The 490,818-nt window shown below is 42.1% G+C and overlaps 3 protein-coding genes and 1 long non-coding RNA gene across 5 annotated transcripts; 2 read left to right on the forward strand and 2 right to left on the reverse strand.

The window, feature by feature from the left end:
• Positions 1 to 22,458: 22,458 nt before the first annotated feature.
• ENKUR (enkurin, TRPC channel interacting protein) lies at positions 22,459 to 51,636 on the reverse strand. Of its 2 annotated transcripts, XM_048837863.1 has the most exons (6): positions 51,528 to 51,636; positions 51,125 to 51,208; positions 47,099 to 47,244; positions 34,812 to 35,041; positions 24,937 to 25,083; positions 22,459 to 22,838 (listed from the first exon to the last, which is right to left on the reverse strand). In XM_048837863.1, exons 2-6 carry the CDS (start codon positions 51,199 to 51,201, stop codon positions 22,665 to 22,667), a joined length of 774 nt encoding a protein of 257 aa, XP_048693820.1. In that variant the 5' UTR covers positions 51,202 to 51,208; positions 51,528 to 51,636; the 3' UTR covers positions 22,459 to 22,664. The 2 variants fall into 2 exon arrangements, with proteins under 2 accessions (XP_048693820.1, XP_048693821.1); XM_048837864.2 differs by lacking the exons at positions 51,125 to 51,208; positions 51,528 to 51,636 and adding an exon at positions 48,604 to 48,712.
• Positions 51,637 to 51,820: 184 nt separating this feature from the next.
• THNSL1 (threonine synthase like 1) lies at positions 51,821 to 60,654 on the forward strand. Its single transcript, XM_048837862.2, has 2 exons — positions 51,821 to 52,011; positions 56,947 to 60,654. The coding sequence occupies exon 2, from the start codon at positions 56,994 to 56,996 to the stop codon at positions 59,211 to 59,213; it is 2,220 nt and encodes a 739-aa protein (XP_048693819.1). The 5' UTR covers positions 51,821 to 52,011; positions 56,947 to 56,993; the 3' UTR covers positions 59,214 to 60,654.
• Positions 60,655 to 134,804: 74,150 nt separating this feature from the next.
• On the reverse strand, positions 134,805 to 136,751 carry LOC142070880 (uncharacterized). The gene is made up of 2 exons (XR_012666795.1): positions 136,405 to 136,751; positions 134,805 to 135,416 (listed from the first exon to the last, which is right to left on the reverse strand). It is a non-coding gene; the product is annotated as an uncharacterized LOC142070880 (long non-coding RNA).
• A 28,505-nt stretch (positions 136,752 to 165,256) lies between these two features.
• Positions 165,257 to 478,142, forward strand: GPR158 (G protein-coupled receptor 158). Its single transcript, XM_048837832.2, has 11 exons — positions 165,257 to 166,940; positions 189,779 to 189,884; positions 311,987 to 312,089; positions 328,081 to 328,298; positions 360,889 to 360,957; positions 414,297 to 414,406; positions 442,570 to 442,808; positions 464,566 to 464,704; positions 470,440 to 470,545; positions 471,926 to 472,072; positions 472,721 to 478,142. The coding sequence occupies exons 1-11, from the start codon at positions 166,069 to 166,071 to the stop codon at positions 474,188 to 474,190; spliced, it is 3,579 nt and encodes a 1,192-aa protein (XP_048693789.2). The 5' UTR covers positions 165,257 to 166,068; the 3' UTR covers positions 474,191 to 478,142.
• The last annotated feature ends 12,676 nt before the right edge of the window (positions 478,143 to 490,818 follow it).

The raw sequence follows: 490,818 nt of genomic DNA on the forward strand, positions 1-490,818 counted from the left end.
AATTGACAGCCCTTAGGTTTACATCTGGCCTCGGGGTATAGTTGGGCATCTACAAGCAAAAGCCTCTGGCAAGCACAAATTGACTACCTTTGAATTCATTTCTGGAGTCTGGGGGTATTATATTATTAGCGTTTGTGTTACTGTAGTGCCTAGGAGCCTATTCATTGACCAGGAGCCCATTGTGCTAGGTGTATACAAGCACCAGTCAGCAAGCTTTATTATAAATATATGTCACAAATGTACTTAAACTGCTCTATACCCTGATATTTCAGTTCCTTACAATAGGGCTTCATATGAAAAATTAGACCCATGCTGCTATACCCTCCAAATGTCATGTATATTTAATTTCCATTGGTACATTTTTATTGCCCACCCATAAGCCAATTGTGCATCTCCAAATAAATTAATCATGCCTCTAATTAGTGCTTCAATTCCCCCAATCAAATTATTGTTACTAAATATTATTTGTTTCCACTACTGCTCATGGTACATCAAACACTTCAAACATAGAAGTTATCTGCCCGGAAGAGCTTACAGCCTGAGAAAGAAAAGATAAAACAGAGTCACAGAATATGGGAGAGGGCGAGTGTGACACATAGGCCCTCTTCTTTGCAAACAACTCTAGTCTCAGGCCTGACAAACTCACTACATCAAATTCGTTGCTTACAGGGTATTTGTCCAAAAAGGATAACATGTAAGGTCTCAATTGAAAACCTGAAACTTATCAATACTCATAATCATTGTGAGATGTGTGTACAGGCAATATTTAAGAAATAATATAACTATATTGACAATTATGCCCATGGAGGAAAGAGTAGTCACCAGGGAATCATTTGTCTTGGTGATGACCTATTCAAATGGGAAGGAATTGTGTCCAGTCTCCCTAGCTAGCCAATTATGTAATGTATGGTTCAATTGCCTACTCTTCTATCAAGGAAAACCCATCAAAGACAACTGCAAACAGTTAAAACCATGTGGAGGTAAAAAGGAACATTATAACAGACAGTGGATCACCCTGTCTATTCATAAAGACAAAAGGCTGTTTCAGTATAACACAGACATAGGAGAGGCCCTCTGGAGCCATTCACTGAGGAGACATCTTGAATAGGGGTGTTTTTCATGAAAGATTGGATCCTGGTTCTTGTGAAGCCAGACAGCTCTCAGTCTTGTGAAGACTGAAATTTGGGGGGAAACCTAATTTATTAGATACAAATGGTAACTATTAATAAGTGTAAGCCCTAGTTCACATTTTACTATTTTGTTTTGAATTGTAAGCTTTTGTTTCCATCCTCTCTTGTTTCTAGTGGAATCTCTATTATTTTTTAAGTAAACCTTCTTTTGTTTAATTAAAAGAGCTGTGTGCTATACAGGAATGGTGGTTTAAGGTAAAACTGCTAAACTGGGGTACACTTCTCCTTTGGGGCAGAGGATCTGAATTTCTGTGAGTAGCAAGTATCAGGGGCTGGATATCACAGGGGAATACTTCAAAGTGACTTGGGGACTGGGGTGCACCTCTTGTTAACCTGCAAAGCAAAGACAGGGCTGGCATAGCCCAAAAGAAAATGCTTGTGTGCAGGGGTGAAAGTAGGCTAGTATGGCGTATCGGTAAGAAGTGGCCGCTGGTACCGGCTCATATGCAGCTGCCATGGCAGCGCTTTAACGTTGCTACCCCTTTTGCCCCCACCTTCCATTGGCGGCCTTGCCGGTAGAGAGGCTACTGGCAGGGCCGCCGACAGGGAGAGGGGAAGTGGGTAAAAGGGGCAGCTGCCCCGGGTCCCAGAAATTTAAAAGGGCCCAGGGCTCCCAGCCACTGCTGCCACTACCACAGCAGTGTCCGGAGCCCTGGGCTCTTTTAAATCGCCACCAGAGCCCCGGGTGGCGTGGACCAGGCAGTGCGGATGGTCTGGCTGGTGGAGGTTGACTCCGCCCCGCCCCACCCTTTCTGCCTGAGGACCCGCCGCTTCCAGGGGCCCAGAGCCAGGCCCCTATACTGGTAAGTCTTCTGTGTTACTTTCATCCCTGCTTGAATGTCTCAAAAACTAACACCCAGTTATCACAGGCAAAAGTCCCTCACACTGGAGTTAGGGGGTAACAAGGTGCCTCTCAGTCCTGGGTACTCGGAGAACCATCACAGGGACATCAAACAGGTCACGTGGCAAGGTGGATGTCATGGTGGAAGTGGTTCTAAAAAGGCTTCTAAATTTAACAACTGGCCAAATGTGGCGCCTTAGGCACCGACTCCATGGGTGCTTCGGGGCTGGAGCACCCACGGGGAAAATTTGGTGGGTGCAGAGCACCCACCAACAGCTCCCTGCCCCGTCCCCGTCCTCAGCTCACCTCCGCTCCACCTCTGAGTTACGCTCCGCCTCACTCTGCTTCTCCGCCCGCCCCGGCTTCCCGCAAATCAGCTGTTTGCGTGGGAAGCTGGGGAGGGCTGAGAAGCAAGCGGCGACTTCGTGCACAGGCCCAAGGAAGCGGAGCGGAGCTGAGCTGGGGTGGGGGGGGCACGAGGAAGGGTAACCCAGGGGGCGCACAGGGGAAGCACTCCCCGCCCCAGCTCACCTCCGCCTCCCTGGGCCTGAGCACGAAGCCGCCACTTGCTTCTCAGCCCTTCCAGGCTTCCCGCACAAACAGCTGATTCGCGGGAAGTGGGGAGGCCGGAAAAGCAGAGCGGAGAGGTGCATTCAGGGGTGGAGGCGGAGCGGAGGTGAGGTGAGCTGGGGCCGGGTGCGGGGCAGGGAACTGCTGGTGGGTGCTCTGCACCCACCAAATTCTCCCCGTGGGGGCTCCAGCCCCAAAACACCCACGGAGTAGGCACCTAAGGCGCCACTTTTGATGTGATCAGTGGGGGGAGCGGCCACTCCCCCTTCTCCCCCCCAGCTTTGCTACCCCATCCCTAGGAGCCAGAGGGACCTGCCAGATGCTTCCTGGGAGCCACCCCAGGTAAGCACTGCCAGGACTCCCCACCTCGCCCCCCGGCAGGTCTCTCTAGCTCTTAGGAGTGGGCACCCACTACGGTGGCCCACGAGACCCTCCTGCCCGGTTCCAGGGGCAGTGAGGGGAAGGGGTGGATGGGGCAGGGATCCGGGGGGGCGGGGGCGGGCTACAACCTCCTCATGGGGTGAGGAGGGAACCGATTGTTAAGATTTTGGCAGCTCATCACTGGAAGCAAGTAAATGATGTGTCAAACTTGGCATCATCGGCAGAGTGAACAGGATGGGGCAACTTAAAAGAGACAGATCAGGACAGAGTTGTGGAGAAAGCTTGGATTTGATGTAGTGGAGGAAGGGAAGTCAGTGGATGAAATGGAGTGACATGGTCAGAATGACAGATGAGCAGCATAATATTAACAGTAGCTTTTTGTTTAGACTCGGGGGCAACTTGGGTGTCAGGGAGGCCAGATAGCGAGTGGTTGCAGTCATTAATCAATTAATGCTGCCTTCCATCTTTGAAGAGCTGCTGTGCTGCTTCTGCCTCTACTCCATCCAGGTGTGTTGAAAATGACATTGGCCTCCCAGCTCCTTCTCTCCACCTAGGGTCTTCCTTCCTCACTCTTCCTCTCCTCCTCTTAAGGGGGCAGCAGTTCGGGAGCCATTCTGTTCCCTGCCTTCCCTCTTCTGATCCTGTGAAAACTGTAACAGCTACAACTGCTCTGCTTTCAGCCTTTCCCTTCTCCTGGAAAGGAGCATCCTCCTCTTGGGCCACTTTGATCACTGTCTGCCTCTAATTTTCCTGTTAAGAGAGAATGAACTTTGAGCTGCTCTGCCCTTTTCCACCCTGCCATCCGGAGGAAGAGACAGCCCCACTCCACTCAATCTTCTGAGTAAAATTTCTAATGGCCCAGAGCGATGAGTCAAGTGGGTTTTTCAAGCTATGACTTGCTCTATTACTTATTTTATAAATGTGTGGCTAGTAGAATTTTACAAGTCCTAGTAGGTTAGTTGAAAAAGAATTGGTATGTAAGTATGTGATAACAGATTGGTCCATAGCAAGGTATAGGCCTGACAACTGGTCCCCAATGGCAGACTAGAAAGGCATTTTTAATTTGGTTCACTACTTTTAAAAAGTAGCAAGTAATGAAAATAAACATAAGACATTCAACAGAGAACACTATCAAAACATGAGGGAGGGGCTGGCCTATGGGGCTGGTATCAATGAAGATTTTTCACGATGAAGGTCTCTGCTTAAAATCTGGTCCAATTGTATAGTGACTAAAAGTTACCATTTGGTGTTTTTTTGGTGGTTTGTGTGAAATAAATGTGTAGTCTTCATCCATTTAATGGATAAATATCTACATAAAAAAACATCACCACAAGTGGCACCGTAGTAGGCTGAAAGAGCAGTGATGTCAACAGTTGAAAGAGCGTGGAAGCAGAACTGGGGTTTTTTCATCCTTTGATGTGGTCCTTCCAGTTTAGGGAAGTTTGTACTGCTACTATTTATGCTGTGTTTGTTCTGGATTTACAAGGCTAGCTGTCAATTTATCACCTTTCACAAGACTAAAGTCACTTAAAAAACACAGACACACTATCATTATCAAGCAAGTGCCCATCTCTTAAATATATGTACTTTAATATATTTCTTAATAATTAGAGATGTATAAAAAGCCATCAGATCTCTGGATTCTCATTTTCCTGTCAGTGTCTCCTGCAAATAATCAGGAAGAAAGTTAATAAATCTTAATCTAAGAAAAAATCTGTTTAATTTAAATTTTTGAATCAAATCACTGATCCAAATCCATAGGCACTTATATGGTTTTCAGTTCTTATAGACCAGAAGCGTGTGAGAAGTCATCAGTCAGAGAGCCTCAGTCATCCTCCTTAAATCTAATATACTCATGTTTAATTGTGTCCATGTCATGGCTCCCATGCTTTCTCTGTCACAGAACTGGGCTTTTCAAATTCAAAGCATGCTGAATTACACCTGTGATTGCAATTAAATATTGTCATTGATATATATCTGCTGGTCTCTGGAACCATATGAATCTCTTCTTCAGCTTGTTTGGACCATGTGGCAATTCAAAGGAATTTTTTTATCCTTTTAATTTAGTCCTTCCTGCTTTACACTATCACTACAAGATCCACTTCTGGCATAGAGCAGCACAAGAGATCATCCTTTCTCTAGCTACAGTAAATCAAAGATAGAAGGTTAATACAGCTGGAGGAGACTAGTAGAGCCCTGCGCAGATACAGAATTTGTATCTACATCTGATCTGTGATTGGCAAAAAATGGTCCGCAGATGCAGATATTGGGGATTTGCAGGGCTCTCGAGATTACCATGAAAAAGAGAATAAAAAATAAATGCCTAGTACCACTACACTGAAAAATGTAAGCAAGAAGAGTTTGTTCTTTCCTTTAAGATCTGGTAACTGGCAATGTTCTGTCAGTCTTCCCCTCAGTGTTGTTTCCCAGGACAATTTTACAAACCGGGTTCATTTCAGAAATGTATTGAATTGTGTCAAGTACCGCCAATGCCAGAAAATAAGAGTAATGGAAATAGAAAACTAGTGAGTCATGGCTAATCATAATTGGAGTACAGTTTAAAGAGTAGCGCTATCTCCAGGGATAACCAGTCTAGGCTATCACATTTTTTTCCATTTCAGTTTATTTATGGCAATATATTTGACTTACGTTTTATATTATGTAATAAATACATTTTGTTTAGCCTGCGTACAAACTCAGTGGTACAAATTCACCCATGTGTGAGCCCACAGAAGCCAACAGAATAATAACAAGGGTGAATTTGGCCCTGTGTTTTTGATGCACTTTTTCTGTAAGGAACTGAAAGCTGCCAAAGATTTTCTATGTTATGGTTAGGCATATGTTGAAAGGAAAATTTATAATGACCTTTAATTAATTTGTCAGCTAAAGTACAATGATCTTATTGTCAGTCATCAATACCTTTTATAATAAAAGCCAAAGCATGATTGTTGATGGTTAGCTTTAACTCTGGAAAATCTTCAGGAGTTCCAGAGATTCTTTCCTAGTCTTCTTTCTCTGTTTACCTTCTGTTTACAAGCTAGAAAGAGGAGGAAAAGAATAAACACTGCCAGTAGATTCACAATCATGGGATATGATCAAAGGGAATAAAGAGAAGAGAGTACAACAGTGAACTCATACAAAAAGAAGATCTCGATACACAGCCAAAACCACAAGAAGTAGTTGGAAAAATATACATACTAGGAAACAAAATACAAAGCAGAGTCATAACCAAAGAATACAGCTAGTATTGTAAGAGGGGCCCTTATGAAAAGAATTCTTTCATGGATCCTCACAGAACAAACTGTTTTATTTGAGTTAAATGTCATTTCCCCCTCCTGCCCTATTAATGAAGGTCATAAAGCAATGCATACAGCATCCATCTATTCATAGCCATAACTCAAGGCAAAAAAGAAAGACAGAAGGTTGAGGAGGAGTTTCAGTAATAAAAGTATGAGGCAAAAATAGTTACACAATATATTAACTTCTGCATTTCCATTAAAACCTCTTATTTTAAGCAGGTTGTAACCTTTGAATCTATGCATTAAAGACAATAGTATGTATTACAAATATTTAAAAATCCATTTCAATATGTAACATGAATAAAGGTTATGTTTTATCTTTGTGGATTTTAAATAAGCATTAAAAATAAAGAAAGCAGGAAAATCCAGAGTACGTCAAGTGTGTGGCTTAAATTGGCAAAAGCCTTGAAATTCAGGGCCAAAGCTGAAACTCTGTTCTTAATTTACTGGGGGCATCAGCACAGAAAGTAATCTTACTGTTTATAAAACATCATGTAGTTCCTGGCCACAGAAAAGCAGGTAAATCCCATTATTGTTGTTGAACAAGACATTTATTTTGGCAGTTTCATACAAAATAATCACTGAATACAATAAAAAATAAGATATAGTTAATGTATAAAAATAAGATGTAAAATAATAAGTACTGTACTAGGTTCAGTATTTCAGGCTATATCAGCATAATCAACTCAGTAATTTTAGATATGGTTTCAGATTTTCTAGCTGCCATATACCACAGAATTCTGAACTATTATAGGGATAACATTTTATATTAATTATGCAGCAAATCCTGCACCCACAGAAGTGGTTGCTGAAGACCTTGAATACATCAAAACCAATGTCCCACTGTGGTAGAGGATTAGACACATGCTGCAGTGCTCCAAGAAGTTTTACTGCATCTAGCAGCACAGAGGGGTGTTGGGCAGAGCTGTCCAACTAGGCAGATGGTCTGGACAACCTCCTACCACTTACAGAAGGGAGGATGCAGCAGTTAGTGTGGCTACTGCAGGACGTCAGATATAGAGTGGCTCTGCAGCCTAGGATGAGGATTCCTGACACCTTGTTCAACCCCAGACTTCAGCAAAACTACTACATCTGAAATCTACGAGTGAGACTTGTAACACTTAGCAGCTATGTATAATCTTTACTCTCACCGATGAGCACTAACTCCAAGAGCAAGTCAACTGAAGTCAATGGAGCTACTTGTGTGTGTATCAGTGCTCACCAACCTGGTTAAAGGCTGCACAGTCCAGCCCTATATCATACAATGGCACAGCTACTGCAATAGAAGATTGAAATCTGACATTCAAGATGTCAACAAATTTTTGTATGACCTTTAAATCGGAATATTATAGACTGCTTGGCAAAACTTTCATCTTGGACTTATTTGGTCCAAGATAAGCATCTTTAATACAAAGCTAACTTATTTTTTTTATTAATTTCACTGTGCTAGGTTAGAATGACTGACAGCCTTACTTGGCAGGTCCCTGGCTCCTGAAGATATTGCTTTGCTATCCATGTTTTTATGTTATTAACATAATGTTCTTTTAGCTGAAATGTAAAGTTTGTGTTATAATAAAGAAAGTCTATTTTGTTTGCATTTATTTCCGATAACAATATTATGTGAACAATTTTTTTCTCCGCTTTTGAGAAAAATATTTAAATCTGAATGATGAAGCATTATTTCCATAAAAAGCTGTTCCTGCCAAATCCCATGACAAATTAATCATGTATGGCCATGAAAAACAGAATCAGGAAATTGTCAATAGGTTATGGATCAGACCTTATATATCGAATGTAACTGATAGAGATTTTTTACAGATTATTTTATTAATTTGATTTTTTTTTCAAAACAGACTCTGTAACTGCAAAATCTCCAAAGTATAAGAATCTGAAGTGTTTAAAGAAGCATGTGACTAGCAGCATAAGGGTTCATTTTATGCCAGACTGTAGTTCAGCTCTTCATGCTACAGCCTGGGTATGCTTGCCTTTCCGCGCAATGAGGTTATGCAGGTGTCTTGGAGGGCAGAATTGGGCCCAATATACTCCTTTAAAAGGTCCAATCGAATTATATTAAATTTTTGTGGCGGCCACCTCCTGAAATTCAACTGCTGCAGAGATTAGAATTGCCACAGACATCTCCTTCACAGATGCCCAGATTTTCAAGGGTCATGAGTGATTTTGAGTGCCCAGGTCTGAAACAGTTTAAAGGTGGTTGATCTTCAGCGGGCAGGTGATCAGCATTTTTCAAAAATTTGTTCCCTTTAATGCAGTGGTTCTCAAACTTTTGTACTTGTGACCCCTTTCACATAGAAAGTCTCTGACTGCAACCCCCCTAATAAATTAAAAACACTTTCTTATATATTTAACACCATTTTAAAGGCTGGAGGCAAAGCAGGGTTTGGGTGGAGGCTGACAGCTCATGACCCCACAGGTAATAATCTTGTGACCCCCTGAGGGGTCCCGACCCCCAGTTTGAAAACCCCTGCTTTAACATGTCTCCAGTTAAGCACCCCAGATCACGAGACACTTCTGAAAATCTTGGCTGTTTTCTCCTGACAGTATCAGTCAGTGAAGTAAGAATTTCTAAAGGGAGCATGGCCCAAAGTTAATAGGCTCTCCTGGTCTAACAATTTCACATAGGTCACTCTGAAAGAGATGATTTGTCTCAAAGACAATACTCTCCAGAAAAGTGATTAGCAGTAGGAGGGAGCACCCCAACACAACACCACAGTGATCGAGGCAATGGAGGCCACATACTGCACTTTGCTGATAAGAAGGCAGTGCGAGCAGAAGCCCCCCTCTCTCTTCCAGCTAATTGTTTTTTAAATCTGACCCACAAGTTTTCATCGCCTTCACCCAAGACCCTGTAATGAAGTGATTCAAATGATAGGCTAGAGCAGTGGTTTTTTCAACCTTTTTTTCATTTGCAGACCCCCAAAACATTAAAATGCAGGTGTGAACCCCTTTGGAAATCTTAGACATAGTCTGTGGACCCCCGGGGGTCCATGGACCACAGGTTGAAAACCATTGTTCTATGGTAATGACAACCTTTTGTGGACCCCTTAGACACAGTCTGCAGAACCCCCAGGGGTCCACGACCACATGTTGTAAACCACTGGGCTAGAGTGACTCAACAACATTAGTGAGTTGCACACCATCAGGTGGTGGGATGGACAGTCTTGGATGTTGGCAGTTATTGGAGTTGGGCAGCTCCACAACTTGCAGTCATGAACATGGTTTTTTGTTGTAGAATTTTTTAGTGGGCTGGTTTTTCCACCAGGTATGGTGATCTGCCACAGAGCCAGTAAACTAAAGCTTATCACAAGGTTTGCATAGCTTGGCTTGGCATCTGATTGTGTTGAATGTGGTCCCCAAGAGACTAGCCTTGCTGCAAAATAGGAAAATCTTGAACAGGGACTAAGTGAGTGACCTTATCCTGTCACACAAGTATAGTGTCCACTGGGAAAAGGTTTTACTATGAACATGAATGGCAAGAAACCCAGATAATGGAAGATGGGGACCCACTCCTACAACCTCTTACTCATGTGAGAAGTTATTGTTCATGTGAGTAATCCCACTGACGTCAAAGGAACTACTCACATGAGTAGGGGTTACTCAAATGAGGGAGGGTTGTATTAGTCAGTGGCATAAAACAGATAAAATAGAAAATATGGTAAAAATGATTATGACTTTCCAGAGTGTATTGTTATTAGTATAATGACTTACATTAATCCCTTGCAAAGATGCACATATCAAGCTACTGAGAAAATAACGCTGAATACATTTTAAGAGAAATAGCTCATGTGGCTGAATATGAATAAAGGACAAAAGCTGAGGCATTTTCAAGTGACAATTTTGCATATTTTATTTCCATTGCACAATTACATTTATGACAAAAAGAAAACATGCACCAATGTTTCAGTAACAAAAGTAACTTACTAAAGAAAATACCTCGTATGTGTGTGGTATGTACAGCATTTCCCATTAGCTATTGCCATTCAGAAGATATTAGTAGGTCTGAAACCAAAATTAGTAATATAATGCAGACAAGGAGTATTATTTAATAAATTGTATGTCCAAATGCTTGGAAACTGTATTTTTCAAGTCCATCCTATTTCTAGTCAGATGCTAGAAAATAGATATTCATTGGTAACATTACAAAATATAAAAGTTAGTCCTGTGCAATTTTATGACAAAACTATTTACACTTTTCATGCACTGTTCTCCCTAATTTATAAATAAGGCTAAGTTTTTGTCATGGATATTTTTAGTAAAAGCCACGGACAGGTCACAGGCAATAATGAAATTTCAAATTCACGGAAGCCTGTGACCGGTTCTTGACTTTTACTAAAAATACCCATGACAAAATGGGTAGCCTGGGCAGCTGTGGGGAGTGGGAGGGGCTGGCAGCTCGAGAGTCCCCCTCCACTGGCGGCTCAAAGCTGTGGGGGTCCCTCCTGCTTCCCGTGGCAGCCAGGAGCTCTGGGGATCTTCCCTGCTGCCCGCTGCAGTTGGGAGCTGCCAGGGTCCCTTTGCTGCCCGCAGTGGGGATCTCCCCCTGCCACCAGGTCCCCCCTGCTGCCCATGGTGGCCAGTAGCAGCGGGAATTCCCCCTCCTGCCTGCTCCCCCCTGCCACCTGTGGCAGATCTCCCCTGCTGCCCATGGTGGCTGGGAGTGGCAGCAGGGAGCTGCGGGACTCCCCCGCAGCTCCCTGCCTCCGCAAGTGGCAGGGGACCCTGCAGCTCCCAGCCAGTGCTGGCTAAAGTCATGGAGTTCTTTGGAAGTCACGGATTCTGTTACTTCCATGACCTCTGTGACTAAATTGCAGCCTTATTTATAAATAATAATACTCTACACTGCCTCTCCCTTTCATCTGAGAACCCCAAAGTGGTTTACAAAGGTTGTGCCGTATTATTGTTACTATACCCATTTTTCAAAGGAGTTGATAGCGACCCAGAGGCTATTTGACTTTCCAAGGTTCACAGTGAACTAGTGTTATAATCAATAGTAGGACCCAAGTTTCCTGATTCCAAGTTTCCTGCTCTAACCAGTAGATACCTCTGCCTTTCCTATGTTTTCTGTTACGTTTTTTATTACACACAAAAACTATGGTAAAAGAACATTATTGAGATTGCAAAGTCAGGTATTCAAAAGTTGGAAATGTCAGAATTAAAGTTGTCTGTGCATCTTGATACCCACATGGTTCATCATCAGAGTTGGAACTTTTAGATCTACTGCACAGACCTCTGCTACTGAGCTGAGTAACTGATAGCAATAGTAGGGTGTTATCCTGTATATGGACCGACTCTAGAGGGGGATGAGCCCCACACTTTGCCACGGTGTTTCATAGCTATTGCTGACAGCAGTGGAATGGTAAGACTCAGGAATCTTCCAACCTCCAGAAGGGAGTGTACTCTAGTGGGCAGAAACTCTCCTGCCTGCTTCCCCCGAAGCTTGACTCTTTCAACCTTGTCCCCTCCAACCTGTCCCTTTCACAGCCCTGTCCTAGTGCTTTTCTCCTTGACTACCTGGTTCTAATCTCCACTGCTCAGCCTTCTCATCTCAGTCCCACTCTCCCCCTCTGGGCTCACTGTCCAAGTCCCAATCTCCCCCTGACTCACAGTCTCTCCCTTTGCCCACACCCAGTCTCCTTACCCAGTTCCTCCCTCATATCCCACATTCCCAGTCTCCTTGCCAGCCTCAGTTTTCCCATTCTTGCTCTTCATCTGATCTATAGCTGCCTTCCTCCAAGTTTCCAACGCCTAGTCTCCCTCTCTACATAAGGACCCAGGGACCAGAGCCTGGGTTGCAGATCCTGGGGAAGCTGATTTTCCCACAGTGCCACCAGGAAGCCATGCAGAGGCATATCCAGGGAGCACTGAGTAGGCACTGCAGGAAGTACTGCCCAGGAGACCCAGAGTGACAGTACCTTGCCATCCTCTGATTGACTAAGTGCCCCTACTTAACCCTAGGGGTTGCCTGGGCAATCACACAGACCTCAGTCTGCTGCAATGCCAGACTTTGCCTCGTCTCCTGATCTCTGACTCCAGCCTGACTCTGACCTAGATTCCTGTCTCTTGATTCTAACCCGGTATTACCTCTGATTTCCGATCTCCGACTGTGGCCTCACTCTGACCCTGATTCCTGCCTCTTGATCACAACCTGCTACTGCTTCTGATCTCTAGTCTCTGACCCTGGCCTGACTCTGATCCTGACTCTTGTTTATGGGACCTGGCCTTGCAATTCCTCCAACTGCAGCCTGGTGACTCCCATCCCTGGTGAGCAGACCTCAGTCCAGCTGTGACGGCCAGGCAAGATCACCGGTTTCTAACACTCCAAGATCCACCTCTAATATCAGTCTCCCCTCAACCCTCCCTTGTTCCCTTATTGCTTTTTGTTCAGCTAGGCCCTGTTCTCCTCATCCCCTGCAGCTCCTCATACAATCTCAGTGTTCCCTGCCCAACTAACTGTCTCCAGTCTTCCCACCATTTCCCTCCCTGGCTCCCAGTCTCAACCTACACTCCCCACCTCCTATCTCAACCAGTCCCAGTCTTCCCTCCCCACAGCTCCCAGTCCTAGTCTCCTTTCCAAGCCTCCCCTCTCACCTTCTGGATCCCAGTCCCAGACTCTCCCACCAACTTTTAGTCACAGTTTCTCTCCATCCCCTTCAGTCCCAGACTCACCACACTCCTTCTCCTAATCTATTCCTTTCCCTCCCAGCATTCTGGCTTTTGTCCCCTCTGCATTTGAATCAGCTGACTTCCTCTTCCATGCTGCCTAGAGGTGTCATTCAGAGCACAGGAGAAAGATTCTCAGTCTCCATACCCAGCCTCACCTCAGCCCAGAGCAACTGAGAACAGCAGTTATAAGGAAAATCCTTCTGATCCTCGGGCTGGAGCATGCACCATCTGGTCAGCACTCGGAGCTGTGAGAAGCTCGAGTGTACTCAGAGAGGACAGAGTTCAGAGTTTTTAGCTGGTACGTTCTAGTAAGTCTCTGAGTATGTGTGAACTGCGATTTTTTTAAAGGTTTATAACTTGGTCATATTTGGACAGATTCTTCACAGAAACTGCAAAAGGCATATCACTGACACAAAGGCCACCTCCTTGCCAAATTTCATGTCCCTGCTCCAAAGCATGGGGATACTAGATCTGGTCAAAGAAAAGGTATCAAGAATTTTTTAACATGGGCAAACCAAAATATTTTTTCCTAGCCTCGTTTGCAGAAATGGCTGAAACATTCTGTCTCAAATTTTCCAAAAGACTTCAGCATGCTACTGGAACCCTAGGGATTTGGGGTACAGACTGACCCCAATAATTACCACAGATCTTGGGAACTTAAAACAAAAGTTAAACAGTTATCATGAAATTTTTACCCAAAACACTACGATTATTATCAAAATTCGACATTCGTAAGGCCTCATCTGGAGTACTGTGTCCAGTTTTGGGCCCCACACTACAAGAAGGATGTGGATAAATTGGAGCGAGTCCAGCGAAGGGCAACAAAAATGATTAGGGGTCTAGAACACATGACTTATGGGGAGAGGCTGAGGGAGCTGGGATTGTTTAGTCTGCAGAAGAGAAGAATGTGGGGGGATTTGATAGCTGCTTTCAACTACCTGAAAGGGGGTTCCAAAGAGGATGGCTCTAGACTGTTCTCAATGGTAGCAGATGACAGAACGAGGAGTAATGGCATCAAGTTGCAGTGGGGGAGGTTTAGATTGGATATTAGGAAAAACTTTTTCACTATGAGGGTGGTGAAACACTGGAATGCGTTACCTAGGGAGGTGGTAGAATCTCCTTCCTTAGAAGTTTTTAAGGTCAGGCTTGACAAAGCCCTGGCTGGGATGATTTAACTGGGAATTGGTCCTGCTTCGAGCAGGGGGTTGGACTAGATGACCTTCTGGGGTCCCTTCCAACCCTGATATTCTATGATTCTATGATTCTAAAATAAGTTGGGGGCAACCAATTTAAGAGCTTTACATTGCCTTCACTGCTACTATGCCACACTGTAGGGACTGGCCATGCTGTATGGTCCCAACCTGCCTGTCTGGGTATTCTTAACTGTACTGGGATGGGGGTGTAGGTAATCCATGGGTTCCATAGTATGAATCCAAACTGTTCCAAGGGGGCTGTATGTAGTCCATGGATGTGAGTGAATGCAGGGTGCTTTCAAGAAGGCTTAAATATGTCTCCAGCCTAAAGCAGCACCTTATTGATTTTCTCCACAGATTTTAACCCACTCCTGATTGGTTATGCTTGCGTACTTCTCATGGAGTAGAAATTCCAGGCAGATGGTTAGATTTTAGGGCAGAACATACTTATTAGGTCACCTCTGCAGCTCATGAGCTCCCTCTGTTTAGAGATGTGCTGGTCAGTCACCAAATGCCTAAAAAGTTCTTTAGCATAGATGGATGACCTCCAGTGGCTCGAAAGAGAAGGTCATGTTGCCAGTCTGGAATCTCCGGGACTGTAATATTGTAGTTGTTGCTCAGCCTAAAAGGATAGTAAAACCATAGGTAGTAAAGAATAATGAGTGGAACCCACCCCACAAAACTAGTTCCAGTGGAAAATGGTGGGTATTTATAAAGAATTTAAATTGGACTGGTAAAGTACATCTTACCATGATGTCTGAAGTCTTGCAGCTGAGGAGGGCTCACAGGACTGGCTGAGGTAAGAATTTTTGTGTGTGAAAAAAACAAGACAATGATAAAGAGTAGCATCTTTTGACCTTAAAGGGTGGCAGCCCCTGCCTGTGCAGCAGATGCAATGTAATTCTTGTCTCACACTCAGACAACAACGCATTTTCATTTGCCCCGGCAGGTCCTTCCACCTCTAGAGGGCACACACAGGCAACCACTAGCCTTGGGTTATGAACTGTGATGCGGGAGGCAAGGAGGAAGTGGATCCATGACAAAGTAAGTGAGATTTTGCAGAATACCAACCAGCAGCTGGAATACCAAAGAGAAAGATGCAAGAGAAGAAGAAAGAGAGAGAGGCCGGATAGCGTGAAGGGAGATTGAAAGCACAGTTCTGGAGCAGGGATTCAGGTTGAGGGAGGAAGTTAGAGCACAGCATAAAGAACTGTTTGAGAGAATGCTTGTGCTTATGGCAACAAGACACAGGATCCAGCTCCAGCTGCTCCTCCTGCTCCAGCTCCACATACTGAGTCCCCTCCATGTTACCATGTCCTCCAGCCCATGCACTCTTTGGACAGTACTGAGGTGGTCTATGTCAGAAGAAAGGAATGGTCGCTGGAATGGCCAAACGTTCCCCCCTGCAGTCCTCCACTCCAGGTCAGTCCAGCAGCAGCCCATGTGCAAAACGCACTAAAAGAGTCAAGGAGAACAGAGACAGTCAACACCCGAAATAGTTAATGGGTGGCACTGAACAGAGCTTGAGTGTTTTGCACCACTGTGTACTGCATTTCCTCATATCCACTGTTCACTGGGCTTTGTACTGTTTTTGTTTGTTGTATTGTAAATTTTGCTGGCAGCAGGTCTGCCTATCACATTTTTAACATGGTGACTTTCTATTGCATGATGATTTACAAATAAAGCATTCCATATGCACACAAGGTAGCATTATCATGATTTATTACATTTACTTCAGAGGAACTTGATCACAGTAATCTATAAGCTGTGCTTGGAGTACATGACCAGTTTAAATAACATGCATAAAACCCCATTAGTTTCAAAACATCAATCACAATTAAGTTGTGTTTAAGTACATGGCCAGTTTTTATAAACTGCATAAAAGTTTTCACCCATGCCATCACAGTAAATCAAACTGCATGATGAGGTACATGACCTGAATATATAAAATGCATAATACAAATTCATAAAAGCCACCTTCTGGATCTGGCCTACACCCACATGATGACTGCAGCACAATTACAAATACTATTTCATTCCCTATTCATTCATACTACTGTACACATACATTATGTCATTTCCCCTCACCCACTAGAATAGGGGTGGGCAAACTTTTTGACCCGAGGGCCATATCGGGGTGTAAAACTGTATGGAGGGCAGGGTAGGGAAGGCTGTGCCCCCCAAACAGCCTGGCCCCCACCCTCATTCACCCCCTCCCACTTCCCGCCCCCGACTGTCCCCCTCAGAACACCTGACCCATCCAACACGCCCTGCTCCTTGTCTCCTGACTGACCCTTCCTGGGACCCACTGCCCCAAATCGCCCCCCCCCCAGATCCTACCTCCTATCCAACACCCCCCCGCTCCCTGTCCCCTGACTGCCCCAACCCCTATCCACAGCCCCACCCCCTGACAGGCCCCCCGGGACTCCCACACTCTATCCAACCCCCACTGTTCACTGACCGCCCCAGAACCTCCGCCCCATCCAACTGCCCCCTGCTCCCTGTCCCCTGACTGCCCCCGGGACCTCCTATCCAACTTCCCCACTGCTGCTGCCCCCTTACCATGCTGCTCAGAGCCCCCTTACCATGCTGCTCAGAGCGGCAGGAGCTCGCAGCTCCGCTGCCTGCGCGGCCACATGGCTGCGTGGGAGGGGGAACAGTGGGGGAGGGGCCAGGAGCTAGCCTCCCAGACTAGGAGCTGGGCAGGACAGTCCCACGAGCCGCATGTGGCCCGTGGGCTGTAGTTTGCCCACCTGTGCACTAGAACATGCGCACCCATAATGTGGCTGCACAAAGCATTGCTGATTTCTGTTGTGCATGTGGATCCTGCCCCAGTAATGAGAGGTGCACTTTCTGGCTGTATGTACCAGTCTAGAAGTCAAGCGGTGTCTTGAGTTCATTTCTGGCGAAATGGCTCACCTTTTTCCTCATAGCCATATTGCCTACGGTGCTCTGCACAAATAATGCAGATAGCACTGATCACACTGACATCCAAACATTCTGTAACCTTCACCACTGGAATTTCAATCTGCCAAACTCCTGTTCCACCCCTCTCCTGCAACTATGGAGTGTCACTGTACCTTCTTTGGCCAGGTCCTCTAAAACCAGGGTGTGGTTTCCTAAGCCATGGTAAAAGGAGGTAAGCAGGGTCCCCTAGAATTACAGTGCGGACAGTGACTCTATTCCCACCAAATGACATTGTTATGAATGATGTTCCAACTTGTACATGAAGGTAATCTTCTGATTTTAGAAAATCTGGCAACATGCACTTGTCAGTACAGCTCATGTTAGTGTCCATGAACTTGCTCTGTGGTTAACCAGGGCCTGCACAATGGAGGAGTAGTACCCTTTTCATTTTATGTACTCATGTGTTCCATGCAGTGGGCAAACTATGGTCATATGAGTCCCTTCAATGGCCCTGGTACAGTTTGAAAATCTCTTTCTCTCAAAACCAGCAATTACTTCAGGGATGTGCTTATGCTCACCACCTTTGGGTATGTCACAGTCCTGATCAGCTCTCAAACCTCCACTACCACAACCCCAACAGTGGTCTTACCAACATCAAACTGGATAGCTACAGATATGTAACAGTCTGAGGTAGTCAGCTTCCAGATGGGTATAGATACCTGCTTCTAGACTGGCATGACTTCCCTCATGTGTGTGGCCTGATGCCAGAGGATCATCTCATGTTGCTCACAAAGCTCCAGGAGTATCTGCTTCTTCATGCAAAAATTCTGGAGCCACTGCTGCTCACCCCAGGTCTGCATGACAATGTGATCCCACCAGTCTGTGCTCATGGCCCTGCTCCAAAAATGGTGGTCTACATATGGGGAATCTGTGGTTATGGCAACCAGCAACCAACAAGACGCAACTGCCAGGTGTCAAGAGCTCACCTGGGTCTGGGCACAGTTGCCTAGCAACCCAATGAGGTTGTCTGTTCTCAATAAACCCTCACGTAGTGACTGTGCTCCCTGATTGGACAGAAGGGGCAACAGATCACCATTTAAGCCTTGTAGCAACAGTAGCAGGCTGTGGCTGCTCAGCGTGTTCAGTGCCCACAGCAGCTCCAGACCTGCTTCCTGTACTAGCCCTTGCTCCAAACCGTGCTTGCTCCCGTTCCAGCCCTAGTCCCGACCTTCCTCAGAACTCCTGACTACAACCACTGGCTTGTCACCTGGCCATGCTGCCATATTCTACTCTGACCACTAACCTAGACTCCTGTTCCAACCACTAGGATGCACCATCTACATTTGGTGTGTTATATTAGGGCTGTACCACTCTCCACAAGGTGCAGTCAATGGGAGAAAAAACTGCTGCCAAAATGTCCACCAGCATCTCATGGATATTCTGGCTGACTCCTGAAATAGGATTGAAAGCGCAAGCTGCACAAATTCTTCTATTGGTGCTGGACCCATGTTGCTGGCTCCAGTTGCTGGGAGCATGCAGACCCAGAAATGGCCCGTCTGGATGTGTTTGTGGGCTTCTGTTCAAGTGCTGTGGCATGGACAGACAAGTTTTCCCACAATACACTCTGAACAAAGGCCTGGAGAAGCTACAGCTGGTGAGGGCACTAGGCACTATCGGACATGTCTCCAGAAGCAGAAGATCTGCTTTGGGTCTGAGTAGTGCAGTATGGAGGTCCATAAATTGTAAACTCAGGTTTAAAATGCAGTGTGGATACTCAAGTGCAGTCTTGGAAACACTTGGAGCCCACAGGTACAAGTTCCCACAGACCCTGTTTTACAATGCAGTGTAGACATACCCACAGAGAGTATGTGCCTCTGCATGGGCTCCTGATTTAAAGATCTCCATCAGAGCCATACTACTGGGGACTCCCCTTGTTGCGATGATGCCATATCTGATTCCATACTTCCAGGATATAAATAGTTTCATTTTAGAAGGACAGCAACTTAGATATTTGTCATTGTTTCATGTTGTATTTAAAAACAGGCATACAGTTTTGCTATGCATAACTTTCAGGAGCAAATAGTCTCAATTTGCAGCAGCATCTCTCTTATCTATCAAAGAAACATTATAGATAAGTGCAGTGTGAATTTTTTCCTGTTTTTTTCATTTTAATATTGATAGTCACCACCTGAGAGGGCCACAGGACTTCAGTCTGACAAAATTATACTATGACAGGTTTCAGAGTAACAGCCGTGTTAGTCTGTATTCGCAAAAAGAAAAGGAGTACTTGTGGCACCTTAGAGACTAACCAATTTATTTTGAGCTGTAGCTCACGAAAGCTCATGCTCAAATAAATTGGTTAGTCTCTAAGGTGCCACAAGTACTCCTTTTCTTTTTGAAAATTATACTATGTGTATTTTGACCTTATTTTTAATTTTGTACAGGTTTCTGTTTTGTCAGCGGTTTATCAATACCTGAGCATGATGTAATGTTTTCTAAAAGGTAAATAAAATGTTTTAAAAGAGTGATACTGCTCTCACTCTGTGGACAGAAATCCCATTGAGCTTAATGATGTTTCACAAAGACAGATGATAGAATATGGTTCAAGCTCTTTACTGTGGTACCATACCAGGCTATAGCAAGTTGTAAAGCTGACCAACAGATGCAGCACTTGTACAAATGAGCTCTGCTCCACCTGCAGCCCACATTCAATTCCTGTGAAGTTTTAGCTCCACATCTAGAAGTGCATAATTAGTTTCTCAAGCCTGAATTTTATTCTAGCACAAGATTCAATTATCCTGTGCAATAAGTGGGGCACAGTTGGCAAAGCTAATAGGAAAAGCCAAATGTAGCATCAAACAAAAAGATACATCTTTTCCTTCTAACCAGAGTTGCCACCTGTAGGAAGTCTTCATGCTCTTAATTATCATTCTTGGAGTGTGTTTTTTTTAATTGTCCTGTCAGTTGCTCTTTTAAGGCTTCATTCAAAGATAACTGAAGCCAATAGAAAGATTCCTGTTGACTTCAGTGGGTTTAGAATTTCACATTTAAGGCTTTTCCTTGGCTGAATAACCTTACGTCATTCAGGAAAGCCCACCACCAATACAGAATTCAAGATCTTCTTCACAACTCTCAGTGGACTTCCTCTCTTAACATTCTTGGCAATAGTCGGAATATCACACTGGTACCCAAGATGGGTCAGGCTGCAGGCTCCTGCTGAAGAATATTAATTTCTCTGCAAATGAGAACCACAGGAGGTACTCTGATGTTGAAATGAGCTGTTAGAAATGTTTGAGGTCCTACATTTTTATTACTACATTAGTATTTATACATAGTTATTTATAAAAAAAAAGAAAGGAAAGAGCAAAATTCTGCTCATTGATCTGCACAGTAGCTCCCAATTCAGACTCTCTGCTCTCTAGCGAATTCCATACATGTCAAACAGATTATTGGAATCAAGATCTGCCATACAGATCAGAGAACAGATTGACCTATAAAAACAACTCAGCCCTCTCTCCTACTGTTGTTATTCTGTTCTGTTCACTTATAAAGGAACAATTCTAATGAGACAACAATTGAAGTTTATTTGCCTTTGTAGCTTTACTTACACTGAAAGTGCATATAAAGCTGATTCAAGTGTACTGCAGCTTCAATCATTGGCATTTCCTGCACATATTAATATAGAGCTACATTCTTTGGATTCTCTAAGTGTATTTTGTCAAACTTCCTGGAGAGAGTTAAAGGATAAGACTGTTTTCCTTGTATCTGTAATTTCAATGGTTTTCATTATAACATTTTATCTACACTCAGGAGTTCTCATAATACTCATAAAATATATATTTAAATGAATGGAAAGATTATATCCTCTCAGTATGGTTACAGAAGCTATGCACATTCCCCAAGAGGAGAATATTCCAAGTCTCAACAATCTGTATGCAAAAGTGCTATTGTGGATTATACAAATAAAATCATTATGGCTGCTCAAACAGACTAGTGGCCACCCAATGTATTGCCAAATGGGGGACCCAAATCCAAATCTGTGGCCCAGCTCAGTCCAATGCTCCAGGCAGTTGGGATGGAATGCAGTTCCTCCACAGCCCTCCCGAGATTGGAAACTACTTTTGTTTCACTCAGGAAACTAGAAGCATCCACAATAACCATAAAGTTTGTGTTTTTTTGAGAAAGGCCTGTGTACTTACTTCAGAAATAGTGTGTCACTTCATTGAGTCATTGCCATACCATATGCTCTCTGTTGAAATATACAGTATTAGTAATTATGTAAAAAGTGGATGTAAATTACACATTGAACAGCTGCTGGCATCTTCCAAGGTATATGATATCCTCCATTAATAAACAAACTTGCTTCAAAACAAGGTCACTGGATCCAATCCTACATTCCTTGCACACCCAGAACTCCCATAGCAGACTTCAAGGGCAGTTTTGCGTGTCCAATTAACACAGGACCAGGGTTTAAAATGAGTAGAATTATAATTTTCACCCACATTAAGGCTCCTTTTCACTGCCAGACTAGTGACTTTAGCATAAAATGAGAATCAGGACCTAAAGAGTACATTAGAAGCTTTCTACATGTCATGACTGGGGGGCGGATGGTCTGACCTATATGTTAAAGGTCGCAGCCATGTTTGGTCTTATGCTTTAGCTCAACACCATCTATCTAGGTGAAAGGTCCCAAACATATGCATGCTAACTTTGCCTTAGTTCAACATACAGGATGTAACCTGCAGGCCCCTTATGTTACAGTCAAAATATACTGTAATATAAACCTGTAAACTTATTATAATAAAACAAATAATCAAACCTATAAGAAAATAAGAAACGTATAAGAAAAGATATATAGGGAAGCAAGCAGGCTAGCCTTAGATGTATCTCATGTACGTGTTATGTACGTCAGTTCATTGCCAGGACACTTCTGTGGTTGAATTATGTACCTGTGGTCAGAACTTCCCTTTAAACTCTATCTTCAGCTCCCCAAATACTTGGCATTTTCCATTGGACCATTTATCGGTGCAAAGTTTATCTGTTCAAAGTTCACAGGCCTCAAGCCTTATGCTAACTTGCTGAAGCTAATGTCTTACAGGATGTAGGCCTGTAGGTTTCTCGCATTACTGCTGAATATAATGCAAAGCAGAATATAATGCAAAGCACTAAATATAATAAAGGCAAGCTAGCCCACTGGGCTACAGTAGCAGTGAATATAACAAAGGCAAACTAACCCACTGGGCTACAAGAAGGTCAACATGTTGTCTAGGTTAGGGTGTCTTTTATCTGTATCTTTTAACTGTGTCTTTTATCAGTCTTTTATATAACATTCACAGGAAAACTAGATAAAAGAGATTTACTTTAATAACAAATAAAACATATTTCTTCACTGAAAATTAAACTAATATAAAATTTTATTTGAAAAAATATGTGAATTATATAGATGAAAAATTCCTTAAATGTAAGAACTTGCTAAAATTCTATTATATTTGTATAATTAGCTATTTCTCTTTCTCTGAATAAGGTGGACTTGTTTCACTTCCTTCTTCTAGGCATCTACATTTTCTTCTCAGGGTAAAAAAAATTCTTTGCAAGGCAGTTCTTACTTATTTGCAATATAGATAATTTTGTGCTTCTCAATTATACTAATGTCATGCTCCAGTTGTTTCATCTGTGCTTCCAGCCTTTGTTTACGAATCTTCTTTGGTAAGGTGTCTATGTCTACCGAAAGGCCCTGGAACTCATGATGTACCTCTTCCCAATTCTTTTTCAGACCCTAAATCCATTATATGAAAAGAAAACTTATGAGAATAATTTATTTTGTTGAAATGCTATATTTATATAAAGTATTTAGCAATTTTAACAAACATTTTGCCCTATGATATGTGCTCACCCCCCAGTAACAATCAACAGAAGTTAAAATAATTGATTAACATCTGGATAATATTTAATGGGGCCAAATAAATGGGCACAATTCATTAATCTCTTAAAAGTCAATGTAATAATAGCAAGGATGAATTTGGCCTGGTGTCCTAAAATAAGTAGGGTGATCTAAGCAATGCTTACATTTTAATGGAACATTAATATATTACAGATTTAAAATGGTATTCTAAAGTGACTACATTTGGCATTACAAGACTTGCTTTATCTGTGTACTTGTAGCATGTATCTGTGCATGGCTGTGTTTTATTTGTGATGGGTATTTTCAAAATCTTTAATGATAATCTGGTAATGTAATCTGTAAATGATTTTTTTTTAAAAACAGACTATGGCAGCATGTGCATCTAAAGGCAGAATTTGGACCTGTTTAGTTGCTGGTTTGTAATGTTATTTTTCTCTACAATCAAAAGCAGTAAAATATGTGTATGAAGCTAGTAGTAATTCAGCAGACATGAGGCATTCTTTACTGTTTTGTATTTAAATATGAAAATGAATACAGGATTTCTGAAACCCTCCTAGAAGAGTCATTAATTTTTGTCATTTAGAGGCACCTTTTAATGTGTGCAATTCAGATCTGATCTGCACCACTGAAGACAATGGGAGTTTTCACACGGACTTCAGTGTATAGACCTATCGGTGTTTACTTCCTCCCTGGAGAAGCGGGGAGCCCAAAACACAGAGTCAAAATCTCCCTCCAGGGCTGCTCCAGAGGCAGCATAACAATGTGCTGATCCTTCTTATGGGCAAGATTGTAAACTGATGACCTAACCCTATATAAAAAATTATGAATTCTGAATCACTGAGACAAATATACTGAATCTATTCTCAAAGCTTTTTTTCCTCATAAAGAGTATACCCAAAGTAAGTGAAATTGAAAGAAATTTCAGATTTTTGTCTCTAATTATTTCCATTTATTTGTTGTGACATCATAAAGAATTTAAAAGAAGATATTGGATTATCCAAATAAAATAAGTATCTGAAAAATTAACTAGCAAAAAGTACTTCTTTCGTCACACTCTGATATCTGACAAATGTCAGAACAGAATGTTATCAAACAAAAAGAAAAAGCAAGAGAAATTCCAGCCCAGATGGTAGGGTTCCCCCCAAATAAATGTTACAAAGGGCCAATAAATAGGCACTTACAATGAACATGCTTCCTCTATAACTATTATTGTGAGGTTATAAATAAAAGACTCACCACTTTCACAATCCATGGTGAAAACTGAGAAATAGTAGTAGCCTTCTCTCTTTTGCTTTACACAATTTTGCCATTATTGGTGCGGGAGCCTTCTTGTTGACAGCTCCTGACATCTCTGACAGTCTTCTGTCTGTATCTCTCCACCTCACACCTTGTTTCAAGTCTCAGCTGAAAACGTCTCTTTTTCCCCTTGCCTATACCTCTTTATTTCTCTCTCCCTCTGATATTATTTGTTATCTAACCCTTTCCCCTGTATTATCTAACACTGGAAAACATTTTGGAATACATGTTGTATGAAATACACTATACATTAAACATGGGCTGTCATGAATTTGGAAAAAAAGAAGAAGTTGTATTTATCTAAGACTCAAGGGCACTAATCCTGCAGCTGGATCCCTGGTGTTGAATCCCTGTAGCTGCCTGGAGCTTCACTGACTTCACTGAAGCTGTGGGGGAAGGGATCCAGAACTGGAGCCCCAGATGGGAGATACCTGTAAAATTGAACTTTAGAACATCCTGAACCTGTGAAATTTGAGTCAGATCAGATTGTTTGCCCAGCCCTACCTATAATTATTCTTGAGCTCCATCTAGTGAAAAGCTAGCCAATCCAAATGCATTGTTTCTTGTGCACCATAGTACTTTGATACATTGTATACTTTTCTGTTACTTATATGGAAATACAAATCTAATTTGTCTTTTGTACTTACCACTATGAAACCTAAATCAAAATGCATACCTGTAGGAGACTTTCCCTTTCTTCATCAGAAAGCCGTTTCATGGCTTTTTGCCTCAGAGTCTCCTTGACATACGCATCATACTCTTCTTGGGCTCTCTTTACTTCCTCGCTTCGCTTAATTACATATTTGGGAGTAAGACCATAATCCTGAAATATCAAGGGAAAAGTTCCCTATAGAAACTTATAAGAAGAAATCAATGAACAATACGATATAAATATTATCAGTAATGGTATTTTAAATTTATCAAGGTAGATTTGAATATGGTTTATTACTATTGAACAATAAAAATCATGTCAGGGCCATCTTCTGAAAAGCATCAAGCCTGATTCTTCTGTAGTCCGTCCAAAGCCTGTGAAAATGATTCTCATCAATTTTATGTATAAGGCCTCAGAACCAGATGGAAGTAAAAATGGAAACCTCCATATCTAAGGATTGATAGAAGACTCACCTATTGAACAGTTTTAGACCAGTTAACCATAGTGCAACTAGTTTATATCAATACTTCATGACATCAAATGCCATACTTTGAAATGTGCATTCCTTTGCTTTTCATGTGTACAGATTTTTGTTATAACATTATATACCATACAAAAAAGTCAAAATGTTTAATATAATGTGTTGCAGAATGTCTCAGTTATGCCTGAGAGACATAGTTTTGCATTAGGAGTGATATACAAGCCCAGCAGTTTCTCTGGGCAGGATTGTGTTTCAAGAAGGTACACTTCCTTCCCAGATGTGCAGGGGGAACACGCCCACTACATCATCCTTTACATCTTTGGGGTGGCTTGTGACCCAATGGGTGCTGGGAGGGACAGTGACCGTGCTTGGCCATTGTATTGGTGGTGCAAAGGATAGGAACGTTTTTTGCTCCTTCCTCTGTATTTGTTCACTTGCCCACCTACTAGGCATGAGGTCCCTTTTAATTCCATAGGTAATATACAAAACAGACAAAAATTCCCTTGACTGGAATGTGGCTTTATATAGTAAAATTTACTTTCTAATGGATCTTTCAAATCTGCTATAAGTACTAGTGTAGTTTCACATGTAAAATTCTGCATAAATTGGTGGGTAAGCAAACATAATGAACGCAATTTCCTTTGCGATATTTTGTAAGGTTTTTCAAATTAATATCTTGTTCTGTATAGCAATTCTGCATTTCTTGCAAGTTTTATGATTTGAAGATGGATTGCTGCTCTTTTGGACATAAAACAGGTACTCATTTGTATGGAAATGTGTGTGACTGGGTAAAATAGACAGCATACAGCAGTTTACTCAGCCTTATCTAATTTTTGCAGATGAGAGTATAAGGATATTATTAATCCTAATCAGTGTTCACGTCACCTTTCATAAAGATCCAATGATTTAGATGTGAGCTGATATTTATGGATACTAGGCAAATGTATCAGGAGGAGACATATACCAGTAACATTGTGGATTGTAAACTGTAGTTTGTAGAGATTTTGCAACCAATTAATATTTCAATTTTAGCTTTTTTTGTTACACTGGAGGCTCAGGGTCCTCTGAAGGCTGAGAATCCCAGATATTTTTCTGCTTTATTTCCTCCCCCCCTTTGGCCCAAAGCTACATATCACGATGACCATCCAGTGAATGGAAAGTTTGGGCTCTATCAGAAGCCTACCAACACCACTCCTGAAATGGCACAGGGTCACTGCAGAGCAACATGAAGCGCTGTTTCCCCAGTGACTGAGCATACTGCCTTTGCAATGCTCCTCAGCTGGCCTAGGAGAGAAGTGAGAGTGAGTCAACTCTGAAGCTTGGTCTACACTACAGAGTTAGGTTGATGCAAGGCAGCTTATGTTGACCTAATCAGGTCGGTGTACACACTACAGTTTTGCTCCTGCTGATGTAACTGCCCTACTACACCAACATGATAACTCCACCTCCATGAGAGGCATAGGGCCCATGTAGGTATAGTTAGGGCAATGTAATGTCTGTGTAGACACTGTGTTACTTACATTGGCTGTTGGCTGTCATTCTTGTGAATTTCACAGCTCCATGCTGAAGCTGTGAAATTGATAAGAAAGTCAGGCTGTCATTGGAGGCAAGTGAGGGGCTCTAGCTAGAGCCTGGCTTCCCCCAGGCTTCCTGTTGGGCTGTGCCCACCTGGCTCTCTGCTGCCAGCTGGACAGCTGCCCAGAGGCTCCCAGCTCCCCATAGGGAGCCCTGGTGTTGCCTGGAGGCTCCCAGCTCTTCTCGACTGGGAGCTCAGCTGTTCCCTCGGGCTCTCAGCTCCCCACTGCAGCTGGGCTCCCAGAGGGGAGCTCTGGGCCTGGAGTCTGGGCAGCTCTTGATGGGAGCCGGAAGCCTCAGTGCAGCCACCAGGCTCCCCGTGGGGATCAGGAGTCTCGGGGCAGCTGCCATGCTCCCCACGGGGAGACACCAGGCAGCAACTGGGCTCCCCATTACTGCTGTGGTTGTTAAGTTGACCTAACATAGGTCGACTTACCTTTTTAGTGTAGACATGCCCTGATACTCCACAGGATAGCATGTTGTGCAAATTTCAAGCTTGTTTTTGGTGAAAACGTAATGAAAATTAATTTACATAGAAAAAAGTAATTAGAGAGCCAAACCCTGGGAAATGGAGCAAAGATGAGTAAAAGGTCTTTGCTACATCCTAAAATGTTACACAGCTGAAAATCGGACTTGTAAGCATGTCCAAGCGGCTAGGACATGGATGTTACTATAGGATATGGGGAAGTAGCCGGCCACTCTTCTCCCTCCATGACTGGGGTTTGATGCAGTGATATACCACAAAGATCTCCTCTATGACAGTGGTTCTCAATTGGGTGAACACAGAAGTCTTCCAGGGGGTACATCAACTCATCTAGATATTTGCCTAGTTTTACAATAGGCTACATAATAAGCACTAGCAAAGTCAGTACATACTAAAATTTCATACAATGATTTGTTTATACTGCTCTATATACTATACATTGAAATGTAATATTTATATTCCAATTGATTTATTTTATAATTATATGGTAAAGGTGAGAAAGTAAGCAATTTTTCAGTAATAGTGTGCTGACACTTGTATTTTTATGTCTGATTTTGTAAGCAAGTAGTTTTTAAGTGATATGAAACTTGGGATACGCAAAGACAAATCAGACTCCTGAAAGGGATATAGTAGTCTGGAAAGGTTGAGAGCCAATGCTCTATGACATCCATAGTTGTGCAGAGTCCTTGTAAAAAGTATCTCTCTGGGGCACCTCCCTAGCGAGGCTAGGGCTGCTCAGCAGGTCCAGTTCCCACCACGGGATTGGCCCAGTACAGGCTACAGAGTCTTAGTCCCTGGCAGCGGGCCCTGCCCTTGTGGGCTTGCTTACTTTGTTTACAGGTGGGGGAAAAGCAAAAGTTCAGATTCAACACAAAACAAGCTCCTCCTGGCGTCAATAAAAAGCAAAAGTGTCTGTGGCACCACCTTACTTCAGGGGTGCCTGGGCAGCAGCTTTGTCAGATGTTCTTATGGCTGAGTAGCCAAATCAATTTCTCTCTATAGGGCTTGCCCCTGGGGTTCACTGGGAGTGTTTCTGCGTGAGGGTTCCCTGTGCTATTTCAGAAACCACTCCAGTCGCTCCCTTCTCAGGGCTTCCCCCCTTGCATACTGCAGCTTCCTCATTTTACAGCCTTCCTCCCTAACATGCATGACTGGCAGGGCCAGAGGGGCGGGGCAACCTTAGCACACAGAGCAGCCCAAGCCCCTTTCCTGTCAGTGCAGGGTTTATACATGCCTTCACATACCCTCCCACTCAAAAATGACACCCGGGATTCATGTTGTGCATTGTGCATGCTGTCCTTGTCAGTTGTAGTGTCTGTACCTTGAGAAAAGAAATCCGTGTTTGTATGAGCCTTGCCTGCTCTGTGGGACATCTGTACAGTTGTAGAACTAGGTACCAATGCATGATCCTCGTGTTTGTGTCTTTCCTTATGTGCAGTCATCAGTCCATAATCAGCAAAAAGGAGGTCCCCAATAAGTAATAACGTAAAGTATCCATGGCCCACTTGATACCCACAGTTTCCTTTTTTATTACTGAGTATGCCTTTTCATAAATAATTTTTGAAATAATTTTTGACTCAGGTACAGTATGGGGTGTTCCTCTCCGCCGATGTCCTGTGAGTACTGCCCCAAGCCCCACATTAATTGTGTCCATCTAATTAGTTTGAAAACTGTGGGTTGAAGAGCATCTGTTTGCATCATAAGCTCTCTTGTAATGTTCTAAAGGCCTTACTGCAAGCATCAAACTACTGCATCTTCTGTGGTTTCCCATCCCTCATCAGGTCTGTGAGGGAGGCTGGGTGGTTGCAAAGTTTGGCATGAAGTGCCTGTAACATCCAGGCAAACCCAGAAATTGTCTAACTTGCTTCTTGGTCATGGGCCTCAGATAGTTGGCTAAAGCCTGTACCTTGTCCACGAGTGGGCATATATGTTCACCTCCACCATATTCCCAAGTAGGTGGCATCAGAGTTCCCAATCTTGCACTTAGCTGGGTTGACAGTTAGGCTGTTGCTGGCGACTGACTGCAATATTTCGGTAACACGGCCAAGGTGGCTGTCCAAATCTTGGCTATATATAATTATAGCAGTGGCTTATCTGAATAAGCAGTGGCTTATCGCCCACATAGGAGGAAGACCTGGCTCACTAGTCTTTGAAAGGTCGCCACAGCTCCATGTAGCCCATATGGCATTGTTCAAGAGTGGTACAGCCTGACTAGTGGGCAAATGCAGTTTTCTCTCTGGACTCCAGAGTCCATGGAATCTACCCCATACCTTTTTGTAAGATTAATTGTATATCTGTACCTTGCTGCCCCAAAATGTTCCAGTAGCATACCTACCCTAGGCATGGGGCAATAGGTGCCAACTCCATGGGTGCTCCAAAAAATAGCAGGTACTCAGCACCCACCGGCAGCCCCATGGATCAGCTTCTCCCCCTCCTTCCCAGCGCCTCCTGACTGCCACGATCAGCTGTTCAGCGGCATGCAGGAGGTGTTGGGGGGGGGGAGGAGCGGGGGCTGGGCATGCTCAGGGGAGGGGGTTGAACAGGGCAGTATGAGGTGGGGCAAAAGTGGGAAGAGGTGGGGGAGGGGTTGGGAGATGCAGCAGAGTGGGGGCAGGGCTGGGGCAGGTGTCGAGTACCCCCCCCCGGCAAATCACAAAGTTGGTGCCTCTGCATGGGGCATGTATCAAACTTGAAAACTGCACTGACTTTATGGAAATTAATGCAAAATCTCATCATACCACTGGGTTTTGGGATGACAACTATGGGGCTTCACTATTCACTGTGTGACTCCTCCACCATGCCCAAGTCCAGCATAGTTTGGAGTTCAGCCTTGATGGTGTCCCACATCCTCCTGAGTAAAGGTCAAACAGTCTCTCTTACCATCCATTCAGGTTCCAGCTGAATGTGATGGTATGTCCTGGAAGGACTGAAAATGCCTGGGGGAATGCTTGTATTAACAGGTCCAGATGAGTCTTTTGATATGCCCTTAGGGTCTCCCCCTTCTCGACAGAACTGATCCTTTCCATTGTCGGGATCTTGGTACCCAGCTCAGGGTCTGGGGTAAGGGGAGTGATTAAAAGGGCCTCCCTATCATGCCAGGCCTTCAGTAAATTGACATGATAGATTGAGTTTCTATCCTTTTCCCCGGATGCTGTATCACATAATCTAGGGGCCTACCTGATGCAGTACCTTGAAAGGCCCTTGCCATTGGGGTAATAACTTGGACTCAAACTTGACAACAGTAGGACTACTCAGTTGCCTGGCTTGAACATGTGTAGTCCCGCTCCTTGGTTGTAGGCTGCCTCCTCACATTGTTGGGCCTTCTGTAGGTTTTCGCAAGTGAAGGTCCTCAACCTTTTAATAAGCTCACGCAGCTGGAGGACATATTGCACCAAGTTTTCTGCCTCTGGTTCTCAGTTTTCCCACGACTCCTATAACAAATTGAGGATGCTTCTGCATTGCCACCATACAATATCTTGAAAGGGGAAAAGTCCATAGAGGGCAGGGTACTTCTGAGATGGCAAACAGTAGTGGGGGCAATAGTTCGTCCCATCATTTGGGGTTAGTGGTGACAAACTTCCTCAACATCTTTTTGAGGGTTTTGATGAAACGTTCCACCAAGTGGTCTATTTAGGGATGGAAGACTGATATTTTCAATTTCTCTATCTTCAAAAGCTTACACAGCTCTCGCATCAACTGGGATGTAAGGTTGGGCCCTTGATCTGTCAAGATTTCCCACAACAGGCCTACCCTGGCAAACACCTTCATCAGCTCACTGACTATTGTGCTCATGTTAATCGATCACAGGGGAATGGCTTCCAGGTAATGTGTTGCATACACCAATTACCACTAAAATATATTGATGGCCCACTGAACTATTTTTTAAGGGGCCAACTAGATCCAATCATATCCTATCAAAAGGGGTTTCCATTAGGAGCAGTGGAATGAGGGATGACCACCTGGACAGCTGGCAGTTCGGACAAGAAGCACAAGAGTCCGCACATCTTGAAATGCTCTGCGCCAGCAAAAGTATCCTGTGAAGCAGTCAAAGGTTTTCTCCCTCCCGAAATGTCCTGCACAGGGGACCTCATGGGCCAACCCTAGTACCTCCCATTGATAAATGTTAGGGACTAGCAGCTGGACCCTGTTTTGCTTTTTGTGATAGAGCCATTCCCCTCATAGCTTGAAGTGGGGCCACTGTCTCTCCTTCTGGGGTCTACTACGTCCACATTGACTGTAGCTAATTTGTTGCATATCCACGAAAGGGTGGGATCTACCTGCTCTTCCCTCACAAAACTGGTGTCTCGGGCAAGGATATTGGCCCAGGCACTGTATGTCTCATCCTTGGGTGAGGGGTAAGAATGGGGTAACGGGCAAGAATGGGGTAAGGGGCAAGACCCCCAGTCTGAAGGTCCTTCATCAGGGTCTTCAAGTTCAATTACCCTAACCCACTCTACTTTTGTAGGGGCATGTCCTAGATTCCAAGGCTGGGGTTTTGCCTGTTCTGGCAAGATCTCGCTGAAGTGTTCCTAGTCTCTGCCTAGCATGACTGGATAGGACAGTGGTCAGTAACCTTCAGCATGTGGCCCATCAGGGTAATCCACTGGCGGGCCACAAGACATTTTGTTTACGTTGACCGTCTGCAGGCATGGTCCCCCACAGCTCCCAGTGGTAGTAGTTTGCCTTTCCCGGCCAATGGGAGCTGCAGGAAGCGGTGCAGGCCAGGAACCACCCCCCTGCAAATCCATGGATATCTGCTTCATATCTGCATCCGCGGATGTGGACCATTTTTGTGGACAGTGGATTGGATGCAGATCCAACTGTGCGGGACTCTACTCACCGGCGGTGCCTGGCCCGTGGCGCCTGATTCGGGCAGCGTGCTCGGAGCTGGTGGCCAGCAGCCAGTGGCTGGGCGGCAGGCCGGAGTCAGGGCTCTCCAGCAGCCACTTGCTGCGCTGCTTCCTGTTCAGCAGCTCGGGCCCCTGGGGCAGCACCAATGTCCCCACCATGGCCTGGCCCGCCTAGGAAGCACTGGCTGCGCTCCCAGCCTGCCAGCTCCTGGGCAGCAGGGCCTGCCCCCAGCTGCAGGGATTGGAGCAGGCGGGGCTCTGGCACCCCACCCCTCTACCCTGCTGTGATGCAACACGCATTGGTGCTGTCGTGGCATGTGCCGTTATTCGCGAGCCCCCAGGATCAACATGCGATGTGACGCCCCTTCCCCCCAGCCCCTGCCCCCACACTGCCCCTTGTCATCGAGACCCCACCCTTGCGCCGCACCTTACCCCCGGTCCCTGCCCTCGCACCCCCTCTTCCCTGCAAGACCCCACCCCTCCACTCACTCATCTCTGCTCCCTGTCCCCACCCCGCTAGCACTTGTGACACGGGTTGCTGTTGCAGGTGCGGATACACATAAAAGACGGATAGCGGATCGCGGGTCGATTCTGGTGGATGTGGATCCACATTTTTGTATCTGCGCAGGGCTCTGAGCATAAGGGCTCCTCTTCCTGTTTCAGGAGCCACTCTACTTTCCCTTCTTGGGGCTTTCTCCCTTGCGGACTACAGCTTCCTCCTTTTAAAGCCCTTCTCCCTACTATTCATGATTGGCAGGGCTAGAGGGTCAGAGCAACCTTAGTACACAGACTCTCCTAGACCTCTTTCTGTTCAGTGAGGGGTTTATACACTGCATCACAGTCCCTCTGTGTAGTGTCTGATGCTTGTCTTTTCCTCCTGCACAGTCATCATGTAGGGCCTGATTTTTCACTGACTTGCACTTTGAGTAGCCAGCCATTTACTCCTCTGCAGTCTTGCCTTTCTGATTTGATAGCACTTTATACCCTCACTACACAGTTGTAAATGACTAGTCAAGGTGCAAAATTCTGGAGAATCAGGACTAGTATTTTTTTTAGCTGCTTTGGAGCCCAATGGAGGCTGCACAAGGATATGGCCTTGTAAATGGAGTTTCATAATAAAGGAGTTTCAATATGCACTACAATACACTGAAAAAGTTTAGGATTTTCATTTCTGCTTCACTAGAAATGGAGTTTTCATTGTATTATTTTTGAATTTGGCTCATACTGGAAGATATGTTGTCAGCTGTTAGGTGATAGTCCTTGTAAAAATATGGCTCTTGGTAGTATGTACAGCAATGCCCATTCTACTTCAAATAATTTAAAATCTCAACCCTGTCATTAATAATATTACATACAACTCCCTCCAAAAAAAACCTACGTTAAAAGAATGTTATGCAGCTTTCAGGGTCATGCACTCAACAGTTAGAAAATGCCAGAACTGATGTATCACAGTAGAGAACTATCTGCAATCTGTACCCTCTTTTTGTCCTGGGGTGGAGCCCCACAATTCTCCCACTCTTAGACCAGGATCCTGGGGTTACAGCTCCTTGTGTATCTCCCACAATTACTCAGCAGGCCTGAGTGAGTTCAGCCTCTGCAATTCTTCCCTTAGGGAGCTTGTGACTAGAGTTTGTTGGAAGTTTCCTAACAAAAAAGTTTAGCTTGAAAATGCCAATCTATGGATCCCAAAATGTTTCACAAAAACACGTGGAAACCTGCAGCACGGAGCCTGGAATTCCTGTGAGCCCCAGGTTCCAGCTCAGTCATTGCTACTCAGGCTTCAAGTAAGGATCCTGGCAGCTCTGAAAGCCTTGATAGCCCCAGCTCAATCCCTGACTGTCAGGGTTGAGGCACCAGGCACTGCAGCAAGGGAGCCTAAAAGCCCTGAGAGCCCCAACTTGAGCTGGGGTTTTCAGGGCTTCTGGACTCTCTGGTCCTGAACTGGACTCTTGGGCCAGCTGGCTCCAGTGGCTCTGGAAGTTGGGCAGCCTGGAGGGCCAGCTGGCCCAGGAGTTTGGAAGCTCTGGAGCCCACAGCTCTGGGACAGTCTGTATGGTGGGGCTGCCCTGGAGCCACAAACCCTGGAAGTCATGGGATCTTCTTATATGTTTCTTCTGAGTTTCACTGCTGCCCGGTCTAGTCTCTTTAAGGACTGCCATTCAGGGATTACAGTGGTGAAGATGACATGAATCATGTCAATTTCACTTAGCTCTTTAGAATGTTCATAGTTGGTTATTATTTTGGCATGCTGCCAAAGGTTTGTTGACAATACAAGAGAAGGAGAAGGAGACTACTCAAAATCTTATATCTGATCCAAACCTGAACAACATTTCATGGTAAAAAGAAAAGGCACTTCTCTCATCCTAGGGCTTTCTCCCTGATGAATTTCAAATGTCTACTGCAAACAATGGACTATTAGAAATTCTCAGAAAAAGTCAGATGCATCTTTTAAAATGAAAAGTGTTAGGCAACCCAAGTATAACTCCCCCTATAATTTAACAAAACATACCTTTTTATTAATGTATTTTGGGACAAGTCCTGAAGTTTCAAGGAGATATTTGTGTCCTTGTCTCGTGTCAACACAAATAGGTTGAGGCTTCTTAGCCACTCCCATGATAACATCTGCTGCATTTGTATTTATGAAATTCTTTTTACTTTGAATTCCCATAAGTGGGTGATCTGTCACATGTGGCACTGATGGTATTGTTAGTAACCTCTTTCTTCCTTCATCTCTTTTTCCTGTGGAATTAAGCATATGAACATCCTTGTAGCTAGTATAAAGCAGTAAGTAATTTTCCAGTGTCAGCATTCTCCAGTATCTCAAGTGGGAGAAACAACTAAAACTGAAAGAAAACACGTACAGAGTTATTCTTAAATGAAAATCAACTTTGTTAACAACATAAGAATGGCTTGGGGAACTACTGTAATGAAAAGCTACTTAAAGTTTGTTGGACCAAAAACCTACAGAAAATCTACATAGCTTCTGATCAGGTTTTACACCGTAAAATCCATTTAAAAGTACTATTGTGTAAGACTTGATCCATATTTTTTCTGCTAGCTGTAGGAGAATTATACTACTTAACTTATGTTTTACCGTCCTCAAAGAAATATTTTTAAAATATGTATAATATTTTATAAAATTAAACATGTGCATTACTTTACATGGAAGAGAAAAATTAAATGTTTATATTTACATATTTTAGCTCTCATTAATACGTTTTGTCTTTTTAAAAAATAAGTTACCCAAATGGTCTCATTTTGCTCTTCATTTAATCTACCTTCCTATCCGCTCTGTTCCTCTACCTGTTCCTAAACCCATGCAAATGCTTGCCTGATCCTCCTCTCTCCCTACGCATTCTGCTCATGCTTTTGGCTTCCTTCTCCCTTGAACATGCTGTCAAGTTGTCTCATTACCTCTCTCACAGAAAGACCGCTGGCAGTTCTAGTCCTACTGGGAGCTTCAGTCACTGAAGGTAGCTTCTGTTTCCTCTCCTCCTCCTGTGTGACAGCAGCCCACTAGTGAAAGCTGTAGTGATGGCTCATCCTCTTTGTTTTCAGCTGCTTTTACAACTGCAGAGGCAGCTGGAAGCAAGGAGAAGAGGCAGTACCAACTAACCAACCAGCTCTCTGTGAGCCACCAGTAAGTGTTCAGTGGGCCACTAGTGGGCCACAGACCAGAGTTTGAGAACTAATAGAAGTATGTTTCTGTACAATGGATTATGTGGTAAAAGGCTAACAGTAAAAGTAGCTTTTGTAAAACTTTTGGGAGGTATTGTCATTCAAGAGAGTAGCTGTTTTATTAGTAATACCTTCAATTCTTGACATATTACATTTAGGCACTACAGCACATATAGTACATACCTTCTTTGTAATTCTGCTTCTTTGAACTGGTCATTACACAGGATTCTCACTCTTGGGTCTCATACATTTAGACAGAGACTGACTGGGAACTCTCAAAACTAAGGAGTTTTTGAGGGTTGCACCCTTAGCATACCCATTCACCAATGCCAACAGGTATAACACTCTTCTCCAGCAGCACGAGTGGCAGAACACAGTAGAGCATTCAACTGTCATTCCTTTTTGGAGCAAAAAGGTGAAACATTCAACTAAGTACATCCATACAGGCAAAATCCCTCAGAACTGAAAACCCCAAACACTGTTAGGAGGTGGAAGAGTGAGTAAAAATCCTGGGAGACTATATCAGTAAAGAAGCATAATTACAATGTAAGTGATTTCTCCTTCTTTAAAGATACCATCATCCAGGATTCTCACTCTCATAGTGCACATAGCTTGAGGGATTGTGCTTTCTACTAAAAGTTCACACACTGCATCCGGCAGTGATGAAAATATCAATCCATGTTATATAAACAACTAGTAAGGTTTCTTTCCATTCTTTCCTTTTTTTAAATAAGGGAAAGGAAGGATCAGGAACCTCCAAAGACCATCAGCCAAAAAACCAAAGATCTTCCAGACTGAATCCAATAAAAAGAAAATTTGCCAACCTAAACAAGGGATAGCACAAAAGAAACAAATATCTAAACAGTGGGAGACTTTACACCTCTTTACTTCAGAGGTATAGGCCGAGGAAGCCAATGAAGGATTTACTGGTAGCAGAAGGATACAAGAAACATAAGCTACATAAACGCAAGCCAGGAGGGTCATGTAGCTACCTGCATTTGTCTACCTGCATCCCTGAGGTTCATAGCGAAAGATGTTTGCTCTACTTCTGATAGTGTAAGACAGGATGTGACCTTCTAAGTACCAGCTATCCAGATCATATTAATAAGAGATGGTAATAATTAGGGCCCTACCAAATTCATGGTCCATTTTGGTCAATTTCATGGTCATGGGATTTAAAAAAATATAAATTTCATGATTTCACATATTTAAATCCAAAATTTCATGGTGTTGTAACTATAAGGGTTTTGACCAAAAAGGGCGTTGGGCAGGGGTGGCAAGGTTATTGTAGGGAGGTCTTGGTATTGCCACCCTTACTCCTGTGCTGCTGCTGCCTTCGGAGCTGGGCAGCTGGAGAGCGGCAACTGCTAGCCAGGAGCCCAGCTCTGAACACCACTGACAAGAGCAGTGCAGAAGTAAGGATGGCATGGTACGGTATTGCTACCCTGATTTCTGCACTGCTGCCTTCAGAGTTGGGCCCTCAGCCAGCAGCTACCACTCCCCAGCTGCCCAGCTCTGGAGACAGCAGCACCGAAGTAAGGATAGCATGGTCTGGTATTGCCAATCTTACTTCCGTGTTGCCTTCAGAGCTGGGTGCCTAGCCAACAGCTGCCACTCTCCAGCCACCTAGCTTTGAAGGCAGTGCAGAAGTAAAGGTGGCAATACCATGACCCCCCTACAATAATCTTGCAAAGCCCCATAACTCCCCTTTGGATCAGCACCTCCTGTTTGAGAAATGCTGTTTTCACCCCTGAAATCTGTATAGTATAAAGGTAAAAGTACACAATACACCATATTTCATGGTCCATGAAGCATTTTTCACAGCCATTAATTTGGCAGGGCCCTAGTAATAGGCAATCCTTAGTCATGTTCTCTTTTAATATCAATACCCAAGAAACTGTTAGGAAAAAACAAGAGTTTGGATGGACTTCAACTGTCTCAAATCTGCTCTACACAGAACCCCAAGGATGTGTTGATGTCAAACTTTGGGAGAAGCATCTCACCAAGACCAGCACCCAGGCCTGGTGAAGCTTTGGCACTTATTAAACACTGAAAATTTAGACACATTCAAACTCTACTGGCTGTTTCACCTTTTATCTGTTGAGATATGTCACTAGACCTTGCTGTAGTCTTTCAGGGGGTCTCTGTTGCTCCCTGACCGGCTTTCTTTGGTTCGCCCCCACTCAGGACACTTTTTGGCTTCTGGCCTCTAATTCGGCCCAGTGGTCTGCTTCAGTCCCTATGGGCTGCATTTTTGAAGGCAGCATGGTAGAGGGGTGTGACCCCTTTATTGTTCCAGGCCTTTCTGACTCCTTTCCTTCTTTGAGCTCTCTCCTTTTACAGCAGGCCTTGTTTCTATTATTGGTTGCAGCTGAGTGCCTACCTCCACGATTGTCAGTTGTGGCAGCTGCATGGAGGTGTGCTGATGCTGCTTGCCTGTAGGCAGGAGAGGCTCCCTTCCCCCCCCACTTTTGCCTTTGTTCAGTATGGGGTTTGTAGACCCCATTACAAGGTACTTTCTATGTTCCCTACTGCTATAGCAGCCAAGTGATTCCTAATAATTAATTTATTCTCATAATATTCTCAGTGGTAGAAGAGGACAGGACAAGGACTAATGGTCTCAAGTTGCAGTGGGGGAAGTTTAGGTTGGATATTAGGAAAAACTTTTTCATTGGGAGGGTGGTGAAACACTGGAATGCGTTACCTAAGGAGGTGGTAGAATCTCCTTCCTTAGAAGTTTTTAAGGTCAGGCTTGACAAAGCCCTGGCTGGGATGATTTAATTGGGGATTGGTCCTACTTTGAGCAGGGGGTTGGACTAGATGACCTCCTGAGGTCCCTTCCGGATATTCTATGAGTCTATGAACATGCCTGTGCTGAGTATCTACAACAGGGGTGGGCAAACCTTTTGGCTTAAGGACCACATCTGGGTATGGAAATTGTAAGGTGGGCCATGAATGCTCACAAAATTGGGGGTTGGGGTGGGGGTGAGGACTCTGGCTGGGGGTGTGTGTTCTGGAGTGGGGCCAGAAATGAGGAGTTCAGGTTGTGGGAGGGGGCTCCGGGCTGGAGGAGGGGTGCGGGTGTGGGGGTGAGGGCTCTGGCTAGGGGTGTGGGCTCTGTGGTGCAGGAGGGTGGGACTGAGGGTTTCAGGTGGAGGGAGGGGGCTCAGGGCTGGGGAAGGGGTTGGGGCGCAGGACAGGGTCGGGGTGCAGGCTCCGAGCGGCACTTACCTCAAGCAGTTCTGGGAAGCAGCAGCATGTCCCCCCTCTGGCTCCTACATGGAGGCACAGCCAGGCGGCTCTGCATGCTGCCCCGTCTGCAGGCGCCACCCCTGAAGCTTCCATTGGCCCCATTTGCTGACCAATGGGAGCTGCAGGGGCAGCGCTTGGGGCAGGGGCAGTGTGCAGAGCCTCCTGGCTGCTCCTACGTGTAGGAACCAGAGGGGGACGTGCCACTGCTTTGAGGAGCCATGTGGAGCAAGCCCCCAATCCCACTCTCCAGGCAGCAGCTCGAGGGCTGGATTAAAATGTCAGAAGGGCAAGATGCGGCCCATGGGCCGTAGTTTGCCCACCCCGATCTGCAACTTGTACTGAAGTCAGTGGCAGCTGGAGGTCTTCCAACACCTCTGAAAATCAAGCCTTAAGTGACATGCCCAAAGTCACACTGAAAGTCTGTGGCAGAACCAGAAACTGAATCCAGATCTCCTGTGTCCCAGTCCAGGCCTTAACCAGAGGACTATCTTCCTCTCACTGCACAAATGAAAGCCATAGCCAATTTTCATAAATGAGGCTAAGTACCCTGGAACTATGAGTATCTTGAAAGTCCACAGGATAAGGAGTTATTATTGGGAGGTTTCTCAGAGTGTGAAACCCCATATTAACCACATACAGTGCTCTGGAAACAATGGTTTACCTTTCTTCTAGAATAAGATGGGGTGAAGTAGGTTTCCTATGAATGAAGGATTTAGTTTGTCTGAAGACCAGAATCAGACAAAAGAAGAAGGTGATCAAGGGGCTTGTGTGGCACCAAACCTTTCTTATAAATGCTTATGGAAGACTCCTACCAATAAACCCAAATTTGAGACACCTACTCAGAAAAAAAAATGTTTCCAGAACTCTACTCTATTAGGACACTGTTCCTGAGCTGGGATGTTGCCAACATCCCAGGCCCAACCCAGACCCCTGGTCTGAAATGACTAATTGACACAAATAGAAGGGTCCAAAATCATACTGGTCTAGAATAGTATGGGATTATGCCTGTCTCTGCAGAGCTAAGTTAGGACTATTTTTACCAGACATGCTGATGAACAGGCATGTATGAGCCTCTCTCTCCAAAGGACAGAGAAACAATGGGTTGTTCGTGTGCTCTTTTAACCTTGCCATTAGCAGAAAATCAATAGTTCACTGTTCTGATAAGTGATGAAAAAATTCACCTCGAGTGTTTCCACCAGAGAAAATTCCCTGCTCCAGCGATCACTCAGGAGGATCTATTATGGTTTGACTTAAGTCTGTCTACAATCATATTCTCCTTCCCCAGCCAAGAATTTAATATGGGACAGAGCCCATTCCTACATGTGTAGAAGGCCGACAGAGAAGGCATGAATCATTGCTTCCCTGTTTGTTTATACACATATGATGATCTGACTGTCCATTTAAATCAGGACCTTTTGGGACACCACGTCTCTGAAGACTCCTAGTGCATGCACCCTCATCTTCAGAACAATGACATGGAGTTGCTGTTCCTGAAGTCCTCTAGCTCTTCAGCCAGGAACTGAGTTTGGCACAAATAGTCAAAATCAGTGCAAGCCCAGAAGTATAGATGGAGGCAATTATGGACCCAACTGTCCACAAGAAAGTACTAAGTGACCATGCTCTATTAAGAAGGACAATATCTCATTGCACCTGCAGGCAAATGAAGGGCTTAACTGCCTGTGTCTGTAGAAAGCCCTATCTCCCACTGCTCACTTTTTCATTAAAAGTAGTGAACCAGGACTCCAAAGGAAGCCCTGATACACCAGACAATAACAGAAGTGACAGAGCTAATGGCTAAAGTGCTGTGATCCAATGCAGACAACTGAACCACTGCTGCCTTAGGATGGAACCAAAGTGCCATGCCTCAAAGGAGGTGCCTAAGCACCATAATCTTTAAAAGGCTATATCTACAATTTGAGCTCGGGGTGAACACCAGCTCTAGGAGACATACTTGCACTAGCTCTCATTGAGTTGCCGTGCTAAAACTAGAATGTTTTTGCTGCGGCAACGCAAGTGGCAGGAGGGGCTATCTTCCCTGAGTGCAAGCCAGTCAGAGATCTTAGGTATGTACTTGGGGCAGAAAGTCCTCCTGCTGCTCATGCTCCTGGGGCTTCACTCTATTTTTAGCACATTAGCTCAATGAAAGCTAGCACAAGTATATCTCCATGATCTGTGAATCATACCCTCAGCTTGCAGACACACCCTAAGGTATAAATGCACTGGTGCCTAACAAAGATGCTGAGAAATTCTGAGGCCATGACATATCAATCCCAGGGAATCCTTCACTGCAGCACTGAAATACTGTCATACCCAGGGTGTAGGCGATTGGACCTAGTGGTTGGAACAGGAGTCTAGCCTACTGATCGGAGCAAAATCAGAGGGCAGGAGATGAGCCATTCGTCAAAGCCAAGAGTCAGGAGTTCTGAGGAAGGTAGGGACCAGGGCTGGAGCAGGAGCAAGGGCTGGTAAAGGAAGCAGGTCTGGCGCAGATGCAGATGTGAAACATGCTAAACAGCCTCAGCGCTGTTATTGCTACAAAGGCTTAAATGGTGAGCTGTTGACCCTTCTGTCCAATCAGGGAACAGTCACTTGGTGAGGGTTTATTGGACCCAGTGAAGCTCATTGGCAACCACACCCTGAGCCAGATGAGTTCTTGACAAATACTGAGCCTCAGTGAGGGTTTTGTTGTGTTGTGGTTATTCAGGAGCACTGATACACAGACACCCCAAAGAGATACCAAAGCATTTGGACCCCTATGGAGCCCTGAAGCACCAAACTCAAATAGGGGGACAGTGACTGTTCTGAGGTTAAAAGAAAAGGAGAACTTGTGGCACCTTAGAGACTAACGAATTTATTTGAGCATAAGCTTTCGTGAGCTACAGCTCACTTCATCAGATGCATGCAGTGGAAAATACAGTGGGGAGATTTTATATACACAGAGAACATGAAACAATGGGTGTTACCATACACACTGTAATGAGAGAGATCAGGTAAGGTGAGCTATTACCAGCAGAAGAGGAAAAAAACCTTTTGTAGTGATAAACAAGGTGGGCCATTTTCAGCAGTTGACAAGAATGTGTGAGGAACAGTAGGGGGAGAAAATAAACATGGGGAAATAGTTTTACTTTGTGTAATGACACATCCACTCCGAGTCTTTATTAAAGCCGAATGGAATGGTGTCCAGTTTGCAAATTAATTCCACTTCAGCAGTCTGTTTCTGAAGTTTTTTTGTTGAAGAATTGCCACTTTTAGGTCTGTAATCGAGTGACCAGAGAGATTGAAGTGTTCTCCGATTGGTTTTTGAATGTTATAATTCTTGACGTCTGATTTGTGTCCATTTATTCTTTTATGTAGAGACTGTCCGGTTTGGCCAATGTACATGACAGAGGGGCATTGCTGGCACATGATGGCATGTATCACATTGGTAGATGTGCAGGTGAATGAGCATCTGATAGTGTGGCTGATGTGATTAGGCCCTATGATGGTGTCCCCTGAATAGATATGTGCACACAGTTGGCAATGGGCTTTGTTGCAAGGATAGGTTCCTGGGTTAGTGGTTCTGTTGTGTGATGTGTGGTTGCTGGAGAGTATTTGCTTCAGGTTGGGGGGTTGTCTGTAAGCAAGGACTGTCCCGTCTCCCAAGATCTGTGAGAGCGATGGGTCGTCCTTCAGGATAGGTTGTAGATCCTTGATGATGCGTTGGAGAGGTTTTTGTTGGGGGCTGAAGGTGATGGCTAGTGGCGTTCTGTTATTTTCTTGTTGGGCCTGTCCTGTAGTAGGTGACTTCTGGGTACTCTTCTGGCTCTGTCAATCTGTTTCTTCACTTCAGCAGGTGGGTATTGTAGTTGTAAGAACGCTTGATAGAGATCTTGTAGGTGTTTGTCTCTGTCTGAGGGGTTGGAGAAAATGCGGTTGTATCATAGAGCTTGGCTGTAGACAATGGATCGTGTGGTGTGGTCTGGATGAAAGCTGGAGGCATATAGGTAGGCATAGTGGTCAGCAGGTTTCCGGTATAGGGTGGTGTCATAAATATAAAGGGAAGGGTAAACCCCTTTGAAATCCCTCCTGGCCAGGGGAAAGCTCCTCTCACCTGTAAAGGGTTAAGAAGCTAAAGGTAACCTCGCTGGCACCTGACCAAAATGACCAATGAGGAGACAAGATACTTTCAAAAGCTGGGAGGAGGGAGAGAAACAAAGGGTCTGTGTGTCTGTCTTATGCTGGTTTTCTGCCGGGGATAGACCAGGAATGGAGTCTTAGAACTTTTAGTAAGTAATCTAGCTAGGCATGTGTTAGATTATGATTTCTTTAAATGGCTGAGAAAAGAATTGTGCTGAATAGAATAACTAATTCTGTCTGTGTATCTTTTTTGTAACTTAAGGTTTTGCCTAGAGGGGTTCTCTATGTTTTTGAATCTAATTACCCTGTAAGATATCTACGATCCTGATTTTACAGGGGGGATTTCTTTATTTCTATTTACTTCTATTTTTATTAAAAGTCTTCTTGTAAGAAAACTGAATGCTTTTTCATTGTTCTCAGATCCAAGGGTTTGGGTCTGTGGTCACCTATGCAAATTGGTGAGGCTTTTTATCCAACATTTCCCAGGAAAGGGGGGGGGTGCAAGTGTTGGGAGGATTGGTCATTGTTCTTAAGATCCAAGGGTCTGGGTCTGTAGTCACCTAGGCAAATTGGTGAGGCTTTTTACCAAACCTTGTCCAGGAAGTGGGCTGCAAGGTTTTGGGAAGTATTTTGGGGGGAAAGACGCGTCCAAACAGCTCTTCCCCAGTAACCAGTATTAGTTTGGTGGTGGTAGCGGCCAATCCAAGGACAACGGGTGGAATATTTTGTACCTTGGGGAAGTTTTGACCTAAGCTGGTAAAGATAAGCTTAGGAGGTTTTTCATGCAGGTCTCCACATCTGTACCCTAGAGTTCAGAGTGGGGGAGGAACCTTGACAGGTGGTGTTTATGTGACCATCACTTATCAGCACCGTAGTGTCCAGGAAGTGGATCTCTTGTGTGGACTGGTCCAGGCTGAGGTTGATGGTGGGATGGAAATTGTTGAAATCATGGTGGAATTCCTTAAGGGCTTCTTTTCTATGGGTCCAGATGATGAAGATGTCATCAATGTAGCGCAAGTAGAGTAGGGGCATTAGGGGACGAGAGCTGAGGAAGTGTTGTTCTAAGTCAGCCATAAAAATATTGGCATACTGTGGGGCCATGCGGGTACCCATACCAGTGCCGCTGATTGGAAGGTATACATTGTCCCCAAATGTGAAATAGTTATGGGTGAGGACAAAGTCACAAAGTTCAGCCACCAGGTTTGCCGTGACATTATCGGGGATACTGTTCCTGACGGCTTGTAGTCCATCTTTGTGTGGAATGTTGGTGTAGAGGGCTTCTACATCCATAGTCGCTAGGATGGTGTTTTCAGGAAGATCACTGATGGATTGTAGTTTCCTCAGGAAGTCAGTGGTGTCTCAAAGATAGCTAGGAGTGCTGGTAGCATAGGGTCTGAGGAGGGAGTCTACATAGCCGGACAATCCTGATGTCAGGGTGCCTGAGATGCCTGAGATGATGGGGCGTCCAGGATTTCCAGGTTTATGGATATTGGGTAGCAGACAGAATACCCCTGCTTGGAGTTCTAGGGGTGTGTCTGTTCGGATTTGTTCTTGTGCTTTTTCAGGGAGTTTCTTGAGCAGATGGTGTAGTTTCTTTTGGTAACCCTCAGTGGAATCAGAGGGTAATGGCTTGTAGTATGTAGTGTTGGAGAGCTGCCTAGCAGTCTCTTGTTCATATTCCAACCTATTCATAATGACAACAGCACCTCCTTTGTCAGCCTTTTTGATTATGATGTCAGAGTTGTTTCTGAGGCTTTGCATGGCATTGTGTTCTGTACGGCTGAGGTAATGGGGCAAGTGATGCTGCTTTTCCACAATTTCGGCCCGTGCACATCGGCGGAAGCACTCTATGTAGAAGTCCAGTCTGTTGTTTCGACCTTCAGGAGGAGTCCACCCAGAATCCTTCTTTTTGTAGTGCTGGTAGGAATGTCTCTGTTAGTATGATGTTCAGAGGTGTGTTGGAAATATTCCTTGAGTCGGAGACATTGAAAATAGGATTCTAGGTCTCCACAGAACTGTATCATGTTCGTGGGGGTGGAGGGGCAGAAGGAGAGACCCCGAGATAGGACAGTTCTTCTGCTGGGCTAAGAGTATAGCTGGATAGATAAACAATATTGCTGGGTGGGTTAAGGGAACCACTGTTGTGGCCCCTTGTGGCATGAGGTTATGATTCAACATGTTTTCATAGGGCATCGAAGTGTCAAGTCTCAGTAAGATAGGTGCACTGGAGCTATTCTGAAGTGCTTAAACAATAAGAGATCCCAGTCATGCTGAAGTGCTATTCCTTAAAAAAGGCATTAGGGCCTGCCCCGAAGTACAGGTATACCTACACCTGTTCTAAGGCCTATCCTGAGGCATCACTGTGCCAAAATGCCAAGGTCCTGAGTTCTGAGGCATGATATACTGAACTTGGTCAGGTGCTGTTGCAGTGAGCTCCAACATTCCAATATGCTGAACTCTGATGCACACCACACTCTACTAAAGCTGTGCCAAGTTTTATTCTGAGGCTTCACAGTTGGTTGCTGCATTGAAGTCATTTCCAGATGCCTTGAGGTCACCAGTGCCTATTCTGAGGCTTTGAGGGCCAAACTTCTGAGTCATCAAACTCCGAAGCTATATTTCCAGCCCCAAAGCTATTTTCAATGCCCAAGTTGCTCCTAGGCTCCAGGTAGGTCCAGATGCTGGGCTTCCATGTTGCTCACAGACACAATTGTTTACTGTACACTGAACCTTTAAACTTCTCAAGGCTTGACACATCCAGAGACCTCACAATGCCACATCAAATTCTGACAGTGACACACTTACAGAAGTCTGGCTGCACTGAGAATGATGTCTCTGCAGATTAACTGCCCTGGCACAACTGGTCAGGAGAGTGGAGACTAAAATTGCCATATCCCTTTAACAAGGATAGGGGTGCATGTACAAAGCCAGAGTGCTGGCAAAAAAAACAACAAAAAAACTAAAACCCTCTCAAAGTTGAATATCCCACTTACTGATGGCTTTGTGGGATGCAACCCTCCAAAACTTTTCTGCTTTGCGTATTCCAAGACAGTCTCACACTACAGGTTGAGATCCAAGAGCAAGTATCAAAGAGTGAAAATCCCGTGGTGATAGTATCCCTAAGAAAATCATACATACTTTCCCCAGATCTCTTCAAGTTTTAAAATCATTGGGTTGAGACAACTTCAATATGTAATTTCCTTGCTCTTGTGAATAATTGTTTTTAACTTTCTAATTTGTATTATTTGATTTTAAATATTCATATTAATGACCAAGTTATAAAAAGACTGATGTATAATCTAAATTAAATATTTACATAAAACACATCAACCTTAAAATCACACTTGTTAGAATTTTTTAACCTACTATTGTTACAACTAATATCTCAGATTACTGTAACCAAAAGAGATTAATTATTTTTCTATTTTCAGTTTGCTTTGTGCATTTGATAGTGCTCTTTATATAATCATTTGTACTGTTTTCCAGTCAGCCAGTTAGTCATTTTGTCTTATTGTTTGTAAATGACTTTTACATAGCAAAAGAAGGGAGAAAAACATTTTTAAAAGAACAATGATTATTAAACCGCAAATACTGGCGAGAACACAAGGGCACTCATAGTATATAGAACTATTTTAAACTTTATAAATATGACTAGATTTCAGGTTGATGGGTTCACTTTCAATACTGATACAAATCCTAAAAATACAAGAAACATATGCTACTTTTCACATATTTATGCCAAAAACATACTGTGTGGGAGCTTCGGTTCCTTTGAATGTTTCTGAAGAAAGTTTTTTGGAGATGGTACTTCAATTTTTGGTGGTCCCATAGTTTTCCATGGAGCTCTATTTTCTTCTATTTCATGTTTCACAGATGCTCTAAATGTCGATATATATCTTTAATGTTAAAAAAATAACCAGAAAGTAGTTAAAAGTCAGAAAGTACTATATGTATATATTGCACTCTTTGTCTATAGCTAATATTCAAATAAATTCTGTGGCTCCACAAAAATACTTTGGGTACTGAATACAAAAAGTAAGACATTATAGCAACATTTTTGTGAGATTAAGGCATAATTTTCATTGCACACATTGCTTGGTCTTCTTTTTAAATCATCTGCATCTTAAAATAACATTTTCTTGTGGGTCTTCAATCCAGCATGATTAGCACATCAACTTCATTATACTTTGTTCAAAGATCATTCAAAATATGCATACAGTGTTTCTGAATGAAGACTTACACTACATTCATAGACCTTTCCAGAGTTAGTATATACAGTATAGGGAGAGAGCAAGCCACAATATACAATACATACTTTACATAGCATTCCTCCAAAAAAGGCAGCTTCTGCCAATGGACAGAGCAAAGAACCACATTATTAGTTATTATTATTAATAATTATTATTATTGGTATTACTGTAGCACCTAGGAGCCCTAGGCATAGACCAGAACCCCACTGTGCTAGGCACTGTACACGTTTTTAGATGATATTGAAATCACTTATATTGAGGCCAAAAACTTACTATTTTTCAAAAATGGATAAGACATTTATATTGACTATGATAGCATCCATAGTTACATTAGATAAGCTAAAATTATATTATAAAGGTATACACAGCCTCATGCTTCAGAACATATGTTAACCACCTACTGATGGGGGTTGTGTAGAAACCTCTCCTATGGGTGTGTTATTTTGTAATTGCCCCCTGGCTGCAGGGTTTCTTTCACCATCATCTGAAGGATCTGGTACTGGCTAATGTCAGAGTCTAGACTAAAAGGACCATTGGTTGGAGCCAGTACAGCAAGTTCTATGTTTCAATATCATACACAGTAACTCCTCACTTAAAGTCATCCCGGTTAACGTTGTTTCGTTATTACGTTGCTGATCAATTAGGAAACATGCTCGTTTAAAGCTGCGCAAAGCTCCTTTATAATGTTGTTTGGCAGCTGCCTGCTTTGTCCACTGCTTGCAGGAAGAGCAGCCCGTTGCAGCTAGGTGGTGGGGGCTTGGAACCAGGGTGGACTGGCAGCCCCCCATCAGCTCCCCGCTCCCATAAGTTCCCTGTGCATAGCTGCCCAGGAGGCTATCAATTGCCCGCAGTTCAGCTGTCCCTCCCCCCACTGCCATGTGCTGCTCCTGCCCTCTGCCTTGCAGCTGCTCCCAGGAGCCTCCTGCTTGCTGTGCGGTGGAGCGGGGAAAGAGGGGAGCTAATGTCAGGGTGTCCCCCTCCCCCCTGCTCCTGCCCCCCGCTTACCCCTTCTCCATATAGAGCAGGGTGGGGACATCACAGGGCTCAGGAAGGAGAGAGCTTGCTGGCCGCAGCTGCTGTCTCAACTTGCTGATCTTTTAAAAGGGCAGTGTACAGATTTTAAGGGCAGTGTACAGATTTTAAAAGGGCAGTGTACAGAGAGTGGGGTCAGCGTACTTAAAGGGGCAATGCGCATCTCTCTCTCTCTTCCACACACAGGGTGTGTGTCTCTGTCTCTGTCTGCCATGCTGTCTCCCCTCTCTCCATTCATGCTGCCTTGTACAGTGTGAGGCTACATTAACAATGTGTTAACCCTTGAGGGCTCAGCCGAATGCTAGTTCATCATTTAGCAGTAAGGCATTCCCTGGGAAATATCCCACCCTCTTCCACCCTCTAACTTCACCACCTCAACCAAGCTTCACAATCATCATTGCTGTGTACAGTATTAAATTGTTTGTTTAAAACTTATACTGTTTGTGTATATATATATATATAGCTTTTTGTCTGGTGAAAAAAATTTCCCTGGAACCTAACCCCCCCATTTACATTAATTCTTATGGGAAAATTGTATTTGCTTAACATCGCTTTGCTTAAACTCGGATTTTTCAGGAACATAACTACATTATGTTATGTTACATAACTACATTAAGCAAGGAGTTACTGGACTTCTTATATGGCATAGGGCTGATCCTGAACGACTGAAATCAATGGCAATTTTGTCATTGGCTTCAGTGAGTGCAGATTTAGATCTAAGGCATGAAAGAATATATACTATATGTCCATAATTCTGGACATGATATTTATAATGCAATAAGGTTATTCTCCTTGAGAATGGCACCCTAACTTAGTTTGTCCAAAGGGATGCTTACTTGTGTGACAAAACCTAAAAGGAACGATAACAACAACAAAAAAAGACTAATGGATTTATTGGCACATCTATCTGTTCTCAAGATACGGATCTCTTATGGTATCAAATTGTAGTACCCACAAACTGTTTTTTGTTAATAATAATACATAATAATAACATTAAGATTAAAACTGGAATGTCTCAGACAAAGTCACAGAATGAACTGTGCAGTCCTCTCAAATGGCTAAACCCTAAGCTGTTACCCAACAATCTGTGATGCATTTTCAAGTACGGTAAAGGCAAAAAAAGACAATATATATAGTACAACTTAGTTAACCAAAAAGAACAGAAGGAATTACTTTGGTTAAACAAGTTCAGCTGAATGGGAGTCACGGTAGCAACATTAATGAAAATGTGCACAGAAGGAAAAGTGTTGCAAGTGTCAGACAGATCATTTATTTTTATTACAGTCTTTAGATGTGGGTGATCTAAAAGACAGGGAATCACCCAGGTTAACAGGGAGACTGGGATTCAAGAGATTTCAAATAAATAGTACTGTACTGTACTATTTTGTTTTGCCTGAAAAATACTTTGATTGTGTGACTTATGGGTGGAATCCTGTACAGCTGTCTTCTAGGTACAACCAGATCATGAATAAAAGTGAATGGATAGAACAGGTTGCAACTACCATGGCTCAGAGCTTGTAAAACCAGAGACAGTGGTGTTCGAATTAAGGTGAATTTCCACTTCCTTCCTGTAGAGGTCCCCTATGTTTTTGATCACGTAAATAAGAAATGCCTAGCATTTCTCTAAGTTGATGACAGGATTTTTCAGAATTGTTGGGTTTTTCATTTGAGAATCTGCTTTCCTTCTTCAATCATGCAAGCTAATCTACTGAGATCCAGACATTGAGGTTACGGTCTCTGACCTTTGGGTAGGAGATAGAGCTTCCTTCTCATACAATTTAAAAACTGGAGAACAAAAAAGAAATGCAGATCTTTTGACATGAAGGAGGAGAAGGGTCTTAGGATAGCTTCTCTCCTTGACTATTCTTATACCATGTCATTGGATTTCCCTCTCTTTCTACCCAAACGTGAATTAGACAAGTCCCTTTTAGTGTGCTAAATGTTTTGTGTAACTTACAAGACAAAGTGAAGGAAATGATTTTTCAGTTATGGAGGATGCAGACAATGGGCTATTGAGGGTAGTGATGCAACAGAATGTAAATTAAAAGCTCCTCAGGGCAGGAAACACCTTCCTCTCTATTTTGTATAATGCCAAGAGCATTGTTGGTATACATTAAATAATAAATAATGAAAAATGAAGGGGCCTGCAACATGCTCCATTTTTCATATATTAATGGTGTAGAACCCAGGAATGTGACAAATTAGCAATGTGGACCCCTTAGTTGGGCAAAGAATGGACATGTTTGTCCTGGTAACTCATTAACACTTCCATTTATTTTATAAAAGGAGTGCACAAAAGGTTGTATTAAATTTGGTTTGTTTTTATATAATAATGGTTAGTAACAAGCCATAGCAAGTGTGTTATCTGGATATATATTTACAGCTTCGCCATATCAGTTCCCCATGTGAGCTAATATTCCCCATGTGAGCTAATAAAAACTGGAGTGTATTTGACAAAATCACAGAACAAACTGATTTTTTCTTACCCACATACCTTGGTAGTTTGATAGGCTTCTCCTCCACCCGGGGTAGGAGATTATATATGCTCTCTTGGGCACACAGCGCTGTCATCCTTGACCTGATGGGGCACATGGGGATAATACATTTACACTGTATGAACTGTTGAGGAATCTCAGTTCCTCTTTATCTGCCTCCCTTTCTCCCTCTGTTTTTTTTTCATCCCCCACACTACTCCCTCCTTTTCCACCATTCTCATTCTTTCCAGCCCTTCTCTCTTCCTCTGCTCCCTCCTTTCTCTCCTACGACCCTCTCCCACACCATCTCTTCATTCCTCCTCCTCTCCAGCACACTATTCCCTCTCTCCCGCTCATTCCCCTCCTATCCACATCACCCCCGCTTCCCCCCAACCCGTCCCCGTGGCTCCCTCCTTCCCTCACCCTGCTCCGCTTGGTTTCGGCTCAGAGAAGATGCTGCTGCTGCTTCTAGGGATTTGCCGACTGTTGTCTCTTCAGTTGCTATGGGAAACTATTGCTTAGTAACGCCTTTGTGTGGAGGGGTGGGGCTATTTGTGACCTCACTTCCGTCTCTCTGAGCCCGCCAGCAAGTTAGGGACGGTACTCAACACTAAGAATGGGAAGATGGATGCTGCGCAAGCGCACTATGCTGAGCAGGGTGGGAGAGCCCCGGTGGCTGCGCAGGCGCACGAGCGCTGACGTAGGACGGATGCTGAGAAATGATTGCTCACGAGCTGTTGTTGCCCTGCGTTGGGAGGCGCATGCGCACCCCGGAGCTGGTTGGTGCGGTGCCGAGGGGGACCAAATTCCAACTTGGCACGGGAGGATGGGCCGTTGAATCTCACGTTGCTCTGCCTGCGGTGCGGTTAATGTCTGGGTTCTGAACCTCCCTCCCGGCCCCTCCCGGGTACGTTTGACTCTCAGTGACTCATTTTAGGACCTATACTGAGTTACGGGGGTTCTGCCCGTCTTCGAAGGGCGTTGCAGTGACGAGGTAGCCGTATCCCTCCGCCCCTTGAGGGGTCCCTATGGCCGCGCGGGGTCAGCCGTATCCCTCCGGCCCTTGAGGGGTCCCTATAGCCGCGCGCGGTCAGCCGTATCCCTCCGCCCCTTGAGGGGTCCCCATTGCAGTGAGGGGGCAGCTGTATCTCCACCATCCCCCTGAGGGGGAGGTCCCCATTGCAGTGAGGGGGCAGCTGTATCTCCACCATCCCCCTGAGGGGGAGGTCCCCATTGCTGCGGGGCAGCTGCCTTTTCTCCCCATCCGGCCTAAAATGAAAGTGCTCAATATCTCATTGTTTATTATAAATTCAATTTCATAGTAATAACAGAGAAAATGTTGGTAGGCCTGGTTGAAGAAGTTAGGTCTATATACTCTAATTTTCCTCTGAAACATAGTTTGTTTCTTGTAGTATATTGAAAAACAAAACTACCCCTAAGTGGAGCCTGGAATCTATGTTGTATCCATTTTCTGCTTTTTTCTCAGGGGAGATGATAAAACCGTTCTGAGTTACATTCCCTCTTTTTTTCTTTACAGCTCCCTTCCACATCTATTGACATTTTGTAATGGATCTTTCTTTAGAATATGAAAAGCTCCTCAGCGCAGGGACCTCATCCTTTTATGTGTCACTGTAAAACATCACATAAATCTGTAGTGGTATATATAATTACATACAACAAAATTAAGTTAAGAGAAAATTAAGGTTGCAACATCAAGTATTCAGAAGTTAGCAGGTGCCAGAATTAAGGTTGTCTGTGCATCCTTAATTCGGCCCTCTTGTGTGTATGCATTGTGATATCGTCTTTAATTTCATGATCATGTATTATTTTTTCCACGGGACTCCAGCCTCATTCAATGTACAGGATGAATGGTGCTCATTGAATAGGTAGCTATTCAATATTTGGTTGTATTCTGACCATTCAGTGTATGACCCCATGGCTTATATACTGCACACCCTTCATAGCCTGCTCTGAACATATTTCTTAATTTTTTCATGGGCTTTGTTATGGTGCTCTTCAGTTTAGTATCTGAGGTCCGAAACCTAAGGTATTTAGGTGCCTAACTCACATTGAAATCAGTGGGAGTTACGCACTTAAATACCTTTAAGGATCTGGGCCTGAGTCTTCTCAAACATTGATAAATTTATCTTCACAACTCCATGGTTAGGTAAGATGGTGGTATTATGCCCATTTTACAGATGAAGAACTGAAGCAAGCAGAGATTAAGGTCAAAAGTGTCTTCCACCAGTGAGTGCCCAATTTGAGACATCTAAGTCTTGATTTTTTTCAGAGTATTTAGCATTCTATAGCACTTTGTTTGCTCAGAGCAGAATTCCCATTGAATTCAGTTGCAGTTATGTGTTCAGCACTTCTGCAAATCAGGTACCAGTATCTCAAGTTACGCACTAAAAAAATGAGGAAAAACAATCAATAGATTCCAAGGCCAGAAGGGACCATTATGATTATTTAGTCTGACCTCCTGTATAACACAGGCCATAGAACTTCCTCAAAATAATTCCTCAAACATATCTTTTAGCAAAACATCTAATCTTGATTTAAAAATTTCCCATGATGGAAAATGCATGTGACCCTTGGTAAATTGTTCCACTAGCTAATTACCATCACTGATAAAAAGTTACACCTTGTTTCCTGTGAATTTGTCTAGCTTCCACTTCTAGCCATTGGATATCTTTTTTGATTGAGGAGATCATTCTCAAATATTTGTTCTCCATGTACATTCTTGTAGACTATAATCAAGTCATCCCTTAACCTTTTTTAAAATAATTAACTTCAAATCAGACATCCAGATGTGGTATTTAGGAATTCTACATTGGGTTGTTTATTCATTTGTTCTCATTGAGGACTAGTGGCTTGCATGTTTTTGAAAAATGGGGATGATTAATTTTTGAGTGATACACTACACCCTCGAGGACTTCCTCTGGGAGCCAGCTGAATTTTGCTGTATTCTTTGGGTGAGTACATAAAATTAGCTGACTCCATCAGGGCCAGTGAATGCCACCCAGGATTTGAACTCTAGGCTCTTATAAACTCTGCAAGATAGAGACAGCCACCAGGACAAAGGATCTCTTTGATTCTATAGAGCTAATACGTTTTACAGGCTCCTCATTCCTGTGGCTCTTTGTGTTATCTGTCTTCCATGCTCATTGTAACTGATGCACATTTTTATATCTAATCCACAACAATGAATCTCCAAACATTTACTACTGTCTACTATTCACTATATGTCACAAAGTCAAAGCAGCTGTCTGCAACATATTTAAAACTCTTCCATCTGCTCATCTCTGTATCGAATAGTGGGTTTAAATAAAATAAAATAAACCCCCTACACTTAATTTTATTTCTCTGTGGAAGTCTGTAGTGTTGTCATCTGCCTACAACAGATACCAACTCAGACCTCATCCTGTCTACAAATACTAGGCGTAGATCAGAGTATCTCATTCTGTAAAACAGCAGTGTATGCTATGCAACTTTGCCTGTTGTGTATGAAGGACAGTGGGCAGTTGTATGCATGCAGTGTATTGCTTTTTAATTGTTAATTATTTTAAAATGTGAAAAGTAGTTTTAATATTTATTATTGCCTCAAAATGGCTGATTCACAGTTTGTGATAGGTTATAAGACCAGAAATAAACTTGTTTGTGTAAATTTTATTTTTGAATTTCTAGAGTTTCAAATGTTAGAGTTTTTTAATTTTTTCAGGTACAGCATTTTAGTATGTTTGCTTCCTGATTTTGTAATTTGTTATTACCATCTTAACTGTCTTCATGAAGTCTTTGTTCAGGACTAGAATTTATTACTATATCTATTTCCCCATATTATTGGTTAGTAATAGTAAAGCATCGTATCATCATTAATTTTCAGACTACTAATTTTTGTGCCTTTGCATAATCTAGAATGCCAGAAGATTTCAGAAGTGTTTAAATATAATGTTATTAAGCAAGTAGGCAGAATATTGGACCCAGACCAAATCCTTAAAATCTAATTATTAGGAACAGCGGGGTCTAATTTTGCTTTTGAGTCAAGAAATCTGTGCAAAAACCTTCCAAAAAACCACAGCTGAACCCACTTATCCTGTGCCAGCACAGTGGGTTTTTTAGCAATTAAAAGTTAATTTTAAACTATTGCTATTTTTGTTTTATGTAGGTTTGAGGATTTTTTGTTTTCATGGCTTTTACTGTAACTGTGTACAGGTTATGGATAACTTTTAAAAATGTGATCCTGAGTTAAGTTAGTTAAATTTTTGGCCTGGAAAATAAACACTGGTCATTTTGTAGTTACTTTTTAAAATATTCTTGGCAGTTTTAATGTTGCTATCCCAAACATAATCAATGATATAGCAATTGTAAATACCCAGTATGGCCACTGTCTTGCATGGCAGGAATGACCTTAAAAAGTCATTAATAACCATCAATATGTAAATGATTATTTTTTAGATTCATTATAGATTAATTTCCCAAAGAAACTGTGACAACCCTGTTTATTTTAAATAATAATTTTTAGCTAATATCCATTAGCAAATAACAGTAACAGAGCAGCAGGTTTTTTTATGTATAAAATGGAAAGAGGCTCGGTAAGGCTTTTGTGCAGTTTTGTGGTTATCATTTCCTCTTGTGTGAAGATTTTGACTATCCCTAAACATCACACAGAATTTCTGCTCTGCAATTCATGTTGACACTCGCACTGATTTCCCAAAACAAGCAAAATAGGATGCTGCTATTGAGAACAGCTTGATTTATCAGTATTTATCTCTCACACCAAGGTTATTCTGAGAGTAAAGTCACTTCTGTGACATCCACTTCACTCTATTTTCTTTCTTTAATTCTGTTCAATCTCCATCAAATGTAAAAACAAATATGATTTCACCCTAGGAATACTTGAGATACTGTTTGATCAGTATCATGTCTACCTAGAAAGGAATTGGATGAGCTAGAGCCAGAATTCCTACAGCAGGTTCATGAGTTTACTATGAGTTTAAATGGGTTGTGTAGCATTCCCTACTTTGTTGTCTTAAAGAACAAAAAACAAAACCCCAAACATCTACATGTAGGGCAAATATTTTATAACACGTTTTTAGGTTGTGTAAAGATAAACATTTAGTCTGCCTTCATTGTCAATAAGGGGCTGTGTGTGTTTAAAAATAAATCTATGCTATTAAGGAAACAATTGTTGAATATTTATATACTAACAAGTAGGAATAATAAACATGTGTTAGTATATATTTCAGCATTATAGCATTAGGTTTTGAGGGCGGTTTTAACAGCCAACTATTCTTATTTATCCTGAGGATATCGGCCTCAAAAGTTAATATTGAGTGTGCATCCAACACCTACCATTTTGCAATTAATTGTGAGTAGTTCAGCGTACAACCCTTAGCTGAGCCTACTGACAGAGATAGGGCACACAGAAAGAGACTCATTCCTCTATGTTGTGTACTACAGATCGTCTTCCTTTTGGGACAGCGACAAAAAGACATCAGATCTGAGAAATTGAGTTTTGGGTGTCTGGTAACATCTTTAGAAATCCTGCAAAATTTCAACATTTAAAAAAAAATAAACTAAATTTTGTATGCAGGTGTAGTATGAGGGGAAATTATTTTCTAAAATCTTGCATTGCTGAAAGATTTGTCACTAAAAGTGAGATGGTACTCTGTAAAAGGTCAGGATGTATTTTTTCACTGATAAATATTTACCCCTGTGGCATTCTGAGAGACACTCTCATAATTAGCTTTGTATTCTAAGGGACTGATTTTTTTAATTTCACATCTCGAAGGTTTTTTAGGTATGTTTCTATGAATTACTAATTACTTTTTTTTCCTCTTTATAGTATTTAAGTTACTTGTCAAGTTAGCTTGAAAAAGCAGCGGAAAGAAGATGTTTCATGTTGTTCGGTATCAGCATCTAAAATTAACCCAGAACATTGGTTTTAGTGTACGTCTAAAGTTGATTTTTCCAAGAACTCTTGCATTTGTACAACTGTGGAAGTCATGGCTCTCAACTCTCTCTCTTGTTGGAGACCAGAATATTGTCCTGATGGGACCTCCTGGAGCTGGGAAGACAACAGTTGGGAGAATAGTAGGTCACAAACTCGGCTGTCGTGTCATAGATGTGGATGATGATGTCCTTGAAACAACCTGGAATATGAGTGTGTCAGAAAAATTGCAGGATGTTGGTAGTCGACAATTTATAGAAGAGGAAGGAAAAGCCCTGTTAAAGTTTTCAGCATCTGGAAGTGTAATTTCCCTTTCTGGGTCGAATCCAATGCATGCTGCCAGCATGCAGCATGTGAAGAAAAATGGGATTGTTGTGTATCTGGATGTACCCACAAGAGACATAATAGATAGGCTGGAATTAATGAAAGTGGATCGTATTGTGGGGCAGGATTCTGGAATTTCTATGAGAGACATACTTCAGTTTAGGAAGCAATTTTATAAAAAATGGTATGATATTCGTGTTCTTTGTGAAGGTGGACTTACAGCAGAGGTTGTAGCAGATAAAGTACTTGATGCAGTTAAGAGATATCAAGACTCAGAATCAGAAACTTTTATTTCAACCAGACATATAAGGTCTGAAATGTGTGAGCAAAAAGGCTCTGTTAAATATTTCACTGAAGCTGTTGTTGAGGGCCTAGCATCTGATGGTGGACTCTTTGTTCCTGAGAAGGGGCTTCCAACATTCACTGCTGGAGAATGGCAAAGCTTAGTAGAAGCAACTTACGTTGAAAGAGCTCAGGTTATATTGGAAAGATTTATACATCCTGCTGATATACCTGCTTTCAAGCTGGGAGAAATTGTTGAGATTGCTTATGGAGAAAACTTTACTTGTTCTAAAATTGCCCCTCTTAGGTATCTGACAGGCAACCAGTTTCTCCTTGAGTTGTTTCATGGACCAACAGCCTCATTTAAGGATTTGGCGTTACAGTTGATGCCTCATCTATTTGCATACTGTGTTCCCAAAAGATGCAATTATTTGGTCCTAGTAGCTACTTCTGGAGACACAGGGAGTGCTGTCCTAGATGGTTTTAGTCGTCTTAGTGATACTGACAAACAAAGGATTGCTGTGGTCACTTTCTTTCCTGAGGATGGAGTAAGCCAGATTCAGAAATCACAGATGATTGGCTGCCAAAGAGAAAATGGGTGGTCAGTGGGAGTCAAATCTGATTTTGATTTTTGCCAGACAGCTATAAAAAAAATATTTACCAATTCTGATTATTCTGGCTTTCTTACTGTAGAATATGGAACAGCTTTAAGTGCAGCAAATTCTATAAACTGGGCTCGACTACTTCCCCAAGTTATTTATCATGCCTCTGCCTACCTTGACCTTGTTCATCAAGATATTATTACTTTTGGAAGCCCAATAGATGTGTGTATTCCTACAGGAAACTTTGGCAACATATTAGCTGCATTATATGCAAAAAGGATGGGAATCCCTATCAGAAAATGTATTTGTGCATCCAATGGAAATAATGTTTTGACCGATTTCATAAGAACAGGTCTTTATGATTTAAGGGGAAGAAGATTAATGCAGACTTCATCACCAGCAATAGATATTTTGAAATCTTCCAACCTTGAACGACATTTGCACCTGATTGCTAGTGGTGATGGACAGCTGGTGACACAATTATTTAGTGAGCTGGAAAAGCAATGTCACTTTCAGTTGCAGAAAGATCTACTTGAGAAGCTTCAGCAAGACTTGGTGGCTGGGTGGTGCTCTGAGGAGGACTGTCTTGCTGCTATCCACTCTGTATACAGTACTACAGGGTATATTTTGGACACGCACACGGCTATTGCTAAAGTAGTTGCAGATCGATTACAGGATAGAACATGTCCAGTTATCATTTCATCTACAGCTCATTATTCCAAGTTTGCACCTGCTATCCTGCGGGCTTTGAGGATTGCAGAAATAAAACAGAATCCTTTAAGTCAGCTTCACTTGCTGAGTTCTTACAGTCCTTTGCCTCCAGTCCATAGGGGCCTGTTAAAGACATTGAAAGAGAACGAAAAGCAGAAACATCAGATCTGTGCTGCTGATGTGAATGTCATGATGGCACATATAGAAACTGTAATACAAAATAAGTTTATGAAAGTTTTCTAAGTAAATTTACTTGGTGTTTATTATATCAATTTAAATATTTTCTTCACTAAAAAGTCATATTTTAATAAATGCATAGTACACAAGGTCTTTGGCAAGTTTATATTCTGAGTATACTTTCTCATTTTCATGTTCCGCTAAAACATTTTAACATTGATTTTAAAATTTTTTGCATGCATGTGAGAATTCTAATTCGGGTGAACGGTTCTTGTTTGAAAGCCCAAGAGACCGAGGGGCTCTTTTACAGAAAAAGTGCAGTAGTGCACGCTTCCCCACAAAACCCTGGCAGTGTGCCTCAATCCTGACTTGAGAGCGAGCACTTCTAAGGTGAAAGAATCATCCTATCTGAAACTGCTAACAAGTGCTCCAGTTGTGTTGTTGTGTATGTGGTATGTGCTGTGAATACTTTCCACTGGAAATTTAGCTAAACATTAATCTAACATGGGGCATTCAAAAGCCTTCAGGTGTAGTAACAGCTTTCATCTTCTCTTCATCTGGGATATATTTAAACTGGAATCCTTGAAGTTAAATTACCTATATCTTATTATCCACACAATCCTACAATATTTTAATATGCTCTCTCTGTATATATTGTTTTTGTATTGACTATGTAATCACATATTCTTGTTCAGTGTCAAAACATTTTTTTTGTCTTGCCATAGGGGACAGTATTTTTCCTTAACCTCGAGCCTGTATGTTTTATTATCACCTTTTAAAGCATATTTTTTCCCTGAATGTGCTTGCAACTTCCATTAGCCTCTGCTGAGGCTTTTCTATTTGAGCTCACAAGTTTATTGCACCATCTTACCAAATAGTAGAAGATAGTAATATCAGAAGCCTTCTTGAATAAGTGTAAATTAAAATATTCAATTGTTGAATTCCCATCCTTTTTCTCAAATTTTATGTTTGTGTTCAGGGACACCCCCCTCCCCCCCAAGCTTCTGGGGATATTCAAAATTACTTTTATTTTTATGTCCTCTGTAATTTTCTCCCCTTGATTTTTGAGTGGTTTTTGTGTATCTGAGAAGCCACAGAAAACAATTAGCCGAAGATTGAGGCAAATGTTCTTTTAAAAAAAAAAAGCTTCTAAAATTGGATGCTACTGCACCTTATCCATCCTTGCTAAGGCAATCTATTTTAGGTCACATGGTCAAGTTATCCTTTCTGTATCAGCTAATGACTAGTGGTTTAATAGGTTTTTTGCATCAAAAATAATAGATCTGGATGTCAAAGTGCAAAACTATCTTAGATGAGATTACCATATATCTACTAATTGTAGATTGTATTTGGCAATCAAAGGGGTAAAGTTTAAGTACCCGCTACATGATATACTGTTACCAAGCACATTATAAGCTGATTGAAACAGGAATGGTTTGTATATGTTATATGATAAATATTACAAATAATAGCTTCTCATGTATATTAAAGGTGTATCCACTACAAAGTTATGTGTGCATATGTAATATGTAGTTTTCTTTTCCTTCCCTTTGCTATTCTCTAATAGCTTTTCAGGACATCTCTGGTTATTTTTTCTGCTGTTTTTAGCTCTATCGCACATACATTTTTTTAACACAGTAATGCTAGAATCACGCTTTGTATTCTTATCTTCAGAAACGAGGCCCAAAAATAAGTGATGAAATGCTAACTGCTGGCATTTAATGCAGTACATCATTGGGGCTTAGAAAAAGGTAGTGCGAGTTTATTACTGAAAAGCGTTGATGGTGCATCATGTTAGTGCACGACAACCCTTTCACTTCTGGAGCTCTGAGTTTGAATTCTTCCTTTTGGTCCCAAGTAACAATAAATGTGATTGTCTTACCATATGTGCTCATTACAAAACCTGTACTGCAATAAGCTAATAGGGATGTTTCAGGATAGGGTGGGGTGGTTGCAGCACTGAAACTCAGACCATTCCTGTTTGCCGTCTCTTTCATGAGTATTAAAACTTACACACTTACATTACGGTTTAAGGTATCTAAGAAGAGAAACTTGATATAATAAACAATATAGAGCAAAGGAAAACAGAACATAAACAAGATTAAGCTAAAAGTCAAAGGCCTGTGTAGGAGTGGTATAGTTGATTTATAAGGGAATAAGACAACAGCTGAACTATACTCAGAGAAAAATTTATGTGCAACATACAGAAGGATTTAGTGTGGTGTGGCTAACAGCAATATTTCAGAGCTCACAGAAGTACCTCAAATTTGGTTGATTATTGAGGGGGAAAAATTCAGTCTGGTTCCTAGATGACAGTTCCTGTGATATGAACACAATCATAGCTGGCGCTGGGAGAGGTTAAGAACTGAATGGATTTAGAAACTGAACATTTAATTATCTCATGCTTAGGCTATGTATACATTAAAAAGTTAGGCTGATCCAGCTACGTCACTCGGGTGTGAAGAATTCTTCTGTTGACTTAGTTACTGCCCCTCAAGCAGGTGTATTAATTACAGTGATGGGAGAACCCCTCCCATTGCTGGAGTGAGTGTCTACACTGAAGTGCTACAGCAGTGCAGCTGCAGCATTTCTAATGAATACATAGCCTCAGACTTGGAATTCTAAGGCTAAGATAGAGAGACATATAAAGGCAATGCCTGGGGAGCTTTCCTCTGCTACTGGCTGTGTTAAACCTGTCCTGGCAATAGATAACTATTAGACTTTGTCTACACTGGCACTTTGTCAGCAAAACTTCTGTTGTTCAGGGTTTTTTGTCCCGAACGACAAAAGTTTTACCGATGAAAAGCGCTGGTGTGAACAGTGCTTTGTCAGTAAGAGTGCTTTCCTGCTGACAAAGCCATTGCCACTCGGGGAGAGGGGAAGCTTTTTGTTGGCAGGACAAAATAGCAGTCTCCTGCTGACAAAGAGCAGCTACACTGCATGCCTTTTAGTGGCATGGCTGTAGCGGCATAGCTGTGTCGCTAAAAGCCTCGGTGTGTTGCCATAGCCTTAAATAATTAGTTTCTAAAGCTGTCCAATACCTTTTATAAGGATTAAATTCACTCATTTTTTAAAGAAAACCAACCCAATGTGTTAACACTTTCATTTCACACAAGGTATACCAAAACCTATTTAGTGTTATACTGTGTTGCGCTATGAGTGCTATGCAATAATGTTTTTACTTTTAGCAGGAAAATGATACACTTAGAGTATTTGCAGGAAAACATAACATCAACATTGTGATGTGGACAATATCAATACTATTTGGGCCTGGGCTGCACACAAGTTGCAGTGGTTTAAATAAAGGTGTGGTGTTGGAAGTTAATTTGATGTGAGCCGGGGTTACAGTGTCTGAGTGTCCACATGTAAAGTTACACTGGTTTCCCTAAACTGGTGTAGCATCAGATCTTTTGTTAAACTGTTACAACTTCTGAGTGTAGATGAGCCTCTGCTGACCCACTGCTATCTCATGGAGAACTTTAAAGGATAATTGTTGTAAGAGTTCTGCTTATATACTGTCTGTATTTATATTATTTCTTTTACCTATGACTATTTGCATTCAAATATGATCTGTGTTGCTTAGGAACTGACCAGTTGCTCATAACTCATCTTAAGTCATCATTCTGTTTCTGTTATCAACAACTACCTGCGATGCCAGACTTGAGTAAAAGAATGATCAGCAAAAGCAAATGAATTTCTAAGGGGCAGTCCTGATTTCATTTGAATGTCCCTAGTAATGAAAATGCAGAGGTTTTCATATATCATGATATGTATATATTATACAAATTGTGATATTTTAGCAGAATTGTTTCTAAATAGAACATTAATCAGTTTTCCAAAAAATGTCCACTCTGCATTATTCGGGAACATCAAGAACATAAGTAAGTGTTAGAATTATTCAACCACACTATATTCTGTACTCTCCCTGTACTGTCTACATAGCTATTCTTATTCACTATATATTTTCCCCAACAAATATTGGGAGATCAACTATTCTAAATTTTCCTGACACATCTGTTTTTTCCACTGTCAAACATGCCGTATACTTCAAAAGTGTACCTAAAGTTCAGCTTTTGCTAGCATAATCATAAGATGCAGTTTATAACTTAGTCCCAGCTATGTCTTACTGTCAAGCCTTCATCAATATGCTCTAAAACTAAATGAAATCTACTAAGTAAACTATGGTTTCAGAATAGCTCTCATAGTGATAAAAGGATTTGAAATATATGGCCCGCATAAGCAGTCTATCCAGACTTATTGAATAGTGGGTGTATACTAAATGATCTAGTAGTGAATATCCGTGTCTGAAGTAAAAGAAATCTCTCACCCTATTGTAGGAAGAATATAAAAAATTACTAGCAGTATGCAGAATGTACCTAAACATATTTATATTGCACAATAGATTTATATGGTGCTGTATACATATAAAAAGTTTCTTCTTTGAGGAGTTCACAATCTATGTGAAAATAATGAGCAAATCCATGCCCATTTAACCTCCCCACCCATCTATTTACTATCTGTGGGGGGGAACTTGTTGCTCTTAAACAATCTTATGGGAAATGAATGATGCAGGTGATATGAAATATTTTGTTTTAAGGTCAGCAGTCTGAAATTGGCCCAGGTCCGTAGTGACCAAAAGTTATTGTAATCTGACAGCTGTTGAATGGGCCTTGTGAAATGAGTTGCCAGTCTCCGTCTGGTTCCTGGTAGACAGATATACTCATCACAAAAGCCACCAACTTTAGCACATGTCTTAGGAGCCTCAGCCAAGAGCAAAGGATTAAATTTTGCTATGTTTTTCCATATTGGTCAAAAGTGTGCAAGGCACTTCAACGGAATTTTATTATTATTTGTATTATAGTAGCATCTGGGGGCCCTGGTCAGGATTGGAACCGCAGCATGCTGGATGTTGTGCTCTGAAAATCTGAGTCTAAAAACATCATACAGAGAAAGTAATAGAAATCATACAACAGGTTTTTCCTCTCCCAATCATTTTTGTTTGTTTTATTAACTTGTATTACTTTAATGCTACCCTCTTAGCCCTTTCCATTTTGCTGCCTTTGTGGCCACCAGATTCTGGGCCTGGTGTGGTCCCTTGCATCAATTATAGCAGCACAAAGGCTGCTCTAATTTATGCCCAGCTACCAATGGCCTTTAGGGTCCATTCTAGCTGCTGTGAATGGCTGGACCTTGGTGACTTATGACCACACACTCTCTCCTCTCCTCCCCCCTGTGTCCTCTATATTAGCAGCTGGGAGGAGTGTGATGTAGAGCCCAAACCTGACTCTGAGATCATTTCCCGGTGAGCTGGTGAAGCCAGCTTTCCGGCTGTTGTAGTTGGGCAGAGTGGCACAAGGCAGTAGGTGTGGGAACCAGAGTGGGGCTAAGATGATGATTACACGTATGTAACACAGGAAACAAGGCTTAAATAAGAGTTACATAGGGAAGTCATTAAACAAAGGATAATTAAATAGATGAATTAGCTGCTTACATATCAGCATGTTTAATAAAATGAAACTAAACAGCAAAATAATGAACATTTCCCGTGTTTTTAATGGGAATATATTTTTCTCATTTTAAGAGTATCCCACACTTCATAAAATCAATTACCTAGCATGGAAAATAGTGGTCCCAGTGTTCTAATTTCAAATTGTGCCACTGATACTTAGAATATCTTTAGATTTCTTCCATTTGAAGTAAAGTATTGCTATGAAAACAAGCATAGTCCCATCCCCCAAATCAATACAAAATCAACATGGCATACATTAAAAGGATTAAAAACTGGCTAAATGACAATCTCAAAATGTAATTGTAGATCAGGAGTTGAATGGCTGTGTTATTAGTGGGCTCTGTGCTATTTAACATTGTTGTCAAGGACCTGGAAGAAAACATAAAATCATGACTGAAAAGTTTGCAGCTGACACACAGATTGGAGGAGTGGTACATAATTAGGCTTGGAAGGATTAGATTTTTGTTGGTACACAATTTCACCATACACACACAAACTGCTGAAAACATATTTCCTTTAGTAATACAGTAATCAAAATGTACAGATAGGCAAAATAAGAAAATGCTGCTTGAGAGCTTATTAGTTTGTACATTATGACGTGATGATGACAATTTGTGCTTTAATGGTTATAAAGGTTTAACTTTTTGAAGCTCAACATCTACTGTCATTAAATAATTGTCTGACCTCCCTGCAATAATGTCCTGCAACTGTGAAAAATGAAAGTGATAAAAATCTTTAAAAAATTATTAAAAATAAGCATCAGTACCGTCCATTGAAGTGATTTTAAAAAATCAAATTATGAGAAGCTTATAAATACTGCAGAGGACATGTCACGGATACAGAATGATCTGGATCTGTTGGGAAGCTGGATGCAAGCAAACTATGCATTTCAGTATGGCAAAATATAGTCTTACATCTAGAAACAAAGACTATAAACCATACTTACAGGACTCTATCCTGGGAAGCAGTGACTCTGGACTTGAGGATCATAGTGGATGATTGGCTGAACATGAGCTCCCAGTGCAATAGGTGTGACTAAGGGTATGTCTACACTGCAATTAAAAACTTGTGGCTGGCCCACGCCAGCTGATTTGGGCTCGCCGGGCTCAGGTTAAGGGACTGTTTAATTGTGGTGTAGAGGTTTGAGCTTGGTCTGGAGCCTGGGCTTGAGTACTCTGTGAGGTGGAAGGGTCCCAGAGCTCAGGCTGCAGCCTGAGCCCGCAGGTCTACACGGCAATTAAACAGTCCCTTAGCGTGAGCCCAAGTCAGCTGGCATGGGCAAATGCAATCCTTGGATGTATAAACAGGGAATATTGAGTTGAAATAGGAAAGTTTTATTACCTCTGGACCACTGGAATACTGTGTCAAATTCTGGTATCACAATTCAAGAAAGATAGTGATAAGTTGGGGAGGGTTCAGAGAAGAGTCACAAGAATGATTAAATGGTTGGAAAATTTACCTTTTAGTGATGGCCTCAAGGAGCTCATTCTGTTTAGCTTAACAAAGAAAAGGTTATGGGGGGACTTGGTCGCAATCTATAAGTACCTCCATAGGGAACAGAAATTTGATTACTGAAGACTCTTAATTGGGCAGACAAAGATATAACAAGATCCAGTGGCTGGAACTGAAGCTAGACAAATTCAGACTCAAGGTGCACATTTTCAAGAGTAAGGATAATTAACCACTGGATCAAGGACTGTGGTGGATTCTCCATCACTGGAAACTTTAAAATCAAGATTGGATTATTTCTAGAAGACTTACAATAGTTCAAATATGATGAATAAATTCAGAGAAGTCATATGGTCTGTGTTGGATACAGAAGATCAGACTAGATGATCACAATGAGCCCTTCTGGCCTTATCTGTGAATTCCATTTGATGACTTATATATTTACAAACTTTGTAATCATATCAGAATGGATGCAGGCCATACATAAGACACTGTAAACCTATTTCCATCTTGCTGTTAGATATCAGTAAACTACAAACAGGTGTGCTTTTTAATAAGCTAATGGTTTTGTTTAGCTGTGTTCCTTCCATCATTTGAGAATTGTTAATAATCTACTAATGCAGTCTCTGACCTAACTTATTCCTAAACAGTATGGCTCATTAGTCTCTCATTTCATTATAAATATATATATTGTGATGGTTTATATCCTTTCATTTTGAAAAATAGTCCATAATAGAAGAACAAGAAATGTAGTGGGGCAATGGATATGAAAATGTTGTCTTCTGTGTTGAATACAGTTATTGATTATTTTTTCTAACCCTTTCTCCCCATGTGCTTTAAAGTTTGCTGGACTATTTAGATCACTTCTCTCCTTCCCCATTGCCCAGGAGCCTAGCTGCCCTTTCAGCTGCAGTATGTGGCCCAACAGCTACTTTCATAAGAACCTAACTTAAGAACAGCTATACTGGGGGTCAGACTAAAGGTCCAGCTAGCCCAGTATCTTGTCTTCCGACATTGGCCAATGCTAGGTGCCACAGTCGCCCACTCCCAGCTTCTGGCAAACAGAGGCTAGAGACACAATCCCTGTCCATCCTGGCTAATAGCCATTGATGGACTTATCTTCCATGAATGTGTCTAGTTCTTTTTTGAACCCTGTTATAGTCTTGGCCTTCACAACATCCTCTGGCAACAGTTCCGTAGGTTGACTATGTGTTGTGTGGAGAAATACTTCCTTTAGTTTGTTTTGAACTTGCTGCCTATTAATTTCATTTGGTGACCCCTAGTTCTTGTGTAATGAGAAGGAGTAAATAACACTTACCTATTTACTTTCTCCACACCAGTCATGATTTTATAGACCCCTATCATATCTCCCCCCTTAGTCGTCTCTTTTCCAACCTGAAAAGTCCCAATCTTATTAATCTCCCCTCATACGGAAGCTGTTCCATACCTCTAATCATTTCAACTCATTGTCTATGATAAAATCTACATGTGGAATATTGAAAAATTGTTTCATGTTTACAATAGAAAATGTATCAGAAGAGGCCCAGGCCTGTAGCCAGTCAAGTCCAAATAGGGAAGCTCTGGCAAGTGGAAGCAAAGCACAAGGTGGGGAAATCAAAAGGGTCTTCCCTAAAAATTTTTGAAAGGCCAGGAGCATATCCTACATGTTAGATTTTAAAATATTTTAACTCTAAAAGTTAATACCAAAACAAAGTAAGTACTCTCTGTGACATTACACTCCATATTCTTTATGAAAATATGCTTCTGATATGGATATGACATAACTGAGATGTACTTTATATAAGATGGCTCATGTAAGACATCATTGGAAAGGTTAAGATTTACTGAATGTGATTATCCAATTCATATGCATGTATCATTTCTGTATCTAAAGTTAGGAATATGGACTATGTAACAATTACAACTGGGTGTGTATTGGGAAGGCACCCACCAGACGACAGCCCATCAGATTTGATGGGCCATTAGGAAGAAACAACAAGAGTGTGATGATACTAATCTCTCTCCCTCCTGGGAGGCATCCTGGGACATAACTGTGACGCTACTAGGTCAGGTGGTCTTTTCACCTGATACTAAACATTATCTTGTAACTTTCCACTAACAGGAGAGGGGGAGGGATCAAGTTTGGGAAACAAAAGATTCCCACCTTATGTAAATCTTATTTAAGGGTGGGGAGGAAGGCAAATGGGACTCTCCTCCATTGCCTACCCAAGAAGAAGGACTGCTGAAAGAACCTGAAGGGACAAAGAAACTAACCTGAAGGGAAAGACAGGGTGAGTCCAGACCGAGACAGGGGAATTCTGAACTACAGAAACTCTGCATCCTGCCTAATTCAACATTTAGGGTGAAAAATTACATTTTGTAACTTGCTTCTTTAGTGAATCAAGCTTAATTTACGTGTTTTGTTTTATTTGCTTAGTAATCTACTTTGTTCTGTTTGCTATCTCTTTAACCACTTAAAATCTGCCTTTTATAGTTAATAAACTTATTTCTTGTTTATAATATAACCCAGGTTGTGCAATCCATAATTGGAGGGGGAGGGGGATAAGAGGCTGTGCATACCTTCCTCCACATTGAGGGAGGAGGTGGGTTTCATAATATACCTTTGGGTCTGCATTCCAAGGGAGAAGAACACCTGAGTGCTGGGGCAAGTCCCTTAAGCTGAGTCTTCTCAGAGCTGATCTGAGTGTTTGTGTTGTTCTGCAGTTGGGTGTGGCCCTGCCTGTGTGTGTGCTGGAGGAGGCGTAAGACCCTGGCTCAGAAAGACAGGTAAAAAGGGGGCCAATGCTGGCAGAACAGGTGGGCTCAGTGGTATCTCAGCACCTCAGGTGGCATCATTCTCCTGGCACTGAACTGAAATTCTGTATTAGGATAAGCTATACGTGGGACTCAGGTTTCCTTAAAATATCAATAAATGTCACTAAAACCCAGTAAAACCACAGTGCTTTCCAAACACTCTCATGCATCTCCCATTAGATGCATATGGAAACTATAAAAACATTAAAAATGCCAGAATCAACACTGTAAAACCAATGCCTCCAAACCCTAAACTAAAATGAAAACTGTATATTCCCTTTCCCCTGCATAAGAACTCTGGGATTCCTATTCCCCACCTCCCATTCGCAAGCAGATGAGACTATTCTACCCTCTGGCTCTGTGGCTCCACCACTATCCTCATCCCAAAGAATCAAGTTTCCTAGTATCTAGTGATAGTGAAAATCAAACCATGGATTATGTGTTGTTTGTAGGGCTGTCGATTAATTGCAGTTAATTCACACGATTAACTAAAAAAAATTAATTGCGATTAATCACAGTTTTAATCACACTGTTAAACAATAGAATACCATTTGAAATTTATTAATTTTTGGATGTTATTCTACGTTTTCAAATATACTGATTTCACTTACAACACAGAATACAAAATGTACAGTGGTCACTTTATATTATTATTTTTATTACAAATATTTGTAAAAATGATAAACAAAAATAGTATTTTTCAATTCACCTTATACAAGTACTGTAGTGCAATCTCTTTATTGTGAAAGTGCAACATACAAATTATATTTTTTGTTATGTAACTGCACTCAAAAACAAAACAATTTAAAACTTTAGAGCCTACAAGTCCACTCAGTCCTACTCCTTGTTCAGCTAAGACAAACAAGTTTGTTTACATTTACAGGCAATAATGCTGCCTGCTTCTTATTTACAATGTCACCTGAAAGTGAGAACAGGCATTCGCAGGGCACTTTTGTAGCTGGTATTGCAAGGTATTTATGTACCAGATATGGTAACCATTCATATGCTCCTTCATGCTTTGGCCACAATGCCAGAGGATATGCTTCCATGGTGATGGCACTTGTTAAAAAAATAGTGAGTTAACTAAATATGTGACTGAACTCGTTGGGGGAGAATTGTATGTCTCCTGCTCTATTTTACCCACATTCTGCCATATATTTCTTGTTATAGCTGTCTCTGATGATGACCCAGCACATGTTGTACATTTTAAGAACACTTTCACTGCAGATTTCACAAAATGCAAAGAAGGTACCAATGTGAGATTTCTAAAGATAGCTACTGCATTCAACCCAAGGTTTAAGAATTTGAAGTGCCATCCAAAATCTGAGAGGGACGAGGTGTGGAGAATGCTTTCAGAAGTCTTAAAAGAGCAACACTCCAATGTGGAAACTATAGAACCCCAACCACCAAAAAAGAAAATCAACCTTCTGCTGGTGGCATCTGATTCAAACGATGAAAATGAACATGCTTCAGTCTGTACTGCTTTGGATCGTTATCAAGCAGAACCCGTCATTAGCATGGATGCACGTCTTCTAGAATGGTGGTTGAAGTATGAAGGGACATATGAATCTTTAACACATCTGGCATGTAAATATCTTGCGATGCTGGCTACAACAGTGCCATGTGAACCCCTGTTCTCACTTTCAGGTGACATTGTAAACAAGAAGCGGGCAGCTTTATCTCCTGCAAATGTAAACAAACTTGTTTGTCTGAAAGACTGGCTGAACAAGAAGTAGGACTGAGTGGACTTGTATGCTCTAAAGTTTTACACTGTTTTATTTTTGAAGGCAGTTATTTGTTTGCACATAATTTTACATTTGTGAGTTCATCTTTCACGATGAAGAGATTGCACTACAGTACTTGTATTAGGTGAATTGAAAAATACTATTTCTTTTGTTTTTATAGTGCAAATATTTGTAATAAAAATAAATATAAAGGTAGCACTGTATACTTTGTACTGTGTTCTATAATTGAAATCAATATATTTGAAAATGTAGAAAACAGCCAAAATATTTAAATAAATGGTATTCTATTATTTAACAGTGCAAGACTCTACACTGATTAAACTGCTAGAAGAGGTCAGCACTGCAGAGCAGTCCCATACATACAGCTGAAAAATAAACAGTCCTTTAATATTTGGGACCTAATCCCCCAAGAGAAGGGCAATATTTTCACCATTCTTCCTGTGTCCTTTTCTTTTTGACATAAAAATTAGACATATAGGGTATTAGGAAACCATATTCACGGGCATTTTTCTTCCATAAATGACCTGTAAAGGCATAATAAACAGCTCTTAATGGTAAAATAAGATGACTTCTGTAGAAATGATGTTTTCCAAGTGAACATTTGCTTTTGATATGCTAGAATCCCAGCTTCTACCACAAAATAGCATCCCTAACAGAAGTTTATTAATGATGAGGCTTTACAGCACTTCTTGGGGGGTTCTGCATGAAGGGCTGAAACATTTGTAAATTTTTTGCAATGAGCTTTTTATTTTTAAAAATTTAATGAACAGAAAAACACTTAATTTGAAAATTTTATTCAGAAATCACAGTTGTTCCATAAAGAAAAGGAGTACTTGTGGAACCTTAGAGACTAACAAATTTATTTGAGCATAAGCTTTCATGAGCTACAGCTCACTTCGTTGGATGCATTCAGTGGAAAATACAGTGGGGAGATTTATATACATAGAGAACATGAAACAATGGGTGTTACCATACACACTGTAACAAGAGTGATCAGGTAAGGTGAGCTATTACCAGCAGGAGAGCGGGGATGGGGGAGGGAAACCTTAGTGATAATCAAGGTGGGCCATTTCCAGCAGTTGACAAGAACGTCTGAGGAACAGTGGGGAGTGCGGGGGGGAATAAACAAGGGAAAATAGTTTTACTTTATGTAATGACCCATCCACTCCCAGTCTTTATTCAAGCCTAAATTAATTGTATCCAATTTGCAAATGAATTCCAATTCAGCAGTCTCTCGTTGGAGTCTGTTTTTGAAGTTTTTTTGTTGAAGAATTGCAACTTTTAGATCTGTAATCAAGTGACCAAAGAGATCGAAGTGTTTTCTGACTGGTTTTTGAATGTTATAATTCTTGACGTCTGATTTGTGTCCATCTATTCTTTTACGTAGAGACTTGTTCCATGTTAATTGATATGTGGAATATGTGTCTGTTCCAGCTCAGGAAAACAACATATTAGATCAACAGTGCTGTATGCTGTTGGAGCAGGCTTTTTGTCAGCTGCAAGCTTTGAGTCATTTCTTTTTTAACCTAGGGGGAAAAAACAGTAAGTTCTCTCTCAGATCCTGAGTGCTGAAGTCAAAAGCACAAATCATACTGTCCCTTAGCTTTGGTGTGAGTAATATGTTGGTTTTTTTGGAGGAGGTTGCAGTGGGAAAGGGAGCAGAGACTTGTGATGGCCTATGAGATGAAGATTTGCAGGTAGTACACAATCTTCATTTGCATACTTTAAAGATGTCTGAAAAAGAATACAGCTTTCAGGGGAGTTTCTATTTTTCATAATTCATTTATATCTAGGGAGGAAATGAAACTTAAACGTTGACCTGTCTTTCCCCAGCCCTTATTTCTTTTGGCAGTTTTTTTGTAATTTTTTACATGTTAAAAACAAAAAACTCTTATTCATTTCCTAAAATAAAGACATTCAGGCAAAGTACATGTACAAGTCTGCAACATATTAAACTAGTGTGGGTGAAGAACTGAGACGAACAGCACTGTGACCGGGATCCTAGTGGGGAGCCAGCTGTGGTCACTCATTTAGGGTGAACTGCAAAGAATGGGACAGCCAAACCCCCAAAAGCTGGTGGATATTCCAATACTTAGATCTACCAAGCCAGCATAAAACAGCTTCTTTATTACCTCACTGGTTACTCAGAAGTCCAAACAACATAGTTCCCTTAAAGTGATCCGGCCTGCATCCAGGTACCCACATCAAATATGATGAAAATTTCTGTATATCTTATTCCATCATATAAAATAAAAGGTTCTGCGAATCCCAAAAGATTGGACACATTACCTCCCAGGTTAACTAATGTTTCAGATTTTACCCAAATACACGCTACCGCCAATTCTTATTAACTAAACTAAAATTAAAAATTATTTATAAAAAGAAAGAAAGGTGCGAGTTAAAATTGGTCAAAGGAATCAATTACATACAGTAACGGCAAAGTTCTTGGCTCAGGCTTGTAGCAGTGATGGAATAAACTGCTGGCTTAAGTCAAGTCTCTGGAGTACATCCACAGCTTGGATGGGTCATTCAGTCCATTGTTCAGAGCTTCAGTGTGTAGCAAAGTTCCTCCAGAAGTAAGAAGCAGGATCGAAAAAAATGGAGACGATGCAGCTGCCTTTTATAGTCTCTTGCCATGCGGCCTGTGCTTCCTGTTTCAAACACAAGATGCCCAGCACATGGCTTGGAAGCCTTAGAGTTCTCTCCTTAGGCATTTCCCTGCATGCCTTGCTGAGTCATAAGATATATCTGCCTTCTCTCAATGGGTCAGTTGTATAGCTGATGATCCTTAATGGGCCATCAAGCAGGCTAGGCAGTGCTGATGCCAAACTGTCTGGGGGTGTCACCCAGAAGCATAGCATATCTATAAAGCATAATAAAAAGGTGATAGAAACATATAAACAAGATTATCATATCTGGTAAATTATGACATCTTTGCAGATATCTTACATGGCATATTTGGCTGATTACTTCATGGGTGTTACCCCAGGAGCAAACATTTGAAATCCAGGTATAGAGCCAATACTTATAACTTTAAATACAAAAATGATACATGCATACAGATAACATAATCAAAACCAGCAACTCATGACCTTTTCTCAGACATCTTGCTTGACAACCTTTGTACAATATTTGCTGCAAATATATAATAGTGGTTGCAACCATGATCTATGGGGTTATATTTTAATCAGATAACATCACAAGTACTGAAGAACAATGTCAGATATCTTGATGGTTTGTTTTAACCTTCTGTTTTTTTGAGTGTTGACATTAAAGGCATGATCCTATACCGCTGAAGTCAATGGGAGGTTTGTGTCAGATTTATTGGGTGCAAGATGAGGTCAATTATATTAATCTTTTCCATTTCCTTTCTTGGTAGTGCCTAGATGCATTTCAGTTAGGAAAAAAAGTGTCTTAAACTTTATGCTGAAAATAGAAACTAAAGTAATGGCGCTGCCACCATTAGGCCTTTTTAAAGAAAGTTTTATATGCTGCTGAAAAGGATATGTTAGACTGACCATGTTTTCTTCTTTATAGGTCTTTGCTGAAGGAACTCTCCTGGCCCCAGAATACCCTTGCTTTGTACAGCCCACCTGTTGAAGCATCATCCCTCTTTTTTTGGTTCCTATCATTTAATTTGGCCGTGAGGACAGAGGAGTAGCTGCATCTGTAGCTGGCACTATGAAAGTTCTTGCCGAGCTACTCTGGCATTAAGCAGATGTTCTTTCTCCAAGTATCCTGAGATGCACCCATCTTCTCTCAAACCATAGATAAGGAAGTGAGTATTTATTTTTTCCTATATTTAAAAAAATTGTCATTCACTAAAACAGTCTCATAATTAACACATTTTTACAGGAAGATTAGATAGATTAAAGAACAGATTATTTATGATTTTGATGGGTTTGTATATTCTTTCTGTATATACTCAATATATGTAATAGAAATATTATATACCTCTTCTCTAACATGCCCCCCCCATAAACACAAACTATAGGGAGTTGGTTGAATAGTTTTTTATATATAAACCATTCCCTGCACATCCCAGTATAGAATAGCACAGCCAAATCAGTTCTTTCATTTGTAATCAAATGCAGGCAGCTTCCTTGTTACTCAAAGAACTGCATAAGGACCTGCTTCTTTGTGGTGTTGGCAATGTCCTGCTCTGTCACCTACAAGACTCTAGTTACCCTCTTGCTATTGAGAGATGCTTATTTATGGAAGGAAATGATGAATGGACATAGGGCTAAGAAGTCATTATAAAACTCTCATTGCCCTAGTTAGTATCTCAGAAGATGATGTAGGTGGCAGCTGAAAAAAAGCATTCTTATAACTACAATACCCACCTGCAGAAGTGAAGAAACAGATTGATAGAGCCAGAAGAGTTCCCAGAAGTCACTTACTACAGGACAGGCCTAACAAAGAAAATAACAGAACGCCACTAGCCGTCACCTTCAGCCCCCAACTAAAACCCCTCCAACGCATTAGCAAGGATCTACAACCTATCCTGAAGGATGATCCAACACTCTCACAAATCTTGGGAGACAGGCCAGTCCTTGCCTACAGACAGCCCCCCAACCTGAAGCAAATACTCACCAGCAACCACATACCACACAACAGAACCACTAACCCAGGAACCTATCCTTGCAACAAAGCCCGTTGCCAACTGTGCCCACATATCTATTCAGGGGACACCATCACAGGGCCTAATCACATCAGCCACACTATCAGAGGCTCGTTCACCTGCACATCCACGAATGTAATATATGCCATCATGTGCCAGCAATGCCCCTCTGCCATGTGCATTGGTCAAACTGGACAGTCTCTGCATAAAAGAATAAATGGACACAAATCAGATGTCAAGAATTATAACATTCATAAACCAGTCGGAGAACACTTCAATCTCTCTGGTCACGCGATTACAGACATGAAAGTTGCTATATTACAACAAAAAAACTTCAAATCCAGACTCCAGCGAGCAACTGTTGAATTGGAATTCATTTGCAAATTTGATACAATTAACTTAGGCTTGAATAGAGACTGGGAGTGGCTAAGTCATTATGCAAGGTAACCTATTTCCCCTTGTTTTTTCCAAACCCCCGCCCCCCCCCCCCCAGACGTTCTTGTTAAACCCTGGATTTGTGCTGGAAACGGCCCACCTTGATTATCATACACATTGTAAGGAGAGTGGTCACTTTAGATAAGCTATTACCAGCAGGAGAGTGGGGTGGGAGGAGGTATTTTTTCATGCTTTGTGTGTATATAAAAAGATCTTCTACACTTTCCACAGTATGCATCCAATGAAGTGAGCTGTAGCTCACGAAAGCTTATGCTCAAATAAATTGGTTAGTCTCTAAGGTGCCACAAGTATTCCTTTTCTTTTTGCGAATACAGACTGACACGGCTGTTACTCTGAAACCTGAAAAAAAGAAGACTCTCAGTTATATGTATGAAGAACCCACTACTGTTAACACTACTAAACACATATACAAAGTGCTGCTCCAGTACTGGGAATTGCATTGCGACTTTCTGCTTATTAAAGTTTCATAAACAAATCTGACGAGGTGGGTATTCACCCGTGAAAGCTTATGCTCCAATACATCTGTTAGTCTATAAGGTGCCGCAGGACTCTTTGCCGCTAATAAACAAATGTATTTGTTGAGCTTTTTGTTGATCAACATCATCTGTTGGATCACAATCCATTACTGATAAGAAGGCAACAAACATTCCCATGATAGAAGTAGTCACACAACTACCTAGGTGAACGGGTGCTATAATACTATAATGAATGCGTGTTTGGTAAATTCTGCACTTGTACAGATTCAGTTGTATAACAGAGTCCAAATAGGTGTCAACAAGTCTTTGTTTAGAAATGTGTTGACCCACTTCTGACAACAAAAATTACTACACGACCCCAGGAGAGGGGACTGAAACCTGAAGCCAAAGGCTGAGCCCCATTACCCCAGGTGTGTGTGTGGGGGTGGGGACCAAAGCAGAAGCCCAAAGGCTTCACCCCCAGGCAGGGAGCCTGTAACCTGAGCCTCACCACCCAGGGCCGAAGCCCCTGGGCTTGGGCTTTGGCCCTGGGTGGCGGTGCTCGGGCTTCGGCCCCGGGCAGTGGGGCTTGGGCTTTGCCCTGGCCCTGGGCCCCAGCAAGTCTAACCTCAGCCCTGGTGACCCCATTAAAATGGGATCACAACCCACTGTTTGAGAACTGCTGATAAAACAATGCCTTCAGGAAGTAGTTGTGTTTTTCTCCTCTCTCCTCATCAGATTAATTGCTGTAGCCTCCCATGAAGAAACGTAGCTCATTTTCCCTTAAGAAAGGTAGAATGGTAATATTGTGCCAGGAGAATGCCATTAAATCCAGGACAGAAACAGGCATTTTCTAACAGAAAAATGTAGTGCCAAGATTAAATTCTGTGTGGAGGTGAAGTTGGAAAAAGTTGAGACCAAATTCAGTAATCAGTTAAAGAAGAACTCTGTACACAATTCTCACCATGGCACTGATGCCAGAAAAGAGAGAGTTCTCTCATAATTCTCCAGGACAATGGAACAAGGATCCTATCTTTGTACTATCTCAGATCTCATGCATCGAAGATCTGCTATTGTCAAACTTAACAGCAACAAAGTTGTCAGACGAATAATAGAGGATCAGATTTACTCCGACTGGTGCATAGGATGCAGTTCCTCTATCCCCTTTGTACTCATAGCTTCAGCTGCATTCGAAGTTGGGATTTTCTCTGGAAGAAGGCAATGGTATTCCTTTTCAGTCTGTGGTGGTTGGCTCTGAATCTTTCATCAGAAAGAGGTTTGCAGATGGCTTGTATCATTTTCTCCCAGCTCTGGATGAGTTACTGCCAATGGAGCCTGGAACTGAAGTAATAATTGGTGGGTCAAGGGTCATCATGTATTATCCTGATTTCCCGGAGGTTCAAAGTTATGCCAGCCACAAAAGTTCAAACATAAATCAGCCTTGCAGATTTAACACAACCTCCACTGCCCTCTTCTGATTTTTTAACTCTACCTGTTCACCCACAAAGCACATGTGACAATTTAAATTTGTGAAGGCTAGCAACATTGTTAGTGAGTAAGGTGATTTTGGCCCCTGCTGCAGTAGTTCTTGCTAAAGGATCCAAGTGAGACTGGGTTCCCATTGTGCTAGGCATTGTACAAACACATAGCAAAACGCAGTTCCTACTCCAAGGAAATTATAAATTAGCAAACCGTGGTGAGTTTGTGCCATGGCAGCTGGACTTGTATTCCCCCAATCTCATGCAGGGGCTACCAAACATCCATTAGATGGGAACAATTTTTTATCCCTGCTAAATCAGGCTGGTTCATGAACTAAACTAAATTATTAGTTTTGAATTTTTCTACATTGGATAGGCAGCTATACAGTACCTAAATTGCTCATCCAGCATTCACTACATCCATGTTAAGACCTGGAATGATGCATTTTTCTTTTTCAAAGCACTTCAGAATTCTGCTACCATTATTCACATTGAGTAGTACCTGACTCTGGGTTTGTTCCACTGATTTTATGGATCTCTTTGTAGAGGAATTTATTACTCAGTATTACTCAATGTGACTAGGGTAGCAGAATCTGGCCCAAACTGATTAACTGCACAGATACACTGGGATTAGTCTTTTTTTTTTTTTTTGGTTGTTCCATTATCACAGAATATTACAGTACATCAACTCAACACTGACAGACCCTATATTTTACACTCCCTCACAATTAAAGACAATGTCATTCTTCACGTGTGTTTAAAAGGCCTTCCAAACTATGAAATACGCCATCCTTAAAATCCCAGCACCAAGACTTTCGAATCCATTAGCAGACACAGCACAATAGTTTGTCTCAGTCCCTTAAACGCACACGTGCTATTCTTCTGTCTTCCGTACTCAAACTGGTTCTGTTCTTATGAGTCCAGAGAGAAATGAAACTAATGAGATTCCTGCTCTCCCAGCTTTAGAGAGCATGAATCCTATCAATTTCAACCCCTTGCCCGCTTGCAAGAATGAAGGTGCCAGGAAGAGTGAAGGGATATGCTGAGACATGCATGCACACACATCTGTGATGCTGATTGTCTACAAATCCCAATTCCGGAGTGGGGCTGAAATCAACAATTACAGTCATTGTTTTGGATGGCTAAATAAGTTTTTATGTTTTGTCAGGGAACATTCTGAAACAGAAAATGACAATATGATGGAGGTAGAGTGTATATGCCTGGCACCCTGGCCAGTGCCTCTTAGAAGCGTTGATTCAGGTAGATTTAGTGCATAGGATTCTATGGGTTATTTTACTCCACTTTGCTAACCAATCATGCCAGATGAATTATTCCTGTGTTTTCTGCTCCAGACAAGTAGCTAGATCAATCAAGATGACGACTATTGTTATCTGGCAACCACCTGTTCCTCCAAAGCCACAGTCTTCCTGTGTTCTATCTCAGTCTAAGGGCTTGTTTACACTGGCACTTTATAGCGCTGCGACTTTCTCACTCAGGGGTGTGAAAAAACACCCCCTTGAGCGCTGCAAGTTTCAGAGCTGTAAAGTGCCAGTGTAGATAATTGCCCCAGCGCTGGGAGCTATGCCCCTCGTGGAGGTGGTTTTTTTAGAGCGCTGGGAGAGCGCTTTAACGTTGCCAGTGAAGACATGGCCCTAATACAGATAGACCCTTTGGCTAGTAGCAGTTTGGCAGGAAATTATGCTTTCTCCAGGGAGTGCAAACATAGGATAAAGTTACTCAAGTATCCCAGTAGGCTCCCATGTTGCAGTCATTGGTCCCTGGATGTCTCTTCTGGCTGTGCAGATTCTGCTAGATGTTAAGAGCAGCCATAATGGGAGTAGTGGTAGGATTTGCCCTCTCCAGAATATTACTAGGCAACCGAGCATGGGCATGTAGGAATGTTATCAGGAGGGCCAAATCGCACCTGGAGCTGCAGCTAGCCAGAGATGTCAAGAGTAACAAGAAGGGTTTCTTCAGGTATGTTGGCAACAAGAAGAAAGCCAAGGAATGTGTGGGCCCGTTACTGAATGAGGGAGGCAAACTAGTGACAGAGGATGTGGAAAAAGCTAATGTACTCAATGCTTTTTTTGCCTCTGTTTTCACTAACAAGGTCAGCTCCCAGACTGCTACGCTGGGCATCACAAAATGGGGAAGAGATGGCCAGCCCTCTGTGGAGATAGAGGTGGTTAGGGACTATTTAGAAAAGCTGGACGTGCACAAGTCCATGGGGCCGGACGAGTTGCATCCGAGAGTGCTGAAGGAATTGGCGGCTGTGATTGCAGAGCCATTGGCCATTATCTTTGAAAACTCGTGGCGAACCGGGGAAGTCCCGGATGACTGGAAAAAGGCTAATGTAGTGCCAATCTTTAAAAAAGGGAAGAAGGAGGATCCTGGGAACTACAGGCCAGTCAGCCTCACTTCAGTCCCTGGAAAAATCATGGAGCAGGTCCTCAAAGAATCAATCCTGAAGCACTTGCATGAGAGGAAAGTGATCAGGAACAGCCAGCATGGATTCACCAAGGGAAGGTCATGCCTGACTAATCTAATCGCCTTTTATGATGAGATTACTGGTTCTGTGGATGAAGGGAAAGCAGTGGATGTATTGTTTCTTGACTTTAGCAAAGCTTTTGACACGGTCTCCCACAGTATTCTTGTCAGCAAGTTAAGGAAGTATGGGCTGGATGAATGCACTATAAGGTGGGTAGAAAGCTGGCTAGATTGTCGGGCTCAACGGGTAGTGATCAATGGCTCCATGTCTAGTTGGCAGCCGGTATCAAGTGGAGTGCCCCAGGGGTCGGTCCTGGGGCCGGTTTTGTTCAATATCTTCATAAATGATCTGGAGGATGGTGTGGATTGCACTCTCAGCAAATTTGCGGATGATACTAAACTGGGAGGAGTGGTAGATACGCTGGAGGGCAGGGATAGGATACAGAGGGACCTAGACAAATTGGAGGATTGGGCCAAAAGAAATCTGATGAGGTTCAATAAGGATAAGTGCAGGGTCCTGCACTTAGGACGGAAGAACCCAATGCACAGCTACAGACTAGGGACCGACTGGCTAGGCAGCAGTTCTGCGGAAAAGGACCTAGGGGTGACAGTGGACGAGAAGCTGGATATGAGTCAGCAGTGTGCCCTTGTTGCCAAGAAGGCCAATGGCATTTTGGGATGTATAAGTAGGGGCATAGCGAGCAGATCGAGGGACGTGTTCATTCCCCTCTATTCGACATTGGTGAGGCCTCATCTGGAGTACTGTGTCCAGTTTTGGGCCCCACACTTCAAGAAGGATGTGGATAAATTGGAGAGAGTCCAGCGAAGGGCAACAAAAATGATTAGGGGACTGGAACACATGAGTTATGAGGAGAGGCTGAGGGAGCTGGGATTGTTTAGTCTGCAGAAGAGAAGAATGAGGGGGGATTTGATAGCTGCTTTCAACTACCTGAAAGGGGGTTCCAAAGAGGATGGCTCTAGACTGTTCTCAATGGTAGCAGATGACAGAACGAGGAGTAATGGTCTCAAGTTGCAGTGGGGGAGGTTTAGATTGGATATTAGGAAAAACTTTTTCACTAAGAGGGTGGTGAAACACTGGAATGCGTTACCTAGGGAGGTGGTAGAATCTCCTTCCTTAGAGGTTTTTAAGGTCAGGCTTGACAAAGCCCTGGCTGGGATGATTTAACTGGGAATTGGTCCTGCTTTGAGCAGGGGGTTGGACTAGATGACCTTCTGGGGTCCCTTCCAACCCTGATATTCTATGATTCTATGATTCTATGGTGCAGGTAGGGTTACAAAGCATGAGCCCAATGTTTCAGTAATACTGTCTTCTATGAGGCACTGAGGTAGAGGATCAGATGAAAATATATGTGGTAGGATTAAAACAGGTTTCAGAGGAACAGCCGTGTTAGTCTGTATTCGCAAAAAGAAAAGGAGTACTTGTGGCACCTTAGAGACTAACCAATTTATTTGAGCATGAGCTTTCGTGAGCTACAGCTCACTTCATCAGATGTTTACCGTCCACGGTAAACATCTGATGAAGTGAGCTGTAGCTCACGAAAGCTCATGCTCAAATAAATTGGTTAGTCTCTAAGGTGCCACAAGTACTCCTTTTCTTTTTAGGATTAAAACAGTAACCCTAGTAATCAGGCCTGCTGATGCGGGTGCGTGGGGGAAAGCAACGGGGGCAATTGCCCAGGGGCCTGGGCAATTTAAAAGGGCCCCGGGGCCCCCAGCAGTGGCAGTGCAGCAGGGCTAAGGCAGACTTCCTGCACGCCCTCGCTCCTGGAAGCAGCCAGCATGTCCCTGTGGCCCTGGGGGGCGGGGGGTCTCCATGTGCCCCAGCCCCGAGTGCAGACTTTGCAGCTCTTGTTGCTGTCAGCAGGCCTGCTAGTAATCAATGACAAAAGACCCTTTTATCAGTCCAGCACAAGTCAGATTTGGAACATTTCTCTCTGATCCATTTGTCTTAGGTTTTTATGCAGTGTCTATTACCAATCTCTGCTTAAATTGGAAAATTAGATAAGTTCATGCTGCTAGAGGCCTCAAAATTATCCAGCCTTTAAAAACAAAACAGAACAAAAATACCCACGATACAGTGTGTGACTAAGGGTTTGTCTACACTGCAATAAAAGACCTGTGACACAGTGTGGTAGGCCCTAGCCAGCTGACAAACTTGTCAGGCTCAGGCTGCAGGGCCACAAAATTGAAGTGTAGATGTCTGGGCTTGGGCTGGAGCTAGGATTGCCAATTTTGGTTGGACGTATTCCCGGAGGTTTCAATACATGACATAATATTTAATTAAAGATTAATCTTCAATTCCTGGAGACTCTAGGACAATCCTGGAAGGTTGGCAACCCTAACTGGAGCCCAGGCTTTGAAAGCTGAGGAGGTGGGTGGCTTGATCAAAGCTAGTTTGGTTATGCCTACATGTGCTACAGTTGGGCCTCCTGCTTGCTGTGTAGGCATGCCTACTGTGAACTCAGATGCTGCACTGACTGCAAGAAAGGAAGGTTAACTTTTTGGCCTTGAGCCTGTTCCCAATGAGTTCAAAGGCCAAATTTCCCTTGATTTCATTAGGAGCAGGAGCAGGGTCTCTCAGTCCCAAGAGTTTTGTGTCTGTATTAGTTGGATGATGTGCTTTGCTTTTGAACCCTTCATAAACCAAAACTATCAGTGGAAAAGCCTAAAGGCACATCTGCTGTTGCTAAGTTGACAATTTTTTGGGCCTGATGGTTATTATTAATATGAACCACAAAGGCAGAAATTGATTTTCTTTCCTTTAACTGCCTATGTCTGTTCCCTAATGAGTTTGCTGTCACCTTAGTTTCACTGTTGTATTCAGTTTTTTCCCCCCTTTTTGAGCAATTGGATTAGACGTGGTTAGAGTGGATGGAGTTTGTAAATACATCATTTTTACTGGGCAGAGAGATGAGGATGGTGGAGAAATCATCCATGCAGCAGTGGTGTTTGGAGTGTCATTGAGACCACCTTGGTAATTTTTGTGTTTGCAAAGCAGATGTCTATTAATGCACGGAAATTCTTCACTGTCATCCACTATCATAAAGTCATTTTAGCATAACTTTTTAATTCTCTACTCCTTTCCTGCAGAAGAATTTAAAATCAGCCTCTGTACAGTAAATTTAACACTGTATTACAAAAGTGTGTTATAATATCTAAAAAGCCAACTTTTAACATGTTTTCATCTCTCTGCACTTCTCGGTTCTGGCCAGGACCAAAAATCAAGTGCCAGTTTCAGGGGAGGGCTGGTGTTAGCCCTAGAAAGATTATACTGTGTTCCCAAGGACCTCTGAAGAGAGGGAGGAGAGGGAGGGCCTTGCGGAAACACCTCTGGGCACAGGAGGGTGCCTGGTGAATGGGACAGCTACATGTAGCAAAGTTCAAAAACAACAGCTTCACAATGTCCAGATTTATAGGAAAAGATGAAAAAGCAGAAATGAATGATTATCCTACCACCCCAAATCTACCATGAAAAGCAAAGCTTAGTCCAAACAGATCATCAGGAGTGGCAATGATTATATTATTGCATATTCAGGCCAGTGTGTGATTGAGCATCAAGAAATGACCAGAGTTATTAGACAAGTTCAACAAAGCAGTAGGAAACAATATCGAAAGTTCAAATCACAGCAAAAGTGTGAAAGGCTTGGAAGATCTGAGAGAGATCAAGAAATAGCAAGTAAAAGCAAATAAACAAATGGTAAGAGAAAATAAGTGTGCATCAAGTAACATCTTTGGACCAGAGTTTACTGCTTAGGAAGATGACTGTCAAGAGAAAAAAATAAGTTTTAACTTTGAGGGATTTGATGGGAAAATAAGAAAATAGCAGAAGTATCAAAGCCTGTTTTGATTTGCATCTTCATTAAGAAGTCCTGACCTTCCAAAATACGGAGCGCCCATAACTCCTGTTGACTTTAGTGGGAGTTGAAGTCCCTCACCACTTTTTAGTTGCTCTTCAGCACCTTAAGAGTTCAGGCCCAAAGGGCATGGCCTATGTCCTACATTAATAATTGAATTTGCAAGGTGACAAGACAAAGCATTAGAAAGATATGAGGAAAAGTTCTTAAATGGTCTCTATCAGTCACAATCTCTGTATAGGGATGAAGACAAGATATACTTTCAGAGGGATGCTTTTAATCTTCCCTTTTGTTTTGTAATATAGAAATTCTCACTAAGCCAAGAAGCTTATTCCAGAAGAAAAGGATTTCAGTTACATTTGTTACATGTACATAGAGATTTCCCAGTCTGCAGCATCTCCATATAGCAAAACCAACATTGGCCCAATCCTGCACAAGGAAGAAAAGAGAAAAACAAATATGAATGAGAGAGATTTGTGAATTCAACACTGATTTGAAACTGGAAAAGGGAGGGTGTGTGCGGATGAAAGACCGTAACACCCAGCTCACTCGGCTTCAAATAAAATCTTGTCATCTCAGAATCCACCTGTCTCTTGATCTTCATGCTGGCATAATACTAGAAGTGCACAATTATTATTAGATTCACAGCATACACACAAGTTTGATGCAGATATAAATATTCTTGCTGGAAGTTTGCAACGTAACACTGCTCTATTTCTTGGAATTCAAAACACCCAAAAGAAAGAAACAAAGCAGGCTACTTCCTAAGGCAGAGAGCCACAACTCACCACAACCTTGCTTAAAGCTGACTAGCTCCAGAACTGACTGCTCCAAGATGCTTCCCCCCTTCTTAAAGTGCTAGCTTGCAATTCTGTCACAGTCCTCAGTATACCACAATCATTATGTTACTTAGGGAATAAGAAATTGACCACAGTTGATGACGCTTTAGTAGTTTGTTTCAGCTGAATAACCAATTTTCTTTAATTTGTGATTTTAAAAATATTTTCAGAACACCCCTTCTTGGTAGGTAACAATAGCAATGATAATTTCTGTAGATTTACTAGCTAATTTTATGTTGGTTTTGTGAAATGGGTGAGTCAGTTTTACTTACGTAGTGTAAATTTAAACTCTACAACACTTAATAGAAACAGGTAAAGGGAAATGAAGTTGTCCTCCTACCCTCTGTCCCCTTGATGTTTATATTTCCATCCCACCCTGCCTTTCCTTTCCCCACTTTTTCCTTCTCTCTCTGCCCATCTTCCCTCTGCTCCTTCCTGTACCCTCTTTCTCCCATCTTGTCAAATCATTTTCAACTTATCTCCCTCCCCTTTCTGGGCAGGGAACAACCACCAAAACATGTAATTCTCTTGGTGTGCCTTAGATTCAGCATTGTGCTCCCCCAGCTGCCTCCTGACACTGACTGCTCTGCTGGGAGTGCCGCTCACACATGAAGTGCTGCCTGCCTCTCAACTGTGTACCTGCCCTGGCTGAGTATAGAAAGGACAACTGATCCCAGGCTAGTTAGCAGTTCTTGACTCCTCTTCAGGGTTTGAGGAACACAAGAGCAAGGCTCCCAATGCTGATGTTAGCAACAAGAGACGGGGTCTCCCAACTGAGGCAAAAGTGCCACTAATTTATTTTTAATTAAAAACAAAACACACATTTGTCAGAGAGCAGGGACCACCTAAGCCATGAAGACCCTCAAGCCACTCCCCAAACAGTTTCCCCTCTTGTCCATTTGGTGTTTCTGGAGCAGTTCCTTTCAGCAGTAACCCCGGTGACAGTCCATTGCGGGCACCCACCCAAATACTTCTACTTCCTAGAGGATGTTGCACTCCCCTTATTGCTGCTGCTCTCTTTTATAAGGGTCCACTAATACCATTCCACCTCTTTTCTCATGTGCAGGGGGTGGGCTGATCAGGCAGCCAGGTCAGCTGCAGGCCTCTAACCCCAGAGGAATGTTATCCCTTATTCCTTCACACCAGCCAGCCGCCATGTTGTGTGAACCTGCTGGATCCAGCAGGAGTAAGGAGGAGTAAGCCCTCTACTGCACTGGCATCCTGCTAGGCATCCATTGGCCTGAAACCGATTACTCCATGCTAGGAGTGGTTAGTAAATAGCCTTCCTAGACTTGCTGTTTGGAAGCACTGCAGGATACAACATGGCACACAAATACAGTAAAACTTTGGCTGTACTTGCATGGTGTGTGACTTGACTACAGCAAGTCTTAAGAGTGATAGTAAATGTAGCTTACCAGCACATTCCTAGAGTGCCCGCTTCTGATACCCAGGTACCAACAGCTTGCTATGTCTTAAGCCTCTTTTTTGAGGATTTTGTAAACTTTAAAGGTTACTGTATGTATTGTATAGTGCTCATTCTGAGAAAAGGGCTCTGCCATTTCTTCCTGTGCTTGCCAGTCCAGCTCTACTGGTTTCCTGTCCATTTATCCATGCCCTCACTTTCATACCCTAAAATCCCTGGCTGAATGATACCATTGGGGAGGGGACACACTGCCCTTGAGAGCAAAGTTTGAAGTGGGATTATTTAGTGTTCTGTGATGTTGAGTACTGATAGTTATAATACATCTTAGTAAAATCAGTTTATCTTAAAAAGAAAATGGCATCTGATTAATTAGTTTCAAGTTGGAATGCTATTGTATTTGCATTGTGCTGCATAGTGTGGTGCCACCTGCTGGACTTGATCTGTAACTGCAAATGCAGGAAGTATTGCAGTACTGATCAAATTAAATTCTTGAAAGATTGAAAACCCCTCGATCTATAACTTCCCAATCTAAGTGGTCAAGAAATTCTTACAAACTATTGTAAGAAAAAGAGAGAAATAAAGAAGTGATGGGAAACTAACAGAGCCAGGAGCAGAAAGCTGGAAAGCAACCATAGTGTTAGGGAAGAAAGGTCAGAGTTCATTAATGCATTGGAATTGTTTGAAGATATTTTTGCTATGGTATAGAAATGGAATGCAATGGATTTTTTTAAAAGCATTTGGCAAAGCTTCACATCACAGTATAACACCTACAGTAAAGAGTAATGAAATAAGTGGAAAGTTGGCTCATTAGACTGATAATTGGGTACAAAGCCGGAAAGAAAGGGTAGCCATAAAAATAAGCTTTTTCATCTGGAAAGAAGTTAGGCTGTCATGTTGGAAGGCTGTTTATTATGGACAGAGAACGACGTGACCTCAGTTTGACCTATAAACTTTTGTTCTTGGATGACTTTCCCCTACTGCTTATTATGCTGTACAAAACTGTGGATGTTAGATACAAAGTAATAGTGAGATCTGACGCTGGCAAGAGATAGAACCACATTACACGAACTAGATCTGGGCAAGATGTGGGGAAAATCCACTCAGTGAACAAACTCGCTTGCCTAGAGAATACTTAATTAAATCACTGGAGCAAACTGTAGAAATATGTCTGCATTTGGGAAAGAGAGAGAATGGCAGCCAGAAATAAAATGATTCAATAGTTATATTGTGAGCGGCATTCTTTAATGGCTTCCTTCCAACCCATTCTCTAAGCACATCAAGTGCTGTTTTGTGTGTCCTGAACCTGGAACAGTCACTGCCCAACACACAGGGTAGTGATTAATATACGGCATTAGTAAAAAGATAGGCAGAAGCATATTTTGAAGAGAAAGTTGTTGCAAAGGTAGAGAACAGTCTCACAGTACCGGTGTATTAATGATTCCCCACTATAACAGACTCAGAGCATAACCCACTATTCTCACTTTCCTTCCGATGAATTTGAATTCTTTATACATTTGTCCATTAATGGGGTTGTAGAACATATTTGTTGGAAAAGGGAGGGGTGTGCATGTAGTATTAGGCAAAGCAAGTTATCTGTACCACAGCTCACAGTGTTTTAGCAGTTCAATTCAAGGTGGAGAAAGCAAAATGGGCAACTAGTTTTGTTCAGAAGTATCACCAGTTTTTACAGGCTGGCTACTGGAAGCCTACTACCCTAACTGCTCTGCTTCGAGAAGTGCTCTGGAGTGTAGATATGCAGGCAGGAAATCAAAGCTAACTGTGGTGGGTTTTTGTAAGTACAATGAAAATAAGTAGCATTGCCCAGGTATCCACCAACTCAAAATCAAAAGGGTATCACAAATCAGAAGTTAATTTTTGGGGTGTTTCTTACCCTGTGATTGACATGTAACTGGGATGAGCCTTTCCAGTAATACTGATTGATTTAAATATTAATAAAGAAGAACTCATTGTTAGTTTTGTTTGTACTTTTTGTACATAATCCAACACATTTCCCCAAAATGGGAGAGTTAGTGGACAAAGGGGAAGAATGTTAGACACAAATACTTGGGCTACTGTGCCAGGGTGGACTAGATCCGGAGGCCCCCTGCTGGAGGCCTCGTGGTCCTGCATCACGCCGCACAGAAAAAAAGCAGTGAGAAGTCTTCCTGCAGTCTAGAGTGGCGACAGAGGAGCGGCGAAAAAGGGGCCAGAAGGGCCAGATAAAAGGCAAGCAGCAGAGCCAAGCCTTTAGTTGCTGTGTGGAGCTTGACAAGGGAGGACTGGATGCCTGGCTAGCTAGATAAGCAGCAGGCTATGGACAGTTCACTGCAGAGAGCTCACTGGGCAGCACTGAGCCCAGGGAAGGCTGCTGAAGACCAGGTGCCTGGCTGGCTGGATAGAGTAGCAGCAGGCCCATGAAAAGGTCAGTGCGGGCAGGCTGAGCCTAGGGGACTGAGCCCAGGACCTGCCCAGACCAAGCAGACATATGGGCAGAGCACACTCAGAGCAGCCACTACCACCATAGTAGCTAGGATACTATTAGTTTTTTCTCCTTTGAGACGCTATATTCTCAGTTTGGGTTTAGATATCCTGCTTTGCCCTGCAGGGCTCTCTGCTTCCTCTTGGAGGCGATGTACAAGGATGCTGTTGGCAGCATGATGCTGACTGATAAACTTCTGTGTCCAAGTTTGTTTCTGCTCAGACTTCCTGTGACAGAAAGGCACATGGATGCTGAACAAGATCCATAGAGTCAGAGTCAAATTTATACTACACACAAAGGGGTAGCTGTAACAGGATCAGCACCTGCCTCTCATGAGTACCCCCTTTTCTCTGGCCGATATACCTGCAATCACAGTTCTTTTCATGGGGGAGATGGGGGGCACCGACCTCTCATGGATGGCCCCCTTTCTCTCAGTTAGGTATGAGCCTGCTTCTCTTTTTTGGTCTCACATCAGGGTGGCACCTGACTCTTGCAAGCACACACACACACACACACCCTGGCCGGTCTTTAGCAGCTCAGCACTCCGGCAGAGCCACACCCACTGTCCCCCCTTCTGGGGTATACATTCCCGAGTTCTTATCACAGCCCTGGTATGGGACCATAGCTCTTAGGCTTCTTCCCTGAGGCACTGCCTTCTTCAACCACCCAGCTGGGGCCCATCTCAGTACTCTCAGCTGGTGTCCTTTTCAGCAACCTGCCCTGGGCTCAGCCTTCAACCAGACCAGTAGGGCTCATCTCAGTGTAAGGGGTAGGAATGATTCTCTGTCAATCTCTCAGGTATTCTGCAAACCTAAAAATGATGGAGACAACTTTGAGGTTATATATTTAGATATAAATGACACAGACTATTGTACATTTCCAATAAGACACTAGAACAGACGTCTCTGGAATTAAGTCAACCCATTCTTTTGAACACAAAGCAGCTTTTAATCTGTATTTACAAAATTGATAGAGATGCTGAACTTCCTTTGTAAATTATAAAGGTGACAAATTACCCACTGGAAATAATTTACATAAGGTATCCCTTTTGGGCCCCCCCCCGACAAATCTTTTCTCATTTTCCAAGTGCAATATACCATATGGATTCCTGAAGAGTGTGAATCAATTGCACATTTTAAATGAGACTGTATAAATGAAACTGCAGTATCTAAAACCACATTAGTCCTATCACAGGGACACAAATGCGAGCAATAAAATTAAGGCATATTTGGAGACTGCTTTGAAACCACTTTAACTAGTCTATACAGTATTCTCAGTTCTGCCACTCTGAGTTCTTAGTAAATTATTTAACCTCAGGTCCTTCTCCTGTAAAATTGGGATAATGTCCATGACCCACCTTTCAAAAACACTTTGAGATTTGTGGCCGAAAAGAGCAGCAGGTTCAAAACAAACAAAAGGAAGTATTTCTTTACACAAAGCATAGTCAACCTGTGAATGGAACACCTGAGGATTCCAAGCTGTAAGCTCGTGTGGCTTGCCCGTTAAGAATCTGCAGCCTGCTTGTATCATCACTTAGATCAGATAGGAATAGCAAATCCTCACCTATGTAGTATATTAAGCTTAGTTTGTGTTTGTTGTTTATTTGCTAGGTAATCTACTTTGATCTGTTTGCTATCCCTTATAATCATTTACAATCTATCTTTTGTAGTTAATAGACTTGTTTTCGCTTTGTCTAAAATCAGTGTGTGGGAGTCATAACTTGGGACAGAAAGCTGTTGTGTATTCCCCTCCACATTGAGGGAGGGGGTGAATTTCATGAGCTTATGCTGTACAGTTCCTTGTGCAGTACAAGACAGTATAATTTTGGGTTTACACTCCAGGAAGGGGTGTGTGCCTGAGTAGCTGGGAAGTTCCTTAGCTGGAGCCTTCCCATGCAGAGCTGATCAATGTCTGCATGTAACTGCAGCTGAGTGTGTCCCTACCTGTATCTGTGCTGGTGAAAGTTTAGGTTGGTCACAACAGTACAGTACAGTGTAAAGAGAGCCCAGGCTGGTGGGTCGGGGGTCTCAGTGATACCCCAGTTCTAGGTGGCACCCTCTTTGACACATCACAATCCCCTCTCTGAACCATTCTTATACTAACAACTTAATGTTCTAAAAGTCAACTACCCAAACCAGTGACTATATACATTTTAACATAAATAAAATGATTCCTTTAAAATTTATTTAATATCTTATTCATTCTCTCCTTCTCTAACACACATAGCATGCACAATGAAGCAGAAACACAGCAAGGGACACAATTCCTGGGGAGCCTTCTCAACTATTTGGCTAAAGCTCATAAAACTACATACTATTACACACAAAAACTATGGTAAAATAATGTTATGGTTTCAGCACTCAAGTGTTAGGAATTGCCAGATTTACAATTACCTGTGCAACCTTAATTTGTTCCCCTTGTGCATATGCTTTATGATAGTCTTTAATTACATAATCATGCACAATTCCCCCCCGCCCGCCCCGGACCTACAAAAATTTAGCTTGAGGCAGACATCCAACATGTAAAATTTCAGTCTAAATGGTTAAAATTTGGCAATGTTCTAAGCAACTGAAACAGGGTTTTATGATAAGTGAGAGGCAACCTTAGCTACAGGCATCACTGCCATCTCTGCTTACAATTTTATTTTTTCACATTTTTCTTTTTCACAGCTCTCTTTCTTTCATCTACCTTTCTTCTTATGTTTCCCTGCTTCACTCTGCTTCCTTTGGATGGAATCTTCTGCTTCTAGTTTCCTCTAGTATGTTTGAAATGTGTCATATTTCAAATTGCTAGGACACACTTCAGATTGGTCTGCTGGCACTGTATGCAGCACCCATTTAAAATGAAGTTACCGTACTTGTGCTAATGGCCTGAATAGTGAAATCAAAAATTGTTCACTTTAGCTTATTTTTCATTAGAGGAGGAATTCTGTGATTGGCAATCAGCACTTTCCCAGTAAAGTGCACAGTTCAGGTAGAAAACCACCTTTGGTCAGGGAACTTTAATGTTACTACTATTCTACTAGTATAGCAAGATTACTGCTCAGTGAAAACTCTGGTAATCATGGGACGTGATCAAAAGACACAAGAACGGCCATATTGAGTCAGACCAAAGGCCTGTCTAATCCAGTATCCTGTCTTCCAACAGTGGCCAATGCCAAGTGCCCCAGAGGCAATGAACAGGTAATCCTCAAGTGATCCATCCCCTGTCATCCATTCCGAGCTTCTGGCAAACAGAGGCTAGGGACACCACCTGTCCATCCTGGCTATTAGCCATTGGTGGACCTATCCTCCATGAACTTATCTAGTTCTCTTTTGAGCTCTGCTATAGTCTAGATCGCACGCCCTGGTTCTCATGGGTGACTTTAATTTTCCTGATATCTGCTGGGAGAGCAATACAGCGGTGCATAGACAATCCAGGAAGTTTTTGGAAAGCGTAGGGGACAATTTACTGGTGCAAGTGCTAGAGGAGCCAACTAGGGGGGGAACTTTTCTTGACCTGCTGCTCACAAACCGGGAAGAATTAGTAGGGGAAGCAAAAGTGGATGGGAATCTGGGAGGCAGTGACCATGAGTTGGTTGAGTTCAGGATCCTGACACAGGGAAGAAAGGTAAGCAGCAGGATACGGACCCTGGACTTCAGGAAAGCAGACTTCGACTCCCTCAGGGAACGGATGGGTAGGATCCCCTGGGGGACTAACATGAAGGGGAAAGGAGTCCAGGAGAGCTGGCTGTATTTCAAGGAATCCCTGTTGAGGTTACAGGGACAAACCATCCCGATGTGTCGAAAGAATAGTAAATATGGCAGGCGACCAGCCTGGCTTAACGGTGAAATCCTAGTGGATCTTAAACATAAAAAAGAAGCTTACAAGAAGTGGAAGGTTGGACATATGACCAGGGAAGAGTATAAAAATATTGCTCGGGCATGTAGGAATGAAATCAGGAGGGCCAAATGGCACCTGGAGCTGCAGCTAGCGAGAGATGTTAAGAGTAACAAGAAGGGTTTCTTCAGGTGTGTTGGCAACAAGAAGAAAGCCAAGGAAAGTGTGGGCCCCTTAATGAATGAGGGAGGCAACCTAGTGACAGAGGATGTGGAAAAAGCTAATGTACTCAATGCTTTTTTTGCCTCTGTCTTCACTAACAAGGTCAGCTCCCAGACTGCTGCGCTGGGCATCACAACATGGGGAATAGATGGCCAGCCCTCTGTGGAGAAAGAGGTGGTTAGGGACTATTTAGAAAAGCTGGACGTGCACAAGTCCATGGGGCCGGACGAGTTGCATCCGAGAGTGCTAAAGGAATTGGCGGCTGTGATTGCAGAGCCATTGGCCATTATCTTTGAAAACTCGTGGCGAACGGGGGAAGTCCCGGATGACTGGAAAAAGGCTAATGTAGTGCCAATCTTTAAAAAAGGGAAGAAGGAGGATCCTGGGAACTACAGGCCAGTCAGCCTCACCTCAGTCCCCGGAAAAATCATGGAGCAGGTCCTCAAAGAATCAATCCTGAAGCACTTACATGAGAGGAAAGTGATCAGGAGCAGTCAGCATGGATTCACCAAGGGAAGGTCATGCCTGACTAATCTAATCGCCTTCTATGATGAGATTACTGGTTCTGTGGATGAAGGGAAAGCAGTGGATGTATTGTTTCTTGACTTTAGCAAAGCTTTTGACACGGTCTCCCACAGTATTCTTGTCAGCAAGTTAAAGAAGTATGGGCTGGATGAATGCACTATAAGGTGGGTAGAAAGTTGGCTAGATTGTTGGGCTCAACGGGTAGTGATCAATGGCTCCATGTCTAGTTGGCAGCCGGTGTCAAGTGGAGTGCCCCAGGGGTCGGTCCTGGGGCCGGTTTTGTTCAATATCTTCATTAATGATCTGGAGGATGGTGTGGATTGCACTCTCAGCAAATTTGCGGATGATACTAAACTGGGAGGAGTGGTAGATACGCTGGAGAGCAGGGATAGGATACAGAGGGGCCTAGACAAATTGGAGGATTGGGCCAAAAGAAATCTGATGAGGTTCAATAAGGATAAGTGCAGGGTCCTGCACTTAGGACGGAAGAACCCAATGCACAGCTACAGACTAGGGACCGACTGGCTAGGCAGCAGTTCTGCGGAAAAGGACCTAGGGGTGACAGTGGACGAGAAGCTGGATATGAGTCAGCAGTGTGCCCTTGTTGCCAAGAAGGCCAATGGCATTTTGGGATGTATAAGTAGGGGCATAGCGAGCAGATTGAGGGACGTGATCGTCCCCCTCTATTCGAGATTAGTGAGGCCTCATCTGGAGTACTGTGTCCAGTTTTGGGCCCCACACTACAAGAAGGATGTGGATAAATTGGAGAGAGTCCAGCGAAGGGCAACAAAAATGATTAGGGGTCTGGAACACATGACTTATGAGGAGAGGCTGAGGGAACTGGGATTGTTTAGTCTGCAGAAGAGAAGAATGAGGGGGGATTTGATAGCTGCTTTCAACTACCTGAGAGGTGGTACCAGAGAGGATGGTTCTAAACTATTCTCAATTGTAGAAGAGGACAGGACAAGGAGTAATGGTCTCAAGTTGCAGTGGGGGAGGTTTAGGTTGGATATTAGGAAAAACTTTTTCTCTAGGAGGGTGGTGAAACACTGGAATGCGTTACCTAGGGAGGTGGTAGAATCTCCTTCCTTAGAAGTTTTTAAGGTCAGGCTTGACAAAGCCCTGGCTGGGATGATTTAATTGGGGATTGGTCCTGCTTTGAGCAGGGGGTTGGACTAGATGACCTCCTGAGGTCCCTTCCAACCCTGATATTCTATGATTCTATGATTCTATAGTCTTGACCTTCACAACATCCTCTGGCAAGGAGTTCCACAGGTTGACTATGCTTTGTGTGAAGAAATGCTTCCTTTTGTTTGTTCTGAACTTGCTGCCTATTAATTTCATTTGGTGACCCCTAGTTCTTGTGTTATGAGAAGGAGTAAATAACACTGCCTTATTTACTTTGTCCACACCAGTCATGATTTTATAGACCTCTATCATATCATAACCGCTCCCACCCCCCCTTCAAGACAATTGAAACTAATGGAGAGATTCCTGTTGACTTCATTGGGCTTTGGATCAGGCCCATGGAGAGCACATGTGTCTACAGGTTTCAATGGTGTAGATTTTTGCAGACCCAAAAGTGATACTTAATGAGGGCCAAATCCTATTACACTTACTCACCTGAGTATTCCCACTGAGTTCATGGTGAGCAGGATTTTGATTTTGAATCATAGGGAAAAGTGCTGGAAAAGACTTCATAGGACATCAAACAAGTTGTTGCCTAAAATATTTCCCTCAATTTCCTAGTAAGACTTTAATGAACTCAAGAGAGAGTCATTCTAAAGTTAGTATTCACTCTGAACATACCCATATTCATGCAAATACATGGGGGCAGATTCTTTCCTGAGATCTGCCTGATGGCGACTATTGCATTAGAAATATGCCCAAATTCTAAAGGTCTAATCTGAACTTTGATTTGAAATCGAATTTCCCTAAAGTAGTGGTGGTGGTGGTGGTGGAACAGATCCAATACTCTAGCACTCCAGTGATGAGAATAGTATGAGAACCTAAGTAGGACAGAATGGAATCATGTTCCAATTTGGACCTATTTTACATTCTTTTCTGTTGTGAAAACAGTAGCCAAACAGATTATCTCTGAATAAATGGCAATAGTGCCACAACATGTTGATGTAACTGGAATGCCCCGATCCAGTTGTCAGATCTCAGCTGTGTTAACTGGAGCTTGAGGGGAATAGTTATTTGCCCTGGACACTGGTACAAAGCAACATAATTGCTGAACTGAGAGGGCCTAAACAGCTGGTCAGTCCTTTCCTAAATGAGATAGTGGAATGGAGATTTAGCTTGTGTGAGACTGGGACATGTGGAAATAAGGACAATCTGCTAGGAATGAGAATGAATCATAGAATCATAGAATATCAGGGTTGGAAGGGACCTCAGGAGGTCATCTAGTCTAACCCCCTGCTCAAAGCAGGACCAATCCCCAATTAAATCATCCCAGCCACGGGCTTTGTCTATGAATGGTCTAACACCACCCTCAGTCTGCTTTTTCCTTTTCAAAACAGCTAATTAGTCATTGCATAGGGAATAGACTCATGGTAAAAAAACAAAGCACAATACGAGATGTAACCTAGCAATTATTCATGTCTGCCTCTGGGACAAGAGATACTCTCTTCAGTGAGGAACACAGGAGATGACTTTCCATTAAGTGGAAAGTCTTGTTTAATTTAAAATGTGTGAATAGATAATAGAAATCTACCTAGATAAGTTATGCAATATCCATTTTCAAAATGAAAAATTAAAGGAAGCCACTGATGTACGAAACACTGAAAGACTTTTGAAGCTACCTCGGAAAGATATTTCAACTTGTTCTTTATCTTTAAAGAGATCTACTGTATACTGCTGAAAATAACAACTTCTTATCTAAGTAGCTAAGAGCACACCACCGTTTACAAGTCTGTTGTGGGGGGTGGGAATACTTTGCATATCTGCTCTTTTTAATGTTTAGTGGCTTTAAAGTGATTTCTTCACAGCTTATGTTGGGCCAGCATCTGAAAGCACTTATAAATGTACTGTATTTTTCCAGTGCTTGGGTGAGTGCCTCAGAAGGTCATACTTCTTGCACCAGTTTAGACATGCTTGGAGAGAGGTTGTTTTTTGTTTTGGGGTTTTCTCTGAAGGCCCGTGAAAAACAAAGGGTTTTACATGCAGTGACAAAGAGTCAATACACAGTTTAGTAGGTATTTCATTGTCTGAAAATGTGCACCATATGGTGCATACACCAGCCATCAGACACATTTATTAGGTTTCCTGGAAGATCCAGCATTATAAAAAACTGGTTAAAACATAATGAAAACAATCAAACTACCCTGCAGTGAGAGATTCCGTCATTTTAAAAAAACCATGACAATAACAGAATGAGTAAAATGGACATTCAGTAGAATTTCTCACTAGTTGAAATCCTAGTTTTCGTGAAGGTTTATGTGGTTTATCATACACTAAACTCAGGGAATAACACAAGTAATCATCTTTCATCCTCACAATGGGATCAGTAGTCTGTGATTCTTGCCAAGTTGATCAATTTACCATTGTTTAATATACTCGCCTTCCATTCGATTCTAAAGCGTAGTGTATTTAGTCAAGCAACGAACACATTCCTACTGGAATCCTGTTGGGTTCAGTAGCTCCTTTCAGCCTGCCGTGACTTCAGGTGGAAACATGATCATTCTTTTATTAAGAGATCAGCTGTTTCTGTGGCACATCCTTTTTATTCTGTCTTTTCCAGACAGTAAGAGGTACCCAATAGCCATCTGCTGGACCCCTGCAGTTCTTCTGCTAAGGGTATAATGGTTCCTGGGGGAAGTGTCTGGGATGATAAACCTATTGCAAATATTTCAAAAAAGGCAGCTGAGCATTGTCATGACGCTTATTCCCTGGTGATCATTTTGCTCACTCTGCCCTCAATGTACTCTCCGATTCCTCAGCAATACTTCATAGGAGCAGAACCTGCCTTCTCACAAGATATTGCTTGTGTGACTTTTTACCTGATGTCTTCAAAAAGATCAGTATCCTCTTAAAGGAGTACTATCAATTTAATAATATAATGGCCTATCTGAAAATGTTGGTCTTGCTCTATTTTTGGTAACACCTATGATTGATGTCACTGACAGAAGTGAGCAAAAACTATATTTCTTTATTTTTTTCAGTTTGTTTACTTTTTGGCCCCCATCCAGCAAAGCACTAACACACATGCATAATTTTAAGCAGATCATGGTCAAGCAGAGAAACTTCAGTTATAGTCATCTTTGGGTCTCCCCAGAAGGCATAATGGCTTAGTCTTAGATTTTGTGTTCACTCTCTCAGTGAGGTGGCTCTCTTTAGAAATATTGGGAATGTGCCAGTTCCACTTTCATGCTTGCATGTTGTTGGACTAACCCATTCAAATACCCAAAGCTTCTTAGCAGTAACTAACCCCATAATGTGCAATTAGTGCTGTGAACTACATTGTTATTCAGCTGTCTGTGTCAATACTGGGCTCTCACTATCATTTGTCTAAGAAGTCCCCCTGCACTTCATATTGACCCTGCTTTGGAATACTTTGGAAGAATCTATTGGGAAGCCTTCCAAGTTTAAGCATCTTCTCTGCATTTATGGATTTAATGGCCTCACAGATTTTATCTGCTTCAATTTCCTCTTTCAGCTCATTTATCTTAGTTACATTCAGTTAATTGAGACTAATGTTTTGTTGAAAAACCTCTGTCCCCAAGCTGAGCTTTTGAAGTGTATAGATTCTAGTAAAAAATTGCAAATGAGCTATTAATATCACCACTATTAAGATGCTCTCACTTCACCCACCATTTCCACATTGGCCTGCTGGGGATTCCTTTTTCTGTACTGCTGCTCTAAGAACTTCCAGCCTTATTCCCCCACCTTACCACTTCTTGGTCTTTGGGCACTCTGAGACATTTTAATCTGCTTGTGACATCAACAACAGCTTAGCCTGTTTTCTGAGGCTGGGAGTGTAACCTGTCAGACTCCATCCCAGCAAAGAGGCAGATTGATCTTTAGCTCTGATTTCTTAATGCAATTTTATAACTAAATCTATTTCTTTGGGGCCAATATGACTAATTACTGAACCTTGGGAATGGGTTCCACCAAATAACATGTTATAAAGAAGGGAGAAAGAGACAGAATTAGGTACTGAATTTAGGTTAGTGTCTGAAAAGGCCTCAATTTGAGTCATGACAAAACCAATGAAATCTCAGTTTTGATCCTTTAAGCATTTGTACCATCATCCATCATTGTAGCATCTGAATACCTTGCATATAAAATAGACTGGAGTCTCTGGCTTTTCTCCCTCTTTGAGTAATGGGAAGCTCTACTTGGGATGGGGTTTCTTTTGTGTATGAACGGTTGATGGTCTAGTTCTTGTGGAAAAGGTTTGTCAGATAGAAGGTGTTTCCAGCAATTCCTAAAGGTGTTCAGATTCTGGATTTGCCTAATGTTTGGAACTTTGTTCTACAGTCAGACCCCCTTTGTCCTCAGCTCTTACACACTTGATTCTGGGCTTTGTAATATGCATTTTCCAAAGAGCGCAATAATCTTGATGGTTCAGAGACTACTAGAGAGACTGAATGGCAAGGAAACTGAATTTAGACGTTATGGAAGGAAGAAAATGGCCATAAAGTGATATTTGGTCATGAGCTTTCTGTACTTGTATAACCCACTAGGGTAGGGATGTTCTGATTTGTACAGTGCCTAGCACAAAGGGGTCCTTGTCCACGAGTGTGACTTCTAGGTGCTACAGTAATACAAACAAATATAATAATTATACTAGGAAATCTAGCACTTTCCTTGACTAAATTGGTTGGCCAAACTGTCACAGTACAGGATAAAATCCAAAAAAGAGCACTGAATTGAAAACTCAAAACACAAGTTTTCATCTTCTTAAAATAAAGTATCAAATGTGATAGATATAGGAAAGGATGAAGGAAGCATTCCCCTTGTTAAACAATTACCATTCAAACCATTGGTGGAAAGAGGAGAACAGTATCAGGAATTAGACAAATGTCTCAAAGTACAAGGTCTAGATCCAAGTGCTGAATGCCAAAGTAAATGGGACAACAAAGAGTTCAGTGAGTCAGAAGGCACTGACCTGGGTAGCAGTGAGATTTCAGATAACACTGAAAGTTGATGCAGCGGGGAGAGATTGTATCTTTCCCACAAAGTGGAGATAGTAACACAACATCTATGGATGTAAGTTTTATTTACACAGATTGCAGTGTGCTTCACACTGCAAGCTACTACTTACTGTAATGTATTCCCTGAAGCAATGGGATGTCAGCTTCACTCTGGGTCACCTGGGAAAAAATCTTATGCTCTGCTCCTAATGTCATTCATGATTAATACTGTTCACACTTCAGGATAAGATTAACCATATTCTTTTCTTGAAGCTCTAAGAGTGAACCTTATTCTATGGAGGGGCCACATGCTCCCTCTAGTGGATGGTACCCTGTCATAGCAGAGATAATACAAGGTTAAAAAAGGAGTTGTTTGCACAATGCAGACTTCAATCCTCTTCTGTCAAAGTTATGCATGTGTTAGCAGTTTGAAGGTGACAGTTTTTCACTCCTGTGTGCTTGTTTCCTCAGGTTAGGTGCATTAGCTGACACATCAAGAGGGAGTTCTAGTACCTTATCCTGGCATCTCATCAGAGCTATTCTCCTTATGATATTGCCAGTCCCACAACCTACTTATCACTTACAGCAGACATTGCCAAACTGAGCAAAATACGTCTCTCCTAGTTGAGTCCCCTCCAAGGTGAGTGGGATACAGAGATTCTAGCCTTCCCAAAAGCAAACACACAGAACAGGGAAGTGGGCTTCCAATTAGGGCTCTGATCTAATGAAGCAATTAAGGATTTACTCAACACTCATCACATGAGTAATCCCATAGAGTAAACATGTGAGTTGTCACATTGTAAAGTTAAGCATATGTTTAAGGCCCTTTGCATCAGGGCCGAGATGAAAATCGTTAATTAGATACATATAACCGTATATTAACCTGAGGCTGTAGTAGGGAGGCATGGCCTCCCTGGGAGATTGACAGTGAGGGAGGGCCAGATGCCTCCTGGTGGGCAGAACCAGGAAAGGCACACCCACCAGGCTGGAAGCAGAGTGGCGGGACATGAACAGGAAGTATAAAAGTCAGGCCTTGTAGCTCAGCTGGGGGGGAAGTCACTGAGTGAGGTAGATGCTGCCGCCTTGCTGCTTGAGCCTGAGCATGCTGAGGACTTCTGCTGCCCTGAGCACTCATCCAAACTGCCTGAGCTACCAGACATGCCTGGTGCTCAGGAGTGGCTGGGATTACTGCTTGCAATGTACCCAAAGGAGATGGAGGACAACCCAGAGATCCAGGTACACCCTGAGGGAAGGGTAGGAAGTGGCCCAGGGACAGCTGACTAAGGTCTGGCTGGGTTGCTGCCTGAGTCTGGTTCAGTGTGTTGCCGCTGGATCCCTGCTGACCCAGTGGCAGACCACTCTGCCACTGTTAGGGCCCTGGGCTGGGGTGCAGTGGAGTTAGATGGGCCTGTGTCTCCCTACCCCCTCACCCCTGAGGTGGCACCCACCCCACCTTCAGCCAGGAGGCCTGTGGGAGTGTATTGTCTACTGAGCTGGGACTCTGCACTGTGCTGGGTGCTTGTCTCTGCCTGAGCCTCCCTAGACTGTGTTGGGTGCTCGTCCCTGCCTGAGGCTTGGGCCCCTGGACCACTCACTGCTCAACCCCACCAGAGGGATTGAGCCTTGAGGCTCAAACTTCCCCCTTGTTTAAAACTGTTGTTCCAGGGATGTGACAGCCAAGAGGCATGGCCTCCCCTTGGAGATTGACAGCAAGGGAGGGCCACAGATGCCTACATGTTTACAGAGGCATTACCAAGTCAGATTTCTAGCCAAAAATGTCTCTTCCAGAGGCAAGTGAACAAGTATTGTGCCAGTACCCCACTCCCTAAATTATTATCTAGTTCAAATAACTCATTAACACTAGTTGTACAGATGTTCAAAAACATTCTATTGCATGTTTTCAAGTAACAGGAGTGCAAAAATATGCCTTTTTTGCATTCTGATAACTATAATATAAAACCTGTATAGGGTGGTAAAAGTTAAGCAATATATTAAAATAAATGTAAGAGGCCTTCATGAAGACATAGCTTTTCTCTATCCCCTTGGTTGCCTAGGCTTGGATTAGAGCCATGGAATTGCACACTGGAAGATAGTGTCTGAAGAAACCTATCAGAATGGTGTAGCCAAAATAAGAAATCCAAAGAAAATGATCATTCTGTCCTCAATCTCAGTTCTTCATTCTGAAGGCTTGAAAGTGTTTGGGTCATCATGGACTTGGTGAGTTTTTGGTTCAGGTGGTTGAATGAAACAGGTGTTGAATGAATTGTATGTGAGGCAATTCTAATCCAGCTAGGAAAGTTGTTCCCAAAGGGTTTGTTTTGTCTTCATACTTCCTAAGCAGTCATAATAGGGGTTGTGCAAACCTATGAAATGGCACATAAAAGAACAAAATCAATACTTTCAAAAGTGACCGGTGATTTTGGATGCTTCTGTTTTTCAGTTCCCCACTTGAGATGCCTTAAAGGGGCCTGATTTTAAGCAAGTATTGAGCATCCACCCTCCGAGAAGCTAACTAAAAGCTGCTAGCATTTCAGAGATTCTGAGCACCCATTGCTCTAGTATTAGGGTATGTCTAAACTGGCAGAGTTACAGCACTGGCAGTTAGTACCGCTCAGAGAACGCTGAAGGGAAACCGCTGTTGTGTGTTCACACTGTCAGCTGCCTGCACAATAGCGTGTTCACATTTGTGGCACTTGCAGCGGTATTTGGAGCAGTGCACTCTGGGAAGCTATCCCACAGAGCACCTCTTTCTCTTCTGCTGCCAAGAGTTGTGGGAAGGCGGAGGGGGTCGCAAGGCATCATGCATCCTGTCCCAATGCACCGTGATGCATTGCTTCGCATCCCAGCAATCCCAGTGCTTCCGTCCACATTTGGCACCATCTTTCAATGATTTATGAACTGTGTGCTCTTCCTCTTCGGAATCCATTCCTGCAGACCGACCTTTTGACCAGTATGCTGCTCGCTCTGACTAAGACGTCATGAGTGGCAGTGGAGATATTCCTTAAACTACAAAGGCAAGAGGAGTGTGACATTGATCTCACCACTCATTGTAACTACAACATGAGATTGCTTGTGCATTCATGGAGGTGCTGACCACAGTGGAGCACCACTTTTGGGCTCAGGAAACAAACACTGAGTGGTGGGATCACATCGTCCTGCACATCTGGGATGAGAGCAGTGGCTTCAGAACTTTTGGATGAGGAAAGCCACATTCATGGGACTGTGTGATGAGCTCGCCCCAGCCCTGCGGCGCAAGGACACGAGAATGAGAGCTGCCCTGCCGTTGGAAAAGTGCATGGTGATTGCACTGTGGAAGCTGGCTACCTCAGAGTGCTACCGATTGGTCACGAACCAGTTCGGAGTGGGAAAATCAACCGTTGGACTTGTGTTGATGGAAGTGTGCAGGGCCATTAATCGCATCCTGCTCTGAAAGACTGTGACTCTGGACAACATGCGTGACGTTGTGGATGGCTTTGCACAAATGGGCTTCCCTAACTGCGGAGGGGCGATAGATGGCACACATATTCCAATTCTGGCACCAGACCACCTCTCGTCAGGGTTTTTTTACAGTGCTCCAACTGTGCAGATTCTGCGCACTAAGTGGCTTGGCAGTGTGTACACCTCAGGAGTTACAGCGCAGAAAGCTGCTTTACTGCGCAGAAACTTGCCAGTGTAGACAAGGCCTTAGGTATCCAAGTTTGAAACAGCTGGCTGTAATCTCCATCCTGGTTTAAGTGTCTAGCACTACATACGCCCGGCTCATCTATGCCGTTTTCACATCTTAACCTTTACTGCTCCATGGGTATTTTTGATACCTGAAGGAAAATGGCCCCAATTTAAGAGTCTCAAGAATGATATAGCATTTCTTGAATACTTTGGCTTTTATTTAAACTCAGAACAGAGCCACTGCAGCTTTTGGCCTGAAAAAATACAATAAGCACTACAGCATTGAAATGTTTTGCTTCTCTTTTTATTACTTTGGGCTTTCAGCATTGTTTGAAGAGGAGCTATTTATGGGCTTTCCAGCAATACGCTGGATATTCAAACAATGTCCTTGAGTGAATTTAGGGAGCTTTACAGCACATGAACAAAATAAATGTTGACCCTTCAGTGCTACTCAGGATCTGCAGTACAAGTCACTCAATGTATAACTCAGAAGCACTCTTGTTTTTCTGATGGCTGCTGTGAGGTGGACATGTCTGTTCATCACAGTGGGATTGCTTTCCAGGGCACAGTGGCAGTGGTCATGCTGTGAGTATGGAGTCATTTTGCTTTCTTTACACCAGCGTGACAAGGATACCTGGCTCTAACATAAACTTCACATTGATGACATTATCTGAGGGATGAGGGTGGGGTTGAAATATCAATGTACGTTGACAACCTGGTATTTAATTTTGACAGTTCAAGAGTGAAAAGTCCCTGTCTTACACAGGAGAAACTGAACATTAGGAACCATTCACTATAGAGAGGGTGATCAAAACTGGAGTGTTACTGCTGGGTTTCTCTACACTGGGAAAATAAGTGGGATTTTAATATGTCAGCTAACACATTTTAACTCACACCACTTAGCACCTACTGTGGGCACAGACAATTATGATTGAAAACATATGAGCTGATCATGTTACTGTGAGTGAGGGTTAGGGGAAAAAAAGGTTTGTTTCAGCTATTCTACAGGCAGAAGCATAGATGTATACCTTATACTGACCTTTCTCTTGTTCCCACCTCCGTTCCTGTTGACTTATATACCCAACCTCTCAGGGAATCAGCTCTCTGCCAATGAGAATCTGAACAGGAATGGTGATGAGCACCTGCCGACCTTCCCATCTGTTTGGGGAAGAGTTTTAACTCCTTCTCTTTCAGAACCTGCGTAGAGTCCCTTTGTCCTACTAGCTATCAAGTTTTTAAACACCACTTAGTACTTGTAAAACACAATCTCTTAAATCTGACACTGCCCGTGTAATCAACACATTACCCTGATCAAAACCAGAAAAATGAGTATTTGATCACAATGCACCACCCTAAATTCTGACTCAGGCTGTTGATATTTATTTACTGTTATCTTGAGTTTTGTATCTAAATATTTTCTTAGATTTGGTGTTAAATGGGAAATAGTTTCTCTATAGCAGTGTCCCTCAAAGCCAGGTCTTAGGTATCTTGAAGCTGCACCCCAATGGCAGTGCAGTGCAGTTTTCCTCCCTTAAACTTCTCCTCTCTCATTGCTGACTGCTCATGCCCAACAAGGAGGAGCACTAGACAATGGCAGGACAATATTTCTCCCACTCCCAGGGCCATGCCATGAGATCATTGTGCCACTGAGGGGGGAAATGAGATTACATTCAGAACACTGCTTCCCGCATAGATCAGCCAGTGCAGGCTGCCAGGGCATTAGCAGAAAGTCCCCTTGCACCTGGACTAGAGAGTGAAGAACTGAGATCAGTCTTTGAACTCAGGTTTTTTTTTTGTTTTGTTTTGTTTTTTAAACACTACAGAGCCTATACTGGCATAGCTCCCTAGCATAGATGCAATTTGCACTGACAGATGGAGTTTTTCTGCCATTTTGGGCACACCACTTCCCTGAACAACATTGGCTGTGGTGACGAAGCACTCTTCTGTTGGCATAGCTCTGTCTACACTGGGGGTTTTGTTGGCATAGTTCTGTGGGTTAGCCACGTGGGTTTTTTCACATTTTTGACCAACATAGCAGTGAGAGGCACAGGGATTATTTGTTCTTGAGGAAACCAGTAAGAAAGGTGGGGCATGTGTCATTTCTTTGCTTGATAATTTTATACCCTTACTGAGTGAACAACTCTTCTGAAATTAAATGAACCTTAAAATTATTAAGTGTGAAGTCTCTGATTAAATGTCAGGCCTGCTTACATCTTGCAGTTTCTAAAAGTAGTCAGTGCTCAGATTACTCTGTTCAACGGGGAGGAATCTCATTAGCATAAAACCCCAGTGTATTTACTATTGAGAAAATTCATAACAACATTCCAGCTTCTTCTGCCTTAACTAAATGGAATTTATCCCCTGACAAAATCACTAGTAAAACCCAGTTGTCGTCTGTCAGAATTCAGGCAACAGTACTGTTAAGGGTTCCTTCCCCACTCTGAACTTTGGGGTACAGATGTGGGGACCCGCATGAAAGACCCCCCCCCAAGCTTATTTTTACCAGCTTAGGTTAAAACTTTCCCAAGACACACAATTTCCCGGATCTGGGATTCACTATGCTGCCACCACCAAGCGATTTAACAAAGACTCAGGGAAGAGACCACTTGGAGACATCTTTCCCCAAAATATCCCTCCAAGCCTTACACCCCCTTTCCTGGGGAGGCGTGAGAATAAACAAGATGAGCCCAGACCAGCCTTAGGTTTTTAGGGCACTAAAAACCTCAATTAGATTCTTAAAAAACAGAACTTTATTAGAAGAACAAAAAAGATAAAAGAAACACTCTGTAAGATTAGAATGGAAGATAATCTCACAGGCATAGGCAGTCAGATTCAAAACATAGAGAATCGCTCTAGGCAAAACCTTAAGTTACAAAAAGACACAAAAACAGGGATACACATTCCCTCCAGCACAGCGAATTTCACAAGCCAAAAACAAAAGAAAATCTAACACATTTTCTAGCTAGATTACTTACTAACTCTATAGGAGTTGAATTGCTTGCTTTCTTGATCTGTCCCCGGCAGAGGCATCACACAGACAAAGCCTTTTCCCGCCCCCGCCCCCTCCCCCCAGATTTGAAAGTATCTTGTCCCCTTATTGGTCATTTTGGTTAGGTGCCAGCCAGGTTACTTGAGCTTCTTAACCCTTTACAGGTAAGAGGATTGTATAATACTGTATCAGAGCTTCTTAACCCCTTCCCTTTATATTTATAACAAGTACAAATAAGGGCTCCCTACTTTTCTCCCAGGGTTACATCAGTTGCTCTTCCTTCCATCCACTGATCACAGACTGGACACACTCAATCTTCATAGCTGTCAAATGGTGTTCTGGCTGCTACCTTATTAAGGATTTGATCAAGTCAAGATGGGAGAGAATGCAGTCTTGAAACTTTGAATGCCCTTCCCCATCCCAAACCAGTTTGTTTAATTTTTTGGAAATTAAGTTGTCTGACATTGTGATTTGGAAGCTCCACCCACTTTCTCAGAAAGATAGTACTGTATCATCAGCTTTCCTGGCACCACTAATACATGGGTGAAAGCCTGATTGCATCTCCTAAAAACCTTATGTTCAAAATGTGACTCTAAGTGTGTTCTGTTCTGCAGAGTTGCACAACAGCAGAACAATTCTCCTTCTCTCTCCCAGTCCTGTGCCTCCATATACTTGCAAACAGGCCAAAGATGATTATTAACTTAAAAATCTGATTTATTGTTAGCTAACTTAGGGCTTGTCTACACAGGACTTTTTTGCCAGTTATATTGGTATAATATCACTAGTATAGTTATACTGTACAACACTGTATAGAAATGCCTATTCTGGAATAATAGTGGCTATTTTTGAGTTTAGCTTGAACTACTTCTGTAGTACAGTGGTCATCAAAGGGTTAACTGGGTGACTCAGAGCATTATGGGTTGGAATCATGCTCCACACTTCCCTTATTTCCTGTTTAATTTATTTCCCCCCTTCTGTCTGTATATAGCATCACTTCCCAGCCTTCAGTACCATAAGTAAAGTGTGATTCTTGACCACTGAGTAGTCCTTTACAAAAACTTCCAAAGCGTCATAAACTAAACTGAAAACTTTCCCATGTAGATTGGCTTTTAGCAATATGAATTGATTTAAATCAAAACAATTTAAATCACTAAGCAAAAAAGCTTGATTTAAATAACTGATTTAATCTGGTTTTGTATTTGTGTATTTTAGTTATTTTCTTAAAGGTTGATTCTCATTCGGTGTTAACCATTAAAATGTTGATTTGAAATTAAATATAGCCGTTACACTTAATTTGGTGCTGCTTTTTGGTAAACAGGAAAATACATTATCTCTATAAACATTTAAGCTATGTAGTTGCTTAATTTACACTGTTAGAAAATGGTGAATGTTGCATTTATTTTTACTAGGTTTTATTTATTTTTTTAACTTGTGACTTGTCAAATTACAATGAAGGACCTAGGGGTGACAGTGGACGACAAGCTGGATATGAGTCAACAGTGTGCCCTTGTTGCCAAGAAGGCCAATGGCATTTTGGGGTGTATAAGTAGGGGCATTGCCAGCAGGTCGAGGGACGTGATCGTTCCCCTGTATTCGACATTGGTGAGGCCTCATCTGGAGTACTGTGTCCAGTTTTGGGCCGCACACTACAAGAAGGATGTGGATAAATTGGAGAGAGTCCAGCGAAGGGCAACAAAAATGATTAGGGGTCTGGAACACATGACTTATGAGAAGAGGCTGAGAGAACTTCGATTGTTTAGTCTACGGAAGAGAAGAATGAGCTGCTTTTAACTACCTGAAAGGTGGATCCAAAGAGGATGGATCTAGACTATTCTCAGTGATAGCAGATGACAGGACAAGGAGTAATGGTCTCAAGTTGCAGTGGGGGAGATTTAGGTTGGATATTAGGAAAAACTTTTTCACTAAGAGGGTGGTGAAACCCTGGAATGCGTTACCTAGGGAGGTGGTGGAATCTCCTTCCTTAGAAGTTTTTAAGGTCAGGCTTGACAAAGCCCTGGCTGGGATGATTTAGTTGGGGATTGGTCCTGCTCTGGGCAGGGGGTTGGACCAGATGACCTCCAGAGGTCCCTTCCAACTCTGATGTTCTATGATTCTATGAAATTTAGGATGGAAATTGAAATTCAAGTCAGTGCACAGAAACACTTTAAAATAGTTGTTTGTTAGTTAAACAATTGCCTTTGTACTGGATACTTAAAGACTTTTTAAAGTTTATCAACATGTTTTGCATATAAAACTTTTTTATTAAACAAAGGAAGCATTGTCTGCAGGTAGTGGATTGATTGTTTCTAGGTTGCCATGTCCTTCAAGATTTTAGAACTAGTAACTCTCATGCCTCGTTTTCCTTCATGGATTGGAAGATGAAAACAAGCTTTCTTGCTTTTTTTTCAACTCCAATTAGTTTTTTTAACTTTGAATGAACTAATGATTGACCTGAACTAGTTGAACAAACTGAAATAAAAAACTCTGCACCTGCATAAGGGGATATTGCTGTCAAAAGCTGGTTTAGCACCATCAGACTCTGGTTCCAGGTGCTTAGCCAATGACTTCCACCAGTTCAGTGGTTTCACTTTCTATAAAACCTGGCAGTAAACAGATACTGCTTAATATTATTTTTAAAAATATTTTAATAGATTATAGTAAACTGAAGGCTTAATATATAGTGTCCTATTTTCAAATTAAATTTAAATAGGTTTTTTTTAAAAGCCAGTATTAAATTTAAATTAAAAAATTTAAAAAATAATCCACTTTTATCTACTCTGGTCCCTTAGTGCTGGCAATAGATGCAAGCCTGACAGCCCTAGCAACTGAATTGCTTTGTTTATCCATAGGATAGGTACAGCACATGCAATTGCAGTACAAGCTTTCCTTTCCTTTCTGCCAGCACACTTCAACCCTGATCTGGAGGGACCACTTCTGGAGTGAGTGGGAAGAGTTCTGTCTCCGTGCCCAGTCAGTCATTGGCTGACTCTGTGAAGAAAGATGCCAGTTTTGATGGTGATTTTTGTAATATGGATACTTTCTGCCTCCAAAGTAGAAGGAGCTCACCAACTCATTTCATATATATGTCATCTAGCCTGGATTTGAACTGGTGACCTAAGAGGCTCTGTAGTCCAATAACAACCTCCCAAGCCTCCAACAGTTCCCCAGAACAGACAATGTTTAAATCATGACTGTAGTCAGAAAAATGACATTGTGGGTTCCATATTTATTCTCTTATGATGGAATTCATATCCTATTTGCTCAGTTCACCAGCCAAAAGATGTCTTTTTAATTGCCAACCCTGCTAACTCAGGCTGGATTTGAAAATCAGATTGTATTCTGATAACAAATTTGGCAGTCAGAAGTTAGCACACAATTTGATGCACAAAGCAGAACGACAGGAGCAGCCCATTGGATTCCACTGTATTGGCTTTGCAGCACTGGCAAGTAAAACTTGTTTGGTAAGAAAGTAGGCAAATGTGGTTGTGAGAAACAAGATGGAGTATGTATTTTGAGTAAGAAGGTGTTATTTTTACATAGTCATTTTTCTTTCTTGCACTTTACAAATGTGAAATTGTTCTAACTCAGTACATGGGCTTTCACTGAGAAAGTTGAAGAGTTCACAGATACCCTGGAGTTGATCTGATACCAGTCTCACAACCGAGAGAGAGTCTGTCTATCAAGAATCTTGTCTTGAGCCCATAACAACTGTTATCTGTGGGCTTCACAAGTTTTTAAAAATATGAAAAGAACAATCACCTTCATTTGATGCTGTAAGATGCTCTTTGTGAGCTGAACGCGCTGTTCTTATGGAGAAAGAAAAGGAGTACTTGTGGCACCTTAGAGACTAACCAATTTATTTGAGCATAAGCTTTCGTGAGCTACAGCTCACTTCATCAGACGCATACTGTGGAAAGTGTAGAAGATCTTTTTATACACACAAAGCATGAAAAAATACCTCCCCCTGGAGTGGGGTGGATGGAGGTATTTTTTCATGCTTTGTGTGTATAAAAAGATCTTCTACACTTTCCGCAGTATGCGTCCGATGAAGTGAGCTGTAGCTCACGAAAGCTTATGCTCAAATACATTTGTTAGTCTCTAAGGTGCCACAAGTACTCCTTTTCTTTTTATGAATACAGACTAACACGGCTGTTACTCTGAAACCTGTTCTTATGGAGGTTGCCGTTAAGATGTTGACAGTCACCCTGTGGCAGTAGTTACTGTTGCTGTGGTATTACAAGTACTTCTTAGATACCCTTAATAAGTAAAGAGAATACGTGTGATACCATAATTAACAGGAATTACTTTCAAATGGTAAATGTCAACATCTGAATGATGCCCATTGTGCTCAGACCCAGACTCCCTGGCTAATCAATGGGAGTTGATCCTGAAGGCCTTCCTCAGGAACAAAGTCCTTTTTTTATGTTTCTAGTTGCTGATATTATCCTTGGAATCTTTTGTTTAGGATTTTACTTGTTCAGAAGTGAGTGTTTCTGGATCTCGAAGAGAGAAAGCTAAGGACATTTACTGATACACATGAAGCCAGTTCTCCCCCATGCTGCTTTCTTTTTAAGAGTCCACCCAGCAGCCTCACAGTTGCATATAATCTTCTTTTCCTCTCCATCTTTGTTTTGAAACTTTCTCTGCAAAAACAGCTTTCAGCTAAAGCTCTCAGCAGTGGGATAGAAAAAGGGAATGTATTTCTCCTAACAACCAAATTCATAACTCCTGACCCTTGCTGCTGGGATTTTTCCAGACACCTGACATTTTACTGTACATACCATGTATCTAGAGAAAATTCAGCAACAACTGATAAAAAGACACTGTCTCCAGTTGGTATCTTTGAATTTAAGAATTGTAGACTATGGACCAGGAGTGAACATATAACTTCTCCTTTTTGGGGAAGGGTGTCATACTATGCTTGTCTTGGCTGTCTTCAATGTGATACAGAGAAAGCTGGATTTACTTTTACATTCAGTTCTCCAAGAATCAGGTTTAGCTTTTGGTGAAATCTTACCAAATGGGTCATCTGTCAAAACAGACTCATTTTAAAGCTCAGCCACCTTGATAATCTCCCTTTGGAACAAATTATGCCTTGATGACCATCCTCAAAAAGGAAATTAAAATTTTAATTGGCTGCTGGATGGGTGTCCATTATCTAAATATGCTCAGTGCAGCAGCAGTATGAGTCAAACTTGCTCCTGCTACACTAAAAATGTGTTCTCATACATAACACTGACCGCAGCCAAAGGCAGTGCTTTGGGAATTAACTGTCTGGGTGTCAGGGACTGTGGGTCTTGAACATTGAGCCACAGGGCTCTTTGGGGCTAATAAGCAACCTGGCAACTATTATCAGAATCAGGGGTGCTGGAACAATTTGTATAGTGTGGGTGCTGAGAGCCATTGAACCGAACTGTAAACCCTGTATATAATGGAAACCACTTCAGGCCACAGGGTGCGGTAGTACACCCCACACCACTAGTTGCAGCACCTATGATCAGAAAAGGAGCAGAACTTTGACAGAGGACCCCACTCCTGAAATCCAATTAGCAGAATGCTGGGGGTCAGCTTCTGTATAAACGCGGCAAAGGACAGGAAGTTGTCTGTGTATCTAGGTTTTCCCTGCTTTGGACTGTTTCCCACAGATACCTGCTCCCAATCTCCCAGTAACCTGACCCTGCCTGTCTCCTGACACCCAGTTTGCCCTCTGACCTGTCTTGGATGCTGATCTCCTGGTATCAGATCTGGCCTGACTCCTGCTCTGACCGCTAAGTCAGACCGCCTGTGATAAATGAAGGGGGAGCTCCCTTTTATGGACACCCAGCCAGCCAGTTAGCTATAAAATCCCTGTTAGTAATTGTTCTCTACTTGCTTTACCTGTAAAGGATTAAAAAGTCTGGCTGCATGCATAGGGAAAAGGAAGTGAGTGGGCACCTGACCAAAAGAGCTAATGGGAGGGGTAGAACTTTTTAAAATTGGGGGAAAAAAACTTTCCCTTTGTCTGTCTGCTCTCTGGAGAGAGGAGACACATTTCAGCAATGCTATAGGAAGCTTTAAGCCAGGTATGGAAAATCATCAGATCATACCTAGAACTACTTATGTGACACCCCAGATATGTAAGTAAATCAGGGAATGTCTAGGAAGATTAGGGTTATTTCTTTTATTTCTTATTGGCTTGTGGACTCCTCTGTGCTAACCCCCAAATGCTTATATTTTGCTTGTAACCATTAAGGTGGACCTCAAGAAAACCATTCTTGATGCTTATTATATTTGCTCTCTTTAAATCTAGCAATGGTCTAAGTTCCAGATGTGTGTTTCTTTTTGTTTTCAATAAAATTTACCTTTTTTTAATAACAGGATTGGGTTTTTTGTCCCAAGAGGTTTGTGCATATGTTGTTTAATTAGCGGGTGGCAACAGCTGATTTCCTTTGTTTTCTTTCTCAGCTCTTCCCTGATGAGAGAGAAGCTATGACCTTGGGAGTTTAATCCTGGCCTGGAGTGGCCAGTATTAATTTTTAGAATCCTTGTGGGCTCCCACCTTCTGCACTACACCCATGTGCAGGTCATGACACTGGGATTAATTGATTCATCCTGAGTCACCAACTCTCCTAGTCTGTCACTAATCCCCAGGAAATTCTCTGTGCCTCAGTCATACTTGCTTAATGTTTTGGATTGGTAAATTCAAACAAATGGAACCTGCTGGATGAATTATTAGTCATCCTTATCTTGGAGATGAGACAGGCTACAACTTCTTTATCTCTATAATCTCATGTTCTCAAGAGATGGATTTTGGGGAAAACTGTACACCCTAGACTTCAAACCCACCTTCTTCCAACAAAAAACTTGCAGCATTTTTTGTTCCTACAATCTCTGCTCTAATCTAGAATCAAAGAAGGAACTATGGGTTTATTTTAAAAAACTCCCTGTATTGTGAAAATCAGTGACCAGAAATTGTTATCCACTTAGTGTCTGACACGCCTTTGGTAAATGGGCTAATCCATATTACTACTTAAGTTTGTAAAGTATCATGAGGAATCTTGCTATTTTTCAACACACTTCTTCTCTTTATTTGCCCAAATTGCAGAGCTGGGGAACTAAATTGCAAATACTTTGGCTGAATAAATTATTGGACAAATTTTGCAAAACTCTCATTAAAATATTTATTTGACCAAGATTTTTTCCCAATAGGCTTAGCTCTACTTCTGAGTGAGTTTTGAAGCAGCAACATGCATGCTGTTAGGCTGCACTGTAATGCTGGCGGTGTTCTCTTCTGGCTGAGAAAAACAGGATCCTGCCCACTTGTGGTCATGAAGATACCCGCCCCCTGAATATTTAGAAGGGTGTCCTGATCAAAGTCTAATCAGGAAATCAATCCCTGTATTATCAGTTGGGTAAGAGATTCCTCATTTCCTGTCCTAACCTGATAGAATGCTGTATTGTAATGTATTACAATCCATAGGTGACTGCACTTCAGTTCTGAGTGAAGGGAATTCTGTACAAAGCTTGTCAAATGCTTTGGGATTCTGCTAGACTGAAGGTGTTATAGAAGTGTAAGTAGGAATCTAATACAGGAGTAGTGTTTAAGGGTAGCACATGCCATGGAATGACAGAGGAGGTGTCCCAACCTGGGAGAGTGAGTCACGCATGGTCGCATGGAATCCTCACATGAATCCTGCTGTGTCTGAATGGAGAGGGAAGCTGGCTGAAAGCAGCCTTTCCCCAAACATCTCCTAGTGGACAGTATGGTGTTACGTGCCTCCCATACTGTAGAGTAAGGGGTAGGTCCTACTAATGGAAAGAAGATTTGCATTTGGCTCATGGCATACAGGTTTTTTCACTGGAATTTTCCTATCAATTAGCAAAATACTTACCTGACACAGACTGGCAGGAATCTGCCCGCCTGAGGTAACTGAATTTCTGCCAAACTCTCCATCTTGTGCCTGCTTTGCATAATGCGCTGTTTTGGAGTGCATATTTAATACAGCAACATTGTCTGGGAAATGACATTTGTGTCTTGCTTTGACAAGTATTTGACAGTAACTCACACCTTCTCTATTTCCCCATCAATGGTTTTATCCACAGCGATACTAAAATCAGGGGCTGTTTTGCGGTTATCACAAAGATTGTGACAAATGTGCCAAACCTTGGAAAGAGGCCACAGACTCATCAGGCACACAGTTTGTGTGGCTGTCAATTACTTGCGTCTTGAGAATTCCAGTGCTTTAAAATGAAGTCGCCAGTTGCAGAAGGAAGCTGCTTCTCTGCAAAGCAATAGAGATTTTCACAGGCTTAACAGCTGCTTTGTATTTTCACTATCCATAATGTTCACCCAGAACCTGAAGGCCAAATTTATGCTTATCTGCTTTTTTCAGTCCTTTAATACTGTTTTTTTCAGTGTAACATGAATGTGCAGAACATGTAATACAAGACAACGTATCTTACTAAAACAAAAATAACTTTAGAAACGAGAGATTTTTAAATTCAAAGCATTCCAGGCAACTGTGTCAAGTAGTTAAGTTAAGCTTGTGGTGTGTTCTCTTTCCCCCCATCCCCCACCAAGAAATACTCCCTAGTTATTCTGCTATCAACAAGACTGACCTCATTCTGGGTGCATAATGAAGATGTCATTTGCAATACTCAAATTTACATCAGGTTGCTAGGAGCTTCAGCCTCTGAATTTGTTCTCCGGGAAAAGTGAAACTGCCAAAATGGATTAACTACTTTTTTTGAAAAATTAAAAAGTAGCATCAATATTTAGTCCAAGTCCCATCACAACTCCGATCATTGAGTAACCACACTGGCTAGGCAGTTTTGATATAGGGCTTGTCATTCTCTTAAGAAAAAATGGTTAATTGATGTTAGAAAAATTGGCTGAAACTCCCCCTTTTTGGTTAAAGACAGATACAAAACAGTAGAGAGCAGTTCATAATGCTTATCCTATTCCTTTTTATCACCACTTGGAAAATGGAAAGAATATCCTAATGAAAAAATATATGTTCACTTTGCTCAGAATATAATTTGGTTAGTGAGTTGCTAAAATACATTTTATCATGTGTGTGTGTAATTTTTTTTGGAGGTTTCCTTTAATGATAGACCAGATGCTTGTCAGCATGGTGGCAGATAGCTAAGGTACCTGGATGGTACAATCATGTTTGTCAAATGACAGTAGAAAGGGGTAGGAATAGTCTTTCTGCCAACAAAACGTGCTCTGCCAAGCCTGTAGGTGGTTGACTGACAGCCTGTTGAAAATGAGAACAGTTACATCATAATTCTACTCTGTATTGCTGGTTATGCTAATGTATGCAAATGCTGCTATAATGAATCCAATTAGACTTTGCTAATGAAATGTTAAAGTACCTGAATCCAGTTTGGATAGTTGGTGAGCCATGGGAGCTGGGACTTGGCTATCAGTTTAAGGAAACTGTAAGTTACGCACTAGGATATCCATATGGCGCTTTTTGCAAAATGTCATGCTCTCCTGTTGTATCAGGTTGACTATATTGCCTCCTTCTGGTGAACCATACAAAATGACACCATCACTCATCTATAACATAGGAGCTCTCCCTTCTGGCTGCCATTATTTCCAATGGATGAAAAGCCTTAAGTTTTTCATGAATCATGTTGAATAGTGACCCGCTCATTTTGTTATGGGAAGGACCTGGACAGAGTAAACAGTGGTGTGAGCTATGCAGAAAATCGCTACAGCACAAATGTGATTGGACATTCTCAAGTCCAAGTCTCTCAGCAAATATTCATATGCCCAGATGTAGCATGAGAAAGAGGAGTAGAAAATGACTCTGAAGTTGTCAGCCTGGATAATGAAGCTGTCAACAGTGACAGAGCAGGAAAGGAAAAGATTATTTATGGGAGCAAGGATGAGAAATTCAGTTTTGAACACATTGGGCCAGACTCTTAGGTCTGTTACAGCTGTTTTGCACATTTCTGGAGGCCTTCTATTGTCCTCCATCTGAAAAACTAGTGATATATGTAAGTCCTTGAGCAATGCCTGCTTCTATTACCTTAAACATACTGCTGGTGGTTGGAGTTTCTAGTTTTGCCCAGCATCTGTTAGCCATGTCACAGCAAATTGAAAAGCCTGGTTTAGTTTAAACTGAGGAAGAACCAGAGAATTCAGGAGCAGGATTGCCCATTTTTTTTGTTTTGTTCAGGCAAATCATTAATTTTTATGTACTGTTGTTAGTTGGTTTCCATTGGGATGAGTCAGTATATGTTAAGATAACAACAGCGCTTGCCCCTGCAGGGGTTTTTAGGTGTGTTTCTTTAGTGTTAGGGTGGACAAAACTGTCTAGTAAAAGCTGCTAGCTCTGTAGCTGTGAATGATCCATTTCCCTTCTTAATGAAATAGAGGGTGTAAAGTTCTTAAAGAAGTCTTAGCGTAATGAGTAGGGATTCCTGACTATTCAGGAGGTGTGGGTTCCTGCCGATCAATGTTACTGTTGTCTCTGTTAATCCGCTAATCTTGTGGAGGGCTTAAAACAGCTCCAGTGTTGTCTGTTACCAGCCCTACTGAAATGGGTGAAAACAGAGCTGGTGGCATCCTTACAGTGAGCCCAGCACCACGTGTGGATTCTTTCTAATGCAGCATGTCAGCAGAAGCCCCAGGAGCAATAAAATATACCTACATAATAGGCTTTAGCATCTGTCATATAAACTATCCCAAAATGGCGCTTAGAGTCAAACGTCACAATGATAGAGCCAAATAATGCCAGACGTGGCGTGCTATTCAGCAGGATAAATTAATTGTGGGGAGGTCTGAAAAGAAATGGCAAATCAATGAGCAGAGGCAGAGGGAGGTTGCTCCAAGAAGCAATAACTGCAGAGGAGCAGGTTTTGTCTCCAAGAATCACAAGAATATGTGAATGGACATTGGAGGCCAATATTAGGTATGTGTGGGATTAGACCTGATTTATTAGTAGTAATAATATTTATTTTGTGGTAGCACTCAAAGACCTAGGGCCCCATTGTTATGGGTTCTGTGCAAACACAGAACTAAGACAATCCTGCCTGGAAGGCTGTACAGTCTAAAGACAAAGACAAAAAGGGTATCCTATAGACACAGCTTCAGTATTGCCTGAGCATTCAAAATTAGTCAGTCAGCCCCTCCTCCAAACTATGAGATGCTTCTAACTAACAAATTCTGGATTCTTCTTTCTTTGCCTTCTGGCTTCTGAGCCTCTAGAAACCTTCACATTTTTGAGCTTTTCTTTGCAACCATAATGGCTAAAACTTACTTTTTTAAAAACAAAGCTGAGAGTCTCTTTTAATCATGTCACTCCGGCAGCTGGGACTGTAATGCAAACAACAATTATTGTGGGACTTATGATAAAATTGTGAGTTGGCAACTCTAGGAGGCTGGAGCAAGTCCATAGAGGTTTGAAAGCAAGGGGCCTGATTCTCCACTCCTCTGTTTTGTTTAGTCATTTAGACTTGTGCAAAGTGGCTGCAAAATGCTATTGAAACAGAACTTTCCACTCACTCGTACCCATGTCAGAGTCTACACTCACTCTGTGTGGACATAAATGACTACAAGGCAGTGGAGGATCATGCCTTTTGTCCTCTATATCAGGCTCTGCAACAGACGTCTGCCTATCTGTCTTAGGGTTTTATACTGCCCACGCATCACTATAATATCTGAGGCACCTTAGAGACTAACACATTTATTTGAGCATAAGCTTTTGTGAGCTACAGCTCACTTCATCGGATGCTGTAGCTCACGAAAGCTTATGCTCAAATACATTTGTTAGTCTCTAAGGTGCCACAAGTATTCCTTTTCTTTTTGCGAATACAGACTAACACGACTGCTACTCTGAAACCTATAATATCTGAATGCCTTCCTCATGAAATCAATAGCAACAGCAAAGTCTTTAGTGGACTTTATAGAGTCTCTGGCATTTCTATTACAGGATCAGAGCTCTGCTTGGGGTAGGGAGTTTTTTGGGGTGGGGAGTTGGTATGGGTTTGGGAATAAAGGGGTGTTTACAGTGTGACTGTCATTTATAGTGGAAAGGCTTCCTCAAAGAGGAAGGCTTTGTAATATCACTCAGCAAGTCCATTTAGGGCCTAATGTTCAAATTCAACTTCTGCTTTTCGCAGAAACAATTGTGTGTCCAACATTTCACACCCGCAATTCTTTCAAGTTCTTCCTTTGCAGCTCAGAGTTAAATCAGATAAATTACTTTCTCTGTTTAATCTATTTAGGAATTTATGTAGCCTCATCCGCATGGCATCTGGGCACCTTGCAAGTGACTAAAAATAAAAAAGACAATCTCTTTCCTTTTTCCTTCCCAGCCTACTGGAGAAGTAGTTTGAGTAATTTTTGGTTTACAGCTCCTTTATTTCATAGTTTTTAGTGTGGATGAAAAAAATATGTGGAGGGAAAGTCAGTCAAGTGAGATTTGCATTTTGTTTTGATCTTGCTAAGAACAGTGGTCATTCCTGTTTCTTGCAAGAGGGAATTCCATGGTATAGATCCTTTTCCCATTAAAATTCTGTCTCCTGCCTTCATGAACCTCCTGCTATTGGTTGATTATTTCATGGTTCCAGTAGAGTGGAATTGTCATGCAAGAGCACTGCATTGGAAGGAGAATTTCTTAGGTAGCCAGGGGCAATCCTGTATCAAGAGAAAGACCTTGAAGATGACTCTATGTTCAATGGGGTGTGCCAGTGCAGAGTGGTTTACTAGGGTGGTGTGTTCATGAAGACCTCTGTTAGCAATCAGATGGGCTGCTGCATTTTGTACAAGTTGGAGCTTTTTCAGATTTTGAGAGACAGACCTAATTTTCTAGCCAATTACAGATGAAAGTTTTTCTGACATTGCTAACTGGGCATCCAAAAATACTGAGGAGTCAAAAATAACACCAGCGTTGTGGGCTGATTTGATAATCTGAGGGCTGCTGCCAGTGACAGTGGGAGAGATTATTGGGGCAGGCTAGTCCTTTGAAGAGCTTCTCTCTTTTTACCAGCACCACCTCAGTCTTGCCTGGATTCAGCTTTGTCTAGGTGCGGGGTTGATTTTGGTGCTATGTTTGCAGTGCTGGGAGGCAGCAGTGTTTACATTGGACTTAAATGAGATGCGGAACTGCTGGGTGTCCTCTGTCCCCTGCTGGAACTCCAGCAGTTTCCTCATCAGCTCTCTCAATGACTGAGCCACTGGATGCATCTGATGAAGTGAGCTGTAGCTCATGAAAGCTTATGCTCAAATAAATTTGTTCGTCTCTAAGGTGCCACAAGTACTCCTTTTCTTTGAGCCCTATGGGACTCTATAGGTGAGGACTTTGGAGGCTGAGCAACAGTTGCCCATAACACCCTGTCTGAAGTCTGAGAGGAAGGACCTGTGCCATTTCAGGCCGTTTCCATTCATCCCTGCAACCTCCTCAGAGAAAGTGACAAAACTGAAACTGTTGCTTGCTTTAGGAATTTGTCTGAACTAACTTGCAAATTCTGTTCCCGCAGAACAGCAATTTCATAGACTGAGGTACCAAGTTCAAACATGCCAATTCATTCAGACTAACCCTCTACGCACAACCGGGTTTAAATAATACATTTTGGCAATGATTCTAGAAGTAGTGGGAAAAGAAAATGTGTGCAAGAGACTCCTTACGTCTCCATACTCAAGTCACTGTTGTTGCAGGGAATTACATGTGAAATGAGTGACTGTTATCCACCAACTCTAGTTTATTTAAAAACTTTTCTTTTTATCAGTTATGCCCACAACTAAAGCCATACATAATTAAGTTTCTTCTGCCAGATCTTGGCCTTTGGAGTCTCTTTGCTGCAAAATTGGCTGGAGCTATGAAGCCTGGCTGGGATCTGCAGAGTCCTAAGTGGATCATAAGAGAATTGTCAGGAAACAGTTTATTTATAGATGCTCCTTTGCTCCCACCCCCACATTCTCCTGTACCCATGCAGGAGTTATTGCAGCCCTAGGGTGGCCGTTATCATAATGATTCAAGGGAAAGAAAGGGACAGGGATCCAGAGAGGGCTGCTCGTGGGCTCTCTTGTATCAATTTACTGCTCACTTAAGTGTCTCCTGACCAGGAGCAGGTAGAGTTCCTCAGCTCCATTTCTACCTGGGGCTTAGTGGTGATCAGGATCAGTCAGCCTGATGCACAATTGGTTATGTATCATTAAGGGGCCATGTGACTATTGGCCTGAATTCAGGCCTTATTACAGTGTTTCTCAAATTTTTGAAGGCTGAGCCTTGTTTCAGGAAAATGAAACCAATGGTATCCATCCTTCAACCCTGAAATGTGGTGGTGAAGGCCTAAAATTCTTAATTTGTACACCTCCTGCACCTCCCACCCCCACAAACACTTTGGGCAGGATGGTGAAGCACTTTGTAATATGGTCCTATGCCCCTTTTCTTACACTAACGAGTAGTGAAATACTTTAAATATCAGCATTGTTAACTATTGTCATTGGCATCTGGGTCAGTACCTGTTGTAATGAATGACTTTCAGACCTCATGTACTATTGGTTCAGACTGCAAACTCAAGCAGACTTCACTGCACCAGTTGCATTTGCTTTCCATTTTGAAGGTTTTTCTCTGCAACTATAACAGCTAGGGACTTAATTAAAAATCCATAAAGCAGAGGTTTTGGAGAATGACAGCATGGGCTCTTAAAGCCTCCTGGCTCCCCCTCCAAGCTGGTCGTTCATGCCTCCAGGGGGCAGTAGGGAGGTGCATCCCAAATTTTGGAAACACTGCCTTAATGCAAGTTAAACAGGGTTATTGCATCATGGCAAAGGAAGGCAGAGAGAGGCTAACCCCACATTTTTTAAAAGTATGGGTGGAGGGGAATATCCATTTTGGCTCTCCTCTTGGGGTTTGAGTGGGAGCTGGGTATTGAAGAGCCTTTGCTGTCCCTGAAGTGTAAGTGCCCAGTGGCTTGAACAAAACAACAGATTAGATTAGCAGAACTGACCGATACAGAGTTTTTTTTTTTTTTTTTTTTTTTGAACAAAAATAACTGATTAGGGGTTTTCAAAGCCCCGAGGTTACAAGATTGACATAGCAGCAGACCAGAACCTTTTTAAGATGAAAGGGCGTGTCCAGGTATGAATAATTTGAAACTCATTTTGATTAGCCTTGTTTGATGAGACAATGTTGTCACCCTTTGGACGTTTCTTAATAAATTAATCTGGGTGGTGGTGGTGGTGGAGGGGGGTGATGGCTGAGTCTACCAGGCAGTGCCCCTGTCACTGAGCTTCAGTGCTACACATGGGGCATTAGGATTTACCAGACATGCCCTTTACACTTCTTCTTTGTCCTGATTCTGACAGATGGTCTGACTAGTAGAGCTGATCAGAAATTTTTTTACACTGTTTTTTTTTCATCAGGTAATGCTGATTTGTCAAAACAAAGCCAACCCCTTCCCCCAGCAAAGCCTTTTTGTGGCAAGAGGTCAGTTTCAACACATTTCTAGCTTAGAAAATTTGGAAAAAGTTTTGAAATGGTCAAAATGGGACGTTTCAACATTTTAAAATTTTAAAACACTTTCTGTCCTACATTGTTGTATGTCTCTATCTATTGCAACGAGCTTTTAAACAGCTGCCACATTTTCACCTCCCATGTGCATGCGTCTCAGTGATATATGATGTAATTCCTCTGAGTATAAAGCCCTGTTATATCCTCAAGTGCTGTGAGCAAAGGGCATGAGTATCAAACATATTTTGACACTGGACACAGAAGGGCTGCCTCTGTGGCATTGCTTTCCCCTCTTCTTCTCCACTGGATGGCTTGTGGGGTCAGAGTCTGTGCCTAGAGAGGGGATGGGCAGCTGCTATGCACCTCCACCCCCATAGGAATTTTGCAGGCAAACAAATGCTAACCCTGTCACCATTAACTAACCCACTTTCCCTCCATACAGATCTTTCATGTGCTGCAGGGTCCAGCAGAGGAGCTCTTGTCTTCATGGCTCCTGCTGCACTAACAGTGACAGGAGACAGAAAGGGATTGGGGGCTAATGTGAAGAAACAGGATCAGTGTGCAGATGGCCCATGCTTTCATGGATCTCCAGATATCTGTGCAGATATTGAGGGATATCTCACTGGTTTGAAGGGGCTCTCTCCCTGGAGAGGGGCAACCCTCCCCTCCATCAGTGGAAGAATGTGTAGGAAATGTGAGAGGAATCTCAGAACTTTCATTCTGCTACACAGGAATAGCCTATGTAGGAAATAATATTCTAGCTGTAGCTTGTCAGCTGGTTAGGATTTCTGTAAAGTACTTTCAAAAAGAACAGGAGTACTTGTGGCACCTTAGAGACTAACAAATTTATTTGAGCATAAGCTTTCGTGGGCTACAGCAAACTTCATCAGATGCATGCAGTGAAAAATACAGTAGGCTGATTTTATATATATATTTGTATATACTGTATTTTCCACTGCATTCAGCCGATGAGGTGGGCTATAGCCCACAAAAGGACCTGGAGGGGCCCAGCTGTAGCCCAGGCCGGCATGAGTCCGACACAGAGGGGGAGCTGGAGCTGCCAGCAGCGGAATACCTGGACAAGCTGGAGGGACCGGAGAGACCCTCTGGAGAGACTGGGTAGGAAGTAGCCCAGAGGCAGAACTGCACCGTGTGGTGGGTGTATTTGGTCAGCGGGGGGCGGATGGCTCCCCGCTGACCAAGTGGGGGGACCTTCGTTTCCCGCCACTGTCAGGGCCCTGGGCTGGAACGCAGTGGAGTTGGGTGGGCCTGCGTTCCCCTACCCCGGCCAACCTGCCTTGGGTAGCAAAACTGTGCGCTGCCGACTCGTGCCGGCGCTCCCCCTGCCTGAGGGGCGCCCGAAAGGTGTGACTAAGGCCCGCCAGTGGGACCATAGCTCTCCATCGCCCCCAAAGGGCTTGGAGGACCGACTGAAACCGGTCACAGAGATCCTTATCATTAATATCAACAATGTAAATAACTAGTAAGGAGAAGTGTGCAGTTTTTGTCATATTCAACAATGACAATCCAAAATTGGTCCTAAAAGCTGTTATGTTTAATATCTGAGCATCCTTGAGACAGAATTTTAAAATTTGTTGACTGATTTTCTGTCTTCTCTTTTTGGAAAACCTGGAGAGAGGCTGCTAATGAAGACAAATGAAGGAGAAAGAACTTGACCCCAGAATATGAAATTTAGCTCATTAAGTTTGTTTCCAAGGGGCTTGCTGATAACTTTTTGATGTAGATAATGTAATTAATGACAGGAAATAATGCTACAGGATATGAGTTGTGTGAGATGCAGTGCAGTAAATCTACTCTTTATTATGTATCAGTTTACTTATATACATTTATATTGTTACGGCTTTGTACGATGCAGTGACAACCTTCACATGGAATTTCCTTGATTTAATTGTTTTAGTCCATCCTGAGGTATTTTGAGACCTTTTTTTGTTTTAGTATGTAATTTCCTGACGTTTTTAGGTAGTATAAGGATATAATTGCAGTGTCAGGAGTGTGTCAGCATGTGAAGCATTTTCTTACAATGGAATTAGCCATTCAAGTGAATTGCATTTCCTTCCTATACATTTGGAGGGGGTTTTGGCTCTGGCATTGCCACAAAATTAATTGTGGTGGATCTCCTACATTCTCTCAGTGGAAGCTGCCACTAACATTACTGCTTTCTTCACCAGAAGGCAATGAGCATATTCTGAAACTTTCTTAACAGATTTTTAGGAGGTGTAAAAATTGATAGAATGTTTGTGGGTTTTTTTTAGTTTTTGTGTTTTGTTAAGTGCTAGCTCCCACTGGAAATGTAAGTGCCCTATGGCCTGACCCAAAGCATCATAAAGTAAATGGGAATACATTGGGCTTTGTTTGGATCAAGCCTCTAGGCCCAGATTCACAAAAGTATTTAGATGCCTAACTCCCACTGAGATTAGTGAGAGTTAGGTGCCTAAATGCCTTTGTGAATTTGGACCCTAGTGTCTAATAAATTTGAAACAGGAGTTTGTATCTTCTAAATAAAAACAAGCAAATGCTATTGAGTGGTGTGAAATTATTCCTGGGATTAATTTTGGGCCTGATCCTGTAAACACATATGCATGTGAGTAAAGTCATGCTACTAAAGTGGTAGGATGGCTTGTCTGAGTTAAGTTACTCACATGTTCAAATATTTGCAGGATCAGGCCATTGCTGTGAGTGGTGTGCTGTTTTTTTTTTTTTTTTAAACTAAGCCATGCTAATCTAGAACAAGATAAATGAAGGAAAAGAAACTTGACTCCAGATGAAGAAATTTAGCTCATTGTGAGAAAAAGCTCCCTAATGGACATAGAATTAACTGTTGGTACTCAATGAAAACTCTTACTAATTACTTGTATATAATTTGAGTGTCTGATTATTATTAATTACATTGCAATAGACCCTAGAGGTCTCACTTGGGAATCATGAACCCTTTGTGCTAGGCAATGTACATGCACATTGCCCTCTACTTGTAAGAATCTATAGCCTGGCTAATTGTGTAGTCCGAAGCATTCTTTGGGAAGAAGAAACACAACATGAAGCTGATAATTCCATGACATGACAGAGTACAACCACAGATATTCTATATTTCATCTCCTTCTAAATTGCAACATTTTAAAAAAATGTAAAAAAGCTTTTATGCAAGAGGTAAAGCAGTACTTTGCACAAAGCATTGGGACAAAATTCTGTTATGCTAGTGTAAATCCAGAATAACTGCACTGACTTTAGTGGAGTTATTCCAGATATTAAGAAAGGGGGAAGAGCCAATCAATTAGGGACTCCAAAATTACAGTTGACTTTACATGGAAGGCCCTCAGATGCTAGGGGGATGGTTGGCTGTATAATACCCTAAAATATATAGGTACACATATGGACAAGGTGTGGCATGGCATTTCAGCTGCTCATGGGCATGTGGTGGATCGCAAGCCCCTTTTCACCATGCTAATTTGATTCTTCCATTCCGCTTAAAGTGCAAGCACCAGCTTTTCTGGTGGCTTCCTAGATATTGAATGGAGAAAGAGGGGCTATTGGCATCTACTGAGAAGTAAAACTGAGGTCTTGCCTTTTTGAGGTTATTAACAGGTTTCAGAGGAACAGCCGTGTTAGTCTGTATTCGCAAAAAGAAAAGGAGTACTTGTGGCACCTTAGAGACTAACCAATTTATTTGAGCATGAGCAAATAAATTGGTTAGTATCTAAGGTGCCACAAGTACTCCTTTTCTTTTTGAGGTTATTAAAGATCCTATGGGACTTTTAGCAAGAGTTTGTGGTGCTAGCCTTAGTGTTCCAGTCAGATTCTGTGTCTGCTTCCCCAGTAACTGGGTAAGGCATTTGTTGGCCCAAACAAGTTGCAGTGCAGAGTTAACTAGTTGCCACATCTCATGCCAGAGTTCGCTGCATTCAGCAATTTCTGTAAATACTTTCAAAAGTGCTTTGGGATGAAAATCTTTCTCTTAAAATTAAAATATATCCTTGAAGTAGTTAAGGTTTGTGCTGAAAAGAGATCTTTTAAGTAGCTCTTATTTCTTTAGCCTCATCCAAGGCGCTAATAACTCCCTTTACAGCTCATGAAATGAGTAATGAATATTAGGCTGAGCAGCCTGTTTTATGAACTCATCTTCTGAAGAGGAAATTTATCCTGCTGGGAAAGAACAATATGGCTGAGACAAGTAGTGCTCTGACCCTATTTCTATTACTCTGTAAGTGAGAAAGGGAGGTAGGAGAAGTTGTAATGTTCAGAATTTACTGAAAACATGTTGCATGTTTATTCGAAAAGAGTGAGGAATGGCCAGCCAGCTGGCAGCCTTCAGTACTTCTGAGTGTCCCTGTTTAACAGATGGTGCCTGCAGAACCTGAATGTGGGTTTCTTCCCTTTGTGTTAGGTGTTTTCAAATGTGGTTGAAAAGTACTGTGAGGACATCATTGTTGATTTTATGGAAATAATTAGTCTAGTAATAGCCTTTTTAGAGGGGTAAGAGCATTCCCCTGAGATGACTTCACTTCAAATAAGATTTATTTTGCTGTTTAAACAAGTTGACCATTGGATCACCTCCTTCTAATAATGGCTTACCTCATCCCTTCTTTCCCCCAGCCTCTCCGTCTCTCCTCATCTTCCTAGATCCTCCCTCCATCTCCCTCCCCCAGTTGCTCTACCACCAGGGTCTACAATCTGCCTTTATTCACTCTCTGCAATGCTACTTCACTCCCTCTGTGAGGGGGTGATTAGGCCCCACATGGATGAGGCAGGGACTGGAAAGTCTCTGGCAGCAGGGCTAGCCTACCCCTCTGGCCCTGTCAATCATGCCTGATATGGGGGAAACTGCAGTTAGTATGGGGGAAAGGAGATGGATTGCCCTAAGCAGCAGCCTGCAGGAGCGATTCCCAAACCTGTTTTGGGAACTCCTAGGCAGCAAACGTTCACTCCAACCCTGGGGAGAGTACAGGGGGTTCCCAGAGTAAGTCAGACAGGCTGAGCCTGTCTCAGAGATCCAGCAAGAGCAATTTCCCCAAACCCATTATGTTGGGGTTGGATTGTTGGTAGCACTATAGACTCATCACCTGCTCTCTTCTCCTCCCCCCCCCCTTTTTTTTTTGTTGCTAGGACTGCCGGGAAGGAGAATCATGAATGGGTGGGGTTTGTGAATTTCATTTTGATTCCCCAGCCAGAGAAACTTAAGTAGGCCCACAAAGGGCAAAGTCTGCCTTGCAAATGGTAGGGAAGTAGGGCCTGTGTCGTGACCACCAGATGTAGATAACTGGGTGTGGTCAGGTTCCCTCGCCCTCTGTGGGAGGAACTACCAAGAACTCTTTTTCTTTTTCTTTTTCTTTTTTTTACACCCTCTCCTCTAGTGCCTCCGTCACAATTCTGTTAACTGCACCTACATTCCCCAGTTCTCTTTTTTGCCTACACTGTGATATCTCCAGCAAATCAGACTGTCTAAAAGGCCAGTGCCTGATCTTTGATTTCTCTCCAGCTGCTATGTCCAGTATATTGCCCACAGTTACAAAGAGCTGTCTGGTAACTTCTAAGCAATCACATTTATTCTGAAGGTGAAAGCAGTCCAGGGAAAACATATTAACAATATAAGAAGCTACACATGTAATAGAAAGCTTACTAAAGGTCACTCCAATTGTAACCTCAGCCTCTGGTAGGTGACAGCCCTTCAAAACTCAGAAGTAGGTTTTCCCTGCGATTACAAATTCATGACTGCCTAGATTCAGAACCAGAACAACCATGAATAGTTTAGTCTTTCCTCTATGCAGCTTGCACCTTTGATAGCGGCCTCATTTAACAGGTGATCAGCAGCCAGTGGTTCCTCTGCAGGGCATAGCTTCAAAAGACTGGATATTTGCATAATGAAAGATGGGGAATTTGCATTTACTCTCCCCTAGATATTCCCCAGGAAACCAACTTAACACTTTTTTTTTTTTGTTCCAAAAATCCCTTCTTCTCTAGAATTTTTTTCAGTATAGTCCTTTGAAGCCACCAGGTGTCTCATCTGTCACATCTCCTCCCTTCAGAGGTTACATACAGTCCCAGCCCACAATAATACATAACTATTCATTTAATACAATGGGTCCCACAGATACTTAAACTTAATTTAATAAGGTCTCCCAAGGATATTGCAGGAAAATACCATATCTGTCACAGCCTCCTTTCTACATTCCCTTTTCTGCCTTCTCTCCTCTGTTAATTATTTTGCAGTACGAGTGTTCACAGGGGGCTTATACAGAAATATCTGTTCTGGAATAATTATTTTGGTAAGTTTCCAATTGTAGAGAAGCCCTACAATTTGCAATGAGCATTCCAGCACATTTCACACAACGTGGCGTTGGCATGAAAGGCTCTGTTTCTGATTATCGATCCCATTAGCTAATCAGTCTGCTAAACTTAAAGACTGTAGTTAAATTTGGCATTGCTGAGACTTCTGCTGGAGAGGGTCATAATATTGTTAATAATTGGCACCATTTCTGACACGAGCAGCATATGGACTGACAGTTTCCAGGCTGCTTTAGCAATAGGAATAACTCTATAATCAATAAAATGTAGTTCATTAACAAAAATTGTCCTCTTCTGATATTAGTCCAGTATTCAAGCTGGAGGAAAACTGGTTTCTTTGACAATTGGCTTCTATGCTGCCAGTGACACAAATGACGTTAATTTTGTAAGATATTGGACTAAGTAATAGAGCTCCCCCTAATGGTGTGTCTATAGTTATGGCAAGTTTCAGTATTTTGTGTGTACAGGACTGTTTTCTCAGTCTCTTGTTAATAAACTTAGGTCAGCAAGGAGTCTGAGTTGGTGTGGGTGTGTATGTGTATGTGTGCATGCCTCATGCTGCAGCTTCTCCTCAGGAAAGCATAACACTGCCACAAACTGATGATGGGGATGGGATTCCTGGATAATCAGTCTCTGTTAATGTAACCCACACAAGGAAAGTGTGGATCTTTGTCCCTTCCTGATGACTGGACTGCATAAGAAGTTTGTGTCTAATAGTTCTATCAACTAGAGTATTTAGTCATTTAATTCAAAAGGTAAAGGCTTATTACTGAAAGTGCAAGGTTCAAACTCAGCTGTCAGCACAAACAGGATTGGTTAAGTTGCTGTTTCCTTGGTCAGTGGAGAGTTTTGTAAACTTTATTCTAATCAGCCCTAAAGCTTTTTTTATGTCTAGGCATAATGGTTGGGTTTACTGGACACACAGAGCCCTATGATGGATCCTGTAAGGACTGGGAATCACATACCAAAAGGCTGGAATAGTTTTTTGATGCTAATAGTATAATAGGAAACAAAGGTATGATCCTAGTTGTGTCTTACGGGAAGTAAAACCTGTGGCCTGCTACACTCGCAGCAGTACTAGAACAGAAAGAATAGCTCTAACGTAACGATAGCTATTTTACAAAGGCCCTTGTCTTCAAAAACCTCTTGTCATTATGTAACCAGAAATGTTCCATTAGCAGACCCAGCAGCCTGTGGAGTCCATAAGCACATATGTGGCAGAACTAAAGTAAAGTCAATGCTGTGAATCTGGGGAAAATTTGGATGACATTTTGAGTTTTCATTTGGTATATGGTCTGAGTGATGAAATCTTACAGAAATGTTGACTAACAGAGTTTGGTCTTACATATTACCACATTGTGAATAATGCTGTGTTAGTGGAGAAAAGGCATAGAAGAAATGGCCCAGCATAAGAGTGATGTACAGCAAATTAATGCCACATTTGCCAAGTGACTGTATACATGTAGCCAGTATGAATACATGCAAAATAAGCAAATGCCAGAGAAGCTCAGATCTCGTTCGGATAAGACTGAAAAAGGTGGAGAGTCTCTTTAAAAATGTAAGTGGACCCAGGGTGAACAGTCTTAGCTGAAGAATAGGCGAGCTGAAGAAAGACCACATTGAGTCATGCTACTCATTTATACTGCATTTTAGTGTGAGACGTACACCAAAAAAGAAATAAAGTTGGTAGAAGTCCTGCAGACTGAAATGTCAATCATGACTAGTTGTAGAGCAGGACAGCCATCTGCTGTTGGGAAGGAATGGCTCCATGCTCAAGTGACAGTGTTTTTATGATCATTCCACAGCACAGAGTTCTCAGCCATGGAAATGACGTTACATAAATTCTGCAAAAGCATGCTAGTGTTAACCACACCACTAATGAGAAGCTAAAGGAAATCTGAGCCTCCTGAACACTGAAACGAGGAGGCCAGCCAAGCTTCAGAAAGACATCATATGCCTTCAGAACAAAAATTGAGCTAGGGTTGGAGCCATGAAAGTGTGAAGGGATTGTGAGTAAGGTAGAACAAAGTGAATATTGCCATGAAAAATGAAGATTTAAGGATCTGGAGGTAATTTCAGATGGATGATCTTGTTTTAAGAGTTGGCAAATCCCGCTTGTGAAATATAGAAGACATTTTTGCTGAGTAGGGAGGCAGAAGTTCACATAGGTGGTCTTAACTCATGCTTATTTACAGATGGAGCCATGAATCTCATGCACTACTCAGAGTAAATACTCCTAGGAGGCTGTTCCAGTTTACTAGACTGCCCTTTGGAGCAGCATCAACTCCTGCAAGATGCCAAAGAGCTGTGGAGTTGGAAGGAATCCCTGGAAGATGGTGTGTGTTAGATATTGTGTCACAGGATAATTCACACAGAACACTGAGAAAAACCTGAGCAGGGTGTTTTGAGGCAGGAACTAAATGAGGTGAGAGAAAACCAGGCCAAATGTGAATTCTTTCAAGAGAAAAGTTAATACTGTGGGCATATGATAGATGCAAAGGTCCTGAACAAGTCAAAGGTTAAAATGACTGCTATAAAGCCTTGTCTTACAAATATTGCATCAGGGACATTGGATATTGCTTTTCTTTATCGCTCTTATTTTTCATCCGAGTTCTTTCAACATGGTTTAGCATTTTTGGATTCTTAAAGGTCACAGTGAAGGTAGCTTTATATACCTTTGTTATTTGTGTGTATGACCCTATATATCCAGAAAACCCATATTAAAATACTTAAGCTCAAATACAGCACAGTCACATAATAACTAGATAACCTTGCATAACTAATGGTATTTTCGGGGTCTGTTACTGACACTTTTGGTGCCAATTAATAGCAAGCCAAAAAAGGGTGGAGGGAAACAAGTGAAAAAGGAAATAAAAAACTAAAGAATAAAACTTGGAAGATTGCAGGAATTGACAGTGTAACTAAACACACCTTCAAGCCAGAGAGAGGGTCTCACAGGTTCAACACACTATAAGAGAAGACAGAGGTATTTGTTTAAGAATCTAGCACTATCTAAGTTTCAGAGTAGCAGCTGTGTTAGACTGTATTCGCAAAAAGAAAAGGAGTACTTGTGGCACCTTAGAGACTAACAAATTGATTTGAGCATAAGCTTTCGTGAGCTACAGCTCACTGTACTCCTTTTCTTTTTACTATCTAAGTTGTATATACTGATAATGCTCATTTAGAAGTACCTTTTAGAGTATGAAAGTGCCATCTCCTGAGTGGCATGGATGACAGAACTGTGAGGTGAACCTGGGTTATATTATCAGAGGTATTACTAATGCTCCATATGTATGTGTTAGGAATACAAGGCTGAATGTTTCACACCATGTGTAAGCTACACCAATGAGCAGGTTATACATTCTCTCTGCTACAGGGGAACAGTGCACATATATTGGGAATGGACATACAGACAAATATAGTGTGTTATTACATAGATTCGAATTTCTCTCTGTATTAAAATTGGTTTAGTATGTTTGCTATTGTGCAGAAACCAATAGCAAGAAGAACACTTCATTCTATGTCAGCAGAATGAATGGCGCTATATAAAAATGTCCATGAAAATTCTTAACAAGGTAATGATAAGATAAAAAGAGATGGCAAAGAGAAAAAATGAGAGCTGGCAAAATGAAAGAAGAAAGAGTAGGAGCTTAAAACTGGGAAAGAATAGGGGGATAAAGACTGAACAATTTTTTTTCTTAAAACTTGTGGATGTAATTCTGAGAATTGGTTCTGTAACACTGACATTACATGGGAGAAAGTGGTTCTGAAAGTGCATTAACGGTGAGCTAGGTTCTAACAATGCTGCTTCATCTGTGGAGTCATATTTATTATTTTCCTTGACTGTTTGTTATCCTTGTACAAAATCACTAAAATTCAGGAAATACAAAGTTTTCCAGCTGAACCAGTGCGTGATCCATATCTTCTTTGCTCTGCTTCTAGAAGCACTTATATGCTCTTAGGATCTTGCAGCCCACTCTGTTCTGTGGCTTAGCTGTGACTTTTTTTTAAGCACATCTTGCCAGCAGAAACATTGTCAGATTTCTTTCTTCCTGTAGCCCCTGTTGTTCCATCCCCCTTTCCAAAGGGCTGGTTTAATCCTGCAACAACAGGGATACTGCCTTTAAATATTTTAGTGAGTAAAGAAAGTGAATGTAAGAACAGCAGGACAAGGTAATGGGGAAAGGAAGAGATTTCAAAAACTGACAAAGAGCTATCTGTAGTGAGAGAGAGAGAGACACTCAGCGACATAGATACCTCAGGGGCTGGAAGAGATTGATTAGCATGGAGTACAGGAAAGAATAAGAAACCTTTGGGATATGAATCTCTTTCAATACCATAGCTCACCAGGGTCTAGGGAGTTATGCACTAATCTTAAAAAAGTTTGCATTCTGATACTCTGATGTGGAGAGAGTTTCATATGGAACAGAATTCTCTAACGGGCCTGTCTATCAGCAGGATAAAAAGGAAAGGAGAAGCAGCACAAAGAAAGCAGGCAAGATTAAAAATGAGAGCGAAGGTTATAAAAGGCACCATAATGAAACTCAGCTGATGACTACACTGTGCAAATACATCGCACATGGAAAGTGTGAAGCAGTGGCAGGAAGGATGATAAGTCACCTGCAGAGATGAATAGTTCCAGGGAAGATTAAGGGTGGCATCTACATATAGAACAAGAGCTTGTAAAGCTGCAAAGGGAATGGCAGGGTGCTGGTGAATTCAAAGGGTTTGGGAAATGAATATAAAATTGTAGGTAAATTATTGTGAATAGATAAGATGACTGAGAGGAAAGAGGCAAGAGAAAAAGGACAATGAGATTTTAAATGTCTACTAAAAATATTTTATAGTCTGAAAATAATTATTTCCAGAGTTGTGCCAACGCAAAATGACACGGGTGACACAGAGAGAGAGAGAGAGAGACTGGGGAGAGCAAGGTAGGAAGGATCTCTGGAATTTACCGAAGGATTTAAAGGGAGAGTGAGTGCTTGTCTGACAAGGGAGGGAAGATTGCTTCAAGCCTAAGAAGCAGTATGACAAAGGCACAAAACTGAATGAAGGAGACAGATAGGGCAAAGAGGTGATATCTGAGAGATGGTTGGAGATGGGATATGGGATAGAGGGGAGAGGTCAGCGTAGGGAAGTAGATTTGGGAATTGTCTGCATACAGGTGGTGGTTGAAACCGTAGAATGGCTGAGTTCACTGAGGGCATGTCTACACTACAAAGTTAAGTCCATTTTATGTAAATCGACATCGCCTCCGATTTAAGCAAGTCCATCTTGCGTGTCCCCACTATGCTCGTTGTGTCGGGGGACTGCATCCTCGCTAACAGGGCTTGTGTTGACTGCACTGTGGATAGCTATCTTATAGTGCATGTAGCATAGTGAAATTTTGGGTTGGGCTTGCAATGCCTTATGGGATAAAACATTTGCGCGGCTGGTTATGGGAACGTGGCATTAGCCTCCCATGATAAACTTACCTTCCTCCCTGAAATCAACGGCAAAGAAACCAAGCCTTTTTCATGCCTTTTTTTCCTAAGCCTGGGTTACCCGCGCAGATGCCATAGTAAGCATGGACTCCACTTAGCTGTACCCTGTTGTTGTGAGCATTACAAACACCTTGCACCTTATCCTGCAGTATTTGCTCAGCTGAAGCAGGAGCTGCTGCATGGAACAATGTGATACCACGCAAGCAGCCCTGCTGGAAGTTATGGAGCTGAGCAATTGCAATTGCTGATGACAGTCATGCATCACCTTGACACAGTGGATTGCCGCTTCGGGGCCCAGGAAATAAGCAGTGACTGGAGGGACCACTTATGCAGCTATGGGATGATGAGCAGTGGCTGCAGAACTTTCCACTTTCATGGAACTGTGTGAAGAGCTTTCCCCAGCTCTGAAGCACAGCAATACAAAAATGAGAGCTCCTTTGACCATGAAGAAGAAAGTGGTGATAGCTCTGTGGAAACTCGCAATGTCAGACTGCTACCGATCAGTGGGGAATCAATTTGGAGTGGATAAATCTACAGTGGGGTCTATTGGGATTCAAGCTTGCAGAGCAATCAATAGACTTCTGCTAAGAAAGATAGTGACTCTGGGCAACATGCAGGACATAGTGGATGGCTTTGCTGCAATGGGGTTCCCTAACCGTGGTGGGGCAATAGGGATACGCCTTCCCTCTATCTGGCAACAGACCACCTTGCCAAAGAGTACGTAAACCAAAATGCGTACTTCTCAATGGTGTTGCAAGTGCTGGTGGATCACAGGGGCCATTTTATTGACATCAGTGTGGGGTGGTTGGGAAAAGTGCATGATGCATGCATCTTAGGAACTCTGGTCTGTTCAGAAAGCTGCAAGCAGGGACTTTATTTCCAGACTGCAAAATAACCATTAGTGATGTTGAAATGCCAATCATGATCCCAGGAGACCCAGCCTACCCCTTGCTCCCATGGCTTATGGAACTGTACACCGGCAGCCTGGACGGCAATAAGGACCGGTACAGCCATAGGCTGAGCAAGTGCAGAATGGTGGTGGAATGTGCCTTTTTGGATGTTTAAAAGGCCTCTGGCATTGTTTGCTTACTAGGTTAGACCTCAGTGAAAGCAATTTCTGCATTGTTATTGCGGCCTGCTGCGTGCTCCATAATATTTGTGAAACAAAGGGAGAAAAGTTTCCGCCAGGGTGGGGGGTTGAGGCCGATTGCCTGGCAGCCAGTTTTGAGCAGCCAGACACCAGGGCAATAAGAAGAGCACAGCGAGGGGCTCTGCATCTCTGTGAGGCTTTGAAAACCAGTTTCAGCAATGAGCCAGAGTAATGTGACACTTATCTGTGTTGTTCCTTACCAAGCTGTCCCCTTCATTATACTTTCTCCCCTGTAAACTCCACCCCCACCAACCACCGTGTGCTGAATGAATAAAGAGAGTCTCTTCTCCTCAATCCATTGAGTTTTACTATGCACACAAACACCCAGAGACAGCAAAGAAAAGTAAGATAACCTGGGGCAAAAGGGCTGATAACACTGTGGGGAGGGAGAAACAAGGACAGCTTGCTTACAGTTGCACTGTAATAACAATCAGAGGTGTGGGAATGGGCGCCTTCTAGTCCTTGTACCCTCCTCTGGAGTTGAGTGCAAGGGGTACCGAACTCCCGCACCCTCCCTCATAGGACGTTTGGGGGAGGAGGATATAGAACTGGGCGATGATGGCAGCATGCTCAACGTAGGCTGCAGAGGGACTCTAGCATCCAGCTGCCTTTCTTGAACCTCAACCAGACACCTAACCATGTCAGATTGCTCCTTCATAATCTGCAGCATCTCTTCCTGCGGGGCTCGCGCTTGTTCCCTGCATGCTCTCCTGTCCTCCCTATCCATGTCCAGGTTCTCAGACAGTGTAATCCTCCATGTGCGAGCTCCATCTTGTCACTCTTGGAGGTGTGCATTAACTCACTGAACATGTCCTCCTGAGTCTCCTTTTTCCGCCTTCTAATCTGGGAAAGTCTCTGTCCTGGTGTGGAGGATGCACTGATGGACAAGGTTTCAGCTGCAAAGAACACAAAGCACAAGGGTAGCACTAACAGTGCATACATTATTTCTGGTGCAAGGTTAATTTTTTTTTAATAACCCCCCCCCACACACACACACCCCTCAATGCACTTCCTTGCAAGCCACAATGTAATCACAACTGTTGGCTATTGCCAGAGTCGGTTTGCTGCTCCAGCCATGGTGAGTCAGGCCACAGGGCATGGGTGAGGGGTCTTGTGCTGCTGCTTTTGTGAAGACATCATCCTTGGGATCACTGGTTGAAACTTCAGAAAATCCCCCTAGCAACCTGAATGGTGCTTGAGGACAGGCACCAATGTAAAGCCACCCAACAAGTTTGATCTTTACAAAAGCAGCACCGGGTTGGGGGGAAGGGGAAGGGAGACAACAGGAAGCTGGCAACCCTCCTTTTTTTTAATGCTGGTTGCAATGCACGTGCAATGATCCCTTCCAACCACACCCACGGAATGCTTGGGAAAGCGTGGCTGTGTGACACAGATTTCACCAATTGGGTGGATTACTTGTTGAATTGTTTGTGGTTTAAGGGCTAGAATTTAAAAGTTTCCACATTTCCCCTGGGTGACCATAAGCAATATCACTCTCCTGAAGGTAACAGCGGTGGCAAGGGAGCAGATGCTGCAAGCGTCTGCATACAGACCTGGTCCTTATGCTGTGAGCTGCAATGATGCCAGCAGAGTTAATACTGGAGTGGTGCGGGAAAGTGTCCTACCATAGTGGACAAAATAAGTCAGCCCTTCCTAGAACCCTTCTCCAAAGGACTGCAGCGTACTTCCATGAAAGCTTCCTAGGGATCTCCATGGAGGATTCCCAGGCCATCCCCATGCACATAAACACGCTTTTTCGGAGAGCACCCTCTGCGTAGCTGGTGTGGCCACTGATACCCACTACATCTATTTTTTTTTGTTCCGATTAAACATTTCAAATAATAGCATGTGACCCCTATAGTTTGATTGGAAATGTGTACTCACCAGAGGTGCCTTCCCTGGAATCCTGCTCCATTGACAATTGAGCCTGTGAAGGGATGGGCTCCAGGGTTAAAAACAGTTTTTGGCTGTCGGGGAGAATGGATCCTTCACTTGCCTGCCTCGCATTTTCCTCCTCAACAATGTCTTCCTCGTTGTTGCTTGAGGTATCCCCAGGGCTCCTGGGAGGTATCCACTGAGCGTTTTGGGGTAGTGGTGGGGTCACAGCTGAGAACTGCATGCAGCTAGCTCCTCATAAAAGCAGCATGTCTGGGGGACAGAACCAGAGTGACTGCCTCCCTTGTCTTCTGGTATGCTTGCCGAAGCTCCTTTATTTTCACGTGGCAGTGCTGTGTGTCACAGCGTAGCTCTTCTCCCCCATGCCCCACACGATTTTGGCATATATATCAGCATTTCTTCTGCTGGATCGGAGCTCTGCCTGCACAGACTCTTCTCCCCACGCAGCAATAAGATCCAACACCTCCTGTGTACTCCATGCTGGAGCGAGTTCGCGGCTTTGAGTCTCCATGATCAGCTGTGCTGACAAGCTCTCCACACTGATCGAACAGGAAATGAAAATTCAAAAGTTCACAGGGCTTTAACAGGGGAGCGGCTGTTTCCTGGGTACCTGGCTGACATACAGCGCTCTCCAGAGCCGTCACAGCGGAGCACTGTGGGACGCCTCCTAGAGGCCAATTTATTCAAATTACAAAACACAGTGTCTACACTATCCCTAGGTCAACCCGAGGATGTTGAATTAAGTGCTACACCTCTCCTGGAGGTGGAGTACAGAAGTTGACTTTACAGGCCACTTAGGTAGGCGGAAGAGACTCATAATGTAGTCACATATATTATTAACCTAAGCTAAGGTGGCTTATGTCAACCTAACTGTGTAGTGTAGACCAGGCCTGAGAGAGTGTGGAGAAAAGAGAAGAGAAACAAGGGCCAATTCTGTAGTAGAAGAGGTAGGAAAGCAGAAGAGAAGGGGAGTGACTTGTTGGCCTGTCAATTTGTGCTCCTCAAATTCTATTGCAAGGACCCCGCACAAAGCCCTTGTCCCTGTGGCTCCAAGCAAAGCTAAGGCAATTGGCTATTAAGTTGCTGCCTGGAATTATGTACTGAAGTATTGTTTTTATAGGGTTGGAATCCTTATGTTCCAGCTCAGACAAAGGTAATACTTTTTGAAACAGGTGGATACAAAATGAGTCCAACTGGGATAGTTGTGAACTATATGCATAATGAACATTTCTGGAGTAGCAGAAAATGAAACTAGATTTGGTAGAATTCCAGTTTGCTAAACATGAAGCGTATCTGCTATTTGCAAGAGGTATTTATCAAGATACGACAATGTGGCAGGTGAACAGCTGTAGTAAAGTGGGCAGAAATTCAAGCTACCATGCATGTGTGTGTCTTAGGTGGTAGGTGCACATGCATAAGGAGTCCAGAGAGTGTGGGTCTTTAATGAAAATATTAAATAAGATCAGTCCCAAGACCGATCCTTTAGGAACTCCACTGGTAACCTCCCTCCAGCCTGATAGTTCCCCTCTCAGCAAACCCATTTCTCCTTTTATCTAGTTCCTTACACACCTTACAATTCTTGTACTAATCTCTACGTTCTCCAGTTTAACTAATAATTTCCCATAGGGCTTTACTGAAGTCCAGATAGGTTAGATCTACCACATTTCCCTTCTCTAGTGAATCAGTTATATTAGAGAAAGATACCAGGTTAGTCTGGCATGATCTACCTTTGGTAAATGTTTTATTTCATCCCATTTTCCTCCATATCTTTAATTAGTCCTTCCTTCAAAATTTCTAAAGCCTTGTATACTTCTGAGCTCAGGTTGGTGGGTCTGTAGTTGCCAGGATGGAGATGGGGAGATCCACACTTCGTCCACATAGAGCAAGGTGACTCTGGCTTTGTGCAGGTGAAGTGAATTTCCCCCAGGTTATATCAAAATGACAACACATAGACATATTTCATACATCCCAAACTATAAAAAGGAGGCTCCTGCTGCCGTAAAATACTCAAATCCTGAGACTTGAGCCAGCTGCAACCAGTGGACTCTTTTGAGGCTCACTGTTGTATGTATAAGCTGCAGTAGTTTGCAGACTCCGAAGACATGCCTCCTTTCTCTTCCCATTTTTGGTGTAAGTGCACCCTGAAGACAACTTACCTTCTTTCTGCAACCTTCATTTATTGCAGTTGTTCTAAACAGCCTTTACTAAGTTACATAAAGGTTTTGTTAGAATTAGGAAAGCTATTAAAGTTGATTGTAGCTTTAGGGAAAGAATGAGTTCACAGAGCATCACAGTTGAGTTTTGCAGGGAAGTGTTTCTTCACAAACTAATTGAGCATATTTAATTAAAACAATATTAAACCCTCTACCTACAATATTCCTGCTTAAATAAAATTACATAAAGTCAAATAGAATGACTGGAAGAGGAAATAATTATCATGTCTCTCGCATTTGATTCCCCTTATTGTCTCTCGTTTGCTCACTCTGAGCACTTATTCATTAGAATGTTCAGTAGAATTTTGTTCTGCGCTGTTTGTTACAGAGTATCTGAGACATTGAAGATCTTTATTAAAAAAAAAAAACAACCAAACTATTCCCTCCTGTATTCCCATTCTGTTAAACACCCACCTTCCAATATGAATGATCCCTTGTGGAAAAATGTATGTGGTTTGACAATGTGAAGGATCACTAGTGTCCCCAATTTTACTGTGAGGATTTATATTTAAACGAAAAGCTGTTTGTTGCTATGACTTTTGCTGACTATATAGCGTGTAGAAGGCATATTTTGTGGTAAAGTTAACCAGCATGAGTCATATCACAGAACCAACAAAATGTAAAAATGTTTTTGCAGCTATGTTGGCACACAACAGCTGAGGTTGAATTCTACCTTCCAGATACATTTGATTTGTGTCTTTTTTTAAATCAATGCATTGTAACACCAACAACACACAGATAGCTATGTAGAAGTAATTGAGAGAAATAGTGGGGTGTGTATATGTGTGGTAAAATACATTTGTTTTGCTTTAGAGAAGGGGAATGACTCATAAAAGGTAGGTGCTTGCCTGGAGGATATGGATCATAGAATATCAGGGTTGGAAGGGACCTCAGGAGGTCATCTAGTCCAACTCGCTGCTCAGAGCAAGGCCAATCCCCAACTAAATCATCCCAGCCAGGGCTTTGTCAAGCCTGACCTTAAAAACCTCTAAGGAAGGAGATTCCACCACCTTCCTAGATAACCCATTCCAGTGCTTCATCACCCTCCTAGTGAAAAAGTTTTTCCTAATATCCAACCTAAACCTCCTCCACTGCAACTTGAAACCATTACTCCTCATTCTGTCATCTGCTACCACTGAGAACAGTCTAGATCCATCCTCTTTGGAACCCCCTGTTAGGGGGCTTATTCCTTCACCCACTTACTTCCCTGGTCCTTCTCGCATGAACAGAGAGCAACAATACCCGAAGTCCAAAGGTGCAAACAATTTGATGTTTATTGGGGTGAACTTCCAGCAAGCATGATTCCAGTTTCCTTCCTTAGTGTCCCCCTTCCCAGCTCTGACACCACAGAGCCTTACACCTGTGTGCCTGTTCCCATTCCTGCCCTTAGCCAAACATGATTCCAATTTCCCCATCCCTTGTTCCCATTTCCCCCTTTAGGAAAACATTATTCCAATTTCCTTACCCCCATTCCCTGTTCCCATCTCACCCACCCACCCACTTCCTCATTGACTACAGATTATATAGTAAACCTTGAGTTCTGCTTAGCTGTCCCTTTCCAATCATTTTCCTGAAATTTAACTAACCAATCCTAGCATATTATAACATGATTAAGGTGGTGGGATATAATTGGTTACATAATTAGTTTACACCCAGCAAAATTAATTATACAGCAGACAGGAACAATCACAGAACCAGACAGAGATTATACAGACAAACAATAGCAAAGTGGGAACTATAATGACAAGACAATACAGAAGTGAGGATTTCACATCCCAGCGATTGATAGGTGAGTTCTAGCCAGACAGGATGCTATCAAACTAAGTTTCCTTTTACATTTTCTAGGCACTTCCCTTTTTCTGGAGGTGATAGGAATACAATCCTGTCCTGATAGTGCCTAACAGCCCAATAGCACCTTATTTCAATGTGACTAGTTTGGAATGCGAGGATGTGACTGTTCGCTTCCTAGCTTATGGCTGCCTCGCCAAAGGCCTTAGCCTAAGAACAGGGCCTCAGACTGTCACAGTAAGAGAAGGCCCTTACACCAGCAGACAGTGATTTTGATTCTTTCTTTTATACCTCTAGAACTAGCTAAGTGATAAGAATACACCTAAATTCTTAAAGTACAGGCCTTTGCAGACAGGCCTGAATATCTATATCCTAACACCCCCTTTCAGGTAGTTGAAAGCAGCTATCAAATCCTCCCTCATTCTTCTCTTCTGCAGACTAAACAATCCCAGTTCCCTCAGCCTCTCCTCATAAATCATGTGTTCCAGTCCCCTAATCATTTTTGTTGCCCTCCGCTGGACACTCTCCAATTTTTCCACCTCCTTCTTGTAGGGTGGGGCCCAAAACTGGACACAGTACTCCAGATGAGGCCTCACCAATGTCGAATAGAGGGGAACGATCACATCCCTCAATCTGCTGGCAATGCCCCTACTTATATAGCCCAAAATGCTGTTAGCTTTAGTGGCAACAAGGGCACACTGACTCATATCCAGCTTCTCGTCCACTGTAACCCCTAGGTCCTTTTCTGCAGAACTGCTGCCTAGCCATTCGGTCCCTAGTCTGTAGCGGTGCATGGGATTCTTCCGTCCTAAGTGCAGGATTCTGCATTTGTCCTTGTTGAACCTCATCAGATTTATTTTGGCCCAATCCTCTAATTTGTCTAGGTCCCTCTGTATCCTATCCCTACCCTCCAGTGTATCTACCACTCCTCCCAGTTTAGTGTCATCTGCAAACTTGATGAGGGTGCAGTCCACGCCATCCTCCAGATCATTAATGAAGATATTGAACAAAACCGGCCTCAGGACCAACCCTTGGGGCACTCCGCTTGATACTGGCTGCCAAGTAGACATGGAGCCATTGATCACTACCCGTTGAGCCCGACGATCTAGCCAACTTTCTCTCCACCTTATAGTCCATTCATCCGGCCCATACTTCTTTAACTTGCTGACAAGAATACTGTGGGAGACCGTGTCAAAATCTTTGCTAAAGTCAAGGAATAACACGTCCACTGCTTTCCCCTCATCCACAAAGCCAGTTATCTCGTCATAGAAGGCGATTAGATTAGTCAGGCATGGCTTGCCCTTTGTGAATCCATGCTGACTGTTCCTGATCGCTTTCCTCTCCTCTAAGTGCTTCAGAATTGATTCCTTGAGGACCTGCTCCATGATTTTTCCAGGGACTGAGGTGAGGCTGACTGGCCTGTAGTTCTCCGGATCTTCCTCTTTCCCTTTTTTAAAGATGGGCACTACATTAGCCTTTTTCCAGTCGTCCGGAACCTCCCCCGATCGTCATGAGTTTTCAAAGATAATGGCCAATGGCTCTGCAATCACGTCTGCCAACTCCTTTAGTACTCTCGGACGCAGCGCATCCGGCCCCATGGACTTGTGCTCGTCCAGCTTTTCTAAATAGTCCCGAACCACTTCTTTCTCCACAGAGGGCTGGTCACCTCCTCCCCATGCTGTGCTGCCCAGTGCGGTAGTCTGGGAGCTGACCTTGTTCGTGAAGACAGAGGCAAAAAAAGCATTGAGTACATTAGCTTTTTCCACATCCTCTGTCACTAGGTTGCCTCCCTCATTCAGTAAGGGGCCATACTTTCCTTGACTGACTTCTTGTTGCTAACATACCTGAAGAAACCCTTCTTGTTACTCTTCACATCCCTTGCTAGCTGCAACTCCAAGTGTGATTTGTCCTTCCTGATTTCACTCCTACATGCCTGAGCAATATTTTTTTTATACTCCTCCCTGGTCATTTGTCCAATCTTCCACTTCATGTAAGCTTAAAGTAAAACTGCTCTTAAATTGAACTAACGGTGTCTACACACATCTGCATCACTTTAAATCAGTATTCTGCTTTTCTTTTTAATTAAATAAAACAGGGCAGACCCTCAGCTGGCATAAATCATTGTACCTTCACTAAGCAAATGAAACTACATTGATTTACCCATGCTGAGGCTCTGGCCCACTGTGCATTAATACAGAAGGCTAAATTCATTCTTCGAGTAACTCCACTGAGTTCAAAATTCCTAGTAAAAATTCTTCCAAACTGCACATCATTATAACATTTGTCCTAATATGCCGCAGATGTCAGCTAATGGACATTTCAAAGGGAGGATATTAACAATTTACTCACAATTTCACAGTAAACTCTATTTTGAAGTACTCTTTTTATATTGTGCTATTAAACTGGGTTTAGCCTAACTCCACCTTTAGGTATACCATCCTGTAGTGGGGTGGCTACCTGCGCCAGCCCTGGGAGAGGGCTGGGGCTGTGGGGAGAAGCCCAGGCTGATTAAGGGAGCAACCACAGCTGTGGCCTGCTCAATCAGGCCCAGCTGTCCCCTATAAGAGGCTGTGAGCCAGCAGCCCAGTCAGTCTTCCTCTGTCTAGTGAGAGACTGTGACTCCCTCCCTGTCTGTAAGGTGCCAAGTAGGACACCTAGATTGGAGCAGGGTTGGGGAAGGGCCTGAGGAGCTAGGAGCTACAGCATGGAAAGCCTCAGGCTGCAGGCCTGACTACAGGCTGAATAGGTGTGGAGTTGCAAAGGGGCAGCCCATAGGTAGGTGGCGACAGCAGATCCAAAACCCCCTTGCCTATGATGAGTGGCGTATATACTGCAGTCAGCCCCTTGTATCAGGGGCAAAGTGGGGACTGGCAGTAGCCCAGACTAAGGTGGGGTTAGAGGGTGGGGGTTCCCTTGGGTGGGAAGACCCAAACCTGAGGGTGGGGGTACTGCTGGGGGGGGCAGCACCCCAGAGAAAGGGGCACTGGGTCCTGGGAGGGACATGGGGGCCAGCAGTAAGGTAGATCACTGGCCTGCAGAGGGTGCTCTGGTGGCTGGATGAGCTAATTCCTGACTACTATCAACAGGAGGTGCCGCAGGAGTGAGTCCAAACCTTTACACATCCCCTCATTCATAAATACTGTACATTTTAAAATAAATAGTAAGCTGTTGACTGTGCCCTTTAAAGTCTGAGGTGGACCCTGGTACCAGGCTGAGCAAATGCACAAAATAGAGCACTACGTTTGAGATGCTCTTTTGTAGTTTCCATTTTGGTTTTCTATCTGAGATTTTTCCTATCCACCAATGGGTATCTTTGTGCACGTCAAATTAATCAAAGCCAAAGGAAAGCTGATAAAGACTAATTCCAGCTCCTCAATGAGAGAAAAGAGAAGTATGGATGCTATCAACCAGGTAGGAAGGAGCATGGGCTGAGGAAATTTCACTTCCACATGTCGTCCAGACAACAGTTTAGGGGAGACAGAAAATCTGGTAGAAGGCAGCAGAGCAGAAACAAACAAGTCAGTATGCTAGCTAGATATTCTTGTTGCGTACACAACAGCACCTTTTATTTTTCTAGGAAAAAAACATTTGTAATGAATGTCAGTTCCTGGGAAGGTTCTCAGTTGACAACCCTTGAGACAGAAGCCCAATATAGGCACAGTACACAAAGAATGGGCAGCAGAAATGTAAGGCTACCCATGAGTTTGCTTAACCCTGATATGGTGGGATCTCCTAAAGGATAGAGAGGTCAGTTTAATCTCCAGAGCCTTCTGATTCCAAAGTGATGGACATACTAAAGAACCTAAACAGACTAGATTGTCCAGAACACATTCTGGACAATCTATTGATATCCTCAAAAAAATTCCAATTAGTTTCAACTGTAGTGATGTGGACAACTGCCCACTGGGACCTGTGCTGAATATTGAGACCATCATATTTCATAGAGGTTATTGAGCAGCCATGAGATGATACAGCTTTTGTTTTTTTTTGGACTGGCAATTAACTCAAAACAATTCCCTAAAGGTGAAAAACTCCATCTGCCCTGATCAGTCCCTGAAGCCAATCCAGTGCCACAATGAAACCTTTCTGGAACAAGATGTGAATTTGAGAGCAGATGAGAATATCTGTAAAATCAAAGGCACTTGGATCTGTGGTTTGACTAAGAAGGGATGGCACTGGGGAGAAAGAGCTCAGTCCCTAATGATTCTAAAAACTGTTAGCTCCTATGTATATTGGAAGTTAATGTTGGGGGAGGGGGTTATTTTGGTTTGTTTTGGGGGGGTTTTGAGGGGAGGGAGATTTGTTGATATTTTGGGTCATTAATACGATATGACAATTACATGGTCTTGACACATATAGGTACATACGTTAATACAGAATTAACAATATTAAGTAACATAAGGTATGTGGGGCATTCACAAAGGAAAGACTCAACCATATGATCAAAAGGAAAGTTATTTGAGAAGAACATTTCAATGTACTTTTTTCTAGAATGAAGATATTTTGCAGAAACAGAAGACCAGGATAATTCAGCAAACAGACAGCAGGGTTACTGAGCCTGAAAGGCAATAGTGGTGGGCCCAGGTAGCCCTGCCCATACAGGTCTGCTGACCATGCTCCAGCTGGAGGAATGGGTTACAAGGAGTGCTGAAGCCCACATTAGGAGCAGTGGTAGGTTACAGGAGAGAAGCCTCTTTCTCCAGGAAGCCAGATAGAAGGTGGAGCCTGAGAGGGGATCACATGTCAGGTCAGGCTACTGACAGTTCCTTGTCCAACCACCACCCCTTTCAAGGCAGGTCTTGCCCCGCTCATTTGAGACTTTGTTTGAAATGTAGGATCCATACCCAAAACTGAAGGGGCACTTAGGTAGGAAGTAACCCAAGGTGGCAGATTTAGGCTCTGTATGGTGAAGAGCCCGGTAATGTTACTTCCCAAAGGGCCCTGGGCTGGGACCTGGCGGAAAGGGACAGCCCTGGTCTCCCTACCATGCCCCACTTATGGGCAAAGGCTCAAATACATCCTGGGGCAGGGAGCAGGCACTGCTACTGCTCCCTGACAGCAAGACAAGGGGGTTGTCATCTGAGTATCCTACAATTACTGACTTTCCTTTCTCACTCCCCCTCCTCCCCCCCCAAAAATTAGACAATAGTCAGATTTTTGTACTGGACTTCCAATTCTTGTATTAAAATAGTTCAACTCTAAAATGCATCTAGATTACATATTAAAATGACATCTTCAAGGTAATTTTGGATATGTACAATTTGTTTATAACTGACCAGTACATGTCAGCATGTTTTCCTTTGGTTTATGCAGTCCAGTGGTCTACCCCAAAATAACACCAGACAAGAGTCAAACTATTGTCCCTGGTTCCCTCCCTGCTTGGGGTATGGGTGAGTAAACTGAACCAGCTCTGAAACTGGGGTGGATCACTTCCCCTTCTGTGCTTGCTCAGCGGCAGGGCAAGTTGCAGGGGTGGAATCAAAACTCAACTTCCTCCCTGCCCTGTCGACTCGAGTGCAGGAGGGGGAGCAGGGCTCTGTGAAGGCTGTTCTCCCCCAGCAAGATGTAGGATGCCCATGATTACGGGACGTAGGAAGCATCTCACATCCCCTATAATCCCCTGGGTAGAAATGTAGGGCAAGCCACAATCTCACCCTATACTGTAATTTACCATCTTCACTGACTTGCAACTTTTTTTTTTTTTTACACCATCAGTGAGTTTTCCATTTCTTTGCTTACTGATGTTCAGTAAATCTAAATAAACACACACTTGATACAAAATATGCAGACAGTGAAGAAGAAACCAACTCCAGTTCTTCAATGCACCCCCAGTACCAACATTCCAAAAGATGTCAAATTAAGGCCTGGGCACGCTGTGGCTGCCAAAGATCCTGTGTCTCTTTTTTGCAAGAGCAAAGTTGTAAGATCAGGTTTCTTAGTCAAATTCCACATTTGCAAATTAAGTTTTGTCTCCGTAACTTCTACCCATCGTTTTTAACTGGACCCAATACGTGATATCTTGGCCACATTGAATTAGTGGCAAAACTCCCATTAACTTTGACGGAGCGAGTATTTCATCCAGTACTAAAAATACATTGACAATGGAGTCATGCTGCCAGTCACTACCCTGGGTCTAGATTGTCCCCTGCAAACCTAGAAAAGGGGATTCTCAATGGAATAATCTCCTAACCCTGTCCTAATCTTCCCCCTTTGCCCTCAACCTCTTCACAGATCCTGGACTCTTAGAGAGGCACCTATGAGGTCTGGAACAGTAGGACAGTGCTCTGGACATGGCTGACAACCCTTTCATGCAGCAGGAGGAAGATCTGTTTACAGTGGGGACCCTGCATATATTGATCTGGACAAGATCATTGTCTTTTCTGTTTATTCGCTCTTGCTGTTGTACGAGAACTCCTTCTAGGTAAACCCCACTTGTGACTAAGGGTGCCTGCCCCTCAATCTCATTGTCAGGGCAAATTAATTTTAAATAATTTTCAATATGCCCAAGTGACTTGGCGCCTAAGTGCCATTGCTGTTCACTGAAACTTAGTCCTAACCATCTATGTCACTTTGGAAAATGGGACTTAGGCCTCTAAGTTATTTGGACAATTTAGAAAATGTTACTCATTGTCTCTTACAAAACTCAAACAGAATGTTAAAAGAAACATAAAGCAGTATCCCCTTTCCACAGGTGAGATAGGAGTCTTGAACATGTGGGTACATCTTATTATAGCATGGACTATAAGGTGGATAGACAGCTGGCTAGATCATCGGGTAGTGATCATCGGGCTCCATGTCTAGTTGGCAGCTAGTATCAAGCGGAGTCTCCCAGGGGCCGGTCCTGGGACCGGTTTTGTTCAATATCTTCATTAACTATCTGGAGGATGGCATAGACTGCACCCTCAGCAAGTTTAACCTTCCTTAGAGGTTTAAGGTCAGGCTTGACAAAGCCCTGGCTGGGATTATTTAGTTGGGGATTGGTCCTGCTTTGAGGAGGGGGTTGGACCAGATGACCTCCTGAGATCCCTTCCAACCCTGATATTTTATGATTCTATAATTGGGATTAAGCTAATCCAAAATAAGACACTCTTGACACTAAAATAAGAACGTCTACACACATGCCTGTTTAATTAAATTGGCTTAATTAAACTGATGTAAGTGTGTGTGCACAGAAAAGGCCTAAGGGTCCGATTCTGATACTCCTGCTCAAAGTGAGTGGTACCTTATTCCTCAAGCAGTACCACTGAGTAAGATACTACCCTAAGGTCTTTGGCATTTCCATCCAGAGTAGTATCTTTAGTAAACAGTGGGAGGAGATTTTGAGTGTCAGTAAGAGTGACAAGCCTTAACTGAAACATCCTAAAATAAAATGTTAAATGAGAACACCTGGATCACTGGTGTGTGACAGTGAGAATACTCACATGAAGAAGCACTACAGTTAGTAGTAAGTGTTTGCATAATCAATTTGAAATAGACAAACTGGAGGGATTTTTTTCCCCCCCAGAGACACTGAATTCTCCAGTAATCACTGTTATTGCCATTGTACTCAGCTCATTTTCCCCTTCACTTTTTTGAAGTGGGAGGTTGTTTCTTCAACATTATTTTGATTACTGTTAATAGATTAAGTATTCATAGAGTGGCTTTGAAAACAGCCAGGATATGTAGATCGATGATGTCCGGTTAACAAAATCCCTTTACAAAAAAGTCTGTATTATATATGAGTAACAAAATCTTTCTATGTAGATTATATCAACACCTTCTTAGATTATATCAATGTAGAAATGCCTTTGTGGAGAATAGCAATTGCTTATGGTAATTGCTTGAGGGATTGGTTGTTTTGTTTTCCTGCCAGATTTATAATTGTCCCTGGGGTCAAATTTGAATATTTCCTTCATCTAAGAATGTCACTAGATGAATTGACTATGTAGTTACAGGTATTGACTAGAGTTGGTAAAAGAAAAAAATGGTATATTTCTTGGGTGGGGGGGGGAAGCTGTTTCATTCCAATATTTTAATGAAATTTTTCATTTAAAAAAATAGTTTCTTTGGAAGGAAAAATCCTTGCTCTTTCTTTTTCTGGCTTTGGTTTTCCTCAGTCGTCTTAGTATAAACAAAGCCACTGAGAGTGAACTGCCCTGGTTCCATTGTTTCACTGTTCATTTCTATATGTTGAGGGTTGAAAGCATTGCTCTAACTCAGGGTTTCTCAACCTTTTTGTGCTGGCAACCTACTTTGGACTTAAAAATCTTGACCCTCCTACTAAGACTTGAAAAACTAGGGAGCTGAAGCTGCCAGAACCCTGCCCCCCGGGGCTGGGGCTGAAGCCACCTGAAGCTGGGCTGTAACAGCTGTAACACTACCCAGGGGCTGGGGCTGGGGCTGGGGCTAGGGCTAGGGTTTAGGCTTAAGCTTAGGGAGGCCAGAGCCCTGCTGCCTGGGGCTGAAGCATGTTGTGGGGCTCCCCATGGTGACCCCCCTAAACCCATTTTGTGAACTTCCTGAGGGTCACGACCACCAGGTTGAGAAACACTGCTCTGACTAGCATGTGGTAAGTAGCTTACACTCTGTTTCCCTGTAAAGGGTGTTGGGGCATTAACACCCCTGTGAAGAATGTTTCATGTGATTAAAGGCTCTATGGTAATGCATATGCACAAGGAGGAAGACTTATGGTTGTATTTGCAATTTTAACCTGGTATTTCCTGATTGTTGCTTAACTGTGTAACCATAACATTCTCTTAGCATAGTTTTTGTATGGAATATATAGATTATACAGAGATTCTCAACTGGTATATGAATGATCAGATGTTATTTTTTCCTAAACAATTAGGAGTCAAAAGTCATCCCATTTGTTATTAGACATTCAATTCCCACTAGATTTGGAATAATATCTCCTATTTGACCCAAGACCTCAATGTCTCAATATTCTTAATGCACCCTCACACCTATACTTTCCATTTCAATTTAAGGTTTTAATTTATTTCATTTTTAGGAACTTCCATCATCTACAGGGTTTTGTTGTTATGTGACCTCATGTCATCCAGGCTGGAAGCCCATCCAAAGGGGAATACTAACTTCCAGAAAGCTAGGTTGATAGAGATGATGTTTGCCATTTTATATATAGTATGCATTGCGTTTTCTTTTAAATTCAGTTTGGTTTCTAAGTGTATTTGGCACTTTAAGTATTATTGCTGGATTGTGAGCTGTTTATGGGAGCTGAATTTTCACTTTCCCCACCCTCCACAAGAGCATTTGGATCCTGAGGGGATTTCTTATGCCAGCGTATTTGAACTTTTCATTATGTGAACTTGTGAGCAAAGAACCCCAAACCTTCTTGATTTGTTAAGTTCTTCTGATTTGTTAATTTACTAGTTGCTTTGTTTTATAAGTTAAACTAGTAATATGAAATCACTCTGTTCTGTTACAAACCTGCTTGTTAGGAGATTGTTTAGCTGTTCCTTGGGTGAGTGACATATGCAACTATGTGAGTAGATAAGAAGAGATGCCAGCAGCAGATGGGCCTAATCACAAAAGAGGTAGTGAAGAAATGAAGACGCCACTATCTTGTCCTGATAGCTGAAGAGTGAAGATTAACGACCCTAAAGTGTGAAGGTATCCACCAGAAAACAAGAACAAAGTATAAGATAAGGAGATGGAGAATGGTCCTGCAAACAATCAGTTTATGATTAACGATCCAATTATGACACAGCAAGACCCATAGACTTACATGGCGATCAACTACTATAAAAGCTGGGTGAGAGCATGGAGGCTTTGGGTACATTCTGCAATAACAATGGAGCATCAGTATGTGTCCAACAGAGGCCTGGCTCCCTCCTTGTGTTCAGTTTAGCTGGCCACTAGATAGACTTGGGCAACAAAAAGGACTGGTTTCAGAGTAACAGCCGTGTTAGTCTGTATTCGCAAAAAGAAAAGGAGTACTTGTGGCACCTTAGAGACTAACCAATTTATTTGAGCATAAGCTTTCGTGAGCTACTGCTGAACCTTGTGTGTGTGTGTGTGTGTGTAAGCATATGCTGCTTTTGACATTTTAAATAAAGGTGGCACATTGCCTTGTCGCCTGAACAAGATTCCGTGAATTTTTATAAGCATAACAAACTGCAATTGCCAGGTGTGTGCTTGCAGCTCTCATCAGACTGAGTAACACCCTTTCCTAGCCCTCTATTCTGTGCCTGTGATATTTCTGCTTTTTGAATGACCTAGAACAGTGACTTTGCTTAATTTGTTACTCCTGAAAAAATTGAACACACTTTTTATAGACTCCCTTCCCCTGCAACTTTACACTTTATATATGTTATTGAGTATTATAGACAATTTCAACAAAACTATTCATACTGTATTGCTGTTTTTTATCTTAATGTTCTGATGACATACACACATAATCTGAGACTCAAAATGAGTGCTTAGGGCCCAAGCATACAAGTACTACTAGGTGCTTCCTACCATGACTAAGTCCACTGAATTCTAAGGAATTAACTAGGGTAATAAGCACTTTACCTTGTGGTAAATATTTGCGGGACGAGGCCCTTATACCGTATATTTGTGTGACGTTGGCACAACATTCATTTCCGGTGTAACTCCATACAGTCAATTTGGCCCACTGAAACTATTCCAGTATGTTAATTATGGAGGTGCTGTTCACAACTTCATAGGGGAGTTCCATTTTGCACTTAAGACAGGGATTTGACCTTTCTGTTTTGCAAGAAAAGTACAGCATATCATCCTCAAATTTAGTGCACTTACTCTTCAATTACAGAATGAATTTTCTGAGAATGTATAAGTACATCTGTTAATTAGTTTGGATTAAAATTAATTAAAAGCTGGGCCCTTTAAGAAACTTTGAATCTGTGTCAGTCTTTTCTTTGTCCTGTGTGATCTTAACAGTGGAATAACTCAGACTTCAAACTTTTCATATGTTTAAAATTAATTGAAATTTCTTGCATAGGCTATATTTTAAGTAGGTTGTGATTAGGAAGTGATTAATTACTTAGTATAGCTAATTGCTATGTTTATATAGGATACAGTCAGTCTGTGGTCAACAGCTCAGGGTAACTCTTAAGTGGGGCCATTGTGACATCAGAGGTAACTCAACCAATTATCACTCTTCCTCTATAACTGTTTGCCTGAAACAATTTTATTGGTTGTAATGACTCAGCAGTATGAGGGAGACTGGACACTGGTCTTAAGGGTTCTCATCAGTACTGGATTTACCATGGTGCCAATGGCTCCATAGGGCCAGGCCCAAGCTCAGAAGGGGGCCCATAACACTCACTTCCTCCCCCTCACAGTGCTGCAGAAGTAGAGCCTTGAGTGAGCAGCAGGGATCCAGCATGGGAGCTGAGAACCCAAGGGGCCCTGGAAGCTGTAGTTCCTTGGCCAGCTCCCTTCCTATAGAGCTGGCCCTGGAGCAGGGAAGGAACTACATTTCCCAGCATTCCCTTGGCAGCTATCAACAGGAAAGGGAGTGCGGGAGCTGAGACCCCATATGCTGCAGCTTGCTGTGAATGGAGAGCTGGCTGCAGAAGGGGGTGGCACTGTAAATGGGGAATAAGTATACCGAAGGAGTAGAAGGCTTTGGCTCAGATACCACCCTCAGAAGACTTCCCCAGACTGGATTAGGGATGCTGGTGTGACCTTGCCTGGCAAGCCCCAAAGAAGGAACTGGGTGGTCTAAATGGACAGTGCACCTCTCTATCTGAAGCCTAGCAAGGGAGGTATGTGGATCCCACCAGAAGTTAAAATGAAAAGTAAGGGAGGGAAGGCTCTACTAGAGGACCTGGGCAGCTTTAGATACAGAACCAGGCACGTAGGAGGATTTCCATGTCTGAGCCATGGAAGCAGAAATTGGCTTTTCCTTTCCAGGTTTATCTAATATTCAGAAAGGGAATCTAGCACCTGCCTTCCAGATTTGAATTTGAACTCTCAAAATTCAGGAGTACTCAAGCTCAATTTAGGCTGCTGTTACTTCATTTCTCCCAGATCAAATACGCTGATCCATTGTAACTTGCTGTAGAAAAAGTAGGATAAAATTGAGCAACAAATGCTGGCATCTCCCAAGCGCTAACTAGGGCTGGAATTGCTATTTTCAACAGCCATTACCATTTTTTTAGTTTCCTTTGTTTAAAAGGAAGACAGTAATATTGCACTGGCAAATTCCCCATAGAAACAAATCGTGGAACAAAAGAATAACAAGGGCACCTCAACTTTTCCTCATTTATGTAGGACAGTCTTATAATATGGATACAGATATCCCCAATCACACAAGCTGAAAATTGTTCCACTTTACTGCAGTTCTGTAACCACGTGGGAACCAGTCTGGTCTGTGTTCTGTGCACATCCAAAATTCCTACAGAATTCCGAAGTGCCTTGCTTTTGTGACCATACGTCCTGATATTTTCAGCCCTGGTAAGCAAAGCAGGTTTACATTTAGTAATTGGGTGGGAAGCCTCTCAGAAAAAGTTAGGTGCTGTAGGAGGTGTTGCTTATTCACTCGGTGATGTGAGACCTTCCTGTTACAATAGTAAACCAGTGCAGCATAGAATGCACTTTGCTCCTAGAGTCTAAAATGGCGTCCTTTGCTTCTATACACAGCCCATTAAAGATAATGAAAAGACCCCCATGCACTTCAACAGGCTTTGGACAGAACTGGTTATACACAGGGTAACTCCACTGTCTTCACAGGGTCCTGGTCCCACAGCAGAGGGGGGGCCATGTGAGCTTGTTGCAGAGCTGCTGCTCAGGGATGGGAACCTCCTGGCACCCCAGCCTCCCAAATCATTCAGGCTGCATTTTCTGCATGACTATGTGCTAGCTGAGGTGAGTGGGAATTGGTGGCCTCTGCTGCAGCCGATGGGCATCTCAGGAACTTAAAGCCATGGCCTAGAGGAGGGAAGCGCTTAACTGCAGATTCTGCAGCTGCATAGGGCCAGCGCTGAGGATTTAGAGTCCCTAGTGCCACCATTGAAAGGTTCAAGCATGCTCAGCCTTGGAATTGCCACCCCTCCCTTGACTAGAAGCTACAGCTATCTAAGGCTGGCCTCTGGCAATTGGCTCCATGGCTATAGCCAGAGAAGCTGCAGGTGGCTCTGTGACTACTGGGGGCCATTAAGCTAGAGCAGATAAAGAAACTGGAATTAACTTCAAGGAACAGAGGTCACCAGTAGGAAAGGAATGTCAAGAGAAGCAGAGAAAGAGGAAGCAGGTCAGGCTTGCAGTGGTAGAATAGCCCCAGCTGGCTGGGGAGCATGTCCAAAATAGAAAAGGAAACAAGCATGGGGAGAGGTGGCACTGATCAGGTAGTAGACTAGCATGTAGCTGGGAGCAGAGGGAGAAAGCTCTTGGGAATTCAAAGACACCAGCCTAAGTCCTCAGCTTGGGGAAATGGTGTTTGTAAGTGGCTTGCTCAAATGGCAGGATGGGTGTTGAGGGAGCTGAGACCTGGACCACATACTATGACTGGTGACATAGGGTGGTACTGGAGACATGGCTATAGAAGGTCTGAATGAGGAAGGTGATAAATCTGTGGGGAGTTTCCCTGATCACTATGAAAGTTCTACTCACTGTGGACACTGGTAAACCCACATGGGTGTACAGCTCAATGAGAAAAATTGGGGACTGAGGGAGCTGTGTATGGCAATGCATATAGTGTGATCAAAACTATAGTGCACACGCTGCAGAGGTGTGTGATCAAAATGAAAAATGTGTCTGAGATTCAGTACTGGGTATACTATGGCAACTGCCACACCAGACCCACACTTGGAGCCCACGACTACATCGGGGCCCCAAATATGTTTGGTGCTGGGGCCCACAAAAGGTTAATCCGGCCCTGGTTCTCCCGGCCAGATTACTTGGCCCAGCTGCCACAGCTTTCCATGGCTATATGTTGCACTGCTGCCATAACCCCACTGTGCACTGAGGCTGCACTGCTGGGGGAATTAAGGTAGGAGTTCAGGGGAAGACCTTAAAGCACTGAGATATATGAACTTAGGAACTTGGCTCTTCCTGTCCCCTCTCTCCTTGCACCAGTCTCACTAACACAACCATCTATTCTAAGTCAACACACCAATTACAAATTAAGGGCCAGAGCAATCAGTTCCATTTGGCTGCTTTTGGCTACCCTGATGATGATGATGAGGGTCAGTTTAACTATTTGGTATGCTCTGACAGTTTTGTTCTGCTTTGGTGCACTGGTGAATCTGCCTTTTATTTAACAGTGTGTCTCTGCTGATTTCTTTTATGAACTGTAGTGCGCTGCTATCAAAGCAATTGTTATCTGATAGGAGTTCATCTCCACCAGTACTTCTGGACCTGCACCTGCCTAAACCATGACTATTCTCATTCTGTCAGCTTTGGCCCAGACAGTACTGTGCAATTTTGTAAACAGGCTGCACCTGCCCATCCCAGAGGCCATGTCTACAATGCAGCCTACCCTTTAGGAAAGTCCATGCATGCCTATTTCCCACTTGCACTTTATAATAAGTGTGCCTATAAATATTTGTTCATGCACAAGTTTTTGAACATGTAGCCTTCTGTGCTGTTAAACACAACCGTTTTTGAGTTGCTTAATATATGTAATTTCAAAATAATCACAGAGGTGCACAAGTGGGGAAATTAACTACATGTAAATTATTCTTGACTGAGGTGATTAATGTGCATGCACATTGTCTACTTAAAGGAAAATTTAAAAAAATATAATTTTCTCTTCTGTATGCTAATAATACATTTGAATATTGAACAAAGATTACATGTATTACATTATGGAAAAATGGGCTACAAAGTTATTTACATTTAACTATATTAATGTGAATCTTCCTTTAGCTATACATGCAAATGACTCTAATCTGAAAGTGTGATTTAGGAGCAGGTATATATTTTTATCATTAGTTCAAAATTAGATCCTATAATACTTTGCATGAGAGCAATGGCATCCATTCCTTTATTATAGAGTGTGTGTGTGTGAGAGAGATGGGGGTCTACAGGAGCCACACTGAAGCGGGTAGTGGGGGAGTAGAGCAATACTGGGTTATGGGGGTGTCACACTGTCTGGAGTGGCTCACAGCTGTGAATGCCTACCTCAGGGCAGACTGTCAGAAAACAGGGCAGACACTCCAAAGTGATGGTGTGTTCTGTAATTAGATTTCACCAAGCCAGTGACAAATGTGAACTCCTGGATCACTATGCCAGTCTCACCATGGAGTTAGACAGTCCCTTTAGACTCTCCAGCCTATCTTGCCATCCAGACAAACTGGGCTTTGTGATAAAAGGTCACTTAAACCTAAAATCACACCACATCAGGTTGGTCCCAGTCCCAAGAGACCAGTCACATGCCCCAGACCAGTTGATACTCCAGATTGCATACCAAAGACAATACTGGCAGCCAATTCTATAGGGTTATTAGCTAAGAAAAGGAAATGAGAGTTATTCAGAGGTTAAAGCAGGTAAAATATATGTACAGGTGAATCATAGTTTGTAATTCTAAATGGCGGAAGTGATGTAATAAACTGCTAATTTCCCCAACCAAAGTCTTTCCAGGGCATCCAGATTGTCTCTGGTACTCTCCACTTTGTATCTGGTACACTTCCCTGTAAGAGTCCAAACAGTCCAGAGATGAAGAATTTTTCCTAGAATCCATTCTTATATCTTCTTTTGACGGAAGACATGCTGACAGTGTCTCTAACCATGTGGGTTTTTCCTCTGATGAGTGAGGAATTCACTTTGAGTCTCTGACCTTCAGTCATCAAACACAATGGCCATTTGCTGTGGAATTAGCACTTTTTCTGATAAAGTCCTTCATTAGCATTCCCAATTCTGCGTTGATGTCTGAGTTATTTAGTTACAGAAGACATTACAATATAAATGTTTGCTGCATCATAAGAGGATACATATAAGAGAAAACAATACACATAACATCCCATTAATTTTATGAAGTTTAAACACTCAATACACTTATACATTTAACAATTGTTTTGATCTATGCTAATACACAGGTGAATTGGCCTGAATACACTGTGACATGACCTGATCTGCCACCATCAGAGAAGGCCCAACCCCTCACGAGGTGCAATACATGTTCCTAGTGGAGGAGCAGTTTAAAAGGACACGGGTAGCCCAGGAGAAATGAGAATGAGTTATATGTGGCACCAGGAAGCAAAGTTGATGCTGAGAGCTGTGGGAGGAGTGTCAACAGGTTTGTGAGGGTTGCTTTAGAAATAGGGACCTGGACTTCCCCCACCCTGCTTTCTTGGAGAGTTGAAAGCCTTAAAAGAGAGTAATTGACTGAAGAGAACACTAAGAGACAGAGGAGAATCTGCTAAACCAGTGATCATACCTCAAACTGAATTGCTTCTGAGTTGGTAGGATGTGACCCAGCCGGAAACATAGTTTGGGGGCAGTTCAGTAACTCTGGTCATGTGTCACACCATCCCAAAGAGTTAAACATCTTGCAGATGAATGACTCAAATTCAGCCCTTAAAGACATATGGGGAGATAATGTTTGTGTTTTTGTGTATTTACATATATATGGGTAGTGGTCAACAATGTAATAAACAGTCCCTGTCTATGCTGTATTCTGATAATTCAGAGAACAAAAGAACATTCTAGCATTTAAATTAATTGTAAACATGGGATATCGCTGTATTCATCTCTGTATAGCAAAACACCTGTGAATGGTGGAGAAACAGGCAATTGCCTTATGTTAATTTGTATAGTTAAGTACCGGTGATGGACCTACTTCAAAGTCACCCTAATTACCTATTGTTCCCAGAGGGACTCCAACCTGTCAAAGAAGGTTTGATATTGTATAAAAGATCCTTGGGTCCTGATCCTGTTATCTCAGATCTGCTTAAGCTTCATCAGGGAAAGTTTGAATTGCAAGATTGAGGTCCCAATTCAGCTGGAAACACCCTGAATATGATACTGGACATTGGACTATAACCTATGGACCAAATTCTAAAAGAACTCTTTGCAACTACAAAGCTCACTATCTCTGCTATATATCTGCACCTCAAGAATTGAACTCATGTCTATGTGTATATTGATCTTTTAACCATACTCTCTTTTCCTTTTAATAAATTTTAGTTTAGTTAATAAGAATTGGCTCTAAGCAGGTATTTGGGTAAGATCTGGAATATTCATTAACCTGGGAGGTAATGTGTCTGATCCTTTGGGATTGGTAGAACCGTTTTTTTTATATGATGAAATAAGATTTTCAGAAATCTTCATCATATTTGATTTGGGTACCTGGATGGAGGCCTGAGGCTGGGTTAATTCAAGGGAACTGTGTTGTTGGCTTCTGGGCAACCAGTGAGGTAATAAAGAAGCTGTTTTTTGCTGTCTTGGTAAATCTAAGTATTGGAAATATCTACCAGCTTTGGGGATTATCTGCCCCATTCTTTGTAGTTCACCCTAATTGAGTGACCTCAGCTGGCCCCCTCTGGAACCCCAGTCACAGATGGACACTCTAATAAACCCCTAGGGCCCTGGATTTGGACCCAGTGGAAGGGGAGGGCCTGGGTCCCCCTACCTTAACCACCCTGTTCTTTTGTAGTGACAGCGCTGAGGAGAAATTGGAGCAAGTTAGGGTGGTTGAGGCTGCAGTGGGTGCCCCTCTGGGATGATTTGGCTGACAGAAACTGTAAGGCCATGAGCTGACCACTAAGGCATCTGGTCATCAGACCTTCCTGCTACAGTGTGTCTATGTGTATAAAAACATAAATGATTATATGGACCCTCCTTAGCTAGTCATTTTCAGCTACTCTCTTGTAATTCCAAAATAGATATTTAAATTAAACAAGAGTAGACTGCAATTTAATAGTGTGTGAGGGAGTGTGCTAGGCCCAGAGGCCCCCCCACTGGAGGCCTCAGGGTCCTGCCACACCCCCACCCAGAGAAGAGCAGAAGAGAAGTCCTGCAAGCAGCCTAGAATGGTTGTGGGGAAGCAGGCAATGAGAGAGGCTGCAGGGAGCAGCCAATCAGGACCCAGAAGAGCCATAGCCCTGGTCTATACTACGGGGTTAAGTCGAATTTAGCCACATTAGGTAGACTTAAAAATGAATGCGTCTACACAACTAACCCTGTTCCGCCAACCTAAAGGGCTCTTAAAATTGACTTCTGTACTCCTCCCCAGCAAGGGGAGTAGCGCTAAAATCGACCTTGCTGGGACAAATTTGGGGTAGTGCAGACACAATTCGCCGGTATTGGCCTCCGGGAGCTATCCCAGAATGCTCCTATGTGACCACTCTGGACTGCGCTTTGAACTCCGATGCACTAGCCAGGTACACAGGAAAAGCCCTGGGAACTTTTGGATTTAATTTCCTGTTTGGTCAGTGTGGTGAGCTCAGCAGCACAGGTGACCATGCAGTCCCCCCAGAATCGCAAACGAGCTCCAGCATGGACCAAAAGGGAGACACTGGATCTGATTGGGGAGAAGACTCTGTGCAGGCCGAACTCTAATCAAAAAGAAGAAATGCTAATATATATGCCAAAATCGCACAGGGTATGGTGGAGAGAGGCTACAACAGGGACACACAACAGTACCGCGTGAAAGTCAAGGAGCTCAGGCAAGCCTACCAAAAGACAAATGAGGCAAATGGTTGCTCCGGGTCAGAGCCCCATACATGCCGCTTCTGTGATCAGCTGCTTGGCATTCTGGGGGGGGGACCCTATCACTACCCCACCACTGTCCATGGACACCTGCAAGGGGGGAGTCTCACGCAACAAGGAGGAGGATTTTGTGGATGAAGAAGAGGAGGAGGAGGAGGAGGAGGAGAATGTGCAGCAGGCAAGGGGTGAATCCGTTGTCCCCAGCAGCCAGGACCTTTTAATCACCCTGGAGCCAATATCCTCCCAAGGCGGGATCCCCGACCCTGAAGCCAGAGACGGCAGCTCTGGTGAGTCCACATTTGTAACTACACTACAGGGTTTAAAAGCAATAGTGTTTAATGTTTAATTTGCCCTGAAGAATTGGGATGCATTCGTGGCCAGTACAGCTACTGGAAAAGTCTGTTAATGTGTCATGAAGCTCTCCTGGAGGTACTCTGAAAGCCTTTGCAGAAGGTTTCTGGGGAGGGCTGTCTTATTTCATCCTCCATGGTAGGACACTTTACCACGCCAATCCAGTAGCAAATAGTCTGGAATCATTGCAGCACAAAGCATGGCAGCGAATGGTCCTGGGTTTTGGTCACATTCAAGCAACATTTGGTCTTTATTTTTCTGAGTTAGCCTTAGGAGAGTGATAACATTCATGGTCACCTAGTTGAAATATGGGAGTTTTTGTAAGGGAACAGTAAAAGGACCCCGTTCATACTAGGTTGTTTGCACTTGGCTAAGAGGGATCATCCCAGAGAATAGCCATGTAGTGGGGGGGAGGGGTGAAGGGATCATCCCAGAGAATAGCCATGCGGTGGGGTGGGGGGAGGTGTGTGCTGCACATCCACCTGAAAACCGCAGCCCCCTCCTTTTAAATGTGAAACCCCAACCAGCATTGCTTGCTATGGGAAAGGATGGCGCTGCAGTTTGAAACCATTCCCACATGTTATGAAGGCGTAAGAAACCAACCCCGTGTACCAAAAGGCTTACCAAGGCTGCCTGGAAACCGAATTCTGTTGCCCAGCTGTTTATGATGTGTCACCATACCGGCATGCACTCAATATAAAAGGCAAAATGCGACCTTGTACCTAAAGCACATGTGCTGTCTGCTGTGAATTGCTCGATTCACTGTGAAAGAGTCTCCCTTTTGTTCTCAGAAATGTATCATCTTAAATTTTACTCTCCTTTTTTATCTCCCCCGAGGTGCAAATGTTTCTATGCTCCCCCTATCATCTCCGTCCCTGAGGTTATCACAGATTAGAAGGTGAAAAAAATGCACTCGCGATGACATGTTTTCCAAGCTCAGGCAGTCCTCCTGCACTGATAGGACAAAACTTAATGCATGGAGGCATTCAGTGGCAGAGGCCAGGAAAGCATTAAGTGAGCGTGAATAGCAGAGGCAGGAGGCAATGTTGAGGCTAATGGGGGAGCAAACGGACATGATGAAGCATCTGTTGGAGCTGCAGGAAAGCCAACAAGAGCACAGACCCCCACTGCATTCATTGTATAACCGCCTGCCCTCCTCCACCAACTTCCATATCCTCCTCACCGAGATGCCCAAGAACGCGGGGCGGGGGAGGAGGCTCCAGGCACCCAGCCACTCCACTCTAGAGGATGGCCCAAGCAACAGAAGGCTGTCATTCAAACAGCTTTGATTTGTAGTGTGGCTACAATAAGCAATGTGGCCTTGTCCTTCCCTCCTCCCGCACCCCACCTGGGCTACTTTGTCAGTTATCTCACTTTCTTTAAAATTAATAAAGAAAGAATGCATGGTTTCAAAACAATAGTTATTTTATTTCCTTTGCCAGCTCTGATCGAAGGGGGGATGGTGGTTGGCTTACAAGTAATTAAAATCAACAAAGGGGGCGGGTTTGCAGCAAGGAGAAATACATACAACTGTCACACCAAAGCCAGCCAGTCATGAAACTGGTTTTCAAAGCCTCTCTGATATGCAGTGCGCCTAGCTGTGCTCTTCTAATCACCCTGGTGTCTGGCTGCTCAGGCAATTTGCCTCAACCTCCCATCCCGCTGTAAATGTCTCCCCCTTACTCTCACAGATATTATGAAGCACACAGCAAGCAGCAATAACAATGGGAAGGTTGGTTGCACTCAGGTCTAACCTAGTCCGCAAACAGCACCAGCAAGTTTTTAAATGTCCAAAGGCACATTCTACCACCATTCTGCACTTGCTCAGCCTATAGTTGAACTGCTCCTTACTACTGTTCAGACTGCCTGTTTACAGCTCCATGAGCCATGGGAGCAAGGGGTAGGCTGGGCATTTCAACATCCCCAATGGTAATTTTTTGGTCTGTGAAGTAGGTCCCTTCTTGCAACTGCTCCAACAGCCCGGAGTTCCTAAAGATGCGAGCGTCATGCACCTTTCCCGGCCATTCCATGTTGATGTCAGTGAAACATCCCTTGTGATCCACCAGTGCTTGCAGCACCATTGAGAAGTACCCCTTGTGGTTTATGTACTGGTTGGCAAGGTGGTCCGGTGCCAAGATAGGGATATGTGTTCCGTCTATCACCCCACCACAGTTAGGGAACCCCATTGCAGCAAAGCCATCCAGTATGACCTGCACATTTCCCAGAGTCACTACTCTTGATAGCAGAACGTCAGTGATTGCATTGGCTATTTGGATCACAGCAGTCCCCACAGTAGACTTGCCCACTCCAAATTGATTCCTGACTGACCGGTAGCAGTCAGGCATTGCAAACTTCCACAGGGCTATAAGCACTCACTTCTCAACTGTCAGGGCAGCTCTCATCTTGGTATTCCTGTGCTTCAGGGCAGGGGAAAGCAACTCACAAAGTTCAAGGAAAGTGGCCTTACTCATGCGAAAGTTTCGCAGCCACTGTGAATCATCCCATACCTGCAACACAGTCTGTGCTTGTTTGCTGGGCCCAGAATCAGTGTTCCACTGTATCAACCAGCCCCACTGCCACCATGATGTCCCAATTGCCACAGCCCGTGCTTTCAGGAACATCTGTGTCCATGTCCTCATCACAATCGTCCTCATGCTGGCGTCTCTTAGCCCAGTTCTGCACATACTCCAGGATAATGCACGAGGTGTTTACAATGCTCACAACAGCAGCGGTGAGCTGAGTGGGCTCCATGCTTGCCGTGGTATTGTGACAGATTTTTGTTACCAATCTGCCTGGGCCACAGTTGATCAGGCTAGGACCACAGGATCTTTTTTGGGGAGGAGATGATGAGGCACACCAAGTATCTAAATTTTAAAGCTTTATTGATAAAATAATAAAATAACAGCAGAGAGTGCTGGGAACGCTCCCACATCACTCGGGAAAAAAGAAAGTGTTAATGCCGCAAGCCCTAACCCACTTTCATACGCACATACGCACTACCCAAGGCTGGCCAGGCCTGGGTATAAAGTCAGAAGAAGGGGGGTGGGAAGGGTGGATGGGAGTTTTTTGTCCTGGGCCCAGGCTGTCCGGGTTTGCTGCTGATCTCCGAATTGCTCCAGCTCTCAGTTGGGTTTTAAGTCCTGGGCTTCTTTGGGGGTGTTCCATTCCACGACCTCTGTTTCTGGTGCTCTTTATGTCAGTCCAAACTGGCTTGCTGTGGCCTTCTTGGTTTCCCAAAACATCCCAGCTCCGAAGACTTTGTTTTCCTTTCTATTGGCCTTCACTGTTTTGTCTCATTTGCTCTCCCTGTTCTTGTTGTTATCTTTGCAGCTTTGCTCCACTTAGTTTTTCTCTTCTTATGGCTGATCGGGGGGGTTGGACTTTCCCCCTTCTGTCTTGGCAGGTAGCAGCTGGCTTTGGGCTGAAGTCAGCTTCTTATCTTTGGACTGAGCATGCTAACTGCAGTGTTAAGTTAACCTGTTCTCTGCTCTCTTGTTTCTCTCCCCCCCTCCGGCCTCTCATACCTGCAAAAAAAAAAAAAAAAACCCTTCCACACTCCACTCATATACCTCTAACCCTCCGCAAAATGCTTTGCAATGCAAGCAACAGCGTTAGCAATATACAATGCAAATTTGCCGTCCCAGAAAACTCCTTAAGGGAGGGGGCCATCGGGGTGTAACAGTATGGCGTTTGCACTGGTAACCCAGGAAAAAGGGCGCAAAATGATTGTCTGCCGTTGCTTTCACGGAGGGAGGGGCGATTGACGGCATGTACCCAAAACCACCTGCGACAATGTTTTTGCCCCATCAGGCATTGGGAGCTTAACCCAGAATTCCAATGGGCAGCGGAGACTGCAGGAACTGTAGCTACTCACAGTGCACCGCTCCATAAGTCAATGCTAGTCATAGTATTGAGGACACACTCCGCCAACTTAATGCGCTTAGTGGGGACATACACAATTGACTATATAAAATTGATTTCTAAAAATTGACTTCTATAAAATCGACCTAATTTCGTAGTGTAGACATACACTATAATAAAAGGAGTTGCAGAGCTGAGCACCTGTTCCTTGCTGCCTGGAGCTGGAGGAGAGAGGGTTGTGTTCCTGGCTGGCTGAAAGAGCAGCAGGACCATGGACAGCTCTGTGTGGACGGGGATGGGGGAGCTAAGAAGTAGCCCCTGGCTGACTACTGGGACTGAGTAGGACTGAGCCTAGGGAGGGACACAAGAAGACAGGGTTTCCAGGCAGGAAGCACTGAGGGTATGGCCCCATACCAGGGCCAGGACAAGTTAAAGACTGTATATCCCAGAAGGGATTTGTTCTGTTTCACATACAGACAGTATATGTGACTCAACTGGAGGGCTGAGTCACTGAAAAACTGCCTGAGAAACCACTGATGGGTCACCATAAACTGAAAGGCTGCAGATACACCTGACTAGAAGGGGATGCTTGTGAGAGGTGGGTGCCATGCCCCATTACAGGGTGTCATGGACCACCTCCCTTCCAATGCATAATTTTGCAGATGCCTCCTTTCTTAAGCTTTGATCTAGTAATAAAACTTTAGGCATGTGCATAGTCCACTGAAGTCAATGCTTGAAGTTAAATACATACTTAAATGTCTTTGTTGGATTAGGGCCTCATTCCTGTTCACGTAACATCCCCCTGGCAATTACAAGGGTTGCTTATGTGGAAAAGTAATAAAGTTTTAAATGCATTTTAGTTGTCTTTTAATAAGGAGGAAAGCCATGTGATCTGTCAGCCCTCCATGGACCATAAGCAAGTGCTCTGCAAACCACTGGATTAAAGGGTTTATTCTGGGAGAGTGAACAGAGCTGGCATTATGGAGTTAACAGAAAACTGGAGAATAAAAGATTGCAAGAAGGAGAGGCAAGGAAGGACACAGGTTACAGAAATATGACTGTAGGGTTATTCAGTTTAGGCAAGGATACATCTACCTGGCTCAGTTGTATGTGTGATTTTTTTAAATGTTTGAGAATGCTGCACAAGTTTGGTTATAGGAGTAATCCGAATGAGGTGAAAGCGAGACAAATAGATTTTGGAAAACAGGCCATGCTTAAGGGGCAACCTAGAAATAGTCAGAGTCAGCAGCAGGGAAAAAGAGAAGAAAGGGGGGTATTGAGGTTGGTAGCTGAAGCAGTAACTGCTGGAATCAGAAGTAGAATTTGTTGTATAACTAAAGTAAATGTCTCAATCCAATCTATCCTGGACTAGAAGTAGTCCAGTACAAGCCTAGCAGGGATCCTGGATTCCAGTGCACCGGGAGAGCTGTATGAAAAGAATATACAGTGGCTCTGACATGAACCATTTTCCCAGCCAGAACCTACTTCTTTAATGAGGAATATAATTTGCTGGAAAATGACAAGAAGATGCTCTTCATAACAGCAGACAGCCAGGCCCCAAAGTGAGCCTGTAGCGTTAATTGTAGCTTCCCCACCCCAAGTCTGAGCGCGCTCCTCCCTGTGTTGAGCGAAGGGTATTTTAAGCGTCCTGATCCCCTGCTCCGCCACCCTCCTTTTCTTCTTCTCCCGTACCTACAACTGACCCGAGTTCCTCACCTATTCTCAGTGCAGACCGTTTGGCTAAGGCAGCAGCGGTATCGTTTTAAGCCCATCCAGCAGATGTCTCTATTCGGCTCATCTACACCTATCCCCACCCAGTTAAAATACATCATCCTTTATTCAACCTCCCCTGCGGGCAGAGAGCCGCCCTCCCGCCTGTTCCCCTTCCACACAGCCCGGGGCCCCTCCTGTGGGGGTGGGGGTGTGGGGGGGGGACAGGGGGCTGGAGACACCCTCGCCTCAACTTCCCCCCTTCTGCTAGGCCGGCCCCGCAGCTGCAGCCTGAGCCGCGGCCCCCCCCGCAGGGCGCTGTCCCCGCTCTCCGCGGGGCTGCAGGCGAACCGGGCTCCCGGTCCCGAGCCGCGCCGCCACCTCCTTGCCCAGCACTGGACAGCGCCTCTCCCCCGGACCGCCAGTGGCTCCCGGGTGACTGACAGGCGACCCGGCCATACGGGGAGCGGGGCAGCGGGCGTGCACCTACGAGGGCTGGTTGGGAAGGGGCCAGCGGTAATGAGGGGTTGGCGCCGGCAGAGCAGCCTGGTGAACAGCCTCCCGCAGCCGGGAGAGGGCGGAGCGTGGGTCTCTCGGCTGGGAAACCCGAGCGCTCAGTTAGCCCGGCACCCGCTCCCTAGGAACAAGCCGGTCCCACAGGACCCAGCCCCGCGCCTCCCCGGCAGCGTCCGCGCGCCCCTCGCCATGCCGGCAGGATGCGGAGCCCAGGCGCGTGGGTCCGGAGTGGGGGACGGGACCTGCCACCTGCTCGGCTGAGGGCGCGGCCGCCTCTGCGTGCAGCGGCTTGGAGCACCTCCGTGGCGGCGGCGGGGGGAGGAGGACGTAAGCAGGCTAACTATAGCCTCTCCCCAGAGCCAGAGAGGGGCTGCAACCTGCTCGGAAGCCCGGCAGCGTAATTCCCAGCGCTGGGCAGCGTGCAGAGGGCGCGCTCGCTGGGCATCGCCACAGGTGACTTGAATTTTTCCGCTGCAGCTGCCTTGCCAAGGCACGCCACTGCCACTGATCGTTGTTTTGCACCTTGGCTGGGGGCGGGTGGGGATAGCTGTGATAATCATAGTACAGGGACCTAGCCGTGCCTGCGCGCTCCGAGGACATGGCTCGGCGCCTGCTTCTCTCTCTCCTGCTCTTTGCCCAAGTGGGGGTCGGGGCTGGATCCGGCCAAGGGCGGACGGTGCACCACAAAGACAAAGCAATCACAGGGAAACAGCCTATTTACAACAACATGAAGAGCCCGGATCCTCCCCCGGCTCCCTGGAGCAGATCTACCGAGAGCACCATCTTGGCGCAGAGGCTCACCGAAGAGGTGCCTCAAAACGTGGCCTCCTTCCTCTACACGGGGGACTCCCGGGAACTGGGGCGCGCCAACTGCTCCCGGAGGTACGAACTGGCCAGCCTGGCTGGGAAGTCTCGCCTCACCACTCACCCTTCTTTGCACGGTGCCCTGGACACGCTCCTCCACGCTACCAACTTTTTGAGCATGATCCTCCAGAGCAATAAATCCCGGGAGCAGAACTTGCAGGAGGACATGGGCTGGTACCAAGCCTTGATCAGGAGTCTCCTGGAAGGGAACCCCAACATATCCAGAGCAGCTATTACTTTCAATGTAGAGCCCTTGTCCTCTGCTCCCCAGGTTTTCCTCCAGGCCAGCCGGCAGGAGACCCAGATCCTCCTGCAGGATTTGTCCTCCACAGCTCACCATTTAGCCAATGCCTCTATCGAAACCGAGTGGTTCCACAGCTTGAAGCGCAAGTGGAGGCCACATCTGCACAGGAAGGTCTTAACGCCGGGCCCTAAAACTTTGGAGAGCAGCTGGAAGAAGAAGGACAGCTACCCGGCAGATAAGAACCACATCAAATGGTCCTCGCCCTACCTGGAGTGTGAGAATGGGAATTACAAACCCGGATGGCTAGTGACTCTGTCAGCAGCTTTTTATGGGCTGCAGCCAAACCTTCTCCCCGAATTCAGGTAGGAGAACTCCTTTCTGTGTAGTTACTAGTACTCAGAGTGGTGTTCGGAAGGTTTGTTGTAGGGAGGGGGCACCCAGGAACTTGTCTCTCAACTAACGTTATCATCCAATTCTAGAACAACCCTGCCCCCCAATCAAACACAAAACAAAATCAAACTTCCTTTAGAGGCAGACCTTGGCTGAGCTCTTTATTGCCATGCTCTAGGGAGCTGTTGCCTGGTAAAAGCATCACTATTTGTGACAATGTATAAAACACTGTTTTCTCTAATCACCTGAGTCTGGGGGAGTTATTTTCATGGTCAGAAAGCAGGGTGCGTGTCTGTGTGTAGAAGAAAGCAGGAGAAGTTGCCTGTTGTAGTTAGTTATTTCTAACTGCAGGAGGAATGCAGAGTTGGTAGTTAAATGTTTGCTGATGTGTCATTAGTTACTATGGTGTATAATTAAAACCAGCACAATCCCAGACATAATTTTAACCCTCCAGAAAACATTTTTATTCTGCAAACTGCAATTTTATAGTCTTTCAAACCCATCCACTCTGGGGTGTGCTCAAAGGTGATAATGCACATACAGATGAATAAACCTGTGTCACCTCTGTTCACAATACAATGCATATAGTTAGATCCTTAGATGGCTACAGGTAAAACATTAATATTTTTCTAAAGATAAAAATATAATGCTCCCTTGTGCCTCTGCTGTTTCACGTCATAAAAGCTGATACATGGGATGTTTAAAGACTTATATACAAGTTATTCCCTGGTAGCCAATGAGCTGTGAACAGTTGAGAAAAATGTACAAAGGCCCACGTCCGAAGATGTTCTATATCCACTTTCAGCAGGAGATTTGCCTGAGTAAAGACTGGAGCCCCTGGATGGGATCATAGGAACTTTTGTTGCTAGGAAAAGCACTGGAGTTCCTTTGAGATCCCCACTGTGTCCTTATTTTTTTTTTCTGAAGTGGGTGGTAGTCTTTTTGTGGGTAAAATAGAGGTGCAAAGCTTCTTTTGTGTATTTGGTGCCCCTTTATTTTGGGAATCAGCTGGTGAGCGGAGGTAGCCAAGAACAAAGAGGTACATTATATGCTTTACCAGCGCTCAAGGTAGGGTGGCCAGACAGCAATGATAACAAACGCAATTCAGCCAAACATTTTTGCGAATTACGGTTTTCTAGGCTTAGTATGATATCCACTGGAGTCAAACCAAGGATGAATATGGCCAAATGTCTCTGAAAACTCCAGCCCAATAGAGAGTGACTCTTCTCCAGTGGAATGATGCTCTTGTACTCTGAACTCTTCTCACATGTTGCATTGATTGGATTAGCAAGTGTTGAGCCCAGCTGCAAGCTCCTTGTTGCTGAATTTCTCAGAAGGGCAAAAATCAACTTGGCTGCTCTTTTATAACTTCTTCAGAGCTTGGGCCAGCACAGCACAAGAGGAGCTCATGTGCCAGTAAAGTGCTGGTGTTTCACTGACATTCGTTGTTTGTACACTCCATGAACTTGTAGGTTTGGATGAATGGAGATGACTGTACATGCAGCGGTGCACAGCATGGAGCTCTCTCTTGTTGGGGCGGAGGGGGAATATATAATCCATAAAAGTTTATTCATCCCTAAACAAATGCTATCTGGCTGTTGGCTGACCCCTTCAGCACCATCCATCTAAGAACTAAGATCTTTACTTAGAGCTTAATACTGTGCCATAGAAGTCAATAGGAGGTTTGCCATTGATTTCAACAGGAGCAGAATCAGGCCCTGAGGCAGCAGAGCTTTAAAGTAACTCTGTTTCATGCCAGGATTCTATCCACATGATCCCTTAAAACTTCTCTTCATCTTACCAAAAAACGCATCTGCTGGACTGAGTACAGCCCCAGCCTTGCCACAGACACATCTCTATGATATAGGCCCACACTGTGATAGCACTCTCCACTCCAGGCAATATATCAGTTCAATTTTGGAGCAATACTTGCCACCCAAATCGACCAATAGAGGTCATTATGGTAGCAATACAAAACATTTCTTTTACCTCTGCAGCCTTCCCACCCTGCCTCCCCATAAATGTGCTATTTAGCATGTTGACATAACAATGATTAACTAGATTCAGAGTCCATTGCAACCATTTTATGCACCTCTGGGCAGCTGTTATACAACTATGTTTTTGGAGTTCTATATTCATCTTTCCCCCCCCCCCTCATTTGAAGATACTGAAATGGGCCATGTTGTTAGCATGTTTAAAACAGATTCTATTGTGTTGAAAGGTTAATATTAAAGGTGATTAAACTACTATGTATGTTTTTTATAGTTAAAACACAACTGAAATACAGATTGTTAAATGTTTCTGGTAAATATTGTATGTGATTGGGGTGGGGAGAAGTACATATGTTTGATTTACACTGTCAAACATTTTATTTCCTGTTTTCAATTTGTGGAGTGAGAGATGAAAGATGATCTTGTACTTTAAAATATACATACAAAGATATTCTACAAAATGCTGGAAAAATACAAGGGCTGTCAATTAATTGCAGTTAACTCACGTGATTAACTCAAAAAAATTAATCACAGTTTAAATTGCACTGTTAAACAATAGAATACTGATTGAAATTTATTAAACATTTTTGGATGTTTTTCTACTTTTTCATATATATTGATTTCAATTACAATACAGAATACAAAGTGTACAGTGCTCAGTTTATATTATTATTTTTATTACAAATATTTGCCCTGTAAAAATGATAAAAAATCAATTCACCTCATACTGTAGAGCAGTCTTTTTATCGTGAAAGTGCAATTTACAAATGTAGATTTTTTTGTTACATAACTGCACTCAAAAACAAAACAATGTAAAACTTCAGAGCCTACAAGTCCACTCACTCCTACTTCTTGTTCAGCTAATTGCTAAGACAAACAGTTTATTTACATTTACGGGAGATGATGTTGCCTGCTTCTAATTTACAAGGTCACCTGAAAGTGAGAACAGGTGTTCACATAATACTTTTGTAGCCAGCATTGCAAGGTATTTACATGTCAGTTATGCTAAACATTTGTATCCCCTTCATTCTTCGACCACCATTCCAGAGGACATGCTTCCATGGTGATGACGCTTGTTAAAAAATAGTGCATTAATTAAATTTCTGACTGAACTCTTTGGGGGAAAATTGTATGTCTTCTGCTGTTTTACCCACATTCTGCCATATATTTCATGTTATAGCTGTCTCGGTTGATGACCCAGCTTTTAAGAACACTTTCCCTGCAGATTTGACAAAACACAAAGAAGGTACCAATGTGAGATTTCTAACGATAGCTACAGCACTCAACCCAAGGTTTAAGAATTTGAAGTGCTTTCCAAAATCTGAGAGGGATGAGGTATGGAGCATGCTTTCTGAAGTCTTAAAAGAGCAACACTCCAATGCAGAAATTACAGAACCCAAACCACCAAAAAAGAAAATCTGCTGGTGGTGTCTGAGTTAGTTGATGAAAAAGAACATGTGTCAGTCTGCACTGCTTTGGATAGTTATCGAGGAGAACCCATCATCAACAAGGACGCGTGTCCTCTGGAATGGTGATTGAAGCATGATGGGATATATGAATCTTTAGTGCATCTGGCCTGTAAATATCTTGCAACGCCGGCTACAACAATGCCATGTGAATGCCTGTTCTCACTTTCAAGTGACATTGTAAACAAGAAACAGATGGCATTATCTCCTGCAAAAGTAAACCAATTTGTTTGTCTGAGCGATTGGCTGAACAAGAAGTAAGACTGAGTGGACTTGTCAGCTCTAAAGTTTTACATTGTTTTATTTTTGAATGCAGTTATTTTTTTGTACATAATTCTACATTTGTAAATTCAACTTTCATGATATAGAGATTGAACTACAGTACTTGTATTAGATGAACTGAGTATACTATTTCTTTTGTTTTTAACAGTGCAAATATTTTTAATAAAAATAAAGTGAGCACTGTACACTTTGTATTCTGTGTTGTAATTGAAATCAATATATTTGAAAATGTAGAAAACATCCAAAAATATTTAAATAAATGGTATTCTATTATTATTTAATAGCATGATTAATCACCATTAATTTGTTTAACTGCTTGACAGCCCTAAAAATACATTATTACAGTTTATGGAAAACAAAAGATTAGCCTTGTAGTTTTTTAAAAACATAAATTATTCTAATATTGCAAAACATTTTCTATAATTCTTAGGTGCAAAGTTAGGCAGTCCAAACCACAATACTTTTTTAAAAGAAGAAATGAATTAAAAATATGAAATCAGAAACTGAATGAAAAGTTCAACATAGTCATTACAACATTAGTATTAATCACCATAAGTTGCCTCTCAAAATAGGTTTTTATTTCCCCTTTCCATCTGTCACTGAGTGACACAACATATTTTAAATTTCAAATTCCTATTTAAAGCCCATATGCTAACAAAACACGTATATGCTGGTCTCTTTCTTTTGAAGAAGTTGCACTGATTCTGCCCAACAAAATGTGTCTGTGAACCATCTGTTAAGGATGCGTTAATGCTGCTGCCATTCTTTGTCTGGCATGAGAGCAGCAGCAATAATTTAGTGCATGCCCACTCTAAACATCATCTAACATTTTATATACTTTCTTTCTTGCTTATCTCTGGTATATGATATTGTATGCATGGTGTGACAAAGTGAGACATTAATTTTCTTGATGGAAGAGTATTCTTTAGGTTTACAGAAAAGGAGTTTGCCTTTGCTTGTATTTATATGAATGCATTGCAGTGCAGTGGTTCTCGAACTGTGGTAATGAGGTCACCAGGCCTGGTGTTAGGTTTGCTGGGGTCCAGGGCTGAAGCCAAATTTGGAGCTCCACCGCCCTGGGCACTGGGGCTCAGGTTACAGTCCCCGCCCACCCCCCTAGGGATGAAGCCCTCGAGCTTTGCTCACCCTCCCCAGGCGACGGGGCTTGGGCTTGGGTCCCCCTTTGTGGGGTCGTGTAGTAATTTTTGTTGTCCGAAGAGGGTCACAGTGCAATGAAGTTTGAGAAATGCTGTGAATAGTATATGTATACCTCATATTATTAAAAACACAGGGCTAAACTCTGCTCTTAGTTACACCCAGGTAGATCTGGAATAATAACACTAAAGTCAGCATAAATGTTTCAGACCTACATTGGTGCAAAAAGGAGTAGAATTTGTCTCTCCTGGTTGAACATGAGTATTACCTCAAATATAGGGTGGACAAATGACTACTATTTCTGTCCAATAGCTGTTGCTATTTTTTGCTAGACCTTTCTTTAATGGCATTTTGGAAATTTAACCAAAAGCTTGTTTAAAGAGTAACCCATTACTCTGGGCCATGAAGGCCTCTATCCTCTGCATTGCCAGAGGAAGTGAGCTACAAGGGTAGAGCCCTCTACTGAAAACATCTTGTCATCTGTCCTCGACCGTTCTGCCCCAGGAACTGGAAACCAGACTGCCTGAGGTGAGACCCCAGAAAAAGAATTTAGAAGAAAATATAGTCCTATATCTTGTCTTGCAAAGGCTAGCAAGGTAGGCCAATATTAAAATGAAGCCGAGAAACTCAAGAGAACTCAAAATACTCATGATAATATCCCAGCTCTTTTAAGATAATCACTGCGTAAATAGTTCTACCATAGCTTGGGCCTCTTATTTCCTTAGAGACCTGTTTATATTTGTAGCCTTTTCTGTCGGCTTTGAGATTTTTTTTAGAAGGGCCTGTTCATCACACAGTGGCAATGGCAGTGCTTTATTTTACCATTTGGGAAAACGTACATTTGGTCAAAAGGATAGGTTTTTTAAGGAGGCTAAATGCACCATACAGTGAAATTCTCCCGCCATCACCCCGCCTTCTCCTCCTCCTTTTAAAGCCTGAGTAATGAGGTTTTGGGGATGGAGTTCACTACCTAAAGTGTGGGCACAGAAAGGGCTAGAACTCAGTCCCTCTGCAGTTGCTACTCCTGCACAGAGTGGTGGAGCAATAGGATTTATCATGAATCTTGTAGTCCCCTCTCTGTGTAATTTCCAGACCTCCATTATATACTGACCTGGAATCACCTTCTATGGTGCAGAAACCTCATGTTTAACTGGTCTTTGCAACCCCACTGCAGAATTTAAATGGTGTGAAGAAACTTGCATCTGTGTTCCCCACCGTGGATGTATTTCACTCTATAGAAGTGCATATTTGGCCTCTGGAGAGGGAGCTGGATGTTAGTACATTGCTTCTACAACTGTAGGTGATTAGTGGGCCAACGGGGAGGTTGAACAGCTCTGGTGGAAGTTAACCGCACAGTTTGGTATTCAGTAGACTATCCATTAATGGTCTCTTTTTTCAGTTCTAAATAGTATCTTGAATACCACCCTCATTTTTGTTAATATCCTGTTGTAATGCACTAACATAGTGGGGAGTGATCATGACTATTACTCATCAGTATCTTACACTAGGCCTGAATATGGTAAGGCCACAGGTACTCTTTTTCCCGCTACTGTAACAAGTCCAGACTGCTTCCTCATTGAGTCGGGTACAGTACTTGCAAGTTTTCTTTCTTTCATTTTTTTGTTTTTGTTTGTTTTTTAAAGAACTATTGGGAGAGTACATCTGAAGGATGATTCTTTTGGCAATTCAATGCCCATTATCAGCAGCTGACCATTTATTCTGAATGATGCTACATGCTGGAGCATTTACAGAAAATAAATTGACTACCAAATTCAGCTGACCAAGTACTGTGTTTTTTATTTTCTGATGCTTCTATTTCTGGCTTTCAGACCCAGTTCGTCAAATTATGTAGGTGCCTAATGCCCATTGATTTTCTTTTTTTTGATGATCTGGGCCTCAGTACTTATCTCTAATTATTAGAAACATATCCCTGGGCACACTAGCTTTTTTTGCTGTATTGTCAAACCTGGTCATTCCTTCCATAAAGGCAGTGGAATTCACTGAGTCATCATTCCAATTTCAGCAGGAATTGGACAGAACCCATATTAAGCCATGTAGAATGGTGTTTAGTTTGGAGTGCACAACTGAAAGCAAATACATCCATGGAGGAAAATTCATATATATGAACAAACAGCAATTTCCCAGGGAATATTTTCCGTAGCTTCTTAGTTTGTTAAATATGTAATAGGAATCAAGTTTGTTATTAAAATTTTTCAAAGAAAGGTCAAAACAAATCCTGAATAAATGAAAGAAAATAATTTGGCCGTTAATATTTTCCCTTTATAGGTGACTCAAGTCCTTACCTTAATTCCTTTCTCACATTTTAAACTAGTTTTCTAATTTCCTAAACTCTACAATCCAGTCTGCAATATTTCAAATAGTGAAGGAGACATAGGATAAGGTTTATGGAGGATTGCATACTAACTGTACATGACTTCACATATTAGTTGTATAATCCTAAAAATATTGTAAAATGGTGAAAATGATATCTTCTTACTCTAAGATATTATGACCCATATTAAGTTGGGAGTGGAAGGGGGAGAATAGATTTGACTTTAAAGTTAATAAATGGATCATTTTAAGCATTTACTTCCTAAAATTTTCAAAACTTTTGGCTTTATGGTCATGAAAGGACAGCAACTGGTGGGATCAGAGAAGGCCCATTACTATGATATGGATGATTTATTATCTGTTTAGCGTAGCACCCATGATGTTCTCCAGATATCTACGAATGGATGGTCCCTGCCCTAAGGAGCTCACAAGACTAAGGATGGACAGTAGATAGAGGTTAGGGAAGAGGAACAATAAATAAATAAACTAAAAACCAACAAATCTGCTTGAGTCACTGCAGGAATCTTGGACTGTTGGAATTCAGTCCGAAACACAGAAACAGTGTGGTTTTATGTGAGGATTAAAATGTGGACAGGGTTGAAGTGCACCTTACCTTTGTGAGGGTTTGAACATTTGGAAGACTAGAAAGAACCTGCTCTTTGGGGCAAACTCCTATTATTTTTCCTCCCCTCCCCCATGATAGCACATCCTCTGGGATAAGTTGTCATAGCTCTATTGACTTCAATGCAGCATTGACAATTTACACCAACTGAGGATTTGCCCCTTGATCTTTACCACTTTTTATTCCTTCAATCCACAGTCTCAATTTGTGGACACAGAAGTTCCCATGTGCAAGGCTGTCCCTGATGACAGAATTCAGCCAAGTAGTAATTTTAAGCAAGAGAGACTATTTTAAGAAGCTCTTTTGATTTAATTACAGGGAAATCCCCAGATATGCAGCAATGCATGCCTTAGATCTGAAGCCTATGTTGTCAATGAGATTGAGGATTCTAATCTTCTTTCAGATAGAACTACTCCACACTTGTAATACTGTTCCAAAGGCCCATGGGGATTTCCTTTGCAGAGGAATCCTAATTCATGTCCCACATTGCTATCCCCTGTTCTCTGATCAGGTTTATATTTAGTGCAAGCTGGTACTCCTGTGAAAATGTATGTTGAAAAACAGCAATGGTGCTTCTGTTAAGGTCTTAGAAAAATCTGTCTCAGTATTAATGAAAACTGAATTGTAGAGGGGAACAGATCAAAATCCTATTCTTTGTCACACATATAGTAAGTCCCTATAGCCATCTGAAGCTCTAAGTGGCAATCATGTGCATACATATAGACCTACATTTTAAAAAATGGCTGAGGGATTTTCCAAAGTAACTTAAGCACTAAGTCTCATTGATAGTCAATGTAACTTAGGCACCTAAGTCACTTGGACACACTTATAAATTTTATACTAACATTTTTAGAAAGTGATTGGTAATTTTGGAAGACCAGCTAGAGACACCTTGAAGGGGCCTGATTTTCAAAAAGTACTAAGGACTCAAGATCCTTTTAAGGTGTCTCAAGTTGGGCAATCAAAAATTGACACCCAAAATCACTAGTCACTCTTGAAAATCTTGGCCAAACTAATTAATGTATGTGTATGTATCTGTCTAGGAGTGCAGGGATTTGCAGAGTAGTCAGGCTACACCATCTATGGGGAATTAATCAATTCTTCTGCAGCACATGGTAAGAGGGATGTACTGTAGGGAGTTGGGAGCCTGAGTCTGGTAGTAAGAGTCAGGAAGGGCCTCTAGGAAGAGTTCTGGAGCTGAGGAATGACATCTTTTCTACCACTTTACAGCCCGACCTTAAAGCTTGTCTTTAGCTGGGAGAAGCCCTTTAGCTGGGAGAAGCACTGTGATGTTTGGTCCTTTAAATTGTTTACATTGATTTCTCTTTTTCTAATATAGCACACAACAGAAGCGTTTATACTCCACTTAGTTATGCAGAATCCTTTCATGTCCAGAATGGTCAGCTTAGGAGGTCAGTCTAGCATCTTTCAAAAGAAATATATATTTCACAGTTGAAGCCTTTACAAAGCATGAATATAACCTAGAGAGCTTTTCCAAATTCCCTTTTTAAAGGTTGTGTCCTCTTTATATGCTCACATCTAGCTCTAACTTGCTGGAAGTCTTGCTAATTCTTTGTCTCTTTTCATATCTTCTTGACTGAGAGGCTTGTGTAGCTTATATGGGTAGACTATAAGCGGAGCTGATTACAAGGATCTTTTATTGATACGTTTGACATCTCTTCATTTTTATTTGTCCTCTGCTCATGTGTATTTAATTTTATATAGGTAAGCATTAGACAAAGTGCATTCCTGTTCAACTGAGACTTGACCTCTTTGACAAAAAGACTCCTAAAATCTAGGAGATAGACGGACCATGTTTGTCACTGTTTAAATGTTTGGCAAACCATTCTGCGCACCTCTGCTTATAAGCAGCACTGTGAAAAGGAAATATACTCTTTCTGTTTTATAGAGTGACACTGGTGTCAAAAATTCTCCTGCAGACGCAAAAGTTTGTAACTCATTGTTACAATAAAGTATAACTACTGAAAATATCAAGATAACCACTAAGTTGGGAAAACAAGTTTAAATCAATCACTGGCACTGATTTTGAAGGAGACAGAATGTCAACAAACAGCGGTGCTGGAAATTAAGGCAGGCATGAAAGCCTCTTAAATCAAACCTTCCGACCTGACAGAAAATCCTTGATGACATCATTCTTCAACAATTCTCCATTATACATAATTCTAACTAATAATTTCTTGTCTGTGGAAATCCAAAATGCTAAATATAACCCTCTAATCTTGAAGCAGTATTTTGTGTCAGCTTTGTAAAACAAGGATAGAAAACAGAATATTTATAGTAATAAGGAGATTAGCTTCCAATGCACAAAATACACTTGGTTGCCAGATGGTCTACAATTACCGTTCATATTATTATCATCTTATCACTGTGATTGTGACCTGGGTTCAGCTATGCTGTTCTGTCAGCCTGGGTGAATATCAGACTGATAGTATGTGCCGACAAGCCAAGTTTTACTAACACGCTGTTGACATTTGTGTCTTGATCACTTGGACCAAGATAGCAAAGCTAAAATTATTCCCAGCTAGTTCTGTAAATAGTAGTTGATCCCTATATGTACTAGTAGGATGTCTTCTTTCATATGTTCTCTTTTCAGCGTACTGAATCAAAAATAACTAAAAATGTGGGTAGCTAACCAGCTTGTGTTATTTACTGTATTAATACCAGTAAAATATTTCAGAAATATGTAATCATCCTACATAGCTGTATATGCTTTACATGTACATATGATGGTGTGGTATAAGTCTGGGATGGATGCAAAAGGGAGGTCATCACAAATGAATGCCAATAAACCTTTTACTGCACTGCGCTATGGTGACATATTCTGTAAATGCCACACACCTCACACACAATCTATTTTAAAATTATTTTACATCTCTCAAGTAGGTTAAAAAGCTCTGTTAGCACTGTTGCAACCCCTGTTATTGGCTTACCAGAACTGTGGAGTTAAAATAAGACAGAGATGGGAACTACATGCTGCAGAGGCCTAGTAAATAAAATAGTTAAGATGCACAATGTAACAGTGATGGTCTTGATACTTAGGACACTGTCTAATCCCCATGAGTAGCTCTAGATAAGGGAATTGGTCTCATAACTTTTAGCATAGCAGTTGGGGCACTCACCTGGGATGTGGCAGGCACAAGTTCAATTCTCATCTTTGCCTGATATGGAGAAGGGATTTGAATGTGAGTCTCCCGTCCCTCTTCCCAGCTAATTGCTGTAGCCCTGGGGGTATGGGATAGTCTGGCAAAGGTCTTTCTCAGTCTCTCCCGTTGAAGCTACTCCACTTTGTATAAATCTTTAAATAGTCATTGGAGCAGTCTGCCACATCCCAGGGGAGTGCCCCAACCAGCAGGCTATAGTCATTCCTATACAGTTTCTCTGGCCAAGTGACTATTCCTTGTAATCATGAATGACAATGAATAGTCATTTGGGGGCAGGGCAGGATGGGATGGAGAGAGAGAGAGAGATGGATGGGGGAGAGAGAAGCTACATTTACACTGTAACTTCTCTTCCTCCCCCAGAATCAAGTTTCACAGCCTAGGTCAATTGACTGGGGCCCATGCTACAGGGCTAAAAATAGCAGTGTAGATGTTCTTGCTCAGGCTAAAGCCTGGGCTCTGAAATCTGGTGAGCGGGGTGGGTCTCAGAGCCTTGGCTCCAGCTTGAGTGGCAATGTCCATACTGCCATTTTTAGTCCTGTAGCACAAGCCCCAAGAGCCCAAGTCAGTTGACCAGGACACTGTGACTCGCTGCTGTGGTTTTTTTCAATGTCTCTGTACCTAGGAGAGATACTCTCTAGCCTGACGGTTAGGGTACTTATCCAGGATATGGCAGACCCAAGCGCAGATTCCTGCTTCAGTTATTAATTCAATTCATTATACAAAGTGGAACAGCTTCAACAGAATGGACTAAGACAGGCATACGCTTGGTGGCTAGACACTTTCTTGTAATGTAGGAGACACAAATTCAAATCCCTCCTCCACATTAGGGAGAGCCTAGGAGGGAATAAAAAAACAGGTCTCCTACATCCTAGGTGAGTGCCCTAATGACTGGGCTAAAAGTTATAAGGGCACTTGCTCCTCCACTCCTTTTGTGAATCTTGTCCTCTGCTTTTGTTAAAATGAAAACCTTCAAGTTGGATGAAATAAAATATTTAATTCAACCTGACTTAAACTTTTGTTTCTGACTTTTTGATTCACTGAACATGTTGAAAACTTCCATTTGTCAGTTTGACCCAAAACTAAATTTTTTCACTGGGGGGAGAACTATTTTTGGAATTGCTAGCAAACTGAAAAATCCATTATTTGCCTAGCTCTACTCATGAGAAATCTCTCTCCCAATTTTATTGTTGGGCTGCACTGTCCGTAGAAGAGAGGAAGGTTTCTGACTGCTGCTAGGAAGAACCATTACCAGTTTTGTTTTCCTCCTCCCTGTTAGGAACTTCTCTTCCTCTACCTTGTCCTCCCAACACAACCCACCTCTCCTTCCTGCTGATTACCAACCCCAGCAATCCACTAGGGATGGGAAGAGGGGAAAAGAAACTGGTCACATTAGGTCTTCAAGCAGGAAGTGAGGAAGAATCTGAATGGTGACAGGAGAGTGGGTTAGAGCTGATAAATTTTTTGTCCACTTTTTTAAAATAAAAAATGAAGCTTTGCCAAAATCAAAATGTTGTGAAAAGTTTGATTTGATAATTTTCAATCAAAAAAGTTGAAAACAAATTTGTCTTGTTTGAAATTGAAATGTTTAGTTTTGAAAACCCAAAATAAAATGAAAAAATAACTTCAATTTGAAACAATCTTGTTTTGAATTTTTCTTCTGTTGAAGAAATCAAAACTTTCCATGGAAATGTTTGAACAAAATCATTTCACTTGAAACTTCTCACAGAATAAAGTTGAACTTTTCAACTATCTTGCATGTAGAAAAGGCTGAAAACAAATATACTTCTTTCTAAGTGGAAACCACTTAGAATGATTTACTACTCTAGTGCACTAAGGAGTAGAGTACCTTAGTTACAAATTCCTTGATCTAAAATAAGTCCAATCACATTCAAATGCTTGTTCTGCATTTACAGTCCCTAATTGCACTGAGTCCTGTGTACTGCTGTACTTACAAGTAACCACCTCTAGCTACACTCTTCTTTTCTGGCCTCTTTTCCATCCCCTTATAGCTCTTAATCATTGTAGTAATTGTGCAACAGCTTGCTCACCACACAGCACAGCCTACTGTTGCAGACAAAGGTTTTGCAGTTTTACCCCCACTCTTAGAGTGGTTAGGCTTAAATTCTTAAATCATCTTATTTTCTCTCTCATGCATCCTACCTTTTTTAGAAAAAAACTATGTGTTGGGCGGGGGTGACCAACCTGAGCCTGAGAAGGAGCCAGAGTTTACCAGTGTACATTGCCAAAGAGCCACAGTAACACGTCAGCAGCCTTCCCCATCTGCTCCCCAGCACCTCCCACCTGCCGGCAGCCCCCACCAATCAGTGCCTACTCCCCCCTCCCACTGCAATCTGCTGTTTCACATGTGCAGGAGGCTTTGGGGAGGGGGAATGGGTGGAGTGGGGGCAGAGCAGGGGGTTGAGCAGTGAGCACCCCCCAGCACATCGGAAAGTTAGCATCTAGCTACAGCCCCAGAATCAGTGCCTAGGTAAGGAGCTCCATATTAACCTTTGAAGAGCTGCATGTGGCTCCGGAGCCACAGGTTGGCTGCCCCTGGTGTTGGGGATAAGCCTCCTTTCTACCAATTAAAAACAAAATCTACACAAGGGATAAGCTCTTTTCCTCAACAGGAAATAAAGCCCTGCTTCCCTAAGGCGTCTGTAAAGTCTCCCAGGTGAGACTGCTGCAGCTCTAATAAGGATGACTCATCACAGATCTTTCAGCAGGTGAACCAGTTTCTTCACAGCAGGTAGAAGAAAATATTTAGCTAAATATTTTTGTGAGAAATTTCCAATGCTTGCAAAAGCCTCTGCTTTATTGTGGGCAAGTGAGTTTGGCTGCAATCCTGCAAGTTCCTTTACAGGACGGACTCCTCCTGTGTCTATGCAGTGCCCCATTGAAATGAATACTTTACAGGACCGGCTACCCCACAAACCCAATTTGTTGCCTTGTATGTGGTTTTTAAGGACCCAAAAGTGGTCCAGAAAAATGGTACAAATCTGCATGATGTACCTGAGTGGTGAAAGTTGTGTTGGGCAGAGTTAGGAGCTAACTGAATGCAGTGAACAATCACATGCACCTAGACAGTTTGTTATTGTTTGCATGTGGTCAGGGCAGTCTAATAAGATTAAGGAACTAAATTCTGCTCAGGAATCTTGATCCACCAACACCTACATCACATATAAAATACTAAACTAGTAAGCCAGATTTTTGTATTCCTGGGCAAACTCACCCCTTTGGTACCTGAAATATGGAAGATCTTTTGATTTGGATTGAGGTAGGCTGTGGAGGGCTGAACAATCCCCAAACCCTCATTTAAGCAAATACAACAAGCACTTCTGAATGAACGTAAGCAGCAGGATATGGATCCTAGACTTCAGGAAAGCAGACTTCGACTCCCTCAGGGAACGGATGGGTAAGATCCCCTGGGGGACTAATAGGAAGGGGAAAGGAGTCCAGGAGAGCTGGCTGTATTTCAAGGAATCCCTGTTGAGGTTACAGGGACAAACCATCCCAATGTGTCGAAAGAATAGTAAATATGGCAGGCGACCAGCTTGGCTTAACGGTGAAATCCTAGTGGATCTTAAACATAAAAAAGAAGCTTACAAGAAGTGGAAGGTTGGATATATGAACAGGGAAGAGTATAAAAATATTGCTCGGGCATGTAGGAATGAAATCAGGAGGGCCAAATCTCACCTGGAGCTGCAGCTAGTGAGAGATGTCAAGAGTAACAAGAAGGGTTTCTTCAGGTATGTTGGCAACAAGAAGAAAGCCAAGGAAAGTGTGGGCCCCTTACTGAATGAGGGAGGCAACCTAGTGACAGAGGACGTGGAAAAAGCTAATGTACTCAGTGCTTTCTTTGCCTCTGTCTTCACGAACAAGGTCAGCTCCCAGACTGCTGCGCTGGGCATCACAACATGGGGAATAGATGGCCAGCCCTCTGTGGAGAAAGAGGTGGTTAGGGACTGTTTAGAAAAGCTGGACGTGCACAAGTCCATGGGGCCGGACGAGTTGCACCCGAGAGTGCTAAAGGAATTGGCGGCTGTGATTGCAGAGCCATTGGCCATTGTCTTTGAAAACTCGTGGCGAACGGGGGAAGTCCCGGATGACTGGAAAAAGTCTAATGTAGTGCCAATCTTTAAAAAAGGGAAGAAGGAGGATCATGGGAACTACAGGCCAGTCAGCCTCACCTCAGTCCCTGGAAAAATCATGGAGCAGGTCCTCAAAGAATCAATCCTGAAGCACTTACATGAGAGGAAAGTGATCAGGAACAGCCAGCATGGATTCACCAAGGGAAGGTTGTGCCTGACTAATCTAATCGCCTTCTATGATGAGATTACTGGTTCTGTGGATGAAGGGAAAGCAGTGGATGTATTGTTTCTTGACTTTAGCAAAACTTTTGACACGGTCTCCCACAGTATTCTTGTCAGCAAGTTAAAGAAGTATGGGCTGGATGAATGCACTATAAGGTGGGTAGAAAGTTGGCTAGATTGTCGGGCTCAACGGGTAGTGATCAATGGCTCCATGTCTAGTTGGCAGCCGGTGTCAAGTGGAGTGCCCCAGGGGTCGGTCCTGGGGCCGGTTTTGTTCAATATCTTCATAAATGATCTGGAGGATGGTGTGGATTGCACTCTCAGCAAATTTGCGTATGATACTAAACTGGGAGGAGTGGTAGATACGCTGGAGGGCAGGGATAGGATACAGAGGGACCTAGACAAATTGGAGGATTGGGCCAAAAGAAATCTGATGAGGTTCAATAAGGATAAGTGCAGGGTCCTGCACTTAGGACGGAAGAACCCAATGCACAGCTACAGACTAGGGACCGACTGGCTAGGCAGCAGTTCTGCGGAAAAGGACCTAGGGGTGACAGTGGACGAGAAGCTGGATATGAGTCAGCAGTGTGCCCTTGTTGCCAAGAAGGCCAATGGCATCTTGGGATGTATAAGTAGGGGCATAGCGAGCAGATCGAGGGACGTGATCATCCCCCTCTATTCGACATTGGTGAGGCCTCATCTGGAGTACTGTGTCCAGTTTTGGGCCCCACACTACAAGAAGGATGTGGATAAATTGGAGAGAGTCCAGCGAAGGGCAAAAAAAATGTTTAGGGGTCTGGAACACATGACTTATGAGGAGAGGCTGAGGGAACTGGGATTGTTTAGTCTTCAGAAGAGAAGAATGAGAGGCGATTTGATAGCTGCTTTCAACTACCTGAGAGGTGGTTCCAGAGAGGATGGTTCTAGACTATTCTCAGTGGTAGAAGAGGACAGGACAAGGAGTAATGGTCTCAAGTTGCAGTGAGGGAGGTTTAGGTTGGATATTAGGAAAAACTTTTTCACTAAGAGGGTGGTGAAACACTGGAATGCGTTATCTAGGGAGGTGGTAGAATCTCCTTCCTTAGAAGTTTTTAAGGTCAGGCTTGACAAAGCCCTGGCTGGGATGATTTAATTGGGGATTGGTCCTGCTTTGAGCAGGGGGTTGGACTAGATGACCTCCTGAGGTCCCTTCCAACCCTGATATTCTATGATTCTATGATTCTATTTTACAGGATAGATGTAGATTTGCACAAAGGTATGAACTAAATGTACTTATCTAAATATGGACGATGAATTCATAATGATGAATGAATGTCTGCCTAATACTATATAATTTATGGCTGAACATAAGCACTTTAAGATGTTTTACATGAAGAGGGTAAAAATGAGTCTGAGAGGTGGTGACTTATTTTGAATCTTAGATAAAAATCTTCTTGATTGATGAATTAGACGCTAAGTCAGTGTAACTATTGACTTTGGTGGAGTTTCACTTGCTTACATCAGGTCTGAATTTGGCCATAAATGGCCCAAAGGATTAAATGAATCTGTTGCTCTGTTCCTGTTTTATGATGATCAGTCTTACTTGTATAGAATGTGCTCTTACCAAAAAAGGCAGCATGTTCTAGTGGGTTAAGTCAGGAGTTCCTGAGTTACATCCTGGCTATGCCTCCAGCTCCTTGCATGGACTTGAGGAAGTGATTTAGTGCATCTGTGACCTGTATCTCTGTCTGTAAAATAAATATAGTAATATTTCCCTACCACACAAGGCTCTTGTGAAAATGAAGTAGTTTGTACATCACTGAAAAGATTAAGGTATTATAGACACAGTTAATAAAGGTTTTAATTGTTTGTGAGTAATACTGTTGGCATAATAAACATGTCACTTTCTTTAAAAAACTGATGTTAAGCAATTGGATTCCTAACCTGAAATTAGCAGGTTAAAATTAGAGCATACATAGCTGATGTCATGCACTTCACCGGGGGCACAGATCCAAGAAGACCATGAGTACTGGCTGAAAGTGCTGGGCCGGCAATCTGTAGCTTGTAAGGATATCTCTGTATTTGGTAGTAGAAATTAAGACTTTGCAGTGGTATGCTTTTTCATAAAGTAATTGGCTGCAAAATGAGGCTGTGCTTTTTAGTATAGTTTGGCTTGTTTGAAACTTTAATGAGCTTGAGGATTCAACATTGAACGTTTAGAATAACTTGCAGATCACAACATTAACAATTACTATGACATTTTGGTGTGGCATTTTCGCACAATTATTATATAATATCCCTTACAGAAACACTGCACTAAAACCTTTATAATTAAACACACGATAAAGAGTCAAATGCTAGTAACAGGTATATGATCTCTGAAGATGAACATAAATCTCCTCAGTACTAATTCATTCCACTGACTATTCTAAGAGAAAGGAAGGAAGCTCTCTTCTTTTCTCTTTTTTTAAAGCTAGGCAGCTGCTCTTTCCACGTTTTTTGCTTTTCATACTGTTTTAAGGTGTTTGTAATGCAGTGTGATTAAGTGGAAATTGGATCAGTCTATTTTCAGTGGAAGGAATCTTCTAATACTGTGGGAGAAACTTTTGATGATGAAGGCTTTTAAGTTCCTGGCACATGAGTATGATTCTTCAGAGAGTGCTTGCTCATTTATTTGGTGTATGTACTAGAAGCATCCTTCTGAATTTCCTAGATACCAAGGACTTGATTCTCTGTTGTCCTTCACTTTGTGAAATCATTTACATCAGTGTAAAGAGGGTGTAAAATGCTGTTGAGTCAGAATGTTGGCATTGTACTCTTGCTTTATACTAATGTAAATGAATATACAAAACACAGGGCAACAGAGAATCGGGCTCCAAAGATGTTCCAGAATGTGTAGCGGTCACCAAAGTACTATGCATCAGGACTATGTTGTACTGGTGCTTTAGAACCAGAAGCAGATGGTTTGGGGGTGGGGTGGGGTGAAGTGGGGTGGGGGGAGGGCTCTGCTACACATCTGGTGGCTAGGAAGTTGATACCCAGGTATGCAGATGAGATGTTGGATTTAGAGACAGTATCTTTGTCTAGGCTTCTGTCAATCTAAGGAACTTACAAGGCCTATATCACTGTAGTTTCTGGGTACCTCACAATCTTTTAATGTATGTATCCTCACAGCACCCCTGTGAGGTAAAGGATATAAGTGAGGCACTGAGAGGTTAAGTGACTTGTCTGAGACCTAGTGAGTGGTCTGTGATACTCAAAGCCAGGACTCCTGGGTTCTTTACTAACACCTTAACCACTGGACAATGATCCCCTTCAGGGTCTTGAGGTCAGGTTCACGGGTCCATTGCACAGGTTTCTTGTGGGGATTGCATAGAGGAGTCCTTGCCTCATTGGTGGAGGTTTGTCTGTTCCCTGGTGGGATCCCATCCCTCTGAGGAGAATGGTAAAAAGAGACTCAAGGTCAGAGGACTTGGACAAAATCACACAAGTTGTGTTTTCCACATGTAGGAGAAATGAGAAATCCCCACTTGGGGATCCCATTATTTGTGAGCTGCCCTCTCTCCAAAAACCAAGGCAGGGGATGAACTAAGACAAAAAGTCAATTCAGAGGGAAAATGACTTTGAAATGTCAAACTTTTCGTCAAACATATTTCCTTTTTTGGCCAGCTCTAGTTATTGATATGTGTTGTCTGAGCTGGGGAAGAGCAGGCAGGTGAAGGTCTGTCAGCAGATGGGTCAAAGAAACATGGTGAGGGTAGTGTTGACGGGGCTGGGGACAGATGTGAAGATGTAAGCCAGATGTGATGGGAGGTAGCTTTGGCAAAGTCACTGCTCCGTCAATGAGTGAAATACAGAATAGAAATCACACGATTCAAAACGGGAAATTGAAATGGTAACTAAATGATGCAAGGTTTCAGAGTAGCAGCCGTGTTAGTCTGTATCCGCAAAAAGAAAAGGAGTACTTGTGGCACCTTAGAGACTAACAAATTTATCTGAGCATAAGCTTTCGTGAGCTACAGCTCACTTCATCGGATGCATTCAGTGGAAAATACAGTGGGGAGATTTATATACACAGAGAACATGAAACAATGGGTGTTACCATACACACAGTAACAAGAGTGATCAGGTAAGGTGAGCTATTACCAGCAGAAGAGCGGGGGCGGGGTGGGGTGGGGGGAGAGAAAAAACCTTTTGTAGTGATAATCAAGGTGGGCCATTTCCAGCCATTGACAAGAACTTCTGAGGAACAGGGGGTGTGGGGGGAGAAGGGGTGGAATAAACATCGGGAAATAGTTTTACTTTGTGTAATGACCCATCCACTCCCAGTCTTTATTCAAGCCTAAGTTAATTGTATCCAGTTTGCAAATTAATTCCAATTCAGCAGTCTCTTGTTGGAGTCTGTTTTTGAAGTTTTTTTTGTTGAAGACTTGCCACTTTCAGGTCTGTAATCGAGTGACCAAAGAGATTGAAGTGTTCTCCGACTGGTTTTTGAATGTTATAATTCTTGACGTCTGATTTGTGTCCATTTATTCTTTTACGTAGAGACTGTCCAGTTTGGCTAATGTACATGGCAGAGGGGCATTGCTGGCACATGATGGCATATATCACATTGGTAGATGTGCAGGTGAACGAGTCTCTGATAGTGTGGCTGATGTGATTAGGCCCTATGATGGTGTTCCCTGAATAGATAAGTGGACACAGTTGGCAACGGGCTTTGTTGCAAGGATAGGTTCCTGGGTTAGTGGTTCTGTTGTGTGGTGTGTGGTTGCTGGTGAGTATTTGCTTCAGGTTGGGGGGCTGTCTGTAAGCAAGGACTGGCCTGTCTCCCAAGATCTGTGAGAGTGATGGGTCGTCCTTCAGGATAGGTTGTAGATCCTTGATGATGCATTGGAGAGGTTTTAGTTGGGGGCTGAAGGTGATGGCTAGTGGCGTTCTGTTATTTTCTTTGTTGGGTCTGTCCTGTAGTAGGTGATTTCTGGATACTCTTCTGGCTCTGTCAATCTGTTTCTTAACTTCAGCAGGTGGGTATTGTAGTTGTAAGAACGCTTGATAGAGATCTTGTAGGTGTTTGTCTCTGTCTGAGGGGTTGGAACAAATGCGGTTGTATCGTAGAGCTTGGCTGTAGACAATGGATCATGTGGTGTGGTCTGGATGAAAGCTGGAGGCATGTAGGTAGGCACAGCGATCAGTAGGTTTCCGGTATAGGGTGGTGTTTATGTGACCATCACTTATTAGCACCATAGTGTCTCGGAAGTGGATCTCTTGTGTGGACTGGTCTAGGCTGAGGTTGATGGTGGGATAGAAATTGTTGAAATCATGGTGGAATTCCTCAAGAGCTTCTTTTCCATGGGTCCAGATGATGATGATGTCATCTATGTAGCGCAAGTAGAGTAGGGGCATTAGGGGACAAGAGCTGAGGAAGCATTGTTCTAAGTCATCCATAAAAATGTTGGCATACTGTGAGGCCATGCGGGTACCCATAGCAGTGCCGCTGATTTGAATGTATACATTGTCCCCAAATGTGAAATAGTTATGGGTGAGGACAAAGTCACAAAGTTCAGCCACCAGGTTTGCCGTGACATTATCAGGGATACTGTTCCTGATGGCTTGTAGTCCATCTTTGTGTGGAATGTTGGTGTAGAGGGCTTCTACATCCAGAGTGGCTCGGATGGTGTTTTCAGGAAGATCAATGATGGATTGTAGTTTCCTCAGGAAGTCAGTGGTGTCTCAAAGATAGCTAGGAGTGCTGGTAGTGTAGGGCGTGAGGAGGGAGTCTACATAGCCAGACAATCCTGCTGTCAGGGTGCCAATGCCTGAGATGATGGGGTGTCCAGGATTTCCAGGTTTATGGATCTTGGGTAGCAGATAGAATACCCCTGGTTGGGGTTCCAGGGGTGTGTCTGTGCAGATTTGTTCTTGTGCTTTTTCAGGGAGTTTCTTGAGCAAATGGTGTAGTTTCTTTTGGTAACCCTCAGTGGGATCAGAGGGTAATGGCTTGTAGAAAGTGGTGTTGGAGAGCTGCCTAGGAGCCTCTTGTTCGTATTCCGACCTATTCATGATGATGACAGCACCTCCTTTGTCAGCCTTTTTGCCATATATATGCCATATATTTATTGCTGGCACATGATGGCATTTATGTCATCATGTGCCAGCAATGCCCCTCTGCCATGTACATTAGCCAAACTGGACAGTCTCTACGTAAAAGAATAAATGGACACAAATCAGACGTCAAGAATTATAACATTCAAAAACCAGTCGGAGAACACTTCAGTCTCTTTGGTCACTCGATTACAGACCTAAAAGTGGCAAGTCTTCAACAAAAAAACTTCATAAACAGACTCCAAGGACAGACTGCTAAATTGGAATTAATTTCCCCTCCCCTCACTGTTCCTCAGAGGTTCTTGTCAACTGCTGGAAATGGCCCACCTTGATTATCACTACAAAAGGTTTTTTCTCTCACTCCCTCCCCCCACTCTCCTGCTGGTAATAGCTCACCTTAAGTGATCACTCTCACAGCGTGTATGGTACACTGTTACAGTGTGTATGGTAACACCCATTGTTTCATGTTCTCTGTGTATATAAATCTCCCCACTGTATTTTCCACTGAATGCATCCGATGAAGTGAGCTGTAGCTCACGAAAGCTCATGCTCAAATAAATTTGTTAGTCTCTAAGGTGCCACAAGTCCTCCTTTTCAAATGATTCAAGTAATTCAAATGAAAAATCAGGCCTAGGGCTAAGGTGCTGTGTGTATTGGATAATAAAAAGAGTTTGCAATGGAGTAAAGGAATGCTCTCCAAAGGATATGCTTTATTTTTTCTCTTAGGATTTATTGAGCTACTTGGAAATCAAAGGGAGCTTTCTCCATGGACTTCAACAGGAGCAGGATTTGGGTCTTATTACCTTGGTAAATAGCTCCCTCTAGAGTAGACAACAGGACATGTGTGTCATTTAGAAGAGGGCTAGTCTTTTAGAATGATGTGGCTGGCAGTTTGTGTAATGCTTATTGTATTACCTGGAAACTAAAACTATCCCCTCCAGAGAGCATCCCATCTGTGCTAGTCGCAGATATATTCTGCTCTGAAAATCAGAACTGAAGGCCAGAAGTGCGGGCCATTGCTAGGCACTAAAACCTGAATGACTGAGACTCATCAAATTACCTGAGTATGTAACTTATTCTTACCTACCATTTTACCTTTGCTGATTGCTTTAGATCTAAGATAATGATCTTCTGAGTTCTGGCCTCATGGTGATTCATGTCAGGGAGCAATAATATCAAAGAGGATCTCTCTGCAGCTATTACCTCAGCAACTGATCTTCTGTTTTCAGATCTCTTACAAAATTCTGTATTTAGATTAAACATTTTGTGCCAAATACAATAAAGATGTCATTGTGCTTTGGATCTGTACATGCAGACAATTCACAGATATAAAAGTTGAACCAGTTGCTCCAAAGTCTCTTTATTAATTGCGGCTTTCTTGTTTCAGAGGTGTTGTCAAAGTTGATATAAATCTGCAGAAGGTGGACATTGACCAATGTTCAAGTGAGGGATGGTTTTCAGGAACTCACAAATGCCATCTCAACAATTCTGAGGTAAGAGAATTAGTTTTTATTATTACAGTTGAGTTCAATTCTCTATCTTTCCATCATGTAACACTTTGCTTTGTGTTTACTGTATGTTGTGTTTTATATTTTTCTTTAAAGGCAATTTGTGCTGTAAAGATTTTTCTGTTCCTCAGGGTATTATGGTAGTATATGAATAGTAGGAATATCAGCACAAAATAAAACTGAATCTCACTGTGCAGCCATAACAGCGTTAGCGGCAAAGAAGATTACCAGTGAAATGATTTATGAAGTTTTGCTTGAGAGCCAAATAATAGACATTACTTTATACAATGTCTTAAAATAGCCTTGCAATTAAAGTCTATCACTTTTGGCTGGGCAAACCCATTGTGGATTATATAATAGAACTGGTTGAAACGCTGATGGTATTCATTCAAAAAGACTTGCTTTTGTATGTGCATTTGGATGAGTAATATGCAGTAAGAGGGAAAATTGGATTCTGTATTTTTTTCTCTTAAAATAGAAACGCTAACACTTTGACAGAGCTGGCTAAATATTTCAGTGTTCCACATCTTCCTGCACCACTTCTCTCCCCCCTCAGTCACTCTCCCTCAAGGGTCTGTGATTAGCTCAGTTTGTAGCTGCATCACAGATCATCCAAACTGGACAGTCACCTATATGCAATGAGACTTTGACACTGGAATACTGATTAGAATACTAATTAGATTCTTGGTATTTTTATTTATATGGGGGATATTTTCAAAGGCACAAATTAGAGTCGTGTCCAACTCCCCTTTACTTTAAATGGGAATTGGGCACCTAACTACCCTTTCTACCTCTGAAAAACTCCCAAATAGTTATCAGAACATACATAGACAATTGTTGCTTTCCTCTGCGTTAGGTGGTGGTGTCATCAGTAGAGCTGGTCAGAAATTTTTCAACAAAATGTGTTGTGTTGTAAAATGTCAATTAGTTGAAACCAAAGCTGTTTGTGGAAAAAGGTTGGTTTCAGCAGATTTCTCAGGTAAAAAACTCTTTTTTGGGGAAAAAAATAGTTCTGAAGTCGTAAAAATGTCCCATTTCTTTGAAAAGAAATTGTTCTTTTTATTTTTGGAAAAAACTTTGTTTTAAAATTTAAGCTAATTTATAGTTTAAAAAAAGTTTAAATTTGTTTAAAATGAAACGTTTACAATGACCTGAATTAAAAAAATTTCAGATTGTTTGTTTGTTTGTTAATTTGAAAAGTTTTCAAGATCTTCTGAATTTTTGTCCAGGTTCAGGACAGGAAAACCTTTGAAATTTTTCCTGAGATGGTAAAACAGTTTTCTGCTCAGCTCTCATCATCAGTGAATGCCACCCTTTAAAATGTAATAGTCATCCTGAGCTTAAGGCCAATAGTTGTATTTTTTGGGGGGGCAAGTATTGTCTTCTCCTCCTTTACGTCACAAACAGGGACATAAGTAGGGTGAGGGTGGGTATTGGGTTAAATTTCTTCCTGCAACCAAGGAGAAAAGGTAAAATCTTAGAGGGAGGCTCAATAATGTTAAATTAAAATGGAGAGAACGATGAAAGAAGGGGACAGTACTGGTCTTTAACTCACTTTAGACCTGATCCAAAGCCCACTGAAGTCTTTCCATTTACTTTAAGAGGCATCGGATCAGGCCCTATCCTTTACATTTTAGGAAGTGAGATCACAGAGTCAAACCAAGACAGACATATTTTCATAATCAAACTTTCCTCCCAAATCTGAGGTCTAACAAGGGTATGCTGGGCAGAGCACCCTGGCTGTGGAAAAAGGGGTTTTCCTTATGAATGTGACTTTTAGTAAAATTGCTGTAATTACACATGCCTCCCATTTTATTGCAGCACGTGAAGCAAGTGGAGTGTTACTTTGGTAAATTTAGTGGTGTGGTTAGATGTTAGCTGTGTGTTATCTCAACTGGGAAGTCTCTGATGCTTGGGATGCGCTTCCTCTGCTAGGGGAAGTATGTAACCCACACACCTCCTGGGTGTGGTATTCTGTCCCCTCTAGTGGCACTGAGACCACTTAAAGATTAATGACTCTGTTACAGTCTTAGTTAACGGCCATGTGGCTTTTAGCTTATGCAGTAGAGGCTCATGCACTAAGCTCCAGAGATCCCAGGTTCGATCTTGACAACCAGGGTCTGTTGGTGTTACAACTGCACAATGTGATTTTGGCTTTGGGGAGTCACCAAAAGTAACCTCATTGCGTGACTGAAAAATTCCAGTGATTGCCTCTGTACCTATGAAAAATAGTGTGTGATCATGTAATTGCAAAACTTTCATAATACAAATGCACAAAGGGACCGAAATAAGGTTGCATGAGCAGCCTTAATTCTTGCATTTCATAATTTCTGAGTGCTTGACTTTCCAACTTGAATTTGCTTTGAATGTAGGGTTGGGTTTTTTGGAGAGGGGAAACATAATGTATATAGGTTTCAGAGTAACAGCCGTGTTAGTCTGTATTCGCAAAAAGAACAGGAGTACTTGTGGCACCTTAGAGACTAACCAATTTATTTGAGCATGAGCTTTCGTGAGCTACAGCTCACTTCATCGGATGCATACCGTGGAAACTGCAGCAGACTTTATATACACACAGAGAATATGAAACAATACCTCCTCCCACCCCACTGTCCTGCTGGTAATAGCTTATCTAAAGTGATCATCAAGTTGGGCCATTTCCAGCACAAATCCAGGTTTTCTCACCCTCCACCCCCCCACACAAATTCACTCTCCTGCTGGTGATAGCCCATCCAAAGTGACAACTCTCTACACAATGTGCATGATAATCAAGATGGGCCATTTCCTGCACAAATCCAGGTTCTCTCACCCCCTCACCCCCCTCCCAAAAACCACACACACAAACTCACTATCCTGCTGGTAATAGCTCATCCAAAGTGACCACTCTCCCTACAATGTGCATGATAATCAAGGTGGGCCATTTCCAGCACAAATCCAGGTTTTCTCACCCCCCCACCCCCATACACACACAAACTCACTCTCCTGCTGGTAATAGCTCATCCAAACTGACCACTCTCCAAGTTTAAATCCAAATTAAACCAGAACATCTGGGGGGGGGGGGTAGGAAAAAACAAGGGGAAATAGGCTACCTTGCATAATGACTTAGCCACTCCCAGTCTCTATTTAAGCCTAAATTAATAGTATCCAATTTGCAAATGAATTCCAATTCAGCAGTTTCTCGCTGGAGTCTGGATTTGAAGTTTTTTTGTTTTAAGATAGCGACCTTCATGTCTGTGATTGCGTGACCAGAGAGATTGAGGTGTTCTCCGACTGGTTTATGAATGTTATAATTCTTGACATCTGATTTGTGTCCATTTATTCTTTTACGTAGAGACTATTCAGGGGACACCATCACAGGGCCTAATAACATCAGCCACACTATCAGAGGCTCATTCACCTGCACATCCACCAATGTGATATATGCCATCATGTGCCAGCAATGCCCCTCTGCCATTTACATTGGTCAAACTGGACATTGGCCAAACTCATCCCTCAAAGTTTTTGTAATACAGGAAAGTTCTTATGCAGCAGCATCATCATTCCGTATTCCAGCACAGAGTCCTTTCTTGGCTTCTCCTGATGTTCCCTAAGACAGATTCTTCCCTCACAGCAAAGTTTAACTTGTAAGTTTTCTTATAACTCCCTTCGTCTCATATATTTTTTAACATATTTTAAAACATACTGTTACTTAACACAGTCAATGAATAATAGGCCCTTAGGCACAATATTGTGTAAGCGGCAAATAGGAAGTTTCTCTATGGAAGATTCGGAGGGTCTTTGTGGGGAAGACAAAGAGGAAATAGTAAGAAGGAACTTAATAAGGGCAGTTGGTCAATTCTTCACCTCAGTATCATAGTCCTATGTTTTTAGGGGCACTCTTGTGTGCAATCAATTATCATGAATAAGATTATTTTATTTAGGGCTAGTAATATCCCATCAGCTATTTAAGTACATTTATCAAACTCATTGCTATAGTATCTGAATGCTCTTAGTCCTGGTACCCCTACAGAGACCATACAAGTCAGTGTGTGTGACCTGGTCTAGCCTTGTGCATGACAGACAGAATTGTTTAGTAAATTCCAGTTATTTGAAAGTGTTGAAATCCAGTCTGTATTGTGGGTCACTTTAAGCCTGATCCAAAGCCCATTGAAGTTAATGGGCGTCTCTCTCCATTGACTTCAATTAGATTTGGATCAGAGTCTAAGGGGATGATTTAGAGATCCCAGATCCTCTGAAGCATCTGGTACTGGCCACTGTCAGGCACTGCAATTGTTGGACCACTGGTTTTATCCAGTAGGCAACTCTTACGTTTCTATTCCATTTTCTGTGTGCTGTACCTCTAAATGTAGAAGAGACCCACGCCCTACTCTAGGCCTCTGCTGCATGGGCACCTACAATTTCACTTTACATGCACAATGTTAGTGAGAAACTATATTCTCTGATTCATGAAAACAAAATCTTTGTTCCCCTTGATCTCCGGTAAATCATTCACATTGGAAATACAGGTTTTGCTCTTTGTCCATTCAAAAATGAAACAGAAACTAATGGTTTAACTTACAGAAAAACTTTACATTTTATCTTTAAACTGTAACAGAGCACCACTTATTTCTCTAGAACAAGCAACCGTGGTGTTTAGATAAACAAATTTTCAAACAAATGAAGGACCTATAATGCAGGGGGACATCAGGGGACATAAGTCAACTCTGGTTAACATTTTTTGGATAACAGGGAGTTGATTAAGCAAGATTATACTGCAGTTAAGTAACTGGCAATGGTCCTTCCACAGCAAAATCTATTATTACTTCAAATCTCATAAACATCTGCCAGTGACACTTTCCTATCAATAACATAAACTGCCAGTCACTTCTCTACCTACCACTACAGTGTCGGACATTCTGTCTTGTTTTTTCATTCTGGGCTTTTTGCATAGACTCTTCCATCTAAGATGCCACTCTTCCTCAGCTGTTGGTACTTTCACAGCTGCTGCAGTGTCTCTCTCCCTTGAAGCATTTCTGCAGTGCCACACTGTCTCATAGCACTTCTCAGTTGACAGTTTAAAGTACTTTTCAAAATGGAAAACCTAGTTGAAAGGTCAGAGTTTCAAAACTGTTGAAAGTAATATTTAGCCACCCATCCTGAGCTTTTTATTTATTGCCAGCAAAATGTTGTATAAGTACTTCATGGAATAAGCTTCTAAGTTAAAATTGCATTGTGCATGGTGGATAACTATGCAGGCAAGTAACAATAATGGTTTAACAAAGTTTGGCTGTAGGAATGATGCAAACCTAACATTAATACTTTCAATGCAAGGATAAAAATGAGGTTGTGTAGTTATTGTTCCAGTTTCCTTTGGGACTGACCTATTAAAGCCAATTCTGTGGTCTCAGGTGTATGGGGTTTCTGTTCCTCCACTTTCCAGAAAAAGCAAAACAATAAAAATAAGGTCCCAATAAATGGAAGTATTTGGTGGTGTGAGAAATGACTGCTGTGTTCTACCCCAGCAGTGGCTGAATTTCAGTGTTTGCACATAGTGATGCCAGAATGAGAAGTGCATACAAACGCAACTTATGAAATCAATAGAAGCTAGGCACCTAGGCATTGATGAAAATCCCACTAGGTGTTCATTTGTATCTTCAGGTACCTAATACCACAGGGACTAGAGTGATCAGGGGCCACAAAAGTACCTAGATAGACGTTTCCGCGTAGGTACTTTTATAGCCCATAATCTCCATACTTTTATGGCCCAGCAATACAGTGATAAGTGCCATGCATGCCTAGGAGTAAGTGTTTGCAGGGCCCTCTGTTAGTTCATTCATTCATCATGTTAAAGAGCAAGGAGCAGATCTCAGCTGAGTAATGTTATATCTCCAACAGTGAAGCTATAACAACATACACCACCTCAGAATCTGATCCTAAAACTTAATGCTGGGCCAGCATGTCAGATTCGTAACTGGAAAATAAACACAGTGAGCAGCTTCTTTTGAGATTTAAATGTGTCTTTAGAATTCCGGTACCAATTTCTAGAAGGGGAGCTTATGTGTACATTTCTGTATTTATTTTTAAAGGCTGGCAATGTTCTCACTTTACATCACTGAACTTTACATGGCTTTCTAGATGGGGCTAATAATGAAGAAATTTGTATGCGCTTTACTTAACTATTGGGGGAACGCTATACTCCGATGTTTAACTTAAATTCTTTTTGAGGCAAAAATATTGGAAGAACATTCTTACTGTGAGGAAAATTTAACTGCCTTCTGCTTTTACTAATGTTTGAGTGAAATTTCTGTATTAGAAATTAAAATCAAAATGAATCTTCCATGCTCCTCATCCTGAAAAAGAGACAATTTTTAGTAAAATTAGACAGCATTTTCCAGTGTGGCTGATAGTAAATTAAATTAAATTATTATTAGCATAAACTAAGGACTGAAAAATATGCGCTGTTAATGCTCATATTGTTATGAATCATAAGAAAATGGTGACAAAAAAATGTACTCACCAGAAACTTAGAACCATAGGGTTAGAAGGGATCGCAAAGGTCATATAGTCTAACCCCCGCCAAGATGTAGGATTTGTTGTGACTAAACCATCCAAGACAGATGGCTAGCCAGCCTCCTTTTGAAAACCTCCAGTGAAGGAGCTTCCACAACCTCTCTAGGCAGTCTGTGCCATTGTCCTACTGTCCTTACAGTTAGGAAGTTTTTCCTGAGATTTAATCTAAATCTGCTATGCTGTTGTTTGAACCCATTACCTCTTGTCCTGCCCTCTGTGGCACGAGAGAACAACTTTTCTCCATCTTTTTTATGGCAGCATTTCAAGTATTTGAAGACCACGATCATGTCCTCCCCTTAATCTCCTCTTTTCCGAACAAAACATACCCAGTTCCTTCAGCCTTTCCTCAGCCTTAATTTGAGGTCTTGAGAGCACAGCAGCCATCTTTAAATGTCACCTGTCGTTGGGAATAGAAGAAATATAAAGGTGATACAGTTAATATTTTTCCTTTTGCTATTATTATGGGAAATCATTTTAGCATCTATTTGGCAAGTGTGGGCTTGTGAATTGCATTTTATCTGCAGGTGTAATGTCAAACACACATTTTATTTCTATAGAGTACCTTTCATAAAAAGTATTGTGTGCCACTTTGCAGAGTTGCAGACTTTCATACAGGCAAAAAACAGAGAGAGAGGAGAATGATGGAAACAGCAGAACTTTGAGGGATAGATTTAGTATGAGTGAGGTGCAGCCTTCCTTTGTGCCCATATTTCTGTGCCCACAAAGGGTTCAGAAATATACCATGAGAATGAACTCCTTGTGGAATGAATGGAACATACAATGGTGCAGCTAAATCAGAAAATTAGCAAAAGCTCAAACTTAGCTAAAATAAACATGAGTATGTGTACACAAGCAGGGGAAATCCCACCCCTTGCTTGTAGTGTAGATAGAGCCTTAGAGAGAAGACAAGTAAGAGTGGGTATGATAACTACACCATAGTAAATGCTTTAGATAAGGTAGATTGGGCACTTTTACTCACCTTCTCACAATAAAAGAACAGGGGAAAAAATTTAAAACCGATGAAAGGAAATATACTTTCTTCAAACAATACACACTTTGGGGGTATTTGTGCCTCCAAGTACCCAAATGTGCGCCTACTATCAGTTTTGTGCTTGCAATTCAAATGCAAGAGCAAATTGTATTTCCAAATGGAATGCTGCCTTTCTGAAATTTCCCCCCAAAGTTTGGTAAAAATGCAAGTGTAACCCACTGGTGAATGTGTTACAGGTCCCCCCTTCACCTGCACCCCCAAGGCCAATCCACAAAATATATGAGTTGTTACAGCCCCTAGCTAGAGAGCGCTGACTCTTTAGCTTAAGCTGTAGCAATTCTTGCTTTTATCTCTGGAATGCCCAGGTCAATCCCTATTGTATGATGGCTGCCTTCTGGACCAACACAAGTAAACACTTTAACAGTTATTCATGTGAGAGAGTGACCTGGCATGAAATGGTTTTACATGAGGAATGACGTATTCTCATATTTGATAGAAAGCTTTATCTTCCTAAATGAGTGGTTGGAATTTGAGGTGTAATTCCTTCCTCTCTCCCTAGTCCAGTAAACATCGGCATGGTTGTTCAAACATGCCCTGTACACACAGGATTAAAGCTGAGGGGGGATATTGATTTCAAACATAAGGCTATGATACCCATGGTTTCCTTGTTGTCTTTTCAACCTAGGAGGCTAGCTCGAAAGCATCAGCAGCTTCTGGAAGGGTTGTTTGGCATTTTGGAATGTAGGCAGCCTTGAAGTTTGAGCAATAAAATGTTTAATTTTTGGATGGGGACAATGGTTTGGGTAACTTGGAGGGAAAGAGGCAGATAGCAAAATGGACTATGATTGGGGAGTCTCATCATTCTGAGGTGACTCCTGGGGTCCGGGAAGGTGGTGATGAAATTTGGATTAGGACTTTCTCTGATGATTGATTGAATGGGGAGTTGCAGCTTGGATGGCACAGGTAGAAGTAGGTTGGAACCCATTCTGTGAGGTCAAGTGAGAATGGAGGTTAAAGCCTATTGAAACACCCGGGGTAGCTCTCACTCAGTGAGGAGGGGGAGCTGTGGGGAACTGTGGCTTACCTAAGCCCAGGGAAAGGAGGGGCAGCTCATCTTTTAACAGAGAGCAATGTTCTCCCACCTGCTCTCCTTCATTTTAACAGCTGAGAGGGAAGCGGTATTCCTGAGGAACACATGGACCAGAGAGACTTGGTTCTGTGGGGCTGAGAGAGGGAATGGGTAGCAGCTGCTGTTCACAGAGGCTCAGAAGTGAAGTGAGTGGAACATGCAATGGTGCAACTAAATCAGGAAAAACAATGCCTTTAAAGTTTCCCAAGAGGAACGCTTTCCAATATCATTGTCAAACATTGGAAAAACTGTTGACTGAAGTTCTCCTAGGCAAGTGGAGGTGAGACGAGGTCATCCAACATGATAAGATCCCAATGGGTTATGTCAAGTAAAATTTCCAAGTAATCACTTACAGATATTTTCCATCTAGCGCATTATGAAACAGGCACCCAGCATAAAAAGCACTGAAAGGAATGTGATATGTTGGTGATACAATCTGAGTGTAGACATAGATTGCAGAATGTGGTTAACATTCAGTCTGGCAGTGATACTCTTTGGAAGTGCAGGCAGAAAGCAATAGAGTTATGGACTTGAGATGTGGCAGCAGGAAAATATAAACAGGGGCATAGAGAATGGATGGAGATATAGTTTCTAGAAGGAAGAAAGATCTTTTGGTGGTAGAAAGGACTTGAGCACCAAATACTATACAAAATCTTGGCTAAGAAGGAGAGCTAAGATTGAAACAACAAAAATGAGTTAGGAGCAGCACAGAGTAGTTAATAGGTATAGAATATTGCAGCTAACACCTCGTAGAATCAACTGGGGAAAGAAATATTTGTCTCTGTCACATTCATAGTTGCAAGAAAAATTGCTACTCATACAATTCTGAGTATCTGGGAAGCATTCAGCAAACACAGAACATCTTAGACTGCTTTTTAAAATAATATAGCTTTACATCATCAGTGTTCGTGGGAAAAGTCTCTCTCTGATAGCAAATTGGATCGAGTCTGGCACACAATTATATAAAACATGGCAGAGGCTTGTCAGAACTTTCAGTGATAAATAGAGCCCTACCAAATTCATGGTCATGAAAAACACGTCATGGACCATGAAATCTGGTCTTTTGTGTACTTTTACACTATACTATACAGATTCCATAGGGGAGACCAGCGTTTCTCAAACTGGGAGTCCCAACCCAAAAGGGCTTGCAAGGTTATTGTAGGAGGGAGATAGTAGTGCCACCCTTACTTCTGTGCTGCCTTCAGAGCTGGCTGGAAAGTGGCAGCTGCTGGCCAGGCGCCCGGCTCTGAAGGCAGCGCTGCCAGCAGCAGCACAGCAGGAAGGGTAGCAATGGGTGGCCGAAGAGTGGTGGCTGCTTTCTGAGGGCCCAGCTCTGAAGGCAGCAGCACAGAAGTAAGGGTAGCAATACTATACCATGCCAGGCCATCCTTACTTCTGCATGGCTGCTGGCAGTGGCTCTGCCTTCGGAGCTGGGCTCCCAGCCAGCAGCTGCCGCTCTCTGGCCGCCCAGCTCTGAAGGCAACGCCGCCATCAGCAGCAGCGCAGAAGTAAGGGTGGCAGTACCACAACCCTCCTACAATAACCTTGCAACCCCCCCCCCACTACCTCATTTTGGGTCAGGACCCGTACAGCTACAACGCCATGATATTTCAGGTTTATATATCTGAAATAATGAAATTTATGATTTTTAAAATCCTATGACCATGAAATTGTCTAAAGTGGACCCTGAATTTGCTAGGGCCCCAGTGATAAACAAGGTGCCCGGCAAATCAATTTTTCAGTACAACGAAGAGTCAGGTTGCTTGGCTACAGTACTCTTTGCCTTTTTAAGAAAGCATTAACTGACTCAGTGTTACACAAGAGTTAAACTTGGCTTCTTACTGTTTCCCTCAGAAGGAGAGAGCCTTATCAACCAATGCCTGATTCCTAGTAGCTTTGCTAACTCAGTACTCTGCATTCATCCAGTTTAGATTCTATTTACTGTTGTTTTCCCTTCCTAAGGGTTTGAGAAGTGAAGGAGAGTGGGTGGGTGAAGCTGCAAGTAGAACAGAGAGAATCAAAATAAAATGAAAATGCATTTTGCTTCTGCAGTGATGTGCAATCCTAGCGTTTCATCAATTGTCATGTTAGAAGTGGCAGTCCTCCCCCCTCCCCCACTCCATCCTCCTTTCTCCACTGATGTTGCTATTTTCAGTGCTGTCACTGAAAAGTCTGAAAGCTGTATTGCCAAGGATGACATCACAACATTAGCTAGTGCCTATTAGCTGAGATCATGATGCCATCCTTGCAAGTCTGTAGGGGAATGGAGAGCAGGTGCCCTCAACTGACTTGTAGAAACTTTAAGTGAGTTGGCATGGAGTGGACCCAGACAGATCCAGGTCTGGTATTCCCAGGTGTAGATAAATTATTTCTATTGAGGGTCATGGGAGTGACTTGTTACTAAATTAGCAGAGCTTCGCTGGGCACTCCTTTTGGGCAACAGTAATAACTGACAATTAAGATCCTTTTAGTCTTCATTTTTGGCCCCTCTTCTTATTTGCTTATCACTATCTGTGAGATTTTTTTCCCTCTATACCATTCTACAGTGCAAATTTAGCAAAACATGCGTATTATCAGAAAAGGAGAGATTTTCAAGCTTAGAGACTCAAAGCGTTGGTAGTAGGGGAGCTTTCCAAATCTAGGATATTGGTTTGGATCCAGTCCTTGGAGGGGCTGACTAAAAGCAATTACAATCTGATAGCTCTTCAATGGCCTACGTGAAATGAGTTTGATGGTCTCAGTATATTTCCAAAGTGACAAGTATTCACATCCCCAAAGCCATCACTACAGGCGGCACTAACTGGTACTTTGGTGGGCCACTTTAGAAGTTGAGGACTGAATGGGCGTGGAGACAGACCTCTCCTCTTCCCTCTTAAGGTAACTGAGGCATGTTAGTGAAGATGGATGGGGAAATGTGCACTGCCGCTACCCATGCTGTACTGGCTCTGTATATAAACAGAGAACTTGATTCTTCAGGGCAGTCAATATGGCACTTTTTAATTAGCAGGCGCAAAATTTATAGGCACATAAAAATGATGGATGTGCAGTATATGTACTGTCTCTGAGATAGTTTTACTTTGTGCGTGATAACTACAGTTAGCCTGTATAATAAGGACTACACATTATCTTAGGTATTTATGTGGCTCCCATTACCTTAGTATCTGAGCACCTCCCACACAGTCTTTTGAGCAGTTATCCTGTGAGGTAAGGAAGTACTATTTTACAGATGGGGAACTGAGGCACAGAGAAACAGAGAATTACTTTGGTCACATAGGAAGTCTGTGGCAGAGTAGGGACTTAACCAGGATCTCCATAGTCCCTGGTACCAACTATATGTGAGTTCTGACTGTGCTATTACAAAATCACATATTTAATTGCTTGCTTACTCAGGCAATATATTGCAAACTGTTTTTGGCAGTGGCCAGAGAAATATTCTGCTCGTGTCAGGTGCAGTATTGGACAGTACATTTTTTTTTTACTGAAGAAATGTAGACTTGATAGAGTGTGTGTTATGCATTGGCAGGGTAATTTTTGACAAAACCACTGAGAAATATAAGAGTGAAAAAGCTTGTCCGTTATCTCATTTTAAGAAGCCTTGTGTTAAAATGGAGCAAGCATTTCTCAAGCCTTACTGCGCACAGTGAAAACTGCATAGGAGGAGGCAAGTCTAAATTAGACTTGAGGAGAAAGTGTATTGTGCTTCCCCCGCCCACTCCACCCATAGTGAGTTAAAATGAGATTGAAAGCTGTTAAATAGCCCAGGTGGGAAACCAGAGAGAGAGAGAGAGTGAGAGCCAGTGAGCACTATTGAATCTCATATGTTTATGCAGGGAGCTAAATTAATAACTTCCAGGGATTCAAGTTTATTTTGTTTCCTAAATGGGAGGATGTTTCTAGCATCAGGACTTGAGGTACCATTGGAAATTTTTGGTGGGATATAAGCATTTTCTCCCAGCACCTTCCTGTGTATGAAAAATAACTCCTATCTGTCTCCATGAGAGTTAATTTAGAACCCACAAATGTGTGTGATTAGTTTAAATCACTCTTTCCTATGTGAATTATCTTGCATTTATCAATACTGAATATCAGCTGCCATCATGTGGCCCATTCACTTAGCTGTGGTAAACCTCATTAAAATTATGAAGTCTTCACTAACCTAAACCATTTTGTGTCCTCTTTTTTTGCCTCTTCACTGTTGGTTAATTTATTAAATGCCAGTACTAATATGAGACCTTGTGGCACCTACCTGTTAACCTTTTACCTAGTTGAATAATGGCCATTTATTCTTACGCTATTTGTTTTATCTCTGAGCCTGTTTTTAATCCATGGCAGTTCTTTGCCCCCTCACCTCATAGGCACTTAGTTCCCTAGTTCGCTACTTATGAAGAGCTTTTTTTTTTTCATTCAGTGAATAAGGAGAGCATGAAAAGCCAGTTTTGCACAGAATTTTGTGCATGTGAAATTTTGAATAGAAATAGGGTAGCGGTCATCTTTACATTTTTCTTTTGTTGGAAGGATAGAAGTGAGGAAAAACATGCCTTATCATGGAGATACTGGAAATAAAAATCCCTCTCCAACAAATCAGTTGTTGACTTTAGTCTCCAAATTCAGCACAGTTGTTATACACCTGGCAATTGAATTTCTGTGGTATTTACCTGGCTAAAATATATGGTATCTCTTCCGTAGCAAACAATTAAAAATTGGTCAGTTTGGGCCCTGACAGAGTTTCACACTTTTTTCAGTCCCTATTGCTGAACTACCATGGTCTTCACAAATTGAAAACTCTGTGTGTGCACTCACACATGCCCTAATGACAACTGTCAGGCCATTTTCAGACTTCCAAAATTTAAACAGAACATAAGGTATTTCTCTTATTCCCTTTTGGAATTAAACACAAAAAAGCCAATGATACCTCCTTGGCTCCACTACCTGGCCTGCCACTCTGCTGACTTCTCCCCACCTAGACCTTTAGAGGAAGTTAGGATTAGGAGTTAGCTGTGCCTCCCCACTACCTGTGCCCCTTCCCATCTATATCCTTCCGGCCTCTTCTGAACCTGTTCAAGCGTAGCAGTGGAAGTCCCAATCTAAAGGATCCATTCAGGTTCATTGGACCTGGGGCCCCTCACTCATAAGCAACAAGAGGGAGAAGTTGTCTCCAGACCAGAATTACAAGCTTTGTATGTCAAACAACTTTGGCTTAAGGGCTCCCTAAGACCCTTACTATTAACAGGGGACAGGGAGAGGGAGTGTTACTCTTATACAAAGCATGTGGCATATGGCAAGCTTATTTCCTCTGCTACTACCTTTTGGGGATGTACCTGTTCCCTCCTTTTCACACAGGTCTGATAAACACATTCAAAATGGCTTCTGCTGATTCTTCTGAATACATGGGTACAGCATACCCAATCAAGGAATCGGACAATACAGTGTGACTTCATCCAGATGACACAATCCAGCCAGCACAATTACACAGAAAGTTGCACCAGTTTAACCTAATGTACAAATAAAAATCGAACGAATTAAATTGGTGCAAACCCCAGTGTTTTGGGTTAAGAGTGGCTTATTTTGGTTTAGCTGAATTTAAGTTAGGAATGATTTAAATTAAATTGAAATCTGACACTTCTGAAGCTAAATAAGTGTGTCCACTTAGGTTTTGCACCAGTTTAACTAAACAGGCACACATTTGTGTGTAGACAAGGCCTTAGAAACTTGAAAGTTCACCTCAAATAGCTACACTGAAAATTTTGACTAAATCCATTTGGTGAAGGGAAACATTAGACGTCGATATTGATGAAATTTTTGAATGGAATGTGGAGCTTTGTTAGAAATTTCTTATGCTAACAAAGGGGAAACCTTTGCACAGTTTTATTTTGAGATGAATATTTTCCTCAGCTCGGTTGCTGGCTAGTTCTTAGTATGTCACCACCATAAACTATGGTTGACCAGTTTATAGACATCTTGGGTATGATTTTTTTTCAACTGTCCATAATTAAGTTTTTCAGAAATTGACACTGCTACATCATTGGGTGGGACAATGTAAGACACAAATATGTGCAGTAGGTTTTACAAACTTAACTTCTCAGATTTGACTTTATTGCATCTTTTTTTTTAAGGGGGGACTTCTATATTAGACCTTCTCTCAACAGATAAAGAGGAACTGATCACAAAACAAAAAATTAATGGTAATTTAGGTACAAGTGATTGTAACTCGATCACATTTATAGTGTGCAAACAGAATAAAGTCCATACCAGTAATATATATGTAGTTGGTGCTTTAGTAGGGCCAGTTTCACAAAGCTGAAAACAATTATAAACCAAATCAGCTGGTAGGAAGAATTTATTCAGAAAAATGTGAAAGATAATTGGAAATTGTTAAAGAATACTTTGCTAGATGCCCCAAAAGCCACAGTCAAGGAAGAAGGCTGTATTGGTTAAAATTGACCTGGTTAAAGGGGGAAATGAAGGAAGATATAAAATATATATAACAAAAGGAAGAAAAGGGAAGATAATATTAATGAACATAAATGAGAAGCTAGGAATTGTAGAAAATTGATAAGCAAAGGGACACAAGGAGAAATTTGTGGCCAGCAGAGTTAAGGACAATAAGAAGGAGGTTTCATATTAGGAACCAAAGAATCCTCAGAATGGTATTAGTCCGTTACTAGATAGAAATGGTAGAATTATCAATAATATAGAAAAGGCAGAAGTGTTCAATAAATATTTTTGTTCTGGGGAAAAACAGATTATGTACTGATATAATTTGATGATGTACTGAGATAATTCGATAATACTCTTTCCATTCCACTAGTATCTCAGGCAGTTGTTAAACAGCAGTTACTAAAGTTAGACATTTTAAAATTATCAGGTCCAGGTAACTTGCATCCAAAAGTATTAAAAGAGCTGACTGGGGGGCTCATTGGACCATTAATGTTGATTTTCAATAACTCTTGGAATACTGAGGGAGTTCCAGTAGACAGTAGAAAGCTAATGTTGTTCTAGTATTTAAAAATGGTGGAAGGGGGTGACCCAGTAATTATAGGCTTGTCAGTTTGACACTGATCCCAGATAATATAAATGGGAGCCCCACAAGGGATTAGTTCTTGGCCCTATGCTATTTAACATTTTTTTAATGACTTGGAAGAAAACCTAAAGTCTTCACTGATAAAATTTGCAGATGATACAAAAATTGGGAGAGTGGTAGATAATAAAGGGTACAGGTACTGATATTAGAGTGATATGGATCAACTGGTAAACTGGGCGCAAGCAAACTATGCATTCTAATACTAAATACATTCTATAATACATTCTAAAAAAAAATGTAAATGTACACATCTAGAAACCAAGAATGTAGGCCATACTTTCAAAATGGAGGCCTCTATTTTGGGAATCAATGACTAAAAAAGTTTTAGGGATCATGACGGATAATCAGCATAAGATGAGCTCCCAGTGTGATGCTGCGGCCAAAAAGGCTAGTGCAATCCTGGGAGGCATAAACTGAGGAATCTCAAGTAGGAGTAAAGAAGTTATTTTACCTCTGTATTTGGCATTCTGGTGGTTGCTGCTGGAATACTGTGTCCAGTTCTGGTGTCTACAGTTCAAGAAGGATGTTGATAAACTGGAAATGGTTCAGAGAAGAACCAGGAGAATGATTTAATGATTAGAAAACCGTGCCTTATAGTGATAACCTCCAGGAGCTCAATCTATGTAGCTTTAGAAAGAGAAGGTTAAAGGATGACTTGATTAGTCTAGAAGTACCTATGTGGGGGACAAATATTTGATAATGGGTTTTCTTTAGTTTAGCAGAGAAAGGTATAACATGATCCAATGGCTAGGAGTTGAAGCTAGACAAATTCATATTGGAAATAAGACATACATTTTTAATGGTGGCACCTTAGAGACTAACCAATTTATTTGAGCATGAGCTTTCGTGAGCTACAGCTCACTTCATCGGATGCATCCGATGAAGTGAGCTGTAGCTCACGAAAGCTCATGCTCAAATAAATTGGTTAGTCTCTAAGGTGCCACAAGTACTCCTTTTCTTTTTGCGAATACAGACTAACACGGCTGTTACTCTGAAACCCATTTTTAATGGTGAGAGTAATTAACCTTTGGAACAGTTTATCAAGTATCATGGTGGATTCTTCGTCAATGGCATTTTTAAAATGAAGATTCAATGTTTTTCTAAAAGATATGCTCTAGGAATTATTTTGCAGAAGTTCTATGGCTTATGTTATACTAGAGGTCAGACTAGACTAAATGATCACATTGGTGCCTTCTGGTCTTGGAATCTATGAATTTCACATTATTCATTCCAAACAGCTCTAATTACAAATAAAAAGTGATTATGAACCACTATTTTTAACTGAGTCTGGAATTGTATTATCATAAATACCTCAAAACTAACACTAACCCCCACTATTTTCAGAATCGTATGTGCTTAGGTGCCTATTGCTTTACATGTGTGTTTCGTGCATTTTGTATAAACACAGAATAAGGGTAAGTTCTAGAGGTTGTTTATAAATTCAGCATAGCTGTGCCGTGCTTTGTCATTTTTAGGAGTGAATGGTAGAATGAATAAATGTTACATTCATGAACTTTGCAAGTTTTTATCCTATAGTACTGAAGCACGTTGCAATAATTGTGCAGTTAAACCCCAAGCAGCTTCTGAAATTCAGCTGCTGCCAGAATGGAGCAGTTGCAGCGCTTCTGCACTAGCAGCTCCATCCAGTCTCCCTATCTTTTCTGAATGATGTTTCTTTTTACCCTTTCAAAAATGGTTGTGGTAGAAAACCAAGTGATAAACTGCTACCCGTGGATGGATTACTGTTGTAGGAGGGCAAACTAATTTAGACAAAATAAGAACTCTGTAACTTTCATCCATCACTCATTCAGCCTTTAAAAATAAAAACTAGCGACACCTTTACATATCAGTATGCTTTCAAGTTCCAGTGGAAAGCAGAGATGCAAGTTGCAAAATGTCACCACAGTCTGTTCTTATGGTATCCTGTGCTATCTTGTGAGAGTCTTTTTCAGGTGTCCTACCCAGTCTTGCAGACCCAAGAGATAATTTTCATATAAGCATTCCAATATGTCAATTAATTAAACCCAAATACCACACGTATTTGAGATTTGCCCATTGCTAATTTGTAGAGCTGACTAAATATTGCACAGCCCCCTTCCCCACAGTATTTGAGAATGTTTATATGAATTCTGAGTGGCTGTTGAGCTTGACCATACAGTTTCTACTGTTTGGTTCTCACCCCTCAGATTACTATTTTACTAGTTTTTATGTTTAACATTTTTGGTATTTGGGTTTAGTTAGTTGACTATTTTTCTTTACCTCCTTAATCTGACACCCTGATAATTTGTCCAACACTTGATCAATGTCATTTTGACAGTTTAGTGGTAGAAAGTGATAAGAACATAAGAATGGCCATCCTGAGTCAGACCGATGGTCCGTCTAGCCCAGCAGTTTTCAAGCTGTGGGTTGGGACCCCAAATGGGACCCAGTTTTAATGGGCTGGCTTAGACTTGCTGGGGCCAGGGGTCAAAGCCAAAGCTCTGGGGCTGAAGCCTGAGGGCCTCAGCCTTGGGCAGCGGGACTCAGATTATAGGCCCCCTGCCTGGGGCTGAAGACTTCGGGCTTCAGCTCCCCCTCTCCCCAACCGGGGCAGTGGGGCTTTGGTTTTGACCCCCCTCCCCACCCAGGGTGGCAGGGCTTGGGCATGCTCAGGCTTCTGTCCCCCCTCCTAGGGTCATGTAGCAATTTTTTTTTTTTTGGTCAGAAATGGGTTATGGTGCAATGAAGTTTGAGAACCCCTGAATTTTTCTAGCCCAGTATCCTGTCTTCCAACAGTGGGCAGTACCAGATTCTTCAAAAGAGAATGAACCGAACAGGTCAATCATCAAGTGATTCATCCCAAGTTGTCCAGTCCCAGCATCCTAGGGACACCCAGAGCCTGGGATTGCATCCCTGGCCATCTTGGCTAATAGCCATTGATGGACCTATCCCTCCATGAACTTATCTAATTCTTTTTGAATCTGCTTATAGTTTTGGCCTTCAGAACATCCCCTGGCAATGAGTTCCACAGTTTGCTTGTGTGAAGAATTCCTTCCTTTTTTTAAAAAAAAAAATCTGCTGCCTATTAATTTCATTGGGTGACCCCTGGTTCTTGTGTTGTGTAAAGGAGTAAATAATCCTTCCTTATTCACTTTCTCCACACTATTCACAATGTTATAAACCTCTGTCATATCCTCCCTTACTCCTCTTTTTTTTTTTTCCAAACTGAATAGTCCCAGTCTTTTAAATCTCCCCTCACATGGAAGCTGTTCTATATCCATGCAATATTCAAGATGTGGGCGTACCATGGATTTATATAGTGGAATTATGATATTTTCTGTCTTATTATCTATCCCTTTCCTATGGTTCCTAACATTCTGTAAGCTTTTTTGACTGCCACTGCACATTGTGTGGATGTTTTCAGAGAACTATCCATGATGACTCTGAGGTCTTTCTTGAATGGTAACAACTAATTTAGACCCCATCATTTTGTGTATATAGTTGGGACTGTGTTTTCCAGTGTGTATTACTTTGCATTTATCAACATTTATGTGTTAAGCTTGGAAATTAAGCATACTCTGATTTTCATTTTTCATATTGTAGCTACAAATATATCTACTTGTTCAGTCTCTAGAACTTTTAAAATAGAATTAGAAGAGGCATTGCTAAGTGATCTCAAATTTCATTATCTTCTTGTTGATTTTTCTAGGTTTGAAGCAAGTTATAACGTATAAAACAAAGGTAACGTCATATAGAGTATGGCTTTATAACATTGTTAGACTAGGAAAAGGGAAGAGTACTGAATTAAGACTGTGAGTATCTAGATTAATCTCAAAATCTTACACTGAATGGAAAAATCAGAGTTCTGTTTTGCAACACCAATGCATGGCTTCACCATGGTTATACCATTGGTGAAAGAGACAAGCTTACACAGAGCTCTTCTTCGGGTATATTGTTAGTTTAGTTTAGTTAGAAGTAGAATTGGGTGAATTATTTTGGACTAACTGATTTGCTGAAAAATGCAGTTTCAGTTGACCTGAAACTATTTGTGAATTTGACCTGATAGTTTCAGCCAGGGAAAAGTTTTTCAGGGTCAGCAAATCATAAGGGTGTGGGGTTAGGGCACTTGCCTGGGATGTAGAAGACCCAGGTTTGAATTCCCACTCTGGAGCAGGGATTCCTGTTACCCAGATGAGCAGCCTAACCACTAGGCTGTTCTGGGGGTGGATTTAACTCAGTCTCTCCTGTTGAAGCTGTTTTACTTTGATTAAATACATAAATATTCCCTGGGCCGAAAACAGAGAGTGAGTGTGACTTTGCAGTCTGGTGATTAAGGCACTCACCTGGAAGGTATCAAAGATGTGACTTCAAATCCCTCCTCTAAGTTGGGCAGAGAGAAGATCTTCCAGAATTGTAAGAAGAGTCACAACACTCTCATCTGGAGGCCAAAGGTCATTCAGTAAAGTATCCAAGATCTATTTAGCTCTGTTGCTAAATTAATAAGTGTCTAAAGAGCAGGGCTTTTGCCCATATTGCTGTGGCAGCAAGAAGCCAAATGAAAACAGAAACATGATTGCAAACATTTACATGTAGTATGTCTTTCAACTTGTAATAGTTTAGGAGGAGTTCTCATCTGACCATTCAAAAATAATATTCAGACTCTTTTTGGGTTTGTTCTGATGGGTAGGGTATGTTTGAAAGTCTAACAGAAATGAATTAAAAAAGAGCACACCATAAATGTATATACTGGGTTCACTAGGTTATCTCACTGTAGTTTGAAAATAAAACCTACACTTTCATGTGGATGTGCCCCTTCCTGTGCATGATATGCATAATATAAAACATTTTGGTTGCATGCTGTTTTCTCTAGTGTGTCCAGACCCTATGTCTGGTATTGTTCTCCAATAGTGAACTGCTATATCAAGACATTTAAAGTAGAGTTGGTTGAAAATTTTCTGACAGAAAGAGCTGATTTGACAAAATCAAAAAACTTTGGGAATCTATCAATTTTTGTCAAATTCTGATGGGAAAATATCAGAACTTGTGGTTTCAATAAGGTCAGGATGTTTTGATTATTATATAAAATAATATTAATGATATTCCAATCTGACTGAAAATAGGTGCTTTGGATTACCTTGTTTTGTGAAAAATGCCAAGATTTCTACCTTCTTTGACAGGGTAACTAGTTATTGGATAGAGTGAATGTGATGGACATGATATACCTGGACTTCAGCAAGGCTTTTGTTACAGTCCCACATGATATTCTGATAAGTAAACTGGGAGAAATGCAGGCTTGGCAGAACTACCATTAAGTGGATACAGAATTGGTTAAACAACCACAAACAAAGAGTACCTATTAATGGAATGATGTCAAATTGGAAGGAGGTTTCAAGTGGGGTTCCACAGGGATCTGTTCTGGGTCCAGTGTTTAACAGCTTTATTAATGACCTGGGTATAGGAATAGTGAGCATAATGGTCAAATTTGCAGATGACACAAAGCTTGTGGGGAGGGGGTGTTTGCCAGCACTCTGCAGGAGAGAGCTAAAATTCAAAGGGATCTTGATAAATTGGAGAACTGGGCTATAGACAACAAAAGGAAACTCAACAAAGACAAATGCGCTACGCTTAGGGAAGAAATACCAAATGCAAAAAACAGAAAGGGGAAAAACTGGCTTGACAGCAGCACTGTTGAGAAGGATTTGGGAGTTTTGGTGGATCACAACCTCAATATGACTCAACATGCAATGCTTTTGCAAAAAAGCAAATGCAATTTTAGGCTGCATTAATGGAGGCATAGCATGAAAATCATGGGAGGTGATAGTACTGCTTTACTCTATGCTGATTAGGCCTCAGCTGGAGTACTGTGTCCAATTTTGGTCAACCCTGTATAAAAAGGATGTAGAGAAACTGGAAAGAATCCAGAGGTGAGCGACAAAGATGATCAAACCCAACCCATATGAGCAAAGGCTTAAGGAACTGGGTATGTTTAGTTTGGAAAAGAGGAGATGAAGGAAGGACACGATAGCAGTCTTCAAATACTTGAAACCCCATCATAAAAAAGACAAGGTAAAGTTGTTTTCTCTTGCCACAGAGGACAGGACAAGAGGGTTCAAACTACAGCATAGCAGATTTAGTTTAAATCTCAGGAAAAACTTCCTAATTGTGAGGACAGTAGGACAATGGAACACACTACCTAAGGAGGTTGTGGAAGCTCCTTCACTGGAGGTTTTCAAAAGGAGGCTGGATAGCCATCTGTCTTGGATGGTTTAGACACATCAAATCCTATATCTTGGCAGGGGGTTAGACTAGATGACCCTTGTGGACCCGTCTAACCCTATGGTTCTATGATTCTAAATTGTTCTATTAGCTGTTTACCTCTCACTGTAAAAAAAAAAATGTACACCGTATTTCCAGTCTGAATTTGTCTAGTTTAAATTTCCAGGTTTTTTATCATATGATACCTTTCTCTGCTAGATATAAGAACCAATTATCAAATATTTGTTCCCCATGTAGATACTTACAGACTGTGACCAAGTTATCCCTTAACCTTCTCTTTGTCAAGCTAAACAGATAGACTCAAGGAGCTCAATCATTATAAGGCGTGTTTTCTAATCCTTTAATTATTCTTGTGGTTCTTCTCTGAGCCCTTGCCAATGTATTAATATCTTTCTTGAGTTGTGATCAACAGAACTAGACATGTTATTCTGGCAGCAGTTGCATCAGTGTCAAATACAGAAGTAAAATAATCTCTCTACTACTCAAAATTCCCCTGTTTATGCATCCCAGGATCGTAGTAGCTCTTTTGACCACAGTGTCAGCAAATGCATCACGACCCTCAAATCTTTTTCAGAGTCAGTGCTTCCCAGGATTGAATCTCATGTCCCAAAATTATTCCCTGCAATCTTTGTTCCAAGATTATACATTTACATTTAGCTGTATTAAAACACCTATTGTTTGCTTGCACCCAGTTTACCAAGTCATCCAGATTGCTCTGTATTAGTAATCTGTCTTCTTCATTATTTACCATTCCTCCAATTTTTGTGTCATCGGCAAAATTTATCAGTGATGATTTTAGGTTTTCTTCTCAGTCGTTGACTAAAAAAATGTTAAATAGCTTTGGGCTAAGCACCAATCCCTTCAGGGCTCCACTAGAAACACACCTTGCTGAATGATGATTACTGATTTACAGTTATGTTTAGAGACCTATAAATTAGCCATCTTTTAATCCATCAAATGTGTGCCATTAATTTTTTTATCATTCCAGTTTATTAATCAAAATGATGTGCAGTATCAAGTCAAACGCCTTACATCAACACTATGACCTTTATGAAACAAACATTTAATCTCATAAAAAACCCAGTTAGTTTGATAGGATCTATTTTCCATAAATTCACGTTGATTGGCAATAATTATATTTCCCTCTTAATCGAATCCTATGTGGGCTGGTACATTTTCTTGCCTGGGATTGATGTCAGACTGACAGGCCTATGATTACCAAGGTCATCCTGGTTGCCCTTTTTAAACATTGGTACAAGAATAGCTTTTTTCCCTGTCTTCTGGAACTTCCCCAGTATTCCCTGACTTATTGAAATCAACATTAATGGTCCACTAAGTTTCTCAGTCAGCTCTTTTAAAACTCTTGGATTTAAAAACATCTAATGGGTTTGCCAGGTTTGTTTTTTAAAGACCACTTTCTTCAGCCCTAGAAGCTAACAGTAAATGGACTGGACATGCTGTGACTTTCATTGTGGGTCCAAGCTGATGCTGTGAGAATGATGTGACTCTCAAATATATATATATATTTTACAGCTCATCTTAGCCATTTATAGAACTGGATGTCACATTTTCTCCAAAACCTGTGCTCTTTGCTTTGCAAACAAGAGGGTGGCCACGAGGCCACTGGGTGGACTAGATAAAAGTTTCTGGCCTCATCACAGGTGCCAGCTTCCTCCAGGGCCTGGGGGTGCTCAAACCCTTCCCCCCCCCCCCCCCGCTCCACCCTAGGCCCTGCCCCCATCCCACCTTTTCCCCCGAGTCTCCACTCCCACCCCGCCTCTTCCTGCCCAGGTCTGTCCCCTCCCCCAAGCAAGCTCCATCCCCGCTCTTCCCGCTCCCTCCCAGCACCTCCTGCATGCTGCGGAACAGCTGGTTGTGGTAGGCGCTGGGAGGTAGGAGGAGGAGTTGATTGGTGAACCACAGGCAGGCAGGAGGCACTGTAGGGAGTAGGGGGAAGTTTGGCTGCCAGTGGGTGCAAAGTACCCACTATGTTTTTTCTGTGGATGCTCCAGCCCTGGAGCACCCATGGAATCGGCACTTATGGCCTCACCTAATTTTGTTTTTCAGGCATCTTTTTATTTCTCAGTCTGATTCATTCTCAAATAGGTTTTGGTTTAAAGACCTTTAATATATTTAGTTGTATTTGGTTACAAAATTCTGCTTTCAACGTCTCTCTAGGTCAATGGCATCTTACTAATAGCTTTCCAGTCCTACAGTTATTCATCACTATTTCACTCCTGGGTTGTGAAACCAGTTTCCTTTGATATATTTCTAATCCTCACTTAATCCTGTACAGCACAAGCCAGAGTCTGTGATCTTGGTCAAGATGAGTGTAGCTGCCAACCTGTTGTGTTGAACCTGAGAGCCTCTGTTGTGCATTGTGCTATAATTTTATTCAAGTTTACAATACCCTCTGTTAATCCTGCAGTTTAAATCTTTGAGGAAGAGAAGGAACAAATGAAATGTGCTCTTCTATTTCTCAACTATGGCCAATTAGCTTACTGTTCAGTAGATCAATCTTTCTTTATCAACTTTATGGATTCTATTGATCTCCTTGCCCAATTTGTCTTACAGTGCCAGCAGCTCATTCTTATATAAAGTATAGCCTTATGGATGCGGTCCAGACAGCTGAGTTCAAATCAGTTTATGGCAGGTATGCATTCTAACATTTGAATAATGCATCTTTGTAGTTTAAAATGACCCTTTCATTTCTATTCCCTTTCTCGGATTTACTGCAAGAAAATGTTTTCTAAAATGAGCCAGCCTTTCATCAGGTTTCCTTTAATCTTCTGTATGACTCCAGATAATACTTTGGTACTGCTTTATTACTTGCTAATGTCCACACAAATGTTTCATTGATAGTTCTTCTTAAATACAACGGTGACCCATCACTTACTGTTTTCTTACATTGGTAGCTTATTGGTATAAGGTTGATGTGTTCCTATTTGTTTGTACAGCACCGAGCACAATAGTATTCTGATATTGATTGGGCAGTCTGGGTACAACAGTAACCACAACCTCATTCCATGAGATAATGGCATATCTAGTGATAATCAGAGTCCTATGTATAATTCACCAATTTTTTAAAAAAATTGCTCTACAATTTGTGGTCCAAAATCTAAGTTTTATTTTTAAATGAAAATCTACAGCTCTTACATTTGCTTTTAAAGTTACCTTCCCAGCTCTGGGATGTATGCATATATGTAAAATACATGTATGCAGCACAAAATTTACACTTGCTTTGTATACTGCAAAGGAAACTCCACATCTAGCTGGCTGTCCAATATCACCCCTAAGCCTTTCTGCATTACTCCTTTTCAAGTTGCATTTTCCTGTAAAGTGACTGAATTTTATATTTCATTACCTGACATGTCTCTACACTGTGTCTTTTTAAGTTGTTTGGGGCTTTTAGGGTGTTTTTTTTTGTTTTGGTTTTTTTTGTGTCCATATTTCTGATCTCTCCCCTTGTTTTTTCTCAGTGGTATATGCAGCATCTCCCAATTTATTGCTGGGTTGAAGTGGGCGAGGAAGACTACTACCCCAGTAGGAGCTCGTGGAACTATTGTACTTCAGGCAGGCAGAAGATCTCCTGGAACATTGAGGGAATACATAGAGCCCTGCAAATCTGCTGGTAGCTGCTTTATATCTGTGGACCATTTCTGCGGGTAGCAGTGCGGATGTGGATACAAATTTTGTATCCGTGCAGGGCTCTGATGGTAAGAGCTGGGTGGGCAGCTATGAGGAACCATGGCAGGGACACTGAGCAGGGAGGCTGTGGGGCAGGGACACTGGGCTGGGGTGGGGGCAGGCCAGCCTGGAGCCTAGCTGGGGAGCCGTAGCGGACCCGCCACCTGCCCATGGTGTGGAGGGGAGGGGCGGGTGGGAGCTGAGAGCAGCCCCCGGCTGTGTCCCTGCCCCCCCAGACTCCCCGCCCAGCTGAGGATAGGTAGAGGGTCCACGACTCCACGCAGGCTCCTCCCACAGCTGCCCACGCTGTTCTTCCTGAGCAGGCTCCGGCAGGGGGGAGAACCTCAGCCCGGCCCCTAGTGTAGAGTTCTGCAAATCTGCATATATCTGCGGATGTCCGCATCTGTGGATGCCTGTGGATATCCACAGATAATTTTTGCAGATTGGATGTGGATACACATTTGTGTATCAGCACAGGGCTCTCGGAATACAGGCTGGATGGCTCCTGCGACACCCTTAGAAATAGCTCTCCTCTCTCTTCCCAGCACAAGCCCAGTTCTGCTGTCCAATGCTGAGAATGGGTGGGACTATGGCTTAGTGGTTGCACTGGTGGATAGCACATTATGGTGGCAGCATGGAGGCTCTGCTCCTTGCACCCTTCCTTCCCTGTATTCAAGAACCAGCTGCAGTCTGGCTGGAAAGCTGGAAGGTTCTATATCTTTGGTAGCTGTTTTCTCTCTCTCTCGGTTACATATTATAGTGTAGAAATACCTGGGAAAAATGTTGAGTAATAAAAGGCTCTTTAATCTAGGAGAGAAAGGACTAACAAGAACCACTTGCTGGTAGCGGAAGCCAGACACATTCGAATTAGAAATAAGGAAAAAAAAATTTTAAGCAGTGAAGGTGATTAACTGGCGCAGGAACAAACCATCCCGATGTGCAGAAAGAACAGCAAATATGGCAGGCAACCAGTTTGGCTTAACAGTGAAATCTTTGGTGAGCTTAAACTCAAAAAGGAAGCTTACAAGAAGTGGAAATTTGGACAGATGGCTAGGGAGGAGTATAAAAATATTGCTAGATCATGCAGGGGTGTAATCAGGAAGGCAAGGTACAATTGGAGTTGCAGCTAGCAAGGGATGTGAAGGGTAACAAGAAGGGTTTCTACAGGTATGTTAGCAACAAGAAAGGAGCTAGAAGGGAAAGTGTTGGACTCTTACTGAATGGGGAAGGCCAACCTAGTGACAGATGATGTGGAAAAAGCTGAAGTACACAATGCTTTTTTTGCCTTGGTCTTCACAGACAAGGTCATCTCCCAGACTGTTGCACTGGGCAACACAGTATGGGGAGGAGGTGAGCAGCCCTCAGTGGTGAAAGAACAGGTTAAGGACTATTTAGAAAAGCTGGACATGCACGAGTCCATGGGTGCAGATCTAATGCATCCAAGGGTGCTGAGGGAATTGGCTGATGTGATTGCAGAGCCATTGGCCATTATCTTTGAAAATTGGTGGTGTTTGGTGGGAGGTCCTGGACAATTGGAAAAAGGCAAATATAGTGTCTATATTTAAAAAGGAGAAGAAAGAGAACCCAGAGAACTACAGACGGGTCAGCCTCACTTCAGTCCCTGGCAAAATCATGGAGCAGGTCCTCAAGGAATCCATTTTGAAGCACTTGGAGGAGAGAAAGGTGATCAGGAATAGTCAACATGGATTCACGAAGGGCAACTCATGCCTGACCAACCTGATTGCCTTCTATGATGAGATAACTGGCTCTGTGGATATGGGAAAAGCGGTGGATGTAATATATCTTGACTTTAGCAAAGATTTTGATACAGTCTCCCACAGTATTCTTGCCAGCAAGTTAAAAAAGTATGGATTGGATGAATGGACTATAAGGTGGATAGAAAGCTGGATAGATTGTCAGGCTCAGTGGGTAGTGATCAATGGCTCCATGTCTGGTTGGCAGCTGGTATCAAGCGGAGTGCCCCGGTGTTGTTCCTGGGGCTGGTTTTGTTCAACATCTTCATTAATAATCTGGATGATGGGATGAATTGTACCCTCAGCAAGTTCGGAGATGACATTAATGTGGTGGGTAGATATGCTGGAGGGTAGGGATAGGGTCTAGAGTGACCAAGACAAATTGGAGGATTGGGTCAAAAGAAATCTGATGAGGTTCAACAAGGACAAGTGCAGAGTCCTGCACTTAGGAAGGAAGAATCCCATGCATCGCTACAGGCTGAGGACCAACTGGCTAAGCGGCAGTTCTGCAGAAAAGGACCTGGGGATTACAGTGGACGAGAAGCTGGCTATGAGTCAGCAGTGTGCCCTTGTTGCCAAGAAGGCCAATGGCATATTGGGCTGTATTAGGAGGAGCATTGCCAACAGATCGAGGGAAGTGATTATTCCCCTCTATTTGGCACTGATGAGGCCACACCTGGAGTATTGTGTCCAGTTTTGGTCCCCCCACTACAGAAGGGATGTGGACAAATTGGAGAGAGTTCAGCGGAGGGCAATGAAAATGATTAGGGGGCTGGGGCACATGACTTACAAGGTCAGGCTGAGGTACCTGGGGTTATTTAGTCTGCAAAGGAGAAGAGTGAGGGGGGATTTGATAGCAGCCTTCAACTACCCGAAGGGGGGTTCCAAAGAGAATGGAGCTAGGCTGTTCTCAGAGGTGGCAGATGACAGAACAAGAAGCAGTGGTCTCAAGTTGCAGTGGGGGAGGTCTAGGTTGGATATTAGGAAACACTAAAGGAGGGTGGTGAAGCACTGGAATGGGTTACCTAGGGAGGTGGTGGAATCTTCATTCTTAAAAGTTTTTAAGGCCCGGCTTGACAAAGCCCTGACTGGGATGATTTAGTTGGTATTGGTCCTGCTTTGAGCGGGGGGTTGGACTAGATGATCTCCTGAGGTCTCTTCCAACCTTAATATTCTATGATTCTATGTTGGAACAAACTACCAAGGCAAGTGGTGGTTTCTCCATTTCTTGATGTCTTCAGATGAAGACTGGGTGCCTTTCTGGAAGATATGTTTTAGTCAAATACAAGTTACTGAGCTTAATACAGGGGTAATTGGGTGAATTTATGGCCTGTGTTATACAGGAGGTCAGATTAAGTGGTCTAATGGTCTCTCTTGGTCTTAAAATATATGAATATGGGGAAGTGCTGAAACACGTATCACCTGTTCTCTTTGTTGGTGATGTGACAGTTTTGGTTGCTGAAATATCTTTCTGGGCAGACATTGGGCCTTCCCTGTTTCATGTCACTTGTAAATGTAGATTGGATAAAAGCAGCATTTTGATTGGTTGAGAGCATTCCAAACCAAGGTAATTATACAATAATTCAATGCAATTTTATTTAGTATAACCTCATTAGTGATGTTTCTCCTTCAAAACTCTGTTCCCTTGCTATCTCAAAATTAATGCCCTGTCTGAACAATGGACATTTAAAAAATATACCTCATTTCTTTTAAAACTATGCTAGGTTCTCCATGAGTTTCAACAAGATAAGAAGTATGCTTGGCTTTAAAAAGAACACTATACAGTCAGAGTAACGAGCAACACTCCATTAATTTCAAAAGGCTGCTGCAGTGTAACAATGCTTTAAAGTGTGGCTGTATGCTGAAAGGCAAGTATGTAAGAATGGCAGCACCTTGCTCTATCTATGTCTATTCAGAACCATGTCTGCTTACTTTAGTGACAAAATCTCCTCTTAATGCTGCAGAGCCCAATACAGCTTATAGTAGAAGGAGCTAATTCTTTTTCTTCTGTTGCATCTTCCTTAGACCTGTTAACTAAAAGGGAGATTTTCAAAGGCACAAAGTGTGGTTAGATACCCAACTCCTATTTAATTTGTCTGTGTAACTGAAATTTAGGGGGAGGGGATTTTCAAATTACAGAGCTGAATTCTGCCCTGGTTTGCATCACTGACCACACTGAAGATAATTAGATGTGTTGTACAACTTCATTGTAATCTATACAGTTGCACAAGTGTAATGGAGGACAGGATTGGAGGTGTAGAATCTCTTGCTGGTGACAGTGTGTAAGCAGGAAAAGCTTGACTCAGACTCAGTATTGAGTCTGCTGCAGTTTGGGGGCGAGGGAGTGGAGATTTACTGGTAAACTGAGCACATTTGATCCAGAATTATGGAGATGATGCATGTGGGACCTCACAATGCCATTTTTACAGGGTCACTTTTCAGAGAACAGCAGCACTTTAAAGAAATAGGGTTAGGTAGGGAGCTAAGGCCAAGTTCAAACTGAACTGAAAGTGCTATGGAATGGCAGAGAATCTGTAAAAGGGGAAAGTCCAGGGTCAGATGAACCAAAAATAGACCACTTATATTTGTTTGCCCTTCCTGTTTACCATTTCACCCAATGGGGAAGTGATTTGAGGCAGGACTTAATGCAGATCTCATGAGAGAGATTTGAAGCATGATGAACTCTCTTTATCAATGTGCCATAGGATATTTAAGTCCTAGATACCAAAGTATATCCTTTTAAAGAAACTACTTAAAAAGAGCATTTATATATAGTTCCCTTTATCTTGAAGAATCATGGAGCGTTTTCCTTTGACAGTCTGCCCTGAACCAATGCTTCAGATCCAAACAATCCTGGATTTTGTGGCAGCCTGGATCTGAACTTCACAGCTGGCACCCTATGTAGGGGTTATAGTGGGTGGCAAGCAGGCCATTTTCTTTAATTCTCTGTGTAGTGCCATGAGTATGCTAGAAGGCTTGGAGACAGCTGTCAAGATGAAGTCCTTGCTCCAGAAAGTGTGTGTCTAAACTAGGAAAATTTGGAATTGGTTCTGCAGTGGCACTGGTGTACAGGATGCAGACATACTTACCACCATATAATCTAACCTTACTAAGAAGCAAGCAAAATAGATAGCATGCCCGCAAGGAAAGGGCGTGAGTTGGAGTGAGGACAGTGATCGAGTAGAAAAGTTGAACATTCATTTTGGTAGTCCTACAAATCTGACTGAAGTTTTTTTTTCCAGTGGTAGATTACATGTTTTGCTATCCACTGATTTACCATGAATAGGGAGAAGTTATTTAGGGAAGTACATAGGGATATAAGTATCAGTAATGGGATAAAACTGAGAGGGAAAATTTAGGCAGAATATCAAGAAAAACTTCCTAACAGTGAAACTTAGGTTGTGTTAGGATTGGATGATATAATGTGTCTTTACCACATACTAGATTTGACAGCACTGTGGATTGTTGTAATGAACTGACCCAAAAGTCTGTAGCAACAGCTATGAAATCTGGATTGAGCTTATCCTTTATATTCAAGCATGTATGTACAGGTAAATAAAACATTGCTAGATGAATCAACAACATGAAATATTTGTACTGAAACTGTTCTAATGACCTAGTTTGACTTGTTTGACTTCTATGCCACCCCGTGCATCCAATGCTATGTTATTAAATTAAAGCAGCTGTTGTGTAAGTGCAGTAACACACTCTCTCTGTGTGTGTTTCACACTGGAGAAACACACTAGCTGATAAAACAAATGGTACTTTCAGATATGTGAAGTAGATGAAGAGAAGAGAGCAGCAGGGTTCCCAACTGAAACAAAAATAACTGTAACAGAAAATAAATAAGAACCCACACACCTGAGGGATTTAATTGCTTGTCAAGGCATGGTGAAGATATTAACTAAACAAATCAAGATGGTGCAACGTCCCTTTTATTAAATAAAGTAAACCTTGAAAAATATAGAATGATTAAATTAATTGCTTTTATTCCAGAGGAGCGAACCATTTCTCTCCAGCAGAGCACTGTGTTTAAGAACAACTTGGAAGAAGTTCTTTGTGATTTATTTTGTGGGTTTTAAACTAAGGTTCATCTTGTACATCATAACGACAAAAACACACCTCATTGGCAAAATTATAAAAAGCAGGGTTTTTAAGTCATTATTAATGATTATCACTCTTGTTTCTCAATGGCTCTAGCTCCTAAAGATAAAGTAAGACAACCACTAAGGAAATACACCACTTGCAATGAGAGATCTCAATACTCAATTTCATCATTCTTCCTTTGGGTAAAGAAGTAACAGTGAATTTCTGTCCTAAAAGGAAAGAAGGCATGAAAAAAGGAGCAAGAATCTGTTCAGATCCAAGAGATGAAAACAAGGCCTTTATCAGGGATTCAGTATGCTCCCGTAGCATCTCTTGACGGAACACAGCATTTTGGCAGCTGTGTAGCCTTTCATATTCCTGGTCGATAGCAATACCTCCAAAAACCTCTATGCTAATGATAAAATGTGCTCAAACTAATCACTGCATTTAAAAGGTTACGATTCCCAAACTCATTATCTGGTGTCAGTTTGCTGTAGAAGTTTATCTGAGGCATTCTTTCAACTGTAAATCTGAGTTTAAGATGTGTGCTTAACAAATAATAAGAACATAATGTAAGAACAGTCGTACTGGGTCGGACCAGTGGTCCATCTAGCCCAGTATCCTGTCTTCTAACAGTGGCCAGTGCCAGATGCTTCAGACGGAATGAACAGTACAGGGCAAGTATTGAGTGATCCATCCCCTGTCATCCAATCCCAGCTTCTTGCAGTCTGAAGTTTTAGGGACACCTGAAGCATGGGGAAGTGTCCCTGACCATTTTGGGTAATAGCCATTGATGGATGTATCCTCCATAAACTTATCTAATTCCTTTTTGAAGCCAGTTATACTTTTACAATAACAATTTACTACACAAGTCCAGAGTGTAGCACAAAAAAAGAAGTCCTGGAATTTGAGAGCTATCATATGGAATTACTATACTTCAGTTGTAAAGTATTTTGACTTGAAAGAACATTGAGTTATATCAATATGTACAAAGAAAAGATTGAGAACTATTTTTATTTCTCAGCAGTTTGCTGATCAATAACAGTTCATAGGATTTAACAAGTAATCTTTAAAAAAACCCCAAGAAATGAAAAAAGAATTTCAACAACAAAATGTCCATTATACAGTCACATAAAGAAAGCGATATTGAATTAAATAATCGTGGGTAGAGAAACTGATATAGTAATTTGAGAGAAAACTTTCCCTGCCAAAGAGGTCTATGTGGATTCAGAAATGTCTTTGGACGTTGCACAGAAATTTGTCAAGTACACATGCATGTCAAGGCAACAGCTATTGATAACAGATAATTCGTCCAAGCTCAGCTGAATCAGTCCACACAAATGCCAAAGAAATGGGGCAGGAGGTCTGCTGAAGTTGTTTCATTAGCTGATATCAAAGGCTAAAGGGGAAACAGAAGAAATGGTTACTCACTGTAACTGGTTCTTTGAGATGTGATATAGATGTGTATTCCGCTTAGGTGTGTTCACGCCCAGTTCGCTGGAGCCAGAGAAATTTGCCTAGCAATACCCATAAAGGGGTGACACTCGCACGTCATGGCTGTAGCCCATCCCCTGGCTCCATGAAGCAGTGCCACCCTGACCCTCCCTCCGTTCCTTCACACCGAATGCCTGGAAACAAGACTCCAATGTAGAGGGGATGAAGGGTGGGTTGTGGAATACATTTCTGCATTACATCTCAAAGAACCACAGTTAAAGTAAGTAAGTGTTTCTTCTTTTTTGAGTACATGCAAACATGTATTTCACTTAGTGACTCACAAGCAGCACCTTCCCCAGGAAGCAGAGCTCAAAGTTTACCTAAGCAAGCACTGCAGGACCACTATACCAAAACCTACATCCACCTGGAAGATGTGGTTATGAAATAATGGTTTGTGAATGAATATATCCATACCACGTAACAGCCCTGCAAATGTCCAGTATGGAAAAGTCACCGAGGAATGCGATGGATGTTGCTTACACCCCAGTAGAATGAACTTAGTCTCTAGATCTGCCCCTCAATAACCAGTCATCCAGATAGGGGAAGATGTGCATTTTCTTCTTCCTGAGATACACCATAACAAAAACCATGTACTTGGTAAAAACTCAGAGGGGCAGAAGAGAGGCTGAATGGAAGCACTCTGAAACCTGTACTGAGAGTGGTGCTCTTCCATGATGAATCTAAGGAACTTTCTGTGTCTCAGCAAAATCACCACAGGAAAATAGGCGTCTGGAAGGTCTAGAGTAGCAAACCAGTCATTAAGAACATAAGAACGGCCATACTGGGTCAGACCAAAGGTCCATCTAGCCCAGTATCCTGTCTGCTGACAGTAGCCAGTGCCAGGTGCCCCAGAGGAAATGAACAGAGCAAGCAATCACTAAGTGATCATGCCCTGCTGCCCATTCCCAGCTTCTGGCAAACGGAGGCTAGGGACACCACCCCTGCCCATCTTGGCTAATAGCCATTGGTGGACTCCTATCCTCCATGAATTCATCTAGTTCTTTTTTGAACCCTGTTATAATCTTAGTCTTTGCTACATCCTCTGGCAAGAATTCCACAGGTTGACTGTGTGTTTTGTGAAGAAATACTTCCTTTTGTTTGTTTTGAACCTGCTGCCTATTAATTTCATTTGATGAACCCTAGTTCTTGTGTTATGAGAAGGAGTAAATACACTTCCTTATTTACTTTCTCCACACCAATCATGATTTTATAGACCTCTATCATATCCCCCCTTAGTCATCTATTTTCCAAGTGAAAAGTCCTGGTCTTATTAATCTCTCCTCATATGGAAGCCATTCCATACCCCTAATAATTTTTGTTGCCCTTTTCTGAACCTTTTCCAATTCCAGTATATCTTTTTTGAGATGGGGCAACCACATATGCATGCAGTATTCACGATGTGGGCAGAATTGTCCAGAGAGGAAGACAAGGTTCTTAGCTGAGCCAAAGCTGGATCCTGATCCAGTGCTGATGGGATGACTCTGGAGGCTCTGAGACCGTAAACACCCCTGTATTTATACCCTACACACTATTTTAGTAATCTTTGTACAAAATATGTCTTGTGAACTAATCTGAAAACTAATTCACTGATCATTAATATTCTTGTGTCATGTATGTACACAGTGTGTATTAAGAGAAATGGATATATGCTGGAATGATGACTGAAGTGTGTTTTAAATGAGGCCTGTCAGGGAGAGTCGGTAAACAGGTCTGCCCTAAACAAAGACCTGTGAATTAGCTTCTCTGACTAGCCTGGTCTTCAGGCAGAGACAATGGAGGTCCATTTTTAGATATTAGGTAAACAATGCTATCAAGCTAACAAGTGGGAGAGGAAACAACATAGCATGTACACCCAGCAGGAGAAAGATGCTATTTCACAAAATACATTGCAAAGGTTTACTAGTCTATAAAGATGGGGGAGCCTGAAACTCAAGTGACAAGCAAATGAATTAGCTGATTTTATACAATATTATTATATTATAAAAGTGTATGGAAGGAGGTCATTTATGAAAGTCTAGTACACACTGGTGATATTGTGCGTTGTATGTATTAACATTATATAAGGAATTATGGATACCCATTGATATTATGCTTTACACTCTGTGACCAAACAAAGGGAGAAACAGGCTGTCCCCCAGACAGGAGGAAAGGCAGCTATCTACCTCTCTCCAAAGAAATTAAGCAAGGTGTGACCACGAAGAATGAATGCTCCATTTGCACAGAAGTCAGTAGGGGAATGGGAAGACCAAAGGAAAGGAAAAACAGCATGAAGTCATTCTGCCATTTCAGACAAGGTCATTGGACTTTGGAAGATGTAAGGATGGACAGAAGCCATCTTTGACACCCATCGCTAGACAGACACAAGAGGTAAGAGCTCTTGCAAGCTGAGAAAGATGAGTCCTTCAACCAAGAGCAGGCATTGATGTCTCTGGGAACTGAATGCAGGTGAGAAACCTGCTTAGGCAAAGATCTTTCACATAGGAAGACAAGGGAAGCCTGTATCTTGTACTTCTGTGGAAGGTCCTTATCTAGGGGAAAGTCAGCCATTGCTGGGAAGAAGAATGACTGGTGAGTGAAACCATCTTGAACAAAGCCTGTATATCATGCTAGATAAAGTTTTAGGTTTAGATTTTTTTCCCCACTTATTTGCTTGTAATCCTTTCTAACTTTATTTCTTTTGCTTGGGATCACTTACCCTATGTCCTAATGTTAATGATTTTGTTTTATTTTTACTGTAAGCCAATTAATTCTGTGTTTAAAGGGAACGGTGTATTTATCCCAGTTAGTTTAATAAGCTGTGATGTGTTTTGTCTCTTTAAAGGAACTTCTGAAGGCTTTAAAAGCCCTCCATTGGAATTTGCCCATTCGGTGGACAGAATACCAAATGGCAATGACAAATCAGCCCCCATGGTTTCTTTTAGAAGCTTCATAATTATTGTGAAAGGAGGAGATGTGAGTTTTAAAATGAACAAGAACATGGGTTGATTACAGCTAAATGTGGCCCAAGCCCATGAAAATAATGAGCCTCCCAAATAGCTTAGCTGTTTGATCCCCCTGCAAACTCTCCTTCCCAGCACCCCAAGATCAATGGACTTTTGTTTTTGTTTTCCTCCCACTCCTTAAGTCCTTGACCTTCTCTGTTAAGTTAGGCAGCTGTCCATCAGCAATTTGCTGCGCTGTGCAAGTGTCAAGACAGTTTCAAAATTTACCATATTTTTTGCCTGGTTGCAAGACTTGCGAAGTAATGACTCTATCTAACATTCTAAATCTAAACGTTCCACATCCCCTTCCGGTCTTTAGAAAGGCTGACTTACTGAGGGCTTCCTGTAAAGAATAGGAAAGCAATGATTTTGCTTTGTGCTACACTCTAGCAGTCAAAGTAGATCAAATAACTGTACTATGCAAACAAGTGTGGGATGCATTACTCATCTCTTATTCACAGTTCATGCATTCTGTGGGCTAGCTTTCTCCTTGGATTTAATGGAGGAGCAAAAAACTTGATCCTGCACTCAGATATGCTGGCATACTGTTAAAGTCAGCGTCTATCCTGGCTTGTAAAACAGAACACAGTGCTAAATCTTTATTAAAATTCAGTTTTTTTCTATCAGGCTAATGTGTATAACGGTAGGGGACAAAGACACACCCTGGGATGATTAAGGCCACTAAAATCTTCCCCCTAAAATGAAATATTTCTTCCAATAAGTGGAATGAAAAAGTGTTTGACCATTAAAGCCAAATCATTCTTATAACCCTTTGCATTTGCCTGCAATATATCAGGTATGCCAACTTACACAGAATGAATGGCCAAAGCCTGCTTTCAAAATTAGAAACTATAGCACTGTATTAGTCCTGTATCTATACCACACGTTTTGAGATTGCATCAATGTGAAATGTGTTTGATTTTGCATATTTACGTGACTGGATGGGAAGAAAGAGCCTCATTGTTTAGAGATTAATTATTTTAAGGGGAAAAAAGTCCCATTTGAATACTGTAGGGAATGCCTTGGCCTGCTTATTTTACCCGCTCTCTGTACTATCCCTCAAAATCTCCCTTTCCATTTCGTTCTTACCTTTTGGCTCCCTAAACTGCTTTTCCCTTCCTCCCCCCGTTCTTGCCATGGTTGGGAGGAACAGATAATATTTCTAATAGGGCTGTTGATTAATCAGTTAACTCACGTGATTAATTCAAAAAAATTAACCATGATTCAAAAAATTAATCGCAATTAATCAGTTTTAATTGCACTGTTAAACAATGGAATACCAATTGAAATTTATTAAATGTTTTGGATTTGTTTTCAAATATACAGTATTCTGTGTTGTAATTGAAATCAAAGTGTAAATTATTTTTTATTACAAATATTTGCACTGTAAAAATGATACACAAAAGAAATTGTATTTTTCAATTCACCTCATACAAGTACTGTAGTGCAATGTTTTTGTGGAAGTGTAACTTACAAATGTAGATTTTTTTTTTAGTTACATAACTACACTCAAAAACAAACCAATGTAAAACTTCAGAGCATACAAGTCCACTTAGTCCTACATCTTGTTCAGCTAATCACTAAGACAAACAAGTTTGTTTACATTTACAGGAGATAATGCTGCCATCTTCTTATTTACAATGTCACCAGAAAGTGAGAACAGGCCTTTGCATGGGACTTTTTTAGCTGGCATTGCAAGGTATTTACATGCCAGCTATGCTAAACATTCGTATGACGCTTCATGCTTCGGCCACCATGCCAGAGGACATACTTCCATGCTGATGACACCTGTTAAATAAATAATGCATTAATTAAATTTGTGACTGAACTACTTGGAGGGAGAATTGTTCCCTGTATGAGTATGTCCCATGCTCTGTTTTACTCACATTCTGTCATCTATAACTGCTATACCATGACTCACTCTCAACTGCTATAGACTCTCTCAACAGCTCTCAACATGTGCTGGGTCGTCAACCAAGACTGCTATAACATGAAATATATGGCAGAATGCGGGTAAAACTTGCGTCAGTTTTACATTGGTCTAACATTGGCAGAATGCGAGTTCATGTTATAGCAGTCTCGGATGACGACCCAGCACATGTTGAGAGCGAGTTCAGAGCTGTTGTATTCCTAGGATATTTATCCAACCTTCCAATAAATCTTTGCAAACCCTACAGTGGGAAGTATGGTTGATTCTTAATGGAAAACAGGATTATTTCATAGGGCCAGATTCTGCCACCAATACTCTGTCACTAATATTTTGCAAGTAGTACCCTTGAAATCAGTGGAACTGTTTGAGGAGTAAGTTACTTTTTAACATGAGTTGGAAAACAGGATTATTTCATAGGGCCAGATTCTGCCACCAATACTCTGTCACTAATATTTTGCAAGTAGTACCCTTGAAATCAGTGGAACTGTTTGAGGAGTAAGTTACTTTTTAACATGAGTAAAGGCAGCTTAATCTAGACCATAGGGATCTAAGTGAAATTTAATCATTTATGCAAGAGATTGAACATTATAACACTCTTCAGTTTAGCAAATAAAACACAGAGCAAGCTATTTTTATTTAAGAGATAATACATTTATAGAAAGAATGTCATATGCCCCAGTCTTGGTAAGACTGTAGGCCGTGAGAGAGGAAAACCATGAGAGGAAACAAAGGCGGTGAAAAAAGAATGTGTGCAGGGAGAGGGGGGTGGTGATGTATTGGAATAAAACCGTGGACTCCATTTGTCGTCCTGCAAATGATCCTCCTCTCCCGCAAAATCTTATCCCTTTTGACAACAGCATTTCTTACTATATATCTTCTTAGACAGTAAATGATTTGGAGTAGGGACCATCATTCTTGTGTTTGTGTAGTATCTAACACAATGGGGTGTCCTAGTTGTCAGGGCCCATAGTGGGGGCTGTCTGACCTCGTGATCAGAGTCAGAAATAGTGTAGGAATCATGGATAGAGGGTCAATCTGGAGTCAGTGGTCATTCCAGGGGTTAAACCAGAGCCAGAAGTCATGCCAAGGGTCAGCACCTGAAGGTCAGGATAAGGAAGCAGCAACCAGGGACAAGAAACAAAGTTGAGGTGGCAGGAACAAGATGCAGGCAAGAAGGCAGCAACTAGTTGCTCAGAGAAGGAGTGCCACAGGAATTAGGAAGCTTTATGCCAGGTGGTATCCAATTAGGAATCCGCTGCTAGTCATTTGACTTGAATCAGCAAGTGTAGTCTTTGGTGGTGGGGTGTTTAACTGCAGTTCTCTCATATGCCCTTGCAGTGTGGTGGTGTGGAGGGTAAGGCTCTCACTTGGCAACCCCGTGGGCACGGGTTTCAGAACTAGGGAGCCAGACACTGATCCATTCCTGGGACTCTTTGGTGTTACTGTCATACAAATATAAAAACAATAGTAAACCAGAATGCAGTGCTGGAATTTTCTTGTGAGATACAGTACTGTCAGCATTAAATGAAAGAAGAGATTTTGGGTTTGTCTGTTCAGTAATTTTGTCAATATGATTTTTAAATTGCATGTAAATTTTATCATCACATCCTCTTGTCATTAGAGACAAGATGAAAATGGAATTGCTCATTTATGAGCATAAATTCGATCTTGTTGGTATTACTGAAACCTGGTGGGGATGATTCACATATTTGGAATGTCAAAAATCAATAGTTATAACCTGTTTAGGAAGGACTGAGTGGGCAAATGGGGAGGAGGAGTGGCACTCCATGTCAAAAGTGGCATTACCTATTTCTGAGTCACAGATAACTGGAAGAAAATGATTCTGAATGCTTATGGCTCAATGTCCTAACAGATAAAGCACAAGATGGAGTACTAGTTGGTATGTGATACCAACCACCAACTCACTCTAGGGAACACAATGACCAGCTCCTTATCCACCTATCTATAATGTGTAGGGGAAAAAATAAAGCTGTGTGATCATGGGGCTCTTAAATTTGAGTGACATATGCTGGAGGGCTCATGCTGCCAGTACTAACACATCCTTGGTATTTTTAAATATTATAGATAACAATTTCCTAACTTAAAAAAACAATTGTTGCATACATCACAGGAGAATTCTATATTAGACGTTGTCTTGACAGATAAAGAGGAACCTCTCACAGAAATAAAACTTAATTGTAGTTCAGTTACAAGTGATCATGATTTGATCTCATTTATAATGTGCAAACAGCATGAAGTCCGGCATGATTATATATATACACACATTTGGTGCTTTAGTAGGACCAATTTCACAAAGCTGAAAACCATTATGAGCCAAATCAGCTGGGAGGAAGAATGTAATTAAAAAAAAGTGAATGATAACTGGGAATTGTTTGAGAACACTTTACTAGATGCCCTCAAAGCCACAATACCATGGTCGAGGAAGAAGGCTGTATTGGTAAAAAATCTGACCTGGTTTAAAACGGAAGTGAAGGTAGCTTAAAAAAATAACATATATAACAAATGGAAGAAAGAGGAAGTTGATAGCAATAAATATAAATCAGAAATTATACTGAAGAAAATTGACAGGGGAAGCGCAGGGACACAAGAAGAAATCTATTGCCAACAGAGTTAAGGACAATAAAAAGGAGGTGTTTTTTTAAAAGTATATTAGTAACAAAAAGAATCCTAACAATGGTATTGATCCATTACTAGATGGAAATGGTAGAATTATCAACAATAATGAATAAAAAGGCAGAAGTGTTCAATAAATACTTCTGTCCTGTTTTGGGAGAAAAAAGATGTAGTAATATCATAGGACAACATTCTTTCCGTTCCACTAGTATCCAGGAGGAGTTAAAACAACAGATACTAAAGTTAGGCATTTATAAATCAGCAAATCCAGATATCTTGCATCCAAGAGTTTTAGAAGATTTGGTTAAGGAGCATGGTGGGATTGTTAATGTTGATTTTTCAGTAAGTCTTGGAGCACTGGGAAGTTCCAGAAGACTGGAAGAAAGCTAATGTTGTGCTGATACTTAAAAAGGGTAAATGGGATAACCCAGACACTGTTAGTGTGACAGTGATGCCAGGCAAGATAATCAAGTGGCTTATACTGGACCCAATTAACAGGGTTAAAGGAGGGTAATATAATTGATGCCAGTCAACATAGTTGCCAGTTTTATGGAAAATAGATCTCATCAAACTAACTTGATACCTTTTCTGATGAGATTACAAGGGTAGGTCTACACTACAGGGTTAAGGCGACCTAAGTTACGCAACTCCAGCTATGTGAATAACATAGGTGGAGTCGATGTAACTTAGGTCAACTTACTGCGTTGTGTACACTGCACTAGGTCAACGGGAGAAACTCTCCTGTCCACTTACATTATGCTTCTTGTTCTTGTGGAGTACTGGAGTCGATGGGAGAGTGCTCTGCGGTCGATCGATCGCCGCAGCGTCAGTCCATGGTAAGTGTAGACATACCCCAAGTTTGGTTGACAAAAGTAATACTGGTGAGGTAATAGACTTCTGTAAGGCATTTGACTTGGTATTGCATGACATTTTGATTAAAAAAACAGAAAGATATAAAATTAACTTGGCACACAATAAATGGATTAAAAGCTGGCTAACTAGATCTCAAAATGTAATTGTAAGTGAAGAATCATTAAGTGGGTATTTCTCTAATGGGGGCCCTGTGCTATTTATCATTTTTATTAATGACCTGGAAGAAAACATAAAATCATCACCAATAAAGTTTGCAGATGACACGCAAGTTGGGGGATTGGTAAATAATGAAGACAGCAGGTTACTAATACAGAGGAATCTGGCTGGCTTGGTAAACTGGGCAGAAGTAGTTTTAATATAGCTAAATATAAATGTATATATCTACAAACTAAGAGTATAGACCATACTTTCGAGATGGGGGACTCTATCCTGGGAAACAGTGACTCTGAAAAAGATTTGGAAGTCGCAGTGAATAATTAGCTGAACATGAGCTCACTGTGCAACACTGGCAAAAAGAGCCACTGTGCCCTTTGGACGCATAAATGGGGTAATCTCGAGTAGCAGTAGAGAGATTATTTTACTTGGCACTGGTATGATCATTGCTGGAATGCTGTGTCCAGTTCTGCCTACAATTCACGAAGGATGTTGATAAACTGGAGACGGTTCAGAGAAGAGCCACATGACTAGTTGAAGGAGTAGAAAACATACTTTATAGTGACCTTAACAGTAAGGTTAAGGGATGACTTGATCACAGCCTGTAAGTACCTACAGTAAGTACCTGGGGAACAAATATTTGATTATGGGCACTTCAATCTAGCAGAGAAAGGTATAACATGATCCAGTGGCTGGAAGCTGAAACTAGACAAATTCAGAATGGTAATAAATTGTACATTTTTAACAGTGAGGGTAATTGACCATGGGAACAATTTACCAAGGGTTGTGGTGGATTCTCCATCATTGGCAATGTCTAAATCAAGATTCTAAAATGTATGCTCTAGGAATGATTTTGGGAAAGTTCTATGGCTGTGTTATACAGAAGGTCAGACGAGCTGATCATGGCGGTCCCTTTTAGCCTTGGAATCTATGAATCTATGTGTTTAACAAAATACAGGACCATTTCCTGGGCCAGACTCTGAGACACTCACTCTGGTTTAGTAGCACCTTAATTCACAAGCAGCCCCACGGGCCATAATGGGACTACTTGTGGATTATGGCACTGTTCAGTGTGAGTCACAATATCCAAATCTAGGACTCTGGATTTCCTTAGTATCCCTCAATCTATGGTTCTCATTAAAACATTCTGTATAGGAGTTCTATTAAACAGGTGAATTCTTCTAAAAACAACTCTATTTCCAAGCTGTTTTTCTTCCACCTCCCCTAATAAATTCATTTTATATACGGTTAATTTCTTTTGCTTCAGTCTTGAGAATCCTTTCTGCTAGGCATAGTGATTAGCTGAATCATGAGAGAATCTTTGGCTAAAACTGGAAGAAGAATGTTTAGTGTGTGATTAAAATAAATTAGAACCATCACTCTCCAAGTTCACATTGTGTTCTGATTAAGATCTGTAGGCTTGTGTAGTTGCTTTCCACTGAATAATGACACATTTTTCATTAACACTTCATAAGATTAAGAAAAAAAGTTTTTGCCACTAAAATTGTTTGTTCATTTTTTATGAATAGTGTTGCTGAATCATTCTTTATCTCTTAAGATAATTGATTTTAGCACTTTCGGTAGACCCATTTAGCCTCATTTATTCTGACTATCTTTGAGTTTAGTCATCTTTTAAATTCAAACACAGAAAACCAAGCACTCTCTCATTCTTTCTTAAACCAGGAGCAGAGGCTCTGAGGCTAAAGTTACTTTTGTTCTTGTTTTCAAGAATCTAAAATAAAAGTGAAGTCTCCATGATCATGGTACAGCATGTCCCATTGTAATAATCTGTAGCCATTCTTCTTAGTTGGCTACGGATTATTTTTTTTTAAGGCTAGAAGAAATCATTATGATTGTGTAGTTTGACCTCTTACAAAGCACAGGCTAAAAAATCTCACTCAACAACTTCTGCATCAAGTCCATAACTTCTGTTCGTGCTAGAGCATATCCTTTTAGAAACATATTCAGTCTTAATTTAATGCCTATAAAAGTGATCAAGAATCCATTATATCCCTAGGTAAGTTGTTCCAATGGTTAGTTACCCTCGCTGTTTAAAAATTATTTCTAGTTTGAAGTTTTCTACTTTCCACTTCCAATTGTTGGATCTTTTTCTACCTCTTTCTGCTGGAATAAAGAGCTGTCTATTGTAACAAATTATGGTTTTCAAATCCTAATCAAGTAACTTCTTAACTTCATCTTGGATAAACCTAATGGATTGAGTTCTTTTTAGTTTCCACCATGTTTTCCTGCCCTTAGATCATTCATGTAATTCTTTTCTGAACCTTTTCCAGTTTGTTAGTATCTGTTTTTAAAAAATATGGACACCAAAATTGGAAATGGTGTTCCACTAATATTACATGTACAGCATTAGTAAGACATAATAGCACCTCCCCATTCCTACCTGATACTCCCCTGCTAATATATCCAAGGGGCACTTTTGTCCTGTTGGCTAGAGCATCACACTGGGAGCTTATTGTCAATTGGTTATCTGCCATGACCCCTAAATTCTCTTCTGAGTAAGTGCTTTCCAGGATACACTCCCTCATCTTGTAAGTGTGACCTTACATTCTTTGTTCCTAGACATATGACCTTGCACTTGGCTGTGTTAAAATGTATGTTTTATTAATCTAGCTCAGTAGTTAGAAGATGTCTGTCATCAAATTTGCTCTTCTCCATTCTAGTCTGTTACGGACTGTTCCTGGAACCTGTCTTTGGCCAAGCTCTCTGCTCATGTCCATTTTTCCAGAGTATATATTCCCTATATTCTGTTTACATAAGTGGGATCTTTTCATATATGGTTCAAGGGGAGAATATGTCTGTATCCTCCTTCCTCTAATAAGTGCTACTTCAACTTGGTAAGGCTGACTATTTAAATTTTTTTCCACATGTTCTTGTAAAGCTTTTAATATTTTAATATTTCCCTTTCATTATATCAGTCTAACAACTTCTTTGTTTTGAAATAAGGTCTAGCACTTTAGTGACTGAGTTATTGACATAGGATTAGGTAGATTCTACATATCGTAAGTTATTACCTGACAAACTTTGTTTTCAGCTGGAATATCCAAAGACTGTAGTGCCCTTTGGCACTGGTGGGTCTGGATCTCTTGCTGCCAAGTGTTAATGCATTTTTCATTAGTACTTTGGAGATCTGCTCATATAAGTGTACAATTTTTGCAGATGTTCATGTGGCACAAGGGCAATATAGCTTATCTGATAAACAGCCTTTGCTCCCTAATTGTTCAATTATTTTCAGTAGCTTAGTTTGTCTTACCAATCAGTGGTCAGATGAAACCCCAGGGTCCCAATAATTGCAGCAATCATACAGAACAGTATTTTATGAAACAATCCTAGAAAACAAAATAAATGTTCAAATTGGGAAATAGAGCAAATATTTTGGAAACCTTTTCCTTTTAAGTAATGTTATCTAAGTTTATCTGGTGGGACCCTGGAATCTCTTCCAAATATTATTTATTAACTAATGATACACATTGTACAATTGATTTCCTGTCAAATGATGTTCAATGGCCAGCACAAGACTGTTAGAGACTTATTTTTTGGTGAACTACAGATCAGTAAAGTTTAACCTTCCCTTCCTCCCCCCCCCCCCCAACAACTAAGGATATGTAGCATATAGAGAAGGGTGAGTTTGTTTTTCCTCTCCTCCTAATGAGCTCTGTTCTGGGGCCTGTGGGGGGAAAAAACATTAGTTCTGTAAAATAGTCCTACAGTAAACTGATGTTTATGGTCATGTTGGGTGTGTTTTTACTATTACAATTTTAGAACAGAGAGAATATATGAGATGATGAAATCCTAGCATGAATAGTTCCATGTGAGCCATTCATGGATCCAGATCCTGTAGAGAGTGTTCAACAATAAGCATAACCCCAAGACGGCAAGCCTGGATCTTTGAGTCCGTTATGTAGAACATGTTGAACCCCTTATGTTGCCCTGGGCTGCTGTTAAAATTGTTGTCATCTGCCTCCCTGCCTGTCTCCCTTAGGAGCAGAAAATAAAAAGCTTTTTCACATCAGGCCTACCACCTGCAGATCCTGTAAGAAGCACAAACAGTCCTGGTCTTCCTAGTAGCTTCCAAGAAAAGGAGCTCCAGAATGCTGAGAGCTCTCCCCCTGAGCTTTCTCCACCAAGCTTAAATTGTTTGTACACAGCAACAGTTCACCACAAATGAGCTATCATTGTGTTACACCGAGACACCCCGGTCGTTGGTGGGCAGGATCAAACCTGGGGCCTCTGGAGCTTAGTGCATGCATGAGCCTCTACTGCATAGCTAAAAGCAGACTCATTAATCTCTCTCTAAGTGATTTTGGTGCCACTAGATGTGACAGAACACCACACCCAGAAAGTGTGTGGGTTACAGTTGCGCATGTAGAACATGCCTCAGATGTTGGCGGGAATGGGTACACTTTCTATGAAAATGGTTCAATTATATACTTGGAATTTGGTAATTATTATTTTTATCCTGTTTTTGTTGAAACACATTTTTAATTTGTATTCTTTCTCTCCACTATATCTGAAAAATGTTGTTGTTTTCTGGTGGATAATGCTTTCTAGTATGAATGGTTTTTGCTCTGCTAATTAATTTTGGTAGATGAGTTCCAAAGTCTCAGCAAAACAGAATGTGATCCATTTGGATTCTCACTAACATTGGAAGGGAGAAAGTAAGATATTTCTGCAAGATGCACGAAACCCACTGAATCCAGAAAAGCATTGTCTCTGTTATTGCAATTGAGATTTCTCCATAACAGCATTTTATTGCTTGCTTTTTTTGGGGGGGATGAACTATTGTGATTCATAATTGTGATTCTGCATAGGGGGAACAAAAAACCCTGAATAACAGATCAGAAATTAAAGAGTAATTGTAACAGAATTCCTGTTATTGCATTTTGCATTGGTGCAAAATACATCGGCTCCTTTCCCATCCCCTTAATCTTATCAATTTAGCCAATTTAGCCAATTTAGATGTGCTGTCTGGCTTTTTTGTAATCATGCATGTAGGCATTAAGTATACTATAATTTCTGACAATTGTGAGAGTAAAAGTGATTAAGATATAAGGAGTCACCCTTGAATTTAAAGACCTGGGTCTCATAACTCCTTGCCTTGGGGAAAGAGGAGAAAATCCTAGATCTCTGTCTGGGAACACAGCTTCTACCAATCCGTCCTTGTTGTAAGAACTTGGACAGAAGGTTGGGAATGCCTACTTAAGTGAGACTGCATTGCTATAGTGCCAATATCTATTTTCTGTTAAACTCATCAAATGCCCTGATCCTGCAATGCGTTCTATGTGGGTGGATCCCATGGATTTATCTCAGAGCCTAAATTTGCAGTAATTCCCTTAAGTAAAGGAAGCTATTCTGGATATACGCCAAGGTAACTGAGATCGGAATGTGGGTGAGAGTGTATAGGATTTTCTTGAGTGGGTTTGTGTGTGCATGTTGTGTGCACTACTTGCAGATAGCTCTGAATTCAAGGAGTTGCATAACCTCTTCACAACTTCATCAGGCAACAAGGTGCCTTTCCCAAGCTCTCTATTCAGATCAGTCCCGCAGGTTATGTGTTTGTAGTTGTTACTTTGGAGCCTATTGCTTATCCGTATGTGTGTAGTGAATTTCATTTTACATCTACACCAATAGCCTGCAAAGCCAAAACTTTTGGAATCATACTTGTTGCAGTGTGATGATTTCTCCACTACTTCCAATTTGTTCTTATTAGGAAGGATAAGTAGAATACAGATAGACCCATGTCTACGTTACATTTATTGATTATTCTTACACAAATACATGTTCTGGTAGGACTTGCTCATTTAACTTGCCTGCATTGTTCATAACTGGACTGCATGCATAAAACAGATACATGCAGTTTCAGTTTCACCAAGGTTTATATTCTCTGCACACCTGTATAAAACTCCTGTTAATGTTGACTGGATATAAATGCAATGAGTGGAATATACTGTCTATCCCTCCAAGAGTGAGTAATTCCATGAAAACCCATTTAATGCCTTATTCCTCTTGAACACAGTGCCCCCCACAAATGTGCTGCCTGGTTCAGAAATAATTCAGATGCCCCACAAGCTGAAAAGCCTATATTCAGTACACACTTGTGGTAATTGCTCTCCTGCCTCATGTGAGTTGGGTGAGGTAGTGCTTCCATAGCTTTCAATTAATCAGTGGGTACACTTAATTTAATTATCTTTCAATTAAAAGATAATTGTCACAACATTGAAATTCTTATTTAGCCTTTATGTACTTCCATGTATTATGGAATGCAGCTCTCTAGCACTAAGAATGAATTTCTAAGCTCTGAAAGAAAATTCTTTCCTGGGTATCTGGCTGGTGAATCTTGCCCATATGCTCAGGGTTTAGCTGATTGCCATATTTGGGGTCGGAAAGGAATTTTCCTCCAGGGCAGATTGGAAGAGGCCCTGGAGGTTTTTCGCCTTCCTCTGTAGCATGGGGCAGGGGTCACTTGCTGGAGGATTCTCTGCTCCTTGAAGTCTTTAAACCACGATTTGAGGACTTCAATAGCTCAGACATAGGTGAGAGGTTTATTACAGGAGTGGGTGGATGAGATTCTGTGGCCTGCGTTGTGCACAGGGTCGGATTAGATGATCATAATGGTCCCTTCTGACCTTAGTATCTATGAATCTATGAAAGAGCTCCATTTAGATCAGAATGCAGCAGCCTGCTGCTCCCCAAAAACAGTTACTGGGAACTTATCATCCTGTACTAGAGTTACCACCTTTGAAATGCAAAAAAACTGGCAGCCAGGCCGCCACAAAAGGCAAGCCTGCTGCAATCCCAACCCCCAACCACAAGGCATCTCCACAATCCTCTCTTCAACAACCGCTTGCAGAGAGCACACATAGAGATAAAATTGATAACATCATTCATTTATCAGCACATTTTGCCAGCCAGTATTTGTAGTCTGTTTCATTTAGCCAGTTGTCATTGAACGTGCAGTTTCTGATGTGAGTTCTTTTTTGGGGGGTGTAGTAGGATCACTCGCACCATCGCTCTTGTTGCCGGCACCCAGTGCCGAGAGGCTAAACAACAGCTGGAGTTGGTTCGCTACCCGCTGTGCTACACCCAATAATCACAACGGGGTGGAGAAGCAGAAAAGTTTATTTGCAGCTGCAAAAAGGTACAGGGAGAATAAAATCTCAAATCCTGCACACAGAGCAGGAAGTTACACAGGCTTTTATACATCCTTTTTCCCAGCATACTTATCCAATAGCAAGCTGCCCTAAGTATCCATATAGCCAGCCAATCCAATTCCCAGCTAGTTTCCTTGTTCTCTGTATCATTTCTTAAACCATACATAAAGCTGCTTTATTCAGCATTGTTCTTCCATATCTGCCCTGTTTGGCCTTGCTTAGTTTCAGGCAGTCTGATTCTGCAGCATATTGTTGCAGATCCTCAGCATAACTGCTGTGTGTGCCTCCAGGCGGGTGGCCAAGGACGCTTGGGCCTAGTACGCAGAGCTGCTGCGAGTGCCTCCCGGCGGGAGGGGGGGCCAAGGACACTTGGGCCTAGTGCGAGGGGGCTTCATCGACACTCGTGGTCTTCCATCCCCTCGAGTTACCTAGTGGCCATGCCCCAGTGTCCCCAACACTCTGATCTTCCATTATTTAACGTGCCTCACACGTCTCCTCACTCTCGCATGACTGAAACCCTCTCTCTCACACACGCATGGTGCGCTTGCATGTTGGTGGGCCCACAGCTGCTGTGTTTTCAACAGTTTTGATCTGTTATTGCTTAAACTGCGGAAGTGGGAACATTGCAGCATCTTTAACTGGACACACAAACTTTTAACATTAGATATCCCAGTGTATTGTGATAATAATGCAAGTCTTTAGATCCATGTTAAAAAAAACCCCTGGCACATAAAATTATTTTTCTGGCAAATCCACGAAAAAATAGGCCAGGCTGGTTAAATACTGACCAGGTTGTAACCCTATCCTATACTGCTGGATCTCCACTCAACACTTTGTTCCTGTCAAGGCTTCTATCCTGATTGTTCAAAGTCCTGTGTGGAATTGCTTCTAGCTATGTGAGACGGTTTCTTTTTTCATGATGACGACATCTTGGTGGGAGTTAGGGCTTTTTTAAAGGGACATTCACAGTGGGAAATCCCATGAAGGGCTCCTACCATGTGGCACTTTTGGGAACAGAATGGGGTGCTGCTTGGGGCCACGTGTCCTCAGAGTCTTAGCTCTATTGAGGGTGCAGAGGGTTAAGCGACTATGGTGACTTTCTACATTTTTTTTTTTTTTTTTGCTTAGCTATGTAAATCTTCTTCTGGCTTTTTGTGCCCACCTCTGTATCTGTACTGACCTTCTTGTCTTGTGGCTTCACCAGCCAATACTCTTCTGAGCTTTTTCCACAGCTATGCAGCTTGCACACAGTGGCCTTCTGGAAATCAGAGAACAATTCAGATCTACGTTAAACATAAACATCTGGGGTATTTAAAATCCCCTGGAAAAAAGCTGGTAAATCTACCAAATCTCCATTTTCAAAGAAACAAAACCAGCAAACAAAAAGCAGCAACATATCGAATTGCTGAGAACCAGTTGAAGAAAGCATGAATTAATTGATTTTTAATTTATTTAGTAAAGCAACCCCATTTTATCTCTACACATGGCTTCCTTTTGGTTGCGGGATGGTATGAGAGGTGTTTCTTGGTTTTCATTGTGGAGTAATGTACAAGATCTGTACAGTACACAAGGGATAGTAAGGGATTTCATGCTATTGCTTCCATAACCCACTGGCTGCGTGTAATGCATCCCAGTCCGTGTCTGATTCACAGAGGTGTGTGTTTGTTACAGATCCAGCTATGGAGGCTGCTGTTTTAGCTCAAGCTGTAGAAGTTCCTGCTTTTAGCTCTTGAGATCTCTTGTTTAATTGTCAATTTGGCCAAGATGGTGGCAGTCACACCTGCAAAATACAATACTTCCATAGCATTCATAAAAACAAATGACTAAAAGAACACATTTTCCTATTTCTCTGTGTAGTCATTCCTGAGTATGTTCTTTGCCACCACTAGCCAACAAACCATATTGTTTGGATTTTCTTGCCTGACTCTCTTTAAATCATAGCTCTCAGTTCTCCAGTTCATTGCTGTAGAATGCTTCTCTGTACTGTTCTAACAGTAAGAAACATAATGAAGCAGAATAATTATCTGCAGTTGAGATACTCGTAGCTTGGAAGCTAAGCAAGTTTCTATCCTCCCAGGTTTTAACGGTTCTACAGGGCTGCTGGTCAGAACTGTTTCTGGTAATCTCAAGAGAAGTGACCTTGTAGTAACTGTCAGGGTATTGTTGCTATCTTCCAAACAACAGCAAAAGTGAGGTATGATTGGATAAACTTTCTCAGACAGGGGGACATTGGGCCAGATTCTCAGCCCATGTCAATTGGCATAGCTCCATTGAAGTCAATCCACACCAGCTGAGGATTTGGCCTCTTATTTGGAGCATTTAGGCCCAGGTTAGTGTCTAGGTTAGGTTAAGCCTGGGGAGGATTGGAAGGAGGTATTGAGGTGTATCCTTACATTTTTTAAAAGGGCTTGGACAAAGAAGTTCTTGCAGGATATGGAGGTAGATATTACCATATCTGAGGTAGAAGCAAAACTCGAACAGCTTAATGGGACTAAATCGGGGGGCCCAGATAATCTTCATCCAAGAATATTAAAGGAATAGGCACATAAAATTGCAAGCCCATTAGCAAGAATTTTTAATGAATCTGTAAACGCAGGGGTTGTACTGTATGACTGGAGAATTGCTAACATAGTTCCTGTTTTTAAGAAAGGAAAAAAAGTGATCCAGGTAACTACAGGCCTGTTAGTTTGACATCTGTAGTATGCAAGGTCTTGGAAAAAATTCTGAAGGAGAAAGTAGTTAAGGACATTGAGGTCAATGGTAAATGGGACAAAATACAACATGGTTTTACAAAAGGTAGATCGTGCCAAACCAACCTGATCTCCTTCTTTGAGACAGTAACAAATTTTTTAGACAAAGGAAACGCAGTGGATCTAATTTACCTAGATTTCAGTAAATCATTTGATACGGTGCCACATGGGGAATTATTCGTTAAATTGGAAAAGATGGGGATCAATATGAAAATTGAAAGGTGGATAAGGAACTGGTTAAAAGGGAGACTACAGCGGGTCATACTGAAAGGTGAACTGTCAGACTGGAGGGAGGTTACCAGTGGAGTTCCTCAGGGATCGGTTTTGGGACCAATCTTATTTAATCTTTTTTTTACTAATCTCAGCACAAAAAGTGGGAGTGTGCTAATAAAGTTTTGCGGATGATACAAAGCTGGGAGGTATTGCCAATTTAGAGAAGGACCGGGATATCATACAGGAGGATCTGGATGACCTTGTAAACTGAAGTAATAGCAGTAGGATGAAATTTAATAGTGAGAAGTGTAAGGTCATGCGTTTAGGGATTAATAACAAGAATTTTAGTTATAAGCTGGGGACGCATCAATTAGAAGTAACAGAGGAGGAGAAGGACCTTGGAGTATTGGTTGACCACAGGATGACTATGAGCCGCCAATGTGATATGGCTGTGAAAAAAGCTAATGTGGTCTTGGGATGCCTCAGACGAGGTATTTCCAGTAGAGATAAGGAGGTGTTAATACCATTATACAAGGCACTGGTGAGACCTCATCTGGAATACTGTGTGCAGTTCTGGTCTCCCATGTTTAAGAAGGATGAATTCAAACTTGAACTGGTACAAAGAAGGGCTACTAGGATGATCCGAGGAATGGAAAACCTGTCTTATGAAAGGAGACTCAAAGAGCTTGGCTTGTTTAGCCTAACCAAAAGAAGGCTGAGGGGAGATATGATTGCTCTCTATAAATATATCAGAGGGATAAATACCGGAGAGGGAGAGGAATTATTTAAGCTCAGTACCAATGTGGACACAAGAACAAATGGCTTATCTTTAAATGTTTGTCCCTGATTTATTAAATGAGAGAGTTTAAAAATTGTGGGCCAGATCCTTACTTACTGTAAACTTATGTAGTTCTATCTAAGATAATGGAACTATGCCAATTTATACCAGCTGGGACTCTGAACCTGTATTTATTTATTTGATTTACTTCCTAAGCATCCCCCCATCCATTTCCCTAGAAAAGATAACTTTTTTTTAATGTCCAGAGTTATCTGCTATAGAAGTTTTTAAAAATCTGACAATAGAAAATTATACTTAAATAGTCTCAGTAAGTACTTCTCTAATGGCGGATCTTATTAGATCAGATTTCAATGTTAAGTTACAATAATGCTGAAGTCTAGACATCATAACTATATATTCTTCTGTGTAAAGGCCATCATCTCCTTAAATAAAATATCAGATTTGATGAGATGGTGAGGGAACTACTGTCAATTTCTGCAGCTAGAGAACTGGAGAAAGCAGTCTGCTGCACTAGTCTTGCATTAGAAGCCCAGCTAATATTTGAAGCAGGGAAGCTGTTCATTCTCTCATTTCGCAGAGGTGCCCCCCAAGCATTGGTGGGAAGGAGCAGATGCCATCTTGCGCTAAAGCTTTGCTACCCCATGTGAGATATTGTAATCAGTAGAGCTGCTGAGTGCTGTGGTAACCCAAACCTCTTAATGTACTCAGTAACATCAGGGGTACCGTGACTTGGCAGCAACCACGGACTCATCAACTGCTAGGTCCTACAGGTTCTAGCTCTGGTAGGTCCAATAAGCACTCGGACATATGGCTGAACTGAGGAGCTGTTTTACCGGAGCTGGCAAGAAAGAGAGATTGCAAACGCCCCAGATACAGTGGCTTAAGCAGTTGTGTTTCAAGATACAACATACTGGTTCCTGGCTTGCCCCCTGGCATCCAGTAGAGGGTTAGGGTGCTCCAGGCCTAGCTATGGGGTGCCATCTTCAGTCTGTTCCTCTATTAAAGCCAGCAGATAACTTGCAGGCTTCATGGCCAGGATCAGTCTGTGGCGTATCTAATGGGAGATCCATCTACATTGGTGCTCCACTGCTGTGGCAGCACTTGTTGCACAGCTCCTGGTAGAAGGCTGCTCTCACCACACAGGCCCGTCCTGCTTGTCTGTCATCGTCCTTTACAGGAACAGCGGCCCCCTTTCTTGGGTCCAGCCCTGGGTCAGAGCACAGTGGCCTCTTTCAGGATTAAGCTCTAGCCTCTAGGGCATTTTCTCTGCAATAGCCTTCTTTGGGCTTCCTGCCCCTTAAGAGCCTGAGCTGACGCTGGCTGTGAACCCGTAGGGTGACCAGGTGTCCAGTTTTGGACTGAAACACCTGGTCTAAAAGGGATCCTGGCGGCTCCGGTCAGGCCTTTCTCTACAAGTTCTTCAACTGGCTGCAATGTGTGCCACTCACAGCCTGCTCCACACACGTCTCCTTAGCTTCTCTGCAGCATGCTTTTCTACTGTGCTCCAAGACGCCACACGGCCAAGTCCATGCTGCTTCCAGCTCCAGCTTTCTCACTCTGCTCTTGAGTTGCCACATGGCCATTATTTTAGCAGCATGCGCGCACACACAAGTTAGATAAAAACATAAATACCCTTGCTGGAAGATTCCAATGTAACACTAGCTTATTTCCTAGAATTCAGAACAATTGCACACAAGAACCCTAAAACAGAGTGGGAGAAAACAGGCAGTGAGGCAGAACTCACATATACCTTGTGCTGGCTCTTTCCAAGCTGAATCTGATCACGTGCTTTGCTACAAACCCTCTAGCCTTTCAGGAGGACCAGGAACTTAAAGTGATAGCTTGCAAGTCCATCACAGTCCTCAATATACACTGTGGCCTCTCCTGCCTGACCTGCTCTTGCCACACCCACTGTCTTCCCAGAGGAGGTGGTCACTTCCTGGAGTTTCCACTCCCCCCGCTCCGCCGTGAGCCAAAGGATTTGAGTTCACCTGTTACCCGGGCTTTTTAGAACCCCCAATAGCGGCAACGTAACTATTTTATTTTAGGTGGTGTTAGGAATAAATTAATAGGAATACAGCAATTTTGTCTAAGATTTATGCCAGTAAGCGTGCTTTATTTAAAACGGCAGTTTATTAGATTTAAGCACACACAAACATAAGCGATAGGTTTAGAACATTTTATATATTTACTTAATATTTGGAATGGTATTGAGTGATTAACAGCAGCTTTGCAGTGGCCAGATGCTTACCCACTGGGGAGATAGGGTGTTAAGAAAAACATTTTTTAAGATGGCTTTAGAGGTTTGCTTTAATGTATATTTTATTAGCTCATATTTTATAATTATTTTTTATAAAATATATAGATTATAATCATTTTTTAAAAATTTTAATATTAGAGGTGTTTAGCGTTAAGTTTTTTTAATTATTAAGGTTTTTAGTTTGTTTGTTTTTTACTTTGAGTAGTAGAAATTCCAGCTAGATATGATTTTGCTTTTAAAAGATTGTTTTTAAATTTTTAATTATGTGGTTAATTAGTTTATTAATTTAGGGTGGCTGAATGCATATTATATGGTTGTAATTAACTGGATTACATTTTGCGGTATACATTCCTCTTAAATTCAGGGCATAAAATAGTATGCTGCTGAGCAGATTCATCACAGTATTTTGTAATGGGATGGGGAGGGCTAACCCAACCTCAATTGATTGCAGCGTTCCCACCGTATTGCATATCAATCCAGGACTAGTGTTTGGAAAAAAATTTCTAACCTTGTAATAATTAAACTTTTCTACCCAAGTGTTTTAGCCCTTCTATACTGTGAGATAATGACCTTTTAATATCATGTCATTCTGATTACCATTTGCCTTTTCCGCCCCTTCAATTCTGATACAATTTAAACATCCAATATATTGCAAACCGCTTGAGTAGAAGATTTATGCTTTATGTCCTTTTGAAACATGAGTTTCTAATCTATTCTCAAATAGTACAAAGGACTGGTTTCTATTTCTATCTGTTCCTAAATTATCAGCCACTAAAATCACACCCAGATTGAAATGGGGGAGAAAAGCTAAAAGGTTATAAGAATGAAATTATTTGATTTTAAGGTCTGATGTTATGCCTCTTGCCAAAGATAAAAAGAACTGCCTCATACCACTGGATAATTGAGAATCACAGTGTTGCGTTAGTCTAAGGTGTTTCTATCATTGATGGTGCATGTGATGTTAGACCTTAATATTTCCAGGTGCCTCAGACTAGCAGTAATACTTTTGGGAGCTGTGCAGATGTGAATATAATGAGTCTTGAACCAGTGTAATTTTTATTCTTTGAGTTTTGCAAAGACCTGAAAAATGCAGTCAGGATGAAAAAACATTTAAAAATTTTCTGCTCCAAATTCTAGGTTCACCCCAAGTGTTAGGTAATTTTAATTGGTTAATGTTGTTGAAAGAAAATTTCATAATCCAAGACAATTTATTAAAATCTGAGACCCATTTTGACAATTCTTGTTTAGGCTGATAGAATTTTCATTCAGAGGAACTAGGCCATCTCAGATTAGATATTCTTGCTCAGCTATGACACATAGGTTTTAAGGCTAGAAGTGACAGGTATGATTACCTAATCTGACCACCTGCATAACACAGCACATAGAATGTTGATCAGAAATTCCAGCTGTGGAGCGAGTTATTTTTACTATATAAGTGTGTGATGGGTTGGACCCCTTGGGAAGCCACCTGTTGTGCTGAGATACCACTGAGTCTACCTGTTCTGCCAGCATGGGCCCCCTTTAACCCGTCTTGCTGAGCTAGGATCTTAAAACCTCCTCTAACACACACACAAAGGCAGGGCCACACCCAGCTGCAGATCAGCTTTGGGAAGACTCAGTTTAATTGCTCCAACGCTCAAATGTCCGCCTCCCTGGGAGAGCAGACCCAAAGATATATTATGAAATTCGCCCCCTCCCTCAATGTGGAGAGAGGTGTGCACGCTTCTTACCCCCCCAGTTAGAAATTACAGAAACTGGGTTTAATAATAAAACAAATTTTAACAACTATGAAAGGCAGATTTTAAGTGGTAGAAGGGGAAACAAACAGAACAAAAGAGATTACTAAGCCAATTACATCAAACACACAAACTAAGCTAGTCTATTAATATGTCTTTTAATTTTCTAACAAATAGCATATTCATAAAAACTTGGCTTTCAGTATATCACCTTTCTTGCTCTAAGTTTCTCAGAGCACACACATAAGGTACTGATAGTGCAGGGGCTATATAGAAAAATGTCCTAGCCATTGTGTTCTGAGTTGCCCTTCTAGTTTAATTTAAATGCATACCTGCTGAGACAATCCTTTAGCGAGACAAGATGTATGACATAATACCTTTTATTGGACCAGCTTCTGTTTGTGAGGGAGGCCAGCTTTTTATTTTACACAGGGTTCTTCAGCTCTGTGTAAGCTCAAAAACTTGTTTGTCTCACCAACAGAAGTTGGTCCAATAAAAGATATTACCTCCCCCACCCTGTTTCTCTAATATCCTGGGACCAACAGAGCTCTGGCAATGCAGCATGCAATTAATGCTTTTGTTAGCCATGTGCTTACCAACGTATTTTAATCAACTAACACACAAGAAATTTGTTTTATTGAGAGAAGGCCTGTTGGACAGGAAACTAATACTGATTCCAGAATGCATTATAGGATCTTTAACTTCCACTTGGTCATCAATCAGAGATGGGCAAAAATGACATAGGTATATCCTCTTAGCTGAATTATAAATAATAATTAAAATATATAGTGCTATCTAGCTTCTGTCAGCTAAAATTCTGAAATAATGGTGTATGTCCAATAGTAGCAATGATTTATCGTATGATATAACTATGCTGGCTTATTTGATGTCCTGATATGAGTGTGTCCAGAGTCTCCTGTAAAGTGAAATCAGTGGGTTTTGTTTTTTTCTGGTTTCCTTGAGTAGCTGGGTTCACAGAGGAATTAATGAATGCCGCTGTACAAAAGTCCAGTTTTGCTATTGATGTAATTCAGGATCTTAGCAATCACTTCCAGAAATAGATTTCAAAGCTGGGGTAAAGTGCAGGGGATAACACACACCCTCTTTGTTCACTCAACAGTTAAGCATGATAGGCAGTCTCCACAATGGAAGACCAGCAAGAGCTGAAATAGCAGGGAATATGTATAGTGAGGTGGTTTGTAGACAAAGCCAAGTGGGAAAAGTCATGTGGCATGGGCATGTAGTGTCTTATTTTCAAGTGGCTGCTAGTTCCCAGCTCCAGGTGCAACTTAGAGTAGTTAAGCGGCCATTCTTAATGTGTACCATCTTGTACAGGCTCCATAAATATCATTACACTGGCTGAGACTAGCTAGACTGCAGCATGTTGCAGCCATGCCCCTTTGTATTTTCTCTGTTTTCAGTACCATAGTTGGAGAAACAGTGAGTAAAGGATAAAGAAATAGTGAGAGAGTTATCTGGCACATCTCTGTAGATCAGAGCTTGTGAGAGCTTTGTCAGAACAAACAAAGGAAATTTCAGCATTTCTCAACAGTACTTAGCTGGAAAAAGACAAAAGTGGCACTCACCTGAAGTGGAAGCTTGAAAAATTCAAATTAGAAATAGGATGCAACTTTTAAAGTGATGAAAATAACTAATGGGGTAGCTACCAAGGGCAGTGGTAAACTCACCATTACTTGGAGACTTTCTGAGATGAATGCTCTAGTTTGACTACAAGTTACTGGGCTTGATAGTATTTTCTTCCATAATAGAGAAGAATAATTGCCTCTTCAGGAATTACTGGGTGAAATTCTGACAGGTTTCAGAGGAACAGCCGTGTTAGTCTGTATTCGCAAAAAGAAAAGGAGTACAAGGTGCCACAAGTACTCCTTTTCTTGGGTGAAATTCTGTGGCTTGTGTTATGCAGGAGGTATACTAGATAGTAATTTTTGCACGGATAATGATTACATTTGTTTGCTATGATTTTTTTTTTTTACCAACACTTACATTTGTCTGTTATTATACCCCTTTCTCCCAAATGTTGACATAATGATTCCATTACAACCTGCATTAATATTGTCCCTATAATGTCAGGTTAATTGGCTGGTAGTTGCCTGGTTTTGTCTTACTACCTTTATTTCATAGACTTTTAGGCCACAAGAGAGAATTATGACTATTTCAGAAGCTAAAGGAAATACTGTAGATATGTAGCATATTTGCATTTATGTAAAACTTCTGATGTAATGACACATAATAAACATAAGCAAATTAGATAAAGAGGATCCAGATTTTTAAGGTTTGAGTAACAGCCGTGTTAGTCTGTATTTGCAAAAAGAAAAGAAGTACTTGTGGCACCTTAGAGACTAACCAATTTATTTGAGCATAAGCTTTCGATGAAGTGAGCTGTAGCTCATGAAAGCTTATGCTCAAATAAATTGGTTAGTCTCTAAGGTGCCACAAGTACTCCTTTTTTCCCCCAGATTTTTAAGTGTGACAAAGTGAGTATTAAATAGGAAACAGAGCTAAGATCTCCATCTGCCTAACAATATTAAACAGGGATACTATTGGATAGAACCAATACCATTGTTAGAACCAATATTTGTGACCCGGAGAGCACCCGAGTGCCAGAGGGCAAAGACCTTCCTGGTATATGTAGCAGTGAGGCTCAGCTGGCCTGATCAGCCCAGTGCACCTTGCATGGCGTTGTCATGGTTATTTATTTAAAAGGTGTTTTGTAATATATCATTGTGAACCTAGTAACTCACTGATCATTAGTATTCTTGCATGATGTATGTGTGGTTAGCATGCAAAAATATACAAATGTGCTGAAAATATGTGACTAACATGTTTAGCAGACAGTGCCTCAGCCCAGCCAGTCCTAGACAAAGGAATGTTGTTTTGCAGCCTTGACTGTGTCTCCAGTGTAAATTAAGCAAGGTGTGACCTCAGACAATGAAAAGCACATTTACATGCAAGATGAACAAAGCCATCAGGCAAGCAAGTGGGGGAAGATGACCACTTAACGATCTCAACTGGGGATGGAGACTTCATCCCCTGGAAGCCTTCCTGTCTCTTGAAACAGGGTCAATGAACTTTGGGAAGATAAAATGGCTTTTGGTTTCTCTTTCATCATTCTTTGCCTGAGGAGACTAAGAAACCAAGTGCTTTGGGTTCTGTGTTTGATCCTGGCCAAAGACTGGCCCGCCAAGCAGGAAGAATGCCTGTGGTGAGAAAACTACTTTGAACAAAAGACTAATTTGTTAAGTTAGATTTTAGCCTTAGAAATGTATTTTTACTTTTGTTTGTTTGTAGCCATTTCTATCCCTATCTCCCTTATTTGATATCACTTAAATCTATGTTCTATTGTTAATAAACTTGTTTTACTTTTACTATAGACCAATACAGTGCTGTGCATTGAAGCGGAGGGTGTATTAATCCCAGTTAAACTAACAAGCTGTTGTGTACTGTCTCTTTAAAGGAGCAGCCAATTTGATAAGGTTTTGTGAGCGTTACAGTGAGAGGGGCTAAGTGAAGCAGAAAAATGTTTTTGGGGAACACTCAAGGCTGGAAGCGTTGTTTAGTCTCCTTGCAAAGAGTAATAGGGTGGGGGAAGGCAGGGTGAGATCTTCTTGCCTATATTCTGGCTGTCAGTATCAGGGCTGTGAGCCACAGCATCGTAGCATTTAAGGCACCCAGAGTTGCATGGCAGGTTTGACTGAACCCCTTACTGGCCTGGGTGAACTCCACAGCATCACAATATTCTAAACTAATTAATCATAAATTAATCGAAATTCACAGAAGAGAACAACATCAAATGAAAAATTTGCCCGGAGAGATTAAAATAGTGTTGGTGATGAGGTGAGATTTATCATTAATCAATGTAAATTTATACACTAGGGAGAATGAACAAGGGGCTGTGACCTGATGCCTGGGCCACACTAAGGATGCTATGCTCTGGGCAAATTGCAAGGAATTCCAGGGAACAGGGCAGACAATCCCACACACTGGTGCTTTATTCTTTAGTGAGATTCACCAAGACAGTAATAAAACAGTTTCTGTAATGCCACACTGGTCACTAAGAAGCCCAACTACAGTACCTTTTAAGTGTCCCAGCCCTTGATTTCCATCTAGACTGCCAAGTCTAATATAGTGAGTGGTTACTGAAAACCAGATTCACCATATGTTAGGTCCACCAGTCCCAAAGGACCGAACAATGATCCCCAAGTCAATATGAGTCTCAGATCTTACCCAATAATCCCGCAGAGCCAATCCTTTAGTAACTAAAACTAATGGTTTTAATAATAAAAGGAAAAAGAAGGAAGAGAGTTGCAGTGATTAAAAGATCAATATGCATACAAATATGTGAAAAGTTCTTAGGTCAGTTTCATAGCAGAGATGGTGAGGCTGCTGATTTGTAAAAGTCTTTCTGGAATCAGTTTAAAAGGTTGTAGTCCAATTGACAGCCAAGGTGTAGAGTTTGTTCAAATTTTTCCGTGAAAATTCCAGGGTAAATCCAGAATAAACCTGGAGACCTCAGTCTTGTGGTTAGACCTTCTCTGTAAATTTTAAGCAGACCTGAGATAAAAAGGATGAGGCCAGAAGCTTCCTTTGTAGTTGAAGCAAGCTAGGCGTTGACCGGTAACCCCACCATGTGGGCTTTGATGAAAGCGGGCCGACAGTCTGTGATCTCTATTCAGTGAGTCCTTTCTCAGACAAAACCTTAAGCAATAGCCATTCAAACTATCAAGATAGTTCCATTCAGGATAAATGAGGATATAATTTAAATGATTCCATGTACAATAGTAGCTGAAACAATAGAAAACCAATGCCCAAGGATTAGACCACATGCATGTTTGGGCAGTGGCTGAATCATGCAGCCCAGGGGGTTTCCTGGGGACCTGATAAGAAACGCAGGGGTGGGCAATTGTTTAGATTGAAGTTGTGTGTTTGTGTGTGTGAAGGAGAAGCAGTAGGAAAGCCAAGGACACAGTTAGAACAAGCTCTGGGAGTGTAGTCTTGAGAAGAAGTCTCGAGAGAGGTTCTTTTTTACAAGAAGCTTTTAACTGTGAGCAATGAAAATGTCTAAAATACACTAAAATTTCAAAACTATAAGTCACAACTAAAAATTTTGAAACTTTTTTCATTTAAAATGTCAAAACAGGGTGTGTTGACAGCTTTGAAACTTTTTAAAATAATTTTTTGAATTGGGATAGTTCATCAAAATTGTGGGTTAGTTCCAATTGTGATGAATTGGCTTTTTTGTCTGTTAAATGATTCACTGAAAAAATTCATGACCACCTCTAATTTTAAGCTCTTGATGGCTGCCTTTTACTCATTTCTTCAGGTCAGCTGTTCCGTGGTGTGACTACAGTTCTGTTTCCAAAAAGTGAGAAGAATATAAAAAAAGTAGAGAAAATTAAAGTGGAACAAAAATATACGAGAATTGAAGTAGGGGTTGAATGAGCTACATTTATATTGGCCAGATGTAGTGAAGATTCAGGGAGATAAGATCAGTTGTATATTGTCAAAAGGGACTAGTGATTTTTGGGTGCCCAACTTGAGACTCCTTCAAATGACCAAATTTTTCGGAGAATGAGTGCTCGGCACGTTCTGAAGACTTGGCCCCTTTCAAGTATCTAAGTTTGGGCATCCAGAAATTGGGTCACCCAGAATTACTGGTCACTTCTGAATATAGCCAAAGTCTATAAATATTTTCAAGGCAATAATATAAATCGAGGAAGGGGTTATTTATACTTGCTAAAGTCAGTAGGATCGGGCCCAGAAGCAATGGTCTAAGCAAGGGAAAATATAGGCTAAATATTAGAAATGACTTAAGACTAAAAGCAGTTGGGCAGTGGGACAGACCAACATGGGAACAATCTATCTTAGGTGCTTGTATGGCCCCTATTACTGTGGTATGTGAGTGCCTCATAGTCTCTGTGTTTATCCTCATAGTAAACTGTGAGGTAGAGAAGTACTATTATAGTAACTCCTCAGTTAAAGTCGTCCCAGTTAACATTGTTTTGTTGTTAGGTTGCTGATGTATTAGAGAATATACTCGTTTAAAGTCGTGCAATTTTCTGTTATAAGGTTGTTTGGCTCACCCAGCTTCACTCACCTGGCGTTCCAAATAGGGGTCGGGGGTTTACCGTGTTCCGCCTGCCTGGCATTCCAGCCAGGGAGTGGGCAATCCCCCGACCCCGCTCCCCAGCAGGAGCACTGAGCGGGCAGAATGGAGCAAGCTCCTATGCCCCGACCCCACTCCCCAGCAGGAGCACCAGGTGGGCAGAGCCGGGCAAGCCCCCGCGCCCCAACCCCGCTACGCCCCTGCCTCAACCAAGCTTCACAATCATAATTGTTGAGTACAGTATTGAATTGTGTAAAATTATTTAAAACTTATACTGTATATGTATATAATGTCTTTTGTCTGGTGAAACAAATTTCCCAGGAACCTAACCCCGCCTATTTACATGAATTCTTATGGGGAAATTGGGTTTGCATAACATCGTTTCGCTTAAAGTAACATTTTTCAGGAGCATAATTACAATGTTAAGTGAGGGTGAGGAGTTACTGTATTTCAGTTTTATAGATGGGGAACTGATTGCTCAGGGTCACACCGGAAAATTTGTGGTAGAGAAGGGACTGAAACCCTGGGTCTCCCAAGTTCTAGGGTAGTGCCCTAACCACTGGATCATCTTTCCTTTCTTGGGTGAAATATTAATTCTACAAATACTCCAAAACCAGTTGGGTAAGCCAGGCAGCCCTGAAAATTCCAGGGGCCAAACAAGTACGGGGGGAGGGATAGCTCAGTGGTTTGAGCATTGGCCTGCTAAACCCAGGGTTGTGAGTTCAATCCTTGAGGGGGCCATTTAGGGATCTGGGGCAAAAATTGGGGATTGGTCCTGCTTTGAGCAGGGGGTTGGACTAGATGACCTCCTGAGGTCCCTTCCAATCCTGATATTCTATGATTAAGTAGTGGTTTCTGAAGCTTTTTCCTGTGTGTACATAGCATTTTCCCCTTCTTAACCTCCCCCACCCCCAGTCTCATGTAGATCTGCATAAGCCATAGAAAGAGAGATTTAGTACACATCTTAATGAATTTAGCTAGAGGGTGTCTAGTTTCTCTTATCTCGCCTGGTGGATCCCAAGTATATCATAACTATGGTAATATGCAGAATACGTATTTGCATAAATTCAGCCACCAGATTTTAAAATATGCCAGCTTAGATCTATTTACTAGTTATAGTGAACCAACCAGACCTCAGTTAGTTTGTAGTATTTACATTTCAACCAATTTGATCTGCTGTCTCTAATACAATGGAGTATGAATGGTGCTAGTTTCATGTCAGCCAGGCATATTGACACTCTATTGTTGTTGTTTTTTTTTAATGAAACTTGGGATGTTTTCTGACTTTGTTCCTTTCTGTGATCATTGGTATCATATGGATTAAATCACCACTGAATGTTCACTGCAGTCCTGCAATCAAGCAGTTAAACAAAAAAAGCCTCATTCAGTTTCACTCACTAGAACAAGAGCAAGGATAGAGGCTTTAAGTTTATCAGACAGAAGCTCTAATGAGGGAAATACAATGAGTCACAGTTTAATTTGTATTTCAATAGTGCAAAAAACTCCTCAAACAATCATGTCTTAACTTTTAAAAAATGATTTAATAAAATAACCCCAGTGGAGAAACCCTATCTAAAATGCATACTTGGCTCAACAAGACAATTTCAATCCTTTCTTCCAGACAGGTACCTTTTTGTCATGTTTCTGAGTCATGGCTGTGACTCACATGGCTTGCTATAATGAAGATGAGTCACTCCAGATTTTCTGACAATAAGAGTGCCCTACTATCTGTTGCTACTTTATCTGCAGTATATTGAGAGAATTCTGTGAACTACACAGATGTAGGTAGGCAGCAGAGATGTATAGTGAGAGGTGGGAAAAAAGTCTTTAGAGTGATAAGAAGTTTGATTTATCCTCTTGGGAGCTGCAGGGGGAAGAGAAGAAGGAGGGGATGATGATAAAACACAGATTGCTCTGTTAACAATAATGAATAATGATTCATCTGAGTGCTAGAGTCCATGAACAGCCAGGTCAGGATGTACTGGAAAGTTAAGAGTAAATTCTCTACATGTTGAACTGTGAGTAGTGGAAAATCCTATGCAGGTTGAAATGACTAAGGTCTGAAAGCAATTATTCTCTCTGATGGGTAACATCCAGAAGAGGAAGCTGTGTGCTGAAAGATAGTCTTATATTAGAAGTATGCACCTCACTGGCATGCTAGCACTTGCTGTAAACAATAGCTCAGGAAGGTGGCTGGTTCTTAAATACCACATAGACTGCAAGAATAAAACGTTTACTTTTTTGTGAACTGCATCCCTGTTTTCTACAAGAGACCCAAGGGTGAGTGATGGAATCTGTAATGCTTCAGTCCTCTAAAAGCAGTCAGGACAAAGCACTATAGAAGATACTATAGGCAACAAAAAGAAAAGGAGTACTTGCGGCACCTTAGAGTCTAACACATTTATTAGAGCATAAGCTTTCGTGGGCTACCGCCCACTTCATTGGATGCATAGAATGGAACATATAGTAAGAAGATATATATGCATACAGATAAGTTGGAAGTTGCCATACAAACTGTGAGAGGGTAATTAGTTAAGATGAGCTATTATCAGCAGGAGAAAAAAACTTTTGTAGTGATCATCAAGATGGCCCATTTCGACAGTTGACAAGAAGGTGTGAGGATACTTAATTTAGGGAAATAGATTCAATATGTGCAATGACCCAGACACTCCCAGTCTCTATTCAAACCCAAGTTAATGGTATCTAGTTTGCATATTAATTCAAGCTCAGCAGTTTCTTGTTGGAATCTGTTTTTGAAGTTTTTCTGTTGCAAAATTGCCACCCTTAGATCTTTTACTAAGTGGCCACAGAGGTTGAAGTGTTCTCCTACTGGTTTTTGAATGTTATGATTCCTGATGTCAGATTTGTGTCCATTTATTCTTTTGCATAGAGACTGTCCGGTTTGGCCAATGTACATGGCAGAGGGGCATTGCTGGCACATGATAGCATATATCACATTGGTAGATGTGCAGGTGAACAAGCCCCTGATGGTGTGGCTAATGTGATTAGGTCCTATGATGGTGTCACTTGAATAAATATGTGGACAGAGTTGGCATTGGGCTTTGTTGCAAGGATAGATTCCTGGGTTAGTGTTTTTGTTGTGTGGTGTGTGGTTACTGGAGAGTATTTGCTTCAGGTTGGGGGGCTGTCTGTAAGCGAGGACTGGTCTGTCTCCCAAGATCTGTGCACATATTTAGAATTTTCCCCTCTCTGCCCCACATCCAGCCCTGTTCCCCCATTCTACCCCCACAAGGTCCTCAAGAGGGAGTTGCCATTGCAGCAAGAATGTGCGTGGACCAGGCACTCCTGCCCCAGTGATTGCAACACAGGCTCCTCCTTCCCCCATATACCGCAGCTCCCTGCCAGGCTGGAGAAGAACAGTCCAACTTCCTCACTGCCCCACCTAAATCCTTACCCCTTCCTGCTGGCTCAAGACTTCCTGCTGGTCCCTGGCGCTGAGAGGAGCTCCTGTGGGTTCCAGCAGGTGGACTGGAACCAAGGTGCTGGCCATGCTTCCTCCCCTGCCCCTGCCTCCTTACCCCTGCCTTCTGACTTGTGATTTCCCATGTACCATAGAATCTCTATGGATAGTAATTCCATGCTCAAATAATAAGAATATAGCAGTAGGGATATATTACCAACTAACTGACCAGGATGGTGATAGTGATTGTGAAAAGCTCAGGGAGATTAGAGAGGCTATTAAAATAAAAAAAACTCAGTAATAATGGGGGATTTCAACTATCCCCATATTGACTGGATACATGTCATCTCAGCATGGGATGCAAAGATAAAATTTCTTGACACCTTAAATGAAAGCTTCTTGGAGCAGCTAGTCCTGGAACCCACCAGAGGAGAGGCAATTCTTGATTTAGTCTTAAGTGCAGCACAGGATCTGGTCCAAGAGGTGAATATAGCTGGACTGCTTGGTAAAAGTGACCATAATATAATTAAATTTAACATCCCTGTGGTGGGGAAAACACCACATTAGCCCAACACTGTAGCATTTAATTTCAGAAAGGGAAACTACACAAAAATGAGGAGGTTAGTTAAACAGAAATTAAAAGGTACAGCACCAAAACTAAAATCCCTGCAAGCTGCAAAGAAACTTTTTAAAGACACGATAATAGAGGCTCAATTTAAAGGAATACCCCAAATTAAAAAACATAGGAAGAGAACCAAAACAAAGAGCCACCATGGCTAAACAACCAAGTAAAAGAAGCCGTGAGAGGCAAAAAGGTGTCCTTTAAAAAGTGGAGGTTAAATCCCAGTGAGAAAAACAGAAAGGAGCATAAACTCTGGCAATGAAATGTAAAAATATAATTAGGAAGGCCAAAAAAGAATTTGAAGAACAGCTAGCCAAAGACTCAAAAAGTAATAGCAAAAAGTTTTTTAAGTATATCAGAAGCAGGAAAACTGCTAAACAACCAGTGGGGCCACTGGACGATTGAGATCCGAAAGGAGCACTCAATGATGATAAGGCCATTGCGGAGAAACTAAATGAATTCTTTGTATCGGTCTTCATGGTGGAGGACATGAGGGAGATTCCCAAACCTTCCCAAATTCTTCTCAAAACCTTCCCAAGAATTCCCAAATTCTTTTTAAGTGACAAATCTGAGGAACTGTTGTAGATTGAGATGTCATTAGAGGAGGTTTTGGAACAAATTGATAAACTAAACAGTAATAAGTCACCAGGACATGATGGTATTCACCCAAGAGTTCTGAAGGAACTCAAATGTGAAATTCAGGACTACTAACTGTAGTCTGTAACCTATAATTGAAACCAGCTTCTGTACCAAATGACTGGAGGACAGCTAATGTGATGATAATTTTTAAAAAGGGCTCCAGAGGTGACCCCGGCAATTACTGGCGGGTAAGCCTGACTTCAGTACTGGGGAAACTGGTTGAAACTATAGTGAAGAACAAAATTGTCAGACAAATAGATGCACGTAATATTTTGGGGAATAGTCAACATGGGTTTTGTAAAAGGAAATCATGCATCACCAATCTACTGTAATTCTTTGTGGTGGGTCAACAAGCATGTGGACAAGAGGGATCCAGCAGAAATAGTGTATTTAAATTTTCAGAAAGCCTTTGACAAGGTCCCTCACCAAAGGGTCTTAAGCAAAGTAAGCAGTCATGGGATAAGAGGGAAGGTTTTCTTATGGATTGATAACTGGTTAAAAGATAGGAAACAAAGGGTAGGAATAAATGGTCAGTTTTCAGAATGGAGAGAGAGAAATTGTGGTGTCCCCGAGGGGCCCAATCCTATTTAACATATTAATAAATGATCTGGAAAAAGGGGTAAACAGTGAGGTGGCAAAATTTGCAGATGATACTCAAGATAGTTAAGTCCCAGGCAGATTGCAAAGAGCTATAAAAAGATCTCTCAAAACTGGATGACTGGGCAACAAAATGGCAGATGAAATTCAGTGTTGATAAATGCAAAGTAATGGAAAACACTGGAAAACATAATCCCAACTATACATATAAAATGATGGGGTCTAAATTAGCTGTTACCACTCAAGAAAGAGATCTTGGAGTAATTGTGGATAGTTCTCTGAAAACATCCATTCAAAGTGCAGCGGCAGTCGAAAAAGCGAACAGAATGTTGGTAATCTAGGAAGGGATAGATAATAAGGCAGAAAATATCATATTGCCTCTATATAAATCCATGGTATGCCCACATCTTGAATACTGTGTGCAGATATGGTCATCCCATCTCCAAAAATATATATTGGAATTAGAAAAGATTCAGAAAGGGGCAACAAAAATTATTAGGGGTATGGAATAGCTGCTATATGAGGGGAGATTAATAATACTGGGACTTTTCAGCTTGGAAAAGAGACGACTAAGGGGAGATATGATAGAGGTCTATAAAATCATGACTGGTGTGGTGAAAGTAAATAAGAAAGTGTTATTTACCTCCTTCTCATAACACAAGAACTAGGGGCCACCAAATGAAATTAACAGGCAGCAGGTTTAAAACAAAGAAAATGAAGTATTTTTTTCACACAACGCACAGTCAACCTGTGGAACTCCTTGCCAGAGGATGTTTTGAAGGCCAAGACTATAACAGGGTTCAAAAAAGAACTAGCTAAATTTATGGAGGATAGATCCATCAATGGCTATTAGCCAGGATAGGGAGGGATAGTGTCCGTAGCCTCTCTTTCCAGAAGCTGGGAATGGGTGACAGGGAATGGATCACTTGATGATTACCTGTTCTGTTCATTCCCTCTGGGGCACCTGGCATTGGCCACTGTTGGAAGACAGGATGCTGGGCTAGATGGACCTTTGGTCTGACCCAGTATGGCCGTCCTTATGGCACCTGTCATAAATATAAAGGGAAGGGTAAACACCTTTAAATCCCTCCTGGCCAGAGGAAAACCCTTTCACCTGTAAAAGGTTAAGAAACTACGATAACCTCGGTGGCACCTGACCAAAATGATCAATGAGGAGACAAGATACTTTCAAAGCTGCGGGGGAGAAACAAAGGTTCTCTCTATCTGTGTGATGCTTTTGCCGGGACCAGAGCAGGAATGCAGGTCAGAACTCCTGTAAAGAGTTTGTAAGCAAAGAGTTTGTTAGATATGCGTTAGATTCTGTTTTGTTTAAATGGCTGATAAAATAAGTTGTGCTGAATGGAATGTATATTCCTGTTTTTGTAACTTAAGGTTTTGCCTAGAGGGATTCTCTATGTTTTGAATCTGATTACCCTGTAAGGTATTTACCATCCTGATTTTACGGAGGTGATTCTTTTACTTTTCTTTAATTAAAATTCTTCTTCTAAGAACCTGATTGCTTTTTCATTGTTCTTAAGATCCAAGGGTTTGGGTCTGTGTTCACCTATGCAAATTGGTGAGGATTTTTATCAAGCCTTCCCCAGGAAAGGGGGTGTAGTGCTCGGGGGGATATTTCTGGGGGGAGATGTTTCCAAGTGGGCACTTCCCCTGTTCTTTGTGTAACACTTTGGTGGTGGCAGCTTTTAACCTAAGCTGATAAGAATAAGCTTAGGGGGTCTTTCATGCAGGTCCCCACTTCTGTACCCTAGAGTTCAGAGTGGGGAAGGAACCTTGACAGCACCCCTCTGTCATTTTTGGGGCCCTTTCAAACAAGGGGTCTGGGGCAAATTGCCCCTTTTGTGCCCCCCCATTCCCAAGCCAGCTCTGCCTGTGTGAGGGCACATCGGAGCCTGATTTCTGTGGGTTTCATTGTACCCATGGAGCTTTGCTAGAGCTGCCACTGGATACAGTCTGTCAAACCACACTATGGAACTGCTGGTGCATGGCAGCATAGTCCACACAGCAACTTAGTGCATGGAAGTTGGTTCACTTCAGATTCACACCCCAGGTTGCCACACACTAAATTACTGTATAGAAGAGCCCATACTCTGGCACTAAGATCCTACAGTGATACGTGTATACAGGCAGTGATGAGCTGCCAAAATCTTAACAACAGGTTCCCTCCTCACCCCATGAGGGGATTGTGCCCCCCCAAGTGCCCCCAGAACCTGTCAGGAGGATCTCGTGGTCTACCATTGTGGGGCCCTGCCCCTAAGAGCCAGAGGGACCTGCTGGGGGGCGAGGTGGGGAGTCCTGGTGGTGTTTACCTGGGGCGGCTCCCTGGAAGCATCCAGCAGGTCCCTCTGGCTCCTAGGGCGGGGTAGCGAAGCTGGAGCACCCACAGGGAAAATTTGGTGGGTGCAGAGCACCCACCGGCAGTTCCCCGCCCCATGCCCAGCCCCAGCTCACTTCTGCTCTGCCTCCTCCCCTAAACGTGCCTCCCCACTCTGGTTCTCTGCACACCCCCCCCCACCGGCTTCCCACGAATCAGCTGTTCGCGGCGCGGGAAGCCTGGGAGGGCTGAGAAGCAAGCAGCGGCTTCGCGCTTAGGCCCAGGAAGGCAGAGGCTGGGGCGGGGAGCGGTTCCCCTGCGCGCCCCCTCCCCCAGGTTACCTGCTGCGGCGTGGGCGGCTCTCCTCGCATCCTCCTACCCCAGCTCCCCTCCACTACGCCTGAGTGCAAAGCCGGCGCTTGCTTCTCAGCCCTCCCAGGCTTCCCGCGCGAACAGCTGATTTGTGGAGAATCAGGGGGTGGGAAAGCAGAGTGGGGCGGAGCGTAACTCAGAGGCGGAGATGGAGCGGAGGTGAGCTGGGGCGGGGAGGGGAGCTGCACCCACCAAATTTTCCCCGTGGGTGCTTCAGCCCCGGAGCACCCACGGAGTCAGCACCTATGGTGCCACTTTTGGCCGGTTGTTAAATTTAGAAGCCCTTTTAGAACCAGTTGTCCCCAACCGGTTCTAAAAGGGCTTCTAAATTTAACAACCAGTTCCAACTAACCGGTGTGAACTGGCTCCAGCTCACCACTGTATACAGGATGCTTAGGTAGGCACTCACTCAGAGTGGCTGCAGATTGGGTTGGCTATTTCTGTTACTTGAACTAAAATTCCCAAATTCAAAAGAGATGTGTTTTCCCTGTATATACTATAATCTCTTTCTTTTTTTTCTTTTTCAGTCTGTCCTTTAAAAGGACAATAACATGAGAGTCAAAGATCAATGTTTGGGTGAGTTTTTTTAAGACAGTGGAGAAAAAAAGTAAAAATCTAATTTAGTTTTCACTGTTTATACTATTTGTGCCAACACTAATACACTAATCAGTTTGGTGGGGCAATGAAAACAGATTGTGCTTGTGTGAGAGAACCAGAAAAGGAAACGGATCATTGTTTTTTGGAAATTCACAATACTGCGGAGAGATGTTTAAATTATCCAATAAACTGTTTTCATATGAATTTTAAAATATTAATGGAAACATACATTTCTGTACATGCAGTGTTTTGTTAACATCACCTGAAATGCATGTGTGCGTGCACACACAGAGTTTGAGGCATATACAGGAACATTTGAGGCGTAAAGCCAGTTGGCAGTATCCCTTTAAATATGCTATTGCACAGCTTTCATGAGATGAACAGGCACAATAAGTGCCACAAAGAAGCTTAAGCCATGCATATTTTATGAGGGTTTCAGAGAACTGCCACACAAAAGCAGAAGTATGATATTGTCCTCAGTATTATCACGTAACCTATTATAACTGTCTACAGGATTTTTTAGATAAGAGAAAAGTTGAAACTCATGATCACTATAAAGCAAGGGTCATTGGTTCTGGGAAGGGAAAAGAAGACAGCAGCTCTTCACAATGTATGATGCCTTCCGTCTTATCTCTTGCCACCCAAGTTCAGGTATTTTGATCATCAGGCTCTTTATTCACCATTCCATGCTGCTGGGAATTTTTTTTAAGTAAGGATTGTTGGAGTGTAGTCAAGTCACATTATGTGCAACTCTTGTTTCGAAAGCTAAAATGTTTGCACAATTTTGCAAAATTTTAGTTCGTGCCCATCTTTCCATTAGTTCCCAGTACCGCTGTTATGAGACATAGCATACTATTCTCTGCTTCCACCTGTCCCCTGAGAAAACAGCTTTTTATGAAATGAAAATGAAGTGAAAATGAAGAGGGATATTCTCTAAGATGAAATGCATTTTTTTGTGTGTTTTATTTTAAACAACAAAAACATTCTACCCCTTTTAATGATTTGATTCATAGGGCATTTCTAGGTAAATGCATGTCAAACAAACTGCTGTGAATAGTTTTTAGGTGTAGTGTTGTTATATATAAGTAAAAGATACTTGTTATTCACTCGGCCATACACAGGTATTTGCTGTGATATTGTTACATATAAGTGTGTGAACACAGATATTTAGACCAGTAATTATTACATACTGACAGGTCAGCAAACTGTAGTGTAGAGATCATGTACACACAGAGAAATGGATATTTACCAGAAGCTAGGAGTGAACAACAGGGGATGGATCACTCGATGATTGCTGTTCTGTTCATTCCCTCTGAAGCACCTGGCACTGGCCACTGTCAGAAGAAAGGATACTGGGCTAGATAGACCATTGGTCTGGCTCAATATGGCCATTCTTACATCATGTTAGTGTAGCATGCAGGTGTTATTTATTCAGTGTATCAGTGAGAGATTCAGAGCTTGCTGCCAGCCATGAATAGGAAAAGAGGGGGAATGTGACATGGCATCCTCTCCTCTGAACCTAATTTGGGGTGTCCTCTGTCTGATGTGTTAGCGGGGAACAGTCTTTGTGTGACAAGAGTGGAGAATTGTGCATGATCCCTGTGGTGCATCATTGCACCCACACTCCCCTGTGCAACGATCTTGGGGTTCATTAAACAGCAAGCCAGTGAATGAGAAAGGAATAAACCTTTTAATAAAACAAACGAGAGAGCTGTTGTGGTGGACTGCTGTGCACAGCTACACTGTTCTCAACCCCAGATTCCAGGGCAAATCTCTAAATTCTGATATTCATAATACTGTCCCTTATGACGGAGTGTCTCTAAATCACAGTTCTCCACAAACATATCTCTATACCCTGTATAGGGGACATTCACAACCTGGCTCTCAACAGGTAGCATCTTTGGAGCACTTCTAACTTTAAAGCTTTCATGTCCTCTCTAAGGCAGCCTTGGAGGATTGTTTGCTCGCAGATATTAAGGGTGCTCTGTGTTTCTCTTCGGGGCTCTCTGGCTCTTCCTACACCACAATTAAACAGCCGTTCGAGCCCGAGCCAGGTGGCATGGGCCAGTTATGGGTTTTTAATTGCTGTGCAGACATACCTTGAATGGCCAGATGGCTGCTTCTTGGAGGCCTCTATTACTAACACATGCTTTCAGCTTCTTCTCCTGGATTCTGCAGCTCAGCAACTGTGCCAGCAGCTCTTGCAGGTTCTTCTTTGGCAGCTGCTCTGAATAGCAAGCATTCCCTGTGGTTTCACTGGGATACTATGGCTGCTGACCCTAGGTCAGCAGCCTTCCCCACAGAGGAATCTCAATTTCTGTGACACAAGTGTGTTAGTTCCTCCTCTCAATTTGCTGCTTCACTGCATTGACCTCTGGTTGCTTCAGTATATAGGTGCACTGCTTGGCTCCCCAGTTCTGGCTGACTCTTCGCTCCCTGCCTGACCAGATATCCACTAATCCCCTTTTTTGTAGGCTTTCCATAGCAGCCAGTGGGCTCTTTCCTACAGGTCCTTGGCCGCAGGCTCTTTTAATCTGCTACCAATTCCTCTGGCCACTTTCCCTTTGGCAGCTCCCCAACATGCTACTTTTAGGGTGAGATATTCCAAACTGCTCGAGTACATGGTTGATAATACCAGCCCAGAGTATCTGAAAGCATCTCCTCCCCACAAACTTGAACTTTTAGGCCATTCCCTGAATACCCAGGTACTATACATTGGGAGAGAAGAGGTGGGCCCTAACTGATACCTGACTGGGTCCCAAGTGACACACCTCCTCCTTAAGGGGTCCCAAGATGTCCTCACATCTGCTCCTCTGCTGGCACTGGTGACTGGCCTGGGCTGCAGTCTATTCTCCTGAAAGACCTATAACTACCTATCTCCCTCAGGTGGGAAGGGAGGTGTCACTTCTAGGGAGTCTTGTAAGGAAGACCTGGGGAGTTGGTAGTACTCTGTGCAGTGGTGGTGGTGGGAACTGCATTTTTTGTATGTGTGTGTTTTGAATGCATTGACATTTTAATTTTCAACCTGTAACTGTCACACACACATTGGAGTGAAAAGGGGGAGTTCAAACACCAGATGAACAAAAAATAAATAAATTTAATTTTGTGGCAATTGCATGTTTTTGGGGGTTGTAACTCAGGATTCTTGAAGGCTTCGGGCTGACTGCAGTACTTGAGGTGCCAGCCCTGGCACACGTTAGGCTTGGCAGTTCATAGCCCCAGCACTTCTGGGCTTGCTGCATCAGTTATGAATGTAAAAAAATGGCTTGACCTCTGGCACCTCTTTCATTACAAATTAAGCACCGTCTGACTGTACTGGAAAAGAGTGACAAGGGATTTGGAGGTACAGGAAGTATACACAGGTCTCTGAGGGGTTTATTGTAAAGGTGTCTTGGAGCAGTTTCTGTCCTGACTACTAGCTTTCAAACGTCTTGTGAGTCATAGCAAGACTATTGTTGACTTTAGAAATAAAGGAAAGCCACGTTCTAGGGTAAGCTGGGATGGGATTTGTGAAACAGAGCAATTCACTGACATGGATTTAGAAGGAAATAGTCATATAATATTTATTGCACATAGGCCTGTAAGATGACAGAGAAAACAAGAATAAACATGTAGCCCCTGCTAGCTTGGGGGCTTCAAAGATGAAGCTCCCACAGCGATCAGCACAGAGACAGAGATTGGGATGGAGACAGCCTACAGTGGCTGTGCTGGAGGGACACACCGAGCCTGGAGCAGGATCTTGGCTGGCATGTCGTGGACCAATGGTAGGCCCTGAATAGCCTCCACGGGGCTGGCCAGTCCCCTGTGAACTGAGTCTGAGAGACCTGTGACTAGGGAATTAGGCTGGTTGTTGCTCTCCACTGCAAGAGGAAGAGCAGCCATTTTGGTCAGAGGGCCTGAGGCTGGCCTGGAGTCTCTCCCCTACCTAGGGTTGCCAGTTTTGGTTGGATCGAGGTTTCATCACATGACATAATCTTTAATTAAAGCTTAATCTTTAATTCCTGAAGACTCCAGGACAATCCTGCCAGGGTGGCAACCCTCCCTCCACCCCTCCCTTGTTCCACTACAAAGAATCTGCCCCAAGAAGCTGTGGCACACATAGGGGGCTGAAAACCACCAGAGCCCATATGTCTCCCTTTACCTGGGTCAGGTGTCAGCCAGGGCTCAGTTCACCTGGATGTGAGAGCCGTCAGCTGCACAGACAGATACCAGCCCTTCAGCCTGAGCTCCAGTCTCAGTGCCCTAATTAGGCTGGGGGCAGACTCTGGGCAGGGTGAGGGGTTTTTTTCATTGGACTGATTTTTGCTCTGGGCTTTCAGTTGTTGTGGTGTGGGTTGGGGTCTTGTTTAATTATCATCCTTGGGGCCTTTACCTCTTCCTTTCCCCTACTCTTAGTTTACCTCTTTTCCTGCCCAGGAAACTGTTTTGTAGTACAGTAAATCAAAGACCACACGGTTAAGAAATAACCTAGAGGTCCTGGGGCTGTTAGCCCTTTGTGCACCTGGCTAGAAGGTGCGGGAACTGGTCGTTAGGAACCCAGGGTCCACTGGTCCTAAGGATGCATCAGGAAGGAACAAAGGACCCCACCACCCTTGGAGATCAGGGATGCATGCCCTAAAAGGGGGCTTCAAGTAAATTGATATTCTGGATTAAATATTTATTCATGAAAACATCTTACCTCATAAACCCTATGGCCTTTGTCTAATCAATCAGCTAAGCTGTTTTCTCTGTATGTGAAAAGAAAAGGAGTAATTGGTTAGTCTCTAAGGTGCCACAAGTACTCCTTTTCTTTTTGCGAATACAGACTAACACGGCTGTTCCTCTGAAACTTCTCTGTATGTGGTTGTTGTAACTGTCAGCTCACTCATTGCTCGTGTCAGTTTAGTCTCCCTAAGGTGTATTGAGATAGTGACCTGTGTGATGAGCAAATAAATCACTATGGGTGAAATTAATTACCTTCCTGTACTGTTGTGTGGAGGATCAATGTGTGGGGAGGATGTTCCTCAGCTTGGAGGCAGGGCATAGAAGAAACTGTTGTTATTCCTACCCTTACTCTTGGGTTGTTTCCAGTGGATCCATACTGTTAGGAACTGACTGGCCACACTCGGCCCCTCCCCTGGTACGAATCTCCTCCGTACTCGAGGCAGTGGCTTGCTACTGATCCCACTGTGTGGCCTCTATTTCCAGGACTACAGTGGTTACACAGTATTCTGACCATCCTGTGGAATTAAGTGGTTACTGAGAAGTGTTTTCAGTCTGTAGTTACTCTGTGCTCAATACTTGCCTATTTCCAGAAATCAGAAATACTTAAAAAACTGTTTTATTATTTATTGGTATGACTGAGGAATTTGCCTACTGAGGAAGCAAGGTTTGGCCTTAACCCCTTCATGTCTGAATTATTTTCTGCTAAATACAGAATGTGCTGTGTACATTATGTAGCTCTTAACAGTTTAAATAATACAATTGGTATGACACTCTTCGTGAGTGAGTGAACTGATTTTGTATGCACATCCTGTTTATGACCTACTAGCAGGAAGAGCCTGCTGTAAACTATTTGGGAAAAGTAGTTTTGTTTTTGCTGTGGCACACTGCGGAAATGCCATGAGATAAGAAGCTAGGTTATTATAGCACCAACACATGTTTAGCAGATATGTAGGGTTTAGTTCAGGGGTGGGCAAACTTTTTGGCCTGAGGGCCACATCGGGGTTGTGAAACTCTATGGAGGGCCGGGTAGGGAAGGCTGCCCCTTCCGAAACAGCCTGGCCCCCGCCCCCTATCCAACCCCTCCCACTTCCCACCCCCTGGCTATACCCCCTCAAAACCCTCCACCCATCCAACCCCCCCCCGGCTCTTTGTCCTCTGATGCCTCCTCCCCGGACCCCCAGCCCCTAACCTTCCCCCCTAGGACCCCATCCCCTATCCAACCCCCCCTGCTCCCTGTCCCCTGACAGGCCCCCTGGGACTCCCATGCCTATCCAACCCCCGTCCCCTGACCACCTCACCCCCAGAACCTCCATCCCATCCAACCACCCCCTCTCCCCTGACTGCCCCCTGGGAGTCCCCTTATCCAGCTGTTGCCGGCACCCAGTGCCGAGAGGCTGAACAACAGCTGGAGTTGGTTCGCTACCCGTTGTGCTACACCCGATAATCACAACGGGGTGGAGAAGCAGAAAAGTTTATTTGAAGCTTCAAAAAGGTACAGGGAGATTTGAATCTCAAATCCTGTACACAGAGCAGGAAGTTACACAGGCTTTTATACATCCTTTTTCCCAGCATACTTATCCAATAGCAAGCTGCCCTAAGTATCCATATAGCCAGCCAATCCAATTCCCAGCTAGTTCCCTTGTTCTCTGTATCATTTCTTAAACCATACATAAAGCTGCTTTATTTAGCATTGTTCTTCCATACCTGCCCTGTTTGGCCTTGCTTAGTTTCAGGAAGTCTGACTCTGCAGCATATTGTTGCAGATTCTCAGCATAACTGCTGTGTGTGCTTCCAGGCAGGGAGGCCAAGGACACTTGGGCCTAGTACACAGAGCTGCTGCGAGTGCCTCCAGGCGGGTGGGGTGGGGGGGGGCAAGGACACCTGGGCCTAGTGCGAGCGGGCTTCATCGACACTCGTGGTCTTCCATCCCCTCGAGTTACCTAGTGGCCATGCCCCAGTGTCCCCAACAACTCCCCACTTTGAGAACACTCAGCAACCTTGGCTCTGAGTTTTCTCACTTGGGCTACTTATTTCTTTACAATAGGACTTTGCATAAGCACTTTGAGATAGCCCTGAAGAGAATGACTTATTAACTTCTGCAAAAGGGCCCTAAGACATGATACTGCACAGCATAATACCAGTAATACAAGCAATACAGGAAAGAGAAGTTTCAATAGCAGGCTAAATAAACCACCAAGCCAAGACGACAAACCCCAGCCTGAAAACAAGGTTTGCAACCAATCGCTCTCGGGGGCAGTATAGGCAACCTGTGCTCTGGCTCGGGCATGGGCCTCAGCCTGTACCACCTTTTCATAGATCTCATAACTGCTATCATTTACATATACACAACATCGGGGCCCAACGAGGGCACAAACCCCTCCTTGGGATGCCAAGAGATAGTCCAAAGCCAGCCTGTTTTGGAGGAAAAACGTCCTGAGCTGCTGTACCTCTTTATTTAATGTTTTTACTGCCGACCCTAAATCACTAACCGAGTCCTCTAACTCTAAGGCCACTTTCTCAAGTACCATTTGCAGCCTTACAGTATAGCGGCCTATGCATGCCATGGCTGGCCCGGAAAACAGTGGCCCTATTCCCAGTACAGAGCACCCTACAAACTTCTCAGTTATGAGGGAATTCTTCATATTGCCCTCCAATGCTGTAGTCAGTCACCGCAGGGTCTTTTTTAGTGACTCAACAGAGGTGTCTCGGGCATTTTTAATTTTTCCTTTGGGCAGTGTGGCAGTTATTGACAGATGAGGAACTCCATGAGCTATATAACAGCTACCTGTCCAGTTGGCTGGCAGCACCTTGTAAGCCTTTCGGCCACATACAAAATAGTGACCCTGTAAGGCCCAGTAAGGACTGTTTCTTAAGGGGATTCCTGGGATATTTAAAGCTGCTTTGGCTGCTTTTCCAAACAGTTCATATGCCCCTAAGGGGGCATCCCATCCTCCTGATTGGGTACAAGTGGGGGCGTTTCTAATTGTGCCGTTCAAATTACACTCGCCATAGGGACCACTGCAAACCCACCATTGGCTTGCTACATTGGAGATATTAACTGGACGGCAAGTTATATTTCCAAACCCCTCTTTTGTGGTAAGATTATTTGTAAGAGTTTCCCTAAAAGGGGAGGAACCATTACACCCACACTGCTGGCCTCCCCTGTTGGTCTTTATCCAATACCCATCAGCCCACTGTGTAATAACACAGGAGCTTTTTCCCCACAGGACGCCCATCGTGATCAGATTGGTTTCGGGTAAAACATAACACTCCCTCAGTGAGTACTGCAACTGAATACTCCTGGTCCTGATAGGTGGCTTGCTGTAAAGAGGTCTTATTCTAGAACGGCGAGTCCGTTCTTTCCTGCTCTTTGGTGGCGGCTAATTCTGCTAGGGTCAAGGGCAGCATGTCAAGGGGCATTCCCGTTTTGGGGGACAGTGGAGCTGGAGCACATACCCAGCAATCAGTCTGGTTTGTTAAAGTAGCAACATGGTGCGCAAGCGAAACAAAGGAGTTATGCTCCTGATATGCACAGTTTGGAAATACCAATACAGAGAATAACAATGTTACCCAATTAATTATCACCAGAGTCTTCCCAACCCAGGGCCTCCAGTACCTGGGTGGGCCCATTTTAGCATTAAGGTGCCCGCTATTTGTGTCTTTTAAACAGTAGCTTTAGCCCGAGATCGTCACTAGATGAGGAGTCAGCAGGTTGGACTGTCCACTGTTCTGCTGACGAGGGGGTGGGTACTGTCTTCAGACGAGAGTGATGGATCCAGTTCTTGCATGAGAGGAAAGTGATCAGGAACAGCCAGCATGGATTCACCAAGGGAAGGTCATGCCTGACTAATCTAATCGCCTTTTATGATGAGATTACTGGTTCTGTGGATGAAGGGAAAGCAGTGGATGTATTGTTTCTTGACTTTAGCAAAGCTTTTGACACGGTCTCCCACAGTATTCTTGTCAGCAAGTTAAGGAAGTATGGGCTGGATGAATGCACTATAAGGTGGGTAGAAAGCTGGCTAGATTGTCGGGCTCAACGGGTAGTGATCAATGGCTCCATGTCTAGTTGGCAGCCGGTATCAAGTGGAGTGCCCCAAGGGTCGGTCCTGGGGCCGGTTTTGTTCAATATCTTCATAAATGATCTGGAGGATGGTGTGGATTGCACTCTCAGCAAATTTGCGGATGATACTAAACTGGGAGGAGTGGTAGATACACTGGAGGGCAGGGATAGGATACAGAAGGACCTAGACAAATTGGAGGATTGGGCCAAAAGAAATCTGATGAGGTTCAATAAGGATAAGTGCAGGGTCCTGCACTTAGGACGGAAGAACCCAATGCACAGCTACAGACTAGGGACCGAATGGCTAGGCAGCAGTTCTGTGGAAAAGGACCTAGGGGTGACAGTGGACGAGAAGCTGGATATGAGTCAGCAGTGTGCCCTTGTTGCCAAGAAGGCCAATGGCATTTTGGGATGTATAAGTAGGGGCATAGCGAGCAGATCGAGGGATGTGATCGTTCCCCTCTATTCGACATTGGTGAGGCCTCATCTGGAGTACTGTGTCCAGTTTTGGGCCCCACACTTCAAGAAGGATGTGGATAAATTGGAGAGAGTCCAGCGAAGGGCAACAAAAATGATTAGGGGACTGGAACACATGAGTTATGAGGAGAGGCTGAGGGAGCTGGGATTGTTTAGCCTGCAGAAGAGAAGAATGAGGGGGGATTTGATAGCTGCTTTCAACTACCTGAAAGGGGGTTCCAAGGAGGATGGCTCTAGACTTTTCTCAATGGTAGCAGATGACAGAACGAGGAGTAATGGTCTCAAGTTGCAGTGGGGGAGGTTTAGATTGGATATTAGGAAAAACTTTTTCACTAAGAGGGTGGTGAAACACTGGAATGCGTTACCTAGGGAGGTGGTAGAATCTCCTTCCTTAGAGGTTTTTAAGGTCAGGCTTGACAAAGCCCTGGCTGGGATGATTTAACTGGGAATTGGTCCTGCTTCGAGCAGGGAGTTGGACTAGATGACCTTCTGGGGTCCCTTCCAACCCTGATATTCTATGATTCTATGATTCTTGTGTCCCTCGATCTTTGTCGCTGTATGGAAGATCAGCAGGACAGTATAGGGTCCTTTCCACTTTTCCTGGAGAGGCTCATCTTTCTAGGTACGAACAAGCACAGAGTCACTGGGCTGTAAGTAGTGGATGGGAGTGTCCAAGGGGAGAGGCTGGGAATCCTTGGTATACCTGTGAAGAGACAAGAGAACAGCAGACAGGGAACACATATACTGTGACAAAAAACCATTACCCAACTCCCATTCCCCTGACAGAACCGGGGTGCCATTCATAGGCCATGCCCTTCCAAACATACTTTTAAAGGGACTGAGCCCTAATCTACCCTTTGGGAGAACGCGGATAAGGAGTAGGACGAGGGGCAAAGCATCAGGCCATCGCAGTGAGGCTTCTTGGCACACTTTTGAGAGATGCCGTTTAAGGGTCTGATTGATACGCTCCACTATACCACTGGCTTGCAGTCTCCAGGGCGTATGGAGTTTCCAGGGGATCTGTAAGGCATGTGAGATGCTTTGAATGATTTTTGACGTGAAGTGTGTCCCGTTGTCAGATTCCATCCACAGGGGGAGTCCAAAGCGAGGAATGATCTCCTTAACAAACTTGAGGGCCACTGTTCTGGCAGTGCAGTTACGGCATGGGAAGGCTTCTGGCCATCCGCTGAACCAATCCACTATAACAAGGAGATATTTGAACCCTTGGGTCTGGGGAAACTCAGTAAAGTCTATTTGCCACACTTGTCCGGGGCCCGGAGTGGGTTCTAGGGCAGCTGGTGGCACAGGATGTCCCGGTCGGGGGTTATTCTTTTGGCAGACTAAGCAGTCTGCTTGTACCTGGGCAGCCAGGGGTCGGAGTCCGGAAGTGATAAATTAGTTGGATAAGTGCTTCCCTGCCAGCATGAGTGGTTTGATGTAGTTTCTGCAGCACTGGCCGGATTAGGCCCTTTGGTAAGAGGACCTTCCCTTCTGGGGAATGGAGCCATCCCTCCTTTTCCCGGAGACTGAGTTTGTCAGTTAGCTGTCTCTCCTCCCCAGAGTACTGAGGGGTTGGAAGCTCCCCTACTGATGGGATAAGGGCATGCATATGGACGTTCTCAGTCTGAGGGGATGGCAGGGTGGCAGCATGCTTAGCCTCTCTATCTGCCCGGGCGTTACCTCTGGCCACATCTTGATCCTCCCTTTGATGGGCTTTACAGTGTACCATCGCCACTTCTGAGGGAAGTTGTACAGCTTCTAGGAGCTGGAGGATTTGGGGCCCGTACTTGACTGGGGAGCCTTGGGCTGTCAGCATTCCCCTTTGCTTCCGTAGGCCAGCATGAGCATGCAGCACACCAAAAGCATACTTTGAATCAGTAAAAATGTTGACCCGCTTTCCTTTTGACAGTTCAAGTGCACGGGTCAGGGCTATTAGTTCGGCAAGCTGGGCAGAGGTCCCAGCAGGCAAACCTTCAGCTTCCACAGTGTCATGGAGGGTCACAACAGCATAACCCGCCCTCCTTTGTCCATCTATTACAGTACTGCTACCATCAGTGTACCACTCATAATCTGCATTTGGGAGGGGTACATCCTTTAAATCCAGACGGCTGGAGTACTGGACATCTATGATCTCTAAACAGTCATGTTTCTGTTCCTCTGTTTCTGGCAAGAGAGTGTCTGGGTTAAGGGAGGGGCAAGGCTGTAAGGTGACTTCAGAGTTCTCTAACAGCTTAGCCTGGTACCGAGCAATCCGAGCCTGGGTGAGCCAAACCCCTCTCTTTGCATCCAATAAGGCTCGGACCATATGGGGAGTATAGATTTGCATAACCCCTCCCAATGTTAGCTTCTCGGCTTCCTCAAGCACTAGGGCAGTAACTGCGACCGCCCGTAAACATGCCGGCCAACCCTTTGCAGCCTGATCCAATTGCTTAGAAAAATAAGCCACGGGACGTCTCCATGCTCCTAACAGCTGTGTAAGCACTCCTAGGGCCACCCCCCTTCGTTCATGTACATACAACTGAAACGGGTTAGAGAGATCCGGCAGGCCCAGAGCCGGGGCTTCCATCAATTTTCTTTTCAGGATTTTAAATGCCCTGTCAGCCTCTGGGGTCCAATAGAAGGGGTCATGATCTGCTCCTTTTACACAGTCGTACAGGGGTTTAGCCCACAGTCCAAACTCTGGGATCCAGATTCTGCAAAAGCCTGCCATACCCAGAAATGCCCTGAGCCGCTTACGATTATTTGGAGTAGGAACTTGACAGATAGCTTCCTTTCTTTTTTTTTTTTTTTTTCGCTTGAACGCTGACGCTCCCCTTGCCTTAGCTGTAACCTGATTCCTTTATCTCAGACAACCGGGTTCTCAGGAGGATATTACAGTCATCTCAATCCGGCTTGTGACTACTGAAGCACCCCTCAAAGACTGAAATAAACCTGCTTGGGTTTGTTGAGAATTCTCCAGCCTGTGTTTTAAAAGCTACTAAGTCTATTGGATAGAATGGCACATGGGTGTAAACTTGCATAGTGGTAGCCTGACGTCCGTCTGCCCCTGGGCAAGCCACAACAGTCTCGGTAAGCAAAGGATAGAGTCCCACAGAGGGGGCACTCTCTGTAACCCGAGGCATCCTACCCTTATAAGGTGGGGGTGTGGGGGTTGAAGGGGACACCGGCTCTGCCATTACAGTGGGGGTGGGGGTCTGGGGACTAACATTAGCTGCTACCGAACCAGTCGGAGTCAAATTACAGTGCTGTAAAATATCTGGTCGAGTACATAAAGTCAGAAACAAATGCGCATACATATGTTCATTCCATTTCCTTGTTCTCTGACAGAACAGGACTAACTGAAGGATCGTGTTGTAATTAATTGACCCTCCTGGTGGCCACCACTCCTGGTCCTCTAGTTGATATTGAGGCCAGTCAACTGTACAGAATCGTTTTAATTGGCTCTTAGTCATCGGATCCGCACCAAATACCTTCCAGTTTGCTAAAATGCACTCTAGGGGCGTACACCGTGCCCTAACCCCTGAGCTCTGTCACTGTCCCATACCTCCAGGTTAACTCTGGGCGTCCCCAGGTTCCAACAGAGCATACAATCCGGATTTCAAAAGGTTCCTACCTTATCCAAGGGACCAGTTCTTCACTGTCGTCCACAACTGCAAGGGACCAGTTCTTCACCATCGTCCACCACAACTGCTTCTCCACTATATGAGTGCGTTGCACCGTTGTGTCCTCCGGAGTCGATCAAATCGCTTCTCCTCCGAGGCCCCCGATGAACTCACCGGTGCGCGCTGGGCATCGGTTCTCGCCGCAATCCTCGACTTCCAGGAGGGGTCCGGGCAAGGCTAAATTGCAGCCTCTGCCCACCCAGGGACACCAAAATCTGTCGCCGGTACCCAGTGCCGAGAGGCTGAACAACATTTGAGTTGGTTCGCTACCTGGTGTGCTACACCCAATAATCACAACGGGGTGGAGAAGCAGAAAAGTTTATTTGCAGCTGCAAAAAGGTACAGGGAGAATAAAATCTCAAATTCTGCACACAGAGCAGGAAGTTACACAGGCTTTTATACATCCTCTTTCCCAGCATACATATCCAATAGCAAGCTGCCCTAAGTATCCATATAGCCAGCCAATCCAATTCCCAGCTAGTGCCCTTGTTCTCTGTATCATTTCTTAAACCATACATAAAGCTGCTTTATTCAGCATTGTTCTTCCATACCTGCCCTGTTTGGCCTTGCTTAGTTTCAGGCAGTCTGACTCTGCAACATATTGTTGCAAATTCTCAGCATAACTGCTGTGTGTGCCTCCAGGCGGGGGGGCCAAGGACACTTGGGCCTAGTACGCAGAGCTGCTGCGAGTGCCTCCAGGCGGGGGGGGAGTAAGGACACCTGGGCCAAGTGCAAGGGGGCTTCATCGACACTCGTGGTCTTCCATCCCCTCGAGTTACCTAGTGGCTATGCCCCAGTGTCCCCAACACAACTCCTCGCCCCCTTACCATGCCGCTCAGAGCGGCAGGACTGGCAGCTGCTCCGCCTGGCCGCAGCCAGCCACGCTGCCCAGAGTGCTGGCGGCACGGCGAGCTGAGGCTGCGGGGGGACAGTAGGGGAGGGGCTGGAGGCTAGTTTCCACAGCCAGAAACTCAGGGGCTGGGCAGGATGGTTCCGCGGGCTGGATGTGGCCCGCGGGCCGTAGTTTGCCCACCTCTGGTTTAGTTAATTAATCTGAATAACTGAAAAGAATTATAACCAATGGGCAAGTGGAGATTAAGATTATTCTCATATGATGGAAAGATTTGAGATATTTAGCTCTTTTTTTTTTAAGTTACATTCCCCTCTTTAAATAACATTAATGTAGTGGATGTAAAACAGTGAGGGAATAGAGAGGGGGGATATGTAACAAACAATATACTCAACAGCCAAATCTGATACACTAAAATAATGCAATGTGCTAAAAATTATTTACTGATTAAACAATAGTAAAAATTTAAAGACAAGGACTATTTTCCCTCAAAATTCTGTTTTATTTGCATAGAATAAAATCTTCTCCTTGCTTGTTTAGTCTCTCAGGACATGATCCAAAGCCCATTTAAATAAATGGGAGTTTTCCATCGATTTTGATAGTCTTTGGATCAAGCCCTTAATTTACTGTATAATTTTGTAATTTTCATTTTTTTACTGTATGCATCCTAGTTAGAGCTAAGTAAATAATTCATAATTATCAAATACATTTTAATTTTTTCTTTTTCTCTTTGGAATTTTTTCACCAGCAGAGAAGGATTTTCTCAGAATTATTTACTACATATTTTTGGTGAATAATTCTTGGTTTGTAGATTGTTGGCTCTCTGCACAGGGATTCAATATATGAAATTCAAACTGTGTGTGTAAGTTTTCTTTGGACATATCATCACGTTATGCTTCTGTTCCATTATTTATGTAGCAAATTCTTAGAATCTGGATTCGTTGTTGAATACTCCTTTATAAATTCAGATTTCATTATTTCTAGCAATATTTCGGTTGCTAAACTATGCAGAATATTTGGAGAAGGCCAACATGAAAATGGTGCAAAAACAACCCAAATGAGCTTGGTTAAAATTTGAAGAACTATTCACAGAAACTTTTTTGCTGCACTCATGATAATGTTTCCGCATATGGAGAAGTATACACTGAGCAGACACTTCAAGGGATTCTTTCCATTTTTAAAAATATTTTTTAATATTTAAAACTAGTGCTGTAAGTTATGATGATAATTACAAGTGTGTAAAATGGCAGCTACCTATATTGCTAGCAAAGGCGGATTAAGGTTTCCTGGGCCGTGTGCCAGAGTAAGTGTGGGGCCCCTCCCCACCCCTTCCGCCTGTGGCCCAGTCCACAGCCCCATCCCTTACTGCCCCTCCCCCTGAGGGTGGGGCCCACCCCTGTTCCACTCAGGGTTCCCTCCATTCGGCCCCCCCACTGCAGCCCCGCAACCCCTTTTGCTTTTTTCTGCCTCTCTCCCCCACAGTGTGGCCCCAAGACTGGAGAAGCTCTGTCCCTGCACCACAGCCCTGGGGCACAGTGGGGAGTGAGAGCTCCTCCAGTCCCAGGGCCCCAGTGGGGGTCCGGGTGCTGGGGCTTCCCCCGCCACCCCCCGCTCTTCTGCAGAGGATCAGGGTTGAGGTTCAGGGGCTTCTCCCGCCCTGCCTGGTGCTTCTGCCAGAGAGAAGGGTTGGGCATGGGGGCTTCCCCAGCACCCCACAGTTTCTGTGGGGGGATGGGTGGGGGTATTGGGGCTTCCCTTCCCCAGGGGCATCTGCTGGGGATGCGGTTGGGGGCCACTGGGAGGTGCTTCCCCCACTGCGGGGCTTCTGCCAGGGATGGGGGCTGCTGTGGGGAGCTTCACCCCATCCCGCAGCTTCAGCTGGGGATGCGTTGGGGGCTGCTGCAGGGTGGGGGAGACTTCCTCCCTCCTGTGGTTTCGGCTGGGGCCGTGGGCTGCTGGGGGGCCCTTCCCCCACCTGGCACTACTGCTATGGAGCGGGGTCGGGGCACGAGGTCTTCCCCTGTCCCATCCGCCCAGGTAGTTGGGGCTTCGGGCTTTCCAGGGGCCCCCGGGTATGGGCCTAGTGGTAATCTACCACTGATTGCTAGATAAAAATTAGCATAATATCTTATTTATGAAATAAGTACAGCCATCCTAATGCTTCATCAGTGTCCAGATGAAAGAGGTTTTGAATGAGTATTTTGGAATGAAGTGGGAACAAGAATCTAAATCCTTTTAAATAAACCTTCCATAGATGTTGTAGCCGTGTTGGTCCCAGGATATGAGAGAGACAAGGTAGGTGAGGTCAGGTAATAACTTTTATTGGACCAACTTCCGTTGGCGGAAGGCACGAGTTTTCGAGCTCCACAGAGCTCCACCAACAGAAGTTGGTCCAGTAAATGAGCTCTGTGTAGCTCAAAAGCGTGTATCTTCCACCAAAGAAGTTGGTCCAATAAAAGATATTGCCTAATCTACCCTGTCTCTCTTTTTAAGAATGTCAGTTCCCAATTTAGCATTTTCTTAGTCTCCAGTCATTTAGAAATGCTAGAGTTCCCAGACAAGAAAGGTTCTTTAAGATAATTAAGATTATAAATATATATGTAAAACATTATTAGAATGTTTGTAGTTCTATATAGCCTAATACACTAAGGATTAAATCTCAAATTTAAAGAAAGGGCGGAGGATAGAGGGAAATGTATTTCCATGTCAGCACTGGCACACAAAGCAAATAGAAGTTTGTCGAATAATAATAATGATAAAATACTAGTGCCCGTTTAGTCACCCTGACCTTGGTGTATTTTTTTAAATGGAAAAATAACTTCAGTAAGCAGAACTGCACTTTAAATAAGTTTTTTTTATTTCCCCTTTTTATATTTTTCTATAATGAATTCTGGCAACTGTTTGAAACTCCCTTTGACAGAAAGACAAAGCTTCTATCAGCTATTCAAACTCTGGAGTCTTACTGAGGGAGAAAAAGAAATATCCCTTCCTCACACTCTAAACTCTTACTGCCAGCTGACTCTGTACTGTAGCTCTCTTAAAAATCTGTTCAAATCATTGAAGACACAGCTGGAATACTTGGAACCAGCTGAGGGAAAACTGCAAAGCTGTGTCTCTGACTATGGGGAAAAAATAGATTATCTGCTGTTTGTATTGAAATATGGTATAATATAAATAATCTCATGAATGAAATTTACCAGGAAGACAAGACTGGAAAATAAATTATCCCATAAGAAGATTTCTCTTTTCCATCCTATTATTAGCATCTGTAAAATCTCAATCAGTAGATTTGTTTAAGGATGTGAGCATCTTGGTTAACCCAGGTTATCTCCACCTGGTAGCTGATGCAAATCCCTCCTACTGTGAGGAAATTACAGATTATTTTACAGTTAAAATCATGCAGATTCAGAGTAAGATGCTTGTTCTCAAGGCTGCAGAAGGGATTCTTGAGGGTACAAATGCAAAGTTTTCTGGCTCACTGAAGTAAAAGAGGTGTTTGGGGAACTTCATCCTACAATCTGGTATGTGGATCCATGTCCTTCCTGGCTGGAGAAGGCCAGTAGCGAAACGTTGGTCCACTTCTGCAGAAGTTTGTTAATATCTTCTTTTGGGATGACAGGGTCCTAGTGTCTCTCAAGGAGGCAATTGTGAAAACTTTGCTCAAAAGCCCAATGCCTGATGTTGACAGTCTGGTGAATTATCAGCCTGCACAGCATCTTCCATTTCTGGTTAAGATCACAGAAGGGGTTGTAGTGGACAACCGAGTTACCTATTGCTTGAGATCTCCTTGATCCTTATTAGCCCGGGAACAAACCAACGTACAAGAGTACAAAGTACATGCTGGTGGCATTAGTGGATGATCTCCTCAGGATGGTTTAAAATCAGCTGTCCATGCTAATATATAGTTAACTCTTTGATACCATTGATCATGAGGCATTGATGATTGACAGTAGCAGGAGGGGATGGGACTGTTCTTTAATGGCTTTATTCTTTCATTGCTGAGCATTCCTGGAGCCTGGTGTGGGGCAGCTGCTTCTCCTCCCAAAGGTCACTGCCTTGTGGGGTTTTGTAGGACTCCATCTTGTCTCTTCCCCTGTTCAAGGTGTAGCTAGGTGGCTAGGAAGGTTAGTGAGGTGGTATGGCCTGCAGTGTTTTCTGAATGCGGATAACACTCAGATCATATTGCTATTGCACCTGACTTTGAAGCACTGTTGAAGGCATGGCCTGGAGCCTGGGATACGTATGAGAGCTAGCTAGCTGTCTAACAGTCAGTCTAGGTAAAGATGCAATGATGTTGATTAGTTAGAGGTAATGACTAGAAGATTATTATGAGGGTAATATTTTTTCAGAAAAAATACTCTTTTAGACTATCTCTAGTTTTGACACATAAAACCCTAAATAACTATAGACCTATCTATTTGAAAGTCCTTCTCTCTCCGTGCCCTACTGCTGCAGTTTCAGTTAGCAGATGCACGTAAGATGGAGTCCCTTTGATTTAATATAAAGGAGCCTGGGGGTAGTGTGTTCTCTGTGAGGCATCCTTAACTGTGGAACAAACTCCGGCCATGGGCCTAAAATAGTTAGGGATTGTTGACCTTCAGGGCACACTGCAAGACCTACCTGTTTTTCCTGAATGGTTGAACAAGTTGGATCCAGTTGGGAGTGATTATTTATGAGGAACTGAGTTTTGGTGGGGAAAATTCTGCCTTTTGGGTTGTGTTGGGGATGGAGTTCTGCTGGAATGGGGGTTTGCTACAGGATGGGTTTGTTGTATTGTTATTTAAATAATATCAAAGGCACCTAAAAGAGCAAATGGGGTAGGGTTGCCAGGCATCTGGTTTTCGACTGGAATGCCCAGTTGAAAAGGGACCCTGGCGGCTCTGGTCAGCACTGCAGACCGGTTTGTTAAAAGTCTGCTTGGTGATGCAGGGGGAGTCCCTGGGCTAAGGCAGGCTCCCTGCCTGCCCCAGCTCTGTGCGGCACCCGGAAGTGGCCACCAGGCTCCTGCAGCCCTTAGATAAGGGATGGACAAACTTTTTGGCTCAAGGGCCACATCTGGGTATGGAAATTGTATGGCGGGCCATGAATACTTACGAAATTGGGGGTTGGGGCATGGGAGGGGGTGCGGGCTCTGCGGTGGGGCTGGGGATGTGGGATTGGGGGTGCATGAGGGTACTCTGGGCTGGGACTGGGGGTTTCGGAGGGCGGGAGGGGGATCAGGGCTGGGGCAGGGGGTTGGGGCATAGGAGGGGGTCAGGGGTGCAGGCTTGGGGAAGCCTGCATGTCCCCACTCCAGCTCCTACACGGAGGCACTGCCAGGCAGCTCTGCACGCTGCCTTGTCTGCAGATACTGCCCTTGCAACTCCCATTGGCCATGGTTCCCGGGGGACATGTTGCAGCTTCCAGGAGCCGCAGAGAGCGGGGCAAGCCCCCGACCCTGCTCCCTGGTGAGAACTCGAGGGCCGGATTAAAACATCTAGAGGGCCGGATGTGACCCTCGGACGGTAGTTTGCCCACCCTTGCCCTAGACACATGGGCTGCCAGGGAGGCTCCATGTGCTGCCCCCGCCCCGAGGGCTGGCTCCGCAGTTCCCATTGGCTGGGAACTGCGACCAATGGGAGCAGTGGGGGTGGTGGTTGCAGGTCAGAGGGCAGTGCATGGAGCCTCCCTGGCTGCCCATATGTATAGAGGCCACAGGGACCTGACAGATGCTTCCTGGGAGCCGCAGTAAGCACCGCCGGGACCCTGCATGCCTTCCCGCACCCTAACCCTCTGCCCTAGCCTGGAGGCTTCTGAACCCATAAACCCCTCATTTCTGGCCCCACCCCAGAGCCTGCACCCCCACCCAGAGCCCTCACCTCCCTCCCACATCCCAACCCTCTGCCCCAGCCGGGTGAAAGTGAGTGAGGGAGGGGAAGAGCAAGCAACGGAGGGGGGGGGGAATGGAGCGAGCAGGGGAGGGGTGTTGTAGAAGGGGCGGGGCGGGGGTGGAGCCTTGGGGAAGGGACGGGGAAGGGGTATTCAGTTTTGTGCAATTAGAAAGTTGGCAACCCTAAAGTGGGGGCACCTTTTTATATGTTAAAATCTGTTGTCTTTCATCTTGTTACCCATCCACTGTAGATCACAAATTCCTCAGGGCAAGGACTTTGTGTACACACTTGCCTGTAAGGCACCGTACACACCTATGTGGCTGTATAAATGGTTTTGAGAAAAATATTGTATAATGAAAGTATATTCCAGGGACAAAAATATGCCAGCTCACAAACCTGCAGCATCACTGAATTGACTCCAAACCACCAAAAGTACTTACTGGAGCATATTTCTTTGACTTGGTTCAATTCCTCTGTGGCCTGTTAACTATTTGCTACTACAATAGCACACAAATGGAGAATAAAGTGTGATATAAAGCAACATTTCTGTTGTCAGCTGCACCCCAGCCATTGATGCTCCTCACTAGGGAGCCATTGAATTAAATGGTGCATAGCCAGCTGGCTGTATTTTTCTCTTCCCTTGTGGAATGATTTCACCTCATTACCTCCCAGTGAAATTGGAGCTCTCTACCTCAGCAGGCTGATTCTGATTTCAAAGGGGGAGCTGGGATTTATGATGACTGAATTCAGAAGGCAAGAGCAGTGAAGCACTAGGCCTATTTTAAATACAGTACAGCAGCTTTTATCACTGTTGTTAGTGTTGGGATTGATTGCTTGACTGTCCTAGTGAGCTTCCGTTTTAACTACTTCAGTGGAAAGTTGAAGAAGGGTACAAAAGAAGGAGATAATACTATAGAGGAAAATATGAAATGAAAGACCCTCCCCCATAACTCCTGAAAAGTAATTAGTAATTGTAAGGTGATGAGTAACTCCTGTACTGGGCTCCAGCCAATCCACAAGCCAGGAACTGGCCTGGCGACTCCCATGGCAGGTATATAAGAGGAGGAACAGCAGCTCAGTCTGCTCTGCGTCACTCCAGGGCTTAGCACTCTCTCCTGCCTGACAGTGGTAATAGACTCCCCAAGTCTTAGCCTGCTCTTGCTCCCACACTGTTCCTAGTCCTGTTCTAGCCTTGCTCTCATTCCAACCCCGTTCTAGATTCCTGATTCCAGCTCTGACTCCCTGGCTCCAACCACTAGGCCTGACCATCCCATCACAGTTTGACAGTAATTCTGCATGTAAAATAACGATAGTGTTTGTAGCGCTTAGATTTTTAATTGCTTTTAATTTTTGTGTGTATATTTAAATATATACATGCACAGACCATTAAAAATTGATGCAATAAAGGAAAGGGAAATAACAGTAATTTACAATTTACCACTATGCTCTGTGATAATTTTTTAGCTAATGGAAAATGAATATTTTTTAAAATCTACTAGTATTATACAACATTTAAAAAAGTTATGCGATAACTATGTCCTCAGATTCTTACCTACATTCCTATAACAGTTATATATAAAAACACGTGCCCTATGACTTCTATGTTGATTAAGATCAGCTAGTGGCAGCAATAATTACCATAATAATATAGAATTAGCTATAACCAGAAATAAGGGCAAATACATACTGCTTCCATGGCTGAAAGAATACCTGAATGCAGAACTTACCATGAGAGATTCCTTCTGATTCCAATTCTAATAGGGCAATTCTACACTGTGGGGAGAGAGGAAGAAATCTGCTTTCTGCATTCTTCCATAGCAGACTACATCATTTACTTAGCCTTTGGGCAAAACATAAGGTTTTCACAGCTGTTAATTTCCAGCTCCTAGTGCTATATGGGCTAAAATTCTGATATACCCAAATAAGAACACAGGGAGCGATTCTACATATAACAGGGGAAGCTGAGTGCAAAGAATGGGTATATAAGAGAGGCTCTCTGGAATCTGTTGTTGAATGAACCTCTGCAGCTTCACAGAGAGAACTATTTGCTTACCTAATTCCTTCCAGAGACCAGATGGGGAAACATATATCCCAGTGCACTAGGGAGTTCTAAATTTACTGGTATTCCACCAGCTTGCACACTTTGGTTTTTGTAAGCATCTTGAATATAACTCTAGTTTCCCAACAACAACCACTTTCAAGTTATAGAAAGTTGCTTCAAACTTGGTAATACAAACAACTTTGCAGGAACCATAATGGGTAGCACTAAGAATAAATACAAGTCTCCAAGGAACCTGTTCATTTTAATGAAAGCCAATAAATAGGGGCTCCTAAATCATGGATTCCTTGTTAAATAAGTCTAGACAAGGAACACAATTAGCTCACATAAATCTGCCAGGTTCTCTGACCTATTAATCCCTAGTGTTTCTTGTTTACGCTGTGCCACTGGAAAGCAAATGTGACCAGGGTTCTGCTTGTTTGTCCTTCCTTTCATTAACCAAAAGAAAGACTAGGTTTGGGGTCCCTCATCTCAGCAAGCAGCCTAACATAGGGACTTATAAATAGTACTGGTCAACTTTTTTTTACTGAAAAATGCAGATTTGGTGACACTGAAAAGTTTTACGAATTCATGTTGGTTTCACCAAATTGTTCATGGTGGAAAACAACAAAAACAACAAAATAAATTCCCAAAAACATTTTCTAAACAAAACATTTTGACATTTTTGGTATGAAACAACTTTTGTTTTAAAATTTCCTTAATTTTATTTAAAAATAAACAAAAACCTTTAAAATGGCCAAAATTGAAACAAAATATTTAGTTTTAGGTTAAATGAAATATTTTGGTTTGACAACATTGAAATGAAGTGGTTTTGGGTTGAATGAAAATTATGGAAAATTTAGTTTTTGGGGTCTACATTAACTTCCTCTAGGGAACTTTTAATGCATGCCAACAAGGTCCACGCTGGTGACACAGTGCATGACATGCTAGTGCTCACTAGAATTTACACCCCTCTGGTGGGGATAACACACCATGTAGACTAGTGGTGCCTAACCTTCTTACATAGGAGAGCCACGGAAACCTAAGCACAACCTTGTGTGGGCCAGACAGATTCTACGTATTTTAATAAGATTTAAAATATAAATCAATACAGGTAACTTTAAGTTCAACTTGTTTTGTATGTATTTAGATAGGTTGTTCCTATGTACAGTTCTGTCTATTTACACACTTGTAACTAAAGTGATGTGAACATGATGACAAACCCTAATGAATCAGCCATTAGTACATTGTGCTGAAGCAGGCCGCAGGCCTTACGAAATGCTTTGGTGGGCCGTAGGTTGGGCACCTCTGATGTAGACAAACCCAACATGTATGTATGCCTGTGTGTTATAGACCAGAAAACTTCTGTAAGGGAATGCTTCAGTTTCACTAATCTAATAGGTCACTGAAAGCATTGGGGGGAAAATGTTTTTTAAAATGATGAAATATACCTTGTGGTTTTTTTTAAGTTCAAACTGAATTCTACAGAGAGCCAGCTTGGTAGCAACAGTAAAAGTCTCTAGTCAGTAGAGCTGACAGGAAGGTTTTGAGACTAGTTGCAATGAGACTGGTTCATTGTTATGCTATGGAACATATTATCAGTGTCTAATCATTTAGTTCCTGCTGGGAGGTGTCAGAAGCCAGTTTCCTGCCATCCATAGCCATTGAGGTTCTGGACTCCACAGTGAGAGGAGCAGGCTGTAGAAGTTAGGCGTGGAATATAGACTAAGGATGGTCAGTCTGCAAATCAGCCTAAAGTGAACTGGCATACTAGAGAAAATCTTTGTCTGTCAGCTAGGAACAGCGATGCTTGAATCTGAAGGCACAACCTGGGATTCAGACTGCAGAGCTAGGGACAGAAACAAGAGGACGGGAGACCGTGGGAAACACCAGTCAGGCAGGGGTCAGAGGTAGTTGGAGGTGAGTGGTTCAGAGTAGTGGTGACTTCAACTCCCCAAGTACAGAGTGGCTGAACATCTCATTGGGGTTTTAACATGAACTATGTCTAGCAAAACCGTAATTCTGCTCTTGCTGAAACAACAAAACTGTGTTCATCCCTTCAAGGCACACTATGTAACCATTTTGGTTTGGTTTGTTTTAAAAGAGGAGCGAGCATGCTGTCTGCAGGTCTCCCTATTGTGGATGACTCCAAGATGCTTTCAAACCACAGACTACAAACTTGTGATCCTTACTAAATAGGGCAGAAAGCAAAATTGTGCTGTGCCTGGTATTTTTTGGCAGAAAAATCATGGTTCACTAATGGCATTTCCTTGGTCAGATGCTGTTCAACTACATTCTTGTAATTAATATTTTATCAGTCACTAATAGCACTTTATGCAGAATTCAGAAACGCTGGTGAGACCTACCCTGCAACTATGAGCTCAAATCTATTATTTTGTCAGAGAACAGTCTTTCTATTTCTATTTTAAAACAATGCATTGACAAATAATATTTTTGTATATCTTTCCAAGCAGTGTGGATAAAATATGCCACCACAGTGGTGAACATGACCACAACATAGTTTTACTGTATACAAATTTGCTGTGTATTATACAATATTTACAACAGAGAGATGACATTTTGGGGGCAGTCTTCTGTCAGGTAACCCAGCCTGTCTTCACGTTCAGGGAAACTGCTGTGCCTTATAGAGCTGAACTGCTGCTCTAATGTTTTGTTGCATTACCCAGTGCTTGACGTATGGGGGGAAAATAGGGAGCCCTTTATGAAAGAAAGGGCCAAACCTTGGGCCAGGAGTTCTTAGCTGCAGTGCAGATGGAGCAGCACGAGTTGCTCCCAGCTCCCCACAGAAAGAGCAGCGTCAACCTTCCCAGAGGGATCATCACCAGCTGCCACCCCCTCAGGGCATGATGCCACAGGGAGCAGCCTGCCTGGTTTGCACTGCAGCTGCCATCCAGGCCACAAATGCCCAAGATGCATCCCGCACCCTATGGGTCCTTGCTGCTGCTGCCTGCGTGGAGCCCTCACCCATGTGGTACGTGCTACAGGCATCCCTGGCCTAGTCGTGCAGGAGGCCACTCCCTGCTGGGGATTCACTGCCACTTGGAGTGAGACACTGACCATGCAGGCACGTTCCTGTGGAGAGTGGTGGCTCACAGAGCCCTAGCAACAGCTGGCATGAGGCTGCTGCAGCCAACCAGAGTGGCACGAACTGCAACGCAGTGTAGCCTGACTGTGTCTGCCTGCCCAGCACGTGGCCGCCCAGCCCGCTCTGTGGGGAACATTCCTCTCTATCTGACTCTGCCTTTCTGACTGAAGCACAGGCCACTCCCTGTTTCCCCAAGGGCTGTGGTGGATTCTCCATCTCTGGCAATTTTAGAATCAAGAGTAGATTTTTTGTTAAGGATATGCTCATTTCAAACAAGAATTGTGCTCGGCAGAAGGTCAGACTAGATCAGGGTTGGAAAAACTTTTTGGCCCAAGCGCCACATCTGGGTATGGAAATTGTATGGCGGGCCATGAATGCTCACAAAATTGGGGATTGGAGTGTGGGAGGGTGTGGGGGCTCCATCTGGGGGTGCGGGCTCTGCGTTGGGGCTGGGGATGAAGGGTTGGGGGTGCAGGAGGGTGCTCCAGGCTGGGACTGAGGGGTTCGGAGCATGGGAGAGGGATCAAGGCTGGGGCAGTGGGTTGGGGCATGGGAGGGGGTCAGGGGTGCAGGCTCCAGGTGGTTCTTACCTCAAGTAGCTCCCAGAAGCAGCAGCTTGTCCCCCCTCAGGCTGCTACGCAGAGGTGCGGCCAGGCAGCTCTGCACGCTGCCCCGTCCACACGTGCAAGCCTGCAGCTCCCATTGGCCATGGTTCCCGGCCAATGGGAGCTTCAAGGGCTGTGCTTGGGGCGGGGTCAGCGTGTGGAGCCCCCTAGCTGCTCCTGTGTGTAGGAGCCGGTGGGGGGACATGTCGCTGCTTCCAGGAGCTGTGCGGAGTGGGGCAAGCCCCTGACTCCGCTCCCTAGCGGGAGCTCGAAAACCAGATTCAAATGCCTGGAGGGCCGGATGCGGCCCTTGGGCCGTAGTTTGGCACCCCTGGACTAGATGATCACAGTGGTCCCTTCTGGCCTTAGAATCTGTGAATCTATTGATCTATGTTTGCCAATGAGAGTAATAAAAGATTGAGTCTTCCAGGTGAAATGAAAGTTGAGGTACACTACATGTCTGTTTTCATGGTTGAAAGAAAATACTTAGAATGCACTTCCTCAGTTGTCATTCAATCCAATGTTAATGACCTTGTGGGATTTCCTCTAAGGAAATGCTGTTGAAAAGCGTGTCAGTGACAAAATGATGATGTCTAAATGGTTTGTAAATGTGTCAACTTTGAGATCTTAAAATATTTGTTTAAATGGTTCCTCAAAAATCTGAGGAATTCTTGACATCTCCACAGTTAGCAATATAATAGCTTCATACTGCATATTATTTTGTGGCCATATTTTGATAGTCTGGCTCTTTTGAGTAATCCTTTACTCCATCAGCAGTCTCATCAAAATCAATGGGACTACTTGCAGAGTAACATACTACTCACACTGAGTACTACCTTACTCTGCAAGTAATTTATGCATGGCAGAATTTGGCATCTAATGATGGAATTCAATTTTATTTTCAAAACATATACCACATAGTGTACATTGTAGTATGTATACTGTGGTAAAGAAATTATGATAAAATAAACTTCAACTACCTCTCTAATTGAAATGTATACATTTTAATCTTATCACAGTTTATTTTAACATTAATTTTTGTTGGAGTTCTGCAAAGGTATTTTAAAGGACTAAGTAGGGAGACATTTTACGCAGCATGCTTTGATTGAAAATGGCATGGTTTTACAAAGAAAAGAATACTTGATATTCAGTTTTGAGAATATACTGTAACATCAGTTAATGAAAGGTATGGCTGATAAATGCTATTGTTGACTTGGGCTCTTAAAAATCATATAGTCAATTACACTTAATGTAAAAATTGATGGAAGACTTGCATAAAGAAATGATTGAAGAAAGGCAAGTAAAAAGATAGCTTTAACTGTCAGCTTTTCAAACTGAATAGAGGAACATACTGAAGAACACTGAAGGGACTGCTATTGAGATTCCATTTGTCATAGTGAGATCAATGAAGGAATAAAGACCTTGGAGGCACAGTTCTAAAACTGGCAGCTAATACCAGATGGGGAAGAAAAGAAATAAGGACAGTTTAAACTGAACATTGCATTTGGTGACAGAAGGAATTGAAACTTCTAATAAACTAATTTGGAAGGTACTATATTAGGTCAAAGAGCATAGACAAGAGAAAAGAGTCTGAGAGACTATGGAGGGTATGTTGATCAAAGAGAGATTTCGACGTTACTTAAGAAAATGAATCATCAGAGTCCCGATGCAGTGTTTAGAGGTTTCAGTGTAAACAGAATGGTGACTTCCATAGTTGAAGGGGAAAGGATATATTTACTGGACAATCTGAAGTTTTGCAAGCTGAATTGCTTTCTCTGAGACATATTTACTGCCATATAATAGCTGTTTTAGTTGTATTTATTTACTGTAAGTATGTGAATCATTTGTGATGTGGTAGATTGTTAGATTATGAACTTGATTTTGGGGTAATTTCAGGCCATTTTTGGATATATATTTTTAAATGTAGATATAAATCTGTACCTGAGCCTAATCATTTAAGTTTAGACTATCTACCGAAACTGTGTATGTTTTCACTGTAATGAGAGGAGTGTCTAGTGGAAAGATTCCCATTAATTTTAATAACATCATTTTACATTAATATAACACTTTTAATCTCTCAAAGATCTCAAAACATGCCTTACTGACTTCAAACTAAATAAAGGGATTATTTCATGTAGCAGTACCACAGAAACACAGCTACTTCTAGGGTAAAACATGGAAACTGTTGATCATTTCACATCAACACTCTACAATAGTTTAAAGTGAGAAAAAATTATTGCATCCAGTTGAAGATATAGGGGGAACTTAGGTTTGTAGGAAACCAGTAGTTACTTAAGTTGAAATTTGATAAGGAGCTGAGAATCATGTGGTTAAATCAGTGTGTGAAGTGCTATGTATTAATTTTGCAGCTGAGTGGAATTATTTAACAAGTTGAGCCTTTTCCGTTCTTTTCTGTGAGCACTTTAATTCTTCTTCAAGTGATGGTCCCGAAGTATATTTTACTCTGGATTCGCATGCAAGGTTTTTACTAGCCTGTGTTCCTTGTCTCATCACACTCCAAACAGAGGGTGTGAGGGGTGATGAGAACTGACCACCTCTCCAGTTCTTTTCTTTAGCTCATGGTCTGAGACGGAACCCTTCACTGTCTGCAGTGTTAGGTGGTGGCCCTCTTTGTCGAACTTTAGTCTAATCTGTAAGTAATTTTTAAAATCTGTTAGATGGTTTTTATAGCTAGATAATGTTGTAAAAGTTTTTAGTAGTTAAGACTTCGGGTTCCTCCCCTAGCTGGACATATTTCCCCTCCCCCCCATTATTGGATGCCTAGTATGCCCAGACAACAACATGTGTTCTGACTCAGGGCCTTTCCAGTCAGTGATGATAACAACAAATGCCTCTACTGCCTCAGGGAAGTTCATGCCTCTTCCAAGTGCAATGTCTGCCTGCCCCTTTCGAAACTGAACCTGTCAAGCCTGTAAGTGCAGACTCTGAAGATTCCTAATGGACCATGTGTTAAGGCCCCCATCTGATCCTGGCCCATTGGACAATGGAACCCAGGATCACCCCTCTGAACACTGTTCCCTCCAGCTCTGGAGTCAATTGGAATAGAGCTAAGGACTCCTTCAAACAAAGGAAGGAGGAGGGAAAGATCAAATAGTCTCACAAGAAATGTGAAAAAGCCCCCTCCAACTCCTTATCTGAAGAGGACACCCTCTCTGACACCCTCTAAGTTGGGTGAGATCCTGTACCCTAGCACCTGGGTATCAGGAGCTCACAAGGAGCACAGTACCAGTTTCCTGGAGCCAAATGCCAAAAGTGTTCCCACACTGGCCTTCATTGAAGGAGCTGTCCTTGGTACCAGTGAGGGAAGGAAGGTGGTGGATGCTGCCTGTACCTATGCAGCCAGAGAAGAAGCCATTAGTGCCAAAGATTAAAACAAGACCAACCCCACCAGCACCAATGAGGAATAAAAGCCCAGCTTTCTGCCTCATATCAGGGGCTAGATACACCATCCAGAAAACATTATCATCTACATGGACCCAGAATTTCCAATACTGTCAGGTCTGTCCTAATGAGGGAGGGCCTCACACCATTAGCCCAGACAGATGATGTAGGGTACCGTTGGCACCATTCCACTCGCTTAGGAGGATCTGTGCACTGTAGGACCAGTGGTGCCTTCCCCATGGCGACCAATCAAATTTCCCTACAGTTCCTCTCAATGGCCTTGCTGAAGTTCATGGGATCCATTCATATGTCTCCCTGAATCTATTAGATCCCATTGTAATAAGGCAACCCTTCCCCTGCAGGGAAGAACCTCTACCCCTCCAGGAACAGATGGAGGAGGACAAACTGGAACTGACTGAACCACCTGGACCAATAGGGTTCTCATGGCAAGGCTGGGGATGACAATCACCATCCGATGACAGGCAGTTCCAGGACCTCCTGAGAAAGATCACAGCTACACTTCCAGATCCCCCTGGAGGAAGTATAGGACATACCTCACAAGCTGGGTCTGGGAATCCACTCTTTCCAAGTCTGGTGCTCCCTCCTTTGGTTGCTCTCTCTCTCTCTGGGGTGCTCCCCTTGTGACATGGCCTTCTGGTCAGGTCACTATAGTCCTTCCCTTCTAGGGTATCAAAGTCCCACTGGACAAACTGTTTATCTGCAGTCTCAAGAAATCTTCGGATCCACTTCCAGTTCCATGCTATCTTCCCACAAGCCAGTAGTCCCTACCTCTCTTCTCTACCATCTAGCCCACCTCTGGGTTTACTGCTGGAGTGTCATTCATTTCCTGGGGCTACTTCACCCCTATTGGCTTCTTGCCAGAATCTGTAGGCCAGTGCAGATCCCAGGACACACTCGTCCTCTAGAACACCTCCTTGTACCTAGACAACTTTTCTCCTCTCTAGGGATTGACTGCAAAGCTCCTCGCTGCAGCCCTTCTTCTACCACCAGCTTCATCTATTTAAAAGGTTATCCCAACTCTTCCACTAGCTGGGCTTCATCAGCCATTAGGCCTTGTCAGCCCCTGGCTCTCCTCTAGATGCAGCCTGTATGGTTAATTGTCCTATTTTAGCTGTTTGGGCCTTGTGTGGGGGTAGGTACCACATCATAGACCCATAGAACTGATACCACCTCAGCTCAGGCCAGTATTAGGGTTCTTCCAAATAGGTCAAGACTTCAGCTTTAAATTAGGTAACACAGGTATTAAAGGGTTCATAGTTACTGAACTCCAAAACTTTAAATACAGTCTGAGTTGTCAGGTAGCCTCCTTACCTGTTACACTGATACAGAAATTACTTGATAGGGTGGGGATTGAAATTATTTTTCTTTCTCATTCCTGGTCCAGAATGTGTGGTTGGAGACATTTATTGGTGTACAGGTATATGAAAGTATATATACTGGTTCACCAGAACATTTCTCACTCTAGCAGAATATAGAAGACACCTGACCTGAAGAGTCTGTGAGCCTGGACAGAAACTCAACAGGAGTCTCAAGTTAAACAAAAAACAAACAAAACCCCTCTCCAGGTGTAAGGATAGATAACAAGTTACTACTATGTGAGTAACATTGCAAATTAGATTAAATGTGTGTATAGGCATGACTGTGTTTATGCCAGTGTTAAACTTTTGAGCTTTCCCAGGGTGAACTAGATGTTTGCAGAAGCCTAAGGAGATCCAGTCAGCTGAATGCTCATGTAGTTAATAAGTGCTTTTCAGTCTTTTCTGAGGAAACATTACTTCTGGGTTTTCGGTTCCTTATACAAGTTTTCCATAGAAAACAAAGCCATCTCTCCAAGGGTGAAATCCTGACCCCATTGAAGTCTATGAGAATTTTATCATTGACTTCAGTGAGGCCAGGATTTCACCTCAAATATCTGGCCATATTCCTTGTCAAGGTTCCTCCCCACTCTGAACTCTAGGGTACAGATGTGGGGACCTGCATGAAAAACCTCCTAAGCTTATCTTTACCAGCTTAGGTCAAAACTTCCCCAAGGTACAAAATATTCCACCCTTTGTCCTTGGATTGGCCGCTACCACCACCAAACAGATACTGGTTACTGGGGAAGAGCTGTTTGGAAACGTCTTTCCCCCCAAAATACTTCCCAAAACCTTGCACCCCACTTTCTGGACAAGGTTTGGTAAAAAGCCTCACCAATTTGCCTAGGTGACTACAGACCCAGACCCTTGGATCTTAAGAACAATGAACAATCCTCCCAACACTTGCACCCCCCCTTTCCTGGGAAATGTTGGATAAAAAGCCTCACCAATTTGCATAGGTGACCACAGACCCAAACCCTTGGATCTGAGAACAATGAAAAAGCATTCAGTTTTCTTACAAGAAGACTTTTAATAAAAATAGAAGTAAATAGAGATAAAGAAATCCCCCCTGTAAAATCAGGATGGTAGATACCTTACAGGGTAATTAGATTCAAAACATAGAGAACCCCTCTAGGCAAAACCTTAAGTTACAAAAAAGATACACAGACAGAAATAGTTATTCTATTCAGCACAATTCTTTTCTCAGCCATTTAAAGAAATCATAATCTAACACATACCTAGCTAGATTACTTACTAAAGTTCTAAGACTCCATTCCTGGTCTATCCCCGGCAGAGACAGAATATAGACAGACACACAGACCCTTTGTTTCTCTCCCTCCTCCCAGCTTTTGAAAGTATCTTGTCTCCTCATTGGTCATTTTGGTCAGGTGCCAGTGAGGTTACCTTTAGCTTCTTAACCCTTTACAGGTGAGAGGAGCTTTCCCCTGGCCAGGAGGGATTTCAAAGGGGTTTACCCTTCCCTTTATATTTATGACATTCCTTTCATGCAATGTAACAGTCTTAAAGCCTTAAACAAATCCATATAAACAAGGCAACCTGTCTCCAGAGTTTCCTGTCCTGGGTCCTACTTAGAAATTCTGTTTCTGTATACAAGTACTCTCAGTGGGGCCTGACCCCATACCAAAACCCCCGCCATCAAACCAGGCTAGTATTATTCACCTACAGTATAGTAACATTTCATTGTGCTCTGTCTTCAGAAGGATGTATGTTTAATTCAGGTAGTATCCAAAGATGGTCTTATGCCTAGCCAGTGCTCTGAGTGAGGTTTCTCTGTAGGAATCAGACACATGGACAGTTTTTGTCATTCACAATATGCCATTTGAGAGACTTCTCAGATGAGGTGATTCATAAGGCTTAGCTTTTCAGTGACATGTTGCCGCTCTGGTGGTATAGTATTCTGCAACATAGCACTGGCTTGAAGGAGAAGGGAGGGACCATAAGATAGACCATTTCAAAATATTTAAAATTAATTCAGTCTAATTGGGTAAGTCAGCATGTGTCAGACTCTTCCAGAGCTGTTAGCCCAGGGAGAGGTAAGCAGTATGGTACTTCATTATTTATAAATACAAAGCCAAGACTGAATTTATTAACTGGATACAAATAAAATTCTTTTAATCTTGGTGTTGCTTTTTTGTTGCTTGTACAAGTCATGTAAGTTCACTGTTAATACTTGTAAATTGGGACTAGAGCCTGATACTACTCTCGTTTGCACTACTTTAACTCCATTGATTTCAGTGGAGTTACTACTAATTTATACCAGTGGAAGTGATGAGACGATTTGGCCCTAAAACATTTCAAGGGATTCCAAAGTGAGAGTAAAAGAGTGAGATACTATAGGGATGAGTCCTTTTTTGTGTGTACACATTAAGAACTTACTCTTATCATGCCTTTCAGGCTATTTCTGTAACGGCTTCCAATAAAATGGACTTGCTCTGTCAGATGAGAAGCAAACTTGACATTTTCTTGAGTCAGTAGCATCCCCATCAAGCATCTTGCTGTTTACAAGCATGCATACTTTAACTGACAATGTGCCACTGCCAGATTCTGCTTCACCAATGCTGTGTATGCTCTGAGAGCTATGCACACTAAAGAGAACAAGAGGTACATTTCTACAATTAATAATAGAAAAGTTGCCTTTTTAAATTTAACAAGGTCAGGAAAGCTCCAGTCAGTCCATCATGCTTTGTGAACCAGCATCCGGCAGCTGCTGAATAATAGAGACAAAATGCTAGCTCTTTTTCTCTCCAGTGAATATTCTGTGGAGTTTGTTATTCATGATTCCCTTTTTTTCTGGAAGTTTATTTGATCAAATGTGTGGGTGATGTGTACCCTATGATTGCCTGGAGCCCACTTTGAGTTACCTGTTTGCCATAGTAATCTTGCAAGTGGTTGTGAAAGAAGTAATTGCATTGTGGATAAGGTTGTGGAATTTTCTGACATGCCTAGTGATATCTAGAATTCACTTCCAGATCTGCAGTTACAGTATTTTCAAGTAACATTATCAGTAGTTATATTGTCAGGAGTAAAAAGGAATAAAATGTTCCACTGTTTCTGGTTCTAGAGATAATTCGAGCTGATGCTTTAGCCTTCTGGTGCAAACTGAAAACCTCTTCATCTTTTTCATGTCTCTGTGGTGTTGCCATCTGCCATTTGAACTAGCATAGAGGGCTCAATAAATTCAGAACAGCAGGAAATTCTTTTTAGAATTAGTTAAACCGTCTGTCAGTGTGAGACATAGTCCCAGCTCGGAAACTGTGCACCACTGAATAGAAGAGGGTGGTGGTGGTGAAGTGCTGAACTGATCAGGGCTAAAGTGTCTCTTCATTTCAGTAGCTTTGTCTCCACATTCTCCCCAGGTTGGGGTTTGAACCTGCCCTTCAGTTTGTGGGTGTATCTCTGCAGGTCTTAGACATGCACAAGTCCATGGGTCCAGATCTAATGCATCTGAGGGGGCTGAGGGAATTGGCCTATGTGATTGCAGAGCCATTGACCATTATTGCTGAAAACTTGTGGTGATCAGGGGAGGTCCTGGACCACTGGAAAAAGGCAAATATAGTTCCCATCTTTTAAAAAAGGAAGGAGAACCTGGGGAACTACAGACCAGTCAACCTCACCTCAGTCCCTGGAAAAATCATGGAGCAGGTCCTTGAGGAAACCATTTTGAAGCACTTGGAGGAGAGCAAGGTGATCAGGAACCGTCAACATGGGTTCACCAAGGGCAAGTCATGCCTGACCAACCTGATTGCCTTCTATGATGAGATAGCTCGCTCTGTGGATATGGGGAAAGCAGTGGATGTGATATATCTTGACTTTAGCAAAGCTTTTGATCCGGTCTCCCACCATATTCTTGTCAGCAAGTTAAAAAAGTATGGATTGGATGAATGGACTATAAGGTGGATAGAAAGCTGGCTAGATTGTCGGGCTCAATGGGTAGTGATCAATGGCTGGATGTCTAGTTGGCAGCCAGTATCAAGCGGAGTGCCCCCGGGGTCGGTCCTGGGGTCGGTTTTGTTCAACAACCTCATTAATGATCTGGATGATGTGATGGATTGCACTCTCAGCAAGTTCTCAGATGACACTAATTTGAGGGGAGAGGTAGATATGCTGGAGGGTATGGATAGGGTCCAGAGTGACCTCAACAAATTGGAGGATTGGGCCAAAAGAAATCTGATGAGGTTCAACAAGGAAAAGTGCAGAGTCCTGCACTTAGGACGGAAGAATCCCATGCACTGCTACAGGCTGGGGACCGACTGGCTAAGCAGCAGTTCTGCAGAAAAGGACCTGGGGATTATAGTGGAGGAGAAGCTGGATATGAATCAGCAGTGTGCCCTTGTTGCCAAGAAGGCTAATGGCATATTGGGCTGCATTAGTAGGAGCGTTGCCAACTGATCAAGGGAAGTGATTATTCCCCTCTATTCGGCACTGGTGAGGCTATGTCTGGAGTACTGTGTCCAGTTTTGGGGCCCCCACTATAGAAAAGAAAAACCTCCATGGCTGCTCCTGTGTCTAGGGGCTGCAGGAACATGCCAGCCACTTCCGGGAGCCACACAGAGCAGGTAGGGAGTCTGCCTTACCCTTGCTGCACTGCCGACCAGACTTTTAGCGGTGCTGACTGGAGCCGCCAGGGTCCCTTTTTGACTTCACCTTCACCCTAACGCCGAGTGATGTCCTGTCCAGACCAGGCCAGAGAAAGGAGCAGTTGACATCACCACCTCTACCAGCTTCAGCTAAATCCTGAACACCATCTGGGAGAGAGACTTTGTCACCGACCCGACCCCCTCACCTGCAGTGTGTCCTTTTCCTTCCCTACCTTATTCATTTTTTCTGTGCTCTCCTGGTACCTTTGGACTCATAAGAGTCTATCTTAGCTGGCTAATATTATACTTTGCACCACTGCTATAAGCCTGTGACCAGGAAGGCAGCTAAATGCAATTCCCCTAAACAGCCTGATGCTGGTACAAGTTTGCCAGGTCCTGGAGTGGCTGATAAGCATGTGCTTTGCCTGTATTTTTCCAACAGCAATGGTGCAAGTGAAAGTCAACACTAGAGACAGAAGCTGCAGTTTCTATCTTTGCTGTTCTTTTCTTTCCCCTTTTGTGTGTGTTTGTATTGTTTTGTTTTCCAGGAAATGGGATCAGACTTTAATAACCACAGTAATGACAGCTCCAGCCCATGTCAACTAAATTCTCTTTTCCCCAAAAGGACAATTGTTACCACCTATACAATCATCTAAGACTAAGTTTTCTAAAAACTCTCTAGTTAAAGGGAAGGGGAACAAGGGATGTTGTTAAAATGAAAGCCTTATTCAATAATTTACAGTTCAAATGCTTTAACTGTTTTTCTTTCCTGTATTTTTAATAAAAGATTCAAGGGCTTTTTAATGGTGTGTTTATCATGGTACTAAGAAGGCTGAGGTCTCTGTATACCAAACCTTGTTTAAACCGTTTAATGTTGGACAGTTAGGGTCATGTTAACACCTTTGATTCTTTTGGCTCATTTTTTCCATCTAAATTAATACAATGTTGATGTTGACCCCTGACCTGGTCTTGGAGGGTCTGTAGTTTTGGGGAAATTATACGCTGTCTGCAAAGCATGCTTATAGAAATAATAATGAAATTTATTGAAGCTGTAACAGCAAACAGAAGAACCTAATTATACATATTAAAATTAGGCTTGGCTATAGGGTTAAGTGTTTAGAGTGAGGCCCAGTAGAAGTTGGTATAAGATGGCATGATTATTGTGTGCTTGTGACTGTTGGTTATGAAATGATATGTGCTTGGCCTAAAGTTATAAAATTTAGCAATATGTACTTAGTGATATTCCAGCAATGCATCATGTGATACATATTTAAACCACAAATGAATATATGGTAGCATCTTAGGGGCTTTTTGCAATACGGGCTAATCATATTGATGTATCAAAACTGTGGGGAATAGACTGATGGGAATGATCGGGTTAACTGTTGGAAATGTAATTATAGTAAACTGGAATGCCACACATGGACACCCAGAACCATAAAATTGGTCTCCTGGAATACCAGATATGAACAGGGGCTGAGACTTAATCAGATACGGTTCTGGATGTATGTGGGTGGAACAGAAAAAAGTGTATAAGAGGTTGTCAAAACCATCCCTCATTGGGATGACGACATGGGGAAACCAGGTAGGAAGCGCACCTTCCTCTTGGGGTGAACTACACTGACTCTTGCTTCCATCTTTGTTTCGAATGGTCTCCATTGTGCACAATGTAAGATTCTAAGTATGAACAATGCAGGAAATCATCTTACTGTACTTATGCATATTGATTTCCTATTATTTCAATTACATTTGTCTGTATTAATTAAAGCTCATCAGATTTCTGTGCATGTTCTTCCAATCTCACGTTCTTAATTAATTCTAAGTAGCCGCCTGAATAAAAAGTTTGTTATTTGTGACAGGTGTACTTTGCAATCTAGACTAGTTCCAGGCTACAACAACAAAACCCGCTCCCCACCCTAACATACGTTCTCCCCCTCCCCCCAGTGCCACCCCTACCTGGGTCTTTTGAGAGGATTCTCAGATCAGCCTTACCAGTGCTTAATTTGTGCCAGGGCTGATCTCCGGCCCCTCTAGGCTTGGCAGTTCATAGCCCCAACATCTCTGGGCTTGTTGCATCAGTTATTGAATGTAAAAAAATTGCTTGAGCCCCGGTACATAAGTGCTTCAGCCCTGGCACATCTTGCATAACAAAATAAGTAGTGCGCCTTACTGCAGTGCCTGCACTGGGGGAATCTTCCACAAGTGGGATCCAGGACTCTTAGGGCACCTTTATAGCACCCTGGTGCTTTTAGCCAGTGTTAAGGTGCCGGAGTGGGGATAAGGATCATATTCTTTGTGCTGAAAGGATTAAGCATACAAACCCATTCAGGTAAATCATCTTTTCTGTCCAGACAGAGTGGGTTTTGCTATGGTGTGGGATCGAGCAGAGTTTGTAGCTCATTAAATCTAAGATCTTAAATTAAACTTAAATCTTGAAGTTGAATTCTAAACTTGAAACACTGATCAATCTTGTTCTTGCTGTCAAGAGAGAGGAAAATTTAGTAACTGAAACTTTGAATGATGTACATGGAAGTGGGGTTTATCTGTGGGGAAAAAAGCATCTGGGTTTTATTCTTCAGGCTTGCTGATCTATCTTAGGTGCAAAGTGATACATTTTATAGCAACTCCTGTAGGGACTAGTATTTTGAATGGGATAAAATTAATAAGAGTGTTGACTTGTGGAGCACACATTGAGATTGCCACTGGATTAAAATGTCTTCTAATACAGAAACAGTATGCACTAAAATAAATAAATAAAGTTGTTGATGGAGATAAGCTTCTAACCTGGCTCTGTGCCTGATCCAAAGACCATTGAAGTCGATGGAAAGTAGACTTTAGTGGCTTTGGATCAGGCCCTGTTTTGGGATGAATACTACTACTTGTTTGCCCAAATACCAAAGTGGTGGCCATCCTCATTCAGTTAACATATGACATGGTACTAACATAAAAGGGCAGAATGCTGCAAAATTTCATTAAAATATTCAAATTCTGTTAAAGGTAAACTTCATTGCTAACTCAGTTATTCCTAGCCTCCGCATACCGGTTCTTTCTATTGTATTGCATACAAAACATCCATATAGAACTTCCTAAGAAGTGCCTTGATATTTAGAGGAAGTGATTGCACACTTTCACATAGATATGCCATTGGTTTCAGAGTACTCAGCACTTCTGAAAAACAGGCCATTTCTTTACTTGCCTAAATATGGTTTTGAGTGCCAAGAATTAACTACCGAACGTTGAAAAACTTGACCACAAGTTAAAAATGTGTGATATGATATTGATATGAATGATATGTATGTAATACAATAGGAAGGACAGGGACAGAGAGAGGCTAGGACTTACTAGTTAGGCAATGAATTTTTAACGTTTAACAAAATTGTAATATATTTGAGATTTTGCACCATTTTCTTCTCCTTTTAATTATTCATATCAATTAATAATTGGCTATGGAATAAACACTTTTTGGTATCCAAGGAACAACAAGAAGTATTATTCATCCCCAAATATTCAGGTTGGCAAATTATTCCCACCAGCAGCATTTTAAAGTTCATACTCTTTTGAAGAATGTCAAATCATGTGGCAATGCTAGTGTATGTGCATTATTCTTAATACCTTCACAGAGCACAAGGATCATTCATTTTTTAAAGTAGAATTCATTTTCATTGCCTAAAATACACAATGTTCTTGATGAGATGCTAGCTTTGACTTACCACACAAGTATTTTAAATCAAACATTGAAAAAAAATGTGAATGGATACTAGTAATATAAACAAAAGTAGCACTGTAATAATTATAGTTATTGACTAAAGTTCTTTAATTTTCCAAATGAAAGAATCCATGAATGTAACGGGACGTGATTTACCACCACAGAGCCTCCTGCTGGCCCTCCTGGGAATTAGCTCGGGAGTTGCGAGTACGCTCTTCTCAGGTGTCTCGCCCATTGTCTCGTCTGTCTCCACCTCCAGGACCCACGTTGCTCCCTGAACTGCGTCGTCTTCTTCTGGATACAGCCCTCTGGAGGTGTCCCAGTTGGTCCTTTCCCCCCTTCCGGGGGACCGACAGTCCTTAGTCCAACCACTTGCCTCACTGACAAACTGTAGTCTCAATTCTAGCCGCTCATCTCAGTGGCAAACTGCAGTCTATACACTGGCCACTCCCCTCAGTGGCAAGTGGGGGCGGGTGGGGGAACCTGTGCCCACGCGCTACTCCGGGTCCTGATTCAGGGACCCTATAGCTGGCAGCCACGTACTGCCCCTCCTCCAGCTCTGCCATTTCCTTCCCTGAGCCACTTCCCGGCAGCCCTAGCATCTTCCCCGCCCTTGTATCAAGGCCTCAGTCTGACAGCCATCAGCCTGGAGCTTTCTCTTACTCTGCTGACCCTGGCCAGGACTGCTCTGTCCATGGTGCTCCAGCCTTCTAAGCAGCCAGTCCTCCTCCCAAGTCCTTCAGGGAGTGATCGCCTCCACTCTGCTCAGCAGCCCCTTCTGATATGGGCCAGCCTGGCTCTGATTGGCTGTTCCAATAAAACTTCTTCTGATTGGCTGGCACTATAAGCCTTTTCCTCATTGGCTGCCTCCTGCGCAGCCTCCCCAAGGTGGCGTTAACACCGTACCTATCAGTGAGGGACAGCAGCCCCATCACAATCAACAATTATAATATTGCAAAGGCATTCGAGCTGTATACAGTGTTTGCTCTCAGAGGTAGAAATACTATGAAAATGTTTGATTACAAGTTATAAAAAACCTGTTCTGATAAACTAATATGAAAATCAGCAATCTTTGCATTGTCAGAAAGAGTTTGCAAAGTGATGATTGATCTACCAATAATCTGAATACAAATTAATAAATAATTTTGATTGTTAGGGCAGTCAAGTCTCCTGCTTCTGCTAGGGTGGCCTGCATTAGATTTTCCACACTAAAGCCTTTTGGCAATGCCTCACACGTTATAGACACTGTCTGTGATATCCTGGAAGGCTTTCTCCTCAAGTCTGTGAACCCACCTGCAGGTACCTGCTGTGCCATGCTGCCAAGGGACACGGGAGGCTGAGTGTGGTGCAAGAAGCAGCAGTGTGGAAGCAGTGGATCCTTTGGTAGATGCCCTGAATGGCCAGTGAATCTGTCCCTATGAAATTTCCTTCAAATTAATTATTCTGCATTATGTGGTCACAGATTATAATGGCTATAAAATTAACAGTCCCTTTGCCTGTTGTTAACAGGTTTTGCTGTGCAAAGTTTTTATGAGATGTGAAATTATTTTGCACAGTTAATCTGAAGCAAATACAGAAATCTTTCAATGTTATGTTCAGATTATGATTGGGAAATCATATCTATGTATTTAAAAGGCTCTGTCTTTTCAAGAGGCAGTCTGTGTTTGTAGTCTGCATAGATATCTTCAGCAGTATTAAAAAGTCTGTCACAAATGTGGCTTGGCAGAGCTCCTGCAAGTGACCTTGCACTAATAACAAGATTTAGAAGATGGACAGAATGCTTCCACCATTCAGTAAGGTCTCTGGACCACAGAATACCTGGCTCATACATATGCATTGAGAGCTCTGTATCCAGTGTAGATGATGCCCCAACAAAACCTGCAGTGAATGTGCATTGTTCTTCACTGGCAATTCTCACTCTTTTCCTTCTATCCCCATCAGCCGTTGTTGTCTTAATTACTGGCACAGACATTGGCCTTCTTTCCTGCCAATGCTTGTGTCGTTACTGCTTTTGGATCACAGTGGTGGTGGGGATTAGAACTGAATGGTGGTCATTTAAAGCATAAGTTCCTCATGCATGTAATTGTATTAACTTGTGCTGATTCCACATAGTTGCAGTGTGATTAGTTATAACACAATATTTTGTGTGATCTCTTCCAGTAGTGGGCATCTTCATGGAATAGCATTGAATTACCGTAGCTGTTTTGACATAGCCTTTTTGTTCCCAGATCTGTCAGCAGTATCCAGTGTGTTCCAAAAATGATCTTGCTTGCTTGCTTTGTCTTCTGAGTTTTATGTGTTTTGACTTACTGTTAAAACTAATAAAATACCAGCGATTATAACTTTAATAAAATCACTTGTATGCTTTTTGAAATAATAATTATTTGATCAAGTGAACAACCTGAGTGTTCTTTGCCATCAGCATTTAACCTGATAATATGCCTGATGATGAGATGAAAATATTGTATAAAAAGCAGTGTGCAATTTTTGGTGAAGGTTTGAGCTAAGAGTTGCTCATGTGAAATGAACATTTTTCAGGTTCATAGCTTTGCCTAACTAAAATACTGTCAGGCCGTTCAGCATGCTTTGTCTTACTTAGAATTTAAACAGTTGGTTATGATTACAGAGCTAAATTGCTGTTGGAAAACACTGTTTTAAATTGGTATTTTAAAATTCTGTGTAAAACTCCACTTAAGCTATAAATGCTAAGTAAAGTGTAGAACAGCAAAGCTCTCCATGCCTAACAATGACATGTTTCTTTCCCATAAGCCACAGGGTAACATTCTGCAGATTACGGGATGGCTAGTACACAGCTGGTGGCCCACAAGTGAGTCCCACAAAGGCTTGCATTGCTGAATCTCCATCCTAAAGGCTAAATTGTGGTTTTGCAACTAACTGAGTAGCTGTACTGCTGCAGAAAGAGAGCAGGGATGACATTGTACCTCGGAGTCACAATGGATATGTCTGCACAGCTGCTGGGAGCGAGTCTCGCAGCCCAGGTCTACAGAAGTGTGTTAGCAGAGCTTGTGCTAGTGTTCTAAATATAGCAAAATGGCTGTTCTGGCTTGGGCTGGATCTTGGGGTCTGAAGCACAAGGATGTGGGGGTGGGTGGGCATCAGAGCCCAAGGTACAGCCCAAGCCCGAATGTCAAAGCAATGTCCTCACAGCTATTTTCAGCACATTAGTCTGAGCCCTGCTAACTTGAGTCTGTTGGCACGGGCTGCGAGACTCCCAACCGGTGTGTAGACATACCCAATATGGTCCCAGGTCCTCCCCTTGCCTCAAGGAAAGTAAGCTACACCAACACTGTACTTGGCATAGACTCTTTGCCACCCCCCATTTGCATTTCCCAGCTGCACTGCCTGGGGCATTTGGGGTGGGGGAAACAAAGGCAAACCTTCTACCACTCTCCCACCTCTGCCCACACAGTTCCTGCCCACCAGTATGGGAGGGGAAGTTGCAGCCCTGCAGAGACTTCTCATTCCACCTTTGTACTGCTGCCCATAATATGCGTAGCCTCTGCAGGGGAGTAAAGGCACACAGAGTGAGTGGAAAATTTCATACTAAAGGAGAGGGTACCAGCAATCCACTCCACTTTGTTAGTTAGGTGTTGCCCCTTACTCATGGGAAAGTTGCCACAGCGGCCACCAATTGGACAAAGTTTGCGTGTCCCTGGCATATTAATCCAGTCATTCTGTGCTTGGAGACTCTTCAGGTTAACTGCTACTTTCTGGAGTTTGAATTTTGGAGTGGTTTGAGGAAGTTTTAAGGTCTGATCTATTTCTGGGGTATTGTTTTAAATGTCACTGATGGTGTCATTACATTAAGTCATATTAATCACTTCCACTGTGAATGGTAATGCTTTCATTTGGTTGGCAGCATTTCTCTTACTTGTTACAATAAACTAATTCATGATAAAACTGAGAGGCCTGGTGGTCAAAGTCAATGACAGTCATGTCAAGCATGGCAGATATGATCATTTAAAAACTTCTTCAGTTCAACTAATATACTATACAGTGGTTATATAAGATTATCAGTGCTGCTTATAAAGCAGTCTGTATTATGGCTCTGCAACTCTGTGCAGGGTAGCATCACTACAGACCCTTATGTTAATGAATACAAGACTGACATAATTCAACCATATAAGAAGCTGTCTGATCCAACAGAACTGTAATCTTTTGTGACTACCATTTTGTGTAGATGACATACAGGATAATGAGTTACGTCACTCTCAGGAAGAAAGGCTACAGAAATCCCAAACTGTAACTTTTCTGAAATTCATAAAAAATCTATGAATCAAAAACAAGATACACTGGAAATAGTGTGTGCCAACAGAATTTGCAGTGGCAGAGATTTGACAAGGAGGCTGCTGGTGGAAGACTTCTCACCATCCTGGAGCTAGCCAGATGAAGAATAAATAGTTCATTCTCTTGGAGTCCACAAAGAGCAGAAAGAAAGAGTCTGCTCCACAACGGAGTTTTTCCTCAGCAGGAACTAATATATTTGAGGAAAAATGTATTTGCTGTGAGTAACAAGATCAGTGTGCCATATCCTCAGCGGTGTGAATCAGTGTCATTCTGTTGACTCTCAGATGCATGCATTTAGCTTGTGGATGAATATAAGAATGGCTATGCTGGGTCAGACCAATGGTCAATCTAGCCTAGTATCCTGTCATCCAACTGTGGCCAATGCCAGGTGCTTCAAAGGGAATGAACAGAACAGGGCAATCATCAAGTGATCTGTTGTCCAGTCCCAGCAACTGGCAGTCAGAGGCTTGGGGACACCTAAATCACAGGGTTGCATCTATGACCCATCTTGGCTAATAACCATTAATGGATCTAACCTTCATGGACTTATGTAATTCTTTTTTGAATCCAGTTATACTTTTGGCCTTCACAGCATCCCCTGGCAAAGAGTCCTACAGGTTGACTGTGTGTGTTATGTGAAAATGTACTCCCTCTTGTTTGTTTTAAACCTGCTATCTATTAATTTCACCAGGTGACTCCTGGTTCTTGTGTTATGTGAAGAGGTAAATAACACGTTTTCTCCATACTATTCATGATACTACAGACTTCTGTCATATCCCTCCCTTGGCCTTAGTCATCTCTTTTCCAAGCTGAACAGTCCCAGTCTTTTTAATCTTTCCTCATAGGCAAGCTGTTCCTTACCCCTCATCATTTTTGTTGCCCTTCTCTGTACCTTTTCCATTTCTAATATATCCTTTTAGAGATGGGCAACAACAACAGCACACAGTATTCAAGGTGTGGGCATACCATGGCTTTATATGGTGGCATTATGATATTTACTGTCTTATTAGCTATCCCTTTCCTAATGGCTCTTAACATTCTGTTAGCTTTTTTTACTGCCACTGCACACTGAGCAGACTTTTTCAGAGAATTATCCACGATGACTCCAAGATCACTTTCTTGAGTGGTAACAGATAATATAGAGCCCATCATTTTATACATCTAGCTGGGATTATGTGTTCCAATGTGCATTACTTTGCATTTATTAACATGGAATTTCATCTGCCATTTTGTTGCCCAGTCACCCAGTTTTGAGAGATCCCTTTGTAACACTTTGCAGTTTGCTTTGGACTTAACTCTCTCAAGTAATTTAGTATTGTCTGCCAACTTTGTCACCTCTCTGTTTATCTCATTTTCCAGATCATTTATGACTATATTGAACAGAACTACTCCAAGTACAGACCTTTGGGGGACACCACTATTTACCGCTGTCCATTCTGAAAACAGACCATTTATTCCTACCCTTTGTTTCCTGTCTTTTAACCATTTACTGATCCTTGAGAAGGTCTTCCCTCTTATCCCCATGACCGGTTACTTTGCTTAAAAGTCTTTGGTGAGGGACATTTTCAAAGGTTTTCTGAAAGTCCAAATACACTATATCCACTGGCTCACACTTGTCTATGTGTTTGTTGACCCCCTTAAAGAATTCTAATAGATGCATTCATGTGGTTCCCATTGACTTCAGTGGAAACTCATTTCAGGCTAGAATTTGGCTGCTAGGGGATAAATAGAAGAAAGTATGATAGGTGAAATCCTGCCTCATTGAAATCAATGACGAAATGCCTGTATGCTTCAGTGATGCCAGGATATCACTCTATGACTTTTATTTTATTTCATTTATTTTTATGACTGAACATGCTTGAATAGATGAGAACACCAGAATTAGAAGGGAGTTCTCAGTCTCTGAGAACATAATACCTAGTCTCTGCTATCACAGTGCAGAGAAAAAAGACATTTATCTGCCTTTAAAAAGTAAATGATAAACATTTATCCTTGTGATATGTTCAAGAAATTCCTTAACTGCTGCACCTAAACTGAGCAAAGAAATGTGTGCTGTTGTGGACTACCTTTGTTAAACTCTTCTATTGTGTCTTATTCTCTCATTTCATTCTCTAAGGAAGGGGTTAACCTTATTATGCAGAGACAGCTTGACTTGTTTCATCAAGCCATACATGCGGAAATATAGAATTTGATAGCCTTTCCTGTATCTTCAAACATTTAAAATACCTGAGTCAGGCTGGTTGCATTTTTGAGTCATATTACTGTGGTGCTGAATTCATATTTTTAACCTCTTTATTTTAAAACAGTACAGGCCAAATTTACTTGATGACTTAATCAATTGTTTAAGTTACATGTGAGATGTAATACCACCTACCTTATATTATATCATGTTAGTTGCTTCCCCTCCCCCATACTCTCCTTTCACTTCCTTGATGTGTAAGTATCACCTGTTTTGTATACCCACTGAATGCCAGATTAGTACAGTTACACTGTTTTGTCACTTACACTTGATTTCTGACCCACTCATACCTGATGAGCAATTTCTGCATTATTTGTCACCAGTGAATTAACTTAGTCCTGTACATCTCAATTCTTCAGTTATTATGACCTTAGATTTTTCCAACTATGTTATTTATGACAAAATGCAGGAAATGCAGGAAAAAACTTCACATCTATTTGACTTCTTTTTACTGGTTTTGATATTGTGATTATATTCGCAAAAAGAAAAGGAGTACTTGTGGCACCTTAGAGACTAACCAATTTATTTGAGCATGAGCTTTCGTGAGCTACAGCTCAGTTCATCGGATGCATGTTTCCACGGCATGCATCCGATGAAGTGAGCTGTAGCTCACGAAAGCTCATGCTCAAATAAATTGGTTAGTCTCTAAGGTGCCACAAGTACTCCTTTTCTTTTTGCGAATACAGACTAACACGGCTGTTACTCTGAAACCTGTGATTATATTGATCCAGAGGTTATTCAACCATAAATCATTTAAAGATAAATACAATATTCACTGTGTTGGTAAATGTAACACTATCAGATCATTGCAAATATACAGTTGGATGCTTCATTCTTTGGAATTGAATGCATAATTTATAGGTTAATGGAATACATTTGTGAGTCATCATATTGCACAAATAATCTAAAGCTGAAAACATAAAGTTTGCAAACCATGTCTTGGATTTCTGAAATAAGCATATTTTGTTAACTATGCAGTTAGCAGTTAGTTAGTATCTCCTTATTAGCAAACCTAGGAAACCTTTTGACAAACCTAGTTTGATTTTTGAGAAAGTAATTTACGAGAACCAATGGCTGGAAGTTAAGCCAGACAAATTCAAATTAGAGATATGACACACATTATTAAGAGTGAGAGTGACTGACCATTGGAACAAATTACCAAGGGAGGTGGTGGAATCTCCATAGCTTGATGTCTTCAAATCAAGACTGAATGCCTTTCTAGAAGTTATGCTTTAGTCAAATACAAGTTATTAGGCTCAAAACAGAGGTAACTGGGTAAAATTCTACGGTCTGTGTTATAAAGGAGGTCAGACTAGATGATCTCATAGTCACTTCTGGCCTTTAAAAATCTGTGAATCTAAGAATTTATTTGACAAAGTTAGCCTCTTTCTCTGTTTTGCAAATTGTCCATGAACTGATTGTGTTTTGTTGAATTTTAGTATTAAGAAGTTGTTTGCTGAATAATCCGTGAATAATGCTGTCACTGTTTCATGAACAGTTGATTGTGCATCTCCAGTATTCAAAATCTGAGCTGTTTTGATTAGATACATTGATCACATAATATATTTCTGTTCCTGGATTGGTTGAATGTAATTCTTAATTGGGTTTCCAATGCAAACAGCAAAGAGTTCAAAATTTACTTTTTATGAATATCCTGGAATATTTGATTAAAATGTGTGGGTTTGGCAAACTTTTCCCATCAATTTACTAGACCATTTGTGGAATGTGAACCCAAGAGAGAGAGATCACAGTTACCAGAAAAAGAAGAATACAACCTAATGTTTTGCAGTATTCATCCAGCTTTGTTTTTTGAGTTTATCAGAAAACTTGAAACCAGGTGATTTCATATTTCAGCTTTTTATTTTATTTTTTGTGTGAACATGTTGAACACTTCTATTTTGCAATGCTAACTTTTGTATGGATTGATTGGATCCAGAGTAAGTTAGCAAAGGTATTTGGGATAGTTTTCTGAAATTTGTTGTATATGTGGAGAGAGAGTTAGTTAATAGTACAAATACTTGCATAAAATCTTATTTTTTTTTAAAGCTAGAACTGATTCATAAAAAGAAAAAAAAATGCAGGTCTTGTTTAAGAGTGAAATATACCCCTTGCAGAGAGCTTGTACAAGGCCTATGCGCCACTTAAGCTGTATGACCTGATTCTGCGGTCAGAATTGTGTGAGCAGCCCATTACACCAGGGTGGATCCTCATTGACCTCAATCAACTCACTGGGGTTACTTACACGAGTAATGTTATGCACTTTAAGTGTTTGCTGCATTGTGGACTTGAGGCCTGATTCAACTGCCATTTTGAAGTTAATGGAAGGACTCCCAGTGGGAGTTGGAAAGGTCCAGCAAAACACCACTCTTCAAAAGCTCTAGCCAAACTGCTTTTCAGTTTGCTCTTTCTCTGAGGCCCTGTTTCAGTTGCTGTTCCTGTAGGTACTAGTCTTACCCCAAACACGCCAAAGATCTCTTGTGTTTTGGGTGTCAGACATTAGTCATTTCCCCCAGCAAGGTGTCTAGCCAGAAACAGCATACAGCTAGAGTCCACTTGTCTGAGATTCTAACGTGCAAACAGTAGGACCATTCTTACGCAGCACATATTAAAAATTATCCGTTTATTCAAGTCAGTAGGTTTAACAAAGTGACTGTGAATGTTCCAGTTCCTTGCCTGCACACGTTTAGTGAGACTGGCCTGGGTGCAGCTGTTAGACCTTTTTGTTGTTGTTAATTTTTTATTATCATTACACCTAGGAGCCCCAGTCAAGGATCAGACATAAACACAAAGCCTCTTCTTTTTCCATGTCAAAGGCTTTTATTTTAATCCAGTTGTATTAGTTTAATTCATTCACCACCTTTTCCACTATAATGTTTCACTATAGCTGGTCAATATTTTTCAACTTTTGAAAAGTCAACATTTTAGAAAAGGGAAATATTTTCTTTAAAAAAAAATTTCTCCCATTTTTACTACCTCTGATATTGACTCCTGATGTTGGCCTAACCAAAATTGTTTAGTAGAAAATTCATACTGTAAATAATTGAGTTTCCATGAAATTGTTAGTCTCTGAGTATTCTAAAATGATCCAGCTCTCCTTCCAAATTAAAAAAAAATTGAAGCCCAAAATTCTGCCCTCTTATACTTGTGAAATATTAAAGGGAGTGCCTGGGTGTACAAGAGGTAGAATTTGGTCCAAGATTTTTAAATATTCCAGCTAAAGGGGAGACATAACTGTTGTGATATTTTTCAATTCTCCTCTTCTAGCAATTTAAACTGAAGTGTAACAATACAATGAATAGAAGACTATTTCATCTTTTTTCCCTGTCAGAATTATTTTTTGGGGTTTTCAGGAAAATTGTAACACAGAGCTATCTAAGGCTGTGTCACATTTTGATATAAAATGTTCATGCAATGAGGATACTCTGTGGCTGTGGAATTAGGAACACTGCAATATTCACAAAATCCAGTAGAATCTAGATTTTGTTCAACTTCAAAGGAAAAATATATTATCTATAACAACATGTAACCTATTATAATGAAGAAAAAGAGCTATCACAGAACTCTTGCCTGCAAAGTATTTCCTGGAACATGAACACTGAAAGATGCATGATATGTCACCATTTATAAACTCTCTTACCCCTTTAATTGCTATTTTGTCCATTGTTAAGGGGGCGAAGATAGTTTACCAGAGCTGCTCATATTGAAAATGTTGATTTTTTTGCACCTTCAGATCCACTTAATCTAAACTAAAAGAAAAGGAGTACTTGTGGCATCTTAGAGACTAACAAATTAATCTAGACTGATTGCTGTTAACATTCTTTTCCTTATCAAAAGAATTAGCAGCTGCTAATTAGCAAACTTGATTTTTGGTGCCTTTGGACTCTCATTCCCATACCACTTTGATCTTTATTTTTCTCTCTGCTGCATCAACAAGCAGTCTGAATAGCTGTAGGGTGAAGGTGAAATGCAAAGGAAACAATGGATTTGTGACCTTTTTTCCTCTTGTGTTTATTAAAGGGCTGGATGGTTTTTCACAATATATTTATATATCCATTTTCTGTTTATTATTTATTACCTGTATTATAGTAGCACTTAGAGGACTCAGCCGAGGCTGGGGCTCCATCATGCTAGGCTCTGCATACACACATGATAAGAAACGGTTTCTGTCTGCCAAGACAGGCAAAGGGTGGGAGAAAGGCAGTATCATCCCCATTTTACCTATGGGGAACCTGAAGCACAGAGCTATGAAGTGACTTACCCAGGAGTGATTTATGCAGGAATTCTGCGGCAGAGCCTGGAATTTAACCCAGGTATACTGAGTCCCAGTCAAATGCCTTAATCATAAGCCCATCCTCTCTTTGTTTGTGTTTTACATGAGAAATTCTGATATGTGTGTACTGTTTTTTTTTTCTGGAAGACTGTTTGGACAATGAGAGATTTAGCAGGATCATGAAAGCACTAGTACTAGAAAGTGGAACCTGAGGAGATGAAGAACAGGGATTTTTCATTAGACTGTTCAAAGCCTTGTCTACACTTCAACGTGTTGCTGCTTTAATATATGCTGGCATAGTTAGAGACAAAACTCCACTACGTGTAGGCACATTTATACCGGTAGAAAAGTGCTCGTAGTGGTATAAGTGCTTATTCTGAATTGGCAAAATGAAATAAACTATGCCTGAATAAATTCTGGTTTAACTGCATCTACAATGGGGCTCTTATGGGTATCGATTAAAAAAAAATCACACCTGCTACCAACATAGTTATGTTCATAAAGCTTTTTAAGTGTAGGCCAGGCCTAAGACCTCATTTCTTGTTTTGTTTTTAACACCTGTTTAACTCAATTGCCTGAGCAAGGGTTGGGAAGAAAGATCTAGTTGTTAAACACCCCTCCACCTCTTCAGTTAATGCTGGAGAAAGCTCCCATTGATGTGTAGGTTTTGCTTAAACCATTCATCCCAAAGGTAATATTGTGGAATTGACTGGTTTTTCAGTAGAGGTATATTTTATTTGTATAGGAAACAGGGTTTGTGAAAGGACACAACGTTATGTATGGTATGAAAAGGTTCTGATAGTGGATTTAATGCTGCTTCAATCATTTTGGCAAGGTGATCCTGATGTTCAGATTCAGTGAAAGGTAATCTTTGTATGATTAGAATTGGAACTCATTTCACTTGTTCTTATTTTCTAGGGCAGAGAATTGAGGGACCTCAGAGGAAGTGTAAGGACTTCCCCTTAAGTGACCCCTACTTAAATAGGTAGAATATTTTTGCTTTTGATGAAAGACTCCTTAGATATTTTTCATTAAACAGTTTTTCTTGTGTAATTCCACTCATTCTGTTACCCCATTATTTCAAATTGGTGTGGATCTTATGTTTAGAGTGATGAATTTTGTACTGGAGAATTTGGCTTCTGCATCTCTGATAGATCAACACAAAGACCCAGCTGTTTGTTTTGTTCTCTTTACTCAGAGAGGTTTAAGGCTTCATCTATTCTTACAAGTGACTGTTGGCTGTGGTACGGGAATTGAAAAAGGATATGTATGGAGCGACACTCCAAAAGTGATGAAAACCGTATGTGCCAGCTGGTCACTTCTGCCCATCAGTTGAATGAGCTTGAGCGTAACTGTCATCATTGCAGTTTGCAGGATCTGAATGGCAAGAAAAAATACAGAGGTGAAATATGACAGGGGGAAAATAACTGATAAACATAATGACAAACTGAAATCAGTACATAGTTCTTGCAAGAAGGGCTATCGTTATAGCTTATTTTGTTTGTTTTGTAGTTGAATATGCATGTGTGTCTATAGGAGTGTGATCATCTGCATTATGTTCTTTTCCTTCCTTTCTTCTTTCTCACAGTGCACGCCAATTAAAGGTCTTGGATTTGTTCTTGGAGCCTACAGATGCATTTGCAAGGCTGGATTCTATCATCCCAACATCTTTTCAGTGAACAGCTTTCAGAGTAAGTGCTTTTGCTTGAGTTTTTTAAAAAAAAGAGAAGGAAAAAAAGAGAAATAGCATTAATAATGCAGGACTTCTTTTTATCCTTGTCAGGGTTATACAGTAAATTCCCAATGGCCTGCAACTGTAGGATTATATAATCACTTAAGGAGTTTTAGCCCTTTGGTTTATCATTTGTGATACAATTGAAGATTCTGTAAAACATACCTACTTTAATCATGTTTGACTTGTAAATTAATTTTAAAAATATGAAAAGAAATCTTGCTACCAGGGAATGAAGATTTCTGGCATCAATATTTGTGCACAGACTGTGAAGAAATAAATAAATATTTGTTTTCCCTTGTATTAGTGCAGAGTTGATGCTTTAGTTGCTGCCTCTTTGCATTTTTTAATTGTCTTACTATTATCTGAGCTGTATAGGAAAATCCAAGCTATAATTTTGTGCAAAATGGTTATTAGAGATGGTTGGGGCTGAGAAACTGGTCATTTGTGTGATGTGCATAACATGACTTCTACAGGTTTACTGAAAACACATGAGGTGAATGCTTGGTACATTATCCAGTTTTGCCACAGGGGGAGAGACTTGATGATGAATATCAGGAAAGCTGCTAATCAATTTATATACTGTTTCCCAGAATGCACACTATTTAAATGGTAGTGAGCCCATCATCTCACCTGCATGATGCTAACTGAGGCCTGGTCTACACACAAATTTTGTACTGGTGTACTATTTAAGTTAAGAGAGTAGTTATACCAGTCCAACTCCTAGTTTGAACACATTTATATTGTATATAGGTGCCTTTTACTGGCATGGCATATTCCACTTCCTGTACAGAAATAGCTATATAGATATAAAACACCTTTATACCAAGTATAACTGCGTCCACACGAAGGGATTGTACTACTTTAGCTAAGCTGGTATAGTTAAACTAACAGGACCTTTTGTGTGTAGACAAAGCCTGAAACGGGTTAAGTTTTCCCCTTGTAGTGTCTTAGTCATAGATGCTTAATTGCTTTTATTTCTTTAAAGCTACCAGAAAAAAATAGCTTGATGCAAGGGAACCATGGCCTGAATGTGTCATGAGTAGTACCCTAGGGCCATGCCTACACTTAGAAGCTTACAGTGGCACAGCTCAATGAGCGACAGTAGCTAGGTCGGTGGGAGAAGTGTCTGCTGCTGACACAGTACTATGCGCACAAGCACTTATGCTGGAAAACCGTATGTCACTTGGGGGGGGTGTCTTTTTTCACATCCCTGAGCGACTTAAATTTTGCTGACATAAGTGCTAGTGTAGACATGGCCCTAGGAGTCTGAATAAATTTAACCATCTAATACATGCCATTTATACATCTCTCTCAGTGGTTCCTCACAAAGTTACTTAATGAGCCGACTTTGTTACTTATGTTATATCACTTCCTGTCCTCTGGTTATATTTCCCTCCTCCCCCCTTTTTTTACAATCTTTAGAGGAGAAACTCGTTCTCGTGTTTTAATTATATCTGAAACCCCTGGGACAAAACACCCACATTTGTAAGTGATGCACACGTGCACCATGGATGGGTTGATTGCATTATTGCATTTGAACTCTCAAGTGAACTGGATGGTAGACTGCAAGACTGCCAGGTTCAAAACATCCAGGTTCTTACTTCGTATTTCTGTTGGTGTACAGGTATGGTGGTATATGTTTACTTGAGTAAAAAGTTACAAGCACTGCAGAAGCAACAGAATAGGGGCCCTTTTTAATGGTAGGAAAGGCTGACATTCCCATGTCTGTTTGAAGCCATCCTGCACTTTGTAGGGGTATCCACTGGGTCAGCCTATCAGTGGGTAATTAAATAGGTCAATCCTGATATGGATCCACAAAGAGATCTCAGTCTTGCCTCATTACATTATATCATGTATGTAAGTATGTATGTGGTATAAATAGTTCAGTATGTTGTTCCAAAGTTTGCATGATTATTTTTGTTTCACTGTTTCATTCATTTTTGTTGAGTGCCAGAGTCAAGTGGTAATGAACTGATTTTCTCATTGGGATGGAGACGGGAGCAGACAAAGTACAACTTTGTGATACTTATTTCTCTCTGGGCTTTGCATTAATCTTTTAATGGATTGAGGGTGATGCTTGGTTATTTCTGCTGTGCAGAGTGAGTTGTTATGGAGATCAGGATTTAATTCCTTGAATGTGAATATGCAAAATTAATTCTGTTTTTATAAAAACAAATCCCCAAAACACACCAAAGGGAAGAATGATATATCTAAGAATATCAACAACACTGATCACTAGTACCTGGATATGCTGAAACTTAATGGCCTACCAATTCAGTTCTCCGGGATCACTCTGAACTACCCTGAAACGGCTCTGAATTAACATGATGGAGCTTGAGTTTTGGAATGTTCTCTTTGTAAGAACTACTTTTATTCAGCTAGACTCAGCTCTGTCTGCTAAATCATGTCAAAACTGAACACTGAGAGGCAGATAATGCCCGAAGTAGGGAAGATTATCAAGTGACAGAACAAAAGACATTGATTCAAAGGCAACTTAGCCCTGTAGTATAAAGGCAACAAAAATAAAACAAGGCTCAAGGAGTTACAACACCCATTTGGAGAATGTTAGAGGCGCTAGCTTTAAGATGAATTCCAGGTGTGAATACTGTGGAGTCTGAGTGCTGTTGTGACAGAAACTGTCTGACCTGAAAGTCAGCCAGCATAGATAGGCTTTTAAAGTCTGACGATAAGAGAGATATCTGGGAGAAGTGTAAAAGAAAATGTTCCTCGACCAAAAACATAAAAACTGAGAACCACCAGAGAAGATTCTGAAGGGCCAAGATAAAATTTATAAATAGCAACAGAATTGCATAGTCATTGAGTCTTGAGCTGCCTTAAGTCAAAACATTGACCTGAGTGGCGTGTATGTTAGACTGAAATATTTACAAATGATCTTACTGGAATTTTGCACCACATTAGAATGTGTTTAATGTTGTTGCTACCTGGTCACCCATGGTTACTGATGAATCCAGCAGGACCCTGAAGCTTTGCACTACTTTGACAAAGTGGTGACTGCTGCCTTTGATAGGAGTGGAGACCAGCATCTCAGCTAGTTCTTTGAAACATTTCTCTCTCCTAGTCAGCGTCACTTTGGTCTGACTGAGCCCACTGTTCTTCATCCAAGGGCTGATCTCTTGCAAGCATTGGGATGCTTATGTTTTCAGAAAATGAGATCTTTAGGTGGGTATCATTAACATAGTCCACATCCCGTCCAAGTGATCTCATGTAGACAGTGAAGAAGCAGGAAACAAGATAGATGCCTATCGGGACTCTAGGAGCGAGAGTTTCTGGGGAAAGGGGGAACAGCTGCCCATTACCTCTGAGTCCTACTGGAGAGGACTGATTTGAACCATGGTAGCACTAACCTGCCTACTCCAACCAGTCAGCCATACCTTGTGGTTGATGTGTTGAAAGCAGCAGAGGGGCTGAGTCGTACAAGCACTGAGCCACTGACCGTTGTGAGGAGGAAATCATCTAGTAGTGCTAACTAGGGCTGTCTCCATGCCAGGACCCCGGGTGAAGCCCATTTGTAAGAGATCAGAGATGTTGGCAGATGCCATGCATTGCTGGAGCTTGGTGTAGTCACTGTTTTCTCATTGATTTTGCATAGCAATTAGAGGTTGGGTCAGGCTGGTAGTTGGAAAGGTTTTCTACACCCAGTGTTGGATTTAGGAGGATGAGAGGGACCATTCTGCTTTTCCAGTGCAGTTGGCTCGCTCACTTTCTTAAGGGAGGTGTCGCTCATTTGTAAACAGCCTAATTTGAGAGACTGTGTTCGAGAGCCCTGTATGGATTTAAATGATCTCTGAGAGAGGTTAATTCCAGAGAAATTAAAGCAAACACATCTGACACACACATAACTCTGCTTCCATATAAAGTTTGATAAAGGGGAAACTGCCCCCATTTCCTCTTTCCAGCACTGAGAATTAATCAGCAAACACTAACAATAAATGGTCAAATTTTATTTAGTTGTATAATAGTCTTATAGTAGAGAAAACAAAAATTTTAAACATTTCCCCAAGGTTGTTGTGGGATAAAACTTTTATTTTCAGAATGTTCTTTTGATCTCCAAATCTTGCGGAACATAAATAAATAAATAATATATACGTATATATATAGTGGTCCCCCTTAAAAGCTTTCAAAATTTTGCTTTTGATAACTGATGCCACGATCTTAATTATAAATATAATTCTTTTTTCTGCCTAATTTCCCTTTTTTGTCTGTTGTAATCACTTTGAAACTTTGGTCAGGTTTTGAGCTGCACTGCAGCCCAGGAGGAGTGGGGGTGAAGGTGGCTTTAAGCCAGCTTTGTGCCCTCCCAAATCTAGGCTGCTGCTGTGAGGGCTGGTTTGGGCCCTGGAGTAACTTAGACAGGCCTGGAGAGCTGCCTATGTTAAAACAGCATGTCCCCAGCTACCTTGAATCTTTACAGGACTACCTGCAGAGGTGGAGAAAGTGACTAGGGGCAGAGGCTATTCTAGATTTGATACTGACAGACAGAATCTAGTTGAGAATTTGAAGGTGGAAGGCAGCCTGAGTGAACATGATCATGAAATGATAGATTTCTTGATTCTAAGGAATAGTAGGAGGGAAAACAGCAGAATAAAGGCAATGGACTTCAAGAAGGCAGATGTTAGCAAACTCAGAGAATTGGTAGGTTAAGATCCTGTGGGAAGCAAGTCTAAAGGAAAAGAGAGTTCAGGCGAGTTGGCAGTTTTTTAAAGAGACATTTTTAAGAGCACAAGAGCAAATTATCCCAATGCACAGGAAAGATAGGAAATATGGTAAGAGATTACTCTGGCTTAACCAAGGGCTCTTCAATGACCTGAAACTCAAAAAAGAGGCCACACAAAAAGAGGAAAGTAGGTCAATTTATGAAGAATGGATAGAAAAACCCCCAACACAAACATGTAGGAACAAAATTACAAAGGCCAAGGCAAAAAAAAAAATAGATTAAACTAGCGAGGGACATATAGGATAAGAAGAAAACATTTTACAAATACATCAGGAACAAGAGGAGAACCGACGATAGGATAGACCCATTATTCAATGAGGAGGGAAAGACAATAATAGAAAATGCAGCAACACCTGAAATGTTAAATGTCTGTTTTGTTTCAGTTTTCACCAAAAAAAGTTAGCAGTGATTGAACGACTAACATAGTGAACATCAATGTAAATGGGGTAGGATCTGAGGCCAAAATAGGAAAAGAACAAGTTAAGTTAACAAGTTAAGAATTACTTAGACAAGTTAGGTATCTTCAGGTCAACAGGGCCTGACAAAATACTTGCAAGACTACTTAAGGAACTGGTTGAAGAGATCTCTGAACCATGAGTGATTGTCTTTGAGAACTCCTGCAGGGTGGGAGAGATCCCAGAGAACTGGAAAAGGGCAAATATAGAACCTACCTAAAAGGGGGAATAGGTACAATCCAAGAGATTATAGACCAGTCATTTTAACTTTGGTACCCAGGAAAATAATGGAGCAAATAATCAAACAATCAATTTGTAAGCCCCTAGAAAAAAATAAAGTGATATGGATTTGTCAAGAACAAATCATGTCAAGTCAAACGAATATCCTCCTTTGACAGGGTAACAAACCCTGTGGATGGGGTGAGCAGTAGATTTGATACATCTTGACATTAGCAAGGTTTTTGATACTGTCTCACATGACCTTCTCATAAACAAACTAAAGAAATATAGCATAGACAAACCTGCTATAAGGTGGTGCACAACTGGTTGGAAAACCATACTCAGAGAGTGATTATCACTGGTTCATAGAATCTCAGGGTTAGAAGGGACCTCAGGAAGTCATCTAGTCCAACCCCCTGCTCAAAGCAGGGCCAATCCCCAATTTTTGCCTTAGATCCCTAAATGGCCCCCACAGGGATTGAACTCACAACCCTGGGTTTAGCAGGCCAATGCTCAGACCACTGAGCTATCCCTTCCCCAGGATTGGGAGGGCACAATCAGGCTGGAAGGGCGTATCAAGTGGGGTCACTGAGGAATCTGTCTTGGGTCCATTTTTGTTCAAGATCTTCATAAATCATTTGGACAATGGAGTACACTTACAAAGAGAGTACACTTACTTAGAGAGTACACTTACAAAGTTTGCAGATGATACCAAACTATGAGGAATTGCAAGCACTTTGGAGAACAGAATTAGTATTCAAAATGATCTTGACAAATTGGAGAAATAGTCTGAAATAAATAGGATGAAGTTCAACAAGGACGAATGCAAAGTATTACATTTAGAAAAGAATACCCAATGGCATAAATACAAAATGGGAAATGACTGCCTAGGAAGGAGTACTGCAGAAAAGGATATGGGCATTATAGGGGATCACAAACTAAATATGAGTCAACAGTGTAATTCTGTTGCAAAAAAAGTGATCATTCAGGGATGTATTATCAGGAGTGTTGTAAGCAAAGACATGAGAAGTAATTCTTCTGTTCTACTCAACACTGATAAGGCCTCAACTGGAGTATTGTGTCCAGTTTTGCATACCACACTTCAGGAAAGATGTGGACAAGTTGGAGAAAGTCCAGAGGAGAGCAACAAAAATGATTAAAGGTCTAGAAAACACGACCTATGAGAAAAGACTGAAAATATTGGTTTGTTTAGTCTGGAGAAGAGAAGATTGAGAAGGGGATGTAACAGTCTTCCAGTACATAAGAGGTTATCATAAAGAGGAGGATGATAAATTGTTCTCCTTAACCACTGAGGACAGGACAAGAAATAATGGACTTAAATTGCAGCAAAGGAGATTTAGGTTAGACATTAGGAAAAACTTTGTAACTATAAGGGCAGTTTAGCACTAGAACAAATTACCTAGGAAGATTGTGGAATCTTTGTCACTGGAGGATTTTAGAAACAGGTTCGACAAACCCTGTGTCAGGGATGGTCTAAATCAGTGTTAGGCAGCCTGTGGCCCATGCTGCTTCCCACAGCTCCCATTGGCCAGGAACGGTGAACCGTAGCCACTGGGAGCTGTGGGCAGCCGTGCCTGTGGATGGTCAATGTAAACAAACTGTCTTGCCCGCCAGTGGATTACCTTGATGGGCCGCAGGTTGCCCATCACTGGTCTAAACAATACTTAGTCCTGTCTTGTTGCAGGGGGCTGGACTAGATAACCTATTAAGGTCCCTTCCAGTCCTATGATTCTATGCTGGGGGTCTGTCTACTGCACCCTAGGGTTGCCAATTTTGGTTGGATGTATTCCTGGAGACTCTAGGAGAATCCTGGAGGGTTGGCAACCGTACTCCACCCCCTATATTCACCTCATGCTGACATGTCCCTTATGTTAGTGCTTCTGGCAGGGGACTTGTAGGGCAGAGTAAGATACATTGAGGGAATTCTCCCCGGCTGGTTCCAGAGCTCTAATGCCTCTCCTATGTTACTGCAGCAGCAGAAAAGGACTACAGCAGATGGGAGAATCCCAGAATCTTACTCTTATATCTAAATTTAAGTCCTAATTCTGCAATAGATTTCACACAGGCAGACCCTGCTCACACCTGTGAAGAGTCTCGTCAACTTCAGTGAGAGTCAGTGTGAGCATAAAATTCAGTGTATGTGTATGTCTTTCCCAGGTTTAGGGCTGTAGATGGCAAACTCACATGTGCACCTCCCACTCGCATGTGCACATACAGCGATAAGCATGGGGAAACATGCATTTGTGTGACAAAGAATGAAATATAATCAAATTCCCCCAAAATATCTAGTAACATGCAACAAAATTTGATGTAAATGTGTGCATTTTATTGCTTCCCTGGGTACTCTTAGTATTCAATATTCATCTGCTGCAGGGACAAATAATGCTGTTTGTTCTAGATGATGGTACTTAGACAAGGTCCTTGATCTCTAGTGGGGCAGTGAGTGACCATCTTCAATAAATAAACTATACAGGAAGGCTAAAATGAGAAAATTAAAGTAGGACTCACTTAAATTAGAAGTACATTGACCATCAATAGTCCTTGGTTTCAGGCGTTAATCTTGACAGGCCAAAAATAAAAACAGAGTAGAAAGATGATTCTAGAATAAGTGCTGATATACAGCCATTTCGTGTAGTCTGTCATCTGAGTTCTGAGTTATTTCAGGACTGACTTTTCATTTCTGCATTTGCCTTAGTTAGCCTTCTACTGTATTCTCATTGTTGTTTAATGTTAGTATTTATAATACACTGAAATGAGGGCAGCGTGCTCAGTGCTGTAAACATCACCAATGAGGCAAAGAAAACTTCAGAAACCTTACAAAACATTTCCTTAATCTGTTTTATTGTTTTATATGCTGTGGGGATTTTAAAAGTCTATTTCTTTGTGTCCTCTGAATTGGCTTCATTGCTGGGATCTTCAGTTCTCCCAAGTGGTTTGATGCCAGTCATAACTCATATATGTGCTGATTACCAGTCAGGTTTCATGAAATTTACTGAGGTTTTTCTGGATTCCGAGCAGGCACCAAGTTTAACTATTTTAGGATTCGCACTTTCCAGATGTGTTGGCCAAATACCGATTGGATAATTACATTTCACATAACAACAAGAATAGGAAATGTTTTACATGCTGAGATACAAAGAAGAAGAAAAATCATTAATTCTAGCTGAAGACCTGCTGTAGAGCAATTGGTGAATATTTCTGTGATGATCCTGGTAATACCTAGATTTCAGGACTAAACCTAGATTGTCAGTGAGCTAATAATGATTCACAATAGAGTAATTGACAGAGAAATACTTTGCAAATCACTGCCGAGGCTATTTATTTTCCCTTATGTGTTTATCTAGATAATGAAGAGTCCTCCAGACATTGGTTGAAAAACTTCTGAGTGCCTAGGACCTTGCTCTAAGGTCTCCAAAATGTGTGCTGTATCTTTCTTTTTTCAGTACGTTAGGATGGAGCGTACTCTTTTCTGAGGTTTTAAAATATTTTTGAAAATTATTAAAGGTAGCTCTGGTAGTGATGCCTGTTGTTAAGATTGCCCAAGACTTCCCATTGTAAGACTGTGTTTTCAGGTTTATAACTTTGCCAAACTTTAATTACTTGGCCTGAAATTTCCTATGGTGGGAGTCTGCCTCAGGTTGAATTGAGGAAAAACTGCGATGAGATCATGTAACTGAAGACGGCATATGCACAAAGGGGCTGAATTAAGATTGTACACACAGTGGCATTTCCTAACTTTTATGTGCTTGATGTTGCAACATTACTGTTCTTTTAATGTCTCTGTGTGTGTGTGTGTGTGTGTGTGTGTGAGTGCGCTAAGTACTTTAGACATATGACAGGTCCTTATTCTAAAGAGCTTACAGCTGATGGGCCAGCTTGTGCCTTAGGGAGACACATTATTCCCACACCACTTTCTATTTGTGAATACATGGATGTATGCATCTGTTCATTCTCTCTCTCTCTCTCTCTCTCTCTCTCTCTCTCTGTATTTATTAATATATGTATCTAAATATATATTCCTATGTATGTATAGGTACCTGTGTGTGTTTTGGTTTGTGTAGATATCTATTTGTATGTGAAAATACTCATTATTAATAATATTTTGGTAGTAAATCAATAAAAATAAATACACTTTTGTTCCTCCTTCACTCTACTTTGTCTTTTTTTTTTTTTTTTTATTGTGTACAGTAACCGGGAGCCTTTTCCTCATACTTTCAGTTTTCATTAGGATTTTTCTTCCCCTGAAGATTAATTTTTTAAAATTCCTTTATTTTTATTTCCCCCTTTCTAAGACCAACCTTATTCATCTCTTCAAGACTTCTATACTGATGCTGCCATTTTAAGCTTCTTATTTATCCTTTTAATATTCACACATTCTCTCAATATATCTTTCATATTCATTTCTATGCCTTCTCCCTTTCCTTTCAGCTAAACTTTTCTTTTCCCTTCACTCAATTTATTCTTCCTTTCCACTGTCCCTTTAGTCTTTTCCTTCTCTGTGGCCCTTCCTTATTCTCTCTTTATTTCTAACTCTTTCAGCACTTTCTATCTTCTTGGTCCTGTGCACGTTGATGTGAAAGGCAAAACTCCAGTTGACTTAAATAGAGCAGGATCTGGCTCCCAGTCATTGCCTACTCACTGAACTGTTTTCTTTTCTTAGCAGTCCCCAGCCAGTGCCACTTTTGGGCAGAAAAGTCTCCTGCTGAAGCCATGTTTGGGCCCAGAATGTTGCCGTAACAGCACAAGAGCACAGGGAGTCCCATTCCTGCCAGTGCTGCAGTGAAGTGTTCCTGTTTCATGCATCACTTGAGCTGCCCTCAGTTTGAGTGGATGTTGCATCCCTCAAGTGGGTGAACAATTGGTCAGAGGATAGAAGGTGGAACTCTTCATTTTTGCACATATGCAGAGGGAAATGTTGCCGTCTTGCAGTGCTTCAGGTCATGTAACCTCGGGGATAGGTTGGGTTTAAACTCCCCACCCAACAAATCTCTTGTTCAATGGCAGCCATGACAATAAATAGGAACGTCTGTTAGAGAGACTGTGTGTATGCATATAAAAGTGGCAATGTTTTGTGATTGTTGATAATGGGAAACTTTTTGTCAAATTTTTGAAAAATTTCAGCCAGGCCCAATATATATCATCTGCAGATTAACTGTAAGGAAGAATCTTTCTTAAGTCAAAAGATACTCATCACATAATTACTCAAAGCCAGCAGTGCCTTAGATGCATATTAATGACCTTTCTTTAAAGACAACTGGAACCATTTCACCAGATATGGCTAAACCAAGGTTTGCTGTTGCACTATAAAGCCATATCCTTGGGATATTTGCTGCAACATGCAACTGTTTATCAGCTGTTATCTCTATAACATGTGACATGCATAGACATGAAAAAAAGCTTCCAAGAAAAACTTACAAAAATAAATGCTTGAGAACATGGATTAAAATATATTTTTGACAATTTGTCAAAGTTAAAAATTTAAGAAAAAATTATAATACTTTGTTTTTACATCATGCAAAACTTTTAATCCATAGCCAATATCTGTTGTAAATAAAAATGTAAATTTCTTAATTCTGGTAAATGTGTAAATGCTGTTTTTTCAGCATTTACGATACTAAAATATTTTATTGTTATTTATATAGTGACCACAATACAGAATACATTAAAGAAGGGCTTGCTTGTAAACCAGAACTGTGAGGATTAAAGAGATGATCAAGTGACTGAGAAGAAGGGAGAGACTTCTAGCTAGATGGGTAGAACAAGTGAAAGGTGACCCCCATGTATGGAAAATAAGAAGGAAACAGATGAGAGCTTGGAGAATAGGTGGACATGAGGTCAGAGGCAGGGTGAGCTAGCTCATAGCAAACTCTGAAAACCAATAGTGTACTATTAATTTGGATGTGAGGATGGATGGGATGTAGGAAAAATGATAGAGGAGAGGAGTGATGTGGATCTGCTGGTTCTTCATTGGTCTATCAGAAGCTCAGTAAATAGAGATTTAGTCTTTTGCCTCACTCTGACCCTAATGCTGTCAGAGCTCCCAGAATGCTGATAGGCAGAATTACATATATGGGACATGTGGAAAAGAAGAGAAATTCTGGGGTTCAGAAAGTCTGCCAGATTAATGGACTTTGGAACAAAATTAAAGTCGATGCTGAATTTGGTGGCAATGACTTCTCATTCCTCTTGGGTAGCTAATAATTGTGAGATCACTTTTTTGGGATTCTGCAGCTGACCCAAGTTTGGTTGTTTCTAGCTTCCCTTCTCTCACCCCATGGGAACTTCTGCCTCCCATCTCTTTCTTCTCTCTGGGTCAGAGAGAGACTACAGCTCCTCTTGATATCCTGGTTGGAGCTAATAAAATCCACTTGTCTGCATGAGTCACTAGTACTCTGCATTTCTTCAGGGCTTTAGTACCTGCATTAGGATGAGGCTCCACAGAGAAGTCCCATGTTCCTATATGGGTTCCTGGACACTGCCAACCCATTACATTCTTACTATGAAAAGTGAGAGATTACCTAGGGTAGCCCTTACACTAAACGTAGGGAATATTGCAAATCAGGGCTATCAATTAATCACAGTTAACTCACGTGATTAACTAAAAAAATTAATTGTGCTTAAAAAATTAATCACAGTTTAAATTGCACTGTTAAACAATAGAATACCAATTGAAATTTATTAAATATTTTTGATGTTTTTCTACATTTTCAAATATATTGATTTCAATTACAACACAGAATACAAAGTATACAATGCTCACTTTCTTATTATTTTTATTACAGATATTTGCACTGTAAAAGTGATAAACAAAAGAAATAGTATTTTTCAGTTCAGCTCATACAAGTACTGTAGTGCAAACTCTTTATCGTGAAAATGCAATTTACAAATGTAGATTTTTTTTTTGCAATTACATAACTGCACTCAAAACCAAAACAATCTCAGTCCTACTTCTTGTTCAGCCAATTGCTTAGACAAACAAGTTTGTTTACATTTACAGGAGATAATTACATTGTCACCTGAAAGTGAGAACAGACATTCACATGGCAATTTTGTAACAGCAAGTTATTTACTGGCCAGATACGCTAAACATTTTTATGCCCCTTCATGATTTGACCACCGTTTCAGAAGATATGCTTCCATGCTGATGATGCTGGTTAAAAAATAATACATTAATTAAATTTGTGACTGAACACCTTGAGGGAGAATTGCATGTCTCATTCTCTGTTTTACCTGCATTCTGCCATATATTTCATGAAGTGCCTTTCAAATCTGAGATGGATGAGGTGTGGAGCATGCTTTCAGAAGTCTTAAAAGAACAACACTCTGATGTGGAAACTACAAAACCTGAACCACCAAAAAGGAAAATCAACCTTTTGCTGGTGGCATCTTACTCAGATGATGAAAATGAACATGTGTCTGTCTGCACTGCTTTAGATCATTGGTGAGCAGAACCCATCATCAGCATGGACGCAATGGTAGGTAAAGCAGGTTGGGACATATGCATCTTTAGTGCATCTGGCACGTAAATACCTTGAGAAGCCAGCTACAACAGTGCTATGCAAATGCCGGTTCTCACTTTCAGGTGACATTGTAAACAAGAAGCCGGCAGCATTATCTCCTGAAAATGTAAACAAACTTGTTTGAGTGACTGACTGAACAAGAAGTAGGACTGAGTGGACTTGTAAGCTCTAAAGCTTTATATTGTATTATTTTTGAGTGCAATTTTTTTTACATAATTCTACATTTGTAAGTTCAACTTCCATGATAAAGATATTGCACTACAATACTTGTATTAGGTGAATTGAAAAATACTATTTCTTTTGTTTTTTACAGTGCAAATATTTATAATCAAATAAGATAAAGTGAGCACTGTACACTTTGTATTCTGTGTTTTAATTGAAATCAATTTATTTGAAAATGTAGAAAACATCCAAAACTATTTAAATGGTATTCCATTGTTTAACAGCACGGTTAATTTTTTAAATCACGCTATTAATTGCAATTAAATTTTTTAATCACTTGATAGCCCTATTGCAAACACCAGAATATTATGGAAATGTTATCGAGTTGCAGAGGTAAAACTCTGATTAAGACAATAGGATGAGACCCATAACATATGCATTCTGTGCTCACCTCCTACAGACTTAGCCTGTCTGTGCATACGCTCTCACACACCTGAAAACAAGAGGAGAGAATTATCCTTACAACAGTTAAGATAAAATAAATCTATATGGCTAGTAAAGAATTTCGTTCCAAAGGTTCCAAGAGTTCTTTACTAGCCACACACACACACACACACACACACACACACACACACACACACACACACACACACACTCACCCCACTGGGATGAAGAGCAGGAACCAACAGATGCAAGTCGTACTGCATACATTGCTGCAGGAGGGTAATTTTGATGGAACATACTGGAGCAATTCCCAGCACTTGTGAAAAGTGATGAAAGGTGTCACATTTATTTTGACACTAAATTGCTTGGAGCTTGCATCAAATTTTCCAAAAGTTATTTATGGAAGCCCTAAATCCTACCTAGAGTTTGTATATAGCACTTCCAGCAAGTTCGGTTTACTATTTTTATTTCTTTACATCTCTCTTTTTTCTTTCTACTTTGCTCCATTTAATTCTGAATTATCTGCAATGCCAGCGCCTGCCTGTGTCTGTACCTATCACACAGAGGTTTGCTGATAGATCCCTTAAATTCTTCCTCCTAACTCATGCACTTCCCAACTTGCCACTATGCCACTAACAAATTTTGCAGAAGTTCACTTGGTTTCTTCAACTGTTATATACTAAGGGTGCATCTCACTGCAGGATTCTTTCAGTGGTGTATAGTATACATACCCACATAGCCCCCTAGCATGGATATAAACAGCAGTGTAAACAGTGAGGCATGGATTAAGCCAGCACAGTAAAGATACACCTGAAGGGTATGAGTATGTGACTGAAGTATATATACTTCGCCTTCTCTACTGGCCAAGCTGTGCCCCCTGTTTACACTGCTGTTTTTAGCACAGTGGTGTCCCACTGTCTCCTGCTGCTGGAGCCCTTCCCACCACAGCAAAAGGCTCTGGCAGTGGGGGAAGGCTTCGACAGCTCCCTGTGTCTGGAACCCTTCCCTGCCACAGCGAAAGCTCTGTCAGTGTCAAAAGGCTTTGGGAGGGGGAGGCAGGAGGGAAAAGGCTGAGCCTTTCCCCGCTGCCTCCCCTCTGCCAGAGCCTTTCACGGACACATGTCCATGGTGTGGACACAGTGTGTTTTTCACTGTGGCGTGCAGCCATAGTTATGCTACATGCCCCTGAAAGCGATGTGTATTGTAGACGTAAGGTTTGAAATTTGTGCAAATTGTTTCTGTGAACATTTTATTTTTTTCCCTGTAGGAGTGTCAAAATAAAAAAAATTAAAAATACTGTTCGTGGCCCCATGTCAACAGATAGTATATAGATCAGGAGCTCTCATCCTGGGGATTGCAAACAGGTGTCTTTGGGTCATGACCTACATACCCTGGCTATATTGCTAAATTTTCAGGTGGAGGGGGCGAGTATCCCAGCAAGAATCCAGCTGAATAGAAGGACATTTGAGAGGGTTTCATGGTGTGGAAAGGGAGATCACAGTATGGAAAAAAACTGAGACTCACTGATTTAGATAGACCAGGGGTTCTCAAACTGGGATTCGGGACCCCTGAGGGGGTCGCAAAGTTATTACATGGTGGGTCGCGAGCTGTCAGCCTCCATCCCAAACCCTGCTTTGCGTCCAGCATTTATAATAGTGTTAAATATATAAAAAAGTGTTTTTAATTTATAAGGGCGGGATGCACTCAGAGGCTTACTATGTGAAAGGGGTCACCAGTACAAAAGTTTGAGAACCACTGAGAGAGACAAAATGTTAACATACTTACAAGACTTCCTGCTCATATATATGGTTTGTGTTTGTAAATGAAAACTAGGTACAGTACCCAAGAACAAGTTCCACTTTGGGTAAGGAACTGAGTAATCATCCAATACTGTGCTGAACAATTGTTAATTAAATAGGGTTTTATCTAATTTGAAGGTAATTAACTCCATAGATAACATCTTTATGGAATTAAGGAACAATAAAAAGTCAGTTCAGAGTCTGTACTCTGAGTGTTAAGTAGCTAGCAGGGTCTGGTCTTCATGTCTCAGTAAATATAAAATTTCTTTTCCCCATGCTCCAGGCCTCTGATGTAATAAATTCTGTCATTCACCAATTGCCTTCACAGAACTAACTTTACAATCTAAGCCCATTTTAAGTATAATGGGAAAACATTTGGCATGTGAGGTTGCTCTCCTCTGATTTCTAAACTGGACTGCATTTCCTAGGTGAAGCGACCTGAACAATCCCTGCTAGCTGTACTGTAAATTAGTGAGAGAGGAAAATGGGGAGTGGGAGAAAGGTCAACAGAGAAGTGTTTTGCTCCTGTATGTGTGAACTGCCTGTGCAACGGAATTAAAGGTGGTTTACTTCCCCCATTTGATACTTTCAGGAAAAGATACAGATAATCACTTCTCCAGAGGCGAGATGTCTGAGGAAGTCTACACCTGCCTACCCTGCAGGGAAGGATGTTCTTACTGCACAGATGATACTCCCTGCTATGCACAGGAGGACAAGTATTTACGGCTTGCTATCATCTCATTTCAAACGCTCTGTATGCTGTTGGACTTCATAAGCATGCTGGTAGTCTACCATTTTCGCAAGGCAAAGGTAATCATAGGCATGTTTTCTTTTAACCTTCATGCCTGTTATATGTTGCAGACACATTTGTTTTAAATTAAATGATCTCAATTTGAATGATTAACTTCTTAACCAAGCAACTCTAATATATTTTACATAGGCCAAGATTTTCAGGCATGCCCAAATCCATTTTTAGGTGCCTGAATAAGTGGCCTGATCTTCAGAAGTGCTGTGTACCCAGCTAATTTCAGTGAGAGCGGTCAGATGCTCAGCAGTTTTGAAAATCAGGCTATTTATTTAGGCACCTAACTTGAGGCACCTATGTTTGAAAATCTCAGACTGAATGAATTTGAATCCTGTTAGGAAGGACAGATGTTTTAAATCTGCTGACAGCCCACATGGTTGAGGATTTCTTGAATCAGAAATGTGTCCAAAATGCTGATAGTTAATGAAAGTTTTAATTGGGTGCCTTTGGGTAAAGTTTTGGTTTAAAAAAAAACAAAAAAAAGGGCACATGTCCCAGCAACTTGTAGGCTGTCTCTGGCATTGCTACAGTTTCATCTTATATGCTGCTCTGATAAACTTGCCACGTTCACCTTATTGCAAACATTTCCGCATATAATATTCTTGTTGTTCGCAGCACTCTCTTGAGAACTTCCAGTTTACTTAAAAACAAATAGAAGCTTGCACATATTTACTAGCTAGTTTGGGAAGATCTGCATGTGCATACAGCATACCACACTATTGAAATTAATAACTTCAGCCACTGTCCAGAAACAGGTTTCCATGTTGGCTTTCCTGCACAGCGATTGTCCAGTCTACTGAATCTCACAGTTACAGTGGCAGAAAAGTGTGTGTCACGTTCTTCAAGATGACTACCTCAGTATCCTGGCAGGAAATCTCAGAATAAGCTGTAAAACTCTTTCTCTCTCTCTCTCTCTCTTTTTTTTCTTCTTCTGTCTCTGACAGAGTCTTGGCTGAAATTTTACATTTTTACGGAAATATTACTGAAATTGTATAGATTGATTCAGACAACAGACTTGATTGAATTTATAAAGTTTCTCTTAATGAAAAAAGTTTGTTGGAGGCATCTGTTTAGTTGCCTAATATAAATTTAGCAGAATAACTTCATTCCAATTCTATGAGGTTTTACCCTTTATGGTAATTTTATAGTCTTCTAATGGTTGTGTTAAATAGATAATATCATTAAGAGAAAATATCAAGAGAAGCATTCTTTGTTAATTTAAATTAGATTCCAAGCCTGAAGTGGAGTGAACAAAATAGTTTGCTTCCCATTCAGTTAACATTAGTGTGCTTTGACATTTTTTTTTCTCCTTTCATTGAAACCTACATTAGGTTTTATAATCCTAATAAAGAGGAGGATGACACTTAGTATTGTGGCAATTTTTAACTCTTTCACATAATACTGACCAGGTATATATGTGTGTATATACTATTGTAAAACAAATAATAAATGCGTCTACTTTATTACATATATTATAGACTTTTTTGCGGGGAGTGGGAATTTCCCACTCTCACTATCATTGGTAGTAGTGAAGCTGCATCCATGGTAGTGTAGTAAATGATTGGCATTTTCTCAAAAAGTCAAGTGTATACACAACCCCAGACAGGACCTGAATTTTTAATATTAAAAACTCAACCAGCATATCCTGTCCTTTCCACTTCTAAAATTCCTGTCCAGCTTTCTTTATACATCCTAAGGAGGCAGAAAAGGGAACAAGCCCAGTTTTTCCAGATTTGTAGGCTACCTTTAAGGCCTGAATAAATGAGTGTTTCAGAAGTCAGACATGGGACAAAATAGACATTTTCCCCAGACAGAGAGTTGTCTTTGCAACATTCCTTTTTCATTAAATTAGATGAAGACAGATTCAGTTTTACTGGCTTAAGAAATGTTGATTTTGCTCAAAATAAATTTCTTACAAGGGAAAAAAATCTAAATAAAGCAGCAATGAATTGGTGAACAATCTTTTCCTTTTTGAGCAGTGTTTTCAACTAGTAGAAATTGAAAAATTATATCCCACTCCTTCTCCTGTCACTTAGCTGAATTTTCTCTTGGATTCCTTTTGTGTCCTTTATCTTGTTGGTACAGCATGATTTTTGGGGGGTGGGGGAGAATCTTGTGTAATTAACGTGAAGTGAGGCGCTCTATGACCGGGCAAACATACTGAGAACAATGATAATTTGCATAAGAAAGCTGTCTGTTACATTGGGTAATGACAGAAAATTGGAATGAAAGAATGGAGCTGGTAACTGGCCATACATTTTCTCTCAAGAGGAAAAGTCATTAAAATGAAATAAAAGCTATTGGAACATTTAAAATATCTAGACTCTGAGTATAAAATGAAAAGGAGTACTTGTGGCACCTTAGAGACTAACCAATATATTTGAGCGTAAGCTTTCATGAGCTACAGCTCACTTCATCAGATGTATGCTCAAATAAATTGGTTAGTCTCTAAGGTGCCACAAGTACTCCTTTTCTTTTTGCGAATACAGACTAACACGGCTGTTCCTCTGAAACCTGAGTATAAAATGTATTTAAAAGCAAACAAACTGTATTATATTAGAAGATGTGTGCCTTGTTATGGTTGAGATGTAAAACTGCTCCAATCCATTGAGATGGATCAGTGTGGGAAGGAGAGCAGTTGTGATTCACAAAGGTGTGAATATGAAGGCAGATATTTTAGAAAAAGTAATTTGTTCATGTAAACTTTTAAGGGACTATGTACTGTCACCATTAGAAAATATAGATTTGAAGACCTTTAAAGTTGCACAGTTAGATACTCGGAAGTCAAGAAATGCCAGCTAAGGCCCCAATCCTGCAAAGACTTATGCATGTATTTAATGTTATGCACTATGGCCCTGATTTACCAAAGTATCCATATTTAGCATGTCTTTAGGTGCTTTGTTGAAGTTCTATTTACTGTATTGGGAATTGGGGCTTATGAGTAGTACGACAGAAACCAGCTTAGCTTATTCTCCTGTTATATTTTGTTTTCATTCTTCTTTATACTGCCAAGTTCTGACTGGAAGTGGAAGTGCCTGGCTATCGTCACAAAGGCTGTTTGTGTAGTATTTGCATCCCCATTCAGAGAGATGGCATACGGTATATAAGTTAGGAACGAAGATCACCAGGAGGCATTTAATTCCAATGAACTAAGGTGAACTTTTATAGCAACCATCACATTAAAAGTGTATTTAAACAATTGTCACTTAACAATAAAATGAAGATTTAAACATTTTCAAAATTAATCATTGTAAAATAGCAATCACATAACCCTGCAGCCAGGTGGTGTTAACAGTGGTAAAGGCGTGGTGCATTTTTGTCTGAGTCCTTTTTAAATGAACTAAAATGGCTTGAGCCCCCACCTAAAAGCCTTATCGACTCCCAGGTTTAGGAACTGATAGTTTAAATCCTCTTTAAATCCACTGTTGCAGGTGTTTCTTCCCCACTGACAAGCATTCAGGAATCCTTGGGAATATGAAACCACAAATACCTTTTACTGGGGGAGGAGGAGGAAAGAAGATAAACTTCTATTTACATGAAAAATGAAATGAGCAAGACACAAACAACTTATGAGTGATGTGGCTGACTCCACATTCTCAGTAATTAATTGCCAGCTCGTCGGGGGCCCAGAACTCTTACTCACAACACAATCCTAACCTATGCCAAACCTTGCTTACTCATTAATCCAGGTAGACTCTGTGGTGGTCAAGTAAGCACCAGGAAGTGGTTCTCCTGAGCTTGTCCACTGCCATCCAGTGAAGTCTGCACCACCAGGTCCAGCTCCAGTCTGTGGCTGGCAGTTTGATTCTGCAAAGTCATCTTCTCCAGGCCTGCTAGTGCTAGATCCTGGTCCAGTGAAATCAGTCCACTAGCTCTGCTACTGCCAAGTATGCTTGCATAAAGTCAGCTTGGCTGTGGCCTGGGCCTGCCTGTGAAGTCAGCACGATCTGCTCAGCTGCCACCAGATCATGTTCTGTGTTACAGAATTAATTCTAGTATTACCAGGTCCAGTCCCATATAGTCAGCCCCACTGCTGACAGGTCTGGTACAACAAGTCAGCTCCATTCAGTTATCATAATCCCTGGACAGGAAACCCAAACAAAACAAGATCCCAAGACAGATTCTCAGCTGGTGTTAACTGTCATAGCTCTGTCAGTGGAGCTATGACAATTTATGCCAGCTGAGAATCTGTCCCCTTAGAGTTTTCATTTTTGGTTGAATTTGGGCTCATTACAAAATCAGAGTCAACTACCTATCCGCTCAGGATGACCCATGTTCCCCAGGCTATACCTCTAATAATTTCTTCCTGTTACAAATACATTTATATGCACCATTTAATATTATTTCCAACATGAGATGTAAATGACCCTCAAACAATACAACAGAGAACATGCACAGAACTACACTGAGATGGAATCAAAATATACAAGTTAAGCTTGCCAGAGCTACCAATTCCCCTTTCTCCCATATTAGCAACACAGAGCTTCTTGTCCCATATAACAGCTCTGGGGTTCACAGTAGCAATGATTGCATTGCAAGAATTATTAGTTTTCCCAAAGTAAGATAATCCAAGGCCATTTGTGTTCCACGGCTTTAAAGGGATAGGACTGCTAGGATATTGATTAATATCCAAATATAATGAATTTCCTAACTCGCTGACTCCTTAATTGCTAGTGTAATCTAGAGAACAGGGCAGGGCCTGGGTCTCCTTATCTACTGCTGCCACACACACACACACACATTAGGGATGGGGACAATAACAGGAATACTGGAATTTGCCTTTAACTTACTTTACTTCTGCCTGTCAAAGACAGAAGGGACAGAAGGGGAGGAACCTGCAAAGGGGCAACGTCAGAAAGGGGGTTAGAGGAGGCCCAGAGATGAAAGTCAAATTCCTGGGACCATTGACCGAAGCTCCTCTAACAGGGCTGGTAGAACTTTGGGTAGGGGCCAGACTCCTTTCAGCCCAGGGAGGGGAAAGACTCGAGTAAGCCAGCTGGAGGACTGGAGTTACAGACGAAGACTGATGGATATAGGTTCCATCCTGGAATCAACTAAGGGAAACAGAGGCAGGGTCTGTGGTGGACTGCTGGGGTTGCTACAGGACTGAGGTCCAGCCTTACATGCACACTCTGCTGCTGCATGTGTGTGTGTACACCAAAGTCTAACATTTCAGTTGAGGTGGAAACTTGGAAGAGGGGAAGAGCTTTTGCATAGATGGAACAGCTGCTTTTGCATGCTGCACTGGTGGTATACACTCGACAATTCCTAAATTATATATTGATTATGTGCAGGGTTAGTTTACTTTGCATAAATTTTCTTCAGCACTGAATTATGAGCATGAACTGAGATTCAAAGTGTACGTTAAAAGAGTTGCATTGTAGTGTGGGTGGATATCTTTAAAAACACTGAGCTTGTTGTCTACAGAACAGGGTAGACAGGGATGGTGTCCCTAGGCTCTGTTTGCCAGAGGCTGGGAATGGGCAACAGGGGATGGATCACTTGACGATTACGTGTTCTGTTCATTCTCTCTGGAGCACTTTGCATTGACCACTGTTGGAAGACAGGATACTGGGCTAGATGGACCTATGGCCGTTCTTATGTTCTTATTCATTTTAGTCAATTGCCCATTTCCTTTGTTTATAAACGGAGCTCACAACAGTGTCCTTTTCCCAATTTCTGTATAGTCACAATATGCCTTTAGGTAGGCTCTTCATTTTAAGCTCTCATATAAATAATTGCAGGATGCCCTATTAAAAAAGATGTATGTGGACTTAAAATGCCTATATTTGCTGATAGAAGTTAGAGCTGCAGTAATGGTTACTGAAGTTCCAAAAGAAAATCCTTTCACAGCCATGAGTGCAACAACGTGAATATCCTACATTTACTGGATATAGTGTCATTCACTCTTCAAAGCACAGTGTTTACACGAGATAAATGAATGATCTAGGGGAATCTAGTGTTCAGAATTTAATCAGGAAAACAAACCCAGCTCTAGTATGGACAATGTAGTTGCCCTGACGAACTAGGACAGTGGTTCTCAGCCAGGGGTAAACATATACCTGGGGGTATGCAAAGGTCTTGCAGGGGGTACTCAACTCATCTAGATCAGTTTTTCTCAACCTGGGGGTTGAGACTCCCAAGTGGGGGCTCAATGGTAGGTTTAGGGGGGTTGCAAGTGCAGGGCTGATGTTAGGGTTGGAAAGCAGAGCAATTGACTGGTGCCCCATGCCACAGGGGGCCCTGCTAAGCTAAGTTACATGCGTCAGCCCTGGGCAGCGAGGCTTGGGCTTCAGCCCTGCCACCCAGGACTTGGGCATCAGACAAGGCTCACAAGTGAAAAACAGGCTTAAGTATCATACTGAAATGCAAGTACAATATTTATATTCCAATTGATTTATAATTCTAAGGTAAAAATGAGAAAGTAAGCAATTTTTCAGTAATAGTGTGTGGTGACACTTTTGTATTTTTATTTCTGATTTCTGTAAGCAAGTAGTTTGTAAGTGAGGTCAAACTTGGGGTATGCAAGACAAATCAGATTCCTGAAAGGGATACAGTCTGGAAAGGTTGAGAACCATTGGTCTAGGATATGAAAGAAATAAGGGTCTAGATCAAAAATATGTAAATTGGCTCAAGTTCAGTTATGTGAGAGATGAGAGGTGAGAAGATCAGAGTATTTGGAGGCACTACTAAGATATGTGACCTTACTTTCTATAGAGGGCATCTGTCCTCTGTTTGACAAGGCGGTCCAAAATCTTTGGGTCCTGATGTACTCTTAACTTTTTCATGGGTGCCTAAATACCAATAATAGCAAGAAATTTTTTTTAAACCTTTTGGCTGCCCAGAAGGCTGCATACTTCTCCTCTTAGATGTTGATCTAGCTGCTTAGTTTTCATTACCTCAGAGCTGGATTACTGCAACATGCTATATCTTGTCCCCACGCTGTCTTGACATCTAGAAACTACAGATGGTTCAATATACAGCAGCTTGCCTTCTAAGTGGTATGAACCAATGAGAGCACATAATGCAAAACTCCCCACTCTGCATTGACTGCCAAACCAATCCCAGGTCCTGGTCTTTGTGTTCAAAGCTCTTCTCCATGGCAACAAGGTTTGGTAAGTGTGCTACTGTTTATCAGTCCCAAATTCAGACTTAAAGGGGCTGGTAATGGGGCATTTTCAGTGGAGGATCCTTGGCTGTGAAATTCATTAATAGCAGAGATTAAGCTGTGCCCCAGCCTTGTAAGTTTCAGTTCATGTGTATATTATAGCCTTATTTAGATATTTTAATAAATGGCTTGAAGTAAACATAGTAAGGAATTTTCTCCTGCTATTCAAGGTGAATTTCTAAACAGTGGAACAATTTTCCAGAAACAATTTCAGAAGCATCATCTCTTCAGAAATATAAAACTAGACTGGGTTAACTACTAGAATTTATAGTGGCTTGTTCTTTTCAATCTTAGTTCCTATCTGTCTTATATCTGAGCCGTTGTAGTCCATCTGGTACAGTTCTATTCCCTACAACACCGTAATAAGTCTTTCCCTTTGATTCTTTGATGTAAAGCTGAGAGTGGATTCAGGATAACTTCACTTAACTGAATTTCCATTTGGATTTGTGAATGAACACCTATGGATTTTCTGGAAGGTGACTTTTGTAGTATCAGCAAAATAGCAGCAATGTGATATATTTATTATGCTCTCGTTGCTAGTATCTGTGCACCTTTCCTATTAATCATTAGCAATAGCAAAGTCCTTAGTGGATATCATGGAGTCTCTGGCACTTCTCCCATTACAGGGTCAGAACTCTGTTGAGGTAGGGCTTGCGGTTTTGGGGAAGAGTGGATGGGAATAAAAGGGCTGTTTGAATTTTGAGTATCGCTTATGGTGAAAATGCTCTCTCAAATTAATGTTTGCAACATTTCCTGAAGATGGGCAGACTCTGCATTCATCTGGTCTCCTCTGGGTGATTGTTCCATAGCTGGATCCCCTCAGCAGACAACGTTTTTTTGTCCCTAGTTCTTACACACTTCATTGTGGGCTTTATTGTCGGTATTGCCTCAGACATACGCAGTAGTCATGAGGGTTCATAGATCATAATATGGTCTTTGATGTAGGTGGGGCTTGTTGTACGATGTGAACAAAAATGTGTTAGTGTCTGCATATCCATATAGCGTCTGCACAATGAGAGAGGAGAAGACACATTTTTTTAAAAGAAAACATGTTTGTGAATCTTTCTTCCATTTCCCAGCCTGTCTGATTTGTAAAGTGCTTTAGTTTAGAATACTTGGGGATTGAAGGTGCCATATAAATATAATGCATTGGGTTCAGTGCATGCTGTCTCTTTCTGCTGAGGTTCACGGATAAATTTGGAAGCTTTCTATAGCATAAGTGAAAGACGGAAAAAGGCCCGTGGAATGTCTGGAGAAAACTCTTCTGGTAGAATGCAGCGAAATGGCTGAATTGCTTCACCTCAGCTCATGCCTCTTTTTGTATTACTTTCCATGTATAGGGATGAACTTCTGCACACATTGAAGTGTTTTCCTGAATCAGGGCCTTAGAACGTGGCTAGCCTAACTCATGCTTGCAGACTGAACTGTGACTCACTATGCTGGGCAAATTAGTTTGCTGGTAATCAATTATACATGCATATATGTTATATATTTAATGTTTTGTTGTTTTTTTCCTCTGTTATATGTTCTGATTTGTCTCATATTTGGTAGCTTGTTCTGCCTGCCTGAGAAGATGACATGCCTTAAACATCAGGGGGCAGATGGCTTCTTGGAACGGACTTGATTATGTGTTCCATAAATTCTCTTGAAGTATAGGGTTGGTTAACTTACAAACTTTTAACCGTGATACTTATGAGCTGTCATCTTGAATCTTCTGCAGCTGCAACTGATGACTTTTTTCTTTTTCTATTAAAAAGAGAGGAGACATTCTGGTGACTTTAGCCACAGGGAGAGCATTTTCACTATGCAAGTTCTTCACCTAGAGATACAGTGTTTCAGGTTTCAGTATTGCAGGTGTGGTGTATCTGGTATAGAACAGGATTTCTGCTTCAAAATGTAAGCCAACTTATCTTCAGAATAGACCATGACAAGTTTCATTACTTGTATAACAAAAAGGATCAAGCTGCAAGTGAATTTAAAAAGAAAATGTCTGGGGATTTCTTGGTCTTCTGACATCTTGTGCACTTTCTCTCTTAACGAGATTGATTTATTACTGACGGCTGCTTGCCCTTTGTTTTCTCCTCATTTTTTAAAAGTAGAAAGTAAATGCAAGTATATTCTGTTTGGGTACAGTAATAGGTTAGCTAGTTGTAGAGGAAAACTAGATTGTTGTCTAAATATTTATTTTTAAAGCAGAAATGAAAGATATAAAGGGATATATTTATTGAGTTCAGAAATACTGCAAAAGCTTCCAAATACGAGTGATCCTGATACATTTGCCTGTATAACTTAGATATCTGCACATAATTGTGTATAACCAACTCTAAAAATCTGGCTTTTGATTTAATTTGAAATTACTATATTTTCGTATATCATTCTGTTTGAAAAATACTTTCAAATAGGACAGTAAACACTTAAAGTAGTGAATGATTTTGTAAAAGACTGAATTGAGTAGTAGTCAATAATAAGTTTCATTTGTACAGTTCTTTTCATCCTAAAAGATCCCAAATGGAGCATTTTACAAGCTATAAAAAATAGAATGCCAACATTACAACTCTACTGTATACATGTAATTTAGTCTGTATGTGAATGAGTTTGTTGTGTGCAGTTGTAAGCCAACCAAAAACAAACAAACAGAAAACCCCTAGTAAGTCCTTTGAATGTATTAACAGGAAGTTCACTTTCTCTGGGTAACTGTCTTAGTTTGTCTCCAAATTAATTACAAAGGAAATAATTGAAAAAATAATACATATAAACAATGAATTTACTTCTTGCACTGCTTCCATGAGAGATCATCTCAACAGCTTAATTAATTGTAGTCAACTTTGGAAAAGTCTAGCAGTAAATGGAAACACACTCATTGACTTCAGTATAGAGCTGATTGGAGTATTTTTGACAGTCTTTTTTCTGTTGAAACAGAAATGTTAAGAGAGGGGTACTCTTTTTCTATAGTCCAGTGTGGTTAGGGTACCAATTTGGGATGTGGGGTAAGTCCCTGCCCTGCCTAACTTGGAGTAGGGACTTGACCCTGGGGTTCCTATATCCCAGGCTGGTACCCTAACCACTGGGCTATAGAATTTATGGTCTCCCTGCTTCACAAAAAAATTTCAAACGGTGTCATTTTCCTTCCACATTAGAATGAAAACAAGTGTTGAAACCTCAAAACTGTTTTGTGAAAAGAAAAGGTTTTTCAGCCAACCCTACTTCAATGGGCTTTGATTCAGGTCCTATAGGACTCTCTCTGGCTGCGAGGGGATGCCAGTATTTATATACACTGATTCCATTAGACCTTGTCAAATGCTAGGAATATAAATATAAGTGACACAAAGGGCTGCTGGTTTCTAGGCTGTCCTTCTCTCCTGGAGTCACAGGCGAGGCTGGCTGGGAACTAGCAAGTCTCAGCCTTTGCTTTAAATACAAAAGGCTAAGAGAAGATTCAGCCCAGTCTGCTCATTGAATTCCAGCTTGAAGGTCATACAGCAAGGGTCAGTGAAATACTCTCTACTTGTTTAAACTCTATCCTGGCTACATTGACTTTTTTCTATTTTTTGTGGGAAATTTTCAAAAGAAATGAAGTTTTTAAATAGTAGCGCTTCCTTGCACATTTTGTACTTTTTCAATTAAAAAAAAATACATTTAACCGTAGGGAAAAAGGGGCTGAGGGGGAACAAAGGGGGGAAAATACCACACACACTGAAAATCCAAATACCAAAAATTGAAAACCAAAACAAAACATGCAGTGCAAAACAAAAATTGTTTAATTTCAAAATTTCCTATTGAAAATTTTTACTTGCAGCTAAATCTCATTTTGGCAGGATTTTTTTTTAAAGTCAACGAGCTCTCTCTACTTAAGACCAATTACTTTCCCTAGGTGATAGAGACTTCCTTCCTTTCTGTCATGTGACCATAGTAAGGAATCACACAAAGGGTCAATTTCTCCTAACATTGACAAAAACCTTTATTCACTAATCTCTTCTCTGCTTATTGCTGCTAGGCTACTGATAGCCTCCCACTGGAAAAAGAAAAATAGTCCATCTTTAGAGGAATGGTTCAAAAATATATGGGAGGTGGTTGTTATAGATACTTAGATATTTAGTCACCGTTTATTCAGTACTCAAAACTATGTTTGCCGGCCAAAAAATAAACAAACCTAAACATCACAACTGTCCAATTTTTTCAATATTAACATTTGATAGACATTCCTGGTTTGTTAAATGTGTGTAATCAGAGAATTCACTCAAATTAATAAAATCACGAGAAATGACATGTCATGGGTGGGGTAAAATGCTCAGTCTGTAACATGGTAAATAGAGAGATCCAAAGATTATATTATTCTATAATGTTTTTCTAAGCAAAAGCTCATTGTTTTAAAGATTATTGTGTTGTCTCTGATATTTACATGGCTAGGACCTGTGAACCTGTTAAACCTTTCTAAATAAAGACATAGTTTTAAAAAAATGATAATCCAGGCTGGGAGCGGGAGAATGGATGGGGAAGTGGAATTTATTCAAATAAGAGTTTTATTCCTAAAACTCCTTCTCTCTCTCTCTCTCTCTCTGCTTCACTGCAGAGCTTCTGTATGCCTGGAACTGCTACTTGTATACCTTCCACTCTGGCTTTCTGCTACTTTTAATGAATCGGAACACCTTAGGGTTGCCAACTTTCTAGTTGTATAAAACCCTGCCCTACCCCTTATGAGGCCCCACCGCCCATTCACTCCAACCCCCCCTCCATCTCATCCACCCTCACTCACTGTCACTGGGCTGGGGCTCCAGCTGGGGGTGTGGGCTATGGGGTGGGGGCCAGAAATGAGGGCTTCAGGGTGTGGGAGGGGGCTCATGACTGGGGCAGGGGGTTGCGGTGTGGGAGTGGGTGAGGGCTCTGGTTGTGGGGGTGCACGCTCTGGGGCATGGCTGGGGATGAGGGGTTTGGGGTGCGGGAGGGGGTCTGGGCTGGGGTCAAGGGGTATGGAGTGTGGGAGGAGGCTCAGGGCTGGGGCAGGGGTGCAGGAGGGAGTGCGGGCTCCAGAAGGGAGTTTGGGTGCGGGAGGGGGCTCAGGGCTGGGCGTGTGAGAGGGGGTATGGGGTGTGCACTCTGGGAGGGAGTTAGGGTGCTGGAGGGGGTTCCAACCTGGGGTGTGGGAGAGGGGTTGGGTTGCGGGCTCCAGCTGAGGGGTGCTTACCGCAGATAGCCCCCAGTCAGCAGCACAGTGGGGCTAAGGCAGGCTCTCTGCCTGCCCTGGCTCTGTGTGGCTTTCGGAAGCAGCAAGCATGTCCGGCCCCTAGGCGGAGGCACAGCCCAGCGGCTCTGCATGGTGCATGATGCCCTCGGCCCCAGTGCTCCTATTAGCCTTGGTTCCTGGCCAATGGGAGCTATAGAGCCGGTGCTCAAGGAGGGGGCAGCACGCGGAGCTTCCCTGGCTGCCCCTGTGCCTAGGGACCGCAGGGACATGCTGGCTGCTTTTGGGAGCTGCGTGGAGCCCTGGCACACAAAGAGCTTGCCTTAGCCCTGCTGCACTGCCGACTGGACTTTTAACGGCTTGGTCAGCGGTGCTGACCGGAGTCTCCAGGGTCCCTTTTCAAGCGGGCATTCTGGTTGAAAGCCAGGTGCCTGGCAACCCTAGAACACATATCCTTGCACCCACAACACAAGTGGAAACCTGCCAAACCTGGAGCAGGGCAATACTAATCCAAGAATAAATCCCCTTGTAACACCAAAGGGCACGTAGACCCCATTATATATACAATCTTTAATAAATGCCTGTTTTTTCAGACAGTTTGTTGTTTATGAGGGTAGTGGTTATCTTCCCAGTGCCTTCCAACTGAGTAATTTATGTTGCACTTGTGCCCAGTGAGATCTGCTGTATCTTTGTTTTATACCCAGGGTGAACTGCCTGGTCTCTGTATTTTTCTTATCTGTTTAGTCTCCCAGAGGATTGATTTAAATGAGTCACCTCCATGATTCTGTCCTATGCATCCAACGCTGCTCTGTTGATATGCACTGAATTACATAGGGTTACTTTTCAGTTTATGAAGTAGTAATGTGTTATGTTCTTATTTTGGATTGGTGAGCAAATCTTCCTTGTTTTTTTCTCTAATAGATTGCGTCAGGCGCATCCATCTTATTAGCAGGTTACCTTTGCCAATGTAAATTGTCTTGCAGTCAGTGCGCCGGTTCTTTCATTCCTTCTTAGGAATGGCAGACTTTCAAATGGCAGAGCTGCTCAGTGAAAGTGAGAAAAATCAAAGTATGTTACTCTTTCTTTCCCCCTCACTAGCTTTCCATGGTGCCACGTTGCATATGGCTCATAGTGACATGTGGCCCTAGAGAAAACTACAGCTTTGATGGAGTATTGCCAAAAGCCTGTCAGATCTAGTTGTTGAATCCAGTGATACAGAATGTGACAGCTCAGATAGAGAATTATTCTAATTTTCTTCTTGCATTTTTTTCTTTTTTCCTCCTCATTGCAAATACTTTGAAGCACAAAATTTTGCTTTGTTTGTGGATGTTTGGAAATTCAGTGCTAATTAATGTAGCTGTATTTTGTTAACTGCACAGGACCATAGAGAATTGAAATGCAATATCTTTCACACTTGTTTATCCATCATTTTAGCTTTTTGTTTCATTTTATCTGATGCAGTTTAGCCATATAAAAATATTTGCATTTCCCTTGTGGAAATAATTAAGTTTATTTATGGCTCTCCAGCAGTACCTGGGAGGCATGTGGGATTTTCCTTCTCTAATATGATTTACTGCAGTGTTTTGAAAGCAAAGAGCTGATATGGTCACTGCCTTCAGAGATGTGGGGACAATGAATGGTTATTTATCCTAAGGCCTACTAACATTTCTAAATGCTATGAACAAATATTAAGCAATACCAAAATATGGAACGGTTAAACACAATTTGCAAACGAATATTTTTTTGCTGCACTGAAATTTAAAATTAGTAGTACAGAAAAGTGCTTAATTAACAAAGGCCACAGTTAGGGGTAGAGGAGGCATAAGATCAGACTGAAGACTATTGGGGAAGATGCTTGCAAAACACTTGCCTGCACTCTGTAGTAGTAGTTCAGTTTGCACTGTTCATTTCTAGCTTTCTCAGGCACTAAGTGGACTCTCAGATGTTTTAAGGAGAAAATTTACAATAAAAAGAAAGTAAATTTCTAAACCCAAAGGTGGTTATTAAAGAGATCACTACTGAAACATCGAAGTAGCTTGGTTTGATGCATGCTGCACTCACGTGTAGTGGAAAATGGTGACTGCAGAGAGAGAGGGAGAGAGATGTGGTTCCCTGGTCCCTGTCTGTCTTGCTCCGGCAGAATCAAGAGCAGCAGGGATTGTGCTCTAACTTCTGACACTGCTGTAAGTTGCTTCATGGAATTTATGCTTGTGATAAATGAAGCGGGGGGAGAGGGAGGTAGCTCCCTTTTATGGACACCCAACCAGCCAGCTAGCTATAAAATTCGTCATAGTAGCTGTTCTCTACTTGCTTTACCTGTAAACGGTTAACAAGCCCACAAGTAAAAGAAAAGGAGTGGGCACCTGACCAAAAGAGCCAATGGGAGGGCTAGAACTTTTTAAAATTTGGAAAAAAAAACTTCCCTTTGTCTGTGGTTGTTCCCCAGAGAGCAGAGGTACAGAGCAGCAATGCTGTAAGCAGCTTTAAGCCAGGTATGATCATAAATCTTTAGATCATACCTAGAACTACTTATCTGGAACTCCCAAATGTGTAAGTAGATCAGGAATGTTTAGAAAGATGCGATTAGGGTTATTTCTGTTGATTTCTTGTGGCTAATGGACTCCTCTGTGCTAACCCGAGATGCTTTTGTTTGCTTGTAACCTTTAAGCTGAAATCCCAAGAAAGCTATTTTGGTGCTTAATTTTTGGAATTACTCTTTTAAAATCTAGCAGAAGCCTATGTTCCAGATGTATTTTCTTTCTTGTTTTAATAAAATTTACCTTTTTAAAGAACAGGATTGAATTTTTGGCATCCCAAGAGGTTTGTGCATGTTGTTTGATTAGCTGGTAGCAACAGCTAATTTCCTTTGTTTTCTTTCTCTGCTCTTCCCTGGGTGGGAGGGTGTGTGTGTGGGGGGGGTGAAAGGGCTTAAGGGTACCCCACAGGGAGGAATTCCCAAGTGCTCCTTCCTGGATCTCAGGGGTTTTTTTTTGTATTTTGGTGGTGGCTGCATTTACCAAGCCAAGGTCAGAAAAAAGCCAGGAGTGGCAAGTATTAATTTTTAAAATCCTTGCGGGCCGCCATCTTCCGCATTCAAAGTGCCAGAGTGGGGATTCAGCCTTGACAATGCCAATGGGGTGGGCAGAGTAGGAGGAGCTTGACTCTACTATGCCCCCTTTCGCCTCTGCACCGACTCCTACATCCTCCATCCTCTCTCTCACAATGGGGATAGGAATAGGGCAGCCTGTGTAGGAAGCAGCCATGCCAGAACTTTTAGTGGACTGGAAAATCCGATTTTCTGGAGACCTAACCTTTATTTAGAACAGGAGTAGTGCATGTATGGAGAGCAGAAGCTCAGATTCAAATTCTCTGAAGAAGAGCATGCCTGTGTGTGGATCAGAGTTACACAGTGAAACATACTTATCAGTGTAGTGCCATCACTGATGCCTTAAGATGTATTAGACACCTTAATGAATCAACAAGTTGATGATTCAGGTGTTGGGGCTGAACATGGAGTCACCGGGAAGTTTTCTGCAAACTATATCCTAGAGGGACAGCTCAGTGACCATCAGTTGTGACTTTGACTCTTGCTTTCTTGGCTAAGGAAAGAGAATTGAGAGCATGTGGAATCCATGCTAATGGAGATCAGCAACACTTCCTTGAGGAGTAAAATCAACCTTCCACCCTACAGCATGCCATAATTTGCCCATCATTTGAAACAACTGGCCTGTCCGTCGACCATCCATTATCTAGCCTCTCATTCTGGAGTGGGCTAACTGAGAATTTTCCATCTCCACCAAGATACTGCCAATGTTCTGAACACCCTCCCAGTCAACCTGGGACATGGAACAGAGAAATCATTTGAAGCTTGCCATGGACAAGGGCCTGGACCTCCCCACAGCAGCTAGTACAGTCAGCTGTGTAATAGTGACGTCCTGCCTCAAAGATATGATGGATGGGGAAGAATTGGTCAGGGAAGTAGAAGTGGCTGGCAACCTTGGCTGCAGTGACCATGAGATGGTCGAGTTCAGGATCCTGACACAAGGAAGAAAGGAGAGCAGCAAAATACGGACCCTGGATTTCAGAAAAGCAGGCTTTGACGGCATTAGGGAACAGATGGGCAGGATCCCTTGTGAGGCTAATATGAGCAGGAAAGGAGTCCAAGAGAGCTGGGCAGCACAGTTTGGGGAGGAGGTGAGCAGCCCTCAGTGGTGAAAGAACAGGTTAAGGACTATTTAGAAAAGCTGGACATGCATAAGTCCATGGGGCTAGATGCAATGCATCTGAGGGTGCTGAAGGAGTTGGCTGATGTGATAGCGCAGCCATTGGCCAATATCTTTGAAAACTCGTGGCGATTTGGGGGAGGTTCTGTATGATTGGAAAAAGGCAAATATAGTGCCCGTCTTTTAAAAAGGGAAGAAGGAGGATCCGGGGAACTACAGACCGGTCAGCCTCACCTCAGTCCCTGGAAAAATCATGGAGCGGGTCCTCAAGGAATCCATTTTGAAGCACTTGGAGGAGAGGAAGGTGATCAGGAATTTGTTCCCAGAGGATGTTGTGAAGGCCAAAATTATAAGTGGTTTCAAAAAAGAATTTGATAAATTCATGGAGGATAGGTCTATCAATGGCTATTAGCCAATACGGTCAGGGATGCAACCCCATGCTCTGGGTGTCCCTAAGCCTCTGACTGCCAGAAGCTGAGAGTGGATAATGGAATGGATCACTCAATAATTGCCCTGTTCTGTTCATTCCCTCTGAAGCACCAGGCAGTGGTCACTTTTGGAAGACAAGATACTGGGCTAGATGGACTATTTGTCTGACCCAGTATGGCCATTCTTATGTTCTTCTGTTCTAATTTCTGACACACCAGTTTTGGTTCACTGATTTCTGGTCCTGTATTTCTCTTGTTTATCAGACATGATTTTGACACAGTCCTTGAATTATGTCACCAGACTTTTTTATTTGTAGTAATTTAATCATTCTGTCTCCCTTTTGCACCTTTTCCCATCAAGGTGTATTGTTATAGGTTACTGTGACACTTCATGAATTTTCACGCACTTCCATACTTGAGCTCACAATTAGGGTAAATTTAGGATCAAAATATAGGGTCAAATGTAAGGTTTCAGTTTTTGTCTACAAACCCTCACTGGGCTCAAGTTATTTGAGTGGACAAGGCCAAGTTTCACTGAAAGCAACCTTTGCTCAGTTGAAATGTGGTACAGCTATATCCTGCATAAGCTGTGAGTTTTCTATAGAGCCACATAGCATGGGTATGTTTAGACTTCCAGGTGGAGGTGTCATTCTCAGCTTGAGGAGATGTACTCGCTCTAGAGCTGATCAAGCCAGCTTGCTAAAAATAGAATGCAGCTGTGGCAGTGTGAGCCGAGGGAGGGGCCAGGTGCCCCAAACATGTGCCCATCCAAGACCCTAGGCATATACTTGGCTGGCTAGCCCCTCCCACCACTCACGCTGCCATGGCTATACTCTATTCTTAGTGCATTAACTTAACCAGAGTTAGCTCAGGTATGTCTCCTTGAGCTGGGAATCAACCCTCCCCAGCTTGACATGTAGACATGTCCTATGAGCCATATAGTCTCCTCGACTGTAAGGTCAGAAGGCATCATCATGATCATCTAGCCTGACCTCCTGCACATTGCAGGCCACAGAACCTCACCCTCGTGAAATAGACCCCTAACCTCTGGCTGACTTACTGAAGTCCTCAAATCATGGTTTAAAGACTTCAAGTTACAGAGAATTAATCATTTACCCTGGTTTAAACCTGCAAGTGACCCACGCTGCAGACGAAGGCGAAAACCCCCCAGGATCTTTGCCAATCTGATATCAACCAGTTTCTCATCCCAGGTGTCAGTTCATGGTTCAGTCTTATATTGATTAATTTTATGAGTAAGAGTTCAAACACTAGTACTGGGGGCACTCTCTACTCATATTGGAGACCAAGTTACTCGATGGGACAACAACAAACATTTGATAAATGGTTTTCTGGGGATGGGTGGTATTTTGTGACAAAAGGCTAATTGTGAGGAGGTGAGAAAATGGTTGTGCCCCTGTTCTAAAGAATTTGTACATGGAGACACCTGAAATTGCTTCATAGGAGGGGTGAAGTAATGAACTGGATTTATTATGCATTTTCTTACTAGTTTGTGTTGTTTCTCTGCATATTAATGTATATGTCAGTATTTTAAAATATCTTTAATAAAATAATTTAAAAGAACGTGCTCATGGAAATCACAGTTTACTTTTCAACTGGTTTCAGTTTGCAGCTAGGTTTGAGAATAGAGCGACGGGTCTATTTGTGTACTGATTTTGGGGACTATTCATTCTTGAGTAGAAACAAACAGAAGAGGAGAGATTCTAATAGAGTCTGCTGTAACTTCCACTAGGGTACACACATTTATAGATTGGTAAAAGTAGATCTCAGCAATCAGAGGGGAAAGGTGGTAAAGTGATCAAGGTGGTGATAGGCACGTGACATCTCAGTTTATCTACATATATACTTTAAAGGGAACTTGTGACAGATATAGCAATTTTCTGCAATATCTTTGTGGGAATCATACCATATTAAGTTTATGTATCACTGTAGGCCAGGGATTGCAAGTAATTCCATAGGAGAGCAGGACCACAGCCCACTAAGAACAATCAGGGGTGATTAGGCAAATTCACTTAGGTTGTAACACCTTCCAAGAGGTACTACTGCCTAGACATATTTCCATATACTAGTTCAAACTAGCTTCTCTAGAAACCAGCAGACAAAGAAAGGACTTGTGGATAAATACCCTGAAGTTTAAACTAACTCAGTATCTTCTTTCTGATCCAGCAAACAGACAGGATCTTCTGTCTAAGGAAAGCCCCAATCCTTCATGGGAAGGGTTGGGAGAATTTGACCTATTCATGGGTGTGCTTGTTCTGAGCAAAGAGATGCTATGAACTTGTAACCACAGAAAATCCCCTGTGGGGTTTGAAGGACTAGTCATTTACCGGACCCTTTGTTGGAGTTGGGGTGATCTCTGGTAAGCTTATTAGCATGCGTATAGGTTATTTTCTTGCTTTTAATGGTTTTTTTGGTAATGCTTTCACCTGAAGAATAAATGTGCTTACTTAGAAAGAGCTGTGTGGTAACATAACGGGCAATTATACTAGTTCCTAGCCTCAGAGGAGAAGGCAAAGCAGGCCTGGTTAAACAGAGAATTCACAATGTAGTCAAGGAACTGAGCAGCCTGAAAATACCCTAGTCAGGAGGGAAAGAGATGCGGGTCCCCAACTAAGAGAGGTGACTGCTGGGGAGCCAGAAGCTTAAGAATGAGTGCCCTTGCTGGGCCATGGAGGGGGAGTACAGGTGCAATTAGTTCCGTCACTATTCAGGGCATCTCCAAATACCCCTCTAATCAAGATTACTTTTAGTTTCTTTTTTAAATTAACTATTTCCCTAGCCTCAGTCTGTTTCCCAGCCCCCAATAACTAAACCCATCTGCTGATTAACCTTTCTGAAAAAGTTAACTACATAAGTGTTATTTCGCTCTCACTTTTTATTTGTTGCACTGCATCTAGTTCTGTTGTACAACTTGTGTCTGGTCCACTTGGTGGCTTCCTGTGCAGGAACTGACAGTAATTAGATTGCATTTACTCTCTTGGTTGACAAGTGGCAATGGCTTTGATGGAATTCTCCCAAGTGAACAATGTTCCACACTACATAGTTTGACTGAGGTGGCAGTCCCTTCTCAAAAATCTTCCAGGGCAGAGTGTAGGAGGGGCATTCAGAGGTTCATATCGCTTAAGACCATAAGGGACCATTAGGTCATCTAGACTGACCTCCTGTGTAACACAGGCCATAGAATTTAATCCAGTTACTCCTGGATTGAGCCCAGTATTGCTGGATTGGAGCTGTAAACCAGGAGTCCTCTGGTCACTCCCATTCACTCTTCATCTTAGTGAACATTTTACTCAGAATTATTACGTTTTAAACAAGAAGTAAATTCATTTCAAACAATCCAAAAAAACCCTAATGAGAGAGGGGAAAATGTAAATGTTAACCAGAAGTCAAATCTGTTGTGGTGGCAGCAGCATATAACTGGGGAGGGAGAAAAAGAAAACAAGACAGGACACTTTCACTGGCACAAACAAGGGAACAGAGAAATAAAACTCTGAAAGCAAGTGAGCACACAGACAAAGCAGCAAATGAACAAACAGTACACAAGACCAACAATATCTCACTGGAGAAATAAATAAGCAAAAGTCTAAACAAATGCTAACAGCACAAGCAGATGTAACAAAACAAGCAGCTGATCGGGGAGGGTGGGGGGAGCTCAACTAACATTGCATGCAAGTGGAAGAAAATTCCACTGGGCTTTATCCTAAAATACCTGATTACTGTGCTAGATAGAGATGACTTGATTAATTTTACAAGCAATGGAGCTGTCAGGGATTGTTTCTGGTGGGGTTTGGATTTTTTTTCTTTTAAAAGGTGAGACCAGACAAGCATGATTGTACTCAGGGTGGTTACCCTGTCTCGCTGTTTGTGCTGCTGCAGCTGTACTTCTGTTTTTAGTATGCTAGCTCGATTGAAGCTAGGGTGAGTATCACGTTCTGGGGTTACATTACCAGACTGGTAAGGGGTTACATCACCACTTGCCCTGTAACCCCAAGTGCCTTAAATGCTCTGATGTGGTTCACAGCCTGGACATTGGCAGCCAGCAAATAAGCACGCACTGAGTGTCTGTGTGCTAAGTAGCTCTGATTCAGCAGCTCTGATTCCAGCAGCCTGCTTGTTACACCCCAGCCACAGTCTGGTATCCACCAACCTTGGTTACATCTGGGAAGATGACCCCATCAGTCTCCAGTCCCAAATTTTCCCCAAACCATGCGCTCTTCAATGTCCTACCCTTTCCTGGACCATTCAGAGGAATGATAAGGTTAGTTTGTTACGCCTCTAAAAAGACAAAATGAACAGCTTCTTATTTTAACTGGAGATAACACTCAATTCAATTCAAACACAGCACAGGGTTGGTTTAAATTTAAAGTAAAACGAGTTTAGTAACAAATGGAGATAGGATTTTGAGTTCAGGCATAAAGGATGGAGTTAGAAATGTCTACAAGCAAATAAAAGTGAAAAACAATTTCTAGAGACTAAGACTTAACAAAACTATAGTGTTGGTTCAAGGTAAGATTCTTACCACACTTCCTTCTAGCACAGGAGTGGGCAAACTTTTTGGCCCGAGGGCCACATCTGGGAATGGAAATTGTATAGCGGGCCATGAATGCTCACAACATTGGAGTTGGGGTGTGGGAAGGGGTGCAGGCTCTGGGGTGGGGCTGAGGATGAGGGATTTGGGGTGCAGGAGGATGCTGCAAACTGGGATTGAGGGGTTCAGAGGGCGGGAAGGGGATCAGGGCTGGGGCACGGGGTTAGGGCATGGGGAGAAGCTCAGGGATGCAGGCTGTGGGCAGCATTTACCTCAAGCGGCTCCTGGAAGCAGCAGCATGGCACTGCTCCAGATCCTATGCATAGGGGTAGCCAGGGGGTTCCGCTCTACATGCTGCCCCCTTCCCAGCCAATGGGAGCTGCAGGGGCGGCGCTTGAGGAGGGGTCAGCGTGCAGAGTGCAGTGCCCTGGCTGCCTCTGTGTGTAAGAGCCGGAGCGGGGCCATGCCGCAGCTTCCAGGAGCCACGTGGAGCAGCCCCCGACCCTGCTCTCAGATTGGAGCGGGGCAAGCCCCAGATCCCGATCCCCAGCGGGAGCTCGAGGGCCGGATTAAAAAGGCTGGCGGGCCGGATCCGGCCCCCGGGCTGTAGTTTGCCCAACCTTGTTCTAGCAAGATGGCTCACTACTCCCTGGGTCAGGATCTCTAACAAAATTCTCAGCTCCTTTGTTTTCTTTGGTGAAAGATAGCTTGGAGTTCTTTGCCCCTCTCTTTAATAGCCCAGTAAACCTTTGAAATGCATTCTTCAGAAGGTTCCTCCCACCACCCCCAAAGTAAATTCAAGCTATGAGGAAGGTGACATGGGGTCTCTGGGTGAAGGAAGTTCCCTGCTGGTTTCTTCCCATGCTGGTTTTTGCTAAAATGCACATTGATCTGTTCCTGCATCTTCTACCCCTGCCATGATGCTATGCTGAGTGGTTGTTTCCTCCTCTTGTTGGCTTGACGGCCCTGTTTACCTTTTATGTAAATACATTAAGGGACAATGGGAGCGTATCTTGAAAGCACCTTCAAGGTGGCAGAACCACATTCCTTTGTCTAGGGTGGGGTAACTTCAGCTCTGCCTGTCAGACACATGTTAAGAACATAATTTCCAATAAGTTTGTAATTTTGCATTTGTCCTCCATACATACACCACACAATATTAATGATCAGTGTGTTGTTAGCTTTCTACTGATATCTGACATGACACCTTTTAGATACAGGTTATGACAATAGTGAGCTGGGGTACACTGGAGCTTTTCAGGCTAGCTGAAACTCACTACTAGATACCAGTGAGCCCTGTGCCCATTTGCATTGGGATGCTGTTAGGGTTACCAGGGATATATCTACTTCTGCTGGAAATTACATCTTCCAGCTGCAGTGTAAATCTACCCATGGCACGCTGGTAACACTCCTTGCAAGTTGTGGCCAGTGTGTAGATAACTCTCCTGTCTTTATTGGATACACCAAATATTGATAGCGTGGTACAGCCCCATTAATAGTGTTCACACTGGCTCAACTAAAGAGGGTGCCATCCAGAGAAAGAGAAGTAGTTTTTTAGATAATGAGGGGAAAGACTGAAAAGTTCTTCACAGAAGAGTTGTTCACAGGGACGCTGTTAGAGGATTGGTTGTGTGAGCTCTTCTATAGCTGGAGGCCTCACAAGATAGGACTTTGAGTCCCTTTATCATCTCATAGTGCTGCTCTAAGTGATGCCCATCTCAGAGTGTTGCTCAGCTACCTTGTCATACACTAATGTATTGCATAAGTGGAAGGATGGTTCAGTGCTTAGAGTGCTTTCCTGTGCTGTGTGGGACCTGGGTTCAAATGCTGTACCCAAAAGAACTAACACAATCCGGGCATGCGTAAACAGGAATCTCTAGTAGGAACAGAAAGATTATTTTACCTCTGTATTGGTGTGGCTGCTGCTGAAATACTGTATTCCAGTTCTGGTGCGCACAATTCAAGAAGGATATTGATGTATTAGAGGGGGCTCAGAGAAGAGCTACGAGGATGATTAAAGAATGAGAAAACATGCCTTTTAGACTCAAACAGCTTAATCTATTTAGATAACAAAGAGAAGGTGGTGACTTGATTACAGTCTGTAAGTGCTTACATGGAGAACAAATATTTAATAATGGGCTTATCAGTCTAACAGAGACAGATATAACAAGATCCAATGGCTGGAAGTTAAAGCTAAACAAATTCAGACTGGAAATAAGGCATACATTTTTAACAGTGAGAGTAATTAACCACTGGAGCAATTTATCAATGCTCGTGGTGGATTCATCATCACTGACACTTTTTAAATCAGGATTGGATGTTTTTCTAAAAGATCTGCTCTAGGAATTATTCTGCGGGAGTTCTATGGCCTGTGTTATTCAGGAGGTCAGACTAGGTGATCACAGTGGTCTCTTCTGGCCTTAGAATCTATGAATCCCTCCTCTACCACAGACCTCCAATGTGATCTTGGGAAAGTCACTTAGCCTCTCTGTGCCTCAGGTCCCCATCTGTAAAAAGGGATAAAAGCACTGCCCTACCTCACAGGGGTGTTGTGACAGTAAATACATTAAAGATTGTGAAGTGCTCAGACACTACAGTAAGGGGGATGGTATGAATACCTTAGGTAGATGGCTGATACATTTTATTGGTATATATTGCCTTAGATCCAGGCACCTAGCGTATTAACTCACACCTAATGGTATGTGAGGTAGTCAGTTCTATTGTACAAGCCACTCAGTGTCCATTTACTTTGTGTTGTAAGACTGCATTGCTCTACTTAATGGGGAAAGTCTGACTTTCCTTTGTCTGCTGTACTGACAAAGAGCATATGTCTTAATCAAACCCAGGGTATGCTTCCTTTACTGAGACTTTCTAGAAACATGAACCAACTTGTAAAAGTTGTTTATATTTTATAAAAACTTACCAAAACTTTGATGTATGTGATCAGTTCACGTAAAACCTTTTAAATGACCAGATCTGTGATTACAAGTAATTTTAATTAAAATAAAATGGAAACATTCCATGTAATGACTTCGTAATTGGCCTGTTCGAGTCTAGTTCCTGCTTATTTGCTCTTTAGATTATGGTAGAAGTGTGTCTGTGGAAAGCAATCTTGTAGAAGTTGGCTTTATGTATTGATTTTATAGTGTAATTTGAATTCACAGAAATCAGAGTACACGTATAATTTTAGTTCTGCAGCCATAAAAGACACTGCCAGCCCTTTTAGGCCTTTTAAGGACAGTTAAACAGGATGAATGACTTGCAAATTTAGAATCAACGTTGTTAATTGTATTTGGATATACATGTTTTTCTGTGTGTCTCTGTATGGAGTACTCTGCTAGATAAAGTCAGCAACAGCCATTACTTTAGGGAATGCAGTGCAGTAGGGGGAAACATTTAGAGGAAAGCACAATGGATGATGATCCAAATCCAGCCAAAAGGACAGAAATAAATTAGATAAAACACTCATTCCTACAGTGATTGAATTTGGCAAGTCATTGAATGCGGGTCATTTATATCTAAAGAGAATGCCACTAGCATCTTAGCAATTGGTGGTTTAAATATTTGCATTCAGGATTGTATTTATGGCTTTATCAAACATTATATATTTAGTGAGAGAGAGATTATTACTTAGTTAACTGAAATAAAGCCCTCATATGTTGGAATCCAGTGGTGTTGGTGTAAATTTAAGCTCTAGTTGTGGGTGGGTATATTGTCATCAGCACGTGCTGAGGGGTGTATTGAATTCTATTTAAATTCTTATACCCTTCATGGTGGAACTTCTGCTTTGCCCCTTCTCTGCCCACTGAAGGTGCTTAACTGCTTCCTGGTTCACAGAGGCCTGGGCCTATGCACCTACTCTCACAACTCAAAATGCTGTAATGCGTAATCATTTGTTATTTTTAAAAATTTGTTTGTGTCGTACCTGGCCAAAAAAAGCATTTAGATTTAGTGTATTTTATCAAAAACATAATGAGTTGCATGTTCCTAGATCCTATATAGTCAATATAGCTAATTAGTCCAATTTCTCACATTCAAAGGGCTTTCTTTAGCACCAGAAGAGCTAAAACACAATTTAAAAAAAAAGAAAAAAAGAAGATCTTGTGTAATTGCCCCACCTCCATCTCAGCTGCTCTGGTTCCATCTTAATGGAGGCATCAGCTGAACGTGCAATAATGATTTTAAAAAGCGAATAAAATATTGGACTATCTCGAGCAATTCACAGTGATGGGCCAAATCCTCAATGTGCATAAATCACTGTGGTTCCATTCATGTTAATATGAGGGTCTGGCGCAATGTGTAGATCTTTTCTCAGTTATCCCTGAACCCAGTTTGTGTGAGTAACTTAAGTAATTCTTTCTAATGTGCATTACTGTGCAATTGTCCACACTGAAGTTCATCTACTGTCCTACTATCCAGTAACCTAAAGCCCTAACTCTGCTATGATGATTCTCGGGGTACCCAGGAACTCTAAGTCATCTTGTTGCCCCCTGCCTCCAGCATGAGGGAGACTCTCTTGTGCTTAACTTACTGTCAGCTCCCGGCCACCATCACCCTGTTACGCACCCAAGCGCTCTCCTCTGGGCTATGCCAGCCCTTTTTTTGCTTTGTCGGTTAACAATAGATGCACTACAGTCCTGGAGCCCCTTCAAAGCATTCTCTTGTAGTGTTCAGTCCCATATCCACTGAACACTCACGGAAATATCAGGGCTGCTGCCCCCAAGAAAACAATGTACACACCAGCTTGTATGATTCAGTTCAGGATCAGCACCTTGTTTAATATCATAAGAACATAAAAATGGCCATACTAGGTCAGACCAATGATCCATGTAGTCCAGTATTCTGTTTCTGATAGTGGCTAGTGCCTGATGCTTCAGAGGAAATGAACAGAACAGGGCAATTATTGAATGATCCATTCCCTGTCATCCAGTCCCAGCTTCTGACAGTCAAGAGGATTAGGGACACCCAGAGCATAGGATTGTGCCCTGATCATCTTGGCTAATAGTCACTGATTAACTTATCCTCAGTGAATTTATCTAATTCTTTTTTTAACCCACTTTTGATTTTGGCCTTCACAACATCCCTTGGCAGCGTGTTCCACAGGTGTTGTGTGAAGACGTATTTCCTTCTATTTGTTTTAAACTTGCTGCTTATTAATTTAATTGGGTGACCCTGGTTCTTGTGTTATGTGAAAGGATAAAGAACACTTCCTTATTCACTTTCTCCCCACCAGTCATGATTTTATAGACCTCTATCTTATCCCCCCCCCCCCTTATTTGTTTCTTTTCTAAGATGAACAGTCCCAGTCTTTTTAATCTCTCTTCATATGGAAGCTGTTCCATACCCCTCATCATTTTTGTTTCCCTTCTCTGTACCTTTTCCAATTCTAATGTATCTTTTTTGAGATGGGACAACCAGAACTGCATGCAGTATTCAAGGTGTGGGTGAACCATGAATTTATATAATGGTATTATCATATTTTCTGTCTTATTATCTATCCCTTTTCTAATGGTTCCTAACATTCTGTTAGCTTTTTTGACTGCCACTGCATACTGAGCAGATATTTTCAGAGTGCTAGCAGTTAATTTAGACTCCATCATTTGTATGTATCGTTGGGATTAGTTTTTCTAGTGTGCATTACTTTGCACTTATCAACACTGAATTTCAGACCACACTTACATATATTCATATGTGAAAACACAGATAAATTTATTACCACAGATTCAACAGTCAAGAAATAGTGAGTAAGGACACTGGAAACAGAAGGTTATATATAAAATAAAATCATAACATGCTTTCTAGAGACTAAACTTAACTAGTTACTCTATTATCTAATGACAGGTTTCAGAGTAACAGCCGTGTTAGTCTGTATTCGCAAAAAGAAAAGGAGTACTTGTGGCACCTTAGAGACTAACAAATTTCTTTGAGCATAAGCTTTCGTGTAGCTCACGAAAGCTTATGCTCAAATAAATTTGTTAGTCTCTAAGGTGCCACAAGTACTCCTTTTCTATTATCTAAAGAAGTTTATCTCACCCAAAGTCTTTTCTACAGTGTTTCACCAAGATTGGTTGAGGTCCAGTTTTCATGTAAACGCACTGCCCATTTACTTCCTAGGTGCAGGATAAGGTGGTGTTGTCTTTGCCTTCTTTTTATATCCCCAAAGTTCATTGTCTGTCTTCAGAGACAGGATATCTCCCCTCCATGGTTTGTTTTTCCTGTGTGCTCTTCCCTGTTGACTTCACATCTCTTTTTGATAACTTTGTATGTTAATAGACATCCATTTTGTTAGCTTACAATGCCCAATTAACATCTCAACTGAGAGACTGGTGAATAAACCATCTTTTGTTTGACAGAAAACCTGTTTCTTCACTTCTCCTGTGATATAGAATTTAAGAATATAATTTCAGTACATAGACATAACTCCTTATGTAGTATGTGTACATACATTTCACAATGGTAGCAATGACCAGTGTGACCCAGGTTTTTATGTAAGGCCTCACATGACATTCTTTGAGCCAGAATGTACATACCACAATCAGGATATTCTATAACCCTCTTGCCAGTTGGAATTAAGGAGTTCACATTCTCAGAGGGCTATCCACAAGTATAAAATTAAACATCTGTGTATGTCTTTACAGGATAAGAACCTAATGTTGTATGATCCTTATGGAATTCACAACCCTCACTAGTTTTGATTAACCTAAATAACTTTGCTTTGCTAACAAGCTTTGCCATTTTAATTCCTGGTTCATTCACCCCAAAGTCCAAAGACTTTTGAAAGTCCAAGTAAGTAAAATGAACCAATTGTTTATTATCTACTGTTCATTAAAACTTTTTCAAATAATTCTGTTGTCAGAGAGGCACAAAAGTTGGGCTAAATTTGTTTGTCGCATCCATTTAAATGCTTTATAACTCTGTATAAAGTATGGAGGGTCATGCTGTGACAGTCATTCCAGAGGAAAATATAGAAGTATTTGAACATTTAGTATAAAACTCCTTAATCAAAGAAGTTGCTTGGCTTGTCAGCTTGTGGGAAAGCAACAGTGTCCAAAGAAATAGATAGATATTTATAGATAGATATTTAATGATTCCCGAGAGTGGAAGAAATACAGATTTCTTCCTAACACAGGAAGGCATAAAGTATTCCCTCCAGAAATCAGGGAGATAGAACAAGACTGTTTTATTCCCTCGGGATGCAAAAGTCTCCATGTTCTTTTTTTCCCCTTGCCCCTTACATACTATTGAAATACTGTGTGGATTTATCTTATATTAAGGGAGTGAACTGGGGAAACCTAAAATCTTCAGACTGGATTACATGGAAATTAAAATTTCAATAGGTATTAATGCATGTTCCCTGATGCTATATGCAAAAGCAGCTAAAATGATAAATACATAAAATATGAATTAAAATATCCTAGCACACAGGAAAGTGATTATATTAAAAGTACTTCCAAAAAGAGAGTGCTTTTGGACATGTAAATGGGGAGGAGACAGATGGATGCAGAAGTCCATGGTTATCAATATCCATGCCTTAGGGAGCACCATATAAAGGATTCATCACCTTCTGATTAGAGGCACAAACGTGAACCCCTAAAAGGCATGAAATATCAGAGCACCGAAATCTGTTAAGAGATTTCAGTTTTATTCAGTCCCTCCCTAGTGAGTTCTCTAAAATTCAGCAGATTCATCTCAGAATATACCATTTTATAGGCAGCTTGTGTAGAAAATCATAGGGCTGCTGGAATATGACCACAGGTGACCATTTAGTGCACAAATGTCCTTTTACACCTCTACATTGGATGCAAATGGTTGGTGAAACATTGCTAGAAGCCCTACTGAGATCCCACCTACACTGCCATTTTTAATCATGTTGTAACTTGTGTTGGCTAACATCATTGAAATTTATAGTACAGGCCAGACGAAAATGTGTTCCAAAAGGGTTAAACACAACTAGGAATGAACATTTGTATCCTGCCTGCACTAGGATTTCCAATGGTATTACTTAACTTGTTCAAACATGTTTTAAAATATTAGTGTAGACAAGATCCAAGAGGCAATTACAGTAGTCATGGTTCATGGTCAGAAGATTATGTATTGTGTCTGCAAGTTCACCACAGGAGAAATAAGGGTGCAGTCTGCACAGATTGCACAGTTGAATGAAAACACTTTTGTACTATATCCAACATGTAGCTTTCCAGGGAAAAGATGTTGCTGAAAATAATGCCAAGGTTCTTAACTTTACTATTTCTGAACATTCCTCTGCAGTAAATGAAAATTCTTTCCTTTGTGGGTAAAAATCTTGCCCATAATATATATACATTGAACAACACTGTAGATATCTTAGATCCTTTAGACACATGGCACTTCAGTTGCTTGGGGGTGAAATGCAAATACAAGATAACTACAGCCTGTTTTCTTTTCAATATTATAGGTATAGAATCACAGAAACGTAGGGCTGGAAGGGAACTTGAGTTGGGTTAGTTGGGCTCTCCCTAGAGCTCTAACAAAAACTGTGTAGGCAGCATTTTGAAGTTGAAGCTTGGGCTGGAGCTTGGGCTCTGAAGCCTACCCCCCTCCTGGGCTTCAAAGCCCAAGTTCCAGCCTGAGCCACAAATTCAAATCGCTGTCTGCACAGCTATTATCATGCTAGTGCTAGCCCCTCTAACCCAAGTCTGTTGACCTGGGGTGGGAGGTTTGCTTCGCAGGCTGTGTAGGCATAACTTATGTGGCTGAAGCATCAACTGTGCTCATTCATATTAAAAGCTGCTGAAGTCTTGCATGACCGAATGGCTCCCTGACTTCAACTGAAAGCCAGTAAGAGATCATTCATAACCCCTAACTAATGCAGTCTCAGCCTTCAAAAAAGGCCTTAATCTTGACTTACCTCATGTGTCACTGGTATGGAGAGGCACCCAGAGCTGCAGTACTATTATATTCTTGGTTATCTTTCTTAAAAACAGGAGGTTTGACATGGGTAATAATTGGAAAACACTGCAGCAGCCAGAGAAGCATTCTTGAAGTGGACCTCCATATTCTTAGAGATGCTAAATTAGGCATTGCTAGTGCCTGTCAATAATGGCGCCATGGGACAGCCACTGGCTTTGAGCAGCCACAGCTGCAAAAAACAATTTTTGTCAGAAATGATGTTAAACTCAACTACAACTGAGTTAGGAGCCATTGGGTTTCATAATACAAAGGCATAGTAAGAACTGCCCAGTCTTTCAATCTATCCCATGAAGTACATCACACACTTGTCACAGTGATCAGCTGATGTAACTATTATTGATAGAAGGGAATCTCAGTTAGTCAGTGTCAAGGGGGTTTTTGAGTCCAAGGCTGGCAGTTTTGCCTAGTGACAGTACTCTGGATGGTGAGAGACAGAGGCCGTCTTGACTAGTGGCAGGGTTCAGCAGCTGTATTCAATGACTGTGTCGCCCAGTAACGAGAGTCAGTGGCTGGGGGTAGGGAACTCCAAATCTTCCCTGCTCCACTGGGTTCCAACCCAGGTCTGTTCAAAATAATGGTCCAGATACATGGCCTAGGGACAGGTGCCCTTACGCCTGTTCCTTCGATCACTGCCTACTCCTACTTCTGTTCCTTCATCTGCACCACGGGTCTGTCTTGGGGTCCCCCTGGGACTCCTCTTGGGTCACTCCCTGGAGCATCTTCCCCTCTCTGTAGTGACTGGTTGTCCTTGGCCTCCATGGTTGAAAAGTCTGCAGCAGCTTGACTGTGAGCCCCAGTGGCTTCTCTCCAGGAGGTTGTAGCACCCAACTGCTCTCCTGCTCAGTCAATGCAGACTGAGCTGAGCTGCTTCCTTTTGAGCTCTCCCTGCACTGGGAGCATGCTCAGCAGTGGGTGAGGGGGTGTGTCTTTCTGTGCCCAGAGCAATTCCTTAACCCTTGGGGAGTTGGTATGTCCCGTCACAGTCATACTGTGAACTCCCTGAATGAGGGCATCTGGAGAGTTCCTTGCAGAGTCTTTGGCCAAGGGAAAAAAGGATCCCTTGGCCCCAGTTCTTCTGTAAAACATTTTCAAAAAGTCTTTAAAAATTACTGTCTTATTTACAACGGATATGGTGGTACCCAACCAAAGCCACAGGAGAGATTTGCATGGCAGGTTGATTCCAGGCTATAAAATAATTTTCTTAATAGGAAGCAAAGGGATTTTTCAAAGGGCCCTTCTGCCATCCTGCCTCTCCGCGGAAAGACAGCCTACCATAAAATTGCCTTGTTTGAAAGAAAAACAATGGGTTTTACAGAGTGATTTATGACAAAATGTTGGATGAAGTAGGTAGTTAAGGAAATGGGAAATGCAGTGTCTACATTTTATCCTATTATATAAGCTGTAGATTACTGTATATAAATCATTTAACTTATTGGAACAAGATTTATAGTGGGAGGAAAAGATTGATCAATTTTTATTTTTTTTACTTACAACAATAAGCAAATGATAATGGGAACATAATGATTAGGCCTCAAAGTGCCATAGATAGGATTAAGGGGTACAGTACTTGGCTAGATATAGATTCCTTAAAAGTGAATGATTGAATCAGCATTCTCATACAAAAGTTGGGGGAAATAAAGTTACATGCTTTCATTCTAAAAAGCCACTTTTGGTATATAATAAAATTTTAGAATATTCATACATATTACAGAAGCCGGGTTATTGGTATTAAATATGCATGTGAAAAGGTTTGAAGGACTATTTGAAATCCAAACAGAACAGACCAAATTCTGCCCTTAAATTCATCATTGCAACTCCCATGATCTGAATCAATGCATGTACGTTTAAAGGTAAAACTGGGCATTAGTAAATGCTATCTAAACAGCTTTGTGTTAAACAACATTCAAAACTGAAGAGGGAATGATATTTTATGGTTGAAATCAATTAAAATTTAACTACTGTATCAGGATTAATAATATTTATAGGTAATTATTGTGCCAGGCCCTGTGCAGACAAGTATGAAGGTTTCTTTCATAAATAGCTCAGAACCTAAAGAGAAAATGATTAATATTTTCTAATGTCATGCATCCTTTTCTGTTTTCTAGAGCATCAGGGCTTCAGGCCTGGTTCTTTTGGAAACCATCCTTTTTGGATCACTCCTCCTGTACTTCCCGGTGAGTTATGTTGTTATTTTTAAACGGATTTTATTGCCAAAGTTTTAAAACATAAGCAATTTGGTGATAAATACAGATATCAAAACTATGTACATACTAGGTAAGTTAATACAATTATTTTAATGTACTGTGTTCAGTAAGTTCTCTTAACTTTTTGGTATTTGTAATAATTCCAAGCACAGGGAGTACTATAGAGAGAATATTGCAAATACACTAAATAGTGATATTTTTTAAAAAATGGCAGGGTGGGGGGAAAGGGGATAATGGAAACTTTCTGAGGTTGCCTATTGTATGTTCCCAGTTGAACAGAATATCAAAAGCTGGAAACTAGGTCCTCTACTGTACTTAAAAATGACAAAAATGTCAAGTTTGTGTATAAAGAACAAAGACTGAATATATCTAGTGCTTTCTGGAGTTTATTACAAAGCAGGGGAGTTATTTTAATGTTTTATTAAATATCTCTAAAATTGTGTGACATCTGGAATACCTTATGTTTGAGAATATGTGTTATTTATATATTGTAAGTGTAGAGTAAGTTTGGGAAGATGTGTTGTTATTTATATAGTGTAAGTGGGCAAAATATGGAACAACATAGTTCTGGTTCTTTTAGCTGGAATACTTAATGAATCAGTTGAGTTTTCTGGAATTTTTGAAAAGGGAGAACCAAGATATCTTGGTGCAAGTTTGTGGTCATGCAGTCTGAGGCCTAAGGAGTGGATGGAAGAAAGAAGGGTGGAAGTGGACGAAGTGGGAAGAGGATAGGAATGAAGAAGTGATGGAGGAGGAAATAGAGTTAGAGACTGCTTTGAATATGGTTATGTTCTAATTTATAGCTTTTCCCAGTGGTCAAATGCTTATATGGCTTTTACAGAGCTCCAGCTCATTAACGAGACCCTGGAAAGCAAAACACCCAGGCAAACATGTAAACAATTTGCAAATATGCAGTACTAAAGGAGGGGTGATAAATGCCATAATAAACACAAATCCCTCTGGAGTTTGTTTTCTAAATTGTTCAAAATTGTGTTACATTTTTTACTTTTAACCTAAAAGAGCGTTTGTTAATTGCTAGGATAGTTTTATCTGGAATTTCATCTTTAATTTTGAGGTTGTTCGACAGATTTCATTTTTTAATGTTTTTGAGTTATGGACATCACCATTAGAAACTAATGAGGAACATGTTAAGGCCAGTCATGCAGTGCTTGGAACAGAAATATAATCATACTTAACACTTAGTTAATGATTCACATGTTCAGAGCATTGTACAAATGCTAATTAATTCTCACAATAACCCTTTGGGGTAAATAATTATTCCCCCCCATTTTACTGGGGATTGGATCTGTCTTCACTTATGTGAGAGCAGCACCCAGGTGCTAGAGGACAAAATCGAATCCCAGATGAGGAAGAGAGGAAATGATGTGCCTAAAATCCCACAGCTAATCAGTGTCAGAGCTGGGATTTTAGAATATCAGACCCTTTCTGACTCCCAGCCCTGTGCTCATTGCTTTAGAGTTTATTGCCTCATAGTCTGAATATGAATGAAACCAGTACTTTTGGTCAGAAATCTAACAACCTTTCCACTCTCTAATACACAAGCTTATCCTCTCATCTCCTCCTCTCAGTCCATCTGCGTATCCCCTCTCTCTCCGACAATCCAACCTTTTCCCAACCTTGTACTCTGACCCCTTATAGACTTGCCCAGGGCTAGATTAAAGGGTAGGCACCAGTAATCGTGGGTCTAGGGTCCCTACCACAGTGAGATGGTGAGTTCAGAATCCCTGCTTTAGTTTTAAAACAAAAATAAAGTAAGCCTCCAGCCCTCATAGTTATGAAAAGAAGCTTCAAAGTGTGAACTGGGTGTAACTGCTGCAGTTAGGAGTGTTTGAATCTGTAGAGAGCGCTCAGCCGAGGAAGGAAAGGCAGTCACAAAAGCTGGGTAAGAAGCCATTTGGCCCGCCCACCCACCAGACCAGACCACGCCCCTGTTGCTTTTTTCGGGGTCAAGGAGGGAAGCCTGCTACTCTCCGGGGACTCAACTGCAGTTTTTGCCACTGCTGTGGGGAGAAAGCCACAGTCATCAGTTCAGTGGGGCAGGACCTCACAGATCCTCAGGGTTTCTGGGGGAAGAAGGATGAGTCCCCTGGCTACTGCAGCTGTCACCTTCTCCAGCCAGGTAGGTGGGGTGCAGGTCGGTGCTCTGCTACCCAACTAGAGCAGGAGGCTCTATGATGCGGAGTCCCAGCTCCTGATAAGGGAGTGGGGCGCATACTCTCCAAGTGGCTGAGGGAGGAAGGAGGCAGAGATACTGTCACACTTCCCATCAACCAAGGGGAGGGAAGACCCAGCTACTACCATCTCAAGCAGTAGGCTGGGCCAAAGTATAAGGGTGAGGCCATAGCAGAGAGTTCCCATGTAAGATATTCCTAAAGCCCTAGCTTGGCTTAATTCATCCCTGACCTTGCTGTGGCTCCCATCTGCTCACCCTAGTCTTTCCCCAGCCTTTTGTCTTGAGTCCAGATCTTTTCCAAGAACCTTGTGTCCTGTTGATGGTTGCACATCCAGGAATGAAGCCACACTGGCTACGAAAGCTCCAGCTAGTACAAAATTCAGCAGACAATGTGCGTAGTCACACGGGTTGCCATGAGTGCATTGCTGCAGTGCTCTGCTCTCTGCACCAGCTCTGTATTGAATAGAGACAAGTTCAAAGTCTGTCCAGATTTTCTATGCCCTCCATGGGACTGTACCTGGTTACATAGCCACCGACTCTGTGAGTGCTCCGCGCTGGAGCACCCACGGTGAAAAATTAGTGGGTGCCTGCACCCACTGGCAGCCAAGCTCCCCTCCCTCGCCTACTTCTCCCCCGCCCGAGCACACCACGTCCCCACTCCTCCCCCTCCCTCCCAGCGCTTCCCGTGCCTCTGCTGCCTAACAGCTGTTTGACGGCATTTAGCACTTTCCGGGAGGGAGGGGAAGGAGTGGGGACGCGGTGCACTCAGGGGAGGAGGCGGAGAAGAGGCAGGGAAGGTGCAGGAAGAGGAGGGGCAGGGGCGGGTGGAGTCGAGCACCCACCGGCCAGAGGGGAAGTTGGCGCCTATGCCTGATTACCTGACAGGTTGTTTCTCACTTTACAACAATGAGATCCCATGACAGCTACGTTCCACTGACAATGAAACTCTGAACCAATGCAGGAGGCTTGTGAGATGGTGCTTTGAATGGAACTGGTCCTAGACTAAGTAACCCACTCTCATAATATACAAGAATGACCACTACTCACTCACTTTGTTCAGAGCTAAATGCAAAACTCATGATCAAGCTTCCTCTCTGCAATAGTTCTATACTCCCACACACTCTCTGGTGGGGCTCTCTTTCTCCCTCACATACACAACTGTGCTCTAATCAAGCTATTACTCCTACAGGCTGGGACAAATGAGAGAAAGATTGTTGTTTCTATTTTTAAATAAATGGGAAAGGGCTTAGATACCATGGTAATGGGGGCCATCATAGAGCCTAGACAGATAAATGAACCATTATTTCACCAGCTTTAAGAACATACTTCTGTAAGCTCACGGTAGAATTCTGCTACGAAACCTTGTTAAATAGGGAGAGACTGCCACTCTGGAGTGTGAATTATGGGATGTGTGGATTCTTGAAGTGTGAATTAATGAGGTTCTATTGTACATACACCATATCCAAGCCTGTGCTCGCATGAACCTTTACGGAACACATAGCTGAATAAAAGATCGAGTGTGGGCTATAAAATGAGTGAATAACTTGTACCCAGATGGCACTTATACACATTTTAATTCATGCCAGATAGGTAGGGTGTGGGATATTGATTATCACATCAGACCTAATTCACATATGTGCAGCTGCTGGTCTTCAACTCTTTTTCTGTTACATTGGATTTTTATTTATTTATAAAGGTCTAGGAATGTTTTTGTAATTCTGTGAATCAGAACAAATTGTTTAAGGAATTAATAGATCTGGGGAAAATGCACTTAAAACGTTGAAACAGGAGCAGAATTGTTTTTATTTCATAATTAAAAGACTGCAGTGATAATTGTTCTTCGTTTTATATGTCAAGTGGATATTTTGTAGCATGACAATTAGTGAAAAGCTCAGCTTCTACTTTTAGACTTCCTGCCTAATAGGTTAAATTTATTTATCGGACTTTTTACTTCTTGTTTAGTACATCGCCATACTGTGCTCAACCAGCTCCATGCAGCTCCCCCTCTCCACTACATCTAAGGAAAATCAGGATTCTGAATCTCCTACGTTTATACCTCTCTTTGGCCTTGATTCTCCTTACATAGAATGGAGCTGGTGAGCTGGTTGTGGGTCCCTGATTGAACGAGATCTGGGTCCTTTTAAGGACTGGACATTCTGCAGCTCTGTTCCACCTTCCCCCATCACCCTGTGCCTACCCTCCCACCCCCATGTTTCCAACACAACTCCTACACAAACCTTTCTTTCCCTTCGATCAGGAGTGGTGGGGGACTGGCACAGGAGGCACTAGAGATGACTCTGCCAGCTTTCCACTGAGTGGCAGTGTCCCTGCACAATCAATATAAAATTCTGCCTATCTCCAGCCAGTTTAACGCCACTTTGTGCTACCTGTATTTTCCAGGTAGGGACCACAGTTCAGTAATGCCTCACATACACCTCTGTTGAAATCCTGTTCTTGCTTTCATATCCTTTCACCTTGACCATTGTAAATTTCTTAGCTAGGGCACCTCCTCTCTCACTGGCCAAGGACTTATGCCACACAATTTCCACACTAAATAACTCTACTGACTGTGTATTCACTTCAGGGTTAGGTTCAAAACAGCCTTCCTTATTTTTAAACTCACCTCCATAGACTTGATCATAAACCTGTTTGTGTCCCTTTACTCCCCACTGCTTATGCTTGCCTAATAATGGTCTCCTCCTCATCCATTAGCACAATACTTCTGTGTCAGTGAGAGCATTCTCCTTGCACCTCCTGATATTTAGAGTGGCCTTCCTGCATCTCTGACTTACTCAATCTCCATTCATGTGAAAACAAAACATATTTTGTTACCCTTTGCATGTGTCTCCTACTTTTTCTCACCAGCTGTTACTGTTTTCACGTGTAAATTCTATAATCAGTTCAATAGGCAGTGTCTTTAGTGTGTCCAAGTGGCTGCCCTCAGTGAGAAAAATAGGCTACTTTCTATCTGCTAGTGGAGTTACTTCCTCTAGCTCAAATGGATAGAGATTTGAGCTTTTAGGACTAGGTTCAAATAAAATGTCAGGACCACATTTTCTAATGTTCAGCACTCAGCCAGGGCCAAATAATCAAAGGAGTCCAATACCCGTAGCTCTCATTGTGGCATTTATGGCCAGATTTTCAAAAGATTACAATTTTTGTAATCTTGGATGCTTATTTTAGGTAGGGTTTTAGGGGATGGTTTTTCCTGCCCTGGTCCCTCTCTGTCCCGGAGAGAACAATAAAAAGAGCGCAAAACAAAACCTCCCCCCACAGATTTGAAATGATCTTCTTCCCTTATTGGTCCTTTTGGTCAGGTGCCAACCAGGTTATTTGAGCTTCTTAACCCCTTACAGGTAAAGGAGGGATTTTATGCTACCCTTAGCTGTATGTTTATGACACTCACACTTTGTATTCTGCCTGACCCTGGACCTCCATGAGAGGGGCCAGTGAAGCAGAGATGCTAGGAAAGGGATTTTCTGAGTAGGAGGGACACATAAAAAACCAGGTAGACTTCCAGGGATTCTGGCAACTGGAGTCAAAATGTTACCAGGTTGACTTGTTCAGCAATTTTGAATGGACCCAAGTATTGATGATCTAATTTGGCAGATGGGCAGAAAGATCTGAGATGGTTAGCAGACAGCCAGACCTGTCAACCCACTCTTAGTGTCGATGCAACTTGGTGATCTCGGTCACCATAGTGTTTGTATGTTTCCTTGATGGCTTCCAGATGCTCTGTAAGTTCCTGGTGTACTTGATGAAGGTGGGTAATGAGGTCTATCACAGCAGAAACTTGCAAGTCTGCAGGTGTGATTAAATGGAGACAACGGTGAAAATGGACTGTGTCAGATGGATGCATGGATGGAGTTATTATAAGCAAATTAATCCTAGGGCAGGAGAATGACCCAGTCATCTTAACTATAGTTAAGGAAAGATCAAAGGTATTGCTTGTGGATTTGATTTATCTGCTCTGTCTGTCCGTTGATCTGTGGGTGGTAGGCTGAGGAGGTGAAAAGTTCAGTTCCTAGGAGTTCATGCCAGAATCAGAAAGTGAATTGTGGGCTGTGATCAGGCGCTATTCTAGTTGGCAATCTGTGGAGCTGAAAAGCATGGTTTAGGAAAAGGCAGGCTGTTTCCTAAGCATTGGGGAGAGAGCAAAAAAGAAATAAGATGCACCACCTTAATGAGAAGGTAAACAGCTACCAGGATGATCGTACAATCTTGGGAGCAAGGTATTTCTACAATGAAGTCCAATGGGACCATGGACAAGGGTTGAGGAATGGTAGGCAGAGGCTGGAGTAGGCTGAATGCTTGAATGTGTGGGCACTTGCTCACACAGCAAAGGTCATAGGAACTGATTTTTTTTTTTCATGTCAGTACTCTCCCGTGGCCACCAGAAACTTCATAGCCTCAAGTCCAGGGTCTTAACTGTGGCCTAGAGGGCTGGCCGCTTGTGTGGCATGGCACATTCTTAACATTTTGAGTCCTGACAGACCTTCTGAAATGTAAAGGCACTTCCTACCATACAGTAGATCATTGTGCAAGTGGAAACCTGAATGGGATGTCAGAAGTATCAAATGTTGACAGATTTTGGCTGCTTGTGGGTCTTCATGGAATAGAGTCCGAATAAGGGACATCAAATCCTGGTCTGTGGTTCCATAAATAAAATTAATGGTTGTAGCACAGTATTTTGGGGAGTCTTGTCTGCTGCGGTGTATTTCTCCTTGTGGGAAAGGGCATCTGCTTTCCCATTTCATGACCCAGGGCAGCAGGTGATGAAATGAAGTGGCAAAAAAAATGACCTGTGGATCTAGATGTTGATCTAGATTATGGGCCATTTGAAGATATTCTAAATTCTTGTGATCTGTGAGGACCTGGACTGGAGACTGAGTTCCTTCCAAAAGATGTCTCTATTCTTTGAATGCCCTTTTAATTGTAAGTAGTTCCTTGTTCCAGATATTGTAATTCTTCTCAGCATGGCTTAGTTAATGTGAATAATACACACAAGGATGGAGCTGGTTTCAGGGGCCTGCATTTTGCAAAAGTATGGCCCCAATTACGAAATTCAAGGCATCTGCTTCCACAGTAAAAGAGTTGGTGGGATCTGTGTGCACAAGAACAGGAGCTGAAGTGAAGGCTTTCTTTAGCTGATTGAAGGCAGACTGTACTTCCACCAACCAGACAAAGCAAAGCCATTTTTTGAGGAGCACTGTTATCAGTGCTACAACTGGGAGAATTCTTTAGTGAAGCACCAATAAAAATTGGCAAATCCAAGAAACCACTGGATGTCCTTTACATCCTTTGGGATGCTCCACTGAATGATGACAGACACTTTCCATGGGTCCATTCTCAGGCTGTCAGTGGAAATTATATAACCAAGGAACTTGATAACGTCCTTGTTAAAGTCACATTTCTCTGATATAAAGGTGATGCTGCCAGAGTCTGTGGGGGAGGGATAGCTCAGGGGGGAGGGATAGCTCAGTGGTTTGAGCATTGGCCTGCTAAACCCAGGGTTGTAAGTTCAATCCTTGAGGGGGCCATTTAGGGATCTGGGGCAAAAATTGGGGATTGGTCCTGCTTCGAGCAGGGGTTGGACAAGACGATCTCCTGAGGTCCCTCCCAACCCTGATAGTCTGTGATTCTGTGAGTCTGTCAAAGGCAAGGCAAAAGTGTTGCTCAAGTAGCTTCTGGTTTTCAGAGGAGACAAGAAGATAATCTAATATGACCAGGACTTGGTGGTGATGGGGGATTTCAAATACACAGACGTCCTCTGGGAAAATAATAGAGGGGTACACAGATTATCCAACAGGTTTTCGGAATGTATTGGAGACAATTTTTTGGTGGAGAAACGTACGAGTGGAGAAGCTGTTCTAGATTTGATTCTGACAAATAGGGAGGAACTATGGAGGAACAGGATGTGACAGAGTGTCTGCCGAGACTGATCAAGCCCTCAGACTGTCACCCCTTCCTTCTTCTCCACGTGGGCACCCATGATACTGCCAAGAATGACCTTGAGCAGGTCACTGCAGACTATGTGGCTCTGGGAAGAAGGATAAAGGAGTTTGAGGTGCAAATAGTGTTCTCATCAATCCTCCTTGTTGAAGGAAAAGGCCCAGGTAGGGACCATCGAATTGTGGAAGTAAATGCATGGTTACGCAGGTGGTGTTGGAGAGAGGGCTTTGGATTCTTCGACCATGGGGTGTTGTTCCTGGAAAAAGGATTGCTAGGAAGAGATGGCATCCACCTAACGAAGAGAGGGAAGAGCATCTTCGCAGGCAGGCTTACCAACCTAGTGTGGAGGGCTTTAAACTAGATTCACTGGAGGATGGAGACCTAAGCCCTGAGGTAAGTCGGGAAGTAGAATACCAGGAGGAAACACAAAGAGGAGGGTGTAACAGGGGACGCCGCTTGATTCATACTGAGAAAGTAGGGGAATTGGCTAGTTATCTTAGGTGCCTGTAGATGGACTCAAGAAGCTTGGGAAACAAGCAGGAAGAATTGAAAGTCCTGGCACAGTCAAGGAACTATGATGTGATTGGAATAACAGAGACTTGGTGGGGTAACTCACATGACTGGAGCACTGTCATGGATGGGTATAAACTGTTCAGGAAGGACAGGTGGGGGAGAAAAGGTGGAGGAGTTGCACTATATGTAAAAGAGCAGTATGATTGCTCAGAGCTCCAGTATGAAACTGGAGAAAAGCCTGTTGAGAGTCTTTGGGTTAAATTTAGAGGCGAGAGCAACAAGGGTGATGTCGTGGTGGGCATCTGCTATAGATCACCACACCAGGAGGATGAGGTAGATGAGGCTTTCTTCGGACAACAAACAGAAGTTGCCAGATCACAGGCCCTGGTTCTTATGGGAGACTTCAATCACCCTGCCATCTGCTGGGAGAGCAATACAGCAGTGCACAGACAATCCAGGAAGTTTTTGGAGAGTCTTGGGGACAACTTCCTGGTGCAAGTGCTTGTGGAACCAAGTAGGGGCCGTGCTTTTCTTGACCTGCTGCTCGCAAACAGGGATGAATTGGTAGGGGAAGTAGACGTGGATGGCAACCTGGGCAGCAGTGATCATGAGGTAGTCGAGTCCAGGATCCTGACAAAAGGAAGAAAGGAGAGCAGCAGAATACGGACCTTGGACTTCAGAAAAGCAGACTTTGACTCCCCCAGGGAACTGATGGGCAGGATCCGCTGGGAGGCTAATATGAGGGAGAACAGAGTCCAGGAGAGCTGGCTGTATTTTAAAGAAGCCTTATTGAGGGCTCAGGAACAAACCATCCCGATGTGCAGAAAGAATAGCAAATATAGCAGGCGACCAGCTTGACTTAACAGCGAAATCTTCAGTGAGCTTAAACACAAAAAGGAAGTTTACAAGAAGTGGAAACTTGGACGGATGACTAGGGAGGAGTATAAAGATATTGCTTGAGCATGCAGGGGTGTAATCAGGAAGGCCAAAGCACAATTGGAGTTGCAGCTAGCAAGGGATGTGAAGGGTAACAAGAAGGGTTTTTACAGGTATGTTAGCAACAAGAAGAAGGTCAGGGAAAGTGTGGGATCCTTACTGAATGGGGGAGGCAACCTAGTGGCAGATGATGTGGAAAAAGCTGAAGTACTCTATGCTTTTTTTGCCTTGGTTTCCACAGTCAAGGTCAGCTCCCAGACTGCTGCACTGGGCAGCACAGTTTGGGGAGGAGGTGAGCAGCCCTTAGTGGTGAAAGAACAGTTTAAGGACTATTTAGAAAAGCTGGACAAACACAAGTCCATGGGGTTGGATGCAATGCATCCGAGGGTGCTGAGGGAGTTGGCTATGTGATTGCAGAGCCATTGACCATTATCTTTGAAAACTCCTGGGAATCGAGGGAGGTCCTGGATGACTGAAAAAAGGCAAATATAGTGCCCATCTTTAAAAAAGGGAAGAAGGAGAATCAGAGGAACTCCAGACTGGTCAGCCTCACTTGAGTCTCCAGAAAAATCATGGAGCAGGTCCTCAAGGAATCCATTTTGGAGCACTTGAAGGAGAGAAAAGTGACCAGGAACAGTCAACATGGATTCACCAAGGGCAAGTCATGCCTGACCAATCTGATTGCCTTATTTGATGAGATAACTGGCTCTGTGGATATAGGGAAAGTGGTGGACATGATATATCTTAACTTAGGAAAGGTTTTGATACAATCTCCCACAATATTCTTGCCAGCAAGTTAAAGAAGTATGGATTGGATGAATGGACTATAAGGTAGATAGAAAGCTGTCTAGATTGTCGGGCTCAACGGGTAGTGATCAACGGCTTGATGTCTAGTTTGCAGTTGGTATCAAGCGGAGTGCCCCAGGGGTCTGTCCTGGGGTCGGTTTTGTTCAACATCTTCATTAATGATCTGGATGATGGGATGGATTGCATCCTCAACAAGTGGTGCTGGAGTTATTGGCACCATCCCAAAAGAGGAAGAAATTGCACTGGGAGTCCACCGACAGGGAGGCTGGTGTCTGCTCTGGCACTGTCTGTGTTAAGGGCTCCTCTGGCTTTACCCACGTTCCTGATCCCCAAAGTGTGTCTCAGCCCTTGTACGTACCTAGCCAGTTTTGGGGGCGGTACAGATAATCAGCAAAATAATAAAAGCTGAATAATGTGATGGTGCCACTTCTGAGGTAAGTCAAAAAACCACATCGAAACTCAATCCAGGAAGTATCCTCAGCAAAGCCAGTCATATATGCCAGTTCATGTGATTAGAAAAAATTGTCCTTTGTTCTGCCTTTCCTGGAGAATAGGGTGCAGTACTACTTTTAAAAATCCACTGATTTTTTATTAATGCTGTTTGGAATACCAGAAAAGTAAATTGTATGATGTAACAGTTCTTCATGTTTTCACTGGCACCAATACAAAAATAGAATATATTAATTAGAGAGGAAATTAAAAGGAGTTCCCATGGTCCCACAGCATGGCTGTGCAAATCTTGATTGGCGCAAATTAGAAAATCTTCTATTAGTCATCAGTTTTGTTGGTGTTTGTGACAAGGTTGGGATTTGGAAACTCTGAAGGTCAGGACTTCTGGTATAAACAATTCCAAGGGGAAAAAAAGTTGGATAAAATTCAGTGTGAATTTTAATGTGTTTTCTCAGGACAGGAGCACGCAAAGTACATAATAAAAAAAAAGTCAAACTGCTTGTAGTTATTTGAATTGTGAAATATGTAATGCTGTCAGAACATGTTGTGTGATTTTAAAATGGCACTTGCTAGATTTGTCAGTGGGGCTGGAGACGCTTGTGCTATGTAGTTCCATTCTTTTGTGTTAATTAGTCCCACAAGTTTTTCTTAAGTGAATGGACATTTGTGATTGTGAAGGTCACTGTGGTACCAAGACCAAAAACCATTCCATTCATTTGCAGGTCTAGAGGTAAAGTGTGGAATTTTGGAATTTGATTGTCACAGTTCAGGGAAACTGCATCTGTATTTCCCCTCTGTAGGCGAGCAACAGCACCCACTCTAGGCTTCCGGCTTCCCAGCCGTTGCCTCTCTTGGGTGGAGACACATGTCTCTCTCCCTTCTGACTAGGATATTTCCAGGCTGAACAGTTCTCTGTCTATACTGTGACCTCTGCAGCAAAAGACAGTCTGTCTAATCAGGCCTGCTTCATTTCTCGTCTCAGAGATGGCAAACAATGTAATTGCTACAGTTATCGCACAGCTCTTTATAAGCAAGGACATTTATTAAGGTTAAAGCATTACAGAGAAAACATATTAAAACAAGAAAAGAACCTACATGCATACTAATAAGCTTACCAGAGATCACCCCCTCACTCCAACAAGGGCTCTGGCTGGTGAACCACACACATTCATATCCCTCACAGGTTTTTTCCTGTGGTCACCAATTCATAACAGCTTCAACTCAGAACCAGCCCCTTTATGGCTCTGTAAATCGCTTTTTTATCCGGTTTGGGTCTTTGAAACCACCATGAATAGGTAATCAGTCAGACAAAGGTACCCCTCTCAGGATGAAGCTTCAAAAGGCTGAGTTCTTGCATAACCAGATGAGGTTTATTTGCATACACCTCCCCCTAGAAATTTCTTGGGAAGTGCAGTTAATTTTTAAAAATTCATTTTTGTCTTAATCCATTGTTAATAGATTCCTTTGAAGCTCACAACACTGTCCAAGGTTTTCATTAGTCAGGTGTCCTCGACAAATTAAATACAATCCCACAATAAGACACAAACATTTGCATTTTTAATACAAGCTCCTAAAATATGTTAACTTAATTCAGTAAGGTTTGTCCAGGATATTACAGGAAATTGCTATAACTTTCACCATGATTCCCTGTACTAACTTTCAAATTTTTAAAAAAGCCCAATTTGAACAGTCATGTGCCTGTAGATGTAAAAAATCTTTATGCTCACCCAGCAGCCAATTGTGTGTATGTGTGTATAGGGGGAAGGAGAGTAAGACAGCAGTGTTAAATTGTGTGGAATTAATGACCAATGAATTGAACCAACCACCATGTTAGGTTTTCACTGGACTTTTGATTTTAAGCCTCACTCTTAGACTGTTGGTCTGGAGGGTTACATGGGGTTCAGTCTTGCACTCAGAAATGAAAGTAAGCCGGTACAGTCCAGTACGGTGTACCAGTAAGAAAGTGGCCGCCAGTACATAGGTGACTGTACCGGCAGGGCTGCTGATGGGGTGGCGGAAGGGGCATCTGCCCTGGGGCCTGGCAATTTAAAAGGGCTTGGGGCTCCCAGCAGCAGCCAGAATTTAAAGGGCCCTTTAAATCGCTGCCGGAGCCTTGGACAGCGTGGGCCGGATGGCGCTGAAGGGCTGGCTGGGGGAGTCTGGCTGCATCCCCACTCCTGGCCCTGCCCTTTCTGCCCAAGGCCACACCTCTTCTGGGGGCCCAGAGCCGTGCCCCCCTCCCCCACCTTGCCCAGGACCCCAGCCGCCCTGCGTACTGGTAAGTCCTTTAAGTTACTTTCACCCCTGCTTGCAGTCCCTAATCCAGTGAAACTAATCATGTGATGAAGGGCTTCCACAGTGGTCCTTAAGGTCCTGGTTCTTTACTCATGTGAGCAATTCTGCTGAAGTCAGAGTTTTATTACATTTTTAAATTTTCCCCATGATACCTTTCTGTGGTGAGGGATGCTCCAGATTTAAACTAATGCTTCTCATTAAATCTCAAGGTCAATAGCAACCTACTCTAAATAAGATCAGGTGCAGTACTATAAGTATCTTCACATACAGTACTTGTGAGTAGTTGGGTAGAGAATACGTTCTGGGGCTCTAGAGAACAGTCCATTCTGTGGACTCACAAAGTAGCTTGTTCTTTATGGAGAAAAACTGGCAAGAAAACTAATTACGCAGAACCTTCTGAAAGTGTAAACAAGTTTACTTTTTAAAATAGAGGATGCAGTATAAAATTTCTGAAACCATCTGTAAGCCACAGTGTTCTATTTTGTGGATATGAATATGGATAGCAAAATTACCCCACCTCAGATGTGTGTTAGTTTGAAATACTGGTCTAATTTTGTTAATCGATGACAGGAGTTGGTAGAACTAGTCGATAATTTAAATGTCTACTTTTGCTGGTTACTGAAAGACAATAACAGTATGTTGAAACTCCTCTCAGTTCTGGGCTTCTCCTCCTCTCGTTATGGACTCAGTGGGTTCTCACAGTAGGAATGTCATAGGATGTGTGGCAACTGGACAACTGCCATTGGCACCAGAAAAAAGTATGCTGTTGTTTGAAGTCATAGTCCGTTTTTGACTCCAGAAGAGGTGGATGCACATTTCCAAGATATTTCCCTGTTAGTCAGCTGGGAGAGATCTTTAAAATGACAGTTGGCCAGTGTTTAAAAAAACGTAAAGCCAGAGGGGCCAATAGGTGAATAAGTTCCCCATCAGACTAACTAAGCTGACTAACTACAGTCAGACATGAAGTTATATCTGAATGCAATATACCATCCTTATTTAGGTAGTGGTTTTACAGTGTTTCAGGCCCATGATTAAAACAATGTTGAACAAAGACTGTTCAAACTCAGAAGAAATTATAGATCTCACTGTGGTTTTTTTCATAATTTCTGTGAGGTGCATAGAATCATAGAAGATTAGGGTTGGAAGAGACCTCAGGAGGTCATCTAATCCAACCTCTGCTCAAAGCAGGACCAACACCAACTTTATCATCCCAGCCAGGGCTTTATCAAGCCTGGCCTTAAAATCCTCTAAGGATGGAGATTCCACCACCTCCCTAGGTAACCCACTCCAGTGCTTCACCACCCTCCTAGTGAAATAGTGTTTCCTAATGTCCAACCTAGACCTCCCCCACTGCAACTTGAGACCATTGCTCCTTGTTCTGTCATCTGCCACCACTGAAAACAACTGAGCTCCATCTTTGGAACCCCCTTTCAGGTAGTTTGAGTCTGCTATCAAATCCCCTCTCACTCTTCTCTTCTGCAGACTAAACAAACCCAGTTCCCTCAGCCTCTCCTCATAAGTCATGTGCCCCAGCCCCTCCATCATTTTTGTTGCCCTCTGCTGGACTCTCTCTAATTTGTCCACATCCTTTCTGTAATGGGGGGGGGGCGCAAAACTGGATGTAATACTCCATATGTGGCCTCACCAGTGCCGAATAAAGGGGAATAATCACTTTCCTCGATCTGCTGGCAATGCTCCTATTAATGCAGCCCAATATGCCATTAGCCTTCTTGGCAACAAGGGCACACTGCTGACTCATATCCAGCTTCTTGTCCATTGTAATCCCAGGTCCTTTTCTGAAGAACTGCTGCTTAGCCAGTCGGTCCCCAGCCTGTAGTTATGCATGGGATTCTTTCGTCCTAATTGCAGGACTCTGCACTTCTCCTTGTGAACCTCATCCGATTTGTTTTGGCCCAATCCTCCAATTTGTTGAGGTCACTCTGGACCCTATCCCTACCCTCCAGCGTATCTATCTCTCCCCTCAAATTAGTGTCATCTGTGAACTTGCTGGGGGTGCAACCCATCCCATCATCCAGATCATTAATAAAGATGTTGAACAAAAACGGCCACAGGACCGACCCCTGGGGCACTCCGCTTGATACCGGCAGCCAACTGGACTTCAAGACGTTGATCATTACCCGTTGAGCCGGACAATCTATCCAGCTTTCTATCCACCTTATAGTCCATTCATCCAATCCATATTTCTTTAACTTGCTGGCAAGAATACTGTGGGAGATTGTATCAAAACCTTTGCTAAAGTCAAGGTATATCACGTCCACTGCTTTCCCCATATCCACAGAGCCAGTTAAAGAAGACAATCAGGTTGGTCAGGCATGACTTGCCCTTGGTGAATCCATGTTGACTGTTCTTGATCACCTTGCTCTCCTCCAAGTGCTTCAAAATGGTTTCCTTGAGGACCTGCTCCATGATTTTTCCAGGGACTGTGGTGAGGCTGAGCAGTCTGGAGTTTCCTGGGTTCTCCTTCTTCCCTTTTTTAAAGATGGGCACTATATTTGCCTTTTTCTAATCGTCCAGGACCTCCTCCGATCACCACGAGTTTTCAAAGATATTGGCCATCAGTGCAGTGTGAATCTGTTAGATGAGCGAGGGATGTTGATGCTGTGTAATCTCTGGTGTATTTTGTTGAATTTACTTTGGTAAATATAGCATGATATTGGAAAAAGGGAAAGATAGTGGGAAGAAAAAAGTAGCAAATTTTGGCTTTATAAAATTAAGGTCCAGTAAAAAGGCTAACACTCTCTCATGAAAAATCATTTAAAATCTGTCATAGATAAAAAATGAAGGAACTAAACAGTGTAAAAATAGAAATAAGTCAGATGTGGTGTGTTGCACAGTGATAATATGTTGGTTCCTGTTTCTTCTTTCTCCTGCCATGTTATCTTCTATACGTGCAATCCAAAGACGTCTACAAAATCATTACTTCTAAGTGAAATCACCAGTTCTGTAGCTGCCAAAAAAATAAATAAAATAAGTAAATAAGTTAGATGTGTCTCGCTAATCCTGACTAGTCTTCTTCCCCCCCCCCCTTACATTCCTTGTGTCTGTCTGTATTCTCTGGTTGTTTCTTGTTTTAGACTTTGATTGTAAGCTCTTTGGGGGCAGTAATGGTCTTTTTGTCATATTTGGGCAGTGCCAAGGAACAATGGGGTCTTGTTGTGTTAATTTTGATGGAATAAATAGGCCCAAAGAGTCAAAGGTATTAATGTGACCCTGTCACTGTACATCACTAAGCAGTTAAACAATGTTCAGGGTTTTGAGTACAGAGACCTCAGCCTACTAAGTCCCATGGCAACAGTGACCATTAAATTTTTTATAACCTTGTATTAAAGATACAGAAAAAGAAGGAAAAACAGTTAAATCATTTAAAATGTGAATTATTAAATAAGGCTTTTACTTTAACAATATCCCTTACCCCCTTTCCCTGTAGATATGGAGAGTTTTTACAGGGAAAATCCCCTGGTATTACAGATGGTAATAACTGTTCTATTTGGGGAAAAGAGAAAAAGTTCATTGAGATGGGCTGGAGCCGTTGCTGCTGCTGCTGTTTAACTCTGATCTTGTTTCCTTTAAAACTAAACAAGACGAACACACGAAAAGGGGAGAGAAAAGAATAACAAAGATAGAAAATAAAGCTTCTGTGTCTGGTGCTGACTCTGACTTGCCTTCTGGCTGCTGGAGATATATTGGCACAGCACATGCTCCTATTAACCACTCGGACACCTATCAAACATTTACCAGCATCAGACTGTTTAGGGTATTGGTTTTAGCTTGCTCTCTGGTCATAGGGACGCAGCAGTGTTGCAAAAGATTCAGTTGTCTTGACTAGCTAAGCAAGAGTCCTATTAAATGGGAGGCAAAAAAGAGAGGGAAAAAAAGAGAAGAAATAAGGTGGGGAGGGAAACCTATATGTGAGGGAGGGGGTGAGAGCAAGAACCCATGGTTGACGTTCCAGGTGATATTCAGGATTTAGCCAACAGCAAAGGAGATAGCAGTGACAATGTCATGGGTTCCCTCTCTCTGGCCTGGCCTGGTCTGGTCAGGACATCTCTCAAGACTAGGCTGATGAAAGCCCAGTGGGTCCTAGGAGATGGTGGCGTGGCAGCCCTATTTGTAAAGCGCTTTTCTTCCAGTCCAGCCATCTCCATCTGGCATTTTGATACTCCCCAAAGTCTCTTTATTTAAGGACCCCAAAAAAGGGGTAAAGGGCAGAATAGCCATTCCACTCATCATATTGTGCTCTCATTAGAAGAAAATCTAAGGTAAAAAGGATTTCAGGAGATCTGGCAGTCCCCAGAGACAATATTAAAGGTGCTATAGCAAACTATCCCATTGGGAAGAACAGATGGGAAGAATACAGTAGTAAGATGCCCGAATGGCTCCATCAGAAGTTCTTTAATTACCAGAACATCAAAAAGGAATTCTACAAAAAATGGAAACATAGACAAATGGCTAAGCATGAGTACAAAAGATTAACGCAAGTGTGTAGGGAAAAAATCAGAAAGGCTAAGGCACAAAAAGAATTACACCTAGCAAGCGACGTAAAAGGCAATAAGATACGGTTCTATACATACCTTAGGAGCAAGAGAAAGACGGAAGGAAAGAAAAGAAGAAAACTGTAGGTCCTCTACTTAGCAGGGAGGGAGAGCTAATAATAGATGACATCCAGAATTAGACTCTTTAATTTGTCCATATCCTTCTTCAAGTATTCTTCAAGTCCCAGAAAAGGACACAGTAGCACAGCTGAAGCCTCACTAGTGCTGAATAGAGCAGGACAGTTACCTCCCATCTCTTACTTACAACAATGAAGTCTGAGGTGTTTAATAGCTAGTTTGCTTGAGTCATCACTGAAAAGATCAGTGGTGACCAGATACTTAGCACAATTAATACTAACAAGGGGAAGGAATGCAAGCCAAAATAGGAAAACAACAGGTTAAGGAATATTTAAGTAAATTAGATTTGTTCATGGTGGCAGGGCCTAATGCAATTCACCCTACGGTGCTTCAGATAGTTTCTTAAGTAATCTTGAAACCATTAGCGATTGTCTTTGAGAGCTCCTGAAGGATGGGTGAGGTTCCAGAGGACTGGAGAAGGTCAAATACTGTACCTATCTTTAAAATAACCTATTTGATTATTGGCCTAATGGATTGAGGCGAAGGCAAATTAGCATTTTGTGGGGTCCTGGGTCAGAGGAAGTGGGGGTCCCTCCCCACCCCTTCTGCCGGCAGTTTTCCCCTCCCCCACCTCCTGGTGCTCCTACTGAGGAGCCTGGTGCTCCTACTGTGGGGGCGGGGGAGGAGTGGGGTCAGGGCATGGGGGCTTGCCCCGCTCCACCTTCCTGGCATGCCTGCCGGGGAGCAGCGTTGAGACAGAGGGGCTTCCAATGTTCCCCAGCAGGAGCGTTGGGCTAGTGGAGTGGGGCAAGCCCCTGCACCCTGACCATGCTCCCCGGCAGGAGCGCCAGGTGGGCAGAGCAGGTTGGGGGGGTGCCCATTTGTCCAGGGCCCCTGGGCACAGGACCCATTGACCCAGTGACTAATCCACCACTGGATTGAGGGGAAGCAGGAGACATGATATATTTTGATTTTGGTAAGACTTGTTGACACTGTCCTACATGACATTCACATAAGAAAACTAGGGAAATATGGTTGAGATGAAATTATTATAAGGTGGGTGCAAAACTGGTGAAAAAACCATACTCAAAAAGATAGTTATCAGGGGTTTGCTGTCAAACTGAAGATACATGTCCAGCATGGTCCTGCAGGGGTCTTTCCTGGTTCAGTACTATTCAACATTTTAATCAATGACTTGGATAATAGATTGGAGATTATGCTTATAAAATTTGCAGATGACACAATGCTGGGATGAGTTTCTACCATTTTGGAGGACTGGATTAGAATTCAAAATGACGTTGAGAAATTGGGGAATTGCTTTGAAATCAACAAGATAAAATTCAGTACTAATAAGTGCAAAGTATAACACTTAGGAAGGAAAAATCAAATGCATAGCTACAAAATGGGGAATAACTGACTAGGCTGAAAAGGTTCTGAAGGTTATTGTGGAAATTGAATATGGGTCAACAATGTCATGCAGTTACAAAAAAGGCTAATATAATTCTGAGGTGTATTGAATGTAAGACATGGGAGGTAACTGTCCTGCTCTACTCAGCACGGGTGAGGCCTCAGCTGTGCTACTGTGTCCTGCTCTGGGTGCCACACTTGAAGAAGGATGTGGACAAATTAGAGAGAATCTAGAGATTTCAGAGTAGCAGCCGTGTTAGTCTGTATTCACAAAAAGAAAAGGAGTACTTGTGGCACCTTAGAGACTGACAAATGTATTTGAGCATAAGCTTTCATGTGTGAGCTGTAGCTCACAAAAGCTTATGCTCAAATACATTCGTTAGTCTCTAAGGTGCCACAAGTACTCCTTTTCTTTTTAGAGAATCTAGAGGACAGTAACAAAATAATAAAAGGTTTGGAAAACCTGACCTTTGAGGAAAGATTAACAAAACTGTATGTTTAATCTTGAGAAGACTGAGGGGGGACCTAGGAACAGTCTTCAAATACGTTAAGAGCTGGTGTAAGAGGACTGTGATCAATTGTTCTCCTTATCCACTGGAGAGAAGACAAGAAGTATTGGGCTTAATTTGCAGCAAGGGATATATAGGTTAGATATTAAGAAAAACTTTCTAACTAGAAGGATACTTAAGCACTGGAACAGGTCACCAAGCAAGGTTGTGGAATCCCCATCACTGGAGGTTTTTAAGAACAGGTTAGACAAACACCTGTCAGAGAGCGTCTAGGTTTACTTGCTCCTGCCTCCTCCTGGACTAGGTGACCTCTCAAATTCCCTTCCAGCCCTACATTTTTATAATTCTGTGATTCTATTAGGACTGTTTTCTGATAAGCCTCTGTTGGTCCATTATTTTCTGATTGCATTCCTCTTGTTTACCAGTCATGGACTCAACACAGTCTTTGCTTTGTATCAGAAGATCTTTTTATTTGGACTAATTCAGTCTGTCTGTCTCCTTTGTATATCTTGTTCTAAAAAATGTTTATGCAACAATCTGAGCTGGACTTTTGTTACCTTGGATAGCTTAGAGTACAGGCCTATGCACAACGGTTTTAATCTGCAGTTGGCACCTCAGGCGCTACTGCAATACAAAAAATAACAACTGATGGAGTACCAGAGCTCTTTAATTATTTTTCTTATCTTTTAAAATAAAGGTGGCCTTTTTGTTATCTCAGATGTCTGGTAACATGCAATTATTTTTTCATTGCTAGAGATGACAGGCATTCTGTAAGAATGAGGAGCTGGGAAAATAGAGATTAGGTTGAGAAGTACAAACCAGGAAAGGCATAATGTGTCTACTTTTAGCTCAAAAATACTCCCAGTGTTTTGAGTTTTGATATTCCTTTTAATTATGGCAACTTTCTATATAGCCAATTATTTGAAATGTTGTAAAAATCACTTTTAGACCCTGATTCTGCAATCTGAACTGCATGAGCAGATCTTTTCACCAACATGGATCCCGTGCCTGGGATGAGGGCCAAAATACTCAAAACAAATTCTGAAAATTGTAGTGTTTTTGTTTTATTTTAATTAGTTTATAAATACCAAACATATATTAACTAAATCTGCTATGGCGGCAATATTATTCTGACTCCAGCCCTCCCCAAATATAATAACCTGTGTTAGGGTACATGAGGAATTATTTCAAACAGTCAGTCTAAGAAAGGAACCCACTATTCTAAGCTCCCGATTCCAGGATTGCTAAGTATACTGAATCACTTGAATATTACTTTGAAGTTCTGTTACAGAGAAGAGTAAATAAGTTGCATGGTCTGCTGAGCCAGGTAAACTTCTCTCCATCTCCACCCATGTTATTGCTTTGGGACCTATAAAAAATTAGTATGAAAAAATTTGCATACAGAAATAAATTATTTACTTAGTTATATTCATATTTATAAAACAGGAATCTGCTTCCCGAGCCTCTGGGCATATTGACATCTTTAAAATTGTAATGAAAATAATTTACAAAATACAGTCAACAATTGGCAGCAAGCTCTCCATGCACAAATAGTTACTAATCACCACTACCACAGGTAGAAAATTCAAAATGCCTCCTTAACTAAGCTCTTAACAAGCCCTTTAAAAATACAAAATATCTTCTAACTAAATCCTTACGCAGGCAAAGGCCCAGTAAACATCTGGGCCTTTCAGCATGCCCTGAAGATCAACAAACACGGTCTCTGGGAGACCAACAAAGAGGTACAGGTTTTGAGCTGAGGACCCTCCACCAAGAATGTCTTGTCTTGTAGAGTTTAAATCTTGGTGCTGGTAACAGAAAGGCCTTTGCTGATCTCAGATGTTACAAAATTTTAGGGAAAAGTACAGATTAGATGTTCAGCCTGCTTGTTGACTTCATGTAATCTTGTTGGCACTTAGGTACCACTACAATGGATGCAATCCTGATAGATAGATAGAGACGGGAGAGGTGGCATTTTAAGATAGCCAGGATCTGTTTTGTCTCCTACTCTAATACTGCGTTCTGCCCCTTACAGCTACTGCTAAAGGTTCCAGGGGTAATGCAAATAATAAGGAAGGTAATAGAGAACTTTGTCTTGGGTATATTAAGCCCTTGTTTGTACTGTATGCTTTGGACCCGTTATCAGTTATCTTTACTCCTTTTTGGACAATAAGAACTACAGTGTTCCAGACTTCCCTAAGGTGTTAATAAATAAGCTAACTCAACTCTATCAAAAGCCTTTTCACATCAAATGACATAGTTGCTAAGGTTCCACCCTCTCCTTTGAATCTACAATTTATACAATACTTCGTGGAGATTAACAAGGGCTTGCATCTAAGAAATAAATTTTGCTTGTTGTATGTCTCTCTATAGACTATCCTCCACAACATATTTTCCTATCTTAATGGAATTGTACAGTTTTGGGTACAAATGGTAAGTGTTCGGATAAATTTATCAAATTAAACAAACAGTCAAGGTGACCAGAATTAAAATTAAGGGAGAATTAAGGGCTAAGGCTGGGTAAACTCATTCTACCTCATTTCAAACCCACTCAAAACTTTGAGAACTTCAGAACTTTTATTGGAATTCAAATGTAATTGGGTTTCCACTCTATTTAGAAGAGACTCTGAAGAGTGGAGTAGAGAGCAGAGAAAGTGAAGAATGAGAACACACAGATGGGTGAAGAAAAGAAGTACAGTAACTCCTCACTTAAAGTCATCCCTGTTAACATTGTTTTGTTGTTAACTTGATCAATTAGAGAACACGTATATGTGTGTGTGTGTATGTATATATATATATATATATAGTCTTTTGTCTGGCAAAAAAAATTTCCCTGGAACCTAACACCGCCCCCCCCCCCCGCATTTACATTAATTCTTATGGGGAAATTGGATTCACTTAACATCGTTTCACTTAAAGTAGCATTTTTCAGGAACATAACTACAGCGTTAAGCGAGGAGTTACTGTAGAGGACGGATAAAGACAAATTCTAACATAAAATAATACAGTACAATATATTGTGTACATATCCTGTATCCAGAAAGAGCCTGATCCATCTCTTATCGAAGTCAGTGTTTTCAATTTATTTCAATGGAATTTGGATCAGCCCATATAGAGAATACATTTTGGTGTGCCTAGCTTTTCAGTTAATCTTTCATTGTATTCCTTATTAGAGATGGTCACAAATTTTTCAACAAAGTTTTTTTGCCCAAAATGCCATTCTTCACAATCAAAGCTATTCATGGGAATGAATTGGTTTTGATGAATTTCCAGACTTGAAAAAATGTAGGAGGAAAAAAATATTTTGAAATTGTTGAAACATTCCATGTTGACATTTTCAAAGTAAAAACTTTGTTTTTTTGGTTCAAAATTACTTTTTTTTGGTTCAAAATTTAACTAAAGGTTGAAGAAGAAAAAAAAGTCAAAATTGAGACAAAAAGTTTTGAAATTGTAAAAATAAAATTTTTCAATTGACCTAAACCAATTATTTTTTTTGTTTTGTTACTTCATGAACATTTTCAAGATTTTGACTTTTCATTCTGTTTCAGGATGGGAAAAAATTTTGAAATCTCAAACATTGGGAGAATAATATCCTACCCAGCCCTATTTCTAATACATGCTGTAGAAAAAGAAAAACATGTTCTGAAATATTTGAACTTTGAGGGATCAAGAGAAAGATTGTAAATTTCAAAAGTTAAAGAAGTCCATAAACTGAAGCTAATTTTGCTACACGAAAAACAGCTGATTGGTTTGCATAACTTCCAACTTTATAAAACTTATTAAACACTAGCTGAGTACTATGTATTTCTCTAGAGCACTGCAGAATCCCTGCTATCCTGAGGTTACTTAATCATATTCAAATCACATTTTTTTTAGCTATATGTGTGCAAGGTTACTTTATTTACTGAATTTCATAGCTTAAGTGAAATCCTCCATTGTGATAAGCAGAAGTCTTCCTGGTTCATTTCTTTTGTCACTTGTATTTCAACAGTAATGCATTTTCCTTGTATATGTTACAAACAGTCCTGTCAAAATTTGCCTGAATGTGAGTTTGTTTTAAATCATAAATATGTGTGATGGAGTGTTCAAGAAATGTGGAGGAAAAGGTCGTAGCCCTGTTAGGAGTTCATCCACTGCACATAAGAGTGGGTGATCGAGCTTATTTCTAGGGTGTAGGACTCACATCATTCAGACATATGCTACCCATATCTCCTCTCCCCCTTTATATAAAAATGCCCATCTTGCTTATTTTTTCAGAGGTTGTATTTTTCTCTTGATCACTGTATGACTTATTTAAGACACCCCGTGCTCTTAGTGATGATGACTCTGTTCAATTAACTTTTCAACATTTCATTCTCCTGCTTTAATTCTGCTTTAATTGTACTGTATTTTCATTGTTTATTTAATACCCCAATCCTCTTGGTGGGGAGGAGTGAGTTACATAAATAAATAATAATAATTCTTATACACAGATGAGTGCCTAGCAACCCAGCCTAACATAATATATATCAAATACATTCCCTTTAGAAGTGCACTGAATCTGCTGGGAGAGGGAGAACCCTTCTTTTCATAAAACTGTTAAATATTTGGAAGCTTCTTCACTCCCCCTTCACCCAGAAATGAATGGAGTATTTGAAGAGAACCTCCAGGCTATTTTGTTGGTTCATTAATGAACCCACTTTGTGGACTTGGTGTGTGTAATGCATCAGTACTGCAAAATGAGAGATTTTGGACCAGGAGGATCTTGTCTCCAATGCTTTATTCACACAACAGCAACAACAAAATGCACACAACAGACACTGGTTACAGCTACACAGCTGAGTATCAGAAAAGAGGAGAGGAAGAATGATCCACTGGGTAGGGCCCTCACCTGGCACATGGGAGGTCCAGGTTTGATTCCCTTTTCTGCCACAGGTTCCCTATATGACCTTGGGCAAACCACGTAGTGAATGCCTACACAGCTGCAACAGGGAGTCTCACAGCTGCGGTCAGCAGACTTAGGCTCATGCTACGATGCTAAAACCAGCAGTGTAAATGTTCAAACCAGAGCTGCCATGCAGGTTCTGCAGCCTTCAGAGCCCGAGCGCCAGCTTGAGCCCAGACGCCTACACAGCTATTTTCAGCAGTTGCGTGAGCCCCATGAGCCCGAGTCTATCAGCTCAGGCTCTGAGACGCGTTGTTGCTCTCTGTGTAAACGTACCCATAGTCTCGCTGTGTCTCTCTTTCCCGTCTGTAAAATGGATGTAATAGCACTTCCCTACCTCACAGGGGCATTGAGAGGATAAATCCTGTAAGGATTGTGACGTGCTCACTGCAGTGATGGGGGCCATATAATCACTTTAGACAGACAGACAGACAAATGCACAGGCAAATATGACCAAACGTCAGAGTGCAAGTTCAGAGCAAATTCATGGTATATACACTGAAGGACTAAGCAACTATTCACCTGCTGACCGTCTCCATTTTATTTTTAATAAAAAGAATAAAAGTTTCCCCACAGACTCGTGTATGTTGATTACTACTCAGTTTTGAGTATTATCCCAGAAAGACATTGCTTATATTTGGAGTTTTTGTTGGTGAAAAGTAAACTTTAACAACTGTCATCTGAAAATTGGTAATTATGATACTTGTTAGAGGAGAAATTAAGTTTGAGAACTTTTTTGTTGTTGTTAAATACAAGCTCAACAGTTAGTCACTAAAATAATTAGGGTTTGACTCTGGATTTTTCCCTCTCCCACAGTTTACTCCCCTAATTATTTATTCACTTGTGATGTAATCAGCAGTTTTAATTAAAAAAAGAAAGAAACAAGCATATTTTAGTAAATCAAGCTATAAATACTAGTCACTATTTTTCAGGGTACTTGAGTTCAAATATATTAAGCAGGGAAACAAAAATTTCGAATTACCAAAGGTAAAGGATCAGTATACTTAGTGCAAAGTATGACATGTTAAGACCAGAAGATGTGCCCTCGGACGGATTCTAATCTTGCTGCTCAGATATTTTTATTTGTTCATCTGCCTCTCTTATTGTTTTTTAAATTTGCCCCACTAGTTAATTGAAAATGTGAAAGTAATCTTTGCTCATGTTATTGGCAACATAACTATCTGGAAGGCCAGAATACATGCCATTTCTTTTTTAGCAGTTCTTAGATCTGGGAGATGAAATACCCGTAATTCTTTAGGCACTTAGCTGTTGTTGTCGATAATATGGTGATAGGCAGCAGTGCAAAACTCAAAGAAACATAGAGTGAATGTCTGTTTTCTATAGAAGGGACCATCCGGTGCTCAGACCTCTCCCCCCACCCCCCGAGTCCTTGCACCCAGTCTGCAACCTCCATTTTATCTACATTCTTCTCTACTCTGCAGCTCTGCACCCAGTACTTCCCACCAATGGCTCCCACAGCTCCATGGATTCTGTAGTCAAGACACTCAACTCCACCCTTCTTGCTTCCCATGACTTTGCCACCCTCGCCTACTGTGCCGGCTGTTACACTATGCCCCAGCTCTGGCTCCAATTTCACCAGAGAGGGTCCCCACTAATTTCTCCATCTAGCAAGGATAGATTTTTCCAACCTTATCCGACTTTTAACAGGTAGAGATTTCTTTCTGTTGTTTTTGGATTTGTTCAGTTACTTGGCAGCTTCCCCTATCTGAGGTACAGCATTGACATTTGTAGCGGTCTTCTGCTTTCATACGTTGTTAGAAGTATTCACTCTGAGATTTTCGGAGGGCTTCTCTGTGTTCAGGCAAGATTCTTGTCCTTCCAGCCTGACGGCAGTCGCAGAAGACAGAGGACTTTTACTGCAAGATTTGTGAAAGAGTGGGGAGTGCCCCAACACAGTGATTCTCCTTAGGGCTTTCCCAGGGTATCTAACTGACTCCCCAGCATATCACCCAGGATAGCCTATCACCTGCTGATATTCAACATGGCCACACTGAGTTCACATTTTTCCTTCTAAGCCTTCCACTTTTCCTTCTTTCTCCACTGCTATTGACAGTGCCAACCTCCTTTTCTCTTGCAGTCTCAGTGTCATCTTTGATTCTCCCCTTCACTTCTCCCCAAATAGCCAGTGTGCACTAAATCTTTTTCCATGTTTCTCAAAAATATTTAGAAAATCTGATCCTTCTTTTCTGTCCTGTTGTCAAAAGCACTCCTGAGTGCCCTTGTCTCCTGCCTTGCCTGCCGTAACCGTTTCCTCTTTGGCTTCCCAGTTACCAACTTTGTATCCATCCAATCAATTCAAAATCTACAGCCAAAGCGTTCTTTTTTTTGCCTCTTAACCAAACCATAGTGCTCCCCTCTTTGAGTCACTCCACTGGCTTCCTCTTGCCCATCATATCAAGTTCTAGTCCTCAGTTGTAAGGCCCTGTTCATTCCCACTTCAGCCTACATCCAGAATTCATCTTCCACGATGCCACTTTTATGGCCTTTCACTGTCTTCTTCTTTTTGTTTTTCTGTCTTCCTCTATGGTGCCCCTATGCATGGAACATCCTCCCAATACCTATGTTCCAGGCGCCCATCTTCTCATTCAAAAGCTTCTAAATACCCACTTTTCCTATGAGGGCCACAACATAAAACAGTGAAAAAATATTAGATTATGGAAAACAAGGTTGTTAAAGAAACTCCTCCTTCTGGTTCTTCCGGTTTGTCTTGTCTTTCTGTGTTTCTCTTGTACATGATATGGAGGGACTGAGTTAATTTGTTTCTCATACAGCTCACAGTACATTGTCAGCTAGTAAAAATGATCATATTAGTGTTTTGAGCTTTACATTGTATCTGAACCCCTCCTCTGTAAAAGGATTTATTTATTGTATGTTCAAGATAGTTCCTTGGAGTGAACCCCGTGCTCCAATTTAAAAAGCCTACGTCAGCATTCATGTTCAAGTAGTTTGTATTGGGCTGCAGGGTGTAAAGATAGCAAAAGGAGCAGTAGGTGGTTGTTAAATTGGGCAAAGCCAGTACAGGAATAAGCTAATTGTTCAGCTTGCACCACTTGCAACTCTGATAAAACCTGCTTGCTCCTGCATTCTGACCTGAATGGAGAAGTGGGCAATTTGAGTTAGTGTGGGAACGTCAGTACAGCATAATCCTTGGTTGCTTTGACTTCATTTTAATTCTGTTCTCTTCCCACTCTCCTCTCTTCTCCTCATATCCACTGTTGCACAGAGCCTCTATTTAAACAAAGTAGATCGTGTTTCTTTATAGAAGAGGCACATGGGTTCCTTTTGGGATGACAGTCAGTTAATATTTTTCAGATTTCTCTTCTCTGTAAAATTGCATGTTTTGTTGGCAGGTGCCTAAGGGGATGGAGGGCAATCCCAATATATATATATAAAAAGCAAGTATAAGCAAAAAGAAGTCTCTGAAGTGACTGATATAATTTTGGAACATATCATTGCCAGTTTGAATAGAGAGTACTTCAAATGTAAAGGGTCTGGTGGGGTTGCATGTTTTGCTGTGTTAGTTACTGCCTGTGAGCCATGGGACAAAGATTTCTGATGGAAAATCATGCCGATCTCTTTTAGAAGTTGTGAATAAAAATTGCAGTTTGGTGATTTGATATCTGTTTAATGGGAAGAACTGAATAATAATAAATCACAGCACATTTATTGTGAGTTGAGGAAAGTTAATCTAAAGAAGCCAATACTGAGACAAGGTTTTAACCTCATTAAATGATGCTCATATTCTAGGGGCAATACATTATAGGAGTCAATGGAGTAGCACCAGGATTTAAAAATACAACCGTGATCCCTTAGGTAAGTAAAGTAGCTGGAGATATACCAGAGGGAAACAATTTATGTACAAAGAATATGGGATAGCCATTCATTTGAGGAGGAGGGAGACGGAAAGGACTGGCAGAAGCCTATACAGAGAAAGAGACCTCATATGCAGAAATATACCAGTTTTTACTCTTACACTCTCTCACACACACTCTGAAGTCCTATAGTGTCACAATATTATTGATAATTTATTTCTGTACAGTGCTTCCTGACCATGTTTTCTTTATAAGCCATAATGAATTAAGATTCACAGCATCCTTGTGAGATAATTGTCTTGATTTTACAGATGATGAAACTGAGGCACAGAAAGGCTTGGCCCAAATTTAGAAAACCGTCCATTAATGTTGCATGCTGCATCTTACATGCTTTGGTTTCTGAACTTTTCAAACATGTTATCCCTGGTGAGCACTCTCACTTCCATCTGAAATCAATGGGAGCTGTGGGTGTCCAGCATTTCTGAAAATTGGGGCCAACATATTTCAGAAGTTTTTAGATTTGTTTTCACCTAAATCTTGTCTGAGTAGATCATAATTTATCAAGACCTCTCAACATTCTTTATATGTAAAAACACACAACCCATTACAAAGAAGTGCTTTTAAAATAGTCCTTTTCCCTTAAGGCAGACAGGAGCTTCATGCTGTCTCTTTGAGCCAAACATAGGTGTGAAGGCTGCCATCTGGGATTGAACCAGGGACCTTTAAAGATAAAAACATGAGTCTTTCTAGCTTGAGCTAAAGAGTCAGGACTTATAGTGGGAGAATGTAACAGACTCACATACTCACTGTATTGCATGCAGAGGATGGCATGTAACTCACTGACCACTGGGATACATATTTCTATGGTCAGAAGAAGCTCATCTCAAGTATCTCAGATCAATAGCAATTTAAATTTCATTTATGTGATGGCTGCCAACTTGGCCAACAATGTGGATTTAACTGCTAGAGCTAAATAAATGCTTGTGTGCAGCTTGATTGGAAGAGTTCTGTAACTGGGGGCTGCAACAGACTAACATCCTCCATGGGCCACGTACAGAAGGGGACATGTAATTCTGACTAGTGGGATACATAAACACAAGGACAGAGCTGGGGGTGAGGAGCTGTCTTTGTGCAAAGTTGAGAGAGAGATCCCTAAAACATACTGTCTGAAGACAAAGCTGTGTTTCTTGGAGGGTCTTAATGTTCTTATGCATTGCTGAGTGACATTTTGATCCGGTTCTTTCACATATTCCACTGGTTCTGATGTATTTTTTCATTTGGCAGTGACCTCTAAAATCTTCTGATCACTTACACTGTACTCATTCTCCCTTGTGCTTGAGAATAATGCATGGTTTGAATACAAGACGTCCTTTTATGTATATGGTGCTGATGAGAAAAAAAAGTGGATGTGTACTCAGCCTTATTAAATGCTATGTAACATTGAGAAATCTTGTTTTCTAACAGTGGACTCAATGTGCACATTCTGAGAACTCTTCTTCCATGTCTGTTTATTTTGTAGGGCTGTGAGAAAGTTAGTAGCAGTTTTAGTTTGTAGAATACAGATGACTTTTTTGGTTTGTTTGGATTTGCTCTTCCTAAGTTTCACTTTGAATTTCAGGCTCATATACACTCCAAATTTCAATGCAAAACTCAGCTGAAGTCACCAAGGTTGTGTGTTTTGTGGTCATAAATTTAGTTTCCCGTGATTTCCATCCAAAATCACAAACTGGCCCAGATTTGCTTGAAAGGCAACAACATTTTCAGTTCAAATGTGGACTGAGTTTTGGTTTTATAACTGTCATAAATATAAAGGGAAGGGTAAACCCCTTTGAAATCCCTCCTGGCCAGGGGAAAGCTCCTCTCACCTGTAAAGGATTAAGAAGCTAAAGGTAACCTCACTGGCACCTGACCAAAATGACCAATGAGGAGACAAGATACTTTCAAAAGCTGGGAGGAGGGAGAGAAACAAAGGGTCTGTGTGTCTGTCTATATGCTGGTCTTTGTCGGGGATAGACCAGGAATGGAGTTTTAGAACTTTTAGTAAGTAATCTAGCTAGGCATCTGTTAGATTATGATTTCTTTAAATGGCTGAGAAAAGAATTGTGCTGAATAGAATAACTAATTCTGTCTGTGTATCTTTTTTGTAACTTAAGGTTTTGCCTAGAGGGGTTCTCTATGTTTTGAATCTAATTACCCTGTAAGATATCTACCATCCTGATTTTACAGGGGGGATTTCTTTATTTCTATTTACTTCTATTTTTATTAAAAGTCTTCTTGTAAGAAACTGAATGCTTTTTCATTGTTCTCAGATCCAAGGGTTTGGGTCTGTGGTCACCTATGCAAATTGGTGGGGCTTTTTATCCAACATTTCCCAGGAAAGGGGGGGTGCAAGTGTTGGGAGGATTGTTCATTGTTCTTAAGATCAAGGGTCTGGGTCTGTAGTCACCTAGGCAAATTGGTGAGGCTTTTTACCAAACCTTGTCCAGGAAGTGGGGTGCAAGGTTTTGGGAAGTATTTTGGGGGGAAAGACGCGTCCAAACAGCTCTTCCCCAGTAACCAGTATTAGTTTGGTGGTGGTAGCGGCCAGTCCAAGGACAACGGGTGGAATATTTTGAACCTTGGGGAAGTTTTGACCTAAGCTGGTAAAGATAAGCTTAGGAGGTTTTTCATGCAGGTCCCCACATCTGTACCCTAGAGTTCAGAGTGGGGGAGGAACCTTGACAATAACCCAGGCTGATGTCTCCTGGACTTGATTCATGCCACAAATGTTGCAAGACTCAATTTATTCTCTGTAATTCATATATTTTAAGGCCAAAAGGGACCATTAGATCATGTAGTCTGATCTCCTGTATATTACAGGTCATGGAATTTCATCCAGTTACTCCTGTACTGAACCCACTAACTTGTGTTTGACTAAAGAATATCTTCCAGAAAGGCATCCAGTCTTGATTTGAAGACATCAGGAAATAGAGAAATCGACGCTTCCCCTGTCAGTTTGTTACATCCTAATCTTTGACACTTTTGACATATCACTAGTGCTGCTGTTCCTGAGAATGTGCAATCTGCAAAATGACTGTTTAGAAGTCAGCAATTTCAGGAGTGATGTCCAGATTGGGCTACTGGATATTGGCTGTACATGATGTCAGTCTTAGAACCATTGTTTTGTGGAAAGAGACTTCTCAGATTGATGTAACTGAAGATGTCTGTGGTCATTAAGGGTAATCAAAATACCGGACAAATCAGTATTTGACATACAGGATCATAGCTCATCCAATCCAGCATCCTGTCTCTAGCAGAGATTCAGCTGGATCTTTCAAAGGAAGACAACCTCTGCCCTTCCACCTTTCTCAGTGTTCCAAACTTGAAATTTGGAGTCAACAGAATTTCTGTGTGAGCTCAGGTTTAGTCTACACTAGAATCACTACACCGGCGTAGCTGTACCAACATAGCTGTGCAGCTTTAGTGCTGCTAGTGCAGAGCGCTCTATGGCAATGGGAGAGAGCTCTCCCATCGGCATAATTACGCCCCCTTTCCAAGTGGTGGTTGCTGTGTCAGTGCTTAGGTGGGCGTAACTTGTGTCACTCGGGGCGAGGGGTGGCTTTTCCACAGTCTGAGCAACTTAAGTTATACCGAAGTAAGTACAAATGTGTGCAAGCCCTTAGTGATGTTATGAACCTATGAAGGGACACTGTCCCTAGGCTGTAGCTCAGCAGTGACCATGACCTCACTGAGGCAGTGTCCTGTGAAGAACCTATGTCCTCAGGTGATTTTCCTCATAGACTCAACACTAAACATTGCACCAGGTTTATTATGCAAGAAAACCGACTGTGAGCCCTCTTGTAATTGTAAATACAACTCCTATTGTGAAGGTCTCATAATAGGAGTTATATTTTACCTTCACAATAGGAGTTGTATTTTATTACAAAAAGTCTACTGTTCTTTATTGTTTTTCTTGAAAAATCATTGATTTGAAAACACTCAGATGAAAATTCCTTCTCTGCACTGTATATCAATTGAGTTTCCAGCCATATTCCAATGAACTTCATGGGTATTTCCAACTCTGTTTATCTGACCCACATCCTGAATTAAGTATACATGGCAAGTTGCGTTGAATAATTTAGTCTAACATGTTATGGTTTGGTTGTAGCTCTTACAAAACTCCCTTCAGCATAGACCACTTTACAGTTATATTTTCAAAGGTTTTTCTTTCCTTTAAAATAGCAAACATAGTCTTGCAAATGAAATCAGTATAGTCAGATAATTTTTAGCAAAATACTATACTGAATATTGCATGTAATTATTTATAAAATGAGAATAGCTGTTTCCTTAGCTCCATTGTTTAAAATTTACATAAAGTTTTGGCAAATGATTGGTTTGGATGGATAAAGATTTTCATTTTAATCTGAGATGTCTGAATTACCTGAAGCTAATTCTCTTTTTCCTTTTCATTGCTGTTCAGATCTTTGTTAAGAAAAAAGCATAGTAAAAAAACAAAGTTGGAGATCTATTTTCCTTTGTAATTTTTTCCTGAGATGAAGTAGCTGTGTTAAATCATTCAGTTAACTGTTGTTATTGATCCATGTCTTATACGTCACACTGGGAAACTTATGTGAAATTATGAAAAAATATGTTGGAGTGTGAGTGTAAATAATAGCTAGTAGTGGAAGTAAACATTTTTGCCAGTTGATGTTTTGAGTTTAAAAGGACAAAATAAACACTTTTTCTCTTTCTATCGAAAATGTTTATAGTTTTTAAACAGTTAAATATTCTTTATTGTATTGATATTTAGTTTTTGAAGTGTACATATACACGTGCTTTATAAATGAAACTGTCCCCACAAAACCTTTTTGGGTTGAAGTTTAACTTTAGGTTGAAGTTTTTGGACTGTATACCTCAGGCAAACCATAAAACTAAAGGAAATAAGCAGATAAGGTGGCATTTAGCACCCCACCTACACCCAACTCATCTCATCTGTTCCTCATCTCAACCGTACCTGGAGTGCTGCATACCTTAACTGCTTATCTCTGTTCAATAGTTTGTACTGGGGGAGTATTCAGTCCAGCAATTGCAGCTCGAGTTACTGAAACTTTTTGTATGGGAATTTCTCATTTTTTTTAATATTCATCAACACATATAGTTATACCTAAGTAGTTATCAGTGTTAATAGATACCACATGTATCCTAACTGTAAGGGTAGTTAAGCATCAGAATAAATTGCCTAGGGAGGTTGTGGAATCTCCATCACTGGAGATTTTAAAGAGTAGGTTAGACAAACACCTGCCAGTGATGGTCTAGATAATACTTAGTCCTGCCATGAGTGCAGGGTACTGGACTAGAAGACCCCTCAAGGTCCTTTCCAATCCTATGATTCTGTGTAGTTCCCTGTGGAACCAAAATGTCTCCTATGCTTCTCCATAGACTTGCTTCTCCTATTTCCCTGCAGAATTCCATTCCTTCTATGCAGGGCTAACAAGGGGGGGAAAGGGTACAGTTGTACTGGAGGTTGAGCTCAGCCCCTCCCCAATTGGGATGAAATGGGGGTGAAATGGGAGAGAGTCGGGTCCCAGCAAACATAATGTACCATCGTCCCAAATTTTTTTTGATGGGCTTGCTCCCATGCTACCCTCCAATCTTCCCTTCCCTGCCATCCTCCACTACACAACCTGCTCTCCTATGTCCCAACTTCCTACCATGCCTATCAACACGTATACATATCAGTGTTTAAAAGCTGAATTTGGTAAGGAAGTGTGGAGGCCCAACATGGGTGAAGGGAGCATGTTGAGGTGGTTGGCTGGGAGGGAGCAGTGGGGAAGTACATGTGGGGCACAGAAGTTCTGGGTGGTCCTACCATCCCTGGAGGTTTAGAATTCACAGGTCTCGTTTTATGTAAGTTTTAAACTAGAACTAGTCAAAAATCTTGTGACGGAACAGTTTTGCATTGGCAAATGTTGATTCAATGGAATTGAAATCTTCCACAGGAACGTGTTGATTCTTGAAACTTTTGATGTCTGACAGGCTCAGCTACCCCTGTGATCAGCTCCCTGGGCTAACTGAGGAGCTGGGCAGTTGGCTCCCCAGGCTATCAGGGCTTCCTGGCTCCCTGGGATGTTGTGAGGATAAATGTATTAAAGATAGTGAGATGCTCAGATACTACAGTAATGGGAGTATTATAAGTACCTAAGATAAAACACAAGAATGTCAGCATAGGTGGATACCTTGATGCCAGCCATACACCCATTCTCTGCCTTTGATTCCAATATTTTGGGATCCCCTAAGGAGGTTTTTATGAGGGGGAGAGAGAGGTGGGTATATGTAAACAAGAGGGTGCCAAGGGGGAGTGACATCCTAACCTCGATTTTTCCATCTCTCTCCACTTTCAAAATGGACTTGAGTAAAAATGTTATTAAACATATCAGAGAAAGTGACAATATATTTTCTTTTTCAGTTAATCTATGAAAATATTCAGTATGAGTTAAACACACAAACTCAGCCCTGACTCTCTGTTAGCTTATCTGTCTATTGTTATTTACACAGAGACGTGTGGTTTATTTTATGATAATAAGAGTGATTCTGTTATTTTTCAGTAAATATTAATGAGATCCAGTAACATACAGTGGAATACGATTAGTTACTGTGTTACATTCCTTCTTCATTTCAGACTGCAGAAATTGTAGTAAGTGGCAGCAGTGAGCTCAGAAATAGGGCTTCGGAAGTTGTTGCAAGTTGGTTGCGCTGAGGTAGAAATCAGGTTGCTGAAAGAGTCGATATTTGGAAATCATTTGCACGTATATTTTCCTGAAAATAGACTGTACAGAAATCCCATCTGAGGCTTTGGCAGAAGTCCATAGTCACAAACGGAAGAAAATATCAGCGAATATTTCAGGTCAGATAAACAAAAGTGAGAGCCAGGAGGACAGTCCCTCAGCCACATACATGATAAACCCAAAGTTCTGTTTGCTCAACTGCCAGATGACTCTTGTCAGGGAGTCAAACAGTGCTCGCTGAAAAAATATATTCCATGGAGCAGCCTTAGAGTTCTGTCATTACCACCTGAAGAGGAGAAAACAATTCTTTCAGTTGAAACCACAGGGGAGGATTTAGGTAGGTAGAAATATTTATTCAAGTTGGTCTTTGGTGGGGCCACCAAAGCTAAAATATATAGAGAGTGGATACCTACTGCAGAGGCTTTAAGAATCTGTATCAGTTCCACGGCACAGTAGGCCCTCCTGAGCCCCAGGGAGAGATGCCTTCCAGCAGTAGAGTGCTTCCAACTCTGTATGATGGGACATTGGTTCAATTCAATTCTGAGTCATAGGAAAGAAAAAAACCTACTGAACCACTATTATGGTTTCCTGTAGCAACTGTGTGTTCCATTGGGGACCGTGTGTCCCAGTCCTATCATGCTTATCTTGTGGGACCTGACGGGATCACACAACAAGTTGATACTGTGTAGCCACAGGCATTTTAGTGTAAAGTGTTTTGAGTTAAAAACCACAAATGGCATTTGAAAAAACTGAGCGGAAGTGGAAGGAAATGTTCATCTTGGTTAGTCAGTCCGAAAATAGATACAGGAGTCACTGCACCTTTAAGATGTTTTATTCAGTTGCATGGGAAATATTTATTGGTAATATAAGGTTGGAGAACAAATTGCACATTCACTAAAATTTCAGCAGGTAATCTGAGCAGGGAATCATGTCCTTAACACTTGTATGCAATACCCATCATGTACATAGGCTTTTGAATACCTCTGTTAATGTCATTGTGAACTGATGGCATTATGCTCACACATAAGTTGATCAGACTGTTATCTAGAAGGCATAGGACCAGACTGTGATGAGTTTAGATGGGAAGCCTACATAACACCACAAACATCGTCTCTGTTACAGGAAGCCCTTTCTCAGAGCCAGGCACTGAAGCACTAACAAGTATTTCTGTGTATTAGATCATGCTGGATGATATTTATGTGCTTAAAGAGTGTATAAATTCTGTAGAGAAAAGGAAAGCACAGGCTTCAAAGGCACACTAAGCTACCAACAAGATGAGTATCGATGCAGAGGCAAGTGTGAAACATATAAAGACCACGTTTCCAGTCTAATACTATCGTCTGTGACAGAATTACTTATGGGCAATGCATGTGCCAGCTATTCCATGTCAGACAACGGCAGATAGTGTGACAAAGGAATAGACCAGACAGCTCATTTGATAATGTAACAGACTTACATAAGAAACTAATGCTCTTTGGGTTAATTTCATTAACTGGACACTAAACAGGCTGTGTGATGTCCTGTTTAGAGCTGTGCAAAATCATAGAATTATAAAAATGTTGAGCTGGCAAGGACTTTGAGGAGTCATCAAATCCAGCCTCCTGTGCTGAGGCAGGACTGAGTAAACCTAGAACCATCCCTGCCAGGTGTTCGTCTAATCTGTTTATAAAAACCTCCAGTGATGGGGATTCTACAACCTCCTTTGGAAGTCTATTATGGAGCTTAACTACTCTAATAGTTAGAAAGTTTTTCCTAATATTTAACCTAAATCTCCTTTACTGTAGATTAAGCCCATTTGTACTTCTCCCTCCAGTGGACATGGAAAACAATTGATCATAGTGATCTTTATAACAGCCCTTAACATATATGAAGACTTTTATTAGGTCCCTCCTCAGTTGTCTTTTCTCAAGGCTAAAGATGCCCAGTTTTTTATCCATTCCTCAAAGGTCAACTTTTCTAAATCTTTTATAATTTTTGTTGCTGTTCTCTGGACTCTCTCCAATTTGTCCACATCTTTCTTAAAATTTGGCACCCAGAATTGGACACAGTGCTTCAGCTGAGACCTCACCAGCGCTGAGTAAAGTTGGAAATTACCTCCCATGTCTTGCAGATGACACTCCTTTAAATACACCCCAGAAAGATATTAGCCATTTTCATAACTGCATTGTATTGTTGAGACATATTCAATTTGTGATCCACTCTACCCTTCAGATCTGCTTCAGCAGTACTGCCATCTACCCATTTTATAGCAAGCTGTGAATTTCATTTTTCCTTCCTAAGTGTAGTACTTTGCACTTGTCTTTCTTGGAATGTTCATGTTTTGACTTTAGAACAATTCTCCAATTTGTTAAGGTTGTTTTGACTCCTAATCTTGTCCTCCAAAGTCCTTGCAACCCCTCTCATCTTGGTGTCATCTGCAAATTTTATAAGCATACTCTCCACTCTATTATTCAAGTCATTAATTAAAATATTAATTAGTACTGGACCAAGGAATGACCCGTGTGGCACCCCACTAGCTATGTTCTCATAGAATGACAGTGAACCATTGGTAACTACTCTTTGAGTACAATCTTTCAACCAGTTTTGCACCCACCTTATAATAATTTAATCTCAATCATATTTCCGTAGTTTCCTTATGAGAATGTGATCTGGGACAGTGTCAGACACTTTCTATAATCAAGATATGTCACATCTGCTTCTTCGCACCTATCCACGAGGCCAGTAACCATATAAAAAAAGGAAATTATGTTGTTTTGTCATTGACAAATCCATGCTGACTATTCCTTATAACCCTATTATCCTCTAGGTACTTACAGATTGATTAATAATTTGTTCCAATATGTTTCCAGGTATCAAAGTTAGGCTCAAGTGATCTATAATTTCTTGGATCCTTGTTGTTCCCCTTTTTAAAGATAGGTACTATGTTGCCCTTCTCCAGTCCTCTGGGACCTCAAATGTCCTCCAGCAGTTCTCTAAGATAATTGCTAATGGTTCCGAGATTGTTTCAGCTAGTTCCTTAAGTACCCTAGGGTGACTTTCATTAGGCCCTGCCAACTTGAATACATCTAAATATTCTTTAACCTGTTCTCTCTCTATTTTGGCTTGTGTTCCTTCCCCTTTGTTGTTGATATTAATTGTGTAAAGCACCAGGTCACAATTAACTTTTTTAGTGTGGGCTGAAGCAAAATAGGCATTAAACACCTCATCCTTGTTGATGTCATCAGCTATTAGCTCTCCTTGCCCTCTAAGTAGAGGACTTACACTTTCCTTCATCTGTCTCTTGCTCTTAGCCTTGAAGGCTAGAAACTTAATTTTTTTTTTCATAAATGAGATGAGATTCTCACATCCGCATGACTCCAGGGGCTGAGGATTTAAATAAAACACAAAGTATCTCAAGACATGCAATAAAATTGTGAGGTAGGCAACACTTTACTTTGGCAATTTATATAGCTTGAAGTAAACATGCCAATTTATCTGTGTCTCTGAAGTCTAGGTGCAGAAGTGGTGCCCTTCCCAAAACTCATTGTCCTGTAGTAAAATCTGTCTGAAACTACAAGTGAAAGGTAGTGCATTTCCCAGTACAGTAGATATATCCTATAGACTAACATTTTACTTATATTAAAAGGTGATTTTGTTTTTCTAAGAAATAATTACACAAAAGCCACAACACCCATTTATTTTCAGCTCTTTTTGCAAATACCACTCCTGTTTTGTTTTAATAGTGTAATTGTTCTGTCTCAGTCCACACTGTACCTGGTATTCTCCTGTCCATGCCATCATGTGTTTAACTATTACTCGAAGCTTTGAACACTTAATTTCTGCCTTACCCATTGTTCTCAAATACTACCTGGATCTATTGTTCAGCATGTTACCAGAATACTCACAGCTGGCTGAATATTATGTCAGCAATTTTAAGTTTCTGTCTGCTGTATCCCTGTTCTCCTGCATTGAGTGTACTCAGTTTGTTAACTCTTAGCCTTGTAGGATACGTTTACACAGGGATAAAAAACCTGTGGCTGGCCTGGGTCTGCTGACTAGAGCTTGTGGGGTTCAGGCTATGCACTGAAGAATTTCTGTGCAGATGTTCAGGCTCGGGCTGGAGACCAAACTCTGTGATCCTCCCCCCTCACAGGTTTCCAGATTTCAGGTTTCCACCCAGGCCTGGATGTTTGCACAGCAACTTTTCAGCCCAGAGTCCAAGCGCCATGAGCCTGAGTCAGCTGACCCAGGCCAGCCACGGGTTCTTTATCGCTGGGTAGACATACCCATAGGGACTTTTAACTTCTGACTCCAAAAGTCACAATGCAACTACTGGCAAGGGGTGTTGGGAAGGGCGATAACAGCTCAAAATGCTCTGCTTGAGGTAAGAACAAATATCTGAATGCAGTTGTCCAGATGCCAAACATAAAACATTTATGCCTCCTGTTTTCTGCCAGTGCCACACAATAGTTTAGTCTCTGGAGGACTGTAATATTGGTCTAATTCTGGATGTTGGGCTTTGCTTGGGGGTGGTTTGGTGTTTACTGGCCTGTGATATACAGGAGGTCAAACTGGATGGTCCCTTCAGGCCTTAAAGTCTATGACAGCTCAGGCACAGCTGCAATAGCTGGTGAAATGCATAGGTGACAGGTGGTTAGGGTAAGAGGCAGCTCAGCCCTCCCCAGATCTTTCTGCCTTTCTGGGCTGAGCCGTGGCCTGGACTGCACCACTGCCCCATGGAGGGAGCAGGGTGGGAGAAGGAGAGGGGAGGGAAAAACCATTCACTGCTTCGCCACATTCTGTACCTCTGCCACCTGGGCCTGGGGCTGCCCAGTGCACATGTGTCGTAACCCTCACCCTGGCACAAGCACCTGCTGCAGCTGCAATGCAGCCGCACAGAGTTCTGTCCTGGGGAGAGTTGGCCAGTGAGAGGGCAGCTGGAGCTGCAGCGGGGGGCTCATAATCCACCCAAAGGGGGCAGTTGGAAAAACTGTTAGAGAAGGAGAAGAATGGAGATGCTGAGCTAGTGGATGTACTGGAGCCTGGGTAGGAGGGGAGGTGATTAAATAAAAGAAGACCAGGAGCATAAAAGTAGGGGGTTGGGACCTGAGAAGGAGGAAAGAAAGAAAATAGGAGAGATTTCAGGTTAGGAGAAGCAGAAAAAATAGACCTGCGTACGTGAACAGACACTGTTTGTGGAGAGAAGTAGAGAGAAATAAAATCTACAGACTTACCAGAGAGTGAGTATCAAGGGAAAAACTAGAAAGGAAATATAATTGGTGAAAAAGGGAATTGATCAAAGAGCTGTGATAGGTGCAAACAGATCCTGGAAGAGGTAAACAAGAAGCCCACCCACAAAGGAGCTAATATGTATGAACAGAGAGAATGACTGAACGTCTATTGAAGGAATACAGTTCAAAGGTCCCTATTGGACAAGTGAGGGCCCATTAGGTGAAGAAACCCCATTTGTGGATAAACTCATTAAAAAAGGTACAGCCACAGGAACATCAAATCTAAGGAGCACTTCAAGCTGTAGAGAAGCAAAGAACAGGCAGCAAGAGTGGAGTTGGACTTACAGCCAAGGAGAGGAAATGTTGATTCTTCCTTGAAGTGACAGAGTATATTGCAGAGTAATCTCTTTTGTTCTTGTTAATAACAATGCATTTGATACTAACTGCCCAGCCTGTACAAGCTCACAAAAGTTAATGCGTTGGGAACCTATAGTTTATTATTATAAGTAGTAAGTCTTTGGTAATGTTCTATATTATTTATGCTCCTGGTACAATTTTGAGGTTTTCTCTTATAAAACTTACTTACCCTTTTGTCTTGGTTGCCTCTGCCTCTCCTCACAGTTAGCATAGCCTAGCCAGGTCATCACACATGTACTCTTCCCTGGGAATCATCAACGGACTCTCTCAACCTAACCTACACTCTGAATGTGCCAAAGCCAGCCTACCTTCTCCCCTATCCCACTCCCACCTGTCCTCAATTACTATCATGCATATGCCAGGAAGTAAGTACTCTCCTTTCCCTGTGCTTAGTCATCATTATATATGTGCTAGGCTAGAGGCATACACACCACAATATATATGTGTCAGAGAGATCGCACCTGACCTTGGCAGGGATGCATTACAGACACACAAAAGACAACACTCCCGCTTGCTCTCCCTCCTCCTCTGTTAGGCAAGGTTGGTGCAGTGCCCGGGGGAGCTGGCTGGGACGCATGTGTAGGGTGTGGGGGGGAAATTGTAGGAAAGATAGATTGATGTGGGGGGAAGAAAAGAGAAACGAGGCAGGGATGAAGGTGAAGAAGGGAAAGATGAAGAGGAGAGGGAGGAGGAGAGTGAAAGGGGGAATGATAGAGGGACAAGTGCATGGGCAGCATGTGAACTACCGGTTGGAGGAGGCTAGCCCCCAGCCTTCCGCCCAAGGCCCCACTGGAGCCCAGAGCCCCACCGGCCCCCACCCCAGGCTAGTGCCCCCAACCCCAGAGCTCTGGGAGGACGGACAGCCTCCCCAGCCCTGGGGCACCGGGAGGGAGGGTGGGAGGCGTGGCTACAAAGTGGAAGCAAGGAGTCTGGGGACAGAACTTGAGCCACGCCTGGCTCTTTGGGGAGGCTGTTTGGGGAGTCTGTGGTACCCGCCTCCCATGGATAAATGAGGAAGAAGGAGGTGAGGGGAAGAGAGTCTTGTGTAAAGGGGAGATCCTGAGGTGATGGGGGGAATCCTGAGGCCCCATGTCTGGCGGTGCTACAGCCAGGAAGAGTGTGGGGCACAGCTCTGTGGGGAGAAGACCCCACCTGTGGGCAGACTCATGTGTCAAGTGACACTGTGGTGGACTCCTTCAAATCTGCATGCAGCAAGAGCCAGTAGGCCAGAGTGAAAAGCCAGGTGCAGTCCGATGGGACCAAAGCTGCCACTGTGGGCTGGGGTTAGCCCTCACAAAAATATTTTCACCAGCTGCCTATGGTTACATGATATATGCACTGGAACGCTATGAATACACCTCTCAAGTTTTTCAAATATCTTTTCTAAATGAAGGTGGTGCAGCAGAATAGGAGACAATATCTAGTATTTAAGTGTATTGTAGGATTTCAAGGAAGCTGATGGCATCACCGAATCTAATCTCTGATAAGGAGTTCCTATATGCAATGCAGTTGTAGCCCTGTCGGTCATAGGATAGTAGAGAGACCAGAATATGTGCTAACTATTTATGCTAAACAATCTGTTCCAGCTTGCATTTAGCTGTAATGCTTGGAGTACCTTTCTCAGACCTGAAGAACTCCATGTGGCTTGAAAGCTTGTCTTTCTCACCAACAGAAGTTGGTTCCAATAAAAGATATTACCTCACCCACTTTTTCTCTCTAAGGAGTTCCGGTGGCATTCATCACTGTAGGTATCTAGACACTTTTTATAAGATTTATGTAGCCCTCATGAAATAGAGCAGGGTAAGAACATGTAAGTAACACTAAGCATTATCAGATTTGTGATGGGCCTGAGGGGACCCCTTAGTCCTGCTGACCCCCTGTCCAGAGTAGAAGGATGCCCTGCAGACCCAGACAGCAGCTGGTTTTGGGAGGGATTAACTCCCTACAGTGGTTCAGTGTAATTTTAGGAATGTACTACCAGCTAATCAAGATTTAGCTGAGGCTTGGTACGTTCAGCACCTTAAAGAAAGAGAGAGTTAGCCCCACTGCGGGGGAGGGGCAGGGGTTTTGCTGACCAGAAGGCTATATACAGGGTGATCTGGGGAAATCTAAGAGTTTCCCCTAGTTATGTTTGGTATTTGCTAGCCAGAGAGATGGATGGAATGCAGCAGCCAGAGACTTTTGCCAAGTTTGTGGTGTTTTAGTTAAATTAGAATGCCTTGTAACAAGGTGGCTTGTCCCTGGTCTTGAGAGCCTGGGGCTAAGCCAGCCTGATTACGGGATAAGGCCCACCTGAGTAAGGAAATTCCCTATAAAGGGCAGCAGGTGGCTGCAGTAAGGAGGAGTGGGGGGAGAGAAACTCAGAAAACTGCAGGTAGCAAGAAAGTCTCCTGCAGGGAAGACCTTGACACCCACAAGCACTGACTTTCCAAAGTGCCGGGGGGTGCTCAAGCCCTGGCTCTGTCCTAGGCCCTGCCCCCACTCCACCCCTTCCCCTGGGCCCCGCCCCTTCCTGCCTTTGCTCCACCCCCACCCCGCAACTTCCTGCCCAGCTCCACCCCCTTCCCCAAGCATGCCGCATCCTCACTCCTTCCCCTCCGCCCCAGAACCTCTTGTGTGCCACGAAACAGCTGATTGCATCGGGCAGTAGGCACGGGGAGGGAGGGAAAGGTGCTGATCCATGAGGCCTGCCGGCAGATGGGCAGCACTGAATAGGGGTGGGGGGTAGAGCTGATGGGGGCTGCCGATTGGTGCTCAGCACCCACCATTTTTTCCCTGTGGGTGCTCCAGCCCCGGAGCTCCCACAGGGTTGGTGCCTATGTTAATACTAAAGGGTTTGGAAGCCAGAGTGGGAAAGCTGAGACTCCACCCATAGGGCTTGGGAGTCATTGCCAAAGTTGGAAAGGCCCCAGGCAAGAAGGCATGGAAGTAGAGTGAATTGGAGGCTGTTGGAAGTGAGCAGGCTCCAGCAGAAAGACCTGGGACCAGGAGTTCCCCTACAGACACTATAGGGAGGAAAAGTCTGTGAGTGACCCAACAAGAGGATAAAACTGATGGACTGTGTTTTGAAACTTTTTTTTTTTAGACTGTGTTTTGAGTTTTATTTTGGAGCTTTATTTATGTGAAGAATCTCGGGCCGTTGAGAATGGGTGGTGAATGGACAAGCAAAGCCTGTGCTGCATTTGTGTACAGAGCCCTTTGATGGAGGAGTTATTAGCAGGCACAGCAGAGCCAATTCCAGCCATGAGGAGGCACTCAGGAGAGAGTTGCTGGCTACACCCTCAAACTAGAAACCCCAGACAGAGTTTGTGTGTTTAAACTTGAGCTTCCTGGGAACTCTCTCTCTTGAGCCACTTTGACTCTGGCTATGCCATAAGTGTCTTTACTCAAAATAGGCCACTTGCAGTTATATAAACTTTATTAATAACAAAAGCAAACGAGCCAGGCGCTGTATTAAACCTCTCACTGGCATGATGGACTTTATGTTGACAAATGTTTATGCAGAGTATGCAGTAAAACAACCCAAGGAGTCCTGCTGGGAATGGGACGGACGTATCCTTAATGTAACCTTCCTTAAAGCACAAGAAGAAAGGACAAAGATCTCTGTAGTGGCTTTTGCTGTCCAAAAACTTGATCTATGCCATGTCATATACAAGCTATAAAGAACAGAATAGGAAAGGATGGTTTCAGCTTGACTGGGTACAGCAAGCTGTTTTACATAATCTAAAAATGCAGGGAGAGATTTACAATGTACCATTGTGCACCTCAATCCCCTTTGTGTCTTTGAAAATCTGCCCCATATTATCAAACATTGGGGAAGATCCTGAGCTGGGTAAATTGCCATAGATTTATAAATGGAAATGTGACAGTTTATACCTGCTCAACATCTGTGCCATTACCTCTAAAGGTCCTCACCATTTGCCATCACACTTCAACTCCCACGCCCTCGACACCTCCTTTTAAAGTGTTGTTTTCTCCCACAGTGCCTACTGATAGGCAACTGGAAGTGTAATACCTCAGCTACTCATAGAAATGGTTCAGTTCAAACATAAGAATGGCCATACTGGGTCAGAGCGAAGGTCCATCTAGCCCAGTATCCTGGCTTCCGACACTGGCCAATGCCATTTGATTCAGAGGGAATGAACAGAAGAGGCAGTCATTGACTGATCCATCCCCTGTCATCCACTCCCAGCTTCTGGCAGTCAGAGGCTAGGGATACCCAGCACATGCAGTTGCATCCCTGACCATCTTGGCTAATAGCGATTGATGGATCTGTCCTCCATTAATTTATCTAACTCTTTTTTTGAACCCCGTTATAGTTTTGACCTTCACAACATCCCCTAGCAATGAGTTCCATGGGATGACTGCACTGTGTGAAGAAGTATTTCCTTTTGTTTGTTTTAAACCTGCTGCCTATTAATTTGATCCCTGGTTCCTATGTTATGTGAAGGAGTAAATAACACTTCCTTATTCACATTCTCCATTCTCTAAATCATATCTCTGCTTAGTTGTCTCTTTTCTAAGCTGAAATCTTTCCTCCTATGGAAGCTGTTCTATAACCTTAATGATTTCTGTTGCCATTTTCTGAACCTTTTCCGTTTCTAATGTATCTTTTTTTATATGGGGTGACCAGCACTACATGCAGTATTCAAGGTGTGGATGGACTATGGATTTATATAGTGACATTATGATTATTTTCTGTTTTATTGTCCTAATGGTCTTCTTATCCTTATTCCTAATTATTCCTAACATTCTGTTAGCTTTCTTGACTGCTGCTGCACACTGAGTGGATGTTTTCAGAGAATCATCCACAATGACTCCAAGATGTATTTCTTGGGTGGTTACAGCTAATTTAGATCCCATCAATTTTTATATATAATTGGAATTATGTTTTCCAATGTGCATTACAATGCATTTTTCAGCGTTGAATTTCAGCTGCCCTTTTAAAGGATCCCTTTTTGCCTCTAATCACTTCTTTTACTTTGTTGTTTAGCCATGGTAGCACTTTTCTGATCCTTTTACTATGTTTTTTAATTTGGGGTATACGTTTAATTTGGGCCTCAATTATGATGTTTTTAAAAGTTTCCATGCAGCTTGCAGGCATGTCACCTTTTAATTTCCATTTAACTGGATTCCTCATTATTATGTAGTTCCCCTTTCTGAAGTTAAATGCTACTGCGATAGGCTTCTTTTCTTGCTCACAAGGATGTTAAATTGAACTACATTATTGTTGCTATTATGGATTCATAGACTCATAGATATTAAGGTCAGAAGGGACCATTATGATCATCTAGTCCGACCTCCTGCACAATGCAGGCCACAGAATCTCACCCACCCACTCCTGCGAAAAACCTCTCACCTATGTCTGAGCTATTGAAGTCCTCCAATCGTGATTTAAAGACTTCAAGGAGCAGAGAATCCTCCAGCAAGTGACCCGTGCCCCATGCTACAGAGGAAGGCAAAAAACTTCCAGGGCCTCTTCCAATCTGCCCTGGAGGAAAATTCCTTCCCAACCCCAAATATGGCAGTCAGCTAAACCCTGAGCATATGGGCAAGATTCACCTGCCAGATACTACAGAAAAATCTTTCCTGGGTAACTCAGATCCCACCCTATCTAACATCCCATCACAGGCCATTAGGCCTATTTACCATGAATATTTAATTACCAAAATCATGTTATCCCATCATACCATCTCCTCCATAAACTTATCGAGTTTAATCTTAAAGCCAGATAGATCTTTTGCCCCCACTGCTTCCCTTGGAAGGCTATTCCAAAACTTCACTCCTCTGATGGTTAGAAACCTTCGTCTAATTTCAGAGTTCAGAGTTACTACATAATATTCCTTTTTGACATTGCTTCTCTGGTATGGAGGAACCACAGATGAATCATGGCAATTTCTCCCTCCTACAAACTTCAACACCAGAGGTAGTGTTACTGACTTTGCTATGTAAATCTGCAACGATACTAATGTATGACATTGAGAGCTGAAAACAATAGCTGGTAATAGAAAATTACTGTCCTATCCATAACTTTATGAGAAACCACCCTTAGAATGCCTCTGCATATTTATAGCTGCCTCTGGAAATTTCCACTACATGCATCTGAAAAAGTGGGTATTCACCCACGAAAGCTTGTGCTCCAATTCGTCTGTTAGTCTATAAGGTGCCACAGGACTCTTTGCCGCTTTCACAGATCCAGACTAACACGGCTACCCCTCTGATACTTGACACCCTTAGAATGCTCTCCTTCCATTAGCATTATGGGGGAGATAAGCATGTAAGATGCACTTCCATTTGTTTTGTTCTTCCAGCTAATATTCTAAGGAGAACAGGTCAAGAAACAGTTTTCCCATTCTGTGAGAATTTTCAAAAAAAATTCCCTTTCTAAATCAGGACAAAAAGTTCAAACTGTAAATATGAAAAGAACTTCAGAGAGGGTCAGTTGAAAATTCTTTTCATTTTTGATCTTTTAAAATTATTTGTACATTGTTTTACTCTAACGCTTCGTCTACATGGCACACCACTGGCGCTGGCAGGCAGTGTACATGTAGCTGCATGCTGCAGAGAAAGGCGAGCAGCATCCACACTGTGGTGAGGACATACTACCAGTGAAAGGCTTTGGCAGAAGGAAGGCAGCATGGAAAAGCTTCAGTAGCTCCCCACTGCTTGAGCCTTCACTTGGCAAGGAAAAGCTCTGGCTAGAGCCTTTCCTTGTTGCTGAAGTCTTTCCCTGCTGCTGGGAAAGACTCTTACAACAGGGAACTGACAGTGCCTTTCCCAGCTGGAGGAGCCTTTTCCAGCAGCGGGGAGGCAATGGGACATTACACTACTAAAAACATCAGTGTAGATGAACGGGCACAGCTTGGATGACTAGAAAGTATTTAGGGTACGTACTTGCATACCCACACTCTTCAGGTGTATCTTTAGTCTACTTGACTAAGCTGTGCCTCACCATACACTGTTGTTTGTACCTGTGCTTGGGGGGAGGAGGGACTGTGCAGATATGTAATCAACAGGGTATCAAAAAAGCATGCAATGTAGACATTCCCTAAGGTCTTGTCTACGTGGCCCTGTAGTTCGAACTATAGGGGGTGTGAATTGCCATGTGCTGCGCTGTAACTCCTCCATGTGGATGCTGCCACCGTGAACAAAAAGGTACCACTTGGGTGCGCACTGCAATTCACACCTCCATAGTCCAAACTATCGGGCCATGTAGGTAAGTCCTAATGAAAAGACATTTGGCCCTGAAAAACAGAAATTTTTTAGAAAATGTTTAATCAAGTTGAAACTTTTTTCACAATGTTTAGGAACAGTTAACTTGTCAAAACTAACCCTTTCCCATGAACAGTTTCAAAGTTGATGAATTGTTTCATCAAAAATGTTTCATCAAAAAATTATCAACCAGCTCTAACTCTAAGTTCATTTCATGATTGAGGGTGGATAATGTGCATCCACCATGACCATGCTGTCCTCCTACCATTCTTGCTCTCTGGGAAACAGAGGGGGTAAGGTCATCAGTGACTGGTTTCACACTGTGATATAATTTAGCTCAAGAATGTGCATACTAGAGATGAGTGAATCTTGGGTTGAATATTTATGGAAAGATTAGGAGTACTTGCTAATACAGGAGTACCTGCTGGTAATAGCTTATCTAAAGTGATCACTGTCCTTACAATGTGTATGATAATCAAGGTGGGCCATTTCCAGCACAAATCCAGGGTTTAACAAGAATGTCTGGCGGGAGGGGCGAGGGGGTGGAAAAAACAAGGGGAAATAGGTTACCTTGCATAATGACTTAGCCACTCCCAGTCTCTATTCAAGCCTAAGCTAATTGTATCCAATTTGCAAATGAATTCCAATTCAACAGTCTCTCGTTGGAGTCTGGTTTTGAAGTTTTTCCGTTGTAATATCGCAACTTTCATGTCTGTAATCGCATGACCAGAGAGATTGAAGTGTTTTCCGACTGGTTTATGAATGTTATAATTCTTGACATCTGATTTGTGTCCATTTATTCTTTTATGTAAATACTGTCCAGTTTGACCAATGTACATGGCAGAGGGGCATTGCTGGCACATGATGGCATATATCACATTGGTGGATGTGCAGGTGAACGAGCCTCTGATAGTGTGGCTGATGTGATTAGGCCCTGTGATGGTGTCCCCTGAATAGATATGTGGGCACAGTTGGCAACGGGCTTTGTTGCAAGGATAGGTCCCTGGGTTAGTGGTTCTGTTGTGTGGTATGTGGTTGCTGGTGAGTATTTGCTTCAGGTTGGGGGGCTGTCTGTAAGCAAGGACTGGCCTGTCTCCCAAGATTTGTGAGAGTGTTGGGTCATCCTTCAGGATAGGTTGTAGATCCTTAATAATGCATTGGAAGGGTTTTAGCTGGGGGCTGAAGGTGACGGCTAGTGGAGTTCTGTTATTTTCTTTGTTAGGCCTATCCTGTAGTAGGTGACTTCTGGGAACTCTTCTGGCTCTATCAATCTGTTTCTTCACTTCTGCAGGTGGGTATTGTAGTTGTAAGAATGCTTGATAGAGATCTTGTAGGTGTTTGTCTCTGTCTGAGGGGTTGGAGCAAATGCGGTTGTATCGCAGAGCTTGGCTGTAGACGATGGATCGTGTGGTGTGGTCAGGGTGAAAGCTGGAGGCATGTAGGTAGGAATAGCGGTCAGTAGGTTTCCGGTATAGGGTGGTGTTTATGTGACCATCGTTTATTAGCACTGTAGTGTCCAGGAAGTGGATCTCTTGTGTGGACTGGACCAGGCTGAGGTTGATGGTGGGATGGAAATTGTTGAAATCATGGTGGAATTCCTCAAGTGGTTCTTTTCCATGGGTCCAGATGATGAAGATGTCATCAATATACGGAAGTAGAGTAGGGGTATTAGGGGACAAGAGCTGAGGAAGCGTTGTTCTAAGTCAGCCATAAAAATGTTGGCATACAGTGGGGCCATGCGGGTACCCATAGCAGTGCCGCTGATTTGAAGGTATACATTGTCCCCAAATGTAAAATAGTTATGGGTAAGGACAAAGTCACAAAGTTCAGCCACCAGGTTAGCTGTGACATTATCGGGGATAATGTTCTTGACGGCTTGTAGTCCATCTTTGTGTGGAATGTTGGTGTAGAGGGCTTCTACATCCATAGTGGCCAGGATGGTGTTATCAGGAAGATCACTGATGGATTGTAGTTTCCTCAGGAAGTCAGTGGTGTCTCGAAGGTAGCTGGGAGAGCTGGTAGCGTAGGGCCTGAGGAGAGAGTCTACATAGCCAGACAGTCCTGCTGTCAGGGTGCCAATGGCTGAGATGACGGGGCGCCCAGGATTTCCAGGTTTATGGATCTTGGGTAGTAGATAGAATATCCCAGGTCAGGGTTCCAGGGGTCTGTGCGGATTTGATCTTGTGCTTTTTCAGGGAGTTTCTTGAGCAAATGCTGTAGTTTCTTTTGGTAACTCTCAGTGGGATCAGAGGGTAATGGCTTGTAGAAAGTGGTGTTGGAGAGCTGCCGAGCAGCCTCTTGTTCATATTCCAACCTATTCATGATGACAACAGCACCTCCTTTGTCAGCCTTTTTGATTATGATGTCAGAGTTGTTTCTGAGGCTGTGGATGGCTTTGTGTTCTGCACGGCTGAGTTTGTGGGGCAAGTGATGCTGCTTTTCCACAATTTCAGCCCGTGCACGTCGGCTGAAGCACTCTATGTAGAAGTCCAGTCTGCTGTCTCAACCTTCAGGAGGAGTCCACCTAGAATCCTTCTTTTTGTAGTGTTGGTAGGGAGGTCTCTGCGGATTAGTATGTTGTTCAGAGGTGTGTTGGAAATATTCCTTGAGTCGGAGATGTCGAAAATAGGATTCTAGGTCACCACAGAACTGTATCATGTTCGTGGGGGTGGAAGGGCAGAAGGAGAGGCCTCGAGATAGGACAGCTGCTTCTGCTGGATTCACTTCTCCTCACTCTCTGGCTTTCATCCATTTGCACCTCACTCCCCATCTCCTGGTCTGCCATAAGAAGAATTGGTGGTGGGGGCTCAGTAGCACTTGTAGCATCTCTGCTAAGATGCATTGCCACTGATAGAAATGTAATGGAAGACACAGTTGCATGCGTTTCTTTTCTCTCCTTGCAGCATTTATCAAATGCCTATGAATCACCTGCTTCTCTGAAGCACATCCAATTCATTGAGAGTGGACTGAGAAAAACAGATGACATTTTGCATTGTGTTTTTGATTTGGCAAAACATGATTTAAAAAAAAAAATTACATCTTGGTTCTTCAGCAAGAGAAATTGAGGTTTTTCCAGCTCTTGCTCTATATCTACATCTATGCCATTTTTTTCTTCCTCCATTCCTCAATCTATCTATGTCACCCAGAGGACTTTGTTCTGGTCTCCCTGCCAACATCCTGGGCTAGAATTCTCGCTCCGAATAAAGCATTTACTTAGGAAGATAATATAATGTGGCAGGCCATAGGCACAATAATACCACTACTGCCAGAAAGTACTAACTGTGTACTGGGCTGACTGGCAGACGGTCCTGAACATTTCAGTGCATTTTTCCTCTAGACTGATTTTACTGATTCTAAACACCAAATATATTATATAACTCTTTCTTTGTTCATAGTTACTGAACACTGTCATTGGGTTTGTGCTGTGTAAACACAGAGGAAGGCACAATCTCTATTGCAATCAGTTTCCAATTTTATTTCCTTCCCGCTTATAAAACATTCCTCTCCAAAAGCTCTAAGTCAGTGGTGGGCAACCTGCAGGCCGCAGGCGGCCCATCAGGGTAATCCGCTAGCGGGCTGCAAGACTGTTTACATTAACCTTTCCACAGGCACGGCCACCTGCAGCTCCCAGTGGCCACGGTTTGCCTTCCCAGCCAATGGGAGCTGCAGGAAGTGATGGCCAGCATATCACTGCAGCCCACACCGCTTCCCGCAGCTCCCATTGGCCGGGAATGGTGAACCGTGGCCACTGGGAGCTGCTGGTGGCCGTGCCTGCGGATGGTCGATGTAAACAAACTGTCTCGTGGCCCGCCAGCAGATTACCCTGATGGGCCGTGTGTCGCCCGTGGGCTGCAGGTTGCCCAGCACTGCTCTAAGTGCTTCTAGAACAGTCTAGGTCAGATACAGATAATACAGTTCAGACACACACAATACCAATCAAGTTCAATCTCATAATGGTTCAGATGTTTTTTTACCTCTCTCTGTCTCTTTTGGTTGATGATGAAAGGTTTTCTTGGAGATATGTAGTTGTAAAAAAGGATTAGAATGAAGAGGAGGAGGTTGTTTTGCAAAAAGGAGAGTGCTCCAAGCATAGGTTTTAGGATAGAAAAGGGCACAAAAATAAGACTGGTAGAAGGATACAAAACAGGTGTCTATGAAGGAGGCTTTGGCAGCCGTAGGGGTTGTTAGAGGATATGAGCAGAGCTGTATAAATAGGGCATGATTTCATGGCCTTGAAGGTTAGGAAGAAAAGCTTGAACTTGATGAAGAAGCTGAGAGGAAGTCAGCAAAGAGATTGAGAGAAAAGAGTGCATCATTGTAGTGATGAGAGAAGTTGATTGTAGTAGCAGCGTTCTGTATGGACAAGAAGACAAGAAGAGGCCAGAAGGTGAACAAAGATAATTACCAATCAGTGTGAGGAGGGGATGTTGTAGAGGAAGAGGCAGCTGGGTTTTGAGAGTCCAGAGTGGTGGGGAGGGAAGGGAAGGGAAAAGAAGAGAGGCATCATATATATCACCAATGTCCTGACGCTAAGGATGGTGATGTTATCAAGAGTAATACAGCGAGGGTTTGAGAGGCAAAATGAGATGCTCAGCTTTTGTCATGTTTATTAGAAGGAATTACTGTGAAGTGTGATATAGTTGCTATAATAAATGTAATCAATCAAGCTATGGGACGAGGCCCACCAAAGAATATTATAACAGTCCACTAAAAATCTCCTTTGTGCTCTTGTAGCCTCTGGATACTGTATATGCTTTCATTTTGCTAAAAGTCCTCAGAAGTGTGTTTAGAGGTTCTATCACTCCATAGCTTGTCATTGGGCCTTTGCCAGCTCCCTGCAGAGGGCAATCAGCACCCAGAACTGTGCCAGTGGGTTGATCAGATTATCTAGTTACTTTACTGTAAAATCTCAATATGCAGTTGTAACACCGACATACCCCGGTCGTCAGTGGGCGGGATTGAACCTGGGCCTCTGGAGTTTAGTTCATGAGCCTCTACTGCATGAGCTAAAAGCCATCAGGCTGTTAGCTAAGGCACTAGAGCAGACTCATTAATCTCTTTCTCTCTAAGTGGTCTCGGTGCCACTAGATGGGACAGATCACCACACGCAGGAGGTGTGTGGGTTACACAGTAATACAAGCTTGAAAATGTCCACTGCTTATATTGTATAAATCCAATTCTGCATTGGAATCAACAACTATTTCCCCATGAAAGCTGGCACTGAAGCTATCTTTCTTTGTCTCTCTGTTCCATAGGTTATCATTTTGTATTTTGAGCCAAGCATATTTCGCTGTGTTCTCCTAAGATGGGTTCGTCTTCTGGGCTTTACTACTGTTTATGGAACTGTGACACTCAAGCTCCACAGGTATTTCATGTATTATTAATTTCCATCACTGTGGTAGTATGTACTCTGTGTGTGGTCAACTAGAAACGAGCGGTGAGAATTTATTATAAACAACAGCTCTTCCTGAGGTGTAAAACCAATGTCTCTCTCTTCTCAATGTTCCTGAAGTAGTAGCAGTAGTAATATTAGTGTCTGAGGAATCTATATGCCAGAGTGGTTGAGTCAAGGCTGCAGGATTTGACTAAGGAGGAATAACTGATACAGGTGTAGCCTTTGGGTGGGCTAGAGTTCACTTCATTGCCCTTCTCTAATGCCTTAAAAAACCCCAACCCCCATAGAAAAGTAGCTGGAGATCCAGAGTTCAGTCTCTTAAGGATTTTCAGCAACAATTGCACAGGGTCAGCCTCCCCATATTCATGTCCCAAAATGAAAGAAAGAAATGAATTTAATTAAACAACTTTATAAAATCTTATGATAAAGAAACACAATGATCTAATTTTACAGCATAACATGGGTATTTTATAATCTACAGGCATTATCTTCACAGTTATACATAAACATAAATAAAGAAAACAAATTAAACTCTGAATAGTTCAGTCCCCACAGAAATACAGTAAGAAGAAACAGTGAGGACCCAAAGGCTTAGGCTGAGTCCCAAAAGCTAAGGGTATGGCTACACTACGAAATTAGGTCAATTTTATAGAAGTCAATTTTTAGAAACTGATTTTATACAGTCAACTGCATATGTCCACACTAAGCACATTAAGTTGGCGGAGTGCGTCCTCACTACCATGGCTAGCATTGACTTACAGAGCAGTGCACTGTGGGTAGCTATCCCACAGTTCCCACAGTCTCCGCTACCCATTGGAATTCTGGGTTAAGCTCCCAATGCCTGATGGGGCAAAAACATTGTTGCAGGTGGTTTTGGGTACATCGTCAGGCCCCTCTCCCTCCCTCCATGAAAGCAACAACAGACAATCATTTTGCGCGTTTTTTCCTGGGTTACCCATGCAGACGCCATACCATGACAAGCATGGAGCCCGCTCAGCTCACCATCACCGTACATCTCCTGGGGCTGCTGGCAGATACGGTACTGCATTGCTACACAGCAGCAGCTCCTTGCCTTCGTGGCAGATGGTGCAGTAGGACTGATAGCCATCATACGTCTCCTGGGTGCTCCTGGTAGACCTCGGTGAGGTCGATCAGGGGCTCCTGGACAGACATGGCTATTCTCCTCTTAGAGCACCGAATGGGAGCCAGAGACTCCAGGTCATTCTCTTCTTTAAGTTTCGTCTCATGGAGATTCAGTCCTGCTTGGAATATCATGCGAACTGAGGCTTCTTCCTCAGGCTGCTCTCCCAGCTGGCAGCACCGTGCAGTCGCACCTACCCCAGCCTACCCCTTGCTCCCATGGCTCATGAAGCCTGGACAGTGGTAAGGAGCAGTTCAACTATAGGCTGAGCAAGTGCAGAATGGTGGTAGAATGTGCCTTTGGACGTTTAAAAACTCACTGGTGCTGTTTGCTGACTAGGTCAGACTTCAGGGCAACCAACATTCCCATTGTTATTGCTTCTTGCTGTATGCTCCATAATATCTGTGAGTGTAGGGGGGAGACGTTTATGGCAGGGTGGGAGGTTAAGGCAAATTTCCTGGCATCTGATTTTGAGCAGCCAGACACCAGGGCGATTAGAAAAGCACAGCAAGGCGCACTGCGCATCAGAGAGGCTTTGAAAACCAGTTTCATGACTGGCCAGGCTTTGGTGTGACAGTTGTGTGTGTTTCTCCTTGATGCAAGCCAGCCCCCTTTGTTGATTTTAATTCCCTGTAAGCTAACCACACTCCCCCCTTCGAAATAAAGTAACTATTGTTTTGAAACCATGCATTCATTCTTTATTAATTAAAAAAAAATGAGATAACGGACAGGGTAGCCCGGGTGGGGTGGAGGAGGAGGGAAGGAGAAGGCCACATTGCTTATTGTAGCCACACTAAAAATCAAATTGTTTGAATGACAGCCTTCTGTTGCTTGGGCCATCCTCTGGAGTGGAGTGGCTGGGTGCCCTGAGCCTCCCCCCCGCATTCTTGAGCCTCTGGGTGAGGAGGCTATGGAACATGGGGAGGAGGATAGGTGGTTATACAGTGGATGCAGCGGGGGTCTTTGCTCTTGTTGGCTTTCCTGCAGCTCCAACAGATGCTTCATCATGTCCGTTTGCTCCCCCATTAGCCTCAGCATCGTGTCATGCCTCCACTCTTCGCCCTCACTTAATTCTTTCCTGGCCTCTGCCACTGAATGCCTCTGTGCATTAAGCTGTGCCCTAACAGTGTGGGATGACTGCATGAGCTCAGAAAACATGTCATCGCGAGTGCATTTTTTTTACCTTCTCATCTGCAATAACCTCAGGGACGAAGATGATGGGGGAGCGGAGAAACATTCTATGCTCTACAATTCTGGCGGGACTGCATGGTCACCTGTGCTGCTGAGTTCTCCATGCTGACCAAACAGGAAATGAAATTCAAAAGTTCCCAGAGCTTTTCCTGTGTACCTGGGTAGTGCATCGGAGTTCAAAGTGCTGTCCAGAGCGGTCACAATGGAACACTCTGGGATAGCTCCTGGGGGCCAGTACCATAGATTTGAGTCCACACTACCCCAAATTCGACCCAGCAAGGTTGATTTTAGTGCTACTCCCCTCGTCGGGCAGGAGTACAGAAGTCAATTTTAAGAGCCCTTTAGGTCGACGGACACGGTTGGTTGTGTGGATGCAGTCATTTTTAAATCGACCTAACGCGGCTAAATTCGACCTAACCTCATAGTGTAGACCAGGCCTTTGTCTCAGTTAGAGTCTTTGATCATGAAATCTATACACTCTGCAGAGTCTAAAACATCTTACCACACTTGCTTGTAGGAATCTTCAGTTGGAATCCATTCAGACTCTTCCTCTGTTGAAATCACTACTAGCCAGTCAGCTACCTGATTAACCAATCAGTCAGTTAAATGTATAGATTTGAAGAAAAATGTTACAAGAAAATACAAAACCGAGAATAGTAAAATTTAAATGTCTCTTTCCCCATTACTACATTTAAACAAAAGTTGGTGATCGTACTAGTTGAGACAATTTAACTGGAACAGTTTGGCTAAAATCAAAACAACATTCAAAGCATACAGTTAAAATCGAAGAAATTATTTTTCCCTGCCAAATTCCCCTTGCTATAATTAACATTGCCCTGTAGAGAGTTAACAATATCACTAACCTGCTGCAAAATGCTTCAGAGTTAGGGATAACAGCCTGCTCTGCTCCTAGGCTCAGCTTCTCCCAACTCACACAGAGTACATGACCCCCTGAAAAGCAGCTACCCTATTAGGCACATGGGTTACACAGGCACATTGTAAAATCATACAGAGTTTTTAGCAGAGGGGGAAAAGATTTATTTGAAGATAAAGGGGAGTAAAATATCTAAACATTCCTTCAAGGGTCCAAAGAGAGGAAAGTGGTAAAGGATTTTTTTGTTTTAATGTTATAAATGTTTTGATACCACATGGTGATAGAGGCTATAGAAAATCCTAAAACAGACAGAATGCCATACATGCTTATTATAAGCTTTTCAAGGCTCACAAGCCAAAGGTTGCTTTCCTCAGGCACAAATGGCAAACAGGCTGAGCTATCTCAGATGTAACTGCCTGCCAGAGAAAGTGTTCAGGGAATTTTGGGTTATGTATGAAGAAATTCAGCTGAACTGGCAGAGCACTCAACTGGGGATGCTGATACTTTGAGACCCAACTTCAAATCCCACCTCTACAGCCTCCTTATAAATCAATGCCTTTTGTGGGCATGTATTAGATAAAATCTAAACACTTTCCCCTTTATACCACAATGAAAAGAAATACAGAGGAATACTTACTTATACATCCATCCCCTAAATGTATTTATGAAGAGCGAGCAAAAGAGAGTATATAAATATTAGCACGTAGAAAAGTGATGAAGCTGTAAAGTAGTCATGCTTATGTTTTAGTCTAGCTTCTTTAATCCATTGGCATGATATACAAGTGAGATCCAGTATAATGCTCTGAACTGTGCTATGATACGGCCGATGACGTCTGGATTTTGCACTAATTATATGTATTGATATCAGTAGGTATACTTTGCCTGTTTGTTTAATGGTGTCTGATGACCTCTTTGCATTGAAATATATCAAAAAAGTCACAATTAATACTCTAAGTACCTTCTTTGCAGAGGATGAATTCTGGTGTGAGAAGGGAAGTATATTGGGGGACTTCGGAAAATATAGAGGAGAATTGGGGGTTTTGTTTAGAGGAGCTATTATCTTGAGCTCAGAATAAGAGCCTAGGAATGTCTAGAATCCAGATTATTGTTCCACATGCGGTTCTGTAACAGGCTGATCACATGACTTAAAGTTAACACGGATTGGTGATGCCATATTGTGATAAGGGACCTGGAATTGCATTTAAGTAAGGTGAGGAAAGGATTGGAAAATAGAATAGAAGCTCTTGTACCTCTAGATTGCCCGTTCAAATCCAGGCAAAGTTGTGGGACCACAACAGTTATTACCTGATGGCTGTTCAGTTGCCTGTGTAAACTGAGTTCTCAGTCTAGTTCCTACAAGCCAAGTGTCTATGCTAAAACACACAAGCCTCCATACCCCCTGCTCCGCAACATCGCCACATTTCACACTACTTAGTACTTTTGCTGACAGTCAAGCACGTTATGATGAATGAACCCCTAGAAATAGGTCTCTCCAAGCTGCAGTAGAGGCAGTCACAAGGGCATATATTCATATGAAAATTTTAAAATAAAATTAAAACAATACAAACAAAAACCATTCTGGGGCACGACAGTTGGACTATGTAGAGAAAGTTTTAAGAACTCTGGTTTTTATTTCTTGGTTGAAATTATTGTGCTGCTGATGTTACGGCCCAGAATAAGTAACTGCATTTTTCAGCTATAACATTTACATTATCATTGGATTCATTTAATGTTTCTTCACGACTTTATGACTACTCCACCTCTTGTAAACTGCTTTAATTGGTTTTTATGCCAGTTTATTCAACAAGGTGTGCATTTTTGTTTCTATACTCTATAGCTGCATGTCTGTATTGTAATCTTGTGCCTTGCCTTCTCTATTTACTATTTATTATTTATTCTCTATTTATAAACATTTTGGGCATGTCTTCCTCCAAGTATAAGTAGTGATCCTGAAGGACTGAGTAAACCTATGATACATATTTTAAATAATAATTGTAATTGAGTCATGTGAGGGAAGAAAGAACTGGCTGCTGTATAAATCCGCACAAGACCAGCATTGAGATTCTTGGAAGATCTAATTTAATCTATGATCGTAACAGAAATGAAGAATGGACAGAATATACAACTGAAGATTTTCTGTGGCCACATCCACACTTACTTGTGGGAAGAACTTGTTTATGACGATGAATTGGTTATTTTGAGATCAGCGGAAATCCTAGGACAGTGGAGCAGCCCTAGGAATGATGCTAACAAAGTCTAAAGGATCTCCAGATCAGCCACACATTACTCATACCTACCTTCTGCAGTACTTTCAGCAAACCCGAAAGGTGCTGTATACATGTGCCCAACCCGGCTGAACAGCCTATTGTAGGAAGAATGGGTAAAATAAATAGCATCATCTTCTGTCTTTGATCAACCTATCAGTGCCATTTTTATGTCATCCATTCTGACCTTCAACCACTTTTTATTCATTGTGCATTTATAAATAATGAGCTGAATTTATAACTCCACTTTTTCCTGAGAAAACAGGAAAATGAGCTAAACTTAACGGATTTAAATTCAGGGAGGTGAACAGAAGACTATAGTACTTTCCTCAACAATGAAGTCCACAGAATGTTTCTAGTGGATCAAATGCAATGCTGTTCTAAAGGTAGCCCTTTGGGGTCAAATGAGCTGCTGATGTTGCTTCTTTCTATACATCTCTGTGACTGCAGATTGTCTCTGTGTCCTTGTCTGTGTTTTTTTATTTAAAAACAGGTTCTATGCTTAGATTTTATTTTTGGAATGTCTACCATCTTGGCATCAAAATTAAAGAAAAATACACAGAAGAGGCTGGGTGAGAGAGAGTAATTCTGGAGGAAGAATGGTCATGTACTGTTCTTTTTTTGGACCATCGGTTCTCAACCTGGGAATGATAACTTCCATAATGTCAGGGATGCTCAAATCGACTCCAGTTGACTGGCTCCTGGTCCTATTGCACTTCCAGGCTTCACAGATTAGAAGAGCTGCTCAGACATCTTGCATTCTTAACCACGTCAATGCAAACACAAGGATCCCGCTGCACGATGACTTGCAGAACCCACCAAAGGCAAGATTAAAATCCTGCTATGGAACCGCATCAAGACCCTTACACCCAACTTTGACACTGAGGCTCAAAGGAGAGTCCCGTGGAGCATTTCAACCACTCAAAACAAATAGCTTGTCATTGACCCTGTCAAGGAACCACCGGGTTTTGATTTATGTCAGAAACACTGGTGCGGATTGAGTCACATCAGGAAATCTCCTGGGAAATGTGGACAAACCCTCTTTAAATGGAAAATGAGGCAAACACCTGTCAGTAACTCCACTTTTTGGTCATCAGACACAAACGATGGAGCACATTATATCTGAGTGTCCCCTTTGTTCTTTCACCGGGGGCCTGAAGGACATTCATCATCTCAGTGATGCGGCAATGTGCTGGCTATCAAATCTAGATATAAATTTGTAGTCATTGCTAGCTACCCAACCCATACGAAAGAAGAAGAAGAATGGAAGTTAGACATGAAGAGAGATACAGCATTGCTGAATGTCTACATGAGGAATAATTCATCAGAAAAGTTCATATTTACTGCGTGGCCAGTTAGAGATTCCAGAGGAAAATTTCTGTTCCACTTTATAAGCCAGTGGGTTAACTTATTGGCCCATTACTCTGGGGGCTTTCTGCGCCAAAAAATTAAAAATTCTGTGCAAGATATTTTAAAATTATGCAAAATTCTGAAAATTTTATTTGTCAAAATAATACTACATAATCACACCAGTTTCAATTATTTTGGTAATTTATTTCAAAATACCTAGGAGCTAGTATGTCGGTAACAATACAGACACACACAAAAATTCCCCCAGGAGCAGAGAGTTAAAGAAACTCCTATGACAACCCAGTTCCTGTTTCTCTGCCCCCTTCCCCCTCCCCAGAGCCCAGCCAGGGGACCAGACACTCACAACCCCTCCCCCACAGAGCCCAGCTATGGTGCTCCCCCAGTGAATACACCCAAAACCCCTCCTCCGCCGAGCCCAGCCACGCCCCCCACCAGCCCAGATACCGATGCCTCAGCCCAGCCGCGGCCCCCCCTTGCCCAGATACCTGTCCCTTCTCCCCCCAAGAGCCCAGAAACCTGCCCTCCCCAGAGCCCAGGGATCAAGAGGGAGAAACAGCCTTATGCTTGGTCCCAGGCTTGCATGGAGTTTCCTGCGCACTGCTACCTCCTTCCTTCAGGGCATGCTGGGAACTGCAGCTTCCAGGAACCCTCTAGCTCCCTCCCCCTCCCCGCAGCAGTGTCTTCTATGTGTGAGCTGGGCTCTCCAGGGTCGAGCAGCCTCTGGTGGCAGTCAGCCACACTGCAGCCGATTTCTGTGGGAGAAAGGAAATTCAGCATGCACAACATTAATTTCTGCAAAATTCTGCATTGTGCAGTGGTGCACAATGCAGAATCATCTTCCAATTATCACCTGACCCCTGGCCTCACTGCATCAGCTGGGAAGCAGCTGATTAGTCACAGGTAGGTCTGGGACCCACCTCCCCTTTAAGAACCAGCCACCCTGTGGTACACTTCATATGAAAAACAACTTGTCATTTCAGAGCAGTGTCAGTTTGGCATTTCAGTCCCCAAGGACAAAGATAATTTTGTGTGTACGCTGAAGAGGTCTTAGAATGAATCTGAGTCCTCTGTGGTTTTGGGATATGGGCCTAATTCCAAGCAAGTGTATTACCTTGGAACAGGGACCGCCTTTGTACTCAGATTTGGAACTGACAGTGCCGGTACCTTGGCTGCTCAGAAAAGAAATATGTGCCCTGCCAGGGTTGCCAAGGTGTGGATTCTGGGCTGTTCTTGGATTGTGAGGTTGCAGAAGTTCGAGGAAGGGCAATGATTACACTATGACATGGAGATTGCTTACTACAGGCTGATTTGGGTGGAGAGAAGTGGCCTGTGTTGGCATCATGTTTTGCCCACTCTGCAGTGTCTAACTTGAAAGGTTGTGATCTACTGGACATTGTGGTGATTCACTCAGGCAGAAATTATCTGGGTCATATTCCTGGTGAGTACTTCATACAATGTATGAGAACAGATTTGGACCACATCAGAGATTTGTTTCCAGGAGCTGTGATAGTTTGCTTTGATTTGGGTGAGCAGCTGAATAATTGTTACAGCAACAATATGAAAGCAAGCAATAAATGTTAGAAGAACATTAATTGGGAAATTGGAGGGTTCATTGCTGACCAGAAAATGTGTACTGTAAGGCATAGAAACATTACAAGCTCTGATACCTCGCTGGTTTTTGGACATCTAGCAGTCAGAGGTCAGAAGCCCTTTCTCTCAAACATAAAACATATTCCAAAATACTGTTTGTGAAATTCTCTTGCTGGCCCTGCTACAAACTCCACCTGTGACGGCGTGATCCACTCTCCCCTAGAATGGCACCTCCTCCTGGGCATTCTGAGGAATAGCTTATGAGGTTGACGCCCCTTCTTACAGTTGCACGGTATCCTCTGCTGGCCTCTCTGGGTCTATGGCCCCTCCCTCACTCCACGAGCTGCTGCAACCTCTTTGTCAATCAGCCCTCTGGCCAGGTCACTCTACGTATTTTCCCCTTCCTGGGTACCAAAGTCTTCCTTTAGCAGTCCTAGGCACCCTTCCCATTCACTGCCTTGTACTGCCACACCCTCAGTGTTGGCAGGGGAACCCAGGCACGTCCTCTACTCCGAGTTCCAGCTCAGGGACCCTCCAGCCAGCAGTCAAGGTCTGTTCCCTTCTAGACCTTATTGCCTTTCCCTGAGCTGTGTCCTACCCTCATGGCTTCCCCCCCTTTCTCCCAAACGCACCTCCCTTCTCCCACCTCCCTTTTCCCAGCTGCCCACTCAGATGTCAATTTCCTGCCTTTGTAAGTCCAGCTCAGCTCCTTCCTCCTCAGCTGGGCTCCCTCGCATGTGTATAACAGGGAGCGAGGACTTCAGGGAGATATGTTTCTTGCTTGTGGTAGGAGCGCCTGGGTAGTGTAGTGGGAAGAGGGCCAGGTTGGAGGGGGTAACACAAAAAATGGGTAAGGGGTGTGGCTGGGGAGTTGTGGTGGGCTGCTGCTGCTGAGGATGGGGGGCTGGCTGGTTTAGCATACTAATTGTGGAACGTAATATGTAAAACTGTGTTAATTACTACTAACGCCTACCAACAACATATCTTTTCCTATTAAAAATCTTGAAAATTCAGTGTCAAAAAAATGCCTCACTTCAGAGTTAAGGTTGCTTGGCAATGTGTTGTCTCCTTGTAGAATGATCACTTGAGCAAATCTCAAACTTCTGAAAACCAGGAAATGCCCAGGTAAGGTTGTCCCATGCAACCTTAACTCTGCCTTCTTTCCGCAATGTCCAATGGGCCCCATCACTCCCTTCTCCCCCCACACACACCTTTACTATGACCACCCCATAATTGCTGAAATGTACACGCTCTTCACCTCCTTTTACAACCCATTCACTGCCACTACAGGTTTCCATCTAGCACTATTTAAAAGGGTAAAAAGAAGGGGGGAAGAGTTGCCCACATCACCTTTCCTCTGCTGTCTTCAAGCAGTGCCTCAGTATGCACATAGCATATACTCTTATTGGCCTTTCGCACTATAAGAGTCAGGAGGTTCTAAATCCTCAGACTCTTAGCCGATTCCCCAAAAACAATAGCACGCCACTTCACAGCCTTTTACAACCTCCTTACACTTGCTCACAGGATACCATCTCAACCTGTACTTTCACTTAACAATCATTAAAGGATAATCCTCTCATATTCCACCTCACTGCTCGCAATAAGATTTGTAATAAAAGCCTTATTCCTGGCTACCAACATCACCTACAAAATTCTGCATAGAAATGATGCATTCTGCATACTGTAGGTCCACATGCCCTTTTTCCTTTCCCTCACACTTGTGATTAGGGCCCTATCAAATTCACAGCCATGAAAAACACGTCACAGACCGTGAAATCTGGTCTCCCCCCGTGAAATCTGGTCTCCCCCCGTGAAATCTGGTCTTTTGTGTGCTTTTACACTATACTATGCAGATTTCATGGGGGAGACCAGCATTTCTCAAATTGGGGGTGCTGACCCAAAAGGGAGTTGCAGATGGGTCACAGGATTATTTTAGGGAGGCACGGTATGGCCACCCTTACTTCTGTGCCGCCTTCAGAGCTGGGCTGCCGGAGAGCGGCTGCTGTTGGCTAGGCGCCCAGCTCTGAAGGCAGCCCCCACCAGTAGCAGCACAGAAGTAAGTGTAGCAGTACCGCAACCCCTCCTACAATAACCTTGTGATCCCCCACAACTTCTTTTTGAGTCAGGACCCCTACAACTATAACACTGTAAAATTTCAGATTTAAATAGTTGAAACAATGACATTTACGATTTTTAAAATCCTATGACCATTAAATTGACCAAAATAGACCCTAAATTTGGTAGGGCCCTACACATGAGGGTAGAAAACATAGCCCTCCTCCTATCAAAGTCACAGATCTGTCACACACCTCAAAATAATCCATAGATCTCTCAAACATATCTCTACCAAGCAGTGCTAACCACCATTCAGTACAGTTATAGCTGGATCTGACCACACTCACTTTACCTGGGGTGCACGCAGATAATACATGCCTAGACTGATCTCATATCCCAGCTTGCCCCTGACAATAGCCTTTGTAATACAACCCCCGTGCCCTACTAATTATATAACATACACAATTCTGCACTGAAATGATGCAAACACAAAAATAAGTTATTGAGTGCAATACAAAGGTAACTGGGTGAAATTTAAAGGCCTGTCTCATACAGGAGGTCAGACTAGATGATCTAATCGTCCCTTCTGGCCTTAAACTCCATGTATCTCTGAAACACAAGCTCTGCTGTCAGTGTTAATTTGGATCAGTATGGATAACTAAATTTTTTTTTGTAAATTTAAATTTCACGTTCACACCAATCTTATTTACTGACCTACAGCTTTTCCCAGCTAATGATTATCTTGAAAGTAGCTCTGATCATGTAAGTGGTTTAAATCTGTTTGCAGACTTGAGTACTGGGAGAATCAGGTGATCTGCCTCAAAAATAACTATGGAAAATAGTTATCTGTATGTGTTTCTAGTTAATACTTCTCTGACTTACCATGAAAACAAGTCGTGTACAACAATTCAGTAGTTTTGTCTGTACAGTGGTAACAACTATATTGTGACAACATTATTAGCTGATGTTGTGATGTTAAGATGACACTATACCAATCTGTGCATTGTTCAAATGTGCTAATTGGTTACTTCCTGAGACATAGCCAGTCTACTCTAAATATATTAGATCTCTGGGTTGTATCACAAAGTCCAAAACATTACAGCCTCAGGTGCTGGAAGAAAACAATTCAGGACTGCAGGGATATTATACATTGAAGAGACTCTTCAGTATCTATCAAATCATACCCAGGTATCTAACTGATGCATTTTTCTATAAATAATCTGCAATCTTCTTTTTTTTATTAAATATGAACACAAATATTTTTAAATAAATAATTTAAAGCTTTTTACTATCATTAAATAATTAGAACACTGGCATTTTTTCAGATTGCTAGCAAATATATTCTTAAAAGAATACATTGTCTGTTTTTCCATCCATTAAATCTGTATTCTATAATGGGTGATTAGGCTTTGTAAAACAAAAAAGCTCTTAAACAGTTGTTGGACTCCTTCTATGAGAAAAAAAGTATTATTTTTAAAAAAATGAAAACTTGCCTAGCAGCTGTGTCCTGCTCCAATTCAAGGAACACAATAATGAACCTGAAGATTTTGATATAGAGGGATTCACCCTGGAAGCCTCAACCATTATTTTCAGTTTTTAACCCCAACGTTTCATCTTATGTGGACTCCCTAACTTCCAGGTTAACTGAATAGTCATCCTGAGTTACCACAGCGTGGGAGACAGTGAATGAAATGAACCCTATAATGGCCAGTAGTTGAAGCATGCCCAAAATCATAGCTGGAGGAACACTACTTCTGTGAGTAGCTTCCTAGGGTGTCTACGCTGCAATAAAACCCGGGACTGTTCCATGCCAGCTGATTTGAGCTTGCGGGACTTGGGCTACATGGCTGTTTAATTGCAGTGTAGATGTTTGGGTTCAGGCTGCAGCCCAAACTCTGGGACCCTTACACCTTACTGCTTTCTAACTTGCTGCAGCTGGATGCAGCTCAAGAGCAATCAAACGTACAAAGAATTGGCACCTTGCCCTGTTATCATCAGAGAGGCTTGGTCTGTAATCATTCAGTTGGATTACTACACAGACAAAGTCAGAATCATTGATATAGTTTGCAGAGTGTGTCAGCTGGAATACACAAATCACAAGGCCTTTATTTCCCAAGACTATTTAAAATAACAACAACAAACCAACAACGAATCCCACCCCACGCATATACCAAGAATTTTTGATTGATTGCTAAATTATGAGAGGATCGGTGGTAGTCTTTCATCTAGCTAGTGGTACGGAAAGTGTTGTGAGGGGAAAGTGTTTCTCACTGAGGTGGCGTTTTGAGGGTTTCATTGTCTTCTATGGAATAATCCATTTTGGAGGCCAGTGTTGGATTGTTAAATTATTCTCTGCTTTGAGCAGCAAGGAGTGTAGATTTTCCATTGATATTCTGTCTTCCATGTTCAAATAGCTGGTACTGATTTTTTATTCTCTATTTCATGCTATATGGAACATTTAGCCATGTACTAAATTGAAGGGGCCAAATTCAGTGCTGGTGTAAGCAGTTTTAACTCCACTGAAGTCTCCAGGGCAGAATTTGGCCCAGTGTTTGAACATTATTCAGGCCCCTTTTTTTTTTTTAATTGAAGCAGGCTCATTAGCATTTAGGGTTTGCTGTTTCTCTGATGAGGCTATTCTTAGCTAGCCAATTTATCTCTTTCTAAAAATGTTTACTGTGGCTGGCAATATAGTGTTAGCAATTAATTTAGTTTTTGTACTGTGCCTACTCAACAGAGCTGTGACAGTTTTTGCTTGCTTCCTCATTGCAGCCTCTCTCTTAACTTCTGCTCTCTAAAACATTTTTTCCTTTTCATTCTTTTTTATTATCATAAGAATTTCATTTTCCATAATCAGATGGGTGGATCTGTGACTGTGCAAGGCATTCCTTTAGGTGACTGTATAATTGTGTTTCATAGGCACAGCCAGCCAGTGTGCCAGAACCTTCTCTATCGTTTATGCTTTGTCCATGATTTAAATATATTTATATTTTGGTAGTTGTTGTACACGTCGTTAGCTTATTGGTTAATAGCTCGTGGCTCTCTTTATAAAGGTACGTCTACACTTGCGACTGTACACAGTTACGTGTGTGTTATTATGTTATGCGCCCCTTGTTGTCCACATCTGATGCTCTGAAGGACAGTGTTGTGTGCAAAAGCTAGCACGCATGAGGGGTGTGGGCGTATGCACGCTTCTGCTGTGGCATGGCACTGTACCCATTATACAGTGCAGTGAGGATGGGGGCAGGGTCGTGTATCAATAGTTTTCCAAGGCCATTCCCAGAATGCCTTGATCCATTTGCTGCCTGACCCTTACTCCAAGGTATAAACATCCCTGACTTCACTCTTCCCCACCCCAAACTCCCATTTCCAGCAATAGTAGTAACCTGTGCTGAGCCCTTCAGAACAGTTTTCTGCTAAAATCTATTGATCAATACAGGTGATCATGGTCTGAGAGGAGCTATGTGGTCTCTGGAGCACACCCAGGTGCTGATCAATGTGTGGTCAGAGTACACCATCCTCTGCGACTTCTCCCAGGTCAGCAGGAACATTCCCCTGTACCGGGAGATTTCAAGGAGGCTGGCATTCACCGGACTCCATCCCAGCACCAGGAATGCATGAAGCTCCTCAGGATTTTGTAATGAAGGGTGAAGGACTCCAATGGTCACTCCGGGAGGGGACCTAACATATGCCCTTGCTTCAATGAGCTGGACCAGGTGCTCTCCAGGGCTGTGAGTATGGAGCCTGAAGTGACTCACGGACCCCTCCTTAACTCACTGGCCTCATTATACAACGGAACACTGATGAGGGGCAGAGTCAGGAGATTGCAGGGACCGGGAAGGGAGACATGGAGGAAGAGGAGCATATGATCCTACACCTACATGGTGTACCCAAATGAGGAAGTCCACCCTGAGAAAGTCCAAGAGACACTGCAGGAAACACTGGTAAGTTTTACAGTGGATGGACCCCCACCTTCCCTGCCAACATCCCCTCTTGCTGTGATGCTACATGCCTCAGCATATCCCCCACCACCACACCACATCCCCCACCACTGCACCACCCCGACATGGGTTCATCCCAAATGTTTGGGGTGGAGTAGCAGAATTCACAGCACATGACTATGATTGCTTAAAAGTCTGGTGCCATGGAAATGCAAACAATTTCCTCTCTCCGACAACCCCTTCCCTCCACTGCCTATGAATTTGTCATTTTTTAAAAACAAGTGTTCGTGACAATGAAGTAAGCCACGAAATAACTGATGCTGTACAAAGCACCAGAATGAAAACCAGAAGGCAAGTTAAGTGAATCATATTTATATCTTTGTTAATAATTTAAGTGATAATACAGACAACGGAAACAAAACTAAATTAACATTGAAGATATCTGACACTGAGCAGTGCTTTTACTCAACCCTTACCAAACAGTCATGAGTTCTTGAAACCATGGTAGTACTTATGCCCAAGGAGTAATCATGTATAGCACCTGATAAGTGCTGTAGGCAACGATGTCAGAAAACATTGTGAGGAGGGAATGTGTGAAGTCCCTCTCAAAGCTTTACAGAACTTTAAAAAAATTACTTTAATAATGCTTAAGTAGGGCCCTATGAAATGCATTTTATTATTGTGCATTTTCAGATTTATTATTATTTTTTTTCCTTTTTAAAAATATTAATTCCATCTTTATGGGTTTGTTTAATCAAAATTGTTTGATACATTGACAAAAATTAGCCTTACTATGAATAATAAAAATGTTCAGAATTGGATTGCAAATGGGAAAAAATGATTTTAGAAAGAAATCCTGCAATTTAAACAAAACATCCTGCAGATATACAATATACAGTAAAAGTAACACATTTGAATGATTTTTTAAAGTAGCGCTCAGTAACACTGCTGAACAGTAACATAAGAAGTCCACAGGAGTGTGCAGGGGAGGAGTGTGTGTGTGAGAGAGAGAAAGAGAGAGACAGAGCCCGAGTGTATGTGGGGAGCAAGTGTGCATGGAGGGGAGTGCACGTGTATGTGTGTGTGCATGTGTGTGTGTATGTGTGAGAGAGAGAGAGAAACTGTGTGCACTGGGGGAGTGTGTGCACCTGAGTTAGTGTGTCCACACGCTGTCTCCGTAAGCAGGGTACTCACCAGCCTGAACACTCGTTCAGACAGCAGCCGGCAGCGCCCACTCCTGAGCCAGAGACTGGTTCACAGACAGGCGCTCCCTTGCTCCCCCCGCCCAGGTCAGCAGAGACCAGGTACACCAGTGGGGGGGAAGGGGACACCCCAACATCAGCCCCTCCCTGGCTCTGCGCAGGACAACAGATCAGGAGGCTCCTGATCCAAAGCAGCTTAGTTCTCCTACATGCGGCTGCTGCAGGTAGCTCAGCCACGCAGCCCGCCCTGCTTGCCAGCTGCTGTGGTCGTAGTGCCGGGGAGAGCAGGATTCTGTGATTCTGTCCGTATTCTCGTTAATGCGGATTTCATAGGGCCCTACTTAAGTGCTCCCTATAGAGCAACCCGAAAAAGAGCAGTTAACATATAACAAAAACATTGCGCAAGAAGGCCCTTAAAGTGCATTAAAATTCTCCTCAGCACAAAACGATGGCCAAAATGTGTTACCCTTGAAGAGCCTCTGCTGATTGTCTGCTTTCTGTTAGTACATCAGTGTCAGCTGCAGGTGATTGAAACTCACCGAGGTGGCTCACAACAGAAGTATGTCACAATACTCTATTAGGTTTTTCAGCACCACTATAATGTCACAGTAGTATTCCTTGGCTAAGTCCCAAGTCACATTCTGGTTCCCCTGTTCCAACATGTACGCGTCCCAGCCCAGGGCCCTAACAGCGGCGGAGTAGTCTGCCACGGGGTCAGCAGGGATCCCCCCGCAACATGCTGACCTTCTATCAGGCCAGCTCCCAACCAGACTGTTGCCTGGTTTCCCTGGGCTGCTTCCTACTCTCCCCCTCGGGCCTTCCTGTGTCTGTCATCTTGGGGAGCTCTGGCCAGTCTGCAAGCGGCAGCCCCAGCATCTCCTCAGCGTCTTGGTCAGCCAGCAGCCTGTGGAGATCCGGCCAGGCCTCAGGTGGCAGCCCTGGCAACTCCTCAGCGTCTTGGTCGGCCAGAGGTCCTGGGAGCTCCATCCTCAGAAGGCCTCCTCTGCAGGCTCCAGCAGCAGGCAGGATGCGTCCATCTCCTCTAGTGGCTCCCGCCCAACTGAGCTGCAGGGCCTGCCTTTTGCACTTTCTGTTCCTATCCTGCCCTTCCGCTTCCGGCAGGGCGGACGTGGTTCTCCAGGTTTGGCCCCTCCAGGGGACGTGTTGTGATCCCTCTCTGAGGGGGGCCACACCTTCTCACTACAAAGCCATATGCTGTTTTTGGTGGATGTATATAGCTTTGTATGTGGAATGAGGATGGCATGTTACCCACTGCATTAAGTGTGTGGAACGTTTTACCATACTAAATATTATTACTAAAGAGAAATAATGTATCTTGGAGTGCATCTGTGAGCAGAATTTTCCCACTGTATGTTACTAAACTGATTTGTGCTTTCACTACACATCTGATCAAAGCATAGAGGATCTCATAGCATCAGTTAAATAACAGATATTCTAAAGGATTTAAGATCTCAAGAAGAAGCCTGAGGCAGCATGCTTACTGCTAAAACCACTGTTCATTAGTTTCTTTGCACCTCCCCTCCATATTCTTGCACTAACATACATAAAGATCAAAAATAGTTATTTCAGACTAGACACACCTTTAATGCTGAGTTACCATCAATAGATAATCCTGTCAAGTTGTATGAGATTCCTGGCAGTGTGTACACAGCTTAGAGCAGTGAGTCACTAGGTCATGAGAAATAAGCCCGAAGCTTGTACTTGCTAAGAGATGCAACTTTTCTCCTGAATCATTTTCACCAAATTTAAATTCAGACAGACATTTTTAAAAAAAAATAAAAAAAATTGTTTCAAGGAGAGATCCTCTGTGACATTCATAAGGCATATTAATTCACAATTAACCTAATTAGTGAGTGGATCTTCCCATTGCTACACACCATACAGCTGAAAGAGCATTTATCTGACAGTAAGACCTTGAATCTTAAGAAAGGATTCGTTATCTCCAGACATTACTGAAACAAGACAATTTTCAAATCTTTTCTTTAATTAAAGGTTGCACATTATTTGAAACTGCAGAAAAAAGTGTTATTAATGTAATTCATCTCCTCCAGAGTTTGAATTTAATTGATCTGTTTAAATAACAATACCATTAGTTGATAGTGTGCATAATTTATGGAGAAGTACTTTACAGGCAAACACAGGGGTATTGCACACAGCTGTGTACCTTACTGCCAACACTTTGCAAGCCAAGCTGAGGCTAATCAGAGCAGAACAATCCATCCCTCTGCAACAGCTTTTCAGATGGTCGTATATATACAGTATTTCTGAAGTGATTCTTACTCTTTTCTTTATTTTAGTATTTTAACTAGGGGAACTGAATTCCTCTGATCCTTCCATTTTTGACTCCATCCTGGCCAACATTTCTTATCTGCACTGTATGAGTTATTACTGAGCACATAATGGCTGCTCCACTTTCTGCAGTGTTCTTGGGGAATGCTTAGAGAGAACAATAAATAAATAAGTTGGAATTTATGGAGAGGAAGTTCTGTAATAGTGAAATGATATTAGTTAATGATCATGTATGTGTGCCTTCTAAATAATCTGATACAGTATCTACAGCCCATTTCTTTCTCAAATGGGGCTGCTTCAAAGCTGTGTTTTAAAAATGGAAGTGTTAATGCCGGATTTAGCAAAGTAGATTTGGTCTAGGATCTACTGGTATTATCCACTGCTCGTTTCAAAGAACTAGTTTATATTGTTAAATATATTTCTTTAATCTTGTCTGACCGGGTTAGACCTCTCAGTACAATCTTATAATCATGTAGGTATGTGCAAAGAAAACAGAACGTGGCTCTAGGAGTAAATGAATTGTACTCTATTTTTCACATAACAGTAAGAGTTTGAGTTTTCATAGTAATCACTGAGTTCATAGATCCTACTGTGGTTACAAGCCTGAATTTTGCAATGCATTGCATTAACTCAACTAATTTATTCCATTAGAAGATTCAGTAACAGAATTGTATTAAGTCGTGATAATAGCTCTATTAATGTTTTTCAATACTATTATTCAAAGCAATAATAAATCAGAAGGGACCAGTTAGAGGTGAGGTGATTTAGTGGTTGATTTAGTGCAGAAACTTGCTATTTAATTTGACTTTAGGAAAGTCAGTGAATTAAAAAAGTAGATTATTTTAAAGGTATGATATCTGTCTGTTTCAAACACAATTACACCGTAGGTAAATTAACAGTTAACATGTCATATTGGCCATATATAAAACAAGACAGAGAGTAAAAACAGTTAAGTATCCCAGTACATACTTTTCTTGACTCTCTTGTTGTTTTTTTCTTCTGTTGCTAAAATATTATTTAATGTTTGTCAAATAACATTTATTTTTAAAAATAAAGAAAAATAAGATAATTTGTGAATATGCAATTGATAAATATTTTAGTCCCCACAATAAATCTGGTGGCAGAGTGAAATATATTTAATCGCCTAACTTATGGTTAGTGAACTAGTCTTTGGTTTCTGACTCAGAATAATACCTTGTACAATTATTCTATAGTGCTTTCCATTAAAGGATCTCAAAGTGCTTTACAAAAGTTAGTGAACTAAGCCTCACAACATCCTGTGAGGTAGGCAAGTGCTTTTGTTATCAGTGTTGCCAGCTCTTGAAATGTTATCACAAATCTCATAATATATGTGGTATTTTTCTTGAAGCCCTAACTTCTGGACTATGTGAACGCACAAGATTCTCTGCTTTCATTTTAAAAAAAAGTAAATTTCTAGCCATCATGATTGTGAAGAAAATGTGAGCCAACTGAACCATAATGGCTCAAAACTTAGAAGGCAAATGAAAAGAACCTATATTTATTATTTTAACACCTCAGGATTTGTAAGCCAATCTTATGAGTTTTGGGGGTCTGACTCATGATTTTTGATCAGTTGGGGTTGGAAATACTGTGTTATTAAATGACCAACGGTGTGGTTGAACTGAACAACATATATAAATAAAATTAGTCCCTGTCCTAAAGATCTGATGCCTTGATCCAGCAAAGCAATTAAGCAAATGCTTAAGACAGAATTCACCGGAAAACCCAAGGGAGGGAATAACTGTATTTAGCGTCTATGCTATATGTTGTTATTAACTCCTTTCTTGGGGCATTGTGGAAGAAGCAAAAGTTGTTATCCGCATTTAACAAATGGAGAAACCTGAGGCACAGAGAGACTAAGTGACTTGGCAGGGGTCACACTAGAAGTCAGTGGCAGAGCTGGGAACAGAAATATACCACATCTGGGCAATAGTACCCTAAGATTGACCAGTGGAAAAATATGTCTGCCTCTGAAGAGGCTTATTAAAACTGTCTATATACATTTTCAGCAACAGAGAATGTCTGTGGAGAGCAAAACTAAAAGGAAATAGAACTGTTTCAAACCTACTGCTTTCATTCACCAAATTAAGTCAAATTAAAATCGGTGGGTTCAGTTCAACGCAGGTTGCAATCCTGACGTTTAGTTGGAGTGGTGAGTTCAAATCCATAAACTCCAAGTGAACCTAGTTTTGAAATAGAGGTTTTCAAAATGTGCTGAACTATGGTGAGAGGAGATTAACAGGCAGGCATTACTCAGATCTATTTTCACAGTATAAGCTTCTGGCTAAATAGTGACCTTGAGATCTTTTGTATTGCCAATTCTGAAAGTCTTTGGTACGGGTAAAGAACTGAATGGCTTTAGATTTACAAAAAGATAATGATCACCTGGTGATTTTTAGAAGCAAATAATTAGCTTAGCCACTGCTTGTGTAGCCTGAAGGATTTATAGTTGTTAGACCAAAGCACCAGAAGAAGGAGCCTTGTGAACTTAATGTTTCTACAACAAATCACCTTCAATTTGAATTGGGGAAAAGGGTTAGACTGGATTGGGTTGCTTATGGAAAAGGATGTTTGAGGAGCTGACGTACAGAATTCATTTTTAGCAGGTGAAGTATGTATAATCATTTTAAATATGTCTGCCACAGAGAAATAATTGAAGTGTTTATGTTAACAAAAGTAACAGCAGTGGCTCAAGGACATGAGTCAAAGACACTATAGAGGCTCTCTTGGTAGCAGGTGTTTTTCAAAATTCTAGGAATTTTAGACAGGACATTATTATTGACATCTGTAGATGTTGAAGAAGCAGAAGTAACCATGCAGCTTAACCCCAAAGGTGAAAAGTTGACAGACTGTAATGTTTCTGCTACTAATAATTTGGGAATGGTTTGACTGGGTTCCTTATTTAACACCATAAATAAGAGTTGTATTATGCTGTGATAGTTCTGAGTGATCAGATAACTTTACAGTTAAGGGGTCAAATTCTGTGCTGATTTATATCCTGTGCAGTACCAATGATCTAAGTGGGATAGCCTGGGGTGTTAGTACAGAAACTGATCCATGGGGTGGTTTATTTCCGTTAAGAGATATAATTAATGGATAGCAGACAAGGATTTTGTGCAGATGAGATCCAATATGGTCTGCATTATTGAAACCTGGTTATGTGTCACGGCAGGTCCAGTGTTGATCCTTATTACCCCTCAGTCCCCAGATAGTCAATACAACACAGACCCAGATCCAGAATGGGCAAAAGCAGAGGAGGAGCAGCCATTTGTCCATTTGTGATGAGGGTGGGACATCTTGGCAATATGGTAATAAGCAAACTACAGTGCTTCAAAAACAACATATATGCAGTGCAGTCTCCCCTGGAATGGAGGACAGCAGCCAACCAAAACCAAAGCATGTAGCACAAGAGTGAGCTGGGAAATGGGGAGGCTCAAGGGACAAACAAACCTCAGCTGGTATGTCAAAAGACTCTCTAGCTGTACTCTTCAGAGTCAGCTCCACACACTGAAACATTTTGATCAGAATTCCACAAGAAAATCAGCTTTCTTCAGAGGGCCCATTTTACATTTAACATTGGATTGAAATTTTAGGCACAGAGATGAAAGATGAATACAAAACATGTATACAGCATGGGAAAATACTGTAATCTAGGTGGCTGATTTAATTTAAGAAAATAAGAATCAGTTTTCTCATTCCAAATCTACATGTGGATGGATTGACAAGATCTAGTTCAAATTAATAAATATCAATGAAAACAAATAAAGTATTTTTAATATTTCCATATTATTAAAGTTGCATGATACCGGGCTCAGTCCTGCTCCCATTAAAGTCGGTGGGAAAATTTGCCACTGACTTAAATGAGATAAGTATTGAGCCCCTTTTCACAATCTCCTACTGATAGCCTTTTGATTCCTGCATGTGAACTCACCTCCTTACTTTAAACTTTCCTCACCCTAACCCACATACATAGAAATTATGGCAACATAAATTATTCCCTACACTCTTAATAGGCCTTTTGTCAAAGATTCTCAAAATTACCTTAATAATGTTCCTCTGGCTCCAGTGGAATATTCCAAAATCCAATCCAATACCTTCTGTGTGTTGTATAAACATTAATATTTGTTTAAAGATACAGTACAATAGCTACACTTAATGTAAGAAGAAAACAGGGAGTAGAAAACCCTCAGGAGATATGGGGGAGGACTTATACAGAAACAGCTTATAGATTAGGACCACGTTTAGATCCTAGATTTATGTGCTTGCAAAGGTAGTTGTTACCACGCATTAAGAAAAAAAGAAATCCCACGCCCGCTTAATAGCATTTCTCTCTTTCCTCTGAGTCACACTTTGTCTGACAAGTTTGGGCTGGGCTGGGCTTGTCTCTTATAATACAAGTCCTCTTTAAATCCAGGGTAAGGAATCATGGAATCAATGTCTATTTAAAAGCCAATATGATTTGTTAGGAAACGCATAATTGAATTCCCCGATCATTCAATTCTTTAGTCTGTTTGATCAGTAATTCATTAAGGTATCACCAGTATATCCTCAAATATGAACATTGCCATTTATTACCCCCCAGACAGGTCATTATAAATTTTGGGCCAAATCCTTCATTGGCTAGAGTGGCTATACTGCTGTAAGGATCTGAGTGTGCAGGTCTTCTGTTTCAGTGGGTCTAAACTTGGGTCAGTGATGGGCTTGGGTCTCTGATGCTCTCTTGTCACCTCCAAGTGAGAGAGACGAAGCAGCAATTCACCAAATCCTGAAACATCAGGCCCACAGGAAGTCTGTTGGAATGCCCAAGGTGTGTGGTCACCTGATTGGTTTACACGCACTACTTGAGCCAGAAATGACTGGGGTGGGCTGTCTGAGCAACCATGTGGACTTTCCGTTGCTGCAGCATCAGACCCCACTCTTGCATGTGTCAAGGTTCCTTCCCCACTCTGAACTCTAGGGTACAGATGTGGGGACCTGCATGAAAACCTCCTAAGCTGACTTTTACCAGCTTAGGTTAAACTTCCCCAAGGTACAAACTATTTTACCCTTTACCCTTGGACTTCCACTGCCACCACCAAAAGTTTATCAGGGTTTATTTTATTAGGAAAGCGTTGTTTGGAAACGTCTTTCCCCCCAAAATCCTCCCAACCCTTGCACCCCACTTCCTGGGGAAGGTTTGGTAAAAATCCTCACCAATTTGCATAGGTGACCACAGACCCAAACCGTGGGATCTTAAGAACATGAAAAAAGCATTCTGGTCTTACAAGAAGAATTTTAATAGAAGAAACAGTAAAAAAGAAGTAACAATAAAAAGAATCACCTCTGTAAAATCAGGATTCTATTCAGCACAGCTTAATTTCTCAGCCATTTAAAGAAATCATAATCTAACGCATATCTAGCTAGATTACTTACTAAATTCTAAGACTCCATTCCTGTTCTGTCCCTGGCAAAAGCATCACTCAGACAGACCCTTTGTTTTTCCCTCTCCCCAGCTTTTGAAAGTATCTTGTCTCCTTATTGGTCATTTTGGTCAGGTGCCAGCGAGGTTATCCTAGCTTCTTAACCGTTTACAGGTGAGAGGATTTTTCCTCTGGCCAGGAGGGATTTTAAAGGGGTTTACCCTTCCCTTTATATTTATGACAGAGCAACCACGTGGACTTTCTGTTGCTGCAGCATTAGACCCCACTCTTGCATGTTTCCTGCAATCTGCATCCAACTCCTGTTCCCACTTCCTGCTCTTCTCCTGTGCTTGTTCCTGGTTCATGCCTTGCTCCTGCCCTTGCCCTCAATTTCTGCCCCGCTCCTGCCTCATGCCTGATCCTTGCCTTTTCTCTGGTTCATGCCCCTATGCTCTGCTCCTGACCATTAGCTACCAGGCCCAGCTCTGAGTCTGGCTCATTTTCTGGCTACTGGCCCACAGCTCAATTCCTATCTTCCACTCTGACCCTTGGCTTGGCTCCTGATGCCAGTTCCAGCTCTGACCCACTAGGTTTGACTGCCTATGATCTGGTCCCTAACAGCTGGATTGGGGGGACAGATGGAAGGAAGGCCTGTTCCCCTACTCCTAGTGGGCCCATGCAACAGCTAGGTAGAATATTCAAGGCAATGTTGAGCAAATTAGCCCACTGGAGCTCCACAGCCCCAAGAGACTCTCTTCTCTTTCATGCCCTTAGCCCAGCACACCCACTCAGCAAAGGCAAGCATTTGATCCTAAATAGCAATGCAGGGGTAGTGGTAACCAATTTACAGACAAAATTAAAATACTGACCCATTACTCATTTACAGTCTCTAGACACTGCATCTATTCCATGTACCAGCTGGTTTTGCCTTCTGTTCTCTGTTTGTTTGAAGCATACAGTCATCTCCAGTGCACGCTTTACTTCAGGTTACACCAACTACTTTTATTTATTAACTGCTGACATCTTGGTCCAAAGAGTCAGTCTCAAGGACAGACACAGAAGACACAGTGGGATATCCAGATGAGGGGCATCATTTAAGTTTTTGAGTTTATTATTGTTATTGTGGGTGATAGATGTAAATTGTTGCTGGGTCACTGGTGTGCTAGTTCTCCATGTTTTTTCCAACAGTTCTGCTGACATCATGGTAAGAAACACTATTAGAATGTTCTAGAAATTCTGGTTCTCCTGTATTTCTTTTGGCATTTGCAATGCTCTTGCACATGTAGAATTGCGAGAAGATGATTCTGAAAAGTTTTTTTCAGTAGTAGATTGAGTTGTTGTACCGGAGTGCTAATATAGTGCACTGGCAGAGCTGTGGGGTGTCTCCGTATATGCAAGGTTATGCTCATCTCTAGATCAACGTTTCTATGCCATCTGTGCTATGTCATGCAAAAGTGATGGCAAGCTCAGCTGTACTGAAAATAGCAGAGTCTGAGCCTGAATCTTCTCAATTACATTTCTTGCACTGATAGATGCGACCTTTTAAAACTTTACTTTACTTTAAAAAAAGTCCAGTAAGTAGAAAATGTGTGTCTGGTCTTCAACTGACGTAAATTGGCATAGCTCCATTGACTTCATTGGAATTATACTGATTTAAACAGGCTGAGTAGCTAGCCCCATATACTGTGTTTCGCCAGTGAAAATAGCCAGCAAACTTTGCCTCCCCTATGGAAGTCTAGTCAGCAATACACTCTGCCCACTTCTTAACCCTTTTCTCATCATTTAATGTGTGTAAATATAGCTTTTGTATCACAAAAATCAATGAATTGTTTAACGGAGCTGTTTGACAGGATTACTCAGAAAAGCCATAAAATAATAGAAATTAGAAATTAAGAAAAATTGCTCAGGTAGGTTATTTTATACATTCAGCTGCCACTGCAGGACTGTCCATGCTGTTGCCTCTTTGGACCCATGCAGTTAATCAATATTTGGGGGCTTGCCAGGTTGTTTCCTTTAGGAGGAGAAATTGATTATACAAGTCAGATATTTTGTTTACAGGGAATGTATATAAAGTCCTGTTTCCCTGAACACAGCAGGAATCAAACAGCTGGAGTTTCCTTGCTCACAGTTTCCAGGCCTGCCTCTCCAGCCAATCCTGTGCCCCAATGAGCTCTGTCCCTCTACTCCAGGGGTGGCCAACCTGAGCCTGAGAAGGAGCCTGAATTTACCAGTGTACATTGGCAAAGAGCCACAGTAACATGGCTGCTACTCTGAAACCAGTAATACATCAGCAGCCCCTCATCAGCTCCACCCCCCGTCCCCCAGCACCTCCCGATCAGCTTTTTCATGGCATGCTGGGGGTTCGGGGGGGACGGGACGGGGAGGAGCGAGGGCACAGCAGGCTCAGGGGAGGGGGCGGGAAGGGGTGGAGTGGGGGCAGGGCCTGTGGCAGAGCCAGGGGTCGAGCAGTGAGCACCCCCCAGCACACTGGAAAGTTGGCGCCTGTAGCTCCAGCCCTGGAGTCGGTGCCTATACAAGGAGCCGCATGGGGCTCCAGAGCCAAGGTTGGCCACCCCTGCTCTACTCCCTCTCCAAGCTGCTTTCATCCCTGCTTCTCTCGCTGTCTGCTGCCTTTCTGCCAGCTCTCAGCCTCTCAGGCTATGTGTACTCATCGAGCTAGGGTAAGTATAAATAGCAGTGTAGCTATAGTAACACAGGTAACTGAAGCAGAGACACAGTGTATCCGAGTATGTACATGTCTGAAACCGGGTGTTTCTTGGGCTGCTACCCATGCTACCATGGCTACACTGCTATTTATACTCATGCTAGCTTGATGAGAGCTAGCACAAGTATGTGTGCACAAGCAGGGGAATCACATCCCTTGCTTGTAGTGTAGACACAGGCGCCAACTTTCCTTGGCGTTGGTGTGTGCTCGTGTCCCCCTGACCCCGCCCTGACTCCGCCCCCTCTCTGGCCCTATTGGACCCCTCCCCAAATCCCAGCCCCAGCCCCGCCTCTTCGCAAGTGCGTCGTGTTCCTCCTCCTCCCCCCCTCTCCCTCCCTCCCACCAGCACTTGCTGTGCGAAAGAGCTGTTTCACAGCGCAAGCACTGGGAGGGAGGGGGGAGAAGCAGGACTCGGCGGCACGCTCAGGGGAGGAGGCGGAGGCGGGGCAGAGGTGAGCTGGGGTGTCAGGGTGGGGAGCTGCCAGTGGGTGCAGAGCACCCACCAATTTTTCCCCGTGGGTGCTCCAGTCCCGGAGCACCCATGGAGTCGGCGCCTATGAGTGTAGGCATAGCCTCACACACAACACGCAACCAGTGAGTCCCCTTATTCCTGCGTTTGCAATCAGTCCAGGTGAAACCCCTCAGAACACATAGCTTATCTCTGCTCAGGCTTCATCATCTGCCAGTTGCCTTGAGCGGGAGTTTCAATTGTCTTCAGCTATTTCATTCCATAAGAGGGCTAATTGCTCTTTCCATTTATCCTAAAGGAAGGATGGTTAGCACATCCATCAGCTTGAATGACGTCTGTGATTGTCTGTAGATCAAAGACCAACTCGATAGTAGCCATTACTACCTTCCAGAATAACAGTATACAGCATGTCTCCAGGGCTCTGTCCAATCTAGTTTTAAGTGATCACACAATACAGCTTCAACCAATTCCATTGGGAAAGTATTTTATGGACAAAAGTCATTGAGATGGTGCTGGAAGAAATTTGACTTGTCCTGACTCATCCCAACCAAAACAGGTTAACATGTTGGCTTTCAATATTATCTAAAAATTTGACTTTGAAGAGCCAAAATAGATAGAAAAGGAAATTTGCTGGTATAATTCTCAAATTGTTTAAAAGTAATGCTTCCATAATTCTCAAAGCTTCATATATTTCATGCTATACATTTTTTCTTGAATTGTGGTCTAATTTATACCCTTCACATTCCCCCAGTTATGCAAGAAAAGGGTGGTTATTTTTCCTACCTGAGGAACTCAGTGTTATTCTGTGACATTCACCCTGCATGGTGGGAAATCCTTTGGTCAGGCTAAATTTTTAAGGATCCAGGAATTGTAGCAAGCTCCTTCTTCTAAAAATGAGAATGCAAGATTAGTTTTTGGTTGATAAAGGTAGAGGAAATTTGTGCGTGACTCACTCCTGTAAAAATTATCTGTCCTGATCCCATCTCTTTTCCTGTCTGAAGTGTTTTGGAATCTGCATCAAATATAAAATATTTAGTATCTAAAAAGGGAGAACTGAACATCATATCTATCAAACAAGGAAAGATTAAAAAGTATGCCTCCATATGGTGTAACTGTCAGGAAGAAAACAGCTGAATAATGTTGAACTTACTGAGATCTCCAAGTTCACTTAACGTGTAGTGTTAAGCTTGTATTTATAGTCAAACTGTGATTTAAGCTCTGGCTCTTCTGCCTTAATAGACCCTATTCTATTCTTTGTTAAGAAGTGCCAGTTACATTTACTTTCTCTCCTGTAAAAGTAAATGTAGATGCTAATCTTGAAGTAAGATTTTATTGCTGAACATCAAGGGTTGTTCATATGATGAGACTCAAGACAGAAGATTTTGTGTATTTTTGCTCTTCAATTGTAGAAAAAATTTCAACTCCGATTAGGGGATTTGGACACAAACTTTGCTTTAAATATTACTGGTCAAATTCGCTAATTCTTGTTGCCTGGCAGTCTCTAATAAGCAATCAGTTCAATTTAAATATAATAAATGTGAAAGTAATGATCCTTCAAATGTCATTCTTTGGTTTTACAGAGTTTTGAAGGTATTCCTGTCCCAAACTGCTCAACGTATTCCATACATGACAGGTGGCCGAGTGTTGAGGATGCTGGCTGTAATTCTCCTGATAGTCTTTTGGTTCCTGATCGGCTGGACTTCTGCAGTCTGCCAAAACTTGGAGAGAAATATTTCACTTATTGGCCAGGGACAAACATCAGACCACCTGATCTTCAATATGTGCCTCCTAGACCGCTGGGATTACATGATGGCTATTGGTATGTTGACTTTTTGGCTTGTCTCTTAATTTTTAAATAAAACTCGTTTACTTTACAAAAAACTAAACAAAACCTCTCAAAGCGTTTGTCAGACCTTGGAGCTTCACCTGAAAAGCATATAGGAAAATTAAATAACTAGGGGTGTCAAAAGAAAAGGAGTACTTGTGGCACCTTAGAGACTAACCAATTTATTTGAGCTTAAGCTTTTGTGAGCTACAGCTCACTTCATCGGATGCATACTGGGGTGTCAATTAATTGCAGTTAACTCATGCAATCAACTCAAAAAAATGGATTGCAATTAAAAAAATTAATTACAATTAATCACAGTTTTAATTGCACTGTTAAACAATAGAATACCAATTGAAAATTATTAAATATTTCTGGATTTTTTCTACATTTTTAAATATATTGATTCAATTACAACACAGAATACAAAGTGTACAGTGTTCTTTTTATATTATTATTTTTATTACAAATATTTGCACTGTAAAAATGATAAAGAAACAGTATTTTTCAATTCACCTCATACAAGTACTAGAGTGCAATCACTTTATCGTGAAAGTGCAACTTAAAAATGTAGTTTTTTTTGTTCCATAACTGCACTCAAAAACAAAACAATGCAAAACTTTAGTGCCTACAAGTCCACTCAGTCCTATTTCTCGTTCAGCCAATTGCTAGGACAAACAAATTTGTTTACATTTACGGGAAATAATGCTGCCCACTTCTTATTTACAATGTCACCAGAAAGTGAGAGCAGGTGTTCACATAGGACTTTTGTAGCCGGCATTCCAAGATATTTACATGCCAGATATGCTAAACATTTGTATGCCCCTTCATGCTTTGGACACCATTCCAGAGGACACACGTGCTGATGATGCTCGTTAAAAAAAAATATGTTAATTAAATTTGTGACTGAACTCCTTGGGGGAGAATTGTATGTCTCTAGCTCTATTTTACCTGCTTTCTGCCATATATTTTATATTATAGCAGTCTCAGATGATGACTCAGCACATGTTCATTTTAAGAACACTTTCGCTGCAGATTTGACAAAACGCAAAGAAGGTACCAATGTGAGATTTCTAATGATAGCTATGGCACTTGACTCAAGGTTTAAGAATCTGAAGTGCCTTCCAAAAACTGAGAGGGACAAGGTGTGGAGCATGCTTTCAGAAGTCCTAAAAGAGAAATAATCTAATGCGGAAACTACAGAACCCGAACCACCAAAAAATAAAATCAACCTTCTTCTGGTGGCATCTGACTCAGATGATGAAAATGAACATGTGTCAGTCCACACTGCTTTGGCTTGTTATCAGGCAGAACCTGTCATCAGCATGGAGGCCTGTCTTCTGGAATGGTGGTTAAAGCATGAAGGGACATATGAATCTTAAGTGCATCTAGCATCTAAATATCTTGTGACACTGACTACAACAGTGCCATGAGAACACCTTTTCTCACTTTCAGGTGACATTGTGAACAAGAAGTGGGCAGCATTGTCTCCTGCAAATGAAAACCAATGTGTTTGTCTGAGCGACTGGCTGAACAAGAAGTAGGACTGAGTAGACTTGTAGGCTTTAAAGTTTTACATTGTTTTATTTTTCAAGTCAGGGGGGTTTTGTACATAATTCTGCATTTGTAAGTTCAACTTTCATGATAAATAGATTGCACTATGGTACTCGTATTAGGTGAATCAAAAAATACAATTTCTTTTGTTTTTTGCAGTGCAAATATTTGTAATAAAAATAAATATAAAGTGAGCATTGTACACTTTGTATTCTGTGTTATAATTGAAATATATATATTTGAAAAATGTAGAAAACATCCAAAGCTATTTAAATAAATGGCATTCTATTACTGTTTAACAGTGTGATTAATCGTGATTAACTGTGATTAATTTTTTTAATCGCCTGACAGCCCTAGAAATAACACTTTTTATCTGCACTGAAAGGTGAAACATAATCCAAAGATTTTGAATATTGTATCATTTTCAAAGGTGTGTAACTTGGACTACAAGAACAGTGTGATCTGGTGCTCATGAAAATAAGAGCTTTGAAACCAGGAAACCAGTCTACATCCTCTTTAGACTGACAAAGTATGGAGAAGCCTAATGCAAGCATTTTATTTCTGTTCTACCAGACCTGGATAGATCACCCTTGTGTGAACTGGGCTGATTTAGCCCAGTGCAGGTTCACAATTGATTGTCAAAGTGATGACATGTTTGTTGAAACTGCCAACTTCATTTATTTGTTAGGAGTGTTCCTCATGTTTGAGACAGATTGCTGAGGTATGGGGGAAGTGACAACCTGCAATCGCTCTTGTCTGATTGTATCACAGGTTGAAGAGGAAAGGCAGCATGTTTGTTTTCCCTTTGTGTTGTAATAGGTTGTGCTGGGTTTCCCATGTTGAAGTCCAGTATATCTATAAAGAGGACTACCTGACAATATGCAGTTACCTTTAATATTTTTCATACCTAATCCTGTTATTTCTCCAGTGGTATTGGTGAGCCACAGGATCTGTTTCCACCGAACTATATCAAATTCTCCAATATTTCAGAGACAGAAATAGATAATTGTCTCGACAATTGTTTCACCTCCTTATCCCCTTGGCTCATCCTCTTCCTGGCTCCCCCCCAACCCAATTTTTCAATAGAGCTCTTCTGCTGGTGAGTGAGGAGAAGGTGTTCTCAGTGGCTCCCAGGGAGTAGTGAAGAAGAGATGGATAGAAGCTGGCTATGGTTTATAAGAGCAGTTCCTTTTAGCAAGCTTTACTTTGGTGTCATAGTAGCACACAGAAGGCTGACATCATGGCAGTGTAAAGGGAGACAGCAACTGGCTAGGCTCCTTGCTCCCACCTCACCAGGGACTGCAGTGGGTATGAGATGGTTCCAAGGCCACCCCATGCCATCTCTCTATTCCCTCTGTTCTGCCCCTCTTTCCTTTGTGTGAGATCTCTGGGTCAGACAGAGACAGCCCTTAGATACCTAATTTCTTTGTTAACATTCTAGCCAGTGGCCTGCAGACCATGTTGTGCTGGTGGGTAGAAACTGGCACTCAGTAGAACATTTGATAATATACCAGGTAAATCAGTACTCTTGGAAGAACTGTCTAAAGTGTGTTGCGTTATCCTATACAATATAATAAAGTGTGAGGGACAATGTAAAAGGAAGTTCTCCAGTAACCCCATGTTTATAAAACTCAATCATCATCAGACATCTCTCTTTTAAGTTAAATAACAAGAGGAGAAAATGTGAAGCATTTGTTGTTGTCAGATATTAAACTAGTTTGTCCCATAGTTTCATTGCTTATCAGGTACAATAGTATATTAGAGCATTCCTGCTGCTCTTCTACTGTTAGTTATTACAGAATGGTAAACAAAGATTTTTATTTTCCTGGTTTTGTACCCGCAATAGCGGCCGGAATTACAGCATTCACACAGAAAAATGTGACCAGCCAATGTGATCACCAATGCAAATGGCAAATATTTCCTCTGCTTGGCGTTAGAAATTGACAAGGAATGTATTTCAAGATGCCTATACATCTAGATTTGTTGATGACTATCAAAATGAATCAGATAGGAATGAAGATAAAGCTGGAATACAAGCCTGAACAAAAATGGAAAAGTAGAAATGTCGTGAGTTTTTATCATATTGCCTGTTAACCCAAACTACATGTGCAAATATGTTCATACAGATATCTCTAGAATCCTATGAATCAGTATCACGGATACCAGAAGATATTACAGATGCAATACAGTTGCACACACTGGATGATTTGTGCGGTAACTAAAGATCTGAAAAGCTCTTGACCAACTGGATGTGTTTTCAAAACCAGGATACTTCCTTTCTGAGACTTGGCAGGAGAAATAATACATAGTGTGGAACCTCACTAATTCACGCCATTGACTGGGAGTTCCATTGATAATTATTACATTTTATAAATTAGCACATATGTGAAGATATTTGATTAATAATATAAAATGAAAACCAAGGATGCTGCCTTACAAAATGTATCTTGTTGATTTAATTAATTTTAATTGAGTGTAAAGCTTCATAGAATACTAGTGAGTGTTCTGTAGTATATTTTGTAAAATAAAATCCTACTAATGTGAGAGTTCATCATTGCACTCTCCTGTCAAATCTTTGGTGAAAGGCAGAAAGCGAATTGTCCAGATTGCAGATTAGTGAAGTGAAAGTTAACCAGGTTCTGCTACAAATCCATAATGAGATAAAGTTTTTATGTTGACAGAGATTATGGGAGTTAGGGTTTATGGAGTATTTTCCATACTAATCATGATATTTATCCAAACCCTTTAGCAACTGTGAATGTTTTGTATTTAAGTTTCTATTACGTTTGACAATACGTTTACAAAGGGGAAAAACAGGAGTGATGTCATGGTAGACCATATAGACCATCAGATGAAGAGAAAGAGGTGGGTGAGGCATTTGTAGAAAAAAAAATAACAACAATATCCAAAACACAAGTCCTGGTAATAACGGGGGACTGTAATCACCCAGATATCTGTTGGAAAAATAATATGGCAAAACACAAAATTTCCAACAAGTTCTGCCTTTCAGAATGTATTGTGGTTTGCAGTCAACTTTTTATTTCAGAAAGTGGAAGAAGTAACTAAGTAAACAGCCATTTTAGACTTGATTGTGACTAACAGGGAGGAATGGGTTATAAATCTAAACATGGAAGTCCATTTGGGTGACAGTGATCGTAAAATTATAGATTTCATGATTTTAAGGAAAGGAAGGAGTGAGAGAAGCAAACTAAAGACAATGGACTTCAAAAAAGCAGACTTAAACAACTCAGAGAACTGGTAGGTTAAGGTCCCATGGGAAGAAAATCTAAGGGGAAAATGAGTTCAGCAGAGCTGGCAGTTTCTCAAGGAGACAATATTAAATCATAACAGAAAACTATCTTGATATGAAGATAAGAAGAATAGTAAGAGGCCAAAATGTCTCCATCAGGAGCTCACTGATAACCTACTTAAGCTGTCCAACCTCCTATCCTGGCTCCTGGTCACCCTCCCTTTCTGCTCCTCCCTTTTTGGCTTCTGCAATCCCCTCTCCTGATGCTCAGAACCCAAGTCTTCACTTGTCTGCATTTCAGTGTGGTTGATTTCTCCAGGGCCATCCCTAGGGGACTGCGGAGCCCAGGGTGGAAGTGATGAATCCGTCACTTCCGGGACTGACTGCACTGGCGAATCACACCAGCCCGTGGGGCCCTCCAAAGCACGGGGCCCGGAGTGATCGCTCTGATTCATCGTACCCAAGAGACGGCTCTGGATTTCTCCTTCTCCTCACTCAGTGGACATAAGGGGAGCATTGAGAGCATTGGAGAGAGTCTTCTGGCTCTCAGTACTTGTGCCCAGTGCTGCAGTGGGCTCTGGCTGCTGGGAAGAGCAACTGAAGGGAAAGTCTTGCTCATCTCCAGTAGCTCTGAGCTGGAGCATACTCGGTCAGATGGAATCTGTGGAGAATTTCACCACCAAGCTCTAATAAATCTCTACTGAGCATCTGCAAAGTGAGATTTTTGGGGGGAGGGTCTTAGAATCATAGAATATCAGGGTTGGAAGGGACCTCAGGAGGTCATCTAGTCCAACCCCCTGCTCAAAGCAGGACCAATCCTCAACTAAATCATCCCAGCCAGGGCTTTGTCAAGCCTGACCTTAAAAATATCTAAGGAAGGAGATTCCACCACCTCCCTAGGTAACTCATTCCAGTTTTCACCACCCTCCTAGTGAAAAAGTTTTTCCTAATATCCAATCTAAACCTCCCCCACTGCAACTTGAGACCATTACTCCTTTTTCTGTCATCAGCTACCACTGAGAACAGTCTAGATCCATCCTCTTTGGAACCCCCTTTTAGGTAGTTGAAAGCAGCTATCAAATCCCCCCTCATTCTTCTCTTCCGCAGACTAAGCAATCCCAGTTCCCTCAGCCTCTCCTCATAAGTCATGTGTTCCAGTCTCCTAATCATTTTTGTTGCCCTCCGCTGGACATTTTCCAATTTTTCCACATCCTTCTTGTAGTGTGTGGCCCAAAACTGGACACAGTACTTCAGATGAGGCCTCACCAATGTCGAAGAGAGGGGAATGATCACGTCCCTCCATCTGCTGGCAATGCCCCTACTTATACATCCCAAAATGCCATTGGCCTTCTTGGCAACAAGGGCACACTGTTGACTCATATCCAGCTTCTCGTCCACTGCAACCCCTAGGTCCTTTTCTGCAGAACTGCTGCCGAGCCATTCGGTCCCTAGTCTGTAGCAGTGCATGGGATTCTTCCGTCCTAAGTGCAGGACTCTGCACTTGTCCTTGTTGAACCTCATCAGATTTCTTTTGGCCCAATCCTCTAATTTGTCTAGGTCCCTCTGTATCCTATCCCTACCCTCCAGCATATCTACCTCTCCTCCCAGTTTTGTGTCATCTGCAAACTTGCTGAGGGTGCAATCCACGCAATCCTCCAGATCATTTATGAAGATATTGAACAAAACCGGCCCGAGGACCGACCCTTGGGGCACTCCACTTGATACCGGCTGCCAACTAGACATGGAGCCATTGATCACTACCCATTGAGCCCGACAATCTAGCCAACTGTCCATCCACCTTATAGTCCATTCATCCAGCCCATACTTCTTTAACTTGAAGGGTCATTTTTCCCAGGGACAGCAAAAATCACATTACTAACACCAAAGTGCCCCTGCCAAATTTCAAGACTGTACTTCAGTATAGAGGTGCTAGAGCTCAACAAAATGGTTGTAAGAATTTTTTTTTTAATGGGCAAAACAACCTATTTTTTCTTCGTCATGTTCTCAGAAATAGCTGCACTGTTTTAGCTGAAACATTCCAAAAAGATTTAGCCGGAGGCAGACAACCTGCATGGGAAATTTCAGTCTAAACAGTTAAAAATTGGCAAAGTTATAAGCTGCTGAAAACAGGATCTTATTATGGAAAGTGTCAATGTACTTTAACTATAGGCAGTACTATGAGCTTTGCCTATAACAAATATTGTTTAGGAATATGAAGCAATTCAATTGAATGTGCACTGAAGAGGCAAATTGATTCAAACTAGAAATGTATTTAAATTGCTTGGCTCCCGGATTAACTATGTTCATCTCTATGCCCCTTATAAACTTTTGTGTAATATTTGAAAACCACTGAAATTTTTAATTAAAAAAACTAAAATGGGATTTAGCCCTAAAAACCTCTAAAATTACAGCATTGTTTCAGCTGACTTTTAATCTAAATTTAACAAAATGATTGAACCTCAAAAAATCAAAATGCATAAGTATAGTATATTACCAAGTTACCAGTCAAATACAGCATACAAATATTCTTTATCACACATCTACATGTGTGTTTCATGGCAAATGCTTTGTTATTACATCATGATTGCTTTAATTATCCATAGCCAATTAATTTACTAAGGCAAATGAACAAGAAATCGATATTTTGCGCACATATGCAATTATTGTAGCCCTAATTTTCCACCTATCATAGTGGCAAAATTCCCATTGACTTCAACAGTGCAGGATTAGGCTCCCTGCTAGCAATATTGCCCTTCTTAGTACCTACAGAGGCATGGATCAAATTATGTTATCTTGTCTACACTAGCACACTAAATCGGCACAGTTGCAATCTATCCAGTGGTGTCGATTTTGCGGGTCTGGTGAAAAGTGATAAGTCGATAGCAGAGCACTCTCCTGTTGACTTCAGTACTCCACCTCCCCAAGAGGCAAAAGCTAAGTTGGCGGGAGAGCATCTCCGGCCAACATAGCGCAGTGTAGACACCACATTAGGTTGATGTAAGCTACGTTGCTGAGGGGGTGACTTTTTCACACCCCTGAATGATGTAATTTACATCAACTTAAGCAGCAGTGTAGACCAGGCCTTAGGCACAGTTCCTACACAGGGTTCCATCAAAACAACACGCTTGCATAGCTGTGCTCCTGCTGGCAAACCTGATGCTCAGCAAGGTACCTGCCACTCAGAGGAGTTCCCTCTAGTGCTGTTGACTGAGATGGGGAGGTGCTCCAGGTCTCCTCTTCTTTGGGCACTTTCAGTGGCACTGGCCTGGGTTGGGGAGGCAATCCAGGGCTCCCCTTTCCCTGACCACTTCTTGTGTTGTCTAGGCCTTCCCTATTCCTGATACTTTTGATACCACAGCCCCGTGGGTGCTTCCCCTTTGCATAGCCACTTCCTGTGCTGTTTGTCTGAGGAGACAGGGAAGAGGTCCCAGGGCTTCCCTGTCACTCAATATCTAGTGGTATGTCAAGCTGGGGGTAAGGAGCTCAAAGTCTCCTCTGTTGTCCCTCTCTCAGCTGTCCTCCATCCTTCACTTTCTCTCTCCTTTCTCTCTTTCCCTCTTTATCTTTTGTGTATGCACACACGCACACACACACAGAGTGAAACTGAGGGAGAGGCTGTGGAAGGAGAATGTGGGTGGGAGAGTAGATGCAGTAATGAAGATGGGGTGTGGCATGACTGATGAGAGTGTGGAGTCAGTGCATGGAGAAGCAGGTGGAATAAGGGAGGGGATAAAATGGGGGGGATGGTATGGGCGTGGGAGAGACTGTGTTCAGAGGCTTGAGCTCAGGCAGTCATATTACACATTGCTCCCAACTGAAGTCCTTGGGAGTTGTGCCTCAGTAAAGGATTTGGCCCTATGTCATTAATAGTTGCCATATATGGTATATTGCAAAGGAATGCATATTGTTTTTCTTTGAAGATTAAAATGACACTGAAATAAGTACAGCTTAGTTAAAAGGGACAGATAAAACCCTGGTAACAGAATGATCCAGGAAACAATTCAGAACTGAAGAAATATAAAGGGATTACAGATCCTTGCAATGTCTGAAAATCCTTTCAGTCTGTGAAAAGGAACTTTTAATATGAAACAGCATAGCCCTTCAGGTAAGAGGTGGAGTGCAGCGAAGTGTAGCCCTCCAGGTGAGAGGTGGAGTGCAGCGAAGCAGAAAGAGACTCTACAGGGAGAAGAAGAAGAATCTAGGGCATAGTATTTTTTTCTGTTTTAAAATTGTGTTCACTTAGCTTCCAAAAGACAGTCTGAGTGGTTAAATGGATGGAATAGCCGGCTTTCCAGATCATGGCTCAGTGAATTTCAGGAAACGTAACTTGAAATAAGGACAATAGACTGAGGAAATAAAATGCTAGTTAAAACTGAGTAAAATCAAATAGCCTGTGTTATGGGTTTAATTAGCGTTCTAGTCTGTCAGTATTCTGAGAAAAGATGTCCTCAGTGTAATGGAACAGTTATGTGTTTTGCAAGTGGTACCTGCTTCATAATTGCCTCGTAAATGTATAGTAAATCGTAGTTGTTAATGGTTTTGCCTTCTGAAAGAAGTGTATTGAAAGGTGTGCCAGATTAGACAGTGGTTTGGAAGGCCACCTCTAGAGAGCAGGAGCCTTGTACACACTGCAGAATGCTACTTTACAAACTGAATTCACCACTGGAAAGTACGTTTATAAACAGTGGTGCAAGTAAACAAGTATTCCGTACCATTAAGAAATTTATCGCTAGTACGCCATACCAGAAAGACACATTTTCAGAACCGCAGAGCTCTCCCAGGAACCGCAGTGGTGAAAGGAGCAGAACTGTGGGCTGCCGGGTGGTCCCACGCTGGCAGCTCCTCCAGCACAGCTGTACCGCTCCCAGCCCTTCCACGCAGCTGTCTCCTGTCTTGGGTCTGTACAGCCCGCTGGGGGCAGTACAGCTGTGCCAGAACAGCTGCTGGCGTGGGGCCGCCTGGTGGCCCCAGGTTCTGCTCCTTTCACCACTGAGGTTCCCGGGAGAGCCCTGTGCTTCAGAAATCGGTATCCAGCACAGCGGGAGGACAGAGCCCCCCCAGATAACGTGGGATGGGGAAGGGACAGGGAGAGCGCCAGGGCACCAGGCTGGGGGTGGGGTGGGGTGGGGTGGGGAGGAGTCATGTGAGGGGTCATGCTAGGGCTTTGGCCCCAGACCCCAGCAAATCTAATGCCAGCCCTGGTGATCCCATTAAAATGGGGTCGCAACCTACTTCGTGGTCCTGACCCACAGTTTGAGAACTGCTGTTCTAATCCTTCTCACGCCATGCAGAATGCATTGCAAGCTCTACACCCTAAAGCCATCAGTCTTTTACACATGCATTTTCCCCATCTGCACGTTTTTGTGTGGATGGTAAAGATTTAGCTACAAATGTGAAAAGTGGATATGAACTGTAGATAAAGTAAATGGCAGCTAGGAGTGAATGTAGACATTAAACCTTTTTATTAAGAAAGCCTAAATCATAGGGAAAGTTACTAAAATGCCAATTAGTGCTAAGATAATTAATAAACTACACGGGCGATAGGAGGCTTTGGAGTCAGAGGCATGTGCATTAAAAGAATACTTCATTGTTCAAGAGCAATAATTAACTTCCACAGACAACTCCCTGTTCTACAATACATTGTAAACATACAGGGCCAGAACTTCTGCTGGTATCAATTGATCGAGTCAATAGAACTACACCAGTCTACATCCGATGAGGGTCTGGTCCACTGTATATAATAAACATGCACTACACAGTGCAAGCTTATCATTGCCCTTCCTCACCGAAATGTGAAAACACCAAAAAAGGACATTTACAAATGAAATTTTAAATTGAAAATGGGGGAGATTCATCTTTGGTACAGTTGACATTATGGTTCAGTTACACCAGGCATGAATAATGGTGTAGAACAGTGGTGGGCAATCTGCGGCACACAGGCCACACGTGGCCTGTCAGGGTAATCCGCTGGCGGGCCGTGAGAGAGTTTGCTTACATTTACCATCTGCAGGCACGGCTGCCCGTTCCCGGCCTATGGGAGCTCCGGGCGGCCGTGCCTATGGATGGTCAATATAAACAAACTGTCTTGCGGCCGGCCAGCGGATTACCCTGACGGGCCGCAGGTTGCCGACCACTGGTGTAGAATATGGCATGAATTTGGCTCAGTGTATTGGATAACCAGTCTAAGTGTTCCAAATGAACTAAAAGCATGAAATAGCTGAATTGCTATCAAAATCATGTAAAAATACATTAAAAACAGCCACTGTTCCTAGGAATTGGGGGATACAATAAAACTGATTAATTGGGTAACACAAAGACTGGGTAAGATGTAATCTAGATAAGAACAAGGTAGTGAACAGTGGGAGAGATCATTTAAAAACTCCATCCATGTATATGGGATATTTAAGTTACACCCTATTTTTGTCTTTTGCCTTCCAATTACATGTACATCAACATATGCCTTCATAGCAACACTTGTCTTACTCTCATATGTGTCTCAGTACATCTCTCATTTGTCCATCCACCCTGAATACTTACCTTGCAGTTATACTGTTGTCACTTCGTTTCTGAGGATACATTGTCTTGCCCTGTTTTGTGAGCTAATGCTTTCTTTTGCATGCAGATGTTGACAGCTCTCTGTTTTTTTGCCTCTTCCCTCCCTCTCACCTTTCTTTCTGTAGGAATGGGAGAATGTGCAACCTATTTCTTGTGCCTGATGAATAAGAATAGTCAGTCATAATCTACAAATTTGTTTTGTTTTGGTAAGGGCCTGGTTCTGCAACCCATGGTTATGTCATTTCCAATGAGTAAGCAGTATTCAACATTAGAGCTGGCCAGAAAACAGAAATTCCAGTTCACAAAAAATGTCAAGGTTTCAAAATGTGAAACAAAGCAGAGACTTTCTGAAATTTTTCATGAAAAAAAATTGAGAGAAAGACCCCCCCCCTAAGTATAGCCAATAGTCCTTTGATTAAGGCACTTGCTTGGGATGTAGGATACCCCGGTTCAAGTCCCTGAAACAGAGAAAGGACTTGAACTTGGACTCCCACATCCCAGGTGAGTGCCCTTACCACTGTGTGCTATTAGTCTGGGGTGTCATGCTCTCCTATCCATTCCATCTTATAGCAACAAAATGTTAGTCAAAACAGTCCTATTTTGATGAAATGGCGTTTTTCTGTGGAAAAAAGTTTAGTTGAAATTTTTTTGACCAGGAAAGGGTTGCACAAAATAGTTTTCAAACATCCAGTAACAAATCCTTCAAGTTGAAATGTACGGAATCATATCCTCTGGAGATTTCAGTTTGGGTAAACAGGAAGCTTGTTGCTCATTGGTCTTTTATGAACAGCTGTGTCTTAAATTTCCAATAAATGCTAAATCTGAGGTGAGGAAAGAGCTGATAAGTAACAGTACTCTCTTCTACTACCCGTTCCAGAAGTCACCCATTAATTGGGACCAGACCTCTCAATTTGCAATGGACTCCAGTCTAGACAGATACAATCCACTTATTTATTTAGTGTATGTAATCCGGTCAAGCGAAGTCACAGTGTTTTTATCAACAATGTTCAAGGCACGAAGACTTCCAGAGAGATGAGTCATTTTTCAGTCCTCAACGTGTGTCATGGTTTGTGGCTGCTCACATTGACATAGTGGACTGTGTATAAAATGCTACCGAAATTCTGCTGCAGCACAAATTCCATGTCTGGTACGAAACCGGTTGAGACGGCACCATTACCTTTGTGGTAAATAAAACCCAGGTTGACACTGAGTGGGGTCCAAGACAAGATAATTATTTGTCACTATCTCTGCAGACCATGAAGCTTACCATGCATCCTCTACTGTAAATTCCTCACCCGGTAAGCTTATCCACAATGGGCACCATGAGGGCAGACAACCATATGGTGGATTAAACAAGTCTTTAATTAACTGTAGATGTAGCATATCACACAATTTTGTCATGAGATTTCCTATGTTTTCCTCTCTGCGAACACTGGGTGGAGCAATATTGCAGAGAACCAGTAACCATGGTAGAGGAATAGATTTATGTGTGCCTGAAATAATACACATGGTGGAATTAAGTTGTGCGTCGATCATCCTTGTGTAAGACAAGCAAGCCCATAGTGGAGCGCAGTACTCCGCTGCTGCATAACAGAGTGCAAAGGCTGAAGTGTGTATCGTTTGGATGTTAGCATCCCAGGTAGTTCCGGCCAGTATTCTGAGCAGATTGTTGTGCATTTTGACCTTAGTTGCTGTCTTTGTAAGATTATCATAATAGGTGAGAGCTCTATCCAACGTGATGCCTAGATAAACCAGGTGTGAATCATGCTTTATTCGCTGACCATTGAGAACTATATTCAGCTGTCTGCCTGCTTGTGCATGATGTAAGTGGAAAACACTCAAAACAGTTTTACTTTCACTTGGTATCAGATGCCACCAATGACAATAATCGGCCATAGCCACCATATCTGCATTCAAAACACTCTCAAGTATGTCAAAGGAGTGTAACTGAGTGCCGAGGCATATGTCATATGTATAAACAAACTTGTGAGACCTGATATATAGTAGGTCATTCGAATGTAAAATGAATAATGTTGGAGATAATACTGATCCTTGCGGTAGGCCATTCTTTTGGTGCCTCCAGGCACTTGTTCTGTCACCAGTGTGCACATAGAAATGGTGATTTCTCAAAAACAAAGCCATTGCACACATAAACCAACTTGGTGTAGTTTTAGACAATTTCACCAAAAGGCCCATGTGCCAAACTGTATCGTATGCCATGGTCTGGTCAAGAAAAACTGAACCAGTCTTCAACTAATGTTGGAATCCCTTTTCGATGAAATTTGTAAGTGCCAGCACTTGATCACATGTACTATGACCCTGGCAAAAACCAGCTTGCTCTGGTACCAGCATGCCTTCTACAGATGGTGACATTCTTTGAGAAATCAGACGCTCAAGCACCTTAAAGAAGATGCTTGGGAGTGAAATTGATCTGTAGTTCAAAGGCAAGTGTGGATCTTTTGCAGGTTTCAGCAAGGCGATGACCTTTACTTGGTGCCAGATTCTAGGCAGTCTGGATTCCCGCAGAACTGTTGAAAAACCGAACAAGCTATTCCTGAGCAAGGGTACCCAGATGTTTCATTAATTCAGGTGGAATTCTATCATACCTGGGAGCTGTACCTGTTTTTAAATCATTCAGCACTTTATCCAGTTCCAGATTAGTGAATGCTCCATTTTACTGTCAACTAGATTAATCCTTACGAAACACCGCCACTCATCATGTACCTGTCGTTTGACACCTCTGTCAACAGGAGCTTTGGCGACCTTCAACAGATGACTGGCAATCTAATTTGGAGTAACTGCCAGCCTGCTTTGTGCCCATGGAAGTTGAGCCACAGCTAGTTGGTGAATTAAGCTCCAGCTCTTCTGGCTTGACCACATAAAATCAAGCGCCACTGTCACTTCCTGTCATCGAGCCCAGTGAGCGGCATCCAATGATTCTATAAGATGGTCTGCAATCTCCGGATCACCTGAGTCCTCATTCTGCCTCAGCAAGTCTACACAATGCTCATTCAAACATGGAATGTATCCAGGTTGGAAGCCACATGGAATTGTTGCACTTGCAGCTTTAAAAATGGCACAATAGAAATGACTATTTGCATCTTCCATGGAGATGATGTTTAATGGGATGGTTACGATGCTCTCTTCTAAGTACTATGTATAGGAGCCCCAGTCTGCCTTCCAGAAGTTCCATCTAGGCTTCGGTATGCTCCTTATAATCGGAAGACGCATTCCTATCTGACAGGTTTCAGAGTAGCAGCCGTGTTAGTCTGTATTCACAAAAAGAAAAGGAGTACTTGTGGCACCTTAGAGACTAACAAATTTATTTGAGCATAAGCTTCCTATCTGAGTCAATGATGGACGATATTGGCTATGTGGAAAATCATTAAGTACAGTACATGCTGCTAGCTGCAGGTGATTGGCAAACGATATGACCCAGCACAGGTCTGGGTAGTAGTCCCTAGTCCAACATGCTGAATGGAAGGTATCACACGGCTTAGGGTCATGGACCAGTGCAAGATCATTATTTGTTGCCCACTCCAACTGAACTGAAGCAGAAGAAAGTCTTAGTTAGAACAAGAGCTCTGTTTAGAGATAAACACTAATTAACAGGGGCTGGTGCTCATGTGAATAAGAGATGTCAGAGTGGTCCTCATGTCCCTGCAAAGTATAACAAACTATTTATCCAGGGAGAAAGCAGCAACTATAGTAACGGCACGACTTCCATTACTCTTTCAACAAGAATGAGAGGCCTAAGTAAAACATTTCTTGTACACATGGCTATATGTGAGGTTGCAACACATAGTTCCACCACTAAGGACAGAACGTAATTACATGTTGTATCCTATAATGAGGGAGATCTTTGTTTAGTCCTCACTTTACCTCTATCGTGCGCCAGTTGCCACCTGACTTTTTGTTTAGTAATGTTATTTAATGACTTCAAAAATGGTGAAGTATTAAACTGAGCTTATAGACATTTTTAATATTATGGCTAATAAAAGAAATCCACACCATTTGCATCTTTCCCTCTGGCTACTTTTGCTTTTGCCCTCCATTTTGCATTTTTGCTGCATATTCTAATTCCATATTTGGTCATTAGACAGTTGATATAATACAGATGCCTATTTCAGGCTTCTTTCCTACTACTTGCTCCTACTGCTTCATCTCTTGAAGTTCATGGCCAAGTTTTACATTAAAAACTATTTATTAGAATTGGTTAGTAGATATTGAAATAAATGATTGCTCAATTGTTACAGATTCTTATAGAATCCAACAGGTTGCGTGTAAACCCTCATAACCATTTGCAACACCTTCTTCTGATGTGCTTATAAATGTCTAAAACATGCTCATACCATCTAGTAACCCTTTATAAACTATTTGTAAATATAACGTTAATATAAAGTGTGACCGATTTCATTTAGTGAAATACCACTTTAGTACTTCGTGGACAGAGGTGAAAGTAAGCCGGTGCGCCCCGGTACGGCATACCTGCAAGACCCGGTGCGCCGTACCGGAGTGGATCAACTTCCCCAGGTGCAATTTAAAGGGCCTGCGGCTCCCAGCAGCAACTGGAGCCCCCGGCCCTTTAAATTGCTGCCAGAGCCCTGTTGCCGGAGTCCTGGGGTAGTGGCGGTGGGGCTGGGGCGGAGATTTAAAGGGACCGGGGCGGTAGTGGTGGCCAAGCCCTGGGCCCTTTAAATCATCCCCGGAGCCCCGCCGCCGCTTCCCCAGGGCTCCGGCAGGCTCCAGGAATGATTTAAAGGGCCCGGGGCGGTAGTGGCAGCTGGAGCCCCGTCCCCGGAGCCCTGCTGCCGGAGCCCGGGGGAAGCGGCGGTGGGGCTCTGGGGACGATTTAAAGGGCCCAAGGCTCGGCCACCGCTACTGCCCCGGGGCCTTTAAACCACTGCCAGAAGTCCCAGCTGTCACTGTTACCCCAGGGAGGGGGAAGAAGGCACTTGCTGGTCCAGGGTGGTCCAGGGCTGGCTCTGACCCCCCCAGCCCCGCCCCTTCCGCCTGAGGTCCCACCCCTTCCGGGAGCCAAAGCTGGCCCCAGCCCAGCCTCGTACCGGTAAGGCCCTAGATTTACTTTCACCCCTGTTTGTGGGTCAAAATATACCTCACTGCTTCTGTTAAAGATGTCACCATCCCTTATTTTTTAAAAATAACCCACTACAGTGCTAGTCCAAAACCCTACACCTTACAGTATTTTAATGCAGTTTTACAAAGTCTACTGTAGCATATCAGTGATATAACATTGCTACACTGCGGAACATTTCTGAGCAGATTGGAGTCAAATATAAATCCTCATTTCAAACCTGGCAGATTTATCATTAAAAGTTGTGTGGCACAAGCTGGCTAGGATAGTGCATGATCAACAATGTTAATCATGCCTGGGGCTGTAGCTTCCTCTGTGGTCTTTTGTGTGACCACTATTTAGATTTCAGAGGAACAGCCGTGTTAGTCTGTATTCGCAAAAAGAAAAGGAGTACTTGTGGCACCTTAGAGACTAACCAATTTATTTGAGCATGAGCTTTCGTGAGCCACAGCTCACTTCATCAGATGTGTACCGTGGAAACTGCAGCAGACTTTATATACACACAGAGAATATGAAACAATACCTCCTCCCACCCCACTGTCCTGCTGGTAATAGCTTATCTAAAGTGAACCTGGATCTATGCAGGAAATAGCCCGACTTGATTATGTAAAGAGTTGTCACTTTGGATGGGCTAGCACCAGCAGGAGAGTGAATTTGTGTGGGGGGGTGGAGGGTGAGAAAACCTGGATTTGTGCTGGAAATGGCCCACCTGTTGATCACTTTAGATAAGCTATTACCAGCAGGACAGTGGGGTGGGAGGAGGTATTGTTTCATATTCTCTGTGTGTATATAAAGTCTGCTGCAGTTTCCACGGTACACATCTGATGAAGTGAGCTGTGGCTCACGAAAGCTCATGCTCAAATAAATTGGTTAGTCTCTAAGGTGCCACAAGTCCTCCTTTTCTTTTCACTATTTAGATGATAGTTGAGACAGTAGTGTTCATTTTCTCCTGTTGAATTAGTTTCAGCACCCCAAAAGTGTGTCCCATGCTCTTACCTGGTTTTAAAAAAACCTCATTTATTTATATATGTACTATCCATCAGTATAGTACAGATATTAAAATATCACTGTCTTAATTTTATACTCAGAATCACAATATGTTGCCCAATGCCCACGTACAAAAAAGTGCAGCAAAATTTGGTAACATCTGCCGATTTTCTTTGTAAATTTGCAGTGTTAGCCTGAAATTAATTATATAAACCTGATTTTCTTCCTCAAGCACAACTTCTACATGATCTATTTAAGATATGTAATTGGTGCTTTGGCTAATAAATTGTTTCTCAACCAGACTATTTTGTTTGCTATTGTTAATTAAATTATTATAACATTGGGCTTAGCTAGTATATACACTCTTATTTTACCTTGCACTCTAAAAGCTGTTCCCATTTGAGTAGTATACCAGATGTCATGCTAATTATTTTCTGTCGTCAGAAATGCCACCTCTGTGCTAAATCAAAAGCATTGATAGAAACATTTTACATTAAATAGTGGAAATGTCTGCTGTGCTCCAGTATACACATACTTTGAATTCCATTTTTGGCATTAAAGTCATAGTATAAGTGGCTGCTTAGAAAGAGTGATATTGCCTGCATATGTGAAAACTAAATGCACAGAACTTCTTTCAACTTAGAATCAAATTCTGCCATCATTTATACCCATGCAAGCCCACTGAAATTGACCTTTGCTAATTGAAGTGTGGCTTATTCCATTTCACTTGTTTCTTGGGATATTTTAAGAGATTACAGTGCATCTAGAAACACAGTTAAAGTATTCTTTTGATTACAGCTCTGTAAATATAGAGTAACTACGATGCCTTCTTTAGAGTTATTCCAGATATACAGGTTCCTTTTTTCAATAAAGGTATCTTCAGAACATGGAGTTTTAAACTTCTTCTCTTTCCATGCACTTAGCCCTATTTATTGGAACTCTCAGTGTTCCACTTAGCCCTTGAAACTTATCACTTTCTCCTTGTATCAGTAACAGATTTGGGGGTTTTCTCACTTAGTTTGGTTGTTCAGGAGAAAGAGAAATGAGAGCCCTAGGTGTAATATTCAGGAATTTGCTCATTCCTTGGCAGCTAGCACTGAGATTTTTCTGTCCTACAGTACTGTTAATAACTGTTTATTGAGGATGACACTGGACTGAAAGACAGAATTTGTGCAAATAGCAGGGGCAATTTGTTCTGGTGGCACATCTCTCAAACTCTGCTGGGTCAATGAGAAATTTCTGTAGACCCTTAGAGGAGCCAATGAATTAGCTGTACCAACCTTAGTTTATTACAGGATTATCTTTTTTTTTTAATTGTATTTGAAGTTAATACCAAGTTAGAACTATACATTTTTTGTGCTGTGGTTCTAGATTTAAGAGAAGAATGTATTTAAAAAGAGAGCACACAAATGAACACCAAATGTATTTGAAATAGTTCTAAGATTGCTATTTAGCTTGTTAAGGTTTGATTGAATTTAATCGAACCAGAAGTTGTGTGCCATGTACTCAGTCAAGACTTTGGGAGAGAAAAAATTCAGTGGATCTTTCCTAGTTTGGGGATATTAATGAGATATAGTCATAGACTTCACTGGCAGTGTAGCCAATGAAGTGGTAGTGAAATGAAACTAGTACCCAATTCGTCCAGGCAGTCAGTATCGGAGACATGGGAGTGCTGTACTACTTTACATTCATTTGAGAAGCCCAAAAATAGACCCAGTCAAAAAAATCACAAAAGATGTACCATGGGTCCCCAAAGAGACACTTTTTAAAATCCCAAATCAAACTGTTATTTGTTCCATTTTTAATGGTAATTATTGTTGTTTTTTTGTTGGGGGACATAAAAGAGAAAGAGTAATACAAGTGTGCTACATATTAGCAGTTGTGAGAAGATACGTAACTTTAGGTCAGCAAATGTTATGGACTTAGGGCTGGGTAAACCACTCACATTAAAACAAGAACCACTCAAAGCTTTGCTCAAAACTCACTGATTCTTTTATTGAGGCTCAAAGAAGTTCACATAATGCTGAATTCATTTTCACTTTCTCAAGCCGTTGCACTTCCTGGTTGCATACAAGACCCAAAATAGAATCAGTAGATCTAAAATACTAGGAGAATAATTTCTGACTTAACTCAGAAACTATTTCAGATATGGTTGCAAACTTCCAAACTGTTGCATATTTATCAAAACCAGATTGGTAGCTGTTTTTGCCAGTCATTACTTGTGATGTTACCAATTAAATGAAACAGGCACCCATTATGTAGATAGAATTTTCAAAAAGAAAAATAAAGTAAAACAAAAAATCATCTGTATTTTTTACTGTAAGTTTTCTTTTTTGTGGATGGTCAGTAATATTTTTAATACAGTATCAAAAATAAGCATGAAAGTATAAAGATGGAAGGAGCATGTACAGCAAGTTTTCCATTAGCTCATGCAGATGAATTAATTCCAGAGATAGACAGCCACAGTTTTACTTTTTCTCTTTTCTTGTGTTAATAGTGTATGAGCTTGCTTCTAATTGAGCATAAGATGTTCTAGGGCAGAGCTACCCAGCACGGTAATGTTTGAATGAGATAATATACTTTATTGAGAGAGAGAGAGAGAGAGACAGTATTGTTACTTGATTAGTAACAGTGGCAGTGTATCCTTGACAATTCTTTTCCTCTTTCTCCTGTCTCACATTTCCTGTGTTAGGGCTCAATTTTCCATCAGTTGAAGTCAACAGGAGCTTTGTCACTGATTCCAGTGGGAAGAAAACTGAAAATGATAAGGTTGTTTAGGTACCTACATGGTATGCTGGTTGTTTGCTGATCTAACAGATGAGCCTGTAGCTAGGAGTTATGATGTGGTGAAATGTGACGAAGGCATGTTTCTAATATAACTAACCTGAATTCAGAAAACGACATTATGTATATGAGCATATATATAATTTAGGGTGGTAAATATAGAGGGATGTCATGAGCAAAATACTAGTCACAAAATTCAGCAAACCCAACGCAACATAGACATCATCATGTCTTGATACTGGCCCAGAAGAGCCATGTTCCAGGAGTTGATCCTGGCAGTGCATGTGGCAAGACAGGGCTGGCCTCTTCCAGCCCAGCTCTCGAGAAGGACATCCCAGAAGAGAAGAGATGAAAGAAACAGGCTGTTCTAATAACCACACCCCTGAGATAGATCTCTGGAATGTGGGATTTTCTGGGCTGATGTGAAAGATGATGTTTGTGTCACAAACATAATTGTGTCACGGTAAAACATTGACTGAAATACAAACTTGAGTGTGAGGTTCAGTTCAGTCCCTTCATACAGGGTTGGTTTGAACTGGCCCTGAGCATTCATCCATCCCTATTTTGTTTCTTTCATCACCTATTTCTTACTTATTAAGGAGAAATGTGTCATGGTTGTAATTACCAGGTCCTTAGGCTCCTCAAAAGAGACTCATAATGTCTATAAAACATAGGCACAACAGAATTAAAGTGAGTAGAGGGTGTACTTTAACCCAGAAGAAATCATTCCAGCTGACAGGTTTCAGAGTAACAGCAGTGTTAGTCTGTATTCGCAAAAAGAAAAGGAGGACTTGTGGCACCTTAGAGACTAACCAATTTATTTGAGCATAAGCTTTCGTGAGCTACACCTCACTTCATCGGATGCATACTGTGGAAAGTTTAGAAGATCTTATTATATACACACAAAGCATGAAAAAAATACCTCCTCCCACCCCACTCTCCTGCTGGTAATAGCTTATCTAAAGTGATCACTCTCCTTACAATGTGTATGATAATCAAGTTGGGCCATTTCCAGCACAAATCCAGGTTTTCTCACCCTCCGCGCCCCCCCCCCCAGCTGAGTTAGTTGAAATAGAATATTCATATTAAAAAGGCTTAGAGACTCTTAACTGAAGTGGCACTTGTAGCTTCCTTTATAACAGGAACCTGAGATAAAAATAAAAAATTTATTACAAATAATGTCAAGCTTCTAAGATATCAAGTTGAAAAACAGACAAGAAATTGCTAAAGGTTGGTTTTAACACTTGTAAACTAAAATAGTAGGAAAACATGGAAGCAAAGGTTCCTGGTCTAATGACACATTGTGTAAAAATTAAATGTTTGAAGTTAAATGTTAAATATTAATGTCAATTTTAAAATATCTGAAAGTATATGAATACTTGTGAATGAATGTATATATTTATGATTACATATTGTCTATATGTATATATATACACACATATAGAACATGCTATATAACTTCAGATTTCCTTTATATTTCATCTATAAAACTAATAGCAAATTATTTCTTTTTGTTCTTCTCACAGCTGAATTTTTATTCCTCTTGTGGGGTGTTTATCTCTGCTATGCAGTGCGGACAGTCCCATCAGCATTTCATGAGCCACGTTATATGACTGTTGCAGTTCACAATGAGCTCATTATCTCTGCTATATTCCATACAATTAGGCAAGTGATCTGTAGATCTAGTATTTAACTGTTTCTCTTTCAGGTTTCCTATGGTGCAATTTAAAATGGGTAAACTGCATAGGATGCAAAACAGAAGGACCTCGTAAATATTTTAATCTGCAAATTAAAACGTTATTAAACCTAATGTTCTCATAGGACTGGAAAAATATGTGTAATCAACTTATTAATCATGTGATTTGTTTTTTTTAGTATGGCTAGTTTACATGTTCTTTATGTCAATTGGATCAAAAGTTAATATATATAACAAATTAGATTTAGCAGAACTACTGTCCATTTTAATTCATTTACACAGCACACACTGGTTTGTATCTCCCCAAAACTGGCAATTAAGTACGGTATATTAGTTTATATGAATTCTTCCAGATCAGCAAGTGAAAATCCTTGGTTTAAGATAATTACATTGGTTTGTGCATGAAGCATAGTGGTTTATATGCTGGATATAAAATAAAGTAATAATAATATACTTTTTATGTATGTAATACTATAACAAATATATATGGAAATTCATGTTTTATAAGGATTATAATGTACCCTGAATTTAATTGTGGGAAATTATAGTAATGGTAACAAAAAATTAGGGGTCTTTGCGACAGCTGTGGGAAAATGATCAAATTTGGTTTTGCAAAATTTTCACTGAAGAAATAAAATTGTTCTGGAAAATCCAAAATATTGGGATACTCTACAAATTGTCTCACACTATGAGATTCTTATGTCTTTTGTTAAAAGAAAAGGAGTACTAGTGGCACCTTAGAGACTAACCAATTTATTTGAGCATAAGCTTTCGTGAGCTACAGCTCACTTCACCGGATGCATTCCGATGTAGCTCACGAAAGCTTATGCTCAAATAAATTGGTTAGTCTCTAAGGTGCCACTAGTACTCCTTTTCTTTTTGTGAATACAGACTAACATGGCTGCTACTCTGAAACCTGTCATTATGTCTTTTGTTGTCTCCTTTTGCTTTCCTCCTCCTTTTGTCTCCTGGACAGCCACATCCACTCCTAAGGTCTCTTATCATCTCTGTGTTGACCACTCTCAAACCTACCTCTTCCCCTTTCGTTAGGCTCATGTCTCTTGCTGCCTTTCTTATGTCTTCCTAGATGAGTCACAGTTGTCTCAAACCAAACACAGAAAAAACAGAACTTCTCATCTTTCCTTCTAAACTTTCTTCCCTCCCCATTTCCTTCATCACAGCTGACAACTCTACCATGCCACTCGAGCTTGCAACATTGGAGTTTTTGAGAATTCCCCTCTATTCTGTATGTCTGATTTTATTTCCTTTCTGATCAGCTCAACTTTTCAAAAAATCAGTAGATTTCCAGACTCTTTTATTATCATTCTTATAATCCTTGCAATGGCCAGAGAAGCTGTCATTTTCTGAACATGCAGTTCTAGAGACATCTCCCGCCTGTCACTGACTGGAATAGCTGCTTCTCTCAGTGTAAATATAGCACAGTCAGAATAAGGAAGTGGAAAGAATCATATAAATGTGAGATGGAAGTGGCCAGTAGGGCATATTCTCTGTCCCTGCTGCTGAAGAATTATTCCCTTCAGCACAAGATCTAGTGTTTTTTCCTTCCTTGCTGTTTATCATAGTTGCCCTGTGCCTCTCTTACTGTTGGATATATTGGCATTCTGTTGAAATAAGAGATCATACACCATAATTAAATAGGGATGAATGAACTGGTTTGGAAAATGTAAGACCCCTTCTCAAATTTTGAACATTCTTATAACCCAACATAAACTAAATCTTCTTGCAATGTTTTGTGCATTTATTTTCCCATCCTCTTTCATTTTTATCCTCCTCCTTCTCCCTAAACTCTGGGTGTAACCCAAACAGCCAAAATCCAAGAAGCATTTTCACAGAGTATGTGTGAAAAGTTGGATGCATTGGATGACTTGCAGCATAACCTATTCTGATGAGATAAACACCATAATATTTGACAGTTCCAGCAGCTTAAGATAGCTTGAGTAAAATTCAGATGAGCATCCAAATCAAACCCTGAACTTTTTGACATTTGCCTGTCATTTACATATGAGGTATCATTCCCTTTTTAAAACCACAATACCCTAGACCACCTCTACATTTGTGTACAGGAATTCCTCTTTTTAAATAGATTTTTATTTAATTAGCATATAAAGATGACAGAGTGAGTCCCTCCTTTCCCATCCATCAGTATTAGCAACAGGACTAGTGGTGGACTGCAACTACTTTGCAGGCAGCAGAAGTGAAACCATGAGGGACCCATGCTGTGGCAAGCTGGGAATGGGCAACAGGAGGTGTATCACTCGATAATTACATGTTCTGTTCATTCCCTCTGGATCACTTGACATTGGCCACTGTTGGAAGACAGGATACTGGGCTAAATGGACCTTTTGTCTGACTCAGTATGGCTGTTCTTACATTCAATTCTCCCACCCATGTATATGATACAGTTTGTTAATGGATACATTGGTGACACGAATCATGGCACATGAGTAAAATGGAGTTACTGTGTGGCAGGTCATGGTATTTTGTGATGTAGTTCAAGTTAATTAATGCCATGCTTATGTAATGTATTTAGTCAACATCAAGACACATACAACCTCCTTATAACCATGTGTCATGTGTCAAGCTTGAGTGAAAACTGTCTGTGTAGGAGATGGAACTTCTCAACAACTGGCCACCAATCTGGGTGAGATGGGTTGAGATCAGAACAACCATGAGTCTTTGCATCTTCACAGCAAAATACAAAATCCACTTCTTTGGGCTTGCCTTCCCAAAATAACACCACAGACCACAGTTCAGTCTCTGAAAATTGGAGGAAACAGAGAAATATATGACTGTGTATGCACGGTAATTAGGGGAAGCACTCAAATACCACAGTGATGCATGCCATATAAGAACTTAGGTATATATAGCTAGAGCTGGAACAATAAAATGGTGACAAAATCAGACAACTGTAGAGAAGCAAAACCTCCACCCCTAAGGACAGAATGAATTCTGCTGGGAATTTTACGCCAAGGTGGTTCAGTTAGGTTACGAGTGGCGCTACCTCTGAAAAGCTTCTACATTCTTCATCTTCAGACAAGTAACATTAAATTCAAAGTGTGAAATGCTTTTTCTGGCTTTCGGCCGTATCAATGGAAATTAAAGAAATTGCCGCCAATCTCATATTTTCTTGCAATCTGATATTTACAAACACACTGCCTTATTGAACAGCATAAGTAAAGGACAGACACATCAGCCCCAATCATACACAGCAGATGGCTAGGGATAGATGGCCCCTCCCCACAAATCTCAGCTCAGGTTACCAACTGCCCTTTGCATACATGTTCAGCTTGAGGCAAAGCCTTGACTTGTACCACGTGACGCTGTGGTAGGCTCCTCCTAGCAGCAAGAGCCAATGAGCTGGAGAGGGGAGATAGGCCCAGGCCAGCCTCATGGGACAGGACAGAGCCACTAGTGCTCAGGATGAGTGTGGGGCCAGTCGGGTTTGCTCTTCAACCCCCAGGGTCGCAAGACAGGAGCTGCCACTGCCTGAGGTGAGCGTGGGGCTGGGTGGGCTTGCTCTCCAAGTGCACTCCACCCCTGCTTCCTCTCTGCACCAGGCTTGAGTAGAGCGAGGCCCAGCCCCGCAGGACAGGAGCTGCTGTTTCCAGCATGCCTTCTGCTTGATCTGTGGGTGACAGAATACATCAGTCTCCATGACCCATATAGGCTTTGGCTTCTTGCTAAGAATGCTAGTTAGTGCCCTTGAAATGTCCCTTTATTTTTTATGTTGAGCTGCAGTGCTTTGGAACAATACTCTATGTATTTTTACAAGGCATGGGCAGTAATGGATGTTCTAAAAATGCTATAGTTACATCTGCCAGGCCATTGAACAGCCATCTGACTAGAACACCACGTCATGGGGCACTCGTGGCCCCACCCCGGTACCTCTGCCCCTGCACTCTGACCCCAATGTCCTTTTGCAGTGTTGGTGGTAGAGGCCCTCTCTCCCCTCCCAGAGAGGCTGCGGCAGTTGGCATATGGCTTCCTTGTCCTCCCAGGAATGGTAGCAGGGGCTCCGTTTTCTTAGAGAGCAGAAAGGATCTGCTCTCTCCCACAGAGAGGCAGGCGTGGCAGCACTGTGGGGACCCTAGTACTTATACTGGGGGCCACTGACTAATCAAGGTGGGCTTGCTGTCATACCTCCCACCCGATTGCTATCAAGTTTTACTCAGTCTCTGCCTATTGCCCGAATATATTTTTTTTAAGTAACTTGTACTAATTTTATATGAAAAATATGAGAACTGGTTAACATTTTTCCATCAAAACCATTTAAAAGTAAAATTGGGTTTTTGATCAAATGAAATTTTTGATTAAAAATGTCAACATTTTCCATGAAAAAATTGTCTTTTCATTGACAACTGAAATATTTCCCCCAACTATATTGAAGAAGAGAGATGATTCATCATGGGAGATATAGTCCAACCAAGGAGCCTCGCGTCCTGTAGAGAATGGTGGTATGAGGCAGCCAAACTACAACTCCCAAAAGGCTTTGCAGCAGCATTTCCCAAACAAAATTTTTTTGTTTTTAAATTTTTGCTGAAAATTGAAATTTTTTGTGGAAAATTTAGATGAAAATGACACTTTTGTTTGTTGAACTTTTCCATGGAAAATCCCCCATGTTTTGATCCAGCTCTAATATATAACCAAATGATGACTACAATTAGTGACCCATCATATTTCTGGATAACAGAAAGTCCAACTGAGTTTTAGAAAAAAAATCTTCCAAAATATAAGTGTGGCAACTTCTGTTTAAGGAAGAGTCTGTTATATTTTATTGTATGCATGAACCAGGATGCTTACAAGTAATAAACAAGAAATTATGTGTATATTATTATAGCATATAAACGAATGTTTCATGCCAGATCAGTGATATTAATAAAAGTATATGGTTATTATAAAATGTATATTAAGTTGAAAGAGGTTGCAAACATCAATTCTATTTGAATTATTTTTTTAAACCTGCATATTACAAGCCAGTGGTACATCCATTCATCCATTCCGTTGCTTACCATTTTGGGGAACTCTCATATGCAGATAAATCGAACATCCTTCAGCCAGCTCTAACTGCAGTGCTTATTCTATGACACTTTAAAAAAAGCACAGCAAAGAATTACTTAATATAGCTTCATGTAATTAATTTAGTCAAATTAGCTTTTCATTCACTAGAATTTGCAAGATTGTTAAGCCCTGTAGTATTGAGCTGGGAGCTCCTGCAATCAAGGCCATTTCTGTACTCCCCACTTAGCCCTTCTAAAATGTATTTCAGTTCAGTTCTCTGTGACTATGGCTGGCCAGTTTGTCAGCCCCTTTCTGTAGCTGCAGCTTATTTAGGAAATGTGCTGTAAAATAGAGAAGAATGTGCTTTTGTGAATAATCTAAAAATTGTAGGGCCAAATCCTCAATAAGTGTAAATTATCATAGCTCAGTTGTAGTCAATGGGAATCTGAACAAATAGAGTGAGAATATTTAAGTAAGCTATATTTTTAAAGGTCTGTTTTTTGTGCCCCACAGTTCCTTTGGAGTTATGGTACATGTATAAAGGATGAAAATGTAACTTTTAGTCTATATCAAAGTAATACAAAAGAAACGCATCATTTTATCTTTAATTCAAATTACCTCCAGGAATATTAAGGTTAACATATTAAAAAAGACAAATTGCCAACACTCTGAATTCTATTTTCAGATTTAGTCTTGCCTCAAGACTTCAGTCCGATTGGATGCTGATGTTGTTCTTTGCACACACGCACTTGACGGTGACAGTTACCATTGGGTTACTTCTGATACCTAAGGTATTCTTCTTCTATCTTTTTTCTTGTCAAGTCCACAGAAAGAACAGTATAATTCCGCAGAAGCAGTTCTTTGTTAAAATTAGCAAGTAACTGGGGGAGGAGGATTAGGATATTGGTCCAATATTGTTTCAAATATATATATTTGAAAATTTTTCATATCTTAAAATACTTGGGAAAACTCATTAATTTTTGTTCTCTTTTATTACTACATATGCAGAAATTCTTGCTTTGAATAATCAATTATTTTTGATAATGTTAACTGCAAAGAACACAAGCCACTATTTGTATTTGCTAATCAGAAGTGCTTTTATGATATTTAGTATTTGAGATACATACTGTTTCAAAAGTGTTGCAAAGGTACATATCAGAATTCACACAAGACTTCAAGGAAATGATATGTTTGCCCATTGCTGTATTTTAACATTATTATGTTATCTTTGATTTCAGTTCTTGTTCAGAGCATTTCCATTTTAAGAAAGTTTAATTTTAGAACGGAAATGCTTGATGAAAGAAGACAGAATTAAGGATATTGTAAGTATGTTAACTTTGAATTTCCTTATGTTTGTGTAATGAAATTTTTTTTCTTACTATAATGTTCTAATAATTGATTTTTATAAGTTAAATAGATTCACAAGGTTAACTCTATTAACAAAACTTTTTTGTGGGAATAAGGAAATTCCCACAAAAAAGTTGTGTTAATAGAGTTAACCTTGTGAATCTATTTAACTTATAAAAATCAATTATTAGAACATTATAGTAAGAAAAAAAATTTCATTACACAAACATAAGGAAATTCAAAGTTAACATACTTACAATATCCTTAATTCTGTCTCCATATTCCTGGCCACCTTCTGCATATGCCCCCGTAGTGCTGATCATTTGCCACATGAAATGTCTGTCTGTTCTGCTGAGTATCTAGATTAAAGTACACCAGTGCCATATGAGTAATAGTTTTGCAATGTAACTTTCCTCAGTATAACTGTTCTGTAACTGTTGTGAAGCGTCTGTTTGTTCAGTGTATAAGAGTACAGGTAAATTTGGGCCCTCTGTATGGAGGATATTGACTTTGATCTGTGCTTGGAGGGGAAATATTGTGCTATCTAGCCTGTATCAGGAAGATACACAAGATATGGTGGCATCTTTGGCCTACAGTAAGGTGGTGTAACAACTGGGGCTTGGGCAGTTAGATCTTGTGGTTGGATCAGGAGTTGGGTTTGAGAGTCAAGCCCGGGGTCAGAGCTGAAGTCAGATAGGAAAGAGGAACAATAGCCAAGGGCCAGCACTGAGTTGAAATCCAAGGAGTTTTGAACACTTCTGAATGTTGATGTGACCCTTATCAATACACTAACTGCAACATCTTTTTACAAATACTTATTGCAGTTTTCACACTCAAGCAATAACCCAAGAGATGACATAGCTACTGAAGCATATGAAGATGAACTGGACATGGGTCGATCTGGATCCTATCTAAACAGCAGTATCAATTCAGCTTGGAGTGAGCACAGTTTGGACCCTGAGGACATCAGGGTAAATACAAAACTTTTAATTGTAATTCATTTTTAAGGACAAGTGTTTTTCTACCAATAAACTCTGAGCCATGTCAGTTTGATTTTTTTTTATTGCAGACTCCAGATAAAGTGGGCCAGCTCAGTTCTAGCAATATCAAATCATGTGACATATTTTGGGGAAAACATACTAATGTGAGCAGAGACTGTGTTACTTGTTATAAAACTTCATAAACTGATCAAAATATATCATCCCTACTTCAGTTGATAAAAGGGCACTTCTCTCCCACTCGTGCTTTGACTGTACACTGCCCATAGAAAGGGGCTGTTGTCTTTTTCTTTGGTTAATAAAGAATGTACAGTAACCCCATTCGGTTCCAGAAGAAGCCTAGAAATACAGCATGAGTATTTGATAACTGTCTGTGCATGGAATATGCTGTGAGACCATATGTGATGGCTATTCTGTGCAATGGGTTAAATCTGAACATACCTTAACAATGAAAAATGTAATCCAAGTACATGGAGAAATGACAAATTTAAACAGTAGAAAAGATGCAATGAAATAATTTAATGTCATATTTAGACAACTGGAGCTTAAATGGAATTCACTGAGACTGGTCATTTGACTTGATTTATGTCATATGTACTAGTTTTGCCATTTGTTTTCTAGGATGAGTTGAAGAAACTATATGCCCAGCTTGAAATCTACAAAAGGAAAAAGATGATTGCTAATAACCCACATCTCCAGAAAAAGAGGTGCTCCAAGAAGGGCTTGGGTCGCTCAATAATGAGACGAATTACTGAAATCCCTGAGACAGTCACCAGGCAGTGCTCCAGGGAGGATAAGGACCTTATGGACCACAGTGCTACAAAGAACACTGCAGTCGTGAGAAAAAACCCACAGGATTCCACAAGTTATGTAAAGCCAAAGGAGGAATCTTTGAAAAACAGAGTCTTTTCATTAAAAAAGTCCCATAGCACTTATGATCATGTTAGAGATCAAACAGAGGAGTCTAATAGCTTATCCACAGAAAGCGCAGAAGTTATAACTGCTGATAATTCACTGCTGGATTCCTTGACGGGGAAAAATTTCACAAAAAAATCTACAGAAAAAGTTGAAGCTGTGTCCACTGAATCCGTCCCGTTAGTGTGCAAATCAGTAAGTGCACACAACTTAAGTGCGGATAAGAAGCCTCTGCAACCAAGACCATCTGTGTTACAGAAATCTCTCAGTGTTATTGCTAATGCCAAGGAAAAGACTCTGGGGTTAACTGGGAAAACACAAAGTCTAGAAGAAACCAGTAGATCCCATAAACCTCAGCAAAAGGTTAAAGAAGCCAGCAAAAAACACTCAGCCAGTGATAAAGGGGAGCATAAAGATTCACATCGGAAAAACTCTACTCACACTGAGGAGACAAGGAAACCCCATAAATCTGGAATTATGAAACAACAAAGGGTTAGTCAGACAATTGCAAATCCTGACACAGGCACAGGCAAGTCACTGCTTAAGGACAATTTTGACATAGCAGAAATTTGTCCTTGGGAGATTTATGACCAAACTCCTGATTCTGTGCCTTCTGAATCGAAAGTTCAAAAACATGTGTCTATTGCTTCCTCAGAAACAGAGAAAAATCACACGTCCCAACCAAAGGGGAAATCTCATGACAAGCTTAAGACAGCTGATGGGTATCAGCAATCGAATCAAAAGAGCACAGAGAAGTCGGAAGCATGCACTCAGGAGACCCCAGAGCAGCGGGTTTTTGAAGATGAGAAAAAACATTTAAATTCCAAGTCTCAGCTCATCCCTGGGTTTAAGTGTGAGAATGTTAATAAATATTATGCAGCAAATATTTGTGCTGGGGAATCTGAGGAACTGCCCAAAAAAGCTGCAGTACAAATAGCTGAAAGGGAGAAGCTCAATAATTTGGGAGGAAAGAAAAAAAACACACCCTTGGAGGGAAACATGCCTTCATCTGACTCCTATAGATCAAGTAGTAACTTACAGCAAGCTTTAACGTCTCGAGCTGAAGTCTGCCCATGGGAGTTTGAAACACCAGATTTACCAAATGCAGAAAGAGGTGTAGCTTTATCGAACACAGCCACTTTAGGTACAACTAAAACAGGAACTCCTCAAAAATAAGAGGTTTTGGACTGAAAAGAGTAGCAGCACTAAGAAGAAAGACTACAGGAAGGAGGAAAGTGAGAGGGGAACTAGGCCAAGAGGATCTGAAAATTCCTAAGGAGTATCACTTAACTGAGGGGATCAGAACATGAAAAAAGTAGGAAATAAGCAAAATAAATTATTAATTAATTATTATTATTATTGTTATTTATTTGTTGAGTGCCAACAGTGTGATCAGTGGTATCCAAACCATGGAGGGGACATGGTCCCTGCGCTAAGGAGTTTACAGTCTAAATGAACAGACACCTGCCTTTGCAAAACCATTTCTCTCTTACAAACAGAAAAAAAAAAGTGAATGGCTATAACAATTAATCAAATTCCAACTGAATTATTCCTGAATGCCCCAAACTGGGCAAAACTTGCCCTTGGGACTTGAAAGATCCAATAGAAGTGTGGCATGGAAAATGTCCTGATGGCAAACTTTGGTATCAATGAGCAGCTTACTGAAAAGATGACTTTTCACTTTACATATTTAACCTTGATAGCACTGCTAACTTAATGCATCCCAAAAATACATTTTATATAATGATTGCTCTCATTTTCTTATACATGTATGTTTAAGTACATTGTTGTGTCTCATATTAAAGCATTCCAGATTGTATACATTTTGCAAATAACTTTGATATTATGTGACACAACAACATATTTATGCAATATGCAGATATTCTATTATTATTGTAATTTACAATACCTGCTGTAGACTTTTGTTTATTTATGAATTACAGTAAGCTTTCACTGGCTATGAAAGCCATAACTTGTATGGGAAAATACCTTGGGTTTTGTTGTGATTTATATTGTGAATTTTCTGTTCTACTCTCTATTATTTAAAATTATAGTTTGATACTGTATTATTCAGGGGTTTTATACAAGGTAAGTTATTTGTTTGGCACTTCTCTGTTAACACTCATAGACTTTATTAGTGGAGAGCAAGTCATCTATTTAGCTGTATATTTGGATAAGTCCAAGGACAACTTATCTGTTGTTTGTTACAAGTGACAAATATCATTTATCACTCCAGAATTCCTGCTTTAATCATCCATCATCAGTATATTTCTCAGTATTTCATACTGACCATATTCTGCTAAAGAAAAAGAACAAAGATGACAAAAAATAATCTTAGGAATATGATCTGTTTCACTACAAACACACAGCTAAGGGAAATATTTTAAATAGTTTAGAACTGCTGTGTTTCCTGCTGGTGAACTTCCAAGAACTGGCCCTTTAAACATCAAAAAGAGGAGATTAGCGCTAACACAACATTTCCTCCCCAAAATGCAATCAAGAGACAGAAAGAGAAGAAAAGGATGGGGCATCTCACTCCTCCCACACACACTCCGAAACTCCTCCGCTCTCAAATGTTTTTATGTTACATGTGTGTAACATTTGTAATAACATATAATATGTTAGATACAATTAATCCCCAGGGATAACTAAGGCCCTGATCCGGCAAAGACTCAGACATGTTTAACTTTATACACTCTGAGTAATCAGTTGAAGTCAATGGTATTGACAAAGGAATAAATCTTGGCACGGTCAGGGCTTAAGAGGTATTGTAGAGGTTACAAAGACTAATAAATAAATAAAATACTAGCAGACAAGGTGCCACCCTGGCTCATCTAAATCTAGGACTTGTCATGTACCCAGCTTTGTGCTTGGAGATGTGCAATACCACCAGATAAAGGCAATTCCAGTCCTCTTGAAGAGTTTTCAGTTTGAAAAAGATGATGCGATTTACCGGGAAAGCCAGAAGTGAGGATAACTTAATGCTGTGTTGTTTAATATATGTGTGTGTGCATCATATATGTACGTGTATTACACATACATATAGATATATTTAATGCATATGTAGATACACATATGTAATATAATCTGACTTCTCTTGGGCCTGATAGAGGTGGGTTCATAAAAGACTTGGGCAAAGTGAAACGAGGAGGACATTCCCTCTCCTTTTCAGAGGTGTAGGCAAAGGCAGCCAATCCTGTAGGAGAGTGAGAGACTTGGCCTTGCCTCCAGCACTGTGCCTGTGGATAAGAGTTATAATTAGAGTGCACACGCACAGATTCTCTCTGTCCTCCCCATCCTACAAACGTTATCTAGGGCCTGAGCTGAAGCTCATTGAAGTCAATGGGAGTCTGTCTATTGACTTCAGTGGGATTAGGATCAAGCCCCTGGTTAGCAAGCCCAAAGTCCTCTGGATGATATGTGGGCTTCATTCTGCCATTGCATAGATCTCAGGGTGCTACCAAGCAGACAGAGCCTTCTAGGAGCAAGCTGACTGCCTTCTGGAGAGGCACACGGCACAAATCCCATCCATGTGCAGGGATCTGCCTCTGCAGCAGAAGACAGCCCGTGTTGAGAGGCAGAGGAGCACATGGGCCTTCAGACATGCCCCTTTCTCCAGCAGGGCTGAGTGTGTTTGGGGCCATGATGCTTGTGGTGCAGCTTGGTCCCTGCCAGGTCCCTGTCTGCATGATGACACCCACACTTGCAGCTGGCATGCACAGAGTAATGGGGTAGGGGTATCTTCTGCATTCCCCTACCACCTCCTGGATCTCACAGGGGTGTGATGCCATGCCTTGATTTCACTAGTTACCATGCCCCTTCTGCCATCTGTGCACTCCTGTGGCGCGGCGTGTGAATGGACTGCTTCTGCTATGTGGCAGTCATGTGCGGGTAGCTCTCCAAACCAGGCCAGCTGGGGATCCACATGGGATCCGTGCACTGGTGCTACCTGTTGCACCACAGGCAGGATCAATTCCTATGTGTGTTACTGTATTTGTGCCACTGCTGATCCCTCTGCTGATTGCTTTTCTTTAGGATAACTTGAATGGGAAAATTCAGCAGCAAAGAAATAGGGCCAGATCCTTAACAGGTATATATTGACATATCTCCATTGAAGTCAGTGGCATAACAGTGATTTATATCAGCCAAGGATCTGACCCAGAATGGATATTTTAGTTTTATGTTTGTTTTCTGATGAACAGAATGCTTCCCTCTCTTTTTAAAAATTATCCCTATGGATGTTAGGCTTGCTCAAGTAATGTACTTTAAGCCTGGTGAAAGTGGAGAACTTTTTTAAAAAAACAATTACAGTCATTAAGGAATGATTTTCCTGACACATACAGTAACTGATATTTGGGTTTCAGCTCTGTTAGTACTTTAGATTGTTTTAGCACTTTAGAAAACAAAGGGGCCAAACTCCACTGAATTGTTATATTTCACTATGGTCCTGCTACAAATGTTGCTTAAAGAAGGCATACTAAGTTATACTTAAATGATTTTCTATATTCCATAGATTTTCCTCCACCAGCATATATTAGCTAGATTGCTTAGTTGTTCTTAGTTTTTCTGGAGTTCCATTGTCATTATTCAGCCAAGAGAAATACAACTCTAGAATTAAGATGTTTTCCAGCAGATTTGTTAAGAAAATAGATGATAATCGCTCAGGTCACAAACATTTGCTAGGTTGTCCTTTTCAAATGCATGTGTAAGCTGCATCTCTCCTTTGTTTCATAAATAATTAGATTTATACCAATCTTAATAGACTTGTATATTTTATGCAAGAATTATGTGCTTAAAATACAAATAATTACTCTCCCATCAGCTTTGGTGGCATTATGGATCAGAAATCAGACAGCACTTTTATATTTTCTCTCCTTAGACTTTTGCATGCATTCGATGACTGGCCCGCCTGAGAAAATACTGCCTTTTCACTTTTAACATTTTAGCTACTCAGACTTGTAGAGTAAATAAAGCTGTAAAGTCTATTCACTTTATTCAGTAGTTCTTATAAAAATATTATCTGGCAACCTAAGTATCCACCTTGAAATATTTGATAGATTTATGTTGTAATGTGTCACAGCATGTAAATAATGTAACTTCTCTGCAATAAAGCACATTTATATGAAAATCTGTTTCTGATCCTTTTATGTTGTATTGCAAAGTGGTCACTGTTTCAAACTGAACTGTTTTCTGATCTACTTTGAAAAATAACATTTCAAGTGAGTCTTCCAACACATTAAAGGTATTAATTGATCTTATGATAATATCTTCATTCTCATATGTTGCATATAATGTTTGTTTTCTTCAGATCACTGCAGCAGAAATAGGTACATGGTTAACGTAAGATAGTCATAGTTATTTCTAGAGTTGGTTGGAATATGGAAAAAAATGGGAGTTTTTTTTTTAAATTTGTGCCTCTTTTTTGAAATCTTGACAGTTTTTTGATCATCAGAAAATTTTGACCAGATCTATAGGTGGCAGCATCTGTCACTGACCAAAATTTAAAAAATGCATTTTCATCAACTTTTTTGGTTTTTCTGTCAAAAATTGAATTCTGGATGAAATTTTTCATTAAAAATTCAAAATTTTGAAGCTTTTGACTATATTTATTTCAATATGACATATAATTTGGTTCAGTTGTATGATGAAGTATAACTTAGGCTTTGCACAACATTAATAGGTGTGTCATATCTAAGTCATGGGAGGTAATTGTTCTGCTCTGTTCAGCACTGGTGAGGCCTCACGTGGAGTACTGTAGCCCGTTTTGGGTGCCACACTTTAGGAAAGATATGAACAAATTGGAAAGAGTACAGAGGAGAGAAACAAAAATGATAAAAGGTTTTGAACCTGACCTCTGAGGAAAGGTTAAAAAACTGGGTATATTTAATCTTGAGAAAAAAAGAGTGAGGGGGAGACCTGATAACAGTCTTCAAATATCCTAAGGGCAGTTATAAACAGGACATTGATCAATTGTTCTCTATTTCCACTGAAGGTAGGACAAGAAGTAATGGGCTTAATTTGCATCAAATGAGATTTAGGTTAGATATTCAGAAAAACTTTTTAACCATGAGGATAGTTAAGCACAGGAATAGGTTAACAAGGGATATTGTAGAATCCCTGCTATTGGAAGGTTTTAAGAACAGATTGGACAAACACCTGTAAGCCTTGGTCTAGATATGCTTGGTGTATGTGACCTCTTGAGGTCCCTTCCAGCCCTGAATTTCTTTGGTTCTCTGTTACTCTGTCATACCTTTTTCTTCCTAAAGAGGCAATACTGCTGACAGTTGTTTGGAGCTAATTTATTCAAAGATGGGCTCCAGCAATATTAGGAGTATAACAAAAGATTTCTATTATTCTTTAACTTGGTTTATCTTATAGCCCTTTGTGGGGCTATAATGCTCAAATTCCTTTAATACTCAAAAGGTTGAACATTTTTTTCACTGATGCTATTGATTGTTTTAGTTATTGACTATCTGTGAACAAATGGCCTGCTTTACGCTACGCTACCAAGTTATTGAAATCTACACGCCAAGATCCATGATTGGTGCTAATTTTCCACTGCATTCAAAAGATGTAAAAGAGTATAGTGCTCCAAATATTAGAGTAGTGGTTGGGTGCTATCAGTGAAAATGTGTTGATATTATTTTTCTTAATGAAAAGTGTTGTATCATATAATGATGCCTACACTGTTACATGACACAAGATTCTAAAAAAGCCTGTGTTGTCCAAACTGTCATTGAGAGATGAGCTAGATTACCTGTGGGAAAATCTCACCAGTACTGAAAAGGGTCCCTGTGCTTATGGCATTCAGACATGCCACCTTCTTATGAGGCATATAGAAATACACAGTTTGTTTAATAAAAAAAAAAAAAAAAGACAAACCTGGCTAGCTTTTCTCTTTACTTATATTTTTTTTCTGTTTTGTTAATAGTAATTTTATTGTCTTCATATTTTATGTGTATTGATGCACAGGACATCCTCCTGTAATATTTTGGTATATAACTCTACATCTTCATTGTAAGTCATAGTTAATTCAAAATATTTTAAATGCACTTGAAGTACAAAAGCAATAGACACACAGTTTATAGAACGAGTGATGAAAAACAAATGTTTAATACAATTTTGAAAACTGATGTACATGTTACGTTGAATTTGTGTTCTGCTGACTTTCATGAGAACTTGCATTTTCATTGGTAATGTCCTTCAAAAATACAATAAATATGAACTGCAAGGAAAACAGTATGTTCATTGCAATCTAAGAAGCATCTAGGCTCATATTTGCTTCCAATATTTATAATTAATTATGGATTACCACTGTGAAGTGCACAACCGTTCCATTCAGTCCCTCATCTGCAGGGAAACAGAATTAAGAAAATATATTATGACAAAAACATAAGGTGTAAGGAGATTTTTTTCATATCTGATATTTTGTCCATGCAAGTGAGCAAGTACCTGTGAAACATTTTAAATACAAGCCAAGTTATGTGCTTTAGTGTTTACTATGATAATATTTGTCAGACATATTGTTCTGTTTTCACTGTTGTACTTAGTTCAATGGGAATTCCATTATAATTCAACGTACGGGATGTAAAAGTCGATGCTAATAAATTAGATAACAAGATTAAAAGCTGTTTTATCTTTTGCCATTATGAACCAGTTATGGGGATGATGTAAAAAAATCCTAACATCCCCGAGTAATCAGTGACTTCTGGATTTATTTATTGTTTTATTACTGTAATAGTGCCTAAGGGCCAACCAAGAATGGGGTCATATTGTGCTAGGCACTGTACAAACGCAGTAGCAGTCAGTCGGTCTATTACTTTGCTAGAAAGCACCTATATTTTTGTATTACAATTTTAGTAATACCTTGTTACATTCCTGGTTCCTAAAATTCCATTTGGGGTACTTACTGTACATTCTCCTTCTTGAATCCCTTGCACTTTCATTTGGGTATTGTCTGCATCTCCACTTTTACCCTAAGCTCCAATGTTGCTCTATGCTGTTAGCAGCTTCTGCATCCTAACCTAGAGAGGGCTGTATTCCAGTGAAGGGTGAGGTGATTGCATATGTTCATGTGTAGATTTGAAAAGTGTGGGGGGAGGGCGGAGCCTATGTCTACATGTAGAGCCTATGTCTGCATAGTTATGCTAGCATAGCCCCCTTATGTAGACACATTGTACGCTGACAGGAGGAATTTTTCTGCCAGTATCGTACCACCTCCCTGAACGATATTAGCACCAGCGGCGATCCCAGGCCATAACATACACACACCCCTGGAGCACCAGCAGCGGTCTCTGGCCACGTGCCGCCACGCCCAGAACCTACCCCCCGCCCCAGTGCACCCATGGCACCTCTGGAGCCCCTGCTCCAAAGCACCCAAGATTTAATCAGGGGTATATAGTACAAGTCATGGACAGGTCACGGGCCAAGAATTTTTGTTTAGAGCCTGTTTCCTGTCCACGACTTACTAAAAATACACATGACTAAATCTTAGCCTTATCCATAGTAAGTCACAAAAGGGTAATGTAGAATTCCAATTGGTCACTAAGGCAAGGTTCAACAAAAAATGATTTCACAACATAATTTTTCTTAATGTTCACACTTTTCCTTAATTTGTCCCTTGCCGCCTCCTCTTTCACTGAGAAAAGGAAACACATTCAGGATAATTTAAAAAAAACCAACAAGTGTGTGGGAGGGGGGCAGCAGTTGCAAAGTAGATATTATAGCATGCCATAGGAACATTATTAATAGTCTGACATTTAGATAGAATAGAAATTAAGTCTTTGCAAAGATGCCTAAGGGAGTTAGGTGCTCCAAACCCACTGAATTCCAATGGCTCCTTTGAAAACCCCAACCTAAAGTCTAGATGATTGTTCTCTTTGTTGGACAAATCTTTTTACTGATTTTCTGTTTTGATACAAAGGTCTGTACTGTTTGCTGTACATTGTGTAAGAAAAATCAAACCATTTGCTTAAACAAACATAACTGCATTATTTCCCTGAATACTACATATAGGGCACAGGATTATGGATGTTTTTAGGGGAAAAAAAACAAGAGAGAATCAATGCCCTGGTAAATGAACAATTTAGATGAAGGTACCGGATACCATGCTGTAATAGAGCTGGACTCACCCGGTGGCACCTCCTGCTGGTTGTCCTTGGGAATTAGCTCACCAGCCTTCAGAGCACCCTCTGCTGTCTGGTGATCCACCTGTCATTGGCCCCTGTGTCCCTCCCAGACCCGGTGCCCCTTTGTCTGGGGTGCTACCCCTCTGGCTGTCCCCACTTCACCTCAGTCTTGCCTACTGTCAGTCCTCACTTAGCCCCACTCCCTGGGCAGACTGCAGTGTATCAGCCACTCATCACAGGTGAAGGGGTTTGGACCTGCTGCCTCTGTCTACCCATGGGCTGCCCCCTTGCAACTCCAGTACCTAATAGTCCCTAATCTAGACCTCACAGCCTGGGGGTTTCCAGGCCAGAGCTCCCCTGGCTTTTTCCCCCTCAGCCCTGCTCCAATCTAGGTATTCCCTCAGGTCCCTGCAGCCAGGCCCTTCCCTCTCTGAACACAGAGAGAGACTGGCTAAGCTTTAACCTAGCAGCCCCTCTATAGGCCCAGCTGCGGCCTGAGTGGTGCATGGCCCAGCTGCGGCCATTTCCCCAATCAGCCTAGCTTCTCTTGCCCTCAGCCCTGGCTCTCTCCCAGGGCTGTCTTTTAAGCCCCACAGGGCAGGAGCAGGTAACCACCCCACTACACATGCCAAATGGCAGGCGAGCTCCCTCCTACCTGTGCTTCAGGCCATTTGGTGGAGCGCGGGTCTGCTGCTCTATCTCGGCGTTTACCTTTCTGCCACACATCTGTCTCCGCCGGAGAACTGGCACGGTTTACAGGGCAGGGTGACGGAGCGGCTCCGGAACTGGAAAGGACTACTCTGGTAGTCCCAACTGGTCCCTTCGAGGGAGGGCACTGGTACTCAATCAACTAGTCCTGTCCATGCTCTGGTATCGGCTCAACACCCTGGTCCCAGCCCCGGGCTTCCTGGCCAACCTCTAGACGGCGATTCTGGAGTTCTTTTGGCCAGGACTGCACTGGGTCTCTGCAGGGGTCCTCCATCTGCCCCTGGAGGAGGGAGGGCAGGGTCTGAAGTGCCTACGCACCCAGATCCGTGTCTTCCGCCTCCAGGCCCTGCAGAGGCTCCTTTATGGTGCAGGTAGTCTGGCGTGGAGAGTATGGCGCATGCCTTCCTGCACTGCTTCCGAGGGCTCCGATATGACTGGCAGCTCCTTTATCTCGATCCGAGAGGTCTTCCGTGAGACCTCTCCGGGCTGCCGGTCTTCTACAAAGACCTCCTTCAGACCTGGAAACTGGTCTCGGCGACCAAGTCCATGGCGGCCACTGAGGGGACAGATCTCCTCGCGAAGCCCCTGCTACACAACCCCCAGCTCCATGTGCAGGTGGCGGAGTCCCCCTCGGTGCGCCAGAGGTTGGTCGTGGCAGAAGTCACCAGAGTCGGAGACCTCCTGGATTACGACCGGGGAGACTAGCTGGATCCCCTGATGCGTATGGGACTCTCCAGGCCTTGTACTCCCCGGTGCATACTTCAGGAGGTGAGGGCCGCTTTGCCGCCCGCTGCTCGGGCTTACCTCGACCGGGTCCTGCAGGAGGGCATGCCCCACCCACCCTCCACCCCAAGCCCTCCGGACCTTTTCATCGGGCCCCAGCCCCATGGACCCAACTGGTCCCCCCGCCCCTTCTCCGTGAGCCAGCTGCACGATTTGCAGCCGGTTCGTTTCCAGACCACGCCAAGGAAACACCTATACATGCTCGTGCTCCACACCCTTCACTTCCTCACCCTCGTGTCCTGCCCCAACACAAAGTGGCGGGACCTCCTGCCACCTCTAGAAGGTGAGGAGCCCCGGTGGGCCAGCCTATACTCCACCCTGGTCCTGAGGCCCGTCGGGGATATCAGCTGGAGGCTCCTTCATGGGGCCATGAGCACAGGTGTGTATTTGGCACGGTTTACCCCATCCCGGACACCTGTCCCTTCTGCGGCATTAGGGAGACTCTGGTGCACGTTTACTTGGAGTGCGCCAGGTTGCAGCCCCTATTCCGGCTCCTCACAAATACCTTGTTACGTTTCTGGCTGCACTTTTCCCCTTGCCTCCTTCTCTATGCACTCCCTATCCGTGGCCGCACAAAGTCACGGGACCTCCTGGTCAACCTCCTCCTGGCCCTGGCTAAAACGGCCATCTATAAAACCAGGGTGAGGAGGTTGGCCGTTGGCTGTGACTGTGGGGCCTGTTTCCGATCCTCTGTCCATTCACGTATCTGGACAGAGTTCCTCTGGGTGGTGTCCACTGGCTCCCTTGACACCTTTGAGTAGCAGTGGGTGCTGTCCGGGGTTCTCTGCTCAGTGTCCCCGTCAGGCTCCCTGGTTTTAACCCTTTGACCGCACTCCTGTCCCTGTTATTTCATTAGTTGTCCCACGGAATGATTTGGTTTCCAGGTCCTGTGGATCCTCCCCTTAGGCTGCAGGGGGGTCCTTAAGCAGTGGGCGGGCTCCTGCCTGCCCACTTTCCGGAACCCAATAGGTACACATGCCAAATGGTTCTTTGCTTGAGAACCCATTTCCAACGAGAAATAGAACTGTATTTTATCAGCCCCTTCAACTGGAGACAAACCTTGCTCAGACCACCCAAAACAGCATTAATAGTACCAAAAAAGTGGTGATGATTTTTCACCTGGATCTGGATGGAAACCAAATGATCATTTTATTTAGGGCACTAAATAGCTGTCTTGTGATAATGACTTTTGGTCACTATCAATCTGATTCATGTGCATACCTTGGGTGGGATCTACAAAAGGACTTTGATTTTCTAGGTGCTGTGATGCTCAGCATTGAAATATCACAGGAACAACACTGTGAATCACAAAGCCAAGTTAGGCACCCAGACTCCCTGTACAATGAATGGGGAGAGGTAGGTGCCTAAGAATATGACCCACAAAAAACCAGAATGAGAGGCAGTGAGTCACCTAAGCCAGCCAGTAGGAAATGCCAAGGGAAGGGCTTTGCGCTAAGCCCTGCCTCTATCTTGGGGTTAGGTGCAGTGCTCTTCTGAGTGATCCATGGTTGTGGTGCACCCACCTTACAACTTTTAGCCTAATGGTTAGTGGACTCACATGGGATGTGGGAGACCCAGGTGCAACTCCCCTCTCTCTGCTGGGGGGCAGAGGGAAAGGATTTGACCAGGAGTCTCCTACTTCTTAGGAAGGTGCTCCAACCACTGAGCTATGGGATAGTCTGATGTGGGGCTCCCTCAGTCTGGCCTGTTGAAGCTGTTCCACAGTGGATAAATAATGAAAAAGTGATTGGAGAAGGGGGACTGGATCTAGGAACTCCCACCTCCTATGTGGGTGCCTTAGCCAGTGGACTACAGAGTCATTCCCAGTCCCATGCTCATGGGGAATTTTGTGGATCACAGTGGGGCCAAAACAGGGAATTAGACACCTAACCCAAGACTTAAGCACCTAACTACCTTTGTGGATCCCACCCTAGGACTTTGCTCTAAGCAATCCCATTAGCCAACATTTCTTAAGAAAAGAAACACACACATTACAGAACCTAAGGCAATGCCCCTCGCTCCTTTGTCCCCCCATTCCAGCCCTGCCTTACAGCTGGTTCTTATCAGGCACTGCCTGATTTAGCTCACATGCAGGTGGTACAAAAGGCTTGGCATTTCAGTAAAATGTCACAGTGGCTCCTTTGTCTCCTGCTCATGCTTGGTTCTGCTTTTATTTCAGTTGTAGGCTGGCAGCATTATACAAAAACTAAAGCTCTTGCCAAACATTTCATCTCGCTGCTAAAGACTCCCTGCTCCCCTGGAGTCGCTTTTCTGAACTCAGCCCCAGAGTACACAGCAGCACTATGCTCCTAACCTCCTCCCGTCACACTGTTTGTACCTTTTAAAACTTCACTTACCATCACAATACAACACTTCCCAGTGAGAAGTCCCCACCACCACCCTGAAAAATCAATAACACATTGAGGGCCTGTCATAAATATAAAGGGAAGGGTAAACACCTTTAAATCCCTCCTGGCCAGAGGAAAAACCCTTTCACCTCTTAAAGGGTTAAGAAGCTAGGATAACCTCGCTGGCACCTGACCAAAATGACCAATGAGGAGACAAGATACTTTCAAAGCTGGAGGGGGGGAGAAACAAAGGTTCTCTCTGTCTGTGTGTTGCCTTTGCTGGGACCAGAGCAGGAATGCAGGTCAGAACTCCTGTAAAGGGTTAATAAGCAATCTAGTTAGATATGCGTTAGATTCTGTTTTGTTTAAATGGCTGATAAAATAAGTTGTGCTGAATGGAATGTATATTCCTGTTTTTGTCTTTTTTGTAACTTAAGATTTTGCCTAGAGGGATTCTCTATGTTTTGAATCTGATTACCCTGTAAGATGTTTACCATCCTGATTTTACAGAGGTGATTCTTTTACTTTTTCTTCAATTAAAATTCTTCTTTTAAGAACCTGATTGCTTTTTCATTGTTCTTAAGATCCAAGGGTTTGGGTCTGTGTTCACCTATGCAAATTGGTGAGGATTTTTATCAAGCCTTCCCCAGGAAAGGGGGTGTAGGGTTTGGGAGGATTTTGTGGGGGGGGGGGAAAGATGTTTCCAAGCGGGCTCTTTCCCTGTTATATATTTGTTAGATGCTTGGTGGTGGCAGCAATAAAGTCCAAGGGCAAAAGGTAAAATAGTTTGTACCTTGGGGAAGTTTTAACCTAAGCTGGTAAAAATAAGCTTAGGGGGTTTTTCATGCAGGTCCCCACATCTGTACCCTAAAGCTCAGCATGGGGAAGGAACCTTGACAGGGCCAGATTCTGATGTCTTACTCATTTGGAGTAGTACTTTTATTCCATTTGGAATTTCACTGATTTCAATTGTGGAGCTTTCACATGCACTTACTCAGGTAGTCCCATTGGTTTTAACACAGTGTTAGTAATACATCTGCAGTATGATGCAGTGCAACTAATGGGGAAGGGTGGTCCAGTGGTTAAGGTACTAGGCTGAGATTCAGGTTCAGTTCCCAGCTCTGGTAGAAACTGTCTGTGTGACCTTTGGCAAGTCACTTACGGCCAGATATTAAAAGGCAGTTCGGTAATTAAATAGGAATTAGGCAACGTGGTGTTTCAGAAAATCTCACAAGACACCTATCTGCATCTTTTTAAAATCTGCCCCATCAATGTGTGCTGCAGTTCCCCATCTGCAAAATAGGGCTAATAGTCCTGCTTCACAGGGGTGCTGTGAGGAGAGATGCATGAAAGATTGTGAGGTGGCATTAAAGGGTATATTGGCCCTTGCCTTTTAGACTAACATGGATTTAATTCTGCTAACATCCTAGCTGGCGTAAGTAAAATCCATCCTGAATCAAAGAGGGTTATGAAATCTGTGACTGGGAATTTGGAAGTTGTGGAAGCTTGGTTCAGATGGTTACCTTTGTGCTACAAGAGGCTAAATCTTGACCCTGTACTATACCTTAACGGTTTTCTTAACAAAGGAAATCAAAGCTGTGCAAATCACCAGTGAACCTGACCTCTTTCCATATGATTGTTTGCATGGCTCCCCACTTGTTTAAATATGTGAAATAAAAGCTCTGCAATTTTAAACTGAGTGACCTCAGAAGGACTCTGGGCATTCCTTTGACTGCTTTTACATTTGCCTATTACATCATGCCATGCCATTGTACACATAAGGAACAAATACTCCAAATACCAGACAAATGTCCTTGGGATCCTCTTGGATATTTACATCTGCAGCATTTGTCAGCTGCAAATTCATAAACCTATTCAATTTTACCAGTTTTCATTTCTCTTTGATTCTGTGGAGGTAGTTAAATGCAAATAAAACATATCAAAGCCTGCTTCTTTTTAAATCCCTATCTGAAAATCCAGGCTAGGTAAACAGAGCTAAGTGTGATCAGAGAATACATAAATAGTTGCACAAAGTGCAGATAAGGAATCTATAATTGAAAATAACTTTATTTGTGCTTAATGTCACCTTCAAAATGAGCCCAGGATTTGCTCGGAAGGAGGTTTCTCTTAGTTTCCTGATCCACCCTTCTCCCACCCTTGGTGCCCTTCAAGGAGCTGACCTTCGTCCCTTCCTTTTCTCTTACAACCAGTGACCTGGGTGATCTCAGCTGCTCTCACAAATACATTAGAATCTCTGCAATGGTGGCTTCCAAACCTACCGCTCTACTCCATTAAATCGCATCTCTGCAATGCTCTGGCTGATAGCTTGTCTTGGATGTCCAGCTACAGTTCCAGCTCAACATGCTTAAAACAAAACCCCTTTGGTGGCATTTTCAAAAGCACCTACCTGACATCAGCACACAAATCCAGTTGAAAGTCAAAGGGCCTTGTTCTCCGAAGTCAGTTAGGGGCTTTTGAAAAATCCTACCCCACTCTTCCCTCCCACACAGAGCCCTAACCCCTTTCCCTTTTCCTTCTCTTTCATATAAGGGATAATATGCAGAGACAATATAAAGGGTATTGTTTAATACTCTGCAAATAGTGATTGTTGTTGTGAATTTTATCTGCTATAACAACAGAGAAAACATTGACATGATACAACGGAAATATTAGAGCAGGTGGACCTCATATTACCTGATCACAGTCCAGCCAAAATGCCCCATGGCAATTAAAAATATCCCAAAAGAAGAAATGTATTGACTAGAAAGTGCGTTCACGTGATCAAACCCACAGCGGACTTCCTATTAAGTGATGAGGAAAATGATGTACAAAAGTGCACTTTCTGCACCTGTTGGTTCAAGTATATATTGCCGGAAGGAACCCCCAAAAAATAGATGCCACAGGTTTACTCATTGGATGCCTCATAAAAGAAGGAACATGTCTGTTTCTTTGTTTCCATTCTGTTTGAAATGCAGAAACCTGGGAATAGGATAGGAGAGATCTGAATCTACAGCAAAGACCGTCCCTTCTTAACAGTTCCCCATGTGGCAACATCAACAAGACACATCAAACAAAGACAATATTTAGGTCATGCATTAAGAGAAATCTGTGGTACTAAAATGTAACCACAATACCACCTGAAGCTGACCTCAAGTTCCATCTGTTTCCTGAGATGACTGCTATAGCTATGAACTGTAACTGAGATGTGGATGTCTGAACAACTCACTGGTATTATTATCCAAGTGATCAGTCTGCTGTCTACTCTTTTATAATGGTGATGGTTTGCTCCTTGATTAAGGGCCTAATCCAAAACTCACTGAAGCTGATGAGAGTCTTCCCACTGATTTTAATGGGCCTTGGATCAGACTTCAAGTGACCATTTTTTAGAAAGTGTGCAACAGGTTTGAAAGGAACTGAGTTGCTGTTACTCAGATTTATGATGAATACTTGTGCCAGTTAACAAGGTTTGTTAACAATGTAGTGACCTTGAAAACTCAGTACATCTGAATAACTCCTTCTGTTTTATGAGTAACTGCTCTATGTACTGTGCAAGGATGTAATTTAAAAGATGTCATCTAAAGCAACTTGAAGCTTGAAATGACTTAAATTCATGGCTTGAGATACCATATGAAACAGATATAGTTTTTAAATATTGAACAAACACCTTAACTTACTGAAATTAAGAGTGGCAGGATTGTAACAGTTTGATGATAAAATGTATGTGTAGGGTGATTTGAAGGTTAAGGTTATTGAACTACCTATGATTAAGCCTAACTAGTACAGGAGTATTATGACACCTGAAAACATTGATAGAGTGAACTTGGGGTTGGTACTTTGATATATTAGGCAATCTTCTGTGTGGGTGTGAGAGAGGCATGAGGGAATGTATCCATCAAGTGAAGTGACCGTAGCAACAACTGCCTGGAAACATACATTTTGTACCAAATTAGTCCTTATTTAGTAAATAACGGAATTACACAAACTGTTAATCTTAGGGAATTTACTTTGACCAGACAATTATTGATGGTGGCTGGTAAGTGACCAAAATAATTGGTGGGGGTGGGGCTGGAAATGGGATGCACCTCCCACCCCGACCTGACAAAATATTTCCAAGCACTCTCCCCCCACAAATATTTTCTGATCTCCCAAAGAAAAGCACCCAACCAGTTAGATAATTGAGGACTCTTCCTTGCCCCAAGAAGTAAATGCTATGCCCTTCCCCGCTCTCTCATAGCTCTTCTGCTATATCTCCCACCTCTGCTCCCCTACTGCTCTTGAAAATTGACCGGCAGCCTCCCTCTGCTCTGCTCCCTACCACATGGCCCTTGCTGGGTCATAGGCTTCCCCTACTCTGCCTTTTAGCCCCTTTACAAAGTCACTGGTGTCTCTCCCAAGTCATAGGCCTGAAATTACAGGCTGGCCAGCTCCTCACCTCCCCTACCTCATCTTTCTCTCTGTGGTGTCCCTTGTGCTGCTCCTGTGCAGCTCTGCTCTGGAGTGCCAAGCCTGGGCTCTCACTGGGGCAAGTCTTTAGCCCCAAAGGGGTCTGAGAAGGGAGCCTGTGGGCATGCTCTGATCTCAGCCTTGCTCTGTGCCTTTGATGATGGGAGGAGTTCTCTTAGGAGCTAGACCCCAGCAGCCTCACCTGCCCCTCCTTCCACTGACTGCAGCCCTAAAGCCGCTAGAATCTGCCAGTCCTGCCTCTTCTCTCCCATACATACCTCGCCCCCCTGCACTCTCCATTCTGCTACTGGAGAGAAGGCGGGAAAGCCAACATCTGCCACCAAAGGGGTTTGCTTTAAAGAAGAAAAGGAGAGGTGATTGAATTGGTGGGTTT

Source organism: Caretta caretta, chromosome 2, assembly GCF_965140235.1.
Source record: "Caretta caretta isolate rCarCar2 chromosome 2, rCarCar1.hap1, whole genome shotgun sequence".
Classification (NCBI taxonomy): Eukaryota; Metazoa; Chordata; order Testudines; family Cheloniidae; genus Caretta; species Caretta caretta.

What these genes read in the sequence shown, in the direction of transcription:
- ENKUR (XM_048837863.1), bottom strand. Translation starts at nt 51,201, where the DNA reads ATGACAGCGCTGTGTGCCCAAGAGAGCATATATAATCTCCTACCCCGG. An exon ending in GGAACCGAAGCTCCCACACA is followed by an intron (nt 35,042 to 47,098) that starts GTATGTTTTTGG and finishes TTAATTCCACAG; the next exon opens with GAAAAAGAGATGAAGGAAGA. An exon ending in AAAGGGAAAGTCTCCTACAG is followed by an intron (nt 22,839 to 24,936) that starts GTATGCATTTTG and finishes TAATGGATTTAG; the next exon opens with GGTCTGAAAAAGAATTGGGA.
- THNSL1 (XM_048837862.2), top strand. Translation starts at nt 56,994, where the DNA reads ATGTTTCATGTTGTTCGGTATCAGCATCTAAAATTAACCCAGAACATT.
- GPR158 (XM_048837832.2), top strand. Translation starts at nt 166,069, where the DNA reads ATGGCTCGGCGCCTGCTTCTCTCTCTCCTGCTCTTTGCCCAAGTGGGG. An exon ending in GTGACACTCAAGCTCCACAG is followed by an intron (nt 414,407 to 442,569) that starts GTATTTCATGTA and finishes TTGGTTTTACAG; the next exon opens with AGTTTTGAAGGTATTCCTGT. An exon ending in GCTATATTCCATACAATTAG is followed by an intron (nt 464,705 to 470,439) that starts GCAAGTGATCTG and finishes TTCTATTTTCAG; the next exon opens with ATTTAGTCTTGCCTCAAGAC.